This window comes from Typopeltis vanoorti, chromosome 1 (genome assembly GCF_054136105.1).
Source record: "Typopeltis vanoorti isolate ZY-2024b chromosome 1, IOZ_Tvanoo_1.0, whole genome shotgun sequence".
Taxonomy (NCBI): domain Eukaryota; kingdom Metazoa; phylum Arthropoda; class Arachnida; order Uropygi; family Thelyphonidae; genus Typopeltis; species Typopeltis vanoorti.
In genome coordinates this window covers 168381707-168855307 of record NC_143549.1, presented here as the reverse complement: position 1 = coordinate 168855307, position 473601 = coordinate 168381707, and the positions used below count along the sequence as shown (strand labels likewise).

Sequence of the window (473601 nt, the reverse complement as noted above, 5' to 3'; positions counted from 1 at the left end):
ATATTTGAATAGCAATCATCCATTCTTCAGGAACTTAGTGATACCTCAGAAAATTGGAATGCTGTGGAGAGAGAAATACAGTAGTTTCCCCTCCCCCCCATACCTGGTGAATACCTGAAACCTCAGGCAGTACTGAATGCTATATTTTCCTATACATACATACATACATACATAAATACACACCTGTGATGAAGTTTAACTTCATCACAGGTGTGTATTTAATACGCATCCTCATACTCTTTGTGTCCATCATATATTTCAATGTAATATCAATGGTATTACAACTTTAATATGCACTTCACATCCATGATAACCTTGACATCTATAGAAGTCTTGGCCAGTAGCTTGGTTAATTTATAAATTAGGCACAGCAAGAGATTAACAAATAACTAATAATAAAATAAAACAATTATAACAACATACTGTAATAAAAGTTATCTGAATGTGAATGGAATCCTGGCAACCTCAGCTATGGTTTTTTTTATTATAATTTATTTATTATTTCATGAAGTCAAGAACTTTCACCCTTTTCATTTAAAAGGAAGCACTTTATGGCTTCTCTTTGTCGTATCTAAATTGCCAGCATCATCACTCTTGCGCTTTGGGGCCTTTATTAAGTAAAATAAGGGTTACTTGAACACAAGTGCTGCAATACAGCAACATTTGATCTGATAACCAAGAACTATTCAGAACAGCGTGCAATTCCTGATTTCTGAAAAGCTGCAAGGTGCATGTAGCTTTCTCCACCTTTGGAGAAAACTACATGGTGAGCCTGGCATTGGATACCTCTGGTGATCAGCTGAATTGTCTATTACTAAAAGAAAGAGCCATATGGCTTCATTTTGGTGATGTAAAATTACATAGGCTAGTGGATATTAGGTCCAACATTATTTCAAAGCCAAATGTTTGTAGAAACTATGGAAGTTTTGTAAGTTGACCCGAGAGCTTACAAGAATGCAATCCTTGGCATCCCGAGTTAATTTAGCTACTTGATTCAAGTAGGTAGTGCAAGCTAAGGCAATTTGGGGATGCGTATGATACTGCAATATTTCATAATATTGCAGAAATTCGAATTTCTGCTAAGAAAAGTCATGCACTTTCTCCAGTATTAATCCATATCAGTGTTGGTGAAAGATCTAGTATTCATATTCAATCTTACATAACTGCTTGCACATTGCAGTCACTTTGGATGCAAATAATCATATAGTATGATATCATTTGATGTTATCAAATGGTGCAGTTTTTTATCTGGTGACAACATGGCATTTATCCCTGCATTTTGAAACTATCTGCCAGCCAACGACACGGACCAAGAATCACACTTCATGCTTGGAATGCCACTACTGGCTGGAAAAGTCTCCTCATAATCCAAATTAAGCAACCGAAATCTGTGTATACACCGCATGGAAAGAAGTCAATGGACATCCTCACGGTCAAGGTGCATTTGCCATGCAATTAATCAGATGTTTGAAGCTGGTATAAATTGGAGGAATCTGATGCTCCCAATAACTGCAAGAAGGGAACTGGCAGAGTCTGAAAGAGGCATTGTAATAGGATGCCATGTTACAGACTTTTCTGTTGACAGACTGGATCATCCCAATTCAACGATCAGTGATACCATACTGAGATGGAAGCACAGGGAGTCAACTGCAAGTGCTACCTGCACTAGGTGACTCACCACACTCACAAACATGACTGTAGAGTGTTTTGAAGGATAATGTCTAAAAACCGCATTTCGACTGACATGTTGAATGCGGAGTTCCGGGCATCGACTGGAACACGAATCTGCACAAAAACATTGAAAACCAAGGCTCACAACATAGGTACCCATGGTAGGACTGCAAGACTCACATTACCCTAACCAATGTGAAGCGTGAACATCACTTACCAGAGTGCATAACCCCAACTGAAATTCTGAAGTGGTGGTGTGGTGATATGGCCTGTGTTTCCTAGTTTGGCCTCAGACCTCTGTGGTAGCACAAACATTGCTACCACAGAGGTTCAGATAATGCAAGAGGTATCTCAACATTCTTGACAATGTAATGCATTCTGCTTTGTTGGGTTTCTGTGGAAATGACCATTGTCTCTTTCAACAAGGCAATGCATCATGTCATAAGGTTGCTGCTTTGTGGACATGACCTTATTACATGCCCATGGGAATTAATTTCCCAAAATTCTCATCTCATTCCCATCGTCTTGAGGTGGGCCCCATTGCTGTTTGTTCCTCACAAACAGTGTGTATGTATGTATGTACATTATTACATGATCCCTTCAAGGGTACATCATAGGAGGTCACTCCACTTCACACAACCCACTATCTCCACTGCTTAATCCTCCAACTACATGTAACAGTGTAGATGGAGGATTAAAAGTCGTCTGTAAATTGCATGTGTTCTGTGTTCAATTTACCTGAATGCGGGATGAAAAATGTGAGTTTCAGGGAGAAGAAGAAAAAACTATTTTATGTAGTAATAGAAAGGAACTCGCTTGTTATTTTTTATGTGGTTATTGAAGTAACTTATAATAGACAAGAAATCATATTCTTGTTTTAATCCTATACTCAATCATAAACATACAAAGTTTGCACATGAAGCATATTCACGATTTGGCTACTTCTTGATCTAGAGTAATCCTGTGATAACACTTGGTTAAAATATGGAGTTTTTTATTAGTTTCTTGGTTGTCTTCATGAAGTCAAACTCATAATGGGAAGCCTGTAGTAATCCTTATTCACAAAATACCTATCACATAATGGCAGGTTTTGATAGTAGTAGTGTCATGTTATTGTTTGAGGATTAAGGAAGACAATGAGTTCTAGTAGAATAATATGCCCTCCCACAATGATTCCTTGGAGGTTATTTATTTCGTATGGTGATTCAATGGTCATGAGTCCCTATTACAGAGAGGTACGGCACCACCTCAGTTCCCCTATTTTTATCGTGGCTTGGGACCAGCATAGCTGACAATTCAGACCTATGGCTGGAGGGATCGTCTTAGGTATTCCTGACTGTATCCATGTGTGTGTTCAGGGACTGGTATGTCTGTTTGCAGGATGAAAACCCCTAGCTGAACGGGGGAGAAAAACCTTGCAGTCCATGCCTAAGACTGGCTAACTTGACTATGGCTGAGGAAGATCTTTAAGCTCCTCTCGTCATTGACGGGAATCGAACATAGGACACTCCTTCCCCAGGCATATGGTTGCGAAGCACAAAGCCATTAGAGTAACCATGCAGACTTCTTTGAGGTGACACATAATGATACATCTCTCTCTCTCTCTCTGGACTCATTTACAGACAAAGCACTCGTAGCCTATGCACTAATCAAAAAATATAGTCATCACACTCTTAACTATACTCTCTCTGACTCAATTTCCAGGAGTGTAGTACAGCTTAAGAGTATCACTAATTATACATGGTATCTGATGAAGAGATGACTGATATGCAGTACCGTCGACAGGGTGTAGCATAGAGGCAACCTGCCTCACGGCACCGCTTAATTAAGGGAGCTCATTCAGCAATATTGTGGTACACCATATTAGGACAACAACGTATTTTACATCTGATGTAGATGCAATAGATTTATTGGAAGAATTAAAAATTCTCTCAAAAATAATACAAGAAAAGTGGTCCTCACCAAATTTTATCATATATATCTTTAACCAAAATCTTGTAGAAATTTATCCCAATGTAACTACCCCCTAAGGATATTGTTAACAATTCCTGTTAGTGCATCAAGTGCGGAAAGAAGTTTTTCCAAGCTTAAACTCGTTAAAAATTATTTGCGAACAGCAATGACCCAAAAAAGATTGATTGGTCTAGCAAATATATCGACAGAGGAATAGCTCGTAATTTAAATTTAGAAGAGTTTGTAAACAATTTTATTGTGTGATATCCCCATAGAGCAAACATTTACAGTAATTAATATTATTATGTGATTATTTTGCGTAAATGTTTCTCGTAATAAAAACAAAATATCAATTGGAGATTTTCTTATATTTTTGTCTTATAGTCCAAAAGGGGCGATATTTAATTGTTCGCCTCAGGGAGTGATCTAATCTGGTGATGGCCCTGCTGACATGTTGCAATCTTGTGGTCCCTAACCCTAACACCTGTGTAGCTCAGTGGACGTCATATTTGCATCCTCTTTTCTAGGCCACCCAAAGAAAGACTTAAGTTTAAAAACTTTAGTCTAGTAGCCGACTAGAGGAACTTTTTTCTGGCCTTTCTTTGACCATTCCCGAATTAGTCGATCTTTGATGCAAACAAGCAGTTTGTTTCTTCTGGAAACTTTGGTTTTTCGTCCTGTAAGCTCAAGAAAATCGACCTTAGAACTCACATTATTTCAGAGTAACAACTATTATCATTTGATATGATACAAATAGAAAGTTCAGAGCTGAATATTTGATTGCCAATATTCCTCTTCTTCTTTTCTCTTTCTCCTTTTGGAGAATTAATTACTATGTCTATGATAAATCTTGATTTATTAATATTAATTCTTGAACTCCAAAGATCAATATATTTCTTAAACATGATTGCTAAAAATTTTGAAATACAAATATCAACAGACAAAACAAAAATCATGACTTTAAAGGGCCATTTCTAGTCAGAAGTAAAATAATGATTGAAAATAAATTTTTAGTATACATTAACTACTGTTTCAAATACCTTTGATGTGCTGTATCATATACAATAGAAGCTGACATTGATATCAAAATTTCAAACATTCTAAAGATAACAGGAATGATAAATAATAATTTCAAACCTAACCAAATTCAAAAGCATACAAGAATAAGAGTTTGTAAAGTTTTGGCAAGACCTTTACTGTACGAAAGTAAATTATTGACCATAAAAACTGCAGAGGAAAAAAAGAATAGAAACTGGAGAAATGAAATTCCTGCAATGAAAAGTGGTGAAAAAAAAAAGCACAGAAATACGTAAAGAAATAGACCGTCGATCCAACACTATTTTCAGACATTAAAAATATTGTGATAAGGTTATGGTCCACGAGATGGCGTCACTCGTTGGCCGTCTTTTCACTGCGTGGCATTTAACATATTTATAGAAAGAATGGACAGTTCAAGACTTCTAATAATACTCTGATATCACCCAGTTGGAGGATATAGAAATCTGGCATGACCAAAGAAAAGATAGAATGAGACAGGAACAGGCTACCGAACCTAAATTCATGAAAGAGTGCTGATGATGAACACGGCCACTTAACTAGGCTTCTTACTAATTAATGTTCTTATATGTTAGTTAATCTTCTGTGCATAATTTTGGCTGTCAACTGCATGTGTTCTTTTGCCCATTTGTAGGAGGAAAAAATCCGAGTTTCTGGCAGAAAAAATATCCTACCATCTCACAATGAGACTGGCTAACTTACCTTCAGCTGGAAAGCCCCGATAATGGTTCCTAGGGCATAGTCTATAAACAAAATGAGCAATGGGCCCCAATTTTTTTTTTAATTATCATTACTTTTACATTATTTCATTTAATGTTAAACAATAGGGATTTATTACAAAAAATCAGCTAACACCTTTTACACCTTATAGGGACTAGGCGAGGCCTTTTAACCCTGTTTAGCTTTCAGAGACTGAGTAGGCAGTTAAATCTCCACTGGCAGCCAATCAGAGAGAGTTGACCCAAGACTCACTAAATATAAGCAGCAGCTGATGAAGAAAAAACTGGCAAACAAGTAGTACCTAACCCTAACATAATATGTTCTTGTCTGAAATAATACAGGTTCAACGGAAGTTCTACGGTCGATTTTCTTGAGTTTACAGGTGATAAACCCGAGTTCCGTTAGAAAAGTTCTGCTAGCTCGTACCAGAGATTATTATTATTATTATTATTATTATTATTATTGATACCTCTAAGGAGTCCGAAGACTCATCGCGGGAGAACACCTGCAACTGTCTCGACCACTACACCGAACCTCTACTACGAATCAACGCCATCTACCGCCCACCTCCACCACAACTAGTGTTTTTTTGTCTGTAAACTGCATGTGTTCTTAAGATCGACTAACTAGGGAACCAGCTGAAGAAAACCTTAGAAAAAGTTCAAGTTTAAGATAGACTTAAGTTCAACTGCAAACGTCGATTACACTTGAACTTAAGTCATCTTTGGGATGCCCTAGCACAGAGGATGCAAAGTGTCACTTCCACTGCACTAATAAGTTCAGTGGAAGTGGGAAGTTCTGGGATTTATAACAATAATAATAATATACAATGTTATACAATGTTAATGTTTGCTTATTTAAAACAGAGAAAGAGAATAAGAAGATGCATTTATTGACGAGCACACTATCATAGCAACTCGAGCAGTTTTAACTACCTTACCAGCCATTATGGATCAAATATGCATCCTCATGCTCAGGCCTCTAGGATGAGGCGTAAAACACTAAAATGTATAAAAAGCTATTTATAATGACCATAAACAAATACGCGTATATCACATTTGTTCATTATGTTCTCCAGCCAGTTGGTCTTTATTTTTATTTATTTATTTTTCATTCCTCCTTGAGAAATGTTAATTCATCTGCAGTTCAAGTCAGCTGAAAAGTCTGCTAACGCCCTATATTCTCTTATAGGAGTAGGAGAGTCCATTTTAGCTCTAAATGACTTTAGGAGACTGAATGGGCAGCTCAATCAGAGAAAGCTGGTCCAGGACTAACAGCAATTATAAAGTAAAACTCATCTGATGAAGAGACTACTGACAAGTGTCCCTTCTCGTGGTCCCTAACCCTAACACGATATGCTGTCTCTAATGGTATGGGTTCTACTGTCGATTTTCTTCTAAACAGCGCAAAAAAACCTTTTGTCCCTGCTGGAGATCGACTAACTCGGGAACCGGTTGAAGAAAAGTTTCGAAAAGTTCCTCTAGTCAGTAACTAGAAATAAACCGAGGTCTTTTTTTTCTTCTGGTGGCCTAGTGTGAGAAAGCAAACACTACTTCCACTGAGCTACACAGGCCCTCTTCATCTGCAGTTGAGTCCTTATAAATATTTATGTTATCTAAAACTCAGATCTTTCCAACAAAAGGCCACTGTCGTTCTTTCTTCTGACTGTAATACGGAGACGTAATACCATAGGTACGATATTAAGATCTAAATGTTGAGAAGTCTATGTCTATAGAGTTCATACCTCCTCAAAGACACTTGTGGCGTTTATTATTATTATTATTATTATTATTATATAAAAAAAATAAGCTAACACCTTTGTATATTATTATTATTATTATTATTATTATTATTATTATTATTATTATTATAGGTTTAAAGTGTGTTAATTAACTCATGTTTCTGACTTAAAAGTGCTACTATTTAATTCTACTAGTCACGCTGAAGACAGGGAAGTTCAAATTACCAAAATCGAATAAGTAAGATTCATTTCAGTGTTGGAAGTGCATAGAGTGTATTGCAGTCACCAGCCAACGAAGAACAAAGGACGTCGCCATTTTAAAAGTCGCACTATACTCGCTAACGGGAAGAAAGGCTAAAGGTCACCGAGACAGCGAAGTTCAAGCAAAATGAGCTGTAACAAATGCAATAAGCCATTAAGCGATGAAGGGGACGGGCCGCATTGTTCCGGATATAACAAAAAACAACATTTCCACTGTTCAGGGATCTCAGAAAGCACGTGGAAAGCCAAAGGAGTCGTGAAACAGACTGAATGGCGATGTCAATAGTGCCATGAGAAAACGAAGAACAAAGGCCAGCCACCAAAGAAAAGTTACGACAAACATCAAGGTAAGCCGCTTCTGGATCCTAAAATTACAGATAACTTTGATTCATTTAAACTCATGGTGAAAGACTTATTAAAAGCACACATGGAACAAATTAACAAAAAATTCGAGGAGTATGAACATTACATACAATTCAATAACGAGACCTCTGAAGAAATGTTAGGAACCGTGCGAGAAATAAAGACGAAATTAACGGTAGCGATAAAACGCAAGAAATACTCCAACGCGAATATCAAGAATTGCGGAAAGAAGTAAACATACTCAAGTGTCAAATGGAACACATGCTACAAAAAGAAAGAAAAAAAGAACTTCAAATTGAGGGAATAATGAAATAAAATACAGAAGACTTAAGCAACATAATGCAACTGATCGGCAGCAAAATTGGAATTCGAATCACAACCACAGATATCACCTATATCAACCGAGGCCCACAAAAAAATAAAGAGAGAGACTGCCACCAATCATCGCTCGTTTTACCAACAGAAATCTGAAAGACTCCATTCTTACAGCAAGCAAGAAAACAAGGCCGACAACAACGATCCTAACTGATAAGAAACTCCCAACACCAATCTATATAACGGAACACCGGACTCCATACTTCAAAAATCTTCAATACCAAGCAAGGAAGACAAAAACAGAGAAAAACTACAAGTTCCTGTGAACAAAGAATTCCCAGATATTTTTGAGAAAGAATGAAAACACTCGAATATACATAATTACAAGTGAATCCGACTTACACAGCCTACAAATATAAAACACTAACTCTTTACATCCTTAAGAATAAGATTAGAACTCATTTAAAAACTATATAATGGCGATCTCAAACATAGGCGAACATATTTAGTCAGACAACATAAACTTCCAGGTCTTTGACTCTTTGAAGAAATGGTCAGACAACATTTCCACCAACACCAACTTCACAATCATACACACAAACATAAGAAGAATAAAAAAACACTGGCTTACATTGATAACACAGCTCAATTATACCATGATAAACATAGATGCGCTAATACTGACCGAAGTTGCAATAAACGACACAGAAATTTACGCATACAACATAAATAATTATCAAACCTACAACTTATGCAGACCAAACAAAAGAGGAGGTGGCATTGTGGCATTTATCAAAGAAAAATACAATATGACAGAAAAACAAACTCACTTCGAACATGCGGAAACACTAATTTTGGAACTCACAAGCCACAATAGTATCAAATACACAATATACAGACCACCAGATAATAATCGACTCAGTTTTCTTCACGAGTTAGAAACATGGCTAAGCGGCATCGAACCGCCTACAACACACAGGTTCATCCTAATAGGAGACATTAACATAAATACTCTTGACCACGCTTCTTCAACCACTAACACATATCTTGATATACTAAGTCAGTACAACATAAACCCTACCATTAACTCCCCAACAAGAGAAAAAATACTCAATAACTCACTAACACAATCATGCATTGATCATATCAACATACAGGCTCCCATCCATACATATACATCATCAGTAATTAACGTAAAAATTGCCGATCACTACTTTGTCCTACCTTCGTTTTATTACGTTTCCTACCCCCCCCTCCCATTACCACAAAAGTCGACAAAACTCGATCATACTAAAGAGCATTGTCGATAATCAAGTAAAAAATACAGACTGGAATTCCCTACTTAAAATAAACAATCCTGTTACATTATACGAGAATTTTCAACTAAAGTTCACAGAAATATACAAAAAAGCAACAAAACCTACATAAATGAGGCGACAAACAGACAACAGTCCGTGGATAAATGACGACATACTAATACTATTACTGTAAAAGAAAATCTATGGAAAAAACTTAAAAAGTCACCCAGTACACACATTTACAAACCTTATACAAAAACACAAGAAATAAACTAACAACAAAAATTCGTAGAGCAAAAAAGACACTACTACTTCCAAAAATTCATGGAATATAACGACAACATTAAGCAAACATGGGCTACACTCAACGAATTAGTAACCCGAAAAAAGATAACTTCAGCACAAGATTTTATTGCAAAACGCTTCGGTCAGGAAACAAACCAAGAGGAACTAGCAAACTCATTCAACCATGCTTTCACAAACAACATTACACAACTCAAAAAAGACAAACTACCAACGATTAACAAAAACTACCGACACAAAGCAACAAACGATGAAGTTTCCACCCATAACAAAACAGGAACTGAAAGAAGCAATCCTACAACTAAAACCAAAGACCACTTCAGGAATAAACAAAATAAGACTCACAGACCTTATAACACACTTTGAACAAATAAATCTTTTGAAACTCGTAAACATAATATTCGACACAGGCATTATTCCACAACAACTAAAAACTGCAGTAATTACGCCAATATACAAACACGGCAAAAGAAATACTCAGAACTACAGACCAATAGCTACACTACCAGTCATCTCACAAATTCTAGAAAAAATAACACACACCAGACTACAAAACTATTTACAGAAGTACAACATCATCTCACAAAACCAATATGGCTTTCAGAAAACAAAAAGCACCATCACTTTATTAGAAGACATCGCCGACACAATAAACAAAGCTCTCGACAAAAACAAGTACGCCGTCCTTATACTGCTGGACCTAACCAAAGCATTTGACAAACTTGAACATGACATACTACTCACCAAACTATACTCAATAGGTATAAGAGGAACACTGCATACATGGTTCAAGAACTACCTCTCAAATAGAACACAAGTAACAAAAATAGGTACATGTCACAGTCGGAGTATACAAGTAAAACACGGTGTACCTCAAGGTGCCATATTATCACCCACTCTATTCAACATATACATTAACGATGTTCATAACATATCCATAAGAAATCAAATATTTCAATAAGCAGATGACACTGCACTACTAGCAATCCACACAGACATTAACACAGCTCTCTGCAAAGCACAACAAGACCTGAACGAAATCACAACATACTTCCACCAAAACGCAATTCTAATCAACGGCACCAAAACACAGAGGTTGATAATACACAACCCAAGAATCATACGCCCCGCATCACTATCGATACATTGTCACACATACCGCTGCCTTAACAACAAAAATACCTGCCAATGTTCCGAAATCAAACCTGTAACACACGCAAAATATCTCGGTCTCTATTTAGATTCCCACCTTAAATGGACAAAACATATAGAATACCTACACACCAAACTCCGGATCATCGCAGCAAAACTCTTCTAAGTTAAAAACATTATTCCACCCAACATAAAAAAAACTCCTATATCACGGTATCTGCGAATCCCTACTAAGATACGGAATAACAGTCTATGCAAATACATCAAACAGCCACCTAACAAAATTAGAAACACTACACAGGAAAATCGTGTCAACAGTGATGTGGACACCTTACACGCAAACCAATATCCGACAAGCACATGGCGATACACAGAATTCTGAGCATTAAAAACCTGAAACACTACATAACATTAACAAGGAATTACTTCAACATCACCTATCGAAACAACAGAGACACAAATCGTATAACACGACCTACAACAACTCTTTACATCCCACACCCTTCAACACTCATACGGTTCTGTTGTGAGATCACATGAGATACGCAACTGAACAACCTACCAAGAAATTTAAAACACGTAGATAACTACAGAACATTAAAAAACGAATTCTGGAAAATATACCAACAAAGTTAACATACCATTAACATTAATATACACATCACAAATCGCTAGCATTCAATGCCTACATCCCATACATAAACAGTAGCAACAACACAAATAGTGAAGGCTAAATCCCACTCTCTTCATAAAAGTAGGTGGGATTAACTTGCCTCACTCATCTACAAGTAATCCTTATAAGCAAATGCAGAAATCTGTATGTATAATCACTCTTTCTTAAACTTAAAAAAAAAAATTAAAAAAAATAAAAAATTATACAAAAAATTCTGTATAATCTTCATTGTTAATATTAGAAGAACATGTGTTGTAAATACATAATATAAAGGCAAAAAAGTATTATTAAAAAATTTTAATTGAAATCCAATGTAGGAATTGCAGCACTTAGTGCTGAACTCTGTAAAATTATAAGATGCAATGTCACACAAGATGTTTATTGTATGTATAAATATTTTAGCAATCAATAAAATATATAAATAAAAAAAATTATATTATTATTATTATTATTATTATTATTATTATTATTATTATTATTATTATTCAGAGTAAGATCAAAATGCAAGCTCAGAGAAACATAAAAGCAGACAACTAGAAGATCGGGTTTCTATGCTTCGAACTGTTTTAGAGCAAAAAAATGGAACTAGAAAAAAAAAAAAAAACAGCAGCTTCAAGAAGAAAGAGCTGAGCGACAAAGATCTGTTTAGACTGATAAGCTCGAGAAATTGTAGCATTCGATGAAGAAAGTGCGCGATTAGGTTTTGATGCAATTGATTAAGCCTCCCATGAACCACTACCTTCTGATGAAATTAGCATCAGTGGGAGCATGCTGTCTTGCACAGTAACAGTGCTAGCTCTTTTACTCATACCGCACTTCAGCAAGATATGTAACTTATAATGGTGCCCATATTCCTTTGAAATATACTGTTGAAGAGACATGAATGATAACAGTTATCTGATGTGATTATGCATTATGACCCTTTCTAGTGTTGGCGCTAATGTAATATACGAGTATTAACTACCAGAAAATATTAAACGTTTGGATGTTTGTGATTGTCTGTGGAAATACTAGTAGTCGTGGTGGATGGTAGATGGCGTTGGTGTAGTTGCGGTCAGCTGGAGAGTGTGAGTGGTGGAAGCAGAGTTGTAGAGTAGATGCTCTCCCTCGATGAGTCTTTGGACTCGAGGTGACAAATAATAATAATCATCTGACAAAGTTCCTCTAATGGCGTTTTGCAATTAGAGAAAATTGACTGTTTTTCTAATTGTGTATACAAGCACTTCTCTTGCTCCATCATTAGGAAGGATGGAGCAAGAGAATCAGGCATCTCCATGGAGTCAGAATACTCATCATGGGAGATGCATTATTCACACACTAGCTATCATTCACACAATACCTATCATACCTCTCCTTAAACTAATAATTAATAATGATAATAATAATTATTATTATTATTCAGGCATCTCCATGGAGTCAGAAGACTCATCCTGGGAGATGCATTATTCACACACTAGCTATCATTCACACAATACCTATCATACCTCTCCTTAAACTAATAATTAATAATGATAATAATAATTATTATTATTATTCAGGCATCTCCATGGAGTCAGAAGACTCATCCTGGGAGATGCATTATTCACACACTAGCTATCATTCACACAATACCTATCATACCTCTCCTTAAACTAATAATTAATAATGATAATAATAATTATTATTATTATTCAGGCATCTCCATGGAGTCAGAAGACTCATCCTGGGAGATGCATTATTCACACACTAGCTATCATTCACACAATACCTATCATACCTCTCCTTAAACTAATTCACTGATGAATCATCCACAACCACCTCTGGTAATCCATAAAACATTCACCACCTTTTGAGCAAAAAAAAATAAAATCTAAAAGAAGGAAGAGAACAAAGGGTTACCCACTGGTAACCCTTTGTTCTCTTTCTTCTTGGAATATACTGAAAAAATATTTCGGTGTTAAACCTATAAAATCCCTTTAATAACTTAAATGCTTCAATTATGCCTCCTCCTTTTTCGCTTATCAGCTAGTTTTTGTCGGTCTATTCCACATTGCTTAATAGAGGTCATTGTTTCACTTTATAAGGCTTTAACAAGTGAAACAATGACTTCTTTTTCCTGCTTGTTAGCGTGTTCTTCAACAAGCATGTAATCTGACGTGCTGTTTTGGTTACCTTCACAATATGCCCTCTAAACACTTCAACTCCCTGTCCACAATCCTCACTCCAAGTCTCTGGCCGCATCAGTTTCCTGCAGTTCAATTATGCCAATATAGGCACAGCTCGTGATGTCTTCCCAAAGTGTATCACCTTACATTAAACTTGCAGCCATTTGTCTTTGCCCATACTGGCAGTTTATTTAAGTCTTCCTACAGGATTTCTACATCACTGTCATCTATTATTGCTCTTTCCAGTTTATCACCATCAGCAAACAACTGAATATTTCTGTCAGATCATTTCCAATATAATTTATATACAAATTAAACAATAGAGGACCCGGTACGGAAACCTGTAATACATCACTCGTTCACCTGCCTTCTCCTGGACCCAACTCCTCTATATAAACCATTGTTTGCTATCTTCCACCTTCTCATCACTATCTGCATCTCATATCCATCTCTATTTGCTTCAGTTTATGCAATAGAGTTCTATGTGAGATCTTCTAATGCCTTTGCAAAGTCTAATAATATTATTGATTAACCATTCAGTAAACTACGTCTCACTTTATTATAAAAAAAATAAGCAAATTAAGGAAAGACCAACTCTTCACTAAACCATGTTGTCCCTTATAGAGTATCATATTCCTATCCATCCAGTCCTTAATGCTACCTTTCACCAGTTTCTCCAACACTTAAGCACTGCTCCTAAGATGTTGTTTGTTTTATAATATGCTATTTGTGTCTTGGAGCCTCCTTTATGCAATGGTGCTATTTTACCATCTTTTCACTCTATGGGCACCTTCCCAGTATTGAGGTTTAAGTTAAGCAGCTTGGTCATAGAAGCTGATAATTCCCTTGCACGTTCTCGTAATACATGAGCTGGTGTGCCATTTAATCACATGGCCGTGTTCGCATTCAGGTTCTGCAATATTTTAAGTACCTCCGTTTCTTCAACCTCTATTCATCCATCAATCAGTGCCACATCTGGCATTGCTACGTCACAACTTAAATCAGGGCTGTCCAAAGAAGTGTCCACGGTGCGATTTTGTGCGGCACGCCTGTGGGTTTTGATTTTCACGAGCGAAAAAATAAAATAACAATTTGAATCGAATGCATATTAGATATTTTAATTCTATCACTAATCGATAATCTCAATGTTGGTAATTTTAGTTTAGTTGGTTAGTGTTTTTATAACACTATATACCCTGGTGTTTTTCAAATATTAGATGTGTCAAAGAAGCGTTCTTGCACTGTTTTGTTCCAACGCGTATGTTCCGGGCGCTCACGGGGAACGCGAGCCCGCGATTTGTGTTGTTCGTTTGTTCAGCTATTGAGGTTTGTTGCTACTGCTCACCAAATTATTAAATACGCATTGCGATGCGGCCCTCGGATAAATATTTTTTTAATGCGGCCCTCGGATTACCTAAGGTTGGACAGCCCTGACCTTGATGTTACACTCCTGCAACATGCTCACTCAGTAATTGAACGACTTGGTTTGGTTTGGTTTTGTTATCTCCTTGCCATCAGCAGTTTATAAAGTCATCTTCCATAGCCATTCCATCTTTTTACTTGCTACATAGCTAAAGAACTCTAGGATTTCGTTTGGTCCCACCAGCTATCCCTCATAATTAGCTTCGACCTTCCTTTCCATATATGTTACCCTTCCTTGTTATGCCTTGCACTGCTTACCGTCATGCTGATCACTGTTTACTTTATAATCCTTCCGCATTTCCATTGTCAAAGGTATTCATCCATCTAACTTCTACTTGATTTATCCTTCTTACTCTGAGTTACATTCTGGTATTGCTTTCTTTAAAAGCCCCTTGACGATCTCTCAAGCACCACCCACAATCATCTCTCCTCCTCCAAATTCTTATGACATGGAACTGCTGAAATCTGACTGCTCAGCTTGTCGTAATCCTTTGTAATTCCTTGGAGATTGACAGACATACAGAAAATTCTCCATGTCTGGTTTTCTCCAAGGTCAAGACTACATGACCACTTTCTTCAAGCTGAGGCAGCATAACTAGATTGGTAACTGTTAAGTTCTCTGATGCTATGATCAGCTCTAGCACTCTCAAACCTCTTGTCTCTTGCATTATATGCTGCCGCAGGTAATTATCTCTCAGCAGCTCTATAAATTCCATTTTCTTCCCTGCTTGTGACCATTCCTCCTCCCAATCTATGTCCCCAAGTTGAAATCACCAATAATAATTATTCGACCTGTACACCGTGCTAATTTGCCAGATGTATGTCATCTGCATTCTCACTTATATCTCCTGTATTGTGGTAGCAATCAGTTACATATTTCGTCCTGTTGGCCTCTATCTCACGCACTTCAAATAGTCTCAAATGAACTGCTCTCTGCATCCCTATTCTCCTGATGTATTTCTACTCTTTTTGACTTCAATTACCTGCTATCATTAGCAAAACCTCTACCCCATCTTGTTCCTTCTGTCATCTCTGAAGATATTATATTTATATCCCATGCATTCTATTCCTATGATAATATCATCCTCTGTCAACCAAGTCTTAATAATGCCTATAACTTTTGGTCAAGTTGAGATAAACAATACCCAAAACTCCTCAACCTTTTTTCGAATACTTCTGGAATTAGTGTAGTTCTTTCGGTTCAGAGAGTATAAAATCGGGCTCTAAACATATTCTTTTAGATGAATTTCGAGAAATAAGGAATACCACGGTTTCTCACTTATAAAGTGTAGTAACCTACAGAATACATTCGAACTATTAACTCCTTTATTCCCCACCTCCTCAATGCCTGCGAGGAATTATTCTTGTTGGAAGTCCTGTGTTGAGTAAACATTATTTTTCTTGTTTACCGTCCATCCATCCATTCATCCATCTTGAAGGCTCACCTTTCCTAATTGGGTTGTGCGGGTAGCAGCTGCAAGAGGGCCTTCCAATGGTCACGATCCTCCCCACCAAGCTCAAGTGTTCTGGTAGGACTCATAGACGTCCCCACCCAAGGTTTAGGATGTAGTCTATCCAGCAAGTCAAGTCCTTGGCCTCCCACCCTCTAGCTTGGCAAAGAGGGCCTGCTGGGGGAGCCTCTCTTGTGGCATTCTGACCAGGTGCCCTTACCATCGTAACTGTGATCTCGTAACACGGAGAAGCAGCGGTTGAGTATTGAGGGTTCCCGAATTGCTGAGCTTCTGACTGTCGAGTCTTGTCATCCCCACAACTTCTTGAAGGAACCTCATTGCAGCCGCTTGGATTCGTGTCCACATTCTTTTGATCATTACCCAGCTCACATGACCATCTCCTCTTTGAATCTGGAGGAGATGGTATCTGTAAATTCCTTCCTCACAGCCTCATTTTCCAATGCCTCCCATTTCACGGGTATAGCTGTTTAGGTCCCAGTGTTGATAATAGCATTTGGTTTCTGTAGCCGTTGAGTGCAGACAACAAGGTGGTGGTCAGTTGACAGTTCTGCTCCTCTCCTCACACGAACGTCCAGCACTGAGGGAAATAAGTCTGTTGAGACTATAAAGAAGTCAATCAGAGACCTTTGTCCAAGTGTATCCCTGTACGAGGTATACTTATGGACTTCTCGGTGCTGGAAGAAGGTATTCATTATGGACAAGCTGTTAGTACAGCAGAAGTCCAATAATTTCAACCCATTCACGTTAAGGTTAGGGTCTCCATTCCTCCCAACCATACCCCTCCATGTCTGGTCATCTGTTCCAACACGTGCATTGAAGTCATCCATTAGCAGGACTTATTCCAGTCTGCCACCCTATGAAAAGCAGCACCTACTTCCTCTAAGAAGGCAGAGTATTCTGACTCCAGATTAGATGCATAGGCTTGAATCACAGCCAAGTCATGGTTTTTCATCTGGAGCCTTAACACCATATCTGTCCCCCAATGGGATCCACTCAGCAATACAGTCTGACAGCCAGGGGCTTGTGAGTATCCCCACACCCGTCTGAGCAGACATTGTTGGGCTAACACCTGAGTAGTACAGCTTCCACCCCTCATCCAGGGCGACAGTTCCAGAGTCTCTCCTCTTGGTCGAAGAAAGCTCGACTAAATCTAGTTGGTAGAGCTTGGCTTCCTTGACCAGTTCCTTCTCCTTTCCTGTCAGAGAAAAGATGTTCCAGTTGCTTAAAGCCATAGTCTGGTGACGTTGTTGTTGCCATTTCCGTCCTTTTGCAGAACCATTTCTTTGTACTTCCCCTAAACACCTCCCCAAACAGGTAGCGGGAAAGTGCTGAGGAATGGTGTCTAAGAGAGACTGTAACATATTTTTCGAACGGATCCCTCTGCCTAAAACACGAATGTATCCCTTGGTAACCCGCGGAACGGACAATGCGGTATGACCATTGCATGATGACTTGACCATGTTACAGTGTTTGGTAATGCCCTATTAGCACTGCCGCCTCGGTTTGGAGCTGCTCAGGTTTCCCCCTCTTTGCAGCTAGCTTACGTATCTGCAAGCCATTCCACTATCCACCACCTGCGGACTCGCCCAGTAGCTGAGTCTTGCCTTGTTTTCCGTATTTTGAAATTTTTTACAGGTAACTTTAACAACTTTGACTGTATTCCACATATCCTTAATTGCCCTTCACTATCGATAGAACAAAGACTAAGTTTCATTTCTGCCTAGTTTTAACCTTTCAGTTCATGGCTAAGCTACTCTGGAAGACCGGGAGCAGGATGTGTGCGTTTACCAGTTTGTGCTTATCTCCTTTCTCCTGCTAGGGCAGATACGAAAAACGCAAAAGACTCCAGAGTCTTGATTAAATAGTTGCATCCTGGTAACGGTTTTTTAATTGTTCTCATCGATGACAAGGGATGAGTTCAAAGTGCTGCAGTAGCTCATGTTTGAAACTTATGGCACATATTTTTCAATAATGATTTAACTTTCAAAATTGAAGTCTTCTTGGCTCTTTACTTTATTAATAACCATATACGCAGAATGAGAATTCACTTATGAAAAATATAGCTTTCAAACTCGAGTCGCTGTGGTATTGTGATCTCTGATGAGAATTCCACATCTTGAAATTGTTAGGGAAGTCATTAAGCTCTTAGTCAAGAAAATTAATAAGAAAAAGCGAATTCTACCTGTTTTGTGGTTTACGACTGAATTATATGACTTATATTTCTCTCATAAAGTCTATAATAAATCAGTTTGAATTTTGGCAGCATTTGAAAAATTTTGCATATTTTTATTTTGGTCTAATAAAAAAAAAAGCGAATCTTTCATATGCATCACAACTAAGCTTAGATATCTACCCGGTGCAATCAATATTTCAAATACAGAGTTTTTTAAAAAATCTCACGCTTCAGCTTTTCTGAATATTGCATATATTCGCATGAAGTCTGTACACTTTGCAACTTAATTTCCATATTTCCAACTTGCAGTTGATTAATTATAAAACCTAACGTTAAAACTTTTAGTTACAAAGTCGGTATAATTAATTTTAGGAGCAGGCAGGAGACTGATGATAAGGTTGTTCCAATTACCTCCAGACTATAAAGACTACAAATACCTCTTTTGAATTTCTGATAAATTACAAGTCGGGAAATAAAATAATAATTAAATTGTTACAATTCAAACTGTCTAATATGATTGATCGGTAACTTCTTGTTTTATTTCCCCTACCGAAGAAGTAAGCATGACACCTCTGAAACAGATCAGAGTGCAGGATTCAACTTTTGTGCTAATTATGAATGCTAACGTGTCTTTTTGTATGCATTTTATTTTTTTAACAGAAATTTCAAGTTCGATTATTGTTAATTATAAATTAAAATTGATTTTTAATTTTTGCTTTAAACGAAATTTTTAAAAAAGTATTTAATAATAATAATAATAATAATAATAATAATAATAATAATAATAATAATAATCTCCCGAATGAACACGGCTTTGTCGTGGTGGTGAGGCTTGCGTGCTTCAGCAATGTTGAGAGCTATTCTGGCGGTAGCATAGCTGCCAGCAGGGCTACCCTTGGCAGACAGGTCTCAACTGAGGAGCCAGAGTAACAGTGTTTCATCCTCCCATTTTAATGGTGAAAAGTAAGAAGAGATCCATACCGGATCAGTCGACATCCGGATCATCAAGGACTGAGTCAGATTTTGGGGATCCTTGGCATCAGGAGACAAGTGAGTTACAGGACCTAGCTCTCCTTGCTGGGCTATCAGGGCAGGAAGCTGAAAAGCGACTGGAAGTAACCAACGTAAAAAATGGACTGTAGAAGTAAACAGAGAAGTTATGAAATGTTTTTACAGATCAAAAGACCAGAAAAACGAGGTTTTAGAAAGCGCATGCGTTTAATTTGAAAACAAAAATTCCCAGAATCTGTAATAACAGCAATAACAGAACAAAGACTTATGGACCAAAAGAATTTCATTTTCCGTAACAAAATATTTACTGAACTTGAGCTGCAAGAGTTACGTAATAAACCAACAACTCCAGTAACATCAAATAATCAGGAGGTAGCTATATCAAACTTTGGAATTCAATTTATAGGCATCAAGCTGACGACATACCCAAGAATGTTTTGACAGAAGTGCAGTGTAAAATGAAGTTAGCGATACTGGAACATATGAACACCATAAATGACCGTATAAGACTGCCACCATTAAAAGCTTTACATAAATCTAAGTTAAAACAGCTTCTCTCAGACGCAAATGCTGTGATTTAAACCATCACAACCAACTGCATAAAGGAAAGAAATCAACTTCTATACAGCACAGCCTATATCATTACAGTGAAGCTTAGTTGCAAACCGCAAGAACAAAAGCCGGGATGAAACAATCTGCACCAAAAATCCGGTTGGAACGAAAAGCCAACAAACTTCGAGCTGATTTGAGCAATTTAAAGAGTTTTAAAGAAGGGAGGCCGAAAAATAATAACATCAAAGACAAACTGATTAACACATAATTTGGCCAACAAAACAATTGCTGAAGTTACCGAAGAGCTAAAACAAAGAATTATAGCGACTGCACAAAAAATTAAAAGATATGAAGCAAGAATAAACCAATATGTGCAAAATATGCAATTTCGACAGAACCAACCTCAGCTTCTCTCCAGAGAAATACAAATGCAAACAATCATTCACCAGAAAAAGAAGAAACACTCAAATTTTGGAAGACAATCTGGGATAATCCTATAGAATACAATAAAGATGCCTCAGATTAAGGCAATAGAATCAGAAAAAAAAAAAAATGCAAAATGTCATTATTACTAAAGAAATGGCCGTGTACAAACTACAAAATTAAAAAATTGGAGTGCACCTGGCGAACTACATGGATTTTGGTTTAATCATCTAGTTTACATGATCAAATGGCAGAACAATTTAATTATTTGTTGCAGTCAGGCTCAGTGGAAGACTGGATGGTATCTGGGCGCACTTTTCTTTTCATGAAAGATAAGGGTGCAGACCCAAGTAACTATCGTCCAATAACATGCCTACCAACTATGCTTAAGCTGTTCACTGCAATCATAGTATATTCTATTTACCACTACTTATCAGATAATCAGAAATGTAATATTAAAATTTCCCATCTGTTGTATATGGATGACTTGAAGTTATATGGAAAATCGGACCAGCAAATAGACTCTTTACTGAACACAATTCGTATTTTCAGTGAGGACATCAAAATGGAATTTTGGTTTAGATAAATGCGCAATTTTATCTATTAAACGAGGAAAAATTAATGACACTAGCAATTTTAATTTTGATTAAGAGAAATATATAAAAGCAATTTCAGCTGACGAGCACTATAAATACCTAGGAATATTAGAAGCCAGTGATATTCTCCACTCAAACGTTAAACAACAGGCAGCATTAGAGTACATCAAAAGAATTACAGATATTCCGAAAACAAAATTAAATGCATTAAACACAATTATAGCAATGAATTCTTAGGTTATACCAGTGATCCGATACATAGCTGGCATAATAGATTGGACAAAAGAAGATCTGGACAAACTGGACCGCAAAACTAGAAAATTAATGACTATGCATCATGCATTACATCCACGAAGATGTAATAATGCCTGATATTAACCGGTTATATCTACCAAGAAGAACAGGTGGATGGGGTGTGCTGCAAGTGAGACAGACAGTGGAAGAAGAAGAAATTAGTTTAAGAAGTTACATTGACAATAGCTCTGAGCCAATGCTTCAAGCAATCACACAAGAGGGCCTTCTAAAAGCAACTGGAAACAAAACCTATTGCAAAAAGGAACAAAATATCCGATATGTGCGCTGGAAAAATAAACTCTTGCATGGCCAATATCTTCGAATACTGAGGACAAAATTGACTTGAACAAGACGTGGCAATGGCTACAATATGGATATATTAAAAAAGAAACAGGATTTATTCTAGCAGCTCAAGAACAGGCATTACAAACTAATGCAATGGAAACAAAAATTTTGAACATCAATAATAACAACAAATGCAGTTTATTCGATCAAAAAGATGAGTGTAAAACATCTAATCACACCTGAAGCAAGATATATAAAACTGATTATAAATCTCGCCATAATCAAGTGGCCAAAAAAAAAAAAAAAAGAAAAAGAAAAAGAAAATACGAACGATAATGATGAGTGTGGGACGGGCGAGGGCTTTTGATGAGAACGGACTTATTATTTTAGACTGACCTGATTAATTTGTTTACAAGGTTTCTCAGTAATCTCACATAGCACTGGCGCTGACACAGTTAGATTCCTACTGTCTCCCCCTCTGCACGAAACATGCTAGAGGTCAAATGGCCGGCAGACCCAACCCGCAATGAGAACCAGTGGTGGATTTAAGGTTTTATAGGGAGGTAAGTTTCTAAACTGTGGCCAAGTGAGATATTGATACTCCTTTTCCCCAATTAGCAGGTTGCAACAAGACTTATGCTAGTAGACCAACTCGGTCTACAGGACATTTGCTGGCAGGCTTCAAGCCCTGCGGGATTATATACTGCTAGCAGTCCATCTAGGTCTGCAGGATACTTTGCTGGCGGGCCCCTAGCCCTGCGAAATTATTTATACTGCTGTCAACTAATTTCTGCTGGCAGGAAATTGCCACTTTGACATGGAAAAAACATCAAAGAACAGAACCAGATCCTTAATAAGGAGCAGTCCTAAGTAGTACTGAAACTCATAATAGGCAAGCTAGAATCTGACTGGCCAGGATTTATAAAACAATACATTCACTCTAATGATCAGGATGGAGAGGGGGAGGAGAATGAGATAACACAAGATGATCTCATTACTGCTCTGTCACCAAAATCCCCCTGTCAAAACAACTCTCAGGGAGAGCACTCTAACAAAAGAAGAACTACAGAAGACCAGATGGATGAAGACATACCAACATCAGATGTCCCGAAGAACACCGAAAATGTTCCACCTGTTATACTAAGGGACAAGGACAAATGGACCACTGTCACATCAGCCCTTAGGGAACATAAAATCTCATATTCCTGGGCTAAAAATCAAGATGAAGGAGTCAAAATCCAACCAGCCTCAGTCACTGACTACAGTTGACAAGATTAATGGATAACAAAAGTCTTCCATATCACACTTTTGCTTTACCCAGTGAAAAGAATCTCAAAGTAGTACTTCGCAGGGTAACCGAAGGTGTCACCCACGAAGAAATCACTGCTGACCTTATGAGTCGGAGCCTAACACCAGTGAAAGTGAGCAGGATGCTAAGGTCAGATAAACGGCCAATGCCACTGGAACTCGTAGAAATTGATAAGGCACAGAAAGAGATATATGAATTGACTACGATCTGTGGCCTCAGAATTTCTACTGAACCACTAAGCAAAAAGTTGTCAGGTGGGCAGTGCCACAGGTGCCAAAGGTTTGGCCATGCCCAAAAACTTTACAAGGCAAATTACAGGTCTTTAAAATGCGGCGAAGGCCACCAGACCGTCGTATATACAAACCCAAGATCCACACCAGCTAAATGCGCCAACTGTGGAGGACCTCACTCCGCCAATTACAAGGGATGCATTACACATCCAAATAACCAAGAGTCAGCAAAAACTACCCTTCCAACACATTTCAGCGATGCTCAAGACAGCCATGCAAGTCACAACCCGGTCCAAATTATCTCCAGCTTGACAACTCAGGAAAGGAAACAAATACCTAAAACTTATGAAGGGGCAGCATGAACAAAGGCTGCTCCATCTCATCATCAAATAAGCTCAAATCTAACATCAGTACTAACTGCCTCACTAGCTACCATGTTACAAGAATTCAGTATGACAAATCCTTCGCCATCCTCCACGAAAAGATTCCTACTACAAGGTACCCACTCAATTCTGACAGCCATCAATAATGAAATAAAGAAAATTTCATCCCAACTCTCTCATGATCACTGCATGGAATGCCATTGGACTGAATAACAAAATCCTAGAACTACAAGAGTTCACTCACGGACACCATCCTGACATAATACTAGTGAATGAAACACATCTCATGCCAGCTAATAACCCCAAATTATGGAACTATATTATGTACAAAACAGATAGACTCACTAGCAGTGGAGGAGGAACAGCCATATACATTAAAAACTACCTAAGCTACAATGTTCTGACCAATCCACAGACCAAGAACCTAGAGATAACAGGTATTGAAGTTCATACCAACAATGCTGGCAGTATCAAAATCTATGCTGTATATAATTCACCCAGCATTCCATTAGTGGTATCTGACATGGACACCATTCTCAGCTTCACAGACTCCATCATCATGGCTGGTGACTTTAACGCCAAACATAACGCCTGGCATAGCTCCACAATCAACGACAAAGGTCGAACTCTAAACCATTACTCAACACAACGTTCTATTGTTGTAACCGGACCCACAGAGCCCACCCATCACAGCTCAGTTGGAAGTTCAGATTGACATAGTCATCCTCAAAAACATCAGATACCAATATCAGCTGGAAATATTAAATTAACTTTCGTCCTATCACAACCCTGTTCTGCTTCAACTCGGTACACAAGAACAATTCTCCCCTCCACACTCTTTCATATCTTGGGAAAAACTCTCCAGAATCCTCCCTGATCACATTGGCCCAGTCCCTGCTATTCACACTAAAGAGGAGATAGAATTGGATGCAAGCAACCTTACCAGTCAAATCAAAAAAGCAATAAAGTCAATTACCCAAACTACAGTCTTTCACCCAAATGGTCGGATCCCCGAGGAAATCAGGGATTTAATCAGACTGAAAAACAAAACCAGAAAGAGGAACCATAACACAAGAGCCCCTCAAAATAAAAGAAATTTGAATAAATTAAACAGACAAGTCCGAGAAGCCCTCCAAAATCATCGAAACCAAGAATGGGAATTTAAGCTAACGAAATTAAACTCAGAAGATAACTCAATTTGGACGTTCCTGAGAACCTTCCACACTAAAAGGCAACTTATACCCCCAATTCGGACCATGAAGGGAATAGCCCATACCGACACGGAAAAGGCAGAGGCTCTGGCAGACATCTTGGAAACTCAATGCAACCCCTCTTATGAAAATTTGAACACCAATCTCATCTACAAGATTCACTGCCGAGTCAGGCAGGCCATAACACAACAAAAGAAATGACCTAGAACCTGTCACACCCACTTCTCCAACAGAAGTCATAAATATCATAACCCACCTGAACAACAATAAAGCTTCAGGTTCAGATGGAATTACAAACAAAATAATCAAACTACTCCCCAGAAAAGCCATTGCACATCTAGTCAACATAATTAATGCCATCCTCAGACTCAAGTATTTCCCCTTAATATGGAAGATAGCAGATGTCACGCCAATCAAAAAGATTGGAAAAAACACTCAACTCCCTGAAAGCTACAGACCTATCAGTTTCTGTCTAACCTTGGAAAGGTCGCAGAAAAAGTAATTCTTACAAGACTTCAATCAGAAACGGATAAACTAGGTATAATCCGAAATGAGCAATTTGGATTTAGAATAAACCACTCCACCGTTCAGCAGATCCACAGGCTGATCGAATTCATCTCCGAAGGCTTCAACCCGAATCTTCACACAGCTGCGGTCTTTTTAAATGTGAAGGCTTTTGATAGTGGCATCAGAGTCTTCTCTACAAGCTCATCACATTCAATATGCCTACTAATCTAGTTAAAATAATTCACTCATACCTCAGAGACAGATATATTCAAGTCAAAATAAATGAAACTGTGTCAACCAGACGCAAGGTTCTGGCGGGAGTGCCGCAGGGCTCACTCTTGTCCCCCTTGCTGTTTTCTATCTATATAGCTGATATCCCTCAAAATCCAAGCTCATCAATCACTGCATTATATGCAGATGATACTGCATTATTAGCAAGATCTCTCAGCCCCAAACTTGCCATCAAAAGACTCCAAAACAGTATTCACACACACTAGAGAAATGGTTGATGGACTGAAGAATCCAAGCCAACCCACAGAAGTGTTCAACCATACTGTTCACTAGAAAAAAGTCTCAAATCAAGGAAGATATACATTTACTAGGAGTTAAAATCCCATGGGAGAATACAGTCAAATATCTCGGCGTAATTCTCGATAAAAAAAACTACAATTCACTAATCATATAGAACACATAAGTTCAAAGACATCCAAAGTAATAGCGCAGCTCTACGCCATGATCAAGAGAAAAAATAAATTGGATACTCAGAACAAACTACTCATATACAAGATGGTAATACGCCCAATCATCTCTTACGCATCTCCTGCATGGAGTCATACCTCGAACATAAATATTCAAAGCTGCAGAGAATACAGAACAAATGTCTGAGAATGAGTTTGGATGCCCCGTGGTTTATCAGACATTCCCAGATTCACAGAGAAGTCAACATTCCCTACATCACATCCCTCCTTCACAACCTAGCTGAAAAGTTCCTCATCAAGACAATTAATCATCCGAACCCACTGATCAAGCAAGCTTCAGACTATAATGAAGCAGATTTCTGCAAATACAAGAGACCCAAATCGATTCTATGCTCAGCTGAATACAACTAATCTCACTGCCCTTTCAGGGCGAGCTTAAAGCTCAATAATTTTCCACTCAAAGAACTTTCCTTTTCAGACAAAGGGGAATATGAAAAACATTTATGCTTCGCCCATCAAGTCAGTATCGTTCTGCGTTGGCCAAAATAATTCATTTCATGCATGTAAAAAATATGGATTTCCCACTTCTGATAACTGGTGGGAAGCATAAAATAGAGACGGTGTTGGAAAACGAAACAGCAAAATTTCTCTGGGACTTTAGAATACAAACTGATCGGCATTTGGAACACAATGGACCTGATATCACAATTATCGAACATCAACAGGTTTGGATTATTGATATCACAGTAACCAGTGATAACAACATTAACAACAAAGAACTGGAAAAAATTACTAAATATCGAGATCTGGCAATCGAAGTTGGCCGGCTGTGGCTTAAACACACTAACGTCATCCCAATAGTTATCGGTGCAACTTCAAAGAAGCTATCCAACTTTTACAGCAATTAAACATCAACGAAATTACACCTATATGACCTACAAAAAACAGTACTACTTGGAACAGTCCATATTTTACGACGCTACCTGATGGACTATTCTCAGATTCTTGGGTAAAATCTGAATTGTTCTGTATCACCAGTCAAATTGTTGTTTAAATGATATATTTTTTTGATGTATCAGTTATGTGAATAATAATAATAATAATAATAAATATTTTAAAGAAAATAACGTCGGGTGATTAGTCCTAGTGTGGGATCGTCATATAACGAAGCGTGAAGATCTTATATTCCTTTGGAATTAATTTTACTTTCATATGGTTTTATGCTTATTATGAGACATACACCTATTATACTATAAATGCTACTAACACCATAAATAATTATCGAATACATGTGGACCAGTTTAATGGTCGCAATGCTTTATTTAATTAAATTTCTAGTAATAATAATATATAATTGTCTAGACATGCATTTGAATTTAATCAAGATCTCCCGACGATTGTCTAGCAGATAATTTTAACTTTATTCTCTATGATCTTTAGAGAGTTTCACTACTGGATTTAAAATAAAGACCATGGAAACAAATCAGTTCGTTTAGCTATGACTTTGTAGTTGTGTTCTCGCTAAACGAATAAAAAAGAGTAACCTCTGACCACGATGGTATCCCTTGAATGACTTAAACGATAAGGTTATTTTGTTGATGACCGTATCTCTTCGTATTTCTTTGTTTTGCTTTTCGTAAATTATTTGTCAGTATATCTTGTGTAACAATTGCATTTGCTAATCGTATTTTTCTTTATGTTATTTGCACTTTCATCAAGTAATGTAAGCATTTACTGGGCTTTCTTGTGCGCTAGTAAGGTTGTACAATTAGAATAATCTGTTTTCTACAGATTTGTAAAACAACATTAAATCCGTTTTATTATTATTATTATTATTATTATTATTATTATTATTAATATAGAAGTAGTTCAAACTTTCACTCAAGTCCTGTAAATTCCAATAAATAAATTTTTTAACGAGCATTGTCAGTCTATCATAACAAATAAACTCTGAAATCAGTCCCAAGAATTTGCATGATTGCTATTTTTATTGATTTTGGTATATTCCTTATTCTTCTGCCTGTTACAGAGTTATCTTAAGCACTTCTAAGTCGTACCCGTTCCGAGAATAAGGTAACTAGCCCTATGACTCCCAGTATATTGTATGGCTGTAGCTGCGTGTGTTCACGGGGCCGGTTTGCCTGCTTGCGGGAGGAAAACCCCCAGATAAACTGAGGAGAAAAACACTGCTGTCCACGCCCAAGACCGGCTAACTTGGCTACGTCCGAGAAAGATCCTTAAGCGCCTTGAGAAAGATCCTTAAGTTCGAGTCCAGTCGGCGACGGGAATCGAACCCAGGACACTCCTTTCCCAGGTATGGTTGCGAAGCACATAGTCACTAGGCTAACCGTGCGGACATCCCTTATTAATATCGCTAAATATAACAGTAATGTTCAAATATTACAAAAAAAAAAAATCACCTAGAATGACTTCAGTTTAGTATTATCGAAAAGGAAAAATTATCAATACTTGACCATTCACGGATTATGATATTCACTCCTTTAGCAGATCTGTAGCGAGGGATTCCACTACTTCCGGTCCAAATACTATCGGGCTTTCCCTTGGTGCACTGTAAGGGAAACTTGCATGAGAACAAGTGCAGTTCTACCAGGCAGGGAAGAAACGTAATGGAAAAGAGAAAATTTAATTAAAAAAAACAAAAAAAAAAAAAAAAACGGAAGAGTACCTTCAAATCGAATGATTCAATTTTATATGGTGGTAGCACCAAAGATACTGAGTCCACTGTTTTAAATATACAAAAATGAAGGAAGAAGTTATTTTGGAGTTGTTCGGTGACCATTTTGCTACGATTTTTTATACTGATGGTAATGATACTATTCTAAGGAAAGAGGAAGTTGAGGAATCAATACTTCAACGTAGTTCCTTGAAGGTGAATGAGGTAGAAGTCTATCACTGCTTAAGTCATTTTGATGTGAATGAGGCTATTGGCTCGATGGAATTCACTACGTTTTATGAAATATTGTGTTAAATTACTGTTGACTCAGTTGTTTAATGAGAGTCTAGTGTCCTCAACAATCCCAGTAAGTGGAAAGAGTTGTTCCATTACATAAAAAATCGTTCCATTGCAAAACGAATGTTTCAAATTACATACCTGTTTGCATTTCTGGAGTGGTTGTTAAGGTCTTAGAGAGATTGGTTAGGAATAGAATGCAGGATTATGTGGATAAGAAAAGGATTCTGTATAGAGGTCAACATGGATTTGTTAAAAGGAGTCTTGTTTTTAAAATTTACTTACATTTTATGATAAAGTGACTACAGTTCCGGACAGGGGTGATTCATATACAATGATACTTCTGGATTTTACAAAGGCATTTGACAGGCTACCACATAATAAACAGGTGTATATGGTACGTAAATAAGATTGGAGAATCAGTTGGTTGAATGGATAGTAAGCTGTCGTTCTAATCGATATCAAACGGTGTTGTATAGAGGTGCCATGTTCTCTCAGGAGGGGGAGTTACCAGTGGAGTCCCACGGGATTCTATTCTATGACCACTGCTGTTTTAATTTGTTTGTAAATAATATTGCGAGTGGTTTACAAGCTCATATTGAGCTGTTTGCGGATTACGCTAAGCTGAGAAAAGTTATTAGGAATGATGCAGATGTACTGGTGCTAGAGAGCTAACACTAGTAAATGTAAGGTTTTGCACTTCGGATCTCAAAAAAAGTAAAGATGCGTGTCATACTAAAGACGTTGTGTTACAGGAGGTGGAGGATGCTTGTGATCTTGGGATATTGGTGGATAAAGAATTGACATTCAAGGGACATATTGCAAAAGTGATAAAAACAGCACAATGAAAAGTAGTTAGGTATGACTACAGCGAAGATTTAATTAGGTTAATGGGGGGGGTTAATTCCCCTTGAACCGGTCTGAACTGGATTCTGACCAGTCGACCTGGTTTCGTTTTGAGGTCAAACGTCATCTACACGTGATGACTGTTTTCGTGTTGAGATCGTATGTAATTGAATAACGTGTTTATACCTCAAGCAATGGGTAGAGAGTCACGTCATGTTGTCTTCGTTTCCAATAGTTTCGAGGTCATCGAGTTTGTTGTTTCGAGGCTTGGTTTATTTTCGACCTGAGTCTCGAATCATGTGTTTTTCCTTCATGGAGGTTTTTAATCGTTTTGAGGTCACCAGATGTGTATATCACGTGAATTTTTTTGTCTAGTCTGGTTAAAAGATCGGAATAATATTCCCGGGTTATTGTTTTACCCTTTTCAAGATAATCAATAAACAAAACACCTTTAGCATCCCAAAACACCGATACCTTGACTTTCAGTTGATGGAACCGACTTTTGCGCTGAACAACCTGCTTCTGTCCACTATTTTCACTGCTGTTTGAATTCTGGTGTGTAATGTTGAATCCATATCTCAACCATAGTAATAAATCGACGCACAAATTCAGTTTCATTCTTTAAAACGCTCCAAGCACTGTTCAGAGATTTTCATGCTAGTGCGTTTTTAATTGGCGCCGCGCTTGCTCACAGCAAGCGTGGCTCCCATCTTGCCCAAAGCTTTTTCTTTTGCAGTTCTTCATGTAAAATATATCCTACACGTTCTTTTGAAATGCTTATATTCTCAGCAATTTCAAGCACTTTGACTTGCCGGTCATTCAATACCATTTCGTGCACTTGATTTCTGGTGTTGTTACACTTTTCCTTCTTCTGCAAAGAATTTTATAAGCGCACGAGACTCAATTTTATAAATTTCAAAGGATACAGACAACACTTTTGCTTCAGACAGCTGTATAAAACAAACTACTTAATAGATGACTTGCAATTTCACATAGATGCTTATGACAGATATACCAACTTAAAAAAAAATGTTGCCGATAGTGTTGCCATCTATGGTCGAGGCCGATATATATATATATATATATATATATATATATATATGTACATATGTAGAAAGTTTTTTACCTTGAGTACCTGGTTTTACTCCATTTCCCAAGTCAGCAAACAGACAAATAAGTCAATTTACTTCTGCATGTATTGCAAGTCTAGGTGACCTAAAGTAGTACAAGTCTAGGCAACTCGTGGTAAAGGGTGGAATAAGCTCTGATCAATATTCTTAATATTTACCCTTAATGCAAAACCCATCTTCTTGAGGAGATGTATGATGCTATGCATTAAAGGCAAAGGGCCACTACCCAGACCGGTTTCGACCTTTATTGAGGTCTCATCAGTGGGATCTTAGAAATACCAAGGTTAAATAATACAGAGCTTATAAGTATTTTACCAGAACAAGTTACCATAAGATGCTTTGCTCTTAATTAATAAAAATCTTAGGATGAGAGATAGATGTAGAAAGTTTTTTACCTTGGGTATAATATATGTTAAAGATGCCAAACTATTTTAAACCTGGTTTTAGTCCATTTCCCAAGGGTAAATATTAAGAATAGTGATCAGAGCTTATTCCACCCTTTACCATGAGTTGCCTAGACTTATACTACTTTATGGGTTACATAGACTTGCAATACATGCAGGCGCAAACTTGACTTATTTGTCTGTTTGCTTACTTGGGAAATGGGAATATATATATATATATATATAGAGAGAGAGAGAGAGAGAGAGAGAGAGAGAGAGAGAGGGAGAGAGGAGAGAGAGAGAGAGAGAGAGAGAGACGGCTCAACATTTTTTGATATACAGTATATATATATAATCAACGACAACAACAACAACAACAAAAAACTTTAATTTCATAATAAATTTAAACTAAACTAATTACTTTTACTTTTCTGTGTTTAGCTGTCTGATGATACTTGTCCAGTAGGAAAAATCTGGATTCGAAACTGGGAAAACCTTTGAACTGAAGGTAAGTTATCTGATATATAAATAGCAGTGTTTCTTCATAAGACACTCGAGGATTTTTTATTTTTTTGCAAAATTTGCAAAAACCCTGCTCTAGAGACCAAACATAAAACTTTTTCAAGCCACTTCAGACCTTTAATTGGTGGGATTTTGGTCTCACACCGACTGATGAATCCACAGCTTGTTGGTTGGAGAGCGGATACGTAAATCACTATGCAGCCAACAAGGCCGGCAGATGAAGTAATATGGCAAAAATAGTATGTATAAATAAGATACGAAAGTTAACATTAATTGTATCTTTACCATCCAAAGGGCTCTGTCGAAACCAACTGAGCTACGGAGACTCTGCAAAGATCCTACGATAACATAATTTTAGAGCAAATCACCGAAAAAAAAAGAAAATAAAAGAAGCTGAATGTTACCATGGTCATCAGATTGGAGGTGAGTGCAATAAAGTTCACAAATAACTAGCCTTTTTTTTTCAGATTAATTAGAAAAATGAGTTGCATAATCCAAACATCGTTTACAGATAAATTGTGAACAGAAATACAAAAACAGCTTTAATTCATCCCCTCCATTTCCTGGACATTCCAATGTTAAGCACTTAAAGTACGATTTGACTTTCATTAACATTTCTTGGGAATATCTTATTCTGGAATCGATTTAGCTAATGCTTCGAGTGCCCACCAATCTAATGGAATTTCTTTGTTCTGTTCAACGAATTCCGTCATTAATTCAGCAGTGGTTATTATGCTTTCTCGATCTGTTGTCAGGATGTAAGTAGAAAGTAGAAAGAGTATAAGTAGAAAGAAATCTGCGCATTCATCTTACTCAACAATTACATGTGTTCGGGAAAAAAAAAAAAAAGACTCTTCACCCATTCTAATGGGCTTTCGAAGGACGTAATCAAGAAATAAATAGTCCACCACACAACACTAAAGGGGACGGCGTTATAATGACTATACTAAAAATCAGCCGCCCTTCTAAAATTCTGAAATAAGTTCACATCAAATGATGTTACTTATGCCACCAGGTTGGTTGAGCGGAAAGTGTATTCTCGACGGACTATAGATGCGAACTCGCAATATGGATGTAGTAGAATATATATATATTTTTTCATGTTGAACAGAAAAATATTGCGAGAGTGTAGAAATGGACAAGAATTATGCATAAATCATGAAGTAATTTAAAATGTAAAACTGACTTTTTTATAACAACTTTTATTATTGGTTTCGGCCTTTACTCCCTTCACTGACTAATCAAACGAGCGAAATGTAATATTTCAAAGGGCAAAACACTTCTCATTTGCTGTTGAAAATATTCAATCGATTTCGAAACTGCATTTTGATCATGTTGGAGTTCTGTTAATATCCTATTTGCACAACAGTCGTATTTTCATTACGTTTTTTTTTTCTTCTCCAAAATGGTTTGTTTTGGAAAATCACGCTCTTTTCCAGATGTCAAGAACATAGTCATTATACTCGTGGTATCATAACAATGAACGTGCATCTTCATGTTACTTTTAGTTAGAATTAAAGCATTGCGCTTACAATCAGCGGTGAACTATAACGGGCTCAAGGGGGCTCGCCCGAGCCCTTTGTTAAATTTTTCTCAAATTTGAGAGCCCATTGTTCTTCTTGTTTATTTTTTTATTTTTTTGAAAAAATAAAAAAATAAAATAAAATAAATAAAACATAATTTTTTTAAATATATTAAGCGACAAACTCATACGGTAACCTAACAAAGTGATTTTATTAAATAAAATATTATAGTTACTGTTACCACCGTTTTACAAATAAGAATTCATTTTTGGTAATCGCATATAAATAAATAGGACTAAAATAATGCCCCTTGATTGGTACCGTTGATTATCACTTGAAGTATAAAAACAAAAGAGAAATATAACGTACTTCAATATTATTGTGTTTAGATAATATTTATTTATATATAATATATATTAAAATATATAATATATAAATATATAAATATATAATATATATTAAAATAAATAAAACATAATTTTTTTAAATATATTAAGCGACAAACTCATACGGTAACCTAACAAAGTGATTTTAGATAATATTTAGATAATATTTATTTAGATAATATTTATTTATTCTTTATGAATTGTTAGTGATAAAAACTTCTATCGCAAACAAAAGAAATTTATTTTGTTTATAAAAAAAAGCGGACTATTTCATATGTGCGATTATAAAAGATTTTATTCTTATTATATTTTGATATTTAAAAAATGTTTTTCTTATGTAAGATAAATTAACACAGATGATTGTGTGCAAATATTTCATGTTTAGATCATGAATATTTATTTAAAAATAATAGCCCTTACAGGCTGATTGTCCCATTCATACCTTTTGATTGGATTTTGTACACAAGCTGTATTAATAAAAGTTTTTGTGTGAAATACGGCTTTTTTTTTTTGCTCGACGATGCAAGCACTTTGTTAAAATTTCCATAGCTCACCACTGCTTACAATGGTTGACATAGCTTGTCTTTGACCTAATGGCTCTCAAGGACAGAAGCATCGAAGGGATAGGTATCTTCTATCTCTCAAGATTCTTTACTTCTACCTTTCCAAGTTGTTTTTTTTTTTTATTCTTATTTGGTAGGAATATTTTTCACGTTAACGATTAAAAAAAAAAAAACAACTGGAGGTACTTTTAAACTGCGCCTTTCTCACGCAACCTAGGCTCAACAGACTGCCTAACTCATGTGACTCAAATACTGATACACCGCTTGTTAATAATTAAATATTTAAAATTTTGTTCGTCCTTTTATTTCTAGAACAGGGTTTCAGGATGGTCTTCAGCTCGTCCACAGTTTTAATATACCCTTTGTGGGCGAAATGCATATGAAAACAATAACCATCTTCTCTTGAGAATATTTCCAGCACACTCTGTCAGAGAAAAATGAAGATTTATGATAACGAATCATATTCACGTGACATTGCTCATATCAACATCAACACAAAAACCATAATTTAAAACGAGCAGTACTCACGTAAAGAGCATGTATATATCATCATCATCATCAAATTCCTGCCATGTACCCTCAAGGGGTGTACAGGATATGACAGTACTACATGAAAAAATTACATCATTACTAACTTCCTATCTACAATTTTCCTCCAAATCAGTCTGTTACTTGTCAAGACCCCAACATTATCAGATCTTATATTTCTATTGTCTAAGGCACTTTGTACCGTATCAATCCACCTATATCTTGGTCTTCCTCTGGGTCGTTTTCCTGCCAACCTGGCAGAGAACACTTGTTTTGCTAATCTTTCCTCTCCCATTCTATTTAAGTGACCATACCATCTGAGATTAGCTCTGCTAATGCATTCCTGGATGCTAACAATGTCAAGTTCTTTCCTAATATCCTCATTTTTAATATGATATTGCCATTGATGCCATCTGTTCACGCCTCTAATCTTTCTCAGGACTCTCATATCTGTGGTCTCTAGTCTTTGGTCAAGTGTTTTACTTCTGACCCAGCTCTCAGATCCATAAGTTAAAATTGGTTTGAACACAGTCTTGTATACAGCTAATTTAGTGTTCCGACTAATTTCTTTCTTATTCCATATGAATTTATTCAATTGACTTCCCACGATACCAGCTTTGCTGATTCTGTTGTCTATTTCTATATTTAGTTTACCATCTTCAGTAAAAATTGTGCCTAAGTAGCTGAAATGTTTTACTTGTTCCACAGGTTCTCCATTCACAACACAGTTGACATTTTCAATGATTCTGCCTATTTTCATTGTCTTTGTCTTTTTATTGCTGACCTTCATACCATATATATTACAACAGCTATTCAATTTAGTCAGAGAATCTTGCGGACTTGTAGCGGATTTATTTAGAAGTATAACATCATCCGCATAAAGCAAAGAGCTGACATTAACATCTCCAATTTTGATATCAGGTTTAATACCACATTCCTTCATAATGTGATCCATATAGATAATGAATAACAGAGGGGATAATGTACATCCTTGTCTCACACCAGATTTAACATTAAACCATCTTCCTGTACTTCCTTCAATTCTAACTGCTGACTCACAACTCAAATAAAGACTAAGTATTGCTTGATATAATGCCCCATTGACACCATATAACTGAAGCGTATTGAATAGCTTCTCTCTTGGCACCTTATCATATGCCTTTTCCAAATCGACAAAACTTAAATACAGATCTTTGTTATATTCCCATGCTTTCTCAACTATTTGTCGTAAAGTGAAGATCTGATCCTGACAGCCTCTATTTGGCCTGAATCCAGCTTGTTCTTCACCAAGCTTTTCTTCCACAATTCTTCTCAACCGTTTCTCAAGTATACTTGCATAGATCTTGCCAGGAACACTCAGTAGGGAAATACCTCTGTAATTCTCACATTCAGTTTTATTTCCCTTTTTATATATGGGTACTATGAGAGCTCTACTCCAATCATCGGGAATTCGTCCCTCTGTCCAGGCTTTCTGAACTATGCAGTGCAGCCACTGTAAGACTCTTATACCACCATACTTCAGCATTTCAACCGTTTCTCAAGTATACTTGCATAGATCTTGCCAGGAACACTCAGTAGGGAAATGCCTCTGTAATTCTCACATTCAGTTTTATTTCCCTTTTTATATATGGGTACTATGAGAGCTCTACTCCAATCATCGGGAATTCGTCCCTCTGTCCAGGCTTTCTGAACTATGCAGTGCAGCCACTGTAAGACTCTTATACCACCATACTTCAGCATTTCTGGTCGAATATCATCTACTCCTGCTGCCTTTCCACATTTCAAGCCTTTGATGGCTTTTTCTACTTCAAGTATGGATATGTATTCCTGACTGCATGCCAGTTCAGTGTTTTTTATCACTGTGCTGTCATCACTGCTTGTTTCATTTAGCAGTTTTTCAAAGTAATTACTCCATACTTCACGGATATCTTTTTCTCCTGTTTTCATTTCACCTTTATCATCTCTAATTCCTTTTACAGCACTCTTTCCTCCATTCCTAAGCTTCTTCAACAACCTCCAGAATATTTTGCCACCTTCTTGATATTTATTTTCTATATTCTTGCCAAAGTCCTCCCATGACTTTTGTTTAGCTAGTTTTACACACTGTTTAGCTTTCTTACATTTGTCTCTGTATTCTGTAAGAGTAAAAGCTGACTTATTTGCCAGGAACTTTTGATATGCTTTCTTCTTTTCCTTCACTGCCTCTTTAACTTCCTGTGTCCACCAGGGAGTTCTGATTTTTTTATCCTTGCACTATATATTGTATATATTGTAGTGATTAAAATATGTTCAATGACAAATTACTTGTGTTTTATTTTACGAATATTGTTTTGTTGTGCGGGCAAGATACATGTGTTTCTGTTTTTTAAAAAAAATCAAATATTTTCTAGTTAAACATTCTGGGACGCAATTAAGGGCAAGACTGGTGTGAATAAAATTAACTGACGGGGCAACAAAAGTATTCGTTATAATAATTTCCACTAGAGATGTGCTTTCGACTTGTTAGATACTGATTTTGACGAGATAGTGAAAATGTGCTTAAGCAATCTTCCGTTTTCTCCCAAAATACTTAAGTATGAGCACACAAAAGGTGCTGTCCAGTTGGAGCCAAACTTGTTGTATAGAATTAGTTTGTTTTCACTCATTTCTGTTCTACCTTAACCAAGCAGGTTTTGAATATCTGTGTGAGTAGATGACATGCGATGTTACCTATGTTATTTATCCAGACACCGAGTGCATAATGAAAAATGAACCATACAAGCTTTATCATTCAAGTCTATCGAGTAATGTTTATGTTTTACAAATATGATTTTGAGCGCAGTCAGTGTTAGTTGCCAGCCTGCATTCCCAATTTCTAGTCCAAATGCTGATGTTATTTACATTTCACGTGAGATATTTAGATTTAAAAAAAAAAAAAAAATGCTCAACAAGACAGTCGTTTCTCTAAGACCATAGCATTAAGTTACTCAAATTTTTGTGATGGCCTCAAATCGAATTTAAGCTAAAAGTTTTACTGGAGTTCATGAATTAAAAAAAAAGTGCAATTTATGTTCTTTGTTAATTACAATATGCAAAAACATGGCACATCATAATGCTGAGAGATGACTGAGTTCATTAGTTTGAATTAGAAACTTTTTTCCCTTCTTTTTCTATATGAAAATTACTTAAGGAAACCTCTTTCCAAAAGGGCTGTTGTGCTACTTATTATTCATGACGAAATCTTTGTAATAAGCGACATGCGTTCTAGTGTAAAATATTTACGTTTCTTTATATTTATACTTATCTATCTTTTATCTGTCAATATACTTCCTTACTTAAATTTTTTCTTGCCCCTCCCTTTTTCTGCTGTTAGGTAGACCTCGTATATTACGTAACAGTCCCTGAGCAATCGCACAATATCAATTAAGAAATTTATTTGATCTTAACGACTGTGCCACTTAATCGACCCTTTAAGTTTGAAAGTCAGGGCGAGAAGATAACAAAAAGTAAGTTAATACTTCTATACAATATCTTTAAATGCAAGTCATGGTTCGTAACATTTCTCTATTCCCGCAGGCTCGTTGTTATTTTCGGGATAGTGCATTGGCTAAGGAATGAGAACCAGGTAATTACAAAACAAAAACATGTTTATTATCAAACTAAAAGATTTGATACGGAGCATATAAAGTTGATTAAAGATTAACTTAATCAAATGCACTTTAACACACAAAATTACTTGCTATCTGAGCAACACAAAACTATAGTGCTTTTACTATCAGAAAAACCTATTGTGCCTTGATATAAAGGTGTGTTGTGTGACACAACTTGGCTTACAAGCATGCATAAATATTCCAGGAAGGATTACATTAACTTACTTCCAACACATCCAATACTTAATTGATACTAATTCAGACATTATCACAAGCAACTTATGAATTAGATATACTTAACAATACAAGTTCTTCCCTTATTCAAAATTCAATTTAACCGCCAGTTAACAAGTAACCTCTCTCAATCCTTTATGATTTCGAGTTACGATCATATAACATACTACAAATAAATAATGACTTGCTTGCTAACAAATTCGAGAGGAAACTCCGATTTATTCCGTATCACACATGGAGTCCGGTCAATCCTCGAGAGTCTTTCCTTCGTCGGACGCACTGGAGTTCAGCCGTAGCTAACGGGAGTCTTGAGAGAGCTGCCGGCAGAGAAACATCTGGCATCGGCGGTGGGAAGTGTGATCATTCCGGAACTAGGGAAGCAGCCCCCGTAGACCTCGTAGGTGAAAAGCAAAAGACCAAAAAGCCGAGAACCATGTGCTGCATTACCTTTTATTCCATTTTCCTTCCTTTTCTTAAGTAAGAGTATTTCCGGATTAGCCAGAAGTAATAAAAGAATTGACGTCATCGCTGGTCGCTTGACGTTACGATTTTGGTGGTATTCTGCGCTAATCCGGCTTAACTCCTATTAAGCTTTTACAAACGAGTCTAAAGTGCAGGTGTATTCTAACAGTAGGGTTTTTTCCGCCAGTTTATCTGGCGTTTTTCATCCCGCAAGCAGGCAAACCGGCCCCGTGAACACACAGGGATACAGCCAAGAATACCTTGAGGCATAGGAGTGACCATTCTATCCTCGTATTTCGGTTACGAAATCCAAGCATGCTTGGAAGGTTGTGGGCCTTAAAGGCCTGTTAAAGCCATTGGGATAGGAATAAAAGAATTGACGTCATCGCTGGTCGCTTGACGTTACGATTTTGGTGGTATTCTGCGCTAATCCGGCTTAACTCCTATTAAGCTTTTACAAACGAGTCTAAAGTGCAGGTGTATTCTAACAGTAATTTATTCTTTTATATTTCTACATCTTACTAAGCACATTTTTTTCTTATAATTTTAGACAAAAAAATTGGAAAATCCTTAGCGAAAATTCTCTTAAAAAATAATTTCTCGCGAGATTTTACACTAGTACCAACTCTTCATTAACTCCGAATGAAATTAATTTGTAGAATAATATCGTTGTATTATTTATAATATGACATTTATGACATCACTAATTCCTTGCATTCATAATGAAGCAATGTGAAAGAGTACACGACAGCGTCGAAAATTGTTATATAAGTGAATTAAACTTCATCACAACAAATTCCTGCATAAAATTCAAAGAACTACTATCTCTGAACTTTGTGATCACTTCTACGGAGAGAGAGAGAGAGAGAGAGAGAGCTTTAGCAGGTGCCTAAGAAAAATTACAAACATAAACCAAGACTGAACAGGATGGGCCACTTAACTTTAAATAATCATTTCGTGAAAACTAATTTTCAAAATAATTTCGTTTGTCCTGGCTAAAATCCAACAAACTGTTCCTTTCATTGCAATGGATTGCGGTAAGAATAGAAGCAAAAGTTGCAGTGCTAGATGGAACTTTTGCTTCTACATCAAGTAATAATGTCAATATATACTATTCTAGTCTAGGATAACAGATTGCTTAAAGACATTTATGTAATCATGCACCAGATTACTGGAAAATTATTATGCATTATATTTCTTATGTAGTCATATTTTTACTTGGATAGTAGATAAAACACACTGTTACAAATTTTTTTAATAGATTTAAATAAAGTTTTAAAGAAAGAAAGATTATAAGTAAATCGAATATGAACCCAAATGATTCACAAAGGAAAAAATAAATAAAAACATATGGAAAATTATAATGACATTAATCGTTCTATCGGATGATTAATTTCTCATCTAAAATGAATATTTTTATACAAGCAGATGATGCTGCCATTCGTATCAAACTCTTGGCTCATTAACTGTCGTGTAGATATCATATCAATAACCCAACAAATTACGAAAATCCATGATAATATTTACAGTTTTCTTCTCCACTCTCCCTCCCTTCTTTTGAAATTTTTGAGTTTTTTTTTGAGTACTTATGAGCTCGTCTCTTCTTTTCCCACATCGAAGTTTTTGCGGTGGTCAAATCATTGCTGAACTGATTATTAATTGACAAGCTTATAGCAAATTTGTTTTCACCAGTCACAACATTGAAGACAGAGTATACGTATAGGAAAAAAAAAAAAAAAAGAAATGTGCAGATCTCTCTTTCTCATTGATAAATAGGCTTTACCATTCAATCTATCTGCAAACAAGCCGTGTTCGAATTCCACACTAGGCATGGATGTTTGTGAATGTTGTTAAATGACAGTTGATTTTCTTTAGGACGATGTGAGATCATCATCCTGTTTGGAGACCTGTACCTGATAAGAGGTTCTATATTTGGTCTCTTGAGCCTCCATCCTAGATTATCTAACCCAGTGTTTCTTACACTTTTTGAGATTGCGGAACTCTGCATGAAAATACTTCTTTTTGTCGAATCTCAATGAAAATTTTGATAAAAATTATCAGAAATTATGACACTGAACTGTTACTGCAAAAATATTTTAAATCAAGAAAACAAGATACATAATATTACAAATAATAAAGTAATAAAAATCAGTATTTCTCTCATTCACTAAAGGTTTTATTTATTTATTTATATTTTTGAAAACTACTGTAGTTTTCAAAAATATAAATAAATAAATAAATACTGGCAATACAAGATATAAATGTCTTTATTAGCTCTAGAGCAGTGGTCTTCAAACTTCGCGTCGCAACCCGTTTGTGGAATCAGTTTAGCGGGTTGCGGCTAGCATTTTTTTATTTTTTAATAAAAAGAGAATAGAAAACATCACAGTATCTCATAGATTTTGTAGATTTAGCACGTCAGCTCCGAAAGGTGTCATATCCAACGTATTTCGTAATTAACGAAATTCATTGCCTTTGAAAAACATTTTTACAAAGTTCTTTTTTTTATATTTTAGCTTTCATATTCTTTTATATCCAGAGTACGCTCAGGATGATCAGAATATTGATCAATTAAATCACCTATCGATATCTATTAATACCAGGATCATTTGGTAGATTGTGGTAGGACGTTTCTGATGTGGGAAAGAAAGTCGGACTCAAGAAACATTCAGTTTAAGCAACAGAATACGAAAATGAAAACAAGATAAGGTTGACGGATTCCTGTATTACGATTACAATAAAATAAGGCAAAAATCGACGATCCTGTAGAGGGTGCTTGTTGGAAATATGCATTTTGGTCCTAAAAGGGACTTTTCAAAAATAATGTATTTTACACACACACACACACACACACACACACACACACACACACACACACACACACACACACACACACACACACACACACACACACTTCTTTACTGATTTCTGCGCAATTTATTTTTCATAATTAACAACCACACCACTATTATTTTCCAACACCATTAAAATTATCCCCCCCTCTCTCTCTCTCTCTCTCTCTCTCTCTCTTTCTTTCTCTCTCTCTCTCTCTCTCGTCTCTTCATTGCGTTAATCATGAAATATGTAGTTCCAGGTGGTACATTTACCAAACTACTTACAACTTAGAAGAAAAAGGCTATGTGATTAAGTATCATGAGGAAAAGCAGATGTTTACTTGTTCCCCCGTATTTAGCCGTACATGAAATATTGTATTGAAGTTGATGTATCAAACATAAGATTAAGGCTATTCCAAAAATAATAACCTTTAATTAAATATGCTGGTGCTGTTCGTTTTCATTATTTATTTTTTTCAATAGAAGATAGCAAAACAAGATAACTGGATATTTTAAAATTTCGAACAAATAAAATAAATGCCGTTTCTATTAAGAAATAATGTATATAATTTTATGTGCACAGGTTTTAAACTGCACCAAAAAAGCTGGTTGGCTGAGTGGCTAGCATAATCTATTATCCAACCAACTGGCTGTGTGCTAGAATTTCGCTGTGAGCAGGATGTTTGTGAATTGTTTTTAGGTAATATCATGGATACATTTCATCTTCAGGTATAGGACCACTTCGATGCTTATTTCACAAATTCTTTAATTTCAGCTAAATCAAACTTTATATAGGAATTAATTGTGGAAGATTTTATCCGTATACAAGCGGATTGGAGCGTGCATTGTTAAGATAAGATAAGATTACAAGTTACATGACAATAACATTTGTTATAAGACGATATAATACTTTTTATTCCACACACACACACACACACACACACACACACACACACACACACACACACACACACACACACACACACACACACACACACACACACACACACACACACACACACACGCACGATCGCACGCACGCACGCACACACACACACACACACACACACACACACACACACACACACACACACACACACACACACACACACACACACACACACACACACACGCACGCACGCACGCACGCACGCACGCACGCACGCACACACACACACGCACGCACGCACGCACGCGTGCGCGCGCACGCGCGCACACACACACACACACACACACACACACACACACACACACACACACACACACACACACACACACACACACACACACACACACACACACACACACACACACACACACAGTTGCCATAAGACAATATTTACACGAAAGTAACGAGGATCACTATTCACACTGTTAAATAGAAGGAAAATCTCTTGCTTCTCCCTTTTTTGGGAGGAAACGCCCAACGCTATTTCTGTGTTGAAAAGTGGACTGTGATGCAAAGAACTGCTAAGTCTTTAGTTGATTCTGTGGATTCCAGTCTTGGTATAAAAGTCTAGGATGTTGGTCTGCTTGTGGTAATGATGCTCATGTAGAATATGACTTCTCACCTTTTGTTTGAAGGCTGCAAGGAGATGGTCAGCTGCCTCTTTCAGTGAACTTGTGCTATCTAGTTTTGTGTATCGAAAATAGAAAATGTATATCACTGCTTTCGCAGTGATGAAGTGGTAGTTGCAGATCGAATTGTTTTTCGACTCTGCGTTCACAAGAATGAGACATTCATCTTCTGTATGGAGACAACCGCAGGTTAAGGCTGCCGCGAACTAGATGAACGGATTAATTTTGTGTTAAGGGGGCATTCTAAGTAGAGAGGCCGGATTGTTCCTGCTCGGTAGCAGAACAGACAGTGATCCGAAAGATCAGGGTTGAATTTCTGTAATATAGCAGGAATGGGTAAGGCATTGTGTCACATTCTCCACTGATTGGCGTCGGGTTGGTGCTTGTGGAATATGATGGTCCCATATTCCATCTTCCGGAATCTTAGGACTGATATTCCTCAGATTCCGGATGATGTAATTGCTGTTGTTGTTGTTGCAGATTTGTAAGGACTGAATGTTTATTCAAATACCTCTGGGTAAATACCCTGACTTTGGCCTTAAAGAGTGACCACCACTCGGAAATTGATTGGAAAATAAGCATGTCTCTGATGAGAGTAGTGATATAGTTTTTGGAGGTTTTGAGATATTCTGTGTCCTGCAGTAAACTGTTATTAAAAATCCAATATGCTCCTCCTTTGTGTCCAGGGATGCAGATGTTTAGAGGAATGGAATCATAGTCTGATGCATGAGATGGATAATATGTGATACTCCTTATAAAGGGTATTATTATGGATGCATAGTATCTATCGAGTCATGACTAGTATAGGGCTCTGGTAGGACCACCTTTGGCCCTCCAGAGAACACTTTTTCATGTGGGTTTAGGTGTCTGAAGATATCACTCAGCTTGTATTCATTGAATACATCCTGGAAAAGCTGAGCTAGCGAGAGTCGATGTTCCTGGCATTGATGCCTGTCCATTGCAGGATCCAGAGTGCAGTTGAAATCCCCCACCAGTTTGAGGCGGTCCTCACTGACTTTACTGAGGTGATTTTAGACGAACTCTAGTACCTGCATTACAAACTGTTTGTCTTGTAGTATGCATACATTAATTATTATCTTCCCAATCTGAGTTCTAATGAGTGCATATATTTCAGACACAGGAAAGGTATCGATGATTCCTAATTTTAGGGTGCTTTTTTGTGGATTCTAATAATGACTCCTGATCCATGAAGTTGTGTGGCAGGAAAGTGGTTCATGATATATGGCCAATTCTTTCAGTGCTGATCTCAAACTTTGCTGGTGGAATGAAGGTCAGTTTTCTGCAGCATAACTATTTCTGGCCGGTGGGCAAGGATATGAGGAGTCTGTTTCGCAGTGGTGTGGCACATCCTCTAGCATTTAATGAGAGAACGTTTACTACTGTGCTCATTATATCCTGATTTATTTTGATTTTTGTCATGGTGATCCTCGTTTACTTCAAGGATAATTACGCTGCGGCTGGGATTCAAGTCAGTTGATCAGGTAGTATATTTGTTTTCTGAGGTTGACGCTTTCCTGCTTTTTTCTCTGCCAGAAGGTTTTTAGTTCTTCCGGCTGGGTAATAAGGCCACCAACTGCTGCCAACAGTGTAGTCGTATGCTGTCAGCAGTTTTTGAGATGAGCTTCGAACTTTCTTATGAAAGCTGCTCTTCGGTGTGAAGAAGACCTGCATTTTACGTTTCTTCTTCATTATCTGAGGATTCAGGAAGATCGATCTCCTCATCTTCCCTGTGCAGGCTGTATGAAGGATTTTGGAATGTTTGGAGGCAAAGATTCTCTAGCGGAGCTACGTTGGTTCATCTTTGGCTGTTTTCTGCTTTTGTTGTGTTGTTATTTTCTTGTTCCTCTTAGTTATTTGTTTTTCATGGGTGGTTTATTATTCGTCTATTTCCTTTTCTGTAGATGGTTTTAGACAATGTAGGCATAGGTTTTTCCGAAAGCAGATTTTCGTTAGCGGTACTCGATTTTGGATCCTCAATATTTGCCCGAAAGTTTTGTACTTGAGAAGTTTGTTGTTTACTGGAGATACCATGTTATTTATTTATTTATATTTTATGGCCTTCGTGGTAGCAAAAGCACTGAGAAGCCACAGTAATGTAAAAGGTGTAAGGTATTCCATCTATTTACGTATTTATTGGAGCCGATCGTGCTGTCGCGAAAGTGCATTAAAGCCTGTCTTCTAAAACTTTTGATGTGAGCAAACTCGGGCTTAGTGGTAGAGGCCCGTAGCATTCGGATTTTACCTGTCACTGCGCCGTATTTTGACAGTAATCCGAGAAGCATTTGGTTGCTTGTTTCCGGTGGAACATTTGGCACTGTAACTTTCGTGGGCGCTAGTGCAATTAGGGAGACATTCACATGTCATTCTCCGATGTTTACTCCTTTTCAATTAATGTTTCGGACTACAATGCATTATTGAAGTCAGCAACGATTTACACGGTTCCAGCAACTCTTAAATTGTAGTTCATATTTTTCGGTGGAACATGCTACATGAGATAGTTCTATCTATTTACGTATTTATTGGAGTTCTATCTATTTACGTATTATTATTATTATTATTATTATTATTATATTTTATTTAAAGATAACAATCTTATGTACAGGATTAACCGGTTTTGATTCTCTGCAGACAGGCAGAGAGGTTACATACTCATCACTTGTTGAGATAAATTACATAAGAATAACAGTTGTTATAGAATGATATTACAGTTTACATACCAATAACAGTTATTACAACATGATACTACAACTTACACGAACAGTTGCCATAAGACAATATTACATATTTACATGAAAGTAATAGATGATCATTATTTACACTGTAAATAATGATCATTCTAAGTAGATATGCCATCTTTCTTCCCCTTTTCTTTGGGGGGGGGGCAATGATATCATATCACTTCTATGTTGGAAAGTGGACTATGATGCAGTCGCCCTGCTCAGCCAGGAGTTGATTCCATGGATTCCAGTCTTGGTGGAAAATATCTAACGTGTTGTTCTGCCTGTGGTGGCGATGCTGATGTAGGATCTGACTTCTCAACTTTTGTTTGAAGGATGCAAGGAGAGGCCGTGCTGTCGGGTCTGTATATCGAAGATAGAAGCTGCATGTTGCCGCTTTCGCAGAGCTGAAGAGGTAGTTGCAGATCGAATGGTTTTTTGACTCTGTATGGACAAGACTGAGATGCTCCTCTTCTGTATGGTGACAACCGCAGGTTAAGGCTGCCGTTTCACGAGACGAACGAATTAACTGGGTGTTGACAGTGCATTCTAAGTAGATATGCCGGATTGTTCTTGCTCGGTAGCAGAACAGACAGTGACCCGAAAGATCCGGTTGAATTTCCGCAATGTGGTTGGAGTGGGTAGTGCCTTGTGCCACATTCTCCACTGAATATCTCCGTCCGGTGGCTCTTGTGCCATTTGGTAGGTCCCAGTGAAATAGTGTTTGGCAGCATGATGCAGGATTTTCAATGAAGTGTTTTGGTTGAACTGCTGTATTAGAGTGCTGTAGATTTTGTCTATATTGCATGGTGTAAGTGTCCTGTGCATTGTTGGTTTTTATCAAAAAGAGAAGTACCAGATCTTCTGCCTCAGGAAAATTGCGCCCCTCTTCAATTATGCTATCAGGCGTAGCCGCTTGAAGGGGAAATTGCATATTCTGTGTGTGTTGTCTTCTGTATAGGTTTATAATCTTTTAAATCATGGATGAAAAAAAAAAATCATCTTCATTACACTGGGCATTAATGTCTTCAAGTATCCACGTATTCTTAAAGTATTCTTCATGTATTCGCGCATTCTTTAGACATATCATTGACAGAAATTTTATTTATCATTTTATTATACATTAATCATTTAAAATTATTATTAATTATAAACTATTTAGATTATTACATGAAAAAAAAAATTACATACTGGCTAAAGACTCATGAATGTTAAGTGCAATAGGCAGTCATAAATAAAGTACATTTTCCTACACTTTATTCTTAGGAAAACAAACGCTCTTTGGAAACAATTCCATGCATAAGTGTTACCATTACTACCATTTTTTATTATTAGATGACACCTCCAGGGAGTCCAAGGGCTCATCGAGGGAGGGCATCTACTCTACAACTCTGTCTCCATCACTCAGTCCACTAACTATAACGAACACCATCTACCGCCAACCACAATCACTAGCATTTTCACAGACAATCACAAACATCCATGCCGAATGCTGTATTCGAACCTGCAGCCTTTTGGCTGGAGAGCTGATACGCTAACCATTCGGCCAACCAGGCCGGCATTTCCCCTCGATATAAAGCTATATAATCCAATACTATATTACTCATTTCAACTATCAGGGTGAAAGAAAAGGTTAACCCCAGGTCATGGCCTCCACATCCTGAAGCGGGCCCCCAGGCCAGGATTTTTGGCTGGTCCTCTACCTGTCGCTCAGGTATGTTTTCTAGCTTTTGTCGGAGCAAATTTATCAGTAATGTCAGTAAAATCAACTCGCTTAGCCAAATCATTTTCGATGCACAAAATTGCTAGGAGATTAAGTCATTCTTGGCTACTTGTGCTTCTTTGCCATGTTTTCAATGAATTGGCCAGTCTGCTGAATGATCTCTCAGCTGAAGAAACAGCAACCGGTATTGTGCAAAATAGTTTAATGACGAGGCAGATATTGGCAAATATACCTTGCAGGTTTTTGTCATAAATTGAGTTCAGAAGTCTCACCGGACTTGTTTCTGTGTCAAAAACTTTCTTATGAATATTTCTAAGGTAAAGAATTTCATTCAATAACTCTTCTGGCAGCTCTTTTTCATGCATATTCACAAGTTTTGCTGCTTTTGCGATAAGTTGACAATCGTTCAAGTTGTGGAAATTTAAAATAGGTGAGAATAATTCACATATATTATCTGCTGCTTCAAACCTTGTTTTTAAATCATTCATAATGAAATCCAATACTGGATAAATTACGAAAATTTTGAAATCTTGTTCAGGTTCTACAGTAGTTTCTCGATTTTCGCAAAATTGAGGTTGCACACCGATTGCTTCAGCAAGTACTTTTGCTTCTTGGACAACACTTTCCCACGAGTCACGTAAGTGTTGTATCTCTTGCACTAATTCTCTTATAAGTGCGGACTCGACCTCAAGAGATATTCCTTTACTTTGTATAATAATGTTCTTATGGTCAATATTTGCTAATACTTTGTACCAAAACATTATCATTAGCATTCCTTTATAAGATCTGAAATATTTTTTCAGGTCTTTAATTGTGTGCAGTGTTGAAGGAGGAAGCGAGACGGGCGAACGAAAACCGAAAACTAAAGTAAATCCTTTCGAATGGGAAGTTCAGAAGAGTAACCGTAAGTCTGAATAGATGGATAATGGGCTGGAAACGATTGAAAAAGCAAGTAGTCCCTCTCGGCACATATTCATATTTTATAAAGTTTCTTTTTGTCTTTTGTTAGTCTCACTTAACTGGCCACCCGACAAGGGGGAAACCCTTAATTCCGGACCCCCAGGCTAGAACCCTGTCAGCCCCACCCTTGTGGGGGCCATGCTTCAGGTAACACATTGACAGAGTGATTCTCTGCAATTAATGAGCCGAAAAAAGATACTGATTTCATTTTTCTTATAGGACGATGTAGTCATTAAGAAGAACAATGATTAACACGCGCACGGGGACCAGTCTTCAAGTTATCTGACTTATGATCGTTATTCTGCATTCACGTAGTTGGCCTTTAGTGTACGTCTTCTATGTAATCTTGGCGATATAAATTAATTGCTTGTTGGGAATAAACACGTATTTCTCTAAGATCAGTTAGTTTCAAGAGTTATAAAAACGAACTGATATATATATATATAAAATAAAATAAAATAAATAATATGAAATAATATATGAGCAACTATTAGAAGTAGCCATGCAATTTAAGGAGATAACTAATTATGCATTCAGTTTTATTCACAGGATCAAAACTCAAGAGCATCGAATAAGTTTTATTTCTTCTTTTATTTATTTCATTTTTTTTTTACACTCTTTCTCTTTTTTTGTTCATATTCAGTGGCATTGCAGGAAACGGAAGTATCGATTCCACCGCTGCTCTCTGTTTCGTACAGCTTGATTTTCAACGGTTGCTTATGCGTAAACAGGAATGGCGGTAAAGCAACCGCTCCGAGAAAGATACGGATCGATACAAATCGACAGATCTCGAAAGAACCCGCACTACGGCCAAGGCTGTGAAGGTTTTCTGGTGAAGAGTGCACATCCACATCAAAAAACACACCTAGTGAGACTGATGAGTTTTTTTTTTTGTTTGCTTGTTTTGTTTTTTTACTCTCAAATCAGGTAGCAAAAGTCGCGAAAAACCAGAGACTAATATAAGATACTGATAAGAATGGATTTAAATGATGCTTGACGCGTAAAGTTGGAATTAAATTTGAAAAGTTTACTGATTAATTTTACTTTACTTTTATTTTTTTAAACCAACAATATATTAAATTAGGAAGAAAGAGATTAAAAGAAACAGAAGAGAGAGAGAGAGAGAGAGAGAGAGAGAGAGAGATTAAAAAGAAACATCCACAGTCAGAAAAAACATTATAAATCTAAACTCTCAGAGTAGAAATATAACTTCTATATGCTCATGCTATTTTTTCAACGCTTTCGGTTTGATTGCTTGAATTAGAATCTGTGCAAGAACAACATAAGCCTTATTCATTATACAGAGTTTGGTGTGACAATGTGTAACCATATCTCATCTTAAATGTGACAAATCCTGATGGGACATTCTCCTCAGATTGAGAAAGTCTAAATTTTCTTCATTTAATAATTTCTGTTAACATTCAATTAACAAAATAATGATAATATAAAACTGTCTACATATTTCTGTGAATTGTAATACAATTCACAGCAGTAGAATGGGTGGGTGTGATTGTTTTCCGTCAACCTAGTGGTTGGTGGGATGGAAATGTTACCTTACTAAATTCTTATAGAGCAAGGTGCTTTCCTGTTGTCTTCCTAGCCCAATAGCATTCTATGTATGAAGACATGAGTGTTCACGGGGACGGTTTGCCTGTTCTGAGGGACAAAAACCCGAACTTCCGTTATAAAAAACTCTCAACATCCGTATGAGACTGGCTAACTTACCCTTGAAAAGCCCTGATAGAGGTTCTTCGACGGGAAGATCTTCATGTACGGGATTCAAACTCAGGCTTTTCCAACCAAAGTTTTCCTTCAAAACCAATTACAGAGGCTTCCAGTATGTAGTATGAACGTATAAAAAAAAAAAAAAAAAAAAAAAAACAGATGAATTATATCTAAAACAAGAACTGCTAAAAACCTAAGTAGAGCCTTCCTAGGGCAGCTGAGAGTACGTCGCGATAGATGTTGCCGTTCGGTCAGAAGGACCTGGGTTCGAATTCCAAGACTTGAAGAAACTTAAAGTCCTGGAAAGGACTTAAAAGTTTTGGAAGAACATTATAAGTTTCGCAGCCAAAGATGAGTTATCCGGTCTCGTATAGATGGCAGAATTTTTCCTCCCAGACGCTCAGTTTTTAGTCGACAAAACAGTCACATCGAGCTGAGAACACATGCAAATCAATACACATAATACACTAATCTCAACATTTTAGTTGCTTTAGCCTAATTTTAACCAACAAATAAACTTAATATTTATTTGACAGTTTATTTGACAGTTCAGGCGCAAACAGTTAAGTTTGCGCCTGAACGTAGTTCAAGTCTAAAGGCGCAAGCAAACTTAACTGTTTGCTTGCGCCTGAGATTTTTATTAAAAATAAAAACACTTTACCTATAACTTGCAACTTGTATAGGTAAAGTTGATAAGACTCTGTATTACTAAAACCTTGGTATTTAGGGTCTAGCTATTCACTGAGGAGACCTCAAAAAAGGTTGAAACTGGTGAGATTGCTAATTGCTAATAATTGCTAATATGAGTTCGCTCTCTTAAAGTTTTTGCCTTAAGGGAGCAATTTGAGTCTCCGGGGAAATTGTTTTCCGGCACGGCCCGGTGAAGGCCTTTGTCGGTGAATGCATTTCTTATGAATAAACATGAGCGGTCCTGCTTGGTGGTGGTGGTGGGTGGAAGACTATCACTGAGTGGAGCCAACGCTGAGATGGACGGTCTTTCGCCCACAATTGAGTGGCCTAGGGATCGTCCGAATTTTTAGAGACGGCTTTACTTATTCAAAAAGGTTGAAACCGGTCTGGGTAGTGACCCCAACCATAATGTATTGCAGTATACATCTCTTAGTGAGATGTACTTTACATTATGGAAAATACTAAGAATAGTGATCAGAGCTTTACCCACCTTTACTATGAGTTGCACCACCTTTAGACTTGAACTACGTTCAGGCGCAAACTTAACTGTTTGCTTACTTGGGATTAGGAATAAAATAACTAAGTTCATAAAATTACTTAGTAACCCTAATATACATTACCCAAGGTAAAGGATACAACAAATTTCTTTAACAGTGACGTCATCAGGTATCACAGCAGGTGCACGTGCAACGTTTTAGAGGTTTCCAGGACTATTATATAGAATTTTGAATTAATCTGACCATCAGTTAATGGAAGGATACAACAAATTTCTTTAACAGTAACGTCATCAGGTATCACAGCAGGTGCACGTGCAACGTTTTAGAGGTTTGGTATATTACTCGAGCATATGTTTTTATGTTATTTTGCATAGTCTGGGGATATAAAGTTCACTATTTGAAACCAAATACTTAAATTTCTTTAAAATTTTTCACAAGTATCTTAAGCAACAAAATTTCATCGAAACTGTTCCTCTCCAATCCCCAACAATATTTACTCTAATGTAACGGAAAAAGACTCGAATTCACATAAGTAGTGCACACTGCAAATGATTCACTGCTCCAAAGAGTCTCTGGAGTACAAACCGCAATAAGACAGACTCCCCCCCCCCACACACACACCAAAGAAAAGAGATAAAGAAATTTCCACAATCAAAAGAATATTAATGAATGGTACTCCAAGACAAGATTCATCTGAGTCTGTTCATCGCATAAGCATCTGCTTATATGAAAAGGAATTCCGATAAATTGCGGCCATTTTAAAAGAAATTTAATTATTTTACTTTGTTATTTTTTTCTTTAAAAGTTAGCTTTGTTATTTCCGTCTACTAAGGATAATATTCTCTCGTGGTCACTTTTCCAGGGAATTTAGAGAATTCTATTTAGGATCAAGTAATTTGAATTATTATGGACATTCTGACTGTTCAGCAGAAATTACAAAGAACATACCAAATAAATCAGTTTTCAGCGCACATGAAAAATGCAGAAGTAGCAAGGTGTTTTATTCTGCAAAACAGGCAGAAATCTGCCAGATGAAAGATTGTTGTGTCTGTCGTAATTCCAACCAACATGGAAAATCGGTAGTTTTGCAGTATACGCCTCTGGGCAGGCCGGCGCTACCATTTAGGCAAACTAGGCAACCACCTAGGGCGCAAGGCATGAAGGGGGCGCAAAACTTCAAGCTATGCTTTATTCATACTTTACTAAAATATCAAAATTAAATAGTGATATATGATTTAGGGATCGATTCTTTTTCCTTATCCCTCACACATCACTCTATTTTACTATTTAACTCTTGGTTCTTTTTTGTTCCTTACCTAAATGATTTGAACTTACCGCTATTTAAAATTCAGTTAAGATAAATATTTTAAAACGTTAACATTTTAAAAATTTCGGTATTTTATAACTTTTTTGTAAATGAATTATAACAGAGAATTTTCAAATTAATTAAAAAAATTAAAAAAAGAGCCCTATTAATTTACCTATTAATTTAACCTGAAAGACAAATTTATTTTGTTTAATGTCAATTAGAAACATTTTAGTTTATGAAATAAGGGGCGCACTTGTAAACTTTGCCTAGTTCTTGCCTTATTCTTTACTTAACTTTGCCTTATTCACATCAGGAATCATTAATATATATTTATAACTATTAAAATTAATAACTATTATCATTATAGTCATTAATAATAATAACTATAATGATAATAGTTATTATTATTTATATTAATCTATGCATTACACATTAATATATATATATATATATATATTATTCTGGATACACGGTTATCCAAAAGTAACAGAAAAAGTAAAAATTCAGTAATTCGAAAAGTATAGACAGTATAACAAATGCGGTTTTCACAGAAATGCACTTGTAAACATGGGATTTTTTTAATAATGAAAAATTTTATTACCAGAATAGTTACATTTGCCATCGACATTTGGCGCTTCAGTTGTGTCAGTAGTTTGTACAGTGGCGCAGCACAGTTCGCAAGGCAGCTAGGATTACAAATGTTCAATGTGACGGCCGTCATTCATGAGAATGGACATCAGACGTGGCTCGACACCTGCACAGCATCGAAGAGGGTTTCGGCTGTTATTCCTGTCACATGATGGCGAATAGCTTCTTTCAACATGGCCAATGACGCCGGCCGACCTCTATACACCTGTGACTTCAAGTAGCCCCATAACCAAGTCACAGGGTGTAAGGTCTGGAGATCTTGGTGGCCATTCGTGCGGGAAAGAGCGACTGAGGACACAGTCATCGCCATATGTCGATCACAGCAGGTGCTGGACAGGACCTATGATGTGCGGAGGTGCTCGATCCTGCATGAATGTTACACTATGGAGTGCTTGCCTCTCTTGCAAGGAGGGATGATGCTGTCTCTTAAAAGCGCTGCATAACGCTCGCCTGTGACAGAAACAGTTCGAAATGTACCGCTGTGGACTTCCTCAAAGAAAAAGGGGCCTATAATGAATGACGCAGTGAACCCACACCATGCTCTCACCTTTGGCTGATGCAAAGGAGTTTCCACAATCGCGTGTGGGTTCTCTCTCACCCAGATGCGGCAGTTGTGCCCATTTCCATTTCCATTAAGCAAAAAGTGCGCCTCGTCAGTCCGCAGGACATTTGACAGCCAGTCCGCATTGTTTTCCATCTGTTGAAAAGCCCAATTTGTAAATTCATGACGTCTCTCGAAATCAGTTGGTTTAGTTCCTGTACGTGTTGGATTTTGTAAGGATACTTCTTGAGGATGATCCTGAGTGATCGCAACACAATCCTGTATGAAATGCCAGTTCATCTTGAAATTTCACGCTCACTCCCCATGTGCGGAAGCTGCAGATTGTGTGTTGGTCTCGTGTTCGACCTCGTGCACAACTGCAATAGTTATTTTGGGTCTCCCGTTTCTTGCACGTGCTTCCAAACTGCCAGTGTCCTCAAACCTTTTCATCATAGCTATCAGTGAGGTCTCTCGGTCCCTTTCCACTTCTAATACCCGGCATTGAACGATAGGTGCGCAAAGCCGCACTTGCACATTCGGAGTTCTGATAATACAGCTTAACTAAAAGTGCTTTATCTCGTAACGATAACATGCCTCACCTTGGCAGAACGTTTAACTTCAGTAATAAACGTTAAATGCTGAAAGTTTAACTTTAGTATTCACTACATCTAAAATTTACGTATCTCACGGTTGAAATAGCGACAGGTAGCAGCTCCGGGACAGCTACAGCGCCACCTGTCGGTGACAACTGTAACTATTCTGGCAATAAAATTTTCGTTATTAAAAAAAATCCCATGTCTTTCTGTGCATTTCTGTGAAAACCATATCGCGCTACTGTCTATACTTTTCGAATTATTGAATTTTTACTTTTTCTGTGCCTTTTGGATCACCCGGTATATATATATATATATATACCGGGTGATCCAAAAGTATATGTATATATATATATATATGTTACAAAGACACAAGACACACCCACCATATTGACTTACTTGAAAAAATTGCTTGGTATATATATTTAATTTAATATAATTTAATTAATTATTAATATTACAGATCGCCATATATATATAGAAAGTTTTTTTACCTTGGGTATAATATATGTTAAAGATATCAAGCTATTTTAAACCTGGTTTTTACTCCATTTCCCAAGTAAGCAAACAGACAAATAAGTCAAGTTTGCGCCTGCACGTAATGCAAGTCTATGTGACCAGTAAAGTAGTACAAGTCTAGGCAACTCGTGGTAAAGGTGGAATAAGCTCTGATCACTATTCTTAATATTTACCCTTAATGCAAAGCCTATCTCCTTGAGGAGATGTATGATGCTATGCATTAAAGGCAAGGGACCACTACCTAGACCACTTTCGACCTTTATTGAGGTCTCATCAGTGGGAGCCAGGCTTAGAAATACCAAGGTTACGTAATACAGAGCTTATAAGTATTTTACAAAAGCAAGTTACCAAAAGGTGCTTTGACCTTATTAAATAAAAATCTCAGAATGAGAGATAGTTGTAGAAAGTTTTTTTACATTGGGAGACCTCAATAAAGGTCGAAACCTTTGCATTAAGGGTAAATATTAAGAGAATAGTGATCAGAGCTTATTCCACCTTTACCACGAGTTGCCTAGACTTGTACTGCTTTACGGGTCATTTTGACTTGCATTACGTGCAGGCGCAAACTTGACTTATTTGTGTATTTGCTTACTTGGGAAATGGAGTAAAAACCAGGTTTAAAATAGCTTTGTATCTTTAACATATATATAATATATATATATATATATATATATATTAGGATAACCAAGCAATTTTATATGCTTGGTTATTTTAGCTCCTAATCCCAAGTGTGCAAACAATTAAGTTTGCGCCTGAAACAAAGTTCAAGTCTAAAGATGGTACAACACCAGGGCAGCTCATTGTAAAGGTGGTTAAAGCTTTGATCACTATTCTTAGTATTTTCCCATAATGTAAAGCACATCTCACTAGAAGATGTATACTGCAATGCATTATGGGTGGGGTCACTACCCAGACCGGTTTCGACCTTTTTTGAGGTCTCCTCAGTGAGGTCGAAACCGGTCTGGGTAGTGACCCCACCCATAATGCATTGCAGTATACATCTTCTAGTGAGATGTGCTTTACATTATGGGAAAATACTAAGAATAGTGATCAAAGCTTTAACCACCTTTACAATGAGCTGCCCTGGTGTTGTACCATCTTTAGACTTGAACTTTGTTTCAGGCGCAAACTTAATTGTTTGCACACTTGGGATTAGGAGCTAAAATAACCAAGCATATAAAATTGCTTGGTTATCCTAATATACAATATACCCAAGTTAAAAATTTATTCCCATATATATATATATATATATATGTATGAAATGAAAATAAGCAAAAAGTTCCATTTGAATTTGTCACTATCATACACTCTCACTAGGCAAGAATTAAGTCATTCATCTCCCAGCAGTTTCTGGGGGGAAGCATGAAGTAACTACTTTATACAAATTGTTACTTTATGCAATGCTATTTCCATCACTGAAGACAATAATAACAATAAAAAAAAAAGAGTTCCCATCTAGCGCTACATTATATTGTGTGCGATATAGTATGCGACATTTTTTTTATGCGACATTATGTTTTTGATGAAGTTGAGAATTCGTTCTGTTTATAAGTGAACATCAGTTTCTCCCGAAAATCATCTACAAAAAAAGTAAGATATGCTGCAATTTCTCGCAAAAGATGGCACGAGGCAATCAGGAAGAGAAAGAGGGTGCAGTAATAATGGAAAATCTATGGTAAGAAAAGATGAGTTGTGGACGTCAAATCACTATTTATATGACATTAGGAAAAGAAAAATAAGCATTATTTTCTCGGAATATCTTGCTGTCCATCTCTTTTATATATATTCTTACATATATACGAGAAAGAGAGAGAGAGGAGAGAGAGAGAGAGAGAGAGAGAGAGAGAGAGAGAGAGAGAGAGAGAGAAAGAGAATTTTTCGTCCTTTTCCCTTTGTTTTGACATTTTGAGTTTCTTTTCTAGGTATTACTCGCCTTCCATTTATTCATGTTGCGGGAAGATGCTGATGCATGATTTGAGAATTTGTATAACTGTATACAACTGTATAACTAAAAGAATATAGAACAAAACAGAAGCACTTTAAATAGTTCCTGAAAATGGCTATCGCTTGTATGCTTCTCTTACTTTTCATATCACAAGAAAATTACGAATACACGAATATCATAAAAATGATTAATTGCGTCATACTCGTTTCTTAGTTTGCAACATTTCCCCCCTTCCTCTCCTCTGTTCTGCTGTTCAAACTGGAGCGCAGAATTATATTAATAAATCCATTAATATTAACTTTCCTAAATTTCCTAAACACACAGACACTTTATTCCCAACTTTTTTTGGGGGAATAGGCTGGCAGCTTTCCCCACTTTTGTCATCAACATGAAATGAATGCAGTGCACTCACTATCCGCTAGGTAAACCAAAACGACATGAGAACACAGCAAACATCTACCGCCATCTTTTGCTTACAACATTTCTTACCTAATTCTAACCGGTAAATTATTATATTGACTAGATTTCTTTTTTCTTTTCTTTTCTTTTATTTTTTGTTCCAGCGCAACTTAGATGAAAAATTCCTAGTTTCTTCTGGAAGAACAAAACGCTAAACAGGCTTAGGAAAAAATCGTGTAGTCAGTGATTAGAAAAGGTCTTCCTTCTGCTTATTTACAGTTCACAGAATTTGAAGATTCACTGTATTTATAATACTAGTAGACGATTTGGATTGGATTCATTGAAATTATGGCTGTAACAATTAATGCTGTGAGGCAATTTGTTAGGAATATTAACTGCGTGTGTTCTTTTAGCCGATTTTTCCATTTAGTGGAATGAGAACATTTTGGCTTTTTCTTAAATGGTCATCCTCTTGGAGAAAAAGTAAAATGTGATTGGAATATATCTAAAATGGTGTCATATCAGAAAAAAATTCCAAGCATTTTCTTAGAAAAGTCAAAATTTTCCAGATTAGAAACTTAGGGAATATATAATATTAAAAACACCTAATTAAAAATAATCCAATTATTTTCGCATGATTGTGAAATATGAAACCTTGTCTATTATTATTATACTCACATAAAAAATCAACTAACGTATTTTGTTCCCTTATGTGGAGTATAGGCTATTTTAGTTCTATTTAACTTTTGGAGACTGAGTGGGCAGTTCAGTCTTCACTGGTAGCCAATCAGAGATAGCTGATCCAAGACTATCATTAATTATAAGTGTCGCCATCTTGTGGACCCTAACCCTGCCACGATATGCTACTGATTGTAATATTGTAAGTTCTACAGTCGATTTCCTTGATTTACGGGAAAAAAAAAAACTGTCTGACGCTTGCTTGTGTCAGAGACTAACTAAATTGGGAACTGGGAAGAACGGCTTAGAAAACGTTCCTCTAGCTGGCGACTAGAATTGAACCTAGGCCTTTCTTTGGGCGGTCCAGCTCCGAGGAACCAAACGTCACTTCCAGTAAGCTACACAGACCATTATCATACCTACATTTTAGTTAAAAATAGTTATACATTTATCAGGAGATTTTAAAGGCCAATTTTTCCTCTATTTGAGACTAGTGCCAGCCATAGCAATGCTTGGCCGCCCAGTTTGGTCATTTTGATAGGGGAATAATTTAAGATAATTAGATATTGAAAATACATGCTATTAAAGAATATTGAAAATTAAACAATATATTTATTGATAATACATTTAAAAAGGAAGCTGTTTGTAAAGCAATTTTTCTTGCTTTTTGTTCAGCAATATCTTCCAAAATGTTATCAAATTGTAAATTTCTTCTTTCAGGAACCGAATTTGCCCAATTGATCCAATCACCTTAAAGCCGGCCCTGTCATGACTAACAGTAATGATTTCCGTTAGAGAACTCAGTGAAAGTCGACCTTTGACCGATACAAGTGGGCTTTTTACGCATAGAAGAAAGCTAAGTTTTTAACTTTGAAAAAATTGTCTTTAGAACTCACTGAAATACTACTAGGTAGGATTAGGAACACACGATGGCTACAATTCGTTGCTGCATGGAGGTAGAGACTGATTGCCAACAGATCTCAAAAAAAAGTTAGAGTTAAGAAGTGCTGCCTACTCCATTTGGGGTGTGGAAAGGTGTAGATAGGATAATTATTCAGGTACCTCCATGAAATGCTAGGGGTTGAGGTGGAAAGTTCATGTTATCCTTACATAATACTTATCATGCTTCTCCATGATGAACTCATTCATTGATAGTACACTCACCACTCCTCCCGCCAATCAGCTTCATCACTCAGCATAATCACAAGAAAGAATCTAGTTCTGAGAACCTTACCAACAAGACTTCAAACTTACTGAAACGATAATTCGCTCTTTCTCTACTTGCTATAAAAAGAAATTTAGTTTAATGATAGTACGATCAACTTTTTTTTCTAAAATTCTTTCAGTAATTGGTACATCTAATAATATTTATATTTTCATATAGGCAAGTAATATAGCTCTCCACTGCATCGTCGATAATGAAATTATCCTTTGATCGAATTCAAATTTGAATGAATTTGGTTGAAGACCTACATTCGAATTTTGTGTAAGTTTGCAACATATCAAAAAAAAAAAATCAGCTAATGCCTTTTATTCCCTTATAGGAAGTAGGCAAGGCCTTTATACCCTATCTAGCTTTTGGAGACTGAGTGGGCAGTTCAATCTCCATCGGTAGTCAATCAGAGATAGCTGGCCCATGCCTATCACTAATTATAGCAGCCACCGATGAAGAGGCTGGCAAACAAGTGCTGCCATCTCTTGGTACCTAACCCTAACAAGATATGTTATTGTCTGAAATAATGTGGGTACTACGGTCGATTTTCTTGAGTTTATGGGATAAAAAACCCAAGTTTCCGGGATGAAAAACCCGCTTGCCCATGCCAGAGATCGACTAACTCGGGAATCGGTCGAAGAAAGGCTTAGAAAAAGTTCCTCCAGTCGGCGACTAGACTTGAATTTAGGTTGGACTTCAAACGACCAAGCGCACAGGACACAAGCGCCACTTCCACTGAGCTACACAGACCCATAACAAATTTTGAATTTTGAACAGAAGTGGTATGACATTTCATGGGGAAGTAACAGTGTTTATTTCCCTATAAATACCCCCCCCCCCGCCAAGTAAAGTCCAGTTACTTGGCTGTAATAGGTTACAAGATATGATCAAAAAGATGCCGTGTGTGTGTGTGTTTGTGTATGTATCGATGAGTCCCAATTGGCTCGTCTTTAAACATAACTGTAAGGATAACTGTAAGGACAAAGTTAATCCAAAACATCATCATGATTAATCTCCTGATACACCTTGATATATAGGTTTATTACTATGACAGAATTAGGTTTGATTGAATTGGAAATTCGATCAAACAACACGATTAGGCTTGCATTATTAGAAATGGTCTGTCAGCACTTTCCTTCAATCTGTCACTAGTCAGCTCACCAATATCAGATCTTATATTTCTGTCTTCTAGAACACTTCTGACTACATCACACCACCTAGATCTTGGTCTTCTTTTGGATCTTTTCTTACTTGCTTTTCTAACCTTTCCTCTCCCATTCTATTTAAGTGACCATACCACATTCAATAGTTCTGCTCACACATTCCTGAATGATAAAAACATCAAGTTCCTTCCCAATGTCTTCATTTTTAAAATGATTCTTCCATTTATGTCATCAGTTCACTTTCTTAATTTTTCTAAGTACTCTCATGTCTGTGTTCAGTCTTTGATCAACTGTTTCACTTCAAGCAAAAAACGGGCTTGAATACGCATTATTTGCTAGTTTAGCGTTTTGGACACTATTTCCCGTATTACATATCAATTTATTCTCCATCACACCAGTTTTGCCTATTCTCTTGCTTATTTCCATATTTGATATGCCATCTTCACTAAGAACTATATCCAAATCAATGAAATCATTGGCGTACCCAGGGAGGCGGCCAAGGCCCTGGCTCCCCCCAAAAGAAAAAGGAAAAAAAAAAAAAAGACTAGAAAATTTTCCAAAAATTTTTTCCTAATGAAATTTATTATTATTATTATTTTCATTTCTGTTGTGTCGTGTCTTTTCTATACTACTATTTCTATACTACTGTACTTATGAATTAGCGGTCGCATAAGGTGGGAATACCTTCTGGCTCTCGGGAATCACGGCCGTTGTGAACGCAAAGCAAACGAAGTAGTGCTCAGGAAATACTTTGTTTGCCCGAACCAGGCCAGAGATCACGGGTATCATGTATCAGCGATCACTGCAGATGCTTAGTCATAGGTCGTATGCAATGCGTAGTGTGCATTCTCAAATCGTCTACTCATCTCTGCTCCCCCCCCCCAAAATTAAGTTATGAGCACTCGGCCCCCTCCAAGATTAAATCCTGAGTGCGCCACTGAATGAAATATATTTGTTCTATAGGTTCTCCATTGAGAATGCAGATGAAGTTTGCTATGTTCATGCTTATTTTCATAATTTTGGCCTTTTTAGTGCTGATTTTTTCCCCAAATTTATTACAACTGTTATTCACTTTAATTAGAGAATCCTGAAAACTTGCACTAGATTTGTTTAGGAATACGACATCATCTGCATAAACCAAAGAGTCTAAATCTGTTATTTCCAGTTCTGACATCAAGTATAATGCCACTTTCTTTCATAATGTGATCCATATAGATAATGCATGAGAATTGAGATTAATCCTGTGGAAATGGTGTTTGAAGTATTAGCGCTCGCTCGGCCCGCTTAAGTCGACGAATAGAGGAGGTTTTTATTTATTTATTTATTTTTTAAAGCCTTTCTTTGACCGGTTCTCGAGTTAGTCGAGAACTGGTGTCGATATCTGGAACGAGTAAGTAGGGTTTTCCATCCAGGAAACTCCGTTTTTAATCCCACAATTCAAGAAAATCGACTGTAGACCCCACACTATTTCAGACAGTTGAATTAAGGGTTAGGAAGACAAAATGATGGCAGTTGTCAGCGGTACTTTCTTTACCGGATGCCATATTAAATCATTGAGAGTTTGGGCCAGGTATATCTGATTGGCTCAGGGTAGAGATGACTTTCCCCCAGTCTCCCAACTTAGATAGGAATAAAACGTCGCCGACTTGTTGATATTATTACTCTTCTTGATATTATTATTATGTGACACATCCAGGGAGTCCAAAGACTCACCGAGGGAGAGTGTGCCAACAGCATCGAACGATTGAACACCTTCCAACTACTAACCGCGCTCAAACTTGCTTAACTTTTTGCGTGAGCCATTAGTAGCAGAGGTTCTACCAATCGACCAACCTTTGCTGGCAATAAACGGTATTAGTGAATTTTTTTTAATATTGAGTTCACTCTTATCTCACAATTGATTCTCACCAAATCACCTTATTGTAGTTTCAATTATAATTGCTTACTTACAGTTTAAATATTGACTATGTATTGGCCTGTATAATTAATATTGACTATGTATTGGTCTGTATAATTAACCCAGTTAACATCATAATTCCGATTGCTTAACCCTCCTCAACACACAATCATTGGGTCCATTTACTGCCTTCGTATATCTCTTCCGGAAGCAATTTCATTTGGCTGACTATGCGCTTTCTCATAGTAAAGCGCTATTAGCCAATGCATTTTCATGGTTATGGCAGTTTAGACACTGATTAGAATAATTTATCAGTGTAGAGTTTACGATTATTTTGTTTCTTTCTAGTCTGGAAAACTGATGTGCATGCGAATGTCCGTTTATCCGTGGTTATTGTAATTATTCATTTAATGAACTAATGCTAAATCAGTATCGTGTTCATAACCTGTCTTATTCAAATGACAAGGTACATTGGCGCTAATCAAACGTTGTGCAGTGACATAGCTATTAAGGCTTAAATCATGCGAAATTCGTTGTTTCATCGCAGCATGAAAATAATAAGGCAAGTGGCATTAGTCTCTATTGCATTATTAACGAACGTTAAAAAAAAAAAAAAAAATGCGGGTGAAATATGGACTGCTCAATGGCACATGTTCCATTAACTTCTTGACAAATAACACGCCGCAGTCCTCCCCCCCCCCACTTCGTTATTATTTTATTTGCTTTTATAAGTCATCAATATATTGCCTGCCTGTTTGGCCGAATGGTCAGCTCTCCAGCCAAGAGGCTGCGGGTTCGAATCCCGCTGTGGACATGGATGTTTGTGATTTCTGTGGAAATACTAGTGGTGGTGATGGGTGGTAGATGGCGGTAGTGGATTGTGAATGGTGGAGACAGTTGCAGAGTAGGTGCCCCACCTTGATGAGTCCTTGGACTCCCTGGAGGTGTTGTGTAATAATAATGTAGTCATCTTTTCTTTTATCATTCTGATCTCTTTTTTTTTGTTTATCATACCGTATTTTCTTTTCTTTTTTTTTTTTTTTTTTGATTACTTCTGTTTTTATTTCGAAATATGGTATTCCAATTTCACTTCCTCCTTCAGGTTTTCAGACTGCATTACTACCATTAAAGAAACATTCCAGTTATTATTCAGTTGTTTGGCTTAATACAGACCAAGGAAAACTTTTGCATGCAAGTGCTGTTTTCAGTTGTCTGGAGTTGGTCTGCTTATACTCATACATTCAGTTTAATATAGTTTATCTTGGTACATAATTACTACTTCCTCTACATTTTGTCACCCTCATTTCTATTTGTATTGAATAAAAGTATTCAATGGAAGCATTACAGCCACCATTACTGGCCACTCATAAAGAAATTTTCTTTAGCTTGCTTAGATAACTGCTTTACATGATCATTGGGTGGTTGTTTTATTTTCTGTTGTTTGCTTCATGTCATGTTGTATGGTTTCCTGTCTTCAAATATCCCAACGAATGTTGGAGTACCACAGTGCTCTTTATTTTCCCCCATCTCTTCCTCCTACACATAAATGAATTTCCTTCATGGATCTCAAATTCTATCTGTATATATCTGTATATGCTGACGATAGCACCTACTATTTCTCCTTTAATTTGATAGACTTTGCAATGTTCTAAGCATCAAGATCTTCATAACCAGTATTTTAGACTGATCTCCTTGCCATTTATCAGTGAGGTGTGACTGACTTTGTCTACTAAAATCAATGAAGTTGGATTCAATGTACTGGAAGTTACCAAAATGCAGTCCCATCTCCTTTCTTGAAAGAAAGATTTTGCTACAACTCTTGTTACCTTTTGATAATACCCAGACCTTCAGACAAGATCAGATTTCTCTTGGCTCAAATATTATTGTTATTATTATTATTACGTGACACCTCCAAAGAGTCCAAAGACTCACCAAGGGAGGGGCACTCCACACCACAACTCTCTGTCTCTACCATGCAATGCACCACCTATAGCAAACCACAACTACCATCATCATATACACCAATGCCATCTACTGGCCACAACCACCACTGGTATTTTCACAAGCAATCATAAACATCCATGTCTTGGATTCAAACCTGCAGCCTTTTGGCTGGAGAGGGAATATACTAACCACTCGGCCAACCAGGCTGACATACTACATCATTCATTTCGTATACCACATCATTATCCATCAAAAATCTTTCCTGCCCAGACATGTATTCTAGTACTACCTATGTCTTCAATATTTAATACTAAGTTTCAAAAAATTCCTTGAGTTCTTGGACTCCTTAGAGGTGTAATAGCAATGATAATTAATATTATTATTGTTTTGATGATGATTCAGGACCTCCATGGAGTCATAAGACTTTGTGGGAGGCTTGCCCTAGAAAACAGTATCATATCATTCCCCAAACCCAATCACCACCTGTGCTCTTACCACTCCATCAGGCAATGCACTCCACGGGTCAACCCCCCCCAAATCCCCAGGGATGACCCTGTCTTCCCCCCTCCACCAAATGAAAGAACTTCCCAGTGTCAACCCCCCCCCCCAACTACCTCTCCATCCATCCCCATAACCAACACTGTACAGTCCTGATACCATCCCCATCTCTGCCATTTGCCTCTGCACATTCCCCCACCCCCCCAAAAAAAATCCCAGGGACCAACTTCAGCACACCAGTCTAGATGTGGTCTGGAATGATGATTTGTATGCGTTTTGTTTTTCTTTTATTGCATTTTCATAACTGCATTCCAGATTTTTAATGTTTTTCTTTTTTAATATGGGTAGTGACCTTCTCTCTCTCATAATGTAGAACAGTAATACAGCTCCTAGGAGCTGGGTTTCACATTATGGGGAAATATCAAGATTAGTGATTGGAACTTGCTCCACCTTTACCATGAGTTGCCTCAGTGTTGCACTCCCTAAAAGGTCAGCTGTAACACTATCCAGGTATTTGCTTATGCTTGGACTCGCCGAACTTTATATATTTACTATATTCGGCATGAAACTCTTTGAGTTTCTTATTCGGCTATGAAACAATATGGGATGTAATATCCCTTAACTTAAATAAGTTTATATGTCGCCGAATTGAAGTCTTTGGCTCTTCATATAATTAATAATTTTTTAATTTTTTTTTTTTTTTCAAGTACTTCAGAGGCTGTTTTATGAATTATCTTGAATAAAGTTTTTCATTCTTCTATACTTCATTGAGTTTGGCTTCTTTTACAGTGATAATATCTTTTGTGTGCACACATACTTATTTGCATTAACAAATATTACTTTAAACATGAAATCATATGTAGTAAAATAAAATGGTATATGTGAATTATTTTTTAGGAAACAAGTTTGTGTGTGTTAATGTAATAGTAAACAGCAATGCATTAAAGATGTAACTGCAAAAAAACTGTTTATTAGAACTGTAAGTACTTACAGTGATTAGTTTAAAGTTTACTTTCGACTTAAAGTACAGTATCAGTTATTTAATTACATAAAAATGTTAGAAAAATAATATTTGAATTCATCTTTGATTTAAATATATACATGTAACAAGTGAAGCTTTATTTCAAAAATATTGATCTTCAAAATAACTGTAGAAATCTGTATTTAATATAATTTTGCATTAAAACATATTCAACATATATGTCTACATATAATGTACATCGCTTTTATTATTCTACATCACTTTCATTAAACCAAGTGGGATTAAAATAATCCTTTGAATTTATAGTTGAAAATACATGCATTAAGCATAAACATCACTTAAAAACTTTCATTAGACCACATCACGCTTGTGAATTTAAGTATATGAAAATGTAGAATATAAGTAAGTAAATGTTACTTTTATGCATTTTCAAACAAAAGTTGATTCAACTGTGTCAGAGCAAACTAACACAATGAAAACTTTGAAAAAATTAGAGTGTAAAAGCTAATAAATTAATGTTTACTAACAGCAACAACAACAACAACAAAAATATATGTGTGTGTGCACGCGCTCAAAATCAAATTCAGCAGTATATACTGATGTCAGTTTTAAACCATATTCTTATAAAAGTAGGAACTGCTATAATTTTATGTAGCAGTTCTTACTTAAAATTATTAAAATTACAATATCCAATTTTTCTAAGCAAGTGGAAATCTTTAAATGTCTAGCTGTCAGAGATGATTATATTCAGAATAATCTTATTTATTTAGTTTTTGACATTTCTTAATTTAGAAATTATATGGATATTGTCATGTTGTTATGGAATTAAAAACTTGTGAAAGTAGAAGAATTACATGCAGTATTTCTTTTTCTTCCTCCTTTCAGGCAGCTAGGCCAGGTGGTCTGTTTCGGTCTTATCCCAGCATTTCATCAGTCTGCATTTGACGCTTTGGCTTGCATGTTTCTGAGCATTCTGTCATATGCTACTCATTTTATATGTTCTTTCCATTTGATTGTGTATGTTTCTATTGCTTCCATTATTAGTTTAGTTTTAGCTTCAGTGTGTCTTCATTTCTCTTTTTATGTAGTCTTGTATAACCTGTTGCTCTCATATATTTCAATTCTTATTGAAATCTTATTTCTTTCTTTTATTGTCCATGCTTTGCTGCATATAATAATGTATGTTTTGATAAAATATTATATATTCTTAGTCTGCTTGTTTGTTGACAATAAGAGAAAAAGATAAGAAAAAGAATCATTACAGCAAAAATGAAATATATGAGAAGAACAGCAGGTTATGCAAGACTACACACACAGAAAGCATTAAACCAAATAATAATAATAGAAAAATACAGAACCAATTGGAAAGAACATCAGAATGAGTGGCATATGATAACCCAGGAAGAGATGATGAACTACAAACCAAAGGGTCGAAATGAAATGTAGGGATGAGACTGAACCAGGCCACCTGGAAGAGATTCATGAAAGGAATAAGAAATAGAAATTACCTGTTTACTGTGCATAATTCTTGTACTTTGCAAGTTTATAGCTCCACAATGGCAATATAATATCCATATAATTTGTTTCAAGAAATGTTGAAAAAAAATCGAGGCTATTTATGAATATAATCAAATCTGATTGCTAAACATATAAAAATGATTTTCACTGGATTAAATAAATGATGTTTGATATTACCTGTTTATATTGAATAGATAATAAAGAATAACATCTTACTTTTGATATGTTCATTAATGTCTTTCCTATTACTGTATTTTAAAATCTCTTATTTATAATGCAAAAGTTGTATTAACATATTACCTAACTAAATATCTTATCTTAATTTTATTATTCACATTTCTTAAACTTCCCTAATTTGATAACTAAGAACTGTTAAATAGATTTTTTCTGTTGTGATCTCTTCATATATTCTTCCTTTTTTTTAGGGATCTTAAACATAACAAAACAAGCTGTTGTTAGCACAAAAATATATTCAACATACTAATAATGAGAAGCATTTGATTTGGGGTTTTAATTCGATGGAAGAGCCCAAAGAGTTGCAGTTTTATCAGCACTTGTAGAAAGGAACGTGAAATCTTGAGGATGCCACCGACCTTGAATAACTTTGTCTGTATGTTCTGCTACGACAACACTTGGAAGAGGCTGAGTTAAGTCACCTAATCAAGATAAATGACTTTATATAGTACAATTCATTTACAAAACATATCAGATATTAAATTTAAAGTTATAGTATTTTAATAAAATTATGAATGAAAAAAAATAGTAAGTAATGTTTCTGATTTAACTATAGTAAGTGAAACCAATAGTCATCTTCACCTATAAAAAATAATCAAAACTGTAGTACTGATTTGTAAGAGGCATTTGAGAATATTTTGTAAATTCTGCTATGACTGCCAACAATAATACAATAATGAGGTGCAAAAGTAGTATATATTTCACATACTCAAAGAAGTCTCACTTTGGGAGGAAAATGGACAAAATTCCTCATCAATTTCTATAATCACGGCTTGTGATCATGTAATAATCTTATTGTTTTCAGATAATATAACAATATCTAGAAAAGACAAGCTCAATATGAATTTTCATTTTATTACAATTATATTTTATTCGGGCCTGGTTGGCCGAGTGGTTAGCATATCTGCTCTCCAGCCAAAAGGCTGTGGTTTCGAATCCTGCCATGGGCATGGATGTTTGCGATTGTCTGTGAAAATACTAGTGGTGGTGGTCGGCAGTTGATGGCATTAGTGTAGATCAGTGGTCTCCAAACTTTTTGCCATGAGGGCCACATTGCGTACTTCAGCACTGTTCAGCAGGTCGTAGTAATAAAAAACTCTAGAACTAGATACATGAGTTTTATTGAAAGCAGATAAAAACTGATTACAGAGTATGTGAGATTAAATTATCGTATATTAATGAGAATGAACACTATCAGCAAATTCTCATATTTTATCACAAATTATAACAAAACCATTAATGTGAATGATGTAACTGTGTTTTTAAAATCTTATTAAACTCAGGTTCAAATTTTGAAGTTCTAATTACAAGTAGTGATTTCAAATGTTCATCACATAAATTTGCCCTGTATTTTGACTTGATATATTTCATTCGGGAAAAGTTTGTTTGCAAAGTATGTTGTCCCAAAAATAGAGATAAATTTACAAGCAAATTTCTTCAAATTTGGGAACTACTCAGAGTTCGAAAATTTATAAAAATCGATCAAGTTTCCTTCTTTGTATTTATCTTTAATATGTTCATTTGCCCGAAGTTCAATAATTTCCATTTGAAGTTGACTTGGGACATCAGTAACAACACAGTCAAACGGATTTTGAAAATTGGTTCATTTTAACTGTGTTTTTACCGACTTTTTTAAGTGTTCTTATTTTGTGCGAAAATAATTTTTTTTTGTTGATAAAAAAAAAAGTTTATTCGGATGTAACTTTTTAATTTCGTTTTGAATTCTTTTAAATGTTTTTCTTCGTTAGTCCATTTTATTACTAAATCACTTAAGGAATTGACAATGTAGATATGAATATAAATTAAATTACACTTTAATAAATATTTCCGATATTTTGGCAACATCACATTGCCATCTTCAAAAGGAACTTATAAAAAAAGGCACGTGCACATAGGCACTACAACACAGTAACTGAGAATGAGGTGATGAAGCTATTGTTCTCCTAAAAGTCCTGATGGTGCCCTTTAGCAAGCTAAGTAGGTGTTCTTGGCTGTTGAGCTGAAGGTCTGCTGATGTAAGCCTCCCAAATTTGGGGCAGTCTCATACAACCAAATTTGTTGAGGTTTGTAGAGTTTCTTAGGGCTGAGGCTGATTCCATAAATCAGCAAGCCTTCAGCCCAACAGCCAAGAACACCTACTTAGCCCACTAGAGGGCACCGTCAGGACATTTAGGAGAACAATAGCTTCATCACTTCATTCTCAGTTACTGTGTTGTAGTGCCTACGTGCACATGCCTTTTTTATAAGTTCCTATTGATGATGGCAATGTGACGTGGCCGAAATATCGGAAATATTTATTAAAGTGTAATTTAATTTATATTCATATCTACATTTCCAATTCCTTAAGTAATGCATAACCAACATATAAGCCTGTCTACGAGAATTACCATCATCCATGGAGATGCGATCACGTGGAAGGCCCGGCAATACGGTAAAATGAAGTTGTCTAGACAATTAAATCGTCTGACTTTCTTATAACGCTGCTGGAATAATCAGGTAATCCCGAATTGTGTAAAATTCGAGCACCATTTTGTTTAACAAAAAGCTGTCCGTATATATAACCACGCCAGCTATGCTTTGCTACAGGAAAAAATCGCCACTACGCGGTTTCTCTTAGCGGACATTAACAAAGCCATTTGTGCTTTTGAAGACTTTTTTTGAAGCTTTCATGCACTTTAAATCACGAGCTTTGGTCAATTTTACATGACGTTTCATGTACCGCTGCAGACAAAGAATTTGAAAAAATACAAGGTCGACAGATGAAAAAATTAAAAAAAAGAACTCGACCGTCAATCAAAACCTTCCTACCAACACCATAATCAACCTTTCTTCAGTCACCCTGAAGCACTCAATGTGCTTTCACGTGGCCACAACTTTGCCATTGCTCCCAGAAAAATACCTAGTGAGGATATTATGATCCAGATCGAACGCAGAATCCACCACCTTCCAAATCAAATCGCCAACAGTGTAAGACTGGATGTAGCTTGTGTCCTCTCCAAAGCAAGACCACCAAAAACCAACATATCCTACAAGGAATATAAAGCTCTGCAGGACATGAGGAATAATAAATAGTTATCAGCAAAGTGGATAAGGGAAATGCGACTGTAGTATTTAACCAAAAGGACTACACAGGTAAGCTAAATGCTCTTCTATTAGATCGGACTACTTACCTCCATATCGAACAATCCCACCAACTCACAAATTAGAAAACTTCACAGGCTCTTTAAGAAAGTCATTTCTTGGCCTAGAAGTTACTAACAGATTAAAGCCGTTTAACTCTATACCCCCCCCCCCCGGTATTTATGGACTCCCAAAATACATGTGCCATTACATCTCATAGTGGATGGCATTGATTCCCCCACATACAAATTAGCTAAACATTTGGCCAAAGAGCTCGCACACTATACTGGCAACACACCATCACACATAAAAAACTCAGCCCATTTCAAAGCCAGCATAGAAAACCTTACACTCCAACATACTGACATAATAGTCAGCTTTGATGTCTCCTCCTTATTCACAAATGTCCCACTCAAGAAACTTTAGAGCTAATCCAAGCTAAATTTTATCCTGATATCTCAGTCCTCTTTCAGTTCACAATGAACTCAGGCTATTTCGTTTGGCAGGGAAAATTTTACAAACAAATAGAGGGGACAGCTATGGGTTCAGCACTCTCCCCACCCTTGGTCAATTTCTTTATGGAGACCTTTGAAGTAAAAAGTCTTAGCCTCTGCCCCAGAAAAACCAGCCATATGGCTTCGCTACATATTGATGATGTGTTCGCTATTTGGCCACATGGCTCTGATACACTCCTCTCCTTCTTAACACACTTAAACAACCAACACCCCAGAATCAAGTTCACCCTGGAAAAAGAGGAAAACAACAGCCTCTCTTTCCTAGACACACTAGTCACCTGCCAGCCTGATGGAACCTTGGTTTTCTCAGTTTATAGAAAACCCACCCATACAGGCAAGTACATTCACCAACAATCACCCCCCCCCCACAACAATATGGAGTAGTGAAAACACTATACAACAGGGCTAAACTAATCTGTTCGAACGACATGGCCCTAAACACTGAACTAAATCATCCTCATCCTCAACACTTTTTCAGCTATCCCCCCCCAAAAAATATTGAAACCTACAACCACAACAAGGATTACTCTAAATCTATCACATTCCCTACATCCAAGGTGCCTCAGGAAAAAAAAGAAAAAATTACCAGAATCTTAAAAAAACAAGACTTGACCTCCTGTTACAGACCATACAGAAAATTGGCATCCATTATCCGCTGCACTAAAGACCAACCACTTCCCCTAGACCTACCTGGTGTATACCAGGTCCCTTGCAGCTGCAAACTTTTTAACTTTGGCCAAACAGGCAGGACAGCAAATATCAGAATTTCAGAACACAAGGACTACATCCGTTTTCACAAGTACAGCCATTCTAGTCTTGCAGACCATGCTCTGGATACATGCCAGAATATGGTGGAAGAAAGCTACAGTAATACACCGTAGCAAATACAAATTCGAAAGACTATTTATGGAATCAGCCTCAGCCCTAAGAAACTCTCCAAACCTCAACAAATTTGGTTGTATGAGACTGCCCCAAATATAGACGGCTAACATCAGCAGACCTTCAGCCCAACGGCCAAGAACACCTACTTAGCCCACTAGAGGGCACCATCAGGACTTTTAGGAGAACAATAGCTTCATCACTTCATTCTCAGTTACTGTGTTGAAGTGCCTACGTGCATGTGCCTTTTTTAAAAGTTCCTTTTGAAGATGGCAACGTGATAATGGAAATATTTATTAAAGTGTAATTTAATTTATATTCGTATCTATGTAGTCAATTCCTTAAGTGATTTAGTAATGCATAACTAATGTATAAGCCTGTCTATCAGAAGAGTCCATTTTAACTGACCTTTTACAGTCAGAAAGACTGCAACTTGGATTACGGTTACTTTTTTCTATTCGGGAATATATTTAGAACACAATTTTAATTAATGCATTTGAAATCTATCAACACCCCATGTTTTTTTTTTTCTGCAGATTCTTATTGAAAAATTAGTCCAATTGGCAGGCCGGATAAAATCATATCGCAGGCCGCATCTGACCTGCGGGTCATAGTTTGGAGACCCCTGGTGTAGATGAAGAAGGTAGTTGCGGTTGGTGGAGTGGTAGAGACGGAGAGTTGTAGGGTAGGTACCTTCCCTCGATGAGTGTTGACTCCCTGGAGGTGTTACATAATAATAATATTTTCCTGGAACAGGTTTTATCGTGAGGATATAAAAAATTCAATTCTAATTAAAATTAATATTTTAATTAGAATTGAAATATGAATTTTAATACTTCATGGGGAGGATAGCAAGAAGAAGATGAGTATTGCTGATGATAGCAGAAGAATTGAGTAGAAATTCATTAAACTTTATAAACTTCTCAAGGTTAATCTTACTGTGACCAATTTCTGTCCCCTCCTGCTATTAAATAAACTTTATATTATAAGTAAATTTAATGTGTACAGTTCCCCACTCTCATACAAATCAAATTAGAAAATTCATTTTATTATTTTATTTATTTTTCTTAGATTTAATTGTGTATTTTTAGTATATTATTGTAGTATTTTAGTGTAGTTATTGCATTATAAGCATTTTATAACATAATTTCAGAAATATTATTAGATTTAATTGTACTCTTAAAAATGGCGGCAAAAACTCATCGTAACAAGACAGTGACTAAAGCTAAAGTTGTTGCTACTGAGAAGAGCGTTTGTCCTAAACAAAAGCACTGCTGCAGTGATGATAATAATTTATCTGAGGATATGTTGACATTAGAAATAGCTTGGTTAAAAGAAATTATTAGGAAATCCACCAGGGAATTGGAAAAACGTTTGTCTAAACTTAGACAAGATAAGAAAAAGGATGAGAACAAGAACAGATAGGAAAATACGGAACATGGAAACCAAAATATTAATAACAATAAGGTAAGTCAGTGAGTATCTAAGAAAAAAGAGGTAATATGGTATGGTGACTCAATTTTAAAATTTGCGCTTGCCGAGGGAGTCACCACTTCTAATTTCCAGGGAGCGAAAATTAAAAAATGACAAATGTAATTGAAAACCAAAAAAGAAATGTAAATGAAATGGTAGTGTTGGTAGGTACTAATAATTTAAATGGTGACAAACATAGTATGAGAGAAGATGAAAGGTCTGTTGGAAGAAGTGAGAAAGAAATCTGAGCGAGTAAAAATTGTAGGATTACTACCTGGATACGATAGTACTGAGTTAAGGAAGGCGATGATAGCAAATGATTTCACGCACAGGCCATGTAGAAGATATGGATGTGAGTTTTTAGATGTGTGGGGTGTGTGTTTCATGGCAGAAAAGATTTGTATAAGAATGATGGCCTGCACTTAAATTCATTTGGCATCAGAAACCCGGAAAAATTACTTCTCGGTATGAGACCCAATGCAGAGAGTCAGGGAAACTAGATCATAAAGGGAGGAATAAGAAAATGTGTGTGAAAGTTCAGCTATGGTAAACAAACATGATAAAGATATGAATGCCTTTGAACATGGTTATGTATGTGGCAAAGGAGTGAAATAATATGCTTTGGGTTCGGACCTTTTAAGTATGTCTGGGGAGGGAAAAGAGAAAATTCTAGAACAAGACCAAATACATTGCATATCTAATTATAAGAATAGGCTAGGTCATAAATTGTTATGTCTATACACCAGTATAGACATAACAATATAGTTCTAATGCCAGGAGCATTAGAAACAAAGGGGTTGACTTTGTTGCTTTATTGAATACGATGTGGCCTTAAGATTGTTGGCATTAGTGAAACCTGGCTATCAGAATCAGATATGGTAAGTGGGATTGAGTGTAACGGATACTATTTTTAGAAACGACAGAAGAGATAGGAGAGGAGGAGGAGTTCTACTAATGATATCAAATGACTTAAGTCCAGTTAGGGTAGAAATACAAGAAAACAATGATGGTAACAATGTCCCATTTAGCAATGAGTTTGAGTCTATCTGGTGTGAAGTGGAGGTTAACAGAATGAAATATATGGTGGGGTATTGCTACAGACCTGTCGGCTCAGTTGTAGGGGATGAAGAAATGCATCGCCAATTTAGCGTTATGGGTACCAAGCGAATGATCATTATGGGTGACTAATTTTCCAAACATTGATTGGGTAGAAGAGAAATCTAATGATAAGAAAGAACAGGAATTTATTAAATTGTTGTGAGACAACTTTCTCAAGCAGCATGTGAAAGAAGGAACTAGAGGTCAAAGATTGTTGGATTTGTTCATGGCTTCAGAAGGGATCTCTGTCAAGAATATGGCTATTTTACCACAATTGGTGACAGTGATCATAAAGTTCTTTCTTGAGAAGTATCTGCTTGTATTGAAGCTCCGATTAAAACAGGTTACATGCTGAACTACAAAGCAGGAAATTATGATCAACTTAGAAGAATACTATCTTTGGTCCCATGGTATCAGTTACTGAATAGAAAAAATGTCAGCAATGCGTGGGAATCTTTGAAAAAGGCTTGAATGAGGTGGTGTCTCAAAGTATCCCTAGTGTTCGAAGAATAAATAGGTTGGGAGTGAAATGGATGTGCAGCCTTATTAAGCAAGAGATCCACAAGAAAAAGATGATGTGGAAAGAATATCGTAAGAATAAGAGTGACAAGAGTTATGAAATGTATAAAGGTCAGGCCAGAAAAGTAACGAGTACTGTGAGAAAAGCTAAAACGGAGTATGAAAAGATATTGGCATGCAAGCAAAAATCAATCCAAAAGAATTTTATCGTTATGCCGCAAGCAAAAGAAAGAATGCATGTGGAAGAATAACTTTATTGAATGCAGATGGTACACGAGTGTCGGAAGCCAACGAGATTGTTCAGTTAATGAGTGCTCACTTTGCTAAGATATATCAACCAGGTGTATGTAGCATGGTGCACAGTGCTACTGCTATGTTGGATGAAGAGTTAGAGGTTCATGAAAATGAGGTTGAAGAGCTCTTGCATAACTTGGATACGAATTTGCCAATAGGAACAGACGGAATATCAGCCCGTCTGCTCAAGGAATGTTCAGCTGAATTGGCTAGGCCTTTCACACATTTGCATAACTTGAGTCTCAGCTCAGGAATGGAAGGAATGTATGATAGTTTCATTGCACAAGGGTGGTGCAAAAACTGATATGTCTAACCACCAACCTATTAGTATCTGTGGTGTGGCAGTGAAGATTTTAGAGAAGTTGGTAAAAACTTGCATACTGAAATGGGTAGATAAGCATTCTATACTCTGCAGGGAACAGCATGGGTTTACTAAAGGAAGATCATGTTTTAGCAATTTGCTCATATTTTATAACAATGTTACGGCTGAGTTGGCTAAAGGGAATGGATACACTATGATAATGTTGGATTTTTCTAAGGCATATGATAGGATACCACATGACAGGCTCTTGCATAAACTGCAGAATATGGGATTGGAATATAATCTATTGACTTGGATGGTTGACAGACCGATATCAAAAAGTGGTATACAGTGGGTGGGAATCTTCCAGATTTAAGGACTTTGGCCTTTGCGGATGATCTTTTCTCGTAGTCTCTACTAAGGTAGGCTTGCAGGAACTTCTTGACTGAGCATTTAAGTGGTCACATCACCTTAGATTAGCTCTGCTGACACATTCTTGAATCAAAATATATTATATTGAACCTCCAATTGCGATTAAGAGAGAGAGAGAGACTGTAATTACATGAAAGGAATTGTAGGCATTCAGTTAAGAGAAAATCAGTTCCTGCCTTTCCACTTTTTTTTTTCTTTTCTTTAATATTATGCTCTCTGAAAAGAAATAATGAATAACAGTGCATCTGTGGAATGATTATATTGACACATTTAATTTTGAAATAGAAAAAACTTGATTGCTAGAGATCCTGAAGTAAAATTGTTTTGATATCTTTGGGACATAACATTTGTGAAGAAACTAGTAATGAAATCCATGACTTCTGAACTGGTATTCTTTAGCATATCCGCTCCCAGCCAAAAGGCTGCGGGTTCGAATCCCGCCATGGGCATGGGTGTTTGTGATTGTCCGTGAAAATACCAGTGGTGGTGGTTTTCGGTAGATGTTATTGGTGTAGTTGCAGTCAGTTGGCAGATTGAGTTGGTGGAGACAGGTGCCCTCCCTTGATGAGTCTATGGACTCCCTGGAGGTGTCAAATAATAATAATAATAATAACAATGTCAAGTTCCTTTCTAATATCTTAATTTTTAATATTTGTTATTGCTGCCATTAGTTCACTCCCCTCATTTTTCTCAGACCTCTCATATCTGTGGTCTCCAGTCTTTGATGAAGTGCTTTTAACTCACCTCCCAGATCCATAACTTAAAACTGGTTTGGTATTTTGGCTAATTTCTCTCTTATTACATATAAATTTATTCAGTAGGCTACCCACAATACCAGCTTTACTTATTGTGTTGTCTATTTCCAGATTTAACTTGCCATTTTCACTAAAAGCTATATTTTCACTAAAGGCTAATAGGTGAAAACATTTTTTAATGTTTTTACCTATTTAGGATCTCTATTCAGAAGCAGCTGAAGTTTTCTATATTCCTGCCTATTTCCAGCCAGCCTGGTTGGCCGAGTGGTTAGCATATCTACTCTACTCTCCAGCTAAGAGGCTGTGAGTTCGAATCCTGCCAAGGCCATAGATATATGTGATTGTCCTACTAACCATTTATCATATGTACTGCTGTAAACCAGTGTCCTGGTACAGTATATACGACCAGGATTTTTTTTTATTTTTTATTTTTTTTTTATTATTTTTTTTTTTTATGTCTTTGCACAATAAAAATCAAATCAAAATTCCTGCCTATTTTCATTTTTGGTTATTTTTATTGCTGATTTTCATGCTAAATTTGTCACAGCTGGTTTTCAATTTAGTTAGAGAATCCTGGAGACTGGCACTATGTGTCAAGGAATACAACATCAACTGCATAAAGCAAATAGCTAACTTTGACCTGTCCAATTCTAATATCACACCAATGCCACTTTCTTTCATAATGTGATCCATATAGATGAAGAATGAAGTAGAGATAATGTGCATCCTTGTGTTACCCCTGATTTTACATTAAACCATCTTCCCACATTTCCTTTAATTCTAATAGCTGACTGACAACCAAACTGCAAAACTTTTATACATCCATATTTAAGGCATTTCTGGTCAGATATCATCTACTCCAGCTGCCTTTCTATATTTCATGTTTTTAATGGATTTTTCTACCTCAAAATTGATATGTACTCCTCTTTGCATTCCTCTTGAAAATTTTCTAATATGGTTCTGTCACTACTTATTTCGTTTAACAGTCTTTCAAGGTGATTACTCCAGACATCTATGATACCCTTATCACTTTTATCTTCAGTTTTCATATCACCTTTATCATCTTTGATTCTTTTTACAGTATTCTTTCCTCCATTTCCAAGCTTTTTCAATGGTCTCACAAACATTTTGCCACCTTTAAATGATATATTTAGTTTAATCCTTTTTCCAAGTGTAAGCAAACAAAGTTTGCGCCTGAAGTATCTTCAGGACTAGGGTAACTCGTGGCAAAGTGGGCTGAGTTCTCATCACTTTCCTTAGTATCGCATAATGCAAAGCACGTCTTGCAGACATGTATAATGCTATACATTATGGGAAGGGTCACTATCCAGACCGGTTTCAACTTTTACTGAGGTCTCTTCGGTGATACCAAGGTTGAAGCAATGCAGAAGTCATATTTCCATATGCCAGTTGCCAAAAGGTGTCACATCTTATTATTAAATTACTCTGGATTACAGAAAGATGTTGGAAGTTTTTTCACTTGGTTAGACTACAAATTATATAAATAAATTATATATTTAGTTTAATCCTTTCAAGTGTAAGAAACAAAGTTTGCGCCTGAAGTATCTTCAGGACTAGGGCAGCTCGTGGCAAAGGTGGACTGAGTTGTTATCACTTTCCTTAGTATCCCATAATGCAAAGCATATCTCCTTGCAGACATGTATAATGCTATGCATTATGGGAAGGCCCACTACTCAGACTTTGGTGATACCAAGGTTATCATCTCTGGATCTGGCTCCCACTGAAGAGACCTCAATAAAGGTCGAAACTGGTCTGGGTATTGATCATTCCCATAATGCATAGCATTACATGTCTGCAAGGAGATATGCTTTGCAATATGGGATACTAAGGAAAGTGATGAGAACTCAGTCCAACCTTGCCACAAGTTGCCCTAGTCCTGAAGATACTTGTTCAGGTGCAAACTTTGTTTGCTTACACTTGGAAAAAGGATTAAACTAAATATATAATTTATAGTCTAACCAAGTGAAAAACTTCCAACATCTTTCTCTAATCCAGAGTAATTTAATAATAAGGTGTGGCACCTTTTGGCAACTGGCATATGGAAATATGACCTGCATTACTTCAACCTTGGTATCATCTCTGGGTCAAGGCTCCCACTGAAGAGACTTCTAGGTCGAAACCGGTTGGATGCCTGGGTGATGGATAGCAATGCTATAGCAAATGAAGTTTACTGAGGCACGGCTGTTGGTGTTATCCCTCAGATGAAATATGAGTGGCTCTGCTCAGTGGTGGGGTGAGCCAGCCATGGGGTAGAGCCAACGCTGAGAGTTCTCGGAGACAGGGCGAGCCTGTTATTGAGGGGAACAATGCTGAGTTTTCGATCCTGCAGGTCACTCATTATTGTGTGATCCCACAAATTTTTGGAGAGGTAATCCCGCACTTAAACAGAGAAACCGGTCTGGGTAGTGACCCTTCCCATTATGTGTAGCATTATACATGTCCCCAAGGAGATGTGCTTTGCATTATAGAATACTAAGGAAAGTGATGAGAACTCAGTCCACTTTTGCCACGAGTTGGCCTAGTCCTGAAGATACTTCAGGTGCAAACTTTGTTTGCTTACACTTGGAAAAAGGATTAAACTAAATATATAATTTATAGTCTAACCAAGTGAAAAAACTTCCAACATTTTGCCACCTTCCTTATATTTATTTTCTATATTCTTACCAAAGTCTTCCCATGACTTTTGTTTAGCTACTTTTACACATAGCTTAGCTCTCTTACATTTTTCTCTATACTCTTTTAGTGCATTTGCAGACGTATTTGCTAGGAATTTTTGGTATGCTTTCTTCTTTTCCAGGACTGCTTCTTTAACTTCTTGTGTCCATCATGTGTTCTTATTTTCCTATCTTTGCAGAAACCTTCACTACATACCTCTCCAGCTGAATCAAGTCAATATTTTCTTGTTTTGAATCTGTTTCATTTTTCTTCAATAATGTTTGACAGTCTACAGTTTGTGTATAACAGCTGCTCAATTTCATACCAACTTTATTACAACAGTTACTGAATTTAGTCAGGGAATCTTGCAGACTTGTACTGGATTTATTTAAAAGTATAACATCATCTGCATAGAGTAAAGAGCTGGGATTATTATTATTACATACTAAATTTTTCAGGAAATGCCAACATGTACTAAAATATTAATGAATACCTTCCAATATTTCAGCAATGTTACATTGCATATTTGGGAAACATAAAACTATGATATGTGCACACACAGGCACTAACAACGAGCAAATGAGGCTGAAGAAGGCTACTGGCGTTGGTTCTAGACTCCTAAAGGTGTCCCCTAGTGGGCTAAATTCGGTTGTCTTGGCTGTTGGGAGCTGATGTTGTAAGGATGCAAGCTTCCCAAATTTGGGGCAGTCTCATCCACCCAAATTTGTTGAGATTTGGGAATTTCTCTAGAGCTGAGGTTGATTCCAGGAACAATCTTTCATATTTATATTTGCTATGGCGTAGTAAAGTGGCTTTCTTTCAGCGTATTCTGTTGTGGGTATCTAGTGCATGGTCTGCTAGTCCTGAATGGCTGTATCGGTGAAACCGGATGTAGTTTTTGTGTTCAGATATCCTGATTTGGCCGTAGTAGGACCGTTTACAGCTGCAAGGGACCTGGTATACTCCAGGTAAGTCTAGAGGAAGTGGCTGGTCTTTGGAGTGGATAAGGGATGCCAATTTTTTTATGTGGTTTATAACAGGGTTAAGTCATATTTTTTTGGATTTTTGTGGGCTTTTCCAGATGTGCTGCTCCAGATATAAGGAATGGTGATAGATTTAGTGTAATCTCTGTTAAGAAGGAAGGGGGGGGGGAGTTGTGGTTAACTGGTTTTTAACATTTTCTGGATTTTTTTGGGGTTTTAGCCATTGGCTAAGAAGGTGTTAAGGATATGGTTAAGTTCAGTACTTGGAGATTGTTGTCTGAACAGATTAATTTAGCCCTCTTATTATCATCATCATTATCAGCCATTGTTGATCCACTGCTGGATCAAGGCCTTTCCAAGATTACTCCAAAACTGTCTGTCCATGGCTCTCCTTTTCCAGGTCACTCCTGCAATCTGATGATATCATCAATCCACTGTGATTTAGGTCTGTGTCGTGGTCATTTTTCCTCTCATGGAATCCAATCCAGTACTTCTTTTGTCCATCGTTGATCTTATCTTCGAGCAATATACCCAGCCCATTGCCACTTCAGATGTTTCACTTTTCCTATGATGTCAGAGACTTTGGTTTGATTTCTTATCCATGTGTTCCTTTTGTGATCTAATCTTGTGATACCAAGCATACTTCTTTCCATACTAAATTGTGTTGTTCTTAATTTTTGAATTTCCTCCATTTCGTCCATATTTCACAGCCATACATCAGTATAGGAAGAATACATTGGTTAAAAACGTTTCTCTTCAGACATAATGGTAGTTGGCTTTTGAATATTGAATATAATTTTCCAAATGCTTTCCACCCGAGCATCGTGCACCTTTTAATTTCGTCCATGATATTTTGTTCCATTGATATCTGTTGCCCTAACTATATGTAATGATCTACTTGTTTAATTTCCTCATTACTGATTTTAATTATTTCTGGTTGGACATAGCTATCGAACATAACTTGGGTCTTCTTTAGGCCAGCTGTTTTGCTAGCAATTTGGAATTCATCAATACGAGTCTGTAATTCATGCTCAGTTGAAGTAAAGATAACTATGTCATCTGCAAAGCACAAATGGCTTAAATATTTTCCATTTATCTTCAGACCTTTCCCTTCACAATCAAGAAGTTTGAATATTTCTTCTTGGCACACTCTGAATAATTTTGGAGATATTGTGTCACCCTATCTTATACCTTTCTGTATTCCCACAGTAGAGATGTTTCCATTGAAATGAATTGCTGCTGTGGCATTGGTGTATGCTGATTTGATGGTTCTGATGTATGGCTCTTCCACTTGTTGGTTTCATAATGTTTTAAGTATTGCACAAGTTTTAAGTGAATTGAAGGCTTTCTCATAGTCAATAAAACCAAGACATAGTTGTAACTGTTATTCATTACAGTTCAATAATCTGCTGTACAATTTGAATATGGTCCATTGTACTAAAGCCCCTTTGAAAGCCTGCCTGTTTTTCTGGTTGTGCTAGGTCTAGATTCACAAAGCCCATGAGCTGACTTTTGTAAACACTTTGTAAACCACTGATAGGTTGGTAGTTCGTCAAGTCTTCTATCTCAGCTTTTTTATGTATCAGAATTAGGATAGCCTTCTTCCATATTGTTGGTACATCATTTTTCTTCTGGCATGAAGTAAATGGCATGAAGGGAACGAGCAAAAGAGTTAATTGTATTAATTGGTACGAATGATTTGAGAGAGAACAAGGAGCATGTCAGAATGAATGTCAGGAGACTGCTTGGAAAGATAAAGGAGAATAGTGTGACAGGAAGGGTGGTCAGTGTGTTGCCTAGGTATGATTGTGGTGAAATGAGGCGGAGAGCAAGGATTATGAATGATATTCTGGCTGAAATGTGTGAGGAGATGGGAGTACAGTTTGTTAATGTGTGGAATGAGTTTGAGGGACGAAGTGAGCTGTATGGGAGCGATGGACTGCATTTGAGTGGTTATGGTGTGAGTCGCTTGGAGAGACTGCTGCTGGAAGGTAGAGAAGTGAATAGAGAGAATGAATCAGATCGAGAGGGGAGTGATGTGGAAGAGCAGGAGAGTAAGACAGGAGAGATTGAAGGAGTGGAAATGAATGTGGAAGTGAGTGGTATGAGTATAGATAATGAGAGAATGGGTGTGCAAGAGGAACAGGGAAACGGGGAGGCTCAGGGTGGACAGGGATACACAGCGTGAGAAAGGTGGATGCTCCAAGAGGAGGTGAGAGAATGTGTAGGCAGGAAAGTAATGGGATGATCAGGGATCAAAAGGAAACAGATGGAATTGCAAAGGGTTCTAAAATGAAGAAGCAGAAAGGGAAATGGCCCCAGTCCAGCATGGAGAGATCACATCGAGTGAGTGGTATCAGTGGAACTAGCTGTAGATCCAGAAATGAGTTGTTGTGTTTGTATACCAATGCTAGAAGTATAAGAAACAAGGCGGATGAAATGGTTGCACTAATTGCGTCTGTGCACCCAGAGATTGTCGGAATAAGTGAGACATGGTTAGATGAGGATGACATCCTGACAGGAATAGAGATGGAAAGGTATGATGTGTTTCGTGAGGATAGAAGGGGTAAAAAGGGAGGGGGAGTGCTATTGATGATAGAGAAAGAGTTATGTCCATACAAGGTAGAGATGCAAGGGGGAAATGGGGCCAGTGGTTTTGAGGCAGTATGGTGTGAGATAGAGGTGAATAGATTCAAATACTTGGTGGGATGTTGTTATAGACCTGGTAATGTGGATGGTGGTGATAGTGAAATGTATAGTCAAATAAGCCAAGCAAATAAGAAAAGGATGATCATTATGGGTGATTTTAATTATGGCAATATAGATTGGAATGAAGAGATAGCAACTGGAAGTAAAGAAAATGAGTTTCTTGAGTTTTTGAGGGATAACTACCTCAGACAGTATGTAACAGAGGGCACAAGAGGATTAAGGGTCTTGGATTTGGTCATCTCATCGGAGGATGTAATTATCAATGAGGTATCAAATCATCCACCAATTGGCGAAAGTGACCATGAGGTGATTACTTGGGTGGTTGCCAGCAGTGCAAGGACCCCTGTGAAAAAAGGGTATATGTGGAACTACAAGGGGGGTGATTATGAAGAGCTCAGGAGACAGCTTGCAGGTGTAGCATGGAATGAGGAGTTAGCTGGAAAAGAGATCAATGCAGCTTGGGGGATTTTCAAAAAATATTTAGTGGATGCAATGTCTAAATGTATACCACGGGTGAGAAGGTTAAATAAGTTAGGTGTGAGATGGATGAATAAAGAGATTAAGCATGCAATACAGAGAAAAAGGGCATTGTGGAGGCAGCATAAGAGAAGTGGAAGTAACCAATTTCATGAGTTCTACAAAGACCAGGCAAGGAGAGTGACTTGGTTGGTGAGAGTAGCTAAAGAGAGGTATGAACAGCAGTTAGCTAATGAAGCTAAAAAGAATCCTAGGGAGTTCTTTCGATATGCAGCCAGCAAAAGAAAGAATGATTATGGAAGGATGACATTGATTGGAGGAAATGGTATAAAGACAGCTGTTGCAGAATGTGTGGTGGAGATACTTAATGAGCAGTTCATAAAGATCTTTCAATCTTGTGAATGTGACTTCATGGAGAGATTAAGAGCAGTTGATGATGGGGAGGAGAGACTGACTGTAAGTGAGCAAGAGGTGTTTGGGGAGTTGAGTAAACTAGATGTAAATAAGGCTGTGGGACTTGATAATATATCACCGCTTATTCTGAAGGAATGTGCCAGAGAGTTGACACCTGCCTTGACATATTTTTTTAATACGAGTCTTGCACTTGGTCAAGTCCCTAAAGAGTGGAAGGAGGGCAAGATTGTGCCACTTCATAAAGGAGGTGATCGAACTCAAGCATCAAACTATAGGCCTATCTGTGTGTCAGGTGTTGTGGTTAAGTTGTTGGAGAAGCTTGTGAGAACTAGGATCCAGAGTTGGGTTGACAACAATGGTATAATCTTTGATGGACAGCATGGATTTGCTAAAGGGAGGTCGTGTTTTAGTAATCTACTTACTTATTACAATAAAGTGACTGCTTCCTTGGACAGAGGAGAAGGATACACAGTAATATACTTGGATTTCGCAAAAGCTTTTGATAGAGTGCCTCATGATAAGTTGACAGTCAAACTAGAGCAGATGGGGTTGGATATTAGATTAGTGCATTGGATTGGAGACTGGCTATCTGATAGGTATCAACAAGTTGTGTATGGGGGTGCAATATCCAGGAAAAGGAAAGTCACTAGTGGAGTGCCTCAGGGATCTGTTTTAGGGCCATTACTATTTAACTTGTATATTAATGATATTGGCGAAGATTTGGATGGAGATATTCAGTTGTTTGCAGATGATGCAAAGTTGGGACGAACCATAAAGAGTAGTGAAGATGTTGTGGCCTTGCAAGAAGACTTGAATAAATTGAGTGATTGGGCAAGCAAATGGGGATGTGAGTTCAATGTTGCAAAATGTAAGGTTTTAAAATTTGGAAAACAAAGATGGGATGCAGAATTTATGCTTGGTGAAAATATATTGTTGGAAGTAGAGGAAATAAGAGATCTGGGAGTGATAGTGGATAAGGATCTAAAATTTAGGGGTCACATCGCCAAAATTGTGAAGACAACACAAAGACTTCTGGGAATGATGAGGAGGACACTGACATGTAGAAGTAGGGAGATTCTTTTTCCATTGTATAAGGCTTTGATTAGGCCACACATGGACTATTGTGCCCAGATTTGGTCACCTGGTTTTCAGAAGGATGAAGAGATGTTGGAAAGGGTCCAAAGGCGACTGACTAAGGTAGTTTCTGACCTCTGGAATGTCGAGTATGAGGAAAGATTGAAAAGATGTAATTTGCAGAGTCTAGTGGAGAGAAGGAAGAGGGGAGATATGATAGAGACCTACAAGTTGGTAAGGGGTTGCTATAGGATCAATGGTGGAGAAGTTCTACAGCGAATAGTGGGAGATCAGGGGAGAACCAGAGGTCATCCCTGGAAACTGTATAAAGAGGGTGTGAGTAGGGGAGTGAGAGGCAGGTTTTTTTCGTGCAGAGTTGTGAATGATTGGAATGCCTTGCCTGAGAGTGTGGTGTCTGCAGGGAGTTTGAATGTGTTTAAGACCCGGTATGATGAGATGTGTGTGAGATAAAAGGACCTCCTAGATGAGTCTTTGACTCCATGAGGTCTTGTTTAATAATAATAATAATAATAATAATAATAATAAATAACTTTTGTTAAGAGTTTGTAGATTATTTCTCCATCTGTTTTTGGAAGTTCAGCTATGACTCCATCCTCACTTGCAGCCTTCTCATTTTGCAAGCTTTGGATGCTCCACATTAATTCTTCTGGTACAATCTGTGGTACTTCAGTTGTCTGATAGTTGTCTTCTTCATTTAATTCATCATCCTGATAAATACTGAACAAAATTCTTCAACTCTTTTTACTATAGCATATCTCTGGTGATGGTCCCATCTTGTAGTCGACTGCAACCATCTGTTTGCTGCTGTTCGGCATTTTTGAGACTACGGTTGTTTTCAATTGTTTGTTGTATGAATTTACAATTGAATTTTCTTATTTCTTCTGTGATACATTTTCTGATTGCTTGGCCAATTCAATGTATTCAATTTTATTCTGTAGGTTAATTGTTTGTTTCATTTCTCTTCGTTTCTTCATAAGCTGTTTTGTTTCTTCAGAGATTTTGTCTTGTTTTTGTTCTGTGGTGCCAGCTATTTCAAGTGAGCATTGCAAAAGGTTTTGGATAATAATGTCATTACTTTCTGATAGATCAGCATTGTCATTTATAATAAGATGTTTAAATCTATTGTTTAGTTCATGTTGGAATATATCTTTTTTAATGCTGAGTTTGTAATGGGAAGAATTGAAGAATCTATGTTTTGCTTTGATCTCCAAAACATTTTCCTTCTTTCTTTTTGGCAGTTTATTTGGATTTTACTGTGTACCATATGATGGTCACTTCCAATGTTGCAGGTGTTTATAACAGAGCAGTCTTGAAAGGTATTTTTTCTTATTGCTGAGGATAAATGTGTTTTTTTTCTTGAAAAAGGAATGCATGATATACAGGTTTTCTTTTTCTGCAAATTCTATTAACCTTGTTCCTCTGTCATCTCTCATGCCATATCCAAAATTTCCCATTGAGCTTTCATCTGAATGTTGAATACCAACTCTAGCATTACAGTCTCCCATTACAATTCTGAAATGATGTTTTCCTTTATTGTAGAGCTGGGATACACCATGATAGAAGGCTTTAATTTCTTCGTCAGTATGACTTATTGTTGGTGCATAGACTTGGATGATCTTAAGAGTGTATCTTTTCGAGATTTGAACAACAATACTTGCTATTCGATTAGATGCACTGTCAAATTCTATTATGTTGTTCAGTTTTTTGTTGATCAAGAATCCAACTCCACTAATTCTTTCCTTATCTTGGCCTCTATATATTATAATATAGTATGTCTCCATTTTTTAATTGAAAAATTTCTTCACCATTACGTCTAACTTCGCACAGTCCAAAGAATGTCCCATTTTAGTAGCTTTACCTCTTCAGTTAACCGTGCTTCACTGCTCAGAGTCCTACAGTTTAATGTTCCAAGGTCTAGTTTTCACTGGCAGTTTTCACATGATCTGGTTACCCAGGGATTCTTAGCACCCTCTGCCTGCTGCCATAGGTGGTAACAATCTGGCCTCCTGGGAATGAGGGCCATTTTATTTCTGTCAGATTCATCTTGGAAGGTTAGGCCATAAATTCACCATGCTGGCCAAGTGCGGGTTGGTGAATGGCAATATTTTCACATGGGATCGCCAGTCCCAAAACCACTGGTCCATGGCTCTTTATTCAATATATTCAGAGCTGCCCTGATATCCAATGGATGGTAGTCAGGGTTTTTTCCCCCATCCGCTACCTAGGAGACATGCTCGGTAGCCCGTGGGAGCCCTGTTATATAGGGTTTTTATAATCCCATATTGTTATGTGTGTGTGTGTGTGTGTGTGTGGTGGTGGTGGTGATTGCTGGTAAATGTATCTACCTGTATGGGTTGGTTTTCTGCAAACAGAGAAAGCCAGGGATTCATCAGGTTGACATGTCATCAGAGTGTCTAGAAAGGGAAGACTGTTGTTGTTTTCTTTTTTCAAGGTGAACTGAATTCTGGGGTGTTGATTATTTAAGTGTGTTAGGAAGTTGGAGTGTGTCTAAGCCATGTGGCCAAATAGAGAACACAACATCCACGTGGATAATATAATAGGGGGACAGATGTATTGGACAGAGGTGATGCATATACAGAAATATTTTTATGGATTTTGCAAAAGCATTTGTGAGAATAACACAAAAAAATTGGTACTGAAAAAAGGAAGACTGATAAATTTCAAAACTTCAATATAGCATGGTTAGATACAGCTCCCTTGCATAACTTTTTGAAAGATTAGGAAGTTGTGCAAGGGAAAAGTGTCTCAAAGGGGAGAGGATGGTAAACGTGATTCCCAACAAGATTCTGTTCTAAAGTTATTGTTTAATTTATATGTTGATAATATACAGTAATATGAGTTTTGAAAGAGAAATATTCAGTTGTTTGCAGATGATGCAAAATTAGGGAGGATAATAGCAAAGAATTCTGATGATGTTATTCATTATCTGAGTGCACTGCTGTAGTGAGATGAGTGGGTTAGTTGGTTTTTTTATGGGATATTCAGTTCTTATGTGTAGTAATTTCTTATTTATAATCCTTAGGATTGGATCCCTTAGACTCGGGTTCCAGCTTTCAGACTATTCACAATTAGTTCCCCTGCATTCAGGCCACTTCAGACAGACTCGTTGCTTCCTGATGTTCTTGTAAAAACCATGCACTCTGCAACAGGTTTGTGAAAAACTATATCTCTGTATGATACTGACTCACTTTCAGTTGAAAATATATTTATTTCAGATAAATGTGACTTGCATCACTGACAAACTGAATACAAGTTTTTTTCTGACTAGTGAACATCACATCCTAAGGAGATGCTTAGATGAATGGGAATATCAGTTTAGTATTACCAAACATAAGGTTTTATATTAATGTGATTTAACTAATCTGATTTACAGTAATGTGATTGAACCGAGGATGTGATTTGGATTGTTATGCACAGTAGTTTATGATAATATAAGCTCAGTATTTTAGTAAACCTTTTTAACATAACTACCTGTCTATGTACAGCTGCATAATGTGTTGGGCAGACTCACACCAATGTCCTGGTTTATCCAATGTTGTTTCATTATTGGGAATATGCACAGACCACTCCAAGTTTTATTATTATTATTATTAAGGGTGATGAGTCTAAGGACTCTATGGAGTCCTTAGACTCACAGAGGGATATTCTAAACATCATGCCAAGCACTATCCAACATTCTGCAGTAACCATCACACTTTGCTTTGAACTCATTCACAGTCATGGCACCTACAACAGACTCTGGCAACCACTTCCACTCAGTCAACACCCTCCAAGCAAAAAATTTAGTCTTTACACCTTCTGCTAATCATGCTCCGTTTCTGGCCCCTAGTTTTCTCACTACCAGATCTATTCTGAAAAATTTCCTCTGTAAAACTCCTTCAGTAATTTGTATGTTTCAATCATATCGTCTCTTTTCTGTCTGTCAACCAATTTCTATAATCCTACAATACTCAACCTGTTCTCGTAAGGTTCACCCCACAGACTGGCTACCATCTTGGTCATTCACTTTGAGATCCTCTCCACCTCCTCCTCATCGCTAAGAAATCTAGGTGACCAGATCTGCATGCAGTAGTCAAAATGGGGTCTTACCAAGGCTCAATAAAGAGGTAGAATAACCTGCTTGTCAGGGTATTCTTCAGTAACTAAGTCATCCATTGAGCTGCTTTAGCCCTGTGTGGAGGGTGGTTGAGCCGTGGAATGCATTGCCTGATGGAGTGGTGGGAGCGAGAACGGTCAGTGAGTTTAAAGAGTGGTATGATAAACTTTCTGTTTCTCAGGGGGGGGGGGACCTCCCCTCAATGAGTCTTGACAGACTTTATGTCTTAGGAAGGACCTCCCTAGATGAGTCTTTTGACTCCTTGGAGGCCTGAATAATAATAATAATAATAATAATAATCTACTAACATCTCCAAATCCCTGACTTCATCAATTTCCTGGAGTACAGTTTTGTCAATGTGGTACACAGCTGGTCATCTTTTTGCCCCAAAATGCATAACCTTGCCACATTAAACTGACATCCATTCTCCTTTGCTCAGACTGTCAGTCTATCCAAATTATTCTGCAAAATTTTAACATCATCTGTATTAACTATTGCTCTACCCAATTTTGCATCATCAGCAATTTATATATCATTGATGTATAAATTAAACAGTAGCAGCCAAAGAACAGAGCCCTGTGGTACACCACTAATTACAGGCCTTCTAATGGACTCTACTCCTGAATAAACTACTCTCTGATATCTCTCAATCAACTACCCTCTTATCCACGTGAACTTTATCAGTCTGACAGTATCCTGTCAAAAGCTTTTGAACTCCAGCAGTATCACTGTACCCATTGCCTTTATACATAACTCTCAGCTGACACATAAACACATAATGAGAAATTGATATTTGCTATAACAAACTATTTCTGTGATTTTTATATAAGTTCTTTCCACATAATTTTCTTTAAAAACATGTCATACTATTCTGCATAATATGTACTGTCATGTTTGAAAGTAGCAGTCTATTCTGTAAAATTTCCACAATGTAAGTAGTGTCATATCCAGCACTGTAATATCCAGCAGGACTATATATCTATCAGTGCACTTCATCCTTAAAAGTACCACCAAAAGTCGAAGTTCATACCCCACCCCCCTGCAAATAACACCTCCAAACCATTGTACTTTCATCACCAAACTTCATAATTTGGATGATGCACATAGGCATCCACCACACCCACATATCTTAATGGAAAGTAAGGGTGAGGTGTGATTTATTATGTCATATCATATACTTCTAATGCTCTACAAACAGCTCACAATTTTCTTTATACTATGAACTCTCTCATTATAACAAACTAGTGAAAAGTCCTGATCAATGCACAGTCTCAGTTTCTATTGGAAGGACAGCTGCACATAAGCTCAATCATGACAATTAACAGCACAGATATACTGGTACAGTTGATTCTTACTATAGCAAACTTATATAGACCACAGAAGTAGTTTGTTATAGCAAATTTCTTTTAGCATAGCATTGTACCTGTTGAGCATTGATCAGGACTTTTTTTTTTTTTTTTTTTATCACTGTCATATCAGTGGCCCATCCTCACATTTCCAGTGGCTGATAATGTTACTTATAGTTGATTTGGGAATATAGTCTTACATCAGTGTCGTGAACAGATGGGCCACTGATATGACAGTGATAAAAAAAAATTCATGATTAAAACAGTGCAGAAGTAGAATATCATCCACAGAGCTGTATCATGGTGATACAAGGTTATCATCTCCTGTGGCATTTAAGAAAGTGAAATATTTGATTATTATTATCATTAAGATCTGACTTCGATGGAGTCAGAAACTCATTGTAGGAGGTACACATTATTGCACACAAAGCTCATCCAGTTGTGCCTTAAATTGATTCATTGTGTCTGCATTTACAACATACTCAGGCAATGCATTCTACTCACCAACCACTCTCCATACAAAGAACCTGCTTCTCACTCCTTTGTTCACACATCTGTATACAGTTTCCATGGATGGTTGTCTTCTTCTTCTCCCTCCTCCCATTCTATGAAAAATTTCTTCCAGGTTAACACGTTCGCTGCCAACTACGAGTATACTCGTAGTTTGTATATGAGTTTCACAAGCCAACTACGAGTATACTCGTATGTCGATTTACCGACCTCCTATGCCAAACACGAGTTATCCCTTTGTATAATTACCTTAATTTGGACCCTTGGATTCTGAATAAAGCGGAGAGCATGTCTGGGGGCTTGGTAGAAGAGAAATAATTTCAACTAAAATATAGTATATGCCTCAGATGCCAACTACGAGTATACTCGTAGTTCGTATATGAGCTTCACAAGCCAACTACGAGTATACTTGTATGTCGATTACCAACTCGTATGCCAAGCGCGAGTTAATCCGTAGTATAACATCGTAATTTGTAAATCAATTTTAAACTCGGCTTTCCTCAATATTTTGTAAAGCATATAAATTGGTTTGTTCTACTAAAATTGTGAGAAAATCTTCAGAAAAGAAAAGTTCAACTAACTTTTTGATACTGAAATTTCCAGTGTCAATTTTAAAACCTGCAGTTTCAACAAAGTCAAATTGTGGGGGCTCTTCTTCTGAATTTTCCCACTAAGTTGATGTATTTGGCTGGTTGCTAACTTCATCTTCAAAAGTTTCTTCATCATCGGAGTCACCACTAGAGTCGTCTGTAGGATCATCTTCGGAATCGGAACCAAATATTTCATGAAATTCATCATCGCTCATATTAGCATAAGCTTCTACTTCTATATCAGTAAGTTTTCTTTTACTGGTCATGGCGAAATTGAAGGTTCTTAGAGACTAGAAACTAAAACTGAACTAGACGCAATAAACACTGAAGTCAGCACATGTAATAAATAGATGGAAGTGATACGAGATTACTCGTAGTTGGCGTATGAAACAAAATTCGATCTGATAAGCCGGCTATGAGATTACTCTTAGTGACCTTGAAGATGGGAGTGATACGAGATTACTCGTAGTTGGCATATGAAACAAAATTCTGTCTGATAAGCCGGCTATGAGATTACTCGTAGTGACCTTGAAGACGCGAAAAGCGCTTGGCATGCGGGAATAAGCTACGACTGAGTAGCGTGGCAGCGAACGTGTTAACATGGTAACAACTCCTGAACAACTTATGTCTCAATCATATCCCCCCCCCCTTCTATTCATGAGGCTTTGTAAATTATATTCTTCAATCTGTATTCATATTCCACATTCTAAAAACTAGTTACTGCTTTTGTGAATCTTCTCTGAGCCGCTTTTTAACATATTCTCATCACCATCAAAACCAGGTGACCAAATCTGTGTCTAATAATCCATGAGGCCTGATCAAAGCCTTATTACACTGTTATCTTTCATTCTTCTCAATAACCTCCTAATATCCAGCCTCACATTCTCTTTGTCCAACCAAGTCATTTGTTCCAACAACCACCATCAATATGCTTGCCTGTCTGCTTCTCATATCTAATACATCAATTATACTGCCAATTCTGCCTCCTGAAAAACACACCTTGTGGAATCTCTCATTTACCACACCTCTAATAATGGAAATCTCCATGCATTGCTATTCTTGAATTATTCATCGGCTCTTTTTCTCTACTTTCCTTCATCCAACCTTTTGCACTCTTCCACTGTTATCCACCAAATTTCTCGTCTTACTGTGAAATTTTTCATTTCACTTCTCATTCTGAGCAACTCATTTTTCAAGTCTTGCATCCTGGCAATTATACTATTTATTAGTCTGCATCTGTTTGTTTGTTTGTTTCTTTTCCTCATTCCAACTATCTTTCAGTTTCATTTCATCAGCTATTCTTTCTTTCACTTCTTTGGTCTCGCTTGCTTCTGTTCTGTGATTCATATGGTCATTTGCTTCCACAATTATGCACTTTTTCACTCCATTAGCATTTGCATAGTTTTGCAACTCAGAGTCCAACAGAATATCACACTCTCAACATACCTCACATCTTCAGTGTCTCCACAAACACACTTTTCACATTCTGCCACATTATACATGTTGCATTTACAACAATGAACCACTCTCAAAAAGTCCACGCCATTAATTACATTTGATTTTCATATTATGTGATGTGCAGAGCTCATTTATACCACAAGCTTCAAAAAATAGTAAACGAAATGTCTGTTTCAAACACGCAAAACTCAAATACCACAACTGCTTGGTTATGCTAAGCTATGAAAAATATGAATAAGCTATTTGAAAAATAAATAATGATATGAGGACAAAAAACACTACTATTGATCATTTAATACATATTTAGCCCAAAAAAGTGTGCTGACCTGATTAACTAACAATGTCTGTTAATGGAATGTCTTTTTTGGCCAGTTTTTTTTTTTGTTTTTGTTGTTCTGCAGGAGAAAGAAACTGCATTTCCAGAAGGAAAAATGCCTTTGCATTCCTATACGAGACCAGGTAACTAATTCAACTGAAAGCATTTATAAATGTTCCTTTTTTTTCCCCTAGATAGGATCCAAACATGGTCTGTTCAATCAAAGAGGCATCATTACTACTGAGATACTAAACCATAAATTGTTACTTATAACTTTATTTAAAATTAGGTCATTTAAAACTTCATTTTCAGCTTGAGAAAACAGAGTGATTCTAAAAATATTAATTTCTGATATACCTTTATCCAGTAATTTTTAGGACAGTATAAGGCCAATAATTTGATGAAATATGTAGGTAGCTATCATTCATATTAACATTGAGAGTGAAAACCTGCAACACCACAAGAATAAAATAAACAGGTTAATTTATAAATACTAATATTTCACAGGATTTCAAACCAGTTTCCTTAGAGTACAAAATACTTGTCATAGACTACCAGGCACTAATAATGCTATAACTATGGAAATAATTCAAAACAACAGAAAAAAGAATCATGGCAAGCTGGATTTAAAGTATTCTACAGCTTTCAGGATGAAGATGGTCTTAAAATGACCATCTCCTATTTTTTTTTTATAAATTAATGCAGCTGTACTTGTTGAAGTTTGGATAGTGTTCACTGCTGATGCTGACTTCAAAAATCATTTCTCAGACTTGTAATGAGTTCTATGTAATACTACAGTTTTCCTTCATTTAATCCTGTGTGAAAAGGCATCATATATGGTAGCTGTGTGTGTGTGTGTGTGTGTGTGTGCGCGTGCGTGTGTAATAAATAAATAAATAAATTGTGCTAAATAAATTTTGAAATTTATTTAGCACTTTGATTATCTTTTCAGACAAAACTGTGGATATAGAGGATAGGAATTTGCTGTGATCTTGTATGTCAAGTGGGGAGGGGATTATATAGTTTTTAATATATTTTACAGGGATTGTAGCTATTGGGTAAATACTGTGGTGCGGATACTTAAGTTCAGCAGCACAAGTTGTGTTGTGCACTGAAACAAATAATTCTTAACTAAACTAAACTAAAATAACATAAGCAAAGTGGATACTAGATCCAACATTATTTCAAAGCTGAATTTTATTTTTATTATTACATAACACCTCCAGAGAGTCCAAAGACTCATCGAGGGAGGGTACCTACAACTCTCCGTCTCCACCACTCCACCAATCACAACTACCTTCATCATCTACACCAACGCCATCTACTGCCAACCACCACCACTAATATTTTCACAAACAAATATCCATGCCCACAGTGGGATTCGAACCTGCAGCCTTTTGGCTGGAGAACGGATATGCTAACCACTCTGCCAACCAGGCCAGTGTTTGTAGAAATTATGAAAGTTTTGTAAGTTGACCTGAGAGCTTACGAGAATACAATCTTCAGCATTCCTGAGTTGCATTAGCTTGTGCTACTTAAAAGACATGAACACCGCCCAAGTGTCCATGTAGTCACCTTTTATTAGTTAATTTTTTTAGGGTTTCAGTGGCCTGACAACTGTTTCGAACTGGTTAGTTCTCTTCAGAGACCAGGCAGAAATCTTAAGAGAGCAAAAACTCTCATTCAGTACTAAGAAAATCAAAATGTCAGAGAAATGCATTTTTTGTAAGTGAACTCTCAGATGGTGCATAAAAGTAATTACTAAAGAAAGTATTTGCCGAAATGAAGCCTTATGGCACTTTCTTTAGTGATAAACTAAATTAAAAAAAAAAAACTAAAATAAATAATTCCTAAGTGTCTGTGTTTTAAGTGTACATACTGTTGAGCTGAGTGATAATGCAGCTTTTTATGTATCTTCAACTGCGTGTTAGCTTTCTGAGAAAAAAAAATCATTTAAAAAGTTTGCAAATAAAAAAGGGAGACAGGGTGCTATTTGATTCCTTTCTATGGTGAATTTTAAGATGCTGGCTGTTTAAATATACTGCGCTAAACATGTATCCCATGTGTCTAGGCCATGGGGACAAATAGTTAATACATCATCTATGTTGTACAGCTGAAATAAACATCTGAGTATTATTATTATTATTATTATGGGCAACTCCAAGGAGGGAGGCCCTAACATCATGTCAAGAACAACTATTCAACTTTCGCACAGTATCTATCATACCTCGTCTTGAACTCATTCACGGTCATAGCACCCACAACAGACTCTGGTAGCTTATTCCACTCATTTACCACTCTCCAAGTAAAAAACCTAGCTCTAATGTCCCTGTTAACCACATTTTTGCGCAGCTTTCATGTATGGCCCCTAGTCCTCCCACCACCAGCACTATTCTCAAAAATATCTTCTGGATTAATCTTATAGAAACCCTTCAGTAATTTGAATGTCTCAATCATATCACCACTTTTCCGCCTATCAACCAATTTTTGCAACCCACAAATCTTCAATCTGTTCTCATAAGGTTCATTCCACAGGCCTGCCACCATCTTGGTAACTCGTCTCTGGATCCTCTCCACCTCCTCCCCATCAACAAGAAACCCTGGCGCCCATATCTGGGCACAGTAATCCAGATGGGGTCTTATCAGGGCTCAATATAGAGGAACAATAACTTGTTTGTCTCTGCTTGTTAAAGTATTCTTCAGTAACCAAGTGATTTGATGAGCTGTTTTAGCCACTTTTGCAATGTGCTCCCTAAACTTCAACTCCCTATCCACCAACACTCCCAAATCCCTGGCCTCATCAATCTCCTGGAGTACGGTTCCACCAATGTGATATACTGCTGCTAATCTTTTCACTCCAAAATGCATAACCATACACTTTGCCACATTAAATTGACATCCATTTTCCTTAGCCCAGCACTCCAAACTATCCAAATCATCCTGCAAAATTTTGACATCCTGTGCACTCACAATTGGTCTACCCAACTTTGCATCATCAGCAAACAAGTGAACACTTCCTCTCAGATCCTTTCCTATATCGTTAATGAACAAATTGAAAAGTAGTGGTCCAAGAACAGAATCCTGCAGCACACTACTAGTCACAAGCCGTCTTTTGGACTCCACTCCTGAATAAACCACTTTCTGGTATCTCTCCATCAACCACCCTCCTATCCGTCTCACCAACCCTATATCCATCCCCATCAGCTCCAGTTTACTGACTAGAGTTCCATGTGGTATCCTGTCAAAGGCCTTGGCAAGGTCCAGCAGAATCACTGAAAACCCATTACCCTTATCCAGTTCAGTCGTTACTGTGTTATAAAACATGAGCAAATTACTGAGGCATGATCTACCCTTCACAAAACCATGTTGTTCCCCATACAGTATCCCATTTTCATCTATCCAATCCTGTATTCTTCTCTTGACTAGTTTCTCCAAGACCTTGACAACGATTCCTGATATGCTAATCGGTCGGTAATTTACAACAGCAGTCTTGGAACCTCCTTTATGCAGTGGAACTATTTTCCCCTCTTTCCACCCCCTCGGGACTAACCCAGACCCAAGACTCAGATTAAACAAAATGGTCAAGGGTACTGACAATTTGTGTTAAGGGCTTTGTTCTTTAAGTGCTTCATATAAAAATTGGCTAAAGGCGTCAGAGGAGAACTCGCTGTAGTACTATGTTGTTGTCTGAATAATTTCCTTTTCTATATGAATATTTTTAAATTGTTTAGAGAGGAAGTCAGGGCTTTAGCAGATCAAGCATCTCTTTTAGTGATATATTTATAGAGATATATCAAAGCTTACTGTGATGTCTGAATTTCTGAAGATGAAAATTTTAAAACAGTTTACAGATTAATATTTTATTAATCTGTAATTTTTTTAATAAAAGAGTGGTAGAATGGTTGGAAACCTTCCTCTAGAGATCAAACATACAACTTTTTCAAGTCATTTTAAGCTTTCAGTAGGAAGGGTCTCACACTAGGAGATGAAATACATCTTCCACCTAAAGACATTCACAAGCATCCATGTCCAAAGTGAATTCAAATCCCAGCTTGGACATGGATGAACCCAAGGTGTGATTTGGCACAGCCTGTTGATTGAAGAGAAGGCATGCTATCCACTTGAACAAGGCGGTTGGTGTATATAGTGACAGTAATGAAGATATTTTGCATAAATTTTGAACAAACTTTTATTTGTTCATGACTGAGTAAAATGAGGATGAAAACAAGAATACAGTTTCTTATTGAGTATAATTTACTTCCAACCAGAGAAAAACTTAGTACGATTATATCTGATCTGGAGAGTATTAGAATAAGATGGTGAAATATCATTTTGCTACTTGTATATAGAAAATATGACTTCTCTTGAGTTCATCATCATCAAATTCCTGCCATGTACCCTCTAGGGGTGTACAGGATATGATAGTACTACATGAAAAAAATTACATCATTACTAACTTCCTATCTACAATTTTCCTCCAAATCAATCTGTTACTTGTCAAGACTCCAACATTATCAGATCTTATATTTCTATCGTCTAAGACACTTTGTATTGTATCAATCCACCTATATCTTGGTCTTCCTCTGGGTCGTTTTGCTAATCTTTCTTCGCCCATTCTGTTTAAGTGACCAAACCACCTGAGATTAGCTCTGCTAACACATTCCTGGATGCTGACAATGTCAAGTTCTTTCCTAATATCCTCGTTTTTAATATGATATTGCCATTGATGCCATCTGTTCATGCCTCTAATCTTTCTCAGGACTCTCATATCTGTGGTCTCTAGTCTTTGGTCAAGTGTTTTACTTCTGACCCAGCTCTCAGATCCATAAGCTAAAACTGGTTTCAACACTGTCTTGTATATAGCTAAGTTAGTGTTCCGACTAATTTCTCTCTTATTCCATATGAATTTATTCAATTGACTTCCCACCATACCAGCTTTGCTTATTCTGTTGTCTATTTCTATATTTAATTTACAGTCTTCAGTAAAAATCATGCCTAAGTAGCTGAAATGTTTTACTTGTTCCACAGGTTCTCCATTCACAACACAGTTGACATTTTCAATGATTCTGCCTATTTTCATTGTCTTTGTCTTTTTATTGCTGATCTTCATATCATATCTATTACAACAGTTATTCAATTTAGCCAGAGAATCTTGCAGACTTGCAGCAGATTTATTTAGAAGTATAACATCATCTGCATAAAGCAAAGAGCTGACATTAACATCTCCAATTTTGATATCATGTTTAATACCACTTTCCTTCATAATGTGATCCATATAGATAATGAATAACAGAGGGGATAATGTACATCCTTGTCTCACACCAGATTTAACATTAAACCATCTCCCTGTACTTCCTTCAATTCTAACTGCCGACTTACAACTCAAATAAAGACCAAGTATTGCTTGATATAATGCCCCACTGACACCATATAACTGAAGTGTACTGAATAACTTCTCTCTTGGCACCTTGTCATAAGCCTTTTCCAAATCGACAAAACTTAAATATAGATCTTTGTTATATTCCCATGCTTTCTCGACTATTTGTCGTAAAGTGAAGATCTGATCCTGACAGCCTCTATTTGGCCTGAATCCAGCTTGTTCTTCACCAAGCTTTTCTTTCACAATTCTTTTCAACTGTTTCTCAAGTATACTTGTATAGATCTTGCCAGGAACACTTCAGTAGGGAAATACCTCTGTAATTCTCGCATTCAGTTTTATTTCCCTTTTTATATATGGGTACTATGAGAGCTCTACTCCAATCATCGGAAATTTGTCCCTCTGTCCAGGCTTTTTGAACTATGCAGTGCAGCCACTGCAAGACTCTTTACCACCATACTTCAGCATCTCTGGTCGAATATCATCTACTCCTACTGCCTTTCCACATTTCAAGCCTTTGATGGCTTTTTCTACTTCAAGTATGGATATGTATTCCTGACTGCATGCCTGGTCAGTGTTTTTTACCACTGTGCTGTCACTGCTTGTTTCATTTAGCAATTTTTCAAAGTAATTACTCCATACTTCAAAGATATCTTTTTTTCTCCCATTTTCATGTCACCTTTATCAACTCTAACTCCTTTTACAGCACTCTTTCCTCCATTTCTAAGCTTCAACAACCTCCAGTATATTTTGCCACCTTCTTGATATTTATTTTCTATATTCTTGCCAAAGTCCTCCCATGACTTTTGTTTAGCTAGTTTTACACAGTGTTTAGCATTCTTGCATTTGTCTCTGTATTCTCTAAGAGCACAAGCTGACTTATTTGCCAGGAACTTTTGATATGCTTTCTTCTTTTCCTTCACTGCCTCTTTAACTTCCTGTGTCCACCATGGAGTTCTAATTATTCTATCCTTGCAGACAACTTCACCACATGCCTCTCTAGCTGAATCAATCAGGGCTTTCTTCAAGGCTTGCCACTGAATCGCCAAGGTTTGATTCCTTTTTTTCAAACTCTTTCATTTTTTCTTCAATAATCTTTGTGTATTTTAGTTTACAGTTCACATCTGAGAGCTGCTCAACTTTTATTCGCTTTAAAACTTACATGTTATTCTTTTTAATATGAAATTCAATTTTATCCTGATCAAGACTAAATAGTGATCACTTCCAATTTCAAATCCTCTGTACACTCTGGTGTCCTGCACCAGGAAGAAAACATCAATATCAACAATAACATAGTCAGTGAGACTTTTCTTATTCCTGGCCTCTTCTCTCCATGTGAATTTGTGCACATTTTTATGTTGGAAGATGGTGTTAGTAATAACCAGTCCATGTCCTGAGCAGAAATCCAACAGATATTTGCCATTATTATTAGCTTTGCTCTTTTCTCCAAATTTTCCCAAAATATTTTTGTATGTCTCACAATCATTTCCTACTCTGCTATTTAGATCCCCAACAAGGACCAACTTTTCCTTTTTCATTGTGTCAGTTGCTTTTTCTAAAGCCTCAAAAAATTCCTCCACTTCTACTTTAGTAGAGCCTTTTGTGGGACCATAGGCACAAATAAGTCTCATTGTCCAGTTCCCCATTATCATATTTGCCCACATTACTCTACTTGAGACTGACTGCTATTCAAGAAGATTAGCCTCGTATTTTGTGTTGAATACTATGGCTACTCCTTCTTTTCCTTAATTGTCATTGCCTGAATATAACATTTTGTATTTATTGCTCAGGAAGATCTCGCTAGTTTTTGTCTTTTTTGTTTCAGTCACCCCTATTATGTCGATCTGGTGCTTATCTAATTCCTCAGCTAGCTCCATTTCTTTGCCATTCAGGGGCTAGTTATATTGATAGTACCGATCTGTAACTCTGGTGAAGTTGAGTTGGGGTGTGTTTTCAGATTTGTTCCAGTAGCTGACTTTTTGTTGTTTACCCTGGTTCCCTGGCGAAAACAACGGGGGCCTTGTTTTACCGGGCGACGCCCCAGCCGGCATGAAATTTTGTCATGTTGTACCATTATTTTTTTATTTTGGTTTAACCAATAAGAATACAATTTGGTCGGCTAAATCCCAAATTGCCAGCCCATCCTCGTTCGTTCAGTATCCAAGTAGATACCCAACAGGGTGCACCACGAGAAGGTGAGGATTGGACATTAGGTCAGAAGCCCTGGTTGGTTCTCCGCATTCCTTTAAAGGCTATGTGGAGGTCTCCTCCCAGTTATACAGCTCTGACCCTTAAGCACCCCTTCTCTTGAGTTGACTTTCAATATTTTATCTAGCCAATGGTGCTTCCTTCCCCCTCTTCCCCTTTTTATTTTTTTAAGCCTTCCAGAAGATGCTTATCTTAAGAGTAGAATCATTTCTTGCAGGCCACTGACTAGGGCCAAAATTCAGCACAGCAATGGTTTTCTGCCTGCTGCTGTGTTGGACCATAGTTTAGCACAGGGCTGCATGACAGAACTGAGAGAGGTCCAGCATCCTGGACCAATTCAGGCTCAGAGTAATGTGAATGTGGCCTTTTTTTTTTTTTTTTTTTAATATGAAACTCAAGTTTTAAAACCCTTGGACTTTGCTCTATCCAGTGGCCTGATCAAATTGTACTTTAAAGGTCTTTTAACAAATTGCTTACTGGTTGGCTGGAGCCAAGATTTTTCATAGGTTGTGAGGTTGCTTGTCACTGAATAATAGTTAGAATTAGCATTGCACAGTCTTTTAGAACCAATGCAGAGATCGAGTATCTTGGAATGATCTAGGTTTAGTGTTTTTTTTTTTAGGTCGCTCACAGTTTGTTCAATCTTTTAAACAAACTGTACTAAAAGTAGAATTGACTAATGGCTAGAGCTAGGGTTCAGTACAATGGTGGTTTTTTGCTTGCTCAACTTTAGTAGAGCTAAAGTTGAGCAAGGTGATGGACTTTTGTCTCCTGTTGAAATTTGGCACAGTGATGCCTAGAAGAAACAACAATACCCTGGAATGATCTAGGTTTGGAGTGATGAGTTTTAGAGTGATCCTTTTAAATCACTTCAAGTTTTTTTGGTAACCCTCAGTACTTTTATAAAAGGTCATTCAGAGAGTGCTTATCAAGGAGTAGGCTGCTGCCTACCAATAAGCAGACCCTTTCCTGCTACTGAATAGAATTGCAGCTTGGCATGATGAGTTTCTAGGCCACTGTTGAGTAGAATCAAGTATCCTGGAGTAATCCAGGTAGAGTGATGAGAGATATTTTTAGATTAATCATAGAATATTAATGGAGTACCTACTGAACTTTAACAGTTTTTGGAATCTGGTGAAAAAATTGAAAAATTGAACAATTTTGAAAAAATTGTTTTAAGAAAAGTCATCCAGAGGATTCTTGTTGTGGAGTAGGTTCTTACCTATCAACAAGTAGAGATGAGATTTGACACTGTGCTGGGTTCTTCAGTGTTTACCACTGGGCAGAACTGAGGTTCAGCATGGTGGTATGTTCCTGTCTGCTGCTGATTTTATTATTATTATTACTGACACCTCCAGGGAGTCCAAAGGCTCATCAAGGGAGGGCATCTACTCTACAGCTCTCTCTGTCTCCACCACTCAATCTGACAACTACAACAAACAGCAACTATTATCATCTACACCAATGCCATTTATCACCCACCACTACTAGTATTTTTCACAGACAATCACAAACATCCATGCCCAAGGGGTGGGATTCGAAATCACAGCCTTTTGGCTGGAGAGTGGATACGCTAACCACTCGGCCAACCAATTGTGCCAATGTTTGGCACAGCGCTGTCTAACAGTAGAACCAAGTATCATAGAATAATCTCTCTCTCTCTCAGACACACACAGAGAGAGATTACTTCAGACTCACATAACACTGATGGATTCTAATGAACTCTAGCACTCTCTGGAACTCATCCAGAGAGAGTGCTTATCATATAGTAAAGCAGGTTCCTGCTTACCACTGAGAACTAAGGTTTGACACAATGGTGTCTGATAGCTTGGAGTAATCTAGACAGTGCAATGAGATAGAGAGAGAGAAATGTGGTATTTTAGATCTCATAAGGTTCAGAGAACATTGATAGAGATTTTGAATAACAGTTTTTGGAACCCTGGTGTTAGGTTTTTGAACAAATTGTCTACCTTAATAAATGCTAAAAACTGGGCAGTGTAGCGATCCTTTCCATAATGCATGGATGGCATTATACATTCTTGAGAAGATAGTTTGCTATGCATTATGGGATACTAGGTCAACTTTATATAAAGTTAACTGCTGCTTTTTATAAAAGTAGTCTGGTCATGAAGATATTTCACTTGCATGCTTTTGTTTGCTCATGCTTGAATAAATAATGATGAAAATGAGAATATAATTCCTTGTTGAGTATAAATTATTGTACTTTCAGTTGAAGTGATTATGAATGGCAGTATACTGACTGGATTTTGTTCAATGAAACTTATGAGGCTATTTGTGTTGTAGATAGGGAAATGAAATTCTGAGGCTGTATTACAAAGGTGAAAAAATATAAAAAAATATTGAGAGGATCAGCAATCCTGAAAGGTAATGATGACACCTGGACTACAATGCTCAGATCTGTTCTTCATGATTCTAAACAGATGAGGAAATAGGAGGGAAGATATAGAGGCGAGAATTTGATATCAAGACTGTAAACTGTGTATGAATAAGGAATGTAGAGTATAGATCATGGTGAGCAGGCAGAGGAAAGATAATATGATAGGAGATATACAAGCTAGTAAAAGGATTTCATAAAATGGAGGTGAGTAAAATCTTAAGTTATATGTTAAGAAGAGAGAGAGAGAGAACAAGGGATCATTCTTGGAAGTTGAGTAAAGTATGCAAAGGTATGAGGGCTAGCTTTTAGATGGGCAAAAGTATGTATAGGTGAAGGGGTAGCCCCCCCCCCCCTCTTGGTGCGTGTGATTAGTGAGATGGGCTGGTAGTAGAAGAGATTAGTGCATTATCTGTGAATTTAAAGAAAGGTGCCATAAGTAGTATACAGATTTAGTGGGATTCCCACATTGAGTTGCTAGAGACCAATATAAAATATTAATGGTAGCCTATGTATATTGTAAGAATGCCACTTTTGTTATGGCTACCCATCATTTACCCATGCTGTGGTAAACAAAATAATTGATGAATTTAAGATGTATAACAAAATAACATATTTTCAAGCTTGGGTCGCTGAGTAGATAATACCTTCACTTTCCAATCAGCAGGCTATGGATATGAATCTCGCTGCCACCATTGATCTCAGTATGTATCTTTAGGTGGAAAATGAATTTTAGTGCTGAGTATGAGACATTCTGCTATTTGAAGGCTTGAAGTGAATTGAAAAGTTTCATGTTTGGTGTCTAGAGCAGCATTTCTACATTATATAATCTTAGCCTATTTTTAATACAAATTTTCTATAGGTTTTCTATAGATGTTATGCCCTTTTATGGGATTCACATTAAAAAAAAAAAATCTGAAATTTCTAAACAAACCCCAGTGTTTTATGAACACTCAAAACAATTAAACTATACAAAGATAACATAATATTCACCTTGTAAATCAGTTAAAATAAGTTTATTATCATATGATCCAGTTAGTAGATAATAGGCCCTTGGAGAGAATCTTGCTGTACGAACATCAGCAGTGTGAGGACGGAAAAACTGAATGATGCGGCTACCTTTTATATCATATAACATACATGAAGCATCCTCGTGGCCAGAAACTAATAGGCGTCCTGAAGGATCTACAGAAACTGATTCTGCTGGACTTCCTAGATCAAAAAAGAAACACAAGGTTATGCAGGAATAGTATAAAAACAAGTAATTAAAAGAAAAATCAAGTAGCGAGTGGTGTACGGAGATTCACTCATAAAAGGTGGGATCAATGAGAGTTTGACAAAATCCTGCTTACCTGGTGTGAAAATTAATGATATTAGTGAGGCTATTAGAGCACAAAAAGGTAGGGTGAGAGAAATGATCGTAGTGGCTGGAATGAATGATTTAAAAGGAAAAGCATAAGAGAGGACATGAAAGAATTACTGGAAGTAGCAAAAGAAAAGAGTGAGAGAGTTAAGATAGTGAGTATGTTGCCAAGGTAAGACAGAGTAGAACTGAGAAGTAGGGCTAAAATAGTGAATGACTCGATGCATATGTTATACAGGAAGAGTGGTGTGGGGTTTGTGTGGAGTGAGTTTGATGGGGCGAAAGGACTTATACAAGAAGGATGGTTTGCTTCTGAATGGATTTGGTGTTTGGAGACCGGAAAAAGTGTTGTTATATGAAGTGAAAGCAGATATGCAGAATCAGGGAAACTAGAACTTTTAGGGGATGGGGTAAGCTGTTGAGTGGATATGCAGACATTAGTGAGGAGGCAGTTGAGTGTAAGAATGTGTATAATATGCCTAAGTTAGTACCACTGGTACCAAACCAGAATGGGATAGTTAGCATAAAGGATCAGGATAGTGGTGAGCCTAAGGGGCTTTTGCACTTTATGTACACTAATGCTAGGAGCTTTCGGAACAAGCAGGAGGAATTTATAGAATTGGTTGGCTCATCCTGGCCAAAGGTTATTGGCATTAGTGAGACATGGCTAACAGAAGATGATATAATTAGTGGGTATAGTGTGTTCAGGGAGGACAGAGAGAAAAGAATGGGATGAGGAGTGTTATTGGTGATAGCCAATGAACTGCAACCAAAGAAAACTGCAAGCCAGTGAAAATAGTACATTTGAGGCTATCTGGTGTGAGATTGAGGCCAGCAGAACAAAATATACAGTTGGATGCTGCTATAGACCAGGGGATGGAAAAAAAGATGGAGATAGTATGCATTGGCAAGTAGACTCAATGAGTGGGGGACAGTTAATTATTATTAGGGATTTCATCTATGGGAACATAGATTGGAAGTAAGAGAGGACACGTGGGAGGAAGGTAATGGATTTTATGCAGTTAGTAAGGGATAATTACCTGATACAGCATGTAATGGAATATACTAGAGGTTTGAGAGTGCTCGATCTGGTAGTTGCATCTGAGAATTTGTCTATAATGAATATGACCATGATGACACCAATTGGTGAGAGTGATCATATGGTTTTGACCTGGGAGGTGGCCAAATGTGTGGAATTTTCAGTTAAGATGGGGTATATGTAGAATTACAGGGCTGGTAAGTATGACAAGCTTAGGAGATTGTTTGGATCAGTGCCATGGCATGTAAAACTGCAAGAGCTGGATGTTGCTAGTATATGGGAAGTGGGAAACGAGTGTTTGAAGGAGGTAATGGCAGACTGCACACCTAGAGTCAGGAGAGTAAATCAAGTTGAAGTTAATGGATGAATATCATCATCAAGCTGGAGCTGTAAATAAAGAAACAACTGTGGAGGGAATTTAAGGAGAAAGGTGAGCTGCAGGCATTTGAACAGTACAAGGCACAGAGCAGAAGGGTAACTAGTGTGATAAGAAAGGCAAACGCGGATTATGAAAAGAAGTTAGCAATGTAGGCTAAAGAGAATCCTAAGCAGTTCTTTCGATATGTGGTAAGTAAAAGAAAGAATATATATGGCGAAATGATTTTAAGGAATGCTGATAGTAGGGAGGTAACTGAATCAGTCAAAATAGTAGAATTACTAAGTGAACATTTTGCAAGAGTTTATCATCCAGGTGGTGATATTGCAGGAATGAGAAAGCCAAAGGCTTATATGGAAACTGAAAAAATGAAATGGAGGTGCATAGCATATTACAGAACCTTAATGTGAATACAGCTGTGGGATTAGATGATATTATTATTACATAACACCTCCAGGAAGTCCAAAGACTCATTGAGGGAGGACACCTACTCTATAGCTCTCCGTCTCGACCACTCCACTCACCGCAACTACCTTCATCATCTACACTAGCATTAACTACCACTGACCACCACCACTATTTTCACAAACAATCACAAACATTCATGCCCATGGCAGGATTTGAACCTGCAGCCTTTTGGCTGGAGAGCGGATATGCTAACCACTTGGCCAACCGGGCCAAGTTTTACACATAGGGGCAAGGGAATTGTTAGTGCCCTTAACCATATTGATTAATCTAAGTCTCAGCTCTGGGTTAGTCCCAAGGGGGGGGGGGGGGAAATAGTTCCACTGCATAAAGGTTGCAGTGGAACTATTGATTTAGCAAACTGACTGATCAGCATATCAGGAGTTGTCAGAGTATTGGAGAAGTTGGTCAAGAGCAAAATACAGGAATGGATAGAAGGAAATGGGATACTGTATGGGGGTCAGCATGGTTTCGAAGGGTGGATCATGTCTCAGTAACTTGTTTACGTTTTATAATAGTGACAGCTGAGTTGGATAAAGGTAATGGGTTTACAGTGATACTGCTGGACTTTGCAAAGGCCTTTGACAGGATACCACATGGAATTCTAATGAGTAAACTGCAGCACATGGGAATAGATTTGGGTTAGTGAGATTAACAGGCGGGTGGTTGATAGAAAGATATCAGAGAGCAGTTTATTCAGGAGCAGAGTCCAAAAGAAGGCCTTTGACTGTGGCATGCCGTGGGGTTCTGTTCTTGGACTGCTACTGTTTAATTTGTACATTAATGATATAGGAAAGGATCTGAGAAGGACTGTTCAGTTATATCAGGAGTCGGGAACTGGCAGCTCCGGCTCCACAATAAATATTCTGTTAGTTAACATATTTATTGCGGTACTAAACTGGTGTTTAATTTAGTGTCAGATAATGTTATGCACAAAATAATTACATTAAAAATAAGTATAGGAACAAATTGACTTATGAAAGTTTGAAAGCTGAATTACTATTAAAGTGCGCGACATACTCTCCAGATTTAAGTAAATTAGCTGAGAAGATGCAAAAACAAAAGTCTGATTAGTGAATTTTAAATTAAAGCAATCAAATATCTATTAAAATACATAATATTGTATTTTTGTTCAGACTAATTTTTTTTGCAATACAAATTCTGACCTTTTTGCAATATTATACTTACTTAAACATGTTTTGTGATTAAAAACTTAATCAAACTTAATGTTGTTTTATTTATTGAACATATAAAAAATTTATATGCAAACATAAAAGTGGTATTTGATATCTGGAAATACTGAATTAAAAACAAATTTACCTAAGTTTGAACTAACTGCAACTTTGAGTCACCAGGAAAAATCGAATTGAAGTTGTGGCTCCCAAAATTTTGTTTTAATTAATTTTTTTTGGTGGAATGGCTCTTTGGTTCAAAAAGGTTCCTGACCCCTGAGTTATATGCTGATGATGCAAAGTTGGGTTGAGCAATAGTTAATACAGATGATGTCAAATTTTGCAGGATGATTTGGATAGATGTAATTACAAAAGATGTAATATATCACATTGGTGGAACTGTACTCCAGGAAAGTGATGAAGCTGGAGACTTGGGAGTATGTTAGTGGATAGGGAGTTAAAGTTTAGGGGGAACATAGCAAAAGTGGCTAAAGCAGCTAATCAGATCACTTGGTTACTGAAGAATACTTTCATGAGCAGAGACAAGCAGGTTATTGTTTCTTTTTATTGAGCCTTGATTCCATCTTGACTACTGTGTGCAGATGTGGTTTTCTCGTTGATGATGAGAAGGAGGTGGAGAGGATCCAGAGGCAAATGACTAAGATAGTAGAAGGTCTATGGAATGAACCTTACAAGAACAGGTTGAAAGTTTGTGGGTTACAGAAACTGGTCAATAGATGGAAAAGGGGGTGATATGATTGTGACATACAATTATCTGTTGTGTTGTGGGTGCCATGACTGTGAATGAGTTCTAAGTATGATAGATACTGCGCAAATGTTGGATAGTTTTTGACATGATGTTAGGGCCTTTCTTCAGTGAGTCTAAGGACTCCTTAGAGTTGTCCGTAATAATAATAATAAACAGATTGGTCAGAGGCAATGCCAACATATAGGTTGATATCCCATTCAATCCCACAGCAATAGTATTCATATTAATGGTTTGTAATATTAATATGCCAAACACTTCCAGTTTGTCTATTCTCATATCAGACTGTTACATCAGCAACTGCAATATTTCCACCCGTATATTTATCAAAATTTATCACTCAGTAACTATTTCACCTTCTTATCATCAGCATTTAAAGTTTAACGAAGAATTAGATATTCTTCCTCCAATTATTTCTTATATCAGTAATGTATAAATTAAATAGCAGCAGCAGTATTCTATAGTCATTCTTCCTGTAACTCTTCATACCAAAAGAACTTTTTGGGATTTCCTTTGGCCTGTTGTCCAGCTAATTTCATAATGAATTTTTTGCCTTCCTTATTATACTAGTTGTCCTTCTTGCTTATGCTTTGCATTGCTCATGAGTCTGCTGATCACTGTTTCTTTTATATTCTCTCCGGAACTTTTATTTTTTCTTTTTCTGCAGCACCAATTTATTATGATAATCATCTGTTTATGCAGTCTGATATTGCCTTCCTCAAACACTGCCTGAAATCCTTCCCTTGTTATTTTACATGTACCCCTTCTTAACTAAAAATTACACATGTTTAGCAACTCCCAGGAAAGGAATGCATGATCATTTGAAAGTCATGTGGCTATCTTGGTTATGGATACATCTTCTGCTGCTATTCCACATAACCAGCAATCTTATTATTATTATTATTATTAAACAAGACCTCATGGAGTCAAAGACTCATCTAGGAGGTCCTTTTATCTCACACACATCTCATCATACCGGGTCTTAAACACATTCAAACTCCTTGCAGACACCACACTCTCAGGCAAGGCATTCCAATCATTCACAACTCTGCACGAAAAAAAACCTGCCTCTCACTCCCCTACTCACACCCTCTTTATACAGTTTCCAGGGATGACCTCTGGTTCTCTCCTGATCTCCCACTATTCGCTGTAGAACTTCTCCACCATTGATCCTATAGCAACCCCTTACCAACTTGTAGGTCTCTATCATATCTCCCCTCTTCCTTCTCTCCACTAGTCTCTGCAAATTACATCTTTTCAATCTTTCCTCATACTCGACATTCCAGAGGTCAGAAACTACCTTAGTCAGTCGCCTTTGGACCCTTTCCAACATCTCTTCATCCTTCTGAAAACCAGGTGACCAAATCTGGGCACAATAGTCCATGTGTGGCCTAATCAAAGCCTTATACAATGGAACAAGAATCTCCCTACTTCTACACATCAGTGTCTTCCTCATCATTCCCAGAAGTCTTTGTGTTGTCTTCACAATTTTGGCGATGTGTCCCCTAAATTTTAGATCCTTATCCACTATCACTCCCAGATCTCTTATTTCCTCTACTTCCAACAATATATTCTCACCAAGCATAAATTCTGCATCCCATCTTTGTTTTCCAAATTTTAAAACCTTACATTTTGCAACATTGAACTCACATCCCCATTTGCTTGCCCAATCACTCAATTTATTCAAGTCTTCTTGCAAGGCCACAACATCTTCACTACTCTTTATGGTTCATCCCAACTTTGCATCATCTGCAAACAACTGAATATCTCCATCCAAATCTTCGCCAATATCATTAATATACAAGTTAAATAGTAATGGCCCTAAAACAGACCCCTGAGGCACTCCACTAGTGACTTTCCTTTTCCTGGATATTGCACCCCCATACACAACTTGTTGATACCTATCAGATAGCCAGTCTCCAATCCAATGCACTAATCTAATATCCAACCCCATCTGCTCTAGTTTGACTGTCAACTTATCATGAGGTACTCTATCAAAAGCTTTTGCGAAATCCAAGTATATTACTGTGTATCCTTCTCCTCTGTCCAAGGAAGCAGTCACTTTATTGTAATAAGTAAGTAGATTACTAAAACACAACCTCCCTTTAGCAAATCCATGCTGTCCATCAAAGATTATACCATTGTTGTCAACCCAACTCTGGATCCTAGTTCTCACAAGCTTCTCCAACAACTTAACCACAACACCTGACACACAGATAGGCCTATAGTTTGATGCTTGAGTTCGATCACCTCCTTTATGAAGTGGCACAATCTTGCCCTCCTTCCACTCTTTAGGGACTTGACCAAATGCAAGACTCGTATTAAAAAAATATGTCAAGGCAGGTGTCAACTCTCTGGCACATTCCTTCAGAATACGCGGTGATATATTATCAAGTCCCACAGCCTTATTTACATCTAGTTTACTCAACTCCCCAAACGCCTCTTGCTCACTTACAGTCAGTCTCTCCTCCCCATCATCAACTGCTCTTAATCTCTCCATGAAGTCACATTCACAAGATTGAAAGATCTTTATGAACTGCTCATTAAGTATCTCCACCACACATTCTGCAACAGCTGTCTTTATACCATTTCCTCCAATCAATGTCATCCTTCCATAATCATTCTTTCTTTTGCTGGCAACATATCGAAAAAACTCCCTAGGATTCTTTTTAGCTTCATTAGCTAACTGCTGTTCATACCTCTCTTTAGCTACTCTCACCAACCAAGTCACTCTCCTTGCCTGGTCTTTGTAGAACTCATGAAATTGGTTACTTCCACTTCTCTTATGCTGCCTCCACAACGCCCTTTTTCTCTGTATTGCATGCTTAATCTCTTTATTCATCCATCTCACACCTAACTTATTTAACCTTCTCACCCGTGGTATACATTTAGACATTGCATCCACTAAATATTTTTTGAAAATCCCCCAAGCTGCATTGATCTCTTTTCCAGCTAACTCCTCATTCCATGCTACACCTGCAAGCTGTCTCCTGAGCTCTTCATAATCACCCCCCTTGTAGTTCCACATATACCCTTTTTTCACAGGGGTCCTTGCACTGCTGGCAACCACCCAAGTAATCACCTCATGGTCACTTTCACCAATTGGTGGATGATTTGATACCTCATTGATAATTACATCCTCCGATGAGATGACCAAATCCAAGACCCTTAATCCTCTTGTGCCCTCTGTTACATACTGTCTGAGGTAGTTATCCCTCAAAAACTCAAGAAACTCATTTTCTTTACTTCCAGTTGCTATCTCTTCATTCCAGTCTATATTGCCATAATTAAAATCACCCATAATGATCACCCTTTTCTTATTTGCTTGGCTTATTTGACCATACATTTCACTATCACCACCATCCACATTACCAGGTCTATAACAACATCCCACCAAGTATTTGATTCTATTCACCTCTATCTCACACCATACTGCCTCAAAACCACTGGCCCCATTTCCCCCTTGCATCTCTACCTTGTATGGACATAACTCTTTCTCTATCATCAATAGCACTCCCCCTCCCTTTTTACCCCTTCTATCCTCACGAAACACATCATACCTTTCCATCTCTATTCCTGTCAGGATGTCATTCTCATCTAACCATGTCTCACTTATTCCGACAATCTCTGGGTGCACAGACGCAATTAGTGCAACCATTTCATCCGCCTTGTTTCTTATACTTCTAGCATTGGTATACAAACACAACAACTCATTTCTGGATCTACAGCTAGTTCCACTGATACCACTCACTCGATGTGATCTCTCCATGCTGGACTGGGGCCATTTCCCTTTCTGCTTCTTCATTTTAGAACCCTTTGCAATTCCATCTGTTTCCTTTTGATCCCTGATCATCCCATTACTTTCCTGCCCACACATTCTCTCACCTCCTCTTAGAGCATCCACCTTTCTCACGCTGTGTATCCCTGTCCACCCTGAGCCTCCCCGTTTCCCTGCTCCTCTTGCACACCCATTCTCTCATTATCTATACTCATACCACTCACTTCCACATTCATTTCCACTCCTTCAGTCTCTCCTGTCTTACTCTCCTGCTCTTCCACATCACTCCCCTCTCGATCTGATTCATTCTCTCTATTCACTTCTCTACCTTCCAGCAGCAGTCTCTCCAAGCGACTCACACCATAACCACTCAAATGCAGTCCATCGCTCCCATACAGCTCACTTCGTCCCTCAAACTCATTCCACACATTAACAAACTGTACTCCCATCTCCTCACACATTTCAGCCAGAATATCATTCATAATCCTTGCTCTCCGCCTCATTTCACCACAATCATACCTAGGCAACACACTGACCACCCTTCCTGTCACACTATTCTCCTTTATCTTTCCAAGCAGTCTCCTGACATTCATTTTGACATGCTCTTTGTTCTCTCTCAAATCATTCGTACCAATTAATACAATTAACTCTTTTGCTCGTTCCCGCCTCATATTCAATGCCTCAATCACTCTACTCATTTTACCGCCTGGAAAACATACCTTGTGCATTTTATCCTCTAGCACACCTTTAATAATGGAGTCGCCATACAATGCCACTCGCTCATCTTTTGTTAACTCTTTCATGCCATCATGATTTATTTTAATAGTTTTGACCTGCATTCTCTTAATTTCATTCCGCATCCATTTCATTTCTTGCTTCATCCAATCCAATTCACCTTCTGAACCTCGCGACACATTCACTCTATCATTAAATCTTTCTAACTTTCTAACTCTCGACCTTCTCTTCTCACTTTCCCTCTCATTCATCCTTCTTTGTTTCCGTACTTTCGGTCCAACATACGTCCAACATCTTAATAATCTTAATACTAGTCCCAACTTTACATACTATTTAAATTTCTTTTATATGTAATTGTTATTATTAACACCAACCAGACCTCCACAGTCAAAAGATTCATTACAGGAGGCACATGCTGTTACACACAAAGACCATTGAACCATGCTTTAAACTCATTGAATGCGTCTGCATTCACCATAATGCGTGGAAATTATTGCCTGACATAGGCAACACATTCCACTCACCAACAATTCTCCATGCAAAGAACCTGCTCACATCCTCCTTATACAGTTTCCAGGATGTTCCTCTCCCCTCTCCCATTCTATGAAAAGTTTCTTCCACGTTAACTCAGTAACAACACTTTACAAATGTCAGTCATATCCCCTCTCTTCCTTCTATTCACAAGACTTTGCAAACTGAATTCCCTCAATCTGTCTTCAAATCCCACATTCCAAAGACCAGTTACCTTAGTCAGTCTTCTCTGAACCCTTTCCAATATATCCTTATCACCATAAAAACTAGGAACCAAATCTGTGCACAATAATCCATATGAGACCTGATGAAGGATTATACAATAGACCAGAACCTCTTTATTTCTGCACATTAAGGTCCTCCACATCATTGCCATTATCTGATGTGATGACGTCAAAACTTGTGCAATATGTCCTTTGAACTTCAGATCCTCATCCATCACCACTCCAGGGTCTCGTCTCCTCAACTTCTTCCACAATTTCCCTGCCAGCTGCATCCTTTACATCCCATTGTTGCCTATCAAATTTCAGAACATTACATTTTGCAACATTGAACTTTCACAAGAAGAGAAAAGACAAGAAGGGAGAGAGTGTGATGCCAATGATAGCAAGGTAATGTTTACATAAGCTAGATATCCAAGAGTAAAATAGTGGCAATGGGTTTGAGGAAGTGTGGTGTGAGGTGGAGGTTGATAGGAAGAGATATTTAGTTGGATGTTGCTATAGACCAGGGAATGTAGAGGGAGATGACGAAGAAATGTATAAGCAACTTGGGTTAGTGAAACAAGGATAGGGTGATTTTAATTATGGCAGTATAGATTGGAATGAAAAGATAGCATTGGGGAATAAGGAAAATGAATTTCTCAAGAGACAACTATCTTAGGCAGTATGAAAAGGAGAGCATGCAAGAATCTAGTTTTAGATATCACCATTTCATCAGAAGATGCAATTATGGTTGGTTTAACATATCAATCCAGTCAGTGAGAGTAATCATGAAGTCATCATCTAGATTGTGGCTAGCCATATGAAGAGTTAGTTACTTAGTTCTTTTTGATTTTTATGGTGCAAAGACATCAAAGGTCATACTGTGCCAGGACACAGATTACAGCAGTATGTATGGTAAACAGTTGTAGGACAATGACATACATCCATGCTCCTGGTGGGATTTGAACCCACAGCCTCTTGGCTGGAGAACAGATATGCTAACAACTCGATTGGCCCATGTGAAGGCTTCTGTGAGGAAAGGATTTATGTGGAAGTACAAAACTGATGATAATGACAAGCTTAGGAGACAGCTTGTAGCTATAGCATGGAATGAGGAATTGAGCGGAAAGGAAATAAATGCTGTTTGGAACTGACAAAGAAATATTTATCAGCATCAGTTTTTGAATGTATTCTAAAAGTCAAAAGGCTGGTGAATAGAGTAGGTGTAAAATGGATGAATGGAATGAATGGAGAGATTAAGAAGAAGGCACTTTGGAGGCAGAATAAGATGAATAAGGGTAATAATCAGTTGCACTGAGAGTATAAAGAGCATTGAGAGATTGGTAACTGCTGCAGAGGACATAGTTGAGGTATTCGATGAACAGTTCATCAGGGTGTTTCATTCTCAGCGTGAAATCAGAAGCTCAAGTGTAGAAAATGAAATGAGAGAAGATTAATGATGAGCGAACAAGAGATATATCATGGGTGAGGAGTTAAGTAAGTTAGATGTCAATAAGGCAATAGGACTTGATGACATATCACCACATGTCTTAAGGGAATGTTCCAAGGAGAGAGCATCAGCCTTGGCCTACCTGTTTAACAAGTCCTGAAATAGCACAAGTCTCAAAGGAGTGGAATAAAGATAAAATTGTTCCACTTTACAAAGGTGGTAATAAAGCTAAGGCTACAAATTATAAGCTAATCTGTATATCTGGGATTGTAATTAAGGTATTGGAGAAGTTGGCAAGAGACAGATTACAAAAGTGGGTTGATAACAGTGGTATTCTTCATGCTTGTCAGCATGGGTCATGGTTTACCAGCTTGCTTATAACAAGGTGACAAATGCATTGGACAATGGAAACACATACACAGCAGTATACTTAGATTTTGTGAAGTTTTTGATATATTACCACACCACAAGTTGATGTAGTAATGTATCTAATCTATCAGATTGGATGATAGTGAGTTGAATAGGCAATTGGCTCTCAGGTATCAGCAAGTTCTGTATGGGGGAATTATGTAATTATCTCTTGGAAGTATTACAAATTAAATTTCCATTTTTCCATATACTCTTTCCAATCTATATCCCAATACAACAGTTTCCATAAATTAAGAAAACAAAGAGAAATATCACAATTGCTCAATTTTTATGCAGTTTGGTAAAAAGCAGTATGATATGAGATATTATTATTATTACTACGGGCTACTCCAGGAGTCCTTAGACTCATCGAGGGATATGAAAGAAACACCCACAAAAATTGTAAATGAATAGTTTAATTCAGCAGTTTGGTATGTGGGTATTATGAAGATTTTTTTTTTTTTTAATGTAAGCTTCATATTCTAGTACAAAAGTTTGACAATCAGATGTGTAACATAAGAGCAGTAGCATGTCCAGGTTACAATATGCATAAAGTCACAAATGGTTAAAATGGTTAAAGAAAACGATTAGAAACAAGAGGTCAAAATGAAATTGTCAAAGTGCTTCAATAAGGAATGTAGTCATCCCTCATAGCAATATAGGGCTCCCAATGATGTTTCATACTATTTGTAATGATGTCCAGGAGCTCAGTTAGTAATAACAACATTTGCTCCAGCAAAGCTCCCCTAATTAGGTCCCTCAAGATTTTTGAGAGGGAAAGTTGAGAGCAGCAAAACATCTACCTAGAACATCCCAGACATGCTCAATAGGATTAAGGTCAGGAGACCTGGCTGGCCAATCCACACGTACAATAATCTTTTCTTGAAGATGTTCATCCATGGGCTTCACTTGATGATGAAGACTAGCAATAGTGTCACATAAGATAAATGTCTACCCTATCACACCTTCACATGGATGAATATGGGGGTCCAGGACCTTGTCTCTATAAGTTGCAACATCAGCAGTTCTGCTAGGAAGACATATAGATCAGTGTATCCATCAAACAAGATGCCTCCCCAAACCATCACATTACCTCCACCATAAATGCTCCTTTCACAGATATTAGAGGGATGATAGCATGTCCTTGGTTTTCTCCAGATCAGAACACACCTGGTTTTTCTTTGCAGAGTAAATAGGGACTTGTCTCTAAACAATTCCAACCTCCATTTTACTTTTGAGAGAAACTTGTGACATGAAATTAAGATAATTCTTAATTTCATGTCACAAGTCAGAATTATCTACATGTTAGCACAAAAAAAGTATATTCGATATATTGCCAGATATTTCAGTGTGAAAAAAAAAATCATCATCAGAAAACAAACTGTTTTCTGTCTAGCCACTGATGATAGTTTGCTATTTTCAAACTGAAATATCTGGCAGTATATAAATATACTTTTCTTGTGCTAATGTATAGATAATTCTTAATCCCAACCTCCATTAGTTCTTGGTCCAGTTGAAGTGAAGTGTGGTCCATTTCCTGTGGCAAAAGGATATGGGCACGCATACAGACCACCCTCGTGAGGCCTTCTGCACACACACTGGAAACAAATACCAGTGTTTCGGATACTGACATAAAGTCAAATTATAGCTATTTCAGGGTAGAAGTACTCCTGTTTTAGCAAGAAGATAATCAGAGATATTGGTCACCCTCTGTGGTTATAACCTGTGGCTTTCCTTTACTATATCTCCTGCAGTGGCGGCTCCTGGCTTGAAATCGTGGGGTGCTGCAACTTTTGAAATATACATACACACTGTAAGTACAGTGTATATGCGTTTGGATAAAATATCAAAATTATGGTAAAAATTTACCATAAAAAAAAAAAAAAACATGAAAAAATATTGTTTATTATCGATAAAATTATATGGTTTAGTATAATTCAAAATTACTTAAAAATAAAATCCATTCCTTTAATTGTAATTAAAGTAATTAAATGAGGACAAGACAATTTGCTGTCACAAAATGTCTTATCCTCATTTCAGACATGAAATGGAAAACTATTTCAAAATGCGTGCTTTTATGCTGTGGCTCATGTGCATACACCACTGAGGGCATCACTCATCTGCATACAATAATCAGACTCATCACTTTCATAATGTATGTGACTTTCACCCCCCCCCAAGTTATTGTGATTTTTCTCTTTGTTCCTTAATTTATAAAAAAGCAGTGTAGATGAAGTTTTTCCGTGATGATTACTTGGTCTATACTCATTATGCTAATCTGCTGATGCATGACATCCACATCTTTCTGTGCAACTTCAGGTGCATAGCAGCAACCAACTATATAGTTTGCTTTGTTGGCCTCTATCTCATGCCAGATATTATTATTATTATTATTATTATACAAGGTGCCTCCATTGAGTCAAGACTCATGACTCAAAAAGACATTCTCAAATAAACTTTCTGAGTCCTGTATTCTTGCTTAACCTCTACTTTTGTTGGCAATTTTTTAGCAATCATCAGTAATAAACTCCACTATTCCTCTTCCCTATATTCTCCATGAAAATATTTCCTGTAAAAATACCCCCAACATCATCCTTCATCAATCTGTTCACCCTTAGTCCAAATTTTTCATTCTAGCATTCATGTATAATAGCAGTTCTCAACCCTATGTTTGCAGGTGCAAATGCACCTATGGGGCTATTTAATAACTGACAGTTTGCATGTGCCTGCTGTCAATTATTAAATAAGGAAAAAATAAAATTAAAACATTTGAACTATGTTTTCTCCTAGTAATAATATTTACTGAAATCATAAAAAATGTTAACATTTATGTTATATTATGAACATTTTGTAATTCCTCTGTCTTTGAGTGCGAGTGTTACTAGTGCCAATTTTATGCACTGTTTTATGTATTTAGTCTACTGACAACTATTTGCTTGAGGGATGTGTCACCACTTCACCAGTGTTGTTGGCCTGTTTTGACCATACATTGTTTTCTTGTGTTTAAAAATTCTGCCCCAAAATGAGTAATCCAAATTAAAAACAATTAACATAAAAATTCAATAATGACTGGAAAGAAGACTATTCTTTTACCCAGAGTAAGGATAAATGTTTTTTGCTTATTGTGCGATGGTTTAATTTAGTCATATAACAAATGTTACATGTGTATTTATCCTACTTTCAGAGTTAATTAATTTGTTAATTGTTATCTTTTGATATGATGAGCAAGCAAGCATAAATTTTCACAGAAAAGAAATATTGGAGCCCAGTCTCTTCCTAATCTTGAACCCCTGATGTATACAAATTGGATACATGAATGCTAGAATTTTCTTTAATATCCTTCTTGGACCAACAACTATCCCTGTATATTCTAATGACCAACCCATCCAGATTTGAGACCTGAGAAACTGCATTTGGCTTTGCTTGATCATTTTCACACTTATTTGCCCCTAGGGGTACCTAGTTATGCCCTTGCTTACATGCATACTTCCTAATAGCACTTTCACCTTCTCAGTAAACATTTGTCTCTGTTACAGAAACTTCATCAGGGACACAATATAAACTATACCATGCAAGTCTAATTATTCCCAGCTATTACGTTTCATGTGTGCACGTTAGTTTTGTATTGTATTCTCAATGAAATTACTAACAGACACAAATATTGGAATCGTTAACCAGTGTTTGATTCCTCTGTGCTGTGGTGCATTTCCATTAAATTGTCAACTGAATTAGTTTTATTTCTACTAGTGAATATGTTTTAGTATCAAGCAATAGGCTTGAATGTCAGTGAATAAGAACTACATCAGAAGACTGGCCAATGCATTAAGCAAAAAATTAAATACTCCTATACCTCCCCTCCCACCAAGGTTATTCTTAACAGCCTCTGAACCTCTATCACTGTCCCCTTATACTATTAAAATCCAAGAGACAAGGTGAAGAAATCTGACTACACTATTTAGCTGTCTTATTCAAAGCTTTATAAAGAATAACTTTATTACACCTACAAATTAGTGTTCTCTCTGACATTGTGTGATATCATTATCACTTTAACAATGTGACTGCTGAACAACTTATTCACTTTTACTTCTAACTCTGAGCTCATCAAATTCTTGCCTGTGAAATTTCCTAAATGGAATATAGATGCCAATTCAAAGTTTTGAAATTTGATAAGCAAGGGTGGAATGGTGTATATTTGATTAGTGGGCATGTATTGAAGGAGGTAAACGAGATTAGGGCCATGGGAATGATGGATAAGAACCTGACATTTGGAGCAACATTGCAGGCACAGATTATGACAATGCTGAGGAGGACATTGAATAAATAAAGACTGACATAGAAATATGGTTCACTAACAGAGCTTCAATCAGGCTGTTTGGACTATGGAATAACTATAGTCATCTATTCATTAAAATAATTCATAACTCATTAAGGATATATAAGATATTATGATAATACTGTATGAAAAAGTTACGTTACTACTAACTTCCTATCAACCATTTTCCTTCAAACAAATCTGTTATCTGTCAAGACAACAGTATTATCAGATCTGATATTTCTGTCTTCTAAGAGTATCAATCCACCTATATTATGGTCTTCCTCTGGGTCTTTTTCCAGCCATCCTGGAAAAGAACACTTGTTTTGCTAGCTTTTGCTCTCCCATTTCATTCTGTTTAAGTGACCATATCACCTGAGATTAACCATGTCGCCGTCAATACGGATAAAATACACCACTCCTCTACACTTCATATCCATCATATATTTCAATGTAAATCAATGGTATTACAATTTTAATATGCACTTTGCATCCATGGTAACCTGGACGTATACATACGTTTTGGCCGGTTGGGTGATTAACTCTGCTAATACATTCTTGAATGTTAACAATGTCGAGTGCTTCCTAACATCCTAAAAGATCTTGTAATACAATACTGTCATTGATGCCATTTGTTTACTCCACTGATCTTTCTCAGAACTCTCATGTCTGTGGTCTCCAGTCTTTGTTCAAGTGCTTTACTTGTAATCTAGCTCTCAGATTCATAAGTTAAAATTGGTTAGAACACTGTCTTGTACACAGCTAGTTTAATGTTATGATTAATTTATTTCTTATTCCATATAAAATTTATTCAGCTGAATTCCTACCATACAACTTTACAAGTTCTGTTGTCTATTTTGGTAATTAATTTGCCATCTTCAATAAAAATTGTGCCTAAATAGACTTTATGTTCTGCATTCAGGATGCAGTTGATATTTTCAATGTTTCTGCATGATTTCATTGTATTAGTCTTTTTATTGCTGATTTACATATAAATTTATTGTGGCAGTTATTCAATTTAGTCATGAAATCCTGCAAACTGTACTGGATTTACTTAGAAGTATAACAATATCTGCATGATATAAAGAGCTGGGATTAACATCTCCAATTCTGATATCTGGTTTAGTATCGCTTTCTTTCATAATATGATCCATACAAATGATAAATAACAATGAAAATAATGTGTACCCTTGTCTCACACCTGATTTAATATCAAACCATCTTTTCTTAAGTCATTCAATTCTAACTGTTGACTTACAACTTAAATATAGACTGTGTATTACCCAATATAACATCCCATTTACACCATATAATTATCATTTTAAACAGCTTTTCTCTTGGCACCTTGTCATATGCCTTTTCCAGACCTACACAGTTTAAATACAGATCCTCATTATATTCCCATGATTTTTCAATTATTTGTCTTAAAGTGAAAATATGATCATGGCAACCTCAATTTAGTCTGAACCAAACTTGTTTTTCTGTAGGCTTTCCTTCTATTCATTATAATCAATTTTTCTTAAATATACTTGCATAAATCTTACTGAGAATACTCAGCAGTGATTATTACTCACATCCAGTTTCATTTCTTTTTTTTTATAAAGATGGGTACTATGATCCAGAATCTGACCTACTGACAGGCTTTCTGAATTATGTAGTGAAGTCACTGTACTACTTTTACATTTCAATGATTGAGCATTTCTGGTCAAATATCAGTGGCTTTTCCACATTTCAAGTTTTGATTTTTTTTTTCTACTACTTAGAGGATTCATATGCATTTTTGTTTGCATTTCTCTTGTATTTTTTATTACTGCTCTGTCACTGCTTGTTTCATTTAACAGACTTTCAAAGTAAATCCTTCAGACAACCAGAATCTTCAGTTTTCATGTCATTTATCATCTTTGATTCCATTTACAGTACTCTTTTCTTCATTTCTAAGCTTTTTCAATGGCCTCAAGAACATTTTGACACCTTTCTGATATTTATCTTCTTTATTCTTACCAAGTGACTGCGCCCTTGGCCTAGATATGCTAACCACTCGGCCTGGTTGGCAGAGTGGCTAGCGTATCCGCTCTCCAGCCAAAAGGCTGCGGGTTCGAATCCTGCCGTGGGCATGGATGTTTACGATCGTGAAAATACTAGTAGTTGTGGTCGGTGGTAGATGGCTTTGGTGTAGAACTGCAACTACATTCGTCAGTTGCAGTTGGTGGAGTAGTGGAGACAGAGAGTTGTAGAGTAGGTGTCCTCCCTCGATGAGTGTTTGGACTCCCTGGAGGTGTCATGTAATAATAATAATAGATGTTTACCGAGCCTTGCGATTAGATGAGTCCTGAAGAAGTAGAAAGAGGACAAAATATTGCCAGAAAGTAATGCTCTGACAAATGTTCCCAATTATAGATCAGTAGATTTGCAGTTAAGATTAGAGATTGTTAAGAGCAGAATACAGGATTGAGATAACTGACGTAGGATTCTATATGCCTGTCAGTATCAATTTGTAAAATAACCTGCTGTGTTTTTTTTTTGAGAAGTGATGAGAATGCTAAAGAAGGGACTCTCGTATTATTATTATTATTATTATTACATAGCACCTCCAGGGAGTCCAAAGACTCATCGAAGGAGGGCACCTACTCCACAACTTTCCATCTCCATCACTCAATCCACCAACTACTACTATGTTCAACATCTACATCATCACCATCTTCTGCCAACCACCACCACCACTAGTATTTTCGCAGATAATCACAAACATCCATGCCCACGGCAGGATTCGAACCCGCAGCCTTTTGGCTGGAGAGCGGATACACTAACCACTCGGCCAACCAGGCTGGCATATATAGTAATATTTTTGAAACATTGTAAAGGCAGACTCTGCCACATGACTAGTAGAGTAAAATTTGGAAAAGATAGAGATGGATAGTAGTCTGTTTGAATTCTATTGGCAAGTTGTGTATGGTGTGAGGGAACAGTCAAGAAAGGTCATATGCCAAAAGCTGCTGTAAAGAAGTTGGGTTATAAGAAGCAATAGTAATGTCAAGTCTCTTCAGGAAGATTTAAATACTTTTATTTGGATGAATGAGTGAGATTAACATTTTAATGTTAATAATTGATGTTGCACTCTGGAGTGCAGAGGTGTAGGGCTGTGCACTCTATTGGTGGAACTGTAGTCCAGGAGGATGAGAATCAGGATTGAGGGGATGATGATCAGCAGAGGTGCCTGAGGTTCTGAGTGAACACTGCAGTTGTTGCAAAGATTAAACAATTGTTTCTATCATGAGGAAGTTGTTTTATCACAGTATATGACCCATATCAAAGTACACAATTGTGCTACAAATGCTAGGAGTATGAACGAATCTAAGGTGGGCTGTGGTAGTTATGTTACTGGTTGGGAGAGTCCTTCTGTGATAAGTCTCACTACATGCAGGTTTGTTATTAAAATAATAATAACTCCATTCTGTTCAAGGGCATTTTTTTCTTTCTAGCCATGCATTTATCCAACCCATAAACTTCAAATGGAATTTAAAATCCAACAAAGTAAAAAAAAAAATAAAAAAAAAGGAATAAATTTTTTTATAATATTTTTTTTTTACTAAATGATTTAAGGAAATTACAAAGTCATGTTGCCATTTTCAAGAAACTTAACAACAAGACGTGCACGCAGGAACAATAAACAGTAAGTGAGGAAGAAGCAAGAAGCTATTATTTCTCCTCAAGTCCTAATGGTGCCCCCTAGTGGGGAATGTTGGTATTCTTGGGCGATGGGCTGAAGGTCTTCTGATGTAGGCTTCCCAAATTTGAGGCAGTCTCATGCAGCCAAATTTGTTGAGGTTTGGATTGTAGGGCTGAAGCTGATTCCATGAAAAGCCTTTCATATTTGTATTTACTACAGTGTATTATTGTGGCTTTCTTCCACCATATTCTATGGCAGGTATCCAGCGTGTGGTCAGCAAGACCAGAGTGGCTGTATTGGTGAAACCGGATGTAGTACTTGTGTTCTGAGATTCTGATATTGGCTGTCCTGCCAGTTTGGCCAAAGTAGGACAGCTGACAGCTGCAGAGGACCTGGTATACACCAGGTAGGTCTTGGGGGGGGGGTCTCTTTAGTATAGTGGATAAGGGATGCCAATTTTTTATATGGTCTGTAACAAGAAGTTAAGTCACGTTTCTTTAGGATTTTTGTAATTTTTTCCGAGGTGCCTCAGATATAGGGTATGGTGATGGATTTAGAGTAATCCTTTTTGAGTGTGTGTATGTGGGGGGGGTTACTGGTTTCAATATTTTTTGGATTTTTTTTGGGGGGTAGCCATTGGCTGAGAAAGTGTTGAGAATGTGGTTTAGTTCTGTGGTTAGGGCATTGTCATTTGAACAGATAAGTTTAGCCCTGTTGTGTAATGACTTCATATTGTTGCAAGGAGGGGTGGTGGGATTGTTGGTGAATGTATCTGCCTGTATGGGTGGGTTTTCTATAGACTGAGAAAACCAAGGTTCCATCAGGCTGGCGGGTGACTAGTGTGTCTAAGAAAGGAAGGCAGTTGTTTTTTTCTTCTTCCAGGGTGAATTTGATTCTGGGGTGTTGGTTATTTAAGTGTGTTAGGAAGGAGAGGAGTGCATTGGAGCCATGTGGCCAAATAGCGAACACATCATCAACATAGTGAAGCCAAATGGTTGGTTTTTGTGGGGCAGAGTTTAAGGCTTTCTCTTCAAAAGTCTCTACATAAAAGTTGGCCAAGGGTGGGGAGAGTGGAGAACCCATGGCTGTCCCTTATATTTGTTTGTAGAATTTTCCTTGCCAAACAAAATAGCCTGAGTTCATTGTGAACTCAAATAGGGCTGTAATATCGTTAAGAAATTTAGCTTGGATTAGCTGTAGGGATTCTTTGAGTGGGACATTTGTAAACAAGGAGGAGACATCAAAACTGACCATTATGTCAGTGTGTTTGAGTGTAAGGTTTTCTATGCTGGCTTTGAAGTGGGCTGAGTTTTTTATGTGTGCAGGTGTGTTTGCCAGTATAATGTGAGAGAGAGCTTTGGACAAATGTTTAGCTAGTTTGTATGTGGGGGAATCAATGCAATCCACTATGGGATGTAATGGCACATTTTCCTTATGTATTTTTGGGAGTCCATAAATAAGGGGGGGGGGTATGGAGTTAAATGGTTTTAATTTGTTAGTGATTTCCACATGCCAAGAAGTGACCTTCTTAAGGAGCCTGTGGACTTTTCTAATTTGTGAGTTGGTGGGATTGTACTCGATAGGGAGGTAAGTAGCCTGATCTAAAGCGCTTTCAGCTTACCTGTGTAATCCTGTTAGATCGGGCTACTAACCTCCCTATTGAGTACAATCCCACCAACTCACAAATTAGAAAACTCCACAGGCTCCTTATGAAGTCACTTCTTGGCCTGTGGAAATCACTAACAAATTAAAACCATTTAACTCCATATCCCCCCACCCCCCATATCAATGCCATCCACTATGGGATGTAATGGCACATTTTCCCCCACATACAAACTAGCTAAACGTTTGTCCAAAGCTCTCTCACACTATACTGGCAACACACTTTCACACATAAAAAACTCAGCCCGCTTCAAAGCCAGCATAGAAAACCTTACACTCAAACACACTGACATAATGTTTTGATGTCTCCTCCTTATTTACAAATGTCCCACTCAAAGAATCCTTAGAGCTAATAATCCAAGCTAAATTTCCTCCCGATATTACAACCCTATTTCAGTTCACAATGAACTCAGGCTATTTTGTTTGGCAAGGAAAATTCTACAAACAAATAGAGGGGACAGGGTTCTCCACTCTCCCCACCCTTGGCCAACTTTTATATGGAGACTTTTGAAGAGAAAGCCTTAAACTCTGCCCCACAAAAAACCAACCATTGGCTTCACTATGTTGATGATGTGTTTGCTATTTGGCCACATGACTCCGATGCACTCCTCTCCTTCCTAACACACTTAAACAACCAACACCCCAGAATCAAATTCACCCTGGAAGAAGTAAAAACAACTGCCTTCTTTCTTAGACACACACTAGTCACCCGCCAGCCAGATGGAACCTTGGTGTTTTTCAGTCTATAGAAAACCCACCCATACAGGCAGATACATTCACCAACAATCCCAAAAAAACCATCCCTCCTTGCAACAATATGGAGTCATTATGACACTATACAACAGGGCTAAACTTATCTATTCAAATGACAATGCCTAACCACAGAACTAAACCATATTCTCAACACTTTCTCAGCTAATTACCCCCCCCCCCCCAAAAAAAATCCAAAAAATATTGAAACCAGTAAACCACACCACAACTTCCCCCCATCACAACAAGAATTACTCTAAATCCACCACCATACCCTATATCCGAGGCACCTTGGAAAAAATTACAAAAATCCTAAAAAAACGTGACTTAACTTCTTGTTACAGACCATATAAAAATTGGCATCTCTTATCCACTCTACTAAAGAGACCAACCTCCCCCCCCCCCAGACCTACCTGGTGTATACCAGGTTCCTTGCAGCTGTAACCTGTTCCAGTTTGGCCAAACAGGCAAGTACAGCCAATATCAGAATCTCAGAACACAAGGACTACATCCGGTTTCACCAATTACAGCCACTCTGGTCTTGCTGACCACACGCTGGATACCTGCCATAGAATATGGTGGAAGAAAGCCACAATAATACACTGTAGTAAATACAAAAATGAAAGGCTTTTCATGGAATCAGCTTCAGCCCTACAATCCAAACCTCAATAAATTTGGCTGCATGAGACTGCCTCAAATTTGGGAAACCTACATCAGAAAACTTTCAGCCCATCGCCCAAGAATACCAACATTGCCCACTAGTGGGCACCATTAGGACTTTAGGAGAAATAATAGCTTCCTGCTTCTTCCTCACTTACTGTTTGTTGTGCCTGCGTGCACATGTCTTGTTCTTAAGTTTCTTGAAAATGGCAACGTGACATTACCGAAATATTGAAGTATATTAAAATTTATTTTAATGTATATCCTAGTTGACGTAATTTCCTTAAATCATTTAGTAAAAAATGCATAACCAACGTCTAGCCCTTTCCACGAGAATTACAGTAATACTCCGAGTTACGTGAATCCGGAGTTACGCAGTTTCTTATATGTACGTATTGGCATCCCACTTCATTTTTCACCACTAGTCATATCTTTCTGGCGCTGGCCACATTCGCCAGTGTCACACATGCTGTGAACAAGCACTGACATGTTTCTCGCAGTCTGCATTCATACATGATTCTTATGGTCTACAAAACTTGCGATTCTTTAATGTTATGTTCTTGATAAAAATTTTATCACATAAAAAATAACAGTGTTGTCCAAAAGAGCAAGTCCGATTCTTCTACAGCTAGCAAGAAAAGAGAAACATTGACTACGGAAACAAAACTCAACATTATTAAGGATTTTGAAGGTGGAATGAAAATTTGTGAGCTAGCAAAGAAGTTTGATCTACAGGAATCCACAGTAAGAACAATCATAAAAGATAAAGAAAGAATTCTCGCTGCTGTGAAAAATGTCCAATCATTGAATTCAAGCATAATTCGTAAACGGCATGGGATTATTGGAGATGGAAATGATGCTTAAATTATGGTGTAATAATCAACTGAGAGTAAAAAATTGTCCAGTTGATCAAACGACAATATGTAGCCAAAGCAAGCTGATATTTTAGAGGCTAAAAGTAGAAGCTGGTGAAGTGGCCAAAGAAGAAAATTTCGTGGCCAGTAATGGTTGATTCAACCAATTTAAAAATCGCTGTAACTGGCACAACATCGCGGAGAGGCGGCAAGCGCTGATAAAGAGGCTACGTCTTCTTTTCCTGAGACACTTATGGCTATCATCGCCATAAGTGTCTCAGGAAATATATATCTCTTAGGCTTGTTCTGGAAAAATATGCCTAAGAGAACTTTCATGGCATGTGAAGAAAAAAGTTTCCTGGCTTTAAGGCTTCCAAAGACCGGTCGACAGTAATGCTTGGTGGAAATGCAGCTGGTGATTGCAAGTTAAAACCTCTCTTAATTTATCACTCCAAAAATCCAAGAGCTCTAAAAAAAAATCTAAAGCTGGCTTGCTAGTGATTTGAAAGTCAAATTCTAAAGCTTGGGTGACAGCTTCTATTTTTGAAGACTGGTTTGGTCACCACTTCATACTTGAAGTTGAACTTTATTGCCAATTAAAGAAATTCCGTTTAATGTTATACTCATTATGATAACACACCTGGTCACCCTCCTGCAACTTTAAAAGATTTTGATCCACGTGTAAAACTTGGTTTCTTGCCTCCAAATACAACCAGCTTACTTCAACCGATGGACCAAGGAGTTATTAAAATATTCAAAGCGTACTACACATGACGTTCATTTGCAAGTCTGAATGAAGCTTCGAGGAAAATGAGCAACTGTCTGTTACAGAGTTTTGGAAACAGTTTAATGTTTTAGATGCTGTAAGGATTATTGGAGATTCTTGGGGTGAAATTTCCGAAAAATCTTGAATGGTGTCTGGAAAAAACTTTGTCCATCCTTTTTTAAATGCGAAACAGAAATGTTGCCAGAAACTGATCAAGTTGCTGAGGCAATAGAAGAAGTTGTCAACCTTGCCAGGCAATTAGATTTAGAAGTCAACAGTGATGTCAGTGAGCTGTTAGACTCGCATAACAAGGAGCTTATAATCGACGAGCTCATAGAGATGTGTGAGCAAAGTGCTACCGAAGAGAATGAAACCTCAGATCTATTTCTACCAGAAAAGCACACGACAATTGCAAAATTAACAGAGGGTCTCAGCTTAATTAAGAAAGGTTTACAGATTTTGGAGGACATAGATTCTAACGAGGAACAAATTGTAGCCACAAGGCAAGGAATAAAAAAATCATTGGCTTGCTATGAAGACATTTTGCATGACAAGAAAAAGACATTATGCCATCAGATGAATCTATTAAATTTTATGAAACCGTTGACATCGAAATAACTTTCTTTTTTTATGTACAAAAAACTACAATTATGATTATATTTCTTAAAAAATATACATGTTTTTGTAAACCTTTGGTCCCAATTAACTAATATTTTGTATGTTTGTATATATAAATTACATGCAAAATTATATCCCGAGTTATGTGAATTTGACTCATGCACTTTTTGTTGGTCCTACCTATCGTGTAACTTGAGGGTTTTACTGTATATGTCACGGTTAAAGTGATAAATCCTGCTATTATTAATAATTACTGGTTAAAGTGAATAATTTACGAGAATTAATCTCTTTAACCGGTTCAAGTGAATAATTCCTAGAGGAGTCTGGTAAATGTAATAAAAACAGGTTTATAGATTTTGTATATAGGTTTCATTCTCAATAGAATAACAGCTTAGGTTAGGTTAGATTAGTTTATAATGAAAAAAAGTAAGGAAAGTACTTCTTTTGCACTCAATGAAATCAGAAATTATTATAAACTAACCTAGATGTCGCATGTCGAACCAGAGTGCAGTTGTAGTTTTTCGTGGAGAGATTAATGGGGATGAAAGATAAATGTTGTTGTGGGCAGATAAATGGGGATAAAATTTGTTGTGGGTAGATGAATGCGGATAATAGATAAATGTCATTGCTGTACCTCTTTCATTATCAATGGAGAAAAACACTGATCAGTTCCTCTCTGATTTATCAAATATCCCCATTCATCTACCCAAAACAAATTTTATTTGTAATCCCCATTTATCTGCCCGCAATCATTAAGCTTGGCTCACAACAACATTTATCTTTCATCCCCATTAATCTGTCCACAAAAAACTATGACTACACTCTGGTTCGACATGCGACATCCAGGTTAGTTTATAATGATTTCTGATTTCATTGAGTGCAAAAGAAGTACTTTCCTTATTTTTTTCATTATAAACTAACCTAACCTAAACTAACTTAACCAATAAAGGTTAGGTTAGTTTATAATGATTTCCAACCGATAAAGCATAGGTTAGGTTAGTTTATAATGATTTCTGATTTCATTGAGTGCAAAAGAAGTACTTTCCTTACTTTTTTCATTATAAACTAACCTAACCTGTTATAATTTCTATTGAGAATGAAAACCTATAAACATGTTTTTATTACATATACCAGACTCCTCTAGGAATTATTCACTTTAACTGGTAATTATTAATAATAACCGGATTTATCACTCTAACCGTAACATATATATAAAATAGAATTTTTTTTTTCTCACAGACATGTTGCTTTTTTACAATGCTATTTTTAAGAACTTTCTACAAAGGGATACTTTTTAATTTAGAACTTTTCAGATTTTGTTTTCCATAAACACTTTTAATGGTCTCAGGATTACCTATGCTAGATAATGATACATTAAATATGCATAATATTACCTGGTGCTGAACTTCCAGCTGGACGGGCAGGAATAAGATTAACACAGCCCCTCGTACGAAGGTCCCAAAACCGAATGGTTTTATCTAATGAGCTGCTTACAAACATTGCACCACCCCAGGTGTACAGAGATAATATTTGTCCTAGCAAGAACATGAAATATTTTAGTGATTACATTCCGCTTTAATTATTTTTTCAAGATTTTTTATTTTTATTTCTTTTATTACCATACTAAAGACCAGAGATGTAAATATATATATATATTACCTGTATTATTCCACAATATCTCTGTGCAGTCCCAGGACTCATGAGAGGCCACTCTGCACTACACATTTCCAAACAACTTGCTGTTTACACTATACTGCACAATCCAGCATCCACACTAAACAATCTGACATCTGCACTACCTTCTATAATAGATTAATTGCGTGTGCTCTCTTTTTTTCCCACTTCCTGTAAAACGAGCAGTTTGCTTGTTTTACAGAAGGTAGGAAAAAAACTTCTGGAAGGAAAAAAATCTGCTATTTCTGTATAAGGTTGGCTAATTCACCTTCAGTTGAAAACGTCCATATAAAGATTCCTTCCATCACTATGCAAATTGAACCCAGGTTCTTTTCCAATTGCAGTGTATATCCTGTTGTTCTTCTACCTGCACTATGGAAGCACTAATGAAGCACTAATCCTAATAAACTATTCATGTTTGCCACAACATTATGTCCAGAAGTTTAAAATTTTTAATATTTCAGGTATAGCATCTGGCTTAGACATTTGCAGTATCTCACAAATTTCATCTATAGGATTGTTATTATTGGATGGGCACCTCCAACAGGCGCATATCATTGCATGCGTGCGCGCGCGCACACACACACACAGAAGCTCTCTATATCACTATCACCTTGATTAACTATTACTCCCTACTCAACTTTGCATCATCAGCAAACAACTGAATATCCTTCAAAACTATATCTTTTATGTATAAATTAAACACTCAGTGGCCCAAGCACAGAGCCTTGTGGCACTCCACTAGTCACCTGCTTTCTCCTGCATTCTACTTCTCAATATACTACTTTTTGGTATCTGTCCATCAGCCACCCTTTTATCCATATCACCAGTTTTTATCCATCCCTGTTTGTTCCAGTTTGCATAACAGAGTTCCATGTGGTATCCTGTCCAGCTTTTGAAAATTCCAGCAGTATCATTATCATTGTGTAGCTATATCCTTTATTCAGCTCAGCTGTCACTGTATTATTATAAAAAGTTAGTAAATTACTAAGGTATGAATGACCAGTCCCATCGCAAAAACATGCTGACCCTCATAGAATATCATATTCTTATTTACCCATTCCTGTATTCTCTTTCTGACCAACTTTTCCAGTACTTTTACTACCACTCTTGAGATACTGATTGGCCTATAATTTGATACCATAGACTAAGATCCTCTGTTATGCACAGAGTTATTTTGCATCCCTTGGAACTTTGCCATAGCTGAGACTTAAATGACCTAGTGAAAGTCATTGCCTATTCTTGTAAAACGAAAGTTGATAACCCATCTAATCTCATTGTTGTATTTGGATTAAGATTCTGCAATATTCTAAGTACCTTTGATTCATCAACCTCTGTTCTTATATCAGTTTCCATCACCTCTGCCATAGCAATATCCTAACTTGGATGATATACCCTTGCAAAGTGGTCACTCAGTAGTTCAATTGTTTCATCTACCTCTGTCACCTCTCTAGCATAAGCACTCATTAAAGTCATCCTTCCATTGTCATTCTTTCTCTTGCATGTCAGATAATGAAAGAACTCTTTGGAATTTCCTTTTGGCCTGCTTAGCTAAATTCTTCTCATAATCTGATTTTGCCTTGCTCACCATGCTGGTCACTTTTCTTGCCTGCCATTTGCACTGTTCATGAGCTCGTCGGTCGCTTTCTCCTTATATATCCTCCACATTTTTTTTTTTTTTTTTTTTGCAGTATATGCTTAATGCTACTACTCATTCATCTAATCCCTATCTGATTTACTCTCCAGACCTTGGGTATATTGTTTCATATTATTTCCTCCAGATAACCCTCGACTATCCCACGATATTCAAGGCGATCATAATTTCACTGTCAACATCCTTCCCTTGCAGATTTTTATTCCATGGCACTACTTCAAGCTGCCTCCTAAGCTTGTTATATCATCTGTCTCGTTGTTCGACATATACCCCATTTTAACAGAAAATTCCACATTTCACTACCTCCCAAGTTAAGACCACAAGACCTAATCACAAACATCTAAAAGTTGAAGGCTGCCCGGATATCTGAAATACCTAGCAGATTCATCATGGATCCTTGAAGGGAATGGAATATCTTGAAGTGAAGTTTGATCTTTCCCTGTGTAATTTTTCATGCATCAAATGAAAATTCATCAGCTCTTGTTCTGTTATGTGCGTGTGTTTCTCTATTTGATTAGTTCACCTATCAATTCAACTCGTGAAGAGTAAGTTTACATCTATTTCATTTTCAACACTATTATCTTCATGACTTTTATTGTTTTTATCAGGATTCAGAACAGTATCTATAATTTCAGAGTCAGTACAGAGTTCCTTCACCAGTGCTCATCCTCGTGACCAGATTTTCTTCACTAAGCCTACTTGCCATACCCTTTACAGGGTCCTGTTTTTTGCATACTAAACAACTTCTTTCTTCTCTGATACATTAAATTCTATCAAGCCACTACAACATTGTCATCAGGAGAATTACCAAACATCAAGACAGGTCATAACTTATGCATTTCTACAGTATTGATGCTTATATCTTCTTCTAGAAATGGCCAAAGCATTTTCACATTATATTCTTTGCTAAATGTCAGAACAGGCCTGCCAGCATTAAATATACCAAACATTTCAGGAAATGTGGTTGATAGCCTTCACACAGCATGACATTCCTTGGTCTCTGAGGATGGGATAAGGGTTTTACAGTTCAGTGATAAATACACTGTATAAACAATTTTTCTTACATATGAATTCAGCTCTGGGGGATGAGCTGAACGGTTGTTCAGAATGAGAAGAATTCTGCAATCTTTTAGTAGGTTTACAGATGTGCAGTGTGCTTGGGCTTCAGGCACAAAACAATTTTCAAACCATTCTACCATAATCATGATGGTAATCTGGCCCTTTTTATTTGCATGATATATCTGTGTGTGCCTACTGCATTTAGGATAGTAATTCTATCTTCATATTGTCTGAATCCTCTTCTTCACAGCATGCACTGCCAATATAATGCAGTTTTTCATCAGCATTTATACACTTACTCCAGTCTGAGAATCTCATCAACAAATTTGTCTATATACTCACTAGCACCTTTTTGACAGTTTTTGGGACAGTATTTCATCACACACACAGTGGATAAAAATTCCATGATGCTTTTTAAACTTTTTGAAACCATCCTTCACTGTAGTCACACTCATGTTCTAATTTCAATTATTTATAGAATGACTTATCTTATTCCATTAACATTCTATCTGACAAGTCCACCCTATCTTTGGCGATGTTGAAATCATTCCATCATCATCATCTGTCTTGTCAGTACTCTACAAGTTTGCTAGTGAGAGTCAACTGTGTGTTCAGCAACTGTATTACATGTTCCTAAAAATATTCATGTACTGAAATTGATAAACTGAATTCTTGTAAGTCTTTATATAGTGTCCTACCTTCATTAGAATGTTCATTTTTTATAAGAATAGTTCAGGCCAAATATTCCAGTTACATAGTATAAATTGTGTACGTTTTATTAAATGAAATATCACCTTCTAAAACTAATAAACAAGGATACCTAGTTGTTTATAAAATATTTATAAACAACTAGGTTTATAAATTTTTAGTATTTTATAAACTTAGTAATTAGAGGAGTTAGCTGGAAAAGAGATCAATGCAGCTTGGGGGATTTTGAAAAAATATTTAGTGGATGCAATGTCTAAATGTATACCACGGGTGAGAAGGTTAAATAAGTTAGGTGTGAGATGGATGAATAAAGAGATTAAGTATGCAATACAGAGAAAAAGGGCATTGTGGAGGCAGCATAAGAGAAGTGGAAGTAAACCAATTTCATGAGTTCTACAAAGACCAGGCAAGGAGAGTGACTTGGTTGGTGAGAGTAGCTAAAGAGAGGTATGAACAGCAGTTAGCTAATGAAGCTAAAAAGAATCCTAGGGAGTTTTTTCGATATGTTGCCAGCAAAAGAAAGAATGATTATGGAAGGATGACATTGATTGGAGGAAATGGTATAAAGACAGCTGTTGCAGAATGTGTGGTGGAGATACTTAATGAGCAGTTCATAAAGGTCTTTCAATCTTGTGAATGTGACTTCATGGAGAGATTAAGAGCAGTTGATGATGGGGAGGAGAGACTGACTGTAAGTGAGCAAGAGGTGTTTGGGGAGTTGAGTAAACTAGATGTAAATAAGGCTGTGGGACTTGATAATATATCACCGCGTATTCTGAAGGAATGTGCCAGAGAGTTGACACCTGCCTTGACATATTTTTTTAATACGAGTCTTGCACTTGGTCAAGTTCCTAAAGAGTGGAAGGAGGGCAAGATTGTGCCACTTCATAAAGGAGGTGATCGAACTCAAGCATCAAACTATAGGCCTATCTGTGTGTCAGGTGTTGTGGTTAAGTTGTTGGAGAAGCTTGTGAGAACTAGGATCCAGAGTTGGGTTGACAACAATGGTATAATCGTTGATGGACAGCATGGATTTGCTAAAGGGAGGTCGTGTTTTAGTAATCTACTTACTTATTACAATAAAGTGACTGCTTCCTTGGACAGAGGAGAAGGATACACAGTAATATACTTGGATTTTGCAAAAGCTTTTGATAGAGTACCTCATGATAAGTTGACAGTCAAACTAGAGCAGATGGGGTTGGATATTAGATTAGTGCATTGGATTGGAGACTGGCTATCTGATAGGTATCAACAAGTTGTGTATGGGGGTGCAATATCCAGGAAAAGGAAAGTCACTAGTGGAGTGCCTCAGGGATCTGTTTTAGGGCCATTACTATTTAACTTGTATATTAATGATATTGGCGAAGATTTGGATGGAGATATTCAGTTGTTTGCAGATGATGCAAAGTTCGGACGAACCATAAAGAGTAGTGAAGATGTTGTGGCCTTGCAAGAAGACTTGAATAAATTGAGTGATTGGGCAAGCAAATGGGGATGCGAGTTCAATGTTGCAAAATGTAAGGTTTTAAAATTTGGAAAACAAAGATGGGATGCAGAATTTATGCTTGGTGAGAATATATTGTTGGAAGTAGAGGAAATAAGAGATCTGGGAGTGATAGTGGATAAGGATCTAAAATTTAGGGGACACATCGCCAAAATTGTGAAGACAACACAAAGACTTCTGGGAATGATGAGGAAGACACTGATGTGTAGAAGTAGGGAGATTCTTGTTCCATTGTATAAGGCTTTGATTAGGCCACACATGGACTATTGTGCCCAGATTTGGTCACCTGGTTTTCAGAAGGATGAAGAGATGTTGGAAAGGGTGCAAAGGCGACTGACTAAGGTAGTTTCTGACCTCTGGAATGAGTATGAGGAAAGATTGAAAAGATGTAATTTGCAGAGTCTGGTGGAGAGAAGGAGGAGGGGAGATATGATAGAGACCTACAAGTTGGTAAGGGGTTGTTATAGGATCAATGGTGGAGAAGTTCTACAGAGAATAGTGGGAGATCAGGGGAGAACCAGAGGTCATCCCTGGAAACTGTATAAAGAGGGTGTGAGTAGGGGAGTGAGAGGCAGGTTTTTTTTCGTGCAGAGTTGTGAATGATTGGAATGCCTTGCCTGAGAGTGTGGTGTCTGCAAGGAGTTTGAATGTGTTTAAGACCCGGTATGATGAGATGTGTGTGAGATAAAAGGACCTCCTAGATGAGTCTTTGACTCCATGAGGTCTTGTTTTAATAATAATAATAATAATAATAATTATTTTCAACATGTCTGTAAACCCACTAATTTTTCCTCGACTTTAGTGGAAGAGTTTAATATAAATTTTCACTGAAGTAGTAGCTGAACTATATGAAGCCAGAGCATCATCCCTAAAATTCAGCAGGCTAATCCAACTTCATATAGTTTGCTGTTACTTCTATTATGTCTCAGAGTATAATTTCACAATAAATAACTTTGTTGATTAAATAATAAATAATTTTAACTTTCTTGAGTATTCTTACTTTAAAAAAAAAAACCTATTGCACGTACCTGTGTGTCCAGTCAGGGCCTGAAAAGGAGTAGCTGTTTCACAATCTGTTATAAATATTTTATTATCCCCAGCCCCTCCACTTATTAATAAGTTAGATCTGTTACTAAGATCTTCCATGAAACAAATATCTCTTACTGTTCCTGAATGCATTGTGAGCTCAGCTTCATTTTCTAAAAATAAAATAAAATACATTAATAATGTACAAAAATTCTATTTTTGGATTACATGCTATTATATATTTGCTGTTATTCCCTTACTCACTTTTTTTCAACCATCCACTGCACCTTTACACACTTCAGTGGTAGCTGTTATAATCCAGCCTACTGAGATATAATGTCACATGAATGCAGAATGTTACATGTCTATCATGATTTTCAAATAAGTTTTTCAAGTACTTGATTAACGCGGCAGATAGTCATATCACACACACACACACACACACACACACACACACACACACACACACACACACACACACACACAGTAGAATCGACTTATTGTGATCATGGATGTTATCAATTGGCTACTGTTATCAAAATCAGTCCCAAAACACCCTATTTAAAATGAGTTAAAAATAATCCGTCTATTATAAACAAAGTTCCAGTTATTGTTATCAAAATCCTCAAATGTTTAGCCTTTTGCATCTCAGAATTCTAAGAAATAAGGGTTAAACATTTTAACAAATCCGACTTTCTTGCTAATCTTCCTTTAATCCCCAGGCAAATGCATGGGTAATCTTAATCTTTCAGGCAAATGCAGGGGGGGGGGCTATAAATGCAGTCTAATTGTGATTGAGTTTATTTTCATGCTCTCTTTCAGTAAGTGAATTTGACTTTAAGTGCTCATTAAAACAGCCCTTGGCATTATGGCAGAAGCAAGTAAAAAACATAAAAATTTATCTTTTCAAGAAAAGCAAAGAATTTTAAGTGCTATGATAAGTTGCCCAAAATGAGTCAGCATAGTTGCTTCTGTACATTAAAAATTTTCACAACCACTCTTGTGTAAGATCTTAAAAAACATCAACCATTGAAACTTCAGCTCTTACTAATGAGAACATGGATCGAAAGAGGGCCTGATCTGGTAAGGATACTCAAGTTGAATCAGCATTACACATTTGGTTTAGTAATGTTTGTGAAAAGAATGCTTCGATTAATGGGCCTTTGATGTGTCAAAAAGCAGAGCTTGGAAAAACAATGGGCAAAGAAAATTTCACTGCACCTGATGATTGTGTACAAGAATATTGTGCACAAGCGTATTCATGGTGAAGAAAAAAAGTGCTGATTTTTTATCAGTGGTGCGTGGATTAAGACTGAGTTGGCCAACAATTATTGCTGAATATTCTTCCGAGGATATTTACAATGCAGACGAAACAGGACTCTATTTTTGTGCAATGCCTGAGCATACTTATTTGTTTAAGTACTGTACTAAAGGCTTTAAATCTTCAAAAGAGCGAGTGACAGTACTTTGTTGTACTGATATGAAAGGTGAGAAATGAGAGCTAGTGATTGAAAAAAGTAAAAATCGTCTGTGTTTTAAAGATGTTAAAAGTTTGCCTGTTGACTACTGTTCTAGTGCAAATACTTGGATGACTAATGACATTTTCAATAATTGGATCTTAAATTAAAGAACATCAAAGTAATTTTCTTGCCCTCGAACACTACATTGTTAATTCAACCATGTGACCAAGGCATCATACGAGCTTTTAAAGCTTATTATTGCAGGGAAGTTCGTGTGAGAATTATAGCTGAACTTGATTATATAAAAGGCCAATCCGGTGCAAGTGCAATTTCAAAAAAGATTTCCCTTTTTGATGCATTGCATTTGGTAGCAATGTCATAGAAGCAAGTCTCAGAGAAGACTATTAAAAACTGCTTCCAAAAAGGAGGATTTTTTATAGGTTTTATTTCTGGGAAAATTCCCATGTTGGATTTTTTAAAACAAACTCTGAAACTCCTTCTTCCGAAGAATTTGAATATCTTACAAATGAAATTTTTGATAAAACCCCAGACAGTATGCCAAAAGAAGAATTTGAAAATGATCGGATATTGATAACAACGTTGAAGTGGTAGCTACAATGACAGTGTCGGAAATATGTTAAGCTGCTTCCGATTAGAACTTTAAACTAATAGAAGAAAGTGAACCCAATACAAGTATAGAATAACAAATTTTAGAAGCTCCTCCAACCAATGTCCAGATGCAAGAAGCACTACGAATACTTCATCGCAGTGTGTGCAACATAGAGCGACAAATTTCGAAAGGCATTATGAGTATGAGCAATTTATTCATGAACTACTGTATTCAAACATACAACAGGCAATATTAGATAAGTTTTTAAAATAAATTTTATGTAGTAGACTATTAAAAAGTTGATTATAACAATAAATTAAATTAAATAATGTTCACAATAAATTGAAATAAATGATGCAATTTTTATATCCTTTGTTTAATGTTATCGAAAAGCGACTGTCCCAAAGTAATCACAATAAGCGGCGTCTACTATATATATATATATATATATATATATATATACTCGGGTCTCCTTTTATGCGGATTTGAAGTTATGTGGTGCATGCCCACAGATACAAGCCCTTTCAACACTTGTGCGCATGTCAACAGAAGGAGAATCCATTTCGATAATAAGGTATCCAGCGTTTCCCAAACTTTTCCTACAACAGAAACACTTCAAATCCTGAAAATTTCATGGAATACCTTGGTTATTTTGTAATGTATTCATTAATAATTAATTGTTAATTTAGCTGATTTTTATTATAATTAATAATTGATCATTAATTATTAATTAATTAAATTTGGCCCAATAGAGAAAAAAGCACCAAAGAAAAGCAATTTCTTTGGAAATTAAAATTGCAATTTTAGATAGCTTAGCAAAAGGAGAGCGATCTACGGTGATTGGTAAATATTTTAATTTAGGTGAATCTACTATAAGTGCAATTAAAAAAAATGAAGTCGCAATAAGAAAATCTGTCATTTCTGGCACAAAACTAATTGCCAAATTATCATCGTACTCGAGATGCATTATTAGAAAACACGGAACAAGCGCTCGTAATTTGGATTGAAGAATTAACTCAAAGGGGAATTCCTATAATTGGTTATTTAATTAAACAAAAAGCACTTCGGTTATATGAACAGATGAAGCAATTGGAGCCATCTACTTCTGCTTCCCAGGCTGATAAAGAATTTTCGGCTACAAAGGATGGTTAGCCAGGTTTTTAAAAAGGAATGCACTTCACTGTGTCCAGATTTGGTCACCTCGGTTCCTTCTTGATGGGGGGGGAAGTGGAGAGGATCCGGAGGCGAGTGACTAAGATGATAGCAGGTCTATGGAATGAACCATATGAGAACAGGTTGAAGATTTGTGGGTTGCAGAAACTAATTGATAGGCGGAAAAGGGGAGATATGATTGAGACATTCAAATTGCTAAAGGGATTCTATAGGATTAATTCAGAGGATATTTTTGAGATCAGGACTGGTGGTGGGAGAACTAGGGGACACCTGGAAGCTGGGCAAGAGTGTGGTAGCAGGGGTGTTAGAGCTGGGTTCTTTACTTTTAGAGTGGTAAACGAGTGGAATAAGCTGCCAGAGTCTGTTGTGGGTGCTATGACGGTGAGCGAGTTCAAGGCAAGGTATGATAGATACTGTGAGAATGTCATATAGTTGTGTGGACATGATGTTTAGGGCCTCCCTCGATGAGTCTAAGGACTCCCTGGAGTCGCCCGAAATAATAATAATAATAACGTGGAGATTACAGGCGAGGTTGCAGGAGCAGATGAAGAAGCAGCCAAAATTATTAAAGATGGTATCCCAATCAAGTGTTTAACGCTGACGAAACAGGATTGTTTTGGAAGAAAATGCCTAGTCAAACTTACATCGCAAAGTCTGAGAAAAAAGCAAGTGGGTTTAAAGCAAGCAAAGATCAAGTAACGTTATTACTTTGTAGAAATGCATCAGAAGATCTAATGTTGAAACCCCTCCTAGTAATTTCTAAGACCATGTGCTCTAAAAGGCAAAGATCTAAAACAACCGCCAGTAAAAGCTGCCTGGGTAACAAATGCTGTATTTACTGAATGGTTCAATAATTGCTTTGTACCAGAAGTGGAAACATATATGAAGCAAAAAGCTCTCGATTTTAAAGTTTTATTAATTGTTGACAATGAACCAAGTCATCCACATTTGGAACATCCAAATGTGCAGGTAGTGTTTTTTTCCACCCAATACAACAAGCATTATTCAGCCATTAGATCAAGGCATAATTGCTACTTTTAAAAAATATTACGTTAAGCACACTTTTCAATTTATATTGGATAAACTAGAAAACGAATCATTAAATAACTGACGTTTGGAAAAAAATTTCTATTTTGGACTGCTTAAATCATGTTGCATCTGCTATCACTGAAATAAGACCACAAACTTTAAATGCTTACTGGAAAGCAGCTTGGCCTGGATGTATTGCAAACAGTGCAACCATGCAAATATCTACATTATCAGCTGAAATCATTACATTGGCACATGAAATTGGAGAAGGTTTTGATACATTTAGCAAGAACGATATAGATGAATTGCTTGTGGATAATGCCTTAAGTGACTGTGATATTATTGGATATCAATTAACTTTAGATATTGTCGAAGATTCAGAAAAGATAGTGAGGTGGAAGAAAAACCTGTCCCCCTCACTGCAAATTTAATTTGAGAAGGTCTTGAACTGTGCAATAAATTGGAAAATCATTTTCTTGTTAATGAAAATGAACAAGCCTTTAAATTCCAACGTGAGCTGAAGAACTGTATGTCTAGATATCGTGAGCTGTATAAAAAATTAGTGAAATCATCATCGCAAAGTTTAATCACTGATTACATTGTCAGAAGAAAAAATTCAGCACAGAACGAGGATGAACCTAATTCTGTTTGTGAAGAACCATTGCCTTAACCATACAGATCTGATGTGCTGACTATCTCATCTCGTCTGGTGATGAAAGTGATTTTGCACCAGTTCGCAAACGTTGCTGAAAGTTGTCTAATAGCGATGATAATTCTGATGACAAAATGTTAAAAAAAAATGTTACTTTTCAATAAAATTAAATGACTAAAGCTTTAAAACCAACTTAGGCATTCTTATTTTCCTGAATTTTCATAAACTCTTTTTATGCAATTTTAGGTTTATTTTAATTCATTGCTTCAGTTGTATGCAGTTTTAGAAAATTATGGAACGTATCCCTGATTTTTCAATGTAAGTTAGGCCTTTTTGGTGCGGTTTTCTGTGGAACATATCGACCACATAAAAAGAGACCCGACTGTGTGTGTATATATATATATATATTTCTAAATAAACGTAAGTTAGGCCTTTTTTGTGCGATTTTTTATATGCGGTTTTCTGTGGAACGTATCTACCGCATAAAAAGAGACCCGACTGTGCGTGTGTGTATATATATATATATATATTTCTAAATCTGTCTATTTTGTTCTGCATACTTTCAATATCTGCTCTCAAACCTTTACAATTTCATTATCTTTACAGAGGGCGAAGTCAGCGTCTCAGAGGTAGGAGAGAAGAAAAAAAGATGTTTTCATTATTATTATTAGACTTTTTTACTTTCAATTACTTGAAATTATACAATGTAAAGAGCGTCTGAAGGTAATTTGCAGTTGGGGAATTTGTACTTAAAAGCATAATATTTTAGTATAGTTTGTAGTAGTTCTTGGTTCTTTGTGCAGTATTTGAAGAATGGCGACAACCACAGCTCAGTTTGCAATGGCTTATCACCAAGCCCTGCCCAATTTAAGGACTACATTTTACGCAGAATATTATGACATTTTGTGGTATGCAGTACTTGTGGCATATATGCATCCTGACAGATATGTGACAAGTGAAAGATCAGGGAGTGCATATATGTGGAAAATGTAGAAAAGCGATTTGGACATTAATATCGTCACAAAAAACTTAAAATATTTTATTGTTTTAGGTTCTTCATTGAGAAGTTCTCAGCTGAAGTTTTCTGTGTTCCTGTCTATTTCCAAAGTTTTGGTCTTTTTATTATTATTATTATTATTAAACAAGACCTCATGGAGTCAAAGACTCATCTAGGAGGTTTTTATTGCCGATTTTCGTGCCAAATTTTCTACAGCTGTTATTCAATTTATTATTATTATCCAGGCCTTCATGGAGTCAAAAGACTCATTGTGGAAGGTCATTTTTAGGAAACGACTAGTCTGTATTCTGAGCAGAAATCCAGTAGATTTATTAGCTTTGCACTTTTCTCTAGATTTTCACAAAACTTTTCTATATGCCTGGTGGGATTCATTTCCTAATTTGCTGTTTAGATCTCAAACAAGAATCACTTATTCCATTTTCTTTATGTCAGCTACCTGCTACAATAACTCAAAAAAATTCCTCCACTTGTTCTTTAGGAGAACCTTCTGTGGGACTGTAGGCCCCAATACTTTCATTGTTCATTTCTCCAGTTTGAAGTTTGCCCACATAACTACTTGATATTGCCTCAAAAGTTTATCTTCATGTTTGCTGATGATTGCTATCAATAATCCTTCCTTGATCATTATTACCTGAATATACATCTTATACTGCTATTTAGTAGGATCTCACCTGTTTTGATTTCTTTATCTCAGTAATGCCAGCTATTTTCCCCAGTTATTATGCAAGTTCAATTTCCTTTTCATCAATATACCTGATGTCGATCGCTCCTACATTCAATTCTTCTGACACTAGGTTTGTCCTTCTTCTTCTAGATATTGAGTTGGAGGTTGTTCCAGTAGCTGACTTTTCACTGTTCAACTGGTTCCCTGACAAAAACAGCAAGGCCTTGTTTAACCTGATGAATCCCTAGCCTGCATAAATCTTGTCATGTTTTATCATCATGTATTTCTGGTTTAAGACAACAGAGAGTGCAATTCAGTCTGAAAAATTCCAGCCTATCCTTATTTGTTCAGCACCCAGTGGATACCTACCAAGAGGGCACATTATATGGAAAAGCTGCTGTCGCTAAATGAGATGGAGCTAACTCACCATGAAGTGTAAAGATTTGCCTAAACATTTCTTATTTACCATCCTCCATGTTCCCCAGCTTACAGCAACATCCCTCTAAATATCCTGTCTTGTCCAGCTCCACTTCACACCGTGTTTTCATTCCCAGTTCTCTATCCTGAGAGGACACAGTTCATTGCTTATTATAAGTAACTCTCTGCCACCCTGTTTCGCTTTCTATCCTGCCAAAATATACTATACCCTTCTGTGTCTATTCCTGTCAAGACATTATCATCTATCAACCACATTTCACTGATACTAATAATCTCAGACAAATAATTTCTGGACAAACACCAATGTTTATGAATGCCATCAACTCATTCCACTTATTGGACTATTCCTGGCATTTGTTATATAGAAAATTCAGTGTATTGTCAACATTTCCATTAGTCCCATACCTATTAATGTTTTCATCAACTTCAGCATTGACTCTGCAGTATACTTCACAACCTTCCATCTCCCAAGCCATTATATCCCCATAACTTCCACCCTGGCAACTCTAGTGTTCTTGCTCTACTGCTCTCAGTCATCCCAGAAAAGAGCAACCTCTTTAAATATCTGCATTTTTCCATGTTCAGATGCAGCCTGTCTTTTGCATACAGTACTTTTTTTTCATCAAATGCATTTACATATTCCACTATTCCATATTCCAAACATTTACATATTTCCTCTACCTATTCATTTTCAATATCATTGTGTTCTCTGTCACTGCTCTTTTACTCACCTTGTATTATCATACCTAGGTAACACATTCACTAACACATGTTCCCTCTCCATTTTCTGCTGCACACCTGATCTCACATTATATGCTAAATGATTCATGCAGCCTATCAGATCATTTGTATAAGACATCACATTGCATATTGTTCTCCCAGGTAAGCACTTCTTTAGCATTCTACTCTGCATACTTAAATAATCAAATCTTCATAGAATATATTCCTCACAGCTCAATTCATTACTCTTTTAGTAGTATCCCCTTTTTCACTTTCTGTCCTTCCATTTTTCTGTTTTTTTTTTATCTTGCTTATAAAGGGTGTCCCAAAATTCATGCAAGATTTAAATTTAGCGCCATTTGTGTTGCCAACAAGAAAAAAAAGACTGTGTGACAGCTGACAGTTCAGGGTTATTAAAAATGGAGCGCTACATGAAAGAACAACACATTTTCATTGTTGAGCAATATTTTAAAAATAATGAAGGTTTGGCAGCTACAGTTCGCAATTTTTGTTTGTACAAAATATGGTCGGAATTGTGATTTAACTTCATCAACTGTGAAAAGATTAATTAAAAAAAATTCAAGGAAACTGAATCAATTAGTGATCTTATACACTCTGGCCATCGTTCAGCAGAAAACATCGAAGCAGTTCGTGAGAGTGTTGCTGAGAGTCCAGGAACATCAATTCGGCACCATGGTCTTGAATTGGGCATTTCAAGAAGCTCTCTACAGTGTATTCTCATGAAAGATTTGCATCTTTATGCTTACAAAGTTCAAATGACTCAAGAACTGAAGCCTACTGACCACACACAGCGAAGAGAGTTCGTTGAATGGATTATGGAATAACAACAAGTGGATGCTTATTTTTTGAACAAAATCATCTTCAGCGATGAGGCTCATTTTCATCTTGATGGCTTTGTTAATCGACAAAATTGTGGCATTTGGGGTTCAGAAAATCCACAAGTGATTGTTGAGAAACAAATGGATCCACAACGTGTCACTGTTTGGTGCGGATTTTGGGCTGGAGGCATCATCAGTCCATTCTTCTTCGAAAATGCGGCTGGTAAGGCAATAACAGTTAATGGCACTCGCTATCGCAACATGATAATCCAGTTTTTTGTGCCTAAATTGCAAGATATGGATGTGGACGACATGTGGTTTCAACAAGACGGTGCCACATGCCATACAGCACGAGAAACAATTCAATTACTGCATGAGTCATTTCCTGGTCGTGTAATTTCCCGTTTTGGTGATTAGAATTGGCCACCCAGATCATGTGACTTAACACTGTTGGACTTTTTTCTTTGGGGTTTTTTGAAGTCTAAGGTTTATGCCAACAAGCCCACGACCCCCCACACCTTGAAGAAGGAAATTGAGCGCTGTATCAACGAAATTCAGCCACATTTATGCAAAACGGTCATGGAAAATTTCGACAAAAGAGTGCATATGTGTCAGCAAAGCCGTGGAGGCCATTTACCCGATATGCTATTCCATGCATAACCCTATACTGTATACTTTATGAATCAATAAGAAATTACAATTTTTAATTAAAAACCTGTGTTTTCTATCAAAATTACTTCTTGCGTGAATTTTGGGACACCCTGTGTATGTTCTTTTGATATGTATTTATTTCTTCTCTTCTAGCTCTCATTTCCACTCTTCCATTCTCTCTCTCTCTTCCCATTGATGTGGTAATAATTTTTTTTAATGTCATTCTCATTCAAAAAAGATTTTAAACCTATAATACATTAGTACCATGTTTTTTTTTTCTTATTTTATATATACTGTTTTGTATTTTTATTTTTCACATAATCCTGAAATCCTGCTTTACAGGACTATACATGAAACTTTTTTAAGCTACTTCAGGTTTCTGATCAGCAGGCAGTGGTCTCACAGGTGATGAAATTCATCTCCCACCTAAAGACAACCACAAACATTGGGATTCAAATGTGTTGATTGAAGAGCAGATACGTTAACCACTTGGCCAACCAGGTATGCCAATAGTTACAAGAAATACCATCCAAAAATTATAATGAAATGACAGAATGATTCAATTGTGAAATATAGATATTTGCTACCAAAACTAGCTACTGCTGCAGAGTGGCTAAAACCAGTTCCTACTCATATGCTCCATTCAAGTGGAATTAGCTATGAGATTGCCATTAGGTCACTGCACTCATGTAGAACATGCTGGTTTAGGGCTACAATAAATTGAGTTTCTCGGCTGTAATGTGGCCCGTGTGTTAGATTCCCTGCTTTAGACCACTTAGAATATGAAGCTGTAAAAAAAAAAAAAAAAAAAAAAAAAAAGTGTATTTTATTATATTTTTTTAATGATAATCCCACTCATTGAAGGTGCAAACCTTAGCACATTAGTGCCATAAACAGATTAAGGGTTACGTAATCAGGAAACTTGGTTGTAGATTACGAAAAATTACAAGGGTTAAAGGGAAAAAAAAGGATTTTAATTGTGCCATGTGATGTGCCACAATCACATGGTATTAGGGAGTCTGCTGTTTAATTAATTTTTATGTTAATAATATTGGGAATGGTTTAGGTGGGGGGAGGGGATATCCATTTGTTTGCTAACCTGTGGAGGGCACTAGTTAATAAAAGTGGCATAGAGATCATTGTGATTTAAATAGACTGGTACTAAGGGCAAAGGTCACCAGTATAATATACCACATGTAATCTGTTCATTCCAAAGTGCATGTTGGGATGAACGGATTTCAAGCTGTGATAAAGATGTCATTATCTCTCTTATAAGGCTCTGATCCAAATCTGGACTACTGTGCATAGATTTGATTGCAGATAAATTAAATTATTGTGGGTTACACCATTTGGTGGATAGGTGGAAAAGAGGAGATACAAAACATATAAGCTACTAAAGTCATTTTATAAGACACATTGAAAAAAAATGTTTAATACATGACAAGAGATTAGACAAAAATGGGAACCAATGGAAACTGCAAAATTACAAGGGCCTGAGAGTTTCATTGGAGAGCAGTGAATAATTGGAATGGGTTATCAGAAGTCATTGGAAGTGCTTTGTCAGTGAATGAGTTCAAGGAGAGGTGTGATATGCACTGTGTGAATAATTTAGTGTGGCTATAATGATGTTTACACAGTTTTAATCGAGATGCTATTTTAAACCAAATTTCTTTTTTGCACTGTTTAATTTTTTCATGAAACCAATTAGGTTATTAAATAAAAAAATTATGCCAATGAGTGGAATCATTGGCATAATTTCTTGATGAATTATCCATCAACAATTTTATTCATTAGAACACTGAAAAACTTCTTCACATACCAAGGACCAAAAAAATTTCAGAAGAAGGAATGTCTGTGTGTTTTTTTTTAATATTTAATCATCCACTTGGAATGCTTTGCCAACTTTTGTGATATCTCTGAACTTCTCTCTCTCTCTCTCTCTTCCCCTTACCATCATCCCTAAATTCCTAGTCCCACCAATTTCTTGTAGTCCAGTTCGCTTTGTGTAGCATATACATAGATGGAACTATGTATATACAGGGTGTTCGGGATAAATTTGACATATTTATAATTAATTATATTTTTCCGTAAGTTACATGTATTAACACACACTTCTCTTCATTTAAAAGTTTGGACCCTTCTTCATTCATATACAAGATGTCAGAAAGGATGGATAGCTGGAACCCACCTGAATCATGGAAGAGAATAACTTGTATCGTGATGATTCGTGCCCGCCATCAAAATAAGGATATTACGACTGCTACCCAATGCTCCCTGAATACAGTAAAAACAATCAGGCATGAACTAGAGACTTGCAATGGTGACTACGAGGATGTAGCAAGAAGAAAGATCCCTAGCAGACGATCTGATTGCGTTCGTACAGCAGAATTCCTTGCAAATCTGCAGGAACAGGTGTTGAAGAACCCTGGCATTGGAATTCGGGCTTTGTTCGTGGAGTTGCTAACTGTAGTCAAGCCCTGGATAACAAGGGTAGCCAATGGTAGGCCGTATGTATGGCAGCAGGATTCGGCCCCTTGCCACACCTCTGGGAAAAGTCAAAAATGGTTGTCTGAAAATTTCTACGACTTCACCAGTCCAAATGTTTGGCCTCCAAACTCCCCAGACCTTAACCCCATGGATTATTTTGTATGGGGCGCAGTTGAAAAAGACACCAATCGCACTTCCAGTAATACAAAAGCCCAGTTAATGGATAAAATTAAAACAGTTTTTGCGGCCCTTCCCAGGGAGACTGTAGCATCAGCTTGTTCGAGGTTCCGAAGCAGAATTGAAGCTGTGATCGATGCTAATGGTGGTTATTTTGAGTAAATCTTGTTGATAGTATTGTAATTAACTCTGCCTGTAATGTTTTTTTGTCAATTCATTAAATTTAATAGATACAAAGAAGATTTTCTTTTTCCTTACGAAACTGTCAAATTTATCCCGAACACCCTGTATGTAGTATTTCATATCAAAGTGTATTACTTTACATCTGGAATATTGAATTGGCAGCGATTAATTATCCTTTGCCCAAACTATCAGTCTATTTAGATCAGGGGGTGGGGAATGTCTGGCCCACGGACTGTATAAGGCCCGCAAAATCAGTTAGTCTGGCCCTGCCAAGGCAACCACAGGCAGGTTGCCTTGGCAGGGCCACTCAAAATTCATTAAATCCAGGAGTTTTTTTTCTCTTCTTCTTCTCTTCTGTCTAAGACTGGTTGAGTCTTCTCTTGAGCAGGATCTTCCAGTCTTCTCAATTCCTTGCTGTTTGAAAAAGTTCCTTATATATTCTGCATCCCGAGATGTTCTTTATTAAATTCAGCCAGGTAATCTTTTTTCAGTTGGAAAAGTATTGATTAGGATGTTAGGAAGTCTATCTGCGTCCATGCATACAGTGTGGCCAAACCATCTCAGTTGTTTTCTAATTTTTTCTATTATTGTCTTTTTATACAATAATTCTTGTCTGACTGTGCTGTTTGTTTTCTTTTCTATCCAACTTGTTCTGTTTATTTTTCTTAAGCATTTCATTTCAAATGCCAGCAGTTTTTTCTCCTCTCTTTTCTTAACTGTCCATTCTTCTGCTCCATAGATAACCGTTGGTATAATTATTGATTCCTATAATTTAATTTTTTAGAAGCCTATGTAGCTTAGTAGAAGTGACGTTTGCACTCTATGGTGCTTGACCGCATGACAAAAGACGTTCGAATCTAGTCGCCGACTAGAGGAACTTTTTCTAAGCCTTTTCTCGACTGGTTCCAGAGTTAGTCGATCTCTGGCACAGGCTAGCGGGTTTTTCCTCCCAGAAACTATGGTTTTTCATCCCATAAACTCAAGAAAATTGGCTGTCGAACCCACACTATTTTCAGACATTAAATAAATTGTGTTAGAGTTAGGGACCACCAGATGGCGGCACTTACTAGCCACCTTCTTCACTGTGTGCCGATTGGGCCGGCTATTAATTGGTAACTGATAGCCTTGGGCCAGCTATCTCTGATTGGCTACCAGTGGAGATTGAACTGTCTTAAAAACAGCCTCGCCTACTCCCTATACGGGAACAAAAAGGTGTTAGCTGATTTTTTTTTTTTTTTTTGATAATTTGATTTTGGCTTGCTTAGATATCTTGTTTGTTTTTGTTTTCCAGATTTTCTGTAATTTTCCAATGGTGGTCCATTCTATCGCTATTCTTTGTTTGATTGTTTTGAATTCATCTGTTGTTTCTGTTAGTTTTGATCCAAGATATATGAAGTTGTCTACTTGTTCTATTGGTTCTCCATTTAGTGTGGCTGAGAAGGTAGAGAAATTTTGTATTTCTTCCTCTGAATGGTTACTGTCTGGTGCATATAATTGGATTATTTTAAATGTTTGACCTTTTTCTTTTGCTTGAAGTTTGGATGTGATTATTCTAGGAGACACTGGTTTTATTTCAATTACTGAGTGTGTAAGTTTCTTCTCAATTAATAATGCAAGTCCTTCTCTGTGTATGTTATCTTTTCTTCCTGAGAAGTATAGTCTTCCTTCTTTTAAATCCATGAATCCATCTCTGATAAGCCTAATATACTCCATTGCAGTCTTTTAAAATTTTCTTGGACTAACTGCAACTTCCCAGGTCGGTATAATGATCTTATGTTGAAAGTAGCTACATGCTTCACATCCTTGGCTGACCACATTGCTGATTTCTCACCTACTCTGTGGTCTTTGATTAGGCGCGTTGGCTGTCCCATACGCAGTAGCACTATCTGGGTTTGTAGACTTTCTCCAGATCATGGAAGTTACTGGCATAATAATATAGCCAGCTTGCCATGCCTCTGCTACATCCTTTGGTCCACAGCTCTTTATTCAGAGCAACCCATTTGGGTTTCCCCCCGCCAAGGGAGCTTTTTTCATAGCATAGCAATGTAAATTTTGAGAAAACATTAAACATTGTTGAGCCGCAACGACTGTGCACAGAGACTTTCTTGGTTTATGATGCAGTGGCATATAATTAAATCACTTGGATCAAGACTGAGACAATTCAGTTCTTTCTTGACAAATGCAATTAACCCTTTTTGCGAGCTAACCATGGCTGGAGCTCCATCTGTAGTAAGGCCATTTAACTTTTCAATGTTAACTCAAGTTTTTTTTGTTGATAAAACAAGTCTCTCAAACAAGTCCTCATCTCTTGTAGTGCCATGTGTGGCTTCTAGTGACAGCAGTTCCTCTCGTGTGTCAAACTTTGTAGTTATCCCACGAACAAAAACGGCCAGTTGAGCAGTATTTGTTATGTCCTTGTTTTGTCACAAGCCAGAGAGAAAAACTGGAAATCTCCTGTAGAATCCTTCAACGTTTTTTAATATCTTGTGCTGTCAGTAATCCAATCTGAGATGGTTCTCCGAGACAAACTAACACTGTGAAACAATTTTACTTTGTGTGGGGCTAACAACTCTGCAGCAGCCACCATGCATTCTTTCACAAACTCTCCCTCTATATGAGGCCTCAGCTTCTTTGCAATTAGCTCGCTCACTACATAACTCATCTGAATAATGTTGTCGCTGTCACAACGAGGCCTAGTGAAAGTTTGTTGTGATTACAAACTCTGCCGAAGAGCATCGATTTTATCCAGACACATTTGGCCTCCCGATTCATTGAGTTTAGCATGTTTTGAGGTGTAATGACACTCCAGATTGGCTTTTTTCATTACTGCTAGTGCATCGCCAAAAACTAGGCACACAGGTTTGCCTTTGACTTCAACAAAAAAATTATCATTTGTCCATTTCTCTTGGAAAGATCGACACTTTGCATCAACTTTTGTTTCCTTTGTAGTTGCCATTTGTAGGATGTCACACCACTTAAGTTTTAATAACTATGCAGTGTGCGTTGCCAGCGATGCGATTATTTTGCTTTATCGCTGTTCTAATCCTGCATCTTGGATTTGGAACATATCCAACGTTCGTACCATCGACTCTTGAGGTCATTTCGTCAGCTCCCAAGGCAGCCGACGAGAAGCATACATGTCTGTCCCATTGTGTACTCGTGTGTGTCCTGCCTATCCCATAATGGACGTTCATTGCTTGTCCCTCAAAATTTACATCATTATTATGATTCACTTAATATAAATTTATGCTGCTATGAAAAAATCTCCATAAACTTGTTTTATCAATGAAAAAACTTGAGCTAACATTTGAAAAGTTAAGTGGCCTTACTACATATGGAGTTCCAGCAATGGTTGGCTCACAAAAAGGGTTAATTGTATTTGTCAAGAAAGAACTGAATCGTCTCGATCTTGATCCAAGAGATTTAATTATATGCCACTGCATTATACACCAAGAAAGTCTCTGTGCATAGTCATTGCAGCTCAACAATGTGATGTCAACAGTAGTGTTATGCATAAATTTTGCCAAAAGCAGAGGGTTTAACAGCCGCCAGTTTAAGGAGTTACTGAATGATCTTGAGTCTGAGTGTGGTGATCTTGTTTATCACTGTGAAGTGTGGTGGCTGAGTTGCGGGAACATGCTCATGAGGTTTTACGAACTGCGAGATGAAGTCAAGCAGTTCATGGAGATGAAGGGAAAACCTGTCGGGGAACTCAATAACTCAATAATAACAAGTGGCTATGTGATCTAGTGTTCATGGTGGAAATTACCAAGTACCTCTCAGAGCTGAACGTCAAGCTGCAGGGCCCCAACCAGCTTCTCAGCTCACTGCATCCTAATCGAAATGAAATCATTTCAATCAAAATTAAGGCTGTGGAAAGTGCAACTTGAAAGGAATAACACGGTGCATTTCCCCACTCTGGAATGACAAAAGCCTTCTACAACACTTGAATATGCTGGTGAATGTGTGAAACTAATTGAGGCATTTAATGAAAGATTCAATGATGTGAAAAGTAAAATGGAATTGAACATCTTTGCTACACCATTCAATGTGGAACCAACTGATGTGCCTGATAACCTACAAGATGAAATCATTGAGCTGCAAAGCAATGATGAGCTGAAAGCTAGGTACAACAACCTCCCACTGCTTGAGTTCTATAAATGTTACATAAGCAACGATGAATTTCCCACTTTGGGGAGACATGCATTGATATATGCTTCTGTGTTCAGAATAACTTACTGCTATGAGCAGTTCTTTTCAAAACTTACCATTGCAAAGAGTCGACTGCACTACAGACTAACCGATGCAAACCTGGAAAAGCAGTTACGAGTAGCATCATCATCAATACCAGCTAACATCACCAAAGAGCAGTTCCAGCCATCATATTAGAGGTGAGTTAATTAAATGTTTGACCAAATATAGCAGGCTAATTTTTAAGTTGATAATTTTGTATGGCCCACGAATGAGGTTATAAATATCCAAATGGCCCTTGGCAGAAAAAAAGGTTCCCCACCCCTGATTTTGATCATCCTAAAGTATCTGAATCACCTTTAATTAACTATCACACTCTCCAGTTTAGCATCATCAGCAACCAACTGATGTAACAGCTACTCGTAGTTGGCATATAAGCCACACAAGCCAGCTACAAGTATACTCGTATGACGCTTACTGCCGGCAACGAGGTTACCTGTACTTACCTTGAAGAAGGGAAAATGCTTGGCATGTGGAGCTAGCAGCAAAACTGTGTATACTCATAGATGGAATATGCTCCGCACAAGCCAACTACGAGTATACTCGTATGTCGATTACTGCTGGCAACGAGATTACCGTACTGACCTTGAAAAAGTGAAATTGCTTGGCGTACGGGAAGAGGTTACCTGTACTTACCTTGAAGAAGGGAAAATGCTTGGCATGTGGAGCTAGCAGCAAAACTGTGTATACTCATAGATGGAATCTGCTCTGCACAAGCCAACTACGAGTATACTCGTATGTCGATTACTGCTGGCAACGAGATTACCGTACTGACCTTGAAAAAGTGAAATCGCTTGGCATACGTGAAGAAACTATGCTGACGTAGCGTGGCAGCGAATGTGTTAATGTAAAAATTGAAGAGCAGTAGTCAGAGCAAACCCTATGTCACACCACTCATCACCCCTCCCCCTTCTCTTTGATTCAGATCTACCATATATTTCTGTTTGATAGCTGTCCATCAGTACACTCTTATCCATATCATCAACTTCATGTCTGACTTCATTCTCATGTTGAAAGGTCCCATATGGTATCCTGTCAAATGTCTTTGCAAAGTCCAGCAATATCATGGCTTTAACAATAAATTACTAAGACATCGTATCTTGTCTTGGTAATTTACTAACATAAAGCCATGCTATTTTGATAGATCATGCAGTAATCTATCAAAAGCCTTTGCAAAATCTAAGTATATTACTGTATATCCTTCTCCTCTGTCCAATGAAGCAGTCACCATATTGTAATAAGTAAGTAGGTTACTAAAACATGACCTCCCTTTAGCAAATCCATGCTATCCATCAAAGATAATACCATTGTTGTCAATCCAATTCTGGATCCTAGTTCTCAAAAGCTTCTCCAACAACTTAACTACAAATAAGCCTATAGTTTGATGCCCGAGTTCCATCACCTCCTTTATGAAGTGGCAATCTTGCCCTGCTTAGGAACTTGACGCAGTGCAAGACTCATATTAAAAAAATATGTCAAGGCCAGTGTCAATTCCCTGGCACATTCCTTCAGAATACGTGGTGATATATTATGAAGTCCCATGTATTCTGAAGGAATGTGCCAGGGAGTTGACACTGGCCTTGACATATTTTCTCTTTACTTCCTTATTTACATCTAGTTTGCTAAACTCCCCCATACATCTCTTGCTCACTTACAGTCATTCTCTCCTTCCCATCACCAACTGCTCTTAATCTCTCCATGAAGTCACATTCACAAGATTGAAAGAACTTTATGACTCATTAAGTATCTCCACCACACCTTCTGCAACAGCTGTCTTTATACCATTTTCTCCAATCAAAGTCATCCTTTCTTTTGCTGGCTACATATCGAAAGAACTCCTTAGGAATCTTTTTGGCTTCATTAGCTAACTGCTGTTCATACCTCACTTTAGCTATCCTCACCAACCAAGTCACCCACCTTGCATGGTCTTTGTAGTCCTCATGGAATTGGTTATTTCCACTTCTCTTATGATACTTACATAATGTCATTTTTTGTATCACATGCTTAATCTCTTTATTCATCCATTTCACACTACCTTATTTAACCTTCTCAGCCTTGGAATACATTTAGACATTGTATCTACTAGATAGTTTTTGAAAATCCCCCAAGCTGCATTAATCTCTTTTCCTACACCTGCAAGCTGTCTCCTGAGCTCTTCATAATCACCCCCCCCCTCCCTTGTAGTTCCACATATACCCTTTTCTTACAGAGATCCTCACACTGCTGGCAACCACCCAGGTAATCACCTGGGTGGTTGCCAGGTGATTGGTCACTCTCACCAATTGGTGGGTGATTTGACACTTCATTTATAATTTCATCCTCTGATGAGATGACCAAATCCAAGATCCTCAATCCTTGCATGCCCTCTGTTACATACTCTCTGAGGTAGTTATCCCTCAAAAACTCAAGAAATTCATTTTCTTTACTTCCAGTTGCTACTCATCATTCCAGTCTATATTGCCATAATTAAAATCACCCATAATGATCACTCTTTTCTTCTTTGCTTGGCTAATTTGATTATACATTTCATAGTCACACTACCATCCACATTACCTGGTCCATAACAACATCCAACCAAGTATTTTATTCCATTCACCTCTATCTCACACCATACTGCCTCAAAACCACTGGCACTATTTCCTTCTTGCATCTCTACTTTGTATAAACATAACTCTTTCTCTATGAACAGCATTCCCCCTCCCTTTTTACTCCTTCTATCCTCACGAAACACATCATACCCTTCCATCTCTATTCCTGTCAGGATGTCATCCTCATCTTACCATGTCTCACTTATTCCAACAGTCTTTGGGTGAACAGACTCAATTAGTGCAACCATTTCATCCGCCTTGTTTCTTACACTTCTAGCATTTGTATACAAACAGAACAGCTCATTCCTGGATCTACAGCTAGTTCCACTGATACCACACATTCGATGTGATCTCTCGATGCTCGACTGGGGCCATTTCCCTTTCTGCTTATTCATTTTAGAACCCTCTTCAATTCCAACTGTTTCCTCTTGATCCCACATCATCCCATTCCTTTCCTGTCTACACATGCTCTCATATCCTCTTGGAGCATCCACCTTTCTCATTCCAGCAGCAGTCTCTCCAAGCGACTCACACCATAACCACTCAAATGTAGTCCATCTCTCTCTCTCTCTCTCATATAGTTCATTTCATCCTTCAAACTCATTCCACATATTAACAAACTGTACTCTAGTTAAGATAAAAAGCCAAATTGCTTTTTATCCTAACTAAAATATAATTACACCTTTATGGCATTCGTATAGTGAAGGTATGTAAGTTCTTTTCACTAAGCTTTGTTATCTTCCAGGTCTACCTACTCACTGATGAGACCTCAAAAAAGGTTGAAACCGGTCTGGGTAGTGACCTCTCCTCATAATGTAATGACAGTATTACATCTCCTAGGAGCTGTGTTTTACATTATGAGAAAATATCAAGAATAGTGAGGGAGCTTGCGCCACCTTTACTTCAAATTGCCTTCGCCGATAGTTTTTCAGCATGAAACTTATAGATCGTAGTTATCGATCTTTAGTTTCGCTTACTGGCTATGAAACAACATAGGATTTTTATCCCCTTATTTTCTAAACTGTACTCTTCTCTTCTCACACATTTCAGCCAACATATCATTCATAATCCTTTTGAAAGTTTATTGAAAGTTTATTTTTCACTTGGTCAGACTATAATAAATTTAGTTTAATCCTTTATCCAAGTGTGTGCAAACAAAGTTTGCGCCTGAAAGTATCTTCAGACCTGGGGTAAAGTGGTACAACACCAGGCGACTCCTTGCCTTGGTATCTCCACTTGGGCCTGGCTCCCACTGAAGAGACCTCAATAGAGGTCAAAACTAGTCTGGGTAGTGGCCCTTCCCTTAATGCATAACATTATACATATTCACAAGGAAATGTGTTTTGTATTATGGGAGATACTGAGATAGGAGTGTTGGTAGCTTGCTCCAACTTTGCAAGGAGTCGCCCGGTGTTGTACCACTTTACTCCAGTCCTGAAGATACTTTCAGGCACAAACTTTGTTTGCACACACTTGGATAAAGGATTAAACTAAATTTATTATATTCATAAATCTTTCTCTCTGCCTCATCTCACCACAGTCATACCTACCTAATATGAGTGTGATGAGATGAGATCTAAGCAGCTTCCTGATATCCATTCTGACACGCTCTTTGTCCTCTGTCAAGTCATCCGTACCTATTAAAACCATCACCTCCTTTGACCGCTCCCTCCTCATATCCAACATCTCAATCACTCTACTCATTTTACCACCTGCAAAAATATACCTTGTGCATCCTCTCATCCAGCACACATTTAATAATGGAGTCGCCATACAATGCCACTTGCTCTTCTTTCGTTAACTCTTTCGTATGTACATGATTGTTTTAATTGTTTTCACCTGAATTTTCTTAATTTCACTCCGCATCGATTTCATCTCATCTCATCCAACCTAATTCAACTTTCGAATCTCACATCACAAATTTCTCTACCATTCAATCTTTCTAATTTTTGAATTCTCGATCTCTGCTTCACTCTCATTCATCCCTCTGAGTTTCCATACTTTCACTATCATTCATTCTTTCAATTTTTCCCATTTTTGAACCTTTCATCACACTATTTCTGGTTTCATTCATTCTTTCGATTTTTCCAACTTTCATCATGCTATTTCCGGTTTCTTTCATTCTCTGAATTTCGTTGCCTTCAGCCACATTCGCCTCACTTTCATCCTTTTTACAAATCATTCATTTTCTTTTTCAATGATTTTTTAACACTCTAACCAATTTCATGGATTGAGAACTGAAGATAAATGTGGACCATGGTATTTCAAAGGAAATTATTATTATTAGACACCTCCAGGGAGTCCAAAGACTCATCGAGGGAGAGTGTGCCAACAGCATCGAACGATTCGTCTCCTTCCAACTGCTAACCGTGCTCAAATTTGCTTAACTTTTTGCGTGAGCCATTAGTAGCAGAGGCTATACCAATTGACCAACCTTTGCTGGAAATGACAATCGAATGCTATTATCTTAGAGGAACAAAAATACAATTTGGAAACTTTCCGACTATCTTGTGGCTCAGGATCTAAAAATCTGTGTTAGATAATGCAACATTACAAACTCTGCAAAAAATGGTAGTGAAATGATTCGCAATAACAACATGTCCTTATAAGCATGTCTTAGTATAATACATATAAAGGATTCACTTCATACATTGAATCTACCAGGCCATCCCTGAAGTTATATAAGACTGTAAGCATAGCCTAAGATTAAATAAAATTAGTTAAATTAATAAAATTAACATAGTAAAATTATCCACTAAATTAGTTAATTAGTTTAATACACAGTTTGGCAAACAGTGTATTTAATGGTGAGAATCTCCCAAAATACATTTTGCTACTATAGAGTTCTGAGGATGCAAGAATAATACAAGATTCATAACAAAGCTAATGACATAGACATAAGCTTTTTCTTCTTCAAATCAATGTAATTAATAACAAGTTTTCTGGGACATAATAAATTTCTTGTTAACAGTATTCTCTTTCTCACACAGTCAAAAGTAAATGTCAAATGCATTAGTTATGTGGTATTTTGTAATATACACGTCATTCAGATCTTTCCTAAAGAACTCAATCATTCTTCTTGATGCTGTTATAAGATCACATATAGCCAGAAGATAGTTAAAACGTGTATGGATGAGAACAGTTGGAAAACACATTACATAGTCTAGACTTGGTGCCACTGGATTTTAATTTGTTTAAATCATATAAAAACGGCACTTAATAAAATGAGAAAACCATTCTCTATAATAGATGCAGGAATAGCATAAGCTTCTGAAACGAATATGAAGATGGTTTCTTGGTAGAAACAAACCACTTAATGTTCATAGAGAACTACTGTCTCTAATGTATGATATAAATAATCATGGGTATTCATTACAAAAAAAAAGTTTTCTTCTTTAAACTCTACTTTTACTTACCATCAAAGTGACAATTTTCAGGATTAAACCTTATCATTTTAATTGTTTTGTCATTGGAACCAGTTGCTAAAAGATCACCTGTAGCATTCCAAGCTAGACAGTATATTGATCCTTTGTGGTGCTTCTGTTTTTTATATAATATGGTAGGCTGACGAGTCACATGATCAGTCCTAGTGGGGGAAAAAAAAGAGAATGCTAACAAAACAGTTTCTATAAATATATATTTAAAATGGTAATCTCAAATAATAAGGGTCAAATGATGTTGGTAAGTTAAAGTTGGAGATGAAAGATGGAAATCATTAATATGGTGAAATTATTTGATATATGTAGAAATTAAACACCATATAAAAAAAGTTTGTTCCAAAACATGGAAGCAGGCAATATGATTATAATAACAAAAAAATAGAATATGTAAATTTATATCACATCCAGTCTATAGTTAGACTGGATGTGACTCAGTTAACAGATGGAAATTACCTAATATATATCTAACATTTTTTTTTTAAAGTGACAGTTATAAACAGAATTGAATTCAGATAAGCTGCGTCAATGGAAAATTTGATGGAAACACAGCATTTGTCAGATAGGAATTGGAGAAAATATGTTAGAAGGGGATTGTTAAATACATGTTTTGTAAATTATATTTCTCTAACATACACATAAAATAGAAATAATGCAAGTATTTCAATTTTACATTAAGAAGCACTTAAAGAAAGTGAAAGTACTTTGATAAAATGTCAGCTTTAGTCTCTCAGCAAATTCGTGAATACAAAAATATACCACTCACAGAAAAGAGAACAATGGCAAAATTATTCTAACAAATTGTATGAAGGTGAAGAAGAAATAAAAATACCAGAATCCCAAATAAGAATTTGATAATAAATAAAAAAAAGCTAACCTTTATGGTAATAAACTACTCTTTTTTTACCAACTTGTAGACTTAAGATTAACTGATTACTTATCAATTAAAATTCTTAAGTTAGAAAGACTAGTGCGTGGGAAATTGTGAAAGGATATTTGTTAGCAGCAATGGTAAGTTGTATACCATGAGTGAAGAAGAGGACACAATTTGGAGTAAAGTGGATGACAAATAATATTAAACAGGAATTGCATGCGGAAAAGAGGCTATGGAACAGATATAAGGAGACAGGTGAGGAGAAGATGCATGAAGAATATAAGACACAGGCCAGAAGAGTGACTAGTGTGGTAAGAAAAGTGAAACTGGAATATCAGAGGAGATTGGCCCTAAGATCCAAAGAAAATCGTAAGGAATTTTTTAGCTATGTGGCCAGTAGGAGGAGAATTGACTGTGGAAGAATGATATTGTGGGATAAAAATGGGAATAGAGTGACTGATGCAGAGGACATAGTGGAATTGTTCAATGAACACTTTATTGGAGTATTTCATCCTAGAAGAGTCAGTTTTAATGCTAGAGGGATAGGGCTGGTTCGAGGTTTAGAGGTACAGGAGGAGAGTGTGTTTCAGATACTGAGTACTCTGGATGTCAGTAAAGCTTTGGCACTGGATGGTATTTCACCACGAGTTTTGAGAGAATGTGCTAGGGAACTGACAGTGCCTTTAACCTGGCTTTTCAATGAAAGTCTGGCTTGGGCAAAGGTGCCCAGGGAATGGAAGGAAAGCAAGATAGTGCCATTGCATAAGGGTGGTAACAGACTAGAAGTGTCTAATTATAGGCCAGTCTGTGTGTCATGTAGTTGTTAAGATCTTGTCTTGGAGAAAGTAGTGAGGGACCGTATACAGCATTAGGCAGATGAGGGTAATGTTATCTGTGAGAGTCAACATGGATTTGTGAAAGGGCGCTCTTGTTTTAGCAATATGCTAGCCATTTATAATAAAGTTACAAGAACATTAGATGAGGGAAAGGCATATACTGCAATTTTCTTAGACTTAGCAAAGTCATTTGACAGGGTGCTGCATGATAAGCTGATATTTAAGTTGCAGCACATGGATCTGGATGTCAGATTGGTCAACTGGATTCAGGATTGGCTGTCTGATAGGTATCAGAGAGTTGTGTATGGTGGAGCAGTTTCAAGGAGGCAGAGGGTTACAAGTGGGATCCCGCAGTGCTCAGTACTAGGACCTATATTGTTTAACTTTTATATCAATGGCATTGCCAGTGGATTGCAAGGGGACATTCAGTTGTTTGCGGATGATGCGAAGCTGGGAAGGATTATTAGTAATAGTGCAGATGTGGTAGCCCTGCAAGAGGATTTGAATAAGCTATATAGATAGCAAATGATTGGGGTTTCAGTTTAATGTAGCAAAATGTAAGGTCTTGAGGTTTGGGAAACACTGATGGGATGCCGCACACTCTATGGGAGGAGTTATACTGGAGGAATAGGGGAGACAAGAGATCTGGGGTTGATGATTGATAGAAACCTGAAGTTTAGAGGACATATTGCAAAGGTGGTGAAGGTAACACAGAGGATTGCTGCAATTATGAGGACACTGACCTGCAGAGATAAGAGGGTTATCATTCCGTTGTATAAGTCTCTGATCAGACCACACTTGGACCATTGTTCTCAGATTTGGTCCCCAGGATTTGAAGGGGATAAATTAACTGTGGAAAGGATACAAAGAGATGACAAAGATGGTTTCAGGACTGTACAAGGATAGTTATGAGGATCGGCTGAGGGAATGTGGACTGCAGAGTTTGCTGGATAGAAGAAGGAGAGGTTATATGATTGAGACTTTTAAACTGTTGAGAGGTGGTTACAGGGTTGACACTGGGGAGTTCTTTCGCTTGATTGAACAGCAGGAAGGAGTGATGACAAGAGGCCATCCCTGGAAGTTACAAAAGGAAACTGTGAGCAAGAGGGTGAGGGGTGGTTTCTTTGCGTGGAGGGTGGTTGAACCGTAGAATGCATTGCTTGATGGAGTAGTGAGAGCGAGAACGGTCAATGAGTTTAAGGAGTGGTATGATAGACTTTGTGTTTCTTAGGGGGGACCTCCCCTCAAAGAGTCTTTTGACTCCATGGAGGCCTGAATAATAATAATAATAAAATCAGATATACCTAGATGATAGATCGAGATGGTGATATTTTGTGCAAATTTTAAAAGCAGGTCAAAAAATTATTTGAGATTGAGAAACACTGTGGAAAGAGAAAATCACATACATCAATACATACAAAAAGTAGGAAGAAAACTGCAAATAAAATAAAATTTAGAAGGCAGTGAATTTAAAGATTATGAAATTTAAATTTATTATAAGCTAAAAAACAAAAAAATTGTACTAATGATAGTACAGGATTAGTACATAAAGTGGTCTCACAGCAGGAAATAAAATTCATCTCCCAGGATGACATTCATCTCTTGCCTAAAGACAATCACAAACATTCATGCTCACAGTGGAATTTGACCCCACAGATTCTTAGTTGGAGAGAGAGAGAGTATGCTACTTACTCTGCCAACCAAGCTGGTAAGTGATCAGCCTATTCACAAAAATACACAGAGATGAAACCATATTATTAATAGATGAGCTTTTTCCCAATGGAGTCTTTCATTGCTTTTTTTTCTATATGATAAAAAATATGTGAAGAGAAATGGGTTCATTAATCTCACTGCAGATTTTTCTACATGAAATGCTTGTAAAGATAATGCCTTGACATGCCTCAGAAGGATATCACTTAAAACACAAAATAGTAATAGGAATCATATATTGCACTGTTGTTTTTCTTTTTCTTGACACAGTACACTTAACATACTGTACTATAATTTTCTTGATAGACATACAATGGTCGAAAAATCATCACTATAGAGATTCTTTCTGTCATGCTTTTTAATATATATATATATATATATATATATATATATATATAAATGAGAGAAGAACCCACATAGTGAAACACTATAAAAGTTGCCTTCACTTCTCTAAACAAATGTTCACTATATTACATTACTGAAACCAGCTCATCAATAGTGAAAAAAGACAGGGAGTTTATTATTATTATTATCACCCCAAGACCTCATGGAGTCAAAGACTCATCTGGGAGGTCCTTTTATCACACACATCTCATCATACCATGTCTTAAACACACTCAAACTCCCTGCAGACACCACACTCTCAGGCAAGGCATTCCAATCATTCACAACTCTGCACAAAAAAAACCTGCCTCTCACTCCCCTACTCACACCCTCTTTATACAGTTTCCAGGGATGACCTCTTGTTCTCCCCTGATCTCTCACTAATTTCTGTAGAACTTCTCCAGTATTGATCCTATAACAACCCCTTACCAACTTGTAGGTCTCTATCATATCTCCCCTCTTCCTCCTGTCCCCCAGACTCTGCAAATTACATCTTCTCAGAATTTACAAGATATATCTGTTATTTAGGCTTGAAAGGATGCTTGGGAGAAATTTGTATGAGTGATATTGAAGATGTACAAAAAAAAATCAGATTTGGCCTTAGACAAAATAAAGGAGAAATATAATATATCATGTTTTCTGAAAGCAAACCAAAATTCCTTATTTCTCATATAATAACTATATACAGAAGGTTAAGGAGACAAATAATGATTCATTTGCATATGTGAACACTGACCAAGGGCTAGTACTCAATTACAGATGTCATCTGATAAAGCAGTCTGATTCAGCAGAAATGGGATGTGAAAAACAATGTATCCCCCAGAATCAATGATGACATATACATTTGACATCATTACAGTGAAGGCTAATTATTATTATACACCAAGGTATTTGTAGTGATCTTTTCTTTTGGAATGATGTAATTAATGCTCTATACATTAAACATCTTTTTTATAGCATATTCTTGTAAATTTAATTCTGAAGAGCATACCAGAGTCTGCAAAACTATTGAGTTAAGAAAACTAATACTGTTTTGTATGGACATTAATGAATTTTCAATAGGCATGGAAAGTAAACAGCAAAGCTTCAAGAAGGAACTTACCTCAATTCTTGTACATTTGGATATGCACATATTCTTAAAGTTTTTGTGTTAGATCCGATTGCATAGAATTGACCATTTGGATGGAATTCAGCAGCTCGAATAGCCTGTTCTTCTTCCAGTCGTGTAACAGCAATAAATTTCTGTTTGCCAGTTTCTTCATCATTGTGGTTAATGTTTTTATTTAGGGAATGACTGTTGCTGGTATTATGCTGAAATTTAATTAAACAATTAAACATGGAATTATGATTTTTTTTAATGCTACTTGTATATTCTTAAATGAAAAAGTAAAATTTAATAAGTTTTTGACTTTGAGATCAATGTGATAATATGTTCTGATAGAGATTCTTTACTGATCCATATAGAAATAATAAGACTCGTGAAAGTGTTGTGATTATCATGAGAGTAACATGCTTTCGTAAGAAACTTCTTTGACTAATCAGAGTAAAATCTAGGATAAAAAAAAAATCAGAAAGGCAAACACAATATCACTTAGTATCATTTTATTTAGATCTATCAAAGAAGATCATTATTACTACATCATTTCCAGTGGTACTCACTGTGGGAATCCTACAATATTATTATTACCTGACACCTCCAGGGAGTCCAAGGAGCCAAGCCAAGGATTCATGCCAAGGAGCCTCCGCGACTTCTATGCCTCATTCTCATGTTAAGACCATTGTTTATGGCCTTCCAACCCAAAAATATGCACTGAATGTATCACTGAAGTAATCCTTACTAGCATGGAAAAATACATTCCTCACACTACTCTGAACTGCTAAACCCTGGTTCTCCAAAAGATGTGTCAAGGCTGTACAAATAGAAAATACCACATTACATCAAGAGCTCCATCCTTCTTTAGTGCATATATTCAAGCCTGAAATAGCGGCAAGAAAAAACTATCATTGCTTCCAAAACAGAGTTTGAAAAAGCAAAAAAAAAAAAAAAAAAAAACAGGAAACTTGCAGCCTGTCCAAAGAGTAGCTGAGCGCTTTGGTCTCTTGCCAAAGCAATTGGTTGTAACTTTTGTCCAACACTATTCCTATCCCTATCATACCCATATGGCTCTATTGTATCGTCACCCACAAAAAAAAGCCAATTTCCTGGCTTCGCACTTTGCCTCCAATGCACACATAACTGACAATGGTAAATTCCACCTTCCATAACCATTCCAGATGCAATATACAACACCCTCTATATCCTTCTGCCAGAAAGAGATCAGAAAAATATTGTCCAAATTAGACACAATACATATATATATATATATATTTTAAAGATACCAAGCAATTTTATAAGCTAGGTTTTAATCCTTTTTCCCAAGTAAGCAAACAGACAAGTAAGTCAAGTTTGCACCTGAACATAGTTCAAGTCTGAGGCAACTCGTAAAGGTGGAGTAAGCTGTAAGCTCCGGTCACTTTTCCTTAGTATTTTCCCCTAATGCAAAGCACATCCCCTTGTGGAGATGTATGATGCTATGCATTAAAGGCAAGGGCCACTACCCAGACAGGTTTTGACCTTTATTGAGGTCTCGTCAGTGGGAGCCAGACCCCCCCCCCCCAACCAAAAAAAATGCCAAGGTTGAAGTAATGCAGAGCTTATAAATTTTATCTAAACAAGTTGCCACAAGGTGCTGTGACCTTATTAAATAAAAATCTTAGGATGAGAGTAAGATGTAGAAAGTTTTTTAACTTGGGTATACTATGTTAAAGATACCAAGCAATTTTATAAGCTAGGTTTTAATCTTTTTTCCCAAGTTGGAATTAAAAAAGTAAACATTGTGGGGGAAACAAATAAAAAAAGTGATCAGCATACTAATGAGGAGTACAAAATGCAAGCAAGAAAGGTGACTAGCATGGTAAGGAAGGCCAAATCAGACTATGAGAAAGAATTAGCCAAACAGGCCCATAGTCATTTTTTCCTCTTACTTGCTACCTAACAAAAAAACTCTTTTGGGCTTACTTTGGCCTTAGAATGACTTTAAATAATGCTTGTGGTGAGAAGGTCATTGAACCAAAAGAAATAGTTGAGTTGCTGAGTGATCATTTTGCAAAGGTGTATCATCCAGGTGGTGATTTTACAGTTGCTGATGTTACACAGATTCATATCAACATTGAGGTAGATGAACAGGAAGTGTTTAGCATATTAAAAAATATCAATGTGAACACAGCAGTGGAACTGGTATCAGCCCATGTACTATGTGAATGCGCAAGAGAATTGGCATTGCCTTTCACAAGGTTGTTAAATTTAAGTCTATTCTCTGGCAGGGTTCCAAGGGAGTGAAAAGAGGGTAAGATACTATCATTGTATAAAGGTGGCTCCAAGACAGAGGTAGCAAACTACAGACTACTTAATATATCAAGTGTGGTTGTTAAAGTATTGGAAAAAGTTAGGGAAAGGTAAAATACAACAGTGGGTGGATAGGAATGCGATACTATACAGTGGGCAACATGGTTTTGTAAAGGGTAGGTCCTGTCTTAATAACTCATTCATATTTTATAATCAAATGACAGCAGAATTGGATAAAGGTAATGGCTACACCATGATGCTGCTCAACTTTGCCAAGGCATTTAACAGAATACCACACGGAAAACTAATACAAAAACTGGAGAGGATGGAAATGGGTAGCATGGATAGGGACATGCCTGATGAACAGACACCAGCGAGAACTATATGGTGGGTGGAGTCTCGGCAGGGTCGCGCCATGGGTAGGAGGCGCCCTTGTGCAAAACTTTTTTCAGTGTCCCCATAAAATAAGTTTTCATGAAAATTTTTTGCAAAAAATTTTACTTTGTTAAAAGTACAAAACAGTTTATATGCATAAATAAAAATAAGTTTTATTTAACAGTAGTAGAACATTGTAATCACTGAAATTCATTAATAAGGAATTTTTAATAATAAAAATTTTCAAAAATGTTTATTCCTTAATATATAAATACAACAGAATATATATATATTTATATATATATAAACAAAAAATATATAGTTTATATATATATATATTTGCTTATATATATATAAACAAAAATTACATTTATTTTAATATAAAAAGAAATATTACATAATAAAGATAATTTGGGGATATGCTTTTAACTATATAACAATTAGTATAAATGTAGATTTATTTTACATATTTATCCATCTTGCTTTAGCCGCCACAAAATTTTTAATAATATCTTTAATGTTGAATCCATAATATTATTTTCAATTGATATATCCTTTAGACGCTCTCCAGACATTGTTGACTGCAAATAATATTTTAATTTATTTATTCAGTTTTGAAAAACTTCTTTCCCCTGATGCTACAGATATTGGTAATGTTAAATAAAATACTCATCACAAGTGCAGTATTCGGAAACGTGTTGGTTAATTTATTTACATATATATAATTTAAAACAACCTGAGGAGCCGACTCTTTTTTAATAAAACATTGCAAAGTTTTTAATTCCTCAAATAAAGTCATACCATCAATATCGCGATTGTCGCTCAGTTTTAAGTGAAATCTGTACAGTGTTTCATTAAATCTTCATCGCTCCAATCTTTTATTTTGCTAATGTCTCTTATAACTTTAAAGTCCTCGCTATGTTGTTTTAAGAGTATGAATCTTTCCGTGACTGAAGTTATTGTCGTGTCTAAAATTGTGAAGAAAAAATTTATTTTAAAATTTTGTTTAGGATCATGCATTGTCTCATTGATGCTTCATAACCAAATATTTTTGTTTTTGTTCTTCTGCGAATGTTTAGAAAAATAGGATTAATATTAAGATTGTTTGCTACTTCTTTTGCAGTTCTAATAGTATTTTCAAACTATTGGTCTGTTCGGCAAGTATTTAATTCTTGTATAATATAATCAAGATTTTCTGTAATTTTTCATATATAAAATGTTGGATTCTGCATTATTTTGCTTGTAACATTTACGAGACTTAAGATTTCGTACCAAACATGAACAGAGCGAATATTTAAACGAATAAATCTTTGAAATTAAGTTGCCTGCCTGAACTCTAGAATCAATATCTTCAGTTTCATCTTCCGTAATATCAAAAAGAGCCTGGTAAATTTCCTTGATATTATTTTTAAGTGGCTTTATTGCTTCTACTCTACTTTCCCACCTAGTAGCAGAAAGTGGATTCAAATTTAAAACATGAATGTTTTTTTAATATAGCCCAACGCATCACAGATATTGAAAAATAATTATATAATTCCTGTATTACCCCAAGAAAATTTAGTTTCACAGGATATCTTAACTGCATCATTAACTACCAAATTTAATGAATGAGCAGCACACAAAATAAAAAAAAGCCCTTTAATTTTTTTCAAGGATTTTTTTCTGCAGTCCATTATGTTTGCCTCGTATTAGAACTGTTATCATAAGCTTGGCCACGCAAATCCAAAATATTAATATTCAATAATTTTAAATACTTTTTTATAAATTGAAATTGTCCTTGCCCAGTGGTATTTTCTACAGATTGAAAACCCAAAAAAATTTTCATGAATTTCTGCTATATTTGTATCTTTATTTTGATTAACAAATCTGATAACAATAGATAATTGTTCTGCGTGGCTTATATCTGGAGTAGTGTCAAGAATTAATGAGTAATATTTTGCCTCTTTAACCATTTCTAAAATTTTTTGTTTTATATCTTCAGAAATTATACAGATGATTTCATTTTGTATTTTATCACCTAAATAATGAGCAATGTTCCTTTTTTGTGATGTCTGGATGCGATGCAAGTGTTCTGCCATTATCAAATCAAATTTAGCAACAGTTTCTACTAACTTTAAAAATTGCCATTATCATTTTCAAAAAGTTTTTGTGAAGAACCTCTAAAAGCTATACACTGTCTTGATAAAAATTGTATTATGTAGATTAACCGCTTTATAACAGATTGCCAATATTTTTTCTCAGTTTTGTATAATCTTTGTTATGTGCAATCAATAATGCTTTAATAAATTTACGTGCAAACAATGTTTCTTAATCAACGACATTTTAAGTTTGCTGTATTTTGAACAGTTTTAATGTGCACGGAACTTGTTTCATGTATTTTTAGTATATGACTGAAATGTTGCCAATCGTTACAATCATATTCGTTAGAAAGTTGTGAATTTTGACTACTGAATATTTTGCAATGATAAAAGAAAACCGAATTTCGCGATTCTAAATAAACTAAATATAACTTCGTAAAAGCTTTTCTCCATTTGCTAAAGTTCAATAATAGTATTAATCGGAAAACTTGCAGCCAGATTCATCTTTGGGAAATTCTTTATTAACTACTTGACACAGGCAATGCTCAACTAAACAATCTCTAACATTAAATGTTAATGCTTAACATTAAAATTTAAAGTAAAATTTGTAGTTTTGTGTTTCGCTGAATCGGAATCCAATATTTCTTCTGCTGCAACTTCTGCAGACAGTCCAGTCAGGCCAGTTTCATTTTCGCATGTAACATTTGTTTCTTCATAGTTATCGTGTGTCCTCTCTTTTTCTGTAGTAGAGCTACACGGAGTACTTGCTTCGGCAGAACTTTCTGTTCTTCGTTTTTTATGTGGTCCTGAAGTTAAAAATTTATTCAGTGATCCAGCCAATTTATGTTCCAGTTATACTCGTTGCAATTGTCTTTTCCTGTTTTATGCACCAGATAACTTCTTTGGCTTTTTTCCCGACATCTACGGGTTAGACTTTAAAATAAGAAGAGCATTAAAAGTTGTCCACCAAAATAAATAATAATTTCTGAAATTTTTCCCTTAAACTTATTTTTTAACCCCCTTAACCGACTATTATTTTTAAGGTGAATGGCCCAAGACTGACTATTTTTTTTTTTTTTATTACAGAATTTGATTTTTCAGATGTTTTGAATAATAAGTATGCTTACATTTTAGGTATTTTTTGAAAATTAAAATGTAGAGATGTTAGCCACTGATTGATTTCTCAATTCTCAATGATTTTTATTTAATATTTTTTTACATTCTGGTAATTGTTTAATAATTAAGAAATTTCTAAAATATTAAAATTATTTATTAAAGAAATTAGCAAAAAGACCCCAACCCCAATGTCTTCCAACCAGAACAAAAACAAATATATAAATAAATCTCTTATTGAAAATTATTTATTTTCTAGACGTCTACCCAACATAACAAAAATCTTTTGTTTTCAAAATAAGATAATTAACTAAAATTAAACAATTTAACTGATTTTGAAACTTAGCAAAAATATAATAGATGTACTTACTTTACGTGAATAATAATCCAAATTCACAAAAAATTTACTAAAGAACAATAAATATATTTAATAAAACTAAAGGCAACTGCACAGTAACATTGTTACTGTAACACACAAAATGAAATGATGCAAAAATACATCAAGAAAGGGCCAATTGCAGTATGTGTAAACAAAGATCATCTAAAGAGTTTTATAGCTCATAAATAACCTATGTTTATTAATTTAATTCGAGCCACGTCAGCCTGATGTGCCGATAGCCTATCCCGCATATATATATTGGATTTTTAGCTATGGTCCCTCAGCTGATTAATATGTTTATAATTTATAAACTATTCTCTTTAAAATTTTATTTGTCTATCAAAAATAAGTACACAATTAAAATCAAAGTCAAATTGTCCAAAGTCACTTAAACACAGAATACACAATACACTCAATATGTTTCACATTCAAAATTAAAATGACGCCAAAAAAAATGTAAGAAGTGCATATTTGGATAGACGCTATTTCCTCTATCCAAATTCGAAGCAGAATTTAAGAAAACGAACATCGAAATATACACCTATGTTTCAGACTAAATATTTTTGGATAGATCAGTGTTTCTGAAACTTCAGATATCTGTGTACCCCTTCTTTAAATTTTCATTATTACCAAGTACCTTTTCAAAATACCCTTATCAAAATAATAACAATAAATAAAAATATATTTCATTGTAAATGTCTGTTTTATTTGAATTTAGATGTACATTTAAACAAAAAAAATATGATTTATTTTTAATAGAACAAAATTTATAGATACTATACATTTTTACTTAATATAAATAATTTATCATCAATGAGAGTAGTGAAATTGCTTATTTCTATGTCTGCTATATTGCTCTCTTTTGTGCGTTTTATAAATCCAGTCTTTAACCAATGATCCATACGTAACAATTTGAAAGCTAAAAAAATTACCGTATTTACTCGACTATAACTCGCACTTTTTTCCCAAAATTAAAGCTAAAATATCATGCTGCGGGGATTTTCGGAAACTAAAGTTTTCAGGAAAAAATACTATAATTTTTTTAACTTTCAAATTGTTAAGTATGGATCATTGGTTAAAGAATTTATAAAATGCACAAAAGAGAGCAATATAGCAGATATAGAAATAAGCAATTTCACTCCTCTCATTGATGATAAATTATACAAGAAACTGCTATATACAGCAGGTGCTTGGAGGGAAGATGTGATGCATTAGTTAGTGTTTATTTCCAAGTTGTCTGTAATTGCACTATTTGTTGAGAAATATATTACACAGTCTGCAAATGATGTCTGTGAACCTTATCCAGTGACATGATAAAACTAATTGATTTTCGTGTTTCTGCAGTATAATGGCTGTTGGAGATGGTGTATTGTTTACTGCAGGGAGCAAGTTATCACTCAAATGTGAAATTTGGGGCGATAGAGACTCGCAATTTGAGTTGGAGAATTCATGCATAATATAATTTAATATATATATATATATATGACTATAAAAGTTTATGAAATTTACATCATATGATACTTTATGGGTTGTTTCCTTAAGTATCTAATAAGTGGGTTCTAAAATGTTTAGTTTTAGTATGTATGACTATAACTTTTTTATTAATAAAATATAATAAGCACATATTTAACTGTCAATGAAAAATGGCGCCTTTTTTATTTGGTAAACTAAATGCTGTATTTTATTTTTGTAAAATATCTTGTTGCCATAATATGGCTGAACGAGCGCTCACCCTTATTAAGCAGCGCCGTGAGGCAGGCTGCCTCTATTCTACATCCTGTTGATGGTACTGGGCAAAGCACAGCGTAAGAATGAATTCACGGTCTGTCTTAAACTAACAATTTCCACTAAAAATATAATAAACAATCGAGAATATTTATAAAATTTTCGCTGAGTTGATGCTTACTCTGTGAAATAAAATCTGTGGTAATATTGATAACGTTTCACTTCAAACAATATAATTCAAGAGTAAGAAAATGTATATTTTTTTTTATTATTTCCCATGGTGAAATGGCGCCCCTATCTTCAAGTGCCCTTGTGCAGTGCACAATCTGCACAACCGCACTGCTCAGCCCTGAGTCTAGGAGAATGATGGTGACTAGTGGAGTACCTCAGGGTTTGGTTCTAGGGCCACCACTTTTTAATTTGTATATCAATAACATAGGGAAAATTTAAGAGGGGATATTCAGTTGTTTGCTGATGATGCAAAACTGAGGAGAGCAATAATTGTTAAAGGTGTTGTAGATATCCTGCAGGATGACTTAAATAAATTGGCATTGTGAGCAAAGGATAATGACTGTCAATTTAATGTTGCAAAATGTAAGGTTATGCACTTCAGGTTGAAAAGGCTATATATGGTGTATCATATTGATGGTATTGGTTTGCAGGAAATTGATGAGGCTAGGGACTTGGAGATAATGGTGGACAAGTTCAGAGGGCATATTGCAAAAGTTGGTAAAATAGCTCAACAAATTACTTGGATGTTGAAAAACATGCTAACAAGTAAAGATAAGCTGCTCTCCAGCCAAAAGACTGCGGGTTCAAATCCTGCCATGGGCACAGATGTCTGCAATTGTCTGTGAAAATACTAGTGGTGGTGGTTGGCAGTAAATGGTATTGGTGTAGATGATGAAGATAGTTGCGGTTGGTGAAATGAGTGGTGGAGATGGAGAGTAGGTGACCTCCCTCAATGAGCCTTTTGACTCCCTGGAGGTGTTACGTAATAATAATGATTATTATCCCTCTTTATAATGCTATGATTTTGCCACATCTTTGCAAAGTATAGCAATGTTATGATATAGCATTTCCCCTTATCCAACTCAGCTGTCATTTCTTTTAAAGAATGCGAGTCAATTACTAAGATGCGATTTCCTCTTCACAAAGCCATGCTGTCTCCCATAAAACATGAATCATATTCCTATTCTTATCATATTCATATTCCATTCTTACATTTTGATGTTAACTAACTTTTTGAATATCTTAAGCATCCCTCCTGAGATACTAATTGGTATGCAATTGGCTATATCTGTTTTGAAGTCCTGTTTGTGTAACAGGGTTATCTTGTGCTCTTTGGACTGTGCCAGTTCTGACATTTAAATGAATCAGTAGGGACACTGCTCTCCCTCTTCTACTTTCCCTTAACAGACAAGCTGATATCTCATCCAATCCCATAAAGATGTAATAACAGACAACTTCACCAAGTTCTATTCATATAGCTAAAAACATCAACTTGTGATACAGCTAGTACAGGAAAAAGAAAAAATGGACACTGAGAAGTGAAACATGTTTGCATTCCCTGCAGTTACAATATGCTCAGGTTACCACATTCCAATTGTTTACCTCTATCCATACAAAACGTTTTCTTCTCACTCTCCGTGTGTTAAGGCTTAAGTGCTGGGAAAAACTCATGATGAGTTTAATGGGGTGAAACAGCACTGGGAAATGATTAAAAGAAATTTAATGCTTCCAATATTTCATCTCAGTTATTTCATCTTGTCACTCCATTAAACTGTTATCATGAGATTTCCTCTCACATCTTCTTATACAGTTCCCAGGGATGACTTCTTGTTCTCCCATCTCCCATACTTCTAAGAAATGACTGTTATCTGATTAAAACACCTCCTACCAACTTATGTGTCTATCATATCCCCATCCTACCCCATCCACTAGATTCTGCAATTTGCATTTTCTCAACCTTTCTTCATACTCAATATTCCAGAGACCAGAAACCACCTTAGTCAATCATCACAGTGGCATTTTCTTCATCCTTTTCAAAAACCAGGTGACCAAATCTGTGCACAATAGTCTAGATGGGACCAAATCAAGGCCCTATCTCCTTACAAGTTGATGTGCTCCACATCACTGCTAGAGTTCATTGTGCCATCCTCAATTTTAGCAGTATGTCCTCTAAATTTTAGGTCCCTATCTACTATTACCATCAGATCTCTTATTTTCTCCACCTCCTCCAATATATTACCACCAACTGTATACTCAACATCCCATCTTTGTTTTCTGAATTTTAAAACCTTACAGTTTTCAACATGGAACTGGTACCCACAGCCACCCATTCACTCAGTCTGTTCAAGTCCTCTTGTAATACCACAAAATCTGTTCTGCTTCTCATAGTCCTTCCCACCTTTGCATCATCTGAAAACAACTGAATATCCCATTCAAACCTTTCTCAATATCACTAACATACAAGATTAGCCTGTGTAGCTCAGTGGTTGTGGCGTTTACACACCACCGCACTTGGCCGCACGAAGGAAGACTTGGTTTCGAGTCTAGTCGGCGACTAGAGGAAATTTTTCTAAGCCTTTTTCGACCGGTTCCCGAGTTAGTCGATCTCTAGCACGGGCAAGCAGGTTTTTTCCTCCCGGAAACTCGGGTTTTTCGTTCTGTAAACTCAAGAAAATCGACTGTAGAACCCACATTATTTCAGACATTAAATATATTGTGTTAGGGTTAGGGACCACGAGATGGCGGCACATTTTTGAGCCGTCTCTCTTCACTGCGTACCGCTTAATTAGTGATAGCCTTGGGTCATCTGTCTCTGATTAGGTACCAGTGGAGATTGAACTGCCCACTCAGTCTCCAAAAAGTTAGATAGGGCTAAATGGCCTCGCCTACTCCCGTATACGGGAATAAAAAGGCGTTAGCTGATTTTTTGACTAACATACAAGATTAACAGTTTGTATGTTAGAGATACATCACTAGCAACTTTCATTTTCTAGGATACTGTTCTCCTATACACAGTTTTCTGATACCTATCAGACAGTCAATCTTCCAATCTAACACACTAATTCCCCCCCCCCCCTTTCTTTTTTTTAAGATTACATGGTGGTAAGCATTCATAGTGAAGAATTTATAGAGACAAGAACACACATGTTGAGGTTATCATCAGGAAAACATGCATATGTACAGGACACAAGCTACATGATACTGCACCAAAGAAAGATAAATCTCTCATTCGCTCAGTCTGTTTAAGTCCTCTTGTAAGACCACAAAATCTGTTCTACTCCTCATAGTCCTTGGCAACTTTGCATCATCTAAAAACAACTGAATATCCCATTAAAACCTTTTCCAATATCATTAATAAACAAGATTAACAGCATAATGAAGCATTCAGATTTATCTTATTTTGTGTAGTGTCATGTAGCTTGTGTTCTGTACATTTTCTATAATTTTTCTATAATTTCTTTATCTATAATTAACAAAATAAAATTCAGTTTTATTTTGTTAATTATAGATAAAGAAATTATTCCAACAGGTGTTTTTATCTTCATGAATAACACACTAATCTGTTATCCAACCCCATTCATTTTCCAGTTTAATGATCAGCTTATTATCATGTGGTAATCTATCAAAAAAGCCTTTGTAAAATTAAGTATACGAGGGTTGTTTGAAAAGTTTGGTAAATTTCCAATAGTTAATGAGTACTGCAAAGACTGCACATTGTAGTGTGACTAAGACAATATTAGGACTTTGGAATGCTTGGAGAAAGATTGAAGAAATTTGGATTGCAGAGTTTGGCGGATGGGAGAAAAAGAGGTGATATGATAGAGACTTTTAAAAGTTAAGTCAGAGGATTTTATTGGATTAATCTAGAGGGGATTATAAAAAGAGTAGAAGGTGAGAGAAGATGAACCAGAGGCCATCCCTTGAAGTTATGTAAGAGTGTGGTGAAGAAGGGTGTGAAGAGTAGATTTTTACATGGAGAATTATCGGTGAATGGAATGCGTGACCAGAATATATTGTTAATGCAAGGAATATTAGGAATTTTAAGATTTGGTAAGATAAATACGTTGTCAGTGGAATGAATCTTCCATAAAAATATTACTACAATAAAGGTGTAATAATAATGATGATAATAATAATAATAATAATTCTTTCTTCTGCTAGCTAATTAAAAGAACTTCCTAGGATTTTTTGGGGCTTCATTAGCTAACTGCTGCTCATACTGCACTTTTGCTATTCTTATCAACCAAGTCATCCTACTTGCCTGTTCTTTGTACTCCTCATGGAATCATTACCACTCATCATGAGTGGTAAAGCTTCCAGAAGGGACAGGGTACAGCATTTTTCGGCAGGATAGGAAAGGAAAATGTGGTGGTGGAGTACTGCTTATGATAAGTGATGACTTATGTCCTCCAAGAGTGGAGGCTTTGGAAGGCAGTGACACAAATGGTTTTGAAAGCATATAGTGTGAGGTAGAAGTGGCCAAGACAGGATATTTAGTGGGGTGTTGCTATAAACCAGGGGTCACAGAGGGTGGGGAGTAGGAGATGTTTAGGCAGTTGAGCTTAGCAAGAAGAATGATTGTTATGGGAGATTTTAACTGCAGCAGTATAAGCTTCTTACTACTTGCATTTTCAAGAGGAAAATGGAAGTAGTCAGAAGGGAATAGAATTTCTGGAATTCTTGAGGGACAAATGTCTTCGGCAGCATGTAATAGAGGGAACAAGAGATTCAAGAGTTTTGGATTTGGTCATAGCATCAGAAGAGCTGATAATAGGTGAGATGACATCTCTCCCACCAGGTGGAGAGAGTGACCATATGATTTTGACTTGGAAGATGAACAGACTTGCAGGTGTATCAAAGAAAACGGAATGTATGTGGAATTATAAGGCAGGTGATTATATTAGTCTTAGGTATCAACTAGGGGCAGTTCCATGGAGGGCAGAATTGGAAGGCCAGGATATCATTAGTGCTTGGAAAATTGTAAAAGGTTATTGGTTAGCAGTAATAGTAAGCTGTATTCCACAGGTGAAGAAGTGGACACAATTTGGTGTAAAGTGGATGACAAACGATATCAAACAGGAACTGCAGTTGAAAAAGAGATTGCAGAAGATATAAGGAGAGGGATGGAGGACAGATACACAAAGAATATAAGATGCAGGCCAGGAGAGTGACCAGAATGGTGAGGAAGGCAAAACTGGAATATGAGAAGAGATTGGCAATAAGATCCAAAGAAAATCCTAGAGAATTTTTTAGCTATGTGGCCAGTAGGTGGAGAAACGATTATGGAAGAATGACATTGCGGGATAAAAATGGGGATAGAGTGACTAATGCAGAGGACATAGTGGAGTTGTTCAATGAGTGCTTTATTGGAGTATTTCATCCTGGAGGAGGTTTTAATACTAGAGGGATAGGGCAGGTTTAGAGGTGCAAGAGGAGAGTGTGTTCCAAATACTGAGTACTCTAGATACCAGAAAAGCTGTTGGATTGGATGGCATTTCACCATGGGTTTTGAGAGAATGCGCTAAAGAACTGACAGCTCCATTGACCTGACTTTTCAATAAAAGTCTGGCTGCGGGAAAGATACCCAGGGAATGGAAGGAAGGTAAGGTAGTGCCGCTACATAAGGGCGGTAGCAGACTGGAAGTGTCTAATTATAGGCCTGTTTGTGTGTCGTCAGTAGTTAAGGTCTTGGAGAAATTAGTGAGGGACTATATACAGCATTGGGAAGATGAGGGTAATGTTATCTGTTAATGTTATGTGCTTTAGTAATATGACTGCCTTTTATAATAAAGTGACAAGAGTACTGATAGGGAAAGGCATATACTGCCATTTTTTTTTATTTTGCAAAGGCGTTTGACAGGGTGCCACGTGATAAGCTGATTAAGTTGCAGCACATGGGTTTAAATGTCGGGTTAGTCAAATGGATTCAGGATTGGCTGACTGATAGGTATCAGAGAGTTATGTATGGTGGGGAAATATCAAGGAAGCAGAAGGTTGCAAGTGGGGGTTCCACAGGGCTCAGTACTAGGACCTGCATTGCATTGTTCAACCTTTATATCAATGATATTGTCAATGGATTGCAAGGGAACATTCAGTTGGTTGTGGATGATGTGAAGCTGGGAAAGGTTATCAGTAATAGTGCAGATGTGGCAGCCCTGCAACAGGATTTGAATAAACTAGACAGATGGGCAAATGAATGGGGGTTTCGGTTCAATGCAGCAAAATGTAAAATCTTGAGGTTTGGGATCCATTGATGGAAGGATGCATACTCGATTGGAGGAGCTGTACTGGAGGAGGTAGGGGAGATGAGATCTGGGGGTAATGATTGATAGAAAACTGAAATTCAGGGAGCATATTGCAAAGATGGTGAAGGTAACTCAGAGGATTGCTGCAATACTGAGAAGGATGCTGACCTGCAGAGATAAAAGAGTTATCATTCCATTGTATAAGACCCTGATCAGACCACACTTACACTATTGTTCTTAGATTTGATCCCCAGGATTTGAAGGAGATAAATTGACTGTGGAAAGGGTACAGGCGGATAACAAAGATGGTTTCAGGACTGTACAATATGAGTTATGAGGAGAGTTTGGTGGATAGAAGGAGAGGTGATATGATCAAGACTTTTAAACTGTTGAGAGGAAGTTACAGGATAGACATTGGAGAGTTCTTTCACTTCGTGGAAAGGCAGGAAGGAGTGATGACAAATGGCCAACCCTGGAAGTTATGAAAGGAGGCTGTGCACAAGACGATGAGGAGTGGTTTCTTTGCGTGGAAGGTGGTTGAACCTTGGAATGCATTGCCTGAGAGAGTGGTTGGAGCGGGAACGGTCAATGGGTTCAAGGAGTGGTATGATAAACTTTGTGTTTCCTAAAAATGACCTCCCACGATGAGTCTTGACTCCATGGAGGCCTGGATAATAATAATAATAATGCCTTATTTCTCCAGTCTGCTTGCTTAATCTCTTAATTCATTCATTTCACGTCTAACTTAATTAACCTTGTGATTCTTGGATTATATTTATTTATTTATTTTATTTATTTTTTGGATCTGGTGTTGTGACAAGAGGTGGTGATGGTGTATTTGAATGGTGTTATGAAAAGTGCTTTTTCTTCTTAAATTATACTGTGCAGAATTGTATAGTAATTATTGTACTGTGGTATTGTGGTTTTAAAAGTATTTGCTTTGGTTGTTATCTTGATTAATGTGGAAGTGCTAGCTAACACTATAAAAATGGTGGAAATGGCAGCAAAGAAGTGTATGCCAGCAGTACGGAAGATCTCAACTAGTAGATTAAGTTTTTCCCAGGACTTTTTGCAGTGGATAAGATGCGACAATTGTTTTATATATGCATCCAAAAACATTAAAGATTAATGGAGTGTTAGATTGAACACTCATACTATCTCTCTCACACACACACACACACACTCTCCTAAACACAGACTAAGTAAATCTAACATCCTTCCATAAAACCCATTTATTGATCAGGTTAGATGTTAATAAGGCTGTGGGAAGAGATGACATATCACCATATATGTTTAAGGAATTTGTAAACAAATTAGCTATGCTCTTGATCTAGTTATTTAATGAATGTCTTGGACACGATAGGTTCCTAAGTAGTGGAAAGAAGAAGGCAAAATAATATCACTCCACAAGTATTATTCTAGGATGGAAGTTTTTGAATATCAACCAGTTTGTATATCTGCAGTTAAGCTGTGTGTAAAGGCTTAGTGAAAGAAGGGTATAAGGACTAGAATTTTTACATGGAGAAATGCTAGTGATTTTAACACGTTACCAGAATGCATCATGAATCCTAGAAGGATTTTAAGGTTCAATATGATATGTTGCTGGTTCAGTGAACCTCCCAAGTTGAGCCTGCAGACTCTATGGAGACTGATGTGATGACGGTGATAATAATAATATGCAGGCACACAAGCAGTACAAAGCACAGGCTAGAAGGAAACCAGTGTGGTAAGAAAGACAAAAGAAGAGTATGAAAGGAAAGTGGCAGTACAGTCCAAACATAATCACAAAGAGTTCTTTTAGTATGTTGCAAGTAAAAGAAAGATTGCAGTAATGAGAAAGACAAAAGGTTAGGTTATATGGAAACTGGAGGTGCATAGCACATTACAGCTCTGATGTGAATACAGTAATGAGATTAGATTGTATATGGTTTTATGAGACGGTGCTAGGGAATTGGCAGTGCCTTTGACCATGTTATTTATTATTATTATTATTATTATTATTAAACAAGACCTCATGGAGTCAAAGACTCATCTAGGAGGTCCTCTTATCTCACACACATCTCATCATACCAGGTCTTAAACACATTCAAACTCCCTGCAGACACCACACTCTCAGGCAAGGCATTCCAATCATTCACAACTCTGCACGAAAAAAACCTGCCTCTCACTCCCCTACTCACACCCTCTTTATACAGTTTCCAGGGATGACCTCTGGTTCTCCCCTGAAAGTATCAACCAGTTTGTCTAAGTCTCGGTTCTGGTTTAGTCCCAAAGAAACAGAAAGAGGGGAAAATAGTTCTACTGCATAAAGAAGGCTCCAAGACTGACATAACAAATTACTGACCAATCAGCATATCAGGAGTTGTTGTCAAGGTACTGGAGAAGCTGGTCGAGAGCAAAATGCAGAAATGGATTTCATGACTGGATAAAGCTGGCCGAGTGGTTAGCGTATCTGCTCTCCAGTCAAATGGCTGCGGATTCGAATTCCACCATGGGCATGGATGTTTGTGATTGTTCGTGAAAATACTAGTATTGGTGGTGGTCAGCAATAGATGGTGTTGGTGTAGATGCAGTTCATTGTAGATGGAGACAGAGCTGTAGAACAAGTGCCCTCCCTCGATGAGTCCATGGACTCCCTAGAAGTATCATGTAATAATAATAAAGGTAAATCAGTTTACAGTAATACTACTGTAAACTGATTGGAATTCCACAAGATACTGTGGAATTCTAATCAATAAATAGCAGCACATTAGGATAGATATAAAGTTGATGTAGTGGATAACAGGATGGTTGATGAAGAGATATCAGAGAGTAGTTTATTCAAGAGTAGAGTCCAGTAGAAAGTAGGTGATAGTGGCATGCCACAGGGTTCTGTTCTTGAGCTGCTACTGTTTAATTTATACATCAACAATGTAGAAAAGGATCTGAGAGGAACTGTTCACTTGTTTGCTCATGATGCAAAATTGGGCAGAGCAACAGTTAATACAGATGATGTTAAAATTTTGCAGGATGATTTGGATAGACTGGTAGTCTGGGCAAAGGAGAATGGATATCATTTCTTTCTTTTAAGGTTACACGGTGGTCAGCATTCATAGTTAAGAATTTATGGAGACACAACACACGTGTTAAAATAATTTACTTTACTTAATATTAGGAAAGTAATTTCGACCTGTGTATTGAGATCATCATCAGGAAAATACATATGTATGAGATATAAGCTACATGGCACTGTACTTTACAAAGGTAAAATGAATCTAACTGCTTATTAATCTTTTGCCTAGCCTGATCTCTTGTGGAAAAACTAAATTAATAATATTAAATTTTAAAAAAAATTATAAATAGATTAAAAAATTAAATTTAAAACACAATAAATATAAAAATAAATAAAAAATTAAATTAAAATAAATAAAATAATAAACACAAAATATTAAAAAAAAAAATAAATGAAAAACAGAACTACATTAAACATTTCTAAATTCCTCTCGTATTGAGATTTTCTTTTCAGCTTGTTCTCCGGTAGTTCTCCACATTCCAAGAATATGGAGGACCATTCTGCAACCGGAAGTCTTAAAACTCCTATACCTTTGCACTTCCAAGTGGAAAGCATTGTAGTTATTAACATTAAAACATGAATCCCACTGTTTTGTTTAAGGTGAAACTCTATTTAAATATGTTTTAAGGGAGTTTACATTAACATCAATCCTTATACTATCCCCAACTGCATCATCATCAAACTAAATTTCCCCTGACAATCCACTTGAAATATCATTAAATAATATGAATTCAAGAACTGAATCCAGTGACACACCACTATTTACAATTATTTTCATGGATGCTCCCTCCGCATAAACAACTTATTGGTTTCATTCGGTTTTTATTGATTTGACCAATCTATTACCCATCACCATTTTCCTGTCTTGTACACCAATCTGTCATACACAATCTAGTGTATGTCTCTACAGAAGTCCAAAATATCACTGTACATGAATCTTCCTTATCCAATGCATTCATCACTTTATCATAAAATGCAAGTGGATTATGGATTGCTAAAGCAGTTACCCTTCACAAACCCATGCTGACATAAAGAATTACATCTCTGTCAAGGGAGGTAGAAAGAACTATCGACTTCAGGAGGTAGTAGAAAAAGCTATCAGACAACTGAAGTGTGGAAATGCAGCTGGAGTAGATGACATCTGAAGAGAAATGCTAAATTATGGAGGCACAAAATTTTCACACTAGCTGTATAGTATGCCCACAGATACTAGACCCTTTGACACTTCTGTGCATGTCAACAGAAGGAGAATCCATTCCGATAATATGGTAATCAATCCATATTTATGTGATGAGTTGTTTATTATTACACATTGGAAAATTAACTTCTCTTTTATGATCATTGTAGTTTTTAAAGTGGTAACTATTTTGCTTGTATAACAGTTGGAAAATTTTAAGTATAAAGCATGTGATTTCACATGTTGGTAACCAATTCGTTCATCACCATATTTCTTTCTCTCCTTCAACATGAATTGACTCTTCTTGGCAGTCTGCCAATGAGAGCTCTCCCTTCTGTGGTCAAACTATATACACATTTTGGATGAGTGGAAGAAAGCTCTCATAGTACTCATATATAAAGTTGAAAATTAAACTGAATGTGAGGATTACATGGGGAATGTGAATACTGTGTTTGATATTATTATTATTATTACCCAAGACCCCCATGGAGTCAAATACTCATCTAGGAGGTCCTTTTATCAAACACACAGATAATCATACAGTGCTTTAAACACACTCAAATTCTCTGCAGACACCACACTCTCAGGCAAGGCATTCCAATCATTCACAACTCTGCATGAAAGTAACCTGCTTCTCAATCCCCTTCTTATACAGCTTCCCGGAATGACCTCTGGTTCTCCCATATTTTCTGTAGAACCTCTCCAGCATTGATCCTATAACAACCCCTTAATAACTTGTAGGTCTCCATGATATCTCTCCTCCTCCTCCTGTCCACCAGACTCTGCAAGTTGCATCTTCTCAAACTTTCCTCATACTTGACATTCCAGAGGTCAGAAGCTACCTTAGTCAGTGGCTTCTGGACCCTCTCCAACATCTCTTCATCCTTGTGAAAACCAGGTGACCAAATCTGGGCACAATAGTTCATGTGTGGCCTAATCAAAGCATTATACAATGAAACAAGAATCTTCCTACTTCTACAAGTCAGTGTCCTCTGCATCATTCCCAGAAGCCTCTGTGTTGTCTTCACAACTTTGGCTATGTGTCCCCTAAATTTCAGATCCTTATCCACTATCACCCCCAGATCTCTATTTCCTCCACCTCCAACAACATATCCTCACCAAGCATAAATTCTGCATCTCATTTTTGTTTTCCAAATTTTAAAACCTTACATTATGCAACATTGAACTCATATCCCCATTCCCGTGCCCAATCACCTATAAGATTCAGGCTAACATACCTGCCAAGAGACTAAGAAAAATTGTGGAGGAGAAACTTGGGTAAGAATAAAGACTATCAGGATGTAAAACTATCATCATCCTTGAGAGTCTTTATTCTTACCCAAGTTTATCTGGATTGTACAAAAATTTTGGATTGCTTGTCATGAAGTGCAAGAAAAGCAATAATGATCTATACATAACTTTTTAGATGATGGAAAAGGCATATGATAATGTAAATATGACACGATTTGTTCAAAATACTACAATTAATTGCGTTAATGAGATATTATGCAGAGCAATATTTATTATTTACAACATCTCCATGGGGTCTGGGAACTCCTCGTGGAGATACAAATCTACCATCATACACACAAATCCTATCATCTGATTGGTGAGTGAGTGAATCCATTCCACTCACTCACCACTCTCCATACAAAAACTCTGGTCTGCACACTCCTACTAATCACATTCTTACACAACTTCCACAGATGACTAGCAGCCATCTGTGGAAGTTGTGTAATCTCTGACTATTTCTCCTATACTACAAAATTTCACTTGCATCAAATTTTATAAAACTCTTTAATATCTTAAAAGTTTCTATCATGTTCCCTCTTTTCAAAATAAACTTTGTAAACAACAAATCTTTAACCTATCCTCATAGCGAGTATTTCACAGACCTGTCACTATCTTCGTCACTCATCTCGAAATCTTCATAATCTGAATCAAGAAATCCAGGAGACCAAATCTGTGCACAGTAGTGATATGGCCAAATCATAGCCTTATAAAGAGCGATAATTCCTAATAACTTGCCTTCCCATTATGAATAGCATCATACGTGCCTGAGAGGATTGTGTGTGCTATGGATCATGGGATACATACTAAGGTAAGTGATATAAGTCATTAGTTTACTTTACTTGTTAGCATGTTTTTCAACATCCAAGTAATTCATTGATTTTACTAACTTTTGCAATATGTTCTCTAAAACTTTAACTCTTTGCCCACCATTATCCCCAAGTCTCTAGCCTCATCAATTTCCTGCAGTCAATACCATCAATATGATACACCATATGCAACCTTTACAACTCGAAGTGCATAATTTTACAACATTAAATTGACAATCGTTAACCTTTGGCCACAATACCAATTTATTTAAATCATCCTGTAGGACATCACCTTTATCAACTACTGCTCTCCCCAGTCTGGCATCATCACCAAAGTTGATTATTATTCTTGGTATCTCTCCTGGAACTCCGCCATTGCTGGTCCCAAGCCCGGATGAGAAAGGAGGAAGGTTGTACTTGTGGCTAGCAACTATAATATAGAAAGAACATATTGCTACAGAAACCTCAACCATTATTGTAAAACTTATTTTGAGGCCCTAATCCTCTGCAGGGAGCAAAGAGTTAGGTTAGTTCTCCTGAGTCTGGCTCCCACTCATCAAAAACTGATGAGACCTCAATAAAGGTCGAAACCGGTATGGGTAGTGGCCCTTCCCATTATGAATAACATCATACATGTCTGAAAGGGTGGGGGTGCTTTGCATTCTGGGATACATACTAAAGCAAGTGATATGAAGTTATTAGTCTCTGTATACAAGTAACTCAGATGTGAATATATTTCACATGTAAAACATTGTTTTGCTTCCTTGGGAAAAAGGATTAAAACCAAGCATATATAATTTCTTGGTATCTTTAACGTATTGTTTAAAGTCATTCTACCATGGTAATTTTTCCTCTTATTTGCTACATAACGAAAAAACTCTTTTGGGTTTACTTTGGCCTGTTTGTTTAATTCACCTTCATAGTCTGATTTGGCCTTCCTGACCATACTAGTCACCCTTCTTGCTTGCACTTTGTACTGCTCATGAGTATGCTGATCACTTTTTCTTTATATTTCCTCCATCATGTTTCCTTTTTTTGCAGCCCTTGCTTTACATCCCTATTCCTTCACTTAATTCCAACTTGGTTTATCATCCTGACCTGGGATATGCAGTCTGATATTGCTACTGTCAAGCAATTTCTGACCACTTGCCACGTACTACTGATATTCTTTCCTTGTAGCTTCTCAAGCCATGGCACTGTTCCAAGATATATAGTCTGCAATTAAGTTGTAAGTTAGCTGTTAGAATTGAAGGACATACAGACAAATGGTCTGATGTAAAATTAGCTGTAAAGCCAGCATGCATGCTATTTCTACTGTTCAATAATCTCATTATGAAGCTAAGTGTATTAAACCTGATCAAAACTGGAGAAACACTTATTAAAACTTAAGTCTTTATGCAAATGATGTTAATCATTACTATTTTTTTTTCAAGCTTTTAGCTGAACTAAGTCTGTCAAGGTGGCACATTAACTGTAAGGGAAAACCAGGGCATATTTTGGAAACCAAACCTCCGATGCTATCAGATGAGCCATGCACTGACTATCAACCACAAGATAATCAAAACAACATTTAGCTCCCTAAATTCCCACTCTGCATAAGATATACGTATATCATATGTATATATGATAAAAGTAAACTCTTCCTCATATTCATAACATTTCCATTGCTTTCCCTATCTCATCCTTTTTTTTTTTAAATAAAATAATGAGTACAATATTACCTAATAATCACTATGATTTAAATGTTCCTATTAACTACATATGATAATGGAGGTTATTATTATTATTATTGCTCTTCATAAGGCCACATCTGTGCTATTGGCACAGATTTGGTCACCTGGATTTCTTCGAAAAGAGGAAGTGGCAGACAAATCATCGAGATACAAGGGATCAAGAATGTGACAGGTCTATGAAATGCTGTATGTGAGAAGAGACTAAAAGCCTGTGAGATAGAGAGGATAATTGATAAGTGGATAAAGAGGATATAAGATAGAAACATATGTTACTAAAAGCATTTTATAGGATTGAGGCAGAAGACTATTTTCAATATATGACAGGAAGGGAGCAAACAAATGGGTCATCCCTTGAAATTATGTACAAATGGTCAACAAGGATGTGAGAAATAAATTTTTCTCACATCCTTGGAGGTGATAGTGAATGGGTGGAATGGGTTGCCAGAGGCAGTCATGATTGCTTTATCAACGAGTGAAGAGATGTATGAAGAGATGCTGTTGAACGATAATGGTTATCTGGGCCTCCCACAATGATGACTTCATGTAGATGATTAAAAAATAATAATAACAATGATAAAATTACTGTCATTAAAAATGTTCAGTAAATAATAACTGCTAACAATAATACCATATTTATTGCAGGCTGCACATTATTAATTTACTGAAATCACTTAATTGATAATATAAGTTATTATACTCCTAAATAAATTCAGTGCAGGTCTTCAGAATTATAACTAAACTGATAACTTTTGTAACAAATATAAAAATTAGCAATAAAAAACAAAAACTATGGGGAAAAAAAACATGGAAAATATGAAATATATTCTCATGTTTTAAAGCATGTCAGCTATTCAAGCATAATTTTTAATGAAGATGGCAAATGAAATGTGGAAATAGATAATAGAATAAGAAAAGCTAGCGAGATAGGGAGCCAGCTGAATATATTTATATGGAACAAAAGAAATGAAATAGCAATCCAAAACATTCAAACCAATCTGAACTTATGGATCTGATAGGTCAGTAAGAAATAAAACACATGATCAAAGACCATTTGCACAGATACGCAAGTTCTGAGAAAAATTAGGAATGAACAGATGGCATCAGTGGCAGAATTATATTAAAAATAACAGTGTTCTAAAGGAATTTGATTTTGTTAGCATTAAAGAATGTATGAGCACCATTAATCTAAGGTGGTATAGACACTTGAAAAAATGAGAATAGAAAGTTTAGTGAAAACAGCTGTTCAATGGCAGGAAAAAGACCCAGAAGAAGACCAAGATTTAGGTATGAGAATTGCTGCAGTTAGTATTGTCTTAGAATACCAAAATGTAAGATCTAATAATATTCAATACTGGAAATCTGACAGATTAATTTGGAAGAAAACTGTTTATGGGAAACTATTAATAACATAAACTTAATTATGTAGTGTTATCTCAGTATCCTGCATACACACCCATGGAAGGTATACCCAGAAAAGATGATGGTAAAACAGCATATACTGAAAAATTATAGCCGGGCATAGTTTACATAATACATTATGTTAAAGGTCATGATGGATATAACGATTTTCAAAAAATACTCACCATACTGTTGGAAAAACTGGTTTATTGCAGTCAGGACTAAGGCCTACTGAAAACTCATTAGAATTTTAAAACTGCATTTCATCTTGTTAGTCCAATATACATTATTAAATGAATTTTGTAAGTTGCATGAAGCAAAATGGCAGTTCAGAGGTTTTTATAAACAATGCCTTTTAAAAAGTAGAGAAATCCTCACATATCACGCATGAACTATAAAAAGTCATTATTGAGGTGCAGGGAAGGGAACAAGTTATTTGTTCCACTTGTGAATCTCAACTAGTGTGTGAATCATGATTGTTGGAGAAAATATGTTAATTGTCAGACACCTGTTATTAATTATTCACTTCCTCCTTCACAGTAGGGAAAACAATCAAAATAATACAGAGTGACAGACTGGATATTTCAGCATAACACATGAAGGCAACCAAAGGAAGGTAAACTTACCAAAAGGAAGGAAAATAAAAATAAAGGCATATCTTGAAAATTGAGGAATATGGCATATAATAAATGAATGTAATGAAAAGAAAGGGCTACCCGATTGGAAATGAATACTTTGTTATATGAGAGAGTCTTGACAATTGACCATTTTAAATTTAATACATTGAATAACCAACTCTAGAGCTATGCTTGAATGAACAAGAGCTGAAGAAAATAAATATTTTCTTCAATTCTTCTTGAGAGTATTGATGAAAATTAATACCCCCGAACTTTCTGATGATAACACAGCCAGCAGTAATTATAATGAAAAAAATTAGTACAAATCAGTACACTTATTATTTAAACTGTACAAACAAGTTTTACACAATTTTGGGAGTGTGTGTATATTTCATTGTAATGTAACAAAATGTGTTTTTGAATAGCTGAGAGAAAAGAGATGCTTTAGCAGACAGAAGGTCAATCACTCTCTCATGGAGATTCATTTCTTAGAGATACAGCAGAAGTTTGCACAAGATTTGTTTCCATGGTGAATGATGAGAAGGGTAGTTGAAATCTGGATATGTAGCATAGCTAGTGGTGGAATGGTATAAATGTCATCATGTTGCTTTCCAAGCTTTATGTAGCAGTAAATTTTTACTAAATAATTATAACAAATATATTTTATGTATCTAAAATGTGCCTTGATAAATTAATACATTTTAGGAGTAAGTACAACATGCCATAATGCCATAAGAAGATTAATATATAAAAATTAATGCAACACATATTTTAAATCACATATCAATGATTCAAAATATGTGTTGAGCTCACCAGCCTGCTTACTGGAGATCCTTACTGAAGCCCTGCTATTTATTGATTTATTTATTAGTATGGAGTTTCGTCCCTTTTCTCCTCCATCCTTTTAAGAACAAGTTGAGTCCCCTCATGGGGGGTTAAGTATTTATGTGTGTGTGCATGGTGCTGGTTTGCCTGTTCTGAGGGATGAAAAGCCCCGAGTTTCCAGGTGAAAAAAACTCCATATGAGACTACTAAAAAACCTCCCTCTACCTCCATATAAGACTACTAACTCACCTTTAGTCAAAAGAGACCAGATAAGGTCATGGACGAGAATCAAATTCAGGTCTTTCTGGCCAAATGGCTTCATCTATGCTGAGTAAGCTATGGAGGCTCTAAACTCTGCTATAACTATTGTGCTTGGTCTCTATAGCAGGGCTTCCAGATTAGTAGAGTGGGTGTTCTAAAGGTTAGTTAATGCACTATTGGTTTACAATCTTTCATTGGTTGAAATGGTATAGAAAAAAAAAAAAAACAGTGAAACATTATTTTACTCAATGTCAAACAGTGAATAATGTAATATAATATGTTTATAACTTGCAACTTTTACATACACATATAGTGCAAGAATTAAGGTTCACATTCTAGCTTTTATATTTTCTGGCAAAGAGAAATGTTGGCTTAATTTTATTAAAATTAAACAGACATTATGTTAAAATATTCATAAATAACTTTCAGAGAGGTTCAATGTATATTATACCACGTCAAACAACACAGTATTACAAAATGTGATGGAAGTTGTTATTGTGCTACTTTTGGCAAAGAGTTGTATCTACTGGGGTTAAGTCATATCTCAGTTTGGAAAATACTGTCTTAAAGGAGGAGAAGAATATTTGATAGTTATATAAATTAAATAGGTCAAGAAATTATATTCTTGGTTTCATCCTATCAAAGTGTAAGCAAAACAAAGTTTGCATATGAAGTAATTTCACAACTGGGCTACATGTATATAGAAGCTAATGACTTCACATCAATTGCCTTAGTATAATACTACGGCATACTAAGGAAACATACCTTGTATACCTTTTCACTCACCACACCTGTTATCATTGAATACCCATACATTGTCACTCAGATCATTCAATATTTCTTTCAAACGTTCAAGTCTTCCTTGTATTCCCATGAAAATCTGTAATTCTCCTCTGTTCATTCCTCATATGTTTAATCTCTTGCCTCATCTTTACCAACTCCACTTTCATCTCTTCAATTACTTTCTCGCTGCCATTTATGTCAATCACATTGTTACCACTTTGCACATCTGCTGTCTTATCGCTCACTATCACTAACTTGCTTTCATCTATGCATGCTGCCTTACCAATCAACATCGTTCACTTTTCACTTTCAACCGCTATCTTACCATTCAAGTACTCAGCTGTACCACCAATTCTGCTTACCTCTGCAGCTACATCCATGATCTTTTGCCTGCTACGTTTATAGTTTCACTAAAATATCTGTAAACCCACCTGAATGCTATCTGCTTCATATATTTGCCATATCCTTCCCAAAAACTAGGCATAATCACACCCTAAAAAATGAGCAATCTCTGTTTTAAAAGATGAATGAAAAAATAAAAGATTAAACTCAAGGTGAGATGTTTTTTCTGTCAGTTTGTCCTTAATAAATATTCCAGGAACACCATCCAAGATACTATTTTCTGATATTCCTTACTGCCCAAACCCTAACATTCAGTACAGAGATACTGTTTGAATCACATATATCAGACATCTTTCCATCATGGTAACTTACCCACTTAATAGATTCATAAGTGTATGGGGGACAACATGGTTTTGTGAAGGGTAGATCATGCATCAGTAACTTGCTCACGTTTTATAACACAGTGACGGCTGAACTGGATAGGGGTAATGGGTTTACAGTGATACTACTGGACCTTGCCAAGGCCATTACTGACAGGACACCACATGGAACCCTAATCAGCAAACTGGAGCAGATGGGGATAGATATAGGGTTGTTGAGATGGATAGGAGGGTGGTTGAAGGAGAGATACCAGAGAGTGGTTTATTCATCAATGATATAGGAAAGAAAAAAGAAAACAATGACATTGATGAACATCAATTTGTTCATCAATGATATAGGAAAGGATATGAGAGAAAGTGTTCACTTGTTTGCTGATGATGCAAAGTTGGGTAGAGCAATTGTGAGTGCACAGGATGTCAAAATTTTACAGGATGATTTGAATTGTTTGGAGGACTGGGCTAGGAAAAATGGATGTCAATTTAATGTGGCAAAGTGTAAGGTTATGCACTTTGGGGTGAAAAGAATAGCAGCAGTATATCGCATCGGTGGAACCGTACTCCAGGAGATTGATGAGGCCAGGGATTTGGGAATGTTGGTGGACAGGAAATTGAAGTTTAGAGGGCACATTGCAAAAGTGACTAAATCAGCTCATCAAATCACTTGGCTTCTGAAAAATACTTTAACATGCAGAGACAAACAAGTTGTTGTTCCTCTGTATCGAGCCTTGATAAGACCCCATCTGGACTACTGTGCCCAGTTATGGGCACCAGGGTTTCTTCGTGATGGGGAGGAAGTGGAGAGGATCCAGAGACGAGTGACCAAGATGATAGCAGGTCTGTGGAATGAACCTTATGAGAATAGGTTGAGGATTTGTGGGTTGCAGAGATTGGACGATAGGCAAAGGAGGGGTGATATGATTGAGACATTCAAATTACTGAAGGGTTTCTATAAGATTGATCCAGAAGATATTTTTGACTGGTGGTGGGAGGACTAGGTCTATACATGGAAGCTGGGCAAGAGCATGGTTGACAAGGGTGTTAGAGCTAGGTTTTTTACTTGGAGAGTGGTGAATGAGTGGGATAAGCTTCCAGAGTCTGTTGTGGGTGCTACGACCGTGAATGAGTTCAAGGCAATGTATGATAGATACTGTGTCAATGTCAAATAGTTATTCTTGACATGATGTTAGGGCCTCACTCGATGAGTCTGTCGACTCCTTGGAGTTGCCCTGAACAACAATAATAATAATAATAATAATAATGTGGGGATGTGTATCCGGAAATGGGGATGCGAGTTCAATGTTGCAAAATGTAAGGTTTTAAAATTTGGAAAACAAAGATGGGATGCAGAATTTATGCTTGGTGAGGATATATTGTTGCAGGTGGAGGAAATAATAAGTCTGGAGATGATAGTGGATAAAGATATGAAATTTAGGGGACACATAGCCAAAATTGTGAAGACAACACAGAGACTTCTGGGAACGATGTGGAGGACACTGACTTGTAGAAGTAGGGAGATTCTTGTTTCGTTGTATAATGCTTTGATTAGGCCACACATGATTAGACCACACTTTCCAACATCTCTTCATCCTTTCAGAAGGATGAAGAGATGTTGGAAAGGGTCCAGAGGCAACTGACTAAGGTAGTCTCTGGAATGTCGAGTATGAGGAAAGATTGAGAAGATGTATTTTGCAGAGTCTGGTGGACAGGAGGAAGAGGGGAGATATGATAGAGACCTATAAGTTGGTAAGATATAAGGTATTGTTATAGGATCAATACTGGAGAAGTTCTACAGAAAATAGTGGGAGATCAGGGGAGAACCAGAGGCAGGTTTTTTTTGTGCAGAGTTGTAAATGATTGGAATGCCTTGCCTGAAAGTGTGGTGTCTGCAAGGAGTTTGAGTGTGTTTAAGACATGGTATGATGAGATGTGTGTGTGATAAAAGGACCTCCCAGATGAGTCTTTGACTCCATGATTCTTGGGGTAATAATAATAATATCAGGTTAGCTTACAAAACTGTCCAAACCATACTTCCTTAGATCTCCAAAAGATGGTAACTCCTTCTACCAACAACTTGAAGTTTATTGGATTCCATGTTCTTGTGGCTACCTTACATGGTTCAGACAAGCAGAAGTTGCAAAAAAAAAAAAAAAATCTCTCTGATGTGGAATACAGAAAGAGGGAGAGAAAAAACAATCTGGGCTTGAACATCATTCATATACTAGAAATATTATCAACTGGGATATAGCAAGCATGCCAATTCTGAGGAGAACTTTCTTTCATGGCAAATTAAAGAATCCACTGCTATCATCCTTTACTTACTAGAATTCAACTTTTCAAAACAAACTACTAAATTACTTGACTGATGCATGCCATGGATCACTGGTGCATGGTTTCTGTTCTAACAGTTTAAATGAGTTTTGTTTTAATTTTTTTAGTTCTTTGTAAATCTACCACCCTAAAGAACCATCATTAGTTCACAAAACTAGTTAGTATATAATCTAGTAATATACATAACTAAAAAAGAAAGAGTTCTCTAATGCCTTTTACTTTGCAAAGAGAGTAGGCTATTTTAGTCCAGCCTAACAACTTTTTGAAGACAAGCGAGCAGCCATTCTCCATCCTTCATTATCTGCACAGTTGATGTTTGTGATATGCCATTAAAAATCCAAGTTACCACTATATATATATATATATATATATATATATAGCCTCTGTAGCTCAGTCAGTATGGATGAAGCACTTTGGTCGGAAAGACCTGGGTTCATTTCGCATCAATGATGTCAGGAACCTTTATCGGGTCTCTTTCGACTAAAGGTGAGTTAGCCAGTCTCATATGGGGGGGTAGGGGTTTATTCACCCAGAAAGTTGGGTTTTTTTTGTCCTCCAAAACAGGCAAACCAGCCCATGAACACGCATCTACAGAGATATAGGACACACCGGGAGCATAGGGCTAACCAATCACCTTATCCTCGATTTGGTAGCAGTTAAAATGTAGAAAAATCCTTGACACTGCAAGGTAAAAGGGGAAGGAAGGAATAATAATAATAATAATAATAATATAATATATATATATATATATATATATTTCGAAGCGTTTCGTAGGTCTATTAATTTGGAAGCCTGCCGAATTAAGGAGATTTCCTTAACGTGGGAAGAGAAGATGTGAAAAAAATAAGATATTCTTTGATAGCAGGACACTCTGAACTAGAGCTAGACACTGTTAACAGAGAAAAATATCGCTTAAGGTGCAGAAATGGCGTCTGTCTTCAGGAAGACAGATGCCCTTCACACCATTAGCAAGTAGAGCCTGATCACTCGAGTCTATCATGCAGACAGTACTAACACCAATCTTCCCGATCCAACATATATCTAGACAATTCTCTTTTAAATTATAACAACCTTAAAGTTCTAGCTCAATCAACACACTGTACAGCTAAAAGTTAAGGAAAACATCTTATATAATTTAGAAGATTAAATTCCTCCAAATCACAAGACATAATGGCCAGGGCCAGTTCTACCATCGGTGCAAGACGTGCATTTGCACAGGGCAGCAAGTTTTTTTAGAGTAGCAAAATTGGCATAAACTATGCGAAAATTAAGGGGGAACGGGCGGCAAAATTCCTAGTGGTGGCCCTGATAATGGCATGTACTCATTCTTTGCTGGTAGGAAAAAAAATTGAAAATAAAACGATATGAAAAAGAAAATTTACTGATATGATAAATTAAGTAGAACTTGATTAACTCAATTTCTTAAGCATACATTTATTATACAAGTATAGTCGACAAATAAATGTATCTTTTCTATATAAATGTAAATTTATATAGAAAATATAAAAAATATTTAGCAAATATCTTAACAATAGCTGATACATAATGTGGCAACCTTTCGGCTGGGTTGTGGGTAGTGATAACAGGTGTGCTGTATTGTGCCATATTATTGGTAATGGCAAATGCAAAAAGTCAAGGATTTCAGAAGATGACTTAAACTATACGCGATGTTTTTTATAATGACAATTACCATACATTACGCTGTATATGATTGGCAGAAACAAAAAAAAAAAAAACGATTTTTGATCTCTCACAACAAGCAACACTTGTGGACCCACAAGTGGTGGGCTTCTAAAAGCTTTGGATGGATCTCTTTAGAGTTTTCGCAGGGCCCTGCGTTGTTGAGTTTCGTATACGGTGGTTAAGCCACTGTTATTTCGCCAATTTCTTTATTTCTAGAAAACGACGATTACATTGCCTTTTTCAAAAATAATATTTTATTAACTTATTATTACTTACATTGGTAGTCCACGTGTTGGATTTCCTTGCTATTCTTGGTCTGATGCAACCACCTCTAGGTGGATGTACAGGACATGTTGAATGAGGCGGAAGAAGCACATAATATCTAGACTGATATGGCTGAAAGTGGCAATAAGGAGAGTTTTGATAAGGCAGAAACATTTTCAACGAATCGAAACGCAACTCGAACCATTAACTGGATACAAATTTAATAAAACTCTCAGACCGTTAAAAAAAATCAATCATATCTACATATGCAGCTCAGTTCCTCTGAAGACGCCTTTTTTAATTCGAAGTGTAGCATTAACTAAAGAAAGTAAATTATGTTCATTTAATATATGACGGATCCTTCATATCATACAGCAGCAGCAGTGCGTTCAGCCTTTCACTCAGTTTCTCAGTGTTTCGAAAATTTCCGTCACAGTACAACTCAAGAAAAGCTATTCACATTTACTCACCATATATTAGGAGGTCAAACTGGAAAATTTCCACTGTCATTTGGGGAGAAGTCATTTTCGCAGCATAAATCTTCATCATAAATCAAATCGAATAATACATGCAAGAAATGAAAATTCATGAAGTTTTTTGTATAGTCCATCGTTATATGATTCTAATAAATCCACCAGTGAAATCGTACATTTTGAAACTAAAAACAAGGACGGATTGGAAATAAATGGTCAACGGAGTTACAGAGTTGGATACAAACGAAAGCGTTTAGCCAAATTCCACACAAAACAAGAATTATCTGCAGTAAAGCGAAGCGAAAAACAAACCCTCAGATATCACTAAATCATTAATGATGTAATTAATTTTAAACTCCTTGTGGTAGGTGCTAACCGATGAGCTTATGAAAAACTGGGATGATTTCTGTTCTATTTCTAAAGAAAACTAATCGTAACACCCTTAAGGATCTTTTCTTGTCGCTTCTTCTACACTACTTCTCACTATACCCGCAAGGGAGGTCATAGGTCACGCCTGGTTGAAATTTTGGATGCAGTGCCCATAGAAATCAGTAAACTGTGAAGAGCGCTTACAAAGCTTAAGCAGTCATTGAAGCGCAAGAACAAAGCGCACGCATGCGTGCGCGCACATCCACCCAGTTTCTTACATTTGACAGTGTTGGTATTATATTATGAAGATGAGTTGATGCAATTGCACCAACTCATTTAAAAGTTCATGACTTTTTTTTTTTTTTTCAATGCTTTTATATGCGACTCCCACCAGTGGCGCACTCAGGATTTAATCTTGGAGGGGGCCGAGTGCTCATAACTTAATCTTGGGGGGGGGGAGAGCAGAGATGAGTAGACGATTTGAGAATACACGCTACGCATTGCATACGACCTATGACTAAGCATCTGCAGTGATCGCCAATACATGATACCCGTGATCTCTGGCCCGGTTTGGGCAAACAAAGTATTTCCCGAGCACTACTTCGTTTGCTTTGCGTTCACAACGGCCGTGATTCACACCTTATGCGACCGCTAATTCATAAGTACAGTAGTATAGAAATAGAATACACGACACAACAGAAATGAAAATAATAATAAATTTCATTAGGAAAAGATTTTTGGAAAATTTTCTAGTCTTTTTTTTTTTTCCTTTTTCTTTTGGGGGGGAGCCAGGGCCCCTTGGCCCCCTCCCTGGGTGCGCCAATGACTCCCACCCACGAAAGGTTGTAAACCTAGTACGGGTGAGCTAAGGATTTTTTTTTCTGTATTTTTGTTAATTTTATATATTTTTTCTGTATTTTTATCCATATTTTACATAATCCGCAAATCCTGCTCTAGAGACCAAACTTTTTAAGCCACTTCAGGCATTCAATAAGTGGGTGGTGGTGGTCTTAAACCGGGTGATGAAATTCATCTTTCACCTAAATACAATCACAAACATCCATATTCATGGTGAAATTGAACAACCGCAGCCTGCTGGTTGGAGAACGGATACGCTGACCACTCGTCATACCAGCCTGGCATATATCTCTACATAATAATAATAATAATAATCAGTCATACAGGGCCTATAAAGTACATGTGCAAATTGGCTTAACGGAACCACATTTTAGGGAAAGATTATTTAGTCTTATAACTAATTTATTTATTTATTTATTTATGTGCAAATTGCATGTGTTCACTTGGAGAGCTCGCCTGCTTCCTGGAGGAAAAACCTTTCCACCAACGTATGAAACTGGCTAACTCACCTTCAGTTGTAAAATGATAAATTGCATCAATTCCACATGGATCTTCATCTACCTTTTTCTTTTCTCCCGGCCATCAAACGCCTGTTTTGCTAACTTTTTCTCTCGCATTCTGTTTAAGTGACCATACCATCTTAGATCTGCTCACGCATTCGTGAAAGATAACAATGTTATTTTCATCTGCTTATTTATTTCATTCTCCTGATTTTTTCTCACTGCTCTCATATTTGTTGTCTCTAGGTTTTGATCATTTTTTTGTATTTCTTACCCAACTATCAGATATATAAGTTAAAATCGGTTTAACACTATTTTGTGCACTTTAGTTTAATTTAGTGTTTTGGCTAATATCTCTCTTATTCCATATACAGTTATTCAACTAGCTCCCTCTACCATACCATATTTGTTTATCTTATTATCTATTTCCATATTTAATTTATCTTTACTAAAAATTGTATCTAAATAGGCGAAATATTTCACTTGTTCTATGAGTTCTCTGTTGAAAATGAAGTTGATGTTTCTTTTGTTCTTCTGCAATTTAACAGTTTGCACGAAATACGGATAAAACAGATATGCATCAAATCGAGGTAAGTTGAATAGTTCTGATTTAATGATATTTTTTTAAACATATGTTGTAGACTGGATGAGAAGCTGAACTTTTATGATTTGAGCCATTTGAGAGCTGCGAAACTTTTACACTGGGAGAACCAGGGCTTGGACAATGGATGGAGATTTTTTATGTGAAGTAGGGGCGAAGGATAGCAAGCTTCATACTTTCTTTCAGTTTTTCGGTCAGAGCAAGTATTCAGATCAGGAACGCAAGAAACAGAAATGAAACCAAAAAAAAAAAACCGAAAAGAGGTCTAGAAATCACGGTAGTCATTACATGTTGCATACGAGGTGCCAGAGCACGGTATAGGAAAAGATTGAGTGGGGCGAAAGTCAATCTGTAGAAATGATACGCAGATAAGCATTTCCCTGATGTTTGCGGTTATCAATAGGAAACCTGACATCTAGTGTGCTTGAAGAGACAGCAGGTTAAGTAAAGGTCCAGGATGTTGGGTGAATTATGACGATTATCTGGTTAATGGATAGTTTATGTTAGATCATTACTAAAAGCAAATCCTTCCGCATCTCTTCCTGAATGATGTGCGAAGTGAGGAAGGGAAGTCAGTTTGCATTAAAACCACTGAAGTCTCAAAGACATGATCTCACGGTATGGGCAGTAGACCTCTAAAAATTCAATTTCCAGAGATAAATAATCACAGAGATCTCAATGGTTATGAGAATTCAAAGAGCGGCAAAAATAGCCTAAATTTGGTAATCTCTGGTATGCAGTGTCACATCTGATAAATGTATAGGTTCTCACGTTTGGGCTGGACTGTTTGGAATAATGCAAGAGCGACTGACGCTATGGAGGCCAGTATTCTATGACTTAATAGTGCGTATGCTTGTTTCATGGAATCAAAAACCACCATCTCCATGTGAGACGAGCTAATACATTTTCAGTCCAAAACGCCTTATAATCTTACATTTGGGATGGGCATCAAAATTTTTCCCTAAAAATACTTGAAAATTTTAGTTGAAAAACTTTTAAAAAGTTTTTCAACTTTCAACTAAAGGTTAGTAGCCGGGTTCATATGGAGGGTTTTCCCAATTAGAAAATTATGTTTTTCATCCCCTAGAAACAAGCAGATCTGTCAGAGCCACACGCAATTACAAACATAATACATTGGCCTCACAGTCTTAGTTGCTTAATTCCAGACAACAACAACAAGAGATACCATTCCAATTAATATATAATCCCACTCCCACAGGCTGACGAATCACTTTCTTATAGATTATCTCTTTCATCATCATGAATTTTCTACAGATATATTATAGGATTCTACTAGTGAATATCCTTATATAGCTTCAAACTTATCGAAGTGACTTCTCATCATCCTCTTTACTTCCTTTCATTCCTCGGTTTTCTGGAACAGTTTTTTTCACATTATATTTTTCACTTTAACCACACATAGTTGTGCTACAGGTGTAGCAACTGCCCGTTCATGCTAAGTTCATGTGTTACTTTAAAATACACTTAAAATGTTTTACCATATGTTGGTTTTGTTGAAGGGGAGCTTATGAAAAGCTACACTGAGTGTAATGAATACTATTTCATGAAGATCGGTTTACGAATTAAGACTTACTGGAGAGGCGGAGGAGGACAGCAGAGAAATATGGTAATATGATTAACTTATTTGCATTTTCTTTATTTTATTCAACGGGATAGAATAAAATAAAAAGTGGTAATATAAACTAAATAATAAATTAATTTTTTTTTGTCGGTTCATAGTATAATTCTTGTAGCAAATTACACTGCCTAATACTAACACTGTGCAGTGTGTAAATCTACCCTATTAAAAACTGGTCATAGCATTTGCTTTAAAGAGAGCGAGAGAGAGAGAGAGAGAGTTTTTCATGGAAGAGTAATTACGACAAAGAATCGGCGGAAACGATTATTATCCAGCCGAGCCCATCTTATACAAAATACTTCGTCTGTAACTATATCGAATTTTTCGTCTTAGGAGAAAATAAATGTCCTATTTCTCTCAAAAGGCTTTTTGAAGGTTAATGGAAGCACATATCTCCAAGCAGACTGTAAAAAATGTCTGGTGTTGCAAAATAATAACCTTATACAGCTGAAAGTATTATCTCCCTTTTTACTGAAATAAAGGGCCAAGAGGCTTCACTTCGACGATGCAAAATTATACCACATATTATACCGATGCAAAATTATACCATCTACAAGCATATCCACTTAATTTGTATAATCTCCCTTTTTATTTAAATCAATTGCATCAGCAGGGAAGTATAACCATAAATACATATCTATGAAATATACAAACACAGACAAGGAGATTATACCGTATATCAAAAAGAAAACAAGGTGCTAATTAAAATAAATTAACCTATCAATGTTTTAATAATTTAATGAAGCCTAGAAAAAGCCTTCATTTACTAATTTCGCTCTGCATACTCTTAAAGCATTCTACCTTGCTTAGGTACAATAACTTTTTTTGTTTATATTTTTGTTTATATTCACAGGGATATGTAAATATCATGATTTAGTATAACTTACAAAACAAATGCAATACTATGAATGTTGAAAATAACAAGCGAAAAACATTTCTAGTGATGTGTTTTAAATATTTTTTATGGTAATCTCATACCACAAGAGGTTGTTCAACTCATAAGACATTAGTATAGTGGGATAGATAGAGGGTTAAAAAGAAACAGGACGAACACTAGATTTGAAAACCTACAAATTGTGCCGCATAAGAGGGAAGGCTATTTAAAAAGATAGCACTAGAAAGGGTGAGAGAAAGAGAAGAAAAATTTGGCCGTAAGTTTGGAGTTGAAATATGAAGGAAAGTTAAATAACTGCTGCTGTGAAGTGTTTTAGAAAATTTCAAGAAAAGGAAGATAATTACCGATGCCAATTCTGATGAGGAGTGACCACTAAATATTTGTAGGAAACGCAAGCAGTAGAAAACTGAAGGTCGATATGAAAGAGAGAAGTAAATTATGAGAGATAGGTCACTGACTAACCAAACTGACCTCTTTTCCTAACGAAGTATTTTAGGTAGCTCTTAGGGATACCATCTAAAATATGAGAAGTTTGGATGGATTTGCGATTTGAATAGACTTAACAGCTGTTCAATGGCGAAGTATTTCAGCAAAGTAAAGAAAAAAAATTAATTTCTGGAAGATGAAGCCTAGAAAAAGTGTTATCAACAGCAAAAACGTTTTTTCTCCCCCCTTAAATTAACAAGGTTATCAGAGACTCAACGAGGAAAGGTTTTTAGAGATCATGATTAGGGTTATAAACTTTAATATTCTGAAGGTTTCATTAATTTACGTATTGCGAGAATCGTTGAAAGTTACAAGAGAGTAAAATAGGTGAAAAGAAAAGATATTGCACATTGCTAACTTGTGATGATGGGCAGTTTGAAGCTGAAGATCTGCCCATCATCACAAGTTAGTAAGTCCTGAGAGAAAGCAGGTAATCCATTAGCACAAGCTAGAAGACCGACTCCATGATGGAAACTTGATAGGGCCTTGTGCCAAAGCAGATAAAAGAAATATCACTTACAATCTCTTGAGATTCTTCAAACTTTTCCCACGGCATGTATTAACGATGGCGAAAACATAAGCAAAGATCTCTTTGATCAAAGTGACGGAATCCATATTGGCCAATTTTTAAGCTGAAATGTTTCCAGGTAGCATAGAAGTTCAGTGTTTGTGGTTTTCTCAATTACTTTAAAAATGGATTGAAGTGAAAAAAATTAGACTGTAATTAGATGGTAAAGATTTATCGCTCTCCTTTGGAATGGGTTGACTATTGGCTAATTCCCAAGCTGCACGACGAATGATAAATATCTGCGGAACAGGTAGGGATGAAAAGGCGCCATGCGATATACGAGCAGCAGAAGTCACTCGGGGGAGGGGTCTTCAGAACAATCCAAGAAATGTCATCAGTTTAAATAAAGATATATATATTTAAACCCTATGTCACTCTTGCGCACGAAACGTCATAAACCTATGGTACATTAGCATCGTGAGCGAACTAAAGCTATTAATTTTTACATTTCTTTAAATATTTTTACATAGTCTGGAAACTTCGCTATAGAGACTAAACATGGAACTTTTTTTCAAGCCACTTCAGTCCTACAATAAGTCGGACAGTGGTCCCACATCGGGCGATGAAATTTATCTCCTACTTATAAAGACAATTACACACATCCATGCACATGGATGTGTGTAATTGTCTGTGGGACTAGAGAGTGAGTAACCTCTCGGCCAACCTGGCTGGCGAATTGGACAAAAGTTAGGATCAACAGCTTTCAACAGGAAGCATGAAAGCCATCTAGACATAAATCTTAATCATAAGTCTTGCTTAATCATAATCATAAGTCTTGCTTTTAGCACTGTCAAAATCGACCTTGTGTTAAAACTGTGTTTGGAACTATGGTATAAGCAGAAAAGGAAGGTGGAGATTTTGACGAATGCAAACCCTGGTATACGTGTATATCTTTGGTACATTTTTGGAGAATCAAGGATTAGGAAAAGGAAGAAATTTAAAGTCGAATAGGGAATACATATTTTTATACCAATAAAAACTTTTTAGTGATGCGTTAAGTGCAATGTTTGAATCAGAAGAATGAAACAAACGGCAATGGGAATGACACAAGAATTATTTAAGATGAGCTGAAACTTGGAAGGGCATATAATGCATAGTAATGGATTCTTTCCCAGATGAAGAATTTCGTCCAAGTTATCTACCATCGTGGCCCCAGTATCTCGCATATTACTACTATATTCTCTCCAGCACACTTGGTAGAATATTAACAGTAAGATGACATGAAAGCATCCTAAATTTAGCGTTACGTTATGTTTTCTCCTTATCTGTAGGATAACTTTTTCAAAGATGCATTCTCAAAACTAACTAAATAAATAAAATTATGGATCATTTCATCATATTGTATGCTGTAGGAAATAGAAAAAAGTAAACTAAGTCTTTGTTCTGGAGCCCAAACTTTGTTTTCTGCTACTTTTAGCTTCCAGTAAGAAAAACAGTGGTACTGGACTGAAATTCACCATCGAGTGGCCCCTAATGCCACAGAGCCTTTGTATTTCCTATGAAGGATATTACTACTATATTCTAGCCCAGCACACTCGATAGAATATTAACAGTAAGATGACATGAAAGCATCACGCACGCACCTCGCTGTACATCACTATGACGGACTACTGCGAACCGGTAAATAGAATTTTACCAGCATACCCCACCTCCCCTCCACAGACAGACACGTTAGTTCAACCCTAAATAGTTTCATCCAGTCTGATAAGCGCCTGCCTGTTGTGGGGTGGTATATAATACAGGCAGGACCGACCTTCTCTATAAAGGGGGCCCGGGTGCAAGAAACCTTTTGGGGCCCTAAAATATTTTTCAAACGTAAAAATTAAAGGATTCGAAATAAACGTATTGTAAAACCTCTTATCTGCAAATGATTTTGGCGCAGGAAAACAAAAACAAAACATAAAAAAAAAAACACATTCGAAATATAATACGTTTCCGCAAATGTGTAACGACTGTGCCCACTCGATCGTGGGGCCCGGGTGCATTGCACCCACTACGACCCCGAGATGGTCGGCCCTGTATACAGGGCTACAGTATTAACGTTATTGTGTAGGCGCAGGATTTGATTATTGTAGACCAGTGCTTCCCAAACTTCTGGATGTCAGGGCCCCCTTTGCAAAAATTAAAATATTTCACGGCTCCCCTCGAAAAAAAATCGTAATAGAGATATATTATTATAATATTTATTGTATTTATATTAAATACAAAACATACACAGCGAATATTGCAAAAATCAAATGCATATATTACATTTTTTGCCTCTTACCGTTTGGTTCTGAAGACGATACGGTCTGTTCTGGTAAAATATGCAATACTGTCCTTTTTTTTTTAAGTCTGTTTCTGCTTCTTCTGATTGTTCGCGGGATTTTTTTTTATTTTTTATCAACCACTTATCCATCTCAGGGTTAAATTTTTTAACGTAGAATAGATCAAATAATATCATCACTTACCAATACTGGCACACCACAGACTGATAACATGAAATTAGTGAATATTACCTGAATAAGTGAAAAATGTTCACGGACAAGGAACATTTTTCACTTTTGTGACTTTTCTCCTTTTACGGTAATTAAGCCTAACGCGAAACAAACAGCAAAGGCAGTCTGTTTATTAAAACGTGCATATGATTGGTGCGGTATTAACAAAAGATCACGCAACCGAAAGATAAAAGCATAGCTTACAATTGAGTTGAAATGCTAACTCTCTTCAACCGAATTCCATATGTGAAACTGCCATAACATTCATTATATATATATATATATATATATATATATATATATATATATATATATATATATATATATATATATATATATATATATATATATATATTACTTAGTTTCAACACTTTTACGAATTTTAACACGTTCCGTTGAATTTTATTGCTGCCTTGGGAAATCGAACTCACATACATCTAATTAATAACAATAGTTTTAGTTAGATACTGTGTTTGCCCATGCAACATATAGTTTTGTTTAAGTCTATACAGCATAGTTTCTGTATGAGGGGACATGTGGTTCATTAATTAGTGTGTTTTTATCCCAGTTGTCTCTAATTGCACTATTTGTTGAGAAATATATTACACAGACTCCTCATACCTTATTCACTGGCATAATAAAAGAACTTATTTTTATTGCCTCTGCAATATAATGGCTCTTAGGGAGGGCGTGTTGTTTACCACTGCAAACGAGTTACTATATCCCCACATGAACTTGTTTAAGCTTTTTTTTTCATGTGTGAAGTATATGCGAAACTTTTATTGGTAACAGAAAACTAGCTCGGATGACAGTGATAGTATAAAACGAGTTTTGATATGTATATAAAGTCAATATCAACAGTCCCTGATTACGAACGCGTTAAGAAAGGGACAGAAAGATTTGGAACTTCCCTGGAGAACATTCGAAGTAAATACAATTAACCACTGCTTTGAAATGAAACATATGAATAAGCATTACTAATATTCGTTAAGCGCTGAAATACGCAGGAAGCAAAGTTTGTGAACCAACACCAATGTGTGAATTTTTCCATTAAAATATAAAAAATAACAAAAAAGAAATAATAAAAGTTGAATACGTTTCTTTTAAAATAAAAAAAAAAATACACTTGGTCTTAAAACATTTTAAATTTGTTTTCATTATTTCACGGCCCCCCTCAACAAAACCTACGGCCCCCAGTTTGGGAAGCGCTGTTGTAGACTGACCGGATTTCAATGATGCCTACCTGAGACTTCTGGGGTGGGGGGGGGGGGGTTGGCCCTAGACGATGCAATCTATGTTTGCATTGTCTAGGGCCAAAAACAGAGATCTTCATCTGTTTTTAGTTAATATAATTGTCTTATATTAATAATATGAACTGTTCCAAATCTTCTCTAAAACGTACAGGGATGGAAAAAGTTATTTCATTCGTGAAATCAGGGAGGGCCGATCTTGGCAATGAATTCCCATCCTACTGGCAGGAAGTGGTAATTTCGTGTTCGTTCAACGATCGTTTACTGGTGTTGCCTGAATAATACACAGCTGGAAGAGGGGACAACAATCTAAGAACTCACATGTTTTTTTATGTGAAGCCCAAGCGTCCCAATGAAAATTTGTAGACCTATTGTACATTTCCTTCATTAGTACCGTGAGCGGGCAAAGAGTTAAGATAATACGGAACCTCTGCTCTACAGGACAAACATGGAACTTTTTTCAAGCCATCTCAGGGCTCCGAAGAGCAGGGGGGGGGGGTTTAGCATCAGATGATGAATTTCATGTAACATCCAATGATTCACAAATTGTTCATTTGAGGATTCGATTCATGGTCTGTTTGAGAAAGGAAGCCTTACTCTCATCTGAAATAATGAATCCATCCACTTCCGTCCAAAATGGGTTGAGTTCCTTGCTTATGGGTGTTTAGCAATTTAATGCAGTCGACTTGCTATCCTTCTAATAGGAAGTATTTTTATATTTCTGGATACTTATATTTATTGGGCCGGTTTGCCTGTTAGCGGAATAAGAAAAGGAGGGGGAAAACAACCCGTTTCCAGGAGAAAACACCCTCCACCTCCGTTTGAGACTATAGCTCGCCTTCGGCTAAAAAGTCCTAATAAGGTTATTCGTATTCCAGACAAGATTCGAACTCAGGTCTTTTCAACCAAACAGCTTCCTTTATATCGACTGTTTTACGGAGATTCTACGATAATGAATACTTATCCAAATCATTGCTTCTCTATACTTCACATTTTTTTTTAAAGTTAAAAAAATGAAATGTTCTTGCATGAAATGTGCATAGATCAAAATTAATTTATTTCAAATTTTACGAGAAATGGATGAAAAATATAAGGAAAGAAGATCCAAATTATAGCGCTACCAATGTTTGTTGTACTTTCAATTCTGTAGATTTTATGTAATAATTCATTCGTCTTTGGAACTTAAAAACCTTGTATATAATAGATTGACTACGTTTTACCAAGACGACATTACTTTATACCAAGCATGCAGACAAACTTTGTTTGCTTTTGAAAGTGTCGAAATACAAATCTTACTACAGTACAAATCTTCAGCATGGAAGTTACTTTGGGCGCTGTTCGCATCTTTTATTTTTGCTTTTGTTTAAGAATTTCCTTCCAGGGCTGTTTCGAAATGTTAATTGACATCAGAGATCACGCAGAAACTGAAACTCATATAGGAGCTCTTAAGCAGAGTTTGCATTTTTTAAGTAAACAATACCAATGCAACACACCAAAAGTTTCTATTTTCATAAGGTTTCATACACAAGCGTTATTTGCCTAGTTGGTATAAAATAATAATGCGTATTTATTTCCCCTCTCACACTCAATAAAGTTTAAATGCCAAATTATAACTTTTCAGGATGTTTCCTTCATTAAGTGAAGATGAAGTTATAGGAATGACACTGGTGGATAACATTCAAGATTAAGCCAGAAACGTTACTTAAAAACATGATTTTATTGATTAAAGAAATTAACAATCAAATTTAAAGAAATACCTCATTATTATTATGTGACACCTCTAGGGAGTCCAAAGACTCATCGAGGGAGAGTGTGCCAACAGCATCGAACGATTGATCTCCTTCCTACTACTAACAGCGCTCAAACTTGCTTAACCTTTTTCGAGCCATTAGAAGCAGAGGCTCTACCAATCGACCAACCTTTGCTGGCTTTCACTAAAAATTCCTAATCTCATCAAATTCACTCAATTGGAGTAGCTCTGTTTATATATGTAGGTTGGGCGCGCGTGTGTGTGTGTGTGTATGCATGAATCTCAACCAGGAAATATTGTAAAACTATATTAAATGATTAATCCGAAAACGCCGTTCTAAAAACCAAACAACATTATTAAGCCATTTTTCTAAACTTCCAATAAGTACCAATTAATTGCATCTACCAACTAACATTTACCATCATGGTACTGTGAAATATGAACCCTTGGACCTAATGGTGAGCGAGAAAGAGTTATCCATCCGAACAACCAGGCAGACAATTTATTTTTCTTTGTTTATCTCCATAACAAAAGAACATTAATTGTATGAACTTGAAGAATTCAGTCAGAATACCTTAAAACCGTCTTACGTCTAGGTGGGATTCGAATTCTCATCGTTACTGAAGGAAGGGGACATGTCGAGTCATCGCCCGCTGCGTTACGGCGCAAGTTCACTGCTTAAGCGTTCTCCAAAGCGCATATAGCAAAAATAGTTATACAACCTTCCCCTTTTTATTTTTCAACGCCATTTTCATTCCAAAAAAAGAGAGAAGAATATATAACACATTACTATGAGTGGGCTATGGATTAGATATGCTACTAACCTTTGTACTACAGATGAAATATATTATTATTAAAACTTCCATGGAGTCAAAAGACTCATCGCGGGAGGTCTCAATGTTAAACACACCGTTTATCATAACGCGCCTTAAATATGCTGTCTCCGCGCACACCACACTCTCCGGCAATGCATCCAATTATTCACCATTCTCCATGTATAAAATCGGGTGTGGCTGTGTCGGAGCACGGCCGGAAGAGTTTCATTTTTAAATAAATGAAAACAAGTTTAATAATCGATTATAATTTGATTTATCATAGGTTTATGGTAAGAGAAGTAAGATACAAACGGTAGACCAGATACATCCAAGTTTCTGGCGAAAGTCAAATCAATACAATGTTACCTAGGTGGTCTACCGCGCGGTTAGCCTAGTGGCTTTGCGCTTCGCAACCATATGCCTGGGGAAGGAGTGTCCCAGGTTCGATTCCCGTTGTAGACGTGAGGAATTTGAGGATCTTCCTCAGGCATAACCAAGTTAGCTGGTCTTGGGCGCGGTCAGTAGGGTTTTTCCGCCAGTTTATCTGGCGTTTTTCATCCCGCAAACAGACAAACCGGCCCAATGAACATACGCCTCTACAGTCAAAAATATATCCCCCTAGCGGCAGACCAGGCGACGGGTCGGTTGAGAGCAGTACTAACAAGAAGTCGCATCTAAAGTAACACGCGGACCCTGCATGGGAAGCGGGAATAACGCGTAGTAGAAGAAGAGTTACCTAGGTGGTCTGAACGCAAATGAGATAAAACTCGCGTTCCATAAAGTCCTGCAGTGTTCGGTTTTGTGACACATCGACATTGAAGTCACCGGTGATGATGATGATGGGCGTATGCAGGTCTTGACCCGATACTGGGGATTTGCTTTATGCTTTTCGAGTATTGCAGCAGGGATCGATAGATACAATTCTATCGCTGACGATGAAGCGTTCGGATGAATGTACACAGCTCCGAGGACAAATTTAGATACATCGTTGATCGTTACGTTGTCCAGGCATATATCTCCCACTGATGGTTCTTCGACTCTACGCTTACGACTGGCATCAATGGTAACGATACGTTGACAATTGGTGAAGCTGTTGAGGTTCCTGTATATGGCGACTCCACCGGCGGTGCGTTTGGACGATGACGACGAAGTTGACGGTTGATTGCGTCGCCTTTCTATGGCTGTATTCTTACATGCTTTAAGTTCGAAACCAGATACATTCACAGGTGTGGCATTATCCATCCAGGTTTCACTGATGACCAAATAGTCAGATCTGTTCATAATGGACTCAGTTTCAATATCTTTGGCGTGCTCCACAAAACTCTGTGCATTGATAGCCGAGACAAGACTTCCCGCCGTTGTCATGATCATCATCTACATTTTATATCTGGACCTCCTCTGTGATCGCAGAAGTCGACAATTGTCGACCACAGAAAATGTCAACTCGCTTAACCAGCGTCGATAAGTGGTGTTTCTTCATTCTCTCGTATCTCCCTGACAGTGGATGCTGAATTTCCGTAACCGTGATAAAATTTATAATTGTCTCTCTCGTTAGTCAAATATAGCCCGTCGATAGAAGTGACTCTGCTCAGTACAACGTACACCAATTGATTTCGTTGAGACTTGTCGTACTGAAAGAGGACGCAATCGAAAGTGCCTCCTTGCGATTTGTGAATCGTTATGGCACAAGCAGGCTCGCCGACCTCCAATGCTCTTCCATTGTCACCCATCTGCCGAAATCCACATCCATTTCGTTCAGTTCATCTTCCAAGGCAGTGGCATAGTCGCTTACGTTATTTACTTCAATGGGTTAGTGCGCCGCTAAAGTGATGGCGCCGTCAGCCGCGCGCTGCGTCGCTTCCAATTTCTTTCGCTCCCGATACTTCCTTATTCGTTTCGACCAAGACATTGGGATATTATTGGACAGCTGAAGCTGCTCTTTCCCGTTGTATGCGTTTGGCATATTTCTGGCTGGCTTTCCGGCGAGTATAGGCGGATACTGTGAAATTTAAAAAATTTTCAACTTCAATCCACATTTTCTTCACCAATACTGTATTGAAATTGAAGAATTATGCGTTAAATAGATAGATATCGACGAGAGCTGTTGATTGACACTAAAACGAGCTTCGTATCACGACAGAGTGCGAAGTTATACAGAGTGAAATTTCCAAGGCGCGGCGGATCGTACACAAAATGGCGGATCCCACACTGCCACCCGCGGGGTGCAGCGCGCTATCTGAAGGTCATTGACGAATCCTTATTCCCTCAGCTATCGAATGATATAAGTTTGGTTTGGCTACCTTTAATACTTTAGAAATTATTAAGCCAAATTTTATCGAATGATTTCGTTACACTCAACTTTTCGTCCCGTACTCCCTAGTACTTTTATTAATTTAAAGATATATTCAGGTCAAAAACCTGCTCCTCACTCCCTTGCGCACACTCTCCTTATAAAGCTTCCAGGGATGACATCTTGTTCTCTCCCTATTTTCACCCATTCTATGAACAACCTCTCCGACATTAATCTGGTAATTAACAGCTTGTATGCCAGGATCATATTATATCTCACAATTTTAGCAATATGTCCCCGAAATTTTAGGTCCTTGTCCACAACCACTTCCAGATTTCTCATCTCCTCTACTTCTTCCAAGATATTTTCACACATTATGTACTTTATATTTTCACACATTATGTACTTTATATTTTCACACATTATGTACTTTATACCCCATCTCAGCTTCCCAAATTTCAAATCTTACATTTCGCAACAGTGAATTAAAATCACCACGCATTTACCCATTTAGCCAGCGTGTTCAAGTCCTCTTGCAAAGCCGCATCCGCTCTACTCCTGATAGCTTTCCCCAACTTGAATCATCTGTAAACTGTAGAACCATTCAAAACTCCTCTCCCAATATCATTTTCATACAAATTAAACAGCAATGGACAAAAAAAAAACATTCCTTGGGGTACACCACTAGCAGGGCCGTCGCCAGATTAGATCTCGTCCTGAGGCAAACAATTAAATATCCCTCCTAATGGATTATAAGACAAAAATATAAGAAAATCTCCAATTGCTGTTTTGCTTTTATTACAAGAGAAACTAATGCAAAATGATCACAATAATAATATTAATTAAATGTTTACTCTATGGGGGGATATCGCACAATAAAACTGTTCATAAGCTCTTCTAAATTTAAATTATAAGCTATGCCCGCCACTGTCGATATAGTTGCTAGACCAACCAATCTTTCTTGGGTCACTGCTGTTCGCAAATAATTTTTATTCAGTTTAAGCTTGGAAAAACTTCTTTTAGCAAGTGGGGAAAGAAGTTTTTCTTTTCCCGCTTGCTATACTAACAGGAAATGTTAACGTAGCGACGGCGCCTACCACAATATGGCTGAACGCGCGCCCTTATTAAGCTGTGCCGTGAAGCAGCCTGACTCTATGCTACACCCTGTTGACGGTACTGACCACTAGTAACTTTCCTCTTCTGGGATATCGCTCCTCTATAGACAACTCACTGATTCCTATCAGACAGCCAATCTCCAACCCAGCGAACTAATATACTGTTTAGCCCCATCAGTTTAATTACCAGCTTGTCATGTGGCAATTTATCAAAGGCTTTTGCAAAATCTAAATACTGCTGTGTATGCATCACCCTTATCCAATGGATTTGTCACTTTATTATAATACGTAAGCAGATTTCTAAAACACAATCTTCCTATGCTAGCCACCAAAGAGTATTTTTCTGTTGTTAATCCAATTCTGAATCTTTGTCCTAACTAAACTCTCTAACACTTTAACCGCAATTCCAGACACACAGACTGGCCTATAATTCAGAGCCCTAGTCTTAGCACCCCTCCCCCCTTATGAACTGGAACAATTTATCATCTTTCCACTCCTTTGGAACTTGACTCAATGCAAGACTCATGTTAAAAAGGTATGTAAAAGTTGTAACTCCCTGGAACATTCCCTCAAAACATATGGTGATATAGTATTAAGTCATACAGCCTTATTTACATCAAGTTTATTCAATTCCTCATATACCTCCTGCTCACTTACTAACAGTTCCTATTCCTCCTACTTTCCCACTACATTCAAGTTCTGCATGATGTCACTTTCACGAGAATGAAAATATATTATAAAGATATTTCATTTATAAATTGCTTATTAAATACCTCACTTAATGATACCTCATATATCCTCTGCAGTGGCTATCATTCATCCATTTTCACCAATCAGTGCCATCCTTCTTTTACTGGCTGGATATATCGAAAAAATTCCCTACGATTTTTTTGGCGCATTAGCTAACTTCTACTCAATACTGCACTTTTGCTACCCTTATCAAACAAGTCATCTTCCTCACCTGCTTTTCTACTTCTCATGGAACTGGTTGTTATAACCACTCATCTTATGCTTCTTCCAAGTTGTATACCTTACTTCTTGATTCATCCATTTCACACCTGTTCTCTTTACCCGCTTGACCTTTGGAATACATTATGATATTTGCTCCACCAAATAGTTGAGTAGGGCCAAAGCAGCATTGATATCCTTTCTATCCAGTTTTTCTTTCAAATTTATTGCCGCAAGCTGTTTCCTAAGCTTTTCATAATTACCAGCCTTATAATTTTACATATATCCCTTTCTAACAGACTTCCTCAAATGACTGGTTATCCTGCAAGCGATCACCTCATCAACTGGGGGAAGAGTTGATACCCCATTTATAATAACATCGTCTGATAAGATGATCAAATCTAGCACCTTTGATCCTCGTGTACTCTCTGTTACATAGTGCCTAAAGTAACTGTCTCAAAAACTCCAGAATTTATAATTTTCTTTGACTCCAGATGAAGTCTCTTGATTCCAGTCTATACTACCATAATTAGTCACTCGTAATGATCACTCGTTTCTTGCTAGCCAGGCTTATTTGTCTATACATTTCCTTCTCATTACCAGGTTTATAGCAACAGCCAACTAAATATTTCATTCTGTTTACCTCTACCTCACACTATACTGCCTCAAAACCACGGCCACTGTTTGCACCTTGCAAAGCCACCTTAGATGGGCACAGCTCATCTGCTACCATTAACAGTACTCCTTCTCCTCCTCCCTTTCTTCCCTGTCTGTCTTCACGAAAAATATCATATCCGTTCATCTCTATTCCTGTCCGGATATCATCCTCATGTAACCATGTCTCGCTTATACCGACAATTTTAGGACGAATAAACTCAATGCAACAATTTCGTTCCCTTTATTTCGAATATAGCATTAGTAAACAAACATAAGAAATCATTTCTGGTTTCTACAAGTCCTACGAACATCACTTCTCCGATGTGACTCTCTTCAATACCTTTCCCAGTCCGTTCCTCTATATTATCACCAATTCTACAACTTTCCTCACACCCAATCTCTTCCCTCCCATCCCAGGCTATCTCGATCCATTTTGTCAAGACATCATCCTCTGTTAAGCATGTTTCACTAATACCAATATTTTTATGAGAGATTGTATCTATCAGTGGTACTAATTCATTCCCTTTAACCCTAATGTTCCTGGCATTAGTATATAAAAATGGAACTTCTCAGTCCTCTCTATAAGTGCTAGCTAAGTCTCTTGGCCCCATATATCTCATTGTCCGTAATCTCCAATACACTCAACGTTACCTTATCCCTTGAATCATCTTCCCTATTTCCACTTCCTAAGAGAACAGCAACCTCTCCAAAAACTTGTCCTTCCCTATTTAGATGCCATCCATCTTTTGCACACAGTGTTCTTCTGCTGCACAGTCTCTAACATTATTCTCAGATCCTTCGTGTCACCTGATTAATGCTGCCTTTCAAGTCATTAGTACCAGCCATTACTATAATCTTTTCCACATTCTGTCCTCTCTTAATTACTAAAGTCATATCCATTGTTACACCAGGAAAACACTCTTCGAACATTCTGAGCACCCTGAATCATGAAATCGCCATATACCTGTCATGGCTTCATTACTACTCGCACTTGCGTCCTTCACTCTCTCTCTCTCTCTCTTTTCCTATACACTTTCGCATTTTCATTCCTTCTTCTTCTTCTTATCATACTTTCCCTTTCTTCCGCAACTTCACGGCATCCTCTCATATCTCTTTCTAATGGTCTTTCATTCTCTCGACTTCCTGTCACTTCCACTCTCTCCCTTGCTCTCACATTCACCTGATTATCTCTCTCCGACCCATTGTTGTTCCTGTCACAACAATTAAGCTATTCTCAAGAGCCCCAATGTTTCTATTCATTGTCCTCAATTCAGCCCTCAAATATATCCCATAATGCACATAAACATCAAATCAATGCAAGTGGAATACATATCTTACTATGGACAGGCAGAAAATTCAATTGAACAACATATTGAAGAACACGTACGAGACATCGAATACCATAGGAGTGATGACAAAGCTGAGGTTTCACATTGTGGGTCAGCTGAGGTTTCTCTTCAGCTGACCCACAAGACGCTTTGCAAATGAGACATTAAGTGTTATGGGATAAATCAGAACCATTACGCCGTTGCTATGACAAAACGGAGAACAAATTCTGGGAGTCTTTGGACTCCCATAATTTGTTTAGATCCTAAACATCTAAATATAAACTCAAGAATCACTTGTCTATCTACATCCTAACCTTCATTAGCCAAACATGTGCACAAAGTTCTGAACATGCAATATACAATTAGAAATATTTTAAAATAACACGTCTCTTCTATAACTACACTCGTCACTTTTGTTCGTCTTTAGTGTTTTGACTACCGAGTTTGTATGTTGACCTTTGAAGAAATCCTGTGCAATTAGGATGAAATGTCGCATTGTCAATTAAAATAAATGTTATCTTATTCTGGTGTTCTGCCTTATAACCTATGTCATATACTCAGGAACCGGCGAAGTCGACATGCTTTATATATATTATTATTATTATTATTACCCTTTATATGCAGTTTATATATATAAATTGTACTGCAAGTTTTTCAACTTCTCCTTTGTATGGAAAAGTGGCTAAAGAAGAAAGCAGAAACTGTTGATGCTTCTCAACCAGTTAGTTGGAGGGGATATAATACCTGGTGAAAACAGCGTGAAGAAAGATAGCGAGCGATCATAGGTAGACAAAATGAAAGAGGAAGATGATAGTTCGGTAATTTTGATGCTGAACAGGCAGGTTTGGTCTGTAGCGGAAAGCAGATGAGTGAAAGTAGCACAGTTAGGCAAAATAATGCCCATGAAAAATATCTATAGGAAAGGCATAAGTCAGAAGTTCTATAAGAAAATGATTGAGGAGGTGAAAAATGGTTAACTGTGAAGTTGACTGACGTCTTCTGGATAGCATCAAGCATTTTCAGGAAGATTTTTGATGCCTCATCCTCAAAGAGAGAAATGAAATAATCGAATGTAAGCTGAATATGGATTTACATAGTGTTAGGAATTTTACCTGTGAGAAGCAGTGTCGTGAATTTGTCCTCCTAGGAGATTTTAATGTCCATAACATCAACTGGCTTTCCTCTACCAGCTGTACAGATCCTGCATGCAGAGATGCTGAAACATTTGCCATCACTAATGATGTTACACAAATAGTTCAGATGCCAACCAAATACCTGATAACCCGAAACCACTCTCCAAATACCCTAGATCCTGCCTGATCAATGACCCTTCCAAATATAAGTGAACGTAGAGGGTCCCCCCCCCCCAGGCAATTCTGACCATAACCTAGTGCTCATCTCCTCCTCCATGCAACAACGCTTACAACACGTGTGTTTTGTGTCCCTATATTCGTAAATATGAATGCTGATCACCGTGTAACCTTAAAAGAAAGAGTTATAGATATGATGTTCGCGTAACGGGAAAGACTGCAGTTGCCGAGTCAGTCAGTCTAAGAAAAGAAATTTGATCTTGAATGTCGATCTAAGTATAATCAAAGGTAAAGAGAAATTAAGTGAAGTGAGATCTTTCTTTGAGAATGCTATTTTCCTCTCTGAAGAAAATGGCAAGATCAGTGTCAAAGATAGTCATTATGAAAGATTTTACACCGGATCATTTTTTGAGCGCTACAAGATTTGTTAAATGAATACGCACTGTCATAGTATAACGTACTGTCACCTGCAAAACTATGGATAGAATTTGAGGTTAATGAGAGAAGGTAATTGATATGGCTAGCAGAAGAGGATAGGTGAAAACACATTTTGGTGTGTATAGTTAAAAAATGTAATCAGTGAAGCTTGATCAGTGGAAGTGGATGAAGGAAAGCCAATTTGAGTTGGGAACATTGACGTTCCCTAAAAAAATGTCTTCAGTATTTTGGCTATAGAAAATCAAGCAGAGATAAATTCTTTCTGAGTCAAGCGCAGTTAGAAGAATTTGAAAAAAAAAAAAAAATCTAGGTTTAGCATTCCTTTGACTTCGGATGTCAGATCTGACGAATGCAAAAGTACCACCCCCGTGAACTAAGAAATAATTGTGTAGGGCAAAAGTACGATATTTCAGGTGAACTATAGTTGCTGGAGCCACTAGTTGAGGTTCTATGAGAAATAACATATCAGTTTTGATGTCTGTAAGCAGGACCGACCTTCTCTATAAAGGAGTCCGGGTGCAAGAAACCTTTTGGGGCCCTAAAATATTTTTCAAAGGTAAAAATTAAAGGATTCGAAATAAACATATTGTAAACGTCTTACCTGCAAATAATTTTGGCACAGGAAAAAAAAAAAAAAAAAAAAAAAAAAAAAAAAAAAAAAAAATTCGAAATATAATACGTTTCCGCAAACGTGTATCGACTGTGCCTACTCGATCGTGGGGCTCGGGTGCATCATTGCACCCACTGCACCCCCGAGATGGCCGGCCCTGTCTGTAAGTGCTGGTGCACATCGTTTATTTGTTTTAAGACCATTGCTATAAAGTGAAAGTTCTAGTTCTTCTTTTCTTTTGTTCTTTTTTTTTTGTATATATATACACAAATCTTCGTACCTGATAACAGAAAAGAGTTAATGGGCATGTGGTGTGTGTGTGTGGGGGGGGGTAACATTTCACATCTAATCTCCTGTGTATACGAAATCGCGATCGTGTACTTCGCCTATCGATAAACAACTCGAACTCTGTCAGGCACGATCTGGCGTTCGTAGCAGTAGGATTATTCAAATGGGAAACTTCCTGATTGTATTATCAGGATCGTGCATATGCTATCTAGCGGAGTGTTTTGCGGGACTGCTTTACTACTGCTCCGTCGGATGGAGAAAGTGCCTTATGGGGTGTTAGGTGTTGCCCGCACTACATTTAAGACGGGGAGGAAGAAAGACTGTAGGCATTTAAACATGGTAACAGATATTTCGACTTTATTCTATTACGCTTTTGTCATATGATTTTTTTTTTTTTTTTGCGTTTGTCTTAACTCACTCTCTCACACACACGTTCTGACTTACAAAAATTATCATTCAAACAAAGCAGCACAAACAGATGTGTATGGATTTTCATATATTATTCTATTATTGTGCGACTCCTTTTATTTCCCCTCTCTTTCGATTTGATTTTGGAAAGGTTCAGATGGTAACAGAATATCACACTGTTACCATTTTATAACGCACGCCCCTTATAAAATCTCAACTTAACTCTGATCACAAGCATAACAGCCTACCTGATAAACGCAGGTGTGGTCAACAATGTTTCAAAACATATACTGTATATGCATAAAATAGCAATGAAGAAAGATTCAAAGTTTCTAAAACTTTCAGAGACTTTGTAATGAGGTCCTTTTTCTTACCCCCCTCTCATTTTTCAGATTTCCTACCTTTATCACGCAGATGCATAATATAATAGATTCACGGCATGATGTCACACAAAGTGAATTCTTCCACTTCCCTAAAGACGTCACGTAACGTATGGACTAGCCCTACATTGGTATATTTTTCCACGTTGTAAAATACAGTGGATGCAAAATTCAACGTCACACACCGCTAATGGTATTATGGAAACAGTTTCACAGCGTGAGAAAGGTAAAGGATTTTGCAATATGCATTTGCTACAGCAGAACATTTTTCTTTGTTACTTGAACAAAACAAGGATGCCACCTGTCGGGTCTGCATTGTTTAAATAGCAAGCAGCGGAAGCACGCATGACGCACACTATACGAGCAAGATAACTAAAATGGTTACACAAGATTTCTAAACAACGCCTACTTTAGAAAGGAAGGATTGCTGTAATCTGTCGTAAGCTGCATTCTGCTTTACTTAACATAGCAATGTATAGATTCCTGTTTTAAGTAAGTTTCTATCTCTTTGTATAAAAAAGGAAATGTCAATATAATCAAATGGCGTACTTTAAAAATCTCTTGGAAGCCACGCCAATAGCAATATATGTTTCACATACATGTGAAATGTATAATATATACTTTAGAATGCGTATTTGAAGTATACAAAAGCTTCTGATATTCTGAAATGTTACAGTGCGCACGTTTTAGATTTGTGTTCAAGCCTATTCAAGACATCTTTGTGCAGAAAGCAGATTTCAATCCTGAGTTCTGTCTATACACGAATTGTGCAATGCACTTGAATCAAAATCAATGTTTTTTTTTTTTAACAAGATCTGATTACTTTGCTGTAGCGTGCATTTTGTTAACGGAAAAACAATGCTTCTCGTATAAAATAGCATATACAGTAATACCTCGATTAATGAGTTCTTTAAAACAGGCGCATTAATGGAAAACGCACTAATCGAATATAATAACCTATGGGGAAAACAGTATAATTCGTTCCTCAGATTTCTTTTTTGGCCCTTAATTTTTTTTTTTTATAAAAGAATTAGGGTATGTTAGGGCCTAGTTAAAGGAAAACCATGAAGCTGAAAGACAAAACATATTCAGAATATAAATTTATTATTGTTTCTTAACAAAGAATTGAGCTAACGTAGTTTAGCGGGCATTGTTTCTTTTTTTCATACAGCTGACGGTGGCCCTATATTGCCTCTTCTGCAAATTTTACTGGTTCTCTCTTCATCAGGGTCAGCTTCCAAGCATTGCTGCTTAAAAACTTCTTCGATTGCACGAAAATGATTTTCAAATTGTTTCTGTGAAACCTCTTTGGGCTTGTCAGTGGTGATTAAATTTTCTTCATATTCTTCAGGATCTTCCCGCTGTGCATCTAAATTTAGCAGGTTGGAATCACTCAACTTCTCAGATTGAGATTTAATTAACTTAGATTCATTTGAAAAGCCTCTAAAATCATTTGCACAATGTGGAAGAATGTGCTTCCAAACGGCTCGCATACTGCTAGCAGTAATTTCATTCGACTTTGCAACCAGGCTGAGATTGCTCTGATTTGGCTAGAAAAGTCTTGGAAGGCATTTGCTTCCAAAAAAAAAAAAAAAAGGCCGATTTCATCGACATTAAATATTTATTGATCACAATAGTCCCCTTCTTACACAATTTTCTTCAAAATCTCTGGACATCTCCTTATCTGCACTTGCAGCTTCGCCTGTGATTAGAACATTATGTATATGCTATTTCTCTTTTTGAAACGCTCAAATCACCCAGCACAACGTGGAATTTTTCTTTTCCATCATTGATAGCCCTTTCTTTCCAGGTTACAGAGACAATGCTTTTGATTTAATAAGGTGAGTGTTTAGTGGGATCAGTTTTTGGTTACAATCTTTGATCCATGTAAAAAGACGTCTCTTATAATTCAATCATTATAATACTTTGATTTCAAGTGCATGCATGATGAACTTGAAACAGCCTTACCTTTCTCTTTGTATTCAGCAGTTGATTCACCCATTTTTGTGTTCTTGTCCTATCTTTGCTCTGGACTCGCCTTGTTCATTTTTCTTTATTATTTCAAGTTTTTCTTCCAATCATATTACTTTTCGAATCATTTTCACACTTCTATTTTTTGCTCACTAATTCTTTTACTCATCATTAAAGGTTAGGAAAATAATTTAAAATCAAAAATTACGGAAAATAATTACACGAGATATGATCAGCAAAATGCTACGTAAAGCAGATGACATTTTGGGGGTAAATTTGGAACATAGCGTACATGGAAATAGTGTAGTTTGCCATTAAAAAATAACTCTGTAAAATGTTTCAAATCGGTAACTAAATTATTTCATCCTGGTGAGTGATTTTTTAAAATAGTTAGCCATTAAAAAAATGTATAGATCGAAAATTTTTAAAATCTGTAACATTTAAGATGTTCACAGACGCACTAATCGAATTTGGATATCGAAAAAAAAAAGCATCACTAATCGGGGACGCATTAATCGAGGGATTGCTGTACTGCTATCTTTTAGTAAAAATATGAAATTATACACACACTTTGCAAGGAAAATGTTAATAAAACATAACGTTTATTTGTAGGACAACACCTTTTTTATTTCTACAAACAAAATAAAAAACGCACACTATTTTTAGAAAAATAATTGTTTCGCAGCTTTTCAGTAGGTCAAGTCGTGTAGTGGAGTAGTAATAGCATTAAACTCTTTTTTTCTGCTGGGATGTTCTTTTTAAATTCTTTAAGAGCGCAAATGACAAGAGAAACAGGTAAAACACCTATTCGGGCCAAAACCGGTTCGGATTTTATATATCAAGTATAAACAAAAACATAACACATCAGTTTTACTTTTGGTTATTGCTGCAAACGTCATGTTGGCTTTCATTGTGTAATAATTTCATTAGCCTTTAATCAATTAAGTAGTCTTTTTACTAAAATTGTAAATTCTTTTAAAGCGTAAATATTTTATTTTCAGAATTCCATGAGGTCACGACTTATTGTGGGCAGTCCATTATGACCTGAAGCTCATTTTTCGGGCAATCTCCGTCTCCTTCCTAACAAAGCACCTCCACAGGCCAGAAATACGTATTCAAAGCATCCGTTAAACTATCAAGGATGACTTCTTGTTATCCTACCCCTAGTGAAAAATGGCCATTATATGTATTTGGTAGCCCTTCTCCGCCTAATTATCAATATCTCATAATATCGCTTTCTTCCGTTTGCAATCCACATTTCTCGATCGGTAACCGAAATGTTAATATGCAACAGTGCCAGTGGCGCACTCAGGATTTAATCTTGGAGGGGGCCAAGTATTCAAGATTTAATCTTTGGGAGGAACCGAGTTGAGTACACGATTTGAGAATACACACTACGCATTGCATACGACCTATGACTGAGCATCTGCAGTGATCGCTAATACATGATACCCGTGATCTCTGGCCAGGCTCGAGCAAACAAAGTACCGCCCGCGCACTACTTCGTTCCCCTTGAAGACACGACACAACATAAATAAAAAAAAATAATTTTAATTACGAAAAGATTCTTGGAAAATTTTCTAGTCTTTTTTTTCCTTTTTCTTTTCGGGGGAGGGGGGGAAACAGGGCCCTTGGTCCCCTCCTTGGGTGTGCCAATGAACAGTGCTAATATATTATCTTAGTTATCTATCTTTTAAACTCTCCCAATGTCGTCTCATCCTCCTCCAAACCTTTTTACGTGACCAAATATGTACGAGTATAGTGGCAGAAAGTTTTTTTTTTTTTTACTTCGTTGTATGAAGTAAATTATATTCTTCTTTACTCTATGCAAACAAAATTTGCAAATTTGCACGTGAAGTATACAGAGGCTGCTGACTTCACATCAGTTTCCTCAGTCTCCCACAATACAAAGCACACCTCTCTTACATTGCTCTACATTAAGGAAAAAATCTACTTTGAGGTTCATAATTTGAGATGAACCTCAAAGGCATAATATTATTATGCCTCTGAGGTTCATCAGTGACAGCCAAAGCCAAAAAGATACCAAGGTTCTTGGCAAGTATAATTTGAGCATGTAAGGTTGGATCAACGTCTTATACAATAAAGACACGATCCGAATTGCGAATCTCTCTTATTATTCCTAAATTTTAACTCGTATCCATCTTCACCAATAAACCCCTCGTCTCTTCCATATCTTGCTCTGCATATTAACCAATACAGTACTCCTCATTTCTTATAACTTCTAAAAAAACGATCACATTCAGGCTGTGTACATTTATGTATTATAACTACCCTCTGAGTACTTGGACTCCCTGGAGGTGTCAAATAATGACTTTTTTTTTTTTTTTTAAAAGTACAATACAATCCTTTTATTTTACTCGTTGCATGCAAATATCATATTCTGCATTTTAAAAAAAATTTTACGATAGTTTTATCGTACTATAGGCACGATAAAAAAAAATGGCTATACTGTATCAGACTTCAATTTTAAGAACATCGAGTTTGTCAGCCACTAAGAGTTCACCCGAAAAACGCCCTAAGGCTATGGGAAAAAATCTTCACTGTATCCTACATTAACTGGTAGGAAGGAGAGTTTAATATAACGCGACTGGTTATATCTCAGTTTTGCTTCTGGGTTTCAAAAATAAGACATCTGCTCATTTCCTAAAAAGAGTGTTGGTTCCAATTATGACAAAGCAATCAAGATCAGTGTAACATGTCTATTAACTGTGGTAACTTCTGGCCGTTTGCCTGGCTCAAGGATAAAAAACCCGAGTTGCGGGAGGAAAATCCCTTCCGCCGCCGTGCGGGACCAACTAGCTCATCTTTCAGTTTAAGAGCCCTTAAAAAATTCTTCACGTCTTTAGAGAGGATTCGAACCCTGGCTATTTTCGACCGAAGGGATATATAGCTCAGTCGTTACCGACTGAGCTATATAGAGGGACAAACTTTCATCACCACATCTCTGCATGTTTAAAAGTCGTCTGAGAGGGAGAACATGAAGGTAAGAAGTAGCTGTACCATTTCTGATATCTAAAGTTAGCTCGGATAGGATTTCTGACCGTTTTCTGATAATAATATTATTATGCCTATTTCGTGTAGTTGGAGTTTTTTTTTTTTATTAAGCTGGGTTTCCTAATGCTTAAATGCTATTTACGACAGCATTTAGCTTTTGTCTTGAAGATTTAAATTACAAACGTATATCATAAAAACGTATACCTAAAAACAGCCGTTAGCCGATCAGGATGTATCAATTCGGTATATGGAATTCGAACAGGTTTCATGCCTGGTGAGATGTCATCGATCTTAAAACGCGTTGCCAGACAGTGAGAAAAATTTTTTAAAGCTAAACCTCAAAGAAAATTGTTCATTAATGCGCTTCTCTGTCGGGGTATCTATGTACAATAATATGTGTATGTGGTGGGAACGCCAAATGGCGACTTTTTTTTTTTTTTTGAGAGAGCAACTAGTTCTCATTTCTGAAAGTAGGTTAACTTGAATCTGAAGAGCTTCCTGACTGATCTACGTATGTTTATTTTATTTTATTTTTTTTACAACTGCTAAATGTTAATAACGAGAGCGACATCATATTAAGAAATAACAGTATGTTATTCACGAAAGTCCCAGGCTTTTGCAATAAATATACACTGAGTGGTTCACCCATTATCCACGAAATTCAACTTCGTTGTGTGTTATTGCGAGGTAGGGGGGGAATTTACCACAAAGCGATAATAGCCCATACTGTGACCTAAATGCTTAATCGTTTGTCGGTGCAAATGCACGGAAACTATCACCTCTGAAAAATACTACTCAGTATACTGACAAAGGTCTAGAACAGTGCGCCCCCTTAAGTAATCCCACCGCCAAAGTGGGTGGTGGGATTACTTAAGGAGGAGCCAATAGGCAAACAGGGGGGGCGCTGAAGGTGTGCTGCAAAATGCTGAAATGTGCAATAATTGCTGCTGTTTGATTATTATTTCCAAGACATTTTTCGTTGTTTTCCATGTTGTTTTCCAAGACATTTTTTGAGTTTTTTGTTGGTAATTTCTGAAGTGGTCCTTTTTTACCTTAAGAGTACTGAGTGTGTTATAATGTATTTTCCCATATTCTTATTTACTGAACAAAAATGTGAAGCTTTTAGCTATGTAAGTGTTGTGTCACAGCTTGGCAAATTATAGGTTCTGTTATATTGTGAGGATATAAAGATAAAGATTATTATTTACAAAAACTGCTTTCAAATATGTATGTACGCTTATTTCTGCATGCTCCAGAATAGAAATGACAGATGCAGATACGTCAAAGAAGAAATGTACGCAGTATAGCATTGAATACATAAAATATGGATGCATACCAGCACCAACAAACCAGCAGCTGCCAATGTGCCAATTTGTGAAAGGGTCTTCTCTAATGAGGCTACGAAGCCTTCCAGAATAATTGAACATTTCAAAAAGTACATCCTGACAAGGCAAGTAGATCAAGGATTTACTTTCATTGGAAGTTTCAGATTAGGTAATAAATCAATTTTCCGATACTGAGGTAGTGGGAGCCATGGAGGAAGAACTAATTGAGCTACAAAATGACTTTGAGCTGAAGCCAAAATTTAAGAAATCTTAAGAGTTTTGGTTGCAGAAAGAGATCTCTGCTCTTTCTGCAAAGAGATTTCAAAGTTTCTATATTCGGCATGAAACTACAAGAGTTTCATGCCGAATATAGAAACTATAAAAGTTTCGGCGGATCCAAGCGTAAGCAAACCTTTCATGACAGGGGCAACTAGTAGTAAAGATGAAGTAAGCTCTGATCACTATCCTTAGTATTTCCCATAATATAAAACACATCTCCTAGTGGAGATGTATGATGTTATGCATGTCCACTAGGAGATGTCTTTTACATAATGGCATATACTAAGGATAGTGATCAGTATTACTCTGCTTTTACTACGAGTTGCCCCTGTCATGAAAGGTTTGCTTACGCTTGGATCCGCCGAAACTTTTATAGTTTCTATATTCGACATGAAACTCTTGTGGTTTCTCTATTCGGCTTTGAAATAATGTTGGATTCAATATCAACTTAGATAACTCAACGTGGAGATTTAAGACTCCTGCTAAGTGATATTAAACCAGATATAGGAAACTGGTATCACTCCATGAAGCCCATCCATCACATTAAGGATTTTCAGAACATTCAAGTCAATAGCTTCTATTGAATAGCCTTATTATACAATGTTTTATTAGATTTTAATGGAAAGTTGTTATTAAAGTTAAATGTTGTTGTTTTTTTGGATTTAAAATAAATTTAAATTTATAAATGAATAATTTGTTTTTAAAATGTTATTACCGTTCCTTGTGGGTTGTGTGAATCGCTTTTCTGAATGTAGGGTGGGCTCAGGTAAGACAGGGGGACATTGACGATGAGTTTATGGATTCGAGGGGGCGGTGGCCTGAAAAGGTTTGGGAACCACTGGTCTAGAATCATTCAACCAATGGCAGTTCTATGGCTAAAGACGATTTGTTGACGCCAGAGGTCAACGGAAGGGTAGGATTTGGTAGTCAACCAGATGGACTATAGTCAAATGAATGACAGCGAAATAAAACAGTGGTCTGCAAAGCAGCATATCGAAGCAATGCTTCGACTATGTTGCTATACCCTATTTGGCTGTGAATGGGTATAGCAGCAGATGACGTTGGTAACACGATTGAGACCCATTAGCCAATTCCAACACCAGAGTTTGCAATTGGCTCTAGTGGATCTCAATCCCTGAATATGGCAGGAATGCGACCGTTTTGCGGTTGGCATTCACATAGAATTCTTTCGGCACTTCGTGGGCTTATGTCCCAAAGCTTTAAAGGGTTAAAATGGTGTTACTCACAAATTAGGTAAGTATATACAAAGAGAGGGACCATGTGTGTGTAAATAGCACACGTAGGAGTTGAAGATATTTCCTTATGGGAACTTAACATTATTTTTTTAATATTATTACTACTAATATCTATCATATACCAACAACATTTTAATAAAACAAAGAAATCCCAAAAATGAAAGTGATGGGCACATGTTATGATACAGACAGTGTATGCGTTAAAACACAACGTAAAATTTTAATCCTTCCAATATTGGAAGAATGCTAAAAGACTAAAAACAAATATCATATAAGTTATGAGAGTAAACCTCTCAGTTTTTGCATTTATACATGTGGTAAGAAAAAAAGAATTTTGTGTCTATATAATATGCAATAAATGAAAAAAAATATATATATATAAATGTAAACCAGTGGCGGCCGGTGAAATTTTAAGTTGGGGTGCTGCCTACGGGAAAAAAAAAAAAAAAAAAAAATTCGTAATCAGTAACCAATTTATTAATAAATAGATCTACAGATTTATTTATTAATAAATTGGTTACTAATTAGAAAAAATGATTTTTTTTTATTTTGTATAGGCAGCACCCCCAATTAAAATTTCACCGGACGCCACTGATGTAAACAAAAAACAAGCTTTCGATGAGATATGAGATTTAACTTTTCGAGGTTTGCATTACAACATGTCCTTTAATATCTGCAGTTAAAATTACCAGGCTTTTAAACCGAATGGATTATTTAACGAGTAATGCGACTACTGAGTTATTTTCAACCTATTCCACTTAGTTTTGTTATATCATTCCCATTCCTGCATATAAGTTGCTAGATGTGAATTCCAAGTAAAATTCCAATACGATATACCTCCCGTTCACTCCCCAGAAATCTGAGTCCCCGAAGAGAGCGAGATCCTTGGGCATTTAAGGCTCTCTTATGTTTTTTGAACATTTGCCCAGATTTTAGTCTTAACTTTTTAATGAACGTATATATCTGTATATTTCTTTCTAACATATGTCACCACAGGATGCCATATCAATGGTTAATCCATTCCCAACACTGCAAAAGACTGCATTATTCAATCACCTGCAGACTATGCCAGTGTCAAGAACATCGAAACTGGTCATCTGAGCTTTGAAAGTTTGACATGGACGATTAACGCAATATCGTTTTCATCGGACAGGCGAGAGTGGTTAGTGCCATACACGAGAGGTTGCAGAACCTACAGTAAACTATGGATATCGTGGAATAGAGATTATAAAGAGACAAAGTGTCTTTTTTGAAATGAAAAATTGTAGCCATTGGAGAACATCATAGAAGTGGGTTTGAATATGGGCTGCAAATGGACGCTAATCAGAGTTGCTAGTGTTTCCATTTTAACTAAATGGAAGAATGATGGAAGATCGTTCAGTAGAACAGTATCCGTGGAAATATCGCAGAAGCATAATAGAAATCATACTGTATACGACTGTCAAAGTGACAGAAAAGTTTTCGGATGAGCGGTTACAAAGACATTGAGTACTGATTTCTGAGAACTTTTTATAGTATAGGTGGGACAAAGCGGCTTTTTTTTTTTTATCGCTTGTTTTCGTGAACAATTCGTGTGTGTGTGTGTGTGTGTGTGTGTATATATATGTATATATATATATATATATATATATATATATATATATATATCCCTTTCAGTCTCCGATGTTCGGAGATGTAACCGATAACTCGGTTACAGCTTTCTTCGTTACATAGGATCTTCAACTACGGATTTCTCACCATTTCGGTTATAATGTTTTTTTTTCTTCTTTTTGACAAAATCATATACTCTTCACAACCATTATGCAGTGGCTGTAAAAAAAAAAGAAAGGTTTCAAAACATGACAGAGCTAGAGCTAGAAATTATTGTAAGTCAGTGAAATATGCTAATGATGCAAAGTAAAACTGATATGAGAGATGAATTTTGCGGATTTCCTTTTCATTATCTTGTGATGAAATGATTTAAATATACTTCGGTGCTATATTTGCATTTCTGAAGAAGTTTACGAATATGTCTCTTTTTGAAGTTCTTATCGACGCCGGCATTATTGCTACTTATCTATCGTGCTATAATTACCAGTGACGACGAAAACGTTATGGAGTACAAAGTAGAAAAAGAATGTCCTATTATAGCAGCGCTGGAAGCTTGAAAGCTTTCAAGATTGGAAATGCATCATGGTCATTAGATCTCATGAAAATTTAACCATCAATCTGTTAACGTTTGGTTTCTGTATATAGACATAAATCTACCTAAATTTTTGCTTTAAACTATCACAAAACTGAGCAAGAACGAATAATATGTACCTCTAGAGATTTAATAAAATATGCAATTACATACATACGCAATAAAAACGGAAGGTTCATTTTAATGCTCATAATGTTATTTCAAAATATATCGGATAAACAGTTCTTCAATCGGATTGTAGTTTTTTTTCCAGACACTACAAATAATCCATACCGAAGTTGATTATACAGTACTTTTCTTTTGATGGGACGAGAAGCGCTGTCGAAAAGCGACAAGCTTTTTCGACGTATTCATTTATTTATATGTAACGAAATACTTATTTATTATTATTTTTTTTTTTGAGCTGTTATCTAAATAATAAATTAGGCACAATAATTTTATACTGTAATTTATAAATTATGCATATGAACTCTTTATAACAAAATTTTAAACTGCACTTACATTTATGGCCACATCGTCGAGGTGAAATGGCAAACCTTTTGCACTCTTCAATGAACACAACCGAAAATGATAGGCATTGTGTCTGGGGTATGCAAACCGTGACATAATGAAATAAAATTATCCAACAGTGAAGATAACATTAATTCCCCCAAAAAATATTCCAAATCACGAAACAGTTATGAAGTTCGCATGAAAACACCATACTCTTTTGCTTTGCAGCAGTTGTCATGGTAGAGCGAACAAATGAGCTACTATAATTCTACACACAGGCCTATCGCTTTCACTTGCTTTTGATAACAGGAAGAAGGATGGCGCCGTACTTTTCAACTGACCCTCTTATCCGAATGGTTGTATAGCTCACCCGGTCTGTGCTAATGAGAGAGAGAGAGAGAGGTGGGGGGGGGGTTGAAACACATGGAGTTGCTTTAGTATCCGCACGTAACAACTGCACGACCTGTCGGATTTCGCAAACAATGTTGTTGTAGTCTCAAAACAGGAGTACATGCAACAGCTGCGCATTTACTCCTTTCCTCGTGCTATATTTAAAATAGCGATTTTGTACGGTTATATTGCAATGCCTTTCATAATTTAACTACGGCATATTAGTGTTTAATATTACACACCTTTTTTACTTACTTTTAAACCAGATCTTTTTATCTATTTTCCACCAAAGGGAGCATATAATAAAAATCCTTGCAAAGTATAACAAAATTATATTATTTCAGATAGATAAGCGAAAGAATAAGAATATAAATGAGTTGTTCTTTAGCATGCAGACTTAAGCCTGCATAATAAGAGCAACTGGTTTATTTATTCTCTTAGCAGTTTCAGCGCTAGTCTTAATTAGATGAATTATGATAAGGCTTGATCGGTTGTTATATCCATAGCTTATGGTTATTACAAAAAAAAATAATAAGTCGGCAATAAATAAATAATAAAATATCTAGCGTTACATTAGCAGTAGAACTGGATTTTTCACATTAAGACCTTAAGTATCATATATTCCAGGATGATGCAATCCTGAAGACTCGAACGTGGCTCAATCGGTATCGATGGTGCCCTTTTGATCAGAAAGACGACGGTTAAATTTCTGTGATGATCGCGAAATTTATAAAGATCTTCAATCGAAGATTTAGCTCAGTGTTTCTCAACCTTTTTTGGATCATGCCCCACCTCAACGTCTCAAAGATTTTGATGTCCTCCGCCTCTAGCATAATAGTCAGCCAAGTTCGGAAAAAGTATAATATAAATATGTACGCTTTCTAACTGCTCCCAAAATATTCAAATTGTTGAGAAATACTGAGTTAGCTGGTCTCACGTGATCGTAGTGGTTTTTTAATCCTACGAAACAGGTGAACCAGCTAGAGAAGAGTATATACGCTGCTAGCAAACAAAAACACTGGCTTCAAACAACAGCCTGAGGGTTCTAAACTGACAAGTAATGAATGATCAAAACTGATCATTATACAGCTTTCGAGAAATATGAATTTCGAGGCAAGTCACTTAGAATCCACTCGCTTATTATATACAATAAGGAAATTCACAAAAGCATTTTTTTATGGACAGTACTGTTTCAACTATTTATTTTTGCATTTTTATAATAATGCAAACCAGTATTATACTGTTAAGCAAATAAAAAAAAATAAATAAATAGAGATAGGATGCGAGAAACTGGTTTCCTCACCGTCAACAGTGCCTACAAACCCCTACTTATTCTTAAAATTTAATCATGACTGAGTGAATACTGCACTTCCATCAGGAAGTTTTAATATTCTGTTCAGCCAGAACAGATTATAGTGCAGTTTGGTTTTGGACACTATTAAAATTTGTCGAGTCACCCAATATTGATTTATATTGGAGTAGCAAAATTATTCCAAATGATAAAAAGTAACAATTCCACGATGACTGGTAAAAAATACAATGAAATTTGGTATTTAGGATCGCTTCTGACCACATAGTGGCAAAACAATTCCAAGCGATACAAAATTATACTATCAGTGTCAATCAAAAAAAGGTAGCTGTAGTATTAGCATTCACTGACGTGATGTCATTCATTAGCGCAATATCTTTGCGATTTTGACTTGGGTTAATATGATTCGTAACAAGTTCGTTTCAAATAGTTTTGCCTAATTTCGCATTAAAAGTGGTCTGTTTTACTATAGTCGAGATAATTCCACTAATTTTTAGTAGAATCCTATTAAATTCCACACACTCAGAGCTAAGTTGTTAATTTTATACGATTTTGTTATTTTACCGAAGTCTTTTCACTAACGATAATCTCATTGATACCAAAACTGAAATGCCTATATCCAAAACGGATCATTATGTACTAAAAGCAACTCCGGGTTCAACTATTTTGAATGAATGACAACAAATGAATTCCCCCCCCCCTTATCTCCGCATTTAAAATATAAGTTAGCATGTATTAAAACCAAGTGAGCTTTGAGTTATGATTAAAAAGAACTAAAAAATAGTGTTACTTTTTTTTTAGTGCTTTTGAGGCTGTTATTCTCAATATAAAAAGGTCTCGATAAAAAAAAATCTAAAAAGAAAGAGTAATTAGCGGTAAGCGGTATTCGTAGAAACATTGTTAGTTCTCGAAATTTAATCACGACTTTTTAATTTGGTCCATGATTCACTTCTTTTTTTATCTGAAGAGTGTCCATTTCAAGCATTTTCTCGGAGGAAGGCCTTACTCTCGTCTTCAGATGAAAACCTTATAAAGAATTTCCTCGCGTCCTAGTCGGCATTTGAACTGAGATATTTTCAACCGAAAATGTTGCGTCGTCCTTACGAGTGGAGTTACTATCCAATAAATTGTTCACTTTTCTATTAAAATATCTAAAACACGAGATACTTACACAACATCTTTCTTTCTTTCTTTACCAGTAATGGCTTTTGAATAATTCACCAGATGCCGAATGTTTCATGTAACTTCGATCACAACTTGATATTGGTCTCAATGGGTAACATCCAGTGGTGAGCTATGGAAATTTTAACAAAGGGCTGGCATCGTCGAGAGAGAGAAAACCTAACTTAGTCATTATAATACTTATATAGCGACTTTGTAGAGCTTCTGACAGATATGATAATTCCTGTAGGATATCAATCATTAAGTTAGATCTTTTAAAAATTTCAAATTGAGAAGTCTGTTTAAAAAGCCCTTATACTGTATTTATTTCGATGCAAAATGCTTGCATAAAGCTGGGTAATTTCTCCACAAAGCAAGAGCCGCTCGTAAACTACAAGCTGCCCATCGTGGTCCAAACACACGGTTGATCTTTAAAATTTCGATACCAAGTTCTTTTGCAATCGTATTTAATTCGCGTTGATTTTTTGATGATCGATGATAAAAAGCATATAATTTATCCATAAATATTTCAAAATGATTTATTTCTTTAATGTTTTTTATCGAATCGTCTAATGCTAAGTGTAAACGATGAGCGTAATGACAAATCACAACGTTGGGAAATTTTTGTAGAAGTTTGATTGCAATACCTGATTTGTTTCCTAACATTATACTAGCTTCATCAGAACAAAATGCAATGAAATTATTTTTTTATATAGTTATCAGAAAATCCATATCAATTTAAAGTAGCAATTATAGTAGCATGTATACATTCCACAGTGGTATTTTGTAGTTCTACAAGAAGAACAAGGGACTCACAAATTTGAGAAAAATTTAACAAAGGGATCGAGCGAGCCCCTTATAGCTCACCAATGGTAACATCTGCATACCGCAAAATTCCAAAACGTAGTGAAACCCAAAGCGCGCAGGTATGCTTATACAGTAGTTTGAAAGGGGTGTGTGTGTGTGTGTGTGTGTGTGTGTGTGGGAGGGAAACTCTTGATGAGATAAAATATTAAGTACATTAAAAACGACTTATTGTAGGGAACGCAAACATTGTGGTTACTTGGTCTCTTGAATTTTTACCATCCCATTGCAACTTTCTGTCTTGTCTTCCTCAGCAGTATGAAAATGCAGAATAGTATGCTTGCTTCCCCCCCCCCCTTAACCCCGTAAATGTCACTCTTTTATAGTATCTATATGCATCGAAGTAAACTACAACGTAAGAAAATTTACGGCAAATAAAGTTTAACGTTTATATTTGTAATATAAGCAGGTTAGTTCGGATCTGCTAATTGTGGTTCAGTTCTAAGATATGCAAAAATCCTAAATAAACACATTCTTAGTACAACTGCGGATTATTGATTTTTGCAGTACTCCCGAGAAGTAATTTTTATGGCGAACTTAAGATTTTTCCCTTGTCTTTATATATTATTTAAGTTAACATAGAATGTTAGAGTGCAGAATATTTCTCATGGTTGAGAAGGAAAGGGAAAAGAGATCCACATCTTTCATGATCTGAAATCGTTCATATGAAGAATACTGAATAAAGAGCTTAATGTTTTGCGGGTTTAGTTTAAGTTCAAATAAAATTTAAGTCAATAAACCGGATCTACTATTCAGGATTGTTTTCTGCAGAAGGCTGAAAAAATACTTCTTTTATAAAGTTCACGAAAATTTTGAAACCAAATAAGGCATTCTCCTAACTTCATGAAATAATGCAGCTTTCGCACTAGGAGTGAGACATGCTTAGCAGACTGCTTTGTTTTTTACAGCGGGAGATTACGCAAGCACGTACTACGTTCATACCGGATAATAGGTGGGCAGTTTCAAACACGCATACAGGCGGAAGAATTCCCGACTAAGCATCTGTCATTAACGAGAAAGTGAAAACGAGTTCTAGATAATATAAAATAGGTACAACATTATTCAAAGCTACTGTCACGAACATACACCTATCCAGATCTCGCTGAGTTCTGATTTCACTGGTATTTTTGTTCTAATGACATGTATTCATACTGGTTTAATTAACTGACATAACTATTCTCTGACCTAGAGATTTTTAAGTATTACAGTTGTACTACAAATAAACCAGAATCATATTGACATGGAATAGAAAAAAAATTCTTATTGCACAAGGTGATAAGTTAATACTTTTGCTGTACATGTGTGAATCGGTTTTTGCTTATATATATTTTCTACGAGGGTGCGATGTTTGAGAGTGGAATAAGATTGGTCTATACCTGGGGTATCTCCCCATGAAAACAGCAGATTATGTTCCCAGCCTGTTCTTTTCCCATCCCCAAACATCAGCAACCAGTTCCTCATAGACTATCTTAGGACTACACTTACGCCTCTTAGACCAGTACTTCCCAAGCTTCTGGATGTCAGGGCCCCCTTTGCAAAAATTAAAATATTTCACGCCCCCCCCCGTCGAAAAAAATCGTAATATAGGCATATATTATTATAATATTTATTGTATTTATATTCAATATAAAACATACACAGCGCATATTGCAAAATCAAGTGCATATATTACATTTTTTGCCTCTTACCGTTTGGTTCTGAAGACGATGCGGGTTGTTCTGGTAAAATATGAAATACTGTCGTTTTTTTTTTTTTTTTTTGAGTCTGTTTCTGCTTCTTCTGATTGTTCGTGGGATTTTTTTAAATTTTTTTTTTTATCAGCCACTTATCCATCTCAGGGTTAAATTTTTTAACGTAGAATAGATCAAATAATATCACCACTTACCGATACTGGCACACCACAGACTGATAGCATGAAATTAGTGAATATTACCTGAATAAGGGAATCCCCGGACCAGGAACATTTTTCCTCTTTTGTGACTTTTCTCCCTTTACGGTAATTAAGCCTAACGCGAAACAGACAGCAAAGGCAGGTTATTAAAACGTGCATATGATTGGTGCGGAATTAACAAAAGATCGCGCAACCGAAAGATAAAAGCATAGCTGACAATTGAGTTGAAATGCTAACTCTCTTCAACCGAATTCCATATGTGAAACTGCCATAACATTCATTATATATATATATATATTACTTAGTTTTAACACTTTTACGAATTTTAACACGTTCGGTTGAATTTTATTGCTGCCTTCGGAAATCGAACTCACATACATCTAATTAACAACAATAGTTTTTAGTTAGATACTGTGTTTGCCCATGCAACATATGGTTTTGTTTCAGTCTATACAGCATATTTTCTGTATGAGGGGACATGTGATTCATTAATTAGTGTGTATTTATCCCAGTTGTCTCTAATTGCACTATTTGTTGAGAAATATATTACACAGACTCCTCATATCTTATTCACTGGCATAATAAAAGTATTTGTTTTATTGCCTCTGCAGTATAGTGCCTGTTAGGGAGGGGTGTTGTTTACCACTGCAAGGGAGTTACTATCTTCCCCACATGAACTTGTTTAAGCTTTTTTTTTCATGTGTGAAGTATATGCGAAACTTTTATTGGTAACAGAACACTAGCTCGGATGACAGTGATAATATAAAACGAGTTTTGATATGTATATAAAGTCAATATCAACAGTCCCTGATTACGAACGCGTGATGAAAGGGAAGATTTGGAGCTTCCCTGGAGAGCATTCGAAGTAAATACAATTAACCACTGCTTTGAAATGAAACGTGAATAAGCAAGCTCCGAAATACGCAAGAAGCAAAGTTTGTGAACCAACACCAATGTGTGAATTTCTCCATTAAAATATAAAAAATAACAAAAAAGAAATAATAAATAATAAAAGTTAAATACGTTTCTTTTAAAATAAAAAAAATCTACTTAGTCTTAAAACATTTTAAATTTGTTTTCATTATTTCACGGCCCCCTCAACAAAACCTACGGCCCACAGTTTGGGAAGCGCTGTCTTAGACAATGTTTTTTTTTTCTTTCTTTTTTTCTTTTTTCCAGTGATTAAACACCAGGAATATCGAACCTTTTGATAAAACCACTTGAGCTCTGCTGTACGAGCTTCAGAGTACTGCTACCCCTACAACACTTTTTATGGTAATCTACACACACACTGAGAGGTTGTTTGCATGGATAGAGAAATTACGGCTAAATATGTCTAGAGAAAGATGGAGAATTACCGATGCATTAGTTTGATGAAGAGTGGTCTTGGAAATATTTGTAGAAAATGTAACCAGCAGAATGTGAACATCGATGTGAAAGAGAATGGAATGAGATGGTAATCAACGCTGAAGACGGTTGCTGATATAGAAAAGCAATGGTCATTAATCAACCTTCAGCACTGAGTAAGGATTTTAAGGAGGGCTCTCAAGGATATTATCGAGATGCGAGAACAGTACTGAATGGCTGATTTGATTTGCAATTTGCAAAGAATTAACTGTTGTAAAGAGGTAAAGTTATATATAAAAGCAGCCCCACACATGAGATGTTCAAAAAAAAAAAAAAAACAACAACAGTATATCATTATTACATGCGGATAAAGTATTGCACGGAGAGAAAAAGCTCATATCTTCTTAAATACTGTGGAGGCGATACAGCTCGTGTTTATAACAAGAACGACTAGCAGTTGCCCCAAGGTGAGAGATATCGTCCTATTTAGAGATTTGGTTGTCAAATATAAGATTGGAAATAAACATTCTTTGTTGCAGGAAATAAGACGAAAGTTAAATTTTCGAGAAATCGATATTCGATGAGATAAAGTAAAGCATTATTTTATCTCATCGAAACCGAAAACCTAATTTCCTGAAGAAGAGTGAAAAATATTATTTGTTTGCGAGAAATTAGACAGATATGAGTTTTAGCATTGGTGCTAAGGATCCTTGTTAGCTCCAGTGATTCCAATCAGAACCACATGGTAGAATGGTTTGGAGATCAGTAATTAAAGCTGTGGACATTCTAGAAATTTTCGTAATCTGCGTAAGTAATGTAAGGTTTGTGAAATGAAGGAGAGGAATACTATTGAATACAATATGCAGACAAGATTCGCCGTTAACTGAAGGTTGCTGATATAGAAAAGAAAGAGAATAGATTAGAGAAGAGTTCTTTGTAATACTCCAGCATTTGTTGCAAATTACAGGAGGGCAATATACCTCTCATCACAAGTAAATGCCACAAGAGTAAAAAAAGTTAGTAACCCGGTTGCAAAAGTCACGATTAAGATCTTAAGATGAGAACTTACTAATTGGATCAAATGCTTCCGAGATATCAAGAGAGAGACAACTTGACTTCCTCATGAATTTTTCATGGCATTTCTCCACAGATGGGTAACATAGGCAAGCCCTTGTTGATCGAAAGTGGCGGAATACATATTAGTGATCGTTCAATTAATCAACAGGTTTCTAAGTAGCACAAAGTCGAATGACAATGAATCTCTCCGTTACTTCAGAAATATTGAAATGAACGATAGAATGATTACTTTATGGAAAAGATTTGTCTCTTTTTAGGAACAGGTTGGACATTTTACAAACCACTATTTTATTATTTTAATATTTAATTTTCAAACGCATCTTATTCTTCAAAAGTGCAAGATTATCCTCAGACAAGTTAGCATTAAATACCAGCAGCATCACCAAGGGATCTTTCGGAGACTATCCAGTGACTCTGCAGTTGATTTTTTTTCGTTCGTTCTTTTCTTCTTATTTTTTTAATATAACGCAGATCGCTTCTATGAGATATTAGTACTGAAACAACCACCTAAAAACTACAATGGAACTGCAACTTAAAAAATATTGATAGTAAAGCAGGAATTAATCTATGGCATGATCTACTTTAACGAGATGCTGATGTGAAAAAAAAAAAAAACTATTCGCGGTATATAGACTCAGAGTTATAAAGTCTAAACCGAATAAAATGAACTTGCAACATAGGACAGGCTGGCGACATAGGGACCACTAGTCGCCTAGCATTTACCAAGAGGACATCAAAGTTAAATGTTAGTGGAAGTGACACGGTGAAGTGAACAAATGGCACATTTCAATATCACTCAGCCAATCAGGTCGATATGGTTGGACTACCTAGTGGTTAGCGTTTCTACTCTCCGAATAACAGACTATGGGTTCGAATTCCGTTATGGGTATGAATGTATGTGACTGTCTTCGTGCTACATTTCAATACAACTCAGCCAATCAGGCTGATTTGATTGGCATAGTGGTTAGCGTATCTGCTCTCTGATTAACAGGCTGTGAGTTCCATTCCCACTGTGGGCATGGATGTGCATGGCTGTCTTCAAGTGGTAGATGAATTCCATCGCTCGGTGTGAGACCACTGCCCCGCTTATTGAAATCCTGAAGTGGCTTGAAAAAAGTTCCATGTTTGGTCTCTAAAGCAGGTTTCCAGAATCCTGGTAAAAAAAAAAAAAATCAATAAAGCATTACAAAAATTAATAAAAAATGCAAAAAAATCCTTAGGATATACACATAAGGTATTAACGTACTACAGGTTTATGACCTTTTGTGGGTGGGAGTAGCATAAAAATCTCTAAATAAAATTTGAGCAGAATTTTATTTTTAGAAATCAGTTTTGCTGAAATATATATACAGTCTGATCAGATCCTGTGGCTTCCTCTCTTTGAGAGGGTTGCAGCTGATTACTAGGGAGATAATGACGCAATAATAACTTCCTTGCCGTATTTCTATGACTGTAGCCTGTGTGTTCACGGGTCTGGTTTGCCTGCTTGCGGGATGAAAACCCCAGATAAACTGGTGGAATAAACTCTGCTGTCCACGCCCAAGACCGACTAACTTGGCAATGGCTGAGGAAGATCCTTAAGCTCCTCACGGGAATCGAACCTAGGACACTCCTTCCCCAGGCATATGGTTGCAAAGCCACTAGGCGAACCGCGCGGACATATATATATATATATACAGTATACAGGATTAATGTCATTAATACTATTAGATCTTGAATGAGGACTCTTTCAAGAAAAGAATCATTCATTCAAGATTTAACTAAAACACAATACTAAGTAAGAAAATACTTGTACTGTTGGCAAAGTAAGAATATTATATGAGAGAACATGTCACATTTTCTTTAGAAAATGAATATTAGAAAAAATTGCATGTCTAAACATAAATATATTGTTTAAAGCTTCAATGTAAAATTGTGCTCTATACAAGAACGTGTATCTAAATGCTAACAAAAGTCGAAATGTTGCTTGCTGACCTCCGCCGATGACGTAAACCCCGAGGCAGAGGCATTCGTGGAAAGCGAACGGAATTCGCGTTCCACGAAAAGAGCGCTCATCGAGGAGCAGAAATGTGACGTCACTTCGTAAGAGTAAATAGGGAGTTGCCTTGAATAAGATTCGAAGGCAGAAAGAGGGCGCTATGAAGGAGGATAAAAAGTGAGTTCAGGCGTGTTTGAAGCTCTCTCTTGTTTTTTTTTGCCTTCTTGTTGTTACCTGTTCCTGTGCTCTCGCACGGACCAGCGATGCTGATGATCGGATGGAAGCTTGACAACGATGAGCTGCAACCTTTCCCCGTTGCTGACTGACGCGAGTCGAACAAGGCTATACGCCAGATGACAGCAGTTTTCCAATTCGGGCCATCGGTAAAGGTTTAACCGATGTGAGAAAGCAAAGGATTCCCCTTGATGGCGGTCGAGCTAACGACAGCAAACCATGAAATGAGCGTGTGTCCAGCAAAGAAAAATGCCCAATTTGTGACTAGCACGTGACTTCCGCGTGGCGGCAACCTACCATAACAGAAAGATATCCCCAAACAAAGGACGGACGAAAGAATCACGATATCGTCACGTCAAGGTGGTAAAGTACTAAAACCTTTTCTTTTATCCATGTAATAATTAGTTTTAGATGAAAGAAGGAACAAGAATTTTAGGAGGAAAGAGAACTTTATAGTGACCATGTGCAATGATTTATTGACTGTATTGGACTGGTAGTCTGAGAACTTATGATTGTGCGGTTCCTAATCTAATGTGAAGGAGTAAAATAACAGAAAATTAAGTTTAGAAGTTGACTTATGTTTTGTGCTATGTGTGGATTTTAATTTACCCATGGAATGTGAATAGCATACTTGTTAGTTTGAACATTTCTTATTTGCTTAACTAGTGATTTGGTAATGATAAAAATGTGATTAGCCTTTGACATGTTAACTTAATTGTAATCTCTTTGACAACTTAATAAACATGTTTTTCTATGTAAGCCTGAGTTTTATCTGAGCATGAGACTGATTTTACCACTCATAAAACCACGGACCTATGCATAAGGGGAATATAAAGGAAGTTAAGAGCAATTTAGGCCATGACCGTATGCTAAGATTACTTTAAGCTACTTAATTCATTTAATAAAGTTAGGTAACACTTGACCTCCGGGAAGGTTTCTTTGGACAAGAATTTTCTGTCCTAAAGCTCTGACTGGCGTAGCTAAAACAAACAAATATCGTCAGAGCTTGAAAAGGGAAACGGATCCCAGAGAGATAGTTTAGAGATTTATTCTTCGTTGGCACAGGAAAAATAATAGTAGTAAATTTATAAAAAACCAACGACGTAACAATACCCAATTCGACAACTTAGTTTACTGTACAAAATACTTCACTTAATATTAATTTTTTTTTTTTAATATATTCAAGTCGTCACACTCAGTAACGATGATATGCCCATTAGTTAGAAAGATCGTTCGCGCTACGAAAGGAATAGTGTATGTAAATTAGTTTAAGCAACTTTCGGTAAGTACTATGCTAGGTGATATCGATCAGCGAATCTCAGGCAATATGAAAATTATAAAAAATGAGTTCAAAACTGGCATATTAGTAGATTCATTCCAAGAACTTCAGGAATTACTAAATGTCCCAAAGATAACTTGTGATATTTAGTGATTTACTCCATTCGCAAATTAGGTTGAACTGACCAGAATTACGATACAGGAAACTTGACTACTTGGCTAGCCGGGCGAGGATTGCGGAACTACTCTCTCAGCAACAGATCGTGGATTCACATCCTACTGAGAGAATGGATGTCTGTGAATGTTTTTAAGACGGCGGATAAATTTTATATCCTATTGTGATGAATCCACATTAATCATAGAGGCGGATTTATACTTTTCTGAGCCCTAGAGAGCATCTTCCCCAGAAGCAACAATGACACCAAAGCGCTGAGAAGATTAAGCCATTTCTATATTTGGAAACCCACCTATTCATGATGCGGTACGGGTTGATACTACAGTAACTGACTTTTATAATTCTAGTCGAATATCCAGAATCCGTAGAGGAATGCGTGTAAAGCTGTGTTTCTACTTTATTTATTAATTTAGTTTAAGCTGTTTACATTGTTCATCATTGTCGAAGCTTTAGATGTCCTTACTCGTATATGAATATTGAAAGATAATTTTATTAATTATAGTAATTTTTGGGAATAGATTCGAGGCGTTTGATCTCTTAGGCTTTTAATACTACTCTTACTGGTATTATTATTATTTTTTTATTTTTATTTTTTTAACGATAAGCGTCTTGGTTAATTTCATACGGTGATGGAGATATTTCATCCAACAAAAAGTTGGCAAAAGAACAAATGCAATTAAAAGAGATAATCTACTGAGCTCATAACTTTAGTTTCATTCGTAATAACTAGCCTATCCAATCTAACTGCTTAGGTGTTGTGTTCAATAAATAAAACATAACTTTTTCCTTAAAACTAATCATAGTCACCACAGTTTGCCAAACAGCATCAGGTTTGGCTGCGCAAAATATTCTAAATAAGCAAGACTAAGCTACATCTGTACAGTACATGCATACAATTATACCACTATTGATAAAAAAGGTACCATGAATGAAATGAAATAAATGAAGCCGTTAATTAATACTGTGATGTTGACAGTAACATGAGAAGTTGCGATATTCTTAATTACCTCTTATTCGTTGCAGGAATCATATCTTATTTATTCTTATGCCGATCTATCACAAAAAGAAGAAAAAATTTAGGCCTCAAAACGGTGTACTTATAAATACATTTGTCATACGTGTTCAAAGAGACACTCCGAAATACTCATATTAGGTTCAACAGCTGGTACACGCGCGTGTCACACTCGGTCATTAAAAAAAAACAGTTTCAACATCAAAACACTTGTACTTAAAGACTTTCAACACAAAAACATGTAGAGGGTTCTCATATATTCAGTAAAATCTTTTAAAGTTGAAAAAAAAACAAAAATACCTCATAAACATTGCTTGCAGCTCCCGGGCCATGCTGTTCACATCTTGAATGGCATTCCTCTTCTATACACACATGTGTATACTTTTTTTCATCTCCAAAAAGCTTATTAATCCTTTTGCGAACGCGCAAGTCATCCATGTAAGCACAGATGTTATATGTGCGTCTGATTTACTCTTCTGTAAGGAAAATGTTTGAAAACAAAGTAGGACAACGCCTAAGATAACCACATCAGACACTTGCGTCACAAGCAAAACCAACGCGTAGGATATGTCAAATATCTCAAGGCGAAAATTGACGCCGCCTACAGAGAAGAGTGTGCTGCCCTAGAATGTCATATATGATGTAAGAAATTGACCTATTATATATATATTAACTTATCGACTGGCGACCATCAGTTAACATCCGTTGTTATTATTTCAATACTACAGCAATAATGTTCACTTGTACTGAGGTGACACTTTTCAAGAATAACTTAAAAATACCAGCAGTATCTCCGTGGTTACAATATTTGGTAGGAATAAAAATTTCGCAGGTGAGTGGGTTAATAATCGTGTGCACATAACTGGTATCTACAACATGGATAAAAAAAAGTGATACGATGAAAGAATAATTTTCGCTGCCATCGCAGTGCTTATTTGTAGATATAAAATGAACGAAAAAATATTCGTAGCCTCCCACGGTGTTAATGTACTATAGGATTTATAAATAAATAAATTAAAAAAAAAACTTTTCGTGGGTGGGAGAGTCGCATAAAAACATTTCCAATTTACAAAGGGGAAGTCTATATAACACAACACTTACAACGTATCCTTGAAATACCAATGGTATTTCAAGGTATATTATGGTATTATACCATACATTTGAACAATCATTACCATGTCAGCAAACAATAATATTTATATTAGTTAAATCATAACGAGTTTTTCATTGTTAAGTAGCAGTCACTGAAGTGAGCTTTCCAAGAAATGCAACAGAAGAACCAGGACATAAGAGAGGAGATTCGAAGTTCAACAAACTTTTGTTGAACTTCGAATCATTGTATATCATTGTATACAAGACGTGGCTATAAGGAAGTAAGCGGGCAAAGGACCTTTTAACTGACTCACTTTCATTCTCTTTCTTTCTTTTTTGTTCTCTCAAAATGTCTCTGGAAGCCATACTCTGAGCCAACGATGCTACTATTTTACAGAACTGCATATAGCTTATTTATCTAAAAATCACGTTTACGAATATGTTACATCATTGACAGGAATCGTATTATGTCTTTTTCAGTCAAATGACACACTGTCCGACTGGGGTATCTTTAATTTTAGAAACAAAACGAAGTCATTTGGAATTAAAACTTTTTGCATTTTAACTGTGACAACGCGATAGCACATAGTTGAAAACCATTCATTTGGCTAAAAATGTTTTGCTTTTTATTCAAAATTGCAAATAATGATCCTCAATGATTTTCCTTAAGGGACCAATGACTTTTCTCATGTATTTTGCAGGAGCAATGTCACTGCCACCCTTTTCAATTTTATTTTCAATTGGGCTAGTTGGATGGTGTACAAAGAAAAATGTATCGAAATTAGGTATTGTGATAACATCACACTGGGTGGATAGAATTCAATAAAATAAATTTGATATGCAGGTCGCAAACAAGAAGTCCATCGGTTTTCAATTTTTGTTTCAATCGATGCACTTTTATTGGCGAAATAATTCGAATTAATATTAATAATTCCACACAACCAGATGCGGAATCAAAATGTATTATTTAGGATTTCTTAAAATTTTTTGCATTATTTTAAGTCTGATTCCGAAGAAACAGAGCATCTGCGGATCAATTGCAGCAATGATTGCTTTGAATCCAGTCCAGGACAGAAACGACGTTAATAAAAGCTTTCCCACTGAACATGAGTAAGTCTCATACTGGATGGCAGAATTTTTAGGGGAAAAAAATAAAAAATAGAAAGAAACTCCAGTTTCCATCCCAAAAGTGGCAAAACGAAATTGTCTCTATACAGAGTGCGTAAGCATAAAAAAATAAAAAATAAAAAAAAAAAAAAAAACCCAGCATATATGCTTAGAGTATACACGGCAACTCATTTAATTCTACCTGTAGCTTCATTGTGGTTAGAGAGTGAATGGAAGATATGGAAAATATATGCCAGCAGGCCAACTACTTAAAGTACCACTCTAGGTATGAAATAAAGGTTGCATCAACATGCTGAGATAAAGCAGGGGGAATTCAACAAGTAGAAACAGTAACCGTACGTACGATGTAAACATTAAAAGTTCAATGAGAGATTAGACTCAAACGGATTGCACAGATGAATTTAGTAAGAAAGAACAAAGGAAAAGACAGTGAAACAGAACAAATTGAGATCTGGAAGATGAAACGTTTGCTCCTTAAATCAAAACCACAAGCCAACTGAAAAATTACCCTAGATAACAAAAGTTTAAAAATAGCATGCATATCTGAAACCAAAGACAAAGGTAAAGAAATGTATAAATATAATAATACATACTTTTAACAGAGTAGAGAAACATTAAAGAATTAAAGCACGTATGACAAATAATAACGGAGTGATTTTATTAATAATAATAATGAGGAATTTCAATATAATATAAAGTATAATATAAAATAAAAAGTATGGGAATATGTATATGAAAGAATACTTGAGGGGTAACACCGAAATATAAAATGATTTTAGCAGGATTCCTTTGGCTCATTCTCTGCTTGTGAATGATCAAGATTTAAAAAATACCACAAAATTATCATCACCAGATATCTTCCAACTCATTAAAATAATAATTATGCTTAATTTTTTAAACAGCAAGGAAGAATGCAAACATAAAAGAAATGTAATATTACTCGTAGAAATGTCAAAGATATTGGCAAATTCAAATTGGAATAAGATTACTACTCCATGGTTGTAAAGATACCAAATATGGAATGAATAATATAATTTTTTTTTTACTTCAAGAAAAGTAATATAGAGAAATATCAGAGGATATACATCTATCCTAGAATATATCCAAATGAAATCTATATAATAGACTTGTAGCATTTATGATTACGGACTACTCCCAGGAAATTCAATTATATAAAAAATAAATAACAGTGGAAAAAAAAACAGCAGAAAAATGCTATCCCAAAAAACGATTAAAAGAGTTTCAAAATCTATATCTTCCTCATGAACGATGAGAAAGATACAGATTCTTAATGGAAAAATTTTAGAAACATTAACCAAGAGCATTAGGTCAAAAACAAAGTAGAAAATGTAAATCAAAACATTTGCATGTATACAGAAGAAATAAAAGAACTATCAGGAATTTATTAAAAACAGCACACAATAAACAACTACAAGATGAGGCTGATCTTATGAAATAAGAATATTATCACATAAGAAATGACAAATAAAAAACACAATTTATAAAGCAAAAACACTGGGAAAGTTATTGTGAGCATTGGAATATGATCTTTACGGAGCATAGAAACAAACACGGAAGGTTTAAAATAGTCATCAGATGGCAGCACTCATGATACTTTTATAAGGTTATAAAAAAGAGTGCTTGTTAGGTATTAACAAGCAAAGTATTACAATTTGGTAATGTAATACTTTGCTTGTTTAATGTTTTTTAAGAATGGAATTCTTGTGATATCATGCAGTAGTAGAACTTGTATTAAGTAGTTATGAATTGTTAAAAAAAAAAAAAAAAAAAAAGAAATAAAACCGAAACGTTAGTACGAAGTGTAAAGCGAAAGGCGAAGAGCACATTAAATGAAAGTACAATTACAATTTTAATTCACTGAAAAGATGAATAAACATGATTACAATTTTAATTGAGAAATCCTCACTAGTAAGATTTTTTTAGCAAGGTTAGTAATAATTATAAGTGCCAATTTTAATATTTCTGTAAATTTCCGACTGATTTTTCTTAAATCATCCGACATTTCAATTTTGATAATAAAGACATTTGTATGGGCCTCATGCAAAATATCTATTTGTAGTCTGAAAGCAGAGAGAGAGAGAGTGGGTAAAAGATATGACATCTTATAAGTTTGCAATTCTTGTTTAAGGAGGTATCTAAAAGATAAGATTAAAACAGTTCTGAGAAGAGTGATAATGTGAATCCTTATGAACCACAGGTGAAAACACGCTATGAAAGAAACCCCTAATGATCAAGATGCAGTAGAGAATACTGCCTTGAAAATGTTGACATTTATTCTGTTATAGCGACTAGTATTTGTACGATATTATGTAATAAGGTATATATTTCTTTATTCTGAAAAGAGTAAACAGCCTCAGCAAGCTACTGTTACATATAAGGAGTTAGAGAGATCTTAAAAGAAAACAAGCTGGCATTAATACCACTAAGGGTGTGCCAAAAACTTCAGATTAAAAACGATCATCACGTGCCTCCGACAGAAACTGGATACACAAAGAAATCACGAAAATTTAGGCTATTAAGAAAGTATGCGACTCCATGCGATTTCTACCGTGAATTTATTCAGTGACTATTCAAAAATTCAACAGCAGTAATTAAGAAATAGGTTTAAGAAATGATTGCCGATATTACGAAATTTTCAGTGTCAATTGTTGCGTTACTTGTCAAGAAGTTATGTATAAGGGCTGTTCCAACAGAAAAGTGCAAGGGGAGCATACACAACTTGCAGAAAATGCTTGTTAGAAAAAATATTAACTATCTAGTGTCGACAGATATAACAGTTATTACAAGCAGAAGAGTGCGCTAGGTCCGCACACCCGCATGTGATATCAAAAACAAAATAGCTATCCACCGGAAAGCTGGATGAACAGAGGTGAGAACTGTGATTTGTTTTCTGAGCGAAAATCAGAATTTTTGTTAGCGTGTATTGTGACCATGCTTCAATGCAACCTACACGTAATGTGGTGGAAGAAGTCGTTCAGAATAACTGCGCCATCGTTCAGTGACTGTCACCACAATACACTGATAAGTTCAGTATGAATATGGTTTTGTTTTTCTCTTTTAGCAAGCCAAAAACAAACCGTACCTCTCACTTCTGTGTTTATCCAGGTATCCAGTCATTGTTCTGATTGTCAAGGGCGCATATACAGATCTAGCACAGTTTTCTACCTTTTGCAAAAGATGTCATGTCACACCAACATCACAAAATTAATAAATTTAACAAAGATTTATCGTAAGCTACTTTCCATTGTGCCTTACATTTGGAACAGTCATCGTATATGAATTAAATATATCATTCAGACTTGGTTTTATTTAAATCTAGTAATGACTATCAACAAATAAAATGCAAATAAATATTTTAAACCCTATGAAAGAAAGTGGACTCCCCCCACCAAAAAAAACCGGACTTCGATATTTAGATAGCACACGTTGACAGAAAGCGTGTAACACATTAATTCCAAAAGACTTTACCTGTACGTGAGACACAAAAGCTGTTGTTAAAGGCTGCACATGTTGTTTTCATCACACTCATAATTACACACCCTTTGGGGGGGGAGGGGAGATTTTTCGTGTGTGTACAGACGGTTAAAACGATGCATGTCAACAATGTTCGTTTCTATTGACCTGCATACTAATATTACCTGAGAAAAATATGTAAGACTTTAATCACAGATGAAGAAAAGTAATATTCACGTGTGATTAAAAAAGTGATATTGACTAAACTTTCGACCAAGTATTGTGGTATCACGAAAGCAGAATTGCTGATGATAACATACCTGATTTAGGACAGGTGACTACAATAACATAAAAACGGTAACAAAATTTAAATAAATTAATTTTTAATAAGTTAGGCAAGAGAAGTCGATGTTAGAGCTCACTTTACCAAAACTTAGATAAAAACAAGCAATCATTTTTAGGAACATAAGGATAACTGAATCGGGCTTCATGGTATTCTCTGAACAGTCGGTTGTACTGAAAGTTACTTCAGTAGTTTTGTGTTTTTGGACAGTCAATACCGTTGAGGAACCTGATACCATTTGCTTTTGAGGCAAATATTGGTAGTTCTACTATATTTCCTAAGAAGTCTAACAAAGAATTCCAAACTGTTTTTGATACACGCAGTCATGACTTTGTTTTCTTGTAATGAAAATGACAACTTATAAGTTTGCAATTCTTGTTTAAGGAAGTATCTGGAAGATAAGATTAAAACAGTTCTGAGAAGAGTGATAATGTGAATCCTTATGAACCACAGGTGAAAACATGCTTTCAGTCAGTTCATGTGCGACGGACATCTAGGAATAGAAAACAGTTTTACTTTTCTTTCTCTATTGGCGGACCATCTGTAATTTATTCAGTGCAGTCAATAACGAAAATTAAGGAATCTTAATGTGGATCGCAATGTAACCACATTACGAAACCACTCGTATCAAGAAATTTGCCACTCAGAGTGATCACAGCAAAATGTCGTGATATGAGTGGTTTCGAACGGAGAATCATGAAGCCAGTAAGAGTAACTCGGATACCAATGTCCTACTAATGACTGCGGTAACAAGTCAGGGTATTACTACGGATATTAACAAAATCAAGAGTTAGCTATGTGGTCAAAAACAGCTGATCGTTGTGAAAGGAAAAAGAAGGATTAATAAGATCTTAAACTCCAACAGAACTACTACAATTAACGAAATGCAATACCCCAAAGGATGTATCTGAACGCACCAACGCTGTCTCGAATGGGATATAAGAGCATACGATTATTGAGGGAATTATACCTGTCCAATAAAACAATGACAAGAAATTTAGACAAAGGAACACTGGTTCTGGATACCAGAGGATAGTGAGATTTTACAAGTAGAAATAAATCCCAATTCCTATTATTTCATACGGATGGAAAAACGAGTACAGCAACAACACGAGGCCATGGACTCATTATGCTTAGTAAAAACAATGCAGTAGTGTCGGGGAAGTGAAGGTTAAATTTGGAATATGTTTTTCTGGCATTCCTTATATCCCGTGACCAGTAGAACTGGAAGGAATGGTGCAGCCCCTGAACATCATGGAAGACCCCACGTGTTAATCATTTACTGTACATGGATATTTCCAATCATATCACGTCACTCATTAACATTAACAGATATATGCTTTTACTTTAATGGACTGCGGTCCTCGCCACCTTAGGGATCTCAATTTCATCGAGTATCTAAAGATTACGATATGATCCTAACAGGGTTACACTGCCATCATATTTTACAGAACTGTAGGAATACATCATGTCCACGAGTAGCAAAATACACGGGGAAAGTTTCCGCACCTCGTGGAGTTGACGACCCAGAATATCGAGGCCATTCAGAAGGTCACATGGCAATCCCAGAGGCTATTCGGTGGTACAATGTGTTGTGTGTGTGAAATGATTTAAAAAGGGAACTGACATTAGGTAAATATACGTAGTATAACATACTACAAACAAAGTAACTGTAAAAGTAGAACTACAAAGTAATTCTACCTTATATCAGGGGAAAATCAATATGAAAACAATATTTCATAACTTTTTCCACCTGTAGAAACAGTTACAGTTGTCAGGAGAAAAATTATTACTGTTCGCAGTTAAATACTCCCCCCCCCACACACACATACCACAGAAGTGGAACTAGTTTATCTGGAATGTTGTAACCTGTCTAAAGGATGACTAATAGCTGACAGTGATAAGTCTGTTACGAGTAGGGAGCAAAGTAATAAACTAAACGCTACAAACCTACGCATTACTATCCCCCACTGCTTGACTTGAAGCTAACAGTTGTTACCATATATGGTACATCAGCTTGATTGAGAATAAGGAACATTTTTATGTAGTCATGTACTTGTCTGCGTCTTCGACTTAAATCGAATTTTAAATTGACAAGTGGAAATGGCACACGAATAAAGTTTGATTTTTTAAATTAGATTATTTTAACGTAATAAATACTTTAATAAATTTTTTATTAAGCAAGAGAGAGGATAAACGAAGAAAAACAATTACAATCATTGTTGTTTAATTACAGCTTAGGGCTACATTAGTGTTTCTTCTTTTCATTTTGAAAGTTTGTATATTTTTAAAGTCTCCATTATTTATTATCCATTTCAATTTTGGAGGGAAAAAGCCGCAAGAAGTATGATCGACAGTTAGAAAAGAATGTTTTCATGAACAAACCGAGAGCAATTATCTGTTTGCTAAAAGTATTCTGGTATGAACAACTGGACAGCTATTGAATAATATAATTTATTTATTTATTAAGGCTTGATTTACGTAGTTATGTAAAAATTTCACACGCTATAACACTACAAACAAGTAATTCTACCTTATATCAGGAAAATCAATATGAAAACAATCATAACTTTTTTCACCTGTAAAAACAGTTACAGTTGTCAGGAGAAAAATTATTACTGTTCGTAGTTAAATACTCCCCCCCCACACACACACACCACAGAAGTGGAACTAGTTTATCTGGAATGTTGTAACCTGTCTAAAGGATGACAGTGTCTAATAGCTGACAGTGACAAGTCTGTTAAGTTTTTATTTTATTTTATTTTTTAATTCTGCTGCAAAAATAAATGCAAAGCTAATTGTTATTAACTTTTAAATTTTAATAATTGGTTAAAAAGAACACCTGGAAACATTGAAGCAAAAAATTATGTAATCATTGTTACATCCTGAATGAAGCACTTTATTTAAAGAAACGACTCATTCAGGATTTAACAAGTCAGAAAAATCAGCTGGGAGAAAAAACTTGTACTCGAGCAGAAGAAATAAAGTACTAACTGTAAACAGAAATAGAATTACCTCCTTATAGTAGAATTGTAATACCATGTAAGAACTTCGTGTATAAATTAGTATTATATGAAATGCATCATGTATACAATGAATGGGTAAATTAGATGTAAACAATAGCCCAAAGGTCACGGGCGGGCCTGAGGCATCGGCAATCTCGGAAAGCGACGCACATTCGTTTCCCGGAAGACGCTGCTATGATCTCAGATGTGCCGAAGTTGCCGCGGACGAAGAAAGCAGCAGGCGAGGAAAGATCGCAGAAAGTAGTAAGAGGGCGCTATCGCAGCTAGTAAGAGGGTGCTAAAAAGGGGAGGAAGTGAAGAGAGAATAAAAAGGATTTGCACCCCTTTCTCAAGGCTTTTTTCGCCTGTTTTGATGGATGATTTGACTTCTCTCATGGACGGGTGGTTCCTGAGATTTGTTTCTTGGCGATAGTTCGATATCAGAAGGTGCGCCTTTCCCTTCGATGTCTGAATTTCTGCCGGTACTAAAGCGTGAGATGTCGGCACATGCTGCCTTCGCTGAAAGTTCTGACGGAATGCTATCGCGGACGTATATTATGAACTGGCAGCTAGAAACGAGGATGGCCCGAAACAGATCGAGAATAGACGAGGGAAAAACGCCAGGTGTAGAGCATAGTTTAATCTGATGACCATAGTGACCCACCACGTGGACGCAGGCTTATGGAAGTATTGGAAGGTAATTCAAATAAAGAAGGACAGTTCAGACGGACCTGGAGACCCTGCCCCAAGAAATGGTAAAGTACAGATTTTGTTGTATAATTACCCAGTCGGTAAAAGGATAAGATCATTGTAGTGTATTAATCGAGTATGGACAGTATTTAAGAACTTTAAGTGATTATTTAGCAGTGGCTAATGTCCATAAGACAAATTGTTAGGAATGATTATAAATGATTGTGACTAGTTTAATATGCAAGACTAACACAATAGGTAGAATATTGATTAGAAGAGTATAATGTGTATATTATGTGTGTTAAATCTCTAACTCAAGAGAAGGATTTATTGTTCATACATTACAATATTAATCAGTTTGATAAAGTTTGATTTAGCATGTCATTGAACTAATTGAAAGTGAGATTGGTCTAAGTCTATGTCTTTAGATTCCAATAAATGTTTTTTCTTTTATACCTGAGTTTTGCCTGTGAAAGGAACCAAAACTACCACTCATTAATCCGAACCATTGCAGAGGGGGGGGGATTGAAAGAAAGGTATACCATGTTGTTATAGAGGTTACGACTGCAAACCAGAATTAACTTAGCCACAGTAGAGCATTTAATTTGAGTTTAAGCACTAAATTTATTCACCTATGTGCACCAAAGGTCTGGAAAAGTCTCCATGAATAAGAGTCCACTCTATTCTAAGATATTCGCTGGCGCAGCTTTAAAAAATAAATTTGTCAATATCTGAAGAGAACACGGCCCCAGAAAGAAATTAGACGATTCGTTTCTTTTAGCAAGGAATGACCTTTATCAGTCAGGGAGCACGTGAGTAAAATTAGGAATGGACTAGAGATAAAGAATTTGTTTTCCTTATAGAATGAACACGTAAGAAGTGATACAGATATTAGAGTCAGGGAAATTTCTTAAGTCTTGTAGTTATTGTAGAGAGGTAAAAAGTCACAAAGGAAGTAAAAAATTATTATATGAAGAGCAACGACATAAAAATGGCGCACATGAGTGAAATATTTAACATCATCACAAGCATATTTATATGTTGTGTCTGCATTACCAAAATGTCTAAGCTAAGAATGCAGGATAACTGATGATAACTGTTAAGAACAATTTTTCACTCTTATGAAATTTTACTTTCAAAAATGAAGATTGATATAGGGTAAAATATTTTGATCAAGATAAGAAAGTGATGATGCAGCAATGGATGTTATGTGAGAGGTACACAGAAATGGTTTTCCAGACTATTTTGAAATTTGATGAGCTTTAAAAAAAGTATTACATATTAAGTTTCTTCAACATCACTTCATCAATTCTCGAAATGTTTTATGTGGAAGGACGGATGTGGGAACAAGGCACTTGCTTGCGAATGAGCAAAAAAAAACTTACCGAAGAACTCTTGTGGTAGAAAAAAAATTAATGAAAGTGAATAAATCTTATATTTGAAAACCCATTTGGCATCGATGAGGCATGTGTATTTATATCTGGGATTTATTTATATATTCGTATGGGGTTTTCCCCTCCGTCCCTTTTTTTGAGGGGGGGAGGGCGGGTTGAGCCCTCCTAATGAGGATTAGGTATATGTATTTTATGACTATATATATATATATCATAGGCATATATACTTATATACCTATGATATGGCCAGTGTGCCTGTTCTGAGGGACGAAAAACCTGAGTTTCTGGCTGAAAAAACTCTTTACCTCAGTATGAGACCAGCTAAGTCACCTTTAGTCGAAAGAGACCAGATAAAGGTTCCTCACGTGTCACAGACGGGAATCGAAACCAGGTCTTTCCGACCAAAGGGCTTATGTCTGGGAGGCTCTTATATCTGAGATAACTAAAGAAGATAATTACACAGACTTTCTGTATGCCTACAGATAATGAATAAAAAGGACTAATTCATTTTTGAAAATGATAAAATACTTATTTTAATTCTTGTCAAGAATATTAATGCGACATTAGTATCAAAATCAGCTAACGCATTTTTATTCCCGTATAGGCTAGGTCATTTTAACCCTATCTAATTTTTGGAGACTGAGTAGGCAGTTCAATCTCCACTGGTAGCCAATCAGAGATAGCTGCTCCAAGGCTATCACTAATTAAGTGACACGCCGTGAAGAGATGGCTCAAAAAGTGCCGCCATCGCGTGGTCCCTAACACAATATATTTAATGTCTGAAATAGTGTGGATTCTACGGTCAATTTTCTTGAGTTTACGGGATGAAAACCCCGCTTGCCCGTCTCAGAGAGAGACTAACTCGGGAACCGGTCGAAAAGGCTTAGAAAAATTTCCTCTAGTCGCCGACTAAATTTGAAACCAAGTCTTTCTTCGTGCAGCCAAGCGTCGTGGCGTGCACACGCCACACCTACTGGGCTACACAGGCTCTGCAACATTAGTAAATAATAAATAAATAATAAAAAAAACCTTATGTTAGAAATTTTATGTCATTGTTTTGTTAAAAATGCCATTTTCTACTTTCCCCCTTTTTTTTATTCATCCCCAGCTAAGAGAAGCTTTTTTTTTGTTGTTGTTTTTCATTTACGCTTCTTTATTGCTCCTTGTGTCGAGAAAAAAAAGAGCAGCTAATGAATTTTTGATTTAGTGGAATAACACGAGAACCAAGAGATAGGGATTCCTATTTCGCTTGAGCGCCAAAACTTTCGGCAGATTGTTTAGTTTTTTTTAAGTGTAAATGAATTCTTGAGTTTCCGTGTTTGTTCATCTTATTAATTTAATGAAAATTGGTACTGCTAATATTTTTGATAAACTGTGTTTAATTGAATGCAATGTTTTGTCCAGATTACGTGAATATCTTCAAGAATCGGAGGGCACTAATCTTGAAAAGTTTTATACACTCTTAAACAGTATCTATTTACATGCTTTAAATTAGTTTCTCAATATATATATACATATATATATATATATATATATATAAAAGAAATCAAAATAAATTACCAGTTCACCGTTTCTAAAACACATTATTTCCTTAAATCCTTTAGAAAGCTTATTCATAGTCAACAGAAAATCTCTTTCTGTTAACAAACATATACTCCACTTTCATTCCCGTTTCACTCTTCCCAATAATATGTCGTTCTGAAAATCTTGTCCCTTCTCCCCAAAAAAATAAAGAAAATCATGATCTGTGTGTTCCACTAAGGAACCACTTAACAAAGAGCTAATCTTCCTGGAAAAATAATTCATTTTCAATAGCTATAATCATTAAAATGAAAGGAATTATATATTAATCCCATCAAATAACTCTCCACTTTCCACAGTGAAATCTCGATACTGTTCATCTCCGTATGAACAGTATCTCGATACTATTCATACGGGGATTTACAGAAAAAAGTGAAAAGAATCCCACAAAATCAAGACCGGTATCTATTCATTCATCATCACATCATCTATTAGGAAAACTAGCGTCCTTTATCTTCTCCCTCAAATATAAACCCTTCCTATCCCCCTATCCATCCACAAAATGTCCTGAAGCAAAAAAGGGTACTAATATGGACACCAAGCCAAAAATAAATAATTTTATATGAATTATACAAATGAAGTCTAGTGAAGTAGCATAAAAAATATAAAAAAAAGAACATTAATCATAGTACTGACAATTGCATCTAATCTGAAAAGATTATTGGTGCCAGAAGCTACTCAAATTTAATTGAAGAAACGTTCCCTTCATCCAAGCTGCTCCCGACCAGGGGCGGCTCATGCATAGGAACTACGGAACTGTAGCATCCCCAATTTTTCTCGATATATGAATATATTTATTAATTTATTTATATTTGCTTGTAATATTTAATTTTATTATCAACAATCCTATACAATTCTTGCTTGCACTACGCGTGCTAGCATATGCACGTCATAGTGAGATGCGAACTATTAGCGTAATGCGGCACTGTCCGTCGCACAGTTTCACTGTTGTTTATATGCAGTTTGCGCCAGTAGTAGTGTTCGTAGTGCTTATCGTGTTTACTCCGTCTCTTTAAATATTTGGACATTACAATTAAAGACATAACATTTGCTATAGTTTTTATTTTAGAAAACATTATTGGGTTATGATAATGGATTTTATTTTTAAATAATTTTGAATTATACCAAACTGTATAATTTTATCGATAATAAACAACATTTTTTCATGTTTAATTTTTTTGAAAAATTTTTATCATAATTTTGATACTTTATCCTAACACATATACATTGTATTTACAGTGTGCATGTATATTTCGAAAGTTGCAGCACCCCCAACGATTTCAAGCCGCGAACCGCCATTGCTCCCTACTAAAGGTGATAAACGCCAATCGCGTTTCTTCAGCAACTCAGAAGTAAATCAAAAGAATGTTCACGTAACTTGGATGAATATATTGGATATCATTAAATATAGGTTGCTATGACAATGTTGTTTTAATGAAATCAAACGACATCCTTTTTAGTCAAACGGGAAAGTTCTGAAATATCTGATGGTCTGAAAGAAACTGTTAATTCCAAATTTAATATAATTCATGTTTTATTTCTCGCAAAAAAATAAATAAAATAAAATAAAATAAATAAATCCTTCGGCCTTGTTTTTTGGCAGCACCTAAATTTTTGGAAAATATAAGACTTCTCTTCTTGAGATAACTCCAACCTACAATCTTTACTAGCATAAAAATATGAATATTGCCTCGTTAGCATAAAGAAATGAAGTTTTCTCTTTGTTCAAGACAGTATTTATGAACAGCTATTACTTCTATATAAATCGCAAATCTGTTCAGTCATTGAATTCTGTTGTCATATTTGGGATTATGTGTCTAAGGGTTCCATAAAATTGTTAATTCAATACATACAATACAAGAGGGCAGTTAAGTTGATTAATTACATTTTCTGTCACAAATTCTTGTTGATTACATTTTCTACAATTTCCATAATGCTGTTCATCTTAAAATTGTCATTAATTCCCATACTGTCCTCCGAATCAGTTAATACACGAACAGAATCCATTCAATACTCTTTCACAGTTCACTTGTAAACTCCGAGAACACCTTTTTCCTCCTCTTCCTACATCCCTCTACTGCTATCTTGTGATCCAATCTCCATTATTATTTATTCCCTAAAGAGTACGATCTACGGTTCTTCAAATCGAATATTAACAAGCTCTTTATTTCTCAACTTTTTTGCCATCCTCGGTACTAATGTTCTATTGGTTGAAAAACATCTCCTGTGTAGGATTATAGTTAGAGTAATTTGTCCTTTCCATAAATTAGTAAAATACCTAAAGAAGTAAAGTAGAGACTACGAGGTAGCCAGGAAATTATTCTTTTTCCATCCTTCTACTAGAGTAGTGGATATCGACCGAAGTTCTCTGGCATCCTGTAGATTTAACGTTTCTCATCACTGCCAGATTCTTTAAAATGACACATTCATTGTAGGGCTGATTAGCTAAATAAATTCACCTAAATTCGTGATGCGCAAAAATCACACGCACACAGAAATTCTGTGTTCCATAAAGCGCTGTTTTTTTATTGAATTATCACCATCTTGGTACGTACTAATTTGGATGTGATACGTACACTTTCTTAAAAACTCTGAGCAGACCTTCTTTTCATTATCTCAGCTGCTTGAGATTGTTATTTGCGAGACAATCAATTTTGAATGTCATATGCAGTTCTTTTTTCTACCCCCCCCCTTAGTATTCAGTTCATTAATTTTTCCCTATCTGCGTTTTAACCATCTAATTGGCCATTATGGATGAAATACACATCCTCATAGGCTTCGTATCCATCACATATTTCAATGTAATATCAATGGTATTACAATTTTAATAGCTGGCTACATTTGACTTTTTTTTTTTTTGTTTAATATCTAAACAATTAGACAAATACAGGAAACTCTACACTTTCCTTTATTTGTCTAATTATTGTAGTATTATTTTTCATATTCTTATTTAAGTCAGTACAAATCATTTCTAATTCTTTTGAGTCATTATTTCATCATTTTTATTTCATTTTTCTTACTTATTTTATTTATTTCGTAGATTTATATTCTTCCATATTCCTCATATATTGATGCACGTGATTTATCTTGTGCGTACGTGAACAATATACAGTATATATTAGATAATCAGGAGACGGCTACAGATAATTTTGGTTTGAAAAATATTCTCATTTAAAATTACAGCAATCTTTTATAGAAGCCCTATATTATATGCATAAGCAGATATTTACGTAACCGTTCAGTGAATCATATTTTTCCTATTTTCCAAACATGGCTTTCGAAAACTCAGGACTCTAAGTTTTAATGCGTGACAGCATGATATAGGGTTTGCAGTTACTTATTTTGTGAATTGTAACAAAATACACTACCTTCAGAATCTATTCAATCCAGATATAGACTTATGGAATTTTAAAAAAAAAGGTCCTTCAATTGATTCCATTATATTAATATTTGTCATCATAATCATCATGCTTTTCAAGGATTTAGGCCTAGAGTGGCCTGTACCAGCCTTAGAAGTCATCGGTGAATCTCATTTAGAGGACGCCCTGGTTTTCTTTTTTTCCTAGTGGTTTGTAATTTAAGGCTTATTTTTGGTAATCTTCCTGTTTTCATTCTTTCAACGTGTTCCATACATTTATGCTTATATATTTTAATTTTTTTTTTCTATTACTGACTTCTGGTTCAATTCTTTCATAATTTCTTCATTTCTTTTGTGATCGAACAGAGTATATTTTACAGTTTTTCTCATAAACTTCATTTCAGCTGTTATTAATCATCGTTTGTCTTTTTTTATTATCCAGATTTCACTTTCATACCATAGGACTGGTAGGGCTCAGTGGTGCACCCACGGTGGGGCCAAGGGCCCTGTCCTCCCCCCCCAAAGAAAAAGGAAAACAAAACACTAGAACATTTTCCAAAAATCTTTTCCTAATTAAAATTCATTTATTTATGTTGTGTCTTATATTTCTATACTACTTATGAATTAGTGGTCACATAACGTGGAAATACCCTATAGCTCACGGGAATCCCGGCCGCTGTGAACGCAAGGCAAATGAAGTACTGCTCTTGCGGACGGGGCGCTACTTTTTGCCCGAGGAGATCACGGGTATCATGTATTGGCAATCACTGCAGATGCTCAGTCAAAGGTCGTAGGCATTCTCAAATCGTCTACTCAACTCCCCCCCCCCCCGATTAAATCTTGAGTGCTCGGCCTCCTCCAAGATTAAATCCTGAGTGCGCTACTGGTAGGGCTAATGTATACTTTTAGTCTAGTTTGTTTTTGAACTAGGTTAAGTTTATATATAGAGTTAATTACATCTGTTATTTTTAAATATTTCGCAATTTTTAGGTTGATATCTTTTTCATTTTCATATACACCCTAGGTACTCAAATGAATACAGGTCACTTCAAATGATCACCTGTTCTAAAATCTTGTTATGTATTACTATATTAATTCTTACTGGATCTTGTCCTTTAAAGGCCATCGTTTTTTATTTTTCTGTTGATATTATCATTGAATAATCTTTGGCTATTTCATTTAAATTTAAAATATCTTCCTGTAAGTTGTCTTAAAAATTTGTAATTATTTTTTGGTCATCAACAAAAAAAAAGGAGTATGTTTAAGTTCGCAGTAGGAGAAAGCTTAAACCCTTGATGAAAATTGTTATTCCATTTTATCATTATTTCGTTTAGATAAATATTAAAAAGAGTTGCTGAAAGGGAAAAACCCTGTTAGACTCCTTGGTTAATATTTGTAAAAGGATCAAACTACAAAAGTATAATTTATTATTTATCGCAAGAAACCTGTTGTTATTATTATTGATGATATGTTACCAATAATAACTACAAATTCCTTGTGTTGTTTATACTTATACTTAATATAATCCTATGTATGACAAAAAAAAAAAAAAAAAAGAAAGGACGAAAACTTTACCTTTTGATAAGCATTTATTCTGGAATTACGACGAATTCTCTTCTTTTGAAGAGACTTAGAATCATTTCCATTCCTAGAAATTATGGACACTATTGATTGGTGTTTCTGAGGCAGATCATGGTGCAGACGAAAACTACTTGGGTCACAAAAAAAAAAAAAAAAATAGCCAAATTATTTTCATGACCGTTACAAATGTTAAGAAAGGATAATGTCCTTATGTTTACTTTTCGCTCTTTCTTTCTCTCTCACACACAGACGCACGCACGAGTTATCTGTACGATACAAGATTTATAATTGAAATAACAGCAAAGTATAATAAAACCCTGAACATCCGTAAAATTGTTACTTTGATAGTATTATTATTATCCTAATTATACTAATTATATGGATGTTTCATTCAGGAAAAGTTACATTCTGAACTTCATGCGGCAGAAAATTTTGACTAACTGAAAATATGTCAGATTATATCCAATAGTATCAGTTTCCGGATGGAAATAATATCCACAATGCATAGGAGACTTTTACAAACTAGTTAAATAATGAAATATCGGAATGCATCCCATAGAGTTCGGAGAATAAATAAGGCAGGAGTGAAATGGATATGGATATGCAATCTTATTAAGCAAGAGATTCTTAAGAAACAAATGGTGTGGAAGGAATACCGTGTGCATAAGGATGATGTTAATTATGAAAATTATAAGACACAGGTCAGAAAAGTGTCTTATAATTTCACATTCAGAATGTCTGAATGTGAAAATAAACTGGCTCCGCAAGCTAAAGACAACACAAAAGAATTCCATTGTTATGCTGCAAGCAAAAGAAAGAATGAATGTGCACGAACAACTACTGAATGCAGATGATACCAATGACAGATACAGAAGAGATTGTTCAACTAATTGAGTACCCAGTTTACTAAGCGCTATCAGCGTCATGTACCAACATTGAGCGCAATATTACAGTGGGTCATCAAATTAATGGAAACACAATTTTTTTGGAGATTTTTTTATTAATAAGCTGTGGGCCCACCTCGGGCTGTTGGAACACCATGAATTCGACGTGGAATAGACTGATACAAGTCATGCACATAAGATAATGGAATTTGGGACCATTCTTCCTATAAAATATGTCCCAACTGTGCAAGTGATGATGATGCAAGGGGAAAATGTGATCGAACCTTGGAGAACCGATTGGAGACAATGCCTTGTCCGTTTCCATACCTTGTCATAATCTTCGATACTGTTGCTCGTGATATACATACGTTTAGGTTACGATAACTCCTGCAAGCCGCGCTCCAATGATCATACCTTTTTGGATGGCATTAAGGTCTGACATTTTGCACACTAACTGCACAACGGCTAATTCAACATCGACTATGGCACTGCTATGTGATAGCCCTATCATACTGCATCGTATTATATACCTCACGTCGCGGATGACGTTGTCCGTGATTGTGTTGTGTAGTTAGTGTGCAAAGTGACCTCCAAAAAGGTATGATAATTGGAGTTCAGCTTGCAGGCGCTGCCATAACCAAATCGGCAGAAAGCATTGGTATGTCACAAGCCACAGATTATGACAAGGTATGGAATCGGATCCCCAAGGTTCGTTCATATTTTCCGCCTGCAACATCACTGGCAAGAGTTGGGACATATTTTGGAGGAAGAATGGTCCCAAATTCCATTATCTTATATGCATGACTTGTATCAGTCTATTCTATGTCGAATTCATGGTGTTCTAACAGCCCGAGGTGGCCTACAGTTTATTAATAAAAAATTCTCCAAAAAAATTGTTTCTATTATTTTTATAATCCCCTGTACCTCTTCACTGGACGAAGAAACTCTAGCATATGAAGAAAAGGTACAAGAACTGGCATAAACCGATTAATAAATCGGCAAGAGTGTTCAGCATAACGCCTTTGACTAGACTGTGTAATTTGTTTCAGAACAGGGAAAGTTCAACAGGATTGGAAAGAACGTATAATAATCCCATTGTACAGCAGTGAAAAGACTAATATGTCTGACTATCGACCTATCAGTATCTCTAGAATGGAAGTGAGAATTTTGGAAAAGTTGGTAAGACATTGCATACAGAAATGATTTTACAGCGAATCTGTACTTTGCAAAAAACAATGGGTTTACTAACGGACGGTCATGTTTGAGTAACTTGCTTACATTTTATAATAATATGACAGTTGAATTATAATATTTTTTGACTTTGGTAAAGTTTTTGACAGGATTCAGCATGAAGGCTGTTGGATAAGTTGGTTATGAGATTGGTTAATAAACCGCTAGTTTGCATAAAAAGATGGCTTATTGAAAGATATCAAAAATGTGGCGCATGGGTGATGTGCATTGACCAATGGTGTGCACCCGCAGGCTTCAGTCCTTGATCCACTTTTATTCAATCTTCACATTAATCGTTCCCGAGTGTCATACTCCTTTCCTCCGTTGGGTCGAAATCTCGTGTAAGACAAACTTTTATTAAAGGATTTCATTTAAATGTTATCTAGTTGGTCTCATTCGGAGATAACAGATTTTTCATTCGGCAAAACAAATTATCGGCCAGAAGAATACACGTAATTAACATACATATAGACGAACATTGACCATACATAGCTTTAGTTGCTTCGACTATGGTTCAAAATAACTCTTCAGATGGGCCTACATGACGTCCATCAAAAATTCATGGAGTTGTTAGCATAGGAATAGCAAAACAACCATCCTCAGTCAGATTCAAGTATCTTCTGACATGTTTTAAACCACTGTAAATACAATTTGGAAGATAAGGAACTTTTTAAGTAATTAAAATGTAAGTAGGAATGACTGGTTAAAACCTTGGCTATAAGCGCTTCCCCCTCATTTGCATATGTCTGTTTTTATTTAATATGATGATTATTTCTACTGTCATATGACATGGAAATGTCTAATTTATGAATTTGTGGTTAATGAGAAAAAAAAAACTATTCAAAGAAGAAATTAGATCGACATAACTGCGATTAGCAAAAGGATCCCATTTTATCAGTCAGTAGAAGCAAGTTACGACATACACGCATAAATATAACCAAAACAATACTGAATTCCAATATGTTCTTCTGAATGTTAATTAATACGTTAATTTATTAATAATGTTTATGACTGTCTTTAACGTACCCATGGTAATAATTTACTATAGGTTTACAACCTTTTTGTGGGTAGGAGTCATATTTCATTATTCAAGTTTCTTTTATTAAAAAGAAATTTTAATAAAAGAAATTTAAAAAGGTTTCAGAATAGCCGTGTAGACAAAATATATACAACGAACTTGACTGGTTCTACAGATATTCGCTGCCGTGTCCAAACTGAGCGTGACACTGACAAAACTAAAGAACGTACGATCTTTCCTATTTGTATAAAGCAGCTACACTTAGAAGCAAGTTCGAAATGATTCATTAGCTGTTTTGTGGAATAATAATAATATGTGTTTCCTCCAGTTTCCTGAAAGAAAAATTCTTCCATCTCCGTATACGACCGTCTAACTTACCTTAATTATTTAGCAACAATTGAAGCAATTCACACACACACACACAGGGCCGGTCTTCTCTATAAAGGGACCCGGGTGTAAAACCTCTTTCCTGCAAATGATTTTGGCACAGGAAAACAAAAAAAAACACATTCGAAATATAATACGTTTCCGCAAATGTGTACCAACTGTACCCGCTCGACGTGGGACCCGGGTGCAATGACAGTCACACACACACACACACACACACACACACACACACACACACACACACACACACACACACACACACACACACACACACACACACAGACAGAGATCCTATCCGAGTGTAGCTGTCTTTGTAAAATCAGTGATTAAACGTAGCGAACAGCTTGAGTGACAGACTTTTAACCACAAACTATTAAGCAATAATTGTACGAGTAATATGGAGATTAATTAAGTTAACAGAATCTTAAAGATAAATAATATTTATCATGCACTACAATACTGTTAGCGAATTCCATTAATTAGGCAAAACATTTTGTGGTACTTTTGCAGCAGCAGCTATTAGTCGAATTCAAAAAAGTTAAGGAACTGTATCACTGTCAAGTACTCGTACAGTAGAAACATTTTAAATTATACAATAAATAAATTTTAACTGAATAATACTTACCTTGATGTCAATGTTGACGAAGCAGTAAACACAGACTGTTGTTCCAAAGCTAAGCTTTTTCTTCTTGAGTGTGACACGTCTGAAATTAAGTCAATTTGTGAATCTGATGCACTGGGAATATTCTTATTTTCAGGATGTGGTTCATCAGGATCAGAAGTTATAACTAGATTTTTACTTTCTTTTTCTTCTTTATATAAAACTGACGGAATCTGAATATCTTGATTACCGAATTTTCTGTTAAGCAGGTCATCAGTCTCCTCTGAGTAACCTGGTGCATTGGCTGCTGAATGGTGACTATCATCAACAGGTAAAGAGGTGCACTGATTCTGAGCCTCGAGTGAATCATCTCCGGCACTAATCTCCTCTAAAAGTTTTCGCCTTATTTGTTCTTGGTTTTCAAGCTTCTGCATTAGAGCTTCTTTTTGTACTTTAAATTTGTGTAGCATTTCTGACGTAATACTGTGGTCTGAAGCATCCACTGTCTTTTCAGAAGAATCCCGAATAAACAACTTATCAGTTTTACTTTTCATTTCTGAATTATACACACTACTTCCAAATTCGCTTTTCAGGCACTCAATTTGTGAGCCAGAGTTCACAGTTAAGCTCTTTTTGCTTACTAAGCAATGATCTGCATTACTATTTGGATTCTTACACACATCGTTTTGAAGAATGCCCAAATACATATTTGATTCACCGCCTAACATTACACTGCAACTTTGGAATTTCTCGCTACTTTTATCATTACGACTGAAAGTCGAAGGTCTTTGAAATGTGCTTGAAATATTTTCGTTAGGAATCTGTGAACACACTGGTCCTGGATAAAGCTTTGTAAATGGTGTGACTGAATATGGATAGATGCATGGTCTAATAGGGATTAAAAGTATCTGCTCAGCCCAAGACGCTTCAAGTGGGGGTTTACAGAGTCTTTTGACGTCAATAGAAACGGCTTTCTGTTTGAAAGAACTCGTGAAGACTTTCTGAGGCAGCGAATGCAACCATGAATAGAGACTTAAATCAGTTGCACTGAAACCATCTGATAAGAGACTCCCAAACTTGGCTTCCTTCTTTTCTGATGATAATGCCCGCTGTTGACAATACTTTTCAGAGGATTCATAAAAAATACCCTTCAGAATAAGATCTAATAGTCTATCTCTCTTTGCAGTTCTTTCTGTTTTCCGTTCATGTTCGCCAATAAACTTTTCAACTAGGGGATATACTTCTTGGAAGCATTTCAGTCTTGCACTAAATGGATTCCAATTTTTAAAATCTGGGTGATCAGTTAGTTTGCCAAATTTCAACAAGCTGACCAGACTGTTGTATTTATCAACAGAGGAACTGTATCTCCCGAGTTGTTCCAGACATTTTACTATTTCTTGGGCTAGACTTTTATCTTGAGCAGATCCTACTTCAGATAATATGCATAACAGTTCGAAATACTTATGTTTAGAAATCTTATAGGAGAACTGTCTTCTATCAAAGCCTTCTAAATTATTTAATGGTTGAATAAATTCAAAAACATCATTCCACTGTCCATCTAGAATCAACTGTCTCAGTAAAAGCATATCGGCTGAATAAGAGCCATTGATTATGCCACTTTCTCTTTCTAAAATTGACTGAGAAAGAACAAGTTCACGATTGGATAGGAATTCTAAAATGAGCTTAATGATATCATCTTCTTTAATAGCAAAATATTCTGAGGACATTTTGATTTTATATCTGTAAGAAATAAACAAAATATTCAGAAATGGAATATGAAAAATATGAATCCTTTTATTACAGGAAATAAGTGCACGAAGTCATTTTTTTCTCTCAGTATTTTCAAATAACTTAAATGAAAGGAAAACTGCACATATTTTCTCCTAAATCCTGAAGTCATATTATTACATTTCTGCTATAAAATATACAGAATAATACTAAAAACATATAAAGATAGTTAGTGGCGCACTTAGGGGGAAGACTCCCCTAAAAAAGAAAAAGGAAAAAAACACTAGAAAAAATTTCCAAAAATCTTTTCCTAATTAAAATTAATGATTTTTATTTATGTTTTTTTATTTATCTATACGAACTATGACAGATGCTCAGTCATAGTTCGTATAGAATACTAGTGTGTATTCTCAAATCGTCTACTCAACTCCCCCCCCCCCCCCAAGATTAAACCCTGAGTGCCCCACTGATCATAGTTAGAAAATGTTCATACAAAGATTCAACTTTCTGTCTAAAATTAACCAGAAAAATGAAGTATACAGCCCAGTAATATATATACTGTATTTATAGATTTTGAACAAATATTTTAGTTAAAATATCACACGAGGACATTATTTAAGAGCGCTGAAACATATACATGAACATGAGGATAATGAAATAAAATAAGATTAAACTCTGCCTTATCATCTTCGAAAGAAATTACCTAAGGATTATGTACACACTTATTATACTACTCCAACTTTATCTTTACCACGAGTTGCCTCAGACTTGAACTACGTTCAGGCGCAAACTTGACTTACTTGTCTGTTCGCTTACTTGGGAAAAAAGGATTAAAACCTAGCTTATAAAATTGCTCGGTATCTTTAACATAATACACCCAAGTTAAAAAAACTTTCCACACACACACACACACACACACACACCATGGCTGTTAATGAAAATAATAAAATTTTGGATCAAGTTAATTGTTTTATTTATCCAATTCCTAGTACAAGCAGTCCAAATTACATAAAAACATTATATACGAACTAAGTGAATGCAAGCATTTGGGTTGGATAATTATCCAACCCAAATGCTTGCACACTTTAGAAACTTCGATTATAATCGAAGTTTCTAAAAAAACGACAGTGAATCTGCTTCATTTTGGAACACTAATCAGTTGGCTAAGTATGCTTGGTTTGGTATTAATTATGTCCAATGCAACTAAGGATATGTATATTATATTATTAATTGTGTATTCTTTGGCCGGTCTACCTCCTCCTTAGGATGAAACATACTTCCACCTTCGTATGAGACAAATTCCTTTCAACTGAAAAGCCACGGTATACTTTGATAAACTTAAATGCTTTGTATAGTCCAAGCAAAGGCTATATATATGTATATATATTTATATATTCTTAAAAGATCATCCGATCTTGAATGGAATATATATTAAACTTAAAAGAGATATGCTTCTATAGGGGATGATTTTTTTTTTCTTTGAGTATATTATAAAACCACTCACAAAATAGTGAAAAAAAAAAAAAAGCAGCAGCAAATGAAATATATATTTTTAGAAGCTCCTAATTACTGTAGCTTATTAATTTCTTTCCCTTCCTCCTTCCCCCTATCAGGTTGCTACTGCTGTCGAAGTGTGTGTAATTTCCTTTCGAGAATGTAATTGCTATCCTAAGAAGAGCCTAATACAGTGCAAGTTTCCACAGGAACAATTGACAGGACTATAATAGTCCTGTCAACCATTCCTGTTATTATAAGCAACACAAGTAATGACAGTGAGTATCGGAAGTAGTTAGAGCTCCAGAATTAATAGTTCTGTTAGACATACATGTGTGTGTGTGTGTGTATATATATATATAGGCGTTAGTCCCTTTCAAGAAATCACAGTAAAATGATACTGTGAATTTTTAATTAAAAAACAAAAAGAAGGAAAATCCATCGCTTTTTTAAAAAATATATATAATACAAATAAAAACACACATTCAGTGAAAACAAGCCATGCTAAAAAAAAATAGAAGTATTTTACAATCAGCCAGCCTGGTGGACGAGTGGGGTTAGCATACCCGTTTTCCAACTAACAGGCTGCGAGTTTCAATCCCTCCCTGGCCATGGATGTTTATGATTGTCTTTAGGTGGGAGGTGAATCGTTCACTGCGAGACCACTTCCACGCTTATTAGAGGACTGAAGTGGTTTAAAAACTTCATGTTTGGTCCCTAGAGCAGTGTTTATGGACTATGTAAAAAATAAATTAATATTATAAAAATAAAAGAAAATAAAATCATTAGCCCAATCACAGTACAAAACAGGCTTTCAAATAACCTTTCATGGGAAAGCAAAAAAAAAAAAAAACCTCCTCTCATCATATAATCTAGAACCAATACACTTCACAGCCATCCCAACCTTCATTCTAGCCAAATAAAACATGACTAACTTCTATCTCACAAAAAACTTTTTTTGAGATTTATTTATATATTTATTCTTATGGCAAAAGGAATACAGAATAGCTACAAGTCAATGTCCAGTCTGGAAAGCCAATCCAAGGCCTCTTCGATCACCTTGTGGATGTTCTGTAGGCCACCGTGAAATTGGCGACTTGGGCAGTCGTTCACAACAAAAGTAATTGTCTGTGCCACAGAAGAACAATCACAATAAGAGTGGTCTCCATTTATGTAGTAGGTAGCCACATCTGCCCTGGTTAGTTCTGATCCTGTTGATTGATGACCAAATCTTTCTAGGAAGAGCAAAACCAGGCTGCAGAGCACAGGGATCTTTGAAACCGTTTGTTGGGAGATTGTTGGACCAGTATTCTCTCCACATGTCAGGTGTTGATGGCAGGGCAGCTGAAGAGAGTTCGTCCATGGACCAGAAAGGCTTTCTAGATTTTAGGTGAACACTAGGTGGATTTATGAGAGGCTGGTGCAGGGGCAGGAGTGGGTTGCTCATTGCTTTATTAAATTCTTTAACTGAGGCTTGTCTTCTCCGTATGTTTGGTGGAGCAATGTTAGATAGGACAGGCAGCAAGGAGAGAGGGGTGCTTCTCACTGCCCCACTAATTGTGCACAAGGTAGAGTTTAGCTGGGTGTCTATAATGTTAGTGTGTGCACTTCTTTCCCAGACAGGGGCACAATATTCTGCTGCAGAGAATGCGACGGCTAGTGCAGACGACCTTAGGACTTCTGCACCACAACCCCAGATTTTTCCGGCAAGCCTTGAAACGATATTGTTTCTTGTTTTGATTTTGTTGGACAGGTTGGTGATGTGCCTTTTATAGGTTAGGCTTCTGTTCAGGCTCAATCCAAGGTATTTCTGATGAGGCTCGTGATCTATCATTTTTCCACAGAAAGAAGGTTGAGGTGTCAATTTGCCTCTGCATTGTTCAGATGAAATACTGTGGACACAGTTTTTGTTGGTTTTGGCATCCACTGGTTGAAGTACTCCAGGATGTTCTGGTATGTGTTCAAGGTTGACTCCAGGTTGGCAAAGGAGGTAGATTAGATCGCTAGGTCAACAGTGCACATATACAAGTTTTGTTTAGCAAACAGAACTGGCATGCCTTGTCTTTAATGTCTTTCCTGGATTTGAATATCTGGCTAATATGAAGAAAAGCAGTTGTGCAGTATACATTTGCAGTATACATGTTATGATAAGTGATGACCTATGTCCTCTAAGAGTGGAGGCTTTGGAAGGAAGTGAGACAAATGATTTTGAGAGCGTATGGTGTGAGGTAGAGGTAGGCAAGACAGGATATTTAGTGGGGTGTTGCTACAGACCCAAGAACACAGAGGATGGGGACCAGGAGATGTTTAGACAGCTAAGTTTGGCAAGTGCAAGAAGAATGACTGTTATGGGAGATTTTAACTACAGTAGTATAAATTGGAGAGAGGAAGATGCATGTAGCAATAGGGGAATGGAATTTCTAGAATTCTTGAGGGACAAATGTCTTAGGCAACATGTAACAGAGGGAACAAGAGGTTCAAGAGTTTGAGATTTGGTTATAGCATCAGAAGAGTTGATAATAACTGAGTTGACATCTCTCCCATCAGTTGGAGAGAGTGACCATATGGTTTTGATTTGGAAAATGAATAGACATGCAGGAGTATCAAAGAGACGGGAACTTATGTGGAATTATAATAGTCTTACAGGTCAACTTCGGGAAGTTTCATGGAGGGAGGAATTGGAAGGCCGGGATATCATTAGTGCGTGGGAAATTGTGAAACAATATTTGTTAGCAGCAATGGTAAGTTGTATACCACGAGTGAAGAAGAGGACACAATTTGGAGTAAAGTGGATGACAAACAATATTAAACTGAATTGCATCCGAAAAAGAGGCTATGGAAGAGATATAAGGAGACAGGTGAAGAGAGGATGCATGAAGAATATAAGACACAGGCCAGAAGAGTGACTAGTGTGGTAAGGAAAGCGAAACTGGAATATCAGAGGAGATTGGCCCTAAGATCCAAAGAAAATCGTAGGGAATTTTTTAGCTATGTGGCCAGTAGGAGGAGAAATGACTGTGGAAGAATGATATTGTGGGATAAAAATGGGAATAGAGGGACTGATGCCGAGGACATAGTGGAATTGTTCAATGAACACTTTATTGGAGTATTTCATCCTAGAAGAGTCAGTTTTAATGCTAGAGGGATAGGGCTGGTTCGAGGTTTAGAAGTACAGGAGGAGAGTGTGTTTCAGATACTGAGTACTCTGGATGTCAGTAAAGCTTTGGCACTGGATGGTATTTCACCACGAGTTTTGAGAGAATGTGCTAGGGAACTGACAGTGCCTTTAACCTGGCTTTTCAATGAAAGTCTGGCTTCGGCAAAGGTGACCAGGGAATGGAAGGAAGGTAAGATAGTGCCATTGCATTTGGGCAGTAGCAGACTGGAAGTGTCTAATTATAGGCCAGTCTGTGTGTCATCAGTAGTTGTTAAGATCTTGGAGAAAGTAGTGAGGGACCGTACACAGCATTGGGCAGATGAGGGTAATGTTATCTGTGAGAGTCGACATGGATTTGTGAAAGGGCGCTCTTGTTTTAGCAATATGCTAGCCTTTTATAATAAAGTTACAAGAACATTAGATGAGGGAAAGGCATATACTGCAATTTTCTTAGACTTAGCAAAGGCATTTGACAGGGTGCCACATTATAAGCTGATAATTAAGTTGCAGCACATGGGTCTGGATGTCAGAGTAGTCAACTGGATTCAGGATTGGCTGTCTGATAGGTATCAGAGAGTTGTGTATGGTGGAGCAGTTTCAAGAAGTCAGAGGGTTACAAGTGGGCTCCCACAGGACTCAGTACTAGGACCTATATTGTTTAACCTTTATATCAATGACATTGCCAGTGGATTGCAAGGGGATATTCAGTTGTTTGCGGATGATGTGAAGCTGGGAAGGATTATTAGTAATAGTGCAGATGTGGTAGCCCTGCAAGAGGATTTGAATAAGCTAGATAGATGGGCAAATGAATGGGGGTATCAGTTCAATGCAGCAAAATGTAATGTCTTGAGGTTTGGGAAACATCAATAGGATGCTGCATACTCCATGGGAGGAGTTATACTGGAGGAAGTAGGGGAGACAAGAGATCTGGGGTTGATGATTGATAGAAATCTGAAGTTTAGGGGAGATATTGCAAAGGTGGTGAAGGTAACACAGAGGATTGCTGCAATTATGAGAAGGACACTGACCTGCAGAGATAAGAGGGTTATCATTCCATTGTACAAGTCTCTGATCAGACCACACTTGGACTATTGTTCTCAGATTTGGTCCCAAGGATTTGAAGGGGATAAATTAACTGTGGAAAGGATACAAAGACGGATGACAAAGATGGTTTCAGGACTGTACAAGGATAGTTATGAGGATTGGCTGAGGGAATGTGGACTGCAGAGTTTGGTGGATAGAAGGAGAGGTGATATGATTGAGACTTTAAACTGTTGAGAGGTGGTTACAGGGTTGACACTGGGGAGTTCTTTCGCTTGGTTGAACAGCGGGAAGGAGTGATGACAAGAGGCCATCCCTGGAAGTTGCAAAAGGAAACTGTGAGCAAGAGGGTGAGGAGTGGTTTCTTTGCATGGAGGGTGGTTGAACCGTGGAATGCACTGCCTGATGGAGTGGTGAGAGTGAGAACGGTCAATGAGTTTAAGGAGTGGTATGATAGACTTTGTGTTTCTTAGGGGGGGGGACCTCCCCTCAATGAGTCTTGACAGACTTTATATTCTTAGGAAGGACCTCCCACGATGAGTCCTTTGACTCCATGGAGGACTGAATAATAATAATAATAATAATTTCAGCTTATATAATTAAGAATACTCCATGAGCAGTACAAAGTGCAAGAAAGAAAAGTGATAGTTTGGTAAGAAGGGCTAAATCAGATTCAGAGAGAAAATTAGCTTAGCAGGCCAAAGTAAATCCATAAGTTTTTTGTTATGGAGCAAGTAAGAGGGAAATTGACTAGGGTAAGATGCCTTTAATCAATGTTGATGTTAGGAAAGTGATGGAGGCAAAAGAAATAATTGAGTTGCAAAGTGATCACTTTTCAAAGGTGCATCATCTAGGTGGAGATTTTGTTGTTGCTGATGTGACAGCAATATATGTCAAAATTGAAGTAGATGAACAGAATATGTTCGGCATATTGAAAGATATTAATGTGAATACAGTATTGAGTAGAACTAGATGGCATGTCATCCCATGTATTATGCGAATGTGCAAGAGAAATGGCAGTGTTACTGATGAAGTTGTTCAAGCTAAGTCTCAGCTCTGGCAAGATTCCAAGGGAAAGAGGATAAGATAGTTCCATTACATAAAAGTAGCTTCAAGAGAGAAGTAGTAAATTACAGACCAATTCATATATCAGAAACGGTTGTTAAAGTACTGGAAAAGTTGGTTATAGCTACAATCTAATGGTATGTGGATAAAAATACAATACTAGGGGGTGTGATAAAGGTAACACCTACACCATGTTGCTACTGGACTGCACTTGGCAGAATATGACATGGAAAACCGTTATAAAAGTTGTAGCAAATGGGAACAGATATGAAGCTAGTAGCATGGATAGGGGAGTGGCCAGAATTTAGGAATGGACATATGGTACTTAATGAGGAAGTCACATTATTTTTTATGTGACTTCTATCTAGAAAGGATGTAAACCTATAGTAAATCAAAGGGTGGGCTACACTATCCCCCTAAAGCCTAGGTGTTTGGGAGGGGGGGGGGGCAGGGAATGTAGGTTAGTCTATGCAGTATTGAATCTAGTTATGTAATATAGATAAATAAATGCTAGATGTTAAAGTTCTTCATTGTCTATTAGCAAATCTAGTCAAAGAATTCTATGAGAACTACTCATGACCACCAGAGAAAATATTTTCTGAAGGGTGGAGGGAGGATTTGAATTTTTTTTTTAAATTCTGAGGCCATCCAAATCCCCCTTCCTCTATTTCAGAAAAGATTTTCTCTGGTGGTCATGAAACATGAAAACCAGATATTACAAATGCTGCAAGGATTTCCCCCCCCCCCCCCCTTGGTTCAATACTGCAATCAATCACCTTTCAAATCAATCCAGATATGTTTCCAGAGCATGATTGAAAAGGTATACTTCATGAAGGTAAAAAAACAGAGATATGATACGGAGCTAATATTATTCCTTTCTGATATGAGCTGACAGAACAGTCTTGCAAATGTATGGCAGATTTCAGGAGTTTGTGGATTGATTGGATTTATGTTCAACTCAAGTAAGGTCACAAAAATTAGGACAGAGTATTTTGTCTGTCATATTTACACAATCTCCTTCAACATAATGTTGAAGGGGACTGTGTAAAGAGGATAAATTTACCAGTCCTTCAAAACTAGCAGCATAGAATTTTTTTGTCTGTTGTCTCTGCCAACTTCAACCACATTCTCAATCTCCTATTCATGTTTAATCAAGTGCCTTGGTAGCAAAATGTTTGCTACCAAGGCATTGTTTCTGCAGGCTAAACAGGTGAAAATCACATGGAACAAAGTTGGAGCTGAGGTGGATGCTGAAGAAGTTTCTACTGAAGTTCTTGAATTCTCTTCAGGTTCCTGTAGCTCCTTTAGGTCCCACATTGTTATGCAGGAACAATTATCCTCTTAACAGTAGGCCTCAATATTTTCAGTGAATTAGATCCTGAAGTATCAATAAAATTTCAAAGTACAATGTAGCATTCATATTTTCATGATGCACAGTTTGCTGTGCATAGTGAAAATGTGAATGCCACAACAGCATGCTGTTTGACAACTGTATACTCCTTGAGCACAGTCAACATTTTGGACTGCTGAAAACAGCTACAAAACATGCAGAAGATATGCATCCATTAGACCATGCTGCTAGCTAGTGATGTACTAAAAATTATTTACTTCCAATGCATTTGTTCTGTTTTTGTTCTGGATCTACAGCTAGTTCCACTGATACCACTCACTCGATGTGATCTCTCCATGCTGGACTGGGGCCATTTCCCTTTCTGCTTCTTCATTTTAGAACCCTTTGCAATTCCATCTGTTTCCTTTTGATCCCTGATCATCCCATTACTTTCCTGCCTACACATTCTCTCACCTCCTCTTGGAGCATCCACCTTTCTCACGCTGTGTATCCCTGTCCACCCTGAGCCTCCCCGTTTCCCTGCTCCTCTTGCACACCCATTCTCTCATTATCTATACTCATACCACTCACTTCCACATTCATTTCCACTCCTTCAATCTCTCCTGTCTTACTCTCCTGCTCTTCCACATCACTCCCCTCTTGATCTGATTCATTCTCTCTATTCACTTCTCTACCTTCCAGCAGCAGTCTCTCCAAGCGACTCACACCATAACCACTCAAATGCAGTCCATCGCTCCCATACAGCTCACTTCGTCCCTCAAACTCATTCCACACATTAACAAACTGTACTCCCATCTCCTCACACATTTCAGCCAGAATATCATTCATAATCCTTGCTCTCCGCCTCATTTCACCACAATCATACCTAGGCAACACACTGACCACCCTTCCTGTCACACTATTCTCCTTTATCTTTCCAAGCAGTCTCCTGACATTCATTTTGACATGCTCTTTGTTCTCTCTCAAATCATTTGTTCCAATTAATACAATTAACTCTTTTGCTCGTTCCCGCCTCATGTTCAATGCCTCAATCACTCTACTCATTTTACCGCCTGGAAAACATACCTTGTGCATTTTATCCTCTAGCACACCTTTAATAATGGAGTCGCCATACAACGCCACTCGCTCATCTTTTGTTAACTCTTTCATGCCATCATGATTTATTTTAATAGTTTTGACCTGCATTCTCTTAATTTCATTCCGCATCCATTTCATTTCTTGCTTCATCCAATCCAATTCACCTTCTGAACCTCGCGACACATTCACTCTATCATTAAATCTTTCTAACTTTCTAACTCTCGACCCTCTCTTCTCACTTTCCCTCTCATTCATCCTTCTTTGTTTCCGTACTTTCGGTCCAACATACGTCCAACTTTCACTGTCATTCTTCTCACTTTCACTCTCACATATCTTTCTTTGTTTCCGTACTTTCGGACTAACATGCGTCCAACTTTCGCTATCATTCTTTTCACTTTTACTGTCATTCATCTTTCTTTGGTTTAGTACTTTCGTTCCAACATGCGTCCAACTTTCGCCATCAGTCATTCTTTTTTCGCTATCATTCATTCTTTCGATTTTTTTTACTTGCGGTTTCTGCACCACGCCATTTCTACTTTCATTCGTTCTCTATTCATGTTCTCTACTTATGTCAATATGCTGCCAGTCTATCTCAGCAATCTAACCAGTGATGAATTAAATGTTCTTGTCAAGGGATATATTTTTGCTATTACCAAATATTTCTATATTTAGATTTCTTAGACAATGCTGAGTAGAACTATATTATACTTACCTAGAGTATTATATTAATATTTTCACTGTTATTTTACCCAAGCGTGAGCAAACAAAAGTTTGCAAGTGAAAAAACTTCCTGACTAGGGTACTTGTATACAGATAGATAGCAGACAACTTTTCATCAAATCTATTTTTTTGCCCTTATCAAGGTTCTGTTAGTAGGAGTTAGACCAGTGGAGATACCAGAGTTAAATCAATGGCAGATTGATTTGGTTGCCATTTCAGATGAGATTAAATGCTATGAAACCAGTATATTAGGTTTATTACATATATGTTCTCTGATCACTTATTTACTTGCTTTAGTATTTTTTAATGCAGTTGACACCTATGGATAGTTGAGAACTATGCACATAATGTTATTAAATATCTTGCATTAGTAATATGAATATGCACTGAAAAGATTCACGTAAATAAATGCAACTGAAACATTTATATACATTCTTCAAAGCTACAGATAACTTTATATACATGGTCAAAGCATTTTGATTTTGTTAAATAATGATGAATACCTCCTACATAAGTACTAATTGCCAGCAGAATTCAAATCCTTGACCTTTGCCAAGAAGCAATTTGTGGCATATTTCTGTGTCCTATTATAAGTCTTTGCAACTGTGCTATGTACAGTGTCAAAAAACTGGGCAGAATATATATGCACAAATTTTGGGGAAAGCATAAGTAGCACCCAATGTTTATCAAATACAAATAATAAAACCAAGATTACAAAAATAATCTTGGTTTTTCTGGTGAAATTATAAAAGTGTAAATTATAAAAATAGTTTTGGTGTTTGAACCAACTATCTGCTTAAAAACTTTGATCTCTATTGCTAATTCAGTTTCTGATGCAGGTTACCAACTGAAGAGAGGAGGTTTATAAGTTCAACTGTAACTGTCAAATAGAAGGTGATAATTTCCAACTTTAACTTGGAGATAGAGAAATTCTCATGGTAGTGTCTTTTTTTCTAGATATCATCTTCAACTCTTTTTTTTTTTGCATAAAATTGTGAAATGACCACTTTTGATTCTCATTTCAATAACTAATACTATGTTACAATCATACAAATAATTATGCTGACATAACAATTATTTCAGCAGGTGCACTAAATACCTTTGCTCTTCAGACATTCATGAATTCAACACATAAGATAAAGATGCCATGAAATTATATTCTTGATTTCATCCTATAATCAAGTGTAAGCAAACAAAATCTGCATGTGAAGTAACTTCACAACTGAGCTACTTGTATATAGAGGCTAATGACTTCAAAACAAACTGTCTTATTATCCCATAATGCAAGGGACATATCCATACAGACATGTATAATACTATGCGTTATGAGAAGGAGTCACTACCCAGACTGATTTTGATGTTTATTGAGGTCTCATTAGTGGGAGCCAGACCTAGAAGAGGGTCTGGGGATATTAAGGGAATTGATATCATCAGCCTCTATGTACAAGTAGCCGAGTTGTGAAGTTACTTCACATACAAACTTTGTTTGTTTTCACTTGAATAAAGGATGAGACCAATAATATAATTTCTTGACATCTTTAACTTATAACCAAGTGAAAAAAAAACTTTCAAAAACTAGCTCTAATCCAGAGTATTTTAGTAATAAGATGCGACTCCTTTTGACTTCGTGTATATGGGAAATATATGATTTCTATTACTTCAACTTTAGTATTTCTTCTGGGTCTGGCTCACACTGATGCAGTTTTTTTGCTGTGGATGTGGAAAGTCTGCTGAATGCTTTTCCCTGGGATTCATATGAGCAGCTCTGCTCAGTTGTAGGGTGGGCCTGCTACTGGGTGGAGCTACTGCTGAGGGTTCTGCTTGATAGCATCAGCCTCTCATTGAGTAGAACCACTGCTGAGTATTGAGCTAAATAATCCTTCAGGTCACTTCACTCGTGGTGGGGTTATTAAGGATTGCACGATCCTTAATAATTTTTTGAGAGGTATCATTGCACATAAACAGTTGTGTTGAAGTGGGAAGACTGCTGAAGTGGTCTTATGGCTGCTTTGGTAGATGCTTTTCCCTGGATTATGAGGGCTCAGCTTGATGGTGGGGTGAGTGAGCCTGCCACTGAGTGGAACCACCACTGAGTTAAATGATTCTTTACTCATTGTTGAGTGATCTGAGGGATTGCCTGAGTTTTTGGAGACCCTTCCCCCCCTTAACATTTACAAAAGTCAAAACTGGTCTTGGGGGCGGCCCCTTCCCATAATACATAGTACTACACATGTCTGTAAGGATATGTGCATCGCATTATGGGGTACAAAGGTAACTGATGGTAACTGAAGTCATTAGCCTCAAATATACAAGTAACCCAGTTGTGAAGTTACTTCACATGACAACTTTGTTTTCTTACATTTGAATAAAGGATGAGACAAAGAATATGATTTCTTGGCATATTACGTATAGCATAACCAAATGAAAACACTTTCAACAAATTCAACATATATATTATACAAGGTGCTTGCTTAATCATTTCTAACTTTACATGCTATTTCATGGTGCTATTTCAGCAAAAATTGATCCATATTTATCAATCAATTTTAGCAAAAAATAATATTTCTAGTTTTGTGGCATATTGACTAATTAATGAATGGAGACTCATGGAGGCCTCGAATAAAACTGGAAATGTTCCACACCAATGAGCTAGCTCATTTAACAGTTAAATCAGAAAATGCCAGTAATGCATTATTATTATTACGTAACACCTCCAGGGAGTCCAAAGACTCACTGGGGGAGGGCGCCTACTCTAAAGCTGTCTCCGCCCCTCAGTTCACCAAATACATCCATGCCATCTATAATTCACTACTGCCAATATTTCCACAGACAATCACAAACATCCATATCCACAGCAGGATTTGAACCCGCAGCCTTTTAGTTGGAGAGCGGATAAGCTGACCACTCGACCAACCATGCCGGCATATTATCTTTGGTTCAGTAGTATACTGAGATATTTGGTCTGCAATAACTTACTACTACAACAAGCTTTCAGTGGGTCTTTCTTGGGCTAACATACTATAGGTTTTCAACCTATTAGAGGATGGACTAACCATAAAAAACTAAAAAAAAAAATAACAGTAATAAAAAACACTCATTTGAAAGAGGATATCACTGATGGGAAAAGTTTCAATTATTTGGTCCATCATCCATTATTCTTAAATGATGCATCAGTAACTGATACACAAATTGTACTCAAGTCTGCAGGATGATAAGTAGAGAGAAATGCTAAGCCCCTCCACTGATGTCAGCAGAGTGTTGCAGATTTCTTTCTTCCTTTACATCCCATTTAAAATACTTGTTTTCTCCGCAGTGGGAAATACTGGAAATCTTGAGAATTTGGTATTAATTAATAAGGGCTGGAGGAAAGTTAGAAATATACATTCGTCACATTTTAATTCATGAACTTTTTTTTTTTTTTTGTAATATGGTTGCAGAATGATGCAAGGATAAAATCAAAAGTAGTTACCGGAATGACCTAGCCCATTGCAAGAACCTGATAAAGCGTTTATATATTCAATGCAAGCTACCTTACTGCTACAAGACACACTATGAAGGTCATATATGCTGGGATTCTAGTAGAAGTTTCCTAGTTCTGTCTGGTATCACTTATCGTATCCTGATTTAGACTCATGTGTAGACTCACACTTTTTGCTATGTAGGCATTTGAAACTGAAATCCCTATGGAATAGGTTGGTTACTCCTTATTCCAGGAGTGTCTAATGTCTGTAGAAGGGTATCACTTATAAAGTTTGAAAATATGGATAACCAACTAAAAAATTCTATATTGGTGTGTGTTTCAATTTCATTTTACAATATACTGACTTCTCATTGTCCTTTCCACTTATATTCAAAAACAAACTCCAGAAAGTTTCAGTCCTTTGTCTTTTCCCTCAACAGATCTAAGAATCACAGGCATAACCATTTAAGCAGATGGCATTAAATGGCTATTTGTTTGTCATCACTAAAGATGTTGCAAACCCATTTTAGACTTCATGATGACTAGTTCAATAGGAGATCTAGGCTGACATTCCTAAACATTGGTCTTGCCCTGAATATGAGTCATTAAGAGGTAAGAAGACTGATGGCTGTAGTCATTGTATATAAGTATGCATGTACCTACATGCATGCTACCTACATGCTACCTACATGTATATAAGTATGCATGTAGGTAGCACATGAAATCCTATATGAAACAAACTGTGTCAATTAAGCAACAGAACATTTGTCATAATTCCCATTCAAAATGTCTCAGTCTGTGTCTGAAATCTTGGAATACCTGCAGTATTCCAAGATTTCAGACACAGTTTTCAAGTTTTCAATTTGACAAGATTTCAGTTGCATTCATTTAAGCAAAATTAGCTATTTTCAATTACTGCTGCAAAGGCACAATAATGTGCTGCTTTGAGCATACCCAAGATACTGAAACTCATGAGTTAAAGCATTAAATTTTATCGTCATTAACTGGGCATCTCCATGGAACCTACAGACTTACTGGCGGATGCTCTACTAGCCATTATTCACATAATGCTAAACACATATCTCTCCTTAAACTCATTCAGTAACAAAGCATGTGCTTTTTCATTTCACTTCTTCACCACCATTGAATGATAAATGTAGTTTTCACATATACTGCTAACAACACTTTTTACTCAAAGTCCCAGGGCAATCATTTTTCTTTCCTTGTCATGTATTAGAAAATATAGCTTGTATCATCTAAACCTCTTTAGCAACCTATATGTAATATATTCCTCTCTTAAACCTATCAACCCATTTTTGTAATCCACAGCTCATCAATCTATCTTGCTGCAACACATTCTACAGGCCTTATACCATCTTGGTTATTTCCACCTCTGAATTCTCTCAACCACTTCTTCATTCCAAAGAAACTTAATCAAATTCAAGTAGAGTTGTTCTGGATGTTCAAATCAAAGTTTTGTCTATGCCTGTTAGCATATTTTTCAACATCCAAGTGATGCTCAGTGTGATTCTGACTACTTCTTCAACATGTCTTCTGTAATTTCAACTCCCTGTACAGCAGTGAAATCCCATCAATATACTATAATACTGATGCATCCCTGCAATATTTTCAGCCCTTTAATATTACATTACATTATCTTTAACAAAATGCAGTTTGATCAGGTCATCTTGCAGGGCCTTAATATTACTTTTATTTACTATTGCCCTTCTTAATTTAGCATCATCAGCAAACAACTGGATATTACCTTTCATATCAATATCACTGGAATGAGTATAGAGCCTTGTCGTGAACTACTGGTTTCCTGTCCTCTCTTGGATTCTGCTTTAATGTGTCTGTCAACCAAATGACTAGTTTCATATTCACCCAATTTGCTCCAGTTTACTTAATGGTTACCATGCAGCATTTTCTCATATGCTTTTGAAAGTTGAACACCAGTGTAGCCATTTTATTTATCCAACTTTACTATCACTCTGTTATAGTATACTATTATTTTATGATCAAATTACAATAATTTGCTAGCGTCTTCAATGCCTACTGTAGGCTCACAATAGGCATCAAGAATCATCTACCAACTAAAGACTTTTAGGGGCATGCATATCACAGAGAGTTACTCTCCACTCATCATCCTGCAGCTTGTAACTCATTGATGCCAGAAAAGTGCTGTAATCTATACACCTTATTTACATTTGCAAGTCTGGTGCAATTTCAAAAGGTGGATGCCAGACAAAAAGTTTTGATTTAATCAGGTGTGACAGCAAAATATAGTAGGTATAGCTACTTGGCATCTGTGATGCTAACAGTGCTGTACTATGACAGAGACACTTCAAATTTTTTTTACTATTCTCTGAGAGTAACCTTAACCATGAATCCAATTTTTTTTAAAGTAAAAACATAGTCCCTTGTGGAAGATGGGCAGCTTTTCTTGTAGGGATTTATCAGAGCATATTACTGCATGTGGATCGCTTTCTTTCCACTCATTTAAAGGGTTCTTTAACCACTAGCAATATGAAAGAATTTTTGAGCAGAGCATGAATAACGTAAGAGTAAAATATTTCTAACATTGGATATAATTACACATTTAACCTACCACATGGTGTTAAAGTTAAGTTATAAATAATTTTCAGAGTTCATTGCTTCAAGTCGCGTGTAAAGCTAATGCATGTAAACTGCAAAATTACTTAAACCTTGAACAACATTATAAATTTTAGATATGAATGAACAGCCGACGTGAATTAATCAAGAAAAAAAAAAAAAAACGATGTTTGTGCCATCTATGAATATCGGACTCATGACTGGTCTCAATTATTATTGTTGTTGTTGAACAGGCACCTCCATAGAGTCATAATACTCATCGCGGGATATCCAAACTATCATCACAGTCAATATCATATCTTTCTTTGAAATTATGTTTATGCGGAATGTAAGATGAACGGATCCCCTCACTGTTCCACTGTTGGTAATTTTCATATAGCTAACTAGAGAGAAAAAGGACCTTTAAGGTTCGCGATTATAGCTTGTCGATTAGAGGGGTGTTATCTAAGCATTTTCTCAGCTTGGTCATGAGATGCAGGATTTTTTTACCCCAAACTAGACACAAAATTCGCACTATTTCAAACATGATTACTAGTTAAGGTCGGAAACCAGATGATCGCAGTTTCTTGCCTTGGTCTTTACGCCCGAATTACGCAAATAGGCAGTAGTCGTGATATCAACTACTGATGGCGACTGGCAGCCTGCCAATGAAATTGGTGAATGAAAGAGAATTAAATGAGAGGATTTAATTATTTATAACGAATAGTGTGTGTGTGTGTGTGTGTGTGTGTGTGTAATGGTAATGGGACATGTACCCAGATCATCATTGATAGAATTGAAGGAAGCCAGACAGATTAGTCAGATTAGTTTCTCTTTGGATAAGGATTAGGTAAAATCATCGAGCTGCAGATAGAGTTGGAGGAAATTTGAAGCCAAGAGCGTTAACCAAGGTGTAAGTAAGTGCCATTTGGACCAAATGGCAATTACCAAACCAAAATGAACTTTGGATATACTGAAAATTTGCTTGATAATAATTGCAAGTGAGTTCTTGCAGTCGAATTTTAGCATGTATTGAAAAATGAAAATGGAGATTTTAATGAAAGTAAGCTACAGTGTATTTGATGCCTTCTTGAACAGCCTGGTAAGATTTCTTTAAGAGCTAAAGTTATAGCAAGTAACGAGGATTTAAAGTGGAACAGAGTGTAAATGTTTCCATATGAAATGGAACTGTTTCAGTAATATATTCATTTCAAGTAATATATCCACCAATTACAACAAACTACAAAATCAACCAATGATACAGGGCATAGAAGAAAGAATAAAGAAAAACAAATCCTCTTTCTCCAAAGGGACTAGGTGAAAATCTTTAGCCTTAACTAATTTATGGAATTAGTATGCATATCCACCCTTAGTATTCACTGATAGTTGAATTCAGGACTACTGACTATTTGAAGACGTTGGAAAGAAAGTTTTAATTGTTGACAATTGCTGCTGTCTCATATTCGCAAACTTTAAATGGTATGTTACTGTTTGAAATATTGTGCGTTTCACAGTCCTTTTTCTAAGTTGAGGGTACAAGATCGAAAGATCGATTAGCTTAGAAATCAGCTGAAAAGGTTTCGGTAGTCAACAACTAGAATCGAACATATACTTTTATGAATATGGAAATATTGACACAATGCAACGCACAGACCTTATATCACGAAACTGGAAATTTTTATAACATTAGACAACATATATTCAACAGCGATTATATAGATAATTCTCCGGAGAAGAAAAAAAACCATTGAGCAATGAACTTCTAGCTGAAAGGCAAAAAACATCCACGGTATATTTAAAATGATAATTGCAGAGTAAGAGATCATGGGTGTTTGTTGAGTGGTCAGCATTGTCTGGCATTTTGGTAGGTATGTGATCAGCTTATGTAAGATCATTGGTGAAAGTAATGCCTTACTATATCTTCCTGATCATTGTAGCTTGAAAGTTGAGGTCATAAACATTGAATCTTCCAGGAAATATGATTTCATTATTAGGAGAGTTGCAGTGGAAAAAGGGAATAGGCTGATCTCTTTTAGCACAAATTACCTTTCTAAAGATTTGTGGACACTCAGTCTGGAAGCATTTAGTGAGCCCAAAATTTGAAGGGTTCAGGTGTGTGTGTGTGTGTGTGAGAGAGAGAGAGAGAGAGAGAGAGAGAGAGAGAGAGTATGGCAAACAACTGCCCCATCTCCTGGCCATAAATCCTAACACTCCTATTTTGTCCATAATAGCCTGAGTTCAACAGTCGATTTTCTATTTTCTTTAGATACCGGGTTTAAAACCTTGAATTTCCAAAGAGAACTCCTAGTTTCCATATCAAATTGACTAACTTATGAACGGGTCAAAGAAATGCTTAGTAAAAGTTCCTCTATGGGCGACTACAATCAAAAGCTTAGAATAGTCTTTCTGTCTTTTTTTGTGTCAACCTAATGCCATAGATGTAAATACATTTCAAGAGTGCTACACAGGAACTTCAAAGAAATCAAAAGTGAATAACGGTTGGTGGAATTAGAACTGCAAGACAAGAAATAAATATCATAGAATGCAGGAGATCGATATTTTTAGCTAACGAATATATATAAAAAATAAGATTATAGGTTACAGTACCTAATGTTGTACTAGGATACATCCAAAATGCTGTCTTTAAGATTAAAAATGTAAAAGAAGACTATAACAGGAAAAGGAAGTGAGTGACGGACGAAAAGGTTGGAGGCATCTTCTATCATCCTCAAGAAGAGACTATTGTACGTATGGACTGGCCAACCAGGTCTTCTGACTTATATGAGATGCTTTAGGTAGACGATCAGCTGCTGCTGCTGCTATCTCCTCTCCCTTCCCCTTAACCTTGAAGGACTTAGAGGAGCTGTTCAGGTGCAATGGTTGTTATTACCAACTGAACTTCTTGACTCTATTATAAGCAGTATGAAACATCGTTATGAATGCAGTATGGATGAATGCTGAATGCTGTGAGAGATGAGCACCCTTATTGAAGCACTTTCCCAATTTCGTTTTGACTGCTTGCTTTTCACCTTTGTCTTTATGTACCAACTTGTTATTGAATTAAAGCATTTATTGACAATATTTATCGGCGATTCTTTCATATCTCATATCATACTGGTTTTCACCGGGCGGCATAAAAATTCATTATACAATTTTTGAATTATCATGATTTTTTCCTCTTTTTTCTTTAATTTATGGAAACTAGTGTAGTTCGATTATACTACCTTGTTAAAGTAGAGAATGTGAACTTTTATAACTCAAAGAAATAGTATAAGAAGAAAGCGAGTATTAAATGGTTACATCTCCAAGAAGCTGATTGAAATTCATATGGAAAAAGTAACGTAGTTAGTATATTAAAGAAAACAAGGTACAGGAATAAGAATTGGAGAAGAAGATCAGAATATCAGTAAAATAATATATGCTCTCTAGTAAATATTTGAAGGACATTGTAGGAAAAGTTGAGAATTACACATTCAAGAAAGATAGAGGGTCTGATACTTGCTTCAGAACAAGCACTACATACAGATGTAAATGCCAACTGTGAAGACTTAAGAAGAAACAGAAGAAAATTTGATTAGTTCATGCAGCCAGATTGCTCAGATATATTATAAACAAAGTCATGATCGGGTTTCCAAAGCTGTATACTGTAACCTATTAGGAAATATGTTTAACTAATTTGAAAAACCTCCTGGGAACATACAATTAAAAAAAAACATTGAAAATGAAAATATTCAGACATGAGACTACATAGACATCTGGAACACTATATGCCAGACCAGGGAGAAGTAGAGTAAAGTAGCAAAAACAAAAACGAAGAAGTCCATGAAATATTGACTACGTATATCTCCAGATTGAAATTCTAATTTTGAGAAAAACTATAATTCTAGTTGTCATAAGAATGCTAAGAGCAACACAAATTGAATTTATGAAACACCTTTTCAAGGTGTTTTATATATTCACTAGGTGTTGCACTATCTCAACTGAAGAAAACATTGTTATAAGGACAATTGCACATTTTACGGTTAGACATTTGGAGATAGTTCCAATTCGTCACATCTGTAGATCAAATGGTTGATTATGTTGTCGCAAGTTTTAACAGAGAATTGTGTTACGTTAATATTACTAAAATAAGATAAATTCAGCCTTTTTGTTTCCTTACAGAGAATAAATGAAGCCATTTAGCTCTATCTATCTTTTGGAGACTGAGGGAGCAGTTCACTCTCCCACTGGTAGCCAGTCAGAGATAGCTAGCCCAAGACGTTATGCGGTATCCGATGTAGAGACGAATGAGAAGACTCGCCATCTCTTCATACCTATCCACAACAAAATATGCTATTGTCTGAAATTGTGAGGTTTCTACTGTCGATTTTCTTGAGTTTATGAGTGAAAAACCCGATTTTCCAGAAGAAAAACTCTCTTTCTCATGCTAGAGATCGGTCAACTCGGAATATGTCGAAGAAAAGGCTTAGAAAAAGTTCCACTAGTCGCTTCTACTATGATACACAGGCCTTCTATTAATGATGATGATGATGATGATCATGTGACTGCCTCATTCTGTGGAAATAGCATTTGCTTCCCAAGGTGACGATTCTAATCGCCACTTGGAAGAACTCTCTAAACTTTTTTTCAGCTAGTTCCTGTTTTTGTCGATCTTTGCCATGGCAAGTATGGATTTTTCTCCCAGAGTACAGTGTTAGGGAGCCCAAGGTTTCATTGTCTGCTATACTCTCCTCTTTAGATAGCTATGAAAATAGAGAAACGCGGGCTACTTAGAGGATTTACGTAGGCTGTTCAATAAGTAATAAGACTATATTTATACAGAAAACAGATTACCTTTAATCATCATCATTTACATGGTATTTTTCGAAGTAACTACTGTGAGACGCGATACATTTGTCCCAACGTTGCGTCCACTTCTTAAACACATGTGGGAGTCCGTTTTTTGAGAGTTCTTTCAAAACCTCCTCCGCAGCTTTTACACATGCTTTGTTGCTTTCGAAATGGCGGCCTCTTAGTGGTTTCTTGAGCTGAGGAAACAGCCAGAAATCGCACGGTGCGAGATCAGGATTGTATAGAGGGTGTGGTAGGATATCCGTGTTATTCTTCTGCAAAACGTCCGCTACACAACCAGCAATATGTGGCCTTGCATTATCGTGGTGCAATAAGAAGCCATTCTTCAGTAATGGACGCCGCTTCCTTTTGACGTGCTTGATGATAATCTCTGCTGAGTTCATCATTGTCTCTGTGATGGACGTTGAAGGTCTTCCCTCACGTTCAAGATCTTCCACGTTTTGCCTTCCTTCCTTAAAAGTTTTATGCCAGCGAAAAACACTTGCCCTCGACATTGCTTCATCGTGGAAAGCTTCGCGTATCATGTTAAAAGTGTCCGATGCCGATTTTTGCAAACGCACACAAAATTTAATCGCGTAATGCTGATCCAAGGACGTTTCCATTTCGAAGACTGGTCGCACCTCGTAGGCGCGCCGATGAGCACTTGCATTTAGTCACGTGACACTCTGGCACATCAGCCGTATACGCCATCTATCAACCGCTCTTGTTAATACATACAGCAACATTTTTTTATTTCACAGAAATTAATATTGTGATGAGTGGTTTCGACACAGTAAAATTAGTCTTATTACTTATTGAACAGCCCACGTATATTTTTAATCCGAAATCAGCTAACGCCTTATAGTGAGTCAGGCCATTTTAACCCTATCTAACCTTGGGAGACCTGATGGACTGTTCAATCTCCACTTGTAGTCAATCAAAGATAGATGGCCCAAGACAGGATTCGGTGGTCGATTTGTTTTGTTTACAGGTCGAAAAACCCGAGTTTCTATGACAAAAAAAAAAAAAAAAAAAAAACACGCTTGCCTGTGCCAGAGATGGACTAAAGGCTTAGAAAATTTTTTTCTAGTAGGTGACTAGAATCATACTCATGACGCTGAGAAGTGTAAATACCAATTCCACTGAGCTATGCAGACTGCTACTTTTTGTAATAATAATAATTTTTAATTATAACGATATTTTTATTGATTTCTAAAATATTTGCGTATATACTATAATAATTTTGAGTGACATTACAACATATTATTTTACAAAGTTTAGCGCTGTGCTGCATATATCGTTCATTTTGTACATTAGATTTCAATAAAAACTTTTTAATAATATTTTTTAACTTTTATATTATTCATTTACCAGACATTTTGTTCTGATATTAACAATGAAGATTACACAGAGTTTTTATATCACGAAAAACTAATGTGTAACTGTAACTGTAATTTACAATCGCAGTTCCATAAAATTCAATTTTATTCAACTACATTTTATTTTCATATATATATATATATGTTTAAGATACCAAGAAATGTTATGTACGGACTCGCACGCACACACACACACACACACACACACACACACACACACACACACAATGAGACTCATTTTCTGTACAGTACAAAGATTCAGTACAAATACAGAGTATTTAATTCTTTAGAAATGTAAACATACTTTTTTTTTTTTAAACTAAATATTTATCCAATGTATTTGCATGTGGTTTGGCACAAATGTGCATATAGTTCGCTGTACAATGCAGTAACACAACACACAATTCAATAGTAATATTAATAATGGAATGATTTCATATTTATAAACATCATTTTTCTGCATTTTGTCTTTTGTGTTTTCTTTCAATGTTTTATTATTATTTTTTTCTTTTTATAGATTCCGTATTTAATACAGATATTTTACTTCTCTACAAAAATTCAGTATACAAGTTACTGAGTACATTCTTTTTGATATACTGGTTTGTTTGTTTGGGTGGCATGTTCAGTTACGTTCAGTTACTTATACAGCTTTCTTCTTCGAAGCTTCTGATAGCAAACTGACAAGTAAGTCAAGTTTGCGCCTGAGCATAGTTCAAGTACTAGCTTATAAAATTGCTTTATATACAGAGCCGGTGCTAGGGTCTTTGCCGCCCACATGCATGTCTATCTAAGCGCCCCTGTAACGATCCAGGTGTGTGTGGTTCTTTTACGATAATAAAAATTTTATTATTTGAAATTTCTTAAATAAATTTTGACCGAACAGCCACTCGTTGGTTCGCTAAATGTAACGAACCGGGGGTGTTGACTAGGCAGGATAATCATTAAAAACCCGAATATTCAAAAAATTCTCAAAAGTTAATCTCGAAAGTTAAAGCAAATTTTGATAAAGCCACTTCACTTTAATCGTTGAATATAATAATACAGGGATTATAGCTTTCTCACCGACCGGAATCGCTAACAAAATTAAAATGAATTTTAAGTAAAGTTAAAATTTATTTGAACTAAAGTTTAAAAATTCTTGCATTTTACTAAATTGTTAGTAAGTTGTAAAATTTTTTTAATAATTTTTATAAGGTGGAACTATCTTTTAGGAAAATAAAAGGAAATCAAGATAGATGAGAAAATAAGAAAAGAATTCAGAAATGATAATTAGAACATTTTATTAATATTAATATTAATATAAGTATTCCAAAAATAAAATCTTTACAGAATAACAGAAAATAAATTAAATTACATAAATATACTTGAAATTTTTTTATTAAAATTTTAGGGTTCTTGATTTCATATTCACCAAATTAGAAATAATTGTCTTAACGTCTAATTCTGCACATACATCATTTTTAATATCTATTAACGCCAAACTAACAAGTGTTTTTTGTGACATACTTGTTCTTAAAAGTAGGTTTTAATCAATTTCAACTTAGAAAAGGAACGTTCACCGCTCGCTACACTAACAGGTAAGGTTAATAGTATTCTTAAAGCAATTGAAAAGTTAGGGAAAGATAAAAAAAATTAAGAATATCGAAACGGCTTTTGAATATTTAAATTATCATCATCATCATCAAATTCCTGCCATGTACCCTCAAGGGGTGTACAGGATATGATAGTACTACATGAAAAAAATTACATCATTATTAATTTCCTATCTACAATTTTCCTCCAATTCAGTCTGTTACTTGTCAAGACTCCAACATTATCAGATCTTATATTTCTATCGTCTAAGGCACTTTGTACCGTATCGATCAACATATATCTTGGTCTTCCTCTGGGTCGTTTTGCTGCCAACCTGGCAGAGAACAGTTGTTTTGCTAATCTTTCCTCGCCCATTCTGTTTAAGTGACCATACCACCTGAGATTAGCTCTGCTAACGCATTCCTGGATGCTGACAATGTCAAGTTCTTTCCTAATATCCTCATTTTTAATATGATATTGCCATTGATGTCATCTATTCACGCCTATAATCTTTCTCAGGACTCTCATATCTGTGGTCTCTAGTCTTTGGTCAAGTGTTTTACTTCTGACCCAGCTCTCAGATCCATAAGTTAAAACTGGTTTGAACACTGTCTTGTATACAGCTAAGTTAGTGTTCCGACTAATTTATCTCTTATTCCATATGAATTTATTCAATTGACTTCCCACCATACCAGCTTTGCTGATTCTGTTGTCTATTTCTATATTTAATTTACCATCTTCAGTAAAAATTGTGCCTAAATAGCTGAAATGTTTTACTTGTTCCACAGGTTCTCCATTTACAACACAGCTGACATTTTCAATGATTCTGCCTATTTTTATTGTCTTTGTCTTTTTATTGCTGACCTTCATACCATATCTATTACAACAGCTATTCAATTTAGTCAGAGAATCTTGCAGACTTGTAGCGGATTTATTTAGAAGTATAACATCATCCGCATAAAGCAAAGAGCTGACATTAACACCTCCAATTTTGATATCAGGTTTAATACCACTTTACTTCATAATGTGATCCATATAGATAATGAATAACAGAGACGATAATGTACATCCTTGTCTCACACCAGATTTAACATTAAACTATCTTCCTATACTTCCTTGAATTCTAACTGCTGACTTACAACTCAAATAAAGATTAAGTATTACTTGATATAATGCTCCATTGACACCATATAACTTTAGCGTATTGAATAGCTTCTCTCTTGGCACCTTGTCATATGCCTTTTCCAAATCGACAAAACTTAAATACAGATCTTTGTTATATTCCCATGCTTTCTCGACTATTTGTCGTAAAGTGAAGATCTGATCCTGACAGCCTCTATTCGGCCTGAATCCAGCTTGCTCTTCACCAAGCTGTTCTTCCACAATTCTTCTCAACCGTTTCTCAAATATACTTGCATAGATCTTGCCAGGAACACTCAGTAGGGAAATACCTCTGTAATTCTCACATTCAGTTTTATTTCCCTTTTTATATATGGGTACTATGAGAGCTCTGCTCCAATCATCGGGAATTCGCCCCCTCTGTGCAAACTTTCTGAACTATTATCCTTTCGAAAAATATCCCGGAAAGCACATAACTCTTCATATATTTCTATTGCATTTACGTCTTTATTGTCGCCGTCCATCAAGAGAATCTCTAAATCGTCACAATGTTTTCGTAAATCTTCGTCATTAATTTGCAGTAATCTATAAAATAAATTGAAATTATCATAATATGTTTTTAGTTGTTCAAAACATTCTATTAACGAACACATTGCAACGTCTAGGAGTGTATAAAACACATTCACTCTAAATTTATCTTCTGGCGATTGTGGCGTTTCGTCATAAAGCTCGTAGTCAAATTGTCGTGTCTTCTTTCGTCGTCGAACTTCCGTACCAGTTTTAAATCCTTCTTCTCCATCCACCTCTTCACTCAGTTCTTTTGCCGTTTTTAGAACTTCTTTAAAATTTGTATCTGATTGATACTCTTGTAAGAATATTTTTAAGTTTTCGATAGATTGTAAAGCAAGTGTAATGTTCATATTTTTGTCTTGAAGCATTTTACTCACAGGCTTTATTCTGTTAAGTAAATCATGCCAAATTATAAGAGAACAAATAAATTTGTAGTCCTTCATTTTAGCACATAATGTTTGTGCTTCATGCTGACTTTCTTTATTAAAATTTCATTATTTAAAATTTCAAAAAGTGCATCATAAATTTCTTTTAACTGATATCATAGAGGGCGGATTGCATTAATTTTACTTTCCCATCGCGTTTCTGATGGCTGTTTCAATGTTAAATTTTTTACGAACGTTAAAAGGATTGCCCAACGTTTGTAAGAGAATGAAAAGAAATTATATATTTCTTGAATAATTGCAAAGAAACTAATTGTATCTGCATTCACTTCGGCTGCATCGTTAATGATTAAATTTAGACTATGAGCAGCACATGACACGCAAAAAGCTCGAGGATTTTTGTTCAAAAGCAAATTTTGGAGCCCATATTTTTTCCCTTTCATAATTGCTTTATTGTCATACCCTTGACCTCGCATGTCTTCAATGGGAATATTCAATTTTTCCAGTTGTTCCACTATTGTTGCACATAAACCACGTCCTGTGGAATCTGATATATCTGCAAAAGCTAAAACGTTTTCTCTGATCTTGACAATTCCATTGTCACAGGAAACAAAGCGAATAATAATGGTCATTTGTTCTGTTTTACTTGCATCAGGTGCGCAGTCTAAAATTATGGAATAATATTTAGATTTTCAAATTGATAATAAAATTCTATCCCTGATTGCATTACTTAAAGTTTCCAATATTTCATTTTGACTGTCTTTACTCAAATAGTGTACTCTATTGTTTCCTTGGAAGCCCCTTTCAACACGATTTTCCATAACGGGATCAAACTTCGCAAACAGTTCGACTAATTTTAGAAAATTGCCGTTATTCCTTTCATATAATTTATCAAATGATCTGCGAGAAGTTAAATTTTGGCTACCAAGGAATTTTATAATTTCAATCAAGCATTCTAAAACACTCGTCCAATATTTCTTTTCCATTTCATACATGCTTTGAGTCTGGCAATCAATAGTAGTTTTGTCAAATTTTTATTAAGTGTTTTAATAAATTTTAAATTTTTACCAAGTTCCTTCCATTTTAAGAAATTTTTTATGTGAGTTAAAATTGAGTTAAAATAGTCTCATGTCTATGCAAAGTTGTATTACATTTCTCCAATCGTTAATCTTCTACAAGACTACTTGATTCAGTAGGTGCAAAAAGTTTGCAAGAAAAGCAAAAAACAGAATTTAAAGTTTCGGAATAAAGGAGCCATGTTCTTGGCACGAGCTCCCCGTTTTCCATTTTTCTATTATATACGTGTCGCCAAATTTACGACCATATGTATCTCTGGGATATATTATATTTTTTTTCTGAACAGGACCCATTTCAATTAAAACTACTCGTAATTTTTCATCAATATTTCCCCATTCACCTGGATCTTCTAAATTTACAGAGACTAACAATGTGTTAGTTTCATGGTCAACTACAACTAAATCTTCTCCTAACTGTTTTTCACTTAAATCCTGCATCTTGTTATCTTGTTCAACAGTTGTAATAGTACTTTCATTCAAACTGGATGATAAGCACAGTTCGTCAACTCTGATTTCTGATGTATCGAGTTGGTTACAATCTGCATCATTTTAATATTTTAACAAATTTATTAAGAGCTGCAGCTTGTTTCTTAATATCTGCTTCTTTCGCATCATGACGCTTACGATTTTGTGCACCAGATAACTTTTTTTTAATTTTTGATTCCATTTCTCTTTTATATACCCACAAGAAATAATTACACAACACGACACAGAGATGAAACAATAGTCCTCATTTCGCTGCTGTTAGTAGCCTATTGAGATGCGTACTGTTATAAATCTACTGTTGCTATCCTGTCATTACTGCGACATTGTAAAATTTTATTATTATTTTGACTTTGTATACTTGTAATTTCTATTAATTACTTGTGATGTCTTTTTCTTTACTTTATACTTTATTCTCCGTTATTCTAATGTAGCTGTGCATGCTTTCTCTCTCTCAGAATCTCTCTTATTTATATTATTACGTGCTATGTTTACAAGAAAGTCAAATAACATTTATTTACATTACACGAAATGTACACGAATTTAAATATTATGGAGATTGCTTTCTCTACCCTTCTATAAAAACTCTGTAGCAAAATTTAGAACCTTTATTTTTCAAATGTAAAATACTTTCTTTAACACAAAACGTTATCTACTCTCAGTTTACAAATTTTACTTATTAAACTCCAAGCTTACTCGCAAAGAGGTTACCTAAATCTCTCTGTTAAGTTATCTTTAAAAATTTGATATCAACTTCTAACATGCCAATTGATTCTGTTAAGGACACTTCTTACCCTTATTAAACATTAAACATATATCTTAAAAGTCTTTCTAATACAACTATAAGAGGAATTATATAAAGGCTCTGTATCTCACAATTAATCAAAAGTCTTTCACTAAAAGTTCTATGGCAATTCTTTCATCTCAGATCTTCATCTGGAATTTTGGCTTTGGCTATATTAATTGGGAATGTAGCGGGACTCGTACAGTTCCGGAAAAATGTTATTCTCCCATGGCGAAAAGAAAAACTTACGAGCGAAGGTACTTCGGGAAATTTGCCTCGCCTTTTCTCCTCTACATGGGCTCGCCAAAAATGCCTGGACAACTGTCGTCTCAAGTAGCTTGAATTGCCGCCTCTAAGAAACTGAAAATGCCGCCTCCAAGAAAAATGAAACTATTGTCAACTGTCAATTAGGATCCCTCTGGATGGGAAACGTTTCTCTGGGACTTCTCCTTTCGGCAATTTGAAAGCTCTGTCTGTAGTCTAGAAGTCGTTTCTCTCTAGCGATGTCTTGAACCGAGAAGCTCCTTTCTGGAAGCAGAAAACTCCTCTTTCAACCAACGACTGGATCTGGGATGCTCTCCTGACAATGTCTGGAATCGAGCAGCTCTGTCTCTCTTTGGCAACGTCTGGGCCCGGGAAGCTTTAGCAATGTCTGGAACCGTGCTGCCTCCTCTTTGACAGCGTCTGGAACTGGGCAGCCTCTCCTGTCTCTCTGTGGATGTCTCTGGAACTGGGCCCCCCTCTACTTCTGCAGCAATCGCTGGATCTGTGCAGCCCCTTCTGTTTGCTTCAGTCCCTTTTTATTATACCTCCTCTGAGACCTTGCATAAAGTTTGGCAACCCCCAAAGAATCAGTATGATTCTTTTATCTTAAGTTTCAAGTTCGGCACGCCTTTTGTTCTCCTCCGTTTTCTTTTAATTGTAAGTTGCTGGCCATCGGAAAGTTGTTTGAACCTTTCTGATTGACTTAGCAGATGTTTACACATAGAGCCTGCAAACCTTTCTCATATAAACAAATTTTAATAACAATCTTTCTAATGCCGCCATGTAGATCTATTACATGCAGCTTTGGCGATATAAACATTGCCTTTGTTTTTAACACTCTAACATATTCTTATTAAAGCAGAATATACAGTTAACTTCCAGAGTGTTATTTACAATAACATCTAAAACAAACTATACAGAGACAAACAAAGTTTATTTTTACAATATTCACATGGGACTTAACCTAAGTAAACAATCAAATGTAATGTGCTTTGGAATACTTAAGCTACAATCTAGTTTTTACAGTACCATATGACTGGTTACGTAGCAACAAATGTTTTCTATGAAACTTCGTTTCTGCGCATAAAAACCGTTCACCATTTCACTTTAGATTCTGGAGGCAAGCATTTAGCCTGCTCTTGCTGCAAAATTGTAAACAGCCGGCAATATACAATTTTTTAAAAATTTTTATTTGGTGTATCCTGCCTTATTTATTTTAATATTGATCATTCTAAGAATTTTTTGTTTTTATGATAAAAATTTTGTTTCTTAAAAATGAACTTATGACCCGTGCCCCGGCGCCCCCTTCATAGCGACGCTCGCATGCTCCATGCCCGCTGCCGCTGGCCCTGGGTATATAGAAGTTTCTGGTGGCGTTTCCGTAGTGATTATTGTATTTGTATGCAGTGACGCAACGAGGGTATGAAGAGCCTGTGACAAGTGTCTAACTTGCGCCCACCTAACCCAAAAATGACAAAAATGTTATACGTATTGCGCCCCAAACCTAGTTGCGATCATGGCGGGCGCCTCTTTCGCCACGGCCACGTTACGGCACTGCTTATATGTTATCTGGTTTATTCCCTATCTTGTGCTGTTGTGGTGTTGTTGTAGTAATGTTTTAGCATGACTGTGTAGTGGCATAAGTGTTTCACCTTGAATATTTTGTGTTCTGTTCTTGCTGCCCATATAAGTGTGCTCTGTTCTTTTGTTCCTAGAATATCAGTTTTACCATTTTATTTTGCAACAGTTGTCATCTGTTAAGTTTGTAGTCTGCGTAGAATGCGTATGATATAATTGTGTATCTTAAAATGTTTTCACATAATGAAATATTATGTGATTAGTATTATTATGTGTGTATAGCAATATCTTTTAATCGATATAGTTTGCTTACTGTTATCCCGAGTTTGTTGTGTAGATAATTTGTATGGCTATTCTAGCTTTGATCAGCATGGAAGTGCAGTCTGAGATGGCGTGTTATTTTGACCTTCATGTTTGTTGGTTGCGGTTTTAGAATCAGCGTTTTTTGTATAAGAGGATGGACACTGGTTAGTGAGATATTAAGTTTCTATGTGAAGGGTCTGGGGATTTTTGAATATCATTAGCTTTGTTTTCACACACACACACACACACACACACACACACACACACACACACACACACACACACACACACACACACACACACACACACACACACACACACACGAAAGAATGATCATTAACTCGGTTAACATACATATTTTTATAAAGAATTAAATGACTAGAACCGAGATTTAGTAATTCCTCATTAAGTAAAAAGATTTTAATATAAAAACACGACTAATTTCGGCTTGTAACAGCCTTCATCAGGAGACATTATAAAAGAAAGAAAAAAGAAAAAACACTAAAACAGTGAAGCATAAATAAACTATGAACATCATAGAGAGTCTCTATACATAATTGACCCTAAATCGTTGTGGTTGTATTTAAAGCTATTCTTTCGTTAGTTGTATTGTTGGTAAAATTCGTGCTAGTAGCATCTCGTGAACGCCAGTACATGATTACAGCTGAATGACTATCTGGGAGGTTGTAGCTCAAGTTATTATTTAGATGAACGGGATTGAAGATGATTTCTCTAAATTCCACGATTTTTCTCTCCAGTTCATCATTGCAATGGAAGATGTTAGTAGATTTTTCTCAGCAGACTTTGTGACTTTGGTTTTCATCATTAGGATTAGCCGAGAAAAGGATATGACTTGATAATGCACTGGCTCGCTGTCTCTTGTAAGTAATGTCCTTCATGTGTTCTTCCATACGCAATTCGACAGATTTCTCTGTCTGCCCAAAATAAGGAATATCGCAATCACACAATATTTTATATACACCAGGGTATTTGAGTTGATGATAACCGAGATTGAAGAAGAAGATCAGCCTTCTTCAATCTCGGTTCTAGTCATCCAATTTTTTCATAAAACTATGTATGTTAACCAAGTTAATGATCATTCTGTCATATATATATATATATATATGATAGGTGATAGGTGATGCTGTTCACCAGCTCTCCAAGTGAGCAATTGGGGGCTTCCTCATTCAAGCTTTCGACGTCGTACGAAGAACATGCATCGTTTTACGAACGCTGAGATGACAGATATACACCTCGTTCAACATATTATGTATGCAACTTTCTGTATATTTGTGCCCCTGTTAGAACCTTCCGGTCATGCTTTCCTATGTGAAAATGGTTGATTTTCATGTTCTCTACCTCCTCTCAAAGTTTGTACGTGGAAGTTTGAACTACTCTGTATATATGTTTATATATATGCTGTTTTCAGTTAGCCAGTTAGTGATCAGATTGATGTCGTGTTGCATATTTGTGTAAGCTATATTTGCGTTGAATTTATACTACAGCCGTGTTGTCAGCGCATTGGAAGATATTACTTTTTAGGGAAAGATTGCTAATATCGTGTGTGCATGTGTGTGTGTATTAAATAGAATGGGAAAAGGCAGCTCCTTGTAGTACTCCAGAGCAGTAGCGCACTCAGGATTTAATCTTGGGGGGGGGGGGGGGTTGAGTAGACGATTCGAGAATACACACTATGCATTGTATACAATCTATGCATCTGCAGTGATCGCCAATACATGATACCCGTTATCTCCCCTGGCCCGGATCGGGCAAACGAAGTAGCGCTTGTGCGGACCGAGCGCTACTTCATTTGCCTTGCGTTCACAGCGGCCGTGATTCCCAAGAGCTATAGGGTATTCCCACCTTATGTGATCACTAATTCATGTAGTATAGAAATAGAAGACACGACACAACATAAATAAAAATATTGCTTTTAATTAAAAAAAGTTTTTTGAAATTTTTTAGTGTTTTTTTTCTTTTTTCCTTGCAACCAGGGGGGGGAAGTGCCCATTTCTCCCCCGCTGAGTGCGCCATTACTCCAGAGATTGCCAATCTCTTTGCCAATCTCTTTGCTGAACCTATACGTGTAATGTGCTTTCTGTGTTAGTTTTGTAGGTTTTGTGTGTTAGTGTGTCAAACACTTTTGTTAGGTCAATAAAAACAACTAATACTATTCTGTTTTTATCTAGTGCAGCGTTTATTAGGTCTGTGAAATCTTCAGGAGCGTTGCTGTTTCTTTAATTTTTTTAAAACCATATCGTGTTTTTGGGATGATTTGGAAATTTTCAGTGTAAGTGGAGAGTTTGCGATGCACAGTATGCTCCGTGATTTGGTTGATTATAGATAATGTGGCGATGGGTCTGTAATTATTTATAATGTTTCATTTTCTATGTTTATGTATAGGAGTGAATTAATGAAGTCTTTAGTGTTTCAGATATGTGTCCCGTTTCGAAGATTTTATTTAATAGTTTTAGCATAACTGGACATAGGTTAGTTGAGTGTTTTTTTGATGTCTTTTGATGTATAATACTACTACTACTACTACTACTACTAATAATTTTTTTATATATTTATTGATTGCTGAAATATTTATACATACAATAAACATCTTGTGTGACATTGCATTTTATAATTTTACAGAGTTCAGCACTAAGTGCTGCAATTCCTACATTGGATTTCAATTAAAAATTTTAATACTTTTTTTGCCTTTATATTATGTATTTACAACACATGTTCTTCTAATATTAACAATGAAGATTATACAGAATTTTTTTGTATAATTTTTATTTATTTATTTTATTTATTTATTTTTTTTAAGTTTGAGAAAGAGTGATTATACATACAAATTTCTGCATTTGCTTATAAGGATTTCTTGTAGGTGAGTGAGGCAAGTTAATCCCACCTACTTCGAAGCTACGGTTAGCTTTTATGAAGAGAGCGGGATTTAGCCTTCACTATTTGTGTCGTTGTTACTGTTTATGTATGGGATGTAGGCATTGGATGCTAGTGATTTGTGATGTGTATATTAGTGGTAATGGTTTCTTAACTTTGTTGGTATATTTTCCAGAGTTCGTTTTTTAATGTTCTGTAGTTATCTACGTGTTTTAACTTTCTTCGTAGGTTGTTGAGTTGCGTGGGTATCATGTGATCTCACAAAAGAACCGTATGAGTTGTTGAAGGGTGTGGGGATGTAGGGAGTTGTTGTAGGTCGTGTTATACGATATGTGTCTCTGTTGTTTCGATAAGTGATGTTGAAGTAATTCCTTGTTAATGTCATTTAGTGTTTCAGGTTTTTAATGCTCAGAATTCTATGTATCGCCATGTGCTTGTCGGATATTGGTTGTTGCGTGTAAGGTGTCCACATCACTGTTGACACGATTTTCCTGTGTAGTGTTTCTAATTTTGTTAGGTGGCTGTTTGATGTATTTGCATAGACTGTTATTTCGTATCTGAGTAGAGATTCGCAGATATCATGATATAAGAGTTTTTTATGGTGGGTGGAATAATGTCTTTAACTTGGAAGAGTTTTGCTGTGATGATCCGGAGTTTGATGTGTAGGTATTCTATATGTTTTGTCCATTTAAGGTGGGAATCTATATAGAGACCGAGGTATTTTGCGTGTGTTACAGGTTTGATTTCGGAACATTGGCAGGTATTTTTGTTGTTAATGCAGCGGTATGTGTGACAATGTATCGATAGTGATGCGGGGCGTATGATTCTTGGGTTGTGTATTATCAACAACTTTGATGAACATTAGGTTAACCTCTCTTCTCATTTTCCCAAAATTTGTATTTGTGTTATCTGCAGCGTACGATCCTTTTGTTTTTTCTATACCAAACTTTTTAAGAGTTTAAGTCACGTTTTTGGGTTAAATTATCTGCTGTCTCTCTGTAAAATCACCAAATTCTTACAGTCGTACTTTAATTCCAAACTGGTGAACAAATATACTAGTCTGTTGGTGGCATCTGCAGATATAGCAATAAAATTGTCACTATTTAATTCATTTTGTACTTTATTAATTTCAAAAGACACAATACACTATTAGCTATCACTTCTGTCTTTTTTTGGTTCTCCCACATATTTTGGATTGAAGTGTGCTATATTTTGGATATAGCACACTAGTATTCTCTTCTCTCTCTCTCTCTCTCTCTCTCTCTGTGTGTGTGGGGGGGGGGGTTAAAGGGAAGAAGAGAAGGAAGTTATATTCTTTTGTTAAAGAGAAGCAGGTTGTCCTTGGGACAAACTGTTGACACAATTCAAAGCTGGTTCAATGGACATGCATTGGTTTGTTTACTTAAACTCTAGTTTAAGTAAAATAATAATAATAATATGAGCAGCAGCTTAAGAAACAAAGACGTGAATGAAAATTCAGTTAAACGTTGACTATGAAGTACTTACTGAAAACACCTAATATTATACTCCAGTTAGTAATAGACTGTTTATATGAAAGAGTGGTGAGACTACTTATTCACTCTGTCACAGATGGATCGCTTTTGTCTAGCTGCTCTCTTCTTTCTACAATTAGGGATATTTAGGGAACTTTTGAAGTGTTATCTCTAATCATCGAATGAGTAGATGATTTGCGTTCCTTTCTTGAACAGTGTGAGCTGTCGTTCTGAAGAGTAGGAAAGCTTAAAAACCAATGCTGAGTTTCTAAGGAGCGTCTTATAATTGTTATCTAGTTATTCCAGGAATGGAAGGTGATTAAACATAATCAAGAAAAGATAAAGACAGAAAAAGTACATGCACTTCAACAGTAATTTTCACTGTCTTCTGTGATATTAGAGCCTCCATAGCTCAAACAGTTTAGAAGAAGCTCTTCGGTCGGAAAGACATGGATTCGATTCCCATCAGTGATGTGAGGAACCTTTATCTGATCTCTTTCGACTAAATGTGAGTTAGCCGGTCTCATATGGCAGGGGATTTTTTTCATCTGGAAACTTGGGTTTTTTCGTCCCCCAGAGCAGGCTAACCGGCCCCATGAACATACATGGATTGCAGTCATGAACATGTCCCAGCCATATGCCAGTCCCAATTAAATGCCGGAGCACGGATAAAACAGGGGGATTCGTGAAAGCAATGGCGAACTACCCTGTAAAAATCTCACCAGGAATACTTTGTGGGCTAAGCCTACAAAGTCACCTACGGTCTGAAAACGACTGAAAGGGAAAATCAGAATCTATGATATTATTTCTTAGGGAGATTTCTTCCTGAGATTATTTCTTATCGAAAACTAATTAAAACGAATAACTTTCAAAGACTTATAATGAAATATCTTTAAAATAGATTGCTTTTCTTACTTTTCTAAATGGTTACAAATACTAGCTAATATTAATATAAATATGTAACGATTTTCTGGTTATAATGATTATTAACACACAATACAAAGTCTTCAGAAAGCCTTATTATTTTACAACCACACCCCAGTCGATTTCGTTTTAAAAATATGACTGCTATTAGTGTTGCTGTTGTTTTCAAATTTTAAGCAATTGAATAATAAATAATTAATCACTTGGGGATATTTCTGCAAACCTAATCGAACCTGCTGAAAACCATACCAATTGCAGAAAGACTATTATTAACATTGAAAGTCGGAATTAAGTCATCTGAAAGTTGCCATGTCTATTAGCGAGAGGATATTCTTCAGGATGTATCTAATACATGATTTATTGATTTGTTTGTTTTTCTATCGGGTCTGCATTTTATACATCAATCACTTTAGCCATTGAAGGAAATATAATCAAATTATACATATATGAGCTTTTTTTTTATTTGTACTGAATGACGATACTAATCGGTGCCGAATCAGTATTTAGTATTTTCACGGCTTGCTCCACTACGGTAATAAGGCAAACTGTTTTGGCTAGCATGGCTTGATTGAGAAAGATTTTATAAAATCTCTGTAATAATACTTTTCTTTCTTTTTTGAAAACCAAGAATGGCTTAGTTAAATCTTAAATGATGCAGATTTCATCTATATTACTCACTACACACTGCTGTTTCGAACTCCAATTTCGAATAGAAATTCAATATATCATCGATCTGATAGCCTAAGTCTTTCATAATAAACAATAACAAGTTCTATTTTCTTTTATTCTTATCTACATTCGGTCTTTTCTGAGAGCATTATAATTACCATTATTCAGCACAATATCATGAACATCATTGTTAAGCTATGACTCAGAGAACCATACAATATGTGGCTCAATTTCCCCAGTAATAATTTAAACTACAGGAATTTATTCTGTATGTTTTGCACATTAGCATACGAAAATGTGATACTATTTGCGTACATTTTAATGTTGGTTTTTGCCCTACTGAAAACAAGAAAAAAACTTCCTATTAATTTAATTGGAGTGCCTTTCGCTCCTCCAGCCAGTCAGTTGCCATAAATTTCCTTTAGTGTCATTTCTAAATCCTTTGAAGACGCTATGAATTTTATGGTCTAACTCATCTAGATGAATCTACTAGTATTTGGATGGATACCATCACCACGAAACTATTTCCAATTATTAACCCATAAATAAATTTAAAAAAATCCACAACCATGTGCAGCGCATAATCTACAAAGATTCTAATTAGTTGTCATTGCTCTGACAGTATATTCTTCGTTATTAAATCTAAGTAATATATTAATATAAACCTTGTTTAGCTCACCATCTAGCTATTGATATAAGTAGCAAAAATCCTTCTGTAGTCTTTTAAACAACTTGCGTTTTAGTTTAACATTCTTGGGATCTAACCCAATATTCTCCGCCTCTTTTCCCTAAGACTCTCCATAGTTTTAATGGCATCACAAAAATCGGAATGTGTGTAACACAGATTCAAGCAAGGAATCATACCTATTAAAAACTTTCCCCCCTACTGTTCACCCAATAAAAGTGAATTATTTTCATCAGAAATGTCACAATTATCTGTCTGGATTTTCCCCTTTCAACTGGAACACGTATCCTCTGCTAAATGACCTTCAACTGAATTTAACAGTTCTCTAGATCAGCGTTTCTCAACCATCCTAAGCCCAAGGACCAGTAAAACAATTATACGGACCACTAAGTTTCACAGCCGTAGCTGAGGGTGGGGGGAAGATCCGCCCCGGGCAGCACCTTTTTGGGGTTTAAGAAATCTTGCCATACTGTCTATGGCAATAAAACTATATTTTTGTTCACTTCACCCCTCTTTTATTATTCGTCATTTTGCTGCTACAAATTTAGCGGCAGAATGACGAATAATAAAAGAGGAGTGAAGTGAACAACAATATAGCTTTATTGCTTCTGCCTTTGAACATTCTGACGCTATTTGTTGGTTTTTTTTTTAAGTCTTCATTTGATTTCAATAATTTTTACTTATTCAATTTAATTTGTTTTGTTCGGATAATTGAAAAAATATTAATTAATTTAAGTCTGCCTGCGGACCATCTGTCGTCGCGGACCACAGGTTGAGAAACACTGCACTAGATAATTCAGACACTGCTTATTCTACTCCCAAGTACTTTTTCTTCTGTGAAATAATTGACATTACCTTAACTAAATTAAGTTAGTTTCAAAAGTTACGCCCATTTTGGGACATCTGATAATTTCTAGAAGAGTAATTGGAGATAATTTATTATTTGAACAGAACTGTAAAAACAATAGAGAATTTCTTCATTCATGATATAACAATGTTACCAAAATAAGGCAAATTGTTTTGGTTAGAATGGTTTGATTGGGAAAGATTTTATATAATCTCTGTAATAAGACTTTTCTTTCTTTTTTGAAAACCAAGAATGGATTAGTTAAATCTTAAATGGATGAAGCAATGCATTTCCCCCTTTACTTAGGCCGCTCAACAGGAAATTCTAACAAGAAAATTGGTGTGAGAACGCATCCAAGAGCAGGAAGCAAATCAGGAATAAGATTAATCATCTTAGAAGATAAGTTACTTGGCCGTTAATAGCCAATTAATGCGAAAACCGGAAAGAAAAACACTTCAAATTAAAATAATAGGAACAATAGAATTGCCCAGAATTATAGTAATGAAGTATCTTTTGGTAATTTTGCATTTTTTACGATTATTATTAATGATAAGTGATGTCTGAAACCGGCTATTGTAATTATTTGGATGCTGTATGAAATAGGTGAGTGAAAGGAAAGACATGTTGAATGATTTGCGCATGAGTAATGGAACAACTTGGTATTATAATGTTAGAAGGGAATGATTCTGGTATGATGAAAAATAAGATTTATTTTTATTATATATTATTTTAATGAGTACAGAGATTTATTCCTGTATTTTTTGAGATTTTTATATCAGATTATGCATTTGTAATTTTTAATTATGAAGAGTATATTTTAAACGTTATGCTACGTACACCATTTTATTCTGAAGCAGTTCTCTATTGGATGTTGGACAGGTAATTTTGGAGTCATTTTAGTTGGTTTAGTTAAATACTTAAGAGCGAAATGATTAAAACTAGATTACACTACAGATGTGTTCAATAAAAGATTAGGAGACAGGCACAAATGGATCATGATTACTGAAGTTATTAAAAACATAGTTAAAACAGTTAACGACATATGATCGTGAAAAGATCAACAGAATATTACAAAATGAGAACAGATTAGACTGATATATTCTCTTTTTTATTATTTTTGAGAAGGTCGTGACACTTTAGGTGGGAGGGATATGGCAGGGACTTCCAGAAAGCCAAGGGAGTGATCGTCTTACGCAACTAAAACTCTTCCATCTCTCTATGAGAATGTCTAACTTATCGGATGAGGAAAAAAAAAAAAAAAAAACATCGAAAGGTTCTTTGCATTATCGTCATCGACGGATTCTAACCGTCGTCCTAAAGGACTTCATCGATATACCGACTGAGATTTAATATAAACCTTGTTAACTCACGATCTAGCTATTGCTATAAGTAGCAAAAATCCATCTGTAGTCTCTTAAACAACTTGTATTTTAGTTTAACATTCTTGGGATCTACTTATAGTATGGAGGCTCAGTTTCTTGGTGGTGGCATGTCACTGGGCCTAATAATTTGAGGAAGATGTGAGTTATTATTGTGATGCCTCCAAGGAGATTGAGTTGAGGTGGTATATTTCTAAATGAGAAAAGATGCATTAAAAAGTAGTGCCTATGGTATTAAAGTATTCTACTTTCAAAAACTAAACTATTGTCTGAAGTCCACAATTATTATATATTTTTGATATTTGATTGTCGTTTGGATCCAATACTCCTAAACAGTAATGTTTCGGTTAAACACTCCTCCTTCTCCGTTCTATAGGGATCCACATTTTGTGTTCTGTTTGGTCTAATAATAATAATTCTCTACGATTTCGTAGTCCTAAATAGTAGGGGTCTTTATTAGGCATTAGACTCCTTTATTAGACTAAAAGAGTTTTGTTCACAATAGTATCGCAGTAGCTAAATTAATTGAGTTTTAAATTGATGTTTCATGTGGTATACTTGTTTTCAACGTTCATTAAATGCTGAGCCAGGAAATTTGGCTTAATATTGAGTAAGCGTGAGTATTTTTATGTGTGTGCCCTGTAGAGGAAACGTTTAGCAGCAAATACCATAATTTCACGCAAAAGAAAACCCTTCCCTTCACTGATGCATCGTAATCAGCTAACGTTATTAAAAGTAACTGAAAAGTTAAGGTCATTGCTTCCGTAGATGGAATTAGATCTAAAGATGGAGGGAGGGCTGAAAAACAATAACAACAACAGAGTGCATTATTATTATAATACACTCCCATTATTCCCTTACATAGTCCACCAAGTTGTCAATCTGTTTTGACAGTGCGAATACCATAAAGAATCATTTCGTTTAAAACAGAGTTAAATAAATATTTAGTAGATTTAGAAAACTCAACAATTCAGTCAGAAATTATAAAAAATATGAATAAAAGCAAAATACCAAAATGCAACAAAACAGTTTCTTCTTCAAATATTAGACAAGAGAAAGTTTTTGTAAATTCAATGCGGTTAAAAAGTAATTATAAAGACAATTAAATTTGAGTTCAAAATGGTAATGCGTTTATTATTTAATAATTTCAAAAAAAAAAAAAACTTAAAGCATGAACTCTCGTTTTTTTTTAATATGTTTGAATAAGCATTAATGTTGTGAATTATTACAAAAAAGAAAAAAGAAAAAGAATAAACCGCGATCATGAAGAAATCATTTTTCAGTATGACTTTTCCCAGGAAGTGACATTTCTACATATTTCAGATTGTATTTTTCTCAACGACCTGTCAAAAGGAAAATATATGTCACTCTCAAGAAAAAGATTTAAAATGTGGTTTGCGAAGAATTAACTATCCCCCCCCCCAAAAAAAAAGAGTTTTCTTCAAAAATCAGTTTGTCAGATTAGAAATGTGATAACTCAGCTTCTTGAAAACCACGAAAACAAAACAAAAAAAAAAAAATGCAGAATACCAATAGGATCTGTTAATATTATTATTGATAATTTATTAATATAATCACAATATTAATAACAATTCTACTATTATTTTATCTTTGAATTTCAAATATAGTAATATAGACATCATTTTGTTGTCTACATTACTATATTTGAAATTAAATAATTATTGAAATTATTTAATATAGAAATAAATTTAGCATTACATTTTGAAGGCAAAACTTCATGCATCATATATTTATTAAAATTGTAACCTTCCTCACAAAGGAAGAGGGTCTTGAACTACATGACCTTTTGCGATAAGGAGGAAGAGAATTAAACAAATCTGCTGACATCATTTAGGAATTATCTATAAAGTGGCCTGACTGGCGAGCATTCGCATTGTTAATGCTAAGGTTACTGATTCGATTTAAAAGACATTCTGCTTTAGCAGAACCTGAATAATTCAAATATTTTCAAATGAAGAAATCTACCTAAATCACAAAGTTCTTTCCGAATGTTTTTTTTTTTTTTTTTTTTTTTTTTTATCAACTCAACAACTTTGGGATTAATTATCTGAATTTGCATTTTTAATACTTGTGTTTGAAGTAACGCTGCATACTTGTTTTGAGCAAATAAATTTAGTTGTATTTCAGTTAGATCACATTCGTTAGTGAGATAGTGAGACACCCACATTTGCTTTTTACAAATCCATGGATCGTCACCATTTATACTATTATTCTTATTCAGTCCTTAAATGGTAGTCAGTCCACAATTTACATCTACATCAACTGCAAATCAGTAATAGAGGAGGTCGAAAACCGGTTATCCATGCAAAGTATTCGCCGAATTGAACAACTACATTCTCACCTTGCACTTCCGAAGTGTTGGAAGGCTGAAAATGAAGAAATCTACTTAAATCACAAAGTTCTTTCCGAATGCTTTTTTCATCAACCCAACAACTTTGGGATTAATTAACTGAATTTGCTTTTTTAATACTTGTGTTTGAAGTAACGCTGCATACTTGTTTTGAGCAAATAAATTTAGTTGTATTTCAGTTAATCACGCAACCACGCGTGATTGCGTATGGTGGCGCCATCTGGTTGCATTTATCACTAATACTAAAATGAATTCCTTAGAATTATACGATAATGATATTTATAAAGACCATTTTTAAATTAAATCATTACACATAACTTCGTTTCATGTTTAGAATTGAATGATGTTAAAATTTCGAAAAATAAACAAATTAAAACAAATAATTAATAAAGACATTTTGATAACAAAAGAAAGAAATTCTTAAGATCCAAAGCTATTTTGCAATGCGATGTGATTTAATGTCTAATTCACCATATTAATTTAAGGTGTTCAGAATAAAGAACAAATAGTGATTTATTATTATTCTATTAATTATTTCTTACATTTAGATTAAAACCCAATTGTGGACCTAGAGGGAGAGTAACTTCTTTTTCTAAGAAGTCGGAACAAAATAATATTCTGAATTTTCAGATAAATAGCCAGGAAAAAAAAACAAACAGTTTAGATGCTTTTTTTTTAAATTTATTTTGAATTATAATACAAATTAAATATTTGAAATAAATATTATTAATTAAAATTGAATGTCAATAGAAACGTTATGTATGTGTATTTTGAAATCAGTGTTCTCCAATATTTCATTAATAGTATTCAATCTGGTCCGTTAGTGATCCAGGGATTTCTTCTCTCCCACTTCCAATATTCTATTTTAAAATAAGGTTAATGAAACCGTATTAACTCTTCAAGAAAACATCATAAAGTTGAGGAGTTAATTAGGAAATTGGTAATTGGAATGGCAGAATTATAAGTGGATATTATGTGATAATAGAGAATTCATGTTTGTTTTTTTTCGATTAAAAGAAAGAAAGAAAAAACGAAAGAATAATGTGCAGTAAACAAATATATTTAAAGATGCTTCTGGAGCAAGTTTCTACGTGGGTCCTTTGGTTGTGCGTCCATTATCATCATCATCACCATTATTTTCTGGTGTATATATCGTTAAAAGCTATTGCAATAGTCCAAAGCAATTAGCATTTGGTGAATGCTTTCTGATTAATAACTTTCTTGAAAAAAGTTAATTCCATCTAGGAAGGCACGAACATTTATAAGCAGGAGACCGTTGTTATGGTGAATTCCGCTCCTAGGTAAGCCTAATTTAGGCCACCTCTAAATCAAGAAAATACTTTAAATTAAAGAGGGAAAAAAAAAACGACGAAAAAACGGTTACGATACAATTTTGCCGCCCTTCAGACTTGCCGCTCCTAAGACATTCCTTTAGTTGCTCAGTGGGATATGACTGCCTCTTTATAAGGACTTTTTATAAGGATTATAAAAACCGGATACAGACTAAGGATTATGAGAACCGGATACAGACTACCTTGATCTTCAATTTTAGTGGAAAATTTTCTTTATACTTCCTTGCTGATTGGTCAATAACATTTGCAACATGGATGTTATTTCGTTAAGTTCTGAGAACAGAGGATACGCCGCCCATTGCTATAATCCGCTTGCAGGCAATTTTTATGACCGGTCATAAACAGCGGTATTCCTTTTCCCAAATGTTGAAAGGTTTTGATGTGTGAAAATTAACGATAATTCACGAAGACTTCCACGTTTAAAAATACACGGCTTGGTCACTAACATTTGCTACACAGATGTTATTAGGCGTTCTGGGTCTGAGCTTTTCGACATATTCACGAATATTATTCTCCTCAGATTATTTCCACTATAAAATATTTATTCATGAAAAATGCTTAGAAAACTAAAATGACAAATTCCAGGAGAACTTCTCGCGGAAAGCTTATTCACCTTCCGCGGAACACTGGTGTTCCAAAGAACACAGTTTGGGAAACCCTGGGTTAGAGAATGCACGTATTGCCAAATAACATACGAAACAGACTACTCTGTCTTTACCAGCTTGAGATTTATAAGTCAAATTACTTGGCTGTAGCAGACCATTGGACCATATAGAAGACGAGACGGATAATATTTCGAATTTACCTTTCTTAAAGACACAATATACCGGTAATTTAAATATAATTTCACAATGAATGGATGCTTTTTGTATTGTTTCAGAAATCCTTGTGATGAATCAATTCTTGTTCTTATAAGAACTCAATAAATTATTTTGACTAGAAGACAGCTCAGAATAATAGTCATACCTCCCTTCTCATATCCGAAAACTATATTTAAATTTCAGAAGTTGATCGCCCTGAGAAGAAGTAGGAGGTTGCCTTTGTACATGAACTCCATGGTTGAGATCATAAGTTAATGGTCGAAGATCACTTTATGAAGGATGGGAAAGGTTTACTTCTTTCTTAGGAAAGGGGAAGAATTTAAATCGATACAGCAAGGATTAAGTGATAGAGGATTGGGTAAGTACGGAAAAAGATGAACGAGAGAAAGAATTTTTTTGTTCAATTTAAACAAATCTCCCAAATTCTTACTCTTTTCTACTCCACAAAATGTCCGCCACAGATAACATATGACATTAACTCTGAAAGAGTATTAACAGCTAGGTGTGTTTTGCTTCAAATATCAACTTCTAAAACTGAAAATTTGGAAGGGTAGATCAATCTCATATAAGCTTCTATTGCTCCCTACTCCCAAATTAAGTGATTTATGAAATTAGATAAAATTGTAAGATAAAATTGTAATTTTATCTAATTCAGTAAATAGATGATCCCGCTCTAAAAGACTCACTTCAAGTTCTGTCTCACAGACTCTATGTTTCAGCTGGGCGTTTGTTCTACAGGTTCTTCTAATGTCACTGCTCCACTGAACTGGCAATTATCATTCCTGCACCTACTGTTGGGTCTGTTACATCAATAGCAGCAGCAGCTGGACAGCATCTTTTTCAGCGCAGCTGCAGAAACACTTCACTTGCTTTTATTTCGTTTCCGTTTATTTCCTGTTTTATTTTGTTCACCTCTAACCTATGAAACAACCTTCCTCATGAAGTATTCCTAAACAACTGCAATTTGTAACTCTTCAAGAAAAAGGCAAAATTATTTTTCTTCTCACCCTTTGCCTTTGTCCCACACGCGGCAGTGGTGTTCTTATAGGTTCTACGTATGTGTATATCATCATTATAAGATCATTGTGTATAAGATCATTTTTTCAAAAATTGCTAATTTAAATTTCATTAATAATTACCGTCATCGTTGCTATTGTTGAAGACATTAACCTCAACACTGTGTGCGTGTGTGAAAATGTAAGTCAAGAATATTATGCCCGAAAATATTAATATAGTTTTCTATTTTTATAAAAAGTGTTTTAAATGAGAAATGTGATTAGCTTTACAATTTACTATATTTTTTGAAATACGCCATGTATTAATTTTTATACATTAATCTTCTCTGTATCTCTTAATACCACCTTCATCCTGAAATGTATTGATTTATTTTAACATATTTTGGATAAATAAAACGCTTAGTAATAATTATTTGTAAAAATTATGTAATGAAAAGAAAAGGGGAGGTACAAGGAAAAAGGTTCCTAACTTGGAGAGTGTCACAAGATAATAAGACTGAAAATCATAATATTAATTAAGCATTAGTAATACTTCTGTACATTTATATTTAAAGGGAAGTAGTAGACCTAAATCTGTGAATTATTATTATTATGAAAGCAATACGAAAGACATTTCAGAATTACAGATTAAGGAATTTAGATGAAATTTTATCATAAATGAATAACATATCAGTTGCCAATTATTAGCGATTTCCTTGTCTTTCAGTTCTTAATGGCAGTTTTGAACGATCCGGTTAATAACTATTCTGAAAACGAAGTGAAACTGGTATTTTGCCTGTCAGAAGATGGCGAAGAGGATTCAAACGACACTCAAAATTAGAAAAGTAGATTTGAATGATGAAAGAACTATACCTACGTGAAGATTGATATATATGTTACGGTTAAAGTGATAAATCCGGTTATTATTAATAATTACCGGTTAAAGTGAATAATTTACGAGAATTAATCACTTTAACCGGTTAAAGTGAATAATTCTTAGAGGAGTTAAATTAATGGGGATGCCAGATAAACTTTGTTATGGGCCGAGCTTAATGATTGCGGGTAGATAAATGGGGGATAACAAATAAAAGTTGTTATTGGCACATGAATGGGAATAATAGATAATTCAGAGAGGAACTGATCACTGTTTTTCCATTGATGAGGAAAGAGGTACAGTAACGACGTTTATCTATTATCCCCATTAATCTGCCCACGACAAACTACGACTACACGCTGGTTCGACGTGCGACATCCAGGATAGTTTAGGTTAAGTTAGTTTATAATGATTTCTGATTTCATTGAGTGCAAAAGAAGTACTTTTCTTTCTTTTTTCATTATAAACTAACCTAACCTAAGCTGTTATAATTTCTATTGAGAATGAAAACCTGTATATAAAACCTATAAACATGTTTTTATTAGATTTACCAGACTCCTCTAGGAATTATTCACTTTAACCGGTTAAAGTGATTAATTCTAATTATTCACTTTAACCGGTAATTATTAATAATAACCGGATTTATCATTTTAACCGTAACATATATATCCCTTTCCTAATACTGTATACTTTTAATATTTTAAAAATGTAACAAATTAAAATTCCTTGGTGCACAGAAAGGCAAAATAAGTCTACTTGCCTTGTCACTATTGCAATACAATAGGTACCGGCCAAAACAGTTGCTTTAAATCGCGGTTTCCTGCATCAGAAAATTGCTACTCACTTTAGTGAAAATATCCCGATTTTGAAAAGAACTGTGCAACAAGTTCCAAATTGAGAAATTTATGTATATTGAATCTTAACATAGTATAATTTGTATAAGAAAATCTTCAAAAAGAACTTTTAGGAACACTGTAGAAAAGTAGTTGCTAAGTTTTAAAATTTATGAGTAACAACTGCTTTTTGCTAAATTATAAGTAGATAACAGAATGCTTTTAAATTTTGAATAATGTGAGATAATTATAATCATTAGTCGCGATAATTCTGCACTTCGCAGTAAGTCAGTGATTGTTCACTTAGGCTTAGAAAAATATTTTACCTTTTGGAATATTTTTTGCCTTGAAACTAGCTTTGATTATTATTTAGTGAAACAGCTGTCAAAGGTGAAATTCTATAGGATTCTATGGAAATTGATTAAGACAAAAATCAATTTCCTTTTAAAAAACTAGATGGAATTTGTTTTACTCAGTTTACAGGTAATTTGTCAACTTCTCATAAAATGACAGAACCCTGGGAGGTGTGTGCGTACATTAAATGGAATATGGACAGATTAGAATTAGAAAATGTATAAACGCACATAGTCGATCGAAGCTCGTATGCTGTTCTACATTGTATTATGAAAAATAAATTAGTTGTTTTAGTTCAGTAACTTTAAAATTAACAATTCTTAAGTAATTTAATAATTATCATTATTATCTGATTATTCAAATCATTAATCTTATGTAATGTTGAGTGAATTTAGAGCTCGCGTAAAACACACTTTTACGCGAGCTCTAAATTCACCCACATAGTAAGTGTAGTGTTTTATAATAAATTCTTAAGATATTGCAATAATAAATATAGTTAGAAATGTAGCCAAAAACACACCACACACACACAAAAAAGGTAAGGTTAAGAAGAGAAGCGAACTCGAGAACAAGAAAGCTTGCCGCTAAGGAGGTTATTGAAGATATTGAGGAAGTTCTTGAAAGTGAATTAACCTCCAAAATATAATAAAATTAGTTTAATCCTTTATCCAAGTGTGAGCAAACAAAGTTTGCGCCTGAAAGTATCTTCAGGACTGCGGATAACTGACTGGACAGTAACCTTGCTCCAGTCCTGAAGATGGTAGTGGTGTAGTGTTAGTAAGGTGGTAGTGTTGGTAGCTTGCTCCACCTTTGCAACGAGTTGCCCTGGTGTTGTACCACCTTACTCCAGTCCTGAAGATACTTTCAGGCGCAAACTTTGTTTGCTCACACTTGGATAAAGGAATAAACTAATTTTATTATACTCTAACCAAGTGAAAAATAAACTTTGAACCTCCAAAATAGTGAAATTAAAGCAGATTATCAGAGAGACAACGCGGGAATTATATATAGTCGAGAGGCCTTGGAAAGAACATAGGGAGGAAAAGAAAAATAAGCAGCAAAATAAGAAGCAACAAAGCACAGAAACAAGTAAATCAGAAAGTAACGAAAATCAGGTAAGTAACGGTGCTTGTAAAACGAAGGATGTTATTAGGTATGGCGATTCTGTGATAAAATATGCTGTTGATGAACAGGTTATAACGTCAAGTTTTCCAGGAGGGAAAATTAAAAATATAGTACATGCAATTCAAAAACAGAAAAGAAAAGTAAACGAGATCGCAATTGTAATAAGTACTAACCACTTAACTAGTGACAAATTCACTATAAGAGAGGACAAGAAAGGATTGTTGGAAGAGGCGAAAGTGAAGAGCGAGAAAGTTAAAATAGTAAGCACATTACCGCGATATGATAAAAATGAATTAAGAAGAGCGGCTATGATGGCAAACGATTCTGTAGAAGGAATGGATGAGAGTTTTTGGATGTATGGAGTGAGTTTTTGAGGAAAGATTAGATTTGCATAAGAGGGACTGACTACACCTGAATGCGTTTGGTATCAGGAATCCTTTAAAACTAATACCTGGTATAAGACCTAACACAGAGAGTTAGGAAAACTAAATTAAAATGGGAGGAATGGTTAGAATATGAGTATAGGAGCGACAATGTTATATAACGCTAATGACGGGAATGCGCTTTATCACGGAAATATTGCCGAAGAGAAAACGATTTCGGCTTTGTGTTCGTTCAGTTCGGACCCATCAAACATGTGAAAAGATGTCTACATGTATACTGCACTGAAGAAGAATAGAGAGATCTGCAAATTGTCCAACTGTGTTATTCAGACTGCAGACAAGAGTATAAAAAACAATATGCAGAATGACTATTATGTCTATATACGAAAACCAGGAGTATCAGAAACAAAGGATAGAGTTTGTCGCCCTGGTCAATTGGGACCTCGGATTGTAGGAATTAGTGACACCTGGCTATCAGAATCAGACATACTAACTGGTAACGAGTATAACAGGTACACAATTTTTAGAAACGATACAGAGGCTGGGAGAGGAGGGAGCCTGCTGCTAATGATATTGGATGACTTGAATCCAGTTAGAGTTGAGACCTATGATTGCAGTACTACTACTAATAGTATTTCACGTGACAGCGACTTTGAAGCCATCTGGTGTGAGATGGAATCTAACTAGATCGATTGCATAGTGGGGTGTTGTTACTGACCTGGTGGATCGGTTGCTAGTGAAGAAATGCGTCATCAAATAGAAATGATGAGCGCGAAAAGAGTAATCATAACGGGAGACTTAAATTATCAAAATATTGATTGAGTAGCAGTAGAATCTCATGAGAAGAATGAAAATGCATTTATTGAGCTGTTCTGGGATAACTTTCTCAAGCAGCATGTGACAGAAGGAACTCGAGGTCAACGATTATTAGATTTGATTATAGTGTCAAAGAGTATTTCAGTTAAAGACAAACTATTCTGCCTCCGGTTGGTGACAGTGATCATGCAGTACTCACTTGTGAAAAGACTAAATTTACGAATGTTCCATTCAGAAAAGATTACGCGCTGAACTACAAAGCAGGAACTTATGACCAACTGAGGAGTATGCTGGATTCTGCACTATGGTATCGGTTGTTGGATGTGAAGAATATCAACAGTGCACGGGAAGTGTTTAAACAATACTTAAATGATGCGATATCAGAATGTGTCCCGAGAGTTCGAATAATAAATAGGGTAGGAGTCAAATGGATGTGTAATGTTATTAAGCAAGAAATTCGTAAGAAAGGGATGATGTGGAAGGAATACAATGTGTATAAAGGTGATGTCCGTTATGAAAATTATAAGCAGCAGGCCAGAAGACTCACAACTGTTGTACAGAAAGTTAAGTCTGAGTATGAAAAGAAATGGCTCTGCAAGCTAACTCTTCTGAATGCAGATGGTATGAGAGTGAGAGATGCAGAAAAGGTTGTTCAACTAATGAGTGCCCATTTTGCTAAAAGCTATCAACCTGGTGATGCAACATCAACAGCCAAGATCACCACTTAGAGGATCTTACCAGCGAATTAGTGATCAGCAGTTTGAATTCCACTATTCTCGATCCACAGCAAATTTGTTGATCACTTTTAGCAAGTGCAATGGAAAAGTTTCAAGCGATTTAAGTGACCATTCTTGACATATTGCTAAACATAAAGCTATGATAAAGCTAAACATATTAATTAATTTATTGAAATTCATTTTGAATAGGGCTTTAATTAATTAATTATTATATATTAAAACACATCTTAAGTGGTAGCATTATCGTTCAGGCTCATTCGATCTTATTTTTTCTTTTCTTTTCTTTCTTTTTTCTAAAAGAAAAAAGAAAGAATAGAAAAGAAAAAATTCCTTATTACCCAATAACGTGAATACAACACAACAGAGGTTTCTGAATGTATGGGAAATGTACCGTGTCGTATGCGTGAGTAGAGAAAATTAATGCTATATTAATTATTATTATCAAGAGAGACCCTGACTCCCCGGATAATTATTATTATCCAGGGAGTCAGAGACTCATCGACGGAGGCCACATATTACACACACACCAGCTATCATACTTATTCTTGAATTCATTCACACTGCTTGCACTGACAACAACCAATGGCAATCCATTCCAATCCCGCACTACCCTATGAGAGAAAAATCTAGTCCTCACCTCCTTCTTAGCGGCCTTCATTCTCAGCTTCCAAGGATGCCCTCTCGTTGAATTGAATCTCTAAATTGAAAAATTTCATCTAGTGAAATCGTGTAAGACCTCTTCAGAAGTTTGTAAGTCTCAATCCTATCACCCCCTCTTCCTCCTGTCTGCCAGTGCTTGCAGTCTAGAAATTCTCAATCTGTCTTCATACTCAGTATTCCACAATCCTGATATCATTTTTAACACTCTCATTCTGATATACTGGAGAGAGTATATCAGAATCACAACGGAAACCAGGAGACCAGATCTGCGCATAATGGTCCAAGTGAGGTCTTATCAAGGCCTTGTAAAAAGGCAAAATAACTCCTCATCTTTACATGTGAACCTTCGTTTCAGCATTGTAATTATCTTTTGAGTTGTATTTGCAATCTTTTCCACATGGCCCCTGAACTTCAACTTCTTATCTAGTAACACCACAAGATCCCTAGTCTCATCAGTTTCGTCTAGCCTAATTTCACTAATATAATAAGACACTGGATATCGAATCACGCCAAAGTGAATGTCTTTACATTTACTGACATCCATTTTCTCATGCCCACAATTCCAGCCTATTCAAATCATTCTGCAAGTACTGCAAATCACCAGCATTCCTTATTACCATACCTCTATTTGCATCATCAGCAAATAGCTGTATGTCGTTTGTCAAATCCTTCCCAATATGATTAATGTACGGATTGAATAGCAGTGGAACCAGGCATTTAAGGTAACCTTGTGGTACACCACTAGTTACCTTAAATCTTGCAGACTCACATCCCCCGTATATCACTTTTTGATATCTCTCAGTCAGCCATCCTCTTATCCATGCTAATATTCTATAACTCAAACCTATTTTCTCCGGTATCCGGAGAGTTCATCGAAAATGCAATTAATCGAAAGACAATTCATCGAAAAGGCAATTCATCGAAAAAACAGTTCACCGAAAATATAAAATTTTTGAAAATGTTATGAGAAAATTGATCCATTTAGAACAAAAACTGAATCGTGAATAAAGATATTACAATGCTACTTTCATAGGGAAAAATTATAGAACAATATGGTTCTTATAGTCGTCCTTGTCCGATAACTGTTTCATGTCTGTTCATGGGACTGATTTGCCTATTTCCGGAAGAAAAGTCCAGCCGTATCTATATTATGCCTGCTAACTTACCTTTAGCAGAACAGGACTGATAAAAATTATGCGTAAATGGGATCAACTACCCAGGTCTTTCTAATTAAACGTTAGAAAGACTAACATTATCGAAAATTTAAAATTTTCGGTGAATTGTTTTTCGATGAATTGCCTTTTCGATGAATTATCTTTCGATGAATTCGCTTTTCGATGAATTTTCCTGTAACCATTTTCTCCAATTTATACAGCAGTCTGCCATGCTGTATTCTGTGAAAAGCCTTACCAAAATCCAAAAGTATCATGGTGTATCCATTCCCCTTGTCTAGTTCAATGTAACATTGTTATAGAATGTGAACAAGTTTCTAAAACATGACCTTCCCTTAGTAAACCGATGTTGTTCGGTTACAGGAAAATTCATCGTAAAACGAATTCATTGAAAGACAATTCATCAAAAGACAATTCGTCGAAAATGCAATTCATCGAAAAACAATTCACCGAAAATTTTAAATTTTCGATAATGTTATGGTAAAAGTAATCCATTTAGAACAAAAACTGAACCATGCAGACAGCTTCTTGTACCAACAACTTCTACTAAGTCATTTAAGTCAGAGAGTTTTTGTAATACAGTACATAATTTGGACACATTATTTCATTGCCTCCCCGGATATAGCTGAACTGAAAACCGGAACGGTTCGACATTTTCTTGTAAAAGTTTCAAATAGCGAATCTGAGTAAAATTCATCCCATAATAATTGCTGTATTGAACTCGCATATCTATGAACTATGAACTATGAAGCCCTCATAGTTCAGTCGGTAAAAACGAAGCCATTAAGTTAGAAAGAAAGACCTGGGTAGTTAATCCCATTTGCGCATAATTTTTATCAGCCCTGTTCTGCTAAAGGCAAGTTAGCAGGCATAATATAGATATAGATACGGCTGGGCTTTTCTTCCGAAGCAGGCAAAGCAGTCCCATGAACAGACACGAAACAGTTATCGGACAAGAAAGACTATAAGAACCATATTGTTCTATAATTTTTCCCTATGAAAGTAGCATTGTAATCTCCTTATTCACGGTTCAGTTTTTGTTCTAAATGGATCAATTTTCTCATAACATTTTCGAAAATTTTATATTTTCAGTGAACTGTTTTTTCGATGAATTGCCTTTTCGATGAATTGTCTTTCGATGAACTCTCCAGATATCAGAGATTCACTGTCAACCCATTTCTGAATGTGAGCCCTAACCAATTTTACCAAAATCTTCACAACCACTCATGAGATACTAATTGGTCGATAGTTGGATACATCCAACTATCGACCACCACTTGTGCTGGAATTACTTGCACCACCCTTGTGCTGGAATTGCCATACATTCCTTCTATTCCTGCGGAAACTTCCCTGTTCTGAGACTCATTAAAGAGCCTCGTCAAAGGAATGGCCAGTTCAGCTGAACACTCTTTTAGCACACGTGCTGATATCCCATCAGTGCCTATTGCTGAATTCTTATTCAACTTGTGCAACAGCTCTAATACCGCGTCTTCATACACTTGCGTTTCTTCATATAGTGAAGAGGTAACAGTGAACTCAATGTTGCCTATATCAGGTTGATAGCTTTTAGCAAATGCTTTCCATGCACTCTCGATATTCTTTCCATCCAGCAATCGATCCCATTCCACTGAACTCAGTAAACTTCAGTTGGTCATAATTTCATGGTTTGTAGTTCAGCATGTAATCTTTTCTGAATGGAAAATTCATAAACGTAGTCACTTCCCAAGTGAGTACCGCATGATCACTCTCACCAACCAGAGGCAGAATAGTTACGTCTTTAACTGAAACACCACTGTTAAATGGTGATTTTTTCTATATTTTATTCTATTATCTTTATACTCTTTTGTTTTATTACTAACTTACTCATTTGTACTTATTTATCTTCTTACTTACTCAAACCTTACTCATCTAAAATTTTATCTGCTGCGCCAATGTAAAAATCATCTTTTACTTTCGTTATTGATATATAATATACTAATATACTTACCTAAGAATGCCTTACTTAACTCCACCTAAGAATGCTTCCTTTTTGGACACTGGCAAATTTATTTTTTATTGCTGCGCCAGCCAGAGTCCTATAATATGAGCTTATTCAAAATTCAGGGAATATTCCTAGGTTAATTGGCATTCATTCTAATATACACTAAATAGATACTGGCTCTAATTTCAGCCGTGGCCAATGATCTATTTTACTCTAACACTCTCATTAAATTCCCTCCCGCTATGGTTCTAAAGTTTTGCAAGTGGTAATTTGAATTCTCAAATCAAGCACGTGTCAGGCATATACAACAAAACATGTTTATTGGAACAAATTACACTTTACAGCTATAATTGGAATACGATACTAAGTTTTTCAAAATCTCTTGCTAAGTTAGTTACTCAATACTAATTTAACAGAACACTTCTAGATTAACTTGGTAATCTAACACAAACTATAAAACATTAAATCTAGCTAATTATGTTACTCAAAAACCAAACTCTTATTTCATGCTACATTAAAATACAATTCTCAACCCGTTACTGTTCTGATATAAATCTACAAAAATTTCAATTTCACATATAGTCTCAGTCACATGCAGCTAAAATTTCGCTCCTGACATTCCTTTGTTTAGCAGAATTACTCTAGCTCAAAATACAAAATCCTTATTATAGTCCACTATGAATTGTCCACTTAATATGTTCTAACACTAAATTCTGTCTCATTCAAACATACAGTAAAGGTCTATGTTACCCAATCTTTTTCTTCCGAAGGTCTGTTAACGGCCAAGTGTTGTTTCGGGCCCTCCTTCGATCGGTTGCTTCCGCAATAGGCTTACGACTACGCCGTCCGTTTTACATTCTTCCCGGACTCGAACTTCTCACTGCCTCGATACAGCGCATTCTATGCTCCTACTTGAGTGGGACATCCCTTTCGCTCGTCCCTACTCCGTCCGCTGGCGGCATTACGGCCGATACGTGCGTATGTAACTCGACCCTTGCATTAGTACTCTTAACTTCTTTGGAGACGTATTATGTTTAAGACAGCTTAATGGGACAGATTATACTACAATTTCCTTATTAAAATTCATTAATCCTATAATCTTCCAGTTTAACTCAACTACAAGATTTTTCTAGTGCGATTTACATGTTATTACATAAATTCCTTTACAAAAAATTTCAGAACTCTGTGCTGTCAACCAGGTATTATCTGAGTTAGCCAAATTCTCATGTTAGATTCTGAATGAATAATTTCCCCAAAATCGTCCATTCAGGATCTAACAACACCCTCTTTCACTATAATCCAATCCAACACTCTTTGACCTCGAGTTCTCTCTGTTGCATGCAACCTGAGAAGTTGTCCCACAACAGCTCAATAAACGCATGTTCATTCTTCTCATGAGATTCTACTGCTACCCAATCAATATTTGGATAATTAAAGTCTCCCATTATGATTACCCTTTTCGCCCTAATCTTTTCAACTTGGCGATACATTTCTTCATCACTAGCAACAACACCCCACTATGTAATTGATGCTGGTAGATTCCACCTCACACCAGATGGCTTCAAACTCATTGCCACATGAAATACTTTTAGTAGAAGTACTACAATCAGAGGTCTCAACTCTAACTGGAGTGAAGTCATCCGATATCATTAGCAGCGCTCTCCCTCCTCTCCTATCCTTTCTATCTTCCTTAAAAAAGTGTACCTGTTACACTCGATACCAGTTAATAGGTCTGATTCTGATAGCCAGGTGTCACTAATACCTACAATCTGAGGTCGCAACATATTGACCTGGGCAACAAACTCTGTCCCTTTGTTTCTGATACTCCTAAGATTTGTGTACAGACATAATAATCTACTTGTTTGTTCTTTTGTCTTGTCTTGTCTGCAGTCTGCCTGACACAGCTGGGCAACTTGCAGATCTCTATTATTCTCTAATGCCTTACGCATGGTGACATCTTTGCACTCATATGATGGGTCCGAATCGGATGAACACATACCCGAAATCTTTCTCTCCTCGTCAAATTTCCGTGACAAAGCCCATTCCCGTCATTAACACAGTTATATAAAAATGTCGCTGTTACACTCACATTCACACCATTCCTCCATTTATAATTTAGTTCCCCTGACTTTCTGTTTTAGACCTCATACCAGTTATTAGTTTTTCCAGACTCTTGATACCAAATGCATTCAGGTATAGGCCAATTTTCATACAAATCCATACTTCCCTCAAACTCACTCTACACATCCAAAAACTCACATCCATGCCTTCTTCATAGCCTACGCATCGAATCGTTTGCTACCATAGCCCTTCTTCTTAATTCATTTTTATCATATCGAGGTAATCTACTTATTATTTTCACTTTCTCACTCTTCACTCTCGTCTCTTTCAACAACCCTTTCATACTGAACTTATCGCCAGTTAAATCGTTAACTACCACAACTATGATTTCTTTTACTTTTCTTTTCTGTTTTTGAATTGCTTCCTTTATATTTTTAATTTTCGCTTCAGGAAAACTCGATGTTATAACTCGCTCACATATAGCATGTTTTATTATATTATAGAGTCACCATACCAAATAACGTCTTTCTTTTTACTAACGATGTCACTTACCTGATTACCGTTATTTCCTGACTTACCTGTTTCCTTGCTTTGTTGTTTCTTATTTCCCTGTTTAATTTTATTTTTCTCCCTCTGTTCATTTAAATCATTCTCGACTTTTTTTGCAATTCCTGCATCGTCTCTCTGATGATCTGCTTCAACTTCGCTATTTTGGAGGTTAATTACTTTTCATTAACCTTCTCAATAACCTTGTTAGCAGAGCTATAGGACAAAGGTTGCCACTTGAGAAGAAGACGAGTTTTCAATTAACTTGCTTGAGAGCTGCGAGTGAAGCAGGTGATTTTATTTCTTCCAACTTACAATATATTTTTTACTTTCCTCGGGTGCCTTGACATTCTTGTTGTTTGGATATGTGGCAGGAAGTTATAGTTCAATGCTGAATGAAGACTTTCAGTCCAAGATGAATTTCTATAACTTGATCAAAATTATTATTTGGATTGGAAAAGTGGAAAAAGTAACATCAAAAGTAAAAGTACGATCATGATCAGAGTTATTGAGTGGAAAAGTGACACCACTAGGATATCATGGAAGAAGAAGAATAAAAATAGGCTAGATTACTATGTCACGGCAGTTATCTGCCCTACTCTCTCACTCCTGAAAAAGGACATGAAATGGCGCCAACTTCAGCTATCTTGTGGTTTAAAACCCTAACTCTCTTATTATTATCTATAATAGTGAGTTATACGGACGATGTTTTTGAGATAGTGGAATAAAAAAAAGTATCCTGGAAAAAATATCCTACTTGTGTGTTCTAACGATCGACAACTCGGGAAGGGACCGAAGAAAGGTTTATTTAAATATCTACTAGTCGGCGACTATTATCGAACCTATAACATAACAGTGTTTCATCAGATGGCCTATGTATGAAAGCAAACGCCATTTCAATAGGCTTACACGTTAGAGTCTGATTTCGCAATTTCGAACATTTTGTAAAGGTTAATTAAATAGGTGTTATTTTTAATAATCTTTTTTTCTTTCAAAAAATATATTTTCCTATACTTTTCAATTCCACAGTGATTACAATCAGCATAACATCATGAACATTTTCTTGTCGAATACACAGCAGCATTAACCAATAGTTTTTTTAGTTTGCTTGTTCTTCAAGATGTTTTTCTAACATAGACATGAATATTGTACATCAGTATAATATAGTGTAAATCGATCTATGTTATGAAAAGAGAACTGAAAAGTGCTCATAAACATCTTGAACAAAAATTATATGAAAGCAACTGATATAACCACAAGAAATAATATATCTTTAAACCCTTTAACCCACATATTTCCTCAAATTATAATAAATTTATTTTTTTCTTTTAGTATATATAAGCAGACGAGTCAGAGGTTTTGAAGAAATCCAAAGACACACAAGTGCAGGCCGTCATCAATTTTTTCGTGCTCCATCAGCAAGTCCGCAACTGAGATTCACCGAATTTTGTGCGAGACTTTAGGGGATTGTGCCGCAGCATATCCATCAGATGTCAGGTAGGTGACTAAGTTTACAACTGGGCATCCTGAGACAGCAGATGGATCAGGAAGACCTTTCACAGCGATCGGTCAGGAAGACCTTTCACAGCGATCAGACCTGAAAACATCGATGCAGTGTATGACATGATCCTTGATAATAGACGAATACCAGTCACAAACAATGCAAAGACTCTGGGGATATGCAAGGAACGATTTGTGGTCATTATCTACCAACATCTGGACATGCAGCCTCTCAGCAAAGTGATTTCCCAGATGTTTGAATGCCGACCAAAAGATAGAAACGTGTGATGTCATCTCATGGGTTTTGGGTCATTTGAGAAATCAGGTGCAAATGTTTGGCTCATATTGTGACTGTTCATGAAACATGAATTCATCACTATGACCCAGAGACCAACCAATAGTCAATGGAATGGAATTGCAAAGGTTCTCCACGGCCAATGAAGTTCTGAACAAAAAAGTCATGAGGAATGTTCTTGCCATTGTAGGTGTAATCCTTATCAAGTACCCCGAAAATGGATTACAGCAGCAGTTTATTTACAGCTCCGAAGGAATTGAAGGAAGTACTGAAGGTAAAACGCCGCGGGAAACCGAGCAGACGCGTGTTGCTTTTAACATGACAAGACACCTGCTCACACTGCTGATGAAACCCAACAAACTATAGAAAACTTAGGTTTTCAATGTCTACTTCATCCACCCTATTCGCTAGACCTGGCCCCATCCGACTGTTTCCTATTCCCAAATTAAAAAAAAAAAAAGTAAAATTCCTTTGTTGCGCAAACCAGTTGAGGACTGATTTGTGCAACAAAGGAAAGACTTTTTAATCAGAGGATTGCAAATGATGCAGCAGCGTTGTAACAAGTGTATAACACTTCGTGGGGAATATGTAGAATAATATGTAAGTTACATGGTTCTATATCAATTCCTTCATGATTATCGCAACTTTTCAGCACACACTCTTAGCTGCTTCTTTATGGTTTTTATTCTTCAATAAACAAGATATGAAAAGGTTCTTTATTATAAACAAATTTATCATAAACAAATCTCAGCACATGGTCTTGTAATGTCTGTTTTGATAATCGCAAATTTTAATATAAAAAGTTCCTGTACAAGAATGTTCCTCATAAGTCATTAACTCGGCCTTTTCTTAATCAAAGTCATTTTTGAAATGAATATCTTTTGCGATTGATGATTATTTACTTTTTGGAATGGTTGACTATTTGATCACAATAGGGAGTTTAAAAAATCCGTTAACGTCGTTTATATCCATAGGCCGTTTTAGCCCTGCCTAACATTTGAAGCCTGAGGGGAACTCTGCCTCCCCCGTAGTGATTCAGAGATTGTTGAACCAGGACTGCCATTAATTTTAAATGGCATGTAGTGAAGAGAGGCAGAGGAGTGGTGCTGCCATCTCGCGATCAATAACGTAATATATTTTTGTCTGAAATAATGCGGGTTCTACGGCAAATTTCCGTGAGTTTCATGGAAAGAAACTTGCTTGTCAGTGCCAGAGATTGTCTTATTCTGGAAGCGGCCGAAGAAATGCTTAGAAAACGTTCCTGTAGTCGGCGAACTAGAATCGAACTTAGAACCATAGCTGTACTTATACTTTTCCCGAGAGAGGCAGAGCCCGATGCGCTAGAGTGATCCTGGGCCCCTCCATCATTATTTGGGGATTAAAATGACCATAATGTTTCGTGTCCCCAGCTAGAGACTCGTGCGCCGTTGCATAAGTACTGCCCTGGTTAGAATGGTCTTTTTCTTGGGTGGCCTAGCTCTATGGATGCAAACGTAATTTCCACAGGACTACACAAGCTTGCCTGAAGAGAGTTAACTGCATGGAGTTACATAATTAAAATAACTATATGCATTTTATCTGCTCTTCTCACTGAATTCTCCACAGTTATGAGCAAAAATTGAACAAAACTATTTTGAAACTGGCAAATATTAAATGATATGTACCAAGTTGGCTTAAAGCCAACTTAGTGCATATTTAATTGTAAATAAGTATGAGTATTTAATTGAAAATAATTTCAATTAGGTATAGTTTCTGGGAAAATTCCCATGCTACTCCTCTTAAACACTATTATTATAAATAATAATATTTTTTGGTTTACCGATCAAGTGTTGATCAATTTTATTAACTGAACCAACTAGTTACGCCACACTTATCTGTTGGCATCTTCAGGGCTTACATAGAGGTTTAAACAATCTCACAATTATGTGTAACTGCAAACTGACAAGAATAACTGTAAAACACTGACTAGAATAATTACAAATAAAATAGTATCGAACGTGAGTGAAACACGTATCGCGTGTACAAGATCAGCTAGCTGTTGCTGAGGAACTTTCTGTAGTTTGTATTAAAGTTCATTTCTTCCGTTTTTAAGGTTCTGATTAGGGTTTTCCATATCTCTGGGAGTATTAGGCCTTGATTTCTGTTAAGGTTGACAGTAGAACGGGCGACTGTGGCTGCCTCTTTGAAAATTATTGAATAGTAATCTTCCTCTATGTAAGGGGAACAGCTTTTGTCCCACTCGATGACATGGGTAGTTGTAGAGAAATGAGACAATATGCCAGAAATGTCCTGTCTGTTGTTTTTGACATAGCCAATGTGCTCCTTTTTCCTGATTTCGAGGCTTTACGAAGTCTGTCCGATGTAACTAGAGCCACATGAGCATGGAATATTATAAACTCCAGCATATTTGTAGAAATGATGGTTGTCTTTTGGAGATCTTAGTAGTTTACTAATAGATTCTATTGGTTTGAATGGTACTCTTATTTTATGTTGTTTGAGGAGATTGGCGAGCTTGTTGGAGATGCCACTTACAAACGGAATTGCAATCGTTTTTATATATTGAATATCTTCTTATTCTCTTTGTGGTGGTTCAGAGAAAAGGATTTTATTGACTAGTCTTCTTGGATATCCGTTCAAGTACAAATTGTTGGAAATAAATTTTCACTCATCTTGAAGGGTCTTGTTGTCCGTTGTGATGCGAATCGCTATTTTCTTTAACATGTGTACAATGCTGAGTTGTGGCGAAACTAGTTGGTTCAGTTAATAAAATTGATCAACACTTGATCGGTAAACCAAAAAGTATTATTATTTACTAATTTATGATCAAGAAAATAACCTTCATGATGACACTATTATTATAATTTCGGCTACTATAGCCTGTTTTTGTTTAGGAGTGAACCAACTAGTTTTAAATACATTGGCTATAATTACTCTCAAAAAAGGGTATATATATATATATATATATATATATATATATATATATATATATATATATATATATATATATATATATATATATACTAGGGCATAGGGCATATTATGGGTGAGCATTTAGGGCATTATGGGCATTATAATTTCATTTAATAAATTGAAATCATTATAATAATTTCAATTATATTATATATAATTGAAATATTTGCATTTAGCTAATGTGAATCATTTCCACATTTGAGTTTGAAGTTTAAATACTTTCACTTATTTTACTTAGTTTTATTTAACTAAAGGTCAATTTATCTTGACTATGGCTAGTAGTGTTTAAATTAAAATTAATAAAAATTAAAAGAGAACTATTAAAATATATTGATAACATTAAAAAGTTCACGATTAGTATTTTTAAATACAACCAAAGGGGAAGAATTTACCATCATAATCCTGATTATGATGAACCAGATTCTTTGAGCTAAAGCTGTTGTTTCAGGAATTTATTGGTTTGTTTCAGATTCTGCGTTTTTGATAACATGTCAAGACGAAAAACCAACGTTTTCTGCATGTAGATTCTTTAATGTGGATTTGACTTTGATGACTTCTATAAGTAGTTATATTTTGAATATTTCACTTTCATATTGTCGCCAACATACTTTGAAATATACAGTATTGTATATACAAGTATATATATATAAGGAATTGTCTGTTTGCGACAATTCCTTGAATGAATTTGAATTTTTAGATGAGCCTTCTACAAATGTCTTACTGGTATTTGCTGGCAGAATAGTTAATGTGTTTGATCTACAGACAGTTTGAACTGTTGGACTTTCACCGTGCGGTTGCATGCCTGTTGTTGTTGTCGTCTATAGACAATCACAAATATCCACGCCTGGTGTTAAATTGCTGCCTCGCTAATTACTGGAGGCCTGAAGTGGCTAGAAAAACGTTCCATGGTGGTCATTGGAACAGGGTTTCCGGATTATGTAAAAATACAAAAAACATAAAATAATAAAAATAATTAGAAACATCTCTAGGATATCTGCAGTACTAATATATTATACGTTTACAATCTTTCGTGGGTAGGAGTCCTTACCATTCATCTATTACCATTCGCGCTAACTCATAAAATTTATTTTTATTCATATGGAGTTTCCTTCCTTCCTTCCCCCCCCCCCCCGTCCCTAATGGAGCGAGTTGAGCCTCCTCAAGGGGAGTTAAGTATTTGTGGCTGTAGATACATGTATTCACCGGGCCGATTTGCCTGCTTGTGGGGATGAAAACCCCCAGATAAACTAGGGGAAAAAACCCCGCTGCCCACGCCCAAACCGGTTAACTTGGCTATGGCTGAGGAAGATCCTTAAGCTCCTTACGGCGGCGACGGGAATCGAACCCAGGACACTCCTTCCCCAGGCATATGGTTGCGAAGCGCATAGCCACTAGGCTAACCGCGCGGACAATTCATAAAATATGAAAGCTAAACTATGATAATAAGATAATAATTACATAGAAGAAAATGTTTCATTTTATTTTATATTTAAATAAAGTATATGGTAACATTTTGTCATAGAGCGAATTGCTTTTTGGGGAACGCCTAATGATTCTTACGAAGACACAGTCCACTACAAAAATAGCTTTGGAATTCTGTTGAAAAAAAATTTCAAGAGTTTGCAATTTTTGATTTCTTCAAAAATCCATATTTCTTGTATGCGATGATGTTCATTCAAGGGAAAATGTCTTGAAAATAAAGTGTGTGTGTTTTACTAGATAAAGTTTTGATGTAACTTCAGCTAGTAAGTGAAATTAAAAAAATAACAAAACACTTCAGATAACATATACTATCCGACGTATTTCTATTTCATAACATAACTCGCTCTTTTTCTTTATTACCGATACTGGGAACGATTATCATGTACACCATAATTCTTATGTAGTCGTTAAATGACAAGCAATCATCTCCAAATATTGTCAACTGTTACAACTCTTTTGGCAACTATACCTATTAATATAATTAATCAATTGACCCGGATTTCAAGTAAATGTCTATTTTATGAACTACAAAAATACAGTTATTACTACTTTTTTGTGAAGCGATTTAAGTTATTAAACAATTGCTATAACTGATGTATCCATTCTTCGTAAAATACTTATTTTCTTCAAAAGTAAGAGGTAAGAGTTTGCTCCAGACACAGTTTATATATTCAATTTGAGTCAATAGAAAGAGAGAGAGAGAGAGAACACCACACTTAATCGATTTGCTCGTATACGAGTGTTCAAAAGTTAAGGACGAATTAAATTTTTACCTGTATATGAAAATAGTTTCATCGCTACAACCAAATGCGCTCAAATTTATTGCCAGCATAACAATAAATTATATATATATATATATATAAACAGTTAACGTTTTTTTTTCTCGTATAGGGAGTAGGCGACGCCGTTTCAGCCCTATCTAATTTTTGGAGACTGAGGGGCAGTTTAATCTCCACTGTTAGCCAATCAGAGTTAACTGGCCCAAGTTTATCACTAATTTTAGAGGCCCGCAGTGAAGAGACGGCTCAAGTACAGTCATCTCGTGGTCCCTAATCTTAACACAACATTTTCAATGTCTGAAATAGTGTGGGTTCTACGGTCAGTTTTCATGAATTTACGGGACGAAGAACCCTAGTTTCGGGGAGAAAAAAACCCGCTTTTCCTTGCCAGAGATCGGCTAAAGGTTCCTCTAGTCGGCGACTAAATTGAACTTAAGTCTATTTCGGGCGATTTAGTGCTGAGAAGTGCAAACCAATTTCACTGAGCTACACAGGCTCTTAGTCATTTTTTTTCTGTGTGTGTAATATAATTTATTATATTACGCAAAAATGCATTACAAATTTCGTACAAATTAAACTGCAATACATTTTTGGGAAAAGTTAGATATTTCCAAAGGACACAGTTAAGGATTAATGTAAAGCACTTGCAGAAAACTATACGGAGAGATATTTTAGAATGGAGCTGCATCGCAGTTCTAACCCGAATTGCAATGCAGCTCTCACAACGTCGTACCATGCTTAGCACCAAGTATTTCAGGCAAACTTTGCAAACTTGAGGCAAATTTTCCCGCTCTTACTTCAGAGAAAGAATAAGGCCTTTTTTTCTGGACGGGGTTTTCGAGGATCAATGCGTTTCCCTATTGAGTTCCAAACGTGTTCTATGGGGTTGAGATCTGGGGAACGTGCTGGCTACTCGATTCGATTAATATCCTCGGTCTCCAGAAGAATCTCCACTGCTCGTGTACGATGAGTTGTGGCTTGTCATCCATAAAAATGAATTCTTCGCCTAAAGCACGGCAAAATAATCGAGCATGACGTTGAAGAACTTCATGGCAATATCGTTCACCAGCCAAAGTCCCTTCTTCCAGCGCCTGTAGCTCGGTGCGTCCATAAAACAATGCGTCCCGCGACATGACTCAGGATCGCCGTATCTATCCCGTTCAAGAACATTCTTGTGATGGTGAACAGTACCACTTTCAAGCCAGACCACATGTCGTACAGAATCGGTGAAACGACTAAAACGACTCTTCTCTAAAGAGTACATTAGCAAATCGGATCGGTTTCTTGTGAACGTGCTCTACGATGACAAGTGGATAAAGGAACGCAGACTACAGATTTTCGGGCCTATAGGCCTACTTGTTGCCGTAGTCTTGCCACAGTTTGTCGAGATATCCACGTTCCTGTGCTTGAATGGACCGACTTGCAAGCTGAGCTGCCAGGGTGCGTAGGTTAAGTTTTTGCTGTTATAACCAAACAACTGTCTTTATGCTCCATGAACGTTTTGAAATGCTGCTCAAATCCTGGATATTCTGTGGCAATATCAGTACTTTTTCTGCCTTCTTCAAACTTTCCAATAATTTTTCTCCACATGATATCATCTAGATGAAGTCTTTGAGACATTAGAAGGCAACCAAATTTGCAACTTTATCCCTTCACAAAAAAAGGGCTTCCTTCAAACACAATTCACTTAGCGCGGCCTTTTGCCTCTTATCTTCTTGAGTACTACCACATGACCCTTTTGTGCGCGATTCGAAAATTTGAATGTGCACCTATTTTCTACTCGAAATCATCAGTTATGCAAATTACCACAAGCTGATTCATCTGAATTTCCGGTTGTGATCTTAAGAAATAGTGTTGGTCCTTAGGTTTTGGTCACACTGTATTTCATATCAGTGTTATTATTATCATATTATTAACAAAGATTCGTATAATTTCTCTTTAAATATGTAGTTCAATCAGTTCATTATTTCAGTTCTTTTGAAAATAATGGGTTCAATTGTCAACGTCAGCTTCATCACCTCGAAACCCTCAAGATCATCATTAACCGCTGACTTGAATCTCCCCCATTCTCGATCCACAGCAGATCTTTTAACATCATCCATCTATCGATTAAGCTATGGAAAGGCTTAGTGGAAATTATCTAATGGCTCGTTACGGTTGCTGAGTATTTGATGGGGTTCATTACGAATGTCTATTTAAGAAACTACCAACTTGTAGTTTATTATTCCACCATTTGCAACTTCACACATGAAAGATCTGATAAAACCGAGATCAGTACTGGATCACATCTCTTTGACTGACTTCCGCTGTCATCTTTTTCTAACACAAACACACCACATGTCTGTGAGGAATCTGATATTACCTTCTGTTTAATACCTTATCTCCTCTCATCTTAACTGTTAGCACTTTATAAGCTCCCAAACCACCTTAACTAAGAATAGATTTGTCCCATTTGGGATGGTGCACCAAAATTCTCCCTAGGAATGCATCCAAGCATTTTTGGGATGGATTAGGGAGTCACATCCGTAGCATTAGCTACCTCTCCACGCTTCTTTAAGCCTGTAAATACACTAGACTGTTTGTAAATATTCCTTCACTATTCAGATACAAACATGCAACCAACTTTTCCGTATCTCTCTTTTTCCTTCCCATTTTTATCGCTGGGGACCGAATTCTGTCACATAGTTTTTCCTACGGATTACAAATCCAATTCTTCAGAAATCATATCAACAGATTCCAGCTTACTTTTTAATCACACTCATATAATACTGATTTGCTGCAGGTTTATAGCCTCTCATGTTGATAAAAAAAATGCTTTAAATTTTCCCTAATAAAAATTCTATAAATTTATCTTTCTAACCAAGAACATAAATATTCATATTGAAATGCGATTTTTTTTTTTTGCAAACGTTAAGTAAGATTAACGATTATCAATATATAAAAATTAAATGTAATAAAATTTTATCATTATACCATCATCAACCATCTGGCACAAAATGGCTTATATATTTATACATTTCTTGGAAAGAAGTAATCGGACATCCCCATGAGCAAAGTGCATCGTGCCATGTGACGAGTCGAGTTTGTAGTCATTACAGAATGTTCGGCACATTTTGACAAATTGGGCCATCTCAGGTCAACAACCAGTGATGCCATACTGGGATGGAAGTGAAAGGAGTCCAATTGCAAGTGCTACCCGCAGTGGATGACTTACCACACTCATTGAACGTAATCGTAGGGTGCTACTAATGATAATATATAAAAACTGCCATTCATCGGCGGACACTTTGAATGCAGAGTTCTGGACTTCGACTGGAACACGAATCTGCACAAAACATTCAGATCCGAGGCTCACAAGATGAGTTCCGCAATATGCAATCCACACTTTACCAGAAGCAACCTGCAGCGTCGTTTTCAGTGGTGTAAGGAGCGTGTACAGTGGGACGAGGAAGCTGTCGAGCAACGAATCGCTGCACTCTGTACCGAGCATATGTGCTGGTATGGATGTGTGGGATGCCCCGTGACCGTCTCTTACCAGACTGACCCCCAGCTATGAAATTCGGAGGAGGTGTAATGGCATGGTTCTGTTTTTCCTGGTTTGGCCTCGGACCTCTATTTGTTGTGTCACGAACATTGTTTTCTGAGCGGTATATGAACATTCCGGACAATGCAATGCTTTCTAATTTCTGGCATTTCTACGGAACTGACCATTGTCTCTTTCAGCAAGGCAATGCACCATCTCATAAGGATGTTTCTGTAACTGTGTGGTTTATGGACATGAACGTTACCACACTTGGTGACGTTCATTGTTTTAGAAGGTCCCATTAAGATTACAAGGTCCCATTAAGAGGTCATCTCCACTACAAGTAACACTGTCGCAAATACAAAACTTGGAAATTATTGTAATTATGGAATATGCCGAAAAATTGCATGTGATGATTTGGTGCGAAGTGAGATTGTAGAATAGTATGTTTTTGGACCGATTGTATAGAATATCCATTAAGAGTGAGTTGACGGAGTAAAATAAGCAATTCTTCATTTATCTTTTCGTGACATGTAGCAAATTAAGAGTAAAAATGATTGTATATTTTGTGAGAGATGGTGAACAGATGACAATAACAGCTAACGTCCGGTACGCCAGGATTGCGATAAACATTTAAGGTGAAACTTTTTACAGGATTTTCAGAGATGACGACGTCGAGAGAAGATAGTTGGCCTTCGTTTTCAATTTCGAATGTTAATTTTATTTTTTTAGTTGACTGAATATGCAAAGTTGAGAATCAGTTTCAGTTCCTTACATCTGTAGGTCTTCAAGCAAAAATCGCTAAACTCTTCAAATATCATTATATCAGCGTGGCATACGAACCTATTCTTACCATACGCAATCACTTTCCACTCTCTCTCGAAGAAAGAGTGGACAGTGGAGAGCGAATGAGTTCCTTCTACAAATATCCCTCCTACAAATATTCTCGATAAAAAAGATAAAAAAGAATTAAGAACATCTCGGCAACGTCGCTCATAATAGAAAAATCTATCAGGTTTCTCCTATCACTCTTTCCATGCACATCATGATGTTGATTGGAACAAGAGCTATATCACTGATTAGAAGAAAGCCTTCTCACTCGTCATATGAAAGAATCCATCATCAGCCATTTTTCTCACGGCTTCTTCAATAAAAATCAAGGACTAATCTAAAAGACATTTGGAAATTTTTTATCAGTTCTCTTCGCTAGGCACAATTCAATTCTCAGCTAACCATCTTCAAACCATGCTGGTAAACGGACGGCTCGTGTCATCTTCCCCTATCTTCGCGTGTTTCTATTATTTATACTACAAAGAGGGTTCAAGCTTCGCTTGATAGCTTACAGTTTACATTTATAAGCCATAGATGTATATTTTTTCAGCGTGAATAAGCCACACGTAATTTGAGGTGGAACTGGTTGATTAATTTTATATCTTCCTATAACGGCAAATGAAAATCTAGTTTTTTATTTATTAAGCTTCTCTTAAAGCAACAAGGTAAGATTCAATTAATCTCACGAAATTATGAGCAAACATTTATACGAGGGTGGTTCGAAAAGTTTTCGGCCTAACAACGAATTTATAATTTCAAAATTATTTTTATTTTTCAACATAATCTTCCTTAAACTAATACATTTATTCAAGCGATGCTCCAGTGCCATTATCCCGTCCCTGTAGTAGTTCGCAATAAGATCTACAAAATCCCCCTCTACTGTTGCAATCATCTCTTGATTCGAAGAAAATCGCTGACCAGCGAGGAAGAGTTTTAGTTTTGGGAAGAGATAGAAGTCAGAGGAAGTCAAATCTGGGGAATACGGTGGATGTCCAACAATTCAAAGTGCAGATTCCTTAATTTCCCCATTGACAAAACACCTTTGTGGGCAGGATTTTCATCAGGTGCATTGCCCTGATGAAAAATGATTTTTTTTATTCCGCAAACCGGGTCCTTTCTCACGAATTTTTTCGTCTAGTCTGGTTAAAAGATCGGAATAATATTTCCCGGTTATTGTTTTACCATTTTCAAGATAACTAATGAACAAAATGCCTTTAGTATCCCAAAACACTGACGCTATGACCTTTGCTGATGATGAAACCGACTTTGTCTTCTTTGGCCCTGAACAACCGGCTTCTGTCCACTGTTTTGACTGCTGTTTGGATTCTAGTGTGTAATGGTGAATCCAAGTCTCATCCATAATAATAAATCGACACACAAAATCAGTTTTATTCTTGTTAAAACACTCCAAGCACTGTTCAGAGATTTTCATGCGAATGAGTTTTTGATCTGCTGTAAGCAGGCGCGGCACCCATCTTGCGCAAAGTTTTTTCATCTGCAAATCTTCATGCAAAATATATCCTACATGTTATTTTGAAATGCCTACAGTCTCAGCAATTTCACGCGCTTTGACTCGCCGGCCATCCAATACCATATCGTGCACTTGATCAATGATTTCTGGTGTGGTTACACTTTTTGGACGCCCTGCACGTGGATCATCTTGAAAGCTGGTACGGCCACATTTAAACTGGGCAGCCCTTAATTGTCGAAAACGAAAGAAAAGCGTGCCCATAAACTTTTATGAAGTTCGAATGAATTTCTTTTGGTGTTAAACCTTCTTTTATAAAGAATTTATAAAATGTATCAATTTTATACATTTCAAGGGATATAGACAACACGTTTGCTTCAGACAGCTGTATAAAACAAACTACTTGATAGAATGACTTGCAATTCCACAAAATTACGTATGACAGATGTGCCAACGTAGAGAAAAAATCTTGTCGATAGTGTTGCCATCTATGGTCGAGGCCGAGACCTTTTCAGACCACCCTCGTATCTCCGCGATTACCTATAAAACTTCTAAAGCCCTGAAAGGCGATATAATTCAAAACTGTTGCCACAGAGCAGGAAATAAGGACGTTATTTTCAATAAATCAAAGCTTACCATAATCAAATTCTACAATATTTAACATAAAAGTATTAGTGGAAGCATCTGAACATCATCAGATTCAAATATTAAACATTGCGTAGACTACTTCCTAATTCACAAAACTGCAAAATCCTATGTTTTGAACTTCAAAAACTCTTCGTTGTACTGAACTGTATACAGATAATGAACTTTTATCTGCCAAGATCCGAATAAGATACACAAAAACAAAGAAGCAATGCAGAGCACTTCAAACCAAATCTGGAAAAATTCTAATTGGATACTGTGAAACATAATATCCAAATGAGATCAGTCGATGTATAAAGGAAAGACAAAACAAAGAAGTAGTTAATATTGAAAATGAAAGTCACTTCCTGATAATTATTATAACGAGCTTAGCTGAAAAGATGTTTAGAAAAAAATACTGAAACCAAATAAGCACTGGATAACATTTGAGATCATGAGATTATGGGAGCAGAAAAGATAGTCTATATTGAACATTAGAATAAACCATATAATGACCAAAACGAAATAAAATGCAAAAGTAAATTGGCTGAATGATAAAGAAGACAGATGTAGAGAAGCCCATTTACGTTATCACGACTTCCAAATTTTTTAACTCTACAGTTAAAGAGAAAACCAAAGTAAAACTTATTCAAATACTAACAAAGAAAAGAATTTTGAAACATGGTTTGTTTCAGACTACTACAGGAATACAGGTGCAGAAGTCTACTATAAATATATCACAACTAAAAAACGTGAAATCAAATGAGGACTTTTAAAGGATGCCCACTCTTCCCATGGCTTTTTAACTTTTTACCTGGAATGAACTCATTCAAGAAGCTTTGTCCTCAACAAAAGCAGAGCCAATGGAAGAACCAATCACACATGTCGTATGCACCGATGTTGCAGAAATTATACGAAGGTGTAATACTACCATCAACTCTCTATGGGGCAGAAACTTGAAGCTTAAAAAAGAAGCATACAGGAAATTATAAACTTTTGAAATGAAATGCTTCACGAAAATCAACAGAACTCATTGCACAAGACTAATGCACAAGTGCTCGAAGATTTGAATATCCATAACTCAACAATTCTTCACACAGTTAAAAAAAGAAGTACCAAGTACGTTGGTTTGGTCACATTGTGGGAATGGTGCAATTAGACAGACTTCCTCACCTGTTATTTGATGGTGTTATGGAGGATACATAACTGAGGGAAGACCAATATTAACACAGGATAAAGTCCATGAACTGTATTGGAATTTCAAAACTGTTAGCATATGAAGGAGGCTGCTTTAATGTACGGTGGAAGGCTCTTATCCATATGAGACTTAACCCAACTTGAGGACAGAAGAGAAGAATTAAAAATAGCAAAATATGATAATTTACAGAAAACTTAAAGCCTTAGGTATTAGTAATATTTTTTATAATAAAATGTTTTCAACAGGTGGTTATTCTTTAAATATCTACAGGTGTTTTGAACTTGACTCGTAACATAATGTTGCAGGATTGTTATAAAGACAATCATTAATATACGAATTTGTCTGTTTCATATACTACTGATTGGTAGAATGGAGAATCAAATTGTTTACTGCGTAGAAAAATTAAAACGAGTTCAATATTTTAGGTTTAACAGGCACTTTCATGTGAAAAAAAATATATATTCAGTATTAAATAATTCATTGAGTTGGTTAAATATATACATATAAATTCCGATATGTATCCTCTGGGGTGTATAGGATATTACAATAGTACTACGTGAAAAGGTTACATCGTTATAAGAATGCCACCTGATGCAAAGCTTCCAAAACTTTCATATTTGCACCTCCTGTCACATCACATATTTTGTAGGAACAAAAGATAGTCACTGTAATAAATTAGGAGAGAAGGAAAAGTGTATCTTATAGACCGACGACGATTGTCTTGTGCATAATAAGAAATTTATTGCATGAACATATCATTTAAACGGTATAAATTTAAATTTTATTCAAATATAGTTAAATGTAAAAGACGTTTATGTATTTCAGGCTATTAACTGAAGATAGTTAACCACACGTTGTTGCCGTTTCTGAAAATTAGCTTAATAAGGAGGTTCGTGATGAGGAAATACATGAACGGAATCATACCAGAAGAAGATACTCAGAATTAAAAGAAGAAGAGGTGAAGGGGGTGGATTAGTAAGAATGTAGTATTTTTCATTAGGAAGGACAAACTATGAATCTGAGAACTCACTAAATTTATACACAGGACAAGATTTTTAGACAGTTTGAAGTTTTATTAAAGCAAAGAAATTAAAATTAAGAATTACAATATGAATGAAGAAGTAAAGAGGCTTGTACTATCGTTAGAAATACTTATTTAGTGAGTTACTTCGAAAATATTACATTTGGAGAATGAAACGGCTAGAAACTTAATAAATATTTATCAAAGTTAACACTGGAACGAAACAGCGGAAAGAGAATATTATATTCTTTACTAGCATTAAAGTAATTTAGACTAGAACACATGAGTTACCTGGAATCTCTGTGTAGTAGTAGTCAATTATCTTGTGAAAGGACTTGAAATTAATGGGAAATGTGAGGACATGGAAACTAAAAGCTGAAACTTTCAGAAAGCTGATTTTGAGAGCAGAGCAAGAGATTTAGAAAACATGAACGGCAACTCGCAATTTAACTACAGGCATAGTAATAATAAACAGGAAAGATTTCAGAACCTTTTGAATAGCACAGTGTTAAAATTTTACCCAGAGAAGTAAATTTAAACACAAGGTTAGAGTAAGTCAAATTAGAGTGTAAACTTTTAATACATGATTACTCAGTAGAGAAAATGTATTCAGGACGAGCAAAGGTATCTTGGAATAATAAAAAAAAAAACTGTAGAGTTTTCAGAAGTAATTTTATTGATATTACTTGTAAGATAAGATTTCACGCTAAGTCTATTAGTTACATTTTGGACGAATTCATTCTTTTTTCAATGTCACCCTTTCATAACCGTAGAGATAGGCTATGCACGGTTTATTATTTAGTTACCTTAAAATCAAATAAAGTTCATCATAAACAGCGCCTTAGTAGCGCAATTGGAAGATGGACGATACGTTGCGCCATTCGATTGGAAAAGGCCTATTGTCGATTCTCGTCATAATCTTTATATGGATTTTTTCAATTGACTTATACGGAGATAGCAGGGCTTTTTATCCCGAAAACTTGAATGTTTCATCCCGCATACAGACAAATCGGCCCTTCAGAACACACGCAATTTACAGACAAAAAATACTAGTGGTGGTGGTGGTGGGTAGTAGATGGCATTGATGTAGATGATGATGATGGTAGTAGAGGTTGGATGTAGTGGTGGAGACGGAGATTTGTAGTGTAGATGTCCTCCCTAATGAGTCTTGGGACTCCATGGAGGTGTCACGAAGTAATAATAATAATTGATTTTCTATTTTCTATGAAATTGATTTTCTATGAATTTAAAAACAAAAAATCGTAATATAATGTTTATTGCGGAGCTAAAACATCCAACAATATTTACATTGCATATTTTCCACATGAGTGGCTTCATTACACCTAACAGGATATCAGAGTATTTCACATTATGATATCTCTACAGTGGGAGAAAAATATCCTATGTTCAGTTGGATTCAGTGGATTTTCTGCCTGAGTCACTAAGGATATCTGTTTTTTGCAAGTGTTCTTTGGCTCGGCTTACTGTTTAAAATGAAACCCTTCGGCTCTCGTATGAGCTGGAAAACCCTTATAAAAGCCCATATATGGTTTCTCTCATCATAAACGCGATTTGTACTCGTTTTTTTTTTTTTTTTTTTCCTGCTGAAGGTAAATGCATCGATGATGTCTTTAAACCTATGCGGAAATGTACTGGATTGCTTGGTTGTTTGATATTATTACCCAAACAACTATGGCACGAGTGTATTGTCTATTGATTGCTTTTGTTCTACTGGCCGAAAGCGCCTTTAAAATCTCTTTAACGCAATGTCAGATAAAAAGGTTATCACTTCTTATAGGGGATTCAAACTCAGTTCTATTTAACCGAATGACATACGAGTAGTTGCTCCAGACAGGGCTATTGAGGCTTGTTAAGAGATATGTCCAACTTTGTTACGTATATAAAATCTATGAATACCAGAAGCATAAAATTTACAATAACCTAATATTTACAAAGAAGCACAAAAATATAAATTTTACTTAATGTAATGCGTGGTTTAATCAGAAAACCATATTAATTATCTCTTTTTACTTCCTCGTTATTTTTCTTCCTAAAATTTCTCCGCTTCGCAATATATGCCAAAATATTGCCAAACGACGTGCCTAAATGAGTTAAATGGAGGGAAGGCTGTAGTTAAAGATTCTTTTATTTCTATCTAAATATTTGCTTTCTGATAAATACTAGTATATTAAAAGGCTGTAGGAAGTGACATATCGTCCAGAATGGATACTCTAGCATACTACATTAAATCCATGTAATTTCAAAAGATTTAGAAAAAACGACCGTCCCAATTACAAATATTAACATTTCTCAACAGAAAATTCACCGCTAGTAAAGAATCGATCGCACGTTCGCAAGAGAAAGTCGAGGAAAATCTTTCGTCATTAGTGTTCGCGTTCTCTTCGAAAGTGAAGGTTTTTACAAACAAGGAAGTTTCCTTTTTCTCTAGGAATAAATGGATTCCAATCACAGCACCTTCCACAGAGGATTTCGTTATATTTCTTTGATCTATACTTTCACTGGGACATGCTTCTTCAAAGGCATCTTCAGTTCAAACGTTTCCGATTTTTATATTCGTAAATGCAGTTTTCAAACTCTTTACGGCTTGTTAATCTGTGCTGCGATTATTGTGTTAAATTGTCGGCATACTAAACTAGAGGATTTGAAGCAGTATTCATATTACATGGTTTTACCTTATTTTCTGAGCATAAATATGTTTGTAAGGCTATTCATGTACGGAAGAGGAAAGAAGTTGATTACTTTAGTGAAAAAATGCTGTGATCTCGAAGGGGACCTGAATTCTAGAATATCAAAGAAGTACGAAATAAATTATTTCCTTGGAATAATCATGGTTAATCACGTTTTAGTTATTTTTTATTCGATTGCAGTTTCATATTTTTCTCTATATCAGGTACGGAATTACTTATTTAGTGAAAAATGGTCTGGAAGCAAGACGCGTTTGGTTACTTCTTTAATCATTTCTATAGTGAATGTTTTCATGCTTATCCCTTTAAGTGTGATATACGTTTTTAAGTCTTATTTTTCGCATTTTTATCGACATTCCTTTCTTCTCATAAACAAGATGTTAAAAGAAACATCAGAAACTTTTTCCGTTAGCAAACTGGAAGAGATCAGAATGCTTTATGTGAGATGTTCCTCTCTTGTGAAGGAAGGGAATACTTTATTTTCTGGAGGTCTTTTTCTCTGTTATGCATCAAGCACTGCTTTGTGTTGCTTTTCTGGCTTTCAGGTTTTCAATCCTAGTTACATTCTATTCCGAAGAATTCTGAATATTATTTTAATTGCGTACACTGCTATTCTGATGACTTGGGCTGCCAGCTGTTTACAGGAAGTTTCAGATGAGGTAAGTAAATGAGCTTTCGTGTATTTTTAGAAAGCATCGAAAAAAATGCAGTATTCAAGATATGTGCGAAAATATGTGATTCTTCTGCACGGCTGGATTAAACGCAGATGTAGAAAGGTTTAAAAAAATACAAAAAATCTTTACTGCAAATTTACAAAGGAAACAATTTCAAAATTATACGAACTTACTACAATCTTCTACAGTAGTTGGAACTTCAGAAAATTTCAAATTTAGAACATCTGCTGTTAAACAAAATTTATGCAATGACAATTCACTGGCTATAGTAAATTGATATGGTAAATGTTAGAAATGTTTCTAAGTTTAGTATTTTATATTTTACTATCGTAAAATATAAAATCTTTTTTATGTCTAGTATATTTTTCACTTGTTTAGTATCTGTGCCGAGGACATTATGCGTGAAGCATTGGATGAGATCAAGAGAGGAATTTGGATAGGTGCTAGATTGATTAATAATCTGAGGTGTGCTGATGATACCGTACTGCTCTGTGATGATAACGAACAACTAAGATAAATTCTTGACTAAGTTAACGAAATCAGTAGTAACAGAGAACTTTAGCTCAATCCTAGCAAGACAAAAATAATGGTTTCCAAAAGAAATACTGAGAGAGAGAGGAGCTCCTTAGAAACAAGTGTACCGTAATGGAGAAAGAAATGGGGAAGTCAGCAAGTTCGAGTACCGGGATTCATTATTAATGTGAAGAATTGCTGTTCAGGAGACATCAGAAGAACAATATTAGGAATGGCTAAAACAAAGAGTCAGAGACATTTCTAAAATCTGGAAGGATGTATCTATTTCCATGAGAACAAAGTTGAGTATTTTCGATGCAGTTATTTTTCAAACAGCGACTTATGGATATAAGACATGGAACCGAAAGAAGGCAAGTAAGAAAAGAATAGTTGATTTTGAGAGGTGTTGTTAGAGAAGGCTGATGAAGATATCATATACTGAACGGCGTACAAATGAATGGGTGTTCGAAAGGATCGGTAGAACTTTGCCGAGGACATTATGCGTGAAGGATTGAATGAGATCAAGACAGGAATTTCGATAGGTGCTAGATAGATGAATAATCTGAGGTGTGCTGATGATACCGTACTTCTCTGGTTGGAATACAGGATGGAAGGATGGTTTCTCAGAACAGTAATAGTAGGTAAAGTTCCTGGTAAAAAGAGGAAGGGGTGGAATGTCAGTGATATGGATGGATGGTTTGTTTGGAGTGAGTGATCTTCAGAGTTGAAGTCTCCAGAAAAAGATAGAACGAGACCACACGGCGAGGACTTGTGTGGCACTTCACCGAGCATCGGATTGACCATACGATTACTATGTTCGAATCCTACTGCGAATATGGAGATTTGTCAATGTCTTCAGCAGGGAGATGAATTTCGTCGTCTGGTGTAAGATCCCCACCACGACTTCACTTATTGTAGGATTGAACGGGGTTTAATTAGTTCTATATTTGTCTCTAGAGAAAAAGGTCCTGTCGATCACGGTGATTACAAAATTTGCCGTTAATGGCATTAAACATAACTTAAAATGAGTGTATTTTGTGAAATTGAGATATGTAATACTTTTCCTTATAGAAGTCCGTATACGAGAATTGAAACAAAATGCAAAATGATTAGCTATTAACATTGCAATTATAGAGTAGACTAAACAAAACTAATTTCTCATCAAAGATTGTCGTTTGGGTTTGCTTTATACATAACTGAAATTATTACTCCAGGTTATTATAGTTCACTCTTCACTGTTTCTATTCTCTGGCTTGTTTGACTATTTACAGAGGAGTACTTTACCCAGTATGAGACTCACTGTCTCATCTTCGATTGAAAAAGCAGTTATCGAGCTACTTCGCGGCCTTGGATGAGATTTGAATCCTCTTCTTTCCACACATTGGAGATTGTTGATTCCGACTGAACAACAGATGCTTCTCTCCATAGATACCAATAACAGTTCATGAACCATCGCTTTACTAAATCGTTAGAATATCATAATATATTCCATCATTGGTTATAGCCTTGTAGGTATTAAATGCCTGCTTGGACTTATCTAACTCAACAGCAGTTAATATTTAACATAAAAATTAAACTGATTGGGATTATAATTCATCAACCATGAGTTGAATATTTTTGCTTGTAATTTCGCAGGACTCAACGTTAATTTTGAAGTTAATTCAATTGATACTGTACTTATCAGATTTTCAATGATTTTGATTCCGCATGCACACGACCAGAAAATAAAAAATGAAAAACTGCCCCTAAACCTTAAAAAACGATATCACAAATCCTTGCATAGACCATGGACATAAGTCAAGAAGTTTTGTACACAAATTACAAAATGCTTAACCTAATCACGGTATAAGTAATGAACATCAAGACAAATTGGATGTAATCGGAAGTTCAATTCACTTGAGCGAATTAATTTGAAATTAATCTGAGTATACATTATATCGAAATTGTATCAGGGGAACATACAGTAGTATCTTCGAGAAATCCACACTGCACAAGTTGTTGATTGGTACGATTATTATTTGGCTTGTGCGCTCTTCTCTAAAGTGCACCTCTTTACATATTACCCTATTAGTAATCCTTATATCTCTGGACGCTTTGTTATTTTCATACTCTATAACAGGTAAACAGGCCAGAACCATACACACACACACAATTACAGATAAAAATACATTGGCCTCAAATTCTTCGTTGATTCGGCAGTATTTTGAAACCAGCAAAAAGATGACTCTGAATATTAGGTAGAATATTTCAGCAACGGAACTACCAAGATGCAGAAACAACACACCAGAGCACGTTTGATTGTCTTCGTGTAATTTTTTTTGGCATTCTCTATATCTTTTCCTGAGTAAGGAGAGAATCCTGTCAAATTTCCACCGGCTGATGTAGGTTACAGTTTATTTTCAGCGATGCAGACTTTTCGAATGCCGGAAGCGATGGCCCACTTATATGGCATCGTATAATAACCCTTCATTTGAAGTTGGTAAGTTCATTTCCACGTGCCATTGAGAGTATCCAGATAATCGGTCGATTTTAGAGGAGGAGGAGTGGTATTAATTTTCATCAGGAAGTACTTAAAGAATAAAACTCAGGAATCATTAAGTTCATATATAGGAAAGTAATTTGAAATAGTTTGCAGTTTAATTAACATAAGGAATTTATAGTTAAGAATGGCAACGGGAATGATGATGCAAAAACTAAAATTAACCTTCTTGTTTAGAGTGAGTTTAACAAACTTTTAAATCCTACCGATTACTTGTAAAACTGCTAAAGTCCTAAAAGGCTACATAACTATTTCCTGCTCTGTGACAACAGTTTTGTTGTCACAGAGCAGGAAATAAAGAACTTATTGCAATAAATAAAAGCCTAACATAATCTAATTCCACAATTCTTTACTTAAAATATTAGTGGAAGCACCTGAACTTCATCAGACTAAAATATTAAACATTGCATAGATTACTTCCAAATTCACAAAACTGTAAAATCCTCTCTTTTGAATGCCATAAACTCTTCGAAGTGCTGCACTGGATACAGATCATGAACTTTTATCTGCCAAAGCCGAATAAAATTCACACAGAAACAAAGGAACAAAGCAAATCACTTCGAATCAAATCTGGAAATTTCTACTTGGATATTGCAAAAACAGCATATCGACATGAGATCACTTGACGTATGTAGGAAAGACAATGGAAGAAGTTAATATTAAAAAGGAATGACGCTTTCTGAAAATTATTATAACCAGCTTAGCTGAAAACAGATGTTTAGAAAAACTACTAAAACCAAATAATCACTGGATAATATCTGAGATAATGAGATCATGGGAGCAGAAAACACAATCTGTAGAACTTCTGAATGAATCATATAATGGACAAAACAGAATAAAAAAAATAGATGGATAGATAGGTTGACTGAATGATAAAGCAGACAGTGTAGAGAAGCCTATTTACGTTACGACTCCAAATTTCTTTGCTCTACAGTTAAAAAGACTACATTCCTTCACCTGTCTCCATGAAAGATTTTCAAGACCAGGTAACTAGAAATATTATAGAAATGGGAAAAAATGTACAATTTCTTCTCTAATATCTTTAAAGATAAACTCTTTCACCCATATATACCAACCAGATTTAATCAAACGAATCATCAGAACGATGAAATACCCACAGAGCTTTATACCAATGGTAGACGTAATCGAATTAAACTGACCAAACCTTTCAATGTCCGCGCGGTTAGCCTAGTGGCTTTGCGCTTCGCAACCATATGCCTGGGGAAGGAGTGTCCTAGGTTCGATTCCCGTCGGAGACGTGAGGAGCTGAAGGATCTTCCTCAGCCATAGCCAAGTTAGCCGGTCTTGGGCGCGGGCAGTAGGGTTTTTTTCGCCAGTTTATCTGGTGTTTTTCATCCCGCAAGCAGGCAAACCGGCCCCTTGAACACACAGGGATACAGCCAAGAATACCTTGAGGCATAGGAGTGACCATTCTATCCTCGTATTTCGGTTACGAAATCCAAGCATGCTTGGAAGGTTGTGGGCCTTAAAGGCCTGTTAAAGCCATTGGGATAGATAGATAGAAACCTTTCAATAATATTCTTTTCAATGGGACTATCTCAAGTGATCGAAAATAATCAAAATATCGTCTATATATTACAAGAAAGATGATGTTAGAAATGTCAGAGTTTTAGACCAATTACAGATAAATTTGCTACGCTTAGAAAATCTTAGGAAAAAATGATAGTATCGTCTAAATAACATTTACAAACAGCTAATAGAAGAAGAACAAGTTGGCTTTAGAAAAAAAGGCAACAATTGACCATATCTTCATTCTTTCATACTCTTGCTGAAATCGCATGGGATAAGGGAAGAGACCTTTATTGCAGCTTTGCGGATTTTAAATAAGGATTTTTATTGCGGATTTTGATTCTGTCAATAGAGGGAAAACTAATTCAAATACTAACAAAGAAAATAACTTCGAAACACTATCATTTGTTTCAAACTACTATAAGATTACAGGTGCAGTAGTTTAATATAAAAATATCACAACTAAAAAACCTGAAATGAAATGAGGACTTTTAAAGGATGTCCACTCTTCCCATGGCTTTTTAACTTTTCATCCGGAATGAACTCATTAAAGAAGCTTTGTTCTCAACAAAAGCAGTAAAAGCCAATGGAAGAACCAATCACACTTATCATATGCGCAGATGATGTAGTAATTATGACAGATAAGAAATTAGTAACAGCTTGCAAAATTACAAAAAAAAACCTTCACAGATTATTATTATTATTATTATTATTATTATTATTATTATTATTATTATTATTCCTGACACCTCCAAGGAGTCCGAAGACTCATCACGGGAGGACATCTGCAACTGTCTCAACCACTACACCGAACCTCTACTACGACTAATCTCCATCAACGCCATCTACCGCCCACCTCACCACCACTACAACTAGTATTTTTGTCTGTAAATTGCATGTGTTCTGAAGGGCCGATTTGTCTATATATGATATGATTATTAGTTCAAATAGAGCAGTGATAATGAAAATTGGTAGATTCCCTGAAGATACATAGATAACACTTAATCAGAAACAATAAAACAAGCTATTGGTTTTAATCACTTAAGAACATACTTGACTTCAAATTTAAATGACATAACAACAATAAAATAAAGACTCTCCATAGCATGGTCTGTGTGAATAAGCTTAATGAAAGTTGGAAAAACAACAAATTTCTGCAACTCTAAAGATAAAATTATACGAATGTATAATACTACCAACAGGTCTCTAAGGGGCAGAACTTGGAGCTTAAAAAGAGAAGGAGACAGGAAGTTGTTAGATTTTGAAATGAAATGCTTCACGAAAATCAACGGAACTCATTGGACATAACATAAGACTAATGCGCAAGTGCTCGAATATTTGAATATTCCTAACTCAACAATTCTTCACACAGTTAAAAAAGCACCAACTACGTTGGTTTGGTCACATTGTGCGAATGGAACTAGACAATTTCTTGCCCAAGTACAAGACCCAGGGGAAGAGAGAGATTTACATGGCATAAAATCCTTAGAACTGCATTACACTTTCAAAGCTGTTGGCATATGAAAGAGCTTGTTTTGGAAGAACGGTGGAAGGCTCTTATCCACATGGGACTCAATCCATATTGAGGATGGAAGAGAAGCAAAAGAAAGTAAAATACGATGCGTTACTGAAAACTTCATGTCTTTCGTATCCTAATTTTTTATAATAAATTTTTTTAACAACTGGTTACATTTTAATATGTACAGGTTTTATGACCTTTTGAACATTATTCGTAACATAATGTTGCTGGATTGATATAAAGACAATCATCACTGCATAAATTTGGATGTTTCACATAATAGGGATTTAGAATGGAGCATCAAATTATTTAGTGCGTAGGAAAATTACATAGAGTTCAATATTTTAGGAATAACAGGCAGTTTAATATGAAAGAATAAAATCTTCGGTATTAAAATACATTAAGTTGGTTAAGAACATAACATCTGTAACGTTTATAGAAATGTGTAAGGAGAAACAAAGGATAGTCACTGTAATAAATTAGGAAAGAAGGAAAAGTGTATCTTATATTCTGGAGACGATTTTGTTGTGATTAATAAGAAATTTATAGCATGAAAATATCATATGAGGAGTATAAATCTAAATTGTATTCACATATAGGTAGATTTAGAAGTTCATTAGTTCAGGTTATTAAACGAAGATAATTAACCCCATGTTGTTGCCGTTTCTGAAAATTAGCTTAATAAGGAGGTTCGTGATGAAGAAATACATGATTGGAATTATTGTACTACCAAAAAATACTCAGGGTGAAAAGAAGAGAAGAAGGAGACGGAGGAGGAGAGGAGGAGGAATGATAGTATTTTTCATTAGGAAAGACATGAACTATGAATCTGAGAACTCACACACAGGAGATGAAATTGAGCCAATTTGAAGTCTTATTAAAGCAAGAAATTTAAAATTAAGAATGACAACGTGTAGGAAGTAAATAAGCTAGTAATAACCTTACTTAGTGAGTTACTTAGAGAATATTAGACTTGGAGAATGTATCAAAGTTAATAGTGGAACCAAACAGCGGAAATAGAATATTATATTATTTACTAGCATTAAAGTAATTTAGAATAGTAACATGTGAGGTACCTGGAATCTGTGCGTAGTAGTAATCACGTATCTCGTGAAAGGACTTGAAATTAATGGGAAAAGTGGCGACATGGAAACAAAAAGTTGAAACTTTCAGAAAGCTGATTTTGAGAGCAGAGCAAGAGATTTAGAAAACATAAACGGCAACTCGCAATTTAACTACAGGCATAGAGTAAGGAAAAATTCTTCATGTAATATTTATTGCTGAGTTAAACATCCAAGAATATTGACATTGCGTATATTCAACATGAATGACTTCATTATACCAAACAGGATATCGTATTTCACATTATGATATCTACAGTGGGAGAAAGATATGCTATGTTCATTGAAATTCGATGGATTTATTCCTAAGTCTCTGTAGATATCTGCGGTTTTTGGTAAATATATTTGGTTTTTGGTAAATATATTAACAGTTGTAAGAAGTAAATGAACGTTCATAATGGGTGGTCTATGCATACGACATTAAATTATTGTAATTACAAAAAGTGTCACAAAAAGAAAACAGCAATTACTGTATGATTGCGAACATTATAATTTTTTCATCCAAAAATAAATTCACCGCTAGTAAAGAATCGATCGTACGATTCGCAAGAGAAAGTCGACGAAGTTCTCGTCCTCTTCGAAAATGAAGGTTTTTGTAAACAAGGAAGTTTCCTTCTTCTCTAGGAATAAATGAATTCCGATCACAACACCTTCTACAAAGGATTTCGTTATCTTTCTTTGATCTACACGTTCACTGGTACTTGCTTCTTCAAAAGCATCTTCAGCTCAAAGGTTTCCGATATTTATATTCGTAAATGCAGTTTACAAACCCTCTACGGCTTTTTAATCAGTGTTACGATGATTGTAATAGATTGTTTGGTTACTTCTTTAATCATTTCTATATTGAATGGTTTCATGCTTATCCCTTTAAGTGTGATATACGTTTCTAATTCTTATTTTTCGCAATTTTATCGACATTCCTTTCTTCTCATAAATAAGATGTTAAAAGAAACATCAGAAACTTTTTCCATTAACAAACTGGAAGAGATCAGAATGCTTTATGTGAGATGTTCCTCTCTTGTGAAGAAATGGAATACTTTATTTTCTGGATGTCTCTTTTTCGGTTATGCATCGAGCATTGCTTTGTGTTGCTTTTCTGGCTTTCAGGAACTTATTGCGGATTACATTACATTGCAAAGAACTCTGAATATTATTTTAATAACATACACTGATATTCTGATGACTTGGGCTGCCTGCTGTTTACAGGAAGTTTCAGATGTGGTAAGTAAATTAACTTTACTGTATTTTTAGAAAGCATCGAAAAAATTCAATATTCGAAATGTATGCAAAAATGTGAGAATTTAATTGTGATGCTTCTGTAAGTCTGGATTAAAGGGAAAATTTACAAAGATTAAAAAAAATTACAACAAATCTTTATATCCCAATTAGTAACAAACCGTTTAAAAATTATACGAACTTTTACAGTCTTCTTGTAGGTGGAAATTAAAAAAAAAATTGAAGTTTATAACATCTGGTGGCAAGGTGTGTGTGGCGGTATATCTGAAGTTTAGTTGGATCACTTTTAGTTGCAAAATTACCGAGACCATCTCGAAACAAATTTATGGGATGACAATTCACTCGCTACAGTAAATTGATATTCTAGTAGAAAATATTTCTATGTTTAACCAACACGTAAGTAAAATGCATATCCTTTTTATGTCTAGTATATTTTTTACTTGTTTAGTATTTATGCCGAGGACGTCATACGAGAAGCATTGGATGAGATGAAGACAGGAATTAGGATAGGTTCTAGATTGATCAATAATCTGAGGTGTGCTGATGATACCGTACTGCTCTGTGATGAAAAGGAAGAACTAGGGCAAATTCTTTACAAAATTAACGATATAAGTAACAACAGAGGAATTCAGCTAAATCCTAGCAAAACAAAGATTATGGTTCTCAAAAGAAATACAGAGTGAGAAGCTCCTTAGAAACAAGCGTACCTTAATGGAGAAAAAATTGAGGAAGACAGCAAATTCTAGTACCGGGAATTATTATTAATATGAAGAAGTGTTGTTCAGAACATTGTTCAGAACACGCCGGAAGAAGATTTGGATTGGCTAAAATAGTCAGTGGCTTGTCTAAAATCTGGAAGGATAGATCTATCTCAACTGGAACAAATATGAGGATTTTGGATGTAGTTGTTTTTATAACGATGACTTATGAATATGAGACTTGGAACCTAATGAAGTAGGATAAGAAAAGGATTACTGCTTTTTGAGATGTGGTATTACGGAAGACTGATTAAGATATCATATACTGAAAGGGGTTCAAATGGATGGGTGTTAGAAAGGATCGGTAGAACTTTAAGGCTCCTTAAGGATATTGATAGAATAAAGTTAAAATACTTTGGACACATTGAAAGGATTGAAGGATGGCTTCTCAGAACAGTAATAGAAGATAAAGTTCCTCTGAAAAGAGAGGAAAGGATAGGCTGTCAATGAGATTGATGGATGGTTAGTTTGGAGTGAGTGATCTTCAGAGAGTTCTATCCTCCCGAAAAACACAGAACTAGACCACACGGCGAGGACTTGTGTGGCACGTCACCGAGCATCGGAGTGACCATATGGTCACTATGTTCGAATTCTACTGCGAGTATGGAGATTTTTCAATGTCTTTAGGCGGGATATGAAATTAGTCATCTGGTGTAAGACCCACCAGATGACTAACCATGACTTCACTCATTGTAAAATTGAACCGGTGTAATAAGTTATGTATTTATCTCTAAAGCAAATTGTCTTGTCGATCACGATGATTACAAAATGTGCTGTTAATGCATAAAATATAACTTAATATGAGTGCCTTTTTTGCAATTGCATTATGTAAGACTTTTCCTTATAGAAGTCCGTATATGAGAACTGAAAAAATGCAATATGATCAGCTATTAACGTCGTAATTATAAAGTAGACTGAACAAAACTAATTTGTAATATAGAGTTTTGTTTGAATTTGCTTTATACATAACTGAAATTATTACTCCAGGTTATTATGGTTCACTCTTCACTGTTTCTATTCTCTGGCTTGTTTGACTATTTACAGAGGAGTACTTTACCCAGTATGAGACTCACTGTCTCATCTTCGATTGAAAAAGCAGTTATCGAGCTACTTCGCGGGCTTGGATGGGATTTCAATCTTCTTCTTTCCAGAGATTGGAGATTATTGATACCGACTGAACAGCAGATGCTTTTCTCCATAGATAATACCTGTCCATGAACCATTGTTTTACTAAATCATTATAATTCCATAATCTATTTCATTGGTTACAGTCTTGTAGGTATTAGACACTTGTTTGGAGTCAACACAATATCAACACAAGTTAATATTTAACATAAAAATTACGCTGATTGGGATTCAGATTTTTATTTGTTTCATTTTATGCCCGAACAAAAGATCAGTTCCGTAAAAGTTACGAATTCTTCATTAACCATCAATTGTCTATTTCTTCCTGAAATTTTCCAGGACTCAACATTACGGTGATTGTTATTTCATCATATACATAGATGATATGCTTTTTCTCAGTTTAATATCTTTTTATGCAGAATATATTTTTATAATCAGATTTTCAATCATTCCAATACTGCCTGCAGCCTCATGACCAGAAAAAAAAAATGAAAAACTACTGCTGAACTTTTAAAAACGAAATCACAATTAATCCAACCACAGAACATGGGCCTCCTTCAAGAAGTTTTGTACACAAAGAATAAGAATGCTTAACCTAACCAGAGTACATGAAATAAACATCAAGACAGATAGTATCATCAGGATTTATGAAAATGAAATATCTGCTATGTAAAAACTGTAATCGTATGTTCAATTTACTTCAAATTGAACATCCTTTGAGAAATCATATCTTTGAGAAATCTACACTGCACACTCCTTTACACCAGTTTATTCTAGGTTGTTGACTGGTACGATTATTATTTGGCTTGTGCGCTCTTCTCTAAAGTGCACCTCTTTACATATTATCCTATTAGTAATCCTTATATCTCTGTACGCTTTGTTAATTTCATACTCTATAACATGTAAACCGGCCAGAACCATACACAGACAATTACAGATAAAAATACATTGGCCTTAAAGTCTTCGTTGCTTCGGCAGTATTTTGAGACTAACAACAAGATGACTTTGAATTTCAGGCAGTTTGTTTCCACTGCCAAGATGCAGAAACAACAATAGCATGTTTGATTGTACTGATGTAAGTTTTCTGGCATTTTATGTATCTTTCTATGAGTGAGGAGTGGATCTCATCAAATTTTCACTGGCCTGGCGGATCTAGCTTAGTTTATTTTCAGCGATGGAGGCTTTACGAATGCTGAATTTGATGGCCCACTGATATGGTATCATACAATAACTTTTCATTTGAAGTTGGTAAGTTCATCTTCACGTGATTCAGAGTATACAGATTAGAGATCAATTTTAGAGAAGGAGAAGGAGAATTGGTATTAATTTTCATAAGGAAGGATCTAAATTACGAAACTCGGGACTCATATGTAAGAGAGGAATTTGAGATATTTTGCAGTTTGAATTACATAAGGAATTTAAAGTTAAGAATGACAACGTGAATGATGAAATGAAGAAGCTAGCAGTAACCTTAAGACTACTTATTTAGAGATGAGTTACTAGCACAAAGTAAATAACTATGGGTGATTTCGAGTGAGTTGTAATGTTGAGTTCACCAAAAATAGAACAAGTAGAAAGTTATTAGATTTAATTATGTATAAGAGGAGAACGAAACAGCGGAAGTAAAATATCACATTTCCAATAATAAATTTAAATATCCACATTATTATTATTATTATTATTATTATTATTATTATTATTATTATTATTATTATTATTATTATTATTATTATTATTATTATTATTATACGACAAAAATGAATGTGATCCATCAGATAGATGTAATTACACCAGAATACATCATTAGTTGTACTTTCGAATCGCTTGACGCATGGAAACAACACACAGTACAAGTGAGAGGTCTTCTCAATCTTGCATATTAACATCAGAAGCGCCCAAAAGCATTGGTTATTGTTACAGGCTTATCTGAGGAATACACTGGTATTATTGATATACAGTATATTGATTCTTACAGAAGTATCCATAACTAATGACGAAGTGACTGCTTTCCAAATTTCAGGCTTCCAACAACATAGATCATGCCGCCAAACAAAAAGAGGGGGTGGAATATTAATATTTATCAAACAAAAATTAATAGCAAAAGAAACGGCCTATCAGTTTGTGCATTGCTGAAACCCTTTGCCTCGAAATCACTAATACCACCAATAGACAGCATCCCATAATACTAAATGCTATTTACAGCCACCAAACCTAAACATGATAAAATTCTTGCAAGAACTCAATTGCTGGCTTTTAACCAAGAAATATGTTCAACCGAATACCTAATGATAATTGGCGACATAAACATAAATATTGCAAACGAAAACCAGAATAACACTGTACAATACCTAGACACGCTATCCATGTATAATCTAATACCAACAATAACATCATGTACTATAGAAGAAATATTCGGAAATACTATCACTGCCTCCTGTCTAGATCATATAAATCAGAGCACCACCAAACAGTTACACTGCATCAGTCATAAAATGCAAAGTAGCAGACCATTACTTCACCGCTCTAAACCTGCACCCCAAGACAATATCCATGCAATGTCCCACAGAAGAAAAGCGACAGAAAACAATAATAGACGAAGAAATAGTCAACCACGAAATAAGAAAAACAGACTGGGAACACCTGGCATCAGATTCAGCAGATATGTTATACAACAACATTAAATTCACACTGGAGGAAATATATAAGAAAACTACAAAGAAAGTCAGAATTCGTTCAAAAACAACACAAAATCCTTTGATAACACAAAACTTAATCCTAGAAATACACAGAAAGGACGCTTTATGGAAAGAATTAAAGCGTTATCCAAATAACACAGCTTTAAAAACTGAATATAAGATAACAAGGAATCGCCTTACAACACAAATCAGAAATGCAAAAAGAAGATACTACAGAGACAAACTAACCTCCGCACAAAACAACATGAAACAAACTTGGCATCTGATCAATGAGATGCTAGATTTTGTTCCCAACACCACCGCCTCCGAAACCATAAAACACAGCTTCATAAAAGACGCAAAACCTATCCAACAACTAGCAAATGACTTTAACCAATACTTTGCAGACTCCATCCAAGAACTGCACAGAAATATTCCCCCAATCACAAAACGTGACCTTCCACTTGGACCACAATCAAAACAGACTTTATGGTTCCCAACCATAAAAGAAGCAGAACTTCTCTCTGCAATACATCAAATCAAACCAAACAAAGGCCCAGGAATTGATGATATCAGACCTAAAGATATAAAGCAACATGCAACTAGTTTAAGTCCTATCTTACTAAAATTAATAAATAAAATATTTAAAACAGGACAGATACCAAGTATGCTAAAGACCGCCATAATCACACCCATATACAAACATGGAAAAAGAAATTTAATCAGCAATTACAGACCCATAGCGACATTACCAATTATCAATCAAATTATGGAGCGGATCATGCTGAAGAAACACACAGCATACACCGAGAACGTTCATATTATCCCCAAAACACAATATGGTTTTCAGAAAAATAAGGGAACATCATCTCTATCTTGGAAGACTTTACAGACGTAATTAATACCGCCTTAGACAACAACAAAATTTCCATGGTAGTCTTTATTGATCTAACTAAAGCATTCGATACATTTACACATCAAACCTTGTTAGAGAAGCTGAGGCATGTTGGAATAGACGGGCCTCTTCACAGGTGGTTTATAGACTACCTTCAAAATAGAAAGCGTATCACACGTATCGGGTCAAACCGAAGCAGAGAGCTACCAGTAACCTGTGGAGTTACCACAGGGAGCTCTACTCTCCCCAACTCTATTCAACATTTACACGCACAATATTAATCAGCTACTACTCAAAGGTAAGATATTCCAATACGCAGACGATACAGCAATAATATCCATCCATAATAACGCAAGCATAGCCCAAACAAATATGCAACATGACATAAATCTGATCATAGACTGGCTCAAGGAAAAGCTCCATACACCTAAACTCAGAAAAGACAAAATTAATGATATTCAGAAATCCACTGACTTGACCAGTAGATAACAAATATATAACCATTCACTCTCCAACATAAAAAACACACAGAACAGCAAAACCACTACAATCACTCAGGTTGAAACAATACGATACCTTGGAATTTACTTCGATGCAGATATGAACTGGAATAGCCACATAAACCATCTACACAACAAACTCCGAACAATAAGTTGCAAACTCTACAGATTAAATGACATAATTCCCATACGCCTAAAAACACTAATATACAAAGCACTATGCCAAAATATACTAAGATACGCTATAACAACGTATGCTTTCTGTACACCCTACAAATTAAATAGACTAATGTCGCTACAGTACAAAATGATAAAACTGATCTTTTGGGAACAAAGAGAAAATAACGACCTTATATACATTGCAATGTCAGAACACAAAATACTGACAGCAAAACATTTGTTCACTATGCTGCTTTGCTAAAACATTATTTCGATGCCAACTACAGGACAGCCAGAAATACATACCGCATAACAAGACCTCAGACTACTAATTATATCACATATAAATACAATAATCACTACGGAAAGGGCACGCGAAACTTCTACATCCCAGACATAATAAACAAATTACCTTTTGAATACAGAAACCTTACAAACTATAACAGCCTGAAAAGAGCTCTAAGGACATACTATGAACAAGAAACACGCACCCAAAATACCATACAAACTTAGTGAAATATATTCGTTCAGGCTTCCAGTTCAGCGACGTATCAATACATTCCAAGTTATTGTGTGTGTGTGTGTGTGTGTGTGTGTGTGTGTGTGTGTGTGTGTGTGTGTGTGTGTGTGTGTGTGTGTGTGTGTGTGTGTGTGTGTGTGTGTGTGTGTGTGTGTGTGTGTGTGTGTGTGTGTGTGTGTGCGTGCGCGCGCGCGCGAATTTCTCAATCATAGATTTCGTAGCTTCCCAACACAGCAAAAAAAAACAATAAACAATAACCAACTGGTGTCATCCTCAGATAAGCTTACATATAAGCTTCGAGGATGAAAGCAGAGAAATTAGTTCTTATCCAAGATGTAACCAAATGTACGTATCACATGTAAACCAATGTATGTAATGTAAGTATCATACGTAAACAAATGTAAGTAATGTATCATATGTAAAAAAATGTATGTCATGTATGTAATAACTGTAACAAAAGTATGCAATATAGAGTGATTATATCCATTGATATTGTATATATAGAGTGTAAAATTGCAAAGAAACATCTGTAATAATCATCATTATGAATATTATAATAATACATGTTGTTAACAGTTATTGTTATTATTATTATTTAAAAAAAAACTTTATGTATGAGAAAGTATTTGTTATGCATAATTGTCTTCATATAAAAAATTGCTATTATACATCAAAAGACATCAAAAAACATTCAACTAACCTATGTCCAGTTATACTAAAACTATTAAATAAAATCTTCGAAACGGGACACATACCTGAATCACTAAAGACTGCATTAATCACTTCTTCTTCTTTCACTATGCCTTGTCCCATGTTAAACGGGGTCGGCGCACCAATCTTTAACCTTCCTCTTCCAAGTTCTCCGATTCAGGGCGTCCTTCGGACTCCATCCTTTCTCCCTAAGATCCTCTGTCATCTTATTCCTCCACCTGAGCTTGGGCCTGCCTCTTTTTCTCCTTCCCTCCAACTCCATATACTCCACTCGTTTACCAACATACTCTTCACCCTGCCTCTCTACATGTCCAAACCACTTCAGCCTACTTTCTTGTATCTTCTTGCCAATTCGTCCCACCTTAACCGTCCCTCTGATGTAGTCATTCCTTATCCTGTCCTTCTTTGTCACACCACTCATCCATCTCAACATCCGCATCTCCGCTATCCTCCATCTTTCCTCCTGTGCCTTGGTCTCGTCTCCTCACCATGAAGCATCGCCGGCCTCACCACCATCTTATAGAGCTTTCCTTTCCTCTTACAATTCACTCTCTTGTCGAACAGGACCCCGCTCATCTTCCTCCAATTCATCCAACCGTATGTTATTCCGTGCTGTATTTCCTCATCCAGGTCACCATTCCTATCGACAACCGACCCAAGGTACTTGAAGTTCTTCCCTGAAATTAGCCTTTCACCCTGGAGTCGTATGACGATATCCTTGTCACTCCCGGTTGATATATATATTCAGTCTTCACCAGGTTAATTCTCATGCCGCTCTTCTCCAATGCCTTTTTCCACTCTTCCAGGGTATTTTCAAGTTTCTCTCGGAATGATTCGCATAGAACAATGTCGTCGGCAAACAGCATGCTCCTTGGTGCCTCCTTCTTGACATCCTCCACTAGTACATTCATGACCAGGTCAAAGAGTTAGGGGCTCAGAGCTGACCCTTGGTGTAGCCCTACGACAATGGGGAACCCTTCTGTCATGCCGACACTAGACCTGACCTGACCTGAGTTTCTGTTCCTTCATACATCTCCTTCACCAACCTCTCGTACTTCTCCGACCCAACCTTCTTCCTCATACACCTCCATACCTCCTGCCTGGCCACTCTATTATATGCCTTTTCCAGGTCTATTAATCACTCCTATACATAAACATGGAAAACGAAACATTATAAATAATTACAGACCCATCGCCACATTATCTATAATCAACCAAATCATGGAGCATACTGTGTATCGCCAACGCTCCACTTACACTGAAAATTTCCAAATCATCCCAAAAACACGATATTGTTTTAAAAAAAATTAAAGGAACAGCAACGCTCCTGGAAGATTTCACAGACCTAATAAACGCTGCACTAGATAAAAACAGAATAGTATTAGTTGTTTTTATTGACCTAACAAAAGCGTTTGACACACTAACACACAAAACCTTGTTGAACAAACTAACACATATCAGAATTTGGGAGGTCGTCTACTCCAGTGGTTCAAAGCATATATAAAAAACAGAAAACACATTACACGTATAGGTTCAGTGCACAGCAAATAGACTGGTAATCTCTGGAACAATGGCTCACTCGGGGGGGGGGGAAATGGGCACTTCCCCTTCCCCCCTGGTTGCAAGGAAAAATGGAATAAAACACTAAACAATATCAAAAAATTCCAAAAATCTTTTTTTAATTAAAATTAATTTTTTTATTTATGTTGTTTTGTGTCTCAATAGGGTATTCCCACCTTATGTGAATTAGTGATCACATAAGGTGGGAATACCTTATAGCTCTTGGGAATCACGGCCGCTGTGAACGCAAGGCAATTGAAGTAGCGCTCGGTCCGCCCAAGCGCTACTTCGTTTGCCCGATCCGGGCCAGAGGAGATCACGGTTATTGACGATCACTGCAGATGCATAGATTGTATACAATGCATAGTGTGTCTTCTCAAACGAGATGATAGTAATAAATTGGAAGCATTTTAGAATCTCTAGAATATTAAAGTGTTTAGGTTTATACGGAGAAATAAATTTAAAAACAAGGCTGAAGTGGATTCGATGAGAAGTCAAATTTCAAAAAATGAAATAGTCCGCAAAAAAAAAAAAAAAAAAAAAAAAAAAATTCGAGAGACTCTAGAGCTGCAAAAGAGGTAGTCAAATACATAAATAAAATATCAGTCAGTGATTAAATAAGTCTTCAATCGAATACAGTAAATCGAAATTTAAGTCACTCTAAGTTAACAAAGCAAAAATTAGTTCTAAACATCTTATATATATATGTGTGTGAAAAAAAATAGGATAAATAGAAGTACAGTGTTTTGTGATTGTAATAGATAGTGACTTACTAGAGAAAATTGGTTCAGAACGAGAGAGGTGGTATTTTGTAATAACCAAAAGTGAAGTTTTGGGAATTCATTGTAAATAAACGATCGACTTTCCGTGAATTTAAAAAAATAAAAATAAAAATCATTATGTAATATTTATTGCAGCGCTAAAACACCGAATAACATTTACATTGCAATATTTTCCAAATGAATGGTTTCAATATACCGAAGAAGATATCAGCATTTTACACTGTGAAATCGCTACAGTGAGTAAGAGATATGCTGATATTGTATCCGATTAGTTGAATTTGAGGATAAGTCTCTGAGGACAGTTTTATGCAAGTTAACTGTGTGTTTGTTTGCTCTTTAGGCTAGATGAGCCTGGAATTACAACGCCTATGAAGCCAGTGCATTGTCTATTGATTATCTGTATCCTTCTGGCCGGTTTCTCTCTTTTCTCTGATGAAATATCCGAGTTTACAGAAGAAAATGCGTTGGTATCCCTCTAAAAGACTATTTAACTCGATATAAGATGGAAAGGCGCTTATAAAATTTTTTTACTCCTGAAATGTTTTGCGAACCCCGTTCTTTTCAACTGAATAACATCGTTGTTCTCGACTGAGCTAGCAGAAACATAAGATATGAAATTTACTTAATATATGTGTGGTTTGATCAGAAAACGAAGTTAAGTATTCATTTTTACTATCTTATTATTTTTCCATTGGAAATTTCTTTGTTCATTTGCTAATTTTTTTGCTCACAATTTGTTCATTGCTTGCTCAAAGATATATTGGTAAAATAGAGGTGAAGTTCGAGGTTACAGTATGTCTCTATATAAATGTTTGCTTTCGCGATAAGTATATTAAAAAGGTGGTGAGGAGAAAATTAACATACAGAATGGGCTGTCTATGCATATACTGCATCAAATCACTATAATAAAAAATTAGAGTTTCTTTAGAGAAAACTCAATCACAATTGGGAAGTTTTCCTTTTTAATCCCAAAATGCATAACTAGTACAGAATCGATCGCACAGTCGGTAGAGAAAGCAGAAGGAGCTTTTCCGATATTAGTGTTCGCGTATTCGTCGGAAGAGTGGGTTTTACATAAACCGAAGTTGCTTATTTTCCAGGAAGAAACCCACACGGCAACTTTTACAGAGGATTTCGTTTTATTGCCTTCATTCGCACTATCACCGGTAATTGCTTCTTCAAAGGCATATTCAGCTCAAAGGTTTCCGATATTTATATTCGTAAATACAGGTTTCAAACTCTCTACGGTTTTTTAATCTATGTTGTGATGACTGCAATAGATTGTAAGCAAATTAGCAATAAACTAGGATATTTTTATCAATATACATATTACATGCCCATACCATTATTTCTGAACTTGAAGATGCTTGTAAGGTTATTCCTGAACGTTTGAGGAAAGAACTTAATAACTTTAGTGAAAAAATGCTGCGATCTCAAAGTTGACCTGAATTCTAGAATATCAAAGTACGAAATGAAGTAATTTCTTGGAATAATCATTGTTAATCATGTGATAGTTATAGTTTATTCGGTAGCAGTTTCATATTATTCTCTAAAGAACGTACAGCATTACCTCTTTTGAGTAAAAGGGTCTGGAAGCGTGACGTATATCGTTGCGTTTTTAATAAGTTCTGTAGTGACTTTTATCAAGCTTGTCCCTATAAGTGAGATTTTTTTTTTTATTTCTTATATCGCGCATTTTTATCGACATGTCGTAAATAAATTTATAAACGAAAGAACAGAATATTCTTCCATAAGGAAACTGGAAGAGATCAGAATGCTTTATGTGAGATGTTGCTCTCTTGTGAAGGAAGAGAATAGTTTGTTTCCTGAAGCTCTCTTTTTCTGTTATGCATTAGCACGGCTTTGTGTTGTTTTGCTGGCTTTCATGTTTTCAATTCAGATGATATCCTTTGCACAGAATTCTGAATATTATTTTAATTGCGTACATTGCTATTCTTATGACCTTTGCTGCCTGCTGTTTACAGGTAGTTTCAGGTGAGGAAATAATTAAATTTACTGTATTTTTAGACAGCATAGAATAAAATCCAATGTTGAAAGTATATGCAAAATGTTATGAAAAATTAGTGAGACCATTTCTAAACAACACAATTTTTGGTTTACAAAGCACAACATATTGTCTACAGTACATAAACAGTATGGTAGTAAATGTCGCTAAGTTCAATAAGCTTATTATTATTTTTTTAAATGTTCCAAAGTTTATTTAAGATGTAGGGTTATACAGTCTAATGTCTGCAGGTTCAGCAGACGAAGTGGTCATCGTCACTATCCAAATGAGTGGCACTGTGTTCGAATACCACCATGATTATGGATGTTTTTCAATGTGCAAAACGAATTCCATAATCTAGTGTGAGACCACCACGCCTTTTTAAAGTTGAAGAGCTAAATTTGGTTAAAAATGTTGAAAGTTGCTTATTTGATCTCTACAACGGATTACTTGGTGTATTTAGTCCTTAGCACTGATCATGCCATAAAACATAATCTAATATGATCATATTACAAAATTGTAATGTGTTATGTAGTTGTTATACAGCATTGCAGTGATAACAATGTTCACTTCAATGAATCAAAATGTCTAAACTGAGCATAATGAGAATATGGCTTTAGGTCGATTCGATTTGAGTATAAAGTCGAATTTATTGGACAGAAAGAGAAATTTTATCGTTAAAGAGCATTATCCGGAATACAAATAATACAGTATTCCACAAATCGGTAAAAAGTATATCGGAGTATTCGTAAAATTTCTTTCTGCCGAATACTATAAAATCAATTCAGGTGTTTTCGCACTCTAGAAGTATCATGAAATTATAATTAAAATTATGGAAACTAAATTAAATGATAACCAAAAAAAAAACAGTCAGTGTACTGCATAGAATAGCACTCCATGGGAATCCCAGAATTTGTCAAAATTTACGTACCAGAGATCACATAAAATTACTAAAGCCCCAGAGTTTCATATCAATATCAATAAGAATGGTTTGCAACTTTTTCACAGAAACCGAACATAAAGTGAATCCTAATGTTCAAAAAAGTAGATCTGACTGACCAAAAATTGAATCATGATAAATATAAAAGTAGTAGTAGGGGTATCACTATGAAGAAGATCAAATTCGAGATAAGATAAGGATTCGTGACGTTATTGGCTGATAAGATAAGTGACGTCATTGTGTGTGATTCGTTGCGTGACGTCATGAGTGTGGAATGTTTGGAATTTGGGTGGAGGACCCATCTGTGTGTGAAGTCAAATCGTGTGTTTTTAATGGGAATGTGGGTGATGGTTAGAGATAAGATAGGTAGGTGATAAGATCAGTGACGTCATTGTGAATGATTCGCTGAGTGACACCATGCATATGGAATGTTTGGAATTTCTCTGGGGCCACATCTTTCATTAACGTCACGTTGTGTGTTTTTGTTCGTGTATGGAATTCTGGGTAATTTTCTTGCGTATGGAATTGTGGGTGATTGTTAGAGATAAGATAGAGCATGGAATCCTTATAATTTCCCAGGGTGACACAGCCGCTATTGACTTCACGTTTTGTCTTTGGTTCGAGTGATGTTTAGAGTATGGAATTCTGGGGGATATTTGTTCAAGTGCTGGGAGCTTTGGTTCGATTGTGGAAGTGTTGGAAAATATTTGTCTATAGGTGACAGCACGAATTTTCCAATATAAGTGTGTAGCATTTCATTTCTGTTATTGACTATGGGAATTTTTAGTTTAGAGTCAAGAGATGGCGTCAGCTATCAGACATTTTCTATATAATTAATTACAGGCTATCATTGATGTCCCCTCTCAAACGTTTTTTTTTCTTCCATGTTCACATTTTTTAAAATAATTAACTACTGGAATCTCAGTTTTTACTGCTTCTATGTCATGTTTAAGATTTTTTTTTTAAGATCGTAAACATGGAGATCACATCAACGGCGTAAATTTGTTCATTTAAGTTTATAAATACACATTTATTTGACTACAATATTATTTACAAGTATATTCACAACGAAAATTATAACATATTAATATAATTACGTAGAAATATTTCAGAAGATTTGTCTCTCTCTCTTGCTATTTTCCTGAAGAAAGAAGAATTCAAAGGGTTTTGGGTTTGCTCATTTTTTTACTTCATGGGATACACAAAACAGTGTAGTACAGCACAATACACAGACACACACAGAAGCCTGAAAGAACGAATTGCAGTAAATAACCTGAAAATGCAGTTGACTCTTGTTCCTTATAGGTTTCTGTCTGTTTTCTTAATATCATCGCACTGTGGCTCATGGCTACGTTTTTTCTAATGGTTGTGGATGTTCCTACTTAGTGATATCATGGGAGGTAAAGTAAAGTCACCGGTTGTCACTGCTATCCTTTTCTGTTAATTTTCACAACGTAGTGTGACAGATTGTACTACGACTTGGTAATTTTCACTCGTAAATTTTTTTTTTCTTTCATGTTCACATTTTCTAAAATAATTAACTATTTTTTTTGGTTTTTCTATTCTAATCTGTTGGACACATCTAATATATAGTAACAAATTTGTCACTATTTAATTCATTTTGTATTTTATCCATTAAAAATCCACAATTACGTTATTTGTTAGGTTCCTTATAGGTTTCAATCCAAAGTGACATCATTGAGTTGAAGTGGAAATGCGACATTTTTGTCGTGGGTATGTGTGACTTCCTGTGTTTGGAACTCTGGGTGTTGGGTAGAGTATGGAATTCTGACAAGTGAGATGAGTTTTTTGTTTCCCTTTCCCGGCATTAATTTCACAGTAGTAATACTTTTTTAGAACTCATTTATTATGTTACGAATTTTTTTCGACACAAATAAATAATTATTTATTCTTATTTCAACTGAATGGTACTATAATTCTCAACCTAATTCCTCTGTTACAACTTCCAAAGATTATACTTTAGAGTCCTGTATTTTTCTTTTGCATTAGTAAGTGTTGATTGAAAGGAAATGAGACAAATAAGGATTGGAAGTAAGTAAAATCACCACTTGTCCCAATTATCCTCTTCTGTTAATTTTCACAATGTAGTGTGACAGATTGTACTAAGACTTGCACTCGTAAATTTTTTGGTAATTTGCACTTGTAATTTTTTTTTTCGAATTTATAACTAAACAGAAATTAAGACTTTAAACTTAACAAGGCCTGAAAGTAGGGTATATTGTAAAAGAAATATGGTAACCCTATTTTATGGATAGTTCTTAAGTTTAAAGTCTTAAGCGATTATTAGGTATAAAAATTATGGATTTATACATCAAATTCGAAACAGAATAACTGAGCAAAAATTTCACTGTAGTGTAATCTAAATATGGAAAACATCCAACACCAAACATCGTTCATTTAGGTTTACAATTTGCATATTTTATTTTGCTGATATATTATTTACAACTATATTCACAGAGAATTCTTCGAAACATGAAATCACCTACAGATATTTCTCAAGTTTTAGTTTTCACTCTTAACATTTTCCAATGAGATTAATAACAATAAAAAAATGTTCTATACTCATTTTTTTTCCAACTGAATATTACATCTGGTACTATAATTTTCAACTTAATTCCTCTGTTACAACTTCTAAAGAGTATACTTTAGAACCGCCGTGTTTTCCTTTAACATTAGTAAGTTTTGACCTAAAGGAAATGAGACAAATAAGATTTGTACTCTGTGTTAGCGATTTCTTATTAGAAACTTCTTTTGCCAGTACAAAATAAATATTTATTGTTACTTCAATGAATATTAGCTATGTAGTACACTTTGTTAATTTCTATGTTACAAAGTTTCAAACATTTAAGACTTTCGACAATAGTGGTATGTTTATGAGTGTAAACTCATATCCTCCCTTTTGATGTTTATGCAGCGTCCTTCTGTGATGCTAATGACACCAACATTCTAATCCCGACTTCACTGTATTCAAGAAACTGCTCTGTAGCTTTGAGCTTGCTTTCCCACATTTCTTAATAAGAGATACATTTCTCATAAAAATTCAAAATATGCCTTTCAAAATCTACTCTTTATTTCATCTTCTAAGCAGAATAACTGGGTAAAAATTTTAAATATTATTTTCTCCTTTCATGGCATTAATTTCAAAGTCATTATATATATATATATATATATATATATATATATATATATATATATATATATATATTTTATTATTATTATTTTTTTCATTTACAATTTCTTGTATATGATATTTTTTGATCTGTATTAATGATTTTGCGTAAAAATTTCTTTGTCACCGATTTTTTCACATATGGTCTCTTATTGATGTCATAGTCTAGATCTTAAAGTTCATTACTTTTTCCTAAAGAAATGTTAACTTTTTTTTTTTTTTAGAATTACCCACTGCGGTATTGCAACGTCATGTATCTACCATGTATCGCAACTTTTAAAACTAACGTTGATTTTTGCTCGAAATAAAATTCCATCGCGGCACATATCATCATGTTAAATATTAAATCGTCCCGCTGAGTAGTTATCCAGTTGCAGCCTTTCGAAATATGAACAATAATTATAATCGCCCTTTTTATTGTTTCCTAAATTGTATTTTATATGTATGTAATTTATTCCACACAGTGCTATTTGACATTGACATTATTATTATTATTGTGACGGAGTTGTGCATGAAAAATTCATTATTCAAGTAAAACTGTAAACAAGCATCACTTAAGATTGTCTTAGCGTGTTGAAGATCTTTCCAAAAAAGCTAAAAAAATTATCTTCCCTAACTTAATAAAATACGTAAAAACTGTTTAGTCTATTATGATTTGAGACTTCAGCTAAAAGAACATCAATGAAATTGTGACATGATTCAATTCGAACCCTTGCAAACTTCAGTCTACATGGGGTGTTGTCATGAAAGATAAGTAATAGTTCCAAACTCTTCTTTTACCATATTAACTCTCTCTCTCTCTCTCTCTCTCTCTCTTTCTTTTTATTTTCTATTTATTGTCATAGCGATGTTGCCCATTAAAAGTGAAGGATAAGTTTATTCTGTAGATAACCCAAACACACCCAAAACACAAACATAATTATCAAGTATTCTATAAAGTGGAGTTTGTATTTTCAGAGAAGAAGGGAAGGTGATGTATATAACATAAAGTGAACTTGACGTCATTGCGCTGCTAAGATATTTCTGCATTTTGAGAGCATGATTATATGATATATTAAATGATGAAAGTGCCAAAGAGATAAGAAAGAAAATAATCAGAAGGGAGTTTCTACAATATAAACAGCATGTAATAAATTTATAATTTTTACAGTTTTGAATCATTTTACTCTTTTTTATTTAAAATAATTCCGCAAATACAAGTGGCCGTAGTCTGAGTCGAGAAAGCACAATAGTTGCTATATCTGAAAAATTTCCTTAAGATTAATCCTATCGAGTTCTTTAAGGTCAGAAGTATGTTTCCTAAGAGAGAATAATCATTTTCTGGTTTTAGTTTTCACTTTCATTGGCCCTACATCTTTAAAGGAATAATTAAGTTTCACATCACACCTGGGGATTGTGCGTATGGTTACTCATCTGTACGACTAACAACTTAATGATAACCGTGCCGGACAACTGTCCAAGCGTGTCAGTTGAATCAGTCGAATCATGCAAATTAAGATATATTATTCGGAAAATAATTTTTTTGGTTCATCTTTTGCTATTGATTTAATCATATTTGTTGCTTATCTCGCTATAATTAAAGAAATGTACTTTAATTTCTATCATAATGATCAACATACATCGAATGTGTGGTAAATGCTGATAATTCTACCAGAGTAATTTTTTTCTTGAATTCCTTATTTCGTAGAATTTTTGAGATACTCAACAAATATATTGTTCAGTATCTCATATAACAAATATAATATAATATAATAAATAAATCTTCCCAAAGGAACTATATTCGAATGATCTATATGCATTGTTGTTTTATGATTTAGGAAACTAATCGTTTATTTTTGGGGACTTGCTTTGTAATTATACTTCAAATATAGCTCTCCGGTTCTTTTTAATTTCTTGTGTTCATATAAACGTATCCTCATCGTCATAATGATGTGTAGTACTCGCATTGTACTGGAATTTTTTTTATTCATTATAAGTAATTAATTAACCGGATCACTTACGTTAACTTAAATCTTTTGATTTGTAGAATTCTCGGCTATGTTTCATATCCAATTTCAATCCGATTATAGAAAAATTATCATAAAAAAAGAAAACAATTCAATTGAAAGCGCGTGATGCACTACCGGCTGTCGCAGAATAGCTCCATCTGCATTAATGGATATCCAAAAATAATTAAAATAAAATAAATTAGTTAATAAAGTATTTTATAATATACACAGTTAATTAATTCCAATTTACAGAACACATGAATGGTGAGTGTTAGCCAGCATAACCTCCGGAAATTGAGAAAGTTTAAGGCAATGGTTTTCGTTAAAGTTTGGAATGTGTGCTTCACAGCTCTCTTTGTACAGTCTTTCCTGAAGAAAATAACTTTTTGTAACACTTTGGTTTTATTCCACTGAATCCTGAGTTTTGTTGATAACGCTTAGTGTGCTAAACCAGAATTATTGGGTTCTTTAAGTGAAATATATTCTTGATGTTCTTCAAGACGAATTTGTGCAGTGGTTTGAAAAAATTCCATGTTCGATTTCTGGAGAAAGGTTTTACGAATTATCTACCACTCAGCTACATTCTAAACTAGTGTAGCATAGGTTAACAACCTTTCAATGGTAGGATTCTCATAAAATTGTCATTTAGTTGAATGTTTATGTAGTTGTTAAACTCTGATATCGAGTACTATCATTTGAAGAAATGCGACAAAGTTGTTTAGCTCATTTCTCTCTCCCTGTTTAATTTGCTAATACAGAATAATTTTTTCTCAAAAGAATGGGGAAAGAGAAAACACAATAATACAATAATAATAATAATAAAAAAAATTTTCTTTCAGGCATTAGCTCTGTGCGAAATAATTCGCCTTCTTTTGAGGCGCGCTGAATTTTTGCTTCTGCCAGTTAATTTTCCCAAAGAAGATATCCAACATATTCCAATGTACAGGCCACAAAAATAACGTTACTATATATCGTTCACAAATATATAGAGGGAATAGAAATAGTGTTTTCGGCTAGAGGTACTTTAGCTGTGCATCACTGAGAACTGCATACAGAGTTCGGAAATCATTCAAGCCTGTTGATAGGGCCTGCCTCTCGTTGTTTTTGATGAATTATACCGCTAAAATATCAGGTAGAGGAGACCGGGTATGGTCGTCACATGGGTAAGTTGTCACAAACTCTATAACATAGAAACTGTAATATATAGGTACGTACTAATCATAGAGACGCGTAAGCACATCTCCGCTCCCTTCGCGTCATTAATTTCTCTGAAGAGTGAAGTGAAGATAGGACGTGTCGTTGTTTGTTTTCGTGCGTTCGAAGTAAATTGTTGCAACTCATTTTCTATCAAGTAAGTACTTGTTTTTTAATATCTACTATATTTTTTCTACTTAATCTGGTAGTTTAGAGTTCCTTCTAACTTTAATGATTTTTGGCACTTTTTTTAAACTCCTTAATATATGAGCAGGTAGGTTTGAATATGTTTAACGGCTTGGGTGACGTTGTCACAGAATATTTTGGGTCATTTGTCGCATGTGACAACCAACCCCACTTTAACTTGCTGTATCATGTGATCTTATTTATTTATTTATTTTACAACAGGTCTTAATAATAATACCGCGAAATTATAAAAAGAAGACGTCTAGATGTGAAGTATCCCCGGAATTGATGCTATGCACGGCAAGAAAGGTGAAAAAAAGGCAATAATAAAATAAGAAGCGTTGCAAAGGATTATAATATAAATTACCGCACTGTGCGCGATATTGCAAGAAATTTACGGACATAGAAATTAACAACAGTATTACACAGGCCATAACTGTCGTAGGATACAAAAGCAATCGGTAAATTTTTTCCGATGAATTCTAAAATGAATTAGAGGCCTATCTCCTCCAAAACTTTGACATATATTTAGGTCTCCTTCCAAAAGAAGTTCGAAAGGTTGCATATGAAGTAGCTATGGCAAATAATTAACCATACTACAGAGCTGGGAGAACGATAAACAAGCTGGTGCTGATTCAGCGTTTATGAAGCGGCATAGTAATTTATCAATAAGATCACCCGAAACAACTTTGGCACGCGGAACTAGCCTCAACAGACAATCTAAATAATAAGCAAGTCAGAGCAGCAGTCAAATCAGCGGAGAGAGGTTCACCTGTCACTTTAGCAGTGGCTGTGTCTGGAACAAGCAACACAGTTCCACCATTTTTTGTGTTCCCTCGTTTTCACTTCAAAGACCACTTCATTAGAGATGGACCACCTGGTTGTTAAGATGGAAGTAATCCTCAGGATGGATCACTGAATAATTGTTTTTCAAGTTATTGAAGCATTTTCACAATCACGTTAAATATATCAAAGAAAAACCATGTTTCCTGTTTCTAGATAACCATGGATCACATCTGTGATCCATGGTTATCTAGAAAATGACATAGTTATGCTTTCATTCCCGCCGCATTGCACCCATCATTTACACAGCTAGATCGGTCTGTTTTTTTATCAATGGATGATAAATCATCCATTGATTACCAACCCCAGATAGTGTCACAACCAACCCAAGCACGAAGTAAATTGTCACAAAACAGTTGCTACAGATAAAGTGAATTATCTCCCAATTTTATATATATTATCCATGGGACTTTTTTTTAATATAAAGTCAGATGTAGGTTGTTTATATTAAAGTATGTCTGAATCAATTTTCCTGCAGATATAACGTGTAAAAAATCAAAATATAAAAATGTGACAACCATACCCGGTTTTCCCTAATCTAAAATTATCTCCCCTAATCTCTATAGACAAAATTTGATTATATTGCAGATTCAGGCATCCGGTAAGCAACAAGAAGAGTGGTTGGTGGTCTAACTGGATTGTCTGCCTCAGAACACATCCTCGATTCCCAAAGGTGGAAGTAATTGTTATGTACGCCCTGTGCATAACACATCGATAGCTTGCTAAATGCATAGCAAGTTTGACATTCAAAGCTTGCTAATTGAATAGCTCAGTGGCTGCAATTTGACCAACTAATCAGCTCCGTTACGTTTAATATCGTCATCATCATCATCACCACCTTTGCGGGTACGTATCAGATTTCTGATACGTACCCGCAAAGTGAGTACAGGATACTATACTATGATAATAATACGTGACTTTATTAGTAACTCCTGTAGATAATTTCGCAGATATTAATCCAATATTTGTTAATATTGTTAGATGTTATATTTTTAGCACACCATCACTAGTATCAAGTCACTTAATCATCTTCTGAGTATTTTCCCCTGCCATCTTGGCATCAGACAACACCTTTGCTTAACCTTTCATGATAATCAACAGTGGTTTTGTTCTAACGGGACCTTAAGCACCCAAGATTTCCAGTTAATCTTGGAATTTGTCTCCATAATTCTAAGGTAACGTGGTTAGTCCAATGTTCATATGTATAGTTTATAAGTAAATTGTGAGTAGTTGCCAACCATTCGTTTCCCATTTTGTTAAAATAATAAAAATAAATAAATGACTTTTATTCTTTAAAGGATATAGGTGAGACCATGTAGCAATGATTGACTTTTGGAAATGGGCAGGCAGTCAATCTGTGTACTTAGCCAATCAGTGATATCAGGTCCAAATTATCAATGATTTTTTTACTGGCAATCAGGTAGAGTACAGAAGACAACTGCTTCCACTCCTGGCTTCTATCCCTGAATCAATATATTATTGTCTGAAATAGTCTGGAGATAACGGTCAAAAACTTAAACACAAGACTGCCTATGTATTGCTTTGCATTAAGTCCCATTTACTCCACATGATTGGAGTGTTTTGAATAGTTTTTATCTGTGGGCCTATTCATTTGACTTTTGCAGCCCTACTAAACTTAAATGCAGATCCATATTATATTCATACGATTTCTCAACTATCTGTTGTAAAGTGAATATCTGATCCTGCCCCATTCCAATTTTATCTGAACTCAGTTGATTTTCACTAAGTTTTTCTATGACCATTTTCCTTGTCCCACTTCAGGCCCTGTTTTTTACGGAAATAATTTGCACAGGAATTACTCAGTAGTTTTCACATTGTATTTTATTCCTCTTTTTTGCAGATGTGAACTTTTTCAGATGAACTCTTTTGGAATTCGACTTGCTGATCATGCATTCTGAATTATGTAGTGTAGCCACTGTATTATGTATTTGAATCTGTATCTGAATTATGTAGCGTAAAACTTGTATACCTCCACATTTGAGCAACTGTCTTAAATAATATATTATTTCTGTTCTGTATTTCGCTATCCTGTATGTCACCGATGATGACCTGTAATTTTCAGATTGAAATATCTGGCAACTGTCACCGATGATGACCTGTAATTTTCAGGTTGAAATATCTGGCAACTAAAGTTAAATACCTTATTTTTATGAAGTTGAATATTTGATTCATCAGGGAAGAACTGACTAAAAAGACGGGTAAACTTAATAAATTATTTCTACAAGGTAAGCTATAAGCATACATTTTCATTCTTAAAAAATGCCGCGACCTCAAGACTAGTCCGATTTTGCAAAACTACCCTGCAGAGGTTGCGGTCGAAAAAAATTGCAGCGTAGATCGCGCGTATCTGAGAGATACATTAATTACTAGTATGTTCTAAAATGCGATAAAACTTAAAAAAAAATACTGCAAATATAATACATGATGGTTTATTTATTTTTAGTTACAATCTAGAAATTATTGAACAAAGAAACAAAGAAAAAAAACAACAACTAAACCAATACTATACTGATACAAATCTCTCAGATACAATTTACTATCAAATATCACTTTCACTTTCGCATTCGACTCTATCATTCTCATCATCGGACTCGAGTAACAAAATCGCTGAATCTCTTCAAACATTTGATGGATCATCCAATCGATATATTTTTCCAGCCATTTTCAACGGTAAATAAATAAATACATGAAAAAAAAATTAATCAATACTATACTGACATCGAAGGTCGCGGTATCTCTCAGATACAATTTACTATGAACTCTCACACACCTTTACATAACACGTGTTAAACCAAAACTGACCGCATAAACAGTGTGGAATAGCACTCATAATATATGCATGCGCAGATACTCATGCAGGGGCGCGCCGTCAATATGTGCAATATATGCGACGCAGACAGGCGCCAAAGATTTCAGGCGAGGAGGAAATACTCAAAAAAAAAAAAAAATTACATTTTTGTTTAAATCTTAATTATATTTTATAGATTTATCTAAAACAAATTATTTTATAATCACTTATTTGTTATTATTCCTTAAGATCTTATTTTATTCTGAGCCTACTTCTAACAAGTAGTTGAGCGTAAACAAGTAAAAACTTGAACTAGCGTGAGTGTACTATTTACATGATGACGCGCGTTTGAATTTGTTTAATCTTGTTCAAACTCGCATTTTCTCTAAACATATATAAGAAAACCTGCTGCAGTTTTTAACTTTATTTTATATTCTGCTGTTATCAGCAGAATATAGGCAACATCTTGCAATGTACCTAAATCGTTATGAGAAAAATTTAAATCATTTGAACAATTACAAACAAATGAACAGAATTAATTACATCCTTAAAAAATAAAACTTCTATTGATCATTTCTAACAAACAGTTTTAGATAATGAAAGGAAACATTGGTATGAAGTTATAAAAAGAATAATTTTTGTAGTACAGTTTTTAGGAAACCAAATCTTGCCCTTCGTGGTAAAAGTAATTAACTTTACGATTGCAACAATGCCAATTTTTTAAAATGCATTGAGATGTTAGAAAAGTTTGATCCTTTTATATCGGAATACATGCGACGTGTAGCTAATGATCCTGACTTTAAAAATATGCCTTTCTATTTAGGAGATAAAATTCAAAATGAAATACTCACTTTATTGGCATCAAATATTAGAAATAACGTTTTTATTAAGTGTTTTTTTTTTATTAGGGGAGGAGTATAGGGGCGCCAACTAATGTTTTGCACACAGGCGCCGGACACTTCTTGGCGCGCCCCTGTACTCATGACTCCAAGTTATACACTGGATATGTGTAAGAATATTTATATTAAACAATTTGTTTGTATCTGTCAGATCAGCCGTGACCTCCGCAGGGTTAAAGAAGCCATCAAATCTCTCACAGCACACGATATACCGGGTGATTATAAAACAACGTCAAGTGTTCAGAGCCCTCTAGCGAGTAATGTATTAGACGAAACACACCAATATTCGGTAGACGTACACAGTGGAACATGAGGATTCGACTTAAGGAAAAAAAAGTACCAAAAGTCGCAAAGAGGGGAAATTTTGGCACTGCCAAATAAATTTTAGTAGGTGTGACTAATGAATGACTAAATGGCAAATGAGAGACAGCATACATCAATTTCATGACGTTTATTGTTAATTACAAATGAGGTTCAATATGACCACCATTCTGATATTCCAGGAACTGCATACGGTGCACGACATTTTCCACAGTGGCTCGCAACATATCGGAATTGATTTGTCTCACGTGTAAAGTTATTCGATCTTTCGAAGTTGGAATATCGGGTACATGTCCTTGATACACAATGCTTTTAAGAAATCCCCACAGCCAAAAGTCACAAGGATTGAGATCAGGCGATCTCGATGGCCATGGGGTGGGAAATGCACGACTAATGATTCTTCTGTCAGAGAAATGTTGTCGCAAAACACGCTCTACCTGAAGTCCGATGTGGGGTAGTGCACCATGCTGCATGAAGATGGTCGAATCGAGACATCCTCTTTGCTACAGTTGTGGAACCACAAAGTTCTGTAGCATATTGGCATACCTGTTGGCATTGACGGAACAGGTCACTGGTCCATTTTGGCGATTTTCCTCGTAAAAGTATGGACTGATGATAAAAGATGCCGTAAATCTGCACCACAGTGTGACTTTGGGTGAGTGGATTGGCATCTGTAGACACACGTGCGGATTAGTTGCAGCCCAAATGCGACAGTTGCTGTATTAATATCGCCGTTCAAATAAAAGTGCGCTTCGTCACTCCATAAAATCTGCCACAGCCATGCATCATCCACTTCCATGCACGCTAAGAATCTCAAAGATAAGTCGATTCGTGTGGTCGCATCACCAGGGCGCAATTCTTGAACATGACTGATTTTATAAGGGTAAAACTTCAACATCTGATGTAGGATTTACACTGTTCTGTATACGATATCCGTTTGCTGGGATATTGCTCGTGCACTGCTGGTACCCTGCACATGCGTCATCTCCTGTTCCACAATAGCAGTTGCAACTTGTTTAATTTGTTGGTGATTGATTGGTTTGCGTCCCCTGCCTACCTGCACTGCTAGAATTCCAGTAGTTTCAAATCGCCGAATCAGTTTTCGTAAGTTTATTACGCTAATAGGTCCTTTTGGTAAATTTTTCATACGCCGAAAATCACGAAGACAAGCACTGGCATTATTGTTGCGCTGATAATAGAGTTTCACTAAGAAAGCACGCTCACGTAAGGTAAGAGGCATCGAAAAGCAGTTCGTCTACGAATGATAAGAAATCTCACAGGCTTTCCTTTTATTGCATGATCGCTCACAAGAAACGTGATAATGCAAATTAATGCATTTTACTCGGCAAACAGGGCCAAAATTTCCCCTGTTGGCGACTTTTGGTACTTTTTTTTTTCCCGTTAAATCCAATCCCCATGTTCCACTGTGCACGTCTACCGAATATTGGTGTGTTTCGTCCAATACATTACTCGCTAGAGGGCTTTGAACACTTGACGTTATTTTATAATCACCTGGTATATCTTAATAAGCACTAAACAATAAGTAGAGGATGTTATATTCGAGTAATAGCGATCAAGAAAAGGAAGGATTGCGATAGCAATCAACACCAAACATGAAGATAGTTTTTAATTGGAGGGTACTTTTAAGTACTTAATTATGTGAGCATCTTCAAAATAGTGAAAAATAACATTCTTCATAGGAAGAAGTGTACGCATTTTTCGAGTCATTAGAAAAAGCAGCTGACATAAAGCAAATAGAAAAGGTGATCCTTGTTAGAGATCTAAACAGTAGAGTACATGTATCCTACGAGGTGTATAAGAATGATATTTACATTTTTATACAGATATTTACTTTTCTCCATATTTACATTTTCCTTTTGGGAAAATGTAAATATGGAGAAAAAGCAAAGCTAATAATAATAAATGCCTGCTGGATTTCTGCTCAGAATAAGGACTGATCATTACTAACACCATGTTCCAAATTAAAATTTGCATAAGTTAACGTGGAGGGAAGACAAAGGAAGTAATATAGGATAAAAGAGTATACAGGGAATTCGAAATATGAAAAAAAAATGTAAGGAACACTTAAAAATTAAAATTGAATTTTTACTGGTAAACTTTACACTAGTTAGCTACACAAATATTATAAGAGAAAAAAATGAAATAATTAGAAAACAAGAACTAAATATTGGAGTCTCAGTGACAAACTCTGAAGAAACATTGGTTGATTCAGCTCGGGTGGCATAGATTATTTAACTTCTTGTGTCCGTGTACATAAGCTATTATGGAAAAGAAGAAAGCATGGAGAAAGTTTATACATATAAGGAAATAGCAAACGATCTGGACCTTATTGAAAAACGCTTAGAAAAGGAGAAAAGAGATGAATCAAAGATGGTAAAGGTGAGAAGAAAATTGCGATATGGATAATTGTCTGGAGAAATCACTTTGAAAGACTGGTAAATCAATGACAGAACAGTTGCAGAAAATCTTCAGAAAGAATGTGAACATGAGTACATATTAATATTTGAGATAGAAAAGCTAAAGTTATGCCACATTTGATAAGTGCCACATTCAATGTTAAATGTGGCATCATATTCGCCCAGAAATGTACAAATATGAAGATATTAAAGTTCTGCAGTGGATACACCATTTAAATCAGAAGACATGGAAAGGTTGAATTCTAGATGACTAGAATTGGGCTCTGATATTTTCCGGGATGATAACGTGGAATAAAACATAATGTGGAAATTACAGAGGAATTTCTTTACGAAGTGTTCCAAGTAAAATTTATGCACGCATACTGCGAAGAAGCTAAGAAAAACTGTCGAGAGAAACTCGAAGAAGACAAGTTTTGTTCAATTCAGTGATTGACAAGATTATAGTTTTATTTTACATCTAATAGTTGAGGACTTATCAGAAAATATAACGGGGATCTGTACTTAAGTTTGGTAGATCTAGAAAAGGCATGCAAAAAAGGTGTCCAGAGAAAAGCTTCGCTATTAATCTAGAATTAAATCGTACGACAGCAGTTAGAATGAAGGAAGAGGTTTGATGCAAAATAACTGGCTAAGACGAAGATGGAGTGTATACATAGTCTCCTACCCCTATCCATCATCTATACCGATCGCATTGGGAATGAATGTGATATTAAAATCAAAGATATCTCTTTAATAAACGTATCTCTTTGCTTTATACAGCTGATATTGCACTCCTAAAAGCATTCAGCGCATGTCTCCGGGATTCCTAACTAAATTAAATAACAGCTGTAAAAATTTGGCATGAAAATCAAACCAGCAATAAAACGATCAAAATTGAAATTAAGCAAGAACACAGAAAATGTCAACGGCAGTCTCGATAGAGAGCGTATTACAACCCATAGAAATGGACTGCAAATAAAACAATTGATCATAGAATTGAGACAACACAATTATGAGAGTGCTGAGAAACATTAGAGGAGTGAACAGACAGCATCAGTGGGAGAATCATGTTAAAAACGAAGATGTTATAAGGTACTTGCATTGATGGCGTTCAAGAATTTGGAAGTAAAGCTAATCTAAGATAATAGAAGAAAAAAGGTTAGCAAAACAGGTGTTTGTTGACAGGAAAAAGATCCAGAGAAAGATCAAGGTTTAGTTGAACTGATTCATCGAGAAGTGCCTTAGAAGAAAGAAATATTAGATATGAGAATTTAGATTACTGACAAGCAAAGACTAATTTAGAGGAGAATTATTGATAGGAGATTAGTAATAATAAAATTTCAATCATGCTGTAATTGTCATAGTAGCTTATATCCTTGAGGGTACAATCAGGAAATGGTCGATGATGCAAATTCGAAGGGAAACTCTTCTAACTTCGTAAGGAATTTCTGTCAATAATTAAAAATTAAAACCGTTCGAATTATGTTAGATGTCGCTTCACTGTAAAGTAAGCTGATATTTCTTCTGGATTTCTCTCTTTCTCTCTGTAGACAATGAACTTAAGAATTATTAGAATTTCCTAATACCACGAATTATTCTTGTGGTAATTTTATCGGGTTTAATGCAATAAAACATCTTAGTGTGACTTGGATTGAGTGGCATTTGTTTATATCATATCACAGATAAACCTGGTTTTCGGTTATGACTTGGAAAAAAAAACGAATGTTGGATATACGCGTACCTGAATCATCTTGGATTATATTAAAAGGACTTCATAAAATAAAAAACTGATTTAAAATTATGTAGCCAATTACGGATTTTGCATTCTTTCAATAGTGATTTTATTAGCGTATTGAGTAACAAATAAGAAGGGATGCAAATTAGCATTTCTGGAATCATTCATTTCTTACAGTACACTTAATAATAATGTGATCTTAGGTAGCAAATAATAACGGATTAAATGTAACCTTACTATTTTCCTTGCTTTTGCCATTTAGCAATCTACGGATACATGATTTATACACTATTTTAAAAAAAGAAAAAAAGAAAAAGTGTTTCTCTCTATGGTCTTGATATCACCGATGTCCTTTGGTTCGAATGACAGTTACATAGACCTGAGATAAAATCCTGTGTATGAGGCAAAATAAGTTCATATAAGGATATTTGTTTATCGGAAAGGCAAAATCTTCTATCTCATACAGTACTCACAAAGTTTCCGTCCCCGAAACTCGAGTTTTTAATCTCGAAAAGCAGACAAACAGTCCAGAATATACGTAGTTACTCCTAATACACTGGACTCGAATAATACATTGCTGCTTCCACCGAAATCACAAAACAACCAGATAATCAATAACTGATAAGGAAATGTGACATTGACTATTCTAACAATAGAATGTGACGGTTAGAGTTAGGTTATGTGCGCATGAGAATTTGTCTATCAGCATGTTTCCTGAACATCTACTGTATGTTCCTTGGCGTTTCTATAAGATCCTTTATATCGATGTTGGCAAAAGAAAAATGAAATGTTGCCATTTGGTGCGTGTGTTTAATTTAGCAGAGTTAAAATTGAAGAAAATTAGTCAATGCGATGAAACATTTGGAAACAAAATAGACTGAATGTATACAGTCATTGTAATGTCAACACAGCTGTTCATAATTTATTTAATGCCATTAAATATATCACTGCCTACGCAGAATGTAATCAAATTAAAAATTTCACGGAAATCTTTATGAATCATGTATATCTGTGGACGTCTCAAAATCAAAAAGTATTGATCATATATTTTTAAAAAATCTACTGGGACAGGTTATCTTCAGCAATTGGAGTAATCTCTTTTGACTTCTAAAAGAAAAAAAAGTTTCATAGAATAAGAAAAACCTCTTAAAATTAATCTTCAAAATTCTGTTGAGTACCCAAGTTCCGCATCATTTCCTTTTCTGTTCATCATTGTCTTTTCTCTACAACGATCCATACATACCCGTATAAGCATGAAGCGCTGCAGAAGGGAAGGAGATTATGAGAAATAAAGATGAGTTTATTGGTAAAAAGAAAAAAAAAATGTATAAGAAAATTAATTTAATGCAGCCAGCAAACGATCTTTAATATGAGACATACGAAAGATTATCCACCTATCCCAGTTTCCTTAAATTAAGTAACAAAACGAAAGTCAGGTAAATTATGTAAAAGGTGACGTTGAGTCTAGTTATCGTATACAAATAAGTGTCGTAGTCAGCGTTATATGCAAATAAGCCACAGCATAAAGCGGGAGTTTTGGAGTGATTTTCCATTTTGTTCGGAGTGAGAACCAAATATTTGTAGTAGCAAAATTCTTAGATATGGTTGTAAGACATCACTTAATCTATGAACTCAGGTAGCGAGCATCGTAAAGATAGGTAGACGGAGTTAGCAAAAGTCAAGCAGTTGTAGTTAGATGGTTGCATATATTTCGTTCCGTGGTTCACAGATTGTATCCCGGAGATTCAGTGAAGGACGGGCACGAGCTACAACCGCAATGAGTGTGGTTGACAGATATCTCAGATTATCTGCTTGTCGAAACAGGAGTGCTATCCTGATTCATCTACGATTTGACATCGCTTTAGTTGCTGGAACATTGGTATCTGCTTCCACTGTGCGTATCATACTTCACGAAGGTAGTCTGTATTTTTGTTTTTTTAATATCTGATACACACATGAAAGACCACAAGACCTATAGCACACCAGTGCCGTGTGTGGGGGGGGGGCAAGAGGAATAGAAGAAAGGAGGAATCTGTTCACATTTGGCTTGAACAGTTGAGGATTGTTATCTCTGGGAAAGGCAGAATGGGAGGAGACTGTTCCAAAGAACAGAAGGAGATAGAATGAAGGAGGAAGGTAATTTATATATAAGAGGCACAGAAAAAGAAAGAGTGGGTGTAAAAACAGAACCTGGAGTACTCCTGCATTGGTGGGGAATGAGAGTAAACCGTCCAACATGACACGTAGTGAGCGACCAGTGAGAAAGTCGACCTTTGAAATGTCGAGAGCAACCAAGTGATTTTCATCATGGCATGAGTCCAGAGGTGAGTGGTGAAAGCGAGAAAATCAGCTGTAGATCGCGAGTGTTGGAATCCATACTGCTGGTCAGTGATTAGTTGGTATGTCTCTAGGTGGTTCAAGAGTTAGTTGTTGATAACCTTCACAGTTTTAGAGAGAACAGAAGTGAGAAAAATTGGACGGTAGTTCGTTGGTTGACTTCATCCCCTTTCTTTGGGATGGGCTGGATGTGCACTTGCTTCCATGTTGTCGAATAGATGCAACGTGAATAAGATAGATTGAATGGATGATACAAGATAGGTGTTAGTCCTGGAGAACAATTTTCAACACGATAGGTAAGATACCATCAGGACCAGATGCCTTGTTCGTGTTCAGATTTCTTTTTGTCAGAAGACTATGGCAATATGAACGGAGCCGTTCTTGGTAGTGTGGAAGAAGGTCATCAGCACAGGAATTTGAAGACCAGAGTGATGCCAATAATTTGGCCTTGTATTTAGGTAAGATAACTACAGTACCATCCAGTTGTGAGAGTGCTGGAAACCTGGATGTGCAGAAGTTGTGCCCAGTGACCTTTGCAAGGGACCAAAAAGAACGACTGTCATTTGGGCAGGAGGCGAGTTTGCAGCATTTGTCCCTTTTAAAGTCTAACTTGAACTTAGTGATGATTCGTTTACAATGGTTGCGAGCTGCCATTTACAGCTCGTAATAATAATAAAACAATAATAATATAAAAATAAAAATAACAGAAATCATCCGTGAGGATGATTTCTGTTATTCGTGAGCAGGTGTTTGGATCGGAAGAACTAAAGCAGTAGTCAGACCATGGGAAACGGACGTGCTCCCACTTGGCACCCCTTGTGTTGCCAAAGTTCATCAAGTGTGTTGGCAAATTGGAGGGAATTGTCAGGCATTCTGGTAGAAAGATTGATGACCAAATACCTTAGCATCCCTGCCTGCTTAGTTGGTGAAACTGGAGAAGTATGATTTGTGAACATTGAAGTCCCCAAGAAGGATGACCTCATTATTAGGGTATTTTGACTGCGGAAGTCAAGCTTTAGAAAGAGGGATAGTTGGAGAGCTCAGAGTAGTTGACAAAGGATGATCTCATTATTGGGATATTTCGACTGCAGAACTCGAGCTTTAGAAAGAGTGATAGTTGAAGAGGTCAGAGTAGTTGACAAAGTCTGGAGAGCGAGAGAGAGAGAGTATATGACAATGGCAGATTAGTTTGGCATAGGAATTGTTGGCCAAAGCTGATGAAACAGTGGGGATTCAAGGTTTTGTAGTCTATGGCATGATATGTCGGTTCTGATGAATGCACAAGTGTCGCCCTGGTGGAGGAAAGAGTTGTGTAATATGTAATTTGGGCAGTGACTGCTGAGGTTACCACTTTGAATTCTGATAGGAACAGTACTTCTGGTTTAGATTACTGTAGGTGGTGGTGCACATCGTTTATATGATGTTTAGAATACAGATGTTGGTGAAGTGGATATGGATTTTTTTTCTGAAAATATGTAAGGATAGTGGATTGTTTGATTGGATTTTTGGAGTTTTTTGTAGGCGGATGTTCGAGATCTGCAGTAAAATCGGATTTATGTTATTGTATTTTGTGAGGAAGAGATAAAGAGGAAGTGGGGCATGCAGTGAGTGGTGGCAGACTTGCAAGCGTATCGTCCACACAGAAGAAACCTAGTCTCCTGTCCATACGTGGCCTCGACAGTCCCCAAATCCATGAAGAACATAGGAGAGCTTAGCTTTGCAGGAGCAATGGTTGTTATTACCAACTGAGTTCCTGGGCATCATTATAAAGAGTATGAGAAATCGTTATGAGAGATGTATTGCTTTGAGGGATGACCGCATGACTTATTGAGGCACTTTGATAATCTCATTTTGACTCTTGTTTTTTGATCATTGCTTCACGTTCTCATTTGTTACTAAATTAAACTATTTATTTACAAATAAATTAATTTATTTAAACTCATGTTATACTGCTTTCCATGAAATGGAATAAAAATCATCACCAGTTTTGAGTTATCGTATTTTATCCTTTATTCCTCACTTAACGGAAACCAGACTATATTACATCAGTATTGGTATTGTAGGTCTGATAATAGTTACACATTCAGAAACACTTATACATCCCAAAGACGTTTACAATCATTAACGCCACCGTGTCCTTTAAACCTTATGGAGCGAAGAGCAGAAACGCTGTCAAAAACTGATTCCTCTTCCTATTAAACAGTTAGAAGAACAAATCCTAATGGAGTAAAATTGTAAGGTTCCGAAACAGAATCAAACGAAGCAACTCATGTGTTATGTTTGAGTTGTTGAAGGTGGTGAACAGTTAACGCCCTTCATATATCATTCAAACTTCGGCAGGAGCCTTCAGACTCCCAAATTCGTTATTACTTTGTGAACAATCGAGTACATTTACTTATAAATGAAAAACTATTTTGAACTTTACTAGAGAACACACCCCGCAACATGAACGTAAACATTCTAAAAGCCATCAATAGCTAAAGTTTGTGTTTTCTATGAAGAATGGAAGATGACATGTTATAAAAGAGAATTTCGCGATGCTGTAACATATGCGTCTTTTCATATTTCAGTTAGTGATGACACATTGTATCATAAAAGATTCTAGACGTCGATAAAATAGCTCCGCCCAAAGTAAATTTCCACTTTTTTCATTAATAGCACCGCCTCTCTCCATTTATAATTTTCTTCTCTCAGTTAAAAATTCTAGCACTCACTTGAAAGAAAACTGTACAACAGGAGGATCGTAGTTTTGAATAATATTATCCGAAGGTTTGTAGGAAAACTCCCTCTTTTAAGTATATAAATGGATCTATAGAGTAAAAACTCTTATTACAGTTTTCGTTTTCTAGTTTGTTTCCATACTTTATTTGGTATTTGCTTCTTGACAGGTTTGTTTAGATCCAAAGCTGTTAATTCAAGATCAGAATTCATATTTGTAGTGCTCAAACCGTCTACGGTTTGCTGCTCTGCATTATTGTTATAGCACAAATTTCGCTGTATCTTTTTTGGTATCCAAATATCAGAATCCAAGTTCAAGATACGTGCATTTCGTTATTCTTGTCAATATTCTCGTTTGGAACGTGTTTGTACGTCTCTTCATGTATTTTAAGGGAAATCAAATGATAAATCTGCTGCACAAATACTGCAAACTTGAAACTGATCTGGTTGCTAAAACGCACTAAACCATATAGATTAAGGTACATTAGTTTAATAATTGTTTCTGCTAATATGCTGCTATTTCTTTGGTCATTTGCGGCTTACTTCTTCATTCTAGAATACGAAATGGAATTTCAGTTCGGTCTAAAGAAGTTTACAAACATCCCATATATGGCAGCCGTCATAATAAATGGAACAATCTGTTTCATGTTTGTTCCAACAATCATATTTTTTTCTTGGATTTCCTATTTTGCCGATTTCTTGAGGTATTCTTTTAACGTTGTAAATATGGTATTAAAAGAAACAAAAGAGAATATTTCTTTTATGAATGTTGAGAAACTGGAAGAGATTCGAGTGATGTACATGAACGGTTGTTTTGTTGTCAAGGAAATGGACAATTAGTTTTCTGTGGCTCTGTTTTTCAATTATGCTGCAAATACTGCTCATTGCTGCTTTTCTGAGTTTCTCCTATTTCACAACGAAGTGCCTTCATGTTATAAAGCTTTGTTTGGTATTTTCATCATGTATAAGTATTTGACAATGTTGTGCATTGCTCGTTCTTTGCAGAAAGTGACAAATGAGGTAAGTACCTTTTAAATAAATATTTGCTCTCCAGTATTATTTTATAGCGTATTTTATATTCTAAAATCGAATTGATAGCGAGAACAGTATTTTAATTGAAAAGCCCTGATATACATTATCCACATCATAGAAAGAATTCGAACCCACGTCTTTCCATTCAAAGAACTCCGTTGAAACCAACTGAATGACGGAGGCTCTAGCTGGAAGATCATTATTTAAAAATATATATCGTTGAAAAAAAATCTAATATTCGTCATTTAAGAAGCGTACGAAATATTGTGGTTGCTGAAGCCATGGATTAAATTTTTACTTAACTGAATTAAGCCATTGTTACCAAGAAGAGAAGAACACAGCCCTTAATTGTTAATTACAAAGTATTAAGATAAAAGTTAAATTTGAAAATTGGTTTTAATCAGTCGTGGTATTTGATATTCGACTAAGGTGAAAGTCCAATTTCAAATGCATAAATAAACAGAAAAAAGTTTGTAAGATGATGGTTTACTTATTTGTTTACATTATCTGATGCCTATTGACTTTGAGCTTTCGTATTCAGCACTGTCAAAAATCACAGAAACGTGAAATAGGAAAATCTACACTTTTTATTTACTTCCTCGGGATAAACCGTAGTCTGTTCAACAGAGAGAGAGAGAGAGAGAGAGAGAGAGAGAGAGAGAGAGAGAGAGAGAGAGAGAGAGAGAGTTAAACTTTGTTTAAACTCATAGTAAAATATTAGTGATAAAGCTATTAACCTTGTCGATAAACGTTTGAAATCGGGTATTGCGATGATTTTTTGAGAATTCTGCAGTTGTCAATTTATTGACTAAATCACAAAAATGTGTCCTGGGCTATTTCATAATCGCATGATCTGTAAAAGTTTTCAGAATATGCATTATGCTAGTATCATCATGTGCGCTAGAATCGGTGAACAAACGTTAGAATTTGAATGAATTACTCAAATAATATAATAAAACAGGAGAAAATTTCAAAATTTCAAAATGAGGAGAAAATTTTTGCGTCATGCTACTTCCTTTAAGCGGCTGTGATAAATTAAGACGAACAATGAAGATAAAGTTCATATTAGAATGAAACAAAAACTAGCTATCCAAAGATGACGAAAGATTATAAATTCTGTTAAATTTGTGATTTAATTTTTACAGATTAAAATTTCACTGCTGAAAATTTTTCTTATCTTCTCTATGCTGCGCTAACTATAATTAATCATTTTACTATTTAGGCTGATCAAACATCTTTCATTTTGAAACAGTTTCCTATTGGATCTCTTTCATTCAAGGAACAGAACAGTGTAAGTATGTAAATATATGAATATCGGTTATCGAATCTTTGATAATTCAAAACCTTATCTGTAAACTATTGGAATCATGAATTAGCTACTTTCGTCTGGAAAAGATTTCATGTTTTATGTGTAATTTATATTCCGATTCTGAATGTTCTTAATCTTGAAAAATCTTTCTTTTTTATGGAATATTTTTATGAAAAACTTTCAGCTTACTGAAAAAAATGTTCTGATTATTTTTCTTACGCATCAATTAAATTATTTTTATTTCAGAAACATTTCATAAAACTAAAAGCATACAGCATAAACATATATTGAGTGATAACGATTTTAGGTTGATTCTCCGTAGCTCAGTCGGTACTGCCCGTCGGTTGGAAAGATCTCTGTTTGAATCTCCTTTGAACCAGAAGAATCTTTACACAGCTTTTTATTTTCACCTATAGGTGATGCTCTACTGAGAATATCAGTATAAATTCGTTTCTTCAAAGAGTGCTCAAGTTAGTTTCCTGGCAATTTCAAACCACCCATTTTGCACTAATTTCTTCCCGATTGAAAAAGACAAAATTGGAGATTATGTAGTCACAGGCACACACCGGAAATATTAGAAGCACATGAAAAAAGCTGAAATTACAAGTTAGCTAGTTTCATGCTGAGGCCGCAGGATTTTTCATCCGCAAAAAAGAAATTGGCCTGATGAACATACGCAGTTAGCAGACATAATAACTAGTCAACCGGTCACATAGCCTTGTTGCTCAGAGCGTAATTCTAATCTACAACTAGTCAAGTCAGTGGGTCATGAGTTAGCCATCACATCCATCTCTAACCTGCAGCCATGGATGGAAAGTGACTTTTCAGGACATTTCAATTTTTGCAGACGAAATCTCAATCTCATTGTATATTGCTTCAGTAGTTCGTAATCAGGGTCAGTTAAGTCACTGTTTTTGTCAATGAGTGTCGCATTTTATGGGGTCTGAACATTAGGTATACATCCTGCTATTTTCTGTATAAACATCAGCAAGAACGCAGACATAACATGAATTAATAAAATAAAATCGCATTTGCTAATGTATATTGTATTTTAGGAGGTAACGATTTCAAATTACACACAAAGAACGATACACTCAGGCAAAGAACGATCTCCTGTTATAATATGATGACGAGTGCCCATCAAATAGACATTTCTTTCTTTTTCTTTTTTCGAATAGAAGAATATGAACGTCAGAGAAGAAAACCTTAGTTGGTTCACCTCTCTTTAGCTCAGGATGATGATCCAATAAATCTATAATGAATTTTTGATAGTTCCATGACAAAGAAAAAGACGCCAAATGTACAGCTACAATAGGAAATGGTCTTCTTCTTTGATTATGGAGGTGTTGCGCATTTATCCATAATTTATCCATAGCAGAAGAAAAGTCGAGATTTTTTTCCAGACGGAGAGCACACACACACACACACACACACACACACACACGCACACACACACACACACACACACACACACACACACACACACACACACACACACACACACACACACACACACACACACACACACACACACACACACACACACACACACACACACACACACACACACACACACACACACACACACACACACACACACACTGAGGTATCCTGAGTTACTCTGGACCAACTCGACAGAAGCACATCCAAGTCAACGACTGATTAAGGCAGTGGTGTCAACTGATCAATGCTACATTCCACGTGATTCATAAATATTAAGCAGGATTCAAACCAGGAGAATTAAGCGGCCAGAGGAGCATATGGAACATTTAAATCGAACTATCCTTGCACAATATGAGCCTTGGACATGGGTGCCTTGTGCCTTGCTGAAGAGTCCAGATCCATTAAGTTACATTACCATAGAGGACACTTCTCTAATACTTACAGATCGTAAAGGAAATTTTAAAACAAGGTATATAAAATGTTAAAGCAAAATATTACTGACTATTGCGGAAGTACAAGGGCAATTCTTTTTTTTTTAAAAAAAAAAAAACGATGGACTAAAGGATAACATTAGTCCATCGCCTTCTATTTATATTGGGATGATAATATAAGGTATCGCTGCTTTCTTTGTACAAACATTCTATGAAAAACTACTTGCTTTTATGTAGGAGTTTAGTTTTGTTCTTCCGAAGGATACAGTACTTAGTGGAAATGATATGTTCAGCCAATCCACCTTCTTCAAGCTTATACAATCTGATGTAGTCGATATGTTCTTTACGACGAATAGCAGTAGATCTGCCAGTTTGGCCGGAGTAAGATAAACCGCCATTGCAAGAAATTTGATAAACACCGGGGTAGATTAAGTCGGAATTTCATCCTTTGAAAAGAGTAGAAAGGAACAAAGTTTGTCGATCCAGCGAAAATATATTTTGAGTTTAACAGATAAAGTAATCTTGAGATTTTCTCAGAAAAGTCTTTGACATTATATGGTTGACAACTTCTTAAGTGGAAGTCCACGTTGACCATAGGACTTGGTGAAGTCGTTAGACAGTAAGATGATCGTAATTCTTTTTCCTAGTTAGTTCTTTCCTTTCTGTTCATGTAAAGAAATATGTTAAAAGTTTGTTATACTTCTATGGATTTAATTTAAGATAACTTAACTGAAATAATGATTCATATGCCTCTTTCGTAATCTCGCTATTAAATATCACAAAATTAAAACTCCTCAAATGTCACATTTTCTTATAAAGACTTTCTCGTGTGATCTTCTGGCTTTGAATTATCAAAGACTCACAAGGACATTTTAATATCCTCAAAAAGTTTCTATCGTTTCAAATACACTCGACAGAAGCACATCGTGGATCAATGAACAGTAGAAATGAAATTTCTTCAGTACATTACACATTTTATTAACTAAAAAATATAACTTCTATAGTTCTGTAGAATGTTCTGCAGCAAATGTAAATCATTTGCTACAGAATATTCTTTCTTTGGTTCAAGCTATTTGCTAATCATTACAATTAGATGTTTATGGTTTCGTAATAGAAAAATTTCTTGTTACATTTCAGTTCATGGTGTTCTTGGCAACTTGTCAAGATGACAAATTAACATTTTCTGGATGGGGATTCTTCAACGTGAACCTGGCACTCATGACGTCGGTAAGTATTTTTATAGATTCGATAATAAGTTGAAATATAATAGTGTAGTTCATTTTTTTAAACTTTCTTTGGTTTTTATACTTCAACCGGTGAGCATTGCAAACAAATACCATCCCATGTTTTGATTCGATAGAGAATTGCATCTTAATATGAACTTTTTAGACACATTTCTAAATAACTGTCTTATGCATAAGCCCTAATGAAAGAAAATATGGTACAGTGTTAGTGAAACTGTTCATTTGAAAAACAGAAGTTTCAAATGCATCTTGAAATCTTGTTTAAAAAAAAGTATTTTTTTAATCTCACATCACGTTTAATTGAATTGTGTAACCTGACGTGCTCAACTTTTCTAGTGAATTGTAAACAACACAGAGCCATTAATATCCACATCGAGTTTCGTCTTTGGATTTTTAAGGTTAGAACCTGACCATCATAATAATTTATCATTTCAGAAATCTTAAAACCATTAAAAACAATTAAAAAGTGCTAAAATATTACCTCGTTCTTTGTTTAAAAATATAACTGTGCAATATTGTTTTCTATAAGTACGTTGGTTATTAAAAATTGAAGTGAAGTTATGCGTATATTTTAAACACAAAATTTTGTGCTTTTGTATTTAATAAAATAGTTTCGTTTTCAACTCGTAGTTTTGGATATAAATAATATTTTACAACGCTACATACGTCCAAGCTTTGACATTTGCGTAAAACCTAAAAATAAAGCACGATATTAAAAATTCGAATAGTCATCATTTAAGATAACAAAAGTAGTTGAATAGAGAATGATAAGTAATAGAGACCAAAAATGGAACTTTTCAAGTCACTTCGAGCCTCTAATAAACAGGGAGGTGGTCTTACGCAGGACAATGAAATTCAATTACCACCTAAAGACATTCAGAATGATTTCCATTTGTAGGCAGTATTCGTAGCAAATACCGTAACCCTGGAATACCCTACATTAATCGCAAATACCCTAGATTAACAGACGAAACGGAATTTCCACGACGGGATTCGTAAGTGCGTCATGTTGGGTGGAGAGCGAGTTTGCACAAAAAGACATACTGGATTGTTTTTTTTTTTTTTTTTTGATAGGATCATCAAAGAAAATGTCTTTTATTATTAAGTGCTTTTTTCTACAAAAGCTCCCCTATCCAAAATGCATTATATAGACATTATAGAATGAATATTCCGAAGTCTTTTCATTTCCTCTCCCAGGAGTAAACAGCGATCTTTCAACCCTAACGTTTTGGAAATCGTTTGGTGACCTGCCACCGACTTTTACTATTGCAATAGATGAGTTTTTTGTGCAAAAGTGCTAGGCAGAGAAGAAGAAAATACAGTCCAACTGCCTCTAACACTCATTCCTAAATTCGTACTTATGTGTAAATGATATATTTTCTACAGTCAATTTTCTGAGCTGATCAATTAAAAAGACTCGTTTTTTCACAAAAAGGAAAAATTTTCTTCACTGTGCCAAACATTATCTAACTCTGAAATAGTTGACTGTGAAAAGACCTAGAAGAAACGTTACTTTAGTTAATGATTAAATCGTCTATTAATCCAGGGTTATTGCGTGCTACGAATACTGCCTACAAAGGGAAATACTGTTACTTACCTTTCCTGAAGCAATTTAATTACCAAATTTATATTACCAAATATAACTACCAAAAGTATACTTTTTAAGAATATTAAAATTCACAACAAACTTGCCGTTTATTAATTCCGTTTTGTTTGTTTATTGCAGATTCTGGGGACGATCATTACATACACCATCATTCTAGTTCAGTCATTGAGTGGTGCGAAGCAGCCCACAGTCACAGTGATATTTAACAACATGACGAATTGCAATTGTTCTGTTACGTAACTTCTCGAGTTTGGGTATCAGACCATGTTTCTACAGGTAGAAGAAGCTCTGTGAGCTTTTATAACTCAAAATACAATGGAAGTGCCGTCTCAGTAAAAATTCGTAAACCACAAAGAGGAGCAAAAGAATTCCTTTTCGTCACATATGGTTTTCCCGAGTTTTGATTTGTCTTTAATATGCATTTTTGTTCGTTAATAAAATTAAATTCAAATTCTATGGTTCTGTTACTTTTACATTCACACAACGGTTTTTTCTCTGTTTTGCATTTCCCTTAATTGAAAAACTTTCCGCTTGTTTAATCATGAAGGATTCATTAGTGTAAAAAATTCTGCTTAATCCATCTTATTATTATTTCTTATTCAACTTTTTTAGAATTGAGGATAGGGAACAGAAAAATTCAAGTAATGCTTATTTTACAGTACATGTAAGATCAAAAGCGTTCAAAGTTCATTTCAGTTTTATGTTTGTGAACGGAAACCTGAGAATCACGAGGAAATTTATCCCACAGTATATGAGAGAGCAACACACACACACACACACACACACACACACACACACACACACACACACACACACACACACACACACACACACACACACACACACACACACACACACACTGAATTAGTAATTTTTTAATTTAAGTTGCATGAGACTGCCAATGTCGATCCTTTTCAATTCCCTGTGCAAAGTTCGGTTAGGTCCAAAAGAAAACAAAAACCAGTAAGTGAAATAGATCAAATACAAACAGTAAGTGAAATGAATGAAATAGATGCGTTGGATCTGCCAAAATCTAGGAGGCTATCTGCAGTCTTCCACGTCGCCCAAGAATACCAACATTGCCCGCTAGAGGGCAACATCAGGACTTTAGGAGAAATATTAGCTTCCTACTTCTTCCTCACTTACTGTTTTGTTGTGCCTGCGTGCATGTGTCTTGTACTCAAGTTCTTGAAAATGGCAACGTGACGTTGCCGAAATATTGAAGTATATTAAAATTTATTTTAAAGTATATCCTAGTACGTTGTAAGTTCCTTAAATTATATAGTGAAAAAAAAAACAACGCTAGTTAGAATGAAATTACAACTTTAATATAAATCTTAACTGTAAAATATCATTAAATTTCATCCAGCCAGAGCGAAATTACTAATATCATTTCTAAACTTCTTTACAGCTTCTTGTACTGACGACTTGTGCGAATAACGCTATGTCAGAGAGTTATTGTAATAAATAATTTCGACACATTGTTTCTTTGTAGCTCCGATTAGGGCCTGTGTAGTTCAGTCGGTTTAAATGAAGCCTTTTAATTAGAAAGACCCGGGTTGGAATCCTATGTACGAAGAACATAATTTTTATCAGTCCTCTTCAACTGAAGATGAGTTAGCAGGCCTAATACGGAGATGGCTGTGCTTTTCCTCTAAGTTCCATAAACACGAAATAATACGGACATGAAACAGTTATCAGGCACGAAAGAGAATAAGAAACCATACTGTTCTATGATTATTCCCTATTAAAGTAGCATTGCTATCTCACCAATCATTATGTTGAGGAGAATGAAGGGGAATAGCATTAATCATTAGTAGTACTACTACCACCACTATTACTACTAATAATAATACATCTATTGTTAATAACATTGTTATTAATGAATCATCTGAATTAAAGGATTTTTCATAGTATAATAATAAAATATACAGGCACTCAGAGTAAAAATATTGGAAAACATTAAAAAGAAATCATTCCTGAAGATTTTACAGTCATGATTCACATTCACTCTTGTTTCTGTTATTCCCGAACGACAAGAAGTGCCATATGCCCTTATCTCTTTAAGGACCTTATAGGCAAGTGATTGCAGTTAATAAGGGAAGAGTTAAGCTAAGAATACTGATGAGTATACACGTGGGTACATTTCTAGGGTTTGAGGAGCTGATCGATGCACTTTTTTTTTTAAAGTTAAAATGTTCTATCGAAAAATAATAAAATGGAAATGTTGAATAAAGAATCAGGAAAAAAAAACTCACAAATGTGAAGAATGCTTATCTGTTGATAGAAATAGGAGTATAGGATTGGGTTGGGTTATTTTGAATTAAGCAACTGGCCTTAAATCACTGCGTGTGTTTTTCTAAGAGATTCGCTTATTTTTCGGCAAGAAAAACCCAAGTTTCAGGGATGAAAAAATCCTTTCGTTCTAGTATGAGACAGGTTAACTCACCTTCAGGTGAAACGCCCTGATAAAGGTTCTTGACAACCTTGATAAAAGTAGGATGCTGAAGTCCTTTTCAGACATTTCATTAAATGAGGAGTCGAATTTTTTTCTTTTCAGTTTCTGTAGTTTCGTAGATAAGTTTAGAATGGACGAGCCTTTTTTTTTATACATTCACATCCATGTTTTTTGTAATTTTCTATTTTCCACATAAGATGTTTCTTAAAGGTAATTTTTCTGTTTTGGAGTTTCCGAGTTCACAATGGGATTTTTATAACATGTCACCAGAAGTTCAATGTGTTTCCATATGTAAATATCTGCCGCGTAAATATGCTTCAACAGAATCGACTTTTTGTATTTCATACCTTCTTTTCAACCATAACATTTGGATTGAAATTCACACATTTCGCTTAATAAATGGTGTTTAAGGAAGTGGTATGATATTTAATTGGCAAGTGATTTCTCATCAAGCGACTTGCCAATCTTAAAGCGTAACGAGGAATCTGCATGCATGGTTCAGTGAAAACAAAATCAAAATGAGGAGTCAGAAAACTAAATTTATCCTATTTGAACTAAAGGGTAGAGAATCACTCCTGCCAATTAAATATCATACCACTTCCTGCGACTCCAAAAGGGACTGCATTTGTGAAGCTACTCAGTGGGTCTGCAACTAACAGTATATGAGCATACACGTAGATCATAATCTAAAATGGAAAACTCATATCCAATCTATCGCAACCAAATTAAGGTACACATTGTATTCAAAGCGTAATATTAAATGCATAGTATCTTATATTTTGACAGACTATATTATGCGCTAATTAAACATTCACACGTGACCACAGTACTTAAATTATTTAATAAGTAAATATTTCGTCCTAAGAATCTTAGGAAGTCATCAGTACAGATATTTCAAATAACACTAGAAATAACATACAGTTATGGAATGAAATGAAAATATATCTGATAAAAATAAATTAGATTAAATTAAAATAAAATAACTTACCGAAATTTATTTTACACAATTACGGATGACACAATTAAGGATTACTGTCCTTAATTGTGTCATCCGAAGGTTTGGGAAATTGTCATCCTTAATAATGAAAAATAAATTTATGTATGTTATTTTATTTTCATTTAAACTAATTTATTTTTATCAGATATATTTTAATTTCATTCTTAGGTGGACACAGGAGAGAACAAGAGGCCATCCCAGTGTAATATTTCGTGTCTCTATTTATTTGTAATCTTTTCTGATGTATTCTCTATTAATGGTTATTGTAATATATCTTCTCCATTAATGGTTCTCTATTATATTAATTATTCTCTACTCTTTATCTTTTACTACTTATATTAATTTCTCTACTGTACTACTTTATCTTTACTTTCACTATCTTCTATGTTTCTCTGTATCCTTTAATAACTATATTCTAGGGATTAGTATTTTCTCAATACCGGGAAAACTCTGGAAATTTATTTAGATTTATCAACTGCGCTACCAGTGCTCTCCTTGTGATATTACATATAATTACACTTCCAGTAGAGTTCAATCTGAAATAATCCTAAAGTTTATTTAACAGTCGTGGCTAACATTAAATTCCTTCGCTCACAGGTTCGTATTTATTTAGAAACAGTGCATTGCATAAAGATCAGGCAGCACACTTTTTAAACAAAACAAAGATGTTTATTTAAACTAAACTGCAATTACACAATATCATACAATAAGAAAGGGTTCTCTCTTAACGCCATTCTAAGGTTAAAACTTCAGCAATTTAACATTTAGTATATGCATACTAAATGTTAAATATCTAGTGTAAATGTCTAGTGTTGGTATAATATGTTGCATATTATACCAACACTAGAAAGAAACTATCAGCACTTCTCATTTCTAGAATTAACATGCGCTATAAATTATAGCAAGTATTTCCAACTATATTTGTGAACAAATTATTCTTAGATTAACTTTAAATTAATTAACAATTATATTCCAGTCCTGAACTATGAATTATATTAAGCACAATAAATGTCCCATGGATTCTCAGTCAATTTCACACATCTTAAGCAAACACAACAAAATGTACTCACGTATCTCCTTTAACGTTACTATACTCCCGTTCCTAGTTCCTTCATAGGTTCCTTTGGCTTCCCATCCGTTTCAAGTTTTGACTTCCACTCAAAGATTTTGTTCACCGTCGTCTCACTTGGATAAGTCGCGGATCTTGGAGCACATTTTCCCCCCGATGTTTCTTAATCGGCCGAAGGGGTCCGACGTCGAGGCCCTTAGCAGACTGTCCTATTGGCAATGCATGCTGGTCCCTTCTCTTTTCCCTCGATAGTTTCATGACTCCTGTGGTTGTCTCTCGCAGCCTTCAACTGGACCGACGAACACGACGAATCGACTGGATATGAAGTTCTCTCTTCTCTTCCTGACCCTTTTTATTTTCATTCTTAGATGACCTTTATACAATTTCTATGGTCTCTGGAGGAAGAGTCGACGCCCTAGAACATTCTCGCTCAAACCGTCTTGATCTTCACGTTAAAGTCCACTTTTAGTTCTCCCAGAATACACACACACACACACACACACACACACACACACACACACACACACACACACACACACACACACACACACACACACACACACACACACACACACACACACAATTCTATTTTCAAAAAGAAGAACTGCTTCAGAACTATACCGCCTTTTATCACTATCCTTGAAGGTGGTATCAGTTAAAAATCACTTATATTATATTCAATTCCTACATCAATACTATACCGATTTCTAAGGCATTGATTGCCCTTGAATCTTACAATTTAAACATTTACTGTTTTGTACACACTTGTATGTTAATTCCTTGGAGTTAAATAAATGGGCTTATAAAATATTTACATCATTAATACAAAATTTGTTAAGCTTGCTTACGAGATGCGGCCTCTGTAAAAGTCGATGCAAGAAAAAGAAAAATTTTTACTGCATCGTTTGTTGGATAAATACTGTTTTTTTTCTCGCAGTGAGTTGAGGGTGGTTGGAGTGGGTTACCTGAAAGTGTAGTGGGTGGGAAGACAGTGAATACATTCAAGCCACCGTATGATGAGCTGTGTTTGTAATGGAGGGCATCCCAATATGAGTTGCTAACTCCAGGGAGGTCAAATAATAATAATACATGCACACCTGGTCGTACAAACCGTTAGGTGTTCCAGACCATTGCCATATACCGAATTTCATCGTATAGTGAATCACTGCCGTTTTTATCCCTATGGCTAAATCATGTTTAAATAGTCATATATGCGTAACTGACGCATGATACGCAAAAGAAATATTTAGAATAATTTTTTTGAAACGTAAAAAATATTCTGAATCACATGACTTAAAGGAAGACGCCGACATATTCAGTCATCAATCTACAACATTAAAAGTTTTCCCATTGCATCAGTAATGACGTTTACGGATAATTGTGGTATTACCTAGTGTCGTACTTTTCACTTGACCAAGAACTTTATGTTTGTTTTTACAAATGTAACAACAGTAGTGCAAGGTAAGTTTAGCCTACGGCCTCTCTACGATACACCATTGTTAGCAAATTTAATAATTTTATTCTCAGTAGGCAATGCGACTTCTTTTCGCTAGAAGCAATAGCAACCATACTTTGAATTTTAACAATGCTTTACTTACTTAACAATACTTTACAACTTTAACACTTATTTACTACAAAAAGTAGTAAATAATAGGTATATAACACTTTATAATTCACAGCCAGTGAAACACCAAAACACAAAGATATGTAACGAGCAACGAACTTTGTAAATAAATGGCCATGGAAAAGCACAGCGATTGTTTCACAGGAGCCGCTTGTGGCTAAAACGTCGTATGAGCGACTGCTGCATTGTACGATTGGGAGGCTGGAATGTTTTGATAAACACCTAGAACAAAAAAAAATGATATAATAGAAACTGATATAACCGCAAGAAAGAACATATCTCAAAATCCTTTAACCCTACGTTTGAAATTGTAATAATTTGCTCTTTTTCTTTTATTACGTATAAGAAGACATAAAATTAACCGATCTTTGTTCTGGATGCTCAAAACTGGATGTTTCTACCCCTCGTATAAACGGCGCTAGTTGTAATTGAAAAGCGTTATATAAGAGGATCGCCGTGAAGCAAAACGTCATAAGACTGGTATTACTGTAATAATAACAACTTGAAGGATTATTGACTTCAAGGTACTAGTCTAGGGGCCTGTAAATGCTTCTTGCGTTATTGTTAAATTAAAATATTATCAATAAAGCTTTTTGGTTATGCCGGTTTAAAAAAAAATAAACTAAGAATAATAAATAAAAAGTAGTAAATAACATTTTCACCATAATGTCTTTCTCACAAGCAAACGAAAAGTTAGCTGTCAGAAGATTCCCAAAGCAGGGAGAAATATTTATCAGAACAAACCATATACAAAAACGGTAGTTTGATTTGCTGCATTTAGTCTGCTTCTAATATATATATATACACACTGTATAGATATATACAGTACATATACAGGGTTTCCCAAAATTCACGCAAGATTTAAATTTAGCGCCATTTGTGCGGTGAAATGTTGCCAACGAGAAAAAAAAAAAGACAGCGTGACAGCTGGCAATTCAGGGTTATTAAAAATGACCACACACAACGAAGAGAGTTCGTTGAATGGATTATGGAACAATAACAAGTGGATGCTTATTTTTCGAACAAAATAATCTTCAGCGATGAGGCTCATTTTTCATCTTGATGGCTTCGTTAATCGACAAAATTGTCGCATTTGGGATTCAGAAAATCCACGAGTGATTGTTGAGAAACAAATGCATCCACAACGTGTCACTGTTTGGTGCGGATTTTGGGCTGGAGGCATCATCGGTCCATTCTTCTTCGAAAATGCGGCTGGTAAGGCAATAACAGTTAATGGTGCTTGCTATCGCGACATGATAATCCAGTTTTTTGTGCCTAAATTGCAAGATATGGATGTGGACGACATGTGGTTGCAACAAGACGGTACCACATGCCATACAGCCCGAGAAACAATTCAATTACTGCATGAGTCCTTTCTTGCTCGTGTAATTTCCCTATTTGGTGATCAGAATTGGCCGCCCAGATCATGTGACTTGACGCCGTTGGATTTTTTCCTTTGGGGTTTTTTGAAGTCTGAGGTAACCACCCACGCCTTGAAGGAGAAAATTGAGCGCTATATCACCGAAATTCAGCCACATTTATGCAAAACGGTCATGGAAAATTTCGACAAAAGAGTGCGTATGTGCCAGAAAAGCCATGGAGGCCATTTACCCGATATGCTATTCCATGCATAACCCTTTACTGTATACTTTATAAATCGATAAGAAATTACAATTTTTAATTAAAAACTTGTGTTTTCTATCAAAATTACTTCTTGCGTGAATTTTGGGACACCCTGTATATATATATATATATATATATATATAATATTAAAAAAATGCATTTCAAATTTTAAAAGGCAATGAATTCAAGATGGTCACAATTAAAATGCACACATACACTCTCCCTCCTCCCTCTCTCTCTCTCTCTCTCTCTCTCTCTCTCTCTCTCTCTCTCTCTCTGTGTTTGCGTGTGTGTACGTAGTAAGCAGGTGATAGTGTCCACTCTGCTCGGTTCTAGAGTTAGAAAAAAATAAAAAAAATTCCGATAATTTTAAAGGTAACTAAAACGATAAATAATGGTTAATGAATCACAGGATCATCGGCAGTTGTTACGTTAGAGATACCCAACTTCTTGTTCAGTTTATTTCTGCGATGTTTTCTTTTTTCTGGCTATCTCAACAAGAAGTTAGGAATTCTCCCCCCCCCCCACAAGCTCTCAGTATGAACAAATATGTTTTTTTTTATCAGTCCACTTTTATAAAAGGACCATTGCACTTCAAATTGTAAAACCAAACATCCTCACACTGGTAATTCATTTCGCTGCAATGTATTCATCATGACTGACTTAAACATTTTCTTTGCCGATTTCTTTTTACAAACGAAGTGTTAGTTAACTATAATTAAACATGTTTGTTATTAATATGTAGTGCACACAGTTGAACTGCATATAAACTTTTTAAGTCAAGTTACTGCAAATGAAAGTTGCTTGGCAAATAAATCAATGTTCATCCTTCCTAACTAAATTATCCGTTAACTTGTGTTATATCACACGGAATATCAAGAGAAACTTCGACTGTTATAATAAAAACTTTTCACCATCAAGGCTAAGAGATATATCGTTATGCAGAGGTAGGGTCGTCGCCAGATTAGATCGCGTCCTGAGGCAAACAATTAAATATCACCCCTCATGGATTATAAGACAAAAATATAAGAAAATCTCCAATTACTATTTTGTTTTTATTACAAGAGAAACATGAATGCAAAACGATTACATAATAATGTGAATTAAATGTTTGCTCTACGGGGATATCAACAGAGCCGGTGCAAGGGTCTTTGCTGCCCGCATGCAATTTCTATCTAAGCATCCCTAATAGTAGTGTAGTCACTTTGAACAAGATCAAGATCAAGATAAGATAAGGAATCATGACGTGATTGGTTGATGACGTCATTGTGTGGGACGTCATGGGTCTGGAATGTTTGGAATTTCCCTGTGGGCATATGTGTCAATGGCTTCAGTTCTTGTGTTTTGGTTCGCGTATGGAATTATGGTTGATGGTAGAAATAAGGATTCGTGTTGTGATTGGTAGGACAGTTTGAACCAGATGAAGATCAAGATACAATAAGGATCGTGACATCATTTGTTATTTGTAAATAAGTGACATTCTTGTTTTGAATGGAAAGGAAGATATATTAGAGATAAGGGTTTGTGTCATGATTGGTGGGACACTTCTGACCAGATCAAGATCAAGATAAGATAAGGAATCGTGAAGTGGATGTTTGTTGTTGTTAGATGTAAATAAGTGACGTTATTGTTTTGAATGGAAAGGAAGATATATTAGAGATAAGGAATCGTGTCGTGCTTGGTGGACACTTTAAACAATATCAAGATCAAGATAAGATAAGGAATCGTGACGTGAACGTTTGTTGTTGTCAGATGAAGATCAGTGATGTCATTTGTTAATTGTAAATAAGTGATGTTGTTGTTTTGAATGGAAAGGGAGATATATTAGTGTATAAGGAATTGTGTCGTGATTGGTGGGACACTTCTAACAAGATCAAGATAAGATTAGGATTCGTGACGTGAATGTTTATTGTTATTGAGTTTGGAATGATAATTTAATTTAATTTAATTATATGCTATGTCACAGAAATACAGTTTTTTTTCTATAGATGGCTGTACTAATTTCCAATACATTTTGGGATATTTCTTTCCTGTTAAAGGGAGGGAATTCTTAGAGTAAATCGTGATGGCTACAGTCTTTCGAGGTTTTCTGAATAATTTAATTATATGCTATGTCACTCAAACATACAGTTTGTTTTCTATAGATGGCTGTATCCAATACATTTTGGGGTATTTCTTTACTTAAAGGTGGGAATTCTTAGAGTAAGTCGTGATGACGGGTGTGATTAGGTTTTCTGAATAATTTAATTATATATACTAATGTAACTCAAACACACTTTTTTTCCCATAGTTCATCCGTATTTTCTTCTATATTCATAATCTAATCAAGTTCATATTTTATTCATAATTCATAATTTAACACGAATATTTCGTTTTGTCTAAAGTACGATCTTCAAGTTCAATAAATAATTTTCTTCTTCTATAGATTGTTGTACTAATTTTCCAATACATTTTGGGTATTTCTTTCCTGTTAAAGTGTGGGAATTCTTAGATAAAGTCGTGATGGCTGTCGTGTTTCGAGTTTTTCTGAATAATTAATTATGTACTGGTGTCCCTTAAGCACACACACACATACACATACACAATAGACATAAAAAAATCGCTGATGTATCCATATTGATACTCTAATATATACCCTATGATTATTCTTATGGAAAAAAATCTATTCAGTATTAGAATTACGCTTACCAAAAACATACGAGCAGTTGTTATGTTTAAGTTAAAAAAGTACTTAAAGCTATCCAGATGACGCTTCTAAATACGAATATTCCAAAATAGTTGAATTTTATATCCACAACACAACACAAACACAAAAACCACAAAGAATGAAATTTCTGTAAATACTGTAACCTGAACCAGTTAAGTACTTCATCCTTTAGATTACAGACCGTAGATGCCGTGGTTTCATCATTGCAATATCTGCCGGCGAGCGGTTTTCTTCAAAGGGGTCTTTCATGAAAATGACATGAGTCACATCTGTTAATTGTGGTATTGTTTAAAAGGTAGCATTTCCTCAAGTTTGGATATTTCTCAAATACTTACATATGACTAAGGGATTAGTATTCACATGATTGGATGACACACATCCTAAATTATTCATTCTTCATTACCATTGGCATTTATTGGTGTAGTAAATTAATGCTTACATTTAATTTTAATTTAGATTACTATCCGATTGGTTCTCTGTATTAATTCTTTCCCACTGTTGCCCAAGCTTGGTGGGAAAGTCTATGCACCGTTTTGTTTAGGGTAAGGGTTATTTCCGGTTTCGAATTTGGATTGCTGTTAGAGTATGGAATTCTGACAAGTGAAATTATTATTATTATTATTTTTTTTTTTTTCAAATTGAATGGTTATTTTCTGTATTTTACTTTTAAAGGTCATATTCTAACAGAATAACTGAGCAGAATTAATAAATATATAAAGTGTATGTGAATTTATTTTCCAACACTGTATATTTCTCATTAAGTCTTATCTTAAAGATATCTCTCTTATCCAGTCGCCATTTGTTGTACATAGGTGAGAAATCGTGTGATTTGGTTCAAACTCTTGGTTTCCGTTGGGAAATTACCAATATAACTATTAATTTTACCTTTGATTCCTTGTGCTTTTAACCTATTTCTGTAAGTGGAATTTATTTATTTTATTTTTTTTTTTCTTTAGCATTAGTAAATTTTAAGTATCTGATATGAGACAAACAAGGTTTTGAACTCTCCGCAGCGTTTTTCTACAGCAATCTTTTTAAGAGTTTTGTATAAAAAATTCTCTGGTTACTTTGTGGCATGAAATCTCACAAGGAAAAAAAAAGAAAAAAATGTTATCCTCCTTCTTAAAGTTGTATATAACACATCAACGACACCCAAGTGTTCATTTAAATTTACACATTTTATTTGAATAAAATATTTTTTACAAATTGTATTAACTGAATCTAACAATACAGAAAATAAATAAATAAACTGAAAATTACATCAGAGGTTCTTCCCAGACTTGTGGAATTGCCATCATATGGTTTTTGACAATGTGACTCTCATCTGAAAGTTAATTTTTCGTTTGGCGTTCGTTGGGAATTTATTACTGTAGTAAAATTAAGGGTTGTGTATTTATTTCTTTGAATCCAATATGTATACTTCAGAGAATTATTAAAAGCACAGAATCTTTCATTATGTTTCCAAAAGCATTTAAAAGTACATATTATGTTTTCACATTTTGGGCATCCAATTTCATTTAAATCAAGAACAGGCCTCCCTATTAACTTCGTCAATGTTTTTGATTTTTCTCTTCCTTTGGCAAGTAATATATGATATTTGCATGTTGATTCTATCATCCAATCTCTTAGTTTGTCCAAAGATAGTGAACCAATTTCCCACTTCAGCTGATGGTTATATTTTATTAACCAAGAATTCTGTTTTTTAACTCTTTCAGGTAATTCTTTTCAACTACAAGGTGATTTTGTCAATGCATATCTTACACTAATTCCATCAGAAGTACAAATTTCTTTAGGAAATAAATTTGAACTCTTATTCAAAAGAAATTGGCAGTCAATTATCCCAATGATAACTGAAAATTCGTATTTTTCACCCACTGTCGATTTTTCATAATCGTTTTCCTTCATTCTTCTTCTTCTTCGATTACTTCATATGGCACCACAAATAAATAGTTATTTATTATTATTTCACTGATTATTAGCTCTGATCATATACTTTATGGTAACTTTCGTTTACAAAATTCTAAACAATTAGAACTTTTCACAAAGAAACTTTCAAAGAATTTGTGGCTTACCCATTAATTTTACATTACCAAACACAAATCACAAAACCGCAGCTGCAGTGGATGAACGATTACATTAAGTCCAAAGTCACTCGACTCTATGGTATTTTCTTATAGTACTGGTTACACTTACCATGCCCTACCCTGACCGTTCCTTCAAAAATGAACCTTTTGCGCAGATGACTCAACAACATGTTTTCACATGCTGTTGGATATACTGTTGGAGTGTTTTTATCTTACTTTGTGTAGGGAAAGGTAAAATTTGTATATGTGTTATCTGTAGAGTACAAACATTTTCTCTATGGCAAACTTTAAAGAAGAGTTAAAGTCACGTTTTGTTGGGTTAATTAGGTGCTTCTCTCTCTCTCTCTCTTTCTGTAAAATAACCAAATTCTAGCAGTTCGGATTTTCGATTATGTGAACGATTTGTTTTCAGATAACTCAAATAATGTCAATAGGTAGCATTATACAATTTCTAAAATAATCAATACATGGATATTCGTTTTCAATACTTTTTTTTCCTGTCCTGGCATTAATTTCACAGTTGTGATTTTTTAAAATAATTAAACAGAATTGCATTAAGATATAAAGTTGTGGATTTAAATATCAAGATCTAATCAGAATAACTGAGTAAAAATTCACTGTGGAAAAACACAACAACAACAAAAACACACTTCTTTGTTCATTTAAGTTTACAAATGCACATTTTATTTTGCTGAAATACTATTTACAAGTATATTCACTGAGAAAAATTCGAAACATGTAATTACCTAAAAATATTTCACAATATTTAGTTTAGACTCTTAACATTTTACATAGAGTTTCATGAATAAAATTTTTGTTACTCACTGTTTCTTGGTTACATTACATCAATATAGCTGGTCATGAAAAAGAAATTTTAAATCAGATACCATGGTAACCACACTTCAATACGTTTGATATTGTGTCAGTCTGGAAATGACACCATGCCTCCCTAAACATTCTGTGTATTCTTTTGTCAGCAAATATACACAAACAGTTTTTGTAAAATGTTCGTTAATGTCCCAAAATAAAGAATCTTTAACGAATTGGATAAAATCTTGAAAGTCTAATTTTACCATTGATGAATTTAAATGATTAGCGATAATTTTCCCCATTATATGAACAGATGGTAATTCAGTTTCCAAAAATAGTAAACGATTATCAATGTCGTACATTTTTGGTGAAAATCTCTCAGCTTCTTCACAACTAATAGAAAAAACTTTACTTCCATCAGCTCCTGTATCATCAAATATTAGTTCCCTATCTTGGCATTTCAGAATATAATACTCACCAAGGTCCATTTCATAGTCAACTCTTCTTTGCAAGTAGCCGAGGATATCAGACCACTTCCTATGTAATTTATCCCAAGTGGTCCTGGATAAATACATCACAATGTATGTGTCTTCTAAAATAATAATCGGTTTCCATCCTTTTAGAGCTAGGTGAAGAGTTTTGTCTCATGCTATTTTCCTGAAGAAAGAAAATTTCAATGACTTTTGTAGCTCACCCATTATTTTACTTTACTTTCCTGGATACCAGTCACCACAACACAATACGATAACTTCACAGGATGAATGAATTGTCATAACTGCAAAGACACTTGACTCGTTTATTTTTCCTTATAGTACTGTTTACCTGACAAAATATTCGGATGAATTATGAATAAAATATGAACTTGATTAGATTATGAATATAGAAGAAAATACAGATGAACTATAGGAAAAAAAGGGTGTTTGTGTTACATGAGTATATATAATTAAATTATTCAGAAAACCTAATCACACCCGTCATCACGACTTACTCTAAGAATTCCTACCTTTAACAGTAAAGAAATACCTCAAAATGTATTGGAAATTAGTACAGCCATCTATAGAAAAAAAACTGTATGTTTTTGTGACATAACATATAATTAAATTAAATTAAATTATCATTTCAAACTCAATAACAACAAACATTCACGTCACGAATCCTAATCTTATCTTGATCTTGTTAGAAGTGTCCCATCAATCACGACACGATTCCTTATACACTAATATATCTCCCTTTCCATTCAAAACAACAACGTCACTTATTTACAATTAACAAATGACATCACTGATCTTCATCTGACAACAACAAGCGTTTACGTCATGTTTCCTTATCTTATCTTGATATTGATATTGTTTAAAGTGTCCGCCAATCACGACACGATTCCTTATCTCTAATATATCTTTCTTTCCATTCAAAACAATAACGTCACTTATTTATGGCTAACAACAACAAACATCCATGTCACGATTCATTATCTTATCTTGATCTTGATCTGGTCAGAAGTGTCCCACCAATCATGACACAAACCCTTATCTCTAATATATCTTCCTTTCCATTCAAAACAAGAACGTCACTTATTTACAAATAACAAATGACGTCACAATCCTTATCATATCTTGATCTTCATCTGGTTCAAACTGTCCCACCAATCACAACACGAATCCTTATCTCTACCATCACCCATAATTCCATACACGAACCAAAACACAAGAACTGAAGCCATTGACACATATGCCCGACAGCAAAATTCCAAACATTCCAGACCCATGACGTCATCAACCAATCACATCACGATTCCTTATCTTATCTTGCTCTTGATCTTGTTCAAAGTGACTACACTACTACTGTCCCTGTAATGATCTGGGAGTGTGTGGTTCTTGTACGATAATAAAAATTTAAATTATTTGAAATTTCTTAAATAAATTTTGACATGACAGCCACACGTTGGTTTGCTAAATATAACGAGCCAGGGGTGTTGACTAGACAAGATAATCTTTAAAAACCTTCAAAAATATTCTAAAAATTCTCAAAAGTTAAAGCAAATTTTGATAAAGCCACTTCACTTTAATCATTAAATATTATGATACATGGATTATAGCCTTCTCACCAACCCGAATCGCTAACAAAATTAAAATAAATTTTAATTAAAGTTAAAATTTATTTGAACTAAATTTTAAAAAATTCTTGCATTTTACAAGTTACTAAATTCTTAGTAACTAGTAAACAATTTTTAATAATTTTTTTATAAGTGGAACTATCTTTTAGGAAAATAAAAGAAACTCAAGATAGATGAGAAAATAAGAAAAGAATTCAGAAATAATTAGAACATTTAATATAAGTATTAAAAAAAATAACATCTTTACAGAATAACAGAAAATAAATTAAATTACATAAGTTAAATTACTTGGAATGTTTTTTATTAAAAATTTTAATGTTTTTGATTTCATATTCACAAAATTAGAAAGAATGGTCTTAACGTCTAATTCCGCACATATATCATTTTCAATAGCTATTAAAGCCAAACTTACAAGCCTCTTTTTTTGTAACATACTTGTTGTTAAGTAGGTTTTAATCAATTTTCAACTTGGAAAAGGAAAGTTCACTGCTCGCTACACTAACAGTTAAGGTTAATAGTATTCTTAAAGCAATTGAAAAGTTAGGGAAAGATAATTATTGGACACAATAAAATTAAGAATATCAAAAGGGTTTTTGAATATTTAAATCATCTTTCATAAAAATATCCCAGAAAGCACATAACTCTTCATATATTTCTATTGAATTTACATCTTTATTGTCACAGTCCTTCCAGAGAATCTCTAAATCGTCACAAGTTTTTCATAAATCTTCGTTATTAATTTGTAGTAATCTATACAAGAAATTAAAATTATCATAATATGTTTTTAGTTGTCAAAACATTCTATTAACGAACACACTGCAACGTCTAGAAGTGCATAAAACACATTCACTATGAATTTATCTTCTGGAGATTGTGGCGTTTCGTCATGATGCTTAGTCCAATTGTTGTGTCTTCTTTGGTCGTCGAACTTCCGTACCAGTTTTATATTCTTGTTCTCCATCCACCTCTTCACTGAGTTATTTTGCCGTTTTTAGAACTTCTTTAAAATTTGTATCTGATCACTACTCTTGTAAGAATATTTTTAAGTTTTCGATAGATCCTAAAGCAAGTGTACTGTTCATATTTTTGTCTTGAAGCATTTTACTCACAGGGATTATTCTTTTAAGTAAATCATGCCAAGTTATAAGAGAGCAAATAAATTTGTAGTCCTTTATTTTAGCACATAATGTTTGTGCTTCATGCTGAGTTTCTTTATTAAAATTTTTGATATTTAAATTTCAAAAAGTGCATTATAAATTTCTCCTAACTGATATCGTAGAGGGAGGATTGCATTAATTTTACTTTCCCATCGCGTTTCTGATGGCTGTTTCAATGTTAATTTTTTACGAACTTTAAAAAGATTGCCGAACATTTGTTAGAGCATGAAAAGAAATTGTATATTTCTTGAATAATTGCAAAGAAACTAAATGTATCTGCATTCACTTTGGCTGCATCGTTAATGATTAAATTTAGAGTATGAGCAGCACATGGTACGTAAAAAGCTCGAGGATTTTTGTTCAAAAGCAAATTTTGGAGCCCATATTTTTTCCCTTTCATATTTGCCCCATTGTCATACCCTTGATCTCGCATGTCTTCAGTGGGAATGTTCCATTTTTCCAGTTGTTCCATTATTGTTGCACATAAACCACGTCCTGTGGAATCTGATATATCTGCAAAACCTAAAACGTTTTCTCTGATCCTGGCAATTCCATTGTCACAGGAAACAAAGCGAATCATAATGTTCATTTGTTCTGTTTTACTTGCATCAGGTGTGCAGTCTAAAATTATGGAATAATATTTAGATTTGCAAATTGATAATAAAATTGTATCCCTGATTGCGTTACTTAAAGTCTCCAATATTTCATTTTGACTGTCTTTACTCAAATAGTGTACCCTATTGTTTCGTTTTAGGGTCCTTTCAACATGATCTTCCATAACGGGATCAAACTTCGCAAACAGTTCGACTAATTTTAGAAAATTGCCGTTATTCCTTTCATATAATTTATCAGATGATCCGCAAAAAGCTAAATTTCGACTACCAAGGAATTTTATAATTTCAATCAAGACTTCTAAAACCCTCATCCAATGTTTCTTTTCCATTTCTTACATGCTTTGAGTCTGGAAATCAATAGTAGTTTTGTTTTTTTTAAATTTTTATCAAGTTCCTTCCATTTTACTGAGTTTTTCAAGTGAGTTAAACTAGGCTCATGTCTATGTAAAGTTGTACTTACATTTCTCCAATCGTTATAACCTTCTACAAGACTCAGTAGGTTATTCAGTTGATTTAGTAGGTGCGACAAGTTTGCAACAAAAGCAGAAAACAGAATTTAAAGTTTCGGAATAAATGAGCCATGTTCTTGGCACGAGCTCCCGTTTTACAATTTTCTATTATAATACGTGTCGCCAAATTTACGACCATATGTATCTCTGGGATATATTATATTTTTCTTTTGAACAAGCCCCATTTCAATTAAAACAGCTCGTAATTTTTCATCAATATTTCCCCATTCACCTGGATCTTCTAAATTTACAGACTAGCAATGTGTTAGTTTCATGGTCAACTACAACTAAATCCTGTTGTAGTTGACTAAATCCTAACTATTTTTTACTTAAATCATGTTCAATTATCTTGTTCAATAGTTGCAATAGTACTTTCATGCAAACTGGATGATGTGCACGGTTCTTCAACTCTGATTTCTGATGTATCTAGTTGGTTACAATCTGCATCAGAATATTTTAATATTTAAACAAATTTATTAAGAGTCCCAGTTTGTTTCTTAATAGCTGATTCTTTCGCTGCATGACGCTTACGATTTTGTGCACCGAATAACTTTTTTTTAATTTTTGATTCCATTTCTATTTTATACCCACAAGAAATTATTATACAACACGACACAGAGACGAAATAATAGTCGGCAGTGCGCTACTGTCAGTAGCCTACTGAGATGCGTACCATATGACTGGTTAACTAGCAACAAATGTTTTGTACAAAAATTCGTTTCTGCGCATAAAAACCGTTCACCGTTTCACTTTAGATAGATTGCAGTAAACACAACATTCTGCAGGCAGGCGTTTAGTCTGCTCTATCTGCAAAATTGTAAACAGCCAGCTGATCAAAGAGGCAATATACTTTTTTTTAAGGTATATCCGGCCTTATTTATTTTAATATTGATCATTTTAAGAATTTTTTGTTTTTATGATAAAATTTTTTTTCTTAAAAATTAACTTATGAACCGTTCCCTTGCGGCGGCGTCCCCATCGTTGCGACACCCGCATGCATCGCACACCCGCTTCCGCCGACCCTGGATATCGCACAATAAAACTATTTATAAGGTCTTCTAAATTTAAATTAGAAGCTATATCCGCCTATATCGATATAGTTGCTAGACCAAGCAATGTTTCTTGGGTCATTGCTGTTCGCAAATCATTTTTAATCAGTTTAAGCTCGGAAGAACCTCTTTTCGCACTTGCTACGCTAATAGGAATTGTTAGCGTAGCGACGGCGCCTAAATATTTTATTTTCTCAAAAGCATCTATGTACATTCGGATGAACTATTTACATATATACAATAAGTACATAGCATGCTTATTTCATTTAACAATTTTCATTTACAACATAATAATATATACAATAAAATAATACAATAACATATATGCAATAAGTACATGGCATGCTTATTTCAGTTAACATTTATTTTATTTTATTTTTTTTAATTTACAACATGATAACATGCCCAATATCTATTTTCACCTAGAGTCCTGTACAATCTTTTGGGCAGTTATTTTGCCATTTAACATCCATTGAAATATTACAAGATTTTTACCTTATCTGAAAATTATAAGACATATACTTCATCTTATGCCAATAGATATATTCATTACTATACAATATTTCTACACTTATATATACATATTTACATTGTGTTTAGTTTTCTATTCCATTATTTTTCCTTTCAGAGTGTATTGGCTTGTTTTCATGTTTTTTCTTTATGGCAGGTCTTTTATTTCTGTTATTTGTATGTTTTCTTCATATTAATCAGAGATAAGGCTTGTCTTCTGCCATTGGTGTTTTGTTATCTTTTTTTTTTTCTGTTTATTGTGTCTGTTATGATTTCATTTAGTTGTTTGTTGAGTTTTTGCATTATACCTGGGCCTGTAGCATTTGGCTGGGGCTTGAAGTGGAATACCTTTGTATGAGCACCACATTCTGGTGGGTAGGCAAGCGTTGTGAACCTTGTAATAAAATGTTTTTAGTTTCGGGTGTATAGGTAATCTGAATGCCTTTTCGAGTACATTGGTACTCAAAAAAGGAATTTAATTTTACCTTTTTCAAACACTCGGTGTTGTGGTGGTGGTATAACTGCTCGCGTGAGAGTCATATGTACAATTTTTGGTTTCATTTTGAGGAAATCTTTTATTGCTATATGATTATTAATGAATTTGTACCCCTCCGCAACTTCAATGAACATTTTTGGTATTTTACCATTCGATTGTGGAAGAGAACAAATTATTTGGTGGGGCATTATTCTTTGCATGTAGTGTATGATATATGCACTCCATGCTTTGTGTTCCGAGTAAGCTCTTTCTATGATTTTTGTCATTGCACTTAGAGTTTTTAAATGTAGATTTATTAAACCAAGTTCTCCAGCTTCTATATCATGAAATATTGTACACCTTCTTATGGGTTCGTATTTCGAATCCCAAATAAATTTTGCACATTCTCTGAGAATTTTGTCAACTTCGTTGCCATTGTAATTAATGTTGGCTACAAGGTACCATATTTTTGATAGTAAGAACTGGTTACATATTTTTGCCCTGCTTCTAATTGAAAATTGTCTGGGTCTCATTTGTGAAATATTTTTGTAATTTTGTTATGAGCTACTTCCCATTGCTTGTTATGATCGGTGCGGTCCCCTATGGTGATTCCTAAAAGAGGGAGGTGTTTATTCATTTTAATTTCGTTCGGCACGGTTGGCTTATTTGCCCACCTGCCGACGAACATCGCGTGATATTGCGGATGCCTTTTCAAAAGATTTAAATACATTACAAGCAATCGTGAAGGACTCGCTGTGGTTAGCGTTAACGTAACATCGTCGGCATAAGCTAGTACCTTTGTTTTTACCTCTTCTCCTATATGAGTACCCGCTATGCCGGGATGTCCCGATATCGCTCGTATCACAGGATCTAAGGCAAGAGCAATAGGATCATAGATAAGCTGTCTCCCTGTCCGAGAAAACTGACCGAGGAGTCAATTTTAACAGGTGCAGAGTTTCTTGTTGATTATGAGTCGTGACTGTGCAGTGTTGTATATGTTTGACATTAAGTTTTGAAATTTCTTCCCGAAACCTGCAGCTTTAATGACTTCTTTCAGGTAGTGGTGACTAACCGAATCGAAGGCATTTTCTATGTCCAAACTTACCAACAGGCATAGTGGTTGTGTTGCCTGGTAGTGTTCATATATGCATCTAACTATCAGAATATTATCTTCAATTTTTCTGTTTTTAACGCCGCAGGTTTGGGATTGTGATATTATTTTATGTATGTGTATTTGAATTCGTTGTGATATGATTTTGGATAAGATTTTGTAGTCTATGTTGAGAAGTGTGATGCCTCTCCATTGTGAGTTTGCGTTGTTTGTAGTGTCTTTATATTTTGGTATCAGCGTTATGTAACCGAGGTTGAAATATTCTGGGATGCTTTCCGAATTCTGTATTTCGTTCAGCATTTTCACAAATAATGTCTCAAACAGGGGGTAGCAAGCTTTATAAAATTCCGCAGTGAGACCGTCGGGTCCTGGAGATTAGTGTAGTGACAGGGACTTTATAGTATTTTTGCATTGAGTTTTTGTAATCTCGGTAAGGTTTTTAATAAATTTTGTGTTTCTGTTTTGTCACTTTGTTTTTGGGAAAAGGTATAAGAATCGGAGGAGATTTGTATATCCCTCCACCTCTGTCTCCTCATGTTTTATTTTATGAATGGTGTTTTTTTGTTTTCTCTTCTCTTCAAAGAGCAAAGCCGCTTTGGACTTCCCTTCATCATGTTCTGATTTTGGCACGTATCCAAACCCCTTCAGTCTCTTTTATTTCTATTTGTTTCAATTTTGCTTTAAGAGCGTTGATAGCTATTTTATTTTCTGGGAGGGTTCTGTCTGTGTTGTATTGTCGTGTTAGTTCTTTGATTCTGCTTCTTTTTCCTTCGTTTGTTGTGTATTTCTTATGTTTTCCTATTTGTATAGCAGCCTTTTTTAAATATATTTGAATTGGTTCCAGGCATACACTGGATTTTCTATTTCTGTTATGTTGTCTAATATTCTTTTTATTTCTGTTGTATATGTGTCTGTGTTGATTATACTGTTGTTTAGCTTCCAGAGTGGGTAGTTTCTGGTGGTGTATGTATTTCTGTCGTTAGACTCATGGGAAAGTTTGCCCTTGACCCATGTAGTGGTCACTAAAAGTCAATGGCAAGTGACAAACTTCCTTAATGGTTAATCCCACATATCGGCTTATGTAGATTCTGTCTAGCCGTGAGGCATTGGTGGGAGAATAATGAGTATAAGCTTTACATGTTGGATGTAATACTCTGAATATGTCTTTGAGTTGGCATCGCTGAATAATGTGTAAAAAATTGTTTTTGTTATAGTATTTTTTACCTCTATGCTTAATATATTGTTTTCTACAAATTTCATGTCTCCGGCTGCAATTACATTTCTTGTGTTTGCCAGTTTGGTTTCTAGGGTCTCCCCAAAGTGTTTTTTTTTTTGTGTGTGTTCAGCCGGACCGTACACGTTAATTAATGACACTATTTGTTCTTCTCAGACTATTTCAACCTCTAGCACTCTGTGTTCTATTAGAGTAGAGTGTGATAATAATTGTATGCTACTTCTCTTACTTATCAAAGTCATTAAACCTGCAATGCCATTACTTTGGGCTTGTTCGCCAAGAATGTAGTAGTGGCACTGCAGATTTGTGTATAGTTTTTGTTCTGCTTCTGAATTTTGTTTTAATCTGGTATCTTGTAGCATTACTATATCTACTTGGTTCTGGTATATTGTGTTTGTTAGCAATTTTTGTGAAACCCGGTTATTCAATCCATTACAATTCATTGTAATTATCTTAATTGGCTTATTCTTCATTTTTTGTATATATATTAGCAGGCTTTATTTCTTTCTGTTTTTCCTTTTTGCTTTTACATTAGGTACGAACTGGATTTTTTTACGTCTCCCTGGGGTAGAAGCGCTGCCGTTTGCTTCATATTTTCCCCTTTGGTCAGGTGTCATATTCTTTTCTTTCTCTTTTCTCATAGATACCTGATCTTTATCTGTTTCTAAACCGGTGCTATTCCTTTCTCTTTCTTGTGTTGTTTTTTCTCCTTCTGGATCCAGTGGTTTTGATGGCATAATTGATATATTTTGAGAATCACGCCGATCCGATTCCTCCTCGTTGGTGCCTATTTATTTTTTTCTTCTATATGGTGTACAGTATTATTTTCTTGTACATCATCTACTGACTCTAGCTCTTCTTATTGGTTATGTTGGTTTACTGCTAGTCGTTTAACCAACATTGATGTATAAGTTTGCCCTTTACAGTCTTCCGTATCATGTCCGATTCTTTTGCATTTATCACACTTAGGTGCCGTACGCTGCTTTCGCAAATGTCCAATTTTCCTGCATCTGAAGCATGCCAGAAGTCGTCCTGGAATTATGACTATTCCGGTCATTTTTTGAGTCTTAATTATGTACGGTATATCTTCTACTTTTGTATCTTCGTTCAAAGTTATAGTTACTTTTTTCTTATTAGAGAGAACATGGGCCCACTCTTTATCTTTACAACTGGCGATATTTTCTAAAATTTCAATTTTCCCGAATTTTTCAAAGTGCGTAGCTACTAATCTGTTTGATATTGGGGGGGGGGGGGGATAACCAGTGTATAACAATGTCAATTTTACGGCATTTACTAATGGGTATTATTTCACATTTTAAATTACGAACAATAATTTCTCTTAATTTAACAAAATGTCTTTCACAGATAGGTGTTTAAAAGATATTAGAAACACATAATTATATTTTAACGCAACTAGGTGCCACACATCAGAATCGCTTACCTTTGCTTTTAAACCTTCTATTATATCCTCCTCTGTGTATGGGGCACGACAGGGACACATTTCAATATGCAGGCTTTTGTCCAGTCAAGTTCTTCGGGTAAGTTTAGCGAGTTCAAGACGTCCATTCCGATATCCTTAGAAGTATTCGGCGACATTTCTGGAGATTTCATTGTAGAATCCTTTACTTTATTGTATTTTCCAATAGAAGTGGCCAAACTGGATACTGTAGAATTGCAGGGTTGAGTTACAGATTTAACTATGGTCGACATTCCTACGACAATTACTTGCGGGAACACGCGCAATCACACTGGTAATCGGCTTAAGCCGAACTAATCCACTTACGATGGGAAAATAGCTTACACACACGGAACACACACACACACACACACACACACACACACACACACACACACACACACACACACACACACACACACACACACACACACACACACACACACACACACACGTCTGCATTAGTCGCTATCCAACCACTTATGACGGTGCCTACCGCAATATGGCTGAACCAGCGGCCTTGGGATAGTGAGACAGTTGTTACGGTTAAAATTGGGTCTGTGACGTAAGGCTTCAGCACTTTCTTTATACAAACGTTCATGTTTATATATGAATCTATGTAGTAGCTTAGCGTTTTGCCAGTGGATCCTGTGGTAAGCGTTTTCAATTCCGTGTTGTGAGAGGCCACATTTGTGAGGTTTGATAAGACGGATGTGGTCTTGATATATATATATATATATATATATATATATATATATATATATATATATATATATATATATATATATATATATATATATATATATATATATATATATATATATATATATATATATATATATATATGTGTGTGTGTGTGTGTGTGTGTGTGTGTGTGTGTGTGTGTGTGTGTGTGCGTGCGCGCGCGCGCGCGCCTTTGATATATGGCATCTCTGAACGTTTGTCAAAAATTATGAAGAAATACAAACTCGCTGCTATCTGTAAACGAATCCACTAAATCCCACAACTTGCTACCTTCTCCAAAAGACAAACTCTCGCCAATGATGCTATTAGGCGTATACGAAGTACCATGTTCTTGTAACTTGTCTTACTATGGACAAACTGGAAGATCTGTAAATAAACGCATCTCTGAATATCAAGACCACATCCGTCTTATCAAACCTCACAAATGTGGCCTCTCACAACACGGAATTGAAAACGCTTACCACAGGATCCACTGGCAAAACGCTAAGCTACTACATAGATTCATATATAAACATGAACGTTTGTATAAAGAAAGTGCTGAAGCCTTACGTCACAGACCCAATTTTAACCGTAACAACTGTCTCACTATCCCAAAAGTCTGGGAAATTGTTATCCTCAATTGTATAAAATAAATTTATCAATTATATTTTAATATAATTTAATTACAGCCCTCTATGTACGCCATTGTGTACATAGATGGATTCCAATGTAAGCATGTGCACTAATGTGTTATTATTATTATTATTATTATTATTATTATTATTATTATTATTATTATTATTATCTGAATAATTTACAGAATAAAACCATACAACCACTCAGGTTGAAACAATATGATATCTTGGAATTTACTTCGATGCAGATATGAACTGGAATAGCCACATAAACCATCCACAATAAACTTCGAACAATAACTGGCAAACTCTACAGGTTAAAAGACATAGTTCCCACATGCCTAAAAAGGTTCCCACACTAATATACAAAGCACTATGGCAAAATATACTAAGATACGCTATAACAACGTATGCTTTCTGTGCACCCTACAAACTAAATAGTTTAATGTCGCTACAGTACAAAATGATAACACTGACCTTTTGGGACCAAAGAGAAAATCACGACATTATATACATTGCAATGTCAGAACACAAAATACTGACAGCAAAACATTTATGTCACTATGCAGCTTTGCTAAAACATTATTTCGATGCCAACTACAGGACAGTCAGAAATACATACCTTATAACAAGATCTCAGACTACTAATTATATCACATATAAATACAATAATTACTACGGAAAGGCCACACGAAACTTCTACATCCCAGACATGATAAACAAATTACCTTTTGAATACAGAAACCTTACAAACTACAATAGCCTGAAAAAAGCTCTAAGGACATACTAGGAACAAGAAACACGCACCCAAAATACCATACAAACTTAATGAAACACAATATATTCGTTCAGGCTTCCAGTTCAGTGATGCATCAAGACATACCAAGTTATCGTAAGTGTGTGTGTGTGTGTGTGTGTGTGTGTGTGTGTGTGTGTGTGTGTGTGTGTGTGTGTGTGTGTGTGTGTGTGTGTGCGCGTGCGCGCGCGCGCGTGTGTGTGTGCGTGCGTGCGTGCGCGCGCACGCGCAAATTTCTCAATCAACGGCTGCAGTGGAAATCAAGGCTATTAAATATAGATTTTATTTCGTAGCTTCTCAACACAGCAAACAAACCAATAAATAATAACTAACTGGTGTCATCCTCAGATAAGCTTACAAGTAAGCTTCGAGGTTGAAAGCTGAGAAATTACATCTCATCCAAGATTTAAAAAAAAAAGTATATACCATATGTAATCAAACGCGTGTAATGTATGTATCACATGGAAACAAATGTATGTAATGTATGTATCATATGTAAACAAATGTATGTTATGTAAATATCATATGTAATTAAAAAAATCATTATTATCATTATTCTGTACAAAACCGGAATAGTCTAAATGTAAATAGCCTAAACGATAATGATAACACATTTTGTTTTGAAAAAAAAAAATATATACAATAAAATGTAAAATGCAGCATATAATTATATCATCCACCTTGTGTAACTGTGAACTATATTTGCAAACTATCGGTCTCATTGTTATTATTCTGTTATATGAATCCCACATTGTGCACATTATAAAGATATTAAGAGTGAAATGTATAACGTAAGAAATTATAGTACTGTTAAAAAAAAAAATATATATATATATATACTCTTATGTCATTTCCCTGAGAAGTAATGAAAATTAAAAGTAAAGTTATACAAAATTATTGTACCGGATTGTACAGATGTTTAGTATAGAATTATAAATTTATAAAATTGTTTCATCGTTCATAAGATTACAATGTAGATGCGTATAACTTATGTGCAAGTACTTGTATGCATGCATGCTGATATGCATAAATGTGTATAATGTAAATAAGCAGGTGTGAATAATAAAGTTAATGACTTGAAAAAAAAATTATTATCATTACATCTCAACCGAGATCAACAGTGAAAAAAAAATTATTACATTGAAGAGCTATAGTTACAGCGCTTAAATACATTAAAAGCAAAATTTAAAAATATATATAACTTATTGTTATCCTATTGCTGTTAAAAATTATTATTATTTAACTAATTAATCCTTCAATGTAAAGGTTTCTTAGTATAATAATAATATAATAATAAAATATATAGGAATTAAGGAGTAAAAAAAATTATAAAAATATATTAAAAGGAAAAATTGTAAAATATAACATATTGTAATACTGTAAACGCTGTTAAAAATATAATCTCATTCAATTGCGAACTGTAAATTACCATCTATGGTAACTATTATTAACACATTATATAAAAAAGGGAAAATTTGTATGAATTCATTGTTAAAAAAACTAGAATAACATGTTTTGTAAATACATAATATGCAATGATATCATCATCATCATCATCATCATCATCATCATCATTATTATTATTATTATTATTATTATATATGTAATTTTTAGAAGTTTTATAATTTTGTAATTTCTATAATTTTATAATGAAATTATTATAAGTATGCAAGACATAATAAAGTGTTTAAAAATTATTTTATTCACATAATTGATACACAGTCATAACAAGATATTATATAAACAAAAATTTGACTGGTGATACAGAACAATTCAGACTCTACCCAAGAAACTAAGAATAGTCCGTCAGGCAGCGTCGTAAAATACCGACTGTTCCAAGTAATGCTGTTTTTTGTAGGTCATATGGGGTCACTTCGTTGATGTTTAATTGCTGTAAATTGTTGGATAGCTTACAGCTATCAACAACAGAGGGGATTAAAAACAAAGAAAACAACAACGGAAACCCAGGTGAGCCATCTTTAAATGCATTACTTGAAAATAGATTACAAAACCTAAAAGACTGTCTGATCGATTTTGTTGGAGAACTATTTAAAAAACATACTGCACAAATTACAGAAAAATTCAACCAATATGAGGAATTTATTAAATTTAATAATAACTCGGTAGAAGGTGTATTACAGACCGTAAGAGAAATTAAAAACTGCGTTAAAGAGCTAACGGAAAGGCAGCATAATTTAATTAAAGAGACAACGGAACTACGTCAAGAACTAAACTACTCCTTAAAGCAACAGTATGAACTCTCAAACCAACAGCAGCACAAAAATGATCTCCTCATAAATGGTCTCCCAGAAATAGCTACGGAACATCTAAGAGACACCGTAATACAACTAAGCCAAAAAATTGGCTCTCCCATTGAATCAAAAGACATCCAGACAGTGTATCGGTTACCACAAAAAAGGCAAAGAGAAAATAATACCCGTCCTTCTCCCGTCGTAGTGCGACTCACCAACAGCCCAACAAAACTACACTCATAAAAGCTAACAGGATTAAAAAACCAGTAGTCAAGGATCTGAAAGGAGACCACGACAATACCCCAATATACTTGTCTGAATACCTAACGCCATATTACCAGAAAATATTCTACCAAGCAAAGAAGGTAAAAACAGAAAACAATTACCAGTTTATATGGATAAGAGACAGCAAAATATTCCTTAGAAAGACACAAGATGCAAAACCAATCGAAATAAAATCCGTAGACGACCTCAACAGGCTGCCAAATTGAAAGGCATATTGACAACTCGTAAAGAAGGAACAGCACACCAACCAACATGAATGCAGACCATCAAGCAGACGTAATCAACCCGGAACATGATAACTGCCACATTCTGAAATCAATAACAGAATGGACAATCCTCAAAAAAGGACTATCTATTCTCCACATCAACATCAGAAGCATTCAAAAATACTGGCTGACCCTGCAAGCTTATCTGAAGGAAGATATAGACGAAATAGACATTTTAATACTGACAGAAGTATCCATGACAAACGAAGAGGCATCCACCTACCATATGCCACACTTCCAACAACACAAACACTGCAGACAAACAAAACGAGGCGGTGGTATAATAATATTTACCAAACATAAACTAGAAGTAACAGAAATAAACTATAAATTAGAATACGCAGAAAACATATGCATCGAAATTAAAAACATCAAACAAGAAAACTTCCTGATATTAAACGCAATATACAGACCACCCAACTTAAGCACCATAAAATTCCTAGAAGAACTAAACAGATGGCTTTCAGCCACGAAAGTAGGCACCTCAGAATACTTGATAATAATAGGAGACATTAATATAAACATTAGGAACATAAATAACAACACAGAACAATACCTAGACCTATTATCGGCATATAACATAACCCCATCCATACAGTCGTATACACGAGAAGAGATAGTCGGAAACACAACAACCACAACCTGCATTGATCATATAAATATAAGGGCCCCTCCAAACAGCCACACAGCAGCCGTCATAACATGCAAACTAGCAGACCATTATTTCACAGCATTGCAGTTACACACTGAACCAGAACCCATAAAAATCACGGAGACTACAAAACAGTAGTCTCCGTGAGACTTCAAAACAGTATTATAGCATTCTAAACGAAACAATAGTAAACGATGAAATCAGAAAAACAGACTGGATGCAGATAGCATCTTTAGACTCTGCTGAAGCTGTATATAATAATCTTAAACTTGCATTTAACAAAATATATAACAAAGCATTAACAAAAATAAAAATACGTTCCCAAACGAAACAAAATCCATGGATAACAGACATACAAAGAAAAGATGCCCTATGGAAACAACTTAAGAAGTCGCCGAACAATATCACTTTTAAAGCTGAATACAAAAGAAAACGGAATCTCCTAACAACACAGATAAGAACGACAAAAAGAAACTATTACAGCCACAAATTAACAACAGCTCAGAATGACATAAAGGAAACCTGGCACCTGATTAATGAAATGCTGGAAAATATACACAGACCCACTGCCTCAGAAACAATAATACACAGCTTTGCCTGCGACCACAAATCCCTCAAACAACTGGCAAACAAATTTAATCAGCACTTCGTGAACTCTGTCCAAAAGCTACAAGGAACAACCTTTCCTCACACAAACGAACATACTCCACTAGGTTCACGAGCAACCCAGTCGATGTGGTTCCCCACAGTAACAAAAGAAGAACTATCACTGGCAATTCAACAAATTAACCCTAACAAAGAACCAGGGATAGACGGAATCAGACCAAAAGACATCAAGAAACACTCAACCAACCTACTTCCAGTTATTCAAAAACTGTTAAATAAAATCTTCGAAACGGGACACATACCTGAAACACTGAAGACTGCATTAATCACACCCATACACAAACAGGGGAAAAAACATTATAAGTAATTACAGACCCATCGCCACGCTGTCTGTAATCAACCAAATCATGGAGCGCATCGTGCATCAGAAACTCTCCACATACGTTGAAAAATTTCAAATCATACCCAAAACACAATATGGCTTTCAAAAAAATAAAGGAACGGCAACACTCCTGGAAGATTTCACAGATCTAATAAACGCTGCATTGGATAAAAACAGAATAACATTAGTGGCATTCATTGACCTAACAAAAGCATTTGACACACTAACACACAAAACCTTGTTAATGAAACTAACCCATATCGGAATTGGAGGTCGTCTACTTTAGTGGTTTAAAGCATACATGAAAAACAGAAAGCACACCACACGTATAGGATCAGCATACAGCAAAGAGGTACATGTAACCCGTGGAGTACCACAAGGAGCTGTCCTATCTCCCATTCTATTTAACATATACACACACGACATAAGCCAACTCCCTCTAAAAAGTAAAATCTTCCAGTACGCAGATGACACGGCCATAGTATCCATTCACAACAATGCAAATATCGCTTACACAAATATGCAACACGACATCAATCAAATCACTAACTGGTTAACCGAAAATGGCATATATATATAAACCCAGGGAAAACAAAGCTAATGGTATTCAAAAACCCCCAAACCCTTCCCATAGAAACTAAATATCTCACTATCCAACATTCATCCTCCTATACACAAAGCGTAGAACCTAAAATCACAACCATCGCAAAGGTGAAAACAACACGCTATCTCTGACTTCACTTCGATGCTGATCAAAGTTGAAATAGCCATGCAAACTACCTACATACCAAGCTTAGGATAATAGCAAGCAAACTATACAGATTAAAAGACATTGCCCCAACCCACATAAAAATACTAATCTATAAAACATTATGTGAAAACATTTTAAGATACGCAATCACATCATATGCATTCTGCACAGACTACAGACTTAACAGGTTACAATGGTTGCAAGATAAAATGGTAAAACTGATAGTCTGGGAACAACCCCTCTTATGCATGAAGCATGGACAAAACACAAAATATTTAAGGTGAAACACTTATGCCACTACACAGTCATGTTAAAACATTACTACAGCCCAACATATAGAGTAACCAGAAGAACATATCAAATAACAAGACCGCAGTCAACAAACTACATAACATATAAGTACAACAATCACTACGTCAAAGCCACCCGAAACTTCTACGTACCTGACATGATAAACAAACTGCCGTTCGACAACAGAAACCTAGGAACATACAGAGAGCTGAAACAGGCACTATATAAATATTATAGCGAGAATGAAAATTAGAGCAATTCCTGTTTTTCTCTCTTCCCCCCCATGCACACACACATAAACCTATGACAAACCCCCTCTCAAAAACCACCACTACAAGAACACAAAGAAACAAACACACCATGTGTAAACCCAACCCTATTTGCACAAAAAAAAAAGAAGAAGAAAAAAAAAGTTAAACTGTAATAGCAGTTGAAGTCTTCCAAGCACGTACCAACAAACAGTAAAATCAATACCTGGCTTGTGACCATTACAGGAATATAACCATGAAACCACCACCATCTATCATCTATTATCTTCCTCAGATAAGCTCTGCTAAGCTTCGAGGAAGAAAATTATTAACTTGCAAGTATCTGTTAATCACAATTGTAACATGTTATAAATATTATATATATATATATATAATTATTACAGCATCTATGTATGCAATTTATATGAGACATAAAAAAAATAATTAATAAATAAATAAATTATTATTGTTATTGTTATTATTAATATGTATATTCTATATTTCAAAAATTCTGAATAATCTTATTGTAAATAAAGTCACTCAATATGATAAAAAATTGCGATAATAACATTAATATAACATTATTATTTAACATGAAAAAAATAATGCAATAAATTATTCTTATTATTAAAAAAATTATGTAAATAATTAATTACATTTTATGTTTATGAGAATTAGGAATATAATATTTTAACTGCATATGTGTAAATACTGTTGTATAATCACGCTTTCTCAAACCTCGAAAAAATAAGTAAACTACAACATGTAATATAATATAACTTCTGTAACTCCGAACCATATAATTGTAAATTATTACTGCAAACAAACTATGTTATCATCATTATTATTGAAATCTCATTATATGTAGCACTTAATGCTGAACCTGTAAAATAATATACTGAATGTTACTCAAGATGATAACTGCATATATGTAAATATTTGAGAGATCAATAAAAAAAAATTATTATTATTATTATTATTCAAACACCTCCAGAAGTCAAGACTCATCAAGTGAGGCTAGATATGAGAACCGTTAACCCTGCCAGTATCAGAGATATCATTTCGTTTGAAAAAAAATTATTTCGAATCCCGCCTACAATTTCCCTTCAAGCAATATTGAAACTGATAGGTGAAAGTAAAAGACTAAGAATATAGATCAGAAAAAATGAAATATGCTAGAAGGAATGTACTGTGTTTGTAAACAACGGCCATAGCCATACTAGTTACTAAATAATATAAATGTAGGAGATACAAATTACAACAAAATCAAATTACTGTGTACCGGATCAGTTCATTTTACCTGGGTTACAGGAAAAGTCATCGAAAAACAGTTAATCGAAAGACAATTCATCAAATTCAGTTCATCGAACGACAATTCGTCGAAAATGCAATTCATAGAAAAAACAATTCACTGAAAAATGAAAAATGAAAAATTTTTCGATGAATTCTTTCATAATTCATCAAAAAATCATTTTTCTTGCAAAATATTATTTAAAATTGATCAGTAACAATAAGGAACGTTACTCATGATACAGACAACATATGGAAGTGGTCATTGAAACGTAATAATTTTTTTCTTGCATTTTAGAACATTTAATGTAAGTGTACATACTACTTCATTGTACAGATAGCGATTTATCTCTAGAGAAGACATTTCGTTCTACCAAATTTTGTCACAAAAAACCGAAAAACTGAAAAAATTAAAAATTTCATTAAATTTCATCCAGCCAGAGTGGAATTGCTAATATCGTTTCGGAACTTCTTTACGGAAATGTTATGATAAAAGTGATCCATTTGGAACTAAAACTGAACCGTGCAGAGAGCTTCTTGTGCTGAAAACTTTTGCGAATTCTGCTAAGTCAGCGAGTTATTGTAATACATATTTTAGACACTTTTCTTTGTAGCCCGGATATATAGCTGAACAAAACCTGGAACGGTTCGACAATTTTTTGTCAAAGTTTCAAATACCAAATCCGAGTAAAATTTGTCCATTAATAAATGTACGAGGCGCATAATTTTTATCAGTCCTCTTCAACTGAAGGTAAGTTAGTAGGCCTAATACGGAGATGACTAGGCTTTTCCTCCTGGAAATAGGCAAATCAGTCCCATGAACACACATATATACAGACAGGAAACACTTATCGGACAAGAAAGTCAATAAGAATTCATATTGTTCTATAATTATTTCTTAGTAAAGTAGCATTGCTATATCAACAATCATTATAATGATTGTTGATATAGATTGTTGAGGAGGATGAGAGAAAACAGTATTATTCATTAATATTACTACTACTACTACTAACACTAGTACTACTAATAATTATAATAATAAATTGATTTTTTGATGTAAATATTTTTCACAATATAATAATAAAATATAGAGGAATTCAGAGTAAAAATATTGGATAACTTGAAAAAAAAATCATTCCTGAAGATATTTTAATTATGTTTCATTTATTTACTCCTGTTTCTGTTATTTCTCAACGACAGGAGTTACACATGCACTTATCTTCCGAATAACTTCTAAAGCAAGTAATTGCAGTTAATAAGGAGAGGATTAGGCTAAGAATACTGACGAGTATATGCGTGGGTATATTTCTGGGTTTTGATGAGGTGATCGGTGCAGTTTGTTAAATTAAAAAAAAAGGTTAAAATATTCTCTAGGAAAAAATAAAATAGGAATGATGAATAAAAGGTCGTAAAAAACAAACCTATAAACCTTTTAGAAGCATACTCATCTGTTGTTATAGTCATATGAGCAGCGGTTGGAAGTCTTATTCTGAAGGATGCCAGGTCGGCGGACCACAGTTAGAAAACACAGTGCTAAAGGAAACTGGAATTGGGTTGAATTGTTTTGAACTAAGGCCGAAGCAACTGGCCTTAAATCACTGCGTGTGTTCGGTTCGCTTGTTTTTTGGCAAGAAAAATCCAAGTTTCGGGGAAGAAAAACCTTCCATCTTCGTATGATGAAAGGCAAGCTACCTCTATGCTATACCCAGTACCGTTGACAGGGTGTAGCATAGTGGCAGCCTGCCTCACGGCGCGGCTCAATAAGGGCGCTGGTTCAGCCACATTGCGGTAGGCGCGGTCGGTATGCTAACAATTTCTATTAGCGTAGCAAGTGCGGAAAGAAGTTCTTCTAAGCTTAAACTGATTAAAAATTATTTGCGAACAGCAATGACCCAAGAAAGATTGTTGGTCTAGCAACTACATCGATAGAGGCGGACATAGCTTCTAATTTAAATTTAGAAGAGCTTATAAACAGTTTCATTGTGCGATATCCCCCTAGAGCAAACATTTATGTTATATTCATATAATTATATTTATATGAATATAATATGTTCATTAAATATTATATGCATATAATTTATATTCATATTATTATGTAATTGTTTTGCATTAATCTTTCTCTTGTAATAAAAACAAAATAGTAATTGGAGATTTTCTTATATTTTTGTCTTATAATCCGTCAGAGGTGATATTTAATTGTTTTCCTCAGGGCACGATCTAATCTGACGACGGTCCTGGACATTTCTCAGGAGTACTAATTCAGGAAGGGCGTTGCTCTACAACTTTCCGTCTCCATCACTTCATCCACCAACTACACAGAATGCCATATACTTATTTTTGTCTGTATGCGGGATGAAAAACTCGAGTTTCCATGAGTAAGAACTCTGCAGCTACGGTATGAGATGAGCTAACTCACGTTTAGTTGAAAAAGCTCATATGAAGTTCCTCTATCACGACGAGAAGCGAACTCAGATCATTTCCTATCGAAAAGCGCAATTCCGCCATGTGAATTTTACGTATATTCAAGAATGTGTATATATATAATACCTAGAAGAGAGTCGTCCGTTTTTACTAATGTGAAGTTATATCATAAAATCCGTTTACTCACTGATAATTGTTAATACTTCTGCCTCTTTGACAATGTAGACATCTTGTACTTGTAATTCATATCTGAACCGTTCTGGAAGGTAATAAACAATGTGCGCCGCCGTTTACTTTTACAGACCGCAAAGTTGGGTATATGACGTTTATTCTCATTATTTCCGGTAGCCGTAGTGTTATTCTCTTTGCTTCTAAGTTCTTAGCGGTACACTTCTGCTACGTAAACTGACCAACGTATTCGAATCACTTATCTGTTCGCAGTTTTTGCTTTCTTGAAATTCAGTTTTTTTTTAATAAATTCCTTATTAGGTTACTTTTAAGTGAAAATAATTCTTGTTCTTCTTCGTATCATGGATTTTGGGCCAATTTTGTCTACTTGTATATGAGATATATATGACTTCTGCATTACTTCAACCTCGGTATCTCTCTCTCCCGGTTCTGGCTCCCATTGATGTGCTTTTGTGCAGAAGTGGTCCCTTTCCTTGAGGTATAAGAGACTCTACTTGGGGTAGGTTTTTGCCTGTCTCTGATTAGGGCCACCACTGCGATTATGGCTCTGGCTGGTGGTGGGATGAGTCTGTCACTGGGTAGAGCCAACGCTGAGGTGGACGATCCTTCCGTCACTCGTAGGGAGTGTTCTGGGGGATCGCCTAATTTTTAGAGCGGTCTTTACTTAAATACACCTCAATAAAGGTCGAAACCGGTTGGTAGCTTGATTCCAGGGGAGCAGAGGTTTTTCTCTCTTAAGGTTTTTGCCTTGGGGAGCTTTGAGCATCCACGGATTTGGATCCACTGGGGTGGCCTCTATTAGATCTTCCTTGGCTTAAGGTTTTTCCTGGAATATGAGCTGTTCTGCTTGGTGGCAGGGTGAGCCTGTCACTGAGCAGAGACACCGCAGATTAAATCATCCTTCAGGTCGCTTAAACAGGGAAACCGGTCCGAGTAGTGGCCCTTTCCATTATGCACGCCCGAAAGGGTGTGCTTTGCATTATGGGATACATATTAAGGCGAGTAATATGAAGTCATTAGCCTCTCTATATCAGTAGCTCAGACGTGAATATATTTTACGTGCAAAACTTTGTTTTGCTTACTTAGGAAAAGGATTAAAAACCAAGTATGGGGGGGAACATTGTTGCTCGCGTCCATAGTGATCTTTAAGCTATACGTGTATACGAGTTATGTTATATTATATTATGTTATTTATGTTATCTTATTTATATAAACCAAATATAAATATAAAATTTCTTGGTGTCCCAATGTAAAAAATAACTTTAATATACACGTATGTATATATATATATATATTAAAAAACAGAGGTAATAGGATACACTCTTGTCATACTCTTCTTGATATGTCTTTTTATTCTGATGTTTGTTCTAATTTCACTTCTATTCTATTTCCTGTGTATATTTTGTGAATAAGCTGTAAAAGCTTTTTTAATATATTTAGATTGGCAACATCTTAAATAGGTGTCTCTATTAATTTTCTCAGAGGTTTTTTCATAATCAATGAAGTCCACGTCTGTGTTTCGTTTAGAAATTTTCTCTTCGCTTTTCAATTAAGGATTTTAGAGCGAAAATTGAGTGTGTGCAAGACGGTCTTCCGGAAGTTTGATCTTAACAATAATGATTAACTTCAATTTTAATATTCCAGCATATATAGCAGAATAATTCTACCGTAATTATAGCAGTTATCTGTCAAAAACAAACTAAGGTACACATTGTATATAACGCATCACATTAAATGCATAGCATCTCATAATTTTTACAGACTATCTAATGCACTTGTATATATAAGAATTCGATACAGAATTTGCTGGGAATGATGAGCATAAAAATATCCTTGACAAATTACAATATATACACAACACTATTAATATTAAAGAAAATCTGCATTTTTAATATCAATGCAGTTAACAAACTAATTTAATCTTCCTCGGCTCTCAGCATATAAAAATATACCTTTATATTTTTATCTACTGATCTTCTTAGATTGAAATAAATATTCGATTAGTCTTGTTGGGCCAGTACCGTACCCTCAGGCAAGATTATCTACTATTCCAGATACCTGAGGCACGACAAAGTATTCTGCAGTGTCATTTCACATCCCCAGCATCAAGAATATTCTGAGCTCTAGCTCAGATATAAAATCGAGAGATCCTTTAAAAGCGAGGATGAAGATTATTTCATGAATCAATAAATGACGCTCAAACATTGCTTACTTTTATCTAGATAAATACTAATAGATTTCAGAGTAGTTTCCTAATTGGCCATTTAAATATATATATATATATATATATGTGGCGTCGAGTTTCCACTTAGGTTGGGTGTGCTGTCGTGTGACTTATGCAAACCGCGTTACAAAATTCCCGCCATTTTGACAATATGATTGAATTTTTATCAATGTATTGATCTATGAAAGTTTTGGGAGTACATAGCGCATCAGCATTATTCCGTATTAATTGTAGAATAACTTTGATTACTTTAACTTTTCAATTAACTATAGCGAAATCTGCGTGGAGTGGGGGTCAATGTGTTTGTTTGAAGATATATTATGAGTTATGTTATATTATATTATATTATGTTATCTTATTTATAATATAAGTAATATAAACTAGATAATACAATATCTGGTTAGTGTATATTTTGCTTCATTTTCTAAGAATTTTCTTTTGTTTACTGAGACTCAGTATACATTTTACGCAATAATAGGATACATAATATCCGATAATTATAGGAATTATCCACACTTTCGCGAAAGCTACCATGCATTATTTTATTTTTAGTGTCAGTGGCTGTTCTGTGTTTTTGATAATGGAAGATAGCTCACACATGTTAGTATTTTGTTGTAGATCAATAACTTCTTATAATACTCTGAAGTATTTATTTTTATTCAGGAATAGATAAATTTTTACTACTTCTGTTTTGTTCGAAGACTACAATGAAAATGTCCATATACCATTAAAGACATTTTCGTACTTCAACAGATGCTGTGGTGCACAAGCCAGAAAAAAGGTGGCTTTGTTACAGTAAAAAGAAAATTGTGGACTATATTTAGGAACAATTAGTGTAATTAGAGAAAACTCGAATGATACACTTAATGGAAAAAATACTGCTACCTCAAAATATTCCGCATGCACACAAACAGAACACGTTTATTGTAGCAATAAACATAGCTAACTAAAGGCATTTATTTGCCCTAACATATGCTTTCAACTTTCAGTTTCAGCTGAAAATTGTGTAACAGTTGTTTATAATAATCATTGGATACAGAAAGCACTCAATTTATGAAAAGCAAACTTGTAACTTGAAATCAGTTTGAATTGCATCTCAGATATACGTTATCCAGATACTTAAATACTAATTTTAGATATAAAATTCTCCCGAAAATAGTTGCAACTAATATACCGAAAAACTTTGTGAAAATGCAACCGCTCGACGCGGAAGCAGCATATATCCGCTAAAAGCTAGTACCCACCAGGGAAAAAAGGAATGGCGGACTCAGGTGCGAACGTGACGTGTTAATATAATTTTAAATACGGAAAGCATACACAGAGGGGAGGGTTTACACTTCGTTATGAGATCAGGTTATCATTGGCAAATACTAGAGTGAGACAAGGATAATTGGAATTTTTTAATACGATTTTTAAATACAGCCATTTAAAACGCACAGAAATCGGAAAAAGTAATCACTTGGGGAAATTATTATTTTTCTGGATTGAAAAATAATAATTTCCGCCAAGAAGGGCTGAAAGCATTCGTTTTACTTATATATACACAAGTTCCAATCTCCTGTTTTTCCTTAGGAATTGTCTTAGCGCATAATCATAAAATGAAGTTTTTTACTTCAGTTCCAACATCCAATGTATTTTTCAATAGTGATTAACATGGGCGAATGCTGGTCTTGAAATTCACGCTTGCTCTTGTTATCATTCAGGGAGTGAGAGGTGTGATTGAAATCTGATCATTGGAGTAATGAATTACAGGTAACCCTCGTATAATGCGGATGTTAGATTCCATAGAAATGCCGCGTTATATAAATCGCGTTATGCGAGACTCAGATCACATACAAAAAGTAGGGTTATGTTCCGAAATCGTTTTCTTTTTTTTAAAAAAAATTATATAAACAACAGTCACATCCAACAAAAATATTTTTATTTAATTCAGGTAATTCATGTAAGTTAAGAAAACATATAAACTATGACACAAATACATAGTATAAAATTATAAAAATTACAAATTGTAATTAAGCTTGATTGCAAGTAATACATGAATGTTTTACGCAAAATAAAAATAAGTGCATATTTTAATCTTTCATAGCACGAGGATTTGAGGATGGGTTAATAAACATTAGTTTTGTTATGTGATGACCTGATGCAGTACTACAAAACAGTAATTCTGTCTTTGGAAACTTTGAATCCAGGAGCTGATCTTTCATTTTTCGAAATATAGGTGCGTTTTGGCATTTTTGTGGATGTCTTATAAGTGGTGATTGACATTGTTTATGCTCAGTTAAAGCCAGGAATATTGGCGAAGTGGATCTTGAAATGTGTTTTACGCATTTGAGGTTTTTCATCCACAGTGATACTGTTATTTGTTTATTTATTTAATTTTACCCTATAATTATTATTGACGAAGAAGAGTAACTTACAGGGTAGGAGTGTGAAAGAACAATGACCACGTCTCTTTACTGATAAGTAAAAATTGATAGTGTCCCTATATATCACTACCTATACTTTCTCTCTCTCTCTCTCTCTCTCTCTCTCTCTCTCTCTCTCTCTCTCTCTCTCTCTCTCTCTCTCTCTCTCTCTCTAGGCCGATTAATAAGCATCAGGATCATTCTCCAGTAGTTCAGGAGGCCTCCAAATGCATTACTATCAGCTTTCATCCCATGCAGTGGGCAGCCTGCGAAACTGCTTTACTGCTCTTACAGCAAATGAAGAAGCTCCGGATCTCATTTACTATCAATATTGCATTGATGAACAGGAGAGAAAAAATGTGAAGCCTTGAGTCAGGGGCCAAATATGGCACCCCTATTCCATTCTCCCCAGTAAACAAGGAGACTCGAACAGTGCGATGAATGTAATGATATGCATTTTAACGATATGCATATATAGTCGCAGTATTCTGCAGACTAGTTTTAGAAACAGGACATACTACTGGAAGGTGTGCTTAGTTCAGTTTAGCTTAGAAGGCTGTATGAAGCACGTCACCAAAAATGAGTGTTCCATTGATAGATCTGGTTGGAATTATTCGAAGCAATAGGAGTTATGAGGCTGGTATGTTATCTATTAAATGCGGTGTTTTACAAATTGGTTTCTGTTTTATGCAATACAAAATCGACTTTCTAGGAGAAAAGACTTGCACTTCAATATGAGATCGGTTAATTCTCTTCGGCTGAAAAGCCCTGGTAAAAGATCCTTGCATTCTGGATGGGCTTTGAAATTTGATTTTTCTAACCAAAGAGCAAAGTCTAAAGTCGCCTATAGTATCCTGCGAAGCATCTTGCCCACTGTAATACGTTAGGTAAAAAACAGGAATTCCCAGAATGCATATCATTTGAAGAATCAGATTATTTGAACTAATGATTAACGATAGTCAATTATTAGGATTTTTCTGTCGAGACTTTCTATCAGCTGCTTAACTAGCCCAAGTGGATAATCTTCGTTCTCCAGATAGCATTGTGTGGGTACAAATTTCACCATATTCCTTGATTTCTGTATTTTCAAGTGGTAGATGATGTGTGTCAGTCTATGTTAGACCATCCCAGTTATCAAAGGTCCAAAATTGTTTAAAAAGTTCCAAGTTTGATTTCTGGAGCAGCGCTTCCGAATTATCTTATCCTTAACCCACCACAGTACGGTTTAATGTACTGTGGTTTACGAATTTTCTTGAATGGGAACTGACAAATAATTATGAGTATAATTTTTATCTATAACTATATTACAAGAAATGACCTCGAGGTTTAATAATATTCAATTATCTTCTTAGAAATGAAACTTGACATTTTAACATACAATATTCCTATTAAACTACACGAAATGTACACCATACTGGAACGTAATAACAACTACTAATCAATGAATTACTATTTTTTCCGATGATACAGCTGACAAAATAGATAAAATTTCTTATATTTATAAAACGTTAATGTGTTTCGCAACCTAAACATTTAGATGAATTATTTGCAGTACACTACGAACGTCTAAACCATTTCTAGTAGAAGAGAAAAAAGAATGGACTGATCAATACAACTCAGTGTTCTCTAATTCTTAGTAGATTACAGGTTCTCATGTACTGCGTGTCAATCTTTCTATACTTTGTACCAGAATATCCCTTACATCGAAAAATAAAATGGAGTTCTCCATGTATGGAAGTGAATTAATAGTCATCATAAAGTAGCATTGGCCAGTTATAAGTGAGTGATCGCAGTATTGGAAAATGAAAGAGAAGTACGGAATTGTTGTCAGTAATATAAGAAATTGCACAGGAACTTCACTGTGCATCATTGGTAATAAATTTTCGTTAGATACGTCAGTACAGTTTAGAACTCTCGTTCGCATTATGTCTATCACTGGTGACAAGGAGATGAATTTCTTTAGAGGATTTCGAGCAATTGCTTTCTTTAATTCTTTATCCGGTTCCTGCTTCTTAAGACCCACTTCATCTTATCCTTCAGATATGAAAGCAAGTTGCATTCTTACTGCGTATGGATTTCTCTGTTGCTGTTATGTTATTTTTAGTAACTATTTACTGTTGCCTAGTGTTCAGTTGGATTTCGTATTCGTTCTTATGATAATCTGGTCTTCGGTTAACTCTTTGATTTTAAGATTCCTCATGCGTGTGAAGGAAAAGCAATTGGCAAAACTCATTTCTCAGTGCTGCAAATTTTCCGAGCGATTATTTTTGAATGGCGTAAGTAAAACTGGTATAATAACGGTTGTTGTAACAACATCACTTGTTTACTTCTTAATAATTGTAAACTGTGTTCTTATGGGATGGTTTTATTTCATTGATTATTTTCCTATCTCAGTTCATCAATGGGTTTCTCTGTTTCATTATTTTCTTCATTCGTATCTAATCTATGCACCGAGTATTGTTATACCTGCCTGGATGGTGTATTTCTCTATGGTTTACAGAAGTGTGTTTCATAAACTTAATTCTACTCTAAAACAAATTATAACTGGAGATAGAGCAGCACTTAGTTACTTGTCAGAAGTAGAATCATTACACATGATCTATTTAGAGTGTTGTTCACTTTTGAATAAAACAAATTCTTTGTTTTCAATTGGCGTCTTCTTGGAATATGCCGGAAACACTTCCATCTGTTCCTTTAGTTTTTATTGTGTTTTCAGTAGAGAAATTCCGCTAAGTGGCAGACTATTATGTGTCACATATTCTTTATACTTATTTTTCCTAATGTTATGGCTTGCTTGGTATTCCAGCAAACTTATTAACGAGGTAAGAAATAAAATAAGTTGTTTTTTGAGTACTTGAAAATAAGCCTTGATTTTTTTTCTTAATAGAGGAAATAATATTGCTGAATTTTATTACCCAGAGAAATTAAATTATTTCTGTTTAGAATTATGCTGGGTTAAGTGCGTCTGTATTCAAAGAACTCGTTTATAGCGTACCAAAATATGTTCGTATTTCAGGCAGAGGAAACTGCTTTCACGTTGCAACAACTACCAATTGGCTCTCTACAACTTCAACAACAAATAAATGTAAGTAATCTGCGAAATTCCTAATTATAAGAATTACGTTTATTGCGAGGGAAATATTGTAAAGACAGTTTATCATGTTAATGTTTATCGTGTTTACTTTCCATATATCTTCGCATTTTTAAAGTAAACAATAAATATCAATATAACAACTTGTGTTTGCTTTTCAAATATGAGCGTATTTGCAAAGCAAACACAAGATCTAAATGCAAACATTTATACGTAATGTTTACATTTATATTATGAGTTTTTTATAGCAACTCCATAATATATTCTCGGGGCATAATGACAACAGTGAATATGCCAAAGACGAGATCCAAGAACCAACTTTACTGACCAAATAATGAGAGTTCAGAGTTCTAATATACTGACGAGTGAGGACTTTAAGCAATGAGAACTATCTAAACTTTTTGCATGCCACATGTGATTATGGCTGAAAGTCGTTAGTCGAAATAAACATGGCTTTATCAATTAGCTTAGCAAGGCCAGCAATACACAGAATATTATACCTAGGCATGAACACATTCTAAATGGTTTTCTGTGGAATAGATTAATTATTTTTGTACACAGGAGTAATTAACTATTTGTATTCATTTTTATTCCCAAAGAGAGAAGACCGAACCTCTGTAGCCTTAACTAATCATGGTTATCAATGATTCTGAAGGCGCTGAATCGTTACTAAGGTAACTACTGCCACCTCAGGAGGTTAAATTCTAATTTGTGTTGTTGTCTGAAACCGTGTGAGCTCTCAGGACTATCTTTTTGAGTTGTGGGTTTAGAGATTAAAAATCAGAGTTTCCATTAAAAAATTGCGTGCGCCTGATTGACCAACACTCCGAAACCAGCTGAGAAGAGGAGTAGAAAGATTACTCCCTTCAGGAACTAAAATCGACCTCATAGCGGCTTATTTTATTATTTTTTGCGGAATCATCATAAAACCAGATTAGTTACAACACTACACAGACATTACTGGATTATTAAGCTTCAGACCAGTGTAATGTGGACCAGACGCTTACTCAGAGGTCTCCCTCGCTCTACCACCTAGCAGGAAGCAGTGGCGCACCCAGGGAGGGGGGACAAGGGGGCTGGCCTCCCCCAAAAGAAAAAGGAAAAAACACCAGATAATTTTACAAAAATCTATTCCTAATAAAAATTATTTTTTTATTTATATTTTGTTGTGTCTTCTATTTCTATACTACTTATGAATTAATGGTCACATAAGGTGGAGCTATATGACCTATAGCTCTCGGGAATCACAGTCGCTGTTGAACGCGAGGCAAAAGAAGTATTGCTCCGTCGGACCGAGCGCAACTTCGTTTGCCCAAGCCGGGCCAAAGGAGATCACTGGTATCATGTATTGGCGATCATGCAGATGTTCAGTCATAGGTCGTATGCAATGCATGGTGTGTATTCTCAAATCTTATACTTAACTGGCCCCCACTCCTCAAGATTAAATCTTGAGTACTCTCCCCCCCCCCCCCAAGATTAAATCCTGAGTGAGCCACTGGCACGAAGAGAGATATTTTGGGTTATAACAGAACAACGTGATCGACTTAACACGGCATGTCAGCTTGCAGGTTGGCTCCATTCAAGCACAAATACGCGAATATCTTGACAAGCTGTGGCAAGACGTCTGCAACAAGCAAGACTACTCGTATATGTCCGAAGGCCCGTAGTCTGCGTCCCTTTATCCGCAGATCATCTTCGAGCACGTTTTCAGTGGTATTCTACCCATGAACACTGGACAAGACACCAATAGGCTAATGTACTCTTTACAGATAAGAGTTCTTTTAGTCTTTCTTCCGATTCTCGACAACATTTGATCTGTCGTGAAAGTAATACTGATTACCATCATGAGAATGCACTTGAAAGGTATTGATATAGCCGGGTTGGAGTCATGGTGTGGGGAGGCATTATGCTTAATGAATGGAAAAGGGACTATGACTGGTGAACGATATTGAAACGAAGGTCTTCAACGTCATGTTCGATTGTTCAGTGTTGTTGTAGGCGAAGAATTCATTTTATGGATGACGATGCCACACCACATCATACACGAGCAGTGGAGATTTGAGGATATTAATCGAATCTAATTTAATTTCACCTGTGTGTTCCCCAATCTCAACCGCATACAACACGTTTGAGACTCAATAGGGAGATCCATTGCTGCTCAAATTTCCTTTCCAGAAAACAAACAAGGCCTTATCCTTGCTCTGAAACAGGATTGGGCCAGTTTCCCTCAAGAACGGAACACTTGGTGCTAAGCATGGTACGACGTTGTGAGGGCTGCATCACAGTTCAGGGTGGACATATTCCATACTAAAATGTCTCTCTGCATAGTTTTCTGTATGCACTGTGCATTAATTCTTTAACTACGTCCTTAGAAAATTTATAGCTGTTGCCAAAAACTCATTGCAATTTAATTTGCACGAAATTTATAACACATTATTTGTGTAATGTAATTTATTAGTATACTGGCAATAAATTTGTGTATATAGGGATAAAAATACTTTCACATACAGGTGAAAATGCAGTTCGTCCTTAGCTTTTGAACACCAGTGTATATATGTAGATAGAATCTAAAATAATAAATTGCGCTGGACAATAAAATTATACAAAATCATTAATATAATTAACGGCTATTTTAGCCTGTTTTTGAGGAGTAGCATGGGAATTTCCCAGAAATTATACTTAATACAAAATCATATCCGCCCACCTTAATTTATTCATTTTTTATAGATTTCGATGTGCTGAACACGAATATGATACTGAAAATTGGCTACTATTTGTGAGAGATCCGCAATAGTTTCTTATATAATAGAGTAATACGTACTTATCACATTTATCGATAAATATCCGCTTCTATAGCTGCTCAAGATCATCTCCAGCGAGCATGCAACACTAGGCAGCTAACATAGAAGTGGACCACTTTACCTGCTATCATATCTCCATCATTGCAATTTCCTGATGGAAACGTTCACCGTGCTCATCACTAACCATCACTCAGTTGTCGGGAAAGAATCCAAGTGGTGATGAAGCAAGTGTATTTTTAAGGAGATATTGAAGCCAAGTTTGATAATAAAAAAAAAAGACAAGTCTTCAACCAGTTCCTTATAGTTTTCTGTCCTGATATTTCCGAGGAAGTCAGTTGACACCAGACAAAACGCGTCCTGGGCTTTTTTCTCATTACCCTGTAGTAGACTGTCGAACAATTTGTCAGTCAGGTACTTGAAAGCTGATCCAGTCCGGTCCATGGCTTTTACGAAGTTCTTTTACCAGACCAAGTTCGATGTGTAGGGGCGGTAGCAGAATTTTGTGCGTTTCTGCCAGTGCTTGGTGTTGCACATTCTTCTCTCATACCTTCAGAGATTACCACGCAGGCTTCACATGGTGCAAATTCCTTGCTCGGATTTCTTGTTCATACAAAAAAACAGCAGTACTTCCTTGTATATCCCAGCTGCAGACCATCAACACAGACATTACCTTCAAGTAACCACAAATATGCCATCTGTACTTGTTGTAGGCTTCTTTCATGTAGACTACGTGCTCGAATGGAACGGATGGAAGCTGGTTTCCATTATGCAGCAACACAGCATTGTGAATCAATTTCGACGAGTCTATGAATAGTCGCCATTCATGCGGGTTATTCGAAGGGCATTCATCAGGCGATCTACATCGTAGCAGAACAGTAAGGAGCAAATTGCTCATGACGAGTGCGAAACGAAGTCACTCGAACATTTTCCTTGAGAAGATTGTAATGTAGAAGTCCTGACCCCAGTAATTCCAATTTGGCGTTAGACAGCTCCAGATCTCGAACAAGATCGTTCAGTTCGTTTTTGTGTGAGAATGTATGGCGCAAATGATGCAGAGTAGCCGACATATGGATCATCATTAGAAGCCGAAAGCTCAGGAGAACCGGACATCGGTTTCCCTCCGTCCTCTGAAACGATGGAAAATCCTTTCGGAGGTTCGGGAACGGGAAATCCTTCTCCGTGCGGAACTGGTCGGAGAGCAGATGGTATATTCGGGTATGCTATTGTATATTGTACTTCTTCGCGATGCCTCCCGAAACATGTAGTTTCGGAAGGCATCACTAGAAGTAGCATTCATTTGCATGATTGCTTGGTTCCCTCCAAACCATAGGAACTATAAACGGCATCAACACTTTACCGCTTTTCAACCACTTCGGAAGATTTCTAGCACACGTACGTCGGCATATGTGTGTGGGGCGCAGGCCTTGTCCTAATCCCCGATCTTACATCCAAAATAAAGCTGATACGCCTTTTTCACTAACGGAATGATGGAATGTAAAATCATTCCATCATATTACATTACACAAGTATATCATAATCATTACATACACATTACATCATAATCATTACACAAGTATTCCACTTGTGTAATACTTATGAAGCAGAATTAAATCAGAGTGTAATCCAGGGAGTCTCACAACACTTTCTCACCCTACGAGACTTCACTTTATATTAATGATTGCATCATATTACGACAGCGATGCCATGACTAAACTGCACTGCATCAGCCAATGATGCAATAGCTCAGGAGAGTGAAATACAGCGTTGCCAAATGATGCCTATGTATGCAATGCGGACCTAGTCTCTCTTAAACAAGAGCCGATCGACAGATTTTATTGCCATTTTCGTGTTCAGCACATCGAAATTAGTAAAGAACTGCTATTTTCTTTTCGGAGGCAATTGTGTGTTGTCCAGTGTTATCATGTACTATTAAATGCAGTAAATTCTATAATTATTGAGACCATGCTAAAGATGGTACTAATTAAATATGCATAGATCGAATAAGTTCGCTATGCTATATTTTTATATTGATAAATGATCAAAAGATAGGACTAACCACTTTATCTTCGATACAGTAGTGGTTAAGTGAATAGAAAATTCTGGACAACGCTGTATTTCACAGTCGAAATGGTTTATCTTCACAAAGCTTTTATTCCTTCAATATTGTATATATAATTGAAATATAAAATTGTATGTTTGTTGAAACTGTACACATGCGTAATTTATAATTTTGTTTCCAGCTGTTTAGTTTTATACTGACCACTCACGATGACAAACCAGCTATTTCAGGATTGGGGTTTTTCAATATTAATCTCGTTTTGATGACATCAGTAAGTGTAATTCATTCCTTCTGTTAAGTTTTTTTTAATCATTTTTATTACTTTTTATTGCATTTGAATTCGACGTATGAATGTCACTTTTAATTTGAACGCTGAACCGCAGATATGATGGACGTATTTTTAAGCATACAAGGGATTTAAGTTGAAATGTCTTGCATTGATAACTCATGCTACTGCGGTGCTACATAGATGAATTAAATGAACGTGTGGAGTCTCCTCGTGATTATTATTTACATACGCCAAACATTGTGCTTCAAAAATAATAAATGTTTAAAAATTAAATTATTTCAGTTTACATTAAATTTGGAAAATAAATCGTAAGGCGTAATTATATTAGTGAGTTATTTAATCAACAAATGCTCTGTTACGAAGTTTTAATTTCTCTCAGTACTCTAATTCGGTTGTATGCCTTTCATATGTAATATTGCGCGTTAATTGATGTCCATAAATGATTTTATTAGTTTCGTGATGATTATACAGTCAACGCTTTTTTTTTTAAACCACAGAGTTTATTTTAATATTATTTGTACCACCCGAACGTCTGCATGCACAACTGATAGCAACGGCTGTGATCGTAATATGAGTTGATTAATATTCGGACGAAATAAAATATTTTTTCTTCTTTAATTTTTATAATGAGGAAAAAAGAAGGTAGGAACGGAAAGAAGTGGCTAATAGATTTGTTAAAGGATAAAGTTAAAATAATTTGGTGAAGATTATTTCTTTGCAAAATGGGATGTGCTAGCATTTAATTTGAAGTAGAGATAGAACATTGCAGTTGTTTCAAGGGAGACATACTGAGGTATTTTGTATTATATATTTTGGAGAAAAGGAGGGAAAATATTCTAAAGACAGAAATAGGAACGTTTCACAAGGAAAAGATTGTTTAGAAAAAGCTACAAAGTCAGTAGAATTCTATGCCTAAATAATTCTTAATAGTTAATTAAGAATGGTTAATTCTTAATAATTCTTTGGATTAGAGAAATAAGACTTTCATTTGAAATTATATATACAGTATATTTCTGTTCTTCAAACTCGAAACTTAATTGTGTTTTATTCCGATCATAAATTGTGTGTGTGTGTGTGTGTCTAAACATTTTTATTAATTTTAGTAAATAGATGTTCACATAATAGATATTTGAGCACATGTTTACACATAATTCTGTACGTAGATATTTGCATTAGAATAATTATACAATTAATTTTTCTTCCAATTAATTTATATTACAATTCTATTGTCTTATTTCTGAGACCAAGATTAATACTATGTAATGAAAAGGAACGGTGTTTAAGACTTAAAAGGAAAGTAATAATTTTTTTAAGTAATTATAAATACTGGAAAGAAATATAATACTTGTGGTATAGAATTAAGCATTACTTGTATTACATAGATGATTCTTTTTTATAGAATACTCGAGACTTAATTTTTGAAAACTGTTAAATGTAGACGAATTAAAACTCAGGTGATTTTGTCAGTTTTCTGTAAAATGAAAAAAATTCAAAACTTAATAATTTTGAAAATTTAATGCATTTTTAATTGCAAACCTCAAGGAAATATTGCCGTAGTTTTAAAAACTAATGAAACAGTTATCTTGCTTAATGAAGAGGTCATTCTAAAAGAAAAAATATATATATATATGGAATAGACACAATAACAGTTTAGCCAACTGAGTAGAAATTTTAGATAAGATTGACAATAACTAGGTTTAATAATAATAATAATAATAATAATAATTCCTTCCCTGACAATAATTAGGTTTACTTTAAGCCAAGATAATTATCCATTTCAGTTAATTAAGTTTGATGCGTGAAGAAGAAAATCACATCAGATAACTGCTTATTTTGGAAGTAGGTCTGATGATGTAATGTCAATTTGCATAAAAAAATCTTTCAAATTGGTAAAAAGGTTTAAAACAAGACATTTGATTCTAAGACTGAGTCTGGGCACTCCATTATTATGTGAATCCTGCCCATCAACGAAAGAATATTTACTTACGGCATGTGAGTACCGAGGGTCACTTAAGCTTTAAATAATTCGGAAACCCATCTCTAGAGAGAAAACTTAAAACTTTTTAAGCCACTTCGGGCTTATAATGAGTAGGGTGAGGGCCTCATACCGGGCGATGAAACTTATCTCCAATCTAAAGAAAATCACCATCATCTACACGCATCATTCGAACACTCGGCTGACTGGGTGGAAAGTTGGTATTGATGTAAGAAATTTTTAATAAATAGATAAAAGCATTTTAACTAAAAATAAGCGAAACGGAAAGTGCGGTGCTTTAAAATGTAAAATAAATATGCATAATGAATTATTTGGGATGAAATGAGTCTGCACAAAAATGCTCCAGATAGTTTGACAGCAAACGCTTTTTTGTTCTTCAGTTATGACTTATTCGTTTGACATTAAAATTCAATCTTTTTCTTTCTGTTTTCATTCTTACCGACTTTACTATTTTTTCATCATAGTGTTTTTTCATCAATTAATATTTTATCAATTATTGACCATTTTTACCATTAATAATTTTGAAACTTAAGCGCTGCTACATTCTATGTCTTTCAGCATATTTGTTTTGTAGAATATCACTATGAATTTAAATGCAATAAATATTTTATGCCTTATACTGAGAGAATCTTACACACACACACACACACACACACACATATATATATATATATATATATATATATATATATATATATATATATATATATATATATATATATATATATATATATATATATATATATATATATATATATATATATATATATATATATATATATATTGACGTATCTAAAAGACTGGGAATTAGGGGTAAAAATTGCCACACATAATTGAAACAAAAACGTTGTATTTTTAAGTTGTTCTAACTGGCGCGCTATTGTTTATTGTGTGAAAGCGGGCAGGCTCTCGTGAACGCCAATATTGAATAGCTGCAGTATGGCTATCTGGGATATTATAACTCAAATTGCTGTTTAAGTGTTCAGGATTCAGGATGATTTCCCTTGATTCTACAATTTTTCTCTCGAACTCATCACCACAGCGAAAAATATTTTCTGATTTATCCCAGCAAACGGAGTGACTTTGGAGATCATCATTAGGATTGTTTGAAAAAAGAACATGACTAGACAACGCAGTTGCACATGATCTTTTATAGGAGATTTCTCTCTTATGCTCCTCTATCCGTTGTTCAATAGATTTGTTGGTTTGTCCAAAATAAGGGATATTGCAATCGCACATACTTTATATACACCTGGATATTTTAGGTTGTGATGAATAGGTTTTGGATGGCTGATAAGAGAATGGATTTTTGGAAGTGTGGTGAAGAACGTTCTGATGTTGTATTTTTTAAGGACCTCAGCCAGTTTGTTAGAGACTGTGCTAATGTAAGGAATGAAGATGTTACCTTTAAAATTAATAGTTTCTGTGGTGCACTGCCTAGGAGGATCCAGGAGAAATTTCTGAATGAACCAGATGAACTCCATTCCTGGAGTTCATGGTTCATTCAAAAGAGAGCGTGGTCTGTGTCCTAAGGTAAATATAGTTCCAAGCTTCTGTGGTGGGAAATGATGAGAATGACTATGTAGATATCTACTGGTATGAGTGGATTTTTTTCTATATAGAGATTTTTAATCTTTCAGAGCATCGTGTAATCATTACATCCAGGAATGGTAAGGAGTAATTTTGTTCTAGATTAGCAGTAAATTTTATATTAGGATGTTGGTTGTTAAAATGATGAAGGAAATCCATGAGATATGTACGTCCGTGACTCCATATAATGAACATATCATCAACATTACGTTTCCAAAGTTTTGGTTTAAACGAGAAGGAAGATATAACATAACTTATGATATGTCGTTTCAAAATCTTCTAGGAAAATGTTAGCTAGAACTGGGGTCAATGGGTTGCCCATTGCCAGGCCTTGTTTTTGTTGGGAAATAGAATCCCGATATCGAAGTAACCAGAATGAATGCAATGTTTTAATAAAGCAAACATATTTTTGGATAATGTTCCCTTTAGTAATGTAAGTACTTCGTCTGTAGGAACGTCAGTACATAAAGAGATAATGTCAAAACTTGCTAAAATGTCATTTTCATTAATGGAAATATCTTTGATAAGAGAAAAAAAATCTGTGGTATGTTTGATGAAAGATGAAGATTTATTGGAGAAACACTTGAGGTGCTTTGCTAGATATTTTAAAAGATTGTAAGTAGGTGAATCAATTCCTTCCACGATTGGGCGAAGAGGGGTGTTTTCCTTATGTATCTTGGAAACTCCATAGATGCATGGTATAAGAGGATGTAGAGAGCGTAAAGAAAGGCGAACAAAATGAGGAAGTTCACTCGTAGTCGTTAACAAGTTGTTTGTACAGTTTTGTAATTCTCTTGTAGGATCTTCCTGAAGAATTGAATAAGTCATGTTGTCTTCAAGTAATTGAAGCATTTTGCTGTGATAAAAACAAAAACCTAAAATCATTTAAACCAAAACTTTGGAAACGTTATGTTGATGATATGTTTATTATATGGAGTCACGGACGCACATCTCTCATGGATTTCCTTCATCATCTTAACAACCAACATCCTAATATAAATTTTACTGCTGATCTAGAACAAAATTACTCCTTACCATTCCTGGATGTAATGATTACACGATGCCCTGAAAGATTAAAAATCTCTATATACAGTAAACCCACTCATACCAATAGATATCTACATAGTCATTCTGATCATTTCCAACGACAGAAGCTTGGAACTATATCTACCTTAGGAAACAGAGCACGCTCTCTTTTGAATGAACCAGATGAACTCCAGAAAGAAATTAGTCACCTCTCTCTCTCTCTTATCTTTAAACAAAATGGATTCTCCGAAAAAAGGATTAAGAAATTTCTACTGGATCCTCCTAGGCAGTGCACCACAGAAACTATTAATTTTAAAGGTAACATCTCCATTCCTTACATTAGCACAGTCTCTAACAAATTGGCTACGGTCCTTAAAAATACAACATCAGGACGTTCTTCACCATACTTCCAAAAATCCATTCTCTTATCAGCATCTAAAACCTATTCATCACAACCTAAAATATCCAGGTGTATATAAAGTATGTGCGATTGCAATATCCCTTATTTTGGACAAACCAACAAATCTATTGAACAACGTATAGAGGAGCATAAGAGAGGCATCTCTTATAAAAGATCACGTGCAACTGCGTTGTCCAGTCATGTTCTTTTTTCAAACAATCCTAATGATGATCTCCAAAGTCACTTCGTTTGCTGGGATAAATCAGAAAATATTTTTCGCTGTGGTGATGAGTTCGAGAGGAAAATTGTAGAATCAAGGGAAATCATCCTGAATCCTGAACACTTAAACAGCAATTTGAGTTATAACATCCCAGATATCCATACTGCAGCTATTTAATATTGGCGTTCACGAGAGCCTGCACGCTTTCACACAATAAACAATAGCGCGCCAGTTAGAACAACTTAAAAATACAACGTTTTTGTTTCAATTATTTGTGGCAATTTTTACGTGTAATTCCCAGTCTTTTAGATACTTCAATGTTTATTACTATACTTTCTTTAATGAATACCTGATGAAGGCTGTTATAAGCCGAAACAAGTTGTATTATTCTCATTAAAACTTTATAAATTATCTCGGTTTATGTCATTAAATCTTTTTTAAAAATGTATCAAAAAACCGAGTAGAAGTCAATAATAACATATATATAAATTATATATATAAAGAATATATAAAGTAGTACCCTACAGAATCTTACATTTTAACAGTAATCAATTACTGTATTCTTTATTTCAGATTTTTGGAACAATTGTCATGTACACTGTTATTTTGGTCCAATCATTAAACCTACTTTCTGAATGATGCATGGAACAGTCTGTATTCAGATTATTAACAAGAGTTCTCTGCTAGTTAATATTTACAATCGATTTAAGAATTGATCATATTTTCTCAATTAATGAATGGTTCTCATAATACTGCGATAATGCAATATTATTTATTTATTTAATTATATTTATAATGCTAATAAATGCTTTAAAAATAATTTTAAGCACAGTGTCATAAAAACGTGAAGAATCGAAATTTCGTTTTTGTATATTTTGCTCACTAATGTCTTAAAATATAGTTGATTATGATAAATAAGACTGTTAACGCCTTTTATTTCCCCAAAAGCAGTAGGCAAGGAGGATTAGATCTGAAGTACATTTGGAGACTATCAGGGATCCAATTCCAGCCTTTGCCAATCCTAGTACCTTCCCCAAGACCACCGCTGATTTTAACTGTCATCTGGCGGTTTTAATACGAAAGACAATTCTACTATCTCATGTTTCATGGTTCCTAATACTATATGCTATATTACTGTGACAAAAGATAACTGACACTGGGTTTAACGGGTAGCGATAATACTCATCATTATTTTTCAGATTATTGTCTGAAATATGGCGTTTTCTACTTCCTGTTATTTAAGTTTCGGAATTAAAAAAGTTTCAGGGTGAAAAAGCTCTGCTTGCCGGAGACTGACTAACTCGGGCCGGTCGAAGAAAGACTTTGAAAAAGTTCCACTAGTCGGCGACTAGAATCGAACTTATGACGGCCTTTCATCTGGTAGCGTGCGCTATTGATCCAAACGTCATTTTCAACGACTACATATTTACATATTTTTACTTTATATAGTGTTGCTTTATTATCTTAGAAAAATCATTAAGTTAAAATCAAGGAAAAAATATCCCTGATTAAATACATGAAAAGAACGAAGACTTAAAAACTCATATAAAACATGACATATAATTTTTTTCCATTACTTTTTTAAAATTATGAACTGTCAATGAGTAACGGGCATGCCATTTCATATAAATATGGAAGATAATTTTTGCTTATATTGCATTATATTTAGAATATAATTATAATTAGCTTAGGCAACGTTATGACTCATATAAACTGCAATACAATGCAAAAGCCAATTTGTAAGCATTCGAGAAGAGAAGCAATTTGCTTTCGAATGCTTGTGATGAATTAGCAAGACAAAAGACATGGAATGGTGGCTTCGTCAACAATTGATTAGATTTCTGTTGCATTATAACGATAATAGGATAACGCTTAACATTATTTAATATACATCTAGTTTTTATTTGTTTTATATTTTTTGGGTTGAACAACTTATATACTGTTCCAATAGATGTCCCAACATTTAACCTTTTCATATTTTTTATTTTTAATTAACATTTAATTAACAGGCACTGTAATGTTAACATTTAGTTAATATTACAGTACCTTTACGTAGTGGTGGATCCCTTCAAGAAAGGCAGTTGTAGGTGAGATTTTAATCTCTCACTGGAGGAACGTTTCTCAGCGTTCCCGAATTAGTAGATTTTTGATACGGCCAACACTGATACTCGAAAAATTTGACCATAGAACTCACGCTATTGCAGATTATAAGATCAGTGTTAGGGCTCGTGTGTGTGCGAGATGATGGCAGTTGTCCGTAATTTCTCTCCGGCAAGTCTTGGTTCATTGATAGTTTGAGCTCGCTATCAGCGACCACTGTAGGATGGAAATCAGCTGCATACCTATCTCAAAACGTGAGTTGGGGTCTAAAAGACCTCCGTCTAATCCCTTTTGTATTAAAATGGGATTCAGGGGTATTACAGTTAATATATCAATTTTCTGTGATAAACAGTAAAAGTCAATACTTTTGGTGTTTGTGTTCTGTTAATCGAGAGCTGAAGGATGCACAACTATAAACGTATGGGCAATCTCTCTCTCTCTCTCTCTCTCTCTCTCTCTTAAACGATAAACGTGTTCTATGCAAATTTATTGGAATGAAAAAGAATCAAAGTCATACGAGCATTCTGAAGAATAATAAGTTTGCTTTAAAAATATAAAAATTGAGCTGTACTATTGAGAACAGGAGATGGGAATGATTAAATGTTTTAAAGCGTTCTAACAATACAGTATATGTTTTTCTTTTGATAACGAAAATTGTTTCTTTCGCACTGTTATCTTCTGTAAAACATATGCATTTGAATTACTACTAAAAATAATTAGTTTTATTAAGAAAAATTGAGAATCGGCATAGACAACAAAAGTTATATGAAGTGAGTGATAACTTTCTACTGTTGCTTAAGGTTAAATCGCAAACAATCATTGATTCAAAACCTACATAATATATAACCTCTCTCTAAGTTCTCTTCAGTATTACACTTTCTTATACACTCTTTATTTTCAGGTGAATGTATTTTCTAGTAATAGGTATTTTATGGACTGTTTCTCTAAGCTGGCCACGAAATCTCCACTTTTTTTAATTTAACTGAAGAGCTGTTGGTCCACCCACACACAGAGAGAGATGCCGGTGGTGCTAGCATCTTTATTTAATAAATTTTATAAATAGCAGGATGTCGCCTTTCATAATAACAATGAGGCCAGATGGATCCGGACTCTTCTAGCAAGATTTGCATTGTGCAAGCATGATTCGAATACCATGTAGGATCATGTGGAATGCAGCATCACTCGCACGGTCGCTGACCTTCTCTCAGGACGATAATATAATTGGTTCTGGATTCATTTCGTGCGAATATATACATTGAGTTAGTTTTGCATTAGGAACACCCACCTAATAACGCATTTGTCCCTCTCTCTGTGCAGTCACAGCTTGCAGACACCTAGAAACGATTCCACAAAATGTCGAACATCCTCCATGCGTAACCTGACCCATGTCTGCTTCAGCAACTCTATCAGTTGACGCACATTCTGCAGAGGAGGAGGATCAGCAGTTCTCACACCCCGTTCTAGCATATTTCAGCATGCTCAGTTGGGTTGCAATCAGGAGAGTTTGGGAGCCAAGGCAATGTGGCGAATTCATTGTCGTGTTCTTCCAACCAATCAGTAGTTGTATGACCCCCATGACAAGGTAGACTCCGGGGTAGACCTCCTGCAGATATGGATAGAGATGGTTGGCTAACAGGTCCTTGTAGCCGCTCACCATTCAGTGTTTGTGAGATTATAACCAACGGACTTAGGGCGTGCCTGGAAACACGCTCCCCAGACGATAACACCAGGTTGAACCCCCCTCAACTGTGCAACCAGCGGATAGGGCTTCCTTTTTACTGTTTACTCCAAATGCGAACCCGGCCATCAGCATGGTGCAGCAGGAAACGGGACTCATCATTACAGACGACCTTCTTCCATCTTTCAAGGATTCATTGTCAACGTTCCTTGGTCCATCTGAGGCGTTGTTTGCAATGTCTGGTCGCTGTCATCATGGTTGGTCTCCGGCTGTGGAATCCCAAGCTAAGCAAGGTATGGAGATGGGTCAAACTGCCGTGTTGTTATACTGGTGAGTGAGCTGTGGTACTGTTGCACGTCATTGCTGAGATACCAGTAACACCCGAGTGTTAGCTCTAGAATCAACCACGAGTGGCATACCAATGTGAATCCTTCTGCTGGATCTGTTCATGGTTAATCCAGTCGTGAATTAACCATAAACATCATTGATACAATAGTACGGGAGCAACCAACTAGTGTGGCTGTTTCCAAAAGACCAGCAACTCTAATCTCCCGGTCCAAACTATCTGTCCGCGGTCAAACTGGCTTGCGTCGTCACGTTTCTCCATTACTGCATGTGTATACTGATTATATAAAGAGGATAGGTGTGTCCATTTATAGCAGCTGCACATGAATTTGATATTACGTGGTACTTCATTATCACGCCGAATGTAAATCAGAGGGGTTCCTAATGCAAAGCTCACTCAGTGTGTGTGTGTGTGTGTGTGTGTGTGTGTGTGTGTGTGTGTGTGTGTGTGTGTGTGTGTGTGCATACATACACATACTATTGGTTATCCCAATTTGCTATCAATCAGCACATAAATTGCCCTTAAAAACGCGAAATAATTTTCAAAAAGAAATTGGGATGACAGTCTGACATGGTGTCTTAGTTTTCCTTTCAGTGAATTTTCAGTGATTACCCAGTTGAATAAGATCCTATAGAATATAAAATAACAAGTAGCATGTTACTGGCAACAGCATGAAGATTTCTCATAAAATATTATCTAAAACATGTCAACCCATACAAGTATTCTGCTATTAAAATTCTATTGGTTAAAATTCAGAATACCCTCGGCTCCGCCAATAATTCCCGTATGTGTGTGTGTGTGCAGGCAGGTAGATAGTGTGAGAGCGTTTGTAATTTACATAACTAAAATTCTGAGAGCAAAAATCGGACTAGAAGGCAACGCTGATAACGGCAGATTAAAAAACAACACAAACAAACCAAACCTCTAATTGAAGAATAACATAAAATTTCACGAGAATATTATCAAAAGAATGACAAAGTTGTTTACATTTCGTGCTCGGTGCAGGAATATCTTCGTGACAACTTTCGTGAAATCGAGCTTGCTTCTTGTCTCTGCAGTAGGTATTATCTTAAATATTATCTAAAATATGGAGATGCCCACCGACCAAGTCCTAGGTTAGTTTTTTCGAATTCAAAATAAAGTCACAGAGACAGGAATCCTTCCTGTGGAATCCTTCATAGACAGGAATCCTTCATAGAACAGCTTGGAACCTGTGGTTTCAAGCTGTTCTATGAGATTTCTATATATAAGTTGTTGAACCCAATTTCGCAGTTTTTCTTCAGATTACAGCTATTCTCCATGATTACAACCATGCTGTTCTGATTCTATAAAGTCAATTTCCAAAATGACTTTCGAATTGGAGCTTAAATTGAAAAGATCGTGATTTTAATTCTAAAATATAAGAAAAAGAACTTCAACTTCTATGATGGAGCGATTTCAATCGGTTGAAGTAAGACTATATGCCAATTTCAATTCGTATTTCACTAACAAAATTTTCTATTTTTCTTTCATTATTTATTTATTCCTTTCTTTCTTTCTTTTCTTCCTTCTTTTTTTTTTTTTTGATCGAAGTCATATGTGGAGGACATTTTGAATTTCGAATTGTAAGATTTGAGTAAGAAAGTTTATTCGACTGCTTTCTCTAATCAAAGCTTGTGCAGCTGTAATAGATGTTTGTGATTGATTCCCGCTTGCTAGGGACTGAATAAGTATGATGATATAAGTAATAATGGTTCCCAGGATCTGCATTAAATAAATAAAAAACAAACATTAACTGAATGTAAAGATTAGATTTTTATTTATATATACTTTACATTATAGTCTATTAATTTATAAAAATGTTCAGCAAGCGATTGTTAATCAACATAACTATTTTTGGAAAGTTTATAAAATATTAGTTAAATAAATTAAAAAAGGGGAAAAGGGGAACTTAACGTGCAATTTATTCTAAAATAGCTGATAACTTCTCAATCTTTTTTGATAATTTGTAAATAGTAGTTTGATAATTTAATAATTGGTGTTTTGATAAATGTACCACTTCATTACAAAATCTTTTCTTTTAAAATTGATTATTGAATGAAAGAAAAATTCTGACATGATAACAAACACTAGATTTTATCGAAAATAATTGATTATAGGTCCATAACTCTCATCATCAGTACTCCCTTTTCAAACATATTTTTTTTTAATCCTATTGCTTTTCCATCTCTCTCTTAAGTATCATACTTCAGTGTCTTTCACATCTCAATAGTAGCCTTCGGTGAATAATAATGACGTACTTAAAAAATATGCAAAGCATAGAAAATTAGCTTTCAAGGCCTTTAAAATGTTTTCAACATGATATTTCAAATATATTTCAAAATATGCGATGATGATATCCGTAAGAAGATTCGCATTTGGCAAACGTATGTTTGTTGGCAGTCAACTTTACAATATTTACACGATAATAAAATATGCAATTCTTTTATAGATATTCACGATAAGAATGCACATTTATCTGTATTTCTGTAGCAGTGTGCATCGCATGAGCAGATATCAATCTCATTATAGTTCTTTGGTTCAGGAAATGTAAATTTTCTAAATGTTACTTTCAAGTTATAAACCTCAGACAAAATTATAATTCACATTACTTCAAAATAAAGTGAGATGGGATAATATCTAGCAGAAATTCCAAAAGAAATATAATTATTTTCACAATGTTTGTATACTTTAATAAGCAATTTAAGATTAATCAGTTTCTGTATTATATTGGAGATTTATAATTATCGCCTTTTCATATTAAAAAAAGTATTTTAATTTTTTCTTCATCTCAGATTTCTGTGGCTATGTTAGCATTCATGCGAGTTCTTGTGTATTATTAAAGACCACAATTTTAAGATCAAAAACCTTATCAGTACCCCACTTCTCTGATAGACTCGTATACCTCTTTTGAGAATCAAGGGGGAATATTTCAGACATAAATTAAAGGACAAGAGACCTTTATTGTAGCAAAATAGAATAGGAATAGAATAAACACTTGACGTTTAAAAATAGACACGTATTTGTGCATACATTCAACTAGAAATATTGCATTTCAAAATGTGCATCGTATACAAGGTTACTGTGTACGTTAGATTTTTGAAGAACGATGACCAACTTGGTACAAGATCACACTTGATAACCGGAACTCCGCATTCAGCGCCTCGGCCAAAGAATGGTGGTTTTTGCATATTATCGTAACAGCCTAAAGTTACTTTGGTGAGGGTGGTAGGTCATCCATTGCAAGTATCACTTGAAATAGGCACCCAGCATTTCCATCTCAGTATGATATCACTGACTGCTGACCTGGGATGGCCCAGTTTTTTAACAATTTGTCGAAACGATAGGCAACATGACATTCAAGCAAAACGCTTCTTTCAAACTCCGTCAGTTCCCTTCTGGCAGCTATTTCACACGGACAGAGTTACACTGCTTGGGAGAATCATATTCTACTGCAAACACGTGATTTGTTGCATGGCCAGACACTACTTGCCCATGGGGACGTCAGTTGATATATATATATATATATATATATATATATATATATATATATATATATATATATATATATATATGATTAAAATTTAACTGACTAGAACCCGAGAAAGTATAACAAAAAACCTTTAATAAATCACAAGGTAAATAAAAAACATGGAAAGTCCATGTTTTTTTACCTTGTTATTTTTATAAGTCTTATATTATTTCTTACTCACCTGAAGAAGTCGGAATACCGATGAAACTAGTCGTGATTTATTGAAGGTCTTTTGTTATACTTTCTCGGGTTCTAGTCAGTTAAATTTTAATCTTATAAATGTATACATCCCGAGTCAATCCTAATTACAACAATATATACAGTATCTATCTTCTGACGAGGTTAATGTACATCATATCAAGGATTATAAAAAAACTCTGGTAAAAATTGGACTGTTTATTAATAGGTTAGTTTTTCTGAAAAGATACAACTTTCACTCTGTCATCCCCAAGTTTTTAGAGTTCAAAGAATCGATTCGCACTAATCGTGCTTATAATATCTACCACAAGGCTAAACTTGATTTATTAAACGAAAGAATCGCAGATACCAAGTCCACGTTAGCTTCTTTGTTCTGTAAAAGAGATTCTTTTGAAAATATCTTACGTTCATCTTTAGATAACAGGTCCTGGATTGATATTAAAAACATGAGCTCTCTCCGTGCTTCTAGATCGCAACTCTGCAACAAATTAATTCTTATCAGAAAATTCAACCAACTTAAACAAAAGCAAACTCGCGAACCCCATATCAATTCACAAAATTTTAATAATGCTGTGATTAACAAATCCTCCCACACGCTTTCCCCTGCAGAACTTAGTGTACTCTCGAAGGGTCTTAATTTCGTTCCTTCTCCGACCTCCATTCCTAAAGAACTCTTTCTTACAAAAGTTGAAAAGGTAGCTGCGCAGTTACCAAAACAAACTGCGAATCTACTTAGGATCGATGCCATCTTTACTATAAACAACAGTCGTCGTCCTACAGATAATCTATCTCCGACAGAAAGAAAAGCAATCCACCAGCTTTATAACAACAATGACATTATTATCTTACCTGCTGACAATGGGAATGTAACTGTAATCTTAGACAAATCTGACTATCGTTCAAAGATTAACAACCTATTAAGTTCTGATAGCTATACTATTCTAGAAAGTGATCCCAAAAGAGAACTTCATAACCGTACGAACAATCTTCTAAAATCTACTTCTGAACTTCCTAGACATACAAGACTATCTCTCCGCTCCTCCATCACCTTATTCCTCGTTTGTACGGCCTGCCTAAGATCCACAAGGCTGAAACTTCTCTAAGACCTATTGTAGAAGGTATTGACTCACCCAGGTACAATCTGTCTAAATAACTTACAGCTTCTTTAAAACATTTAGTTGGCAATTCCTCCTCCTTCATCAACAACTCTGAAGATTTCATCTCAAAAATTAAAAATTTAAATCTCATAGACTCTGACAGAATGGTGAGTTTTTAAATCGTGTCTCTTTTTACGAATGTACCTACAGATGAAGTTCTGACTCTTCTTAAGGACAAGGTTTCTAAAGAAATATTTGCTCTTCTAACTCACTGCATCAATGCCGGCTATTTCTGCTATGAGGATAAAATATATAAACAAACTAGCGGGTTTGCTATGGGCAGCCTTCTATCTCCAGTCCTAGCTAACATTTTGTTAGAAGATTTTGAAGAGAGAGCTATTTCTATAGCTACTTTAAAACATAAACTCTGATTACGCTACATTGATGACGTCTTCCTTATCTGGGGAACATGGTTTAGAGGAACTTCAAAACTTCCTAAACCTAAATAATCAACATCAAATCATTAAATTCACTTCAGAAGTAGAGATTAACGGCGTTATCCCCTCCTTGGATCTAAAGATCAGTAGATCACCTGACTGTCTTAAATTTTCTATTTTTCGAAAAACCACCCACACTGATAGATATTTGCATGGTTCTTCTTCTCATCCCTTCCCTCCTCAGAAACTGGGCATCATCCACCCTTGCCCATCGAGCAAGATGTCTCACTTCCATAGAAGAAGACCTTCAAACAGGGCTTAACGTTCTGAAAAACATGTTTTTAAATAATGGATAATTATCCCGTAACATCACTAAACGTTTGAGATCACGCCAACAACCTCGACAGGAAGATGAATCCAACCCTATCACTCATATACAGTTACCATTTATCAGCTCTCTCACCCCAAAACTATCTAAGATTATGAAGAAATTCAACATAAAGACCGACTATACTACTCTGCTAAAACGTCGTTATTTTCCGAGTCGAACAAAACCAAAACACAACCAACTGCATTTTCTTGGTGTTTATAAAGTTGTATGCGACTGTGGTCGACCTTATTTTGGCCAGACAGATAAATCTGTTTCACTTCGTCTTGAGGAACAGACGTGACATCTCCTACAGTAGAACACGAGCGAGCGCCGTTTCCAGTCAAGTGCTCTTCTCCGAAAACTCTAACCTCGAAGAACGGCCACACCAAGTTGATAGGGACCGCACAAAACCAATTTATATATCTGCAAGGATGAATTGAAAGACGTATTATAGAATCAAAAGAAATAGTTCTGTATACCCTTCACACTTGAACAACACTCTAAGGTACAATTTGCCTGATTCCCATAGCGCAGTAATTCAATACTGGCGCTCTAAAATTAGCTGTCACACACATTCTACTCATGCCAACGGTAGCACGCGGTCACCTATTCAAATATTACTGTTACTATTCTATTTCTTTTTATTAAGCTGGAAAGTCCATGTTTTTTATCTTGTTATTTTTATGTCTTATGTTATTTCTTACTCACCTGAAAAAGTCGGAATACCGATGAAACAAGTCGTGATTTATTAAAGGTTTTTGTTACATGTGCGACTGTGGTCGACCTTATTTTGGCCAGACAGATAAATCTGTTTCACTTCTAATCCCATATTCTAATCACTATTTTATTCCTAATCCCATATATATATATATATATATATATATATATATATATAATAAGCAGAAATTCGAAACGTTTTTATGTCACGTTTTTTGACTCTTCATTGTTTTGAAACGTCCAACAATGTGTTTGCCTTCATGAGACAAAAATTTGTTCGACGTTTCAAAATAATGAAGAACTGGCGTACCAGCCCAGAACTCGGGCGCCAGAAGGGAAGAGTCCCCCCTAGTATATATATATATATATATATATATATAATATAATAGGGTAATCAGTGCTGTTCGTGGTATGAGTGTTTATTATTATAAGTCGGAAATTAGCATTTCTTTAATGAGAATTCTGGTTTCTAAAGTGGTAACTATTTTGCTTGTACAACTGCTGGAAAAGTTTAAGTATAAAGCATGTGACTTCGTGTGATTTCATAGTGACTTCGTCACCAACATACAAATATATATATATATATATATAAGTTTTTTTTTTAACCTTGGGAATAATGTATATTAGGGTTACCAAGTAATTTTATAAACATGGTTATTTTACTCATAATCCCAAGTAAGCCAACAGTTAAGTTTGCGCCTGAACGTCGTTCAAGTCTAAAGGTGGTGCAACACCAGGGAAACTCATTGTAAAGGTGGGAATAACTCTGATCACTGTTCTTAGTATTTTCCATAATGTAAAGCACATCTCACTAAGAGGTGTATACTGTAATACATTATGGGTGGAGTCACTACCCAGACTGGTTTCAACCTTTTTTGAGGTCACCTCAGTGAGTAGCTAGACCCTAAATACCAAGGTTTTAGTAATACAGAGCCTTACCAACTTTACCTATACAAGTTGCTACAAGGTGTTTTTATTTTGAATAAGAATCTCTGGTATATATATATATATATATATATATATATATATATATATATATATATATATATGTGTTACAGATACCAAGCAATTTTAAACCTGGTTTTACTCCATTTCCCAAGTATACAAACAGACTAAAAGTCAAGTTTGTGCCTGCAATTGATGCAAGTCTAACTGATCCCACAGATAGTGCAGGACCAGGGCAACTCATAGAAAATATTATAAATTATTTTAAATGACTGATACCGAGAGATAAAGAGACGACATGGTTTATTTAAAAAGATACTACTAGTTTACCAGTTTCGTTGAATGGATCAACTTCTTCAGGTATCACAAGCAAAGAAATATACAAAAAATAACAGACACTTATAAATTGCATTAATAGTACTAGTCCAAAAAACAGTAGTACATTTTGAAAACAGTAATGCGATCTTGAGTTCCAAATAAAAGTTGACTACGTGCTGTCACGAGTGCGCCAGTATTGAACAGAGGAAATGTGTGCGTCAGAAAGATTGGAACTTAGGGAGTTATTGATATGGGAAGAATCTAACACAGTTTCTTTGGACTCGACAATCTTTCTTTCAAGTTCATCATAGCACACATGGATATTATAAGTTTTTGTCCAGTCCTAAATGTGTTGGCGGCCTTCATCTGAGTTTACGGAGAAAAGAACGTGGCTAGAGAGAGCGCTGGCTCTAGTCCTGTCGTAGGAAATATCTCTACGGCGTTCTTCCAAACACAGAAGGATGGATTTAGCCGTTTGGCCGTAGAATGGCTTACCACAATCACATAAGATCTTGTAGCCTCCTGGAAACTGAGTTGGAAGAAGAGAAGTTTCTTTTTAGATTTACTAAGTATGGAGCGAAGTTTTGGGAATGTAGTGAAGCAAGTTCTGAAGTTAAATTTCTTGAGAATGTTAGCTAGTTTTGGTGAAAGAGAGCTGATGTAAGGCAAAGAAATAAAGGTTCTGGGGAAAAGAGGATCCTCAGAAGCTGTTGAGGGACGGAGAGAAAGAAAATTTTCAGTCTTATTAGGAGAGAAACCATTATTGATAAAAGTATTTTTAAGAAAAGGAGTTCATTTTCAATTTCTGTCTCTTCTGTTAGTAAAGATTTGGCCCGTTTTGCTAAGGTAGAAATAATACCAAATTTTTGCGGAGGGTAGTGATGGCAAGAAGCATGAAGGTGTCTGTCAGTATGAGTAGGTTTTCTAAAAATTGATATTTTAATACTTTCAGAACATCTGGTAAGCTTCAGATCAAGAAAGGGGAGGCAGTCATCAGATTCCAGTTCGAAGGTAAAAGGGATGTTTTCATGAAACTTGTTTAGGTGGTCCAAAACTAAATTGAGGTTGTTGATACCGTTTTCCCAGATGAGGAATATATCGTCTCTATAACGATACCAAAATTTAGGTTTAAGGGGGAAGAAGTTACTAGCTTTTTCTTGAAAATTGTTAAGAAATATATCTGCGAGAATCGGAGAGAGAGTGGACTACCCATGGCCAGACCTGAGTTTTGTAAGTAGATCTTATTGACATATTTGAAGTATCCTGACTTTATGCGATGGGAGAGTAAAGCAAAGGGTTTTTTGGATAATTTGTTCTTAAGAAGATCGAGGACTTCTTGAGCAGGAACATTTGTGAAGAGCGAGACAATATCGAAACTTGCCATTAAATCTGTTTTTTTAAGTTTAACGTCCTTGATTTTTGATACAAAGGCAGCAGAGTTTTAATATGAGAAGAGGAAATTCCGGAAAGATTTCTTAAAAAGTTGTGAAGTACTTAGAAAGGTTGTAGGTAGGTGAATGTATCCCTTCAACTATTGGTCTGAGCGGGACCGTTTGCCTTATGTATCTTGGGGAGAACATATAATCGAGGGAATAAAGGATGTAGTGATCTAAGTGAAAGACGAATGTTTCTTGGTAACTCCAAGGTGGTTTTTAATAAATTATTAGTTCTATTGTGTAATGCAATTGTAGGATCACTATTAAGTTCACAGTAAGTATCACTGTTTAAAAGTTCTAAAATTTTATTATGGTAATCAGACTTTTCTAAGAGCACAGTCGCATACCCTTTGTCAGCAGGTAGAATCACGATGTCATTATTATTATTTAATGACTAAATAGCTGTTCTTTCTTTCCAGAAGAAAGAGAAATTGAAATTGAACTCCTTTTTCTTAAAAATAATTTTATCAATATTGGTTTCTCTCCTAATAAGATTGAAAACTTTCTTTCTCTCCGTCACACAACTGCTTCTGAAGATCCCTCTTCCCCAGAGAGCCTTTATTTCTTAGCTTTACATAAGCTCTCTTTCACCAAAACTAGCTAAAATTCTCAAGAAATTTAACTTCAGAACTTGCTTAGCTATGCTCCCAAAACTTCGCTCCATACTTAGTAAACCTAAAGAGAAACTTCTTCCAACTCAGTTTCCAGGAGTCTACAAGATCTAATGTGATTGTGGAAAGCCATTCTACGGCCAAACGGCTAAATCCATCCTTCTATGTTTGGAAGAACGCTGTAGAGATATTTCCTTCAACAGGACTAGAGCTAGCGCTCTCACGTTCTTTTCTCCGTAAACTCAGATGAAGGCCGCCAACACATTTAGGACTGGACAGAAACTTATAATATCCATGTGTGCTATGATGAACTTGAAAGAACGATTGTCGAGTCCAGAGAAATTGCCTTAGATTATTCCCATATCAATAACTCCCTAAGTTCCAATCTTCCAATATATATATATATATATATATATATATATATATATATACTGTATATATATATATATATATATATATATATATATATATATATATATATATATATATATATATATATATATATATATATATATATATATATATATATATATATATATACTGTATATATATATATATATATATATATATATATATATAAGATCTTATATATATATATATATATATATATATATATATATATATAAGAGTTAATTACAATACTATCAACAAGATTTACTCAAAATAACCACCATTAGCATCGATCACAGCTTCAATTCTGCTTCGGAACCTCGAACAAGCTGATGCTACAGTCTCCCTGGGAAGGGCCGCAAAAACTGTTTTAATTTTATTCATTAACTGGGCTTTTGTATTACTGGAAGTGCGATTGGTGTCTTTTTCAACTGCGCCCCATACAAAATAATCCATGGGGTTAAGGTCTGGGGAGTTTGGAGGCCAAACATTTGGACTGGTGAAGTCGTAGAAATTTTCAGATAACCATTTTTGACTTTTCTCAGAGGTGTGGCACGGGGCCGAATCCTGCTGCCATACATACGGCCTACCATTGGCTACCCTTGTTATCCAGGGCTTGACTACAGTTAGCAACTCCACGAACAAAGCCCGAATTCCAATGCCAGGGTTCTTCAACACCTGTTCCTGCAGATTTGCGAGGAATTCTGCTGTACGAACGCAATCAGATCGTCTGCTAGGGATCTTTCTTCTTGCTACATCCTCGTAGTCACCATTGCAAGTCTCTAGTTCATGCCTGATTGTTTTTACTGTATTCAGGGAGCATTGGGCAGCAGTCGTAATATCCTTATTTTGATGGCGGGCACGAATCATCATGATACAAGTTATTCTCTTCCATGATTCAGGTGGGTTCCAGCTATCCATCCTTTCTGACATCTTGTATATGAATGAAGAAGGGTCCAAACTTTTAAATGAAGAGAAGTGTGTGTTAATACATGTAACTTACGGAAAAATATAATTAATTATAAATATGTCAAATTTATCCCGAACACCCTGTATATATATATATATATATATATATATATATATATATATATATATATATAGATGAAACTGTCTCCATTCCTGCATCAAAGCAACGAGTTCAGCAACAGATCGGGGAGGTGCTGCTCTGAACCTCAATTGCTACTCCATTTCGTCACACAGGTGTTCAACGGAATTAAGGTCAGGACTCCGCACAGGTCAAGGCAATCGTTTAACACTCAGAACTATATTTTTCCCAGAAATAATATATACATAGTTTAACACTCATTTCTTCATACCATTCCATAACAGCTGCAGCTTTGTGGCATGGGGCATTTTCGTACTTATAGTAACGCGTGTCCGTTCCATAAAATGTCCACAGTGTAGATAGCACTTAATTATCCAGGATATCGAAGTACTGAGCTGTCTTCATGAACAACGAATAACGACCAGTAGTCCCACTCGAACCCAGCTTTTGCACCCCACACCACTACTCCTTCAGCTCAAAAAACTTTACTGTGGGTACAACACACTGTGGTTACAAGGGTTCACAAGGCTGCCTTTACATCCACACCCTGCAATCAGAAGGGAACAGGTGAATCTTGTTTCATCACTCCAGAGTACTGGATAATTGATTAGTTTTTCACTAGTAAATTGTTCAATTCACACGCTCTTCACCAGGCCAGAAGAGCCTCCTTGTTCATTGATTGATTGATTGCTGATTTACCAGTTCAGCTGCAATTGGTACGTATGGAGATGCCGCAAACGTGACAGCTGACGATGTTACCTCTCTCGAAGTCACTGAGTTCACGTCGGTTGCTATACCACCTGTATTCAATTGCTACAATGAAATACTGCTTCATAATATCTGTACACTGGTTTTTATGTCATTAACAAACCTGGAATGATCGATAAATTCAAATAAATGTCCGGGCTGTCCGGACAATTATTGGTAGTGTGTGTGTGTGTGTGTGTGTGTGTGTGTGTGTGTGTGTGTGTGTGTGTGTGTGTGTGTGTATATATGTATTATTCATAATTAAGTGGATAATGAATCCAACATTATTTCTTAGTCGAAAATAGAAACTACAAGAGTTTCATGCTGAATATAAAGCGACTATATAAAAGTGTCGGCGGATACAAGCGTAAGCCAAGTGGTTCACGATAGAACAACTCGTAGTAAAGGTGGATAAAGATCCGATCACTGTCCTTAGTATTTTCCTGTTGGATTCAATATCCACTTAATTTTGAATAATTCCGCATCTCTGAAGTGAAGCTCTTTGCTCTCTTTTTTAATAATAATATAATGCATATTTTTTTTTAAAAAATTGAATGACAAGAAACCGAGAAAAATGAAAACAAAGTTTATTAACACAACTAGTTTCAGCTTGTATCAGCCTTCTTCAGGTGCACATTAAAAAAGAAATAACTAATAAAAAAACATAGAGGAAATAATTGTAAACATCACGGAAAGTTAGTGTATATATATATATATATATATATATATATATATAGGGTGTCCCAAAATTCACGCAAGAAGTAATTTTGATAGAAAACACAGGTTTTTAATTAAAAATCGTAATTTCTTATTGATTCCTAAAGTATACAGTATAGGGTTATGCATGGAATACCATATCGGGCAAATGGCCTTCACAGCTTTGCTGGCACTTACACACCCTTTTGTCGAAATTTTCTATGACCGTTTTGCATAAATGTGGCTGAATTTCGTTTGATACAACACTCAATTTCCTCCTTCAAGGCGTGGGTGGTCGTGGGTTTGTTGTCATAAACCTTCAAAAAAAAAGTTCAAAAAACCCCAAAGAAAAAAGTCCAACGGCGTTAAATCACATGATCTGGGCAGCCAATTCTGATCACCAAAATGGGAAATTACACGAGCAGGAAATGACTCATGCAGCAATTGAATTGTTTCTCGGGCTGTATGGCATGTGGTACCGTCTTGTTGAAACCACATGTCGTCCACATCCATATCTTGCCATTTAGACACAAAAAACTGGATTATCATGTTGCGATAGCGAGCACCATTAACTGCTATTGCCTTACCAGCCGCATTTTCGAAGAAGAATGCACCGATGAGCCTCCAGCCCAAAATCCGCACCAAACAGTGACACGTTGTGGATGCATTTGTTTCTCAACAATCACTCGTGGATTTTCTGAACCCCAAATGCGACAATTTTGTCGATTAACGAAGCCATCAAGATGAAAATGAGCCTCATCGCTGAAGATGATTTTGTTCGAAAAATAAGCATCCACTTGTTGTTGTTCCATAACCATTCAACGAACTCTCTTCGCTGTGTGTGGTCAGTAGGCTTCAGTTCTTGAGTCAATTGAACTTTGTAAGCATAAAGATGCAAATCTTTCGTGAGCATACGCTGTAGAGAGCTTCTCGAAATGCCCAATTCAAGACCACGGTGCCGAACTGATGTTCCTGGACTCTCAGCAACACTCTCACGAACTGCTTCGATGTTTTCTGTTGAACGACTTGTTGAAGGACGGCCAGAGTGTATAAGATCACTAATTGATCCAGTTTCCTTGAATTTTTTAATTAATCGTTTCACAGTTGATGAAGTTAAATCACTATTCCGACCATATTTTGTATGAAAATTGCGAACTGTAGCTGCTAAACCTTCATTATTTTTAAAATATTGCTCAACAATGAAAATGCGTTGTTCTTGCGTATAGCGCTCCATTTTTAATAATTTGCAGCTGTCACGCTGTCTTTTTTTCCTCGTTGGCAACACTTTACCTCACAAATGGCGCTAAATTTTAAATCTTGCGTGAATTTTGGGACGCCCTGTATATTCAACGTTGAAAACGTAGAAGTCTGCGCATTCAAAATTGTTCTCCCGTTGGCTTCATTGTTGGTGCGCGTATAGCAGCTTGTGAACGCCAGTATTTGACCACAGCACAATGACAGTCTGAAAGGTTGTAACTCAGGTTGTTGTTGTAGTGTAGGGGTTGAGAATGATTTCTTTTGATTCTATTATCTTTCTTTTTTTAATTTATCGTGGCAAAGGAAAATGTTATTAGACTCGTCCAATAGGACTGTATGGCTAAGGTTTTATTTATTAAAATTGGCCAAGAACAGAACATGACTAGACAAAGCACTGGCTCGCGTTCTCCTGTAACTGACGTCTCTCTTGTGTTCTTCAATGCATAACTCGATCCATTTCCCTGTTTCATCAAGGTATGGTATATCACAGTTGCACCAAATCTGGTAAACAGCGGGATATTTAAGATTGTGATGTCTAGGTTTCGGACGGCTCACTAAGGAGTAGATAATATCTTTTATACATGAAAAAAAAAACTGCGGAGTTTTTAATAAAATACGATGATTTACCGGAAAATCATTTGAGAGATTTCGCGAGATATTTTGTAAGGTTACATGTTGGAGAATCAATTCCTTCTGTGATAGGTCGAAGTGAGGTATTTTCCTTATGAAGTTTAGGTAGTCTATATAATCGTGGAATAAGCGGATGCAGAGAACGAAGAGAAAGACGTATATTTCTAGGTAGTTCAGTATTTCTCAGTAGATTGGTGGTCTGGTTGTGGAGTTCACGGGTGGGATCTCGCTCATCGTCTTTTATTAAAAACTCCACAGATTTTGTTTCATGTATAAAAGATATTACTATTAAGGAAGATGAAATCATGGCTAGTTTTGATATAGTCTCCTGATTTACCAATGTTTCTACGGACGAAGTTCTTGTACTACTCAAAGATAAATTATCTAAAAAGATCATGGCTTTACTAACTCATTGCATCCACTCAGGATACCATGTATAAACAAAATTATGGCCTTGCAATGGTTAACCGTTGTCACCTGTACTTGCGAACATCTATTTAGAAGATCTCGAAGTTAAAGGCGTCTCTTTAAAAACAAGAATTTGGAAATGATATATTGATGACATTTTCCTGATTTGGAGCCATGGCCGTGAATCTCTCCTGAACTTCCTAGAATATCTAAATAATCACCATTATAAAATCAATATAAAATTTACGGCCGAGTTTGAAGCTAATGGTTCTCTTCGTTTTTTTGCACATCAAACTGAGCCGTTCCTCAGAGAAAGTAAAAATCTCGATTTACAGAAAAGCTACCTAGACTAACGAATATCTCCATGGTCAATCCCGTAATTATCCTCCTCAAGTTTGGAATCATTTCTACACAGGACATCGTGCTCGCTGTCTTCTTGATGATAAGATAGAACTTAATAAAGAACTCAATTTTCTCAGGACTACTTTTCAATTAAACGGTTATTCACAAAAACATTTGATACATTTCTATTAAATCCACCCGCTCGTAATAATGAAGAGACCAGTAGGGTGAAAGATAATATTTCTATATCATACATAAGTTCTGTCTCACCCAAATTGGCCAAGATTCTTAGGAAATACGACATAAGAACTTTATTTACTCCTCTTCCCAAAATCCCCTCCTTAGAGAGACGTCTGAAACCTAGACATCACAACCTTAAATATCCCGCTGTTTATCAGATTTAGTGCAACTGTGATATACCATACTTTGGTCATTGAAGAACATAAGAGAGACGTCAGTTACAGGATGCAACTGAGAGATGCATGGGCGTGCGTCCACAGAAAATAATCCTGGGGGGGAGAAGCCTGGAGACACATAATCACATCAATAAATGTTTATATTTATTGATTTAATTAAATAATTACATCAATAAACGACTTTTAGCCTTTTTATGTAATTATTTGTCGATGTAAACTATAAATACATTATTCTCATTTTGCATAGATTTTAATGATTTTTAATTCTTGGGTAAAAAAGGTATTTAGAATTAATAGTTTTTAGCACAATTTCATATATAAATAAAAAATTGACTGGCTTATTTGTATTAAAAATCAACTAATTAAGTAATCCTAAATTAAATTATTTCGGATTAAAAACAAAAAAAATCATAAAACTAACAAGTAAAATAATATTAAATTACATACACATACCTTTTAAAAATGTATTTAATATTTTTCTGTTTATTTTTGTTTCACTATAAATTTACAAATCGCATGTCACTCAGTAACTCACTAGATGCAGAGGACAAACTAACCAGTCATTGTTCACAAATCAGAAAAAGACGAACCAAAAACAGGAACACATGTTTTATTGCTGTAATAAAACACATGTTCTATGTCTACCCATTGTGGGCCAAAACAGGCCAACCCACAATAAAATTTTAAAACAGACAAAACGTTCCCAGAGTGGAGGATGTAAGATTACATATCTGAATCAATTTTACGATTATAATTTGTGGAATTTTTTAATCGATCCGAGGAGAAGTGCCCCCGCCCCTGCGGACACCCATTACCGTGTGATTACATTTTATCGATGTATGAAAGTTTTGAGAGGGCATAGCACATCAGCGCTCATCTTAATTGGTCCAATACAATTAATTGCAGGATAACTTTGAATACGTCTGCGTACAGTGGGGAAACAATCTGTTTTAGGATTTATTAGAAAACAACAATGAAGGATAATGCTATATTTGGTTGGTATGTTTGAAATACTCAAAGATGAAAATACGTGAACCATCATTTATAAGACATGTGAGTATAGGAAAGAATAAGTGTGAGTAGAAAACTTTCTTTAATGGTAAAGAATAATTAATAATTATCATTTGTGATATGTGTATCTTATAAGTTGCTGGGTAGAGCAAATAGCACGATCCCATAAATTTAATCATGAATAAGTGATTTTATGATAGCATAATTTAAAAAAAAAATATGAATAGAGAGAGAGTATTGCAGGAATAAATATGGTTTGATGGAGCAGCAAATCATCTCGTATCATTTGTTGCACACGTTATGTGTATTTCTCTGTTTCTGTATATTTCGCTCCGTTTTCTAGAGGGTGTAAACGTAAAGGTATGTATACTGAGTCTCAGTATGTTTACTGAGACTCAGTATACATATCCTTAAAAAATTTTGGTATCGTTATATTGATGATATTTTCCTCATTTGGGAAGATGGTGTCAACAACCTCAATTTATTTTTAGACCACCTAAACAAGTGTCATGAAAAAATCTCTTTTACCTTCTAACTGGAATCCGATGATTGTCTTTTATTTCTAGACCTGAAACTTACTAGATGTGCTATTAAAATCTCAGAGTATTAAAATCTCAATTTTTAGGAAGCCCACTCATACTGATAGATACCTTCATGCTTCCTCACATCACTATCCCCCACAAAAATTTGGTAGTATTTCCACCTTAGCTCACCGAGCTAAATCTTTATTTACAGAAGAAGCAGAAATTGAAAATGAACTCCTTTTTCTTAAAATAACGTTTATTAATAATGGTTTCTCTCCTAAGAAAATTGACAAATTTCTTTCCCCCAGTCACTCAACTACTTCTGAAGATCTCTCTTCCCCCAGTGCCTTCATCTCTTTGCCTACATCAGCACTCTATCACCAAAACTGGCAAAAATTCTCAAGAAGTTTAACTTCAGAACTTGCTTCACTGTGCTCTCAAAATTTCGTTCAATACTTAGTAAACCCAAAGAGAAACATCTTACAACTCAGTTTCCAGTGTACAAGATTTTATGTCATTGTGGAAAGCCAAACTATGGCCAGACGACTGCTAAATCCATTCTTCTACGTTTGGAAGAACATCGTAGAGATATCCCCTATAACAGGACTAGAGCCAGCGCTCTCTCTAGCCACGTTCTCTTTTCAGTTAACTTAGACGAAGGCCGCCAACACATTGTGACCTGGACTCAAACTTCTAACATCCATGTGTGCTATGATGAGCTCGAGAGAAAGATTGTCGAATCTAGAGAAATTTCTCTAGATTCGACAACATATCAACAACAGCCTAAGTTTCAATCACATATCATTTCTCATACCAACAGCAGCCTAAGTTTCAATCTCTGTGACGCACACGTTGCCTCTGTTCAGTATTGGCGCACTCGCGAGAGCGCGTAGTCTACATTTATTTGGAACTGAAGCTCGCATTTTGTTTTCAAACACGCTACTGTCTTTTTGTACTTGTTCTGTTAATGCAATTTTAAGTTTCTGTAATTCTTTATATATTTCTTTGATTGCGTTACCTGAAGATGTTGATCAATTCAACGAAACTAGTAGTATCTTTTCAAGTATACCATGTCATCTTTTTATCTCTCAGTATCAGTCAATAAAACGTTTTAATAATATTTCCCACCGAGCAAAAATGAATTATGATAATATATATATATCGACTGGCACTACCTTAGGGATCAGTTGCCTTAGACTTGCAGTACTTGCGGGCGCAAACTTGACTTTCTTGTCTGTTTGCATTCTTGGGAAATAGGATTAAAAATCAAGTTCATATAAAATTACTTGGTATCTTGCATACATAATATATACCCAAGTTAAAATTTTCAACATCTATCTCTCATCCTGAGATTTTATTTATAAGGTTAATACACCTTTCGGCAATTTGTTTTGGTAAAATACATAATGAGCTCTGCATTATTTCACTCTTAGCATTTTATGGTGTGGCTCCCACTGAGAAGACCTCAACAAGGGTCGAAACTGGTATGCGTAGTGACCCTTGCCTTTAATGTTTAGCATCATACATCTCCGCAAGGGGTTGTGCTTTACATTAGATGAGGGGTCACCAAACCTCTTTGACCGTCGACCCCTTCAAGAGTTTCTGGACTTTTTATCGACCCCTCTATTTTACTATTATGTACTTATACTTATAATAGGACAAGCAAAAAAGACGCTTATGTGAGTTTTTAGATAGTTATTTTATATTTACAGTATTTATTGTATATTGTATGTATAATATAGTATATATTATTATATTGGCTCAACGTCAAAGGGATACGTTGTTGTTTTTGACGTCCTTCTTAACATTACATATTTCATAGGAGGGATAAATAATATATAAAATATAAAATTTAATTTAGATAACAACAATACAATCTTCCTTACATATATGAAAATAAGACTTTTATTAACTTAGTATACAATTTAGTAACGTTGTCAATGTGAAGGCTGTGCTTCGTTGTCGGGCGGGACCCACCGACATCCTTTTATTGGTAAATACGTTATTTTGGCCTATTTGATTGGCTTTCGTAACTATTTTCATGACCTTTCTCCATCTTACAGGTCCTATTCATGTCACTGTTCCCACGATTCACTTTTAATTGCGTTGTCATCAGGATGGAAGTAATCCCAGTTAACCGAATTAAATATTACCCGTAGATTGATGTCTTATATTTTTCTATTAACCCCTAACAATGTTATATCGACCCCTGGGGGTAGATATCGACCACTGCATTAGAGAAAAAATTCTAAGAATAGTGATCAGAGCTTTATCCACCTTTACCACGAGTTGACTCGACTGGCACTACCTTAGGGATCAGTTGCCTTAGACTTGCAGTACTTTGCAGGCGCAAACTTGACTTTCTTGTCGGTTTGCATTCTTGGGAAATAGGATTTAAAACCAAGTTCATATAAAATTACTTGGTATCTTGAATAAATAATATATACCCAAGTTAAAATTTTCTACATACATATATATATAAAATTTTCTTTTATATATATATATAAAATATATATATAAAAAAAAAAAAAATATATATATATATATATATATATATATATATATATATATACTCGTGTAAAGGTGAACATAATATATATACATCTGTTTGCTCACTTGGGAAATAGAATTAAAAACCAAGTTTACATAAAATTACTTGGTATCTGGAATACATAATATACCCAAGTTAAAAAACTTTCTACATCTATCTCTCATCCTGAGATTTTATTTAATAAGGTCAAAGCACCTTGTGGCAACTTGTTTAGGCAAGATTCATAAGCTCTGCATTACTTCAACCTTAGCATTGTTAGGTCTGGCTCCCGCTGACGAGACCTCAATAAAAGTCGAAACCGGTTGGAAGCTTGGGTGATGAATGGCAATGCTGTGGCCTGTGAACTTTTAACTGAGGCTCGGCTGTTGTTGTCACCCAGGGCCTGAGTGAGGGGTAATGAATGGCAATGCTGTAGCCTCTGAAGTTAACTGAGGCACGGCTGTTGCTGTTACCCTTGCAAATGTGCGGCTGTGCTCGGTGGTGGGGGAGACTGCCACGGTGTAGAGCCACTGAGTTTATGACTTTCTGATCCTGGGGGTTGCTCATTATTGGGTGAGCAGAAGTATTTTACGAGTTTAGTCATGCAGTGCTTCTACAGTTCAAACCCACCAGTTAGGAGATTTCAGAAACGCATGTTCCAACTTTGGCTTGAACTACAGCCAAATTCTGAAATTTCATTCGAAAGGCTGATGCAGCAACGCAGCTTCATTATCAAACGCAAGATATTTAGTGAACTTGAGCTGGAAGCACTGAAACCTCAAGCTGTAAAAGGAGACCGTACTGACCCTGAAGTGACCAAATATATGAATGGAGCAGAACCAGATTCCAACGTGCAGAATGCTGAAAATTTTGAAAATATACAAATAGTTGAAAGGAAGCTATCAGATCAGGAACAAGAACTCGCAAGAAAAATCATCGAGCAAATGAACAGCAACCAGGAAAAAGTTACGCTACCAGTATTGAGACAAGTATGTATTTAATAGCATACGTCGTAATATCTGAATTAGGATATAAGATTAGTGAACCCAAAAGCAGTAAGGCTCAGGAAACAAAATGGAAGCATCGAGTGGAGAATACAATTCTTAAACTCAGAGCAGACGTGAGCAGTTTGAAAAACCTTAAGGAAAAGAAGCTGAAAAACACAAAAATCCGAAATAACCTCACAAAGGGATATAATGCTGGAACACTACCTATTGATGAAGTATTAGTGGAAGTGAAGCAAAAAATAGTTGCAGTTGCAGCTAAAATAAGAAGATACAGTGCACGCATTGAACAGTACAAGCAAAATTCGATGTTTCGCGCAAATCAGCACCAGTTTTTTTTACAAGAAAATTGATTGCTGCAGGAATGATAACCTTAAAGAAAATATAAATATAAATACCAGAGACAAAGAAAATACACTAAAGTTTTGGAAAAACCTATGGAACAACCCTAAGAGGCAAAATAACAAGGCAAAATGGATTGAACAAATTACGAATGAATCTCAAGAACGAAAAATGGACCAACTGAAAATAACCACTGAAATGGTTCAAAAGCAAGCTAAAAAAATAAAAAATTGGTCAACACCCGGGAAAGATGAATTACATGGCTACTGGTTGAAATATCTAACAGACTTACATGAAAGACTTGCTAACCAATTTTATGATGTTTTATAAGGAAAAGCAAAGAAGAGTGGCTCACAGCAGGGAAAACGTTTTTGATCATAAAGGATAAAGAAAAAGGTCCAAATCCAGAAAACTTCCGACCAATAACCTGCCTTCCAACAACTTTTAAGCTACTCCCAGGCATACTAGCGGATAAAATATACAGCTATCTTAAAGCAAATTCTCTTCTCCCAGTTTAACAAAAAAGGTAACAGCAAAAATTCAAGAGGCACAAAAGACCAATAGCTGATTGATAAAATGATTCTTAAAAATTGCAAACGTCGAAAAACCAACCTCCATATGGCTTGGATAGATTATAAAAAAACGTTTGATTCAGTGCCTCATAGTTGGATTTTAAAATAAACAGAACTATTCAGTATTAGTATAAACGTGCAAAAAGTTTTGTAATCCAGCATGAAAAACTAGAAAACAACGTTGGTTATAAATAGAGAAGAAACTGGAGAGGTAAACATAAAAAGGGACATCTTTCAAGGAGACTCATTATCTTCTCTATTGGTTATATTGTCATTGATCCCCTTAACTAGAATTTTAAATAAAACTGCTCATGGTTATCAAACTGCGCAAAAGAGTGGATATCTTACCTTTTATACATGGACGATCTGAAGTTGTATGCAAAATCAGAGAATGAAGTCGGATCGTTGCTTAACACTGTGCACATATTCAGTCAAGATATATCAATGGATTTTGGCTTAAACAAATGTGCAATTGCTGGAATAACAAGAGGAAAGTTTGAAGATATGAACGAAATCGAGCTGCGCAATGGTGAAATAATCAAGGCAATAAAATTCGAAGAGAGCTACAAATATTTGGGAATTTTAGAAACATCACAAATTCTGCACAATAAGATCAAAGAAAGAACTAGAGCAGAATTCATAAGACGATTAAGGAAACTCCTTAAGTCAATACTTAATGCTGGAAATTTTGATAAAAGCAATTAATACCTAGGCCATACCTTTTCTTAAGACTGAGGAAGTAAATCAAGCTTTGATGAATATTACACACACACACACAGATATATATATATATATATATATATATATGTTAACAATACCAAGCTATTTTAAACCTGGTTTTACTCCATTTCCGAAGTAAGCAAACAGACAAACAAGTCAAGTTTGCGCTTGTACGTATTGGAAGTCTAGCTGACCCTCAAAGTAGTGCAAGACCAAGGCAACTCTTGGTAAAAGTAGAATAAGCTCTGATCACTAATCTTAATATTTATCCTTAATGCAAAGCACATCTCCTGGAGGAGATGTATGATGTTTTGCATTAAAGGCAAGGGGTCACTACCTAGACTGGTTTCGACCATTATCGAGTTCTCATCAGTGGGAACGAGGCTAGAAATACCAAGATTTAGTAATATAGAGCTTATAAGTATTTTACTAGAATAAGTTACCATAAGGTGTTTTAACCTTATTGAATAAAAATCTCAGAAGGAGATATAAATGTAGAAAATATTTTACCTTGGGTGTAATAAATGTTAAAAATACCAAGCTATTTTAAAACTGGTTTTACTCCATTTCCCAAGTAAGCAAACAGACAAACAAGTCGAGTTTGCGCCTGTACGCATTGGAAGTCTAGCTGATCCTCAAAGTAGTGCAAGACCTTGGTAAAAGTAGAATAAGCTCTGATCACTAATCTTAATATTTACCCTTAATGCAAGGCACATCTCCTGGAGGAGATGTATGTTGTTTTGCATTAAAGGCAAGGGACCACTACCCAGACCGGTTTCGACCTTTATTGAAGTCTCATCAGTGGGAGCCAGGCAGGAAATACCAAGATTTAGTAATACAGAGCTTATAAGTATTTTACCAGAACATCTTGGTATTTCTAGCCTGGCTCTCACTGTTGAGACCTCAATGAATGTCGAAACCGGTCTGGGTAGTGGCCCCTTGCCTTTAATATATATATATATAATTATATATATATATATATATATATATATATATATATTCATTTTTCTAAATTAACTGACTTAAACCCGAGAGTTATAACACAATGACATTTATTTGAAAAAAACGCAACATGTTTCGTCAAGAATGACTTCTTCAGGCGATAAGAACATAGAAAAGATAATAAAAGACACTTAAATTAACATTGACACACTCCAAAGCTATACAATTACAAAGCCATAATATTCGACTGTAAATTACAGTTATTATGAGCTTGAACTACAGTCCGAGTTAATGTTCTATTGTTGTGCACCTGTGCGTGTGTTGAATCACGCGATCTCCAGTATCTAATAATAGAGTTGAAAGAGTCAACCAAGTTATAGCTAAGATTATTATTCAAATGCAAAGGGTCTAAGGTGATTTCCCTTGACTCGACAATGCGGCGCTCTATTTCATCATGGCAGATGTGTAGGTTTGAAGTCAATGTCCAATTTATTTCATGTTGGTGGCCTTCGTTGTTCGTGTTTATTGAAAGCAGGACATGGCCCGACAGAGCAGTTGCTCTGGTTCTCTTATAAGCAATATCTCTCTGATGTTCTTCTAGACGTAGTAAGATAGATTTCTCTGTCTGCCCATAGTAAGGCTTTCCGCATTCACAAGTGACCTTGTATACACCTGGGAATTGTAGAAGGTTGTGAGGTTGTTTATAGTTGTTGAAGCGTGATATTATTTTTGGCAGAGTCGAGAAGCACGTTTTTATGTTAAACTTCTTTAGAATTCTGCTCAGCTTTTTGGATAGTGTGCTGATATATGGCAAGACGATATGACCTTTGGAGTCGTCCTGTGTCTCTACGTTGTTACGTTGACGGCGGGATAATTGGTTGTTAATACTTTTTAGAGAGTAGCCATTGTTTTTAAAGGTCCATTTAAGATGTTGTAGTTCCTTTATCAGTTCTTCTTCATCTGACAGTACAGATCTTGCACGATTCGCTAGAGTTGATATAATACCCAACTTTTGCGCTGGATGGTGATGGGAGGACGCATGCAAATATCTGTCCGTGTGTGTTGGCTTTCTAAAAATAGAGACTTTAATTGATTCAGGCGTCTTGGTGAGTTTAACATCTAGGAAGCAGATGGAACTATTTTCTTCAATCTCCATAGTCAATTTTATATCTTGATGGCGGTTGTTTAAGTGGTCGAGAAACTTGTGAAGATTCTCAGTACCATGCTCCCACATGAGGAATATATCGTCCACATATCTAAGCCAAATTTTTGGTTTTAAAGTAAAAGAGGAGATCGCCTTTTCTTCAAAGTCCTCGAAAAAAATGTTGGCTAACACAGGAGAGAGAGGGCTTCCCATAGCTAATCCTTTGACCTGTTTGTATAGTTTTCCTTCGAATTCAAAATAGCCAGAGTTTACACAGTGAGATAACAGAGAGAACATTATCTCACTGTGTAAACGCTGGCTATTTTGAATTCGAAGGAAAACTATACAAACAGGTCAAAGGATTAGCTATGGGAAGTCCTCTCTCTCCTGTGTTAGCCAACATTTTTTTCGAGGACTTTGAAGAAAAGGCGATCTCCTCTTTTACTTTAAAACCAAAAATTTGGCTTAGATATGTGGACGATATATTCCTCACATGGGAGCATGGTACTGAGAATCTTCACAAGTTTCTCGACCACTTAAACAACCGCCATCAAGATATAAAATTGACTATGGAGATTGAAGAAAATAGTTCCATCTGCTTCCTAGATGTTAAACTCACCAAGACGCCTGAATCAATTAAAGTCTCTATTTTTAGAAAGCCAACACACACGGACAGATATTTGCATGCATCCTCCCATCACCATCCAGCGCAAAAGTTGGGTATTATATCAACTCTAGCGAATCGTGCAAGATCTGTACTGTCAGATGAAGAAGAACTGATAAAGGAACTACAACATCTTAAATGGACCTTTAAAAACAATGGCTACTCTCTAAAAAGTATTAACAACCAATTATCCCGCCGTCAACGTAACAACGTAGAGACACAGGACGACTCCAAAGGTCATATCGTCTTGCCATATATCAGCACACTATCCAAAAAGCTGAGCAGAATTCTAAAGAAGTTTAACATAAAAACGTGCTTCTCGACTCTGCCAAAAATAATATCACGCTTCAACAACTATAAACAACCTCACAACCTTCTACAATTCCCAGGTGTATACAAGGTCACTTGTGAATGCGGAAAGCCTTACTATGGGCAGACAGAGAAATCTATCTTACTACGTCTAGAAGAACATCAGAGAGATATTGCTTATAAGAGAACCAGAGCAACTGCTCTGTCGGGCCATGTCCTGCTTTCAATAAACACGAACAACGAAGGCCACCAACATGAAATAAATTGGACATTGACTTCAAACCTACACATCTGTCATGATGAAATAGAGCGCCGCATTGTCGAGTCAAGGGAAATCACCTTAGACCCTTTGCATTTGAATAATAATGTTAGCTATAATTTGGTTGACTCTTTCAACTCTATTATTAGATACTGGAGATCGCGTGATTCAACACACGCACAGGTGCACAACAATAGAACATTAACTCGGACTGTAGTTCAAGCTCATAATAACTGTAATTTACAGTCGAATATTATGGCTTTGTAATTGTATAGCTTTGGAGTGTGTCAATGTTAATTTAAGTGTCTTTTATTATCTTTTCTATGTTCTTATTGCCTGAAGAAGTCATTCTTGACGAAACATGTTGCGTTTTTTTCAAATAAATGTCATTGTGTTATAACTCTCGGGTTTAAGTCAGTTAATTTAGAAAAATGAACATATCCCAACCCCGAGTTAATAGTACGTTTCATATATATATATATATATATATATATATATATTATATACTTTGAATAAAGGATGAGTTATCTCTATTGCCGTTTCTATTTAATTTATGGAAGAGAATGATTTGTTAAAGCGTCCCAGAAGAGTAACCATGAAAAAAATAGTTTACGGTTAAACAAAGTTCAAGAAATGTAACAATTATAATGAATTGCATAGCATTCTGTTCTTTTATGAGGGCATTTCCTTAAAGTTACTAAAAATAAATATTTACTTACCGATGTCATTAGTGCCCAATCTACATTAAAGAATCCCAAACCAGAGAATACTGGTTTCTCATCCAGACATGTTAGTAAGAATGCGATAATCTGAAATATAAAAAAGCAAAAGTGAAAAAAAAGTTATATTTTTAAATATAATGTTATAATGTTTAATTAAAAATTTGATTAAAATGTAATTTATACGCGATTTAGGTCTCTATAAATTGCATTAATAAACGTCATCATTATTAAGAAACACAGACATGATGTTGAGCATCATACTTAGATCTGTTAACCTGCAAGTGTCTGTCTCTCCTATCAATAACTTATCTAATTTTCTAGTCACCTAAAGATAAACTTCCGCCTTTAGCGCACCCAGGAGTGTATCAAAATCCTTGTCAGTGCATACTATTGTATTTTGGCCAAACAGGC

At 35.7% G+C, this 473601-nt stretch overlaps 1 protein-coding gene and 1 long non-coding RNA gene across 2 annotated transcripts; one reads left to right on the top strand and one right to left on the bottom strand.

Annotated features, from left to right (window-relative positions):
• Positions 1 to 66426: 66426 nt before the first annotated feature.
• LOC150110632 (WD repeat-containing protein 47-like) lies at positions 66427 to 331186 on the bottom strand. Its single transcript, XM_090403442.1, has 9 exons — positions 331134 to 331186; positions 263391 to 265106; positions 241901 to 242063; positions 164760 to 164968; positions 159833 to 160002; positions 137479 to 137649; positions 131246 to 131386; positions 105270 to 105488; positions 66427 to 68641 (listed from the first exon to the last, which is right to left on the bottom strand). Exons 1-9 carry the CDS (start codon positions 331184 to 331186, stop codon positions 68496 to 68498), a joined length of 2988 nt encoding a protein of 995 aa, XP_090259568.1. The 3' UTR covers positions 66427 to 68495.
• A 36808-nt stretch (positions 331187 to 367994) lies between these two features.
• Positions 367995 to 389503, top strand: LOC150110631 (uncharacterized). The gene is made up of 4 exons (XR_016548550.1): positions 367995 to 368049; positions 384412 to 384480; positions 387510 to 387599; positions 389343 to 389503. It is a non-coding gene; the product is annotated as an uncharacterized LOC150110631 (long non-coding RNA).
• Positions 389504 to 473601: the final 84098 nt, after the last annotated feature.

Coding starts and splice junctions, on each gene's coding strand:
- LOC150110632 (XM_090403442.1), bottom strand. CDS start 331,186: ATGAGAGGCTATAAACCTGCAGCAAATCAGTATTATATGAGTGTGATT. Junction 164,969..241,900: donor CTGCAAGCAATGTTTATGAG/GTATTTTTGTTT, acceptor ATTAAATTTCAG/CATAATACCAGCAACAGTCA. Junction 160,003..164,759: donor CCAAATGTACAAGAATTGAG/GTAAGTTCCTTC, acceptor TTCCCCCACTAG/GACTGATCATGTGACTCGTC.